General features: G+C 38.8%; 1 protein-coding gene, 2 long non-coding RNA genes and 1 pseudogene across 13 annotated transcripts; 2 read left to right on the top strand and 2 right to left on the bottom strand.

Annotated features, from left to right (window-relative positions):
• Positions 1–52258: 52258 nt before the first annotated feature.
• Positions 52259–62229, bottom strand: LOC111095369. Its single transcript, XR_005356361.1, has 3 exons — positions 62085–62229; positions 54496–54730; positions 52259–52546 (listed from the first exon to the last, which is right to left on the bottom strand). It is a non-coding gene; the product is annotated as an uncharacterized LOC111095369 (long non-coding RNA).
• Positions 62230–236951: 174722 nt separating this feature from the next.
• On the bottom strand, positions 236952–240587 carry LOC119870792. The gene is made up of 3 exons (XR_005356360.1): positions 240388–240587; positions 237478–237619; positions 236952–237386 (listed from the first exon to the last, which is right to left on the bottom strand). It is a non-coding gene; the product is annotated as an uncharacterized LOC119870792 (long non-coding RNA).
• A 6538-nt stretch (positions 240588–247125) lies between these two features.
• LOC119871317 lies at positions 247126–247196 on the top strand (annotated as a pseudogene).
• An 84082-nt stretch (positions 247197–331278) lies between these two features.
• Positions 331279–576360, top strand: MCTP2 (multiple C2 and transmembrane domain containing 2). Of its 11 annotated transcripts, none has more exons than XM_038532729.1 (25): positions 331294–331350; positions 378637–378818; positions 379361–379449; positions 382723–383260; positions 398166–398228; positions 399419–399527; positions 424305–424447; positions 425235–425311; positions 425819–425930; positions 429820–429855; positions 440842–441006; positions 443271–443401; positions 454471–454657; positions 456940–457033; positions 470142–470244; positions 472930–473032; positions 487774–487875; positions 490531–490605; positions 492462–492581; positions 538997–539119; positions 541838–541879; positions 555050–555159; positions 564923–565032; positions 570789–570886; positions 573054–576360. In XM_038532729.1, the coding sequence occupies exons 4-25, from the start codon at positions 382793–382795 to the stop codon at positions 573120–573122; spliced, it is 2640 nt and encodes an 879-aa protein (XP_038388657.1). In that variant the 5' UTR covers positions 331294–331350; positions 378637–378818; positions 379361–379449; positions 382723–382792; the 3' UTR covers positions 573123–576360. The 11 variants fall into 11 exon arrangements, with proteins under 11 accessions (XP_038388662.1, XP_038388659.1, XP_038388667.1 ...); XM_038532730.1 differs by lacking the exon at positions 331294–331350 and adding an exon at positions 334110–334126; XM_038532731.1 differs by lacking the exon at positions 378637–378818 and having other exon boundaries at positions 331280–331350.
• Positions 576361–576716: the final 356 nt, after the last annotated feature.

Genomic DNA, 576716 nt, shown 5'->3' with positions numbered 1-576716 from the left:
ACAAGTTGTTTTCTTCTCTTGACAAAAAGCAGATCAGCAAATTTTCATATTGCACTATTTTCAATGGCTGGAACATCAACATTTTATAACAAGAAAAAAATTAAAGTTCTTCAATATTTGGAAAAGAAGTGCTTGTAAAAATGTGCACATCCATTCACCATCTGGAAAAGCAAGGTTTTACAGTTCAGCCTAATGATGTTTAGAGTCATTAGGCATCTTGGAAAATGACCTCTTATTGAAAACATTTTCTCCACAGGACACCACAGTGTTCATCTTTCTACAACTTTACACTTGTTGAGGACTTATCTTGGAAAAGTATAAGAAATGTATACACGAATAGCCAAGACCATAGTCTTTTTACTGGGAAATGTTTTAAGGCAAAATGACTTACAAGTTCAGGAGTAAAACCCAACAAACCTTGGCTCTTTATTTCTCTCCTAAGTCCCACATTCAAAAGTACTTATGGATTGCTTCTCATGTGCCAAACCAGTACTGGACTGGAAATAGATAGTTCAGGTATGGATCTGTGTATTCTCATTCTTCTCAACTGAAGACCTTGTTCATGTGAAGTCCTTCTGGTTCCTTTCCTGCTTCCTCAGAGCTTGGCCAACTGTGATATCCCTGTTCCCCATAGTGCTTTGAGTCTGTGTGCATCCAGCAAAGAGGTCCTTAGACATATGACGAAATAGTGATTGATTTTACCCATCTGTGAGCAGAAGGAGGTTTGCTAGGTGTGGGCAGACTTGTGTTGAGGGAGAACAACCATGCTCACTTAAAATAAGCCTAACTTGATGTTTTTCTAAGCCAACTAATTATGTAGGAAATTCTAGTTCATTTCTTTTTAATTTACACATTGGAGTTTTGATCTCAATATGCAGATGCACTGAAACTAATCTCTTTTATATGCTCTCCAATTATGTGAGCTACTTCCTGGCTATGGGAGGCTGCTCTGTTGGCCCTGGCCAACTAACTGGCCACCTGATTAAGGGGACATAGAAATTTATGTAGGTCTCTAGTGATTATCATAAAGTTGAAGGCAGGTCTTTCTTTTTGGTAAGCATGTAAGTGAACTGGAGATATAAATTTCATTTTTATCCATAACGAGTATATTTTCTATTGTCTTAAGTTTTTTGCATTCTAAACACTGAAAGTTTCCTATGAGCTTTTGGGGCATAAGTCTTGGATAAAGACGGTTTCCTTCCCCAGGATACATATGTCTAGGTCATAAGAATGCAGAGCTGTCATCTGGCAAATGCTCAATAATGGCTTTCTTTTTTTAAAATTTTTTTTTATTTATTTATGATAGTTACAGAGAGAGAGAGAGGCAGAGACACAGGCAGAGGGAGAAGCAGGCTCCATGCACCGGGAGCCCGATGTGGGATTCGATCCCGGGTCTCCAGGATCGCGCCCTGGGCCAAAGGCAGGCGCCAAACCGCTGCGCCACCCAGGGATCCCAATAATGGCTTTCTATTGAACATTCACCCCTCAGCGAGAAAGAAAGTCAAAGGACTCTAATTCAGTCCTATGAAGAGTAAAGCTCACATATTAAGCAGAGAACTAGTCCATATAAAACTCAATCTTTGGTATTATTGGTGTTGGCAAGGAAGGATGGCTTCTTTAAAATATAGTAGGATAGAAGAAATAGGAAATTAGTCTAGCGCCAGAGGTTCTCCAAGTATGGTCTCTGGACCACCAGCATCAACATCCCCTGGAAAACTTTGCGTTAGAATTGAAGTTCTCAGGTTCTGCCCAGACTTACTGAATCAGAAACTCTGGGGTACAATGCAGCAATCCTCTTAAACTGCCAGGTGATTCTGATATTTGCTCAACTTTGAGACCCATTGTCTAGCTAGGTCATGCTCTCCTAGCTTCATCATGTTACCTCTCAACACAGTGCAATAGTGGAAGAGATTAGATACTATCAGGTTTTGGTCAATTTCAGCTAAAATTTTAGGTAGGCAAAAAAGTCATTCAACTATAGGTATCTATTGTACAGGGCTTTAATATTATCCACTTGTGTACTGTTCGTTCTTAGCTCAGTTTCTGAACACAGTGAATGACTATAAATCATTGAATGAGCATGCTCAGTGAAGTAGATATATAGTCATACACATGTGAAAACACACACACAAAAAAATACTGAAGTAGCTGATGTATATATTATATATTACATATATATACACATAATATATAATATATGTATTATATATTATAATATATAATAATGCATAATAATATAATTATACATTAATATAATATACATTATGATACATTATGATAATATGATGATTATATATTAAAGTAATATTAATTAACATTATATGTTAACACATATATTATAATATAATAAACATATATAATGTATTATATACATTAGCTACTTCAGTAAAAGGCTAAAAATAGGGCTATGGCTGTATAGCTCTGGGGGTTTCAGGGTCTAGGTGATTGCAGACCACTGGTGAGGGTGAGTCCTGAAAGCGAATGGATAGGAAAGCAAATTTCTCCTTGAATACTCACTAAGTCAGTTTTTAATGCCAAATATTATTTCTTCAAATATTACCCCACTGGAACCTGAATTGCCACAATAACATTCTGGATATATTCTTCCCTTCAGCATTGGCCTATTTCAATGTATTACATAAGTAACATTCAGAATAATATTCCTCCAGGGTCACTTTGCTTGCATAATTCCTTTTAGAAATTCTCCAGGTGGTGGATTTGTAGCACTCTCTGTGTTGTGCATCCATGGCATCGTGCAAATACCTTCATGCTAATGTAAATGTCTCTCTATATGACCATATCTTTCTCTGTCTCTAAAGAGATTGTCATGGAAAAAAGTAATGCTTTTGTTCCCTTGTGTAATTCTTTTTTATATTCCTGGGATTTAGTTCCTAAAACTGGCTTATAAAAACGTGCCATGTGTGTTTGCTTAATAGAGGGAATAAAATTAGTCTCTGACCATAGTTTATGCTCCTCCCATAAATTTATCCCAACCTTCCAGCCTTGCCCATTTCCTCTTCTATCCTTCTCATCTTTGATCCAACCAATCCCCTTGGAGCCCACTCCTTGCTCAACTGGTTGCTCAAGCTACCACTGGGCCTTACCTTTGACATCTTGGAGTAATTCTGTATTTGGAGGTTCAGAATTGAATGCATCAAAGCTGGCAGTGTGACACTTCAGGGACTTTGTACTTCTTTTGGTTCAATCTCTGATCTAGAAATATGAAAAGTTGTTTTCTTCAGCAGCTATACTCTTCCCTACAAAGTTGCTCATCATAAAGCTTTAAAAGAAGTTTATTGATTCTTTCTAATGATAACTACAACATAGTGTAATATCAGACAATGACGATTCAGTGACTTCTGTCACTTTTGATTCTCAGAGGAGCTATCACTCAGTTGAAACTATGAGCCTCTCCCACAAAGTCTATGTAGCCTTTGATGCAGTCTGGGTGCCCATCCTCCCCACATTCTGCTTGTAAGCATTCTATACAGGCAGTCGCAATGTCTGCCATTATCGCATTGTTCCACAGGCTTTCAGCTGTACTCAACTTCTTCGTATTTATAAAAGTTAACCAGATGTCCTATGCTGATGAAATCACCCATGATACATCTGTCAAAGGATGTCATCTTTCAGAGTGGTTCCACATGGGTTAATTTTATTACCTCTGGTTGAAATTGTCAAAGCCCAAATCAAACAGAGAGTAGAGATGGATTATGGTGGTATTCTGTCCCCATCAGACTGACACACCCCTCTCCCTTTGTGGTTTGTTTCAGTCTTGACTTGATTGGTGAGGTTTCCTCCTGTAGATTTCATCCTCTGGAGTCAGAGAGGAAAACACAGCTGTGCCTCACTTCATTCCTAGTCCCCCAATTTCCATTTAGGCAGATGTGAAGTGTCTTCAGAAACTGCTGTTTCTTAAGCTGATGCTCATAATGTTCCAAAGCAGAAAATGCAAGCGAGGCACACTGAAACTGCTGCCACCTACCAGCCAGAAGTTGCATATGTAAATTTTGCTTCTTTTTTTTTTGCATTTCTTTGTACTATTTTCACATTTATGTACTGAATTAATGTAGTGTAAGTTCCTTTTAAACCATGAGATAATGTTGCACAGGACTTGCAGACATGGAATTTGGAGTAAGGTCAACATGCATTTGAGAGCCAGCTCTTATTACATTAAGGATCTTATAGAAGTTTCTTCTCTAAGCCTCTGTTTTCTCAGGTGAATATTGAGGATAACAATTCCTATCTTAAAGAGCTGATGTGAGAATTCACTAGATATATCCATTCTACAATTATCTTTTAACATCTATAAGAATTAAACCAAGAGCAGAGGATGTAGCTGTGAGCAAGTCAAGAGCGTCCCTCTACTCCTTCTGGATCTCTAAGTTTATTGCTTTCATAAGCAATTACAATTGTGTAAATGTCGTGGAAGAAAAATCGAGCATGTTTTAAGAATACATAACATGACATCTACATAGTCTAGGTCATGGAAGGAAATTGTCACAGTATACTAGGTCAGGAAAAATGTTCAATTGCTAAGATAGGACATCCTTGATTCATCTATTCCTGGATATTTTGGCTGAGTGCTGAAAAATGCAGAGCAAATAGCTAGACATAAAAGGTTCTGGGGAGGATGGAGAAGGGAGAGCATGAAGCAGTAATAAAGATTTAAGAAACCCAAACAAGCCCTGCTGGAAGACTCTAAGGAAATGCATGCAGGTCAGCCTTGGCCTGTGTGGAAGGAGCTCGATAAGGACTGCATTACTAAGTGCTGGATATGTGGTATGTTCTCAATAAACAGTAACTATATCATTCAAAAAACATGTATTAATTGGCTTCTAAGTAGTAGGCAGTGTTCTTATTAGTAACAACTTTGGAACTGTCGTTTTCTTGCTTTTTTTTTTTTTTCTGTAGGACATCTAGCAGAGCCTCCCTTCTGTGAGTATAATCCACAAATGTAGATTTGTGGCCTAAAATCAGATTGTCCTCAGGCAAACAGCAACTCTTTTATTTTTATTATTTCACATTTTATAAAGGCCAACATCTCCACTGCCCGCATGGGACACTTAAGTCTAATTGTCAATATAAGCAGTTAAAACGACTCACTCCTCAGAAGTCCAGGAGAATGCCCGTCACCCCAGGCAAGAGCTTTGGGAAGCTTGGCAGCTTTTAAATGCCTCATTTTGAATAAGCAGGGTACTTTTCTGGAAAGATTTAAGGCCATGTTATGTAACTTGCAATTAGTGGCTTCCCACAAATTATATATCAGTGCAGAAAGTAGAATCTCCTTCAAGTGCTTTGTTGACTGGCTCACGAGATTGCACTTCATTGTTGTTCAGTGGTGATGTATTTCTCACCTGCCCCTCGCTTTTTCCCCCACTTAGGTGCACATCCCAGTTGTGTGTCCCAGAACACCCTACCTGGGCCTTTATAAGGACCTTAACCAGGGAAACACAAAAGCAATGTCACATGTTGCCTGGAAGAGAGATATTGTATTTTCTTGGTAGGAATTTTTTTTCCAGTTCGTTTTCAGTCTGGGGGTGACACCTAACCTATGCTGGTTTATCACCTTTATGGCAGAAAATAAAAGATGCACAGGAACAATAAAAATATACTCACAGAAGTTAAATATGACACAGTTGCCACGAGTGGGCCAAATCAATTTTTTTCACCGACGGTAGAGGCAAAGTTAGCAAGGAGATGGGAGAGTCTGATTCTTCAGACAGAAAACTCTTTTAGGGATCCCTGGGTGGCACAGTGGTTTGGAGCCTGCCTTTGGCCCAGGGTGCGATCCTGGAGACCTGGGATCAAATCCCACATCGGGCTCCCGGTGCATGGAGCCTGCTTCTCCCTCTGCCTGTGTCTCTGCCTCTCTCTCTCTCTCTCTCTCTCTCTGTGACTATCATAAATAAATAAAAATTAAAAAAAATTTTAAATAAAAAAAAAAGAAAACTCTTAACGGCACCAACGCCTAATCAGACAGTGAATAATTCTGAACCACAGAACAATTTTGTCAAAGGCTCTTTGCCTCTGCTAAACAGGTTTTGGGGAGAGGTTGCCTTCTGGCAGAGGCAGAGTATATTTGATCATTTCGGGGACATGGCTGATTGACATTAGCATTTGGGTAGAAGCTGACAAGGTTGCGATGTGATGGTAACACCCAAAGGGAGGCCCTCCAACTCGTGACTGTCAGCTGGGAGCCGATTCAGGCACAATGCAGGGCCTGCTATATGTATAACAGCACTGCACTGTTAAAAAAAAAAAAAAAAAGATAGATAATATGATATTTAGGAGTCTTAGACTCTGCCTGGCTGGGCCTGGCCTGGCCCCTTTCCAGCTCTCAGACACTGACCAGATTCCCTGAGGGCTCTAGGCTTCTATTTCCTGATCTATCAAGTGAAGGAATTAGGCAGATAATCCGTAAAAATTAGTTCTGATGGAAAAACTGCACCTTTCTGGATTCCCATCTCAGGTCATTCTGTAATTCTATATCTCGGGACAGCACTATTGAACACCTGGACCTTGATTCTGGAGAAACAACAATAATGCATGTTTTCTAATGTACTCTGACGCTTAATGTAGACACCATATGTGAAAAATCTCCAGGAAAGGGCCAGCCACATAGGAAATCTGAGTACCCATGCAGGAGCCATGCTAACAATGACTTGGAAAAGAAAATGATTTTTCTTGAAAATAATTCCTGGGTACCAGGTAGACCCTCACCCAAGCAAATGATTTCTCAGAGCTAGCATTTGAACAGATTAGCAGAGGTGAGCGGGATCTGGATAAAGAAGAGAAGAAGCTAAGGTTTAAAACAGCCTTTGCAGCCCCCTGGTTGCCCTTAAAAGCAGCAGATGATGACCACAGCTTTGGAGTACAATCTGAAATCTGGCATTGTGATGCCCCCAGCTATGGTTTTCTTTTTTAAAATTCCCCTGGCTATTCGGGATCTTTTCTGATTCCACACAAATCTTAAAATAATTTATTCCAACTCTCTGAAGAAAGTCCATGGTATTTTGATAGGGATTGCATTAAACGTGTAAATTGCCCTGGGCAACATTGACATTTTCACAATATTAATTCTGCCAATCCATGAGCATGGAATATTTTTCCATCTCTTTGTGTCTTCCTCAATTTCTTTCAGAAATGTTCTATAGTTTTTAGGGTATAGATCCTTTACCTCTTTGGTTAGGTTTATTCCTAGGTATCTTATGCTTTTGGGTGCAATTGTAAATGGTTTGACTTCTTAATTTCTCTTTCTTCAGTCTCATTGTTAGTGTATAGAAATGCCACTGACTTCTGGGCATTGATTTTGTATCCTGTCACACTGCCAAATTGTTGTATGAGTTCTAGCAATCTTGGGGTGGAGGCTTTTGGGTTTCCTATGTAGAGTATCATGTCATCGGCGAAGAGGGAGAGTTTGACTTCTTCTTTGCCAATTTGAATGCCTTTTTTTTTTTTTTAGTTTATGATAGTCACACAGAGAGAGAGAGAGAGAGAGAGAGAGGCAGAGACATAGGCAGAGGGAAAAGCAGTCTCCATGCACCGGGAGCCTGACGTGGGATTCGATCCTGGGTCTCCAGGATCGCGCCCTGGGCCAAAGGCAGGCGCTAAACCGCTGTGCCACCCAGGGATCCCTTGAATGCCTTTAATGTCTTTTTGTTGTCTGATTGCTGAGGCTAGGACTTCCAGTACTATGTTGAATAGCAGTGGTGAGAGTGGACATCCCTGTCTTGTTCCTGATCTTAGGGGAAAGGCTCCCAGTGCTTCCCCATTGAGAATTATATTTGCTGTGGGCTTTTTGTAGATGGCTTTTAAGATGTTGAGGAATGTTCCCTCTATCCCTCCACTCTGAAGAGTTTTGATCAGGAATGGATGCTGTTTTTTGTCAAATGCTTTCTCTGCATCTATTGAGAGGATCATATGGTTCTTGGTTTTTCTCTTGCTGATATGATGAATCACACTGATTGTTTTACAAGTGTTGAACCAGCCTTGTGTCCCGGGAATAAATCCTACTTGGTCATGGTGAATAATTTTCTTAATGTACTGCTGTATCCTATTGGCTAGTATCTTGTTGAGAATTTTTGCATCCATGTTCATCAGGGATATTGGTCTATAATTCTCCTTTTTGGTGGGGTCTTTGTCTGGTTTTGGAATTAATGTGATGCTGGCCTCATAGAATGAATTTGGAAGTACTCCATCTCTAAAGCTGTGGTCATCAAGACAGTGTGGTACTGGCACAAAACAGACACATAGGTCAATGGAACAGAATAGAGAATCCAGAAGTGGACCTTCAACTTTATGGTCAACTAATATTCGATAAAGGAGGAAAGACTATCCACTGGAAGAAAGACAGTCTCTTCAATAAATGGTGCTGGGAAAATTGGACATCCACATGCAGAAGAATGAAACTAGGCCACTCTCTTGCACCATACAGAAAGATAAACTCAAAATGGATGAAAGATCTAAATGTGAGACAAGATTCCATCAAAATCCTAGAGGAGAACACAGGCAACACCCTTTTTGAACTCGCCACAGTATCTTCTTGCAAGATACATCCACGAATGCAAAAGAAACAAAAGCAAAAATGAACTATTGGGACTTCATCAAGATAAGAAGCTTTTGCACAGCAAAGGATACAGTCAACAAAACTAAAAGACAACCTACAGAATGGGAGAAGATATTTGCAAGCGATGTATCAGATAAAGGGCTAGTTTCCAAGATCTATAAAGAACTTATTAAACTCAACAGCAAAGAAACAAACAATCCAATCATGAAATGGGCAAAAGACATGAACAGAAATCTCACAGAGGAAGACATAGACATGGCCGACATGCACATAAGAAAATGCTCTGCATCACTTGCCATCAGGGAAATACAAATCAAAACCACAATGAGATACCACCTCACACCAGTGAGAATGGGGAAAATTAACAAGACAGGAAACCACAAATGTTGGAGAGGATGTGGAGAAAAGGGAACCCTCTTGCACTGTTGGTGGGAATGTGAACTGGTGCAGCCACTCTGGAAAACTGTGTGGAGGCTCCTCAAATAGTTAAAAATAGATCTTCCCTACGACCCAGCAATTGCACTGCTGGGGATTTACCCCAAAGATACAGATGCAATGAAACACCGGGACACCTGCACCCCGATGTTTATAGCAACAATGTCCACAATAGCCAAACTGTGGAAGGAGCCTCAGTGTCCATCGAAGGATGAATGGATAAAGAAGATGTGGTTTATGTCTACAATGGAATATTACTCAGCCATTAGAAATGACAAATACTCACCATTTGCTTTGACGTGGATGGAACTGGAGGGTATTATGCTGAATGAAATAGTCAGCTGGAGAAGGACAAACATTATATGTTCTCATTCATTTGGGGAATATAAATAATAGTGAAAGGGAATAGAAGGGAAGGGAGAAGAAATGGGTAGGAAATATCAGAAAGGGAGACAGAACATGAAGACTCCTAACTCTGGGAAATGAACTAAGGGTGGTGGAAGGGGAGGAGGGCGGGGAGGTGGGGGTGAATGGGTGATGGGCACTGAGGGGGGCACTTGACGGGATGAGCACTGGCTGTTATTCTGTATGTTGGCAAATTGAACACCAATAAAAAATAAATTTATTATTAAAAAAAAAAAAGAAGCAGCGGATGACCATGATGAGGAAGGTTGTTAGACAACTACGATAGGATGAGAGAAGTTGAGCTCCAGACCCATGGGTGCAGGATCAGTGGACACCATCTCACTACTGTGTTGGGTTTGTACTTCTGATCTCCTCCCAGAAGCATCCAGTAAGGAGTCTAGAAGACCAGGGGACTGAAGTCAGACGTTGTGGCTGAGGTAACTAGTTTTCCCTCAAAAAATGCACACTCTTTCCATGGTGGAGCAAGTGCAAGAACAAAGCTGCCCACCGAGGGCCTCCACTCACACCTCCCACTTCTGTATACACATCCAGCCATGTGACCTGCCCTCCTCAAATGTGCATATATAGAAATGGGATGTGGCACTTCCGGGCTGGGTTCTTAGGCAACAAAGATCACACTCTGCCTTCTTCTCTTTCTGTACATCAGCTGCCAGATGCAGATGTACCAGGGCCTTAGGAAAAAGATGAAAACCTGCCTAAGGGGGGCCCGAGGCCACCGAGTTCCCCACATCCAGGAAAGTTGTCTTTGAGACAGGAATACCCATGTTGCATTCTGACATGAGTGAAAAATAGATTTCTATTATAGTAAGTGACAGGATGTTATGGTTTATTAGTTGTGCTAACAGGAAGAATGTCCTGATATGGCAACAGGGGGAGACCTTGAAAACACTCTTAGAAAAAAAAAAACCTTATATATAAAGGACTTACACATGGCATTATGAGATTCACATGATGTTCTAGACTAGGAGACTAACAAAAATCTCAGAAAGCTTGTGGAGGAGTGGGGTGAGGTTTCACTGGAAGAAGCATGAAAAAACTTTACGGGGTGATCTTTAGGTTTTTGATTTTTTAAAAGATTTTATTTATTGATCCATGAAACACAGGGAGAGCGGCAGAGAAATAGGCAGAGGGAGAAGCAGGCTCTCTGCAGGGAGACTCATGTGGGACTTGATGCCAGGGCCCCAGGATCACACCCTGAATGGAAGGTAGACACTCAATCACTGAGCCATGTAAATGTCCCAGGTTTTTGATATTGACATGGGTTTAGGTTCCACAAGAGTCTGATTTTTCAAAAGTCAGCAAATATGCAGTTAAGATTTGTGCACTTCTGGTATATAAATTTCACACCCCCAAACACTTATAAACAAATATTGAACTCTAGTTAATGATAGGTATGCTGTAAAACTTAGAGGAAAGATTTAGTCATGTCTACTCGGGAATGCGTCAAAGGTGAGATGAATCACATACAGTTCACAGACAAACCACTGAAACTGAGAGAGGTTCACAGCAAGTAGTCTAACCTTTACTCTAAGAATGACATCGGGTGGGATTTGAATCCAGTTCTCTCTCATTCCAAGTCTTTGCTCCTTCCACCCTACACTGGAATTAATAGGAAGAAAATCTAAATGACTCCATATGACTCACTGTGAGAAGAAAGATTCCAGGGAAGGGAAGAAGACTGTGAAAAGTTAGAATTCCACAGGAAGACCAGGTAAAAATATAGAGTTTCAACAATAGACTGCTAATTGGCACTAACGCTCATATCTAATGTGGGGTTTTCTGAGGGCTGTGACATTCATGGATGACTAATTAACCTGTGTGGCAAATCCATCCCATTTGCTGCCATGACACAGCCAATCAAGACTGGCTTACTGTTTGCTCATTTGGAAAATGATTAGGATTCCCATTTAGACTTAATTACAGTGCAAAGGTTGACAATTATCTTCTCTATAGAAGCATCAGATGCTTCAATATCTCAGTGAACATGTGCCTATAATTATGTACATAATTTGTCTGGCAGAAAATGTAACCCAGTCATTACCTGGATCTTATGCCTATAATTAGAGATCATAAAAATACCAAATGGGAGAAGTAGGTTGGTGGGATATTAGGCCCGTTATAATATAAGAATCTATAGGGAGCTGTTAGCGGGGACTCAGTAGCAACCAACATCTTTTGGATTGCTGCCCTCTGTTAAAGATAATTAAGAAGTGTGAGAGAAAGGTGAAAATCATGACAGAGTGAGAAAGCACAGCACAATTGCTTTTCCAGGTCTTGACTGCAATCATTAAAAGTCTCATAGGTACCCAGATTCAACACAACTAAAACCAAACTCATTAACCAACCCTTGCCCTACCATACTTACTACTCCTCTTGTGTTTGCTGTCTTAACTATGGCTAGGCACTCTAGAGACATATGTAACCATTGCAACCTATTTCAATCCTTCCAGTCAAAGAGATGAAATTCTAATCATTGAATGTTTCTTGGTGGCATCACGTCTCCATGGTGTGATCCTTCCATACTTCTGCTTTCATCACTGTTGTAGAGTTAGTTGCAAGAGAAGGGAGAAATGGTTTTGCCTCTCTCTAGATCCTCTTCTCTGATGCTCCCCTTCTACGTTTTCTTCACCATGACCATTTCTCTAGTCACAAAGAAAATTATGTCACTCTACCTTCAAAAGAGTTAAGAATGTCCATCTTTTTCCTAAACAGCATTTATCAGGGCACATCAAGAATTTTATACTTTGGATTCTGTGCCAGCTTATCCTTTCCTGACCTACTCTTCAATTTAGGTAGCTTCAGTAGATGACTTATACTGAATATAGAATGCAGTATGCTCATTATTTCAGTTATGTTTGCAGGCTAGCTGACTACTCCAAAACTGTGTATGCTATTTCCTCCTCCTGAAATGCCAATCGCTCCTTCTATTTAACTCCTACATGTCTTTTAAGGTTAACTTTCATGCCAATTGCTCAACTTGCTCCACATTCTCTAAAAAAAAAAAAAAAAAAAAACAGTCTCTCCACAATACCTCTATAGTATTAGATTCAACCCTCTTTTATCCTAAATTGAAATATCATTGTCTATGTCTTGCGTATTTATCCCTGTGGTTAATAGGTAAGTGTGAAGTCATGTCTTATTTACTTTAAAATCCCTTTATATAGCACACAGCCTGGTACATGGTAGGTGCTGAATACATGTTCTACCGATTATGAAATTGATTCACTGAAGGAATAGATAAATGGTTCTGTGATACATGTATTCCTAGGCTTGGTGCACTCCCAAGAACAAGTTTAATACCTGTGGTTGCCAGCTTCCAAGAGATACACCAATGATCTCTATCCCCTACTATTCACATTGTGTAGTTCCTTTCTACATTCTACTGGAACTGGTCTATGTGTCCATTAGTCATGGTATTATCCTTCTGAGAATGGGCTAAAAGACTGTATAGCTTCCATCACTCTGTCTCTTGATATCTCTGCCTTTCTGTCTTTCTGTCTCTCTCTCCACTCACCCTAGTATAAACCAGCTGTCATGGTGTGAGCAGTCCTATGGAGGGGTTCACAGGGGAAGAAAGTGAGGCCTCCCCCCCACAGTCACCTGAGTGAGCTTGTAACTCACCTCAAACTCAGCCAAGCCTGCAGGTGACTGAGGCCCCAGGAGTCAGCTTGACAAAATCCTCATGAGACTTAGAGATGGAGAACCAGAACCACCCAGCTCAGCTCCTCCCAGATTCCCAGACCTTATATGACACAATAAGTGTGTATTACTATAAGCTGTTATGTTTTGGAGTAAATTTATATGTAGCAATAAGTAATTAACTTACTTCCTAATAAATTTCTGTGGATGTTATTAAAAGTAGTAAGAAGGAAGTGGTTTTTTTCCTCTTCTTCAATTTTTAGTCAAAGGATTTTGTTGTTACTAGGATAGACACCTGGGTGGTAGTGTCTATGTGAAGCCAAACACCTGGGCTTTGTCTCCATCACAAAGAACCTCTCAGATACAATGAAGAGGTAGTAATGATCTCACTTCTTGGAGTGAATATTTGTGCTAATTAGCAGCATGTTAAAGTATAGCATGTCAAGCAATAAGCTATTTGTACTTAATCTTCCAACACGTTTTTTAATAGAAAGAATGTGATGCCAAGGAAATGAATGTTAAACTACTATATCTAGTTAGACCTTGCAAAGTAGCACTATTTTCCTAGCTTTGTAGTTCGATGTCTAATTGCTAAACTAATAAAATTTCTGATTGCTATGGTTAAAAATAAGAACATTCATTTTGTTTCAACAATATTGGAACATGAAAAAATATATAATACTACCTAGAAGGGACCTTATTTATGCACTTTTAAGAAATTCAGGAAGGGATTTTAAAAATGCAGTATTGCTCAGGATTCCACAGTCTTTATACTCAAATATACTTCCATGAAAGTGTTTATATTTATAATAATTAAGAAAATGTCATAAATTACAGACATAATAAACATTGTCTATACTAATTTAATAATTTTATGGTTTATACTAACTTGTTCATCCATATTCAGCTACTCACCAAACATTTATGGAATGTCAACTATTAACTGATCAACAGTTTTAATATTGTTAATATTATGGGGTACAAGAACCAAAAATTATGGACTTTCAGCATGAACAAACCTCTCAAGTTAGAACTTTTCCTTCTCCCTCTGGAAATCATCTGAAAGACACACACACACACACACACACACACACACACCAAAGAAACCAAACAAGATCCTTGCATGCTGTGTTCAGTAAAACTAAGAGACAAATATAATTCCTAGACCTCAAAATATTTCTAAGGATTGTGAAAAGCAGCTGGCACTGAACAGAAGCCATACCAGAAGAACAGAATAATAAAGTAATGGGAGAAATCTCAGTGGCAATAGGTCTCAGCATTGATTGATCTCAGAAAGTAGCAACAATACATACTTCCTAAAGGAAGCACAGAACCCTGAAGTGAAAAACTTGGATCTCTTATTCACAATATTCTGAGTAAGAGCTGGGCAGACTGGGCTGATGAAAAATCTTTGGTGGACCCCATCTGGTTGAAAGAAGCTCAAGGTAGCAAGGTGACTCAGAAAAGTAGATTGGTCATATCTGCTGGCAGTTCATGACACAAAGAAGAGAGATTTTGAGTTATGAAAACCAGCTACACCAGAACAGTGTCTCGATTCCTTCTTATAAGAAGCTTTTATAATTATCTTGCCCACAAAATACAATTTATTCAATGATAAATAATCAAAGGAGCTAACACAACATTGACACAAAGATTTAAAAGGAAATAAAAATCAGGAAATGACAAACATAATAATAGACTAAAAATGCATACATGTATGTATGTGCACACACAAATTTGTCATGGAATAGATAAAAATTGTAGCCAAATAAATTTGACACAAATTTTTAAATCCTAAAGAATACAACCTTTCCATGGAGAACCATGAAGCCAAAATCAAAGAATTCAGAGAAAATACGGTAAGTGTAGCAGGAAGATATTAAATGTAGGCTAGAACATTTCAGAGATGAAATAAATGAAAAATAAAACCATTACAAAAATCAAAACAAAGTCGAAAGACATGCAAAATAGACTATATGCAGAGGAAGTCACAGTAAAGATATAGAAGGTAGAAATGAGATATCCAATATTAAAAAGGAAATAAATATTTAGAAAGAGAACAATAGATTATACACTACAGACATAGGATATCTAGCATGTATATCATTTAAGTCCTGGAAGATGAATGTCAAACTATGAATGAAACAAATATTAAATGTATAATTCAAAAATACTTCCTGACACATAAAGGCTATCAACCTACATATTGAAGGGGCTCACAATATACTAGAGAAGATTTAAGAGTTAATACTAATAGAATAGTTGATACTGTGATATACTCCAAGGACACCATTCCATATTTATTTCTTCCTCAATAAAAGGAATGATTTCTTAGAAATCATGTTTCTTGGAAAACAAGACAAAAAGATTGAGCAACTCATTTATGAGAGGAAACAAAAATCAAGCTGAGTTCAGATTTATCCCAAACGATATTCATTGATAGAAAACAGCAGGGCAACACCTACAAGATTCTTAAGGAAAGAAAGTATAAGGCAAGTATTTTATACCCAACAAAGCTTTCTTTATGTGTCCAGTTCACAAGCAATTTTCAACATGGGGAATCTCAGAAAATATTTACCCATGAATCCTTCTTGTCACGAGTAATAGAAAGAAACTTTATGAACCAAGAAAAGACTGAGGAGGCGAAAGGAAAAAAATCGGAGGTGGCCAATATGTTCAGTGCATTTGAGTGGAAAGGAAGATTAAAACAGGTGCATATGAGAGTACAAGAACAGAATGTACATGTCTATGTCCTGCCAACATAGACATGATCCAACGGGCACAAACTGGGAAGGAAAGGAAAGTGAGAGGTACAATAGGTTCACTGAATACTTCATCAATAATTGCTGGATAGAAATTATTTTATCTAAAGCTGCCAAAAAATGTAAGAGAAAATAAGCATATTATTGCTCATAGCAACTACTAATAGTTACTTCCAAGGAAACAGGAGAATACTAGTAAGATAATTGAATTTATCTGTTTTTTCATAATAGTTAAGGTAGACAAAATTAAGCAAAAGTATAGACTATTTAAATAACCTAACTTTTTTTAGAGAAAGAGAGACAGAGAGTACATGTCCATGTGCAGGGATTGAGGCAGAGGGAGAGTGTTAAGCAGGCTAGAAAAGACAACAAAATGAACTTAAGGAAAGCAGAAGGGATCAATAAAGATAAATTAAATTAAATTGTTAGAAATCAGTCTTAAAAATAAAATAATCCACAAGCAAAAAAAAAAAAAAAAAAAAAAAAAAAAAAAATAAAATAATCCACAAGCTAATTTAAATCAATTATCTACTAATCAATAAAGATGAAAAGAAATTTTTAAAAAGGGCACAAAAATAAATTAAAAAAATAAAAAGGGCACAAAAATGTTGGGGCAAGTAACATAAGGAGCAGGAGAAATTAAGGGAATCATAAAAATAATGTTACTCAACTTCATGCAAATGGATTTGAAAATCATCATGATATGGACATTTTTTTGTGAAATTAGTAAAGCATAAGAAGTTCAGTCTCCAAAAGAGACATGGAAAAAAGTTGTTGAAGAACTACTCAAGGGGGAAAAAATCACCAGGGAAATTAAACTAACCTTTAAAAAGTAGATAATTACAATGTTATTTAAACTATTCCATAGTCATAGGCAAAGAAGAAAACTTTCCAAATACTTCCTATGAGATGAACATTTAACTTTTACCATAGCCTGAAAAAGTTGAATCATACACTAAGCAAACTATAGACCTAATCCTTCTTATGCATATCCTAAATCATATCCTAACATATCACTTCAAAAAATAAAATATGTAAAACTAGAATACTTAGTTATTAACAAAGAGTACATTTTAAAATAATAATGATCAAGTAGTGCTTATTGCAGCCATATGGAAAGAATGTAACATGAAATCAAGAGTCCATTTCTGGTCTACAGTTCATTGTTAAAACTTTGACTTGTGGTTATTAGTTAAGTTGTATTCAGTAATAACACTGAGTCAAGCATTTTTTAAAGATTTTATTTATTTATTCATGAAAGACACACACACACAGAGGCAGAGACATAGGCAGAGGGAGAAGCAGGCTTCTTGCAGGGAGCCCGATATGGGGCTCGATCCCAGGACCCCTGGATCACACCCTGAGCCAAAGTCAGACGCTCAACCACTGAACCACCTAGATGTTCCTCAAGCATTGTTTTAAGCACTTTACATCTATTAATTCATTTTATCCTTGCAGATGTTCATTTCTGCATTATGTAAATGTGGAAAGGAAGGCATACTTTTTTTAAAAAAGATTTTATGTATTTATTCATGAGATATACAGAGAGAGAGACACAGAGACATAGGCAGAGGGAGAAGCAGACTCCATGCAGGGAGCCCAATGTGAGACTTGATCCTGGGACTCCAGGATCATGCCCTAGGCCAAAGGCAGACACTCAACGGCTGAGCCACCCAGATGTCCCAGAAGGCATACTTTTAAGTAACTTCCCCAACTTCACACAGTAATTTCTGGAGATAAAATTGGATCCCAAGTAATCTGGCTCCAGAGACCATAATTTTACTCACTTTATTTATTCTCACTTTTTATTCCAGGACCCAAATTAAGATATTTTTCCAATTTCCTAATGCTCATATTACATTCAACATATTCAGCCAGAAATGAGTTTGGTTATTATATTACTGCAAAAGAGAGGCTAGTTTTGTTTCTGAGGCATCTCAGAAGCCATGTATGTTCTCAAGGGTGATAATTCATGCAAGGCCCTTAGCGCATGCATGGCCATAGCAAGTCTTCACCAGTTTCGGTTGCCATTAGGACTGTCAGGGAAGGATGTAGGTGTAGATGTTTACCTTTCTGTGCATTTCATATGGTATCATGAGTGACCATACAACTTCTGACAAGCAGAAAGAAAGATGCCTTTTATATTTGTTCCAAGGTCTTTATTTTCCTGTATTGAGTCTGATCCTCGTCTTCACACCTCAAAAACACCTCCAGGTGTTGAGAAAAACTAATAGTAAGGAAAATATGTTATATATTTAGAATGAAATATTATTTAGCCTTAGAAAAGAAGGAAACCCTGCCTTTTGTGACAACATGGATAAACAGGGAGGACATGATAAGTGAAACAGGTCAGACACAGAAAGACAAATACTGCATGATTCTATTTTATATAAAGTTTCAAAAATTGTTAAATGCACAGAGGCAGAATGTAGACTGGTGGTTGCCATGGGCAGGAGAAATAGAATATTGGTCAGGTGGTACAAAGTTTCAGTTATGCAAGGTGAATGAGTTCTGGAGAGCTAGTGAACACCAATATGACTACAGTTAATACTGTAACTGTATGAAATTCCTAACAGGGTAGATCTTAAGAGCTCTTATCACAAAAACTGGAATTAAGGTTATGGATATGTTAATTAGCCTGGTAGTGCTAATCGCAACACTCACCTATATCAAAACCTCAAGTTGTACACCTTAAATATACACAATTCTTATTTGTCAATTATATATCCCTAAGGATGGAAAAAAATAGAATTATTCTGCTCAGTTGGTGACAACTCCATAATAAATGTACTTTATAAGTTCAAAGATGTATGCGTTTTCCTTGCAGGATAAGCCTGTGCAATTTGAAAGGGCCAGAGGCTTGGAATCATCGTGAATAGTGTCAACAAAAACAAATCCCACCAACGAACAGAGTGGGAGTGAGCAGTAGGGCAGAGTGAACCCTGCACATCCAATGCTTCCTTGAGGCAGGGCATTTTTTCTGTACCGTTCACCCTCCAGGGACTCATCCAGCCTCATTCCAAACCTCATTTTTCTACCGGTGAATGTTAGCATGAGGAGCGATGGAACAAGATTTCCAAATGAGAAGTGGTTAATCCTTTGTTTTCATGTGGCTACACAGGCTCTTGACGTTAATACCAGGAGGTGTCAACTGCACCCTATCATTTGTATGCATGTCAGCTTTGTAATATTACTTAGCGCTAATAGATTAGGATTTCAGGGCATTCTGCATTGGCAGATTTCCTGGGAGGAGGGGGAAGGACAGGTGAGCATCTTCACAGGCAAGAAAAGAAGCTAATTCATGTTTCTGCCTCCTGCCTCTAGTGAAGAGTAAGCTCCTTCAAGTGTCTCTGATTACAGGCCACCGTGTGATTTCTTAGTAAATAGCAATTAGTGGTGACAATGAATGCTAATGCCATATGAAAATAAACTGAGAAGGCCAGCCCAGGATTTAGGAGGATCGAAACTCCCTCTTGGTAGGAGAATACTCAGCAGTTTAAACAATCACATGGTTCCAAAGTATTATTTATCCAGGAAAATAGAAAGCAGAGTACCAAATGTGCATTCTTAATGTAATAAAATATGAATTCAGGAGGATGTATATCTATCTATCATCTATCTATCATCTATCTATCTCACTCTGTGAACAAGGACCAATTCCATTGCTTTTTTTTCCTCCAATACTTTTGTAAACCACAATAAAATAAATTCCTAAAAATAAATTGAAATCACAAGCAGGCATTCAGGGGCACCTGAGTGGCTCAGTCAGTTGCATGTCTGCCTTTAGCTCAGGTCATGATCTCAGAGTCCTGGGATTGAGCCCCAGGTCAGGCTCCATACTCAGTGGGGAGTTTGCTTGAGGATTCTCTCTCTCCCTCTGCCCCTCCCCCTTCTGTGTGCTCTCTTTCTCTGTAAATCAATCATCAATCAATCAATACAATCTTTAAAAAAAAAGCAGACATTCAAAGTATATGCTCATTTAAATAAATTAGATTCAACAAATACACACACACTATATGTATATACACACAGTTATGTACACACACACTAGTTCAAACTTTGGTTAACTAATAATAAAAGTTAAAGATCAAAGGAGTCCCTTTACTTTTCCACCATTAATTGCCTTTTTATACAGCTCTCAGTTGACGAGGAACAACAGTATCAGAGATGTCCTTTGTGCCTATTCAGCATTTTTGGCTGGCCTACTCATTCCTTATTTCAGCTTTCCATGGCCCCAACATACTTTACACAGACACAAGCTGACTTCCCCTTGACTGGTTCTTACTTTGTTCTTCTAGTCACATCAGCTGGAGCTGTCCCCATGACAGCAAGGCTTGGGTGTCCTGGGACCCCCCTCAGTTTGGTGCACCTAGAACACAGAAGTGCAAGGCTGTAGCACTCCAATGGGTGATGTTCTGCTCAGCGGGAGGAGTAGCTAGTATATGAATTTCCCCTCTTTCTTCCCCCAGACACACTGTTTGAGGTTCTCTCAGAGGACAATCTCATAGAATAGGGCACTGAGGGACACCTGGGTGTCTCAGAGGTTAAGCATCTGTCTTCAACTCAGGGTGTGATCCCAGGGTCCTGGGATCGAGTCCCACATTGGGTTCCCTGCAGGGAGCATGCTTCTCCCTCTGCCTGTGTCTCTGCCTCTCTGTGTGTCTCTCATGAATAAATAAATATAATCTTAAAAAAAAAAAAAGCACTGAGTGGCTACCCATCGTGTCTCTCTTCCTCAACGTGACTTCCCCCATGATGTCTCAATTCTGTCTGTCCCTTTATTTTACAGATGCAGAAGTAAGAACCATTAATTTGGGGCCATGGCAAGGGTTCTAGTCCTCTTTCCATGATATCAGTGAACCTCCCATGAGCTGAAGAGTCACAGGGGGTCTTTAAAGCTATTATTCCAGTGTTTCTAGATTCAACTATATTGAAATGCCCACCATGAGGAAACATTTGCATGCTAAGGTGGATCTGACATTACACTCCGTGGTTGTATTGTGTCCTCGGGCAGTCATTAAAAAAATACAAGTGAGGGAACTAAATAACAGAAGTTCTCTCACTTTGGAGGTCAGAAATTTAAAATTAAAGTGTCAGTAGGACCATGCTTCCTGTATGACTTGAGGAAGAGTCCTTCCTTTTCTATTTCTAAATTCTGGTGATGAGCACACTTGTGGATGTCCCTTGGCTTACAGGTACATCACACAATCTCTGCCTCTGTCAACATGTGGCAATATATTATTTTCTGTGTCCTTACGTGTTGATGTCTGGGGTTTTGCTGACCCTGGAGCAGTCCCCTGGGGTCCGGCTGACCCTGGAGGGACTGCCTCTCCCAAAACCAGCCACTTCCTAGAAAGAATAACTCTAGTTGAAGATCTCCTTTTTCAAAGCAAACCAGCCAATCTAGAGCCTATGTCCCTACCACTTCCTTTATGGCCTGTAATTCTGAGAGCCACTAATCCACCTGCCCTAATCACCCCAGCTCCAGATACCTGACAACTCAGGACAGCCCGTGTGCTCCAGAGCCCACTGAAAAATTTTCAAACTAGGTAATCCTAAACTGGCTTACTATGCTTCACTTGTTCCTTCCCAAAGAAACCATAATAAAGACTCTTACCCTCATTTTTCTCCCTCTTTCTCCTAACCAATCTATGTGCTTCCTTGTGTGGCTATATGTGGTATGACATGCCTCCTACCTCTATGGAACTATGAGTGCAATCTTCTTCATTTATAATGGGCTGTGTGCCCTCCCACAGCCTGGGTACCCTTAAAACACATGATGTTTTTCCTGTGTGTGTCTCTTCTCCGCTCCTGATAAAGACAGAAGTCATAATGGATTAAGGCCCACCCTAATTGACCATGACCTCATCTCAAACTGGTAACATCTGTAAAATTTCTATAAAAATTGAGGACGTTAACATATCTCAACATAAGTTTAGATATTTAACATATCTTCTTTGGAGAAGTGGTTTAACCCATAATAATGTTGTGTAGCGGGTATTGAGAATATTCAGTTTTATGATGTCTCATCCCAGTGTTGTCTAGAGCAGGGGTTAGCAAACGTTTTCTGTAAAGGGCCAGATCATGAATATTTTAGGCTTTTGGGGCTGCATGCGCTCTGTCACATTTTTTCCTCCTCTTCTTCTACTTTTTCTCCTCCCCTTCCTCCTTCCTTTTCTTCTTCTTCTTCTTCTTCTTCTTCTTCTTCTTCTTCTTCTTCTTCTTCTCCTTAAAAAATGTTAAAAAGGGGGAGGTACCTAGGTGGTTCAGTTGGTTAAACATCTGCCTTCAGCTCAGGTAATCATCCCAGGGTCCTGGGATCCAGCCCTGCATTGGGCTCTCTGCTCAGCGGGGAGTCTGCTTCTCCCTCTACCTCTCCCCCTAACCCCCCTGCTCATGTTCTTTTTCTTGCTCTCTCTCTCTCTCAGATAAATAAATAAAAATCTTTTTAAAATGTCAAAAAAAAGTTAACTCATGAGTGGTACTGAAACCAGCCACAGACCAGATTTGGCAGGTGAACTACAGTTTTCTGTCCCCGAATCTGTAGCAAGGATCAAATGAAACGAAATGGGAGGAGGAGAGGGGATAAACAATACCTGGCAGATATTCAGTACTCATGGTGTTATTTTTCTCAGCTATATCGTTACAATTAACATCTAGCCCAAAGGTTGCCAGATATTTCTCATCTTAATGGCTAATTGGCAAGCTATATCCTGTTTAAATAGTTTTCAGTGTCAGCTTCCATAACCCAAGTAAGATAAGTTTAAGGAAAGAAGATCAGGAATAGCATCCAATGCCACCCTGGTATACTCCCCGTGAGCCATGCTTAGGGTGACTGTTGGGCACAGTGGTGACAGAGGTGGTGAGGTGTGTAGATGATGCACAGTTTGGGCTTGCTTTAGCCATACGACCACTTAAGCCATACGACCACTAACACTGCTGGAAGAACCAGCAGATGGAAGAACCAGCAGATATTTGATCCTTTTTTCTTCTTGATCAGATAGTTTGGGTTCTTGGCTCCACAAGAAAGGTGCCTACCACCCCCAAGAGGGAGAAAACGGGCTTGAACCAGAGCCAGTTCTACCACCTTTGGAAAAGGCAGTAAATTCTTCTTTTTAAATAGGCCCATTAATGAGGTGAGGGGAATCAAACCAAACACAACACAGCAAACCTATCCTCTATTTTGGGAGGAATGCCAGGGAAGACCCAATAAAACGGATGTCATTGTATCTAAGTACGGTATACTGACTGGCCTCAACAAGCAGGTCAAGTAAGACCAATCTTCCTGATTGGTCCCTTAGTGGCATCATGCCTCCTTTTGTCCTGAGATGTCATCTCTTTGCTGGGAAAAGAAAGAATACCTGGTCATGAATTCCTAATCTTGGCAGAGCAGCCTCCCTGGAGAGCCTGGTAATTAAGGCAGTTGCTTAGTTGGTATGATGATGCTTATGTCCGCCTCTAATACCAAGCACTCTACTTTAAGAACTTCACCTGAGGTCAGATTTCTAGGTATTGCTTGTTCCATGGGGCTGAGAGGAGCACTGAGTGATCCTGACACATTTTAATCACCCGGATGAGTTGGAATGGCGGTGGTGAACCATCTTTAATTCACAGTTCTTGTTACTCACTGCCAGTGACATTTGGGGCAAGATTCTTAAGCTTTTTGAGTTTCCATTTTTTTTCCTCTCTAAATAGGAATGATTATACTTATATATCATAGCACTGTTATAAGGATTAAATGAAATTGTATTAACACAGTCTTTGGAAGATGTTAGGTCGCATTCTTCATTTGGAGTTTCCATCTGCATGGTTAATCCTACGTATTTGGGTCGGTTTGCCAGATTTAGCAAATAGAAATACAGGATGCTCAGCTAAATTTGAATTTCAGGGAAAAAAACAAGCAGTTTTCTAACATCAGGATGTTACATGGGCCATACTTATGCTAAAAATTACTCGCTGTTTTTCTGAAATTCGCATTTAATGGAGCATCTTGTATTTTACCTGGCAACTCTATGTTTGGGAGATCTTAGAATCCTCTTTTCAGAGTATTTTTCATAGAGTGGGTGAAAACTAACAGAGTTATGTTAGAACCCTGAAGCCAAGCTTTTAAGTCCTACTCAGTGTCATGGCAGGGTGTAATCCTTAAACACTCTAGCTTCCGATATTTGAAACAGGAAAAAATATTCTTTGCAGAGTCCTGAAAAGGAGGGGTTGTAAAGACTCTGTAATATAGTTTAAAAAGCAGAAGGAAAAAAAAAACCTCACTTAGGAATTCCCCAAATCTGAGAATAGCTCCTCAAACCTGTTTAAACTTGTCAAAACAATTTACGATTATTTATCCTGAGCCTAGGGAAGAAAAGGCAGGTTATTCTGACCTCAGCCAAGGCCCCTGTGACTCTGAGGAGCCAAGAATTGAATGGAAGCTGGAGAAATACAGAGCATCCGTATCTCATTTTTTTTTTTTTTGAGATTTTATTAATTCATTCATTCATGAGAGACACACAGAGAGAGAGAGGCAGAAACACAGGCAGAGAGAGAAACAGGCTCCATGAAGGGAGCCTGATGTGGGACTCGATCCCGGGACTCCGGAATCACGCCCGGGGCCAAAGGCAGGCGCTCAACCGCTGAGCCACCCAGGCATCCCCTGTATCTCTTTAGAGAGAATTTCTCTTGTCAGCATACCCAGGGAAATGACTGCAAAAGCAGATAGCATTATGGCTTGCACTCAAATTCATAGCCTCCTGACCAAACCAATAGTCAAATGCTTTCCTTAAGGTTAGAGGTACAAAGACAGGAGAGCATATGAGTGTACTAAGTAAGAATTGTCTCATGGAGCTGTCAGGTTTGAAATGATAATGTAATCTTTTTTAAAAAAAGTATTTTACTTATTCATTTGAGAGAGAAAGTGCATGTAGGGGAGGTGAAGAGGGAGAGGGACAAGCATACTCCCTGTGTGGAGTGGAGCCCAACACCGGGCCCAATCTCCCAACCCTGAGATCATGGCCTGAGCTGAAATTGGACATGTAAAGGACTGAGCCACCTGGGTGTCCCCAAACGATTATGTATTCTATAGAAAACCTTTAGCACAGCTCCTAGCGCATAAATATCACTCCTGAAAGAGGTCAGGAAAAGGCATTTGAGAACCAAAATGACCTGGAGGCAGGGTTCAGGGAACACTGGAGACTTCCCAGCTACCTTGATGAAACAAGTCCCATGAAAGACACAGGACAGATTTTTCTTCACTTTACACAGTTTTATAATCTATCAGTGAGACACAGAGAAGCACTAAGTATTGCATGCCAGTGTAGACTCTGGAAATAATGAAGAACTAGAGAAGGCAAAGAAATTTGCTCACCCTACCACTCACCTCACTCCTTAACGCTATCCTCAGCAATGACCAAAAATAGAGGCTCAAGTAAACTATAATATATGCGGTTATTTAAAAGTATAATGGACCCTTGAACAACTGTGGGTTAGGAGCACCTCCCCCTCCCCCACACAGTAAAAAATTCTTGGGTGACTCTCAACTCTCCCCAAAACTTAACAGACTACTATTGACTAGAAGCCTTACTGATAGTATAAAGGGTTAGCACATTGTATAAGTTTTATATATATATGTGTGTATATATATATATACATATATACATATATACATATATACATATAGTATTCTTACAATAAAGTAACCTAGAAAAAAGAAAATGTTATTAAGAAGATAATATGAGAAGGTATTTGAGTAGTTCAGTTGGTTAAGCATCTGACTCTTGATTTCAGCTCAGGTCATGATCTCAGAGTTGGGAGACTGGGCTCTTCATCGGGCTCTGCACTTAGCACAGGGTCTGCTTGAGATTCTCTCTCTCCTTCTCCCTCTGCAACTCCCCCCTCTCTCCCTCTAAAAAAAATAATAAAATAAAATATGAGAAAATGCATTTGCAGTATTGTATTTATTTAAAAAATCCACATAAAAATGGACCTGTGAAGTTCAAAACTGTGTTGTTTAAGAGTCAACCATACATTGCTGAAGAATAAATGTTGTTTTGAGAAAAAGTTTACCATGTCACCAAATTAAGGTAAGTAGCCTACAAGAATTATTTTGATATGTATGAAATTAGAGAGACAAACATCAAAATTGATGTACAATGATTTCCTCTAAGTAGATGGATGATAGGAGATTATACAAAAGGATTGTCTCTTAGAATTTGGGGTTATAGATTTTCTGCACTGAGGATACATCATTTAATTTTCTAATTAGAATACATGAAAAATATGGAAAATTCAGTAAAAATTCAGAGATAACATCCTTCATATATCCTCTCCCCAAAGTAATTTAAGATTTGGTTCAGAGTTGGGGATATACTCATGTAAAAAATGATGGACAAAATCTACATTATCTGTCTGTAAGTTATTTAAAGTTACACAAGTGGAGTGTCAGGAAAGGTTGTATGGATGCAGAAGTTACCAGTGTAGTGGAGCCTCTGGTTTACACGTATGGCATGTTTTGTAGGGGGAATGCCTAAAAGAGCAAGAGAAAGTATAAAGATGAGGAGACGTTTATTTTGAAAAAGAAAATGGTAGAAAGACAATGTGAAATGTGTTTAGATGTTGATCAATAGAACCTTATTTTTTAACTTTTAAAAAAAGATGTTATTTATTTATTTGAGAGAGAGCATGAGTGAGTGAGCAAGAGAGAGAGAGAAAGAGAGAGAGGGAAAACATGAGCAGGGGGAGGGGCAAAGGGAGAGGGAGAAGCAAATTCCTGCTAAGCAGGGAGCCTCACCCAGGGCTCCATCCCAGGACCCAGGGAACATGACCTGAGCCCAAGACAGACAGTTAACTGACTAAGCCACCCAGGCACCCCCTAGAACCTTATTTTTAAGGAAGTGTTTAGATGCATATTGTAGAGATACATCGGGAGAAAATTATTTACTGGTCTTGAATGCCAGGGAGTTGAGATTTTATTTTAATAATATTAAAATAAAACTCAAATGGCTAATCCATCTTCACTCCCACCTGGTTTGTTAATAGTGATGCTCTCTAGAAGCTGTACATCAGATCTGATAAATTGCTTGTATGGTCTAGGGGAAGGGCTATGATAAAACAGTAGACAATTAGCCTATAAAACTTTCCCCATGTTTCCCCCTACTGACACTCCCCACTTGGTTTAGCTTGTCTTTTTTTTTCTTTTTAAGATTTTATTTGTTTATTTATTTATTTATTTATTTATTTATTTATTTATTTATTTATGAGAGAGAGAGAGACAGACAGACAGGCAGAGACAGAGGGAGAAGTAGGCTACTGGCAAAGCTGGGAGCCCCATATGGGACTTGATCCCAGGACCCCCAGATCATGACCTGAGTCAAAGGCAGACACTTAACTGACTAGGCCACGCAGGCGCCCTTAGGCTAAGTCTTATGCCAGTAACTTTCAGCCTTCAAAGAGCCATAGTTTACAAATACGGTGATCCACTCAAGTCAAGTTTAGGAGACATTTATCAAAGAAAGAAATATTTTATTCACTCCAAACAGTTTTTAACTGAAGATCTTTAGCTTCCAGACTGTGAGACCAGCTTTGGGAAACCAGTGACAATTTAAGGTAGAGCATGACTTCCCACTTCCCTGCACTGCTTTCTGCCAGAAGTATTTCCACACATTTTGTCTCTCTTATGAAATACAATGATATCAACATGCCCAGAGGATTATCTAGCAGACTGGTTTGGAGGCAATGAATGTTCCTATATCCTGGGATTTAAGTTTCTGTGGCCATTACTGCTGCTTTTAAGACCCAGATTGACACCTTAGGAAAAGGGAAGGTACATTGTCACACTTGGGCTCTGGATGAAGATTTGTAAAAGAAAGGCTGGTTGCCCAATAGGAACTCTGAGCAGAGATATTCCTTGATAGATTAAATATCAATATTACAGTTAAGATATTAACAGTACTTACTACGTACCAGATAGTTCACATATATCACCTCTAATTTTTAAGAAAATATTTTCTTTTATTGAGATATATTTGATAATATACAACATTATGTTAGTTTCATGTATACAACATGATTTGATATTTGGGTATGTTGCAAAATGATCACCATGATAATTCTAGTTAACATCCCTCACCATACATAGTCATAGCATTTTTTTTCCTTGTGTCCTTGTGTTGAGAACCTTTAAGGTCCACTATCTTAGCAGCTTTCACATATGTAATACAGAATTATTAACGACATCACCATGGTGTACAGTAGATCTCTCCGACTTCTTTATTTTATAATGGTGGTTTGTACCTTTTGACCTCCATTATGCTTACCTCCCATCCCAGGTTCTGACAACCACCCATCTATCTATTCTTTATATCTATAGTTTGGGGTTTTGTTTCTGTTGTTTTTTTTTTTTTTTTTTTTTTTTTTTTTTTGGATTTCACATATAAGTGAGATCATAGGGTATTTGCCTCTTTTTCCACTTAGCATAATTCCTTCAAGGGCCATCTGTGTTGTTGCAAATGGTAAGATTTCCTTTTTTAATGGCTGGATTTTCTTTGGAAAAATGTCTGTTTATATTCTCTGCTCATTTTTAATTGGATTACCTGAGATGGGGGTTGGTATTTAATTGTATGAATTCTTTATATATTTTGGATGTTAACTCTTTATCAGGTAGTGATTTTTTAAAAAATATCTTCTCCCATTCAGTAGGTTACCCTTACATTCTGTTGATGATTTCCTTTGCTGTGCTGAAGCATTTCAGTTTGATATAACCCCAGTTGCTTATTTTTTGCTTTTGTTTCCTTTACTTTTCATGTCAAGTTTAAAAAATCACTACTAAGACTAATGCCAAGGATCTTACCCACACTGTTTTCTTCTAGGAGTTTTATGGTTTCAGGACATTACCTCTAACCTTTATATAAACCTTTCAATCAGCACTGATATTATCAACATTAATTAAATGAAGAAATTCAGAATCACTGAGGTTAAATAACTTTCTGCCAAGTAGAAAACAAAGCTCCAACCATGATCGCCTTGGTCTAAAGTCCATTGCCTTTGCAACAAGGGAACCTGCTACTTCTAGCTGAGAGCCCATGGTCCAGTTTTGGCTCAATGACTTATAGGTTAAGAAACTCAATTTTGTCAGTTCATCCTGTGTTTATTAGGCTTATAACTTATCGATAGGAATTCAATCACAATGGTCATGAATAAATCAAAAGAGTCTATATTAACTTACACTGGAGGATGTATCTATTAAGATAACTGTCCTGAATCATTTGCTGAAAAAACTCCCTGATCAACCCAGGAGATGAAATAATCAGAAATATGTTTGTTGCACCAAGAACAAGGTAAAAGGGAGATGGAGTTCTGAAGAAATATCTCCATAGCTAAGATCTCTAAATAAATATCTCATGATATTTCATTCCAGTAATTGAGAGTTGTTTCCCAAAATCTGAGCATCTTCTCCCTTGGCCTGGACCCCTAGACCAGTGTCAATGACAGCACTCCATTTTAAAGATTCTTTTCCCTTGGCAGTACTTTATTGTGAAATTATCATGGCTTTGTTTATTTTTTTTTTCTTACTTGAGATTCTCTCCCTTAGGATTCCTGAAAACATAATGACTTCATACTGAGAGCCTCTAGGATAGAAACATTGGTTTTTCTCACTCTGAAAAATTGGTTTCCATTTGGAACAGAAGAGAAATATGCTTTAAAATTCAATGTAACCTAACCCCTTCGAGGTCCCTGAGGCAGATTGATTGATTGATTGGACTAAGAAAGAGATCATTCCTCCCCCTCTACCTAATCCTACATTCTTTTAGTAGGTGGAGAGAGGCACACACTTGTACAAGCAAAACAAATGTTTGGGAATGAGTTGCTAGTTGATAGATGAAAACAGGATAATTACTTGCTTTAAGGATATCTGACTTCCCAACATGTTAAAACACTCATTAGCGCAACACAGAATTCAAACAACTCTAGAGAGGCTTTCTGATTTAAGAGGGCAAAGGGGCGGGGCCCTCAATTTGTAATGCATTTTAAATTCCAAACAAAATTTCCATCGACAACCTGAATATCTGAAAGGAATTTCAGGTCATGCATGTGGGGAAATCGGATTATTAATACAATTCTTGCTGTGTTAGTGCTGATGGGAGACAGACCCAGGGCTTTGTAAATCTGGCAGGAAAGGAGTCCATTCCTTGGTGAGGTGGTAAGGAAAGGGGTACTACTGGCTTTGAGGAAGTCAGAAAGAACCATTGTTCTCTACTCTTGTTCCATTTTCTTCAGATGGTTTCAATTTGTAGTTACCTTCAGACCCATGGTTTTGCATCATAGTCTAAAAAACAAATTCTCTCTTCTTTACCCTCATGTTCTCTTCTGATCCCAATGTCATAAATAAACCCTCTATTTTAATAACTTCTCATTCAATATGAAAAACACTACTTTTAGTCCCAGTTCTGCTCTATCATTATGAATTGCATCCTTGTAGCCTGGACAAAAGCACCCTTCTTAGCCTCAGTTATTATGATTAAAATAAGAATAACATCTTCCATGCCTAATCTACTATATTTGTTGTAAAGTTTGGTAAGTTATTGTCATAGGCATTCAATTTTATTTCCATGGCACTTTATTTAGAACACATGAAATGATCATTATTAGTTTATACATCTATCCATTCATTAAAAAGATCTCTCTCTCTCTCTCTCTCTCTCTCTTTCTCTCTATGTCTATTCATCCTCTTATTGGATAATTATTTCATGCACTTGTTAATTAACAACTACGTTTGTGCCAGGCACTTTTATAGGCATTGGAGTGTTTTCTGAGTTATGCTCACTATCGCTACACAAACTCCCCTAGGGGAATCCATTCACTTCCATTATATGTTAATTACTCACAAATTTAGCACGATTTCTCATCTGAATTGTAATCCAAATGCCATCTAGGCATCTCCTCTTGACTGTCCTTAGATGAACAAGGAATGGCACAGTTTTCAACCCATTTACAGGCCCTAAAAAAACAAGTCGAAAATAACCTGAGATTTATCCTGGACTTATTTCCCTCTCTCACCCAAACTCTCAAAATAAATCCAGATAATCACCAAGTGCTGTTACTTCTACCTCTTAACCATTTCTTGAATCTATTCCCTTCAATTTATGTTTCCTATTACCATATTGATACTGACCATCACAATTTGTCCCCAGTTCTTCTTTTAATTTAAATTCGATTTGCCAATATATAGTATAACACCCAGTGCTCATCTCATCATGTGCCCTCCTTAATGCCCCTCATTTTACTACAAGAAGTACTTCACTGGTTTCTCTGCTCCAGCCTTTCTCCCCATTCTAAACTAGCCTCTTTCCAGTAACAGGAGTTTCCTAGTGTGGGTCCTGTAAGAAGAGAATGAGAATGGGATGAGATACTGGAATTGTATCATGAGGGACTGTGAGCAGAGCCAGCACATTGCAGAGTGCCTGGCACTTGGCAGGTTCACCATGCTTGTTGGTTGGTTTGCTCAAAATATAGGAAGACAGGTTTTGAAAACCACAGGATTTCTGAAAAATTAAGCTCAGGTCAACACATTCTGGCTTAAAGGTAATGACATTTACTTCAGCAAAGTATTTCTCCTTCCTTCCTGGATTAAGACTTAAGCCATTGCTTTGCTTCTATATTCTTACCAAAGGAACATCTAAATGTCAGGGGTAAGTGAAATCCCAAGATAGGAGTGGAAATGTCAACTCACAGATTCATTGAAATATTTGTTCCCATGGAAAATGGGATGAGTCTTATAAAATACAGAGTAGTGCTAAAGTGTTTGGGGAGTGGTAATCTGACCAAGAGAAATGAGATTTAAAGTTTATCCTCGTAAGTTGCTTTTGATGTGGAAAAAATCCATCCAGGTGGTGGCTGTGACTTTATGAGTTTATACATGGACTCTTGATCCTTGCAAAGGTATGGGATGCTAAAATATCTCATATAGCTCTCTGGATATACTTTCTCCTGTATTCCAAATTTACCCCCTACTCTGAATAATACATTTACTCTGCTTATTTCAGGTTGATGGAAAATATTGAGTCATTAGATGAGACAAATAAAAAAAATGATCCAAATCTCAACTGGAAAGCACAACTTTGTGACATTTGTTGTTCTACATCAAAAATAAAAACATTATCATATTTAAATAATTAGGGTGACCAAGAATAATTTTTTTCTAGGGAAGCAGCATGTTTGCCTTCAAGAACACAGGACTTAGAGGTCTTGGCACATAGTTAATGCTCACTAACTATTTGAAGTGTAAACCCACAAAAAATAGGACCTGTTACTATATCTCTTAAAAAATATTCAAATGTGTACACGAGGGATCATGGATTAAACAGGATGCACAGACATTTTTTATCTTCCCTCAAAAATCCTAATGATCTGATAGAAAAGTACATTTGAATTTCATTTCATTAATTTGTTCAGGGCACCTGGGTTGAGTTACTTAACATTTGCTGGTCCTCAATTACTTCATCTATAAAACAGGGATAATTAGAATACCTATATCATCTGAAACATTTAGCAAAATATTGAATACCCAATGATTACTTGGTAAAATTAGCTGGTATTTTTTTTGTCAATTATTCTTTTCCATTATACTTCTCAGGTTTTGTACTAAAGCTTGGAAATAGGAATATCAAAATTCAGGGAAAAAACAGAAAGGGAAATAAATAATATAAGGACAACTGATAGATTGTGAGATCTTTAGTCATCCAGTGCTACTTCTTAATCTCCCTTCATTGTTAAAGTATTTACATTTATTGTGCTTTCCTTTTTTTTCCAGTTAACAAATTAATACATATTTTTATTAAAATTTTATGAAATTCAAAAATACATAAAAAATATAAAAGCAGTAGTAATCCTAACACCTCATGATAATTATGGCTAATATAATATACATATTATTATTGCACTATATTATATATACTTACCAATATATGAAGAAAATTATGCCACTTTGTTAATGTTTGTATTTTTTTTAAATTAGCTTTCTAGCATCTATTCCTAAGAGTACCAATAATTCATCCTTCCAATAATTACCTTTTCCCTTCATATAGAATCTGATGAAACCATCCATCAAGGTCTTTTACCTTTTTTTTGTTGGTGGACAAGCACAAGATCTTAACAACTGGATTCTTTTTTCCACTGAATTTTAGCAGATTGACAGTGTGGCATGTGGTTGAACTTACCAGTGAAAACGTTCAGACGAAGTGTTTCTACTAAGATACCATGCCCATTGTTCTAATGGCTAGCACTCTATGGCTGACTTGATTCTCCAGATTTCCCATTTAAGATATAAACATCTTTCCAATAAACTCTATTTTGCATAAATTAGCCAGTTTCTGTTACTTGCTACTATAAAATCTGACTAACTGAGAAATTAATACCAGAAAATGGATTCTAGCAATAGACACAAAATGAAACTTCTCTTCATCCTGGGAAATATATTTAGCAACCTGAGAAACTTTATGGTAAAGCAGCTATTCCTGTAATCACTGTGAAGCTTTGGCCAGCCACGGGAAACTGGTTGATGGCTACTATGTAAAAAGATAAAATTTGGGTGGAATTTTGTAGTGGCATGGTAGGATGGGTATTTCTAATAGCATTGGGTAACTGAAAGGCAAAAAGCTCACAACCTAAATTGTTATTTTAAGGTACAGACTAAATCTTATTAGTTTTTTGGACCATGCCACAAGACTCACTTAATTCATGTAGCCCCAGCTTTAAGATCGTTCTGAGATTGTGCCTATAGGTTGCTGAGTTACAATATTTATTCAATTAAAAAACAAATGTATCTTTCATGTGAAATTTCTGGTTGATAAAGAGTACTGTGGGATCTCAACAACTGGAAAAATCTGGGATTTTTTAGCTTTAGTGGTACCCTAAATCTTCTAACACTTCTGAAACACCCCACACATACACATAGAGTTTTCCTTTGTCAATGAAGAAATTCCTCTAAACTTGCTATTGAGACTCTTCCTTCCTCATTCTTATCTTCTTTTCCTCATTTATAGAAGTTATGTTTTGGGCAACCCAGGCTGATAAAAGGTCTTTATCAGACTACCACAAAGATAGTGAAAAGAGAACATGGCAAACTACAGTCTGACTCTTAAAGCTTGTTTTTTTAAAATTCATACTTCATTAATCAAAGCAATTCATGGGTCTGTGCCTGAATTCAACAACATGTGAATAAGGAATGTTTTCCATAAGAAGTCTCAAACATCAAATATTTATCAAAGGAGAAAAAATTCACAATCCCCTTACACTTGGCATATGTCTTAAATGTCTTTTGATCTGGTATATGTTTCCCCAACCAACCTTATAATAATAATAATAATAATAATAATAATAATAATAACAACAACAACAACAACACAGGAAATTTACTTATATCTGACAGGCACAGCAGTATACTTTACCTACTCAAGTTATGCACAAGTTGACTAGGGATTTATGCTAAGACATATTCATTATCTCACAGCATATCATACTTTTACACTAAGTGGGCAAAATCATGCTAATAGTATATAAGAAATTGTAGCATGGATGCAAGATACCCTATTGAAATACACGTTTCTCTTTACAAGCAAGACAGGAAAAAAATGAGAAGACACTAACATCTTCAACCTCTGAAAAGTATAAGGGTCCTGAAGTCTACAGCCTATTGCAATTCATATCCCTTCTAAAGTGAAAGACCATAGGTTCACTTTGCCCTTCCTACCTCTAAGAAGACAGACCCTTTAGTTGCTGCTCTCTTTGTATTTGAGTTGCAACATATGAGCATTTGGTGTGCTGCCTGACATAATTTGCCAAGGGACTTGAAATCCTGCTAGTCTTGAGTAGAAACTAAGAAAGACAAGTCTCTCTCACTAGCCCAGGGCTTCAGTGTGTATGATTACAGTAATTGGCCCTTGAGAGCTGAATAAAAACAATGATAAATGGAATTTTGGTGGTTAAGTGGCTCTAGAGAGCTTATAGTAAGCCCTACTGGCTGAATCATGGAAGAAGCATCTAGCACTTGGGAGAAAATGTGTGACCCACTTCTTATCTTATTTCTGGGCTCTGCTGGATTCTAAATTTTGGAACATGATTCAAGCTGATAATAATAATTAACTTAATTTTATTGAATCCAACCATTTGGGAAGTGTCTTTTAATTTCCATGGACAGTGGTAAAGCTACTGAAACCTCAACTCTGTGTGGGAAGAATCAACAAGAACTAAGTTTCCTCATGAAGTAAGCTTTGTAAAACTCTACCTGGCAAAGAGCTCTGGCCAACTGAGAAGCTAGCTGAATATCAGGTGAACATAGAATGAATAGCTGGCAGGACCAGCTGTAGAAATAAAGAATGTAATCTCTACACAATTTTTTTCCTGATTTTTAAAAATTATGATATATGTTAATTAATGTATTTCTCTCTCCCTTATATCTGTTCTCCCATTTTATATTGATAGTGTTTATGGTGATTAAAGTTAGCATTATTCCAATGTTTCACAATAGTTAAATGAACTGCCAACAGAAAAAAGGAAGAGGGGATATCAATCCGGAGGGTTTAGATTGTTCCCAGATTTAAAAATTGATGAAATATTACATTATCTCTACTCTTAGAAGTAGATTTTATTTTTAAGGATATTCCATGCAGAAAAAAAACTGTATGCATATAGAAGTTGAAGAAGTTTTACAGACTGGACAAAATTATATAACAAGCACCCAAATCAAGAAACTTTAGCAAAGTTCCTGGGTGGCTCAGTTGGTTAAGCATCAGACTCTTGATTTTAGCTCAGGTCATGATTTCAGCATTATGGGATCAAGCCCCATGTCAGGCATGGGCATGGAACCTGCTTAAGATTCTCTCTCTTAAGGAGGAGGAGGAGGAGGAGGAGGAGGAGGAGGAGGAGGAGATATTATTTCTAGCAACCCAGAAGCCCTCTGTGACTCCTAGAAGGGTTGAATTTATTAAGGGTTGAGTTTATTCATGGTTGTAAAAGACTAGTAAGAGTATTTAGATTATGGACATTTCTGGAACACTATCTAAGCCAAAAGACTGGGATTATTTCTCCTTTAAATTTGAATCTTGATTCAAATGACAATGGCAATGGAAATGTTAAGGCACATTCATTTCCACCAATCATCCCTCCAGACTATTTCAGCTATGTGGCCACCTCTGTAGTTCCTTCATCACAGCCCTCTTACCTCACCTTGCTTGTCTACAATTTTTGAGCCACCTACACCCTTCCAGCAAACTCCATTTTTTTATGATTGGAATCAGAATTTAGTGATATGTGTCATTAGCTATTCTTCTACAGTACGATTGGCATACTTTTCTTCACCTTCCTTCTTTTCTTCTTTCCTTCTTTCCTTCTCTTTTATATATAATTCTGTGGATAACTTTGTAATACATATATATTTTTGCATATTTCTAATTTTTCATTTAGTAGGATCATTTTGAATGAGAAGGCTGAGTAAATGAGTATATATATTTTAAACTTTTAAAATGAACATTCCTAGACTTTCCTCTAGGAAGAATTATCAACTTATGCTCCATCCATGTTCTATGACTCTGGCTATTTTCTTTAATTTTAGCCCAAACTTGATGTTCACATTTTAAGTGGTTTTTGTTGCTGCTGTCATCATTGTTATTATTATTATTATTATTATTATTATTATTTGAAGCTCTCTTTATGTTTGAGTCACTCTTTCCCGTTAATAAGAATTTATAGTTTGATGAAAAGTGAGCACTGCTGGTAGATAAATCTATATTTTATACTATAAAACAATATAGTTGATACTTAATAAGTTACCTGCTATCCATTCAAGATTACTTTAGATAAATTATCTCCTAAATTAGCATGCTAAGTCACCTTGTCATACTTCTTGTAACGGTGTTTGATCTTATCCACTTAGCTTTATTAGCAGTTCATTAATAAGAGATAGTCTCGTTTTCAAGATAATGATGAAGTCTTGGCAGGGAAGAATTTTCACTTTTGGGTTAGAGGGATAACATAGTGCCATTTACAAAGCTTGCTCCACTGACTACATTTAAAAACTTCTTGCTCTTCATATACTGTGTTAGAAATGATAGAAGATCTCTTAAGTGACCTTACTTACACAATTCCCTGAAAGACACTGATCCCTCATGGATGCCCATAGAACACTAAATGTCCACACACTTTTTTGTTTCACATCAAAAGGTAGCTATTGGTTTTTCCTTTTTTCCTTCCAAGGTTGTTTGTGTAGGATATATTTATAATTTTAATTACTTGATTTAAATAAGAAGTATTCTAAGTGATAAAATATTACTGTGAAAAAAATTTATTTTCATGAGTCTAAGTTAAATGCTTTGGAAAAAAACTTGACAATGACAATTTAAACTTGATTAAATGAGAATGAGAAAATTAAAAATCTAGAACAATTCTGCACTTGGTTTTGCTATCTTTAAATTCCAGATGTCCTTTTAACGAAATCAGAGTTGGAGATTTTATATAATGAAGCATCAATATAATTCATAGAAAAAGGATGACAGAAATATCCACTTAGCAGATGTCATGGATAATAAACACACACATATGCAAATAGGCTCTAGTCCTACAACAAATTGGATGCAAACTAGTGTACAGTAATACATGTTAATTTAAAATACATGCTATAGGACATGTACATGCCATTTTTAAACAATTTTTCACTTTAATACAATTTTTAAATTAACCAATTAAACCAAATATTGCTGTATTTTTAATAACAGAGGTTTTCCCCAGAATGGAGGATAGCAAGGAATGTAGAATTCAGTAATAACATATGACTTCTCAGGATTTTTACTTATATCCCTTATTGCATAAATGTATTGTGGGACCCAGGAAATTTAACAAAAATCCCCTACCCCTGGCCAAGCAGAGCAGGACTGACTCCATTTTGTGCTGTACCCGCCTTGTGCCGACCTGCTTAGGGCACTGCCCCACCCTAGTCAAGCCCAGGGCACACCCTATTCGGAAATGGCTCAGTGATAGGCCAGTTCAAATGGATACTTTAGGGTAAAATGTAAGTCAATCGGCCACCTGCGAGTGTCCGGACCAGCATGACTGTGCAACTTTCTGCGTTTCCCATTGGCCACTGGCCCCTATAAAGCTGCTACGCCTCTTATTCTCGGGGTCCAAGTCCCTGCTCCGTTGTGTCGGGTATACTTGGACCCAGGCTCGAGCTTGTAAATAAACCCTCGTGTGTTTGCATCGGTGTCGGCTCCTTGGTGGTTTCTCAGATTGGCAATCTTGGGCACAACAGTATGAGACTGTCACAAGTATTACCACAGAAAATTGGTCACTAATTTTATTCTATTTTTTTCTAACACAGATACAAGATAACTCAGAAATCACATTTGGAGCATTATTCTTTTTTTTACTTTGTAAAAATTCACAAATTTCCTCTTTTTTTCCTTCACTCCCCCCATTCCCTTGTACCATTTTTCACAAAGATGAAAAATAGTTACTGAAGTCAAAGTACACATTAATCTGCATGATGAACAACAGATGAGAATTCACATTGTTGAAAGGTCATAAAATCCATTTAAAAATTAATTCTGGAGAGACAAATATGTAAGAGCAGAAAAGGCCATCTGTTTGAGGTGGATACACTTTTCTGACTGCCTTAGAAGGACACTCTCTAGGAAGACTAAACACTTCTAACACACGAATGTAGATAAAACTGTGCTTAACATCTTGGCATTTCTCAAGATGGCCCACGTGACAGCATATGTGATGAAAAAAAATTATTAAAAGCATTCTAAGCGAATGGCCACATGTAATTAACAAGGTGATGAAAATGTTTTGGGATCTCTTCATTGAAACATATTATCTCAATGTCTATTTCCTGATTCCATGATACCACCTTTAATTTTTCCTCAATAATATTCATTATTGAAAACAAATTTATGACCCCTGAGTCCTAAACATAGCTTCATGCATAATCTCATTAGTACTTAAAATATAGACTAAAGAAGTATTTGTTCCTTGTGATATTTTGTATTTTTTTACACTTTATGTGTCTATCAATCTTATATTGACTTTAAACATTCATGACAGATATTTACTCACTTCGAGATCTGAGGAACCTTCACGAAATAGTTCAGGAATATCTCAGCTGAGGCCTTAGGTCCTCGTCTTAGTATCTGTCCAGTTCCCTCCTCACTATGGGATTGGGATCTCTCTCTCTTACTAAATATGCCAGGGGTGGGAGAGGCTTAATAAGCTTATAAATTCCAACTAGCTGCCATTTTAACAAAAGGAAAAGTATTCCTTTTAATCAAAGGAATACTACATCTGTCAGCACAGATGGATCCCAGATTGTTGTGACATCAGAAAATGCAGCTTAAGTGCCCCCGTCATGCCCTTTACAGTCATCACTAGGTTCATATCTAACCTGAAGGGTGCACCCAACAAAAGGAGTTCAAGGGCCATTCTTTCATGGGACGTTGCACATAGATTTATAATTGGTGGTCCAGACAACTCCTTCAGTTTTTCTTTGGCTCAGATTTACTATTGTTGTAGAACTGGTATGTGGTCCCTCAGAGGGACCCCTAACCACTAACTTATCAGACAGTCTGAACATGTAATAAAACTACAGCTTCAGAAGGTAGCAAGGAAGTGTGAATAGGCAAGGAAGGTCAAGTCACCCCAAACTGCCCAGCAGCAGAAGCAGCACATGGAAGGTAAGGTGTTCAGATTTCCAGACCAGAGAGTTTTTAGGGAAACAAGACACCTTTAATTTTATATTTTGACTAAGGCATTTTCACCGCATCTTTTTGGGCTAAGAACAAATGGTGTTTTATTTCCACAATGACAAAGGCATTGGAAACATTGAGCCTAGCACATGCCAAGCTCTTCCCCGTGAAAGCATGTGCATTTGAAACAAACGGTCTCTTACCAGTAATTGGCACATAGCAGGTGTTCAGAAACTCTTTGTGTATCAGATTAAATGAGGAAAACTGGAGACATGACAGGATCAAGTATTTTCTCAAATGTTTCAAGAATATTGGAATGGTAGAATCATTAACATAAAATTGTTTTATAGTTTTGTTTGAAGATTTTGGTATATTTAGAAAGTTAAGAAGTCTGAAAAGAATAAAGTTTTGTCAAAACAGGGAAGATGTCTACAAATGTGGTTATACAATGTGGACAAACAGAGAGAGGAATGTGGAGAGGGAGAAAAGAGGTTGAAAGGAAACCAGTAATACATATTTTGTCTTACTGTTGCAACACAAAGGAAAGGAAGCAGAAGTGATATCAGAATAAGCCATTTTCTTATCATTGAAAGGCAAAAAAATAAAGACTTCTTTAATACGAAATACACATGTCCATGTTGAGCCTGTGGACATGGGATTTTTATATCACAATTCCTGTCGTCTCCTTGGGATGCTATAACAGAATGGCATAGACTGGATGGCTTATAAAAGCAGGAATTTATTTCATACAGCTCTGGAGGCTTGGACATCCAAGATCAAGACCCCAGGAGATGGGTGAGAACCAGATTCCTGATTCATACATGGCTTACATGGCATACATGTCTTCTCACTGTGTCCTCACATGGCGGGAGGGGTGAAGGTACTCCCAGGGTTTGTTTTTTTTAATAGGGACATTAATCCCATTTATGAGGGCTCCACCCTCATAACCTCATTACCTCTCACATGCCATCATATTGAGGATTAGGTTTCAACATATGAATTTGGGAATCACAAACACTTAGTGTATAATACTTCCCTAAAGAGCTAAAATTCTGGAGTTCAAGTCCTGGCTTTTCTATGAGAGATTTAGAACTCCAAACCAACTGACTAAGGTTGTTTAGAAACCATAAGCCCAATAAAATTCAGGAAAGAAACTTGAATTTGGTTACACAATGATTTTAAAGGAATATACATGATGCCTTTTCTACACTTGATCTTAGCCAAAATGCTGGGAAATGATTAAATGATGTATTTACTATTAAAATGGCTTGCTTTTTAAAAATTTTGATCTAAGTGATTGGCCAAGCACTTAGATAGAGTAATTGCTAATATAATTAATTATATATTTACTTATTTTATAATGTTATTTTATAAGCAATATAGAATTAGTAGAAAAATAAATTGAAATTGTGACATAATTGAGGAAAATGGTATCAAGCCTCCTTTTCCATTTGATTAGTGAGAAGCCAAAGGTCTGATTTGACCTTTAATGATGTTTAAACTCTTAAATGAAATTAGTGTAAACTTAAAAACTGTTTACATGGATTTTGTTCCTTTTGTTATTTTTTTTCTTTTGTTATTTTTAATTACATTTTATAATCACACAGACTATAGTATAAAACACCAAAAATCATTTGTGGAAAAATTTACTAGTTATTAATTTATTAATAAGTGTAGTAATAAGTACTAATTTACTAATAAACTACTCCAAATCTATAGAACTTGTTTAAACTTATCCATTATAGGGATCCCTGGGTGGCGCAGCGGTTTGGCGCCTGCCTTTGGCCCAGGGCGCGATCCTGGAGACCCGGGATCGAATCCCACATCAGGCTCCCGGTGCATGGAGCCTGCTTCTCCCTCTGCCTGTGTCTCTGCCTCTCTCTCTCTCTCTCTCTATCATTAAAAAAAAAAAAAACAAAAAACTTATCCATTATAATGCGTCAAGTGCTGTTTCTTTTAAAGATTTTATTTATTCATTTGAGAGATAGAGATCTCAGGAGCATGGTGGGATGGACAGAGGGAGAGAGGCAAAACCTGTGCTGAGTGAGAGTGGAAACTGTTGTGGGGCTTGATCTCACGACCTGAGATCATGACCTGAGATCACAACTTGAGTTAAAACCAAGGGTCAGTCACTCAACCAATTGCGCCCGCCACTCAGGGCCCCTCCCTGTTAGTAGTGCTTTTAGAACTTTTTTGAGCACCTGGATGGCTCTCATATGATGCCACATGTTTGCTGTATTGTTTAAGGATGTTCAATTAAACTCTAGAAAATAAGAGGAACTGGGCACCTGGTTGGTTCAAGTCATATTCTTAGGGTCCTGGAATCGAGTACCATGTCGGGCTCCTTGCTCCTGCTTCTTCCTTTAACTGCCACTGCCCCTGCTTGTGCTCTCTCCTCTGTCAAATAAATAAATAAATAAACAAACAAACAAATAAACAAACAAACAAATAAATAAATAAAAATATTTTTTTAAAAAACCACTTATTTTCTTGAACAATTTAGTTTTGGTAACTACTCCATGTCTAGAGCTATATTAATTGCTGTGTGGGTGATGAAATGCATCTGATGGGTCCCTTTTATAAAGGAGATTACACTGTATTTGGGGTCAAAGAATATAAAATAAATATAATATGACTTGTTTAAAATATAATATGACTTGTTCACACTTCAAAGCTGGAAGTGGGCCTGAAAGTTTGGAGAAGTTCTCATAGAGTAAGGGATATTAAATCAGGCCTTGTAGGAGGTAGAAAGGAATTAGACCAGGTTTAGGGTGAGGAAGAAGGGAAAGGTACACTTAGAGAAGATATAGCAGGATATTTTGGAAAGCAGTTGAAATCTCTGCTATGTTTACTCTCACGGTGATGTTTCTTCTCTCTGGGCAGAGTTCATTGTTACAACTATCCTGTGGGTTCTCAGAATACAACCTACAGCACAGAAGACCACATGTCATGACCAGTGGGAATCAATCAATGTACACTCAGAGTTAGAGGAGTGATTATGGATTGTATAGATTCATCCTAAATAAATTTTTAAAAAATCAGAAGCATTTTCTTTGTATTTGATGGTTCTTTAGCAATTGTAGTAATTATGCTGCAAAATGGGGACCTCAATCACTTTTCAACATTTTACATTCGAGTCCCCCCGCCCCCAAAAGGATGGGGAAAAAATTGTGTTTATACAAAGGTGGACAGAGTGGACAGAGTTTGAATTTTTCCTCTGTTACTAACCAAGTGAATTTGGTCCAGTCACTTACCTCTTTGCAGCGAATGAGAACAACTTCTTCACAGAGTCTCCTTTCATCAATGATTACTACTAATAATGTAATTGGCTAACGTTTATTCAATATTGAATATATAGCAGATACTGGTGCCTGCAATTCCCATGTATTGTCACCTTTTCTTATGAAATAATCAGAGTAAGATAATGAGCCTTAGGCCATACATAGCGTTTCTGATAAATTACTTTTCAGCCCTTAAATAAACCAACCAAACCGAGAAAGAAACTGTGATTTATAATATCTTTTGTCCATTTATATAAGGCTTTTCAGATGCCCTATTCTTCTGGAGGCCACTAACTTCTTGGATTTGCAATCCAATTCTAATTAAGATTATCTTAAATTAGCAGGATAGTTTAATTTATATAAAAATCTTGAGATAACAAATATAGGACTTGATTTTTTTTTTTTTTTTTTTGGTGCCTCATGGGTACCTAAAGTTTTGTTGTTTTTACTGGACACGTATCTCTGATGATATTGTTGAAAACAAGAGAACTGAAAAACTGCAAGTCTATCAGCAAAATAGATTAAAACAATGGCAAGAGAAAAGCATGAACAAAATAAAGATTGGAAATAAAAGGTTGGCAAAGATGTACCTGGCCATACAATTGAGAAAAGCAAGAATGGCCATAGTATTTTAGATGTACGTTAGATGTAGAATTTTCAAAGGTAGGAAGCACAAAAATGGAAAATATCTTATGAGAGAAAAGGTCTCGGGAGCTTGAGTGGCTCAGTCCCTTAAGTGTCTGCCTGCAGCTCTGGTCATGGTCCCAGGGTCTTGGGATCCAGTCCCACGTTGGGATCCTGGCTCAGTGGGGAGTCTGCTTCTCTCTCTCTCTCTCTCTCTCTGCCTCTCTCCCTAGTTTGTTCTCCCTTTCTCTAAAAGAAATAAATAAAATCTTTTTTTAAATTTAAATAGCAATCTCCTAAAAGATAAATAAAATTTTATAATATGAAATAAATGAGAAGTTTATAGGTTATATAGTTAATAACATATAGTCTTTGACTAGTACAATGGCATTGTATTTATAAACCAAAATATACAATTGTTCCAGAGACATCTACAAAAGTTATTCCTGGAAATCTCTGCAAAGGAAACCTTAACAAACACACAAAAGTAAAAGCTGACAAGGTCACAGATTTTCCTTAATACAAAAAAACTCAAATAAAGAGACCAAGAGAGTATATACATAGAAATTCTAAAACATTTCCCAAAATCTCACTCTGGTTCAAATAATGAAATGGAAATAAGCAAATTCTTTAGAGTAACAAACAGAAAAGCATGCTACACTAAAATATTTGGAGCACAACTAAATTGTATTTAAACAAGTCTTTTTTTTTTTTTATAAATATTGAGTTTCTACTACTAGAATGGCAGAGTAAGTATCCTGAAAATCATCTCCTCCATAAAAGTATGGAAGATACTTTCAAAAAAGGTCAAAGTCACCTTTTTCAGAATTCTGGAAATTAAAGGCTTGCTATGATCTGAAAAACAGTTTTTCAAGAATAATGGCTATATTTCCTAAGAATAACGAACTTTGTGGCATTACTGCTTGACCTAAATCCCATCTCTGTCTCCCCAGCCTCATGGTAGATTTGAAAACCAACACCTAGAAGCCACTGAAAGGGCTGGATTTGTTGGGAATACCCCAAATACCCCATACCCAGATGATCACCACTATTTTTTTCTTAAGATTTTGTTTATTTATTCATGAGAGATGCAGAGAGAGAGAGGCAGAGACATAGGTAGAGGGAGAAGCAGGCTCTCTATGGGGAGCCCAGTGTGGAACTCCATCCCAGGACCCCGAAATCACAACCTGATCCAAAGGCAGATGCTTAACCGCTGAGCCACACAGGCATCCTAGATGATCACCACTATTTGACTGGTTGAGCAGCCTGTTAAAAAGTTTCATTTGTAGAACTTATCTTTAATTGACTCAACTCAGCTGCTCCAGGTGACGAACCCTATTTGCGGTTCTTTGGTTGAAAACAAGCAGTGACACTTGTCCACTGGGTCTGCCTGAGTAGAGCTGCTGGTTAAAACTAACAAGAGTCTGATCAAAAACTTAAAAGGAAATAATGGGGAATGGAATACATGTCCATAGGGGACTCTGAAAAGCCCTGATATATTCCTGGAAACTTGGAAATTTACTGTCTTAGGGTTCTCAGAGAAACAGAAACCAACAGGAAATTTCGTCTCAAGACCTGCTGTCTGTGGGTTAGAGGCCCAGGAGAGCTAGCTGGTGGGCATGGTTCAAAGTCCTGACATTTGAAGAGCAAATGGTGTAGATTCCAGTCCGAGAGTGAAGGTCTGAGAACCAGGCTATCCTAGGAAAGAGCGAAATTCTAGGAGAGGCGAGTTTAAGTAATATGGATAAAGATTGGGTAAGAAAGACTTTGTTAAGGAAGACAGGAAACCAGGACCCACAAAGGAAGTTGTAAATATACATGATTACATAAACATTAAAACATATGTAGCAAATTTAGGAGAATAGCAATGAGCAAATCAGAGGAATCTTCCTTCTCCCTTCAGCAAGCTCCCAGCCAGTGAAGAACAACACCCAAACACATTACACACCTGCTTTCAGAAATATCACAAATTAATGAAGTTTAGATTATAACTGTGGCAAACCTTTTTTCTTAGTTGGGACCTTGATTTTGGACACTGTACGTTGTATCTTTTGACATGTATATATTTTTAATTTCATAGAGATTACATATCAAAAAAGGATGGTGGTGGGGCACCTGGGTGGCTCAGTGGGTGGAGTGTCTGCCTTCAGCTCTGGTTATGATCCCAGGGTCCTAGGATCAAGCCCTGCAGTGCGCTCCCTGCTCAGTGGGGAGCTTCTCTCTCTCCCTTTGCCTGCTGCTCCCTCTGCTTGTGCTCTCCTCTCTCTCTCTGTCAAATAATTAAATAAAATCTAAAACAAACAAACAAAAAGAATAGTGGCAAATTATATTTTTATCCCCAGTACCTGACAATCTATACTTCCAATAGCATCAGATGTCCTTGGTTAGGGCAGCCTGGGTGGCTCAGCAGGTTAGCACCCCCTTCAGCCCAGGGCCTGATCCTGAAGACCTAGCTAGGATGAGTCCCACGTCGGGCTCCCTGCATGGGGCCTGCTTCTCCCTCTGCCTGTGTCTCTGCCTCTCTCTCTCCTCTCTGTGTATAAATAAATAAAATCTTAAAAAAAAAATGTCCTTAGTTAGTAAGATCTTGTTAATTAAAATATTATCTATCCCTGGTTTGGATTTGCGTTTCTCCAAGTGTGAGAGAAGCACCTTTTCATACCGTACTTGGCCATTCAAGTCCCATTTGTTTATTTATGCATTCACAAGTATTTACTGAGTGGCCTGGGAATAGATAAAAGCAGTGGCTCAGAAATTGGAGAGTCTCCCCCTGGATCCTGCTCCTCTATCAGGAGTGACTCTGGATGAGTTACCTCATGACTCTTTGACTAAATTTCCCCACCTGTACAACGAAGTAACAGTACTGCTTTTATAGACTTGTTGCAGGGATTCAGTGTGGTAACACCTGCATGCGGCTTTGAACCGTGCTTTGCCAGTAATAGATGCTAGTTGTTACCATGTACCAGGTATAGATTTAAGGACAGAACGTACCAGGGACTGGGTGCTGCTGAACCCCTCCCCTGCCAACTCCAGGCCCAGAAGCCCCAGCAGCTTCCCAGCAGACATTGGGAGCATCACCTTACCTTCCTCTGGGGCAGTTGTGAGTGGGGGTGGGAATAGAGGTGGGGTGGGAGGGGGTGGAGGGGCTGGAGTGGTAACTAGCTGTGCTGGAAGCATCTGGCATCCCTATAACTCCATGTTTTCTGAGGCCTGCATGAGATCTTCGGAAGTCAGAGCAACAAGGTACTCTTGCTTGACTCAGACAAGAGAGTAGAGGAGATGGGCAGCCCAGGGGGCTCAGCGGTTTAGCGCCGCCTTCAGCCCAGGGTGTGATCCTGGAGACTTGGGATTGAGTCCCACATCGGGATCCCTGCCTGGAGCCTGCTTCTCCCTCTGCCTGTGTCTCTGCCTCTCTCTCTCTCTCTCTCTCTCTTTCTCTCTCTCTCTCTCTCTGTGTGTCTGTGTCTCTCATTAATAAATAAATAAAATCTTAAAAAAAAGAGAGGAGATTACTGTTTTTTTTTTTAATTTTCATGTCTTTGGATTATCTCATGTATGACAATATGTAAAAATTTTTAGCTTTTAATGAAATTCTAATATATAAAATTTTAAAAATAAATATGATCATGTAGAGATGTATTATTAACATGGAAAGATGCTTAACTGAACAAAAAAAGTATGTCTACATTTACACACACACACACACACACACACACACACACACACACAGCTGGTCTTGAAAGGAGTATACCAAAATATTAACAGTTGTCTTCTTGGTGGTGACAGAACTTTTATTACTTCTTTAGAGTTTTATGTATCTTCAGCTTTTTCACAATGAGCCTTTATTTCTTTTATAATCGTAAAAAACCCAATTAAATTCTTGGAGGTTTGGAAGCAAGAGAAGTTTCATTGAGGAGATAGAAGAATAATGAGGTAGAAGCCCCAGGAACTGTGGCTGGAACCCAAGGCAATTGAGGGGATTTGGGATACAAGCCAGTTGTTAGACCTCCAGGGGAGGGTTGATTTTTCTTTTTTCCTGAATGGGAGAATGACCATTGCACATTTTATCATTTCCCCTACATGTTGGAATTCTGCATGTTGTATTCTGCTTTAAAAAAATTTGAGTTTAAAACATGATTTTTCACTTCACATTTATTCAATTTCATTAATCATGATTACATAGAACTGCAAGTTTTGCATTTTTGTTTGCTTGTTTTTCAAAATGTCGACCCTAATGTTACCCTGCTGGTTGTGCAGAAGACATTTATTTCTTCGATGGAATTCAGTGGGATGTTGCCTCTTGCAAGATGCCTCCCCAGTGACCTTTGAACTTCAAGGAAGCCTTTTAGGGACACTGGATTTTGGAAAGAGTAGAACATAATCAGAGCTGTGCTTAGCAGGAGGAAAAGAAGGAACAAGGTAATAATGGTCAGAGAGAAAAAGAGAGACTGTGGGAGCTGCTGTATGTTGTGAAAGGCACAGTTTAATGAGAATTTTGCTCCATGTGTTGGGTAATACAATTGTCCATTCTCTGCTATGCACAGAACTCTAGTGCATTCTATTTACATATTTATGTATATATGTTTTATTTTAATTCATTAATTCATTAATTAATTTGAGAGAGTATGCATGCAAGCTGGTGGTAGGGACAGAGGGAAAGGGAGAGAATCTTAAGCAGACTCCTTGCTAAGCACATGGCCCAACTCAGGACTTAACCCTGGGACCATGACCTGAGCCAAAATCAAGAGTCAGAGGCTTAATTGACTGAGGCACCCACATGCCCCAATAGGATTTTTTAAAAGTCATCTCTACACCCAATGTGGCACCAAACCCACAACTCCTTGAGATAAAAGTCATAGCCTCACTCCACTGCCTGAACCAGCCAGGCATCCCATAGGCATTTTTTTAAAATAATAATTATCTTCATTTCTTTTGAGTGCAACAGTGTGATGAATCTGGCCATAAATTGAGATGGAATTATTGGGGATAATATTTCAGAGTCTTCCATCAGGAGCTGGAGACATAAGGTACAGTTTCAGCAGCCCTTCTAGAATAAAGCAAAGAGAGAATGCACATTTACCTTGATGGCCAGGTACCCAGGAGCATGGTACAACAAACATGGAGTCCTCTGATCCTCTCCATTTCAGCTTGAAGTGATAGGGAGGGCAGCCTGGGTGGCTCAGCGGTTTAGTCCCGCCTTTGGCCCAGGGCCTGATCCTTGGGACCCCAGGATCGAGTTCCATGTCGGGCTCCCTGCATGGATCCTGCTTCTCCCTCTGCCTGTGTCTCTGCCTCTCTCTCTCTCTCTCATGAATAAATAAATAAAAATCTTTAAAAAAAAATAAAGTGAGAAGGAAAGTGGTTATTGAGAAATTATATTTACCATCTTAGTGCAAAACAGGCAGATAATCATTTTCCTCTCTCAGGAGAAGAAAACAAAAATCTTTTTGACAAGAATAGCTCCTTTTGAGAAGTACATAGCCAAAAAAGGGTGATGCTTTCCAAGGTGGGGAATGCCCAGGGTAAGAACGCAGTCACTTTAAATAGAGATCAGACATGAAAAGAGGTGTGGGCAAGAGGCAAGTGTGAAGGAGGAGCTGCGTGACCCCTAGGGATTTGTGAAGCAAGAGGCATGAGGGACACTGAGCCACTACTGTGGCTCCTTTAACATCTAGGAGAAGACTTTGATTACTTTGTGTTTCTTTGAGATGTTGACCAGCAAAGTCTTCTTTCAGTTTATGGATTCCTGATAATCAAGATGATTAGGATTTCATTTGTGAATTTTCTAACTGGGATCAGTAAAATACTTTGAGAACAAGTTGATTACAGAATTCTAGAGATGGGGCACCTGGGTGGCTCAGTGGTTGAGCATCTGACTTTGGCTGAGGTCATGATCCCAGAGTCCTGAGATCAAGTCCAGCATCAGGCTCCTTGCAGGGAGCCTGCTTCTCCCTCTGCCTATGTCTCTGCCTCTCTCTCTGTGTCTATCATGAATGAATGAATGAATGAATGAAGGAATTAATGAATAAAATATAAAAAAAAAAGAATTGTAGAGATGGAAGAGACTGTAGACCAGCTTCCTATTGGATGAAGGCTAGTCTCTGGTATTTGAGTTCATCATAATGTGAATCCCACTGACTTTCCAGCCATGTTTCCTCCACCACACCTGCACTCTCAGCCTTCTCTCCTGCCCCACTTGATGGCTTGCTCTTCCTAGGCCCTTTCACAGACATTTTCTTGCCTCCATGTTTTTGCTCTTACCCTTTCTCCCATATGCACGATTTACATATGTTTGCATCTGTATCCCTCTCTAGATTGCAACAAACTACATGATACTCTTCTCCAGATATTTGCATGCTTTGCTCTCTCACTTCTTCCAGGTGTCTGTTCAAATGCCACTCATGATGGGGCACCTGGGTGACTCAGTCAGTTAAGTGTCTCCCCTCGGCTCTGGTCATGATCTCCGGGTCCTTCATGGGGCTTCCTGCTCAGCAGAGAATCTGCTTCTCTTTTTCCCTCTCTCTCAAATAAATAAAATCTTAAAAAAAAAAAAAACCAAAAAAACAAATGCCACTCATGTTCAAGCACTTCCTTACCCCCCACTGTTTCTCCATAGCGCCTGCCAAATACCTGACATCACAGTGCACAGTAATCCCTCTTTATCTGTGGTTTTGCTTTCCACAGTTTCAGTTACCCATGGTCAGCTGTGGTCCTGGAAACAGGCGATCCTCCTTCTAACATACTGTCATGTCAGCAGGTCACTAGTAGCCTAACTACCCTAACACAGCATCGCACCTGTGTCACTCTCCTCCCTTCATCTCCCCACAGAGCCATTTAATTATCTCATGTCATCATAAGAGGAGTGAATACAGTATAATAAAATATTTTGAGAGAGACCACACTATCATAACTTTATTATAGTATATAGGTATTGTTACTCTATTTTATTCTTAGTTATTGCTGTTAATCTCTTACTGTGCCTAATTTGTATATTAAATTTTATCCTAGGTATGTTTGTATAGGAACCCACATAGTATATACAGGGTTTGCTACTACCTGTGATTTCAGTCGTCAATGGGGGTCTTGGGATGTATTCCCTGTGGATAATGGAGGACTACTATATTTTCACTTGTTTAGCTTTTATTTTCTGTGTTCCCAATGAGCACATAAACCCCATGAGACAGGGATCTCTTCCATTTTGTTCTGTTATATCTATAGCATCTTGAACAGTTCCAACATTTGGCACTCAGCACATAGTCCATTAATAAAGAAATGAGTCAGAGCTGTGTCTCCCTTGAACTTTGTATTTCCCTAATAATTAGCACAAGATCTAGCAGAATGGAGCACACTCTGCTTTCCTAGCCATGTGACATTAGGCAAGTCATCTCACCTCTTTGTGTCTCAATTCCTCCATGTGTAAATTAATACTTGCCATATTCAATTAATCACAAACACAGATTGTAAAAACTCGGTAAAAATTATTATTATGGGGCAGCCCAGGTGGCTCAGCGGTTTAGCACCACCCTCAGCCCAGGGTGTGATCCTGGAGATCCGGGATCGAGTCCCACGTCAGGCTCCCTGCATGGAGGCTGCTTCTCCCTCTGCCTGTGTCTCTGCCTCAATCTCTCTCTGTGTCTCTCACGAATAAATAAATAAAATCTTTAAAAAAATTATTATTATATAGGGAAATAACTTGACAGAAAATCAAGGAAATCGGAACTTTAAGAGGTAATTTTTGATACAAAATTAATAACCTAATATAAAGTGGAAAATAAGGAATTGAATAATTGGTATTATTGAATGAATTGAATGAATTGAATGAATGAATTGAATAATGGTATAAGGTCACTTATGTTGTACACAAATAATACATGTCTACCTGTATATACATAGACATACAAAATAGGGAACAATAGTATGTTTCCTCATCTGGATTAAAGTACATTAATTTTTTTATCATAGTTATTTCTGGATGTAAGACTCTGGATGGTGTTTTCCATTAAGGCTTTATTAAATTTTCCACTTTTCTATTATAGTCATGCAGTGCCTCTATCATCAGCACAAATAATAAACACTGTCAACATTGGCTCTTTACTGGTTTAAAATTATGAAAGGAAACAAAATGCCTTTTAGATTCCTCCCCCCCTCCCCCAACCTTATCCTGGATGCTTTGGTGTTGTCAGCCAAGTGAACCCCTAGAAAAATCTGCACAGGTCCGGATGTAATTAAGGCAGAGCCCATTCTGCAGACCCACCCCAGCCAGAGCAGTGGTTTTCGCCTCCAGGGGCTCTGGCACTGGGAACCAAACTTGCTGGAGGTATTGAGCAATCAAGTTGCTTTTACTACACAGGAACTTCAATCTTTGTCCAAACTCAACTACTTGATTAACTCTCATTTAAATAGTAGAAGTTTACTTTTGAAAAGTTGGGTTTTTCTTTATTTTTTTTCACAGCTGTCTTGGCAACGTCTGATTCCAGCCTGGGCAGGAAGTATCTGAGTCAGAGACGGGTGAAGCAGCTTTTCTGGTGCCGGTCCCAGCCCTCCGACAAGGACTGTCTCTCCCAGAGCATTAAGCCTGCTTTTACAAAGAGGTTGCAGAGAGTAGGAGGTTGTAGGAAATGGGATACAACCGAAGAAGCCTTCTCATCCACCCTTGACTGTGTTTGAAAAAGTGTTAGTCATTGGCATAGATCCTGTCCTCTTGAGCATCCTCAATAAATTAGCAATTCTCAGAAAACCACCCCCGCGAGAATGGAAAGGAAAAATGACCAGGAGGCAAGGAGACTGAGGTTGTGCCTACACTAGATATTTTATAAGATATGCTTAGCTAAACAGAGCACATTCCTACCCACTGGTTGTTAAAAAATTTTTAAAGACATTTTAAAAAGTGCTAGACATTTAGGTGCTAGATCCTGAAGGCACAGTTTGATTCACTAATCTGAACACCTTACAGTTCTCTTCCTCCTTTTCCTTCTGCTTCCCCTCTTTCTTCTTTTTCTTTCTCTTTTCCTGCATCGTGGTGGTGGTGGCAGTCGGGGATGTAGTTTGAGATGGTCGGAGATGGTCACACAATTGCTCAGCTACTTTCTTCTACACAAAGGAAATGGAGAATTTCCTGTTTCTAAACGAAGAGGAGCTGAATGTGTGTTTGCTTGGATGGGCACTTAATATAAGATGATCCCAATATTTTTACCTTCAGATTCTATCTTTAAGGACATTGGACTTGAGTTATCTCTTAGAAGTCATGGAACAACTCAAAAAAAAAAAAAAAGTCATGGAGCAACTCAACAAGTCTGAGCACTGTGCCAGGGACAAGGCGTGACTCAGTGGAAATAATATTGGCTTTAGATTAGCTAAATTAATATCTAAATCTCAGGTTGGGTATATATGAGCTATAGCTCATATATGTGGGACCTGAACCTGTTGGAACCTCAGTTCCCTAATTTATAGTAACCATAGGGTTGATGCAAGGATTAGATCTAGTACATGAAAATGACTTGCACATAACAGATGCTTTACTATTTACCTGTATCATTATGTTGAGTGTATGTAATCATCTGTTACTTATAGATATTGAAGTTGTTGTGAATACAAATAATGTGGATTAAATCTAAAATTGTCATAGAGACAAGGCGATAATCATGGTTATGTAACAAATGTTCAATTTTGTTTTTAATAGGATGACAGCAAGGATTGCACCTAAGTGACTGTGTATTGTAAATATTATACCTAGAAGCTGGACCAGGGCTCTCTCAAAGTGTGGATTGAGATCCATCCCCATAGGATAGAATAAGCCAAGAACCACTTGAGAATCTTACAGAAATGCATATTTCTAGGTCTTTTTGAAACCTCCTTGACTCTAGGACCCTGTAACTTGCATTTTCATGGGGTTCCCAGGCACATTAAGGTTTAAACACCACTAGTTTGATGATGCAGATTTTTAAAAAAAATGTTTTAAATCAGTTAATTAGTGCAGCATTATCTCAAGCATAATCGACTTTTGTCTGATAAAGTATTATAATGTACCATACTGACACTCTACTATTACTGATATATATCATTATAATGACATAATGATATAATATAAGTGATATACTCGACATAATAAGTAACTGTAATTTATTTCTGATGTAACTCATGGAACAGAGTAGTTAAAGCCATGGTTTCTGCTTGGCAGCAATTGCCAGCTCACCAGCTGTGAGGCTTTGGAAAAGATCCTTAACCTCTCATTAAATCTTAGTTGTATTTTGTTTCTTTTCTGTATTTTTTCTTTTGGAAGAAAGAAGGAACGATTTTATTGGCCATTTTTTGTTTGCTTAAGATTTGTTTTACCAATGGCCATATAAGTATTTTTTTACTGAAGTATAGTTGACATACAATATTCTGTTAGTTTCAGATGTACAATATAGCATTTCAAAATTTATATGTGTTATGAAATCTTCACCATGGTAAGTTCTAGCTACCTTCTGTCACCATACAAAGTCATTAAAATATCATTATTGACTATATTCCCTGTGCTATACTTTCTATGCCCGTGACTTATTTACTTTATAACAGGAAGTTTGTACCTCTTAATCTGCTTTACCCATTTTGCCCATCTCCCTTCTTTCCTTCCTTATGGCAACCACCAGTTTGGTCTCTGTATTTATGAATCTATTTCTATTTTGTTTTGTTTGTTCATTTGTTTTGTTTTTGAGATTCCACCTATGAGTAAAATCATACAGTCTGCTTTTCTCTGCCGGACTTATTTTGCTCAGCATAATACCCTCTAGGTTTCATCATTTTGTTGCAAATGCTAAGATTTCATTTATTTTTTTATGGCTGAATAACAGTCCATTGTATCTATCAATGTATATGTCTATATACACCTTATACATATATTATATACATATATTTATCTACTCATTCTTCAGTGGATACTTGGGCAGCTTCTATATCTTGGCTATTGTAAATACTGCTGCAATGGCTATAGGGGTATAGGTATCTTTTTGAATTAGTGCTTTTGTGTTCTTGTTTCCCATTTCCCTGACAGCTCCTACCTTGTAGGATGCTTGGAAGGATTGAAAGCGGTAACACATCTATAAATCTGAGATGGTCGATGCTTGGTGTCATCAAAAGAAACCTTCATGAAGATCAGATAATTTAGAAAGACTGGTGATTTGATTAGTGTTTTGAGAATTTTTTTGACTTGTGAGGAGAGGCAAGGACAGACGGTCTTCATTTCTGTCCCTTTTTGGTATCTTGCAGAAAGTCAGTTCAGTAGGCCTGAGTTAGCTGAAAGAAAAGGAAGGTTGTTAATAGCTGCTGGGCCTCAGATGGTCTCTCTTTCTAACAAGATTATTTTTCTGTTGTTACATATTCATCTAGGTAAATGTTTTCCACATACCTGACCCTACAGATATACAGAGCACTGAGGGGTTGGAGGTGGCCCTTTCTACTAGAACACTGGCTGAAACACTGTTTTATTCTAACTATGCCTAGCCTAGGAGGAGATTTCTAAGGGTTAAGGGGAGCTTGGGGAATTGTATGTGCTTTATTGACTCTCTATCTCTACATTTTTCCATGGTAAACCTTATGTCTATATCTATATCCCATGGCACTAGTAGTGTGTGTCCATGACCTCTTTTCAAGACAAATTGCTTTGTTCTTTTTTTTTTTTTTAACCAAAAGAATTTTTGGTATAATTATTGGAAATAACTTCCAAGATATTGCCTTTAAAAAAAAAAGATTGTATTTAATTATTCATGAGAGACACAGAGAGAGGCAGAGACATAGGCAGAGGGAGAAGCAGGCTTCTCACAGGGAGCCAGATGTGGGACTCAGTGCCTGAACTGGGATCACGCCCTGAGCCAAAGGCAGACACTCAACCACGAAGCCACCCAGGCATCCCAAGATGTTACTTTTTTTACTGAATTTTAAGTCATGGATGAAACCGAATTTTGCCAAAAGATGCCTCTCTGGGTAGACTAATTGCCAGAGAAGCCCCTTCCTCTGCACAGAAACATCTTTAGCCAGGTTCCCTAGGGTGGACTCAGCCCCACTCACCTCTAGATTAGGCACCTTCATTGAGGAATTACTTTCAAGTCAAAGCAGTGGCCTTCTTTAAAGAAGCTAAATTCACTTCTTCAAAGCTAGATCCACCAACACATTAGAGCTGACAATAACTTGAGAAGAAAATATCCCTTATTTTATAACAAGGCATGGAGTGAGGATGGGGCCTGTTCAAGGTTACTATGCCTAGGATTGGAAAGCAAGAACTTGAACCTCAGATTCTTGATTCCTCACCTGTGTTTCCTTTAATACTCTGTGTCATGCTGGATTTTATTGTTGTTTGTTTCTTGATCACTGTCATCAATAAAAGTATTAGGGGATCAATGTAAGTGCTTGAAAAGGAATGTTTGGTTATTAATAATTTATATAATGATTAGATGAGATAAATGTGAATAGCACTTTGGAATCCTTGTATTTTTATTTATTTATTTTAAATTCTTTATTTAAATTCAACGTAATTAGCATATAGTATATTATTAGTTTCAGGGGTAGAATCTAGTGATTCATCAGTTGCCCATAACACCCAGTGCTCATTACTTCAAGTGCCTTCCTTAATGCCCGTCACCTAGGTACCCCATCCCCCATCCACCTCCCCTTCATCGACCCTCAATTTGTTTCTTAGAGTTCAGTGTCTCTTATGGTTTGTTTCCCTCTCTATTTTCTCCTTATTTTATTTTTCCTTCCCTTCCCCTATTTTCATCTGTTTTGTTTCTTAAATGCCACATATGAATATCCCTATATTTTTATAAGGCTACTTGTCTCAGGTCAGTGTGCCTGGGCAGCAGAGACAAAAATAGTAGATTAAATGTAGGAGGTATATTTGGGACTGTACCTGAGATTACCACTCCCAGGAGGGGCTGAAAATCAGCAGAATTCAGAGAGGGAGAAGTGGAGATGGTCTTAATGAAGAACTCAGACCAATGGGAAATTCTAGAGATGGTATGCTCCTCAGAGTGTCCCAAGTCTGTTCATGGGACCAGGTGTTTGTGCCCTCACAATGATCAGTCATTGGATTAGAGCCTTTCTGGAAAAAGAGAGTGGCCTTGAAAGTGCTCCTTGTAGGAGCAGATGGCTAAGGGCTTTCTCTTGTCACTTGGAAAAATCGTTTCTTTACTCCAAAAGGAGGATTTGACTGGGGTATGGCCAGATTCACCATGCAATTACATCTAATCATCATGCACACTATGGATACATACAATGAAAATGGTAATCCATTTTACAGATAAATAGTCAACAAAGTCCATTGATTTGCCCAAATTCTCAGAGCCTCTAGGTTGCAGAGCTGATACTAAAACCTGTATTTTCCGATTTTATGGTGCTACTTGTAGATCATTATTTTAAAACTGCAGAGGTTGGTAGAAGCATAGTTATGACTGTATGTATTTCCAAATCTGAGTATATATCAATATCTAAGATGCATTCATTTAATTAAGAGTTACAAAGTCCTTCCTATATACAAAGCCCTGGAATATGCTGAGGTTATAGACAAAGGCACAGTTCCTCCTGTTCAGGAGCTCCTTGACATTTGAAAGAGAGCAATAAGTCACCCACAATTCTGATCAGAGCTGTGATGTGCTGAACAAAACAACATCAAACACAACAACTGCTCAGCTTGGGTTTGTGAAGGAAGTGACACTCAATCTGGCTTGATGAATTAAGTGGGGAAGGGGGAAATAGCATATGCAAAGACATGAATTGGCAAAGCTGCAAATAATTCAATGCAAGTAGAGCATCGCAGGTGAAATTAAAGTGGCAGAAGGCAAGGCTGGAGATTTGATTGGGTACTAAAGCTTCAAAAACAATGTGGTTAGGTGTTTCCCTTGAAGGTAGCAACTGCCAATGCAAGAATAGTAGCTGTGAGGGGGCAGGATGATATTTGAGCTTTAGAAAAACCCCGTGAAGAATGAATCTGGGTGGGTGAGGCTGAAGGTTGATAAACCAGATAAGAAAATGAAGCAATAACCCAGGTGATCTAAATTTCAGCCCATTAATTCACATTCATATTGATTTCTCCTTCCCACTAGAAAGGATTAATTTTAATTTTGAAGCAATGAAGTAGACAAAAATCTTTACCATGGGAAAGAAGAAATTACTGTGAAAAATGTTTAGTTTTAATAAGCTTCTGAAACCGCAGTCATGGGAGGCTCCATGGAGCATCAGATCATAGATGTCTCAGAGGGAAACATGAGGATAAATATATAGTTTTCCCTCTGAATGATCACACATACATGCCATCCAGTGCCGCCCCCATGCTTTCAAGGTTTGAAATATGGAACACAGTAGAGATCTGTCCTCTCCCTTTCTGTGGCGTTCTCCATCAACCATCAGAGATGTATCCCAGTCGGAGTCCAGCTTGCACCTAGAATCTTTCTGCTAAACATTTGCAGTGTGAGCATCCTGTGACACAAGACCAAATTTGCAAGGATGCAGTAGGATTTATGGAGCATCTCAAGCATTCCAGTGTTGGACAGTTTAACTCACTTTACCTCAGTGAAACCCCTCGAAAGTGCACTCATTATCATGAAGAGGCTAGGGCTCAGAGCAGATACCACTGGCCCAGGGAAATGTAGCCAGTCCATCGTAGATCTGAGGGTCCTTTCTTAGGCTGACATGGTCCAGCCCCAAGCTCCACACTCATGTCTCAGGGCTCACACTGGATCTGACACTGTCCCTGGGGTTATATCATTTCCTGTCAATGGTCCAACAGGTCCATGGTCCAACAGACCTTCTTATCAGAAGAAGCTCTAAAATGCCTCAAGATGGATCAGCAATGAGTAATTCACTGTCTTCCTAGAGTAGCCTAGGGAGTTCAAGAGTTCAGGTTCCAGAGCTAGACAAACCTGAGTTTAAATGTAAGTTTCAAGATTTGCTACCTAAGTGACTTTAAAAAAATTTTTCTTTTTAACATCCAAACTGTATTTTTTATTTATTTTTTATTTTTATTTTTATTTTTTTTAAATTTTTATTGGAGTTCAATTTGTCAACATATAGCATAACACCCAGTGCTCATCCCACCAAGTGCTCCCCACAGTGCCCATCACCCAGTCACCCCAACCCCCTACCCACTTCCCCTTCCACTACCCCTTGTTCATTTCCCAGAGTTAGGTGTCTCTCATGTTTTGTCACCCTCACTGATATTTTCACTCATTTTCTCCAAGTGACTTTTTAAAAAGATTTTATTTATTTATTCACAAATAACACACAGAGAGAGTCAGAGACACATGCAGAAAGAGAAGCAGGCTCCCCGAGGGGGATCACGCCCTGAGCCAAAGGCAGATGCTCAACCACTGAGCCACCCAGGTGCCCCTACTCAAGTGACTTTATTTTTTTTTAATTTTATTTATTTATGATAGTCACAGAGAGAGAGAGAGAGAGAGGCAGAAACATAGGCAGAGGGAGAGGCAGGCTCCATGCACCGGGAGCCCGATGTGGGATTCGATCCCGGGTCTCCAGGATCGCGTCCTGGGCCAAAGGCAGGCGCCAAACCGCTGCACCACCCAGGGATCCCTCAAGTGACTTTAGATAATTATTTAATATCTCTAAGCTTCATCTTTCCCATCTGTAAACTGGAATGATCACAGTGACTACCTCAAAGGGCTGTTTTGAGAATTAATGAGTGACAGACTTAAAACATCTGGGAACATGTCTGGCCCAAGCTACTTGCTGCGTGCTACCTCTTCAATGATTTTTCATTCTGCTGATTTTACCAGGGAAGAATCAGCTCATTTGTGATGTGAATTTATGGCAAAAATTGATAGGATTTTCCATAGTAAGCTGAAATCTTGATTTCTTTGAGAAAAAAAATCATTTGGATGGCTCAAATTTTAGCTCCAGTGCTTTTTTTTTTTTTCCTCCTTTTCTAGTGCTTCTGTTTCTGTAGTGAGGAACTGATGGGCTTTTTGCTGCTCGATTTATTTGGACCCCATAATCTTTCTTTATTGCCTCGCTTTGCTCAATAAACCTGAGGGATTTTGTTCACATTTCCTGCACAGGCTGCGTGGTGCTGTGACAATGGAAAATAAGACCTGAGACATAATGTAGTCAGGCCATAACTATAGAGATATCAGTCAATCTGTCCAAGCCTCAATTTCCTCTTAGGTTAAATGAGATTGATCCTATATATTTCACCAGTATTAGGAGGACCAAAAAAATAAAAAACAACAAACCAAAAAAAACCCACAGTTGCAGTAAAGTACTTTCTAAAGCTTAAAGTTCTGTAAAAATATAAGCTTTTTCAATATTTTTATTGCTGTTATACAATAAGAAGATACTATAAATAACAATGATTGTCCACCTGTTCTAATTACTAACTCCTACAGTAGGTAATTGCTGAAAGAACGTGTTTAGTTTGGAAGAGACGTTCTTTTAAAAAAAGCAAGAGGATGATTTATTTAAAATCTGTGTCTATGTTTTTGTTAAACTTCATAGGAAAGAAAAAGTAGCTGAGGATTGGTAATGATGGGTCATAGGGAAATAAATGACAAAAGACCATATACACTTGATTTGGCTAGTTTTGTCCATATTTCATTACAGAATCTAATGAAGGAGTTTCAGTACTAGTTAGGAATGTGTTTTATGAGACCAATCCTTCCCAATAACTACCAGGAAAAAAGTCGGGAGATTGCATAGAAAATAAAAGTGAGATCTCAAAAGAAAGGCATCAAAGAGCCAGTGAGAATGAGATCAGAAGCTCCTCTGACAGTGCTGGTCTTTATCTCCACCTTTTGTCTTGTAACACTGGCTCACGGTGTGATGTTGGGTTAGATTTAGTCTAGTCTCTGGGTTAGTCTCGCTAACTCACTGTGTGCTGGTAAGTGTTTAAAAATATATGTACGGGGGGTGGGGGTGAATGGGTGACGGGCACTGAGGGGGGCACTTGACGGGATGAGCCATGGGTGTTATTCTTTATGTTGGTAATATGAACACCAATAAAAAATAAATTTATTAAAAATAAAAAATAAAAATAAAATAAAATAATAAAAAAATAAAAAAATAAAAAATAAAAAAATGTACGCAGAAACGTACACAAGTTTATTAAAAAATTTTACTGATATAAAAGAGGTGTAACACACATTCTGTAAAAATAGTAAACACACAGTACTCCTTTTACAAATTCCCTATAGACAATCACTTACTGCAGAGTACTTTCATTGATTTTTTGCCCAATTCCTACACCCTTAGCCAATCTATGGTTGCAGTTGACTAAGGAGCATAGCTCCAAAATGAATGTTAGCCCTTAACAAGTTTATACTTTCAAGTAAGAAACAAGGAAAATAAAACAAAAACATATGCCAAAACTTCAGTGACCTGACACTGCAAGTGACTTTGCAGAAGCAGATAGTGATAGCTTTTGAATACTGAAACAATAGTTTCCTAATTTGTGTACTATTTATAATCTGATGGCTGTGGCTACAATATTCTTTTAAATCATTAATACGGTCTCCATAAATTTCTTAGGTCTACACAAGCAACAAAACAGTAAGTTACACTGTCTTGGGAGCATTTGTGATCTTTTGCAGTGTAAATATTTCCATGGTGGTCTATCTTAAGCAACAAGATGACTGCACTGAATGCAGAGGTGGAAAGAGCTGCACCTTATCACGCCAATCTATAGTCTTTATAGCACACAGTTACAATAGCTATAGATAATCTGAAGAGAAGAAATATTAGTAAAATGTTATAAAATAGAAATTTATGAATTTTGACTATTGCTTTTTTATTATCACATTTAATGGTAATCTTATATTCTCTCTTTAAAAAATAATCTCTAAAAAAAAAAAATAAAAAAAAATAAAATAAAAAATAAAAAATAATCTCTGTGTTTAACAACTGGTTTGCAACATACCTGAAAATTCAAAATCAAGGGTGAGCTAGTAAAAGTTGACCCCAACATGACACTGATCCTTAGTAGTAAAGGATCTAGTAAAGAGGATGACCATATGTTACAGGGCTTTGAAAATGTATGCAAAGTACGTGGTACACCTTATCTACTTTTGAAATGTCTTTTTTGTTGTTGTTGTTAAATCGGGGCTCTTGGCTCTGCTTCATGTTGCATCTTGCCTAGGAAGAATTAACAGGCCCCTTGTGATTTCCCTCTCTACAGCATAACCCCTTGTTGCATCCAAACGCCACATACTGAAACCTTTCCTGGGACAGAATATGAATGCTCAGCCATCATGTTCCTGTTTGATGTCGATAGAAAATGACCGATTATTACACAATTAATAAATAAATCCATTCTCTGGTCTCTGGAATACACGCGTCTGCAGCCATTAGAAGTCTCTCTCTTTACAAATAAATCTCAAAAACAAGCTCTTGATTCCCCCTACCATCAGCAGCAGTTTAAGAATTCTTCTAGAGTATACCTCTTGTTTGCTCTTTCTCTAGGCTAGGTCTTTATTCTCCTTACATTAAAGCTTTAATATTTGAAATTAGTCTCATAAATGTAATAAGGACACCCACATAGATGATTATTTTAAAACTCAATTGAATAGGTTTATTTTATATTTTACCCCCCCCCTTTTTTTCTTTCTTTAGGACAGTGGAGGATTAATGGATAAATGTATAATCAACTCACATAAAATTTGACAAGCAGATATTTTATGAAATTGCCTTGTGGGAATCCAAATAGCAGATGTTCTTTATCATGACAATCCAGTCCAATACCCGGACCAAGGGAGAGGAGCGCTACACATTTGAGCACCAGCTGCAGGGACATGACTCTGTCTGGCTGCCAATAGCACAACTGAAATGCAGAATACGGTCCTGAAACAGAGACAAGGGGCTTTGTGATTTCACAAAGCCAGATTTTAATGACAGAGGCTATTAGGGCATCTTCTGTCTGTCTCCCATATGCTTGGTTGAAGAAATGGAGAATCAGGCTGTATAAATTTAATGTGCCAAGAGGCTAAAATCACTGGGCCACCTGTGTGCTTTGGCGGTCACTGCTCTAAGGCCGTTTCTGGCTAGAAGGGTTTGGAAAAAATCAGAGCTGTTTGCTGTTTGTTCAATGGGACATTCGCCAATAGAGGTCAAAGGAAGAGGACAGAGGGAACTTTAGTTAGATTTAGTACATTTCCAAATTGAAACAAACCAGGTTTAGCACAGCTGAGCCCAACCTCAGGAATGAGAACTCAGCCTTTTATGCACCAGCATTGGCCTGATGCTGGCGTTAAGTAGAGGAAAGACTGCAAATCTTTGCAGCAAAAGGCATGAATTTGGAAGCAATGTATTAAATCCAAAGGAAGCATGAGCAGAGCCACGATGAGAATGCCACTAATAATGTGGATGGCAAGAAACCAAGACAGTGAGGAGACAGATAAGAAGAGAACCCTATAGATTTCAGTAGAGTCCATCCCACTTCAAACTGGTGCAATTTTTTCCATTTGAACATTGAAACCTAGACCCACACTTGAAACAATAGTTGAATGTGGCACACCAGGGCATTCCCATTTCCAGTTCCCAATTACAGTTTGCAGTTCAGAGTTCACAGAGTTACTTCCTGCATCCAGCTGGCTCCTTGGATGGGATCACAGCCCTGGGAAGAGGAAGGGAGGGTGAACCCATGTCATTTTCACAGGACAGGCTCAGAGTGCACAATGCAGCACCTGTCTGTGGAGCCTCAAACTTTTCCAATAGTGGCTGTAGCAGCCAAAGGGTGCCAGACAAAATCTTCCACAATCTCTGTTCAGTTTCCCGGAGGGGGGGGGGGTGCTTATTCTGCTCATTTCCCTATTATCTCTCATCTTGGGCTATACTTCCTCTCTGATTTCCTATGCAGGCTTCTGAGTCTCCGAGCATCTTTGGTCCTGCATATCGCACCTGCCCTAGGATTTGGTGCAGCACCCAAGCCCTGCAGGCACCTAAATCCCGGTCACATTCCTTTTCTGTCCATTTTGCTTCCGTGCTAGCCTCCTGCAACCTGATAGCATTTTCCTGCCCTCTGCCCCATGGCTGCAAGTCTTAGAGCAGTCATTTTCAGATAAGGAAATTGATGCTTGGACTAGTGTTAACCAGGTTGATGGCTAGCCTGAAGTCACACAGAAATGGGGAAAGAGCAGACCAAGGGTCAGCTCTTGATGTGCAAATTACCCAATCTTGCAGGGCTTCAGGTTCCCTGCCCAAGAAACGCCAATGGTGCAAGAGATTTTATTTTTTTTTCTCCTTTCAGACATCTTTATTAAGGTGGAATCTTATCCAGGATTCAAGTGCTTTTTCATAGATCACAGTGAAGCAGATTGGTTCAAAGCCTGTTGGCCCACTGTGGCAGCCCACTGTGTTCTCCTCACCTATGCAAGACCTCCAAAGTACCTCTGCAGAGCTCTCGAGCTCCTCAAAATGCCACATGAAAGTCGCAGAACTAGATGGTCTCTAACTTTGCTTACATAGTGAATATTCACAATTCCTTGGAGATAACATCACCAGGAGCTGAGACTCTGGCTAAGTTTTAGTCTTGGCATACTGAATGTTTAGGACTCTGGCTCTCCCAACATCTCTCCTTTCTCACAGACTGCCTCTAGCCCTCTGCCCACCCTCACTGTGCTCCCAACCATTGGGTCAGTGAAGCCAAGGTTACATTCTTAGGAGACATACCACAGAAGCACAAAGCTTTACCTTGGTTTGGGGACAAGGACCACAGGTTTGGGCTCCCATTCCGGAGCTACAGGTGGAAGCTCAGAGTTGGCTATTTGGGGGGAACTTGCAAAGCTCCCTGGTTTGGATCATTCGACAGCCAGTCACATGAACAGCCTTGCCTACAGATCTGTGTTTCATGGATATGAAACACATTCAACTTGTTCTAGTCACTGCAGCTTCCCTTCACTTCCAAAAGCTAAAATACCTTTGCACTACAAGGACCTTGGCACATGCTTTTCCCTCTGTTTGGAATGCTCTTCCCTCAGCTGCCTCTTTTGTTGGACAAACTTCCATTCCATCCTTCCTTTTTTTTTTTTTTTTTAGATTCTATTTATTTATTCATAAGAAACACAGAGAGAGGCAGAGACATAGGCAAAGGGAGAAGCAGGCTCCCTGCAAGGAGTTCAATGCGGGACTCAATCCCAGAACCATAGGATTATGCCCTGAGCCAAAGGCAGGCAATCAACCGCTGAGCCGCCCAGGCATCCCCCACTCCATCCTTCTAACATCAATTCAGTTGTCCTTCTCCCAGAAAAGGCTTTTCACCCCGTTTTTCCATATGGAACTGGTTTGTTGTTCATGCATATAGTCAAATGGAGTTCTTATCCATGGCCCTTAACCAAAGAGCTATTTTACAACTTACGAACTTAGTATTACAAATAATCTGTCTGATTATTTGATAAATATTTACCTTCCCCTCTAGATCAGGGCTCGGAAAACCACAGCTCAAGGGCCAAATCCAGCCCACTGCCTGTTTTCATAAACAAAGTTGTACTGGAACACAGAGGTGCTTATTCATTTGACTGTCATGCATGGCTGCTTTCACACAATAGCAGCAGAGTAAGTAACTGGACCAATGAGGGGACAGCCCGTAAAACTGAAAAATACTTGCCCTTTACTGAAAAAGTTTGCCAACTCCACTCGAGGACAGCAGCTCTATTTAAAAAGGGAATGCATCCTTTTGCTCATCATTTTGTCCCCTGTAGCTAACATAATTCCCGGCATATGTTTCTGGCTTATTAAATACATGTTTAACGCATGAAGCAATGAGTGAAGTAACAACCATCATTAGTTACATGTGTGTAATGCCGTCAAAATTACACAGTAAAAAAAAAATATTGATGGCATCAGAAGTCCTGTTTTTAAAAAGCATTTTTATTTATTCAACTCTGTCATTATCACAATAATCACAGGCCGAATTCGTAGGTTTTCAGGATGATTTGAAAGTTATCTAGGTAATTTGGTGGGGACAGGTGACTTGGGGATCCTACTCTTCTGCCATCTTGCCCTGCCTCTATCATTATCACAATAAACAAAACATGGAAGATACATTAGTAGACTAATTATAATATTCAGTGTTAATGGAATTGGATTGATCAAAATGAAAAACTAATTTGGCATAAGGCAAAATGTAAAATCCTGATCAACCACTGAAAACAAATTATTTCTGTACAAGAGAGGCTGTGCTTACATTGCCAGCCAATAAGGTAGCCTTTCAATTTTTGTTTTTTGTTCAAATGTTAGCTCTGCCATATATTTGGTTAAAAGTTATGCCCATAGGATTAAGGTTTTCATATATGTAATGGCTGAAGCCCAGCATCAGGCACATGGTAAATATTTAATAAGTGTTAGTATTTGTTATCAGAACAAGGAGGAACATATTCCCTATAGTCTTGGCATACTGAATGTTTAAATGAATTTCAATTTACATTTTTCTTTCAGTCTGTATTTAGGTGATATTGTTGTAATTAGAGTATATTAAAAGAAGTTTTATGCTATCCTCGATTACTGTATTGTAAGCAAGTCTATGTTGCTCAGAAATCTTATTTTATTTTATCTTTTAAAGATTTATTTATTTATTTGACAGAAAGAAAGAGAGAGAGAGAGAAGGAGAGAGAAAGAGAGAGAGGGAGAGAGAATGAGGGGGGAGGGGCAGAGGGAGAGAGAATTTTAAGCAGACTCCATACTGAGCACAGAGCCCAACACGGGACTCGATCTCACAACCTTGAGATCACCGCCTAAGTGGAAACCAAGAGTCCAACACTTAACCAACGACATCAGCCAGGTGCCCTGAGGTCTTATTTTATACCTTCTGTTTGACAGGCCAGTGGTTGTAATTTTCATGGATCTAGTCTTTTGAAATGAGGCACATAAGTCACAGATGCTAGTTTTTAACACTATCATGAAACATGAATTGCTCCTGGTTAGTTTTAAAATATTTTATTTATTTGTTACACAAGTGGCTTAAATTACATATGAAACCGTTGCATTGCAGATGCTGTTCTTCCATGGGCAGGGATGAGTATGTATCAGTTTTTCCTCTAGGGACAAATTATTGTATAATTGAAGACACAGTCTCTGGCTTCCGACTATAAATTAATACATTAAACACACAGGCACATACATCTAGGTAGCATCGTACTTTATTTAATAATTTTGTTTAAACTGTTACTTTTTACTGGTTTTATAGAAATAAGGTACAAATGGAATGAGGAGCCTTTTGACTGTATTGACAGGTTCCTGCTTGGCAGCATCCTCCACCGTTCACTGCACGCCACAAGTAATTTATGATGGCGATAAATAGCTGAGTATTTTCAGTATTCAAGGTAGCTGCCTGGATCCAGAAGAAACATAGCCCTACTTTCAGATTTGATCCACGTAATAGATGTGGAAGCCAGCCCATAGAAAGAGGGGCCATGAGATCAGGAAGCAGCTGTCTGGCTGTCCCTATTTCTATTCAGCAGCCGTTCCCAAGACGTGACTGTCACTGCTTAACAATTTCCCAAGGCCTTGTTCATTTGGCACTTTAAGAAGAGGCAGTCCCTGCATGGTATGTCTCAAAGGCAGCTCTGTACCATAGCAGATTAGAGTACAGGCTTATCTCGATGCAAAACCTGCTTCTGCCACAGAGTAACTGCCTGGGGCCAACGACTGGGCTGCTCTGTGCTTTGGACTCTTTTATCTGTGAAGGTAGAGGAAATAATAACACCTGCAAATAAAGTGGTTAGAGTAATAGCAAGCATAAAGTAAGTGCTCAAGAAACCTGACCTACCATTATCTACATTGAAATAGAAGTTCTGAGACAATCTTCTTTCCTAATGTGGGAAACTTATGAGGACATATATCTCTTCCCAAAAAGCTGAGCTTTCAACTTGTATCTCATTTATATTCTCAGTCACATGTTCAATCTAATTGTCCAAAAACAATTAAATAGTTCCCAAGCTTTGGCTACTAGAAGGAACTAGATACTGGACTACTCTCTGACAGTGTCTTAGGTTCTAAAATTTTTTATGGTTCAGCTTTTATGCTAAAATGTTTTCCCCCTCACCTTTTACAGTAAAAGAAAAGAAAAGAAAGAAAAGAAAAGAAAGAAAAGAAAAGAAAAGAAAAGAAAAGAAAAGAAAAGAAAAGAAAAGAAAAAAAAGAAAAGAAAAAAAGAAAGCACTAGTGTTTATTGGCTACCTAGCAATATCCGAGACATCAGACAATTTGATTGCACCTTGCTGGTTTGATTCAATTAGTCTTTATTATAACCCTACAAAGCAACTATTATAATTTCTGGCTCACAGGTGGGTAAACTGAGGCTTTAGAAAGGTAAAATCTTTTAAAGATTTATTTATTTGGGGGGGGCACAAGTGTGAGGGGCAGAGGGAGAAGGAGAGAGAATCTTAAGCACATTCCGCACCAATTGCAGAGCTCAATGTGGGGCTTGATCCCACAACCCTGAGATCATGACCTGAGCCAAAACCAAGAGTCAGATTCTGAACCAACTGCACCACCCAGATGCCCCAAGACATTTTTTTCTAAGGACAGTCACAAGCACAGAATACAAACCCCAGTCTATCCTCCCTGGACTTGTTTATTCGTGTGTCATGGAGAACATGTGGTTTCTTGGGGATGCTACCTGCTTTACAACATAAATGTCTTACAAGCAGGGGTAGGACTAGCTTAGTTCATCTAGAAACTTAGTTACTGTCTCTCGCTACTTTGGCACATCCCTTGGCTTGTTCTATTCTTAGATAAGAGGCAGATATATTGGTCAATTCAAGCAGCATATATGGTTTCTATTCAGAAAATGCACTATCAAAACTTGATTTAACAAAATAGTACGGCCACTTGAGAAGACAGTCTGGTCGTTTCTTATAAAAACGAAACATATTCTTATCATGCAATCCAGCAATTATGCTCTTTGGTACTTATCCAAAGGAGTTGAAAACTTATGTTCACACAAAAACCCGCACACAGATGTTTAGCAGTTTTAGTCATAATTGCCAAAACTTGGAAGCAACCAAAATGTCCTTCAGTAGGTGAATGAATTAATGAGCTCTGGTACAATGAGACAATAGAATATTGTTCAGCACTAAAAAGAAATGAGCTGTCAAGCCATAAAAAGACATAGAGAAAACTGAAATGTATATTACTAAGTGAAGGAAGCCAATCTGAAAGGCTACACACTCTATATGATTCCAACTATATGGCATTCTGGAAAAGGCAAAACCATGGAAACAGTAAAAATCAGTGGTTGCCAAGGGGGTGGTCGTATAGGGGAGGAAATGAATAGGTAGGACACAAAGGAATTTTAGGGCAGTGAAAACACTGTTTGATACTATAATGATGGAGGCATGTCATTATACATTTGTCCAAACTCATAGAACGGACAATATCAAGAGTGAATCCTAATATAAACTATGGGTTTCTAGTGGTTAAAATAGGTTTTTAAAAAAGATTTATTTATTTATTTATTTATTTATTTATTTATTTATTTGAGACACACAGAGAGAGGCTGAGACATAGGCAGAAGGAGAAGCAGACTCCCTGCGGGGAGCGTGATGCAGGACTCGATGCCAGGACCCTGGGATCACGACCTGAGCCAAAGGCAGATGCTCAACCACTGAGCCACCTACGTGTCCCAGGTGGTAAAGTTGTGTTAATGTGAGTTCATCAATTGTAATAAATGTAGCACTTTGTGAGTGATACTGATAATTGGGGAGCCTGTGCATGCCTGTGGGGCAGGGATATATGGAAAATCTCTATGCCTTCCCCTCAATTTTGCTATGAGCATAAAAACTGCTTTCATAGATAGTCTTAAAGTGATTTAATATGAAATCTCTCTTTCTGCCCCTACTTCTCTTTCTTCCTCAACTTCTCATCCACCTATAGCCAGCGCATACATCCCTCTCCAAGTGGCGTATTGACTTTTCTGCTACTAGGATTTTGGTAAAGAATTGGTACCCCTCAACCAATCGTTGATTTGGCTCAGAAGTGGGGCAAGAAGAGATACTGACAGGCTTCCATAGCTTTCTCCAAAAATCTATTCTCAAAATTCTCCCTTTTTAGTTTCCTCAATGCTTATATAGCCTCAGACTGGGCAATGAACTCTAAGAGGCCTAAGTGTTATGGAAATAGTTCCGGTTCCCTTATTTTGCACATTTGCCTTTTACCCTGCAACCTGAAATGGGGTGCCCATTTGGCGTCAATTCTATCCTGGTGTCTGGTTAAAACATGAATTTTAACATCACATATATAAGTACAACACGCGGGGAGAATTTTGAGAATTTTGTGTGATGCTTATACTCGGAGACCCAGAGTGTACCCTAAGGCCTGTTCCTGCCGCAACTTTCAGGTTCTCCTGATGGTACATGGAGTGGCGACAGAGCAGCCCAGCAGGTGTCTTCATGCTCAAGGGGCCAAGCATGGAGTTGTTCTAAGGATCATGCATTCAAATACCAACACAGAGGTACTTGGGGCCTGGAGGAAGTCATGTGAGTCTTAGATCGTTTTCCAGCCTGGGCCCCTACATTTAAGCACATGGCTGGGTGGACAGGAAGGTTTGTGATAACAGGCAATGTGACAAATACATGAAATAGGAGTGTTGCTACCAACTGTGTAAAGGACTGGATGAGCACCCTCTTTTGTTTGTGCATCTGTTAGATGATGTGCTACTTTTGCTGTACTTTGGGAAGCCTTCACCCACAAAGAGTAAGATATCAGAAGTGCGGAGGAGGAGCAGTGGGAATAGACCATGGCCCCTTAACCCATGAACAGATAAGTCACCTTTGGACTACAAGCTAGCAGCCCCCTCCTACCCCGTCCAAAAAGCTGGTGATAAAATCAGGCAAGTGTAATGATTGCCAGGAAGGGGGTTTCCATAGAACCTATGAAAGACCTAGGAATTCCCTGAATAAACTGGGAGGAACAGGAGGGAATTCAGGGCTCACCCAATTGAAGATACTGACCAGGAAATAGCTTCAGTAGGACTGGCAGGTCCCAGATGTCCTGGTAGACAAAAGACACATCTACCCCATTCCCCACATTTCTCTTACCTTCTGAAGCCTAGTTCACCTCTGCTCCTGGGACTGATCAGCTTCATGGCAGATAGAGCAGGGGAACAGCAGCCCACCGGGAATACCCAAAGCACCTGTTTCTTCTGCTCTGGTGCCCTGAGGAACCCGGCAGACAGCACCTTCCCTTCTCTGGCCACTCACAGAAGAGCCTTCCTGAGGCTCAGGATGGCCCTTCCAACCTACAAAGACTCCAGGAGGACCTCAGGAACCACACTCTGAGCCATCCATTTGAAGGAGAAGATGACACATAATTGCACTCCCTCAGACTGGTTTGGTCCTGGACAGATTTGGGCTACAGGCGCCCCTGCCCTGAGACTCACTCGCCTGGATCTGAGATGATGACAGCTCCTATCTCAGTGGGACTCTGGGTCACATTCTACTTTATCCTTAGATTTGGTGCCAGAGCTGGTTTGGCCTACATCTGCCAATTGAATGGATGTCCTCTGAGGAGCAGAAGGTGGACAGATACTGGAGTCCCTGGCCTGATGTGGAGGCTGACACTGCCATCAGTTCCTCCCCAGAACACGGATACTTCTGATGGCTTAGCGTTTGAATTGCTTCTAACAGGAAGGGTCTGTTGCCCTTGGGTGGCTTTGGGCTTGCCTGGTTCACACCTTCACCTGACCTATAAGGAAAAAACCCAGAGGGATAAAGTGATTGGCCCACCCCCACAGAGAAGGTTGGGGATGGAGCCAAAGCTCCAAACAGGAAACCCAGGATCCTCCTCCCTACGGGGACTCTGGGGATGGACCCCTAAAGGGGGCCCTACAGCCACAGGTTTGCTGAAGGGGCTTCCCATAGCTCATTTAAGGTAAGGAAGAAAAATCCAGCAGAACCAACTTAAAAACAAAGGGCACCCATTCCAGGCCACCTCCCAGCCCCAAAGGCTGAGGCAGTGCTCCCCGTTTTAAGGAACCAAAGCGAGACAAAAGTGTTCCGTAGCCTCCGAAGTCCAGGGTGGCTGTTGCAGGCGGGCCGGGCTGCCTCTCAGCCGCGGGACCCAACGTGGGGCTCTCAGCCGGGTACGGGTCGGCTCGGGGACGCCTCCACGCTTAGCGCACACTTGCCGTTCTCCGATGTGCTTTATTACTCCCAGGCTCCTCTCTGGACACCCGCCACTCCGGCCTGCGCTTCCTGTCATTAGCCAGCGCCCCGGGAGCTTTCATCACTTTCCTGGGGCTCCGGGAAGTTCAGGTCCCGCCTTTCAGTTACCGCTGGGAGTGGGGGTGGGGTGTCAGCTGCGCCCTTTCCAGAAGCAGATCTCTCTGCTGAGGACCAGACCTGTGTAACAGGATGCCTGGCCCAGAAAGAGTCCCGAGGGACCAGAGTGAAGGGGCCCCACGAGGCTGGGGGTGAGGATCCCAGGGTGGCAGGACCTTCATCCCCTGCCCGGGCCCAGTCTGGCTCACTGGCTGGCTGTGCTCTCTGCGGTCGGGGGCGACCCTTCAGGGACAGCCCGCACTACTCTATGGGTTTTTTTTGTTTTTTTTTTTTAATTTATTTATTCATGAGAGACACAGAGAGAGGCAGAGACATAGGCAGAGGGAGAAGCAGGCTCCCCGTGGGGAGCCGGATACAGGACCCTGGGACCAGGACCTGAGCCAAAGACAGATGTTCATCCCCTGGGCCACCCAGGTGCGCCACTACTCTGTATTTTGATGCAGCCTCAAAATCATTTTGCTATAACAAATCATATCAAAGTAACCTCTGGCTAATCTGTTTCTTCTCTGTCTAATTAAATCGAGAAACATCCCTTTCCATGTCACCTTATTTTTTCATGTATTCAAACTGTTTTCTTTTTTGCCTTGGAACAATAGGTAGAGCTCAGCCTGTCCCTGTCCCCAAGGGGCCCTTGAAGCAACTGGGAAATTGTAATGTAACAATCATCCAATTCCAACTGGCTTCATTTCACTAGGCTTAAATAGGATCCTTCCATCATTACATGTTATAATTATGTCACCACATGCTATATAATTCAAATTAGATGATGATTACATGCCATATATTAACATTAATTGTGTAACTAGACATAACCATATGTTTATATGTGGATTTAATTACATCTTTAAGAATCCTGCTGAAGAAGATGGAAGTGACAAGTTTTTAAAAGACTTAAAGTAGCAAGGAAAAACATGTTCAAATAAATATATAAAATAAAGCATATGGAGGAAATGCAAATAACTGGAATAGGTTTTTACATTAGCATCCGTTAATTACCTGAGTTTTGTGCTTTTGTTTGTAAAAATCACATAAGATTATGAGAGTTCAAAATAATCTAGTAAGTCAGCCATACTCCTACTACCAGGACGTGATTCCTTCCCAGACCCTACTCATATCTACCTGTATCTGTATCTGTGAGTATAACTTCTCACAAAATTTGATTCTGTATTTTCTTTTCTTTTTTTTTTTTTGTATATTTTTGTTATTGGAGTTCAATTTGCCAACATATAGTATAACACCCAGTGCTCATCCCGTCAAGTGCCCCCCTCAGTGCTCGTCACCCAGTCACCCCATCCCACACCCATCTCCCTTTCCACTACCCCTTGTTTGTTCCCTAGAGTGTGGGGGAACCCTCACATGTTCTGTTACCCTCTCTGATATTTCCCACTCATTTTCTCTCCTTTCCACTTTATTCCCTTTCACTATTTTTTATATTCCCCAAATGAATGAGACCATATAATGTTTGTCCTTCTCCGATTGACTTACTTCACTCAGCATAATACCCTCCAGTTCCATCCATGTTGAAGCAAATGGTGGGTATTTGTCATTTCTAATGGCTGAGGAATATTCCATTGTATACATAGACCACAGCTTCTTTATCCATTCATCCTTCAATGGAGACCATGGCTCCTTCCACAGTTTGGCTATTGTGGACATTGCTGCTATAAACATCGGGGTGCAGGTGTTCCCGCATTTCACCGCATCTGTATCTTTGGGGTAAATCCCCAGCAGTGCAATTGCTGGGTCGTAGGGCAGTTTTATTTTTAACTCTTTGAGGAACCTCCACACAGTTTTCTAGAGTGGCTGTACTGTTCACATTCCCACCAACAGTGCAAGAGGGTTCCCCTTTCTCCACATCCTCTCCAACATTTGTTGTTTCCTGGTTCTGCATTTTCATATGACCTTTCAGAAGTGACTTTCTCTCATTTGTGGCTTGGTGTTCATTAGGTACACTAACATATTAACAGCATGCTACCACATAACAGCAGTATGGCCTATTGATTAAAATTATGCCCTCTGAAATAAGACGGCCTGGATTTGAAGTGGCAGCTCTGCAACATGTTAGTTATGTGACCTTGATCAAGTTGCTGAACTCGTTTCTGTCTCAGTGTTTGCATCTGAAAAATGGCAATAATGAATGAAAACTGTTATGACATGCAAAGTGCCTGGAAAAATAGCATGACTAGGACTTCAGAAAAGATGAAGTAGTGTTGTTGATGATGTGTCTAGTTAGTTAGGAACCATTAATTTACCTGATCTTTTTTCCTATTTGGTGACTGCGTGAGTGTCTCCAAATTCTGATATTATAGTAACACTTGAATAAAATTTTTGTGCAAACAACTTTTCTTTGCCTCTGAAATTTTCATGCCACTTATCAGCTGAACAGCTGACATACACCCATGTAAAGTGTTTTTTTATGATCTCATCTTAGTACAGTGCCTGGTGTAAAAAAAAAAACAGCATAGAAAAATAGCGGAAAGAGGTATAAATGTGTACTACAGTATTTAAAAAATATTCCTGATAAGGAACAAAACTTAACATCCTCTTTTCACCAATCTATGTCCCCCTCCTTGTACACACACCTACATGCCCCCACAGAGTCCCTCTCTTCAACCTACTCCTATCTTCCTCCTATTTCCCATCTAATTCCTTCCACAGAAGCTTTTATCATCATCTAACTTTCTGCAATGACTCTTTGATCTTTCTAAATCCAGCTCTTATCTTGTCTGTATCTAATGGGAGCCCAGGAGCTGACGGGTGGAAAGCTCTCTGGAAAGAAGCAGAGCAGGGGAGGTGAGTGGGCCAAAGGATATTCTTTTTTTTTTTTTTTTAATTTATTTTTTTATTGGTGTTCAATTTACTAACATACAGAATAACACCCAGTGCCCGTCACCCATTCACTCCCACCCCCCGCCCTCCTCCCCTTCTACCACCCCTAGTTCGTTTCCCAGAGTTAGCAGTCTTTATGTTCTGTCTCCCTTTCTGATATTTCCCACACATTTCTTCGATATTCTTAGTGTAGGAAAAAGAGGATAGGAACATTCATGATCTATTAATCAATCCTTTTATTTCTCTATCTACACACATACATGCATACATACATTCATACATACATATGTGGTTACTGTTGTATCTTTACTGCTGGTTTTTGGTATTTCTAAATTGTTTTCTTAAGGTCTTAAGTCAAGTGTCTAAATTATTAAGAATACGAGTAAGTTAGTATAGCACTAAATATTTCAACTAAAACCAACATTATTTAGTAGACTTTAGGCAAGAGGGGCTCCCTATTGATTTCAATTCTCTGCCTTCTCCTTTGTGCTCTTCAGAGCAGAGACACCTTGCATGTTTATAAACAGATGAACAGTTTAGAATGAAAGGTTCAGCTTACAATGATTCTCTCTGATGAGAACTATCAGTGGATCTTCACTGTGTCACTGGAAATCACAGAGGTGGACATGCAGGACTCTCATAACTCAGATAAGCTCAGGGGTGAGGCATGCTGGTACTTGGGCAAAACTGACTGTCAGGAAACAGGAAGGAGATGGGGGAGTGAGAGGTGATCATGAACTAGAGAAAGTATCCACGACGTTCATGCGGAGTTAAGCTAATCCAATGAACAAACCAAAAGTAGCTTGCTCAAATGTCATTTTGGCAGCTGTTGGTAATAGCAAAAAAGGGAGGGTCACAGTGGTGAGGATTTTGGCAACAAAGGAGCATTGTTCCATCAGACTACATGCACGACCTATAATCTGTGTACAGAATTGATATACAGAATAACTTTCCATTTTATTTAATTTTTTTAGAGTTGAGGGGTTTAGGGGCAGAAAGTGAGAGGGGATCTTAAACAGGTTCCCAGTTGGGAGCTTGAAAGTGGACGTGTGGCTTGATCTCACAACCCTGAGATTATGACCTGAGCCAAAATCAAGAATTGGATGCTTACCTGACTCAACCACCCAGGTAGCCTCAATTTTATTTCATTTTAATTAATATAAATAGCCACCATTAGCTAGTGGTTACTATATTAGACAATACAGCTCTATAGCATGCATTATAGGAAACATCTGGCAGGAGAGGGATAGGGTATCAGGCTCTAGCCAAGCCATCTTGGGTTTAGGATAAACCTCTGGAAACACAAAAGAATTAAAATTCCAGGCATGGGAACTATATGGTCCAGTCCCATATGGCATAGACTGGACTACAGAGCAGAAACAAAGAAAGACAGCAACTATTTCTCTCAAGAGGAAGACCACTTCCCACAAGACCCTACATGATAGGTCCAACCACTTCTCTGGGTCATCCCACACCATGGGTTTCCTCATCTCCTCACTCATGAAGCTCTAAACACATGAGATAACATTTTCTTCCTCGAGGTGATATTTGCCTTCACTTAGCCTCTTCTCTCTTCCTAGAATGTGCTTCCTCCCTCAGATCCACTTTAGGTCATTCAGAACTGAGCTCACAGAAACTTTCTAAAATAGTCATTAGTTCATTTATTCAACAAATTCATTGAATGTCTACTATGTGATAGGCACTGAGGGAAAACCAACAAAAAAAGCAAACCCCTGCCTTCCTTGGGTTCACATTTCAGTGGAATAGACAGATATGCAACAGATATGTAAATATAAGTAAACTGAAGAGGTGTTATATGTTTTATGATGAAAAGACCAAGGTAAGGTAAGGGATTATAGCTGATAGAACCCAATAGAACTTTCTTCAATAATGGGAATGTTCCAATATGGTAACCAATAGCTACTAGCTATGGAGCTAGTTATGGGCACTTACAAAATGTAGTTAGTGTGACAATAATTTTTCATTTCATTTCACTTTAATTATTTAAATTTAAATAGTCTTAGTTGGCTAGTGGCTACAATATCAGGCAATGTAGCTCAATAGCATCATAGACTTCTCTTTGTAGGTTGTAATACAAATTTATAGCTCCAAATTTGTTTCTGTGATCCAGTAAGGCAGGCACCATTTACATCCTGTCTGTTTTTGATTCTTGAATGCGTAACATCTCATCTTGGATAAGTGCTTGATAAAAATGTTAAATGAATGATGGAAAGTAGAAAATAGATACAAGTAATATGTCAATTCTTCAGTAAATGGAAATAAGAAGCATTCCACATCTCTTAAGACAGTGAATGAAGCTTACCCTTACTTCCGACCCTTTTAAAAAGTGGCTCAAAGACAAAATATAATGATAGTTATTGAGATATTTGGAGCTAAGTTTGGAGTGCTGATTTGGGATGGGGCCAAATAAACCAGTTTCCTACACATATCCTAAGAATTCAGGAGGTTTGGTGTCAAAGTGGTGCCCAATTTGAATTTCTAGACCTTTCTTCTTGGTGAGTTTTTTTTCTAAAATACAAAATGTACCTGTTTGATCAAGATGTTCCAAGAGCTGTAAGGTATTATTCATATTGCTTACCATAGCACTTTTATAATAAGCACTTCTGGCTACTGTTAGTTTTATTCACTTTTCCTGGTATTTGCCTTGATACCTATATTTTCAAAGACACTTAAGAAATAAGTGAAGTTCCTGCCATATAGAATCCTTTCTGAGCTGGAGGTATCTTTCCACAGTCATATTCACATAGAGAATCTGGAATGTTCCCTTATGAGTACCCTGCAGAATTACAATGTATGTAGCAGGATGGAAATGTTCTTGCTGATACATCTATTTTTCACTCAGTTCTTTGATTTTGAGCTTTGGAGAGTTTTCCATCTTTAAAGCAAAACCTTCAATGATGAGAGTTTAAAAATCCCCAACCAAGAAAACTTGAGAAGTTCAGATTGCATTCAATGAATGTTTCTCTATTCTTTTAAAATAAGAGACATTGGGGTCCCTGGGTGGCTCAGTGGTTTGGCGCCTGCCTTTGGCCCAGGGCGCGATCCTTGAGTCCCGGGATGGAGTCCCACGTCGGGCTCCCGGCATGGAGCCTGCTTCTCCCTCCTCCTGTGTCTCTGCCTCTCTCTCATTCTCTCTCTCTCTCTCTCTCTCTCTCTCTCTGTCTATCATGAATAAATAAATAAATAAATTTAAAATAAATAAATAAAATAAGAGACATTGTAGAGAATACAAAAACACCGCAGGATTAGGAACTCTCATCAATAAATGATGGACCTGTTTCCAAATAGGCCAATCTTTAACTTTAGCTTCTTTGAATTTCCAATCCAGATTAATTCGATAATTACATTTTCCACTCTGTATAAGATAATGTTCATGGATATTTTAATGAAGTGGGAGATACTGCTCATTAAGATGATCCCCAATACAATGTGTTTTTTCATCTTCATCAAGAGCTTTGTTACTGCCTTAAAAAAGAAACTGGTCATCCAGCTTTGATGCGTTAGGACCATATTTCTTTCAGTATCCTCTCTTCTTGATTGCCTGGATCTGATACTGAGGGTGGATGATTGTTTATCTGCCTGCATATACAGGGAATTGCTTTTGGCACTTCATTTGTACTGTTGTCGGATATGATCACATTACAGCCGTGACTCCCTCTTTGCTCTGTACGTTGCAAAACTGCCTGGCTGTTTCCAGCTTTAGCAGCTCATTGCTTTAAGGTGGCATGTTTTGGACTTTCAAACCCATTTGTGGACCCTCTAGTTTCACAACTTTTCCTTACTGAGGCATGCATGGAGAATGGCTACTCAGGCTGGCTGATGAGTTTTCAACATTCTAAAAACACACCCACAGTCCCAAACCGCCTTCTGAAAGGAGGCTTAATAGGTTGTTTGTTTCTTTTTTTTTTAACGTGAGACTGGACAGCCTTTAGAAAGGTTATTGCTACACATGCTTAATTCCACCTGTAAAAATTCAGAAACCAGAGGGATCCTACAGACCACTGGGAAAATGCCTACAATATAGAGCATTGTATAGGGATTAAGACATGGACTTCAGAGCCAAAACTATATGGGATTGATTTCTGGCTGCACCACTTAGTATATGCACAAGTACTGGCAACTTGTTAAGCCTTGTATGACTCAGTTTCCCATGTGTTAAATAGAAGTAAGAACGGTACTTAACTCATAGGATAAAAAGGTTAAACAGGTTAAAAGGATTCCATGAGTTTCTACACTGAAAAGTCTTGCATGCCCCATAATGAGTGCTTAATAAATATTCCTGTTAGAGACCCTTGGTCTCAGTTTTCTACTTCCACTGCTCCAGCACTTAACAACGAATAGTCATTTCTCATGGCTTTGTGGGTTGGCCTGGTGCTTCCTCTGCTGGCCCTGCCAGGGCCCATTCATAAAGCAGGGGCTCAGCCCCAGGGACACTGCAGGGCTGGCCTGGATGGCTGAGCCTTTTGCATGCAGTCTCTCCTCCTGGACTTTTCCACATCGCAGTTGTCTCGGAGATCAACACGTAAGAGCAACTGCTGCAAGACCTCTTAAATCAGAGGCTTGGGCATCACACAGTATCTCCTGAAATGGTAATTTGTGTCCTTTGGTCACAGCAAGTTCCAGAGTGAGCACAGATTCCTGGGAAGAGGAAATATTCCACCCCTCCCACCCCTGCCTTTTTTTTGTAATGGCAAGGGTGACAAAATCACATTGCAAAAAGGGACATGTGCACAAAGATGGGCAGAATTCCTGCAGCGGCCTTTGTAAAGTGTCTACAAAACATCAGTGGCCCCAGCTCTCCATAGTTTACAGATTCGTGGCTATGGAGGTAGTTGAAAACTAGAGTGGACCATAGAGGGCTGCATGCATTACCCCTTAAAAGGCACACGTTCGCATCCCCTTTTCCCTCACGTGCTCATTATATCCTGGCAATTGCTATGCTCTCCAAAAGTCTTCATGTATCACCAGTACAGAGACATGGCATTGCCACTTGTCATTGTGACTGGTGATCAGAGTCCTAGAGAGATAACTTGCCTCACCCAGGGTCAGGCCTCATTATTAGCAGAGCTTGGGCCCAGGTCTCCTCAATGACCACCACAGCTTCTCTTCAATAGGACAAAATTATATCTTTTTGCACACTTCCATGTATCCTGGAAGATAGATTATTTTCTAATTTCAAAATTTGTAATAGAAAAGTAGAGTCAAAACAGAGCCAAACCCAATACTTTCCACAAAGTAGATAGTTATGGTGGAGAGTTGGTGAATATTGGTTTCAACCAAATGCACACCGGGATTTTGAGAAATCAGGGAACCTCTCCTGCCTCTTGCATGTTCCTGTTCAGTGTCATCCTTCAGATTTGTACTGCTTGGGCATTAAAATGATTGTGAATCATATGTGGTTTTGTAGTGATATTGCAACTTAGCCATCTCAGGTTTAGTCAGGAGGAAAAGAACCATTTCAGATAATAATATTAGCATATGCATAGAACTTTTGATCTTCAAACCTCTTTAAAGGCATTAGCAAATTAATTTTCCCAGAACTCTCAGGAAGGAGGTAATTATTTTTATAGCTGGAGAGAGCGAATCTGACTATGTAGTTGACCTACAAATGCCACCCCATGAAGCAACACCTGCTCAAGCTGGAGTCCTCGCACCCTTAGCGCTTTTGGTTCACCAGCATATTTATCACAGGATGCACAACTGTCCCCAGATAATTATAATGAGATGTCATCTCACCGATGCTTATTGGAAGTATCTATAATAGACCCAGCATCCTTTAGAGTTATAATTGAATATAGTGGGGGTCAATAAAGAAGAATACTCTTAGCCACCAAAACCAACCAGAGTTACATGGAGAAATGACCAAGTTCAGGACTGGCTTAGTAAAAGTATAGTTTGAGTCTGGAACATCTTCCCATGCTGAAAAGTTACAAATTGCTCACTCACTGATGTAGGCATATCTAAAGGAAAAGGAACTGACATTTCATAGGAATTTCGGGATGACCTTCTATGTTTCTATAAAGATAGCTTCAGAGATTTTGATAGAGATGGCATTAAATACATAGATCAATTTGGAGAGAATTGTCATCTTACAAGACTGAGTCTTCCAGTCTATGAACATGGATGGTCTCACTCTTTATTCAGATCTTTAATTCCTCTAAGTAATGTTTTGGGTTTCCAGTGTATTTGGGTTTCCAGTGTGTCTGGTTTCTCACACTTCTGTTGTTAAGCCTATACCTAAATAATAGTTTTGTTTAAATTATAAATGGTACTTTTTTTCTTAGTTAATTTCTGGATTATGCATTGCTAGCATGTAGAAATACACCTGATTATTTTGTGTATTGATCTTGTATTCTGTAACTTTACTGCACTCATGTGTACATTCTAATAGTTTTCCAGTAGATTCCTTGGGATTTTTCTATTTATAGAATCATCTTTGAACAAAGACAATTTTCCTCCTTCTTTTATGAACTGGATGCCTTTTATTTCTTTTTTTTTTTTGTGTTGTTTTATGGCACAGTTGTGTGCCATAAGTTGTGTGTGTGAACATCTTTCCTTTACTCCTGTAATTAAAGGCAAAGTAAACTCGCACCATTATGCATGGCATTAGCTGTAAGTTTTTCATGTGTCCTTTATTTGATTGAGAGTGTTTTCTTATATTCCTAGTTGGATGAGGAATTTTATAATGAAGGGGTGCACATTTTTTTTCAAATAATTTTCTGCATCTCTTGATATGATGTATCTGTAATGGGATTTTTTGTCCTTTATTCTGTTATTAAGGTATATTATGTTAACAGATTTGCAGTTGTTAAACCAATATTGCATTTTTAGGATAAAACACACTAGGCTTTTAATCATTTTTACATGTTTCTGCATTTGATTTGCTAATATTTTATTTATATTTGTCTTGCATCTATGTTTATGAGGGATATTGATCTGTAGTTTTTTGTAATATCTTTATTTGGCTTGGTGTCAGGTTAATACTGGTATCATAAGTTGGGAAGTACTCTTCCCTCTTCTAGTATCTATTAAGCATTTATGAAAGGTTAGCATTATTTCTTCTTTCAATATTTGATAGAATTCACCGGTGAAGCCATGTGACTCTGGGCTTTTATTTTTGTGGGAAATTTTTTTGAAGATTTATTTATTCTAAAAAGAGAGAGAGAGAGAGCACACACTCTGGGTGTGAGGGACAGAGGGAGAGGGAGAGAGAAAATCACAAGCAGACTCCATGCTGAGCATGGAGCCTGACACAGGGCTCAATCTCATAGCTCTCAGATCATGACCTGAGCTGAAATCAAAAGTCAGATGCTGAACTTACTGAACCACATAGGTGCCCTGAGAGACAAATTTTAATTGCCAATTCAGTTTCTTTACTTGTATAAATCTATTTAGAATTTTAAAATTTACTTTTGAGTCAATTTTGGTAATTTGTATCATTATAAGAACTTTTTCATTTCATTTAAGTTATCTAATTTTGTGTCACAAATGTGTCATAAAATTCCTGTATTAGACTTCTCATTTTTGTAAAGCAGTAGTGATGTCTTAAACTGAAAGAGAAATTGATTTATGATTTTAGTAATTTGTGTCTTTTCTCTTACTTTTTTTCTTAATATTTAATTTATTTATTCTTGAGAGACACACAGAGAGAGAGAGAGAGAGAGACAGGCAGAGGGAGAAGCAGGCTCCATGCAGGGACCCTGACGTGGGACTTGATCCCGGGCCTCCAGGATCAGGCCCTGGGCTGAAGGTAGCGCTAAACCACTGAGCCACCCGGGCTGCCCCTTCTTCTTACTTTCTTGATCAACCTGGATAAAAGTGTGTCAATTATGTTGATCTAGCTTTTGATTTTTTTAAATTTCTCTATTCTGTTTTCTATCTCACTAAGTTTTACTCTGGTCTTTAGTAGTTCTTTCCTTCTACTTTTTGTTTATTTATTTGTTTGTTTGTCTTTGCTTTTAACTTGTCTTTTTTCAGATTCTTAAGGTAAAAGTTTGGTTTATTGATTTGAAAACTATCTCCTTCTCAGATATAGATGTTTAAAGATACATATTTCTCTCAAAGCATTGCTTACGTGAGTTCCATAAATTCTAATAAAATGGGATTTCAATTCATTCCATTAAAAAAAAAATCTTTACATTTCCTTTGTGATTTCTTCCTTGACCTGTGCATTATTTAGAGGGTTTTTGTTCGTTTTGCAAACATTTGGTGGTTTTCCAGATTTTGTTCTGTTACGGATCTTTCATTGTGTATCAGAGAAGATACTTTGTCTATCAGTTGTTTTAAATGTATTGAGAGCTGTTTTGTTCTTGTTCTAGTCTGAAAAAAATTCTGTGTGCACATAGGAACACTATGTATTCTGCAGGCATCTGGTGGAGCATTCTGCACATGTCAGTTAATCGAGTTAGTTGATAATACTGAGTCTTCTAGCTAGCCGATTTTCTCTCCAGCTCTCCTATAAATTACTCAGATTGGAATATATAAATCTCCAACTATCATTGCTAATTTGCCTAATTCCCCTTTCAATTTTCTCAGGCTTTTTTCCCCATGTATTTTGGAGATCTGTGGCTAAGTTTGTATGCATTTATAATTTTTTAATCATTCTGATGTATTCGGCCTTTTCTTATTATAAAATACCCCTCCTTGGCTCTAATGACATTTCTTATTTTAAAGATTTTTTAAAAAAACTCTGATATTAAGGCAGCCAGTGCAGTGTTCTTATGGTTACTCTTTGTATGGTTTATTTTCTTCCCATCATTTTACTTTCTATCTACATTTTTTTAAATTTAAGATTTGTCTGTTTTTAAGTGCAGGTGTTTAGTACTTTTAAATTTAATGGAATGGTTGGCATGAGTGGATTCACACTGGCCATTTTGCTGCTCATTTTCTGTTTATCTCATGTCTTTATTCACACTGGCCATTTTGCTGCTCATTTTCTTTTTATCTCATGTCTTTATTTTGTTCCCCTGTTTCTTGTTTACTGCACTTCTTTGGGTTAAGTATTTTTAGTGTATTCTTTGAATTTCTGTCTCAATTTTTTTCAACTTTATTTTCTATTATTTCTTTGTTGGTATGCTAAGAATTACAGTATGCATCTTCTCATAATCTCCTTCAAAATAAAAACTTGTTTCTGGTAAAATATAGCAATCTCTTGCTCTCCCATATCTTCTGTCCTTCTACTTTTCTTTGTGTTATTGTTGTCATATATATTATGTCTATATATGTTTAAAAAAACCAACAATATAGGGTTATAATTGTGCTTTATAAAATTTTAAAGAATTAAGAATTAAGGAAAATATACTTGTCAGGTCTTGCGTATTTGTCTACATATTTATGATATATATAAATATAATAATATAAAAATATATTAAAAATATCAAAATAATATCAAATATATATCATAAATATATATTTATATCATACAACTAAAATATGTATATATATATCATACAACTAAAAAGACAACTAGCAATCCAATTAAAAATGGGCAGAGTACCTGAATAAACATTTTTCCAAAGGCGACATCCAGGTGGCCAACAGGTACCTGAAAAGATGCTCAGCATCACTTATCATCAGGGAAATGCAAATCAAACCACAATGAGATATTACCTCACACCTGTTAGAATGGCTCTTTTCAAAAAGATAAGAAATAACTAGTGTTGGAGTGGATATGAGGAAGAGAATCATTGTGCACTGTTGGTAGAAATGTAAATTGGTACAGCCACTCTGGAAAACTGTATGGCGTTTTCTCAAAAATTAAAAAAAATAAAAATAGAAATACCATATGATCCAATAATTTCACTTCTGGATATTTATCTGAAAAGATATATGAATCCTCCTGTTGATTATTTACTATAGCCAAGATACAAAAACAAACTGAGTGCCCATATATGTATGAATGGATAAAGAAATTATTATACATATATATAAAATGTCATATATAATATATGAAATATTTTATCTGCCTATAATGATATATTATTCAGCCATAAAAATAATGAAATCTTGCCATCTGCAATTCCATGGATGGACTTCAAAAGCATTATGCTAAGTGAAATAAGTTAAACAGAGAAAGACAAATATCATATTATCTCCCTCATATGTGAAATCTAAAAAACGACAACAAAATAAGTTCATAGATATAGAGAACAGATTGGAGGTTGCCAGAAGTGGGGGGTAGAGGATGAAAGAAATGGGTCAACTATTTCTTTTTATTTTCAGTTTAGATAAATAAAATAATTTAAAAAAGAACAAATGTTATAAAATACTGCATGTTGCATAATCCCAAATATGTAAAATCATTTTCTATGTATCTACATATCTACATAAGCATAAAGAATTCTAGAGAAATGTTCACGAATTAATTATAATCATTGCCTTTGGTTGCTGATTTAAATAACTATAAAGAGGGGATCTCTGGGTGGCTCAGCGGTTTGGCGCCTGCCTTTGGCCCAGGGCGCGATCCTGGAGTCCCTGGATAGAGTCCCGCCTCGGGCTCCTGGCATGGAGCCTACTTCTCCCTCTGCCTGTGTCTGCCTCTCTCTCTCTGTCTCTCTCTCTCTCTGTGTCTATCATAAATAAATAAATAAATCTTAAAAAAAAACTATAAGGACAAAAAGAAATAAAAGATAAGTGGTATTATTTTGTTTATCAAACTGGTAAAGATGTAACTCTTTCAGAACTTGTGGGGAGGTTAATATTCATGAGTGTGAATGCAAGTTGAAGCCAAAGTACACTATATATAATAGTGTTAGTTTTCAACTGTTTTGAGATAATATCTTCATAGAAAATCGAAAGACATGGGCTTTATTTGTAATCTTCTCACCATGATTACGCATATAAATTTGATTTATTTGTTTTGATCTTTTCAACATATGGATGTCTTACCTACTTTGTAACAAGTAGTACTTATAACTTATTTGAGAACTCTGAGTTCCTCTGAAGTTAAGGAATCCTTAAATGGGCATTATTATTTAGGTCCATTATTGTGATAACCTTATGAAATTTAGATAATTGAAAAAAATAAACTTTTCCAAAAATTTCTTGTAGCTTTACACTTAAGCCTAAAGATGTCAGTTATGTAAATAAAGTTAAACTCTGGAGATGGTCTGTACTAAACAGTGCTATGTGCTCGAGCCATGTGCTAGGGCTCTTTTCCCAGGAGGAGTGGATATGTGTTATATACATCACTATGGAATTACTCATCAAAGCAAATATAAGTTTTTGAGAGACTGGAAAGAGGATGAATAGGAAGACAATGATCAATGAATGAGAATTGCTTATGAGTGAGTCATCATTAATAACATGATAAAAAGATAGAGTATTTTAAAAGGCAGGAAGTATTCAGGAGAAGATGAACAGATGGACTTGCCCAGTCAGAGATGAAAACATTAAAGAAAGGCTAAACTCAACTTTAAGTTTACAGCTCTAAATACTCAGAAAAAAAAGAAAGAAAGAAAGAAAGCTATCGTATCCAAGAAGCAAGGCTTGACAGCTTAGTCTTCATTTTTTTTTTATTTTTTTAAATTTTTTTTACTTATTTATGATAGTCACAGAGAGAGAGAGAGGCAGAGACACAGGCAGAGGGAGAAGCAGGCTCCATGCACCGGGAGCCCGATGTGGGATTCGATCCCGGGTCTCCAGGATCGCGCCCTGGGCCAAAGGCAGGCGCCAAACCGCTGTGCCACCCAGAGATCCCAACAGCTAAGTCTTTAGATGAGAAACTTACTGCTTTCTCATGGACAGAGACTATACAAATGATCTGGCAACTCATTTTGGGGAAGGGATTTATTTTGGATTATTATTTTCCAAAATTACATGAAGATTCTTAATACAGGTTTAGAGGGATGTGCAAGAATTTTTTTTTTTTAATTTTAAGAAGTAAGCTTGTATGTTTTCAGGATGGTGAGGAGACCTACACATCCAGAGAATAGGGTAAATGTTGAAAATGGATGGGAAATAAAACTCATGGGGCAGGGTGAAGGAATAATGAGGTCAAAGAATCCCATGGGTTTTCAAATGTGGGTGTTGAATCTGGAGGCCTGATGAAAGGGGAGAAGGCAGTATGAAGAATCAGCTGCCTAAATTTGTTTGGTAAAAGTAGTTCCCAGTAGAAGATGAGTTCAGCATTAAGATAAATATGGGGCCTTAAGTACAGACAAGGAGAAGGAGCAGAAACTTCAGTGGTCTGGAAATGGGGCTGAGAAGTGAGGAGAAAGTCCACACTTCTTCTCCCTCCTTGCTTCATATTATCTGAAGACTGGTGATGTCATGGGTTCATGAAGAATCAGGTTTCTGTTAAGAAATGAGAAAAAAATAGTTTTAGACTAAAAAGATATCTGTAGGGGATCCCTGGGTGGCGCAGCGGTTTGGCGCCTGCCTTTGGCCCAGGGCGTGATCCTGAAGATTCAGGATCGAATCCCACGTCGGGCTCCCGGTGCATGGAGCCTGCTTCTCCCTCTGCCTGTGCCTCTGCCTCTCTCTCTCTCTCTCTCTGTGACTATCATAAATAAATAAAATTAAAAAAAAATAAAATAAAATAAAAATACATAAAAAGATATCTGTACATAATAAAGAGGAATATTAAAAATCACAATGGAACGTTTATGATTAAGTGTTGAGTTTATCCACTATCACTAAAATTTGAATTTTTCCCAATAAATTTAGTTCTTACCCTGAACCATATGAATATAATCAATTAATTCAGCTTCCTATATTACCAGTCACTTTCTTATTATGTCTCTTTCCTATACATGGGACTTCAGTCATGGGCTCATATTACTGTTGTCATTTTCATGAACATTTTCTCATGTCAAGTTAGAAAAACCTTCTCCAAGCTAAGCCAACAAAGACCACAAAAGTTTTTGTTCTGCCAGAAGTTCCTCTGAGTCCCCCACGCATAGGTTTATGGATTAACTATAATGGGAAGCAGAAATATTTTACATTAGACAATCATAATAATATTTGGAAATATTCCTTTAAAATTTTGATTTGTATATGTTTTATATGTATTGATTTCGCATACACTTTTTTACGCAAAGCTCCTAGTATATGCTTCCTACCCACAATAAAATATTAAAACTTACACAATAAAAATAATGCTTGCCCATTAGCACTTATAACTCATTCCTAGCATCTATAACTCATCTTCATCCATGTGATACATACTATTCAGATACTGTTTAGAACTGTGTCACCCACTTAGGTGAATAAATCACAGTGTCAAAGTTTGGGTAGTTTGTGAAAGGTATGATTTCTGAAGTACAGATGGCAGAGTGTTTATCACTAATACGTGTAATTTTCTATATTTTCTCTTTTTTTTTTTGCCTGTGTCTATAGCAGGTTCTTATTATTTGCAATAGAACTGAACATAATTAAGAGATGTGGTATTATGATTCCTGGTTAGAACATGGATGCACTGTGTCCATCATTCAGAAGGTTCTATTTTCAAGCTGCTCTCAGTTCCATTTCTGATGCATTAAACATGTAAAAGTCATGCACAACACCAAAAGCCAGCCACAGGCAATAGCACATATCATATTTCATCTATCCCAGCCTTCTTCCCTGAAAAGTAGCTCCCTGCTTTTTCAGCTCTCTAAATATATCACCTCTGGCTCTGTATTTTAGGATTAAATATTGACACGTTTTCTGGCCCATCTCTTTGATTGAATGACCCATTCAAATTCCCCTTTTAACTTATGGACCTTCGTTTTCTACTTGGCTCTACTTTGTAAGGACCCTTGAAGAATTGCCCATGGTTTTTGGTGGAACTTGGCTCTAGCCTTGACTTTGGTGGAAGATATGACAGACTAGCCACCACCTTTCCCTAATTCTGCCGGTCAAGGCAAGGGATTCAGAAAATGGAAACAATCAAGATGATTCAAATATTCTAGTTTGTCTGTCAGAGATATGTCTGGAATAAATGTTTTAAATGCACCAGTCCATGGCTCTTGATAGTCCTTTAAGACAATTTACATTCTAAATTCCTTTCATCCATGGTTGATGAAAATATCATTTATGATTCAAGTTAATAAGGTTTTCCATTATACCTAGCCAGTTTCACTTAGACTTGTAAATTTAATAAAATCCATCTGTCATATCTAGTCAATCTTGCCATATTTGCCTTCCAGTAGAAACAATAACCAATTTGCCTGCCTTAGCTTCATGAATTTAAAACCAATCAGTCACAGTATCCAAAAATTAGTAATACAAAGCCAGCTAAATTGCAAAGATTAAATAAAGTTGATTCTTGCTCTTGAGGCACTCTAAAACTCTTTTCATGAAAATGCTTTTACTTTTTGAAATCTATATATGTGCGTGTGTATGTATATATATGTGTGTATATATATATATATATCCTAATAGAGAAGTAGATGACTGCCCTTAATAATTCCTAAAATTATCTTTCCTATTCCATTGTGTCCTCAAGTCATGAAAATTCATTTTAATTTTAGTACAATCTCTTGTCTAAGAGAAGCAGTACTCAATTTAAGTGTTTGGGGGTAGAAGTTGGGGCTGATCAGGGGGGACATTCTCTCAAATTATGACCAGTGCAAGAAGTGTCCATTCCTATCATCAGTTGGTAACAGTTAGGTTTGTTATTTACTTCCTTGGAGAGATTTGGGAACAGAAACCAGGGTTGTTCTTTAACTATGTAAAACATTTTTCTTTTGTACTTATTTGAGAGAAATAGGAAATGTTTTAAAAAATGAATTGGTTGGCTAAGCATAAAGTGAATTAGGAAAAGAATAATATCTAGTTCTTATAGAATTATATACTATAAATAGAAAATCTTTTAGATACTTGTATGTGTTTGCATGCACTCATGTAATCATAGAGCTACCTGTGATGTAAGTATAAATTCCATTCCCATTTTACAGCTCTGAATTGAATTCATGGAGATGTGAAAATAATAACATTTACTGAGCATTTACTACATGGCAGGCACCATGATAACTGATGTGTATGAATTACATCTAGGTCTTGATAGTTAAATACTGTTATGATCTGTTTTTTTTTAAAGATTTTATTTATTCATAGAGACACACAGAGAATGAGAGGCAGAGACACAGGCAGAGGGAGAAGCAGGCTCCATGCAGGGAGCCTGACGTGGGACTCGATCCAGGGTCTCCAGGATCACGCCCTGGGCTGCAGGCGGTGCTAAACCGCTGCGCCACCAGGGCTGCCCTATGATCTGTTTTATAGACTTAGTGATGGTAAGTAAATTGTCCAATAATCAGAAAGCAGTAGAGACTGTGACCTCCTGTAACAGTGTAGATGTCTTACACTTAACCATTTTGATATACTGCTGGAATATAGAGAATTGGACTTAAAATTTAATGATAACCCAAAGGTAGGTCAAGTTTATAAGCAAGGAAAATAAGATATGCATAATGTATGATATTTGGAGCTCAAAACAGCAGTCTCTGGTTAAAACAAATGCATATTCATATATATTTACTTATACTCATATATTTGTTCTATTTACCTACATTAAAAATTCATTTCAATGAGTTTTATCTTCCCCTTTTGTAAAGAACATACTTATATTAAACCCTGAGTGGCAGACACTTGGGATGAATATTTGTCAACCAAGAATGAGACCCCAAGATAATTAGTCCCAGGACTGGTGGCTCTGGTAAGTAAGCATGGCAAGGCCTTGGAGATAGGCACAGAAAAAAGAAGAGTGGGTAACCTGTGGGTCTCCAGTGTACTTGACAAACCAACAAGCTTCTAGGACAAACCTCAAGCCTCCTTTCCTATAGTTAGCCTGGCTGCTAGGCGATCAGTTCCCATCTAATTACTGAGCCTATCTCCTGCTCTCCAGGCCATGTGGATTCAATTTTCCTCATATGAGTTTGCTGAGAGCAAAAGCAGAAATCCCAAAAGACTATTTCTTAAACAAAAGAAGATTTATTACTTTTAACTGAAAGGATATTTGTTATGGTTGGAATTGTGTGTATGTCAGCTAGAAGGATGATGGTCCTGGCTGTAGACTGGAAGGTTATTGAGCAGCTCCAAGCCACTCTTCCCCCATCACAGCATTTCAGTTGTCATAGATCTAGCATCTCACCTCCAGGGTCCTGGCCAGAATGGAAAACCAGAGGTCAGAGCTCTATGATGAGGTGGCACATATACCTATAGCTCCTGACTCTGGCAACCTCAACCATTTTCTTCATAGTCCTACAGCTCTGAAAAGCTCACTCTGTTTCCATTGCTAAGTCCCAGCATGCAAATATTTGTTTCTCTAGTCCTCTAGTTCCTCTGGGAAAGGAGTAGACAGTGGGAAAGCCAACTCTTGGCTGGATTTCAGGTAGCAGGGAAAGTCTGGGATTGGATGCTTCTACTATGGACCGAAATGTGTCCTCCTCAAATTCCCATACTGAAGCCCTGACTTCCAATGTGACAGTTGTGGAGATAGGGCTTTTTACGAACAAGGTAATAAAGGTTAAATGAAGTCATTAAGGATGGAGTACTATCCAATAGGATAGGAATGGTGGCCTTATAAGGGAAGGAAAGGAGAGAGAGAATTCTCTCCATAGGCACACACCAAAAAAAGGCCATGTGAGGACATAGTGAGAAGGTGACCATCTGGAAGCCAGAAAGAGAACTTTACCAGAAACTGAGACACAGTGGCACCTTGATTAAATCTGAAGTCATGAAATGAATGAGTTCACTCAAGGGAGCAGGCAGTGAGACAGAAGGGGAAGTAGTAGGGGAAAAAAAATTGAAGGAACAGAGAATGATGGGTGTTTTCAAGTATGCCACAGGCCAGGCAAGTTAAGGACTGAGAATTAACCAACCCAAGTTGGTTAATGACCTTGACAAGAGCATTTTCAGTGGAGTTTGGGGGGGGGGGGGAAACCCTGAATATAATGGATTCAAGAGACAATGTAATAAAGGAATTAGAAAGGAGAAGTACAGATAAAATTTTGAGTATTATTATAGAGAGGGACAGAGGAACGTCACAATCATGGAAGGGAGAAGTGGAGTCAAGAGGTTTTGGTTTCCTTTTTCGGGGTGGGAGAAGTAAAAGTAAGTTTCTGTGCTAATGGTAGAAAAATGTGAGCATAATATCTATATTTGTGATAATTTTGCTTTTGCTAGGAGCACAGAAACTTTCATCCATAGTAACAGAAAAGTAGGGTCTGAAGGTTTAGGGCACAGATGGGCAAGGGTGGTGGAGACACATATATGGAGGTTGGTATGTATATATGTTATATATGTGGTATGTACACATATTTGTATAAATACTACTCAGCTAGAGTAAGTAGTATCTTGTCACTTGCCGCAATGTAGATGGAACTAGAGTGTATTATACTAAGCAAAATAAGTCATTCAGAGAAGGACAAATACCATATGATTCACTCATGTGTGGAATTTAAGAAACAAAACTGATGAACATAAGGGAAGGGAAGGAAAAATGAAATAAGATAAAAACAGAGAAGGAGACAAACCATAAGAGACTCTTAACTATAGAGAACAAACTGAGGGTTGCTGGAGAGGAGTTGGGTGGGGGGATGTGGTAGTGATAGGCATTAATGAGGGCACTTGATGTAATGAGCACTGGGTGCTATATGCTACCGGCAAATCATTAAAGTCTACCCCCAAATTAATAATACACTATATGTTAACTAACTTGAATTTAAACAAAACCAAATAAATTAAAAAAAATAAAATTAAAGCATCATATGCCATGGCCAAGTGGGATTTATCTCTGGGATGCAATGACAGTTCAACATATGTGAATCAATGAGATACACCACATTAACAGAATAAAGGATAAAAAGCACATGGTCATGTAAATAGATACAGAAAAAGCATTTGACAAATTTTAACAATCTTTAATGATAAAAATTCTCAGCAAATTAGGTATGGGAGGAACTTAACACAATAAAGGCAATATGTGAAATACAGCTAATTTTATACTCAATGATGAAAAGCCTTTTCCTCTAAGATCTGGAACAAGGCAAGGATGCCCACTCTTGCTTCTTCCCTTCAACATTGTTCTGGAAGTCCTAGCCAGAGCACTTAGGCAAGAAAAAAAATAAAAGGCAGCTGAATTGGAAAGGAAGAAATAAAATTATCTCTGTTTGCAGATGACATGACCTTTTATTTAGAAAACCCTAAAGAGTCCATACACAAAAATCTGTTAGAAGTAATAAGCAAACTGAGTAATGTCACAGGTTACAAACAATATATAAAAGTTAGTGACATTTCTATACACTAACAACAAACTATCCAAAAGGAAATCAAGAAAACAATTCCAGTTGCATTAGCATAAAAAGAATGAATGGAACAAGACTAGAGAGCCCAGAAATAAACCCATGTGCATAGAGCCAACCGATCTTCAACAAAGGTGCTAAGAACACACCACAGGGAAAAAACTGTCTCCTCTGTTAGTGGTAGATAGAACACTAGACAACCACATGGGAATATATAAAAACTGGACCCATATCTTACACTGCACATAAAAATCAACTAAAAAATGGATTAAAGGGGCGCCTAGCTGGCTCTGTTGGTTAAGCATCACCTCTTGATTTTGGCTCAGGTCATGATCTCAGGGTTGTGAGATTGAGCCCTGCCTCAGGCTCTATGCTGGGCAAGGAGCCTGCTTAAGATTCTTTCTCTTTCTCTCCCTCTGCCTCTCCCCTTCCAACTTGCACATTCTCTCTCTCTCTCTCTCTCTCTCTCAAAAGAGGGTATTCAATATTTAAACATAAGACTTTTAACCATAAGGTTCCTAGAAAAAAACAGGGAAAAATCTTCTTGACATTGGCCTTGTGGTGATTTATTTAATAGGATACCAAAGCACAGACAATAAAAGCAAAAATAAACAAGCAGGGTTACACCAAACTAAAAAGCTTTTGCACTGTAATAATCGACAAAATAAAAAGGCAACCTGCAACATGGGAGGGAGTATTTACAAACCATAAATTTGATGAAGGTTAATATCCGACATTTATAAGGAACTCCTACAACTCAAAAGCAAAAATGAACAAACAAAATAATCCAAGTAAAATGGGCTAAGGATTTTAATAGACATTTCTCCCCCCAAAAGCATACAAATGGTTGATAGACATACGAGAAAAAGCTCAACATCACTAGTTATCACTGAAATGCAAATAAAAACTACAATGAGATATCACCTCCAACCTGTTAATAGCTATTATCTAAAATAAGAAGTGTTAGCAAGCATGTGGAAGAAGGACTTTTGGTGGGAATGTAAATTGGTGCAGCCACTATGAAAAATAGTATGGAGTTTCTCAATCTTCCATTAAAAATGGAACTTCCATGTGATCCATCAACCCACTTCTGAATATATATCCAAAGCTACTAAGAGGAGGATTTTCAAGAGATACTTGCATTCCCATGTTCATTGCTGCATTATTCACATTATCAAAGACACAGAAGGATGAATGGATAAACAAAATATTATATATACATATGTAATATTTTATTGAGCTTTATAAAAGAAGGAAATCCTGAAATTTGCAATAACATGGATGAACCTTGAGGGCATTATGCTATGTGGAAACCATAGGAAAAATACTACTTGATGCCATTTATATAAGGAATCTAAAATAGTTAAAACTCATGGAAGCAGAGAGTAGAATTGTGGTTGGCAGTGGCTGGGAGGAAAAGCAAGGAGGAGAAGCCAAAGGTACAAAGTTTCAGTTATATAGTATGCACAAATCCCAGAGATGTATTGTACAGCTATAATAATACTATATCATAAACTTTAAAATTTGCTGAAAGATCTTATTTTAAGAGTTCTTATACATATATAATAATAATAATTTTAAAAGGTAAGAAGAAAGTTTTGGAGGGGATTTAATGTGTTTATGGCATAGATGGTAGTGATAATTTCACAAGTGCATATTTATCTCCAAAGTCAAAGTTGTATATACTTAATATACACTTATATACTTAATATATACAACTTTGTATATATGTACCCCTAGGAATGCTTTATGTACTTTCACTGACCACTAGTGATCAATTATTTTAAAGATAATTTAACATCCTGGATTATTGGAAGAAATACAAAATAAAAAAGAATAATGAAATATACGATTCCAGTTACTAATATCCCATTTAGAATACAACTGTCCTTTCTCCAGTCTAACAAAAAAATTATTTTTAAGTAGTGAAATTTTTTCATTACTCACAATTTCTTTCTCAAAAAGAGTTTTTATCCCATTTCTTTGTTCCTTTTCCATATACCATTATTATTTTCCATTTACAAATATGTGATTGTTTAAAACTTTCTATCTCCTTTAAGACTTAACAAATAAATTTAATTTTATGAAGTTCTATATTAGTGTGTCAGTTACTATACTAGAGAATTAGTTCATCTATCAATTTGTTGGAAGAAAATGATATTTCTGGGAATATACTGGATTTTCCAGACAGATTTTTGTGTTCCCATTATGACCCTGTTTATTCTTATACTGATTGGTTGGAAAGACCACGAATGTCTCTGAATTTACAATGTTGGCTTTCCTTTTGCACTCCCCAGAGTCTCATTTCTCCCCAACAATTCCTTCAGCTGCATATCATTGAGCAATAGAAACACTATGGATAATGGAAAGATCCACAGCAAGGCTGGCTGCTTGCCTCATTTGAGGAAATCATATTGGACCATCCAACGCTGCTGAACCAGATGTCCTCCACTAATACATTTATAAAACTATGGTCCAGTGAGATCCTATAGGAAAATAATCTAGAGCCTGAACCAAAAGAAGGAACAAATACTTGACTTACAAAGTAAACCCTCTATGGTTATGTTTTAAAGATACATAAAATGAAAACATTTTAAAATTCATGATTTTCCCCCAAGACTTTATATAATAGTCTCTTCCTTTTCTTGATATCAGGCATCTTCATTATAAACCAAATGATCCAACTTGAGCTTTTCCCCAAGGCTTCTATTTTCCATTCTTGGTAGAGGTGAAGAAATGGAAATGGCAGTCTGTGATATCTCTTTAGAGTTAAGAACCTTATTTTTAAAAAATGTTTTCTCTCGTTTTCTCCTTTTTCCCCAGTCAAATCCAGGAGAGTAAACTGCCATTAAACTATTAAAGGGTAATTTTTTTAAGAGAGGGAATAATCGAGCCTCTTATACAGATATAAAATGAACTAGCGTCAAAGACAAGTAAAATGTTACAATTGGTCTTAAGGGGATTTCAGAGAGCAGAGGCATATATAGGGAATTGGGAGTTCTGAAATGAATTTACAAATTGATGTGAAACAGGTCTATCCATAGGGTAATCATTGGTTGCATTCCATTTGACACAATTGATTTTCAAGAATTATTTGTAATATCATCAACTTTCTACAGCTTACAGTGTTGTACAGTTGTTCAAAGCCATGAAAGACTGAGGCAATTTGGAGGCGTGAACTAGACACTCAGTTTTTTGTTTTAGCTCATGCAAAGTCTTACATTTTTTTCCTTTACTAAACTAATATCCCTAACATCCCACAAAAACACAGGTATATGAGATTCCTATAGAAATTCCTCCTGACAGTTTTTCTACAACTACACTACTCTTTCCTCAAAGCAGTAGATATTGTGGCTCTGTCTTAAGGGCAATGAGATTTCCTGGGATGTTGAAATTTGGGGAGTATATATACTCATCTTAATTCATATGCTAAAGAGCAAGAAGTTCCTAAATAATTCAAGGTCCTCTGTTTTATTTTATTTTATTTTATTTTATTTTATTAAGATTTTATTTATTTATTCATGATAGACATAGAGAGAAAGAGGCAGAAACACAGGCAGAGGGAGAAGCAGGCTCCATGCCGGGAGCCCGACGTGGGTCTCGATCCCAGGACTCCAGGATCACGCCCTGGGCCAAAGGCAGGCGATAAACCACTGAGCCACCCAGGGATCCCAGGTCCTCTGTTTTAAAAAGTACATTTATAATCATCTCAGTTCTGAAAAAGTAATACTTTAAATTTTGCTTCTTTGGAAGAGGTAAATGCAGATCTAAGACCCTCTGAACCCAGTCATATTGAAAAAGATTGGATTAAGAGAAAAGATACAAAAGTAAAGTAGTATTTACTGAGCACGAAGCTGTAGCTTAGTGCTTCACATATTACATAAATTTAATCTCAAAAAACACTATACAGAGAATATTTTCTTCGTTTCATAGGTGAAGAAACACTAAGTGATTTAACCAGAGTAAGATCTGGATTTAAACCCAGATAGGTCTAATTCCCAAAACCCATGTTTCCTTCTGCCCAGAGAAGGGGGAGAGGTGGTGACTCAGGGTCAGATAGAAGATTCTCACAGGTGATGGTAAGATAATTAAACCATAAAATACTAGATAAAAAATAAATTTCTCTTAATGGATTTCTTCCTGAGAAGCACACAAATAAACACAATAAAGGCAGAGGAGCTCTGGGGAGATGAGAATGAAGATGAGCACTCATCTGTTCAGCTTCCCTTCTTTCTCTCTTAACTATTTCCTTGGGGTTTCTAAGGATCTTCAAAAAGTGTTTTTGAATCTTTAGCTCATGCAACTTCACCAAAGAAACAGCTCTGCAACAGAAACATATTTTCTGATTCCAAACCCAGTGCTCTTCCAAATAACCCATGTTGCCTATGCTGAACATAAAGAGTTGCACTTGAACCACTATTTGAATGTCAAGTCCAATGCTATAACCAGACAGCCATCAAGATCTGATTTATGGGAAAAAAAGATCTGATTTATGGGAGACCTGCTCTTTTTCTGGTGAATCTCTGAGCTCATCCATTTGGAATTAAGAAGGCACCTCCCAGGGTTTTTTTGTTTGTTTGTTTTGTCTTTATTTTTCTGGAGAATCTCCATGTAGGAGAGATTCACAGTAGAAGAAAGCCAGCCTGAAGCCACAGTCCACAAAGATGCAGAGGGCAGGATGAGTGAAGAGGGAATATAATCCAAGAATAAAGATGTGCTTGACGGGCTAGAACATTTCTCTTTGCCTTACATCAGATCTGCTGCTGAGGCTGTGGCATTTGCTGCTAGTCAGGGAGTGTACTTCAGGAATCCAAACACTTCCAGACATATTAGCAGTTGCAAGAGCATCAGTCAGGATAGGCTAGGTTATGCTGCAGATACAGGACAATCCCTAAAACACATTCAATTCAACAAAATTGAATTTTGAATTATGCTAGAGTTCTGACACAAATCATCAGAGAGATTCTGCTCACCATGGTCCCTCAGGATGTGAGCTCCACGGCAATGTGTACATCTACCATCCCCAGCTGTGGAAGGGGAATGGGGTTCATAAAGGTGTGTTCATATGTGATGCAAATCACCAAATCCTTTCATTAGCCAAGGCAAAGCACATGGCTATACCTAGCTTCAAGGGGAACAGAGAAGTGCTATCCTACCATGTACGCAGAAGGAGAACCAGAACATCCAAGTGACCATATCAAGATCCAAATGCAGTAGAATTTTGAATTTTCAAGGTATACAAGTGCATACATTTTTAAGTGTATTTTTCCTTGTACCTCATAATTCCAGTTACTAAATATATTATCTTTTATCCCTAAGTTCCCTATCTTTCTCAATATCTCTCATTGTCCTGCCAACTTCTTCCTTTATGGCTCCAGTCTCAGGACTTCAGTTAGTCCCAAAGAAGACTGGCCACCTCTCATTGTTCTTCCTGTGCCAGCACAGCATGACTGAGGGACCACTGCCCATGCTGGAAGCTTCCTACTGCTCTGCCCCACCCACAATTTGGACCCATTTGACTATTGGCATTTAGTGCAACAGCCTGACTTTTCACAATCCTTGGTACATTTGGATAGGTCCTTTAATCCAAAAGGGAGGTGACCTCAGATCCTCAAATGTCCTAACTTCCTGCATTTCACTACTGTCTAGTGTTTAAGAACTCCTACTGCCCCATGGCCCTGTATTTAGTTATGATTCCACACAGCTTCTGACTCTAGGTCTGAGAAATCATAACATAGCCTTTTGCATAAATAGCAAAATACAACTTGCTTTCCTGCTGTGTTGGTGCTGAATGGTAAGTATAGGGTGTGTGTCTACCTAATTGATATCCTCAGCATGTCCCCCTTTCTTTCCTTTATCCACTGCTCATCCTGCTCTTCTCCACGGCATGTGGGTCCCAATAGCATTATTCACTGAATGAATGGGAGAACCATAGAGAGGGGACAGGTGTGTGCTCTATTGGCACTACTCTATTTAATTTTTTTAAAGATTTTATTTATTTATTCATGGGAGACACAGAGAGAGAGGCAGAGACATAGGCAGAGGGAGAAGCAGGCTCCCTGTGGGGAGCCTGATGGGGAACTTGATCCCAGGACCCTGGGATCATGACCTGAGCCTAAGGCAGCAGCTCAACCCAGGTGCCCCTCCATTTAAATTGTCTGATTGTGGAGCCTGAGTGGCTCAGTCAGTTAAGCATCTGCCTTCAGCTTAGGTCATGATCTCTGGATATGAGGATCAAACCCTGTATTGGCCTCCCTGCTCAGCAGGGAGCCTGCTTCTCCCTCCCCCCTGCTCTTGCACTCTCGCTTGTGCTCGCTCTCTCTCTCCCTCTCAAATAAATAAAATCTTTTTAAAAATCTGATTATTTCCATTACAGATTTCAAAATCTTTTGAAAAACTTTGAAGAATTAAAAATGTTCATTGTCCTATTTCCTTATGTTTGTTCAATGCTATTGAGCCCACGTCATCAGTTTAAATCAGGACAAATTTATTTTAAAAAGATAAAGAACACAATTATTTGATCCCTACATGGAAAAAAATGGATTCTTTATAATTCTTTTTTTGATTGAAGTATGGCTGATCCAGTCTTTGTAATTGTTTTGATTTGTACCTTAAGAGCAGAGATTTTTGTCCCAATAGCCTATAGTATAGCCTAGGGCTCATATTGACATCCAAAATGGGAGAAAGAAGAGAAGACATACAGAAGTCTGGAGCATCCAGGTGGCTCAGACAGTTAAGCATCTCATTCTTGATTTCAGCTCAGGTGATGATCTCAGGGTTGTGAGATCGAGCCCTGCATTTGGATCTATACTCTGCACAAGATGTAGAGCCTACTTAAGATTCTCTCTCTCCCCCTCTCTGTCCTCCCTCCATGCATTCTCTCTCTTTCTCTCTCTGCCCCCTACCCCCCCGCAAAAAAAAAAAAAAGGTCTTCACTTCTGATAGAATGTTGTAGTGTGAGTTGATTTGGCTTTGAGGCCCACTCCATCCTACCCCCAGCCCCCACTCACTACTCACTACCCCACTCACTGCCTCTACCTCTATAGAGAGTTTCCTGCATGGAGGGGCACAGTATAGGAGACACACTCTGAGATCTAGTCCTTGCTTCAGTGTCTACATTTTTATGCTTTACATTTTAAGCTTCTACACCTAAAATGGGCATGATATCCTCTGCCTTGTTTATGTTAGCAATGAGTTTACTTTCCTAACACTTAAGGGAATAATAGCCAGCACTTGGTGGCATTCTGCGAAGGTTAGATTTATTGAATCTTCACAATACTTTGAGGTTATTATGATGATCAGTTCCCTTTTCTACAGGAAGAATCTGAGAGTCAGCATGGTTAAGTGACTTGTAGAATTGCAGAGCTGTATGTGGCTGAGTGGTAAGAGCCATCCATTATATTCAACCTGACTCTGAATCCCAAACTCTTCACTATTAGGGATTTTTGTTCAAATGAACAAGCTGATTAGTTCAAAATCGTAGGAAAGGCTCCACAAGTGTGAGAGATGCCTTCTCTCTGTTATGTGTCCTCTGTGTCAGGAGAAGGGAACTTGACCACCAGGTCCAGGGATTGGATGAAGTTGGGAAGGTTCCCAACCTAACTCAAGCTGAGAAAATCAAATTCTCTGCTGGGAGATTCTAACTACAAGGCTGTGATTGTTGTCATTCTGGACATGTTTCAACCGAGAAGGGGGATGCTGCAGGTATTGGGCAGCTGTGTGAGGGGAAGCTGGTCTGGAAAGGGAATGAGAAGGGAGTGGACACATAGAGGCAGAGGTAAGACCAGGTGACAAAGGAAAGAAAGGGTGAACAAAGATGCTGATGACTTTCTACAACCTCTTTTTTTTTTTTAAGATTGATTTATTTATTTGAGAGAGAGAATGAGACTGCATGCAAGTGAGGGAGAGAGGGCCAGAGGGAAAGGAAGAGAGAATCCTCAAGCCTACTCCCACACTGAGCACAGAGCTTAATGCAAGGCTTAATCAATCCCAGGACCCCAAGATCATGACTTGAGCCAAAATCAAGAGTCAGACACTCAACTGAGTCACCCTGGTTCCCCTAGGTACAGCTTCTTTTGATGGCTATAGTCACTTTTTGACTTTCAATACCCTAAAGTAACCCAAATTTCTCCCAGTTTCATGCTTGCTCTATTTGGAGTGATTTAGTGTTACTTTATCCAAAATCTAACATCAGCTTCTCAAAACATCTCTATTTTCAACCCTAAAATCATATTCTTAAGCCTCTGCTATACATTTGTTCTATTTGGTCATTTTGGTCAAGCCCTGAATAATATATAATGTACAATAAATAAGTGAAGGACCCTAATTTTATTACAAGTGGCTAAGATTACTAGCTTGGAATTCAGACAGACCTGATTATAACTCTTGACTCCTTTTCTGACTAGCTGTGTATTGTTATGGCTATACCACCCTGAATGTGTCCAATCTCATCTGATTAGCTGTGTAACCTTGAACAAATTGTCTGTTCTCAGTGTTCTGAGCCCAAATTTCTCAATACATTCAGAGGAAGAATAATGGTAACTACTTTATAGGGCTGTCAGAAAAAAGGGAAAATACATAACATGGATAGCACAGCATAGAATGTCTTCCATAGCTAGTAGCCACTAATATTAAAGCTCAATTTTTAGTTTGAAGTGATCTTTCTAGACTTTGTTTCTGCAAAGGTCATGCCCTATATCCATTCAGAAGCACCAGGGTAGATGGAGACTAACGAAATTGTATTTCTTGGCCAAATTTCCTGTATTCAAAAACTCTGATCAGAATTCAGTCATTCTAGGATAAAAAGCCCTGATTGTCCTTTGTCCTTGAAAGCACTATCACCCTTGTTGGCTTATGGCCAACCTGATTTCTACACTGGAAGGGGGCTGCCTTTTGCTTGTAAAAGGAAATGGCTGCTGGTAACTCCTTCTACGCTGTCTTCAAGGCAGATAGCAATAAACATCTGCAAGGAGTGTGTTAATTGCTCTTGATCCTTGTCATTTTCTGCCTCATTATTGAGCCAATGCCAGGTAATGTCAGCAAACAGACAACAGTGATGTCCCAATATAGGATAATAAAGTGCTTTGGCCTTGGCGCGCTGTATCCCTACTCAATCTTATTGACAGATTAAAGATCCCCACACACATTTCAACCACTAGGTTAATATACTATGGGCAGTACTTCATGGACTTTGTTTATCATCCATCTGCTTAAAAGATAGAAGATGATTTACTGCTTTGAAGGGGTTTATTTAAAAATCACTTCCCAGAGCCAGAGAAAGCTGCTCTAGGGTACAATGCCCTGGACAGATCTCTTAACCCCTGGCTGTGTGGCTGCCCACCCTCCGGGGGCCCCCCGTTTACCGATCTCCTCCTTGGTTAATGCAAATGCTATAAGTATGAATGCATGCACGGGCAGATTATCCACTACTGAAGTTATCACTAACGGGCTATGTAAAGTGGGACAATTTACCTAACATTTCTGAGCTCAGTGACTCATCTCTAAAATATGGGGATAGATAATGATATCTGCTCTTGTGAGGACTGGTGACAATTAACGATTATGCATAGCTTCAGATAGTTACTAGTGCATGGTAAGTGCTGATAAAGCATGGTTGTCGTGATGATCACGAGATGGCCATCATACAGAAAATACATAGGGTCTTGGAGAGACATTTAGAGAGCATCTGGTCCTTTTGGCCCACAGGTTGCAATGACTATCTTATCCATCTTTTGGCTTTTTCTAACTTGCTTTCTGCTGCCTCATCATCTGTATCTTCATTAACTCTTGTAAGAGGCACCCTCCCAACTGAAGCTGCACCCAATGACTCATGTTGCTTGAGTCTGATGCTTGAATCAGAGGCTTATTCTGTTCTGAATTTTCAAACACGGTTGGTCCCATAAAGAGCTAAAAGATCCTGTCTGAGCCATGATCTTCCAAACCCTCTCATACAGGCCTCTGCTGGAGCTAGGGAGAGAGAAACTGGCTCAGAAGAACCTATATACAGTTCCTGGCACTCTGTAGAGAACATCCTCTGTTTGCTCAGCCCTATAGTTAGCTTAGAGAGGCACTTTGATCATGCTCTTCTTGTTCTAGAAATCTATCACTGGATGCATCTGCCTCACCTGTGTGTATGAGTGCTCCTCAGAGGGGAATTCCAGCTGAAATGGTGGCTCTGCCCTTTCTGGAATTTTTGAATTATGTCTCTAAGGTAATAATCTTTGTGTTTTAAATTTTCAAATCTTATACTACAAATATATTACTTTTAATCGTTTTGGGAATCCAGCCAAAACAATATTCACCAAATCATTTTCAGATAACCAACAAGGAAGTCTGAACTATAGCAGCTATGCCTCTAATCTTTATTTTTCTGAGTTGAAAACCGATCTCCCTGTTCGATTTCAGATGATTATGAATAATTTTGTATATCTAGCGACATATTGCCAACATTGGCCTTTCTTTCTTAAGCTCATTATTTGTTAATGATTTTCTTGGCCACAAAACTCATGAAATTCCCTGGAGCTACTTTTTTTTTTTTTTTTTTTTTTTAACTCTCAGGACATTTGTTCCATTTGTTCAGCATCTGTGCCGGACAACATCTGGAGCTTGAGGAAATTCCACTGCTCGGGGTATGACGCGCAAATGAAATTACTTTTTCATGCACTTCAGAAGAGATTCAAGAGCATCTTTCTGACCAAACGAGCCCTTTTGTTCTCTTCCAGCAAGTGTTTCTCATTAAAAATGTCATCTCCCTAATAAATTGCCTTATTGCCCCTGCAGCTGGGCCCATTGTTTTCATGGTTTTGTGCACACTCTGATTCTCACAGGGAACAGAAAGCAAGAGAAAAATGGGTCTTTTCCCTCATTCGGTCTCCATGAAATGCCTTTCTTCCACCCTTTGTATTCAAGTGAGAACTTGTCTTTTATGGCATCCCTGGATGCTCTCGATATTCATTGCTTTGGCAAATTGTCCTCAAACACGTCTTTTCGGATTTACTTTTCCTAATTAGATAGTGAATAATGGCAGCTTGCTTCTAGGGATTCCAACTCAGGCTGAAAAATGGCATTTTTCAGATTATATCCTAGCGATTTATTTTTTGCAAGAAAATGTCTAACATAGCCGGTCTTTAGTGTCTGCACTAAGAATACATACGCACCAATTTTAGGGAAAGCAAGGATCAAAGAAATTGAGGACAAAGATAGAGGATGGGAGGTGTGTGTTTGTGTGTGTGTGTGTGTGTGTGTGTGTATAATCATAAATTCCTTTAGAAACCACTCAAAAGTGTCAGAACAATCCTATAAACAATAATCCAAACTATGTCCTAAGGGTTGAGGTGGGAATAAATATCTGTTTTTTCTATCTCTGATTGGAGCCAGCCTTGAATGTGAAGGGTTCAACTTTTATCCATTTATTTTCCCCACATCCCTAACACCCTTCCTCTTTACTCAACTTCTCAACTAACATTTATCCCCTGGGTCAGCTGGGGCTTTGTACATCCCAACTCATTTTCCCTAGTTATTCACCCCACTTTCTATGTGTGACATAAAAAGAAAAATAGGAGGAATGATCTAATTCGAAGAGAGAAAAGACATTTCTGGCACACAAATTGCTTTACACTGGGAATTTTGGGGGAATCTCCAGGCTTCCTCTGACTTTTTCAAAACCTAGAAGGGATGGATACAGGAGGCTCGTGGACAGAACTGGCAAGCTGTCATAAGCTGGATGCCCAGCCTGATTTTACATGCAATTTCCCAGAATTTTATTTACCAAACAAAAACATAATTGATGGTTAGCACCTGCTCTGTGTGATCCTGGTGCAGCAGAGCATCATAACCCGGAGGCCAAGGTCTGCAAGAGATGTGGACAGCAGATTCTGCCTTATGTGTGAGGGGCTCTGAGTTTCTGGCTGAGGCATGCCCCCCCCCAATGTCAGTCATCAATGCACTCTGAGGACCTCTGGGGGCACTCATTTCAATCCAAAAATCATCTTCCGAGGGTCTTACAAATGCTTATGCAAACCTCTGCTGGCCCCATCAAAGTACCGTCTCTGTCCTGGGGGTCTTAGAGTCTACATATGGGACAACTTTCTAAATATTTGCACATGTTGTGATAATTGTAAGTCCAAGTCATAAAGACAGCAAAGGCAAAGAGCTTCACCTTAACTTGAAAATCACAGGAAGCATTGCAATGGAGTTAGTGATTGCAAAAGATTTTGATGTATGAATCACAATTCTTATGGAAGACAAGGTAGGGAAAGGCTTACCTATCAGAGATGCTAGACTATGAAGCAAAGAGGTATGGGAAGTCCCTTTATTTGTTTCTTCACATATTCCTTGATCTTTTCTTCTAAAAATATTTAATTAGCAGATACCCTTAGGGAGGCACCATTCTCGGTGCTAACAATATAGTGATGAGCATGGCAAATGGTCTGCCTGATGTTCTTTCTAGTAGAAGATATAGATTAATAATACATATGTAAATAAATTAATAATATACAAGAGATATAGGAAACAGAGCAAGGAAAGTGAGAGTAATGGTTAGGAAAAGGAGAGCATAGTATTCTGGTCTAGGATGATCTCTCTAAGGAAGAGGTATTTCTAAAGCCACGTAAGTTTGGATAGATACAATGTGATATCTTCCATAAGTAATTGGCCTGTGTTGGAGCATAAAGTGGCAGTAATATAAAAGGCATGAACCTCCTGGAGGTACATAGAGCTATATAATGAGGGGTATTTGTGGGATGCCCTTAGTAACATTCTTGCAAGTAGTATAGAAAGACCAGTAGGGAGTTTATATGCTGGTGTAAAGTGATGGTGGAGGGGACACAAGTCTAGACACGAAACCCAGCTATCAGTGTGAACATTGCTGTAGAGTGAGGAGGAGGCCCTGGAGCCACAGGCATTGGCAAATGAGATGATGCTGTCATTGTCATCAGCAGCAGCAACAGCATTCACTGAGTTTATCCTATATAAGGGACTGTTTGAAGCATGTCACTACAATGAACTCTTTTAATTCTTCAACAGTCTCTGAGCCGGAAAGTATATGTACCTCGTCCAGGCCATTCTAGCTGGTTCCTGGCAGAGAAAGTCTACTGTAGCTTTAGGCAGTCTGGGGTGTCCAGAGCCACAGCTGTAACCACTATGCTGTATGCCTGGCACAATGAGAGACCTGAGGGCTGGGAAGGACAGGAGTGGCAGACGGCTAGAGAAGAGGAGAAGACTTTAAGGCTCATTAATTGACAGGACTTGCTTAATTGATAGGAGTATGGTGGTCTTAGAGAGGAAGGAGCAGAAAATGCTAGATCCAAAGGATTTGGCTTGGAGAGCCTTGTGGACCCGGATACCACCAACAGAGACATGCACTGGTTAGCCAAGTTTCTCTCAGATGGCCCTATTTATTACACAGCAAATAGCTGGAACTTTCTCATAGATGATTTAATAGTTACTTAAAATGACCAACTTTTGCTTGATTAGGGAGCAGATTCCTACAAGGTATGAAAGAATAAACCATGTCTCTTTACTGTTCAGAATCTTCTGACAAATCCTTAGTGCTTCCCAAATGGAATACAAGCTTCTTTTCCTGGGATTAAAAAAAATCAATCAATCAATCAATCATTCTCTATAGTGTAGTTTAAATAACCCTCTTCATCCCATTTCCCTCTGTTTTTCTATTAAAAATCCCACTGTCTAATCAACTGGGCCCAACACGGTGCTTGGCCTCTGATGGGTGTCTAGACACTTAGACCCTGAATGGTCTATTGGAAATGGCATGGGCTCCGATGTTGGAAAGACTGGGCTACTGTACCTGGTAAATTTTGATCTGTCATTTCATTTCTCTTTCAATTTCTTGGCCAATGCTAGGATGATCGTTGATACCTCATCTTGTGGAGACAATCAAATAATAGTCATAATCATAACATTTGCTGTACTATTTCCAGTGCCTCAAATTCTTCTAGAAGTCTCTGAATTCGGTTTCTTTCCTTTTCTTTTCTTTTTTTTAAGATTTTATTTATTTATTTATTTTTAGCAAGAGAATGTGCCTGTGTGAGCAAGGGGAGGGGCAGAGTGAGAGCAGGGAGCCCCAGGCAGGGCTCAATCCCAGGACACCCAGGTCAAGAACTGAGCAGAAACCAAGAGTCATACACTTAACCAACTGCGCCCCTCTAAATGCAGTTTCTTATCTGATCATCCAAAGACCCTTTGCACAAGTTACTTATGGAGAAAACTGAGTCACAGAGCAGTTAAGTAACTTGCCCAAGTTCACATTTGCCAAGTTACTATTAAGCCTGGATCATACCCCAGGTACCCTGACTCCTTTTAATCATGGAATTCGGTTGATGCCATAAGACTGGTGTACCATATGTAAAGCATCTGGCACATAAGAGACCCTCCACAAATACCCTTCCTCTGCTCCCTTCTGCTGCTTAAAAAAAACATACGAGAAATGTTCAGCTGGCTGTTTATAACGTTGATAATTTCTATTGGTAAATAATGCAAACCATGTGTTTCTCCCATTTGCACTGGTTTAAACTCGCTCAATTAGGGGTCCCTGGGAGGCTCAGTTGGTTAAGCACTTGCCTTCACCTCAGTTCATGATCCCAGAGGCCTGGGATCTGCCCCATGTTGGGCTCCCCACTCAGCAGGGAGCTTGCTTCTCCCTCTCCCCACTGCTAGTGCTCTTTCTTGCTATATCTCCCTCTCTCAAATAAATAAACTTGGTCAATTGGAATAATCTTCCAAACCAACCAAACAAGTATTATTAACTTTTGCATGAATATAGATCAGCATTAGAGGTATATCCATTCAGCTCCAACCTGAAAGCATGTGTGCCGCGCACTCTCTCTCTCTCTAATAAACAGGTAAGTAAATCTTAAAAAAAAAAAAATTCTGATTTGTGGTATTTTGCCAATTTTCATGATAGAAATACCCCCACTTTCAAGCTACTAATGTGATATCACTGGATGCAGAATTGTGAAGTTTTGTGCAGTAGCAACCATTATACAATGTTTCCAACCTACAGATAAAATGGACATAAACAACTTCAAGAGCTTAGCCATTGGTCAGGGCCAGATTATAAATACCTTAGGCTTTGCAGCCATATGATCTATGTTGCAACTAGTCAACTCTGTCATGTTAGCTAGAAAACAGCTATAAATAAAACAAATGGGTACGGTTGTGTTCCAATAAGATTTTATTTACAAAAATAGGCGATGGGATAGACTTAGCCAGTGGGCTGTGTTTTGCTGACTCCTGGCAGAGCTAGGTGATAGCAAAATATAGAAAAATAATTAGGAAGTAATGAGTTTTCAGTATTTTTATCTTCATTTTTAATATGCGTTATTTAATTCTAAGCTTATTATAACGTCATTTTAATAAGGACTGTTCAACAACACCTACCTCAGAATTTCTGAACACTTAGCAATCAGTTCTGAGGTCCCTGCAAACCCACTTCCTAGGTTCTATCTTAGGTCAGGCCCTCCTAGCTGTGTGGCCTGGGGCAAACGATCTTGGTCCTCTCACCTGGGAACCAGGGGCAGAGCCTCTCCAGCTGTGCTCTAAAAGGATGAGATATAATGTACAGAAAGAACTTGCAGCTGAGATCAAGTGATGAAGCAGAAGCTACATTAATAATTCGTATCTCTCTCCAGTCATGGTTTTCAGGCCAGTCCATAAGTGACAGAGGCTAGAAGGAGGGGAGGAGAAAGTATATATGATACAACTAGCTTATATGCCAAACACGACGAAGTGCTTCCAATCTTTCATTTACTTCATCCTCACATCAAAACTTTGAGTGAACTGTCATCTCTAGAGGTAAAATAAGTACAAGGTCATTTAATTGGCAGGGCCAGAGACGAGTTTAATTCAGGTCTGCCTGATTAAAAAAATCATCTCCCCATTTTGTGGGCGAGTTCCCTAAGGGAAGCCAGCAGTCAGAAGGGTTGGTAACAGCAGCTCAGTGGTGATCAACATTTTATTCTAGCGATAAGTTGGTTGGACACCAAGTTTGTAGACTCACTCTACTGAATAGCTACATTGGCCTGTGCTGCTTATATAGGATGTTTTCACTGATAGTAAATGCAGGTGGACTTTTATAGGTAGACATATATTAAATATTCAAGGCACTGAGCTAGGTACTAGGAGTGCTCAGATAAATGACACAGCCATCTCTTCAAGGGGCTCATAGATCAGCCAGGGAGACAGACTAATCAAATAATGAGTACAGGGCAGCCCTTCGTGGTGAGACAGGGCCTATGAGTGGTGAAACCATGATTGCTTCCAATCATATGCTCCCGTCTCATTTTATCCCACCAATCCAACCATTCAAGGTGATCTTATGAACTGCTCATATAATAAACATATTACAGTTCAAGGCCAAACACTTTCAATTTTCAACACCCCCCCTCCCATTTATTTAAAGATGTAGGTTCTATTTGCTCCCCGGGACTTTTGGCTTCTGTCTCAAGTTCCTAATTAGTTATTCATACCAACTAGTTTGGGTTCCTCTATGAATGATTGTCATGAGGTCTATTCTTGCCGTTTGCATGATAGACTATGCTTCTCTGATGACTCTCCAGGCAGCACACCATCAACTTTGAGATGACTGTTACATGTCAGTTGTCTTCCTCACAGCAATAAAAATTCTGGGATCAGTGACTTCCTTCCCATTAGTTCCATTTTCCATTTGTTTCTGACTTCTTGCCATAGCCCTCGAGGAACAGAAGGATTAAGAACAATTTGCAAGTGAGTCAGGAATTTAAAGAAAGCACAGCTGACCTGATCCTATTTTCCAGTAGCTGGGGCCTTAGTTATAAGATATGAGAAGGGCTGGGATCATGCAAAGGGCTAAGGGTTAGAATCATCTAGAGACTTCCCTAACTCACAGGTTGGGAACCTGGGCTGGGATGACTTAAAAGGTCACACTCAGCTGAAATTTTCAATTGGAACACCTTCATATTGCCTCTCTATGTACTTTGGACTTCTTGGTGGTAAGGTTCTGAAAGAGTCCATGAGACCCTCCCAGAAGCCAATCTAGCCTTGGAGGCATCACTGTCTTATTCTGTTCTTACAAAGAAGTCAGCTGCGAGTCAAGTGGTGGGGAGTTAGACCAGTTTCTGGATGTCAGAGTTAGTAGAGGAGTGGGAGTGGGTTCGAATTGCATTAGAGCTAGTGGGATAGAAGATAGCATTGTGGTTATTTTTGGAACATGTTCCACATATGCTCCCCAGCATTCTTTCAGCCTCCCTCTGCCTCCAACTACTCATCCTGGACTAGTTCGCCCTGGCGTCCAACTCTTGATTTTGGCTCAGGTCATGATGTCAGAGTTGAGAGATTAAGCTCCACATTGGGCTCCATGCTTAGCAGGGAGTCTGCTTGAGATTCTCTCCTTCTGCCCCTTCCCTTACATTCTCTCTCATTCTCTAAAAATAAATAAATAAATCCTAAAAAAATTGTATAAGGGAATAAATGAGGTTGCAATTTGGTTATTTGGTTTAAAGAAGTATCTGAGATGTAATATTGCAGATGAATTTTTATTTGCACTCTGTACTAGGTGCAAAAATCAGAGAAGATGGAGATCCTTGCGTGGCTCAGTGGTTTAGCACCTGCCTTTGACCCAGGGCATGATCCTGGAGTCCCAGGATCAAATCCCACATCGGGCTCCCTGCATGGAGTCTGCTTCTCCCTCTGCCTGTGTCTCTGCCTCTCTCTTCTCTCTGTGTCTCTCATAAATAAATAAATAAATAAAATCTTTAAAAAAATCAGAGAAGATGAGTTAAATTTTATCTTTATTTTCACTTAACATGAGATTCATACACAAAAAGTTTGAACACCTTTTTCCTTAGACAGCTAGCAGTAGATAAAGTAGCATTTTGCATTTTGCATCACCAGGTGTGGTTTGGCAGTATCAAACATGTGAGGAGCTTTGAACTTGGTGAATACAGACACCTGCCATATACACATTGACATTATAATTGTCTATTCATTTGACAACTTCATTAACAAATATTCAACAAGCACCTATAATTAAGTGGGATCAATTCTGGACAGTGGATCAGGATGGCAAATAAAAACCTCCATGTCCTTGTCTGCCTTTCATGTAAGCAGAAATTCAAGCTAGGTCTACCTTCTTAGGAGACTGTTATGCACTTTCTCCCATAAAGGTTCAATTCACTATATAGTCTCAAATACATCATGAAAATTTCATGAAGAAAAAAACCCTGTAAGTTTTCAATATGCCAGATTATATTTTTTTCCACTTACTCTAGAAGTTTTTAGCTTGAGGGCCCAAGGACTTGTCCTTCACAGGATATTCAGACATGTTTTAGGTCAGACCATAAGAAATTGCTGATTTCTGCTTATTTTTCACCTACAAAAGCAATTTCATGTGATGCAACCTATCTGTTGTCCAGAATTTTCTGAGCAAAACCAATTAATACTGGTAATAATGAGAATATTGTTCAAGTTTAGCGACCATTCCTAGAATTCAGCATTAGGCCTGATGGTAAGACTTGGTTTTAGGTAAATACTATGTCTCGAATTAAGGAAATATCTTGCTGTCCTTCTGATCCAACAGTAAGAGGCTATAGAGGTTGGGGCTGGCTTCACTTCCTGTCCTAAGTAGTCACACTGGTGTGATCCTGAGACCTCAGAGCACTCCTGTTTCTTCTTTGCAATTTATTTTACACTATCAAGAAAAAAGATGCATGAAGAAATAATGAGATTATTTAAAGGAATAGCAAGGTTAAAAGAGTGGCTTAGCTCTTCCTGGTTTACAGAGCTTTCCATATAAATCATTATATTTTTATCTAATTCTTACAAACATCCTGTTAAGTGGGCCTTATTACTCTCATCAAATTGAGAACACAGGGCTCAGAGAGGTGGCATATTGTCCAATGTTGCCTACTAAAAAGAGGCAGTGGTGGGATTTGAACCTTGTTTATCAGAGCTTACAGTAAAACGTGTTCTATATCTGTGTGCCCTCGGTATCCTGACATTTTCCATGAATGGAGCATATCTCCTATTTGATCTGAGCTTTTCAAACAGGAGTTGGTTCATCCACTGTAGTGGAAACAGTCTGATAGAATAGAAGAAAGATAAAGAGTGTCCTGTTAAACAAACTGGGAGTCGCTGGAGGGGTGGTGGGTGGGAGGGTGCAGTAACTGAGTGATGGGCATTAAGGAGAGCACTTGATGTAGTGAGCACTGGATGTTATATGCAACTGATGAATCACTAAATTCTACCCCTGAAACCTATAATTTACTATATGTTAACTACATTGAATTTAAATAAAAAATGTTTTAAAATAAATTAACTTAAAGTCCAGCTGTGAAAAAAAAAAAGTGTCCTGTTACTCTTTGGAACAAGCATTTCTTTAAAAATATTGGGTAGAACACTGATTTCATTCGAAACTCACTCTTTGATCAAAAGAAAATTTTGAAGCTCTGTTAAATGGAGTTAAACAGTTTTGTTTCTTTTAGTATACGAATTGCCAGAGATGTCAGTGAGCTGATATACGTTTGAATCTCCAGGAAGGCACCATGGACTATAAATCACACACATGTATTTATCAACAACAACCAACAGATAACTTTTTGAGTAAGTCAGTCCTACGAGTAGTGTTCCATAGAGTACATTTTGGAAACACTAGATTAGAAAAGTCATCTCTGATTCCAGATACGTAAGTTATGTCTTTCCTTCACGGCACAGCTTGCTCTGCTGGGAGGGAAGGAGCATGCCTCTCAGCCAGATCTGGGGTAAAACCTCACCTACATCACTTACCAGTGATGTACTCACTGTGCTCACTTGGGCACAGTGTTTAATAGCATCAGGGTTCAGCTACTCCATCTATAAGGAGGGGATGACAACTTCAAAAGTATCAAACTGTTGTTGAGAATTGAGCAAAAAAGGAAAGACAGCACTATTTAGCATAGCTTGGCAGACACTTGGCACTCGGTCAAGCATAATTATTTCTCTCTCCTACAACTCAATTTGAGTCTTTGCTTCCCCTTCCCAGACTACTGAAGGCAATTTCTACAGACAACACTTGTCAATGGCCCTCATCCAAGGGAATGTCTCACGAACACGATCTGCAGAGCACAGGATGTAACAATTCTGGTATAACATGGAATGTCAAGGTTTATTATGCCCCTGTTCCATTCCGCCATGGCATAATTTTCATTCCCATGTGCCTGCATGGGAAGTTTCTCACTCTGCAACATCTGACGTCTCCTTGATGCCTCTTTCACTCTTTCAACTGCTTTCCTAGCCCATCTGGCTACATATTCTAACCCTTCACTGCCAAACCTGAAATCTAATGGAGCAAGAGTGAGAAGTAAGCCTTATTTCATCACTCTGCATTTTGCGAGCCACTGGTTTCAACAGGGTATAGTTATGGGATCATAATAATACTTTTCCTGTGGGAATGGCTAATGGGCCTTCTGTGAAGCAGCTTTCCCTCTTCTCGACCTCTAGCTTAGTCTCAGGGTTCACAGGACATTCAGTGCTTTCTTTCAAACCTTAGCCATGGCAGACCACTTCAAGACTTCCACTTCATTAGCAAGGTTGCCATAGGAGAGAATGATTTTCTCCAAACTTTTTTTTTCTTTCCCCTCTCCACTTAGGTCTTGCACTGCTTTTCTGAATATGTGAAACACAGTTGACATTTGCTACAGTCAAATTCTTATGGTTCTCTTCTTTTGGGGAGGAGAAGGACAGATAGGAAAGGAAAAGAGACAGGAAGGCAAAGGGAGAAAGTGCACACACACACACACACACACACACACACACAAATACTTTGTGATCCAGGGTCAGAAGAAAACAAGAGCCATCACTAGACTTAGATCTTCATTCTTCAGTGACAAAGAGAACTGTGCATCTTCACAGGGAATGTCAAGGTTGATGTATTTGACTCTCATCCAGCTCAGGGGCCACGCTGTAGGTAAACAAGCCATTATTTTATTTTTTTATCAGTTCAGGGCAGAACTCAGGCTTCCAGTCTATTTCTCTTACTTCATTCAAAGTAACGAGGACCTGCAGTGACGTGAAATATCATGGCTGTATGCAGGTATGCTAAGCAGGGAAGGGACTAGGGGTCTTCCTAAGGTAAGCAGAAAGAAACCAACAAGGGACACAAATACGTGTTGAGAGTGGACAGCCATACCGTGGGCAGGTCTGGGCACTCTCCATGTCTTTGCCAAGTGAAGATCAGCTTGAGTTTCATCCTTGCTGTGACCCCGTGAGATAAATATGAATCTACCCGTGTGGAAAATGAGGTTCAGAAAGCCTACGCAATTTTTCCAGAGTCACCCAGCTACCATAGACTGAGACAGGCTGCAAAGCTGGTTCTGTCTGCCAAGGCTTCAGGGCTCTGGACACAAACAGCTGTTTCCCTCCCACTTTGTATCTTTTAGCTGTCATAGGCCAATTATCTGTGTCCTCCTCCCCTTAGGACCCTCTGTTTCAGTGTTTCAAATTTCATTTATTTTAAATGAGAAATCATTTATGTTTTTGACTGTATTTCCATGCACCTGGGTAATTTGTAAAGGTACTTTTTATAAGGCTGGAAAAGTTGAAAGGGGCTAATCATTTGTGTGTGTGTACATGGAATGCCTGCTATGATATGGCAGTGGACTTCCAGGGCCTACTTCTTCTCTGTCTCTGTCTCTCTATCACACACACACACACACACACACACACACACACACGCACACATAGTGTGCTCTGAACATAGATGCTCTGAACATCACATGTATATACAGCTTGTTTACCCTACAGTTCAGTGAAAAACTTTTCCATTATTTAATTTGTTTTGCAAAAGTGAAAGGGAGAGACAGAGACAGAGAGACACAGAGATTCCCTGCTGTTAATTAGCATGACTACAAATGCCCATGAAGCAGAGGAATGGCTAATTCTCCTGGCCTACAATTCAACTTAAATCATAATTCCTAAGATAGATCTCTCCTCTCAATGTTAATGGGAACCAGATGCCTCTTGTTAATAATAATGTGTGCTCACAGGGTGGGGGTGTGTGTGCAAGAGACACTTTTAAGTTTTGTTTTGTTTTTCCGAAATTATTAGTGCTGTCTAGCTAAGGATGATGTACAATTCCAAAATATATTAATATTGAAAAATCTACTGTTATTCATATAAGGCCATCTTCATCATTTACCTCCCTACAAGAATGCAATGTAGAGCGTGAAAGATACTTTTATTTTTTATTTATGTATTTTATTCACTGTGTACCTGTATGGTCCCTCCATTTAGGATATGAGATCAATACTGATATTGACATTATTTCTCTTTTTCTACTTTAAATGATGATGTGTCAATCTTAATTCAAGTTGTGATACTAACAAATAAGAAAGTACACGAGTTATTAATATGCAAATTGTTGAATGGCAAATGAAAATCATGCATTTTAATCTTGTTAGTATTTTGGTATTAAAACATTATCCATTATAATCAAGTTCATGTAATGAATCGGTCATTAATCGAAAACTTGAACAATTAAAAGGGGGAGACTATTTCTAAATAACAATTATTCATTTTTAAATTAACTTTATATGCAAAGCAATGCCAAATAAGGCTTATTCTTTTTTTTTTTTAATTTATTTATGATAGTCACAGAGAGAGAGGCAGAGACACAGGCAGAGGGAGAAGCAGGCTCCACGCACCGGGAGCCCAATGTGGGACTCGATCCCGGGTCTCCAGGATCGCGACCTGGGCCAAAGGCAGGTGCCAAACCGCTGCACCACCCAGGGATCCCCAAATAAGGCTTATTCTAAAATAGTTTTCTCTTTTGGGAATTTGACAATACATTGCCATTTGAACAATACTTTTCCCTGCCTTTTTCTATTGCTATATGCAGTTGTTCAGTTCTTCTCAGTGTAAACTAAGAACTACCTGCTATGCACATGTATTTATTTGTCAAAAGCACACATTCTTGATTAAAACTTATAATAAGTTTTAGGAATAAAACACATTAGCCAAATAATTATACCAGAGCTTCAACATTTTTATTCACATCTTCCAAACCACCTAAGCTAAAACGAGGGTACAATAGCCAAGACATGGAAAAAATAGATAAAGAAAATGCACTACACACAATGGAATATTATTTGACCATAAAAAATGAGGAAATCCTGCCATTTGCAATAACAAAGATGAACCATGATGGCATTATGCTAAATGAAATGTCAGACAGAGAAATACAAATACTTTATAGTCTCATTTATATGTGGAATCTGAAAAAAAAAAAAAACTCTTAGAAAGAGAGAGTAGATCGATGGTTACCAAGGGTGGAATGGGATGAGGTAAAAGAGTAAAAGTGATCAAAGGATACAAATTTGCAGATGTAAGATGGATAAGTTTTGAGGATGCAATGTACAACATGGTGACTATAGTTCGCAATAGTTGCTAAGGGAGTAGGTCTTAAAAATTCTCAACACCCCCACACACATAAGTTGTAACTATGTGAGGTGATGAATGTGTTAATCTTATTGTGATAAACTTTCCACAATATATGCATATATCAAATTATCACATCATACAACTGAAACTTACACAATGGTTTTTGGGATTTTTTGGGTTTTAGATTTTATTTATTTACTTATTTATTTATTTAGAGTGAGTAGAGGGAGGGTTAGAGGGAGAGAGAATCTCAAGCAGACTCCACACTGTGCATGGAGCCCATTGCAGGACTTGAAATCACTACCCGGAGATCATGATCTGAGCCAAAGTCAAGAGTTGGACACTTAACCAACTGAGCCAGCCAGTCACCCCTGAAACTTACACAATGTTATATGTCAATTTTATCTCAGTAAGGCTGGAAAAAATAAAACAAAATGAGGGAAAATCTTACTGTGTGACCTTAGGCAAGTTACTTGACATCACTGTGCCTTGGCATCCTCATCTCTAAGACGGGGAACATTAATAACTATCTCACACAGTTTTTGTGCAAGTTAGATGAGATAATTTGTATAATGTTTAACAGCTCTTGGCATACAATAAGAGATTGATATACTTAAGCTATAATAATAATGATGCTTATTTCTAGCTGGTAGCTGAATTTGTTCTCTGAGTTCCATCTGATAGCTGTAAAATTACAACAGATGGGATGTAACAAGAATTTGCAGCTATCAGTTATATTTTGGACATCACTAGAGGGAGCCAGAGGCAACGAGCAATCATCTTTTCCAAACCTAACTTCATTTTGCATTATCCATATTTGCCAAATACTGCTAACATGTCTCTGGTAAACACATGCAAAATTGTTAGTTGGCTCCAAAGATGTGTACAACATAATTTTAGATCTCAAGAAACTTATAACCTAATTGAAGAAATGAATAACGTGCATTAAAAACCCATTAAATGATAAAGTATGACAATGATATATCGCAGAGCAATAGCAAATTGAATGCCTCATGGATGGAGCAGACAATCTGCACTAAAGAATGCCTGAACATTTGAATTATTACATTGAACACCTGAAACTAATATAACACTCCATGATAATTATAATTTAATAATAGTAAGAAAAGAATTATGTTACAATTTTTAAAAATCTGAAAAAGAAATAATGTGTCCCTTTGAATTGAAACAACCTGGAAATGTTTCATGCATTTAGTATGGACCCTGAAGGATGAGTAGGATTTAGAGTTCTCATATCAGCATTCCAGAAACTTGGAACAAAGGAATCCAAGGAAGGAGGATAGTAATGTGCCGGTCTCCTTCTCAAGAAGGGCTCCTGTTTACTACTTCATGCCTAATTAATCTTCACAAGTCATGACTCCACTCCTCCCCATATCAAATGTTGTAAATGATTCCCACTGCTTATTGAATTGAATCCAATGTCCTACCCTGACATTGCATGCCTGGATTCTTTTATCTATCAATTCAACTTTGGTGATTGGTAGAGATTGAAATTACCAGCAAAATACTAGTTTTTAAGGTTCTTTAAAATTAGAGCAAAAATATGTAAATTTAAAAAATAGTCACAGTTATTTCAGCTGTCTTATCTCTCTTTTCCTTTTGTGGGTTGGGAACCTGGGGAGAAACTTGATCAGTAGTGAGAGTTACTTTTCCTCCTGGGCTTATCCAGTTTGAGGCATGTCAGTTATAAAAGGCAAGATGTTGCAGGTTTATTAGTAATAAGACCTGGAGAAAAAAATTAAATTAAAAGGAAAGTCTTCTCTCTCTCTCTCTCTCTCTTTTGGAAAAATTAAAGCTCAACTATGGTGAGTCATGCTAGCTACTTGGGGAGGAGAGCAATTTTTGAACAGCTTTGTCAATCACGATAGAGGATAATTGAGTAAAGCTTTATTATGATACTGGCCTTTGAAAAAAAAAACAGTCACTTAGAATAAAAAGTTTCCATCACAGAGTTAATCTTGCTTGGGGGAAATCCATCATCATTTTCCGGATTGTGGGATTTCTATGTGTACGATGTATCACATAGCTTCGAATATCTAATGTGACTTTAGTTTCATCAGTTTTGAAGAAACATCATTTTTTAAACCTTTGTATAATATCCAAGTATGTTTTAATATGTACTAGCCCATTGAATTCCCCACTCAGCCTTTCCTATCTCTTCGTGGTACCCAGTAGCTGCTTTAGAGCACATACTCTACTTAAGGTGTTAGGTAACTGCAGGAGATTGGAGAACAGTTGTAGTCCCTTCTCACAAACAATTCAACAGACCAACCACAGAGATAAGATAAGAAAAATATTAATGCCCAGAGGACTAAACTAACACATAGTGGAAATTCACCAGCAGAGACTCTTGTCATCTTTGAATGGAAACATTACAGAAATATGGAAGTTAGAGTAGATACCGAAGACATAAGACTAGGAGATGAGCAGGTAAAGTATCCAGGACAAGGAATAATATGAAAAAATCTTTAAGATAGGAAAAATGTAGACTACATTTAGAGCATAATAATACTCCAATTCAGCTGGCCTGGAGAATGTTTTAAAAGAGGGAATAAAGGAAGGGGGCCTGGATGGTGCATTCAGTTAAGTGCCTAACTTTTGGTTTTGCTCAGGTTGTGATCTCAGGGTTATGAGATTGAGCCCTGAGACAGGCTTAGGACTCTCTCTCCCTCTGCTCCTTTCCTTATATCTCCATAATAAAAATAAATAAATTTTTAAAAGAAGAGGTAGAAGGAACAACAATAATGTCACACGTGGTTGGGCTGGATAAAAGTGTACATTCATGCAACACCAGGTTATGGTATTTGGGTTCAATCCAGTAAGCAGACAGGGGCCATTTATAACATTTGATATGGAGAGTGGCTAAGTCAGTCACAACCTACAAATATTCACTGGTCATAAAATAGCCAGTGAGTGATAAATAGGAAAACCACAGGTAGCAAGGAGACCAGCAGTGGTCCAGTGATCAGAGAAGCACGGGAAGCCCAGATTTCATTTTGTAGAAATAGAAAAGCTGGCATATTAAAGACAATTGACAATGATTTTGATGCATTAAACAGAATTCAGATTAGTCAATCTTGGAAAACGGGAAATTCAATGGTGCTTATGCAGAAATAGTAAACCTGGGAAGAATCAGAAATTGGACTTTGGAAGTATTAGTATAACCAGGTAGATTAAGTTAGATATATCCTGCATTAGGAGAGAAATGCAGGGACGCCTGGGTGGCTCAGCAGTTGAGCATCTGCCTTCATCTCAGATTGTGATCCTGGTGTCCAGGGATAGAGTTCCACATTGGACTCCCTGCGAGGAGCCTGCTTCTCGCTCTGCCTATGTCTCTGCCTTTCTCATGAATAAATAAATAAAATCTTTTTTTAAAAAAGGAGAGAAATGCAAACCTAGAACCAAAGAGGAAATTTAGGGCAATGTTTCTGTGTCTGGAACTTATCTGAATACATTGGATATAAGTGCTTTATCTTTGACATAAAAATTATATGAAGTAAATATTATTTTCAATTTTTGCTAAAATGATTTTGACTCTACAAATATATTGTGAATCTTTTGTCTGATTTAAGACCACAGTCATTTGATACTGATATATGTCATTTCATTTATTTATGTTATTTCATAAGAATTCCCAGTTGCTGATAATGTCAATCATTCTATTTTCTGTCCAAGGCAATGATCAGAATAATGATATTGACCACTTATCGATCAGTTTGAATAGTAATTGACAGGTAACAAAACAGTGATCTTTATCATGTGTCCAAACGTTTCTAGTGACAACTCTCAACTTTAGTCGAAGCTTTAGCTGACTCAGCTACTAATTGCTAATAGCATACGTTTTTACATTTTTTGAATGAAATATGGATATGTATCAGAAGGCTTAAAAGGAATACATATCCTTTTATATTGAAAATACACGTCTAAGAATGTATCCCAGACAATGAAGCACTAACATATTCATCTCAGCAGTGTTTATAATAAGAAAAAGCTAGAGGTCATATAAAATATCCATTTGTTGCAGATAAGTAAACTATAATATATTAATATAGCTGACTACTCTATAATCATAAACAATGATGAAATGCATGCATATTTATTAAAGAGAAAATCCAACTCATTTGTAACAAATGAAATAGTTTATAAAACTATATGCATAGGGATACCTGGGTGGCTCAGTTAGTTGAACATCTGACTCTTGGTTTTGGCTCAAGTCATGATTTCAGGGTTGTGAGATCGAGCCCTGAGTTGGGCTCTGCATTCAGTGGGAAGTTGGCTTGAAGATTTTCTCCCTTTGCCCTTCCTCCCTCTCTCTCTCTCTCTCTCTCTCCTTCTCAAATAAATAAATATTTTTTAAAAAAATAAGCTTCAAAAACTATATGCATAATATAATCACATATATTATGCTAGAATATATATCTCTATAGTGTTTTTTAACATGCCTATCTATATATTTACTTTTGAACATACTTATCTATTATATTTATATATATCATATGATATGCATACATATGAAAGAAGATTATTTGCAAAGAAATCTGAAATACATACATGAAGCATTAGTGGTTCTTAGCTCTGGGATGATTTAGGGTATATTTTTTCCCTCATTGACATTCTGTGTATTGAATATGCATTAGGTACATAAAAAGAATCTACAATTTATAAATAGTTAAGTGGATCTAAGTTATTGTTTATTATAACAGCTTGGCTTATGATAAATATATGTGAGAGGTTGAGGTCAGGATGCAAACTCAAGTGTAGTTTCTAGTGAGGGCCAGGCTGTCCCCCAATACTGGAAGATTATACAAGACAGGCCAAGTCACAGATTCCCTGGTTGAGAGAGGAAGCCAGAGCCAGAGTGACAAGTTACAATGTGGGGTTAGGAGTATGCCTAGAGGTAGAGAGACTTGGTAGAAAGGGTTTGGAAAAAAGTTGTCAAAGATCACTACTTCTAATGCAATATCAAGAACAAGGCTTTGCTGTAGTCTGCTAGTCCGGAAGCCCTCATATTCAGCTTCCTCAGTAAGCAAGCCATCTGTCTTGACATGGCCACATTTTCAAGTTGTCTGGCAGCTGACAAAATGCTTCATGTGTGAAAAGATGAATAAAATATGGAAGTGGATACTGAAACAATTTAATAAGGTATAGCAAATAGTGATAAAAAAGTGTCCCAAATAAAAGCAAAAACATTTCTTCACTAATGTGGTTGCGATTCCAAGTAAGGGCTTAGGAAGGTTTTCTAAGCAAATAATTTTGTATTCACTAAAGGAAATGTCCTCAGAAGAGAAGGGCTCAGAACAGCAAAATTTTGATGATGGGGATTGACCCAGGGTCACCCCAAGAATGCACTCTCTGGCTTTAGGGAAAAAATTCTGGTCAGTATTAGCATTTTTCTGTTCACTATCAACTTTGGGGGGCTTTCATATCATCATAATTATTATTAAAAACACATGTCAGAAAAATAAAACTAATATACATCATCAGCTAGTGTCTTTAACAGGAAAGGGCTGGATTTGAACTGCTCAGATGTTTCTGTTAATTGTCAAAAAATACATCTGGCTAATCCTCCTTACATATAGCCTCTTATTTTTTTCCCCTCCTACTCCTAAGGGATATTGAGTGATTATTTGGACAATGTACATAGAGACCGTGCAGTGTTGGGGCAAGAAGTAACAATAGGAGAAGAATGTTGGAAACAGAGAACATTATTCACGTCTTCTCTTGTGAAGTGACTGAGAGGTGGACAAAGCTGGTTGGGTCCTGGCAGCAGGAATAAGCACAGAGAATCAGGCCAGGCAAATGTTTACTCTTTCTTCCAGTGTTGGGTTACTGGTGCGATTCTCAACCCTCATTGTCCCATTTTGCTGAGTGGCATTAAGATAGTTCAGGTAGTAGGAGGAAAAAATATTTAACCTAGCTCAAATATTATGGGGAATTTATTGGCTTATGCAACTGATGAATCTGGAGATTGGATAAACATCAGGCACATTTTTATCAAGGTTCTAGCTCCCATTCTAATGACTCTTAAAACTTCCTTCCTATAAATTTCAGCTTCATCCATGTATCACATTGACTGACAACAGAGAGACTACAGGTATCCCACAGTCCCCAGTTATACTCCTGAGCATTTCACAGACTGGACCACCTTGTAACTAGTCAAAAACTGCCCTAGGCTTTATTTCCTGAACCAGTCACTTTGTCAGGGCCTTACCTTAATTGTCTGAGACAATTCACAAAGTCAGCTCAACCCATTCAGACCACCTGTCTGCTACAGAAAAGGAAAAAGAAGGAGGCAATATTGGGGATTCAAGCAATGTCCACTCCAGTGAACTGATGAACTCACTTTTTTTTCTGTCTAGTGACATGTCTCATTGGCTTAAAATTGTAAAACTAGACTGAGGAATTTAAGTTTCTTTTCCCTAAGCACATACCCATTCCTTAAAAAAAAAAAAAAAAAACACACACACACACACACATTTGGCTAAATCCTCAGTATATTCATGGTCTTATAGATTGGCTAGTTGAGTGCAAGGAAACTCATATCAAGACACAATGGATCAAAGTTAATTTAGCCTTAGCAAGGTCTATTTTTGCAGTAGCTTCAGGTAAAGAGGAAACACAGGGTGCCAAATGAAGTCAAAACTGGAGACTTAGACAAGGATACTCTTCTGGTGGTCTAATATATGTCCTGTCCATTGATCCATCCATTTCAGTCTTCTTTCTCCCTAAGAGTGAAGTGGGAGAGGAAACAGAAAAACCCAGGATCCTCCATGATAAGGCCACAGAAATACAGGTCACCATAAAAAAAAAATCATAATTTAGGGCACCTAGGTGGCTCAGTCATTTGATTTCTTGATTTCGGCTCAGGTCACAATCTCAAAGTCATGAGTTCAAGCCCCACATTGGGCTCCATACGGAGCATGAAGCCTGCTTAAGATTCTCTATCTCCCTCTCCCTCTGTCCCTCCCACCAATTCTCTCTCCCTCTCTAAAAAAAAAAAAAAAAAGAAAAGAAAAAAAAAATATTCCATTAGATTATAGTGGATTACAATACCAAAAATGAGAAGAGACTCAGATTATGGTGGAAATCCTATTTTTCCTAATTGTCCTATAATTCCTTTCTCACCACTCCTATCTTCCTCTTCTCGTGACATATATTTAATGTCTTGTTATTGGAGTGTAAGCTCCTCAAGAATAGTTCTTTCATACCTCCAAAGTGCCTAGGAGGGTGCCTGGCCTATTTGCATACACTCAATAATATTTCCTGTTGAATGGTGGATGCAGGTCCCAGGGATCACATAGTCAAACAAAAGAAACGATGAAAACATAAACATACAGTCTCTTTCATTCTTCCGTGTTACCTCCTACCCTCCACTCTGCTCTGCATGCAGCTCCAGTGGTCCATGTACAACCTTCTTATGTGCAACTTTAACTCCCAGGCAAATTAGCTCATGCAAAGACATGCCTGCCTGACCCCCTAGTATATATGATTTAACCACTTTAGCTCTATGGACAAAACCAGACAGAAGTAGATAAATAGGTGAGTGGGCAGGTAGATAGGTAGATAAAGATTTGTATTTAAAAGCCATTCCTGAATAGCCTTTTTGTTCTCTTTGTACGTTTCACCAGATCTTTTCACACATAGTTGCAGATATTTATCAAGAAAATGGTCCAGATTGGATATACAAGATGCACAGTGCCATCACAGACCTGGAACCCGATAAGGCTTGCTCATGTCTTGACATGCTGTGTATGATACCTGTACCATGAGCTATGGTACCAGATCTGGATCTCCTCATTTAAAGGTAGTTTGAGCAAGGAAATTTTGCTCCCCTGTTTCTGTGGACTAGTGCTTGTGAGAGAGACTAACTGTGGAAACCGTTTGACCAATATCCTTGACTGAGCCTTCAAGGAAGATAAGAATTTCTCTCTCTTTAACTCTTTCCAAATTCCTTTTTTCACTGTAAGACACAGATTACTGAGAATGGATGATAGCTGGGCTGCTTGCTCCTTCTGAGCTCAAAACTAGCCAGAGTTTGGCATGAGGGTAGGGCTGGAGCTTTGGGTGAATGAGCCTGGGGAGGAAGGGAGGCGTGTGTTCTAGAGTTTTGGTTTTCTGGAGTGAGGTCACCTGGGAGAGGCTCATGGTAGCTCCAGCTTATGTGAGACTTGCTAGAATCCATGCTGGATTCTGGGGCATAATTCCTTCATCTTCAGAGCCCGGACTCCAATTCTAAAGAGTATGGGTTGATCGAGACTTCAGATATTCCTTACATCGTCTACATATGAGCAACAGTGTTTTGTGTCTTCAGTTTTCTCCCAAAAGATAAGTGTGAGCGAGTACACGTGCTGGAGGGAGAGAAAGCCATCCCTCTTGTTATCTCTATCACTTACAACATTTTCAAGTTTATAAACCATAACTAACAGCTTACATATATATTTCTCAGTCTATTGGTCAAGTCATGATTCAGTCTTACTGTATTTAAACACAGTGATAAAAAATCAAAATAAAACAAAAATAGGCATTTTTTCTAACTTCTCCTTGGCTATAGAATCCAATAGCTTTTATTATACCATTGCCATGAAAATGACTCCTGCATTTGGCTCATTGAGGAGACTCTCTACTTCCCAGCATGGAGGCAAAGTCACAGTTTTAGGTTTTATTCTTACAATCTTACCACTAAATTCCCCCCACTGCACTCAGTTTTTCATTGTTAATATATTGTGTAGATTCTATCCAATGGTGTGCTGGTAAATGTTTAATAACCAACTCTCTGGGGGGAAAATGTAGACATATATGTACATATATAAGTTAATTATAATTGATTGTCATAGAATGCTTTTGTTGATTTGGTTCTGACCTCTTGTCTCCATAGCCAACCTATAATCACTGTAAATGAATGAATGCAGTTTCAATGTGGATGTTGGTTGAGGATTTCTTTCACTTTAGTGAGAATGGCAAAAGTAAAATAACCAAGATGTATGTCAAAATGTCGTTTTTTCATTCTTTTGAGTAATCACATATATTATGTTCAATGCTGGAAAAAAATAATTCCTTAATTATCTGTGTAACACACAGGGCAATATATGAAGATTTGACATGTTTTAAATTTAAAGTATATTGTTAATGTTTTCTCCACCAGTTTCTTAAGTTTAGACAAAATAATAAACCAAGCACATGCAAAGACAAGCTTACCTGACCCTCAGTGCATATAATTGGATGTACTTTATGTATTTTTAGCTTTTGCTGATTTCCATTGTAAGTATTCTAATTCTGGCTGATTTTATATTACTAATTTGCTGTTATTGAAAGTGGACTTTGGAAGAGGAGAAGAGGAGCTCAACATGACATAGTATTTTCATCCTACATGTAAGACAGACACAAAACCTCAATAGCACAGATAAAAATAAAATGTAGTAAAGTAATTGGGAAGTGGTAAGTTTTGAATATCTATTGCTTTTGTTTTAAGATTATTTCATTGTAGGTTCATATATTTTCTTGATTGATAGTGGTTGTGTCTAATAATCAGCTCAGAAAGTTTCTAAACATTTGGCTATTGGTGCTTATGGTTCCAGCACACCTCTGAAATCCACATTTCTGTCTCTCCCACATCCCTCTATTTTATTTATTTATTTATTTATTTATTTATTTATTTATTTATGTATTTATGTATTTATTTATTTATTTATTTTCTATTTATTTTTGAGAGGGAGAGAGAGCATGCACATTAGCTATGGGGGGTGGAAGGGCAGACGGAGAGGGAGATAGAATCTCAAGCAGATGCCCCGCTGAGCTCAGAGCCGGATGTAGGACTCAATCCCCCAACCCCGAGATCAGGACCTGAGCAGAAATCAAGGGTTGATGCTTAATCCACTGAGCCATCCAGGCACCCCACTACCACATCCCTTTAAAGTATTAACCTTGATGACATTTTTAAAAAATTCTTCTGTCTCTTCTTTCTCCTTCAAGGGTCATTTTGATCTACTCTTTTGTTGTTACTGTCACTCTGGGCATATTTCCCAATTCTTTCACTAATTTAATTGAAACAGTTCATAGTTTAAGGGTAAACTCTCATATGTCTGTCTGCCTCTCTCTCTCTCTTTTTTTTTCTCTCTTTTGTTTTGAGCATGTCCTTAGCCTTCTCCAATGATTATTAAATATGATAAGGGTCTGAGGTCTACAAATTATTATTGGATATGGTATGGCCAAAAATTAAGCCTATAAAGCTTATAATATTGGTGAGTAAATAAAGTGTCAGAAGAATTAGAGTAGCAGAGGCTTCCTCCACAATGTGTGTGGCCCCTGGCTTCCCCTTATTTCACAAATCTGTTTGATTTCAGCTTTCTAAAGAGACGATCTAAACTTCCTATCCACTGCTGCCCTCCTACATGCTACCTGGCATGGCATGAGGCCCATCTTGAGCATTTAACACATGTTGTTGGTTAACTTTTGTGCCAGGAGGACAATTTGCAGCTTTTCCTATCTAAGCCCCGGGGCTGATTTTGACTGGCTCTGCTAGATCCTTCCTCACTTCCACAGATGTATTTGGGGACCGATTTGAGTTGCTTGTCAGATTCTCCCAGCCAGATTTCAGTTGCCTAAGCCTGAAGGGACTGTTCCAGGCCTCCTGTTTATGATTCCCAACTCTGTTGACTTTGGCCTGTGAGGGTGGAATCTGTGCTCCACTGGAAATTCTATTGGACAGAGCATGGCTCTCTGGTCCTGTCAACTTTGACCTCGAAGAGTGTGTCCTGGCACCACAAATTAATTTCCATTTTAAAATTCAAATTCAAGACACACTGCAGTCTCTGCTGGAGAATTTAGGGAGTTTATATGCTAAGCTCAGGTATTCCAGTACTGTACTTTGCAAATTCAAGTGATACAAAGGAACTAGGAAGGCAGCATATTGAATCACAGTGAGAGCTGCCACAATTTCTATGATCTATGGAGAGGAGTGATAAGCCCTGCAGAGGTGCCATTGAAATGTCCCTGACAGGCTTCATAAGGTGCCTTCACTGATGGCACCGGGACATAGGTCATAGGCTTGAAGAGGAATAGTGTTGCTGTTTAAATGTCATGAGGCTATCCTGAGATACATCCAAACTACAATAGTACAGAATAACATTGTACACACTGGGCTCTCAGTCCTGTGACTAGTCTATTGGAAGACAGCAAATGAAATGAGAAAAGAGTACCAGTGACCAGAGTCATAGGGCAGGTAGGGTCCTTTAAAAGGGTCTAGTCCAGTCATCATGTTGGATATCTGAGTTTAAGCCCTGCTTGAGGAAAAAAACATATACATGTATAAATTATACTATATAATATTATGTACTATTATTATATATAAATTATTACTATTATTACATATTTTATAATTATATACAATATAATATAATATGTAATTTATACACAGACAGCACACACACATTACATACATACATGCACTCACATGCACACAAATGTAAATTGTATACACAGATCAAACTATTTAGCATTTTCACCCAAATTATAGAACCTAGCACTGTTCAAATTTACAGACCACACATCCAATGAAGTTTGTTTTGCTAGCAATCTCTATGATTGTAAAAATCTTTGTAAATACTAAAATACAAATAGTACTAGTATAATGCATAAACATTCCAAATAGGCTATGGATATTATCATGTATGGATATTAGGGGTGTGAGAGAGCAATCTGTACAAAATTATGGACTTCATTATCAAAGCATCATGCAAAAACATTGGTTGGAGCATCAGTTTCCTAGACCTGGACCACTATAACTAATTTATAAAAATTTGTAGCTTTCTTTTTTTATGTGGAGGGGATTATCCAATGAAGAAAGATAGAAATTAAATGATAAAACACCATCTCTGTGCCTTTGAAGTTTCAGAGGAACCAAGATTTTCTGGATTTTGCCAATCCCATCTGGTAACTTCTAACCAACTATTAAGCAGCATAGTTCTGAGGCTCTCTCTGGGCCTGGCAATGCAGGCTGTTCCATGGACAACAGAGTGCCCCATTCCTTTGTTGCCTTGCACATAGGGAGGCTCAAGTGCCCCACAGAGAATGAGAATCAGTACAGATAACCAAAGGGTCACCAGCTTTCTGAGCCATGAGACTTGGCAATGTTCTAGGCTTTTATTTGTTGGAGACAAAATGCTTCTTGTTCTCCAAGAGCAAAGAGACAGAAATCTTTGTGCTTCAGCATAAATGTCTGCCAGGGGGGGCTCTGGCAGCTCTACTAACAAACCTGACAAATAAGGTGAGGCATTCTGACCTATTCCCTAAAATTCAGAAGTACTTCAAGAATTTGATGTTTCTTTATTTAGTAGCTTTCAGATCAGATTTTTTTTTGCTTATTTATTTTTGTTTAGTCTTATAAAATATTCAGGGTAGAGTGTTATATGCTCTATGAACACATTATGACTTACTCAGATTAGGATAGCTATAGAGATAATTATACAAATACAACTATAGACATAAACCAGAAAAGAGAACCTAATCTGCAGTTTATTCATATGGGAGTTCCTAGAAAAATAGATTTGAAAATAAGATAGGTGGGAATCAAGAGGGAAGCTTGGACCAAAAGAATATGTTAAAGATCTAACAGATTTTAGATATCTTCTGTATTATGATTACTATAAAAAGCCATGATTGGGCTCATTAGAAAAATTGAAAATATCTGTTTTCCCAAGAAAATTTCTGCATCTCAACTCTTTTTTTTTCCTTATTTGTGGCTAATTGTTCCCATTTGTGAGGTTAAATTGTTTTTTATTTCAGGGAGGAGACTTTTCCACCATTAGCACCATTGTTTGATTCTCCCCAAAACTTTAACATTTTTATAAGCAACAGTAACACTTTTTCTTTGACATTGGATTCAAATAATGTCTGTTTTTAAGGAATATATCACAACCAACCAGAAATCACCAGCAATCAATAAAATATTGAATTATGGAAGAAAAGTAAGAGAATTATGTCATAAGTGATACAAATTGTGTTTCTGAGAAGACAAATGAGACCTTATAAACTAATAGATAGAACATTATAAAATCATGATTGAAGCATCATTGTAAGTTGATCTATACCCAAAAGTTCATCTAGGTTCATGAAAATGTATGTTTTCTGTTTTGATCACTGTTTAGGAAAAGTAACATAATTAATATAATGTAGGCTTTATAATTTGTATTAGTGACGTCACTTCCTTTATTAGTTCTATAAGATTTTCTAGACTCACCCTGTTTTCTCTCCTGAAAACTGAGTGGGAATGGGCTTTTTCTTATCTGAGTTCTTAATGTCTACGGCTAATGACAAGGCTATGTCAGAAATACAGCTCATTCAAGTACGCATAGAACAATTTCCAGAATAGATCACATATTAGGCCACAAAACAAATCCCAATAAATTCGGAAAGATTGAAGTTATACTGTGCATCTTTTCTGACTATAACACTATAAAACTAGAAATCAGCCATAAGAAAAAAATCTGGAAAGAACACAAATACATGGAGGTTAAATAACATGCTATCAAAGATGATGGGTCAACCAGGAAATCAAAGGAGATATAAAAAATACATGGAGACAAATGAAAATGAAAACACAATGGCCCATAATCTTTGGGATTCAGTAAAAGCTGTTCTATGAGAGAAGTTTGAAGCAATACAGGCCTACTTCAAAAAGCAAGAAAAATCTCAAATAAACAATCTAACCTTACACCTAAAGAAGCCAGAAAAAAGAGGAACAAACAAAACATAAAGCCAGTAGAAAGAAAGAAAGAAAACAGATTAGAGCAGAAATAAATGAAATAGAAACTAAGAGGGGAAAAAAAAAAAAAACAATAGAACAGATCAATGAAACCAGAAACTAGTTTTTTTTAAAAGAACCACAAAATTAATAAATCTTTAGCCAATTTTATCAAAATAAAAAAAAGAGATAAAGGGCTCAAATTAACAAAATCAAAAATGAAAGAGGAAAAACAGCAACTAGCACCTTAGAAATACAAAGGATTTTAAAAGAAGATTATGAAAAATGATATGCCAACAAGTTGGACAACCTAGAAGAAATGGATAAATTCCTAGAAACATATAACCTCCCAAAAATGAATCAGAAAGAAGTAGAAAATTTAAACTGACTGGTTACTAGCAATGAAATTGAATCAGTAATCAAAAAACTCCCAACAAACAAAAGTCAAAGACTATAATGCTTCACAGGTGGATTCTATCAAACATTTAAAGACTAGTAATACCTATTCTTCTCAAAGTACTCCAAAAAATAGTAGAGGAAAGAAAACTTCCAAACTCATTCTATGAGGACAGCATTACCTTGATACTAATGCCAGATAAAGACACTACCAAAAAAAAAAAAAAAAAAAAAAGTAAGAGGGATAGAGAACTATAGGCTAATAATATCTCTGATTAACACAAATTCAGAAATCCTCAACAAAGTATTAGCAAACAAAATCCAACAATATATTAGAAAAATCATTCACCATAACCAAGTGGAATTTATTCCCGGAATGCAAGTGTGGTTCAATATTCACAAATTGATCAACATGATACAGGGTACACATGACACATGATACACATCAACAAGAGAAAGAATAAAAAGCAAATGATTCTTTCAACAAATTTGGGGAAAAGCACTTCACAAAGCACAACATCCATTCATGATAAAAACTCTCAACAAAGTAGTTTTTTAAAAGATTTTATTTATTTATTCATGAGAAACATACAGAGAGAGGCAGAGACATAGGAAGAGGGAGAAGAAGCAGGCTCCATGCAGAGATCCCGATGCGGAACTCGATCCCAGCACCTCGGAATCACCCCCTGAACCAAAGGCAGATGCTCAACTGCTGAGCCACCCAGGCATCCCAACAAAGTGGTTTTAAAGGGGGGAATATCTCGACATAACACAGACCGTATATGAAAATCCCACAACATCATACTCAATGGTGAAAAACTAAAAACTAAAAGCTTTTCCCCTAAGATCAGGACCAAGACAAGGAGGTTCTCTCTCATCACTTTTATTCAACATAGTACTAGAAGTCCTAGTCACAGCAAGGAGACAAGAAAAAGAAATAAAAGGCATCAGATCAGTAAGGAAGAAGTACAACTTTCCCTATTTGCAGATTAATGATACTATATACAGAAAATTCTAAAGATACCACCAAAAAAACTACCAGAATTGATAAACGAATTCAGTAAAGTTGAAGAATACAAAATACACAGAAATCTGTTGCATTCCTGTGCACTAATAATGAAGCAACAGAAAGGGAAACTAAGAAAATAATCCCATTTAAAATTGTACTAAAAATAATAAAATATGTAGGAATAAATTTAACCAAGGAGGTGAGGGCGGCTCCGGTGGCTCAGCGGTTTAGCGCCACCTTCAGTCCAGGGCGTGATCCTGGAGACCTGGGATAGAGTCCCTAGTCAGGCTCCCTGCATGGAGCTTGCTTCTCCCTCTTCCTGTCTCTCTGCCTCTCTCTCTCTCTCTCTGTGTCTCTCATGAATAAATAAATAAAATCTTTAAAAAAAAAAAAACAAGGAGGTGAGAGACTTGTACTCTGAAAACTGTAAAACTCTGATAAAAGAAACTGAAGACAATAAAAATGAATGGAAAGATAGTCCATACTCACAGACTGGAAGAACAAATCATTGTTAAAGTGTCCATATTACCCAAAGCAATCTACAGATTTTATAACTATCACAATACCAACAGCATTTTTCACAGAACTGGAGCGAATAATATTAAAGTTTATATGGAGCCACAAAAGAATAGCCAAAGAATGTTGGGGTGAAAAATAACAAAATTGGAGGTATCACAATCCCAGATTTCAAGATACTTCTACAACTATAGTAATCCAAACAATTTTGTACCAGCACAAAATAGACACATAGATCAACAGAGCAGAATAGAAAGCCCTGAAATAAATCCGTTATTATATGGTCAATTTAATCTATGACAAAAGAGACAAGATTATACAATGGGAGAAAGTCTCTTTGACAAATGGTGTTGGGAACTGGACAGCTACATTCAAAAGAATGAAACTAGACCACTTTTTTACACCATACACAAAAATAAACTCAAAATGGATTAGCGACCTAAATGTGAGACATGAAACCATAAAAATCCTAGAAGAGAGCACAGGCTATATATATATATATATATATATATATATATATATATATATATATTTTTTTTTTTTTTTACATTGCCCTTAGCAACATTTTTCTAGATATGCCTTCTGAGGCAAGGGAAAGAAAAGCAAAACTAATTTATTGGGACTACATCAAAATAAAAAAACTTCTGCATAGCAAAGGAAACAATCAACAAAACTAAAAGGCAACCTACTGAACAAGAGAAGATATTTTCAAATTATATATATGACAAGTGGTTAGTATCCAAAATACATAAAAAATGTGTACACCTCAACACCAAAAACCCCAAATAATCCAATTAAAAATGGGCAGAAGACATAAACAGATACTTTTCTAGAGAAGACATACAAATAGCCAACAGACACAAAAAAAGATGCTCAACATCACTCATCATTAGAGAAAGGCAAATCAAAACCACAATATCACCTCAAGCCTGTCAGAATGGCTAAAATCAAAACACAAGAAACAACAGGTGTTAACAAGAATGTGGAGAAAAAAACGGGCACTTGCGTGCTGTTGGTGGAAATGCAAACTGGTGCAGCCACTGTACAAAATGGAATAGAGTTACCTCAAAAAATTAGGAATAAGATTATCATATGAACCAGTAATTACACTATTGGATATTTACTCAAAGAATATGAAAACACTAATTTAAAAAGATATATGGACCCCTATGTTTATTGCAGCATTTTTTTTACAGCCAAAATATGGAAGCAACCCAACTGCCCTTAGATAGATGAATGGATAAAGAAATGTGTTATATAGGAATATTACTGAGCCATAGAAAAGAATGAGATCTTGCCATTTGCAACAAAATGGATGCATTTAGAGGGTATAAGGCTAAGTCAAATAAGTCAGTCAGAGAAAGACAAATACCTCATGATTTCACTCATATATGAACTTAAGAAACAAAACAAATGGTGAAATAAAAAAGAGACAGACTAAACAACAGACTCTTAACTGTCTGGAGGACAAAGGGATGGTTACCAGAGGGGAAGTGGGTGAGGGGATGGGTGAAATACATGAAGAGAATAAAGAGTACACTTAGGATGATGAGCACTGAGTGATGCATAGAATTATTGGGTCACTATATTGTACACTTGAAACTAATATAACTCTGTACAGTAATTATACTGAAATTAAATGAAACAAAGAAAATTGAAATGAAAAAGTAAATAGAATACATCTCAATGTAGACTCCTCAGGTTCTTTCCAGAAATAGACTAAAAATGCCAGTTGGAATGAAGTCATTCATTCAACTATTTCCAGTATCTACAATGGAATGTGCTCTATTTACCTAATAATTAATGTATAAAAGTTAATTTTAGGGAATTTTTAAAGTGTCAACAATTATTTTTAGTATGAAAAATTATTCATAATCACACTTTGATAATCATATGAACATTATATTTTCTTCTCTCTATCCCATCTTCTTTGAAGGATCATTAGATACATATACTTCTGTGTCTTGTCTCTTTTTATATTTCAGCACTACTATTTCCAATATTACTAAATAATATCCTTTTAAAATATGAATTTTAAAGTCAGTATTACATTTCATTATTTCGATCCATCACGATATTTGTGGTCATTCTTCATTTTTGGAGCAGTTACCTTCCCTCCATATTTACTAATAAATAAAAATTGTAATAAACATTTTCAAACACAGTTCTTTGGGTTTTTTACTTATTCCAATGGCTACATTATGGAAAAAAAGAAAGACTGGATGAAAAATTATAAACTTTTGGGGGCACTTGGGTGGCTCAGTCAGTTAAGCATCCAATGACTCTTGATTTTGACTCAGGTCATGATTTCAGGGTCATGAGATTGAGCCCCATGTCAGGCTCCATGCTAGGAGCCTGTTTAAGATTTTCTTTCTCCTCCTTCTGCTCCTCCATGCTCACACTCTTCCTCTTTCTTTCACTCTAAAAAAAAAAAAATACAAACTTTTGAGGTGTCTGGGTGGCTCAGTCAGTTGAACATCTGACTCTTGATTTTAGCCCAGGTCATGAGATTGAACTCAGCATCTAGCTCCATGCTCACCTCAAAGTCTGATAAAGATTCTCTCTCTCCTTCTTCCTCTGCCATCCCCTCCCCACTCCCTCATTCTCTAAATAAAGGAATAAATAAAATCTTTTTTAAAAATTACAAATTTTGGGGATCTTGGGTGGCTCAGCAGTTTAGCGCCTGCCCTCAGCCCAGGGTGTGATCCTGGAGTCCTGGGATGGAGTCCCACATCGGGCTCCCTGCATGAAGCCTGCTTCTCCCACTACCTGTGTCTCTGCCTCTCTCTCTGTGTCTCTCATGAATAAATAAATAAAATCTTTAAAAAAAATTAAATTTTTTTGAGACTCTTGATACACATTTCTAAGTTACCTTCTAGAAAACCTGTACCAGTTTGTACTCTCACTGGCAATATTTGGTGCATATTTGTCATTATACCAATACAAAAATTAAGCATTATTAATTTATTATAAACATTACATATCACTGTTACTTTTAATTTTACATTTCTTTGATAATCACTGAGTTGAGCTTTTGGTTTACAAATACTATTTGTATTTCCACATTTGGGAATTTGTATGAGTTCACTATTATTTATATTAATTTTTTGTATCATTAATTTTGACAAGTGCTTTTCATATTTTTCATGTTTTCTAATGTGTATTTGCCTTTTAATCTTAAGAAGTTAATCAATGTGTGTTTTCCCTCATAGATTCTCAAGTGCATCAATCATTTTGTTTGTATTATTATTTGGTGTTATGATCAGAAAGACTCACCTCAAAAATCAGATCCCCATTTCCTCTATTTTCTTCTATTCCTTATATGGTTTCACTGTTTTGGATTTTGCTATTCAGTATATCAGATGCACCTTTAAGTTGGGGCTGTGAGAAAGGATGGTACGTTGATTTGTTTCCCAGAGTACATCAATTGCCTCAAAAGATTTTATGAAATAATCTTCCTTCTTTTCTCAATTACTTGTGATAGCAGGTTTACTCTATATTCTAATAATATTCACAAATCTGTGCATCGAAGAAGCCATTCATATACTCTAAATTCAATGTCATTTTCATTTTATGCCTGTTTGTTCCTATGTTAGTTACTTTACTAGGGTAGCTTTGCAAGATATTTTTATATTTTATATAAAGGCAAATCTATTTTCCTTGCCCTTTTCAGGATATTTTTGGTCACAATTCTCCAGTTATTTATTCTTCCAGATGTGCTTTAAACACACATTATCAAACTTTTTTCCTTTCACCCTTAACCTTACATAAATAACATCATGACTTTTATGATATTGAGCCTAAAATCAACTTTGGAAAACAAACATCTGTGTACCAGTCCTTTCCAGTAATACTCTGTATTATTTCTCCAGATCTCCTCTGTCTCTTGGTAAAGTTATATTGTGTCTTTATTGTTGCATTGTCCATGCTGAAATTGTACCCTAAGTATAATTTTTTTTATCTTTGCTATTAGGAAAGAAATTGTTTTTCCAGTATACATAATTTTTAGTTGGTTTTCTTAGTTTTACTAAGAAGGCAAATAAGTAATTTTTAAGAATTGATAAATTATCAGCATCTTTTACCATACTTGTAACTTCTTATCTGTTCATGGCATATTGCATTGGCTGGATCTTCCAGAAACAAGGTAATTCATAATTTGGCATTGAGACTAGACCTTCTTGTCCAGAAATAAATGAGTCCCAAAGCATGTTAAAGGATAAGGAAAGAGGATTAATGGTTAGATAGATTCTGCATGAAATAGCTCCCTGGAAATTCACATGCATATTATCATATAAAAACCTCTGAGAAGCTCTGCAAATAATAACTCTGGTGGTGATGGTGGGGTTTGATATGTCAGTTATGTGAGAAATAAGATTTCCAAGCCCAATTTTCCATAGTCCTTCTTTTTTTTAGTGCATATTTACATCCCAAATACTTTATTCTTTATCATGTTAAAATAATTAACCATTTCCATCTTTAAATTATGCTTAAAAAACAAGAATGGATAGAAATTTGTTCAAATGTTTATTACCATTTGACACATTAATTTATTATTAGTGATAAATACCTTAAAAATATTTGGGTTCATGGAATAAATCATGCTTATCAGTAAGTTATTATTTTTTAGTAAGTTATTTTTTAATATTTTGTTGAACTTGATAAACTGGTTTTTATTTAATATATTTACATTTATATTCAGGAGTAAAATTAGTCTTTATATTTCATTAGTGGGGCTTCGTTAGTGTACTGGTAACAGTTTTGCAACTTTTATAAATGAACCAGGAAATTTTCTTTCTTTCTTTTTCTTTCTTTCTTTCTTTCTTTCTTTCTTTCTTTCTTTCTTTCTTTCTTTCTTTCTTTCTTTCTTTCTTTCTTTCTCTTTCTCTTTCTTTCTTTCTTTCTTTCTTTCTTTCTTTCTTTCTTTCTTTTATTAGAGAGAGGTGGGGGGAGGGACAGTGGGAGGGGTAGAAGCAGAAAGAGAGAGAGAATATTAAGCAGGTTCCATGCCCAGTGCAGAGCCCAACGAGGGGCTCCATCCCACTACTGAGATCATGACCTGAGCAGAAATCAAAAGTTGGATGCTTAACCAACTGAGCCACCCAGGAGTCTCTCTATCTCTTTCACACAGTTAAATAGTTTATGTGAATCAGAATTAGCATGTATGTCTATGAGCAGCATGAGAAGCTCACAAGAAAGAATCTTCTTAGCAGAGATCCTCATGTGTTCCATCAATAAAATGGGTCTCTAATGTTTCCCCTTGTCTAAGTGTGGTGCTCTCCCTGCTTAATCTGGAAGGCAATCTGAGAAACATTCTCTTTTAAATTTCAACTGATTAGCAAATATTTACTTGGTATTTTTCTGCCGCTCTATAGGGTAGGACTCACCAAATACAATCGTTTAGCCCTTATATTGGATCAAGGACATTTATTCCCGAGTACATTTTGAATGCAATCAGTTGTCATCTTGCTGCAAAAGATATGTACAAAAATATGGCAACACCTAAAAGGGACTGTACAAGACCTGTTCTTTCAGCTTCACCATTCTTACTTTACATCCATAGATGTTATTCCTAATCTTTTCCTGCTCTAACTGTCCACATATCTGGGAACTTGGGTCTCTAAATGGTTGTCAAAACAAAAATACAAGGAAAGGTGGAGAAGGAAAGAAAGCCTGAATTGGTTGTTTCAGGAAACAACTTCTCACCTGGGGTTTATTTTCATTCCTTTCTGAAAACCCAGTAGATGTAAACAAGATAGGCTCTAGACAACTAGGAACTAACCAAGCAGGGGAGAGAAAGTCTACTTCAGTGCACATGGGAGGAATGTCAAAACAATGAGCCAGTTTACACCATAGAAGCTTGGAGAAGTTCTGGATTTGAGGTAAAGGATGCCTCCGAAAGAAGGTTTGGGGTTGATTCAACACAGGAGAATTGAGGAAAGCATGTATAATGAATAGTGACTTTCCCATTGCAGCCCCTAGAGTTAGATGGTTACTGTTCCTCTGGCCTGTAAGATGCGATGGTAACTCTCTGGAGAGTTGTGATGATGGGGGCTCCAGACCCAGGAGCATCAGGTATCTCTCATGGGAGTGGGGTGTAGAGCTGAGGAAGGGGTTGTAAGGGCTCTGGAATGGGAAAAAAGGGATAAATAATCAAAGTTTGCCTGCTAAATCCAGCTCCTTCTCCCCTCTGCTCTGCTCCCAGAATGCCAATGGACCAGTATATATGCCAAGCAAGATGATATAAGCATTATCCTTTCTGGAGAAACTTATTGAGTGAAGAAAAAGACATACTTATACTCACATGTAAGATTTCCTAATAAAAATAGTGTGAAGGAAATATACAATGAAATTATATAGAACATATATTAGAAGTGAAGCACATGATCATCTAGATTGAAAGGGCCTGCTGGGCATCCAGTGCATTCAGTTCAAGACCTTCAAAGTAGGTCTTCATAAAATTCCAAAGTAATGATGATTTCCCCTTAATCTTGAATGTTTCAGGATATGGAAAGGGTGAAGTCACATATAAAGGACAAGAATCAGAATGTTTACCAACTTCTCAAAGACAATAAAGCAATGCTTTCAAAGCCCTGGGAAAAATGAGCTCCCTCCCCATTTTATCTTGCAGAAATATTAATAAATTAAGGGTATAGGTAGAATAGGGAACTATTCAGACATATAAGATCTCAAAAACTTACCATCCATATGCCACTTCTTAGGAACATGATGGTGGATGTGTTCCATGAAAGTAAAGGAGTAAATAAAGAAAGAGATAAAGATGTGGGGCAGAGGAAATAGTAGCTCTATCACAGAGAAGATATTTAAAGAAATTTTCTAGGGAAACCTAAGTGGCTCAGTTGGTTAGGTGTCTGCCTTTGGCTCAGGTCATGATCCCAGGGTCTTGGGATGGAGTCCTGTATCAGGCTCTCTGCTCAGCAGGGAGCCTGCTTCTCCCTCTCCCTCTCATGCTCTCTCTTTTTCTCTCTCTCAAATAAATAAGTAATATCTTTAGAAAGAAAGAAAGAAACTCTCTAGATCAATCCTGTGCAGTAAGCAGAACTTTGTAAGATAGTGCAAATGTTCTATATCTGCACGATTCAGTAGCCTCTGCCCAAAGAACTTGAAATGTAACTAGGGTCACTGAGCTTTTAATTTCATTTTAAGCAATTCAAATTTAAACAGCCACATGTGGCCAATGACCATCATTTTGGACAGAATGCTCTACATGATGGTGAAGAAAACTGTCAAACTGGTTAGAGAGGGAAATTTCATGAATGAGAGATTATGCCCTAGAGTAAATCATGTTTCCAAAGATGACCACAAAATATCTCCCATCCCACTTGCATATTTGCAATATGACTTTGTTGTGACTCTGCCAAGGGGTGGGATCTATTTGTTTCCCTCTCGGATCTTGGTAGGCCTTATGACTTCTTTGACCAATGACCTTGGGACTTCTAGGCTAGACATTAAGAAGTTCCGGTACCCTTGGCTTTTGAACAATGAAGAAAGCTAAATATCACATAAAGAATCCAACTACTCTATTAGAAAGCCCCAGCTAACCATGTGGAGATCCCTGACAAAGTCCCAATTATCTCCATGTCCTTTTCATGAGAGATGATAAAATAGTAGTCTTAAGTATTATTTAGTTTAGTATTATTTGTTACACAGTGATATATAACCAAACAGCAGCAAGTCTAAGCACCTGTATTGGAGCACAAGAGAGAGTTCTGGGAGTAGCATATATGTGATGGGACCCATAGATTATCTGATGTGTCTGGCTTCCTGTGGTTCTGAATCACATATATGTTGGAGTATTTGGAAGAATAATCACTAAATAAACATCCTAAATTAAGCAAATAAAAGCATTTTTTAAAAAAATTCCAGGAAAGCCAAAATCTTGCAGAAGAAAAGAAAATATAATCATAGCATACCACAAGATTTAGTTTGTGGACATTAGCTGGTATTTATAATCATAGTAATGTCCATACAGAATTCATATTTTGGGAGAATAGGAATGATGGAGTAGAGAAAGACATGTATTTGTGGGGAGGGAGGAAATAAGGGTATTTAAATACTCATCTTCTTTAGTGGAAGACAATAAATGATCTCTGAAAATGAAAACATTAAAATTTGTTGGCTATATACCAGTAGAAAAGTCTACTATTATATGAGGTTGTTTCTGAGGAACCTAAATTTGGCCTTTCTATTTGGGTGAGATGAACACTACAATTTTTTCATGTGGACTTATTTGATATTTTGAAAGCTCAATGTGTATTTTTAAGTATTGTTTTTAAAGAATATCCAATGAATCAAGACAATTTCCAGTTGGAAAAATAGATAATGGCCATCCTGGTTAGACCACCTTGTCACATCAGAGAAAAATGTGACTTTATGGTCAGTATTCTCAGCTTCAATTCTGCACCTCCACTTGTGCATTCATGCAGATTTTAATTGGAAAAGGTGAGGGCAAGCCCATGGTCATTAGCTGGTAATTATCACCACCCAGAATTCCCATACTGTTCCTTTCATACAATCTGCTCTGATCTAGATCACCCTCAAATGCCATGTGTTGAATTAAGCCATGTTAACTTACATCATTTCAACTACAAGTCTGGCTAGGACCTCAATGCCTTGAGACTCTTAGAAAGAGGTTAAAATAGAGAATGGATGGAGTGGGATATGAGGTCACAGGGATGCTTGGCAGGTCTAAATTAAAATTTCCAGAGATAGGATCATTTTGGTATATACTAAGGACCCCTGGCCCTAGAGATCCAGGAAGATCTTTGAGAGGGGTGAAAAAGTAGACAGGCTCCTCCAGGCCATATGGGTTTAAAAACAGTTGATGCCATGGTAGCAGAGGAATTTCTTCTTCAGAGCAGAATTTTAAACAAGGCTGATAATTCAAGGCATTGACAAAGAATAGGGAGAAGGGAGCCAGTGTCATTTGTACCAGAGACACGATGAAGCTGGGATACATAATAATACCTCATCAAGAAAACCTCAGTTCAGAACTGTCCACCAGTATGAGAAAGAAAACTAAAATTCTTATCTTCTATTGAAGAGGAATCCATGGACTGTGGAGAGAATGGGGTGGAAAGACCCACTGGGCAGTGTTCAAAGAACGAACAGAAGGAAACATGGCCAGCAAGAACTGGTAATCAGAAGAGACTGTGAGAGATGGACGTGTGCCATAACCACACTGCCTTCCTCATTGTTTCTGGAACACAAGTGCATGCCATTCCCAGGTCTTTCTCCTGAAATCCACCCACTGGAGGATTCCCCCCAACCTCCACCTCCTTCAGGCTCCTGATCAAATGTCTTCTCTTCCAATAGCCCTTACATGATATCATTTTGTGAGTGCCACTTCTTGGACTTAGAAAACTTTCCTTTCACTGACTTGACTTCCACAGTCCTCCAGATCCTTCCAGAAATTCTTCTTATTTCTTTGACATCCTCTAAAATGAGTAAGATGCCCCTCCTGTATACCCTCACAGTGGTCTGTGCTTGTGCCTCTGGTAACTCGTATCCTACCCCTCCTAGCTGTCTCTTTGTGTGTCTGACTCTCCCAAGAAATGTTAGGTGCTTGGAGAGAAACTACTTTGTTTTATTCTCAGCACCCAGCACACAGAAATCTCTCAGAAATATTTGTTAAACAAAGGCAGTGAACTATGCACACATATTTATTCTTGGACAATGTATGCCCTTTTATTTATGGATTCCCACATTCCCAAGTCATTGGGTATACATCCATGTGGTTCCCAAATGTCCCCACACTATTCCTATCCTGGGAAGCTGAATCCACAAATCTGATGCCATATGAGATATTCTTAGATCTCCCATAATTTTAAAATAGACAATAAAACAAAACAACAGTCCTCATTTCCTTCAACTAAACCTTATTCCAAGCTTCTACTCTGCCCTTACTTAACTTCAAATATCTTAAAAGAGTGACCTAACAGAGACTCCCTGTATTTCTTCACAACCCTTGCCCACTTGGTTCCCCCTGGGGGTCTCTGGAAACTTCCTTTTGTGAAGCTCTTCAGGGAGAATAATATTCTCCACATTACATGGCCCCTTTTCTTAGTCACTTCCCCACACTAGCCTTGATTATTTCAGAGGAGGTGAAGAAAAATCTGAGGCCCTTCCCCACATCTAGGGAGCTGGTGGCTTGGAGAGCTGACATCCTTACTGCGTGGTGCCCCTCCCCAAGCCCCAGCACCTCTGCAAAAGCACACCCACCACACGCTGTGTATTGTGAAGTTGGCATAGATGTTTTGAAACTAGGCAGACCTTCTGCAGTGTTTAGTTTTGGGCAGAATTTATGTTTTTGGCTGGCTGCCACTGTGAAATGTGTTTAGTTTTAACTGACAGGCTTGTTCAACACCACAGGTCATAGGTAAGCCTGGCTAATCCTGACTAGGTGAAGCCAAATCAAAAGGTGGGCTCCCATTCCCAATTCCCTTTTGTGCTTTTTACTGCCTTAGTGTCGGTTAATCCCGGCAAAACATTTCTGTCCTTCTACTTGATTCTCTTTGACAAATGCTCCCTGCTTTGGGATGGCACTGTTCAGAAATCCAGGGGTTGGGAGAAGCTATATAGGAAGCTGTAAAAGAAGAGATTCGTTGGCACTCTGGGAAATGAGATTTGTGGGCAAGGTCAGAAGAGAGGCTCATGGGGCACCTGGGTGGCTCAATGGTTGAGCGTCTGCCTTTGGTTCAGGTCATGATCCAGGGGTTCTGGGATTGAGTCCCACATGAGGCTCCCTGCAGGGATCCTGCTTCTCCCTCTGCCTCTGACTCTGCCCTTCTCTCTCTATGTCTCTGGTGAATAAATAAATAAAACCTAAAAAAAAAAGAAGAAGAAGAGGGGTTCACATAAGAGACATCATATGGCATCTCCCTCCCTCTCAGACCTGGGTGGCAATCAGGAACAATTAGACAGGTTGACAGGAGAACTGCCAATTAGATGAAGACACTCTGATATTTGCACACGCATGTCACTGGAACACAAGAGGTTTTGTGCAGTGAGCGAGCCATCTTGTGACTGCTTGTTTTATCCGGTTCAGTGAGTATGACTATGTTTTTCCCTACTGTCTCAATCAGAATCTGTACCTATGCCAGGCTGGGAATCTCAATCAGAATTTGTACCTATGCCAGGTTGGGAAAGTGTAGACTCCCAGCATGAGAAGTATGATCCAACCATTATGAACCTCAGAAAGGCTTGTGGGATGATGGGTCAGTGAGTTGCAGGATGCCATAGGTATGAGGGTCAATGCTGTTTGACCTGTGATGGGAAAAGACTTCAAAGAAACTGTCAAAGTCAAAGGTAACCCACAGAGTTTACGAATATATCTTAAAGCTAAGAGAAGTTATGACAATATTATAATGAGCTGGCAATGATCATCGGAGGATATTAAGTATTTGGGGTGCCTTCATTTTCACATTTTTGAAAGACAATAATTAGAAGGCAAATAACATTATGGAAACATAAGTTCCGTGAAGTAGGAGTTTTGTCTATGTATTTGTAGTGCTCACTGCTAAATAGTAGAGTTAGCTTGACACATGGTAGGCACTCAATAAATCCATATCAAGCTAATGAGTAAGTAAATTAATTAAAAGTATGATTTTAGAGGGCACTGAAAATGGGACAACTTAGTAACTATGACATGTCTAAAACACCTGAATTGAACTCTACCAAACATACTCCCTGCTGATACGAGAAATTTTCCCAGATGAATAATATTTTATTTCTGGAATTATGATTTAAACATTTGTATTATACTAAAGTGACATATGAATGAACATGCTGAACTTAAATGCATTAATTCAAACTCAAATTTCATATATAAATACAGATGTATACACACAAAACACACATATGTACTTGTACATGTATGTTTATGTAGATGCATTTTTTTCCTCCTTCTGTTTAACAAGTGGAAAAGAATACTATTAAGAGACAACATGGGACAAACAAAGCTATCAAACACAGAAGAGGAAGGGGACCCTTAGCCATAGATGCATAGGACTTGGCTCTGGATTTCAGGGGCAAATGAGGCTACATCTTGGGGGAAAAAAAAAAAACGGTACCTGCATTAATTTTGTTTTCCCTCCTCACTGGATTTGAGCCGTGATCTCTTGCTAACACATGCACCAGCAAGGAAGTTATTGATTGTAGACACATCCCCCAGATTATGGGGAGTGTGCATCCCACGCGTTAGTCGTCTTCTGGTTTCTGGAGAGGCAGGGACAGAATATAGAATCCATTAGCCCTTTCATAAGAGGCCCATGGTTCAGGCATGGTTTGGAAAGGGCCCGGGCTTTGGCAGGCGCTCCAGGCGAATATTCCAGCAACAGTGTAGCTCCATTTGCCTCCTTCAACAGGTCTTCAGTTGGTTACATTAGTTCATCAGCTTCAGACTTTGAATTGGCACAAATGCATTGTGCAGATGGGGCAGTCACATCAACGGGCCTGGAACTAATTAAAAACTGGAATATTTTAGATCAGGAGGAGGAAGTGTGGCCAGATTTGCAGGGATAGTGCAAGTGAGCTGAAAGAGCAAATTGACCCAGCCCTATGAGAAAAGTCACTGCTGCCTGACCTTAGGTAGCCCCAACTGGGCTTGGCATTTCCCTGTGTGAGATAGATCCTGCTAGCCTGACAGGTACTGAGCCATCCCAGTGGCTTAGGGAATATTATTATTAAAAAAAAAAAAAAATCCTCCTAGTGGCACAGTGTTTTGTTAGGAAGAACAAGTTTGCCAAGCTTGTTAGCTTTGGGGAAAAGACAGATCCAAGAGAGTGAAGGCCTGTGAAAGGCATTTATAATGAGGGAAAATTAATGCTGGTTGAGTGTCAGGGGCTGGGTTCAGAGGACTGCACTTTAGGACGGCTGGAGGCACACCCAGCAACCTCCAGCCATGGTGGGACACCATCCACACAGCTCCCCTCTGGCCTTCCTTCCCTGGTCTGTCTGGATACATCATGTCTCCTCTCTTTGTCGCCCCCTCCTGGCTCTACTTGGGATTCTTTTTGACTAAGTGATAACCTTTCTCTTTGCTCAGATGAAGACTTACTTGTCTTGCTAAGGACCTCACCTAGGCCTGCCTCTAACTGTGTCCCTCCAGGTTTTGGGGAACTACTTAGGCCTGCTTTGAGCTTTATAGATAGCTCAGAGCTAACAGTTGAGAATTAAAAAAAATTCCATAGCTGGTTGATGTCAGTGTTTTGTTTTTGTAACTTTCTTTTAACACAATTTATTTGATTTGTACCACCAGTAGGCCACATCACAAAAGACATTATTCCATTTAGTCCACTCAACAAAAATGTAAAGAAATTGATATTGTTATTCTGATTCTTTTAGTTTTTTAACTATGGTAAAATATGCATAATGAAACTTACCATCTTAGCCATTTTTAAGTGTAAGTTTCAGTGGCAGTAAATGCATTCACATTATTAGGCAATTATCAACAGCATCCACTTCCAAAACTCTTTTCGTCTTGCAAAACTGAAGCTCTGTCCACATTATACAACTTTCCATTCTTCCCTCCCCCCATGGGACCTGCCAACTGCTGTTTTAGTTTCTATCTTTACGAATTTGAACACTCTTGGTGCCTTTTGTATGTAGAATCACACAATATTTGTCTTTTCGTGACTGGCTTATTTCACCGAGCATAGTGTCTTCAAGGTTCATTCATGTAGCAGCCTGTGCCAGAATTTTCTTCTTTTATGGCTCAATAATACCCCATTGTATACATAAACCACATTTTATTTATCTATTCATCTGCTGATGGACAATCAGGTTGCTTCTACCCTTTGGCTACTGTTAACAATGCTGTTATGAACATGAGTTTTCAAATATCTTCTTGAAACTGATTCTGTTCTATAGGTGAGGGATCCATGCCTCTACATGGAGAGGTTAGTAACTTGCCTCAAGTCACATGATTGTTAAGATCATGGATCATAGGTCTGGATTTACATGCAAGGACTCTCATTCCAGAACATGTCCTTTTCATCTCTGTCCTCTCTACCTTGTCCAAAAGGCAGAACTCTGTCCTCCAGCAATGTTGCTGAGGTATACACCAAAGAATTTTGCATTAATTACATCTTCATTGTTCTGCTAATGAATTTTCCAAATGAATCTTTGATGCTAAATGACACAACATTCCAAAAATGTCAGGGTTAGATTAAAGCAATAATAATGGTAATAATAAACGGAATCAGTGATTTGGTGCCTCATATGTATAAATTATGATACTGGCTACATAAGTATATTGATTCTGACTCAAAGTCATTTAGCCATTTTATTCCACTGTGTGCTAGCTCCAATCACTATGATAATATCCACAAGGTGCTAGCATTGTTAATAGATCCTTTATCTATTTTACCCTACAAATTACTTAGTGGTGTACCCATTTTATAGATGAAGAATCCAAAACATGAAATATTAGAGTTAAATCTGCCATGTGTCAGACCCCAATGTCAACAAACTTCAGTGAATCAGATGCAAACAAATATTTGTATATATAAGCTGTTAGGAATTTTAAATGCATAGCTTTGGGGAAGAAATCTGGAATGGTCAGGAACTATTTGCAAAGGTCTTTGAAGGACAGAGGCTTGTGTAAATAAATTAATGAATGACTTATTGAAAAGGACAATGCATATTTAAGATCTAATAAAATCCCATAAATGCCACCATACCCTGCAAGTCACTGCAGCTGCCTCTGACAAATCAGCTTTTATGTGAAGGATCTGCTCTGGGAAGCTTGTTCAGCAAACCCCTGCTCAGGCCGCCTGGCTCCTTTTCAAAATGTTTCCAGTGTTTCAGCCTCCAACTCAACTCTTCATCCTGGAAAAGTCTGTGTCTCATTCCAGCTGGGTGCTGTGATTTATTTTTGGCGGGTAAAGGGAAGAATTAATCATACCTACTCTCCTATTGGAGTTTAATGGGAGCATTGTGACTGGTGGTAAAGATGGTAGTTTATCAGGCCGGTGACTCGTACAGTTTATGGCATCGGCCTCCTTGCTCCTCTGTCCCTCTCCCCTGTGAGTCACTTTGCAATAATAATGAAGAGGTGAGGTCCAATGTCTGACAGTGGATCTCCTTGTGCTGGGCTTTCAGCGTTGCAATAATGTCCATATTGTGAAAAGAGAAATGATGTCACCTCCTTGGCAGTTGAGAACAAAAGGAGGGCAAGTAAAAATGACTAGGGCCACCCAAAGAACTGCCAATCAATACTATTGACAATGAAAAGGAAAGCATTCTTTCTCTTGATCATAAAGTATGGCTGAGCTAAGCAGTATTGACCTTGGGGTAAGGCATTTCCTAGCATTTAATGAATGGCTGGAAAGCTGATGGACTTTAGTCAAACTGGTTATTAACTGCCTGAAAGTGCCTGACCCTGGGAGCCATAATTAGGGCTACAAACACAGAGTACATAAGAAAGCCCAAGTGTGGTTCAGACAATGAGCTATTGTAAGAAAGTCCCAAATCTGGACCATCACATTGACCTTACAGAGCAGCTGGAGTCACCCCCAACCACAGAACCATTCCTAATGGACATTCTCTCATAAAGATCCAATGCTAGGTATATGTTCCAGAAATAAAAATGGATGGCAGTCGGCAGTTTACAGAAATGAATACTGTACATTTTAAATAGAACAGTGTACCTTAAAGGTAATGGGTTGAATTGATATCACTAAGAATACAGAGGCCAGTGCTGTTCATCAGAAGCATAATGTGAGCCACATATATAATTTACAAGTATCTACTAAGCACACATAAAAAAGTAGGTGAAATGAATTTTAACAGCATATTTTTTCTTAATCTAATAAATCCAAAATATTAACATTTATATACATATTCAAAACATTCTTGAGATATTTTACATTTACATTCATTTTGTATACAAAGTCTTCATGATCCAGTGATACACTCGGAGTACATCTTGATTTGGACTAGCCGCATTTCAAGTGTTCAAAAACCCCATATGGTTAGTGGGTACCATTTTGGACAGCTCAGTCATAAGAAATTGGTTTGGTTATTGGTTATTGGTTTGCATTATTTAATAATGCATTCAAACATATAGTCGGCAAAATGGTCAAAAGGATGTATTTTCCTATAATGATCAATGAAGAGCTAACTTAGGAAGAGAATACTAATACTTTTAATTGTATATTTAAGAAGACTTATAGACGAATTGTATATTTAAGACAAACAATGGTATTTAAGTATGAAAAAAGCTTTCATGGTGACTAACTTTTGCCATGTTCTCTATGCTTTGTTGACTTAACTTTACTTACAGAAATGTTTCTAGGTTGTAGGGGCAAGAAGATTCTGGAATTATGTTTCAAGGGAAGCAATATAGCATAGTAGAGATATTCTTTGGAAACAGTCTGGGCTTTGAGAACAGAAAGACCTTAGCCTGACACTTTCCCACTTAGTGATATAGGGCAAACTATTGTACTTTTTTGGAGTTGAGTCTTCTGAGCTCTGATATGTGGATGGTAATGCTCACCTCTTTTTGGTTGTGTGGATTGGATGAAACAATGCATGACAAGTCTGGATGTTGGTACCATCATCATCATCTGCATTGGCATTAGAAAGTACTAGAAATGTCCTCCACCAATGTGGCTCCTCAGTGAGGTTCAGGGACCACTGTGCTTGCCCAGGCACCTCTTAGAAAGAAGGTGTTGACTTAAGTGTGAAAGATGATGATTCGCTAAAATTAATTTTCTAGTATTTGGTATGACAGCAGAAAAATGTAACCACAAATCTAGTATACTTTATTTGTTCATTTCTAATGCATTCATTCAGTGGATATTTATGATTGGTCACTATGCACCAGTCACTCTTAAATACCGGACACGTAGTTTTAAATAAGATAGGAAGAACCTCCTCTTTCACAGAATGTACATTTTTGTACCAAGAAACATACAGCCCACAAGCAAAAATAAGTGCAAAATAAGGTTATGTCAGATGGTGAAATTGCTACAATGAAATTCACACAGAGCAACGAAAGAGATCGGGTCATGGGGTGGAGTGTGGCTGGCTATGGCAGAGAGGTAACATGACTTTAGAGGCTGGTAAGAAATGCTCCCTGGGTTGATGGAAAGGTTTAATTATAAGCCTATAAAAGAGATATTATTAGCCCTATTTCACAGAAGGTGGCACAAGTCCCAAATAAGTTAAGAACACTTCAAATGTATACAGCTTATAGGTGTTGGAGTAGGATTCAAGCCCGGAATTGGCCAAGTCCAGGGTCTATGTTTTACCAATATACAAGACCTGGATTATAAACCAGCATCAACAGCCTAAATAGTTTCTGAAAGAATGCAAGGTTAGATATAGGTACATAATGATAGATCTACACTACAGAAGTAACAGGAAAGGTAGAGAATGATCTTCCCTTCATTCCCTGTTTAAACAAAAAAAAAAAAAATAGGGCAGTTGGGGGAGGAGTTTGATGAGGAGCAGTGAGAAACACAGAGGGGAGCCAGGGTAGAAACTGATATGGAGGACTTTGAAACCATCCAGAGAAGAAAAAATGTGAGCCATTGTGCTTATTCTAAGAAAGTGTGAGGGGACACGTCTTGCACTTTTTCAAATGATTCCACTATGCCATAGCTTACATTGCCATCAGAATGATTTAAAAGCACCCTATGCTTAGAAGTCCTTTTGGTGGCAACTTTATAATCTGCTCAGTGTCCAACAAGACTCTCTCCAGTTAGCAAATAAACGATTTCAGGGCATAGCTTATAGGGAATTTATTTTAACCTGCTTTTATTTCATGGGTTCTTTCCAAGTTTTGCATGTTAACTACAAAGGGATAAATGTTTCCCATCAGGCCAGGAGGAGAAAAGATGAGGCATAAACATAATCCAGACTAAAAATACAAAAGCCATCTCTGGAGATAAAATATTTATAATTCATATATTTGAAAAAACCCACACGCCTTTGCCTGGGCAGAGGGGAATCATTTCTGATAATTATTAAATATCTAAAAAGGGAAGTATCATACTCCTCTGGGGCCATATGTCATATTTTGCCCACTTTTTTACAGAAGCTATTATTAAGCAACAACCATGTGCTGGTGTAAATTCTTAGCAGCTTGCCCCAGGGTTACTTGGCCACTACTGTATGGAGTGGGTACAGAGACCTATTTAGCCATTCCAACAAATGCTTATGCCTGGAAGCATAAATGATACCATTAGACATCTCTGACCAGAAGGAAAAGGATTGGTAGATAAATGTTCCCTTCCTCCATCCAAATGGACGTATTTCTACATTTATTCTATGTGTCTCATCAAAGTTTTCCTACTAGGATCTAGCCCCTGTTCTTGTGAATCATAGTCAACTTGATAGCAGACTCTTGGATTGGCTTTTCCCATTACTCCTCTTTGAATTCACTTCTCAGAACAAATTACCTGCACCTAAGTGCTTGCTTCAAGCTTTGCCTTTTAGAGGAATCTAAGCTAAGAAAATATTATTACCCTATTTTATAACTGAAGAAAACTAACTGTTTAATGTCTCTTGAAAGTGTTGGACAATGCATATTTTAAGCAATGTCTAAAAACTTACTTCTATTGAAAATGTATTCAAAATACTTGATACCCCTTACATAAGTTAATTTTCCTCAGGGTATTAAAAAAATTGGCAATCACTAATCTAGCAAGAAAGGCATGAAATTTTAGTCTGCACATAATTTTATATTTCATATTTCCACTATTTTGTGGATTGTGAAGTTTCTTAGAAATGTGTGAAAAATATTCACCTCTGCTTAAGATTACTCCTGGAAGATTCATAAAATGTGACATTTTAAAAATTAACCAAAAAAAGTAAACCAAATTCATCTAAATTTCTTGATTTGACAGATGCCATTTATTGAAAGAGAGTAAATGAAAAACTTTTCAGAATACCTTAGACACATATTGTGTCACTTCTTTGCAAAACATTCCCAAGAAGATCAAAGATGGTGGACTACTGATCTCAAACTTTATTTTTTTATAAGATTCTCATAGAGAATTGGTCAGAATTTCAGTTTCCCTAACCACATCCCCCAGAGTTAGCAGGCCAAAGATGAGTCCAGGAATATACATTTTTGCCTAACTTATCAGAAATTCCTCTTTTTTAATTTTTCTTATTGAAGTTTGATTTGCCAACATATTTATCAGAAATTTCTGATACACATTTCAATGATGGAAGTTTATCTTGCAACTAAACCATTCATTTTGGAGATTAGAAAGATGATCCCAGTAGCATTCTTCCCTTTCTTTGTTGTTGTTGACTAGATCTTTAAAGCATGACTAAGAAAACTAACTCTAAGTACAGAAAGCTGAGGGAATTTATTTTTTTAAGAATTATTTATTTTATTTTTTAGAGGCAGGGAGGGGTGGAGGGATAGGGAGAAAGAGAATCTCAATCAGGCTTCCTGCTGAGCACAGTGCCCAATGTGAGGCTTCATCTTGGGACCCTGAAACCATGACCTGACCTAAATCAAGAGTTGGATGCTTAACTGACTGAGTTACCCAGGCAACCCAAGCTGAGGGAATTGAGTGCAGGGTATTGGTTTCAGAGGCAATGAAAAAGCTCAGAAGCCAAACAGGGAGAAATGAGGCACTCTGAGAATCAGCATTTGGAAGGTATCACCACTCTGAGGCAGGATTGGTGAAGGGGGATATGATGTTGTGATATCTGATGTCACTGAGGTCATCCCAAACAAACCGGTACTACAGTGGTCTCATACAACAAGACATGAAGCAATGGAAGGACATCATTGCTACTGGAGATACCACCTAAGACAGCAAAGAAGGGAGAAAAATACCGGGGTCCCCCACCCTCTTCTTGCCAGTGCTTTCCATTGGCTGAACCCACCTGGAAGCTAGATCACAGGAGGATCTGGGCGACACTGTCACCAGATTTGCCTTCCTCCAAAGGTAAATAATTTGAGGCAGAGGCAGGGAAAGACAAGGGATTGTGAAACTAGAAGTCCCAGGAGCATCACAGGTGTCATTACATTGATCCATATCATCATGCAGACTTATGGTAGAATTGTGGGTGTCCATCTCTACTTTTTCCACATCAGTACCCTTGGAAACTGAATCTGCTACAGACCTCACATAGCCCTATTGGACAGTGCTGCTCACTTGATTTAGCCTAACTGGCAACACTTTCATTTCTTTCCTGGGGATGTTATGTCATTATTTAAGACCATTTCTCTGCCTTATTAACAGTGGGTACCATACAGATATTTTGCAAGATATAAAACAACTTGACACTGTAACAATAGATTGAATAGAAACTTCCTGAAGGAAGGTTTCTCTACAGTCTTTCTAATTTCAATGTAGCAACTTTAAGAAAAACTCTAATTCTAAGAGTAAAACGATATGAGGATAAATCAAATTTGGGAACATGAGGTTAAAAAAATTGAACAGTTTCTTTATTACCATTAATATGTTATTTTTTTCACAGTGAAACCATTCGTTTTCTACATTTGTTTTTATTTAAGTTTGATCTGCCAACATATAGTATAACACCCAGTGCTCATCTCATCAAGTGCCCACCTCAGTGCCCGTCACCCAGTTACCCCAACCCCCTGCCCACCTCCCCTTCCACAAACCTTTATTTCCCAGAATAAAGAGTCTGCCATGGTTTGTCTCCCTCTCTAATTTTTCCCACTCAGTTTCCCTCCTTTCCCTTATAATCCCTTTCACTAATTCTTATATTCCCTGTATGAGTGAAACCTTATGATTGTCCTTCTCCAATTAACTTAAAACTTCACTCAGCATTATACCCTCCAGTTCCATCCACATCGAAGCAAATGGTGGGTATTCATCCTTTCTGATGGCTGAGGAATATTCCATTTTATATACATACCACACCTTCTTTATCCATTCATCTGTCGATGGATATCATGGCTCCTTCCACAGTTTGGCTATTGTGGACATTGCTGCTATGAACATTAGGGTACAGGTGTCCCATAGTTTCACCACATCTGTATCTTTGGGGTAAATCCCCAGCAGTGCAATTGCTGGGTCATAGGGCAGTTCTATTTTTAACTCTTTGAGGAATCTCCACACAGTTTTCCAGAGTGGCTGTAGCAGCTCATATTCCCACCAACAGTGCAAGAGGGTTCCCCTTTCTCCACATCCCCTCCAACATTTGTTGTTTACTGTCTTGTTAATTTTCCCCATTCTCACTGGTGTGAGGTGGTATCTCATTGTGGTTTGATTTGTATTTCCCTGATGGCAAGTGATGCGGAGCATTTTCTCAGTGTTTGTTGGCCATGTCTATGTCTTCTTTGGTGAAATTTCTGTTCATGTCTTCTGCTCATTTCATGATTGGATTTCTTGTTTCTTGGGTGTTGAGTTTAGTAAGTTCTTTGTAGATCTTGGATACTGGCTCTTTATCTGACATGTCATTTGTAAATATCTTCTCCCATTCTGTAGGTTGTCTTTTAGTTTTGTTGACTTTCTTTTGCTGTGCAGAAGCTTTTTATCCTGATTAAGTCCCAATAATTCACTTTTGCTTTTGTTTCCCTTGCCTTCATAGATGTGTCTTGCAAGAAGTTGCTGTGGCCAAGTTCAGAAAGGGTGTTGCCCGTGTTCTCCTCCAGGATTTTAATGGATTCTTGTCTCACATTTAGATCTTTCAATCATTTTGAGTTTATCTTTGTGTATGGTGTAAGAGAATGGTCTAGTTTCATTCCTCCGCACGTGGCTGTCCAATTTTCCCAACATCATTAATTGGATAGACTGTCCTTTTTCCAATGGATATTCTTTCCTGCTTTGTCGAATATTAGTTGACCATAGACTTGAGTGCCCATTTCTGGGTTCTCTATTCTGTTCCATTGATCCTGTTCCATTAGTATGTTAACATGGGTCACGAGATCACCAAAAGGAAGATCCGATATGAGGTATTTGCAAATTTATGTAACCATTTGCTTATTCATTTATTCAACAAATATTTATTGGTCAACTATTCTATGCCTGAAACTCTATAAGGTGCTAGGGGTACAACACTAATCAAATAGATAAAATATTCAACCTCACAGAGAATAGATTCTAGTGGAAGAGAGTAATAATCAAAACAACAACAAGCAAGTAAATATACAGTATTTTCATGGTGTTTTCCCTAAAATTAACATTCAATGATTACACATTTAGTACCACTGTAACACTTTCAGTTCTGTTGTGAAGCTGCTTCCAGATCTGTTGGATTCCAGGCTATTCTTCTACCCCAAATTATGTTGTTTTCTTTCTAATGTAGACAGTATTAGTGGTTAAATGTGATGGCTCTGGGGTCAGGCCACCCCTTTCCAAATCCTGGTATGGCCTTTCACTGGGAGTATAATCTCTGTGTCTCATTCATTCATTCATTCATTCAACACATGCTCATCATGCCAGACCCAGCACTAGAATTTCAAGATCCATCAGTACACAGATGAAGAATTTATGTTGAGGAATTTATGTTTCTTTCACTGAGTCAATTTCTTCACCGAAAAATGAGTATATTAATAGCATCTGCCTCATCAGATTGTCATGAGGATTAAATAACTTAATCCATGTGAAACACTTAGAACATTGCCTGGCACATCCTTCCCAAATGTTAGCCTTTATTAATCATGTAGTCTCTAAGTTTAAAATCCTTCACTGAGTCACTGCTGCCTTTAGGGTAAATTCCAAACTGCTTAGCACAATAGACAAAGCCTTTCAGGATCTGGCTTCTGATTTTGCATTTTGCTTCATTCCCTACACACTCCTTCCCCTCCAGTCATATGGAATTATTCATGGATTCCATTATGTGTACTACTTTCTCACTTTATGCCTTCATTCACCCTGTCCTCTCTGTCTTGGGTCTTCTCCTTTGGGAGTCAGTGCTTTTTTTCTCTGTGAGAATTAGCTCAGTTGTTCCCTTTGTAAAGACCATTGTGCTGGCTCCTCTGTGCACATCCCTGGGCCCAGCTGGTCACATTGACCCTTTTTCCCAGAGAGCATCCATATCCGACTCTGTCTGCATTTCTCATGTGCGTTCCAATTAACTCACTTATATCTTATATTGTGCCCGCAACACATCATGGTGATGAATAAGGGTGCATTAGGCATGGCAAAACAGCTTTGTGAAAACAGTGTCTTGAATCCTGTAGGCAAAGAGAGAGGCTGAAGGAGACAGGAAAGCAGTAAGAAAGGAGCTTCCAATAAATAATGGTAAAAGTGAACTCGTGTGAATATTTCCTATCTGTCCCAAATTCCCACATAAATATAATTCCCACACAATGTTAATAACAGTAAAGATACTTTAAAATATATAATGAATATGTGTGCTCACAATTTAAATGGATATGAAACTAGTGGATATGAAATTTGGAGCTATTTCTTAATGATAGAAAATAAAAGTAAAAGAGGTTGAGTGGGAAGATAACCGAAGTAAAGAAATTCACAGAAATCTACCAATACCCACAGGCAAAGGCTGCTGCAGAGAGAAGAGCCCCTCTTCCCAACAGACGTTCTGAGGATCATCAAGTTGGGGTTGACGAACATGCAGAGCAGATGCAGGCTGGAGGCAGTCATCCAGGTTTGAGGTTAAGCTTCTGTTTCAAGATTAGCTGGATAAGGCAACTTCCATCCACCGTTGACATTTATAGAGCTGCTGGCTGCAGCATTTTCTCACTAGGTTGAATCTATGAACTCTTTCCTAAACTACTAGAAATCACCTCTTAGAGAGCACTTACAGTTTAAGTGCTAAGGTCTGATAGAGAAACAGAGAAGAGAGTGAGATAACTAAAGTCCTAAAGCAAGATCCAGATTAAATTAAAATAAGATCTTGGCACCCAAGAGAGTAAATTATACATTAAAAAATCCCCACCTGAGAGTCAGTCTTTACTACTTGCTGTCCCTTAGCTCCCTGCCTGCTCTTTGCCTGTGTACAAATAGAAAAGATTGCCTCTGGAGAGATCCAATTGATTTCCACAAAGCTCAGTTATTTCTCCTGTTCAGGGGGGAGTCCCATTTAGGAGACACAACACAATGGGGGAAAAGAAAACCCACTCCATCTAGCATACTAATCAAACTAGTTTTTGATATACCCCTATAGCCAAAAGTCACGAAGCATTTGAGGAAAGCCCAGAGTTTGCAAGAAAGCATTTTAGGAAAAATAAAAAAGAATGATAGACCTAGGAGGAAAAATGGAAAAGAGTAAACAATAAAAACAAAAAACCGAATCAGTATCCAAGGAAAGGCTTAAGAGACTATTTAGCCTATAAAACAAGAAGAGAGTGTTAGGGAAAAAGGAGAAAAAAGAATAGCTATGAAGAAAACATTAAAAATATGAATACCAAAAAACTTAAAAATATCAAAATAATCCAACAGAAATAGACAGAAACCAAATTGTTGATCTAAGACATGAAGTCCTGGAATTCCTTTGAAACAGATTAATGGAAAAATGAAAGTCAAGTGAAATCTTATTAGGTGGATATTATGCTTCCTGTGTTCATCTTCAATATCACTTAACTTTCCATAGACTGCAGTACATGAGCACAAGGAGGGGTTAGGAAGTGGAGACATGGTGCAAAGTCAACTCTTTCCAGAAGGCTAGTCCTGAAGAGAAGCAGAAAGATGGTGAAGTAGCTGGACAGTGTTAACTGAGCAAGGGGGTATATTTAGTTTTCCAAGAGGCACAGTGCAGTAATATAAAGGATGATACTGCAGCAAAGGAGTAGTCCAAGGTGCAGGTTCTATCTATCTTTTAATTGATCTAATAATGGTTTTCTAGGATTTTATCTTGATCACAATTCTCAATGTCAGTCGATGATCATAGATCAAGAGCCAACAGTAAAGGGTAGGAGCCAGTAAATAATCACAATAATGGAGTCCACACTCCTGGTTCTGCTGATCAGGCTTGCATCAACAATATGTCTTAGAAAATTGTTAGAAATCATAGGCTATGTGCTTTTTAAACCATACTCTTAAATATGCCTTTGAACAATATTGAACAAGGACCAGCCATCTCTGGCTTATATTGCTGACAGATGTGCGTACCGCTACTGCAAATAGCCTTAGAACCCGGCGAGAGATGTTTGGCTAACATTCTCTGGGGAGGCTGAGCCACTTAATAAGAACATCCCCTCGAGGATGAGTTGTAAGGGCCGCTGAGGTCAGGATTCTGCATAGAAACATTGTGTTTAACAGGCATTAAGAAGCTTATTCAATATTGGACTCACATTGAAATTGTTAGTTGAATTGTCAGCTTTGTGGTGGAACCATAAACTTTTTAAAGGCAAGGACTATGGAATAGTCTTTTCTGTGGCTCCAGCAGCTAATTCAGAGGCTGGCAATTGATTGCCCTTTAAATATTGATTGAATGGTGGAATTAAATAAATGCATTTAATAACAAAATCATTAAAATTAGAGATGTCATAAATACACACTCATGGTTTACAGAGGTTACTACTGTCCCTATTACCAAGACAATCACACACTCTAGAAATTCCGAGGCATATTCAATTTTGGATCTTGCCCATTATTCACATATGTGCCCCATTATATAGTGAAACATGGACTTTTCCTATGAAAGACAGATCTTCCCATCCAGCATCTCCCTTAATGATTTATGAGGAGCTACCATTGAGAAATCTTTTATCGAAAAAAAAAAAAAAAGAAATCTTTTGTCAGTATTAATACTCTTTTTCAACAACAGCATCAAAAATAACAATAATACTATTTATTGAATATGGACCAAGTATTCCATGAGCAACATTTCATACATCACACATCAGTAATTATTATAATTATAATTATTATAATCTCCACTGTACAGGTAGGAAAATGAGGCTCACAGAAACGTCATAACTGCCCCAGGATCACAAAGCTAGTAAGTTACTGATTGGGAGTAGGGCAGAAAGCCAGATAGAAAATGACATCTAAGCCACAAAAATATATATATTACCATAGCTCTAGAAATTTACATTGCAATGTTACTCAACATGGTAGTGAACACGGGACTGGTCTAAGGCAGCCTGGGTTTGGTGAGTTGGGGTGGGGATGGAGAGGTGCACCAGGCCAGCAGTTAATTCTGGAAAATACAGATGCTGGAATCCAGAGAGGAAAGTCAGAGTCTGGGCAGAAAGTAGAGACCATGCTCTAGTAACAAACTTAACCTATTTCAAAATGGGGTCTGTGGCCCGCCCTTTGTCCTCGACTTGTAATCCATAACTACTGCCCTTACTGGAAAGATAATTTATAAGACTAGAGGGACAAGAGCCCTTGTGCAGAGCTCACAAGATGGGAACAGTGACTTGTACTTTCCTCAGCGGCTCTGAACGTGTTTCCAAAGCGCCAGCTAGTTTCAAACAGCTTTGGGGATTCTTTGCTCTGAATACTGACTTCATTTCAGAGAACTTCTGTTTTATTAATTTACTATAGGAAATAAGGACATTAGAGAAACTGTAGAATAGTCAGCAGAGGAAAAAGAGAAGGAGGGGGGTCAGTACAGATAAGCTAGTCTGGAAGTTTTCAAAAGGGGTGTTTCACTGGTTAGGAAATTTACTTATTTATTAATATGGCTCCTTGACCTCCCTGCCAAGCATTTCTTCTCCCACCTCCTTCCACCTTAGAGAAGCAGCAGATGATTTATTTTCCCTCTTAGAGTTTCTCCCCAGTGAATTGCTGATTGGCAGCAGACTTTGCTCAGGGAAACCTGGTAGAAATATTCAAAAAGACATCAGGGACTGAATCTATTTAACACTGTGCATGCCACTTCATCTGTTTTGACCAGCCTCCTCTAGATTGGCGGGGAGGAATTATTCTCAAGTCACAACTGTGTGGCTCCTCACAAAATCTGCTTCAGCCTGACCCAATGGGCAGTTTGCCTGCTTTATTGTCCCCTCCTTTCCAACAAGAAGGTCTACTGTGAGTGGAGGAAGGGCTTATGTCATCAAATACAGACCAGATTGAGAGACTTTTTGCAAAGCTGCACAGCTAGTTTAGATACCAGTGACTTCTCTTCCAAGCTGTGGAAGCAATTGGTTTGCACATAATTGCTCCTTGCATCATCTGTCTGAGAAGCCTGGTTCTTATTGTGAGAGACAAAGAGTCATATGTCTTTCCATGAAGCCTAATGGAGATGGGATAAAATTGGAGGCTCCCTTGAGGTCTGGTGGGAAGTTGATCTGAAAATTGTGTTCACATTTTCCCCCCATCATTTTTAAATAGGTTAATAGGGGAAGGCCATCTGCGGACTATCCCTGGTTTCTTTTCTTTACTTCATGCTCAATAACACACAGTTTAGATCTTCCCACATATATTAACATCCATTACCTCTACTGAATGAGGACATGTAAGCACTGTAGCTATAGTAATACAGAGGATAAATTCTCTAGATAGGGCTTTTGAAAATGAATTTTCTTTTGTTCTTTGGCTGTTTTCAGCACAGCAATACGTTGCATGGAGAGATGGGTTCATCTATGGAATCCCATTCACTGTTCCCTCTCTTGACCAATCCCTCCAACATTGCCTTTTTCTGTCAAACATTCATTCAACACGTACATTCCACCCACTTGGAAGTGCCAAATACTGAGTTAGGTCAAGATGAAGTAGCAGGAGGCATATTTACCTGGAATTATTTGTATATTAGCAAAAGATAGATACAATGGATAATTTCATCTGAAAAAAGAATCCCATGTCCACACAGTTGTGCATAAGATTTTGAGACTTATGTGGACACCCCCTAATGCCAATTTTTTCAGAGACTGGGTTAAGATAACTTAACTTAAAACAACAACAACAACAACAACAACAAAACTCAGTGTGAGTGGGATTTTGTATCTTGAATAGCCTGTGAGGAAAATATTTTGTTAGGGGCATTTCTATGGGCCTTTATACATATGAGTAATAGACATTTCCAATTTTCCAGTAAGCAAAGCACAGAAGCAAAAATATCATGAGAACAAGTCAATGAGTCTAAACACAGGGCAATTCACTTCATATGACAGCATGAAAGTCACTTAGAAATAAGTATATTACAGATACTCAGTGGTACAGAAATGGATAGCATACACCACACCTGAGAATACATGAAAAAGAACAGGAAAGCAAAATAAAATAAAGATTTGAAAAATGTATCAAATAGCCTTCTACTTGATTAAATATGCTAAATATAGCCATATCTCTGTCTCCAATCTACACAGAAAGCCAACTAAAGTGACTTTATTTTTTTTAAGTCACTTTAAAAAAATACATTAGCCTGCAAAGACAAAGAGAATGACAAGATGACCAGATAGAGAACTTTAAGTGCTAAAACAGGATGTCCTGGATGGCTCAGTTGGTTAAGCATCTGTTTGCTGCTCATGTCATGATCCTGGAGTCCCAAGATAGAGCCCCACATCAGATTCCCTGCTCAGTGGTGAGCCAGCTCCTCTCTCTCCTTCTGCTCTTCCCTCTACTCCTCCCCACTCATGCCTTCTCTCTTGCTACTTCTCCCAAATAAATAAATATATCTTAAAATAAAAACATTAAGGACATCCAAAGGGAAGCAACTGATTCATATTTCAAAATGCTGAAAGGTCAAGAACCAGAACACCATGGATAGGAAAGCAGAGTAAGAAATAGATCTTAATTGGAAGGAATGATTGAGATAAGAGGAGCTATACATTCCAGATCCTCCCCTTCCTCCTCCCATTCCCACAACTATAGCAAAATATAAAGATTATTCTGGAAAGGATGGCTGTTTCTAGGCTCGAGGACACCTAGATGTAAGGTATAAGTGAGCGCAGGCATGAAAACACCAGAAGGCAGTAACAACTATAGATTGAACAATAACACTTCTTTCACTTTGTTCCCAGAGTGCCAGGGTATAGGTTTAAAACCCCAAAGGCAGATATGTAAGGATTCCGATTTGACTGAACAGAATCATCTGAGAGAAAAGACCTACAGATATTAGCATTCAGTCATCTCCAAAAGAAACTTCTAGATCCCTGTTCAATTTTTCTCCAATAAAGTTTATCAGTTAACAAGTATTACCATACATACAGCTTAGCACTTAACATTTCAGTGTCTCCTTATTTAGGAATGAAGAGTGGATCCATTGTTATTTGTGGAAATCCCCACAATAAATTAAAAGGAAAAAAAAACAGAAAAAAGAAAGAACTCAGAGGAAACAGAGCAATGCATATTATGGGGGAAAATTAACCACACAGAGATAAGAAAAGTTATTGCTTCGATGAATCTAGAAAATAATTTTTAAAGGTATTTTCAACAGACAAGAAAGAACATATGAAAGTTAAAATAAGATTTAATAGAATATGTGAAGATGTAGTAGTGGAGAAAACTCCTAAGAAGTCTAAGAAAAAGGCAAAGATGTGAATATAATAGTGTCAGAAAAAATTAGAGAATTATTTTAGATGCAACATTTGACCTTAGTATTTCCAGAACCAGAGAAAGAAATGGAAAGGAAGAAATTATCAAACAAATAATATAAGAAAAAGAATCCCAGAACTAAAATACTGATGTTCTACTTTAAAAGCACTCACTACATATCCAAAACAATAAGAAAGTATACACATGCACACACACACACACACACACACACACACACACACGGTACGGCACTTTATAATTTTAGAATGTTAGAGAAAAACAAAGTAACCATAAAAGTCTCTAGAAAGAAAAATCAGATCTCATACAATAGATGGAGAATCATAATGATGTGCAATTTCTCCAGAGCAATTCTTAAAGCTAGAAGACAGTGAAGATCTGTAACCCATGACTAAATACAGCAATTCTGAGTATGACACGACAATACAAAAAAATGATCTATGTGACAAAATTGACACACACAATCATAGTGAGAAATTTAATACTCTTGTCTCAAAAAAAGATAAATAAGGTAGGAAAAAACAGGGGAATAATGTAAAATATTAAGATCAACATAATTAAAAGTTTCATCTAAAACAGATATAAATGGGCACCTGGGTAGCTCAGCAGTTGAACATATCTGCCTTTGGCTCAAGTCATGATCCTGGGGTCCTGGGATCGAGTCCTGCATCAAGCTCCCTGCATAGAGCCTGCTTCTCTCTCTGCCTATCTCTCTCTCTCTCTCTCTCTCTGTGTGTGTGTGTCTCTCATGAATAAAAAAATAAAATCTTTAAAATACAATAAAATAAAATTCCAATTAATATCCCAAAGGTGGTTTTGGTGAATCTAAACAAATTAATTCCAAAATTTACATAGAAATATGTAATACCAAGAATAATGAAGATAATTCTAAAAATGGGACAAGGTAGAGGTACGAGATATCTTCTCATTATAAATTTATAATAATTAAAACAATGTAATGTTAGCACAAGAAAAAAAAAGGAAATAAACAGATCAGGTTAGAAAGCTCACAATAAACTCCAAAACATACATGTGATCTTGATACATGAAGAAATATTATTATGAGTTGGTAATAATCTCTATAAACACCAGAAGAATGATGAATCACTTTATAAATATTATTACTTTTACACGTTAAAAAAACTGTGGCTTATACAAAAGAAAAAAAGATGTGCTACATGTATTAAGACCTAAATATGAAAAACATAAACTTTAAAACAAATTAAAATGAAATATAGACTAGAAAAATTCTTAAATAAAACCCAAAAAACATAAATTAAGAAGAAAACTATTTAAAATTTAATTGATTTCAATGTATAATCTCCAATGAATAAAGACATATTAGCTGAAGTTTTTTTTTAAAGTGAAAATAGAAAAAGACTGGGAAAAGATAGTTACAGTAAAGTCTAGCAGAAAAGGATCAGTATCTAAAATGCATTAAAATCAAAAAGAAAAAAAGAAAAAAAACACTATTGAAAAATGGTCAAAGATTTTGAATAGGAAATTTATATGAGCTACTTTGTTTAGTTAACTCATAAAAAGACTCTTGTAATTAAAACATCACAATAAGAAACCACTTTTCATCTCTTAGTTTGTCAAAAAATAAAAATAATAGCAATTGCTAGCAAGTAGGTGAGGATAGTGAGGAAACAGGAAATTTCACTCATAGGTAAAGAGAGTGCAATTTTTTTTTCAAGCATTCTGGAAAATAACTTGTCAAAACACACTAATATTTTTAAAAAATTACATCTACTTTCAGTTTCAGCTCTGACCTGTACAACGTATGGAAGTCATCTTCTCACCCTTACAACAGAAAAAGCTGGGCAAAGTGAAACTCAATTGCTTTTCTTGGACCAATCAGATAACCGAGGCTGTAAGATCAACCACCATGCTGAAATGTGGTGAGAAGTTGCCTCCAAAGAGATGGAGGCTGTGATATTTGCTTACTAGGGCAAAAGCTGCTCAGTGCCGTAAGTCAGTAGGGACACCTAACTAGTAATTTTGACAGATTGATGAAGGCCAAGTGTGGACTAAGGATCAGAGTCATATAGATATCCTCACGCTTTTGGGAGCTTTTCCTCTCGGGAGTCTCACCAAACTCTCACTGGAAGATCTGAAAACATACCCTTCCTATCACCCCATATTCACTCACTTTGACAGAGGAAAAGAGAAATCAGAAAGATTAACCAAGATTTATTCTCCAGAGAGAAAAACTTGGAAAAAGGGAAAATACTCACCTGTCATCCTAGCTAGAGGAAGGGAACCATGTCCTATTCTAGCCCTCCAGCCCTCCTGTCTTATCTAAGGAAAAGGGGGAGGGGAAGCCATTGATAACAGAGAAAAGGGTACAAACAGGTAGACTGTGAATGCTGCAGTCAGGGAAAGGAAAGGGTGAGAAAAGGCATAAAGCTCCTCTTGGAGGGGGCTGAGAAACACTTCTGAAAGCCAAACCCCCAAACATAAGTTCTCTGTGCACTTCAAAGACCGAGACATCATCATCATTGGAGTATTAGCAAAAAAGTCCTCTTTCCCACATCCTAGTATCATGCCAATAGCCTCTCTGATAACAGAGAATTCCAGCTGAAAGATGCAGATCCTGTCCCAGGGGAGCAGTACAAAGGGAAGCATCAAAACACAGAGGGGAGACAAAAGTAAGATTACTGGAGGAATTAGAACCTTCTTGTGCCTATAGCAATAACAAATATTAAACACAGCCCAGTTCCTAGCCTGATCAATATAAATCCTCACACTAAAGATTCTTAGTATCTATTACCATTATACAACATACCTAGCTTTCAACAAAAAAATTATAATACACCTCAAAAGCTGTTAAAGAACCAGTCTGAAGAGTCAAAACAAAAAAAAAACAAAAAAAAAACAAAAAAAAAAACAAAAAAAAAACAAAAAAAGAGTCAAAACAATCATCAGAACCAGATGTAGGTATGGCACAGCTATTGAATCATCAGAGAGGGAATTCAAAGTAACTACAATGAATCTCTTTAAGAATCGAATGGAAAAAGTAGGCAACCTGCAAGAGCAGATGTGTGATACCAGGAGAGAAGTGGCAATTGTAAAGAATCAAAACAGATGTTACAAGTAAAATTTTAAGAAACAGTAACAGAAATGAAGAATATTTGGGTGGGCTCATTAATAGATTGGACATGCCGAGGAAAGAATATGTAAACTTAAAAGTAGGTTTATACATTCTGTTTATGTCAGTAGTCCAATCCCATGCTTGGAAGATGCCTTGAAATTGGCATCCAGTGATATATAAGATGTTGATAACTTGCGGTGATGTTGTTTTACTCATAGTTTTAACTTGCCTGTCAGGGGACACCTCACCTTAAATAAGTGACTGGCTCAATTTCAGCTCAGGTCATGATCTCAGAGTCATGAGATCGAGCCCTGAATCAAGCTCCACACTCAGCATGGAATCTGCTTGAGATTCTCTCCTTCTCCCTCTGTCACTCCCCCCACTCACGTGTACGCATGCTGTCTCTCTCTCTCAAATAAATAAATAAATAAATAAATAAATAAATAAATAAATACAATCTTAAAAGAAAAATTAAGTTAGATTGTTGGTTGGTGAGAGTCTCTGGTCACATCCAGACCTTGGGCCCATAGCAACAGTAGTCTGGGGAATAGTGCTTTTCTCAGAGCTGTCTCTTCAGGTGAGGCTGGTACTTAGATCTGATGTCCCCTTCCCTGTGGGTCCCCCTCTTGCCTCCTGATGGGCTTCACCCAAGATTTTTCCAAAAGAGATTCTGCTCTCTACTTCCCAAAATGAAAAAGACTCTTCTTTTATCCCAAAATGTCCCTAGAAGTTTCCTCAGGAAGAAAACAATCACCCTTTGACTATAGCCTAAATCAATGTCAGGTGAAAACTCTGTATGCCCCTAATATGAAGACTGGAAAGACCAGCCATAGGAGCACAAAGTCTGTTTTCCAATCCTTTGGGGGACCGGGGGTGGGGGTGGGAAGGGGAACAGAGCTGTTCTGTTTTTCTCTCAAAGGCTTGCCTTATCTTAAGACTAAACAACTTCTCAAAAAGAAAGAAAAAAGAAAAGTTGTTTTCTATCAGAAACAGGTTGAGCATTTTTTATCGAGCTATAAGAAATTCACAGGAGCTTGGGAGTAATGTATGCTTTGGAATTGCTAACATGAGGAATGAATGGTTTTCTCCTCTCATGAAATCTGTACTAAGTCTCACTATCTTTTAAGCAATCAGAGGGCAGTGCCAGCTACATCAAGGAGACAGCCCTAAGATGTGTTTTTCCAATGACTCATTGAAATCCTTATTAATTAAAGGAGCAAAGAAGGAAGAGGTTGGGATCTATAGCCCCCAAAGGATTGTCCTCAGCCCTGAATAGCACAGTGGTCCTCCTGTTTCATTGCAATGTTTTATTGTGGTTAACTTTTTGTCTCTTTCCTCCACAATGCTCCAAATTCCTGGAGAACAGAGGTCCTGATTCCATTCTCAGAGCTTAGCATTCGTGTCTGGTTCATAAGACATCCTCAGGATACCCCTTGCAAAAGATAAAATTAATGAATTAGTCAATGGAAGAAGTTAAAGAAGCAAAAGTTAAACAGGAATGAACAAGGGCCATTCAGTATTTATCATATTACCCAGAGATGATTATTCATTACAGAACTCTTTCTTTTACTATTTATTGATACATCAAGTGGAATGGAAATGTCAATTGGGATAGAAAGAGGTCTCCTATATTGTCAACAAGAAGCAGGCCAATTAATTTATTTTAATCAATACTTTTCTCTCTTGCTAAAGATTATTGCTTTTAAATCTAGTGAAATGAAAAAAAAAAGAGCTTCAATTCATATTTAAAGTAACTCATACACAGTGACATATTTATGAATGAAATAATGCATCTTAGATTTGCTTTGAAATAATATGTGTGTGAAGGGGAAAGTGAGTAAGGATAAAGGTAAAATTAGACTGAACATAAGTTAACAGCTCTTGAAGATAGGTGATGGTTACATGCAGATTTATTTATTACTATGTATACTCTCTATTAAAAAAATAATTTTCTACATGTAGCTATTCCTTCATGTAGATCCAAGAAGTCATTTGTTACAGAGGATGAGAATCCAATTGTCTTATGAGACAAATATTGTCTTATGAGCAAATATCATTATTCATACATTTATTAAAGGAATTGCCTGTTCCTTTTCTTTAGAAAAGCCCAACAATGCCCCCTCTCTTCCTCGGCACTGCTTTTAGAGGTGGCAACCATCTCTTACTCAACATCAAGGCTGCCCTTGGTCCTCTCGTGAAGTCCAAGATCATTAAAAAGAGGACCAAGAGGGGCATTGGGGTGGCTCAATCGGTTAAGCATTTGCCTTCAGCTCAGGTCATAATCTCAGGGTCCTGGCATCAAGCTCAAGCTCCATGTTGGTCTCTCTGCTCGGCGGAAAGTCAGCCTCTCCTTTTCCCTCTGACTCCCCCCGCCCCCTGCTCATGCTCACATTCTGTCTCTGTCTCTCTCTCCTAAATAAATAAATAAATAAATAAATAAATAAATAAATAAATAAAACCTTAACAAAAAAAATAAAACCAAAAAGTACAATCAGCACCCATCAGACTGATATTTCAAAATTAAGTGCAACTGGTGGAAGCTCAGAGGCACGGACAATAGGGTACACAGAAGATTCAAGGGCCAGATATTGGTGCCCAGCATGGGTTACAAGAGCAACAAGAAAACAAAGCACATACTGGTCAATGGCTTCTAGAAGTTCCTAGTTCACAATATCAAAGAGCTTGACATGCTGCTGATGTGTCAAAAATCTCACTGTGCAGAGATTGCTCACAGTGTCTTCTTCAAGAACTGCAAAGCCATTGTGGCAGAAGCAGCTCAGATGGCTATTGAAGTCACCAGTCCCCATGCCAGGCAGTGAAGAAAATGAATAGACAGCTTATGTGCACATCATGCTTGTATTAATAAAATAAAATGAAACAGCTCAGCAATAAGTAAGCATCTGCTTTCGCCTTTTTTCCTATAAAAGGCTCATGATATAAACAATCTTCTTAGGAACTTGAGCAAAATTGCATCACCCAGGATTTGAGAAATACAACGGACATGCATGATTTGAAAGCAGAGGATTGTAAGGAAATACATGAAAAATCACAGCTGAACTTTAGAGCCCTGAGTACTAGTGCACTGGTGTCTTAGGTTTAGAAGTTTGGCTTTCTACACCAATGAGACTGCAGATAGCACCATCCCATCTAGACTGGGTCTTTAAGAAATGGGTCTTTCAGAACTTCAGACCAACGGCCTCAGAAGGGGGGATCACAGAGCCAACAGATTCTGACTTCACTATAAGCCACAGCTTCTAAGGATCATAGGGCCTGTGAAAATGCTCCAAAAACCAGTTATTGATTGGTCCTGTTTTGTTCTGTTTTGTTTTGACTTATCATTTGAGTGGTTGGTTTGTTCACCCATTGTGGTCATTTCTCAAGAGGCTGCAATGAAGTTTCTTATTTTTGCTTCAACATCCCGTGCCTGCTTCTATTCTGAGTTTACTTCTATAAAGTGCCTCACAATAATATTATAATTTGTTAAGAGAGTTTTTGCACAGCCTTCAAGGAGCCTCAGCAAGCAAAGGGACCAGAAACACAAGTAACCACAGCCACCTCTTCCCTTTGCCTTCCTTGCTACTCTTGAGGATATTAAGATAAAGCCCCACATTCTGGGGCTACAACCAACTCTGTCTGAGTTGAAATCAGAAGTTCAAACATGCACTCTGTATTCATGTTCATTCATCTAGCTCCTAGAGGAGAGAGGGACAATCTCTTCCAATGGGTATCATTGATAATTCCAGGCAATATTTATAAGCATTGTTTCGTTTGATATAAGCATGAACATTTGTCTTGACTTCCATTCAAGAATTATCGGGCGTTTACTCATGCCAAATTGGATGCCAGGCATAGGGAATGAAATGATAAGATACAGTTTGCCGTTAAGGAGCTCAGAATTTAAAGCAGGAGATAAACAAATGAAAATGCACACAGCTTTGGGGATATACAAAGGTGTCCATGAGGCATTATGGACGCCAGGGTAAGAGCGTCTCAGATGGAGAAAGAGAGAGGCATTTCTGCTGATTCCTAAAGGATAAGCAAGTCCCTACCAGGTACAGAAAGGGAGAGAAGACAGGTGAACTCTTGATTTCATTTGAAGTACAGTGTGGGCAAATGCACAGAGTTAAAACAGTGCATGACACACCCAGGCAACTCAATACAAGTTGAAGAGAAGGTAGGATGAATATGAACAAACATTGAGAAATGAGATTAGACAAATGAGAGCAGGTCATATGGAAGTAGATGTTAGAAAGATTCTGCAGGATTCAAAGCATACATTTCTCCAATCTCTGTGCATTAGCAACCCTAGACTTGCCTGGGCAGCTTACACATGTCTAAGCCTGGTGGGTAGATCTGCCGGGAGCACATTCATGCAAAGACTGGGATAGAGAAACATCAAGGGGAATATATTCAAAGGAAAGAAGAATAACCAGACGGGAAGGGATTTGCTTTGGAGCTGAGTCTTGGTTATTGGAGGGAATTTATGATTCTGAATACAATGTGGTTTCTGGTTGTCCGATATGTCTTCGACCGGGTCTCAAGGATCCATGTTGGGACTGGGTGGTAAAGTGATGGGGCAAAGCAAAAAATAAAACTTGCTGTTGCTCCTTCATCAATCTCTTTAAAACCTTAAGATATCAACTCTCCTGCTTAGAATGCGCTCTCTAAACACAAAAGGAGGCATTCTCTGTGACTCTTCTACTTGGTCCTGATGCGTGGGCCTCACTGTCATTCCGAGGCTTGCAGTTTATTGATGGTAGTGCCCTTGAGGGCAGTGGTGACGATGTCAGGAAGGGTGTCAGAGTCCATCAGATCAGGGAGGTGTAGGCAGAAGATGGTCATGCCCTTGAAGTCTGGCTACACATAATTTCCTAAGCCCAAATGAACCACCTCCTGGGGTTACCACTCACACCTCTTTCCTCTGGTTGCATTATATTCACTGTTGCATTCTTTGAGCTGATCGTAGTGCCAGGCATTAGGAGATGCTCAATAAACATGTATTAAACCACGTCCAATTTACTTTTAAATTCGTTGCAAAGAAATACCAATCAAATGTATTAAATACAGATAGGAAAGCCTCAGAAGGTGTACTTCAAATGAAATCACCACTTGTACACTATTCTCTTTCCAAGTTGAAAAACAAATTGCCACATACCCTTCCCTTCAAGAGTATTTTGTTGTTGTTGTTCTGCTAGATTCATCATCGTGGAACCTATACCAATTCAGAGCCTTGTGGTATTCTTTCCATTTTTCATCCGGATGTGTCACTGACACTCTGCCCTACTCTGCCATGAGGCTCAGAAGTATCCACCCGGCTTCATCAAGACAGTCACCATGCTTTCTTAGATCTCTGATACACTCTGTGAACCTCAGCACTGACTTTCCAATAAGATGCCCGGCCACTCCAAAACCTTGTACAGAACAATGAACACTTAAAAAATTTTTATTTGTTTGAGGGAGTGAGAGAGACAGATAGACAGCAGGAGGAAAGAAGAGTGAGAGGAGCAGAAATCCTCAAGCAGACTCCCTGCTGGACGCAAAGCCTGACTCAGGTCTGGGTCTCAGGACACCGAGATCTTGACCTGAGCCAAAAGCCAGAGTCAAACGCTTCCATCTGAGCCATCCAGGTGCTCCTACAATGAACACTTTTGCAAACTAACAAGACTGCCTAGGTTTGACCTAATGGAGGTTGAGTTCCTTTGATTCAAACCTGTTAACCTGTTACATAATGGTGAGGGAGACAGGAGAAAGAAGCATACAGGTCCAGTAATGGTCTCAGAATAAGCTCTCCAGATGTGCCATATATTTTTTTTTTCTCATCTCAGGCTGTCATCAACATTTCAACATTTAATGTTTGATTTCCTGCTCTCTTCTTGCCTGCTATGGAAATTGAACTGCAGTCCCCCTTTCACAGAAGGAATCACACACACATACACATAGATGTATTTTTTTCACTGTGCTCTGATCTGGGAGCATCTCAAGCAGGGTTTTCTTCACAAGTTGCAAGTTAATGTCACAGAGGGGAAGCTGCCATGTGAGAGCTGTCATACATCAATCATTTCCTCCTATTTGTGCTGTGAGGCATGCATTGATTATTTTTACTTCTTGGCTGTATCTCCTTCCTAAACTTCCCTGGGGAAGAGTGAGAGCAGTGCTTGACCTACAGTGAGTTTAAAGAGAGGGGCATTTTGCAAAGGGAGTTGCACAATCTTACTTCCCTATCAATTTCTTGCTCCATCATAGACACTTGGACGTCCCCCTTGTATGAATGCTGCACTGCTCTCCAGCATCTGTGTCTGCTTCAACTGATCTCAAACCTTTTCAAACATATCATTCCCAAAGTTTCCATCCAACAGCACTTCAGAGAGAATAGTGAGGAAATAATTGGCATATCTTGAGAGCTGAATCATGTCAGGATGGAATTGACAGGGCAGGAGTAATTGGGGAGAAAATGTTTCTTTAAGAGAAGTCTCCAATTTGGCTTTCATATTTCTAGGCTCTGAGGTTCCAGGGGGTCATTGCATGGAGTGATGAGGGCAAAGATAGTCTCACTAGCCAGGCTGGGCTTCTACTCCCTGTTTCTGGTAACTATAGGATTATGTGCCAGGGGATTGGATTTATAAGCTTTTGCCACAATGTCTAAGGTCACATAGAGATAGAGCTTTGCTTTACATCAGGAAACCTGTCCCCTGGGCATAAAGTGTAGACCTCAGGTAGCTGCTCAATCCTTGGAGAGCATACCTTTGCAGACAATAAACTGTATGAGATATTAGTTATAACCTAAAATGACCATAGCAGCTACCGTATATTAAGGACCTTCTGTAGGACAGATACGATGCTAGTGCCATACACACACACACCACAGCTGATTCTTCCTACAACCTAAGAGTGATCATCTTTTGCAGTTTGGAAATTTGAAAACAGAGATTCAGTCACTTGGCCAAAGCCACGGTTTTGAGGGCATATTCAACTTCCCACATTGGAGCTCTCGGTATCTTTTCCTACCATCTGTATGGAGAGACAGATAGGAAAATATCTTATTGTCAATGAGTGAGATACATTATTTTTCTATACAACAATATATAAAGAGACATGTGGGTGACACTGTTGGTTAAGAGTCTGACTCTTTGTTTTGGCTCAGGTCATGATCCTGAGATCCAGCCCCACCTGGGACTCTGTGCTTGGTGCAGAGTCTGCTTAAGGCGCTCTCTGGCCCTCCTCCCTCAAATAAATAAATAAATCTTTAAAAAAATGACATAAAATAAAATAGCACATAGAGGGCAAGGTGTTAATTAGGTCTATTGCTTTCCTAGACCTATAAAGGTAAGGCATTGGTGACATCTTGGTTTGGAAAACATTAGCTTTCTGCTCATGACCCAGGGAATTGCAATATAGCAGAAAGAGTAATCATAAATGTTTGGTTATCTATTGCTGGGAAACAAACCAACCTAATCTTAGAGTTTGAAACAGAAAACAAAATCATATATATTTACTGACCACTCAGGGATTTGGTCGAGGTTCCAGTCTCTGCTCCCCATGGCATGAGCTAGGACAGTCTGACTCTGCCCAGATCTGTTTCTTTTCTTTTCTTTTTTTTTTAGATTTTGTTTATTTATTCATGTGAGAGAGAGAGACAGAGACAGAGAGAGAGAGGCAAAGACATAGGCAGAGAGAAAAGTAGGCTCCATGCAGGAAGCCTGATGTGGGACTCGATCTCGGGACTCCAGGATCACACCCTGGGCTGAAGGCAGATGCACAACCACTGAACCACTGAGGCATCCCTGCCCAGATCTGTTTCCAAGATGGCTCACATGCTTGGCTAACAAGTTGGTACCGGCTACCCCTGGAATCTCAGTGGCAGCTGACAGCCTGGAATTTACTCCATGTGGCCCATCCACCTGGCTAGGTGGGCTTCTCTCAGCATAATACCTGGGTTCTAAGGTATCTTGGGATACAAGAGCCAGCAAAAAAAGACAGAACCTGGTGGGCAAACTTATCAACCTTCAGTTTACTTTACACTGGGATTTTACCAAAGCTGCTTTCAAGCCAAGCTCAGTCGACATAGGAGGAAACTACACAAGAGACCGAAAACCAGAAGATGTGGCTAACTGGAGGCTACCCAAGTAGCAACTCTTCCCCAGAAGCATACTCACTTTGATCTGAGCAGGGGCTAACTGACTAGTTAGTGCTTCTTATGTAAACCTGAGAGAGTTGCTAAGCCTCTCTGTTCCTTTCCTTCCCTGTGTGATTGGCTTAACAGAATCAGCACCATATACTTTTGCTTAATTACTATAATTTCCACACTCATATGGGATGAGAGTGTTCTTCTGCTTCAGAATCTGGCAATTCTGAATTAACACTGATAAAAGGAATCAGGGCTCGATGTTTGTGCAACATAGAGGCTCAGGAATTGGGTAAGGACAGCAAACCTCAAGCTTTCTTCTTGCAGAAGCCGGAGATAATGGATGCTATGCTTTCATACAGAGAAAAAAAAATGGAGAGATTCTAAAACACTTTATAGGGTGTTGACACGAAAGAGGGCTGACTACGTGGATACAGCATGATTGATCACAAAGATTATGGTCTTGGGAGTAAACAAAAACTGGATATAAATCTCACTCATGTTGCTGAGTGGGTGTCTCTCCCAGAAACTCAAATGCTGTTAGCCTTAGTTTCTATATTTTAAAAGTGACATGCTGGATAAGCTAAATAAGATATTAGTTATAGGGTAGCCTGGGTGGCTCAGCAGTTTAGCACTGCCTTCAGCCCAGGGCCTGATCCTGGAGACCCGGGATCAAGTCCTACGTCGGGCTTCCTGCATGTAGCCTGATTCTCTCTCTGTCTCTCTGTCTCTCCCCCTTTTTCTCTCATAATAAATAAAATCTTAAAAAATAATAAGATTAGTTATAAAGTATCTCTCACAGAGTCGTGTTTTATAGCATATACTCAGTAAATGGTATTGTTTTAATATTTGTTGTCAATATTAATGAGAAAACAGTTGCCATTTTTAGTGACCTAAAGAATCAAAGCCATGAAAGACACCAAATGACTTATATCTTTATTTCTTGCTTTCTTTGCATCAGGACTTCAATATACTTGTTCCAGGCTCTGCTTCGGAATCAGTCCCAAGTTCCATAAGGATTATGTGGTGGTGTAGGCACTTAACTCTAAATCTGTATTTCCTCCCTTAAAAGGGGTTAAGAAGATGTTTAAATGAGGTATGGAGCCATTTTACACACTATTTGGGGTTTTATAATTGAATGAGAATTTTTAACATTGTAATTATTACCCATAATAGCATATAGATTCAACCGTTTTATCAAAAATTCAACCGTTTTATCAAAAAATCAAAACAGCACCTTAAATGTTTACTTATTTTTCTATCTCCATACAAGTTTAAGGATCAACAGTCCTAAACTTAACATGATGGCTTTACATCACCACCCTTTCTTTCTGTTTGCTCTGCCAACCTCAATACGAACCTTTCATCTCATGGTCTAAGGTGGCAGCCCCAAACTCTACCCTTACATCTGCATTCTGGTCAGTGGGAATTACAGAGAAAAAGGGGAAAGCAGGGCCCAGAAATTCTCCACATCCCTTCTGCACGCATATCACTGTCCACGACATAAGTGTGTAGCTACTTAAGCTTCAAAAGAGGCTGAAAAATGCAATTCCAGCAGAGTGGTTCCCTATCCAGCTAAAATTCAATTGTTCAGCTGCTGAAGTAAAAGCAAAAACAAAAACAAAATGAAGTGTAAATATTGAAGACAACCAAGACTCTTCCACATCACCTGTAATTAAGTCTCTAGTAGACAGACATCTGGGTGGCTCTGCGGTTGAGCATCTGCCTTTGGCTCAGGTTGCAATCCCGGGGTCTTGGGATAGAGTTCTGCATCAGGCTCCCTCCCGGGAGTCTACTTCTCCCTATGTCTCTACCTCTCTCTCTTTTTGTGTGTCTTTCATGAATATATGAATAAATAAATATTTTTAAAAATATATCTCTAATCAGGTCAATGTTTTCATTTGTTTTGTTTTGTTTGAAAATATTTTTATGTGTCAGAATCCTTTTAAGAAAGGAGATTTTTGGGGCTCTTGGGTGGTTCAGTTGGTTAAGCATCTGATCCTTGATATTGGCTCAGGTCTTGATCTCAGTGTTGTGGGATTGAGTTTTGAGTCGGGCTCCCCACTCAGTGGGGAATCTGCTTGGGATTCTCTCTCTCTACCTTTCCCCCACTCTCTGAAATAAACAAATCTAAAAAAAAATAAAAGAGAGACTTTGCATTAGATACAATGTTTAAAAAGGAAGCAAAACTGTTCTGCACTTGGGTAATAGGTAACATGTATTTTTAAATTTCTCACTGAGAAAGTGTCCTATTTTAATAAATTGAAATAGATTTGTGGAACTGAGGGCTCCAGGGGGAATAGTTTATTACAGAGCTAACAAAATTTTCAAAAAGGCCAGATAGGAAGTATTTTATGCTTTAAGGGACATTCTGTCTTGGAAGGAAATACTCAACTCTGTCTTGGTGGTGCAAAAATAGCCATAGGCAACACATAAATGAATAGGTACAATTATGTTCCAATAAAGCTTTATTTACAAAAATGGGTGGTGGGCCAGTTCTGGTTCATGTGCTACAGTTTGCCGACTTCTGATTTACTAGCTGCTTAATGTTTAATGGTAAAAATTCTATCCTCCCTTAGAATCAGATTATTGAAATCCTCTGAAAGATACCATGTCAATATATACATTTATCTTTGATCCCATTAACCAACTAATTTGAGCAGAGAGAAAAATTAGTACACTGGGATTATTGTCACTTGATCACTCATGCCAAAAGAATTATAATATGGTAATTCTTGGTCTCCAGGAATAGCTAGTTGGATATTTGAAATAATCAATTTTATAATCATAGAACATATACGTAGAACAGACAATGTTCCAAATAGTCCCAGTCTTGCAATTTTTGTCATTCCATTATGTATTAAATTGGGGGATTAGACATATTCAATTATTAATAAAGTCACTTTCAGTTCTAGACCTCATGCTCGTTTCGGCAGCACATATACTAAAATCAGTTCTATACTTCTAGGACTCAGTGTAAAATTTAGTACTGGCATTTCCTCAAGAAGAGTGAGTGAGCTCATTTGCTCAACAAATATTTATTAGGCAATTATGATGGCCCAGGCACTGTTTTCATCTATGAATAGGAAATCATAGAATAAAACTAAATGTATTTTTGATTTTATGGAGCTTACATACTAGTAGAGATAAAAAAAAAAGGGAGGGGGGAAGAAGAGAGGAATGAAGGAAGGAACAAAGGAAGGATGAAATGAAGGAGAAAGAGATAGCAGAAGAAAATCAGATAGTACTAAGTGGAAAAAATAAATTAGGGTAAGAGAAGCCAGATGAAGTCTATTTGGAGAAGTTACATTTCAACTTCCATGTGTACATAACAAAGAGGACTTTTTTGAAGTTCACATGATGATAAGGAGGAAGATCATTACAAGCAAGGGTATCAGCTAACATAAAGACAGGAACTGACATGTTCTAAAAATGGAAAATGTTCCTAAGTAAATGTGGCAAGGGTTAAGACAGAGGGGTGCCAGAGGAGGCTGGAAATGTAGGTAATAACTGGATGACCCAAAGCCTTATGGTCCATGGTACAGGATTTAGACTCCAAGGGAGAAGAAATGTGTGGGAAATATCAGAAAGGGAGACAGAACGTAAAGACTGCTAACTCTGGGAAACGAACTAGGGGTGGTAGAAGGGGAGGAGGGCGGGGGGTGGGAGTGAATGGGTGACGGGCACTGGGTGTTATTCTGTATGTTAGTAAATTGAACACCAATAAAAAAAAAAAAAAAAAAAATAAATCCAATAGGAATCTATTGAGGAGTTTTAAGCAGGGAAAGTATTGAGTGGATAAACGATTATGGAGAGTAGAAAAAGAAACACTATCTTCAAAATACTTTACTTTTTTTTTTTTTAATCATGATAGACACACAGAGACAGAGACAGAGACACAGGCAGAGGGAGAAGCAGGCTCCATGCAGGGAGCCCGACGCGGGACTCAATCCCGGGACCCCAGGATCATGCCCTGGGCCAAAGGCAGGCGCTAAACCGCCGAGCTACCCAGGGATCCCCTGCTTTACATTTTTTAGTGTGTTTGCTACTGTACAGTAATCATTCCAGAAGGTAGCGTTGCCATAAAAAAATTGGTACTAGATAATGGGCAGGCATTAAGGTGTATCTCTGAGGTCATTGACTGGAAGAATTTAGAGTGTTATGTGTTAGTTGGCCATTGGCTGTCCTCAGTAAGTACTGTAAGGAAGAGGTGAGCTCAGGCAAGAATCAGCTGTTTACGAGTGGAGACCAATATGTGTGTAGAGAATTAAGAGATGATGGACCTTCCAGGGTCAGATAAGCCATCTGACTAGAAGTGTGGTTGACAAGTCCCCTCTAGACTTGATTAAGAGTTTTGCACAACAGCTGGAGATCCTGGACTTTGGTCTGTGCTTTGTTTGTGTGAGAAGACAAGGAAGAAATGGGTATTTTCTGCCCCAAAAAGGTGAGATATGGTAGAGGCAAAGTTGTTTTTTCTTCATTTCTAGGCTCTCCTGCAGTTTGGTGTGATATTTAACCATAAAATGTAATGAAACATGGTATGTGTCACATTTGGGACTGTCCATAGAAATCCCCCATGCATAACATAATTCTTCATGCTCTTTTCTCTTCTGCCTCCTTGATGTGTGTAGGCAAAGACTTCACTGACTGAGCCACCCAAGCACCCCCTAGTTGCATATTAGGTGAGTGGCTTGCCTTGTAGCTTATGCACTTGGAATGTAGATGTCTGGAATTCCAGGAGGGATCCAGGGTGGACATTTGGGAGTCATTGGAACCTAGATGTTATTTAGAGCAATGGGACCCAGTTTATAGTTAAGAGAAGGAGGCTCAAAGCTTATTCAAGAGCAGCCAGAGTTCAGGAGTCAGAAGAAAAAAAAAAAAAAAGGAACCAGAGGTAAAGGCCAAAATGCACCCATCCAGTGAAGGAGGAGAAAAACCAGGAATGAGTGATATCACCAAAGGTGACCGCACCTCGATACAAGTTCATGTCTGAGGTTTCTAAAATACACATCACCCCAGGGGTCTCTCTGGGAGGTAGAACTTTGCAACCCTTGGGGTAGAATGTCAAAGTTTATTTCTTTAGAAGTAAACTGTAAAAGAAACCACCAGCTCAGTAGACCGCACACCTGTGTTTTCTGAAGTCCTTTGCTCAAGGGAATAGTGAGTCAGAACATTTGAATTTAATGCTTCATTCTGTAATCCCCTGAGTACCAATGGGGCTACGTAAACAACCATTTCCTGTAACCTCAGACCATACATCCACTTCTCACCTCACTCTTGTCACCCACACATGCTGACAGGTTTCCTCCTCCCTCTACAAGGTTTGAAATGAGACATACAGGGGAAAAAAAAAAAAAAAGAGCAGGTGAGCAAGAAAAAAAAATAACAAAAGTCCCCACCAGGAGAATTTCACAGACAAAACATTTATCTTTGCAAAGAGGAAACAATAGGGATGACATAATCATGTGTATAGATTCTTCACATTCAGAGGATGCCTCTCATTAAAAGACTAATTCTGGAAATAAGGACCACTAATCGCAGGTCGGAGCATGGAAATACAGAGAAAGTGGCTGGATTATTCCAACTCAGGTTTCAGGTCATTTTCCATCAAACATTCGGGCAATGACTTATTCATTGTTGGGAAAAAAGATGTTTGTCTGCAGGGAGATGAGTCTTTAACTTGCTATTTTACTATTGTGAAGGTCAATGCAAAGAGCTGGAACTAAGAGACCTCAAACTTTCATGGACTAGATAAAACAGAAGCTCATTTTTATCTCTTACTCTCTCAAAAGTGTCCAGAGGTGAGTGATCTAGAACAATGAGTTTTGGCAGCTCTTTTATCCTCACAATGTGGTTTCCATGTTAGAATATAAGGTGGCTCCTTCCATTTCTTTACCACAGGTAAGGGAGAAAGAGAGGTAGTGAGTCATTAGTCATATCCTTAGAGAAAATCACACCAAAAAAAAAAAAAGAAAGAAAAAGAAAAGAAAAGAAAAGAAAAGAAAAGAAAAGAAAAGAAAAGAAAAGAAAAAGAAAATCACACCAAACTATATGTATCACTTCTGCTTATATTCCATTGGCAAGAATTTAGTCATATACCTAGCTGCAAGAGAGTCTGAGAAATGCAGTATCAGTAGCCAGAAAGCCAAATCCCCTGATAAAAATGGCATGTACTTCATAGGGGAAGCTGCTTGTCTAAAAGGGAAATTAGGAGAATAGATTCTCAGAAGGGATTAAGGGCATGCATCACGATGTTCAAAATAAGAGCTGAAGTTCACAGTCAGAACATAGACCACAAGATGGGAGTGCCCTTTTAGACTTCTGCTAATCCAACCTCAGGCACTTCAGGTCACCATCCTTTGCCTTCTCTTCCCCTTTTAGGTTACTGCTGGTATTCTTTAAACATTGACTTCAATGATGTAGACAAATGTAGAGAACCCCATGGTTAGTGTTAACTCTGAACTTCCCTACATCTCAGGCTTATGGTAAAAATCAAAGTAGGGTTTGCCATATATGAGAAACTCTGCTTGAGGGATGAGAATATTTGTGGGAGTTGATATAAATAGCAAAACAAAGTCCAACTTTTAGAGAAGAAACAAATGTTTTGCTTAAGGTTTCTATTTCGCATTTTCAAGGCTCTGGGAGAAAGCATACTAATGTAGTCCCATGGTCACAAAATTGTTTGACTATGCCAATAGGAGAAGATTTAATTTTGTTTGTTTAAGACTCACATCTCTTGTGGTGCAAGCTTCCAAGGTGGTTTCCAACTGTGTTGGTCAGCTCGGGTTGCTATAACAAAATACCATGGATGGGGTGGCTTACACACAAACATTTGTTTCTCACAGTTCTGGAAGCTGGGAAGTCCAGGATCAAGTTATCAGTTAGATTTGGTTTCTGGAGAGAGCCCTCTTCCTGGCTTGCAGGCAGCCACCCTCTCACCCAGGAGAAATAAAGAGCTCTGATCTCTCTTCCTCTTTATAAGGATACGAATGTCATCATGCAGCATACTCTTGTGACTGCTTCTAAACTTATCATCCTCCAAAGGCCCTACCTCAACATACTATCACATTGGTGGTTAGAGCTTCAACACTGAAATTTAGAGAAACACAAATAGTCCACGGTGTGAATGATTCTCATTTCTTTATATTTATGCCACTATGTTCTCCTTCTTGTATAAGACTCTACCTTTGCAACCGTAAGTGAATATGTGTGACTTCTGAGCACAAGTCATAACAGATATCACCTCTTCTGTGGTGCTCTTTTGGACTGTTCACCCAGGAGGAAACAAGCCACCATATTATAAAGACACTTAGGCAGCCCCATGTAGAAGCTCATGTGTGGAGAAACCAACTCGCCAGCACCAAATTGTCAGCATGGGAACTGATCCTCCAGCCCCAGTCAAGATTTCAGATCATTTAGTTCCTCAGCATTTAAATCATTTAGCAGAGGCCCTGACATCATGGTGCAGAGACAAGTCATCCCTGCTGTGCCCTATCTGAATTCCTGACCCATAGGTACCATGATCACTTTTGTTTCAAGCCACTAAATTTTGGGGGTGATTTGTTGTGCAGTAACAGAGACTACCTTTCCATTCTGGTTTCTTGTCTGTTATATTTGAGTGGCATTGGAGTAGTCATGGGCAGTTGGGGGATTTTGCTAAGGAATATTTAAGTTGGGAATACTTGTAGTTTTGAATTAATAAATATTTTTGTACTTTGTAGCCAATATTGTGCATAGATAAGTTCTTTATAGCTGTCTTAGCATAGGGACAGTTCTCAAGTTTTCCCTGTCACTGTAACAGCAGCTGTGTCATGATAATAGCCCATATTCTGGGGCCTGACAGCGTATGGCCCATGCAGACACAAGGTGTGAAATACATGGAGCCAGAAGTTAGTCTTTGGAAAACTCTCTCACTCAAAAATGTATAAAACTGAATGGAGAAAATTTGTTTCTTATGAATCAATCAAATCAAAATTGGGAGGTTCTCTACTATCAGAAATACATGTAATAATGGAGTGTACACAATCATAAACACATGCCATACTTCTTTTCTCTTTTTTATGGGAGTTAAACAATAGAATTTAACAAAATTCCTCTATTGAAAGTATTAAATCCTGTAGTAGTACTACAAACAAACAAACAAAAATGCACCTGTGTGGGAAGTAACATGTTTTTACATCCTAATTCTCAGTAATAATAATAATAATAATAATAATAATAATAATAATAATAATAAATCACCCATGTAGAGGAAAATACAAATTTTCTCTCAAGTATATTTATTAAAGTAATAAAGCAAAATTATTGGCACATGAATAAGTGATTAAATCATGTGTAGCCACAAATCAAGAGACAAGGTAGTAGAGAGGTGGATTAGACAGCAAATAAATACCATATTATTTTATAATTCCAGATTTTGTGACACTTATGGTATTTGCCATTTGGGGATAACATTTTCTTTTCCTCAATTAATATTTACTTTTCGACCTAATTTTGCATTCATGACTTTTTCATCTTAAGAGCTCCTACAGTTGCATAAATTTCAGACTCCACAAAACTTGAATCTCTTCATGCCTAATCTTTGTTCTGAGAACCTCTTCAACATGAATGCTTTCCATTCATTTGCTTATTAATTCATTCATTGATAAGCATTCAGCCCAACCCGTGCCATCCCTATAAGGAGGCTTTCCCAATACCATCCTCATGAAGAAGCAGTCTTTGGTGTGGATCCCAGCAGTCAGTGTCTCCTGCCCTTTGTATGTGGTTGACATATACTCCTTCCTCCATCCTGCAGGGTACCTAAAGACAGACAAGGACTTTCCTTTTTTTTTTTTTTTTAAGAGTTTATTTATTTATTCATGAGAGACACAGAGAGGCAAAGATATAGGCAGAGGGAGAAGCAGGCTCCCCATAGGGAGCCTGATGCAGGACTTGATCCCAGGACCCCGAGACCATGCCCTGAGACAAAGGTAGGCACTCAACTGCTGAGCTACCCAGGTGCCCCCAGACAAGAGCTTATTTATTTTTTAGTACACACAGATTTAACAGTGTATGGTAATGAGTGGATGCTTGTTCATAAATGTTCAACAGCACAACTCCCACACCGGAGCTGAGGCTTCACAGAACACTCAAAACATGTATTTCTTATTTATTATTTCAATCTACTTCAAGTCCCGAACCTCAGTCTTTGCTGAGATTCACTCTATTAACTTTTTTTCCCCAGCTAGTTGACTTAAACTACAAATGTTTTATCAGTATGTATAGTAGGCAGACTACTGGTCCCTCAACCTTGTCCACATCCCAATGCCTAGAGCCTGAGTATGTTCTCTTACATGACAAGCAGGATTTAAGTTTGCAAATGGAGTTAAGATTACTCATTAGATGAGCCTAACATAAAGCTATTATTCTGGATTATCCAGAGAGGCAAAATGTCATCATGAGTATTCTTAAAAGGGAATCAGATGAAGGACCCAGAGAGATAGTAGTTGAAAAATGACTGGACCCAACATTCCTGGCTTTAAAGATGAAGGAGTGAGGCCAGGAGTCAAGGAATGTGGGCAGCTTCTAAAGCTGGATAAAACAAGGAAAAGAATTCTCCCCTAGAGCTTCCAGAAGGAACAAAGCCCTGCTGACACCTTAATTTTAGCCCAGTGGGAAACATTGTGCACTTCTGACCTCCAGAACTGTAAGATAAATTCATTCTTTTTAAGCCACTAAAATTGTGGTAATTTTTTCCATCACCAACAGGGAATATATACAGTATGGTAAGCCTACACAGTATAAGCCTTTGTTTAAATATAAATCATACCTAGACACTACCTCAGAGTATGGCATTTATTGAAATCAATGTTGAAAATATGTTTAGAAATTCATTTGAAGTAAATAACTTTTAGCTTACAAAAGTGAGTGTTTCCTCTGGGAGAACCCAGCCCTGCTAATATTAACCCAGCAGGCTTGGAATCCAGCTAGATCTCCCCAGCAGTTTCGCTGAGGTCAATTAAAGGAAGAAGCTCCAATGGGTTATAATATTAACCTAGGAAACTTAAATAACCCAATGCTCATGTGACATCTTGCATTTTGTAAGCTTTCCCTTGTTAATACTGCCTTTGGTTTGCTTGTTGAATGTTTACATTCCAAGGAAGGCAAAACACTAGGAAAATAAATAAATCCTTCTAAGTTTGTCATATTGGCTATTAATAAATGGGAATAGATGGTGGGAGGTATGCACACTGATCAGATTTCTTCCAAAAGTCAAAAATCTTATTTAAGAATGAGTCACTCTATCAATATGTCCTTGAAAGATTTCTATTCTTGGAACAAACATTTTTATAATCTGTCCAGGCCATTCAAAGAAATGATAGATAAGTTAACATACCTTTTAAAAACAAAGAATTTTTAGCCTTTGAAAGGATCAATTCAGAAAGAAGTGTCTGATGCTTGAATGGGTTGCCTCTGCTCTTTTTCTTGCTCTCCTCTAAAGATTTTAACAAAAATAAACAGAAAAAGACCTGGTATGACTTGTATATAGGTATTTAAGGAGAGATCACTTGCAAATCAGATGCTGCACCTGAAGACTAAAAGCACGGAGACAGTAAATAAGTTACTATAAAAACAGCTCCAATATCTATAAAGACGGGCTGTGATTTGCCACCTCAGAGAAAACAGAACTATTCCTGGTCACACTGACACCACGCATATGGTGGATATTGTTTTTAATTATATTAGTCTGAAAGCCTTTTAGGGATAATAGCCACATTTGCTTACATTTCTATCTCATATGCCAAAATTATTGCTAATGTGAGCAATAATATAATAACCTTGGTTTTCTTTTAAAACGGTTAGTGTTTCCAGATTTGTGTCAACTCTGATATTTATGGGGATGGTCACTTCAGTGCTTTGATTGCTAGTCTGGAAATCCAAATTAAAGTGGCAGCTGGAGAAGGAAAGAAGGAGGTGGAAGACAAAAAAAAAAAATAAAGATTTTATTCAATTATTCAGTTTCTTCAAGCTCTTTGGTTTTCCCATCTCTCACTTAGACAGTTCATAATATTTGACATTTATAGAGCTGCTTTCAAAACAAAGACCCAGAAAGCTTAATGCACCATGGTAAGAGGCAGAAGGGAAATCAGCTCACACGCCAGGTGCATGACGCCACCTCTGATGTGGAATGTAGCAGCTGGGCCACAGCTGGTGGGTAATGAGCACCGGACAATGGCCCAGAATAGGAAGTGAAAAGGAATCCTGGATCCAGTTGAAATTTCAAGAGCAGCAGGAGGCAGCAGCAGGAGATGACACATCGGAATGTTGCTGGGAAATTAGTCTTACAAAACATTCAGGCTCCCTGGTCAAGGGTAGGGGGACACATTTTCTGGCATGGTGGAGGAGATCCTCAGCCATCAGGATCTGGGTCCTTCTAATCAGACTCGACAGTCAGAAGAATGGTTTGAAGACACGGGAGCACTGTACCCAGAAACGGCACAAGCAGGAAGCAGACATGCCTCTGCCATGAGGGCCTTCTGCCCTAAGTGGTAGAAACAATAAAGGAGACTTCCTTCCCACCTCACCTCAGTTGGCAGTTTCATATCCAGGGGACAAGGATAAGAGCCACCACTTTTCACTTGAGGGTTTAAAACAATGTGGTCAAGTCTACATAGTTTCAAGATTACTTTCCTGGAGAGTCTGTCTCATGCCTGGAGGATTGAAACACTCATTCCAATCTGTTCACTTGTGACATTTTTAGTGCATCTCCTCAAATTACACCCCAGCAGCAAAATTAATGGGGATGAAGGCTCCAGGGATTTTTGTGTGTGTGTTGCTGTTCTTAGAAGAAGGTTTGAAGAAAATGAAGGGGAAAAATATACCCTTAGTTCACTTGAATCTGCTGAGCCATTTGGGCTGACTTGAAGTGACTAGGAAGTGATAACATTACCACAGGTATGACAAACATGAGGCCAACAGGAAGGCCGGCAGTCATGGTTCTGAGATGCAAGGTTCAGGATAAAAGGGGCAATTGATCGAAATATTAGTTTGATTCAGGGATCTCTTCCTGCATAGGGAGCAACTGGGCTGCACAGTGGGCATGTACACACTGATTAATTCAATAGTGTGTCAAGAAGTGCCATGTTAAGAAGGATTATGAGACCATAGTCAACAGACTTAGCCAGAAGGAATGACCAGAGGTGGCAATGACACGTGCCATGTATTTGCAACCTTGGTAGGCGTATTAATAGGAGAAAGACACAGGTCATTTTCCTGAAAGAGGAAAATATATTCTTGATTTTAAAACAAAAGCCTGCTTAGAATGTGACTGGCATATGCCATGTTTTTCTGGGACAAAGATGCTACAGGTGCTCCTTCTGCTGAGCCATGATCTCTGGAATAGCCACTCTATAGATATATCAAGCAACAAGTGTTCTAGGAGGCAAAGTACCCCAGATTGGTCAGCGATGCAGGCTCCTTGGACAGGCCTTTGGCAGAGCAGCTCAGCACAATGTCAAACTCTTATGAAACATTTCCTCTGTGCCAGTCATGTTCTGGAAGTTTTCTAAACATCAGCATATGTGCACTTTCTCCACATCATACCCCAGGAGGTAAACGATTTTACATTTACTTTATAGATGAGGAATCTAAGACTTCCTGAGGTTAATTTCCAGCATGGGGCAAAGGAAGAATTTCAATCCAAGTCTCTCTGGTTTCAAATATAATTATCACAGCTAACGTTTACATATGTTGCCATCTAATGTTTGTAACTGTCCCACCATTATTGCCACTTTATGTGTGATGAAATTGAGGCCCCAATAGGCTAAGTAGCTTATCTAAGTTGCCATGGTTACTACATGGCAAAAGCGGAATTCCCACCTAGGTGGACCTACCCCAGGGCTCTGTTCTTAACAGCCATTATATGCTTGAAAAGCCCAAGAGCTTTAACTACCCAGTAACATCTCTAAAAAGAGGGATCTATGATATGTCCATGGCAATGGCCTAATTGGCTAGATAAGCTGAGAAATAGGTCAAGTACTTCAGAGAAAGGGTATTGCTTTCTTTCTTTAGAGAAAGTGGTAGTGTTCTCAAAATGCAGTCCTCAGATCACCCCCATCAGAATCACCTGGGTGGGGGAGGGCTTTTTAAAATGTTGATTTCTGGCTCCTTTCTTCATCCCACTGAATCAAAATAACACAGGCAGGGCCCCTCTATTTGCCATAAGATTCCTCTGCACTCTCCTACCTGTTTTTGTTGAAGGTAGTGGTTACATTTTCAAGCTGTGAGGTCAGGATGGATTGAACTCCAGTTTGTGCTTTTACCACTTACTAAGTGACCTTGGAAACTGATTTTTATTAGTCTAGTCATCACTGGTAGTTACCACCTTCTGGGTTTCTCAAAGTTTTCTATGCTTCTGTGCATTAGAATCACCAATGGAATGCTTTTTTTTTAGAAAGATACCTGGATTTTTAGACTTGGTTCAAAGGTGTAGCCTGTGGCCTGAGAATATCTTTATTTTATGAAAGGCTTCTTCAGTGCTTCTGGCTTGTGGCCCTGGTTGAGAATCATTAACAGTAACAAAATGACAAATGCATAATGCCCATGATGCTCAAATATTTTAACCACCACTGATATTGATACTATTCGGGTGTCATTGTTCTGTGGCCATTTCCTATAAGCAGAGTTGGGCTTGCAGCCAAACAAGAATCTCCAATGAGGACAATTTTTTTTAATTTTTTAAAGATTTTATTTATTTATTCATGAGAGACACACAGAGAGAGGCAGAGACACAGGCAGATGAAAAAGCAGGCTCCCTGTAGGGAGCCTGATGTGGGACTCCATCCCAGGACCCCAGGATTACCACCTGAGCCAAAGGCAGATGCCCAATCACCATGAGCCGCCCAGGTGCCCCTCCAGTGAGGATAATTTCAAACCAAGACGCACATGGTAAACCTAAGATATAGATCGAAAAAAAAACACGTTTTTTTTTTTCAGATAAGTTTTTTTTTTCTTTTAGGCTGAAATTAGGTTCTAACTTGGTTTTTATCAGATGTAGAGGGAACCCACATGAAAGATACAACCTCTGAGGATACAGCCTTGAAACTGAACTTGTTATTTAAAATAACAGAATAAGGCTTTTTCGCAAATATCATAGACAAGGTGACTTCAGTCACATGGTGAGAACTGCATGCTTATGATTTATCTCAATTGTATATTAGAGTAGAGTTGAAACTAATGGCACTCTTAAGTTCTCTGCCATTTGCACAGTGTGAGAAATTACCAAGACAGAAGCAGGGAAAGTATACTGAGAGACTTTCTAGGATAATAGGACAAATTTTTCCTTTGTAGGTCCCTGGGTTATGGTTCAGAAATCCTCACCACTCGAGGTTTGGGAATATCATATTTGAAAATGTGTATCAGCGTTAACACAAAGGTTTATAACATAGACATGAGCAGTAGACCCAATGCTAATTGATATTTACCTTGTTTATTTCCCTGGAAAAAAACTGTCCAGTGCCTTCACCCCAAAGAAGATTCTTGCAGTGGGAATGGCAACTTGTCCCTCCATCCAATACAATGATGAGAAGACAATGGCTCATGTTCAGTAAAGTACCAAAATGTATGGCAGGAACTATAGTACAGGCTCTGCATTCTATCACATTTTAATCAATCTGCAAGGTGCTATACTTAGAAACTTTTCATGAACGAAAAATGTATGCTTGGAGTTATTCAATTGAGTGAATATTATATAGGGTAGGAAACAGAGCTAGAGTCTGAACCAAAATTAGTCAGACTCCAAACGCAAACTCGTTCCATGTCAACACATTGGTTCCAATCTAGAATTTAGATGGGCTAATGCAGCTACAGAGGAATAGAAGGCCTGCCTTGACAAAGGAGGGGTAGCTAATTCTCTGCAGCAACTCCAGCAGTTGCAAACACACACAAAAAATTAAAAGCAGAAAAATACATGATCATGCATCTTCCTGGAGATCCTGCAGAAAAGGGTAAAGCTAGGCCACCCTGAGACCCAGGAGATTTAAATTAAATGCAATTTTCCCCTTTCTGTGGCCTTGAGAGAAGGAAGATGATGTTGCTCAAGTAAAAATAGAAAAAAATAAGCATTTGTGTATTGAAAGTTGGCTATTAAAATTATAGTTTATCATTTCAAATACTTACGATATTGCAGGTATATACATTACCTACTTAAATCATTACGACAACCTCATGAGATTATTAAAATCTATTTTACAGGTAGGAAAATGTGACTCAGAGTGGTTAAGTAATTTTCTCCAGAGCAGAGCTTGTAAATGACTGAGTCAGGATTTAATTCCAAGCCCACTGACTCCAAAATCAAAAGTTTCTCCTCTTCATTATACCAGACTCTTTCCTACTCTGCCATTGTAAGTATTTGATCAAATATTCATTGAACAGAAATAAATTCAGCAATGCAAATTTATCAATAAGATTTCCAGTTAGGCTAATAAATGACCAAATTAATTTTAAAAGTGTTTGTTTAGACTTACTGCATGCCCCTATGAATATTTTCAGTGTATAAAGAACTTAAAGATGAGCAAATATAGCTCCTGCATTAAAAAATGTATTATGTTGTGTAGGGCATAAAACCATTATACAGATTACTATATGAAAGAAGAAACGTTCAACCAAGTGCTATGGAGACTCAAATTAAGGAGGGAACAAAGCCAGTGAAGAATCAGGGAGGTCCTCATGAAGGTGATGGGCTGGGCTGGAAGAGTAACAACCTGTAGTAGCTTCATGATTGCACAAAAATACCATTTGCTGGGATGCCTGGGTAGTTCAGTCAGTTGAGCGTTTGACTATTGATTTCAGCTCAGGTCATGGTCTCAGGGTCCTGGGATCAAGCCTGGCATTAGGCTCCAGACTCAAGGATTCTCTCTTTCCCTCTCCCTCTGCCCACCCCCCTCACTCCCACTCTCTCTCTCTCTCAAATAAATGAATAAATATTTTTTAAAAAAATACCATTTGCCTCTCTGAAGGTAGATTATACTTCAAGGCTTGGAAATGTGACTTGCCTAGACAATGAGCTATAAGTAGAAGCAATGAGCCTCCCTTTGAAGTAGAAGTTTGTTTTTTTTTTTAAGATTTTATTTATTTACTCATGAGAGAGACAGAGAGACACAAGTAGAGACACAGGCAGAGGGAGAAGTAGGCTCCATGCAGGAAACTCAACATGGGACTTGATCCGGGGACTCCAGGATCACACCCTGGGCTGAAGGCAGTGCTAAACCGCTGAGCCACCCAGGCTGCCCAGAAGTAGAAGCTTTTAAGGACAGCACTTGGCTCATCATCTTTTCTTCTACCTGTTGGCATTCTCCCAGATAAATGTTCCTGTAGTAGGCTGGGCCTAGGAGTGAAAGCAGTGCCAACTGGAGCATCATCTGAGTTACAATGAGTGAGAAATACAACCTAGGATAGATTTCAAGGTCATTTGTCACTGCAGCACAACCTAGCCTATCCTGCCTAAATTAGTGCCCAAGGACAATGCCTTTCAAGTGCAAGGCCACATGTTGAACAGAAAATAAAGATATTGAAGTAAGAGAAGCAGCAGAACAAATCTCCCAAGGTGGTGATTATGGAGCATTCAGAAGTCTCACCCCTGGCCCTCTAGAAAAACATTAATGCCTGAGCCCATCCACACATCAGTTAAATAAATGTTGAGATGAAAATCACAGATAAGTGTATTTTTAAAAACTCCTCAGTTTCCACTAAAGTGCACCCAAGATTGAGAAGTGCTGATAGGATCGAGTTCCTTTATACTGCCCATGAGGAAACAAAGTCTCAGAGGGAAGGCCCATTTGAGCTGAACAGCTGCAAGGTCTCAATCTCTGTCCACAGGGATCCAAATTTAGCCTTCATGCCAGAACGAACACTAATTAAATTTAGAAAAAAATTCTCTTGGCTTTAGAAAAACTGACGTAACCTGGATTCAAATCCTGATGAGAAATTTACTATTTATCTGGCAAATCATTTAACTTTTCCGAACAAATCATTTAACTTTTCTGAATTTATTTATTTTTTTTGCTCATAAAATGGTGATACTAGTAACCATCTCATTGCATTGTGGTGACTATTTAATGAGATAATGAACGTGTGAAAGGATAGTATAATAAAGGTCAGGCATATGGATTCTGAGTCCAAGCCATTAGGTTTCAATGCCAGCACTGAAACTTACCCTGTAATGGACTTATCTGTTAATATTACCATGCTTCAACCACCCTGCAACAGCAATACTGTTACTGCAACAATAAAATGGGTTAGATATAATCATGTTGCTTTTAAAATTTATTTTTTATTTTTTTAAATTTATTTTTTTATTTTTTTATTTTTTAAATTTTTTCATTTGTTTATTTGAGAGAAAGAACATGAATGGTGGTGGTGGAGAGGGAGAGAGATAATCCTCAAGCAAGCTCCCTCAAGTGGGGAGCCTAATGTGGGGCCTGGTCCTAGGACCCTGAGTTCATGACTTGAGATGAAGGCAGACACTTGCCCAATGGAGCCACCCAGGTGCCCCTAATCACATCGCTTTTAAAGTTGTTGTGAAAAATATATGTAGAGCTGATGTGTTGCAAAATCCAAAAGGCATTATTATATTGGCATCCATGCATGTAGCACCCCCTGAACTTGTACCTGTGGAAGCCCTGTATATCAGTTATTTCATGTTGAGAATGTAGAAGTGTAGCTGGCGCACAATAGGTGCTCATGAAGTCTATGCTATGATGTTATTATAAAGTTCTTATGTTATTATGGTGTCTGGCATGCTGACTGGGACATGGAAAATAGTCAATATGTATTTGTTGAAAGAAAGACTGAGTAAAGTACATTATTAATGCAATTAGTAAACTAATTTTGATAAAAGTACATAGGAAGTAAGATAGAAAGTAGACTGTAAAGACAGGTGTAAAAATAGAAAGTAGATCGTTAGAACATGGACCTATCTTGGATGCCAACTAAGTGTCTTGGGTTTTATTTTGTAGATAGCGGGGAGCCACTGAGTATCTCTGAACAGTAGAGTAACACACTCAGGGCAATTGTAAGGTTGGTCAAGGGGGTAGTGATGTATAGAATAAGGGGGAAAAGTTTCATACCGCCATATAAATCATCCAGCCATGAGCTAGATGGCACAGGAAAGGACAGGAAGGAAGAGATGATCATGAAGAAAGGACAAGGCAGGCATCTCTGAGGAAACAATCTAAATCACATTCTAGTGCACACCAAGAACCCTGGCTCCAGCTCCGTTCTTGGTTCACACGTGTTCTCAGAACATGAGGGAACCAAGGCTCCTCCTTACTTTTTAACAGCAAAATGACCAGACTTGCAACTCCTAAGATTACTTCAGCTCTAGAGCCCACCTGTGAAGTGGAGAGCAAGCTGGGGGTGGTTCAGAACTCACTAGGACCCTGGCTGGGGGCCATTCCACATGCCTGTCAAGCTGTGGAACCCCATGTGGGAAGCTAATGGGAAGAGCACACTATTGTCTTAATTCTAGAGACCTGTAGACAGGTCTGCAGGCAGACAGCTGCCTTTCCTTATTTAAGGGCTGTTAGGTGCATGAGGGAGATGGGGTGGCGTTATCTTTGAAGCCAATTGCTTTAGTCTACTCTTTCATTTCTGTCGGTTCAGGGCAAGGTCAAGTGAGCTATGATCCCAGATTCATTTTCCTCTCCTCACGTCTCCCATTCATGCAATGAGACTCCAGCAAACCCACATGTACACACTTACGCAGACACATACACACTCACATACACAGCTACTCAAATATGCACTTACTCATACACACTCATACACATTCACATTCCTGTGCTCACCCGTGCAACTCTTACTCACACACACTTAGGCACACATACACAAACAGGCACACATACATACTCATACACACTATGGCATGCTTACTCATGCACACACATGCTGACTCACCCCAACATCCACTCACACACATATTTCCTCGTGCATGCACATGTATATGCACATTCACCCACCTTCATAGTCTTCCACAATCACAGACACAAGATCACTCACATGATTCTTGTTCACATCTGCAAACACATTCCTGAACATACATGCTGATCCACAGGCTTCTTTCCCAGGAGGCAGGCCTGAGATGTATGGGATTTTCCAGCCCAAGATTGTTTGAGCATGCCTGTTGTTCTGGCTCAGGGTAGCCAGAGAACAAATAACCAAGCTCCATGGATGCCCCCCTGGCTCCTGCAGACTTGAAGCAATAGCACATTTTTGGAAGTAAGAGTCAGAGATCTGCAAATAGGTATGTAAGCCTTGAATTTTTAATTTCCCATGGTAGCCAATACAACTGGGAGAAATATCCAAACCCAAAGCTCCTTTTCTAATTCTCTGCTCCAATCTTCATCCTCACCAGTGCCCACCTCCCAGGAGGACATGCTGCCAGAGAGGTGATTAAAACCAGCTTCTATTTAATTGAAAAATAACCACCCCACCTTTCTTTCCAAATATGTTTGTAAATTCCTTATAATTAGATTTTCCCCTCAAGGAATGACCACTGGGTTGCTCCTGAGGCGGGGGGGGAATCAGTGGCATGTGGCCAGCACCTTCCAGACCATTCTGCTGTGATAAGGACTAACTCCCCATTGTCCAGGTAGGTGAGGACACAGGGATGGGGCCATCATGGCCTAAGTGATCAAGGTCACTCTCGTTCCCCTTTCAGCCTTCAGAAATACATTGCTGCTAATTCCAGTAAAACTAGGAGATGCACATGTTGACTAGCTTGTAAAATAACCCAAAAGCTTCTCATTTGGAGTAGAGGCACACAAGTTACATTTACATAGGGACTTAGCCCTTGTGGGATCATGACTCTTTTCTAAGCACCTGTTCTTCCTGTCCAGGAGACACGCCACTGCCCACCACTCCACACCCCCAGGAACCAGAACACGTCTATTCCTTGGGGGAATCCTCTGGCAGAAGCACACCAGAGCTGCCAGGATGGGCTGTGTGATGATGTGGAAAATATGCTGCTTTTGTAATCAGGAGATTTGCCTCTGAGGCCAGTCTCTGCCACTTACCCTTTTGTTTGTTTTTATTATATTTATATACTTATTCATGCTGACCCCGGTTTCCCAAAGAATTTATGGTCTTTATATATATACATGGGTTAAATAGAAGTGGAGAAAGGCAACTAAAAGAAAGGAGAAAGCAAGTATGCCAGGCATGTGGGCTAATAAGTTGCAGTAACTACCCACTGATTTTGTTCTGATCTTTCTAGCATCCTAGTGGGGAAGGGAAACATGATGAGCTGGATGACCACCGATGGACTCTGACTCCCAAGGAAAAATGCTTTTTGTCTTTTTTTTTTTTTCTGGGCATCAATTCTCAAAAGATCTGACGCAAGAAGACATCCAGATGGCCAATAGGCATATGAAAAGATGCTCAACATCACTCATCATCAGGGAAATGTATATCAAAGCTACAATGAGATATCACCTAACACCTGTCAGAATGGCTAAAATCCAAAATACAAGAGACAACAGGTGTCGGCGAGGATGTGGAGAAAAAGGAACCCTCATGTACTGTTGGTGGGAATGCAAACAGGTACAGCCTTTGTGGGAAACAGGGTAGAAGTTCCTCAAAACGTTAAAAATAGAACTACCCTATGACCCAGGAATCGCACTCCTAGTTACTTATCCAAAGAATATAAAAATAGTGATTCGAAGGGATAGAAGCAGCCGTTTATAGCAGCATTATCTATGATAGCCAAGATACAGAAGCAGCTCAAGTATCCACTGACTGATGAATGGATGGAGAAGATGTGGTGTATACATACAATGGAATATTACTCAGCCATAGAAAGAAATGAAATCCTGCCATTTGCAACAGCACGGATGGGGCTAGAGGGTGTGATGCTAAGTGAAGTAAGTCAGAGAAAGACAAATACCACGATTTCACTCTTACATGGGATTAAAGAAACATAACAAAAGAACAAAGGAAAAAGAAACAAACCATGAAACAGACTCTTAGCTACAGAGAACAAACTAATGGGTACCAGAGGGAAGGTGGGAAGGGAATGGGTGAAGTAGATGAGGGGGATTAAGAATACACTTACCTTGATGAGCACTGAGTGATGTACGGAACTGCTGATTTGCTACACTGTACACTTGAAACTAGTAGAATACCAGTTATGTATGTTAATTGTACTAGAATTAAAATTAGAAACTTAGTAAACGGGGTGCCTGAGTGGCTCAGTTGGTTGAGCATCTGCCCTTGATTCAGGTCATCATCTCAGGGTGAGGTGGCCACCATCTCAGCCCAAGTTGGACTCCCTGCTCAGTGGGAACCTGCTTCTCCCTCTCCCTCTGCCCCTCCCTTCCACTTGTGGCCTCTCTCTCTCTTTCTCTCTCTCTCTCAAATAAATAAATAAAATCTTAAAAATATATATACCTGACCTGAAAAATTTCATAGGGGTATTGATAAACATATTGGATATAAAGCCCTCAATGATGATTTTTGTGTCATCCATAACTGTGCTGGTCCAAATGCTTAAATATTTCTTTGGCTTTTTTGTCAAATGATGCTTAAAAAAGCACACTTAGCTTATGATAAATTTTAAATGAAATAATACCACTTTTAATACCAAATAAAATAATAAAACCAAATAAAATAATACCAAATTTTACATGAAATAAAGATAGCACTTTATCTACAGTAAACACACAATTACAAGGATGAAGTACAAGCACTCATTCACGTTTTGTTAGTAACTTAAAAATAGGGGAGGATCCAGAGCTCTAGTGGGCCTCCAGATGCCTTTTGTCCCTCCTCCAGGTAAGGGCAACATACCTTTCCTGTCAGGACACTGTCCCAGGAGGTGACATAGCTTCCTGGACAGGGAGAGCAGGGGCTTGGAAGGGCCATCTGACTTGTCAAAGGCTAAGTCCCTGTGTCAACATGACTTGTTTGCCTCTACCCCAAACAAGAAGCTTTCCCAGCTATTCTGCAAGGCAGTCAGCCTGTGCATCTCCTAGTCTTAATGGAATTAATTCCATTAGCAATGTGTTTCTAGAAGCTGTAGAAGGAGCAAGAGTGGCCCTGCACATGGTGTTGAAGCTGTAAGCCTTTCTGGTACATTCTCCATCCCCTTTAGTTTTCCTGGACCTGAGCCTCCGCCCAGTAATCCCCTGCAAGGCTCTCAACCACGGCAAACTGTTGGGCTCTCCCACCACACCCCTCAGGGAGGGCTCTGGCCAGGATCTAGACCAAATTCAGCTGGTAATTACACTACAAATTGCTGTGAGTATTGAAACTCCCGGAGACTGACTGGATGGCTTACCACCCTTGCCCCTGCTGGGCTGGTCAGAATCCGTGGTCAGAATCCGCCTGGCAGGCGGCTGGAAGGGAGGCTGGAGGTGCTGGGCTAGGCGGTGGGTGTTTAAAAAAAAAAAAAAAACCAACAGTCCTACGTGTTATTTGGAAATCTGTGATTCATGCTCATAAACAGGTGTGAGTACAAGGGAGTGCCAGAGGCGGTAAGTGGCTGTGACTTTACCTGCAGGGATGGAGGAGGGGCGGTAAGCCCAGCTCCCGAGGCAGAGATCCACTGTCACAGCCACTGTGAGTGGAACCCAGGGACTCCTGGCCTTTTGCAATACACAAAGGTCTTCCTCTAGAAGAGGAGGCTTCTTCTAGAGCTTTGCAAGAGGAGTTAACAACGACACTGTCTTTGCCTTGACTGTTAGGTAACAACAGGGTCGCGCAAATGCCAGCTGAGCAAAGCAGCCTCCTGGTTCTTGAAACAGCAGGTCTGAGACTCTGGCCAGCCAGGATGCCCGCCTGGGGATCCACGTGGACTCAAAAAAGCACAGAGAGATAGTCTCTCTGTCCCAGAACTACAATCTGGAACGCCCAGGGATTCCATCCCAGAAGGAAATGAGTAATATCTCCGATTTAGGGATTAGCGTATTATTGAAATAGCTGCCACGAAGAAGCAGTGGCTCTAGGGTCAGACTAGAGAGCATGGGCCCAGCACCCAGCGTGGCTGCTAACTTGCCAGTGAGGCTTTTGAGCCTCAGTTTCCCTCTCTGTACCAGAGGAATTATAATAACCTCCTCACAAGGTTATCATAAAAATTCATGACATCTCTTTTTTTTAGTTGCTTAGCTAAGAGTCTGGCTCTTCTAGGCACTCAATAAGTGGCAGCTACTTATGAAGCATCCATGATGTTTACGGATTTTCCAAACAGCAATTCAAACACTCTCATTTATTTTTTCCAGCGATTGCCTTCAACAGTGCTCTTCTATCTCTTTGTAAAGCCGCAGCGCCATATTATTCAGACCATGGAACTTGCTTTCACCTGCAGTTATCACTATGGTGCCAACCCAGGACACAAGGCCTCATCTTGTCCTGGGTGACGTTGCTGGTTCCTACCCTCCCCGCCTATGTGGTTTGCTTCTCCCTCACTGAAGAGATGGGATCTATTTCCTATTTCCCTCAGCGTCCCCTGCCTCTTCAGGGCCTAACAGCTCTGGAAGGAGATGTTTTCCCCGAAATTTCCTGGAACAGTGTTAGCATCAGGTGAGCCTACAATCTTCTCCAACCACACAAGCACCTGGCCAGGAGGTACCTAGTTCCCTAGTCTTTCAAATACCTCTACTTTTTTTTTTTAAAGACTTTATTTATTTATTTATTTATTCATTCATTCATTCATTCATTCATTCATGAGGCATGCAGAGACATAGGCAGAGGGAGAAGCAAGCTCCCTGTGAGGAGCCCAATGCAGGACTCGATCCCAGAACCCCAGGATCATAACCTGAGCTACCTAGGCATCCCAATACCTCTACTTTTTTTTATCCCCATTTGATTTGGGGTGGAGAAAGCCCACTTCTCATCAGGAAAACTATGACTCCTTAGGACCTGAAGAACTCTGGCCTCCAGAGGTGTCCTGTCCAGTGTGTTGCAAAGACTGCCATGGAGAGGGTGGTAGCTGGGGCAGGACAGGGGAAGGGGTCAGGCCCAAAGTGCCCTCAGCCAGGACTCTGTAGTCCACCACTGAAAGCCCTTGGAGGATCCCTTGAGTGCTCCAGAGCAGAAGTTCTCAAACTGTAGCAGGCCCCTGGTGGTGGGCTCATGCAAATAGGGATCACTGGGCTCCACCCCCAGAATGCAGTCAAGGAAAGAGTGAGAATCTGCACTTCTAACAAATTCTAGGTGTGGCTGATGCTGATAGTACCAAGACTCACTCTGAGAACCACTATTCAAGAAAACATGAATTTCTTGTGATAATGAAAAATGTGAATTTTGGAGAGGTTAATTTACTGGTTAATTAAACAACTAATAAGTGGAAAGTGAAGTCTACATGCAGATTTGCCTGGCTCAAAACCCCTGACCTTTCTACTCTAGTGCGTGCTGTCATGGTTGAAGAGGGATTCCAGTAAGAGGCAAAATATAGCTCACTTTTTCAGGCTGTAGCGACCTCAGCTGGATGAATCAGAATCCTTCCCCAAACTCTGTGACCTTCCCACAATCAAGGGTGGCACCTGACCACACTGAGGGATGTCTGTTTCTCCCTTGGGAAGTTTGTAGATGAGGATGGAAAGACCTCCTTTGTGCCTGGACTGGACCATGGACAATTCAGGGACTCTTGGCCATCGTTTATTGTCCCATGAATCTATGTGCAGAGGCCTCTACTGAAGTTAGAGAACCATGGCCTGGCACTGTGGAATGCCAAAACCTGCCCACCCACTTCCTGAGATCCAACCCTGACTCTAGTCATAGGCCTGACAGCCTTTCTGCTCCTGGTTACTATGAAATGGCCTAACGACCTTCCAGTAACCTCTTTGCCCCACACAGCCCCCTAATGTGCCTTTACTCTTTCTCTTAAGCTCCTTGAATTAGATCTTTTATTACTTGCAACCAATAGCTTCTTTATAATATATAGTGCACATATTCTACACATTTTTATTGACTGACGTTCTGTTCAAAGGATCTAGCATCTCATAGCAAAATTATTATGACCACTTCATTGGTCATTTTTGGCAGGGAGGATCATGGTGGCCATGATGTGTGCTAACACCTCTATTTTTATTTGTTTTTGGCCTCTCATCCTTAGAAGGAATGATAAGCATGTGTAAGTGTATATGTGGGAGAGAGGGGGAGGGTTCTCAGTGTTGTGCACACAGACATGAACCAATCTTAGATCCGTGACCTCCTCAGAGCCTGGCCTTACTTGTTGCCAGAACCCCTGAATCACGGTCTCCCAGATGGTACATCCTTTCCATGTGCCCCTGACGACTGCGCACACACCATTCTGCCCTTGGGAATCCTCCCTGGATTTGCAAGCACAGAACACCATGAGGAGAGTCTGTTTCCCTATACTCCCAAAGTGAGTTTCTCCCCATGAAAGGCCAAAATAACACCATCAATCAACCAGGCTTGTTGTTCTTTTTCAAAAGCTCATGTCCATGGAGCTGGGATTAGCACTGGGTTACTGCCCCATACAGAGCCACCCACATAGTGTTCATCAGGCCCCCTGGCTGCTCAGGAAGCCATGACTCAGCTGGAGAAGCCAACTGAGTTGTGAGGTCTTTTAAGGGTAATTTAGCTGCACGTAGAAGTGCTGATTTATTCTTTTTTCCTCCTCCAGATAATGGACACTGTGCCTCAATGTTCCTGGATTAGTGACAGGGCTGTAGGCACTCTGAGATTCCTCACCCCTCCCTCCCGAGCTGTGTCCTGAAACATCTTTGCACACAGCTTCTGAACTCAGTTTTCAGAGTGCTCCTTTCCTTTTCTCTTAATTCCCTTCCAGTGTTGCTCATGCCACCTATGAGGAGAACCAGGAAGACCCAAGCCCAAGCAGAAGCGGGTCAAGTTTAGATTGGAGCAGGGGAATGGACCAGGAGAGCCACTTCTCCCAGAGCAGGAGATATGATGTAAAGCTTCATGAGTTTCTGAGTGTGGGAGGAAGTGAAGTTGAGCAGATGGAGCTGGAACACCAAATATGGCTGTGCAAAAACTGTCTTGCACAACTCTAGGGGGCATTCTGGACTATGACGTGAAAGACACTCCACACGTTATACAACACGCCACTTCTGATCTAACTAGTTCAATCGAATTTATTCCTATGTCCCTCTTACGAAAGAAAATGGAAGTTTTAAAAGGAATGATTAATCACAAATGTTTCCATTTTATGGTAAACCAACAAGGATTAAGGCAAAGATGGGCCAGTATTACTGAAAGGGCCAGTGGTGTGTTGGGACATGCTTATACCAGTTTCAAGGGCCAATTCTTAGTATTTCTAGCCACCTATGTGTTCATGACTTCATATCGCTAGCTTGAAACCAACCATAGTGGATTATTTACAGAAACTGGCAAGCACTGAAAATCAGGATCCTCTTACTACCCCCTCCGAGAACCAGCTGTTTAGCATTTAACAGCACACCACTGGGCATTAGCCACCTCTTGCCCTAGGTTCTCAATTTCTATCAGGACTAGGATCACTTAAAAATGTCTTTATTAATGGAATATTACTCAGCCATTAGAAACGACAAATACCCACCATTTGCTTCAACGTGGATGGAACTGGAGGGTATTATGCTGAGTGAAGTAAGTCAATCGGAAAAGGACAGTGTATGTTCTCATTCATTTGGGGAATATAAATAATAGTGAAAGGGAATAGAAGGGAAGGGAGAAGAAATGTGTGGGAAATATCAGAAAGGGAGACAGAACATAAAGACTCCTAACTCTGGGAAACGAACTAGGGGTGGTGGAAGGGGAGGAGGGCGGGGGGTGGGGGTGAATGGGTGATGGGCACTGGGGGGGGGGCACTTGACGGGATGAGCACTGGGTGTTATTCTGTATGTTGGTAAATTGAACACCAATAAAAAATTAATTTATTAAAAATAAAAAATGTCTTTATTTTCATATTTGCTCTCTTAAATGGAATTGTTGCTTGGTCCACCCCATAAAAGCTGTCCTCCTCCTACCTCACCTGAGACCCAGCCCTCTACATCTTTAATTCTTAGTTGATGAGTGGCTAAGGCAGCAACCTAAATTCTCTGTCTACATTAAACACATTATTACCAAGTGAATTTGACAGGCTATATTCCTGAACTGTTTTCAGGGGAGGGGTTCTTGCACAATCCTTTAAGTTTTTATAATTGACTGAAACTTTGTAAATCTGAAAAAGTTGATTCATAAAGATTTCAACTCAGTGTTTCTAAAATTAGCTAATTCTCTGAAGAAGAGAGTGTGATACCTATGTTTTGGAATAGCTACAGAGCCACTGATTCTGGTAATATTTGGTCCACATCAGCTCTAAGAAAGTACATTGATTTTTTTTTTTTTTGTCTTTAAACTGTGATCTCTATTTAGTAAGAGTTCCCCCAGAGGCATCCAGAAAAGACTCTGATCCCTGCTACTGGATTTAGAAGTTATGTTTGTCTAACTTCATTGTCTGTTTGGTAAGCCATAATTCCATCGGTAATAAGCATTTACAAAGCACTTTAAAATTATTAATGAGTAAATTTACACAACTCGCCTTTCAGATGCTTTACAAAAAAGGAAATAGTTTAAAATTTTTTCTTAACACCAAGGACAGGAAAAATAAGGAGGAATTTCCAATGATCTGTGCCAATATCATTCAGCAGTTGGTTAAAAATGTGTGTAGTTCACAAGATGAAGAGAGAAATTTCCAGACCAGTGTATTTGGTCCAACTTTTCTCCTCCACTTACAAATGTTTTTAAGTTAGATTATAAGATACTGTTCAAAAATGGTTAATATGATTCAGACAATACAGTCAACTAGATATTTCTCCAGGTCAAAAAAATCATTTCGTTTGTTGTGTGTATTATTTGCCAGGCACTGTTATACAGATTCACACACATTCCTTCACCTCATTTCTGCAGGAATATTGGGAAGACAGCAGTGGCTGAGTTCACAGTAAGTGGCCCTCTTTGCTACTTGCGCTATTTCCATAATGTATGTATAATTTATATAAGTCATATCATGACCCCGTGCAACTGGAAAATTATAAATGGTACTAGATCAATATAATCCCTAAGTGGAAGAGGAATAGAAACATGTTCTTGATATCAAAAGCAAAACAAAGTTTGATCTTCAGTGATGAATGTTTCACTTGAGGGACCAGTAACATCCAGTTCCGTTTCAGTTTTGCAAGAGCTAAGCCATCTATTGGCTGCCTTTTCTAGCAACTGTCTTCAAGAATGAAAAGAAAAATTGAGCACACGATGTTGATTTTATTCTATAGGAACTTCCTGGGGAAGAGCAGGATTGGCCTATGTGGACCTGTGGAAGAAAAAAAAAGAAACTCATTCTTCCAGGAGGCAGTAATCGTTGGGGGCTCTTAAGGTACTGGAAATACAACAAACACCACAATCAATGAAAATGTGTTTGGATTTAACTGTCAAACTTGCCAAAGATAGAAAAAAATTGTATGTCTTCAAGAATAACAATATCTGAATCATAGAGTGCACATCTGTCAGATGTTCTTTCCCAAATGACCCAACTAATCCAAGTGCATCTCTGCTTACAAGTACAAAGCAAAGCCAAGTAAAGGGCCTATTAGGAAAAGAGAATAATTTTGCTGTCAAAAATTCATACTCTGCAAATCTCTTGGATTCAAGGCAAAGGGTAATAAAAGTGAGATTCTGCTTCTACTACCTTTGAAGGGATTATGAAACAAGCAAGACCTTTCAGGATTTGATGTCGTGAAAGTTACTTTCAAAGGTGAGCAAGTATCAGGCACTCCTTGGGTCTCCCCAGGAATGCAGTTGGCCCACAGTGGCAAGGAGTTAGCATCATACAGTCTCAGATACCTTTTCTGCTTTCCTTCTGACAACTCCAGCTTCTGTTTCATGGACAATTTTTATCTCAGTTTGCAAATGTACAAAATTAAGAAATAGCAAACATAGGAAAAAGCATAGAATTAGAAAGTGTTAGAGCAAGAGACACTGTTTCAGCAGATTCAGTTTTAGCCCTTCCATCCAAACATAAGGAGAATATGCATGAGGCTCATGATGAGCCCAGGTCACAGAACTCAGTGGTAGTAGTAACACTAGTTTCTAGGCTCTGCCTCTTGTGGAAACTCTCCCCTGTGCCTTGTCTCTCACAAATAAAACACTGCACATTTGAAATTGATAAAAATTCTAAAAGTGCATTAGAAAAGAAACTTTGGCAGCAATAGCCAAAGAAGCAAGCTGATTGACAAAAGTCGAGTTTATTTTTTTCTTCTTTTCAAACTTTCTTCTGCTATTCATAAGGTGCGCTGTACCCATTTATTTAACACTGAAGAGAGAAGGTCAAAATTCAGAGTAATTTACTGAGTGAAGTTTAGAGGCCTGGGGTACATTCTGCAATTCAGTTTGATCCTCAGAATAGGACTAAAGGTTTACCTATAACAAACATGAAATCTAATGAAAAGTAAATTCAACTGGAAAACCTACCCTATCATAAACATCTCTAAATATAATCATGCTTCCAAATGTAATATACCAAATATGATAAGAGAGGCAAAGTTCACAGCTCTTACATTCCTAACTAGCAAACAACATTTTTTAGGACCTTTTTGTAAGTTCTCACACCTCCCATGATTGAAAAGACAGATTTGCTGTGCCCTGATGACTGGAACATTTCTGCATGTTTTAGGCCCTTAGTGGAAAGTACTGAGGTGTACCTTTATAATGGAAAACACAGCATCACGATGCAGCAAACCTTTATAGCTAATTTGTCCTGCTACAGGTTTAAACCAAGAAGTTCTATAAAAACTGGTCACAAAAGAGGCTCCTGGCTAAAAAGAAAAGAAGTACAGATAAATCTTGCAGATGAGATGTCTTGGAACCCAGATTGCTATATAGCTTAAAGGGAATGCTTCCATCCTAAGAGCTCAAAAGCAATGAATATAAATAGCAGTGCATTTTTCTCTTCTACACCTTTTACCAAATGTCCAGTGAAGTTGCAGCTGGATAAGATGGCCATAAATCTGCTCCATTCCTGCTCTAAAATTAATAATGTATTTGTTTATTTTTCAACATGCTTCCTCATAAAAGTCCAGTATGGGAGGACAGAATTACTGAGGGCAAATTCTAACAATTCTACTTTCCTATCTTCCATTGCATAAATTCAGGTCACCAGAACACTTGAAGTAAGCTTGTTTTTCCTTAAGGTGAGAATCTGGAGCTGGCAGGCCAGAGAAAAACCCTGAACTCCACATGCCTCAAAGACCCTGTGTTCCTTCCATATATTCTGGATTTTATTGCTATTGCATTAACTCTTACGTGTAAAGTTTGCAGTGACCAACTAGACATGGATCATGTGGCTTATACAGACTAATGTCCATGTCCAAAGGAGGGGATAAGTGTGGGGTGATGAGCCTCCAGAACCCCAGGCCTGTGTTCCAGTTTTGACTCCAGATGATCACCAGGCCCTGAGTGATCACATCAGATGGTAGAGTGCCCCCCTAAAGGCTTCAAGGATTGGGAGGGAACAGGCCCAACCTGATCTGGCCCCTTTGGCAGCTGTTGCCCATGACATTTGGGAAAACAGAGAGTAAACATTCCAGGATCGCTTGTGAAGAATACATCAGCTTTGCCAATAGAGGGAAAACTGCAAACAATGCCAACCTTCCCCAAACTTAGGAAGGAACCCTGATGCTCTAGGGTGCAAAGCAACGCACTGCCACTTAGACCAAAAGTTGGCTACCTTTGGATGGGGCTTTGGAGTTTGCAAAGCGCCTTTACATTAGTTACGTGATGTTCCCTATGAGGATGCACACTGGAGCATCCCTCTAAGTCTCCCTCCTCCTCCCACCCGCTCCCCATACTCCTCATACACAGCCTTAGCTGATGCTGGGTGCAGAGCCACTCCCCTTCAGGCTAGCTCCAGTCTCTGTCTTCTAATCTGATTTTCAGCAACCCACTCAATCCTGATGATTGTTTTGGGGCCTCTTGAGTTTTTGCTCTTGGTCCCTGTCTCAGGTGGGGTTCTCCAGGCAGACACAAAGACAGGCATGAGATAGGTTCATTAGGGAAGGACGGCAGTGACAGGGAAAGGGGTAGACACAGGATGGAGTGGTGGGCGAGGTCACGGCATGATATCATAGCACGACAGCATGGGCATGTCCAAGTAAAGAATGCCCATGCGGAGTGTCATGTGTGGGGAAGAAATGCCCAGCCCCTCACACTGTGGCTTGCTTACTCACTGACTGAGAGCCACCCTCGTGGGGTCTGGCCCTCTGTCACATCCCTGACCAGCTCCACCAGGGGCCAGGTCACTGGCTGGAGCCACCCTGAGAATAGCAAGTCTTCAGTGGTCAGGCAATCACACTCCTCACAGCCAGGGGGCTTCCATAGGGCGGGCAGCATACCTGCACATCCGCCTCAGCTCTCAGACTCTGGATAAGGGCTCTTCTTTCTAGAAAGTCACTTTCACTGAGATTTGACAGAATCTTACAGCTAAGTAAACACAGATACAGAGCAGGGAAGCTCAGGCTTGAGGTAGCTGCACTTACCCAATAAAAAATTGAAGATCGGAAATGTGAAGTGATCGGTCCCCAGCCATACGACTGGTAGGGGACAGAGGCAGGATAAAGCAAGATGAAGCAGCAGAACGACTGCACACTTCCCTTCATAAAACAATATTTGCTGACCCTGCTTAAGGCTGTGGAGAACCAGCCCGGCTCCAGGCCACAGGCAATCTATGTGGCATGTCACTCCTCACAGTCTCAGTGAGACAGTATTGTACTCCTCATTTGAGTGACTGGAAAACTGGATCTTGGAGAAGTTCAGAGATTTGATCCAGGGCACACAGCCAGTACTGGCGGAAGCTGGACTGAACTGGGTCGACGCCAGCGCCTGCGCTCGGTACCGCCATGTTGCCCTTCCTCACCATGGCCGTCGCAGTGGCACCCGATTCCTCTGACAGTGTTTCCCAAGCGTATACTTTTGGCTTCTGTCAAATGTGACATTTGGAGGACTATCAACTCAAGAAACTGTGCATAGCCTACAAGCACTACATGAGAAAGGAAAAGGCCATTTTCTGTGGTTAGGAAGATAACTCTGGCAAACACCCCTCGCGGGTCCAGAAGAGGCACACTTTGCCATTTTTCTACAGGCAAACCAAAAATGATGAAAATAAGCAAAAGATGTTAGAGATTTTTAAGCACCAAACGCTGCTTGATGGACTTTGCCAGTTTCCTAGAATATTTTATCCTGGAACAATTACAAAACACTCTTAGCTCTAAATACATGGGATTTTCCCTCAACTTTTGCAACCAAGATTGACTTCTTAAGTTGAAAGCTTGATGTGTCTGAGACCTTAATCAACACGTATTGATTGGACATTAACAGTTTTCAACAGTGTTATTTTTCATATCAACTGGGAAACACATCCAATAATCATCAAATTTATTAAAGACTTTTAATAAGATCGACATGAGGCTGGAAATGATTGAGTAATTGTACAGGTGCTGAGCCTGTATCAGCCATTTTTATAGCAAGATCTGCCTTTTTTTTCAAGCTTGGTTTCACAGGAAAACAAACAACAATAATGGAGCATTTGCTAAACATTTCTAAGAAATCAACTCAAACCATGAAAAATAGAGTGGACATTTCCGGGATTCATTTTATTAGCCTGATCAGAAGATTAAAGACTGGAAAGACATAACAACTGTGGGAAAATATAAATTTGTGGCATTATCAAAAAGCAACATCACGGCTTACTTTTAATTAAACTTAAAACACAGACTCCACTATATCTCATAAGATTTTAAAGGATTAAATATGTGTTGTAGGCTTCAAGAAATAATCGTGGGTGTTTAAAATGAAAAGATTTCCCTTCTTTGTTGTTTTTACAAACTTTATAATACAAAGTATTTATTTCTAAAAGTAAGAATTCACAAATCCCCTTCAGGGATCATTTCTATCCACACACTTAATTCTCTTTAATTTGAGACTAGATGTGATGAAGACAGCCCCTCCTCCCCCCAAAAAGACAAAAATCAGACAGACCACACACCAAAACTACAGTAATGCCCGGCGACATTAAGATGCTATTCAGGCAAAGAATTCAACCATGCTAAAGCGATAAAAGCATTCCTGTGAGGTGCATGCATAGATCTTCACTGTCCCTATCCTGGCCTCAGATGACCTGAGCACATGTTCCTTTCTGTTTTAGACACAGTTCTAATAAACTAAGTCATCTGATCCCTACTTCATGACACTCGGCCAACCCTTCCCTTGTCAAAGCCTCGGGTCCATCCCTGAGCACTTGGCAATGGAGAGCTGGATAACTACTAATCTGTGCTGTGCAGTGAGGTGTGAGCCCATTGAGGCTTGGACTTATGTCAGATTTATCTCTACACAACTCGCACATAATTCTATCTCTTGCATGCGTAGATTATCAAGTGTTCAATGTGCATTTGCTGAGTGAGGGAGCTGATGAGAGAGTACATACAAATTTGCTTCAAAAGCTGGAGGGAAGGAGATCATGAAGTCGCTGGTGAATGAAAAAGGAAGAGAAAAACCGTTGAAAACACACACAGAAACTGCCAACAGGGAGGCGTGGGCGAGACAGCAAGAGGCTGGCAGTGCTAGGACTCACCATCTACTTGTCTGAGACAATCACAAAGTTTCTGGGGGACTCTTTTTTCTCACCTATAGAGTTAGAATGCTAATGTCTACATTGCTGAGTCATCATAGGAATTGGAAATATCTTGAATAAAACAATCAGTGTATTTCCTCATGCATATGTACTTGGCTGGCTCTAATTTTTTTAAGTGTAACTTTTGTCTTTTCTTTAAAAAGAAACATGTCTATTTAGAGAGTTCAAAAGTAAATAATTTTAAGCTGAAAAGCAAACCCATCCATAACTCAATCATAATCCCAATACAGAGAGGTCAGTGAGCATTTCAGCATTTCTTCTTCTAGTCCCACATTCCTTCCTTGTCTCTTATCTGTTTATAATCATCCAAATAGGGATATGATGTACCCTAACACTTTCTGACCCAGCAGCATACAAACACCTTTTCACATTATTACATGATCTATATCATTATTGTTTAAGGATGCACTCCATTACATTGTTGTGATATGGCTTAGCTAAATAACTTCCTGTTTGGGGACACCAGTGTAGGTCATTTTTACTTTTCAATTATTATAAATAAAGCTGAGGTAACTACTCTTATACATGTAAGTGTTATTTTTAATCATCATTGGCTGAGTTCATTTTGTTTTACATAGATAGCAATGTCACTGAAGGCAACCCAATTATATATTTAGTATAAAGCTCATGTACCTAATAATAACCTGGATTATTACATTTATTTGGTCTTTTGTCCTTTGCTAGGCGCTAGAGATCCAAAGATGAATAATTTAGCCCATCCACACATTGCACTCCTTTGTCATTTGAGGGAAAGCATACACTTCAAAGAGCTTTCTACCTAAAATATGTAAATGAGGAAAATCACGTATTCTTTGATCCTGACAGGACAAAAGGAGACAAAGTACCCATGAACATTCAACATGGTAGGAGATGGTACAGGAGTTAAAAGAAATCATCATGACCTAATGCAATGGAGAGTAAAAATACTGAGTATTCTATTTTGAACAAATTGTTATCACTCACTGCAATTTGATTTGCACTTTCATTGTATCTAGTTGATAGCTTTGTTCTGTCTTCCCGTACCAAACTTCCCACAATCAGGTCATCTTAACTTTCTGTAATGTCAATACCTGAGTTTCATGCCTCCATGATTAACATTTTTCACTTTCATCTTTTAAGAATAATTTTAGCTATTTATTTGCATATAAAAAAACAGTTGAAAGGAGTATTTCAGACACTCCACATGTTTTCTGTAAAAAGAACCTTTTTTCTTCAAGACTCAACAAAACAAAGTGCCAATCTGTGCTCACCAGACATGCATAACTTTATTCAGGAGAGAATTTGCACATGGCATAATTTGTGCCTACGTGAAACCAAGATCTGTGGTACGTAGTATAGACTGTAAGGGTACAAACAATAGCAGACATCACTTGACTCATTCACTCTGAAATATCTTTCCCTGTGCTTTTTAATGCTGTAAGAGACTAAGATTGTATTCCTTTTGAGACCCTAACTAAGAGTTATAGGAGAGGCCATATTCTTGAAAGGAGAATGTGAGTATATGGAAATCATGTTCGAGTAGATTTTTAGAATATTAAAGTTTGATACAGCCAATGGATGTTTCCTTAAATTCGGGTGAAATGGTATGCATGTAGAGCTTTGATACAAGTTTGAGAACATTTCTCCACCATAACCCCCATCAGATTATCATTCCAGAGAGTCTTAAATAGACAGCAGCTGAACGAAGAAATAATCAGCAAAATTGAAAGTAGGTTAATAGAGATTATCCAATAATCTCTATAGAAAGAATAGAAGAGAAAGTCAAAAGGAGAGAAAGAAAAAGAGTGATACAGTAATCTAGTGTGAAGCTCAAGAGTCACCATTTCTAACAAGCTCCCAGAGGAGATTGATGCTACTGGCCACCAGCCACTCTGAGCAGTCAGGTTCTAAGTTCAATTTACTTTTGGACTGTTTGTTTTACAAAAAAAAAAAAAAAAGAAAAGAAATGTGCAAGCAAACAAATAATGCAAAACATGGTTTATTTTTTTTTCTAAATCTTAGCTGTTTGATAGCATTTCTTGGGAGATGTTGTGACGTAGGGTATTATAACAAGTTTAAAGAAAAACAAGGATATATAGTTTTAAACATCTGTCTCTTGTTTAAGTTGTTATGGACAAGCAATCAAGCAGAAAGTTGTGTAAGGGGAGTGTATAAAAACTGATTACTATGATAACTGTGATTATCGTCTTACAGATGAGAAAACTAAAATTTAGTGACATTAATAATAATTATTTAGGGGCCCCTGGGCAGCCCAGTCAACTGAGCATCCAACTCTTTATTTTGGCTTAGTGTTGAGGCAATTTCTAAACAATTTTTAAAAATATGTGTAGTGGAATCACTTTTTGGCCAAAGGGACAAATAGACTCCATTCTCCAGTAACAGTAATTTTTTCTTTCAATATGTTTGTAATTGACATCTTTACTAATTCAGCCTAACTTTCCCATCTTAATCTGAACAGCGGATGTCTTATAGTGCTTCTAATTGGATTCATCTTAGCTTCCTTTTCTTACAAGGTGAATTAATCAGCCCCATTGAGATAACAGTGATCAAAATTCCATGACACCTGCAAATGAGCATTCAGCACCAGCCAAAGGATGTCATAAATATAATGGATCATTACCCATAAACAAGAGCCCATTTAGTCACTTTGACCAATGCCATGTGCTCACTTAGACTTGTCTAATGCAGAGAGGCATAAGGCAAGCATGAAGGAGGTCACCCACAAAGATTACTATCAGCAGTATGCCTGCCAAGAAATAAACTCTCTGAAAATTAACTAACTCTCTCCTTCATATTTATTGCCTATTCTACTAATGCACAATGCATTAGCCCCAAGGCTCTAGGATCAATAGTTCAATTGTATAGATTATAAAACATTTTATGTATTCTTTTTCTGGTCAACATTAAATTTCTAGGATTGCAGTTAGAGTAACTTCAACTTAGAAATGATTTGGCCTTTGAATCAAAAACATTTGTCCAAAATGTAGCACATAGAACTTGACATCAAATATTATCTTAGATTGATTTGCCTTGGGCAATAGCAGATTGTGCAGAATGTGTTAATATGGTTTCTACCTCCCTTGAAAAGGCTTTAGAGATGAATCTATGCACAACCAAAGAAGGCCTTGGTTTTTCCTCCTTTAATAATTCATATATCAAAATACTCAAGCCAAATTGTGTGGGAGAATAAAAATAGAACAACATGAAAACAGAGAGTGCTTTCTACTCCTTGTCATTAAGTCCAGTTGAAAGTTTGTAGAACGAAAAAGAATGAAATTTCATGTCTATACCATGGAAATAAGAAAATTAACATTTCCTAGTATCTTTGTAATCATTTTGATATGACATTTCTTTTGTATTATTAAGATAATGAACTACCCTGCCTATTTTGGAATGTCATGGAGGTCAAATGCAATAATAGATGGAAAGGTGCTTTGTAAATTCTAAGTGTACACATTAAGAATATTATTATTAGAGTATAGTAGAATATTAACAGGGAAATCTAAAGTAAAACACTTTAATCATTCTTGGTAATTCAAGATTAGTATATGAAAACCAACGTCAAAGAGAATAGAAAGCCCTCATCTTTCAAAGTGTTTATTTTAATGTTTTAATTGATTTAATTGAATTAATTAAATTTAATTAGATTTAAGGCATATTTCAAATATACACACAATATACCTTCTAAAGATGAAAGTGGGTTATATTTCAATGGAATGAATGTTGGGATGATATTCAGAAAATAGTAGATTGGTATAGCCAAAGTGGGCCTCATTTGAATTCTAAGAATTTTCAATCAATTAAAAAAGATAACAAAATACCATGTGTAATCAGTACTGTGATTCACAGGATCTGTGTAACAAAAATGAATTAGAAGCCCAAGAGAAATCTAATTATTCCTGGAATTGAGATAGAAAGGCATTTCTATGTTCTATTTAAAACATGGGTTTTAAAGAATCTTTTATGAGCAATTTCTTCCACAATATCTTTATAGTAAATCCAACAAAGTTTTTCATAGAGCTATTTCCTACAATGTCCCTCAAATATCAAAACACAATGTAATAAAAGCAATTATTTTTTTTCTCTTTGTGGTGGGGAGAAGTGATGAGCAGGAAATGGAAGGAAGAAGAGATATCCAAAATACTGCATCCATAAACAGATCTCTGTTATGGACAGATTTAATCCAAGTATAATATGTTAGAAGGTTCAAATCAGTAATTCTTAATTGAGGTATGTATCAGAAGTGTCCTAAGACACTCAAACTCCATATGTCTAGGATCTACACCAGAGGTTCTGATTGAATAGATCTGGAGTGGAGATTTGATAAAGCTCACCATGGGATTTCAACGTGCATACGTAAATAAGGACTGCTGATTTAAAGGAATGAATGAACTGTCTTCTTTTCAACAAATCTCTATGTTTAGACAGGTATTTAGCAGCAAAAAGTTCAAAGTCCCAGAAAAAAATATTATGTCCCTGATCTTCTCGATACCCCCCCCTTTTTTTTTAAATGTTCCTAAAATACTCTTCACCCCACACCAACCTGTGATATGACCTGGGAGGCTGACCACTATGGATTGTGTCAGATTTGGCTCACCATTGAATTTGCCAATGAGAAGCACTAGCTGGTGACTAGAAAGGACAAGGAGAATGAAGACTAGCATCTATTCGTTTGGTTTTTTGAGTTACATGGACTTGCTGAGGCTCTTGACAATACAGCTCACCCCTTGCACACTTTCTCTCTTCCATGACTACATGCCCCACTTGTCACTTCATATCCAGAGCAGTAATGGCTCCCAAAAAGTATCTGCTCTAGGATACTGCTCTTTTGAAATTTCCCGACACTTTGACTGTATCTTCACCAGATACAGTGAGACACCAGTCTCTTTATTAAGCTCCATGAAAAGTCCTCAAGTTGAATGTGCCATCTGTTTTCTATGGGATCTGACAAACTTTAGATAAATCTTAGACTCTAACCTTTTGTATATTAATGATATTTTTAGAGTTTAGGTATACAAACCACAAAGAATAGGGTAAAATAATGGGGAAATGGGGAGAGCATGTAAAGTATAGTATAGAATATGATATGTAAAATATAGTAAAAGCTATGACATTTAAAGTATGTATATTTTTAAAATGTTCATTGAAAATAAATAAATCATGTACATTAACCAAAAATGTATTAAAGGCTTTTTATGATTGTAATTAATTGATATTTCTGAAAATTTAAAGATATCATATTGCATAAATCTTAAGTATTTAGCAGTGTAAACACACTAATATAAAGCTAACAACTGGGACACCTGGGTGGCTTAGTCAGTTAAGTATCTGCCTTCAGCTTAGGTCATGATCCCAGGGTCTTGGAATCAAGCCCCCAGTCAGGGTCCCTGCTCAGTGGTGAGTCTACTACTCCCTCTCTGACACCTCCAACTGTGCTCTCTCTCTCTCTAAAATTGATAAATAAATGAATAAAACAAAGCTAGCAATTTTCAGTTGGAATATTTGAATTTAGAAAATAAATACATTTTCTTAGGTATGACCAATGGATCACTTTTCAGTTAAAAAAGAAAGGATCTTTCTTGATGCATAAGAAAGGTGGCAGTTTCACCAGCAGAAACCAAGGTGGTAAGTGATCTCTTTTGAAAAGTTTTCTCAGACATCTGTCTGCTTTTGCTATATCTTTGTTTGTAACACAAAACTTATGAAATATTTACAACATGAAGTAGCCCTAAATCTCCCAGTTGATATGATGATGATGAAGAGATTTGGACATCAGACGGCTGTTGGATTCTACTATCTTCGAGCTTCTTCTGTATAAATGGTTCTAATATTTAGATCCCCAGCAAAGTCATCTTCTATTTGTACAGCGTAGGTCTCTTGTTGTGAGTTGAATTTACATACTTGAAGAATCAACTGAGTAATATTTATATTTCAGCCATTTCTATGAAAAATCCAACAAAGACACTGGCTAAAATGAACCAGAACCAATACTACTAACTAGTGGCAAATGCCAAGTCCATCCACACAAGTAGAACTAAGAATTTCACTGGTCTGAATCCAGTAAGGACAGCACCCAAACCCACACTCCACCCTAGGAATCTGTGGGCGACATTTTCAACACAGTTGAATGAGACCTATTTAGAAGGTCCCAGTCTGGGTCACTGGTCTCTCCCTCTAACATCTTGGATATTGTTCATTTGTGGTACTCTAAAAAAATAAAGCAAAAACAAAGTTTCAAAATTTTCATTCCAGCACTGTTTTTGTTGCAATAGAATTAACTGAATAAAATTCTTCTTTCCCATTATTTTTATTCTGGGAACACATTTTATTTTTATCTAGACTCCTTTTGACTAGCCAGGATTTCTTCCTTGAATTCCTTTCTACTACTTTTCTATGCTGGGTCTTTTGGGTTTCATGATTGTCTCCCATTGAGTGTATTTCACTGCAAGGTTTTTACCTAACCTGTTAGTGTGGGGTATGAGGACTCTCAGCCTGATTGCTGACACTCAGAGTGAGCACATTTCCCATTTGGTGCATAATAGCTAGAGCCATAGGATCAGGAACAGCAATGAATACTCCAGTAACCACTTCCAGAAAATCAATAAGTTTTTTTTTTCTCAACTACCCATAACATCTTAAGGAGCCCCTTTCCCAACATATTACTTAAAATAAAGATTCGAGCAATCTTTCATGGTGCCTTGACAATGTGACACTGACCAAACAGAAATAGCCAATTACAACTTTCCAAGAATGCACACTACACATTGATCATACATACATTTCAAACAAGAAAAAATATATATTGTGGATATGCACGCATTCAACACTGTCCCTACTTACAGTATCAACTTGGAAATGTGTGAGGGGATCCTTGGAAATGATAAAGACAAGTCAATTCAGCTAAAGAAATTTTGAGGACAAACAGGGATCAAAGGAAATGAGGAATGAAAGATTGGTGAGCAGAGAACTTCCAACTTTGATAGTGCAGACATGGAGTGTCATTTTTTTACCCTTTGCAAAGGCCGTGAAGGTTAACTTTAGGAGGTATTTCCACTGGAGATGGAGGAGGGAAAAAGAATGGATAGAGTATATAAAGGTATGAAAACGAAACAATTGTAGAGGAGTGGGCTTCTCCCAGACACATGGTGCCTTGGTCCCAGAGCAACACCTTAATGGAGGATTCACCTTCCATGGTTGGGGAAGTGAAAGCCAAGAACATGTGCCATAAATGGAGGCAGTTGCCCCCTAACAGGAAAACAGGGTTCTAATAGTTCCTCAAGCCCTGTCATGATTCACCACCCCTATGGGGGGAGGTGAGCCATGCTGACTTGAGGTAAAATAGTTTTTAGCTAGGAAGAGTCAGCAAGGTCAGGCTGGACTGGGGAAAGATTGCAGTTTGGTTTTCCAAATGGGCACCTGGGTGACTCAGTTGGTTAATCATCTGCCTTCACCACAGGTCATGATCTCAGGGTTCTAAGATCAAGTCCTGTATCAGGCTCCCTGCTCAGCAGGGGGGGAAAAAAAAGACTGCAGTTTGGTATTCCAGATGCTGTGTGTGTCTATGTGTGTGTTTGTGTGTCTAGATTGTGTTTGTCTGTGATTGTGTGTGTGTCTCCTGCTGTGTGCATGTGTGTGTTTATGCACACCGCAGAATATGAACTGAAAAGACTATCACATAACAGCTGTTAATATTAGCTTGTTCTTGATGCTGTTAGTTAAGGATAACACCTCTCCCTTTTATTTTGATTTCCTCTGTTCAGGAAATGTTTGACTACCTACTGGTTGCAGTAGGAATGTGATGGTATGGCTTTTTGCGTCAGCCCAGAATCCTCTCCCTGGTGAGCCTGTGCCACAGCCCACAGCTTAGAGGCAGGTGGGGGTGAGCAGGAGGCCAGTGGGGGGCCTGGGGAGCACAGTTTAGGGAGGCACTCACTCTCAGGTGTACAAGTGTTGATGTCTTATTTGCCTCACCTTCATCATCCTAATTAGTTAGCATTTCCCAAGTGAACAATAATCCTTTGAGGCACTTCAAGGAAAAAAAAAAAAAGTGGATCTTCTCAGAGAATAAATGTAAGAAATTTTGCATAGTTAACACAGCTAAGAAACTTACTCGGCAAATGTGTGAATTAAAAACTTTAAAGTCTAGCAATAGAAAAATAAATCAACCTCACTTGGCCTTAAGTCAAGTTTTCCAAACTTTTTTGCTACCTTTTTTTGTTCTTTTTCAAGGAATTTGTGTCGGCATCTTGTAAATACTCACTGGGAAGTAATAGGTTTGGGTTAAGTTAATGTGGTTCCAGGACTCTTCAGACAGATGCTTCCTAGAGTCTAGTTGCTATTGATCTTGAATAATTCCTCAATTCAATCTTCTTTGAAATAATAGAATTTCCTCCAAAAGTCTGAGGTCAGAAATCCCAACATCCTACAGGCTTCCACCCCACTATGATTAGCATGTTTCTGTAACTCTCATAGTAGACATCTGTGTGTAATTACCATTTATCCCCACCAGTCCCAGCAATCCTGAAGAACTCCAGATCTACCCTAAACTCAGTTCTTAGACTTGCTCTCATCAGCATTTTTATCTACAACAAAACAAAGAAGTTGACTTCAAGTCAAACAAACTTGCAAATGACTTGGGGTAAGGAGAAATAAAAATGCTCACTTATTTGATGGTTGGTTATACTCTTATTAGATGCAAGAACAGCTGGATCTTATGGACAGAATTCAACTATAATAAACACAGGTCGTGCAATTGGTTCCAAACCAACCAACCAACCAGCCTACAAAACAAATAGGACAGGTTAAGAAGCAGTATGTAAAAGGTCTAGGGAGGCCTCAGTTTAGCTCAACATAAGAGAGTGTTTCTAAAATTACAATGAAAAGACACTATAAGGAGCTAATGAATTTTCTACCACCAGAGTCATTTAAGCAAAATATTGTACCTGGGACAAATAGCATAGTGCAAGTGGAGATACTGAAGTAGAGCCTAAAGAGTAAACTATAATAAGAAAAGTAACTCGGTATCACACGTGGCATAGGAATTGGGGAGGTGGATGCTCATGGTAGGAGATCAGCCTTGACAGAGCTCCTTTAATCACACATGAACAGCTTTGAGAAAGGGAGAATCAAGAAAACCAACCGAACCAAAAAAGAGCTATGATTACTGACGGTGTTTGAGGGGGGTTGCCCTTACTCAACTTAATTGCATCATTGATTTCTGCTAGCAGGCATGCATGCAAGGGGTTGGAAGCAGAAGGAGTGCAGTTCTCTGGGAAGCCTCTTCTGTAAACTGGAGAGGACTCACTGAATCACTCACCAGAAGAGCCTTTTTCTGGAAATGGTCCAGTAGTTCCTATTGAAATCCTGTGTCCCTTGACTAGGAATCAAACCTAATGGTCTCAGTGGAGAACGTTGTTTAGTGACAAACGCCCCTCACTGATTCCAGAAGCACTTGCAATCCTTGATGCGTGCACCCAGATGCTGAATATCAGGTGTGGAGCTCACCCAGCCTGCAAAGAAGAAAGGGAATTGCACAAGGAGATAGAAAAGATTCCACTTCCCAAGTTCAATGACTTCGCAGAAGAAAGAACAGGCCAATTTTCCTCTATGGTCAGTCTCAGCAATGATGGGCGTAGAATGAAGAAAATGGGGCTAAGTGACAGCAGAGGACATTGGATTAAGCTGGGTGCCTTAGACATAACCCTCGGGTTATATGCATAGAATGGCAGCCTCTGCCTTAGGGATAAAATTTTTTGGAGATTGAACATTCTTCCCACATTGTTTTAGATGCTAGTCCTCCGGCTCTCTGATAAAGTAGATACCTCTAACATAATCCACTTTCTTTCGAGGGACTTCTAGAGATGATGCTGTGTTCCCTTAAATCATAGGAGATGTAGCTTAAACGATTCCTCATATGAAAGGAGAGGAATAAATTTACCCATAGCTGTTTGTATTCCTTTCCAAACAGATGATTCCATAAAACCATGCATGGGAGGTTTTAACCAGGAGGTGTGAGGGAGAGAAGCCGTAAATCACAAGCCAAATCTATCCACAAGGGTCCTGAATAACTTCAGCTACATCCTCAGAAATGCCTGGAATTCAATAATGTGTGTGTGTGTGTGTGTGTAGGGGAAAAGTGGGAGAGTGAGAGCTTTTACAACTACATGCATCAAAATTCTAATCCATCTCCTTGTGAAGGGGGGCAGGTGGCAGAAAGAAAGGAGTTGGGGTAAGCTTCCACACACACCAAGAGATAACCCTGATGGGATAGTGTTACAACTGGAAACAGAAAAGATGCATTTTTTAGAACTGTGGCCCTATGGAGTATTGCCAGCTCCTTGAGAATTAAGAATGGCTAAGGCCAATTGAGACCTGGTGATAATTTCAGAGGATCCAGTCTCAATAGGAGAGTCTGCAGTTCCAGGAGAACTGCATGGCTGCTCTGTGTAACCTCTCAAGGATCACACTGCCCTGCTTTTCCCAAGAACCTATCAGATGCAAAAGAACGTGGGTACCATTGAGAAGCAAGCAAAATGTTCCTCAACGAACTTAGTTACGGCTACCCTGGGAGACCCTAAATTGTTCATTGGACTGTTTTCCAGGCTAACAACATCTATTGAGCTTCCCTTTTGTAAAAAGGGAGGCAGCAGGAAGGTTTTACAGACTATATAACTGTGACATTCTTCTTGAGAAAAGAATAAACAATACTATAGGGAAGAAAAGTCACATGTAGGCAGAATAGAATTAGTACCACATACAAAGCATAACTACTTTTTCTTTCCATGGAACATCCTAGCTTAGCAAAAGATGTATTTTGAGGCATCTGTGGCCATACCCAAACATCATCTACAATCCTCAACTTTATGGATATTAAACATTCTTATCCCTTAGAGAGCCAGAGGAGACAGAGCATATAAATGTGTGCTCTTGTTCAAAAATATGTTTGAAAGGGGAGAAGAAATTCCAAAACTAATGATCATCTGCATGATTTTACTTTTGGGTTCAAAAGCCTGAATTACGGCCTGTTCTCAAGACCATGGCTGAAGTGTTTATTAGTCTGGGCCGGCACACGGGGGCCCTGACTAAGATATTTCTTGAATGCCAAGGAGTACAGCCGCCTGTGCACAATCCAATCCTCACTCATTATTCCTAGAAAATTCTTGCAATCACCTTAAGAGCCCTTGGTTTTCTCAGCCTCGCAGCTCTGATTCTCTCGTCAGATCTTCTGAGTGCAACCTGCTGCCCATGGCTGAGAGACAGGGTGGGCGCAGGCCATGAGTCATGCTGATAAAAGTGCACGTCCCTACTTGAGCAGACCAGACGAAGGCAGTGAAATAGAAAGGCAGCCAGTCTCCTGGTCTGAATACCAAACAGTTCCTCAGAAAGGATAAAAGACAAATGCAGCCCATAGGATTTATGGCAGAGGTGCTCAGGAGAATAGGAAAACAGGAGCCTTCTCATTCGGGGCAGCGATGGTGGCAGTGGTGACAGCATTGGGGTCAGCCATGAAACACTGCTAAGATGGGAAAATGGGGGCGAGACATGCCTTCACAAGCAAAAAAAAAATGACTTTAAAAGAATTCCATTTGAAGGCATGTGAGAATGAATTCTTGGTGGAATGAGAGAAAGGAGAAATAAACATAGATGCACTCTACAGAAATATAGTTAAGGATAACAGTGCTGTGGGTATGAAAGGAGAGTAGTGGTACCAGCTCCTAATTTTCCATTTGAAACAGAAAATCTTGGAAATAGTACCAAGCACTTGGCATGGATCGATTTCGAGCTTGGTTCATGACCTAAGTGTTGGAATGAACTAGAAAATGTGCTAATTTCTCATGTAATCTGTGGGCTTTTTGAGGATTGAAATTTGCTCTTTTTCTCTCTCTCTCTTTCTGCCTCTGTGTGTGTGTGTGTGTGTAGGTAGGTGTTTCACTCCTTTAGAAAACATTTTTTCAGGAAAAGCATTATTTTGTGAACCACTTTTCAAATAGTTAACACCACAGCATCTGCTTATGAATCTGAATCCCTGCTTTTTAGGCCCTCACTTTCATTAATTGTGAAGGAAGGGTCCAGGATTTTATCTTACAAGAGAGCAAGTTAGCTTGATGCTGGCAGAAAACACAATGCTTATGGGTCAGAGACAAAAGACTTTATTGCTTACAGCACAGCGGTCATAAGATCATCAGCACATTTGTGAGTTTCTCTTGCTCCCCAAAATCCCAGGGGGCAATGCAAATGGGTCCAAGTGGCTGCGTGCACACAAGGAGAGAATTATGTTACAGGAGAGGAGCCCTGAGCTGAGGGAATCTGAATCTCTCATCATCGGGAGTAAGGATGTCTGCCCTTTGCCCCAGAGAGAGATACTGTCTCATTCCTCCAAGGCCGTTGGCTGTACAAACATCATTGAAACCGTAGTACAAAATGAAAATAGTCAAAGTTTCTCCTCACAGATGTGTAGAAATGTGACAGATCCATGGAGAAAAGTCTCCTGACAGCTGTCATCTCAAGTTTTACAGAAATCCCTTCCCCTTTCTGGATCACATATTTTCATATTTTTAAACAAAGGGGTTACACTGGATCAAATCTAAGGTCATCTCAAGGCAATATAATTAAGACGATTATTTCTTACTTTTTTCTTGGAAGAGTTTCAAAAAGATTCTGCTATTTCAAGGTCTTATAATCTCAGGAAGTCATGCTTGCTTCCAAATGATTGCTGCTGGCATTTAAACACATTCACACACATACACATACATACAGAGAGTGTTCATACCTGAGAGAGAATGATGTTGCTTTTCTCATTTTATTTTTTTGTAAAAGCCAAGTGAAGTGGAAGCTAATAGTAAAAGGAAAATTGAGCCATAATTATATATATATATATATATATATATATATATATATATATATATATATCATGTCTTTTCCTACCACTTCAGATTCATTGGCAACACATTTTCCTTAATCTGAAGTCATATAAAATAGTCTGTGAGTTGATCTTTGTTGATTTTATTACTTTTTATCTTTCTTCCCCCCTCACCCTCAATAGGAACTTGTTCTGGGAGTGGAATAATTTGTTGAAATATGAGCTTTGCAAGAAGAGCCCTGCTGATCCCTACAAAAGAAGCCAGGTTACCAAGCAAAGACCTAATGCATCTGCTACAAGTCGCCTGGTATCTTGCCAGTGTCAACCACAAAGTGCTCATGATGGTAGCAGATCTGATACCTCTGAGCTAGGTGGCTATTCTAACCTGCTGACATTGGGCTCTCAAGGGTCACCTTCAAAGTCTGTATTTTCCTCTGCAGACCAATGTACCTCTGTCCCAGCTTCCATTTCTATAGAACTCTTATCTATTAGAGTTTGAGAACTCCATAGGAATCATCAGTCTCTGCCAGAGTTTTCCTCAAGTGAATATTAGCAGAAGGTTCCCTAGGGGTAGGCACTGGAGACTTTCAATATTCAGGACCACTGGGAACACTCTGTCCTACTCTATTCTTGAGCTGGTCTTCATTGCATCAGCCAGTGAGGACTGGATTGTATCACACTGCTTCATCTCAATATTGGTGTGGCTGGATTTTGTCCTGGATACCTTTATGCTCCCTATCCCCATCCCAAACTGCTGCAAACTTCTGTCTCTTCCACAGTGCTTATTCTACTTTCGTAACAAGGTTTTTTGCCTCAACACAATGGTTATCATTATTACCCTCTTGCTACATGTCTGCCAGAGCTGATATGTATAGTCATACAAATTTTGAACTTTATCACTCCGCAGGGCACCATCAGATAGGCCCCTGCCCAGATTTGTGCAGCACCCAATCTACACAACCATACATGGTGAGCTTTCTGGCATTTGCTCATCACTGTACATGCTGTTGCTCATATAATCCTCCTAATAGCCCTATAAAGTAGATGCTATACTTTAGATTCTCACAGAACACTGACTCCAGAGAGGCTAACTTCCCCAGGGATTAATAGTTACTAGATGACCAGATCAAGATGCCTACCTTGACAATTAGATGGCAGGTTATCAAACTTTTTAAAGGCTAAATAAGCCTTAGTTCAAGTGAATCATGAGCAGAAACAAAGAAAACCTAGAAGAGAACAATGTTAAGCAGTGTCTCTTTGGCCAGTCCTTTCTCTCTCCATCCCAGGCCTTCCCTTGGAAGCCCTTCAGATATTATCTAGGTTTCATAAACAATCTTTGTCGGCTGGCTTTTTCCTGGTCTAGACTGAGGAATCCACTGGAATCCCAGGAGGGTTACCTATTAGAGTGGCCATTTGCATGGCTCTTGATAGTCTCCTCTCTATGCATCTAGAAATTGCTGCCTCCTCCTTGCAGTAAGCCCTTCCCATCTCCCAGATGCTGAGTATATCACACTAACAGGCCTTACCACTTGTTGAATTTCACTGAAACCAAGACAAATCCACCTCCCTGTCCACAGCATTAGATCACCAATCAGCCTGAATGAGACTAAATTCCCCAAATCCTTTGGACACAGACACCTGAATGACAACCTATTTTCCAGCCCCGTGTAGAGCCTCAGAGGATACAGACAACTACAGGCATTTTGGTACCTGGCTACCTCGCGTCGTGCCATCTCCTCTCGCTGGAGCCTGAACTTCCCCTTGACCTAAAGCAGGGCCATGGTATATCAGGGCCAACCTTCTAAGAGGAAGTCTCTTCATTAATTCATATAAATTAATGATGAAATTGATGTCAGCCTCTCCGGAGAAGGAAATAAAGTACAGAAACACTTTCCCCTTCATTTGACTACCACCTGACAACCCATAGTCTGGGTTCCCCACTAGTATCCCAGCTCTCTGATTCCACAGGATGGACTGTGTGCCCTGTGGAGAACCCTTCCCTCTCTCATCATAGTGTTTACTCTCTGTGTTATGGTCCTCTGCTTATTGATTACTTCTCAACTCCATGGGAAAAAGGACTTTGCCTATCCAGTATTACCAATCCCTGCTCTTTACTGGACGTATAGTAGGTGCCCATTAAAACTCTGTTGAGTGAATGAACTATTGTGAATTATCGAGTTACAAATACTACTTTATGGCTTATATCTCTAGTCACAATATGAATAACTACATATTCAAGAGAGTTTTACTTTGCATTTTTAAACGTGTATTAAATTTGGAAGAATCGCTTTTGATTCTGTTTTTAAAGATGTGACTGGCATTTGGTTCTTCACAGACAGGAAAATGATAAAAATGGGTTTGAGTTTACTTAACCCTTCAAAGGAAGGAATTGGTCACCTGTCTGTATCCGGGTATATTCTTGAAACTATCAACCCCTCAAGGACTTTAATAAGATGTTTTTCAAAGATTTTATTTTTTAAGTCATGCTACACCCAATGTCATGCTCAAACTCACATCCCTGAGATCAAGAGTTGCATACTCTACCAACTGAGCCAGCCAGATGCCCCAAAGACTTCAATAATATTTTTATTTTTATTTTTTTTAATTTTTTTATTTATTTATGATAGGCACACAGTGAGAGAGAGAGAGAGGCAGAGACACAGGCAGAGGGAGAAGCAGGCTCCATGCACCGGAAGCCCGACGTGGGATTCGATCCCGGGTCTCCAGGATCGCGCCCTGGGCCAAAGGCAGGCGCCAAACCGCTGCGCCACCCAGGGATCCCAGTATTTTTAAACAAATCTTTTAAATTTGCTTCAAAGAATGTGTTTTGTTGACTTAGCTTATCATCCATTTTTAAAAGTTTTTAGAAATTTGATGTAAATGTAAAGTTTATGTTTCATTTAACCCTAACCTCCAGCAATCAACATTTCATTTACCAAAAATAAAAACCCCAAACCACACATACACAAAACCCAAATTTGATAGCAAGGATTTGTTTTTAACGCCACCTAAGATTTTTTTTTAACTTTAAAAATATTGAGTTTGAAACCCTCAAGTTGAAAATAGCTTTAAATTTGGCAATGTGTGTCCTTGTCTTGGTGCTACATAATTGTTTTTTTATCCCAAATAATTTTTAAAATTCCCTGAAATGAGGCCCTACATTGTCTTCCTCCCAAGTGTGACCTAGGCATAGAGTTTGAAACTCAAATTACAGACTTTCTTATTACAAAACAAGCACAGGTGATGTAGATACTCGCTTTGATCTGTCCAAGGCTCAGACACAGAGAGTGGGAAACATTTGAGTATTGAGTTTTGTCCACTTTGACTTCCCCTTGACAAACTCGTTCTCACATTATTTCCAGAGACAAATATTTTGAAAGTGAAGAACACAAGAGGTTGCTAAATATTAGCTTTCAAAGGCTTGGAGTCACATGATATTTGCTTGGGTGACCTCTTCTTCAAGCCTGTATAAAGAATCATGTTTACTCTTGAACACTCTTCAGAGCTGAGGCGCTGCTGGGTAAAGAAATATGCAGAAAAGAATGTAAACATCGTTGGGACTTGCTTGGTTCTGTGGATGTAGAAATCTCTGCTTGGTTTGGGAAAATCAGAAAAATGGAGAAGTAGAGAATGTGAAACATAAGATTTCAGGGCAAAGATGAAGTCTTACATGAAATTCAAAAGTAATATCTAACAAATACCTTCCTTAGCCTTGATTTTCTGCGAGATCTGAGATGACCATTCACTACAATTTAAGAGCACATTTTCTAGTGGTCTAAAATAACTGTGAATTATCAAGTTTACCTTAATCTACAAGCATGAAATTATAGGTGTAGAGAATCATAGTCTTAGTTTCATTTAGGTTAACTCAAGTATAATTTGTCAATTGCCAGCATTTTAAAGTTGACCATTCAGGCCCTCTCCCTAAAAATTTACTGAGTAAAATTCAAGAGTTTTGGGGAACTGAATCATCTCAGATTATTTCAGTCAGCACTACCAGTGCTAAGTGCTTATGAATTTTTACCTAAAGTCTTTCTAAGATGCCATGCGCATTTTGCTTCCTTCCTTATACACAGCATTTGGAACATAAATTTAACTTTTCATGACAATTTAAATCTAAACAGGCCTTATTCTATTGAAGGCAATGGGTTAAAATTATGAAATAAAGAGGATTAGGAGTGCACTTACCATGATGAGTACCGAGTAATGTAGGGAATTGCTGAATCACTATATTGTACACTTGAAACTAATATAACACTGTGTGTTGATTGTATTTCAATTAAAAAATATTAAATGGAATCCAGGCTCAGCGATTTACCAACTATGTGACAGTTGACAAATTATTTCATTTCTCTGATCATTTACTTCCTCCTTAGTAAAATGAGAATGACCTTTACTTACCTGACTCTGTGAATGCTCATGAGGACAGTGAAGTTAAGGTGAAAGGAATTTACAAGCCAGAAGGTACCATGCAGTTATGACAACTGGGTGTTACAGGGACAAACTGGCAGGCTAAAAACTTTATTCCAGATAAAATTTTGACAAATTTTTCACCTATTTTTCACATTTCATTGCTCTATTTAGGTTTTATTATCTTGATAATGTCATGCTGATTTTGCCTACATTTTCAGAAACAAATGTGCATTTAAAAATTTTTGAAAATATTACAGTTGGCCATCATGTGATCTTGATGCTTAAAAACTATTCTTTGTGCCATTTTACTTTCCCTCCTTTGTCAATAAAGCATTTGAGTTTTCTTGCTTTTATTAGCTAATGGGAAAGATAATTTATTATTCCTCAAAAGATTTCTATGAGATAGGTATGATTTTTATCCCTGTATTATCATGTTGAAGGGTTTAGGATGATTACATAGTTCATCTAATTCATTTCTGTCATGATAATAATGAAAACATCTTTAGAAAGGGACTTCTTAGAAAGATATCTCATTGCTGTTATTTTCTAAGTAATGTTGATAAAGACTCATTTCAGGAAAAAAAAACACCTTGTTTTGAGTAAACATATTATTTTATTTTTTTTAAGATTGATTTATGTATTGAGGGTAGGGGAGACAGAGAGGGGTAGAGAGAGATGGAGAGTCTTACTCTGTGCTGAACACAGAGCCCAGCACAGGGCTCCATCTCATGACCCTGAGATCATGACCTGGGCTGAAACCAAGACTCAGATGCTTAACCGACTGTGCCACCCGGATGCCACTCAATTAAACATTATACTGAAGCACAGCATACCTACAGGGAAGTGCAGAGGTGAACACTTTTTGTATTGGTGAGTAGCCTCAATGCTTTATGCCTCCTGCTGTTCACACCCTTGAGTACTCCTTTCTATTGAATAGTATCTGGTATGTGACCAATAGGATACTTCGCAAGGGATATTGTGTGACTTCCAAGACTAAGTCATAAAAGATATGGCAGCTTCCTCCTTGGCCTCTGGATCTTTCTCTCTGGGAGAAGTCAGCAGAAGTCTTCAAGGGCACTCAAGCAGCCCTATGTAGAGAGAATTCACCAGCAACAACCTGCCACCTCTCTGAGGGTACCACCCTGGGAGGGAATCTGCTTGCTGCTTATCAAGCCTTCAGGTGATTCAGACCTCAGCTTTTAGGCCTCCCATCTAAGGCCCCAGACATCATAAGGTGGAACCACATCACTCATCTGTTTCAGCTCTGAATTCCTGATCAACAGAAACTATGAATTAACAAATTATAATTATTTTAAGCCACTAAGTTTTGGGGAGACATTATACACCATAATCAATAAAATATCCATGTATTTATAACCCAAATTAAGAAACAGAATGTGAATCCCCCACCAAGCCCCTCTCATGCTTCCTCTTAGACCTCTTATGCCCACTACCTTGATTTCTAGCACTAATTAGTCTTGCCAGCTTTTGAACTTTATTTTAAAGAATGCTACAGTAAATATTTTTGGTTCTTTTTTTTTTTTTTTTTTTTTTTGTGGAACACTCTGCTTGTGAGATGTGGGATTCATTCCAGTTTTTGCATTTGGATGTAGTTCATCTGTTTTCACTAATGTGCAGTATGCATAGTCTATACCAATATTTCATTATTCTACTGTTGATGGATATTTGAATTATTTCCAGTTTGAGGCTATTATGAATATTGATGCTATGAACTTCTCAGATATGTCTTTGGTGACAAATAATGCATTTCTATAGGGATTGTACATAGTAGTAAATGCTGGGTCATGGGATATGTCTATGTTCAATTTTAGAAGGTGCCAATTTCCATTCCAAACAGAGGGAAATGAAAGTTCTCATTGCTCCCTGTTTCTGCAAATATGTGGCACTGATGGTCTTTGAATTTTAACTCTTCTGATGTATTGGTACTGGCATTTCCTCTGTGTTTTTTTTTTTTAATTGGAGCTCAATTTGCTAACATATAGTATAACACCCAGTGCTCATCCCGTCAAGTGCCCCCCTCAGTGCCCGTCGCCCAGTCACCCCAACCCCCCACCCACTTCCCTTCCCAGAGTTAGGTGTCTCTCATGTTCTGTCACCCTCACTGATATTCCCCACTCATTTTCTCTCCTTTCCCCTTTATTCCCTTTCACTATTTTTTATGTTCCCCAAATGAATGAGACCATATAATGTTTGTCCTTCTCTGATTGACTTATTTCACTCAGCATAATACCCTCCACTTCCATCCATGTTGAAGCAAAAGGTGGGTATTTGTCGTTTCTAATGGCTGAGTAATATTCCATTGTATATATACACCACATCTTCTTTATCCATTCATCTTTTGATGGACTTAATCAAGATAATCCTCTGTGGTTTTATTCCATTATGGGACTGAGCTTTCTTACACATGCCTATCAACCATATGGATGTTGTCTTTTGAGAAGTGCCCATTCAAGTTTCTTGTACATTTTTCTGTCAGTTCCTCTTTTTTTATCAATTAGTAATAATCCTTTAAAAAAGTAATAATCCTTTAAAAAATCTGGCTATGAATTCCAATTATTCTGTGGCCTTTGTTCCTTCCTCTCTTGCTTTTTTTTTTTTTTTTGGATTATTTTTGATTATGTTATTTTCCTCTCAGCTGGCTTATTTTCCTATTATTTGGTGTTAAAACTAGTGGCTATAATATGTCCTTGACTTACAGTATAATACAAAATGAGTACTTTTTCCATTCATTGGATAACAAGTGAATTAAAATTGTGAAATATAATGACAATATTTTAAGTGGTGACAATGTTAAATAATATACTTCATAAATATTGGGAGGTAGAAGAAATAAAAAGAAACAGGAAGAAAGGGCCATATGGTGATTTCTTCATCTTTCATAATAGACCATCTGTAAGTACAGTTTAAAGACAATAAAACAAGAAATAGAGGCTTAGATATATTCTTTTTTAGTTATAAAAGTAAACATTAAAAGAATAGCAATGCACATATGTCTCATTTTCTGCTTTCTAGAATCTGAGCTGCTTTGTATATGTAAAAATTTCTCTACTCTCTGAGTCCGAATAGGTAGGAAAGCCCTCCCAAGTATAAAGAATGGAAATAAATATTCCCTTTCCCCCTTGCAACTTGGGTACCGGCCTATGATTTAGGCTATGCCAGCAGATACTCCCTTGCTGTGCTTTAATTCAAGAACTACTGACCCAAGAAAAAGAGGCAAGGAAGCTCTTCTCTATTTCTCTCTATCTGGGGAGTGGGCAGGAATAGGGTAAATGCCAATGTTAGTAATGATTTCCTTAGTAGAATTAATGCTCAGGTGTATAGGGGGCATTTTTATTAGCCATTTAATCCTGAACCTCATTTCCTTGTTTCATTAATGAATATATACTTACCCAATATTGTTTTATTTAGATCAAAAGTATTTATTACATTACTAAATAAAAGACTGGTGAACACTTTTTTTAAAAAAAATCTTCAGATTGTATCTACAATGAAAACTGAAATATTTAAGTTATACAGGAGACACAGGCCAATTGAAATGAATAAGAAATGTTGAAAACGTAACAACAAGCAGACACTCCAAGTAAAGATTTTAAAAATTAAAACTAAAAGGAAGAAACAATCTCAATTTATTATCAGATGAGTAATAGTAAGCATTCAAATTATATTTTACTATGGTAAAATATACAATATATCATGCAGGTATATTGAGCATAGATCTTTATGTATCAAGTCATGAAATACCACAATACTGAAGCAAAGTCTGGAGGATATAATTTAAAAAAAGAAATAAGCAAAAAAATCAATGGCTGCATATAAACAACATAATAAAGTAGTACAGAAAATATATCTTCTTTTCAACACATCCATAAAAAGTTTATAAAAATTAACCATCTTAGGCAATAAAAATTCCAAAATGTAGCAATAAAAATTCCAAAATGTAGAATCACAGACCAAATGATTTAAGTAATAAAAAGTCACAATAAAAATCTTTAAAAATCTAACACACTATTTTGAACCAACAATTTTAAAAATTGATCTTTATCTCAGATTTTTAAAAAGCAAGGATAGTGGGCATCAAATTCCAAAATATTAAGAAAATAAAAATGGCAACACAAGAATTTGCCTAAAACTATGTATAAAGACAAATTTATACTACATATGTACACTACTAAATATGAAAGTGAAAAAAGTAAATGAACTCCAAAAGCAAATTTCCAACTAAATAGGAAAAAGGCAAAAATTAACTAAGGAAATAAGAAAGAGAGATTTAATATGACCAATGAGAAAGTGATAAATTAGAAAATTTTAAAAATGGGGATGACCTGGGTGGCTCAGTGGTTGAGTGTCTGCCTTTGGCTCAGGGCATGATCTTGGGGTCCTGGGATTGAGTTCTGCATGGGGCTCCTCACAGGGAGCCTGCTTCTCCCTCTGCCTATGTCTCTGCCTCTCTCTGTGTGTCTCTCATGAATAAATAAATAAAATCTTTTTTAAAAAAGAAAATTTAAAAAATGATAAATCAAGCCCAGAGCTGGTTCTATACTTAGAACCAGAGTACTCTGGACAAATCTGATATGGAAAACAAACAAACAAACAAACAAAAGTATACGCATATAGAGTCAGTAATATGCAAAAAAGTAGCTAAATTAAACATAGATACATATATAGACATAACATACACATATCAACAGATAATATGTTTTAAATACAAATATACATTATTAAAACTGACCCAAGAAGAGATAGAGAACTCAACCCCTGCCACATAGTAGAATTATGGGAGTGAAAAGGGGGTTGGCTTCAAAATGAACCTAACCTAAGAAAGTTGTCAGAGAGCTTCATCCTAGAAAACACTAATCTCAACAATATAAACTCCTATCATGTTATCAAATAAAAGAATATGTTGGCACTATTTTAAATATTCCAGAGAAAAATGAAAAACACATTCAAAATCATTTTTGTAAGACCAGCATAACAATAAAACCAAATCTTAGGAAGCCTGATTTAAAACTGAAGGAGAAAAAAAAAGCACAGGTCAGTTCTACAAAAGAGAACTATTTAGAACATTATAAGAAAAATATGCTACAGTAAGTAGTTTGCACCAAGGTACAGGGACAGGTCATTAAAAGAAAATCTTTTAAAATCATTAACCATATCATAAAGTCAAAAAAGTAAGCATCTCAGTAGATATCAAAATAGCATTTTAATAAGAGCTGATATCCAGCCATAATTTAAAATAAAATCAATTCCTTTTGAAAAAAATAAAAATAGGTGAATACTTTCCCAATGTATTAAAAATATTACATATACTAAACCAAATTCAGCCTTACATTCAGTTCTAAAAAAAACAGAAATGTTTCCATTAAAGACAGAAACAAGATTAGGATGTCATCTGTCACTACCATAAACAGTGGGGCTGTAATTTGAACACGGGTTTGTTATGTCTGTTACGGATGGCGATTTCTTTTTTTTTTATTTTTATTTTTTTATTTTTTTTATTTTTTATTTATTTATGATAGTCACACAGAGAGAGAGAGAGAGAGGCAGAGACACAGGCAGAGGGAGAAGCAGGCTCCATGCACCGGGAGCCTGACGTGGGATTCGATCCTGGGTCTCCAGGATCGTGCCCTGGGCCAAAGGCAGGCGCTAAACCGCTGCGCCACCCAGGGATCCCCGGATGGCGATTTCTAAGAACAATCCAGTCAATATATTAATCCACTCTTCAAATGGTATTATTGTGTGAAAAAGTGGACTTCAAACCAGTATCATATATTTGTTGTAACACAAACTATAAATACTTAGATTCACATATTTATCCCCTATTGACATTTTGATGCATTGAAAAAGTCTGTAAAAGCTCACAAAATGCTGTTACCATATTAGGGGGAGGGGAGCCTTGGGAGGAGACATTGATTTTTCTATTTTTCATGGCTTATAAAGCGTTTATATAGTGTTTGAGGTCCCCCCACTTCCTGCTCCCAAAGGGCATGTATGACTTTCATAATCAGTAAAAATAACAAATAAATGTCCAACATAGACAAAAAATTAAATGTCACATAGAAATATTATGGCAATTATTATTTATGAAAATATTTCTATGGCACAAGTAGAAGCATGATTTCCCTGCCAATAAAGCCAGCAAAAATAACCTAAGGGAGCAGTTTTAACACTATTTAAAAATTCAAATAGTAACAACTTCTTCTGGGGACTCTCTTTAAAGAGAATGTTACTTTCAGAGAAATCTGCATTCTCTGTTTGTGACAAACGTTCTGAAGATTATTTAAACATGCTTCTCCTGGGCAAAAACTCAAAGTGAGATGTTGTGGTGGGCCTGGCCCCCAGCATCCCTTTCTGACACCTTGGAGTCTCACTCCTAATTTTTTAACCCTTCCAGGAACATAGGAGCTGTCGGCTGGCAGGCAAAGGTTAACTTGGTTTATGGTTGTGTTTTGTTTGTTCTGCTGTAGATTATTCGAATTAGTTGCCACTATTGGAGAATTGAGAGACTGCACATTAAAAAATCATCAAAGAGATCTTGGAAACTGGAGGTTCGGGTAGGGCTGGGCCGGCAGTGGTGCCTGAGAGTCTTGGGACCCGGCTGAGAGCTACCAGCCTGCTTTACTGGAGGTCTGCAACTCTTGAGGTCTTAGACCTCTGCATGTGGCAACCCCTTGCGGAATGGATTTTGCCACACCCGTTTTGCCATACAAAGACCTCACAAAACCTTTCAAAACCTGCCTCTGGCCTTCACCTTAAGTCAGTAATGATTGATGAAGATGTACTGTGCCATTCTATCCATGGAAATCGGTCATTCTGTGAGAAAGCAAAACGATCAAGAGTTTCTGTCCACATTCCAGGTATTAGCCGATCAAAGATAAACCATTTTATCTGAAACAATGCAAATCACACAGTGGTGCAGCCTTTGAGACCATCACTTTTAGCATCCTAGGAAGGTATGGCTGTGAAAAGTCCAAGTAGGATTTCCTGCTTTAGGTTAAATCAGAACACCGTGCAATGCTGCCACCTTGTGGTCACTCAAAGTGACCACGAATCATCCGCCCCACTCAGTCGTTTCCTGAGGTCATATTGCCATCTGCAGGGCTGTCCCAAGAAGGCATGACACGTCCGAAAGCTCACAAGGCCAGAAAGTGAATGCACTCCTGGAATACCCATCCAAATTGTGGATATGTGAGCGCTACCAGGGGCTAATTGTGGATAGTTCCAGTATTGCCAGTTCAATGTCTGTGATGTCAACAACCCATCTTGGTGCTAGAAACGAAAGATGTTTACCTGAGGAAGCTGAGAACCCAGTTATCTTCCAGAGGCAGAGAAGAACATTTATGTATCTAAGATGGTTGGGATTAGTGACTCCCAAATGTCTACTGTGGTTGCATTAGAATTCACTGGGGAGCCTCTTAGAAATCTGTGTCTTGGGTTCTAACTCAGAAATACCTGGAATCTATTTTTGAGTTCCCCCAGTGACCTGGGGAGCCCATGATTTTTTAACTGGGTGATAGTCTAGTCAGCAGCACCAGATTGCATTCATTTGCCCACTCAAATTTTATTGAGATGTGGTGTACTGAGATAGGTTTGATTTCAAACTAAAGAGCCCTACCTACGTCAGCATATATGTACACTGTTAAATGAGGTAATTTATGCATGCATTTAACATAAGTAAGGCAATTTAGGGGTGCCTGGGTGGCTCAGTTGGTTAAGCATCTGACTCTTGATTTTGATCAAGTCATGATCTCAGGGTCATGACCTCAAGCCCCACGTGGGGCTCTGCACTCATCATGGAGTCTTCTTGGGATTCTCTCTCTCTCTCCCTCTGCCCCTGCCACTCATGCTCTCTCTCTCTCTCTCTCAAATAAATAAATAAATCTTAAAAAATAAGTAAGGTAATTTATTTCTTTCAAGAATGTCTACAATATAGCAGAAAGAAGAGGGATAATCATGTTTTCTTCATGAGAACACAGGAGCTTTGCAGAAAAGTATATAACGACCCAGGTACTTGCCAGGGGACCTGTGGGAATGGAAGGTAAATACCATCCTGGGGAATGTAAATCAATGCATGAAAGTCCAGAGATTTTCAGGAGCACACTATCTCTAAGAATTTATAAAACTACCTTAGTCTTGAACTATAGCATTTTCCTCCAGGGGACAAAAATTAAAACTGCCTGAGAGGGCAAGAATCACATTAAAAGGCTTGCACACCCTGCCAAGGAACAGACATTTCATCCATGTAGGTGAGCCATAGGGAGCTACAGGGGGATTTGCACAGGGAGGGATAGGACCCAACTTAGGTTTGCAAAGAGTATGTGGGAAGAGAGTAAAGGTGAGTTATTGAAGCCACAGAAGAGGAAAGAGATGGGCAAAACACCTGTTAGAGGGATCTCTGAGTGGTGCAGTGGTTTGGCGCCTGCCTTTGGCCCAGGGCGCGATCCTGGAGACCCGGGATCGAATCCCACATCGGGCTCCCAGTGTATGGAGCCTGCTTCTCCCTCTGCCTGTGTCTCTGCCTCTCTCTCTCTCAATCCCTCTGACTATCATAAATAAATAAAAATTAAAAAAAAAACACCTGTTAGAGGAGAGCAGCTTGTGGATGAGGACCTCATGGTGAGGTTGGAAGGAGGGGTGGAAGAGAAGACACTCCCAAGTTGGACAAGCAGGAGCATGAGTGGATGTGGAATGTAAAGCAGAAGAAAGAAGCTAAAATAATCCCAAGGCTTATGATTTCCTCTGACTGAGCACCTGGGTAGACAGAGGTATCATTCCCCAGAGAAGAACATAAAGGGAGGTGACATGATGTAAAGTTCTGAAAGAAATATGGCTTTGAGCCACTCACATGGCAACATTTCAGCACCAATGTTATAAGGCCCAGGGAATTCCAAGAGTTTAGCAAAAGCCACCATTGGTGGCAGAATGAATAAGATGCAGGGAATTGGGTACTGATCGAAGATTTTCGTGTTACCAAATCCAACAGTTGCTATTTAGATTTCAAGCCCTCACCCCTGCATTGACCCTGTGTTTACTTCTGCCCTTGATGGAAAAAAGCAGAGAAGCTGGGAAGGAGGGCAGGGAGGCCAAGTGAGAAGTGGTGAAGAGTATAGCCAACACAGAGTGGTTTACAGAAAGGGCATAAAGTGAAAATATCCATGGCTTGAGTGACTGTTTTCTGTGAAATAGATGCTGGAAGCACAATTGTCTGCACAGGGTGGTGGTGGGGGTAAGATGTGAAAGTCTGAAGATAGACACTGATGAGAAGCTGAAAAGGAAAAAAGCCAGGAGTTATGAGTTTTTAGGGTTTCAATCTGCTCTGTCATGATTTGTACTGTAGCGCTCAGAAACCCTCTAAAGATGAATGAAGAAACCAAAGGAAATATTTAGAAGATCTTTTAAGAATCTGAGAGTTTCAGGGGTGCCTGGGTGGTTCAGTTGATTAAGCAGCCTATTCTTGGTTTTGGCTCAGGTGGTGATCTCACAATTGTGGGACTGAGTCCCACGCTGGGCTCTATGCTCAGTGTGGAGTCTGCTTAAGGTTATTTCTCTCTGTTTCTCTCTCTCTCTCTCAAATGGATGTATAAATATTTTTTTAAAAAAAGAATTTGAGAATTTCAACCAGTCTGAGAGTTGTTCTTCTGCTAAATCTTATACTTCATATCTTGGTCTCAACGTAGATCCAAGCTGAAATTCCCAAATCTCTTAGGAATTGAACCAGAGGAATTCAGTGAACAACTTGGTGCTTTCCCTAAATTGACACAAACCTCCCCAGATCTATCATCACAACCGTCATCCTATAGTTGGAAATACAATAAGCAGTTCACATCTGACTCTGCCACTGGTTAAAGTCATCCTTGGTCTAGCTCCTTCCTGGGCTGTGGCTGCAAGTTCCTTAATGAATCCGTTCGAGTTACATATTTCTTAGTTTCTAGTAGACACTGCTTTTCTGTTCTCCCCAGACTACAGACTACAGACTGCTTTGAGGAGTGGCCAAGGAAAGATACAGATATTCAGAAAGGCCCCTGGACAACATTCATGATTAAACCAGTAGCCCTCAAGCAGAAGACTTCCCCACTCCTCCAGAACATCATACATCATTGACCAAACAACCATGGTACCTAACCAAGCACTAGTTCTCTCTGCAAATGGAATATCAGAGCCCAACTGTTCCTTCTGCCTGGACATGGACCCACTCCCTCTTTGCCTGTAGAAAAATGCTGTATCATTTTAGGTACATCTCAAATGGCAGCTTCTACATTCAGCTTTGCAGACACTGAGAACCAATTGAAACTTCTCCTCTGTTGAGCCCCTGTATCACTTACTTGTAAACATCCATTATGATGCTTATCACTATTTGTGTCTGTGTCTTCCTTCTTTTTATGAACAGGGTTTCATTTTCACAGAAGCACGAGACAGGGCTGGGACATTACCAGTCTGCCGGCGGGCTGCCAAGTTGCCTTCCACCCCCGCACACTCAGCCAGAGCAGCGCAGCCTAGAATCTGGTCCACAGCCTAGGAACTAGGAAATAATTTTCTTTCCTTTTTTTTTTTTTTTTAAGATTTTATATTTATTTGAGAGAGAGAGAAAAAAATGTGATGGGTGGGGGAGGGGCAGAGGGAGAGAGAGAAGCAGACTCCTCGCTGAGCAGGGAGCCAGATGTGGGGCTCAATCCCAGGACACTGAGATCATGACCTTAGCTGAAGGCAGACCCTTAACCAACTGAGCCACCCAGGCACCTCGGAACTCAATTTTTTAAGTACTATGAAAAATACATTTCCTTAGGGAGACTTTCTCATATTAACTAATATCATTTAGTTTTTAAATATGCACAGAATGATGAGTTATTAACTTACAATAAATAGTATACTGGTATGCTCAGGTATGGGTATGGTGAGCATTCATCACGAATTGAGAGGAGGGATAGGAAATATTCATTTATTGAACAAAAATAATTACTGGCATCAGCCTATGCTTCTCAAATGCATCCAATGCCACTATAGAGCTTTATCTGTCAGAGGCAGAGAAGAGCCTTCTGTGGGCAGAGTTAGGGAATCCATGTCACTGCACATTTATATGTGTGCCAACCTTTTATTTTCTGCCCAAACATTCTTTCTCTAAGCGGGATAATACAATTCATTAGGCTTCATTTTCTGTATTATAATCTGTCCCCTTTACTACCATATCATAATGAGACAGTGCCAACTATTCTCAGTCTCTTCGGCCTCATGATAATTAGTTATCTCTTGATTTCTTCCATAGCTGGTTTGAATCCCATGCATTGTGTGAAGATTTTACCAGCGGGAATCTCAGAAGAAGCCCTAAGGTAGAGTCTATACAAGTTTTCCTAAGAGCACCCCGTCCCTTGCTTCTTCTTAGGTTGATAACACAGTGCCTGGCTTGAAGTAAATTCTCAATGCAGACTTGCATCCACTTGAACTTGACTATTCAGCGGTTTACTTCACTCATGAGGCAACATTGGCAGAAAGTACATGAACTTGGAGAATGCCCATGCCCCTACTAAATTGGCAGTATGTGAAATAATAAGTTCAATTTGTCAGTTAGTTTGCTCTCTGTAAAAATAATGATGACTGCCAACATTTTCAAAATGAGGAAAGAAGTTGCAGTGATGGTACTGGGTAAGTTACATCAGCATCAAGTCAGTAATTGTACGACAGTGGTTCTCAAAGTGTGGTCTCTGGAATAGTGCATCAGGGTCCCATGGAAACTTGCAAGAAATGTACAGCCTTCTGCCCCTCTTTAGACTTAAACTGAATCAGAAACTCTGAGGACAAGGCTCAGCCATTTGTGTTTTAACAAGATCTCCAGGAGATATGGGTGCTCACTCCCATTGGAGAGCCACTCTCCTGGTTCGTTCACAACCTCCCATATGATTTCAATGGTTCTCACCCATAGATAAGCAGGCACCTTAAATCTCCAGCAGCCTGAGACTAACAGTGTATTAGGTGTATAGACAGGGCAGCCCCTGGGGTATGCCAGGCAGCTGGCACACAGTTCCTACAATGCAGTATGCAAGGGACACATTCATTCACAACTACATCTCAGGTTGAGATCAAGCCCCGCATTGAGCTCATGCTCAGTATGGAGACTCCTTGAGTTTCTCCCTGTTCCCCTGTCCCTCCACTCATACTTGCTCTCTCTCGCTCTCTCTCTGTCTCTCTCTCCCTCAAATAAATAAATAAGTCTTTAAAAAAAATACCACTTTGGTAATCACATATGGGAGGGGTGTCTGGGTGGCTCAGTCAGTTAAGCATCTGCCTATGGCTTAGGTCATGAATCTGGGGTGCTAGGATCAAGCCCCACATCAGGCTCCCTGCTCAGTGGGGAGCCTGCTTCTCCTTCTGCCTGCTGTTCTCCCTGCTTATGCTCTCTCACTCTCACTCTCTCTCTCTCTTATAAATAAATATCTTTTTAAAGATCACATACGGGAAAGTATGGCCAGCCCAAAGAACATTTAAATGATTAAGTCATTAAGAGCAAACCTGTTTACCACTTATAAAGCCTAGTTACTAATGTTAGGAAAGAGGAGAAAAGGCAAAATAACACCAACACTTCCTAATAAGATTGTTTATTCCAGGGAATCCATTTGCAGTTGAGTCTCAGCAGGCGAATTAAGAAAGCATTCTGGGCGCTGGGCTTTGAGTAGACCTGCTGCATTGCCAGTGAGCCGAAAGTCTGGAGCTGGATTCCTAAGTCCCTGTAATGCTTTGCAGACACCCTTTGCTGCCTCTGTGAGCACCAATCCATAGACCTCTGTGGCTTCAAGCAGCAAAAAGAATATCTTTTGGGCTAAATTAAGCCCAGAGAAGTATTCCCTGTTCCTGGTGTGAACCTATGATTACTATTTGTCCAGCTTTAATGTTGCTTTTTTGTAGTTATAACAGTTTCCCTTATCCTTTCAAAAGTATCCCAGTTTGGGGGCACATGCTGGCTCAGGTAGTAGAGCATGAGACTCTTGATCTCAGGGTCATGGGCTCAAGCCCCACATTGGGCATGGAGCCCATGTAAAATATATATAGATATAGAAAAAAAAGCATCCCAGTTTTGACACTAAACTATGTGGTCACTGTACCTATTACTCAAGTGTTCTCCCTTCTTCTCCTTCTCCTCCTTCTTCTTTCTTTCTCTCTCTCTGACTCTCTTCCTTCTTCCCTCTCTCAGTCTTCCATTCCTTCTGCCTCTCTTCATATTTCCTGCCATCACTAAAGAAATTTCACAAACCTTCTCAGGTTCTTGAAATCCAGTTATAGAAACAGTGGAATAGGGGATCCCTGGGTGGCGCAGCGGTTTGGCGCCTGCCTTTGGCCCAGGGCACGATCCTGGAGACCCGGGATCGAATCCCACATCAGGCTCCCGGTGCATGGAGCCTGCTTCTCCCTCTGCCTATGTCTCTGCCTCTCTCTCTCTCTCTCTCTCTCTGTGACTATCATAAATAAAAAAAAATTAAAAAAAATAAAATATATATTAAAAAAAAGAAAAAAAAAAAAGAAACAGTGGAATATTGTACAACTGATCGCAGCACTCCAGGGCTGTCACTCATATAGACATGGTGTGAACGGATCCATTGGAATTGTGCAGCTTCCAATCTGCACAGATATCTGGTACTGTCCTAAAAAGGGACTTTAGTGTGAGATCTTAAACTCCAGCCTAGGTCCATGTGTCTAGTCCCTGATCTTTAAGTGATTGGCTTCCTCCAAGCTGCTAAAATTTGGGACTATGTAATGACTTGGAGTTCTAAGAATTGGAACTCTATCTGCAAAACTAATCAAGACCATGGCACATACTAATTTCTCACTGCTCCTCACACTTGACTTGTTTTATTATTCTACCTAATTTTTGATCGCGAGCCCTTTGACTAAAGATATAGTTAAGCTTTGACATCTCCATTCTCTGTAAAATACAATTTGTTTCTCACCTCCTTTTTCCATGTTTCAATCTGGGAAGCATCTGCCCTATGCATTTTTAGGTGGTCTCCTAGAAAATAAATGGAGAACAGAACATGATGAAGGAAATCAACTAATCCAGAGAACATTCTCTGCCCCCAGGAGATCAGATATGCCCATACTTGATGGTCTTGGAAAGGTCATCTCAACTCCATTTCTCTGGTATAATCTGCTGTAGCTTAGGATCCTTCAGAAAGTTCCTGGGACAGGCATGGCTACTGTCCAGATAACAGAAGGCAGGAGCTTCAAGAACAATTTTAGCCACTGCAAAATTGAGAGCAAAGGGCATCAAAATACTCCAAATGGCTCAGTGAAGAGAACCCCGAAATAAGAGTCGTGGGCCTTGGGGAGACTATATAAGGGTGCATCCCTGCAGAGTACAGCTACCCCCCAGCACAGTAGCCCGTCTTATGGTCCCCCCAAGTCACTGCAGATCAGACTCCTAGGAGAGGTTAGGAGAGACAGTGTACTATAGGCACAGGATGAATTCTTCTGGATGTCTCTGCCATGGGCAGCATCCCCAGTTTACCCAGGTCTCACACTGGACCTGCTCCTCTTTAGCAGGAGGAATTTACCTGCTGCATTCTGCATTCAGCCTTATCAGGAATGTTGGCTTATGTCTCTGCTTATCCTCTATGGCATCCCTAACGGAGCAAGAGTCTAGGACAATACCAGGCACTGTCCTTAATTTGAACTCACCAGGCATCCTACAGAACTGATTCATCCTTGCCTCTCTTATAACTCTCACTGAAAACCCTTCTGCCAAGATCACCCCGACTGGTAAGTCAAAATATTCTTTTCCATGTATACCATACTTGCTTTTGTTTTGTTTGATTTCATCTCTTCAATTTTTAAAATTATGTACTCTACTGACTATATTTAGCAATAATATATTTATTATGTATTTATTATTTACACATGCACAGATCAGCATTTTTCAGTAAATACAGGACAATTCCAACACCCCTAAAGAATACCCTTGTTCTGTGTCTTTGTGTTAGGACTCTCCCCATATTTTTCACTTTTCCAGAATGTTATATAAATGCAATCATACAATATGTAATCCTTTAAGACTACATTCTTTCATTCAGTGAAAAGAGTGAATATTGTTCTCAAGCAGGACATTTGGCCATGTCTGCAGACATTTTTAGTTGTTATGATTTGGGAAGGGAAAGTACTACTGTCTCCTACGCATAGGGGTGGCATCTCCAGGGATGAGGGTAAATACAATGCACAGAGTAGACCCACAACAAATTATCCAGCCTGAAAAAGGGCAGGAGCCATACTTTTGAGAATGGCTTACTTAGCACATTTCTCCCTAAGATTTATTTATATTGTTGCACATATTAAAAGTCCATTCTTTTTTTAAGTGCTGAATCATAGTCCATTGTGTGGATGTCACACAGATTGCTTATATTTTCATCCTCTGAAAGACATTTGGGTTGTTTCCAGGGATGGGCAACTATGACTAGTGCCCCTACAATTATTCATGGAGGGTTTTTTTTGTTGTTGTGTTGTTGTTTTTTGGATTTTTTATTTAAATTACACTTAGTTAACATACATGGATAGTTTTTTGTTTAAACTAAGTTTCATTTTTCTAGAATGCATACCCAGAAGTGAGATGTCTGGGTCACCTAGTAAGGGCATAAGTGTATGGTAACTTTTTAGAAACTGACAAAAGTTTTCCAGAATGACTAAACCAGTTTGCATTTCCCTCAGCGATGCTTGTGCATTACTGTTGCTCTGCTTTTTCAATAGTATATTAACTGTATTTTGCTTTATGCCAGCATTTGACACCGAAGATTAAGAAATAGAGAGTTATTGACACGCCAGATCTCTCTTTGGGCTTCCTTCCCTACCACTCACCACTCAAAGATAAACACCATTCTAACATATAACAGCAGAGATTTGATTTCAATGTTTTGGACTTTAGATAACTGAATTTATAAAATGCACACTCTTCAGTGTCTGGCTTTTCTCTCTCAATATTTTGTTTATGAGACTTATCCCCATTATTGTATGTAGTTGTGATTGATGATACTCTTGGTCACATGATACACCCTTGTGTGATTTACATTTTATTCCAGATGAATGTTTGCTTTCTTTTTTACTGAGGTTTAATTTATATTCAACAAAATGTACCAATTTTCAGTGTGCAGTATTTTCGAAAAATATATATACTCATGTGAACACCAACATTACCTAAATACAGGACATTTCAGCACACCAAAAATATTTTCTCATTCCCCTTTGCCTGCATTCTCCTGCAGTACCCCCATGCCCAGTTGCACATTGATCCATTTCTGTCACAATTGCTGATCTTTTCCAGACTTTCATGTAAATAGAAATATAGAGTATGTAATCTTATGTGTCTGTTTCCTCTGGCTCAGCATAACATTTTTGAAATCCATCTACGTTGTTGTATGTATCAGTACCCTGCCCTATTTTATGGTCAAAGCACACTCCAATGCATATGCCATATTTTTAAAAAATTTATTCATTTGCTGTTGGACATCTTTGGTATTCCAGCTTTGGGTTATTTTGAATAAATCTGCTGTGAAAAACCATATACAAGTCTTTATGTGGAAACCCATTTTTTCCCCTTGGGTAAAGAAAGAAGTGTGAGATGGCTGTGTCATATGTTACATCTACATTTAACTTTATAAGAATAACGTGCCAAAATGATTTCCAAATTGATTGTGCCACTTTGCATTCTCAGTGGGAAATAGGAGTTTTAACTGCTTCAACATCCTCACCAACAACTTTTGGCAAGACTGCTTCGTTTTCATTCTTAATTTAGCCATTCTAGTTGGTGCATAGTTGTATCTCATTGCGGTTTTAGTGTCCTATGTATGTCAAGTTTTTCAAGTCTTCCTTATCTTTATTGATTTTTTAATGCTTATTCTATATATTACTGGGAAAGGAGCTAAAATCTCTAATGATAGTTGTAGACAATACTTGTTTCTCCTTTCAGTTGTATAAGGCTATAGGCTTTAATTCATGTATTTTGAAGCCCTCTATTAGGTACTTACACAGTTACGATTATTAAGTTCTCTTGATATCTTGGCTTCTTTATATTATATAATGTTTGTCTTTATTCCTGGCCATAAACTTTTCCTGAAGTCTTTGTCTGATTTTATATAGTCACTTCAACTTTCTTTTTATCCCCTTTGCATTCATTTTACTTTAATTCAGCATGTGTTCAACAAATATTGGTTGAGTTTCTGTGCACCAGACCCTATTGTAAGCATGGGAATAACATTAATGAACCAAGCAAAGACTTTTGCCATTATGCAGCTTCCATCCTGTGGGGAGAGACAAACAATAAACAATCATCATAATAAATGAGCAGATAGTATATTAGATGGTAATTAGCTCTATGGAAAATAATAGAATAGGATAAGTGAATTGAGAATATAACTGTGGAGAAATGAGACGGTAATTAGGTCTTCACTTTTTAACAAAGGGATGTCCAGAGTCACCCTCCCTGATATGATATCTGGGAAAAGATTTCAGAGAGATGATATGGTTGGTCATAGGGATGGATTTTCATGATGAGACTTCTAGGCAGGGGACACAACCAGTGCAAAGGCCCTATGGCAGAAAACTGCAATGTTCTCTTGATTAGTGTTTGCATGGTAAATGGTATATTACTGCATTCCTTGACTTCTAAGACATGTCTGTCTTTACATGTAAGGTGTATTTATGTTAGAGAGGACATAGTTAAATCATGCTTTTTAATTCAGTCTGACAATATCTACCTTTTATTTGAAGTATTTAAGACATTTCCATTGAAGGCAATTATAAAGTGCTTGAGTTCAATCTACCATCTTGCTACCTGGTTTATATTTCTTACAGCTGTTCTTTGATCTCTTTCTATTTTTTTTTCACGTATTCCTTTGAGTAATTTACTATTTGTCATGTCTCTATTTTACTTTCATTATTGGTTCATTAGTAATTCCTCTTTGTTTTATATTTTAATGGTTATCTAAAGTTTAAAATTTGCATATTTATCATATAAACTATCTTCTAATAATAATATATAACATCTCTTATAATGTAAAAACTCACATTAAGATATTTCCATTTACTGGGGGGGAGGAGCAAGATGGCGGAAGAGTAGGGTCTCCAAATCACCTGTCTCCACCAAATTACCTAGAAAACCTTCCAATCATCCTGAAAATCTATGAATTCGGCCTGAGAATTAAAGAGAGACCAGCTGGAATGCAACAGTGAGAAGAGTTCGCGTTTCTATCAAGGTAGGAAGACGGGGGGAAAAAGAAGTAAAGAAACAAAGGCCTCCAAGGGGAGGGGCCCCGCGAGGAGCCGGGCTGAGGCCGGGGCGAGTGTCCCCAGGACAGGAGAGCCCCGTCCCGGAGACGCAGGAGCTGCACCGACCTTCCCGGGCGGAAAGGGGCTCGCGGGGAGGTGGAGCAGGACCCAGGAGGGCGAGGATGCCCTCCGGTTCCCTGGGAGAGTAACAGAGCAACTGCGCGCCAGGAGAGTGCGCCGAGCTTCCTAAGGGCTGCAGCGCGCACGGCGGGACCCGGCGGGACCCGGAGCAGCTGGAGGGGCTCGGGGGCGGCTCCGCGGAGGGGGCTGCGCGGCCCCGGGAGCAGCTCGGAGGGGCTCGGGCACAGGAAGAGGCTCCGTGCGGAGGGGGCTGCGCGGTTCCAGGAGCAGCTCAGAGGGGCTCGGGCGGCAGCTCCGCGGAGGGGGCTGCGCGGCCCCGGGAGCAGCTCGGAGGGGCTCGGGCAGAGGAAGAGGCTCCGTGCGGAGGGGGCTGCGCGGTCCAGGAGCAGCTCGGGGGGCTCGGGGGCGGCTCCGCGGAGGGGGCTGCACGGCCCAGGAGCGCGAATCCACCAGCGCAGGCCCCGGAGCACAGGGCGCCGGGACACAGCCCAGGATCCCGCCTCCCCCGGGACAGGCAGAGGCCGGGAGGGCCCAGGACAGCGAGGACGCTCCTGCCCCAGCTGAGCGGATCAGCGGCCCCGCCCCGGAGCCTCCAGGCCCTGCAGACGGAGTTCCTGCCGGAGCTGAATCCAGGTTTCCAGACCTGGCCCCGCCACTGGGGCTGTTCCTCCTGCGGCCTCACGGGGTAAACAACCCCCACTGAGCCCTGCACCAGGCAGGGGCACAGCAGCTCCCCCAACTGCTAACACCTGAAAATCAGCACAACAGGCCCCTCCCCGAGAACACCAGCTAGACTGACAACTTCCAGGAGAAGCCAAGGGACTTAAAGTACACAGAATCAGAAGATACTCCCCGGTGGTTCTTTTTTTTGTTTTGTTTTGTTTTGCTTTTTGATTTGTTTCCTTCCCCCACCCCCTTTTTTTTCTCCTTTCTTTTTCTTTCTCTTTTTCTTCTTTTTTTTTTTTTTCGTTTTTTTTTCTTCCCTTGTTTTTCTCTTTCTCTTTTCTTTCCTTCTTTCTCTCCTCTCTTTTTCTCTTTTTTCCAATACAACTTGCTTTTGGCCACTCTGCACTGAGCAAAATGACTAGAAGGAAAACCTCACCTCAAAAGAAAGAATCAGAAACAGTCCTCTCTCCCACAGAGTTACAAAATCTGGATTACAATTCAATGTCAGAAAGCCAATTCAGAAGCACTATTATACAGCTACTGGTGGCTCTAGAAAAAAGTATAAAGGACTCAAGAGACTTCATGACTGCAGAATTTAGAGCTAATCAGGCAGAAATTAAAAATCAATTGAATGAGATGCAATCCAAACTAGAAGTCCTAACGACGAGGGTTAACGAGGTGGAAGAACGAGTGAGTGACATAGAAGACAAGTTGATAGCAAAGAGGGAAACTGAGGAAAAAAGAGACAAACAATTAAAAGACCATGAGGATAGATTAAGGGAAATAAACGACAGCCTGAGAAAGAAAAACCTACGTTTAATTGGGGTTCCCGAGGGCGCCGAAAGGGACAGAGGGCCAGAATATGTATTTGAACAAATTCTAGCTGAAAACTTTCCTAATCTGGGAAGGGAAACAGGCATTCAGATCCAGGAAATAGAGAGATCCCCCCCTAAAATCAATAAAAACCGTTCAACACCTCGACATTTAATAGTGAGGCTTGCAAATTCCAAAGATAAAGAGAAGATCCTTAAAGCAGCAAGAGACAAGAAATCCCTGACTTTCATGGGGAGGAGTATTAGGGTAACAGCAGACCTCTCCACAGAGACCTGGCAGGCCAGAAAGGGCTGGCAGGATATATTCAGGGTCCTAAATAAAAAGAACGTGCAACCAAGAATACTTTATCCAGCAAGGCTCTCATTCAAAATGGAAGGAGAGATAAAGAGCTTCCAAGACAGGCAGCAACTAAAAGAGTATGTGACCTCCAAACCAGCTCTGCAAGAAATTTTAAGGGGGACTCTTAAAATTCCCCTTTAAGAAGAAGTTCAGTGGAACAGTCCACAAAAACAAGGACTGAATAGATAACATGATGACACTAAACTCATATCTCTCAATAGTAACTCTGAATGTGAACGGGCTTAATGACCCCATCAAAAGGCGCAGGGTTTCAGACTGGATAAAAAAGCAGGACCCATCTATTTGCTGTCTACAAGAGACTCATTTTAGACAGAAGGACACCTACAGCCTGAAAATAAAAGGTTGGAGAACCATTTACCATTCGAATGGTCCTCAAAAGAAAGCAGGGGTAGCCATCCTTATATCAGATAAACTAAAATTTACCCCAAAGACTGTAGTGAGAGATGAAGAGGGACACTATCTCATACTTAAAGGATCTATTCAACAAGAGGACTTAACAATCCTCAATATATATGCCCCGAATGTGGGAGCTGCCAAATATATAAATCAATTATTAACCAAAGTGAAGAAATACTTAGATAATAATACACTTATACTTGGTGACTTCAATCTAGCTCTTTCTATACTCGATAGGTCTTCTAAGCACAACATCTCCAAAGAAACGAGAGCTTTAAATGATACACTGGACCAGATGGATTTCACAGATATCTACAGAACTTTACATCCAAACTCAACTGAATACACATTCTTCTCAAGCGCACATGGAACTTTCTCCAGAATAGACCACATATTGGGTCACAAATCGGGTCTGAACCGATACCAAAAGATTGCGATTGTCCCCTGCATATTCTCAGACCATAATGCCTTGAAATTAGAACTAAATCACAACAAGAAGTTTGGAAGGACCTCAAACACGTGGACGTTAAGGACCATCCTGCTAAAAGATAAAAGGGTCAACCAGGAAATTAAGGAAGAATTAAAAAGATTCATGGAAACTAATGAGAATGAAGATACAACCGTTCAAAATCTTTGGGATGCAGCAAAAGCAGTCCTAAGGGGGAAATACATCGCAATACAAGCATCCATTCAAAAACTGGAAAGAACTCAAATACTAACCTTACACATAAAGGAGCTAGAGAAAAAACAGCAAATAGATCCTACACCCAAGAGAAGAAGGGAGTTAATAAAGATTCGAGCAGAACTCAACGAAATCGAGACCAGAAGAACTGTGGAACAGATCAACAGAACCAGGAGTTGGTTCTTTGAAAGAATTAACAAGATAGATAAACCATTAGCCAGCCTTATTAAAAAGAAGAGAGAGAAGAGTCAAATTAATAAAATCATGAATGAGAAAGGAGAGATCACTACCAACACCAAGGAAATACAAACGATTTTAAAAACATATTATGAACAGCTATACGCCAATAAATTAGGCAATCTAGAAGAAATGGACGCATTCCTGGAAAGCCACAAACTACCAAAACTGGAACAGGAAGAAATAGAAAACCTGAACAGGCCAATAACCAGGGAGGAAATTGAAGCAGTCATCAAAAACCTCCCAAGACACAAGAGTCCAGGGCCAGATGGCTTCCCAGGGGAATTTTATCAAACGTTTAAAGAAGAAACCATACCTATTCTCCTAAAGCTGTTTGGAAAGATAGAAAGAGATGGAGTCCTTCCAAATTCGTTCTATGAAGCCAGCATCACCTTAATTCCAAAGCCAGACAAAGACCCCGCCAAAAAGGAGAATTACAGACCAATATCCCTGATGAACATGGATGCAAAAATTCTCAACAAGATACTGGCCAATAGGATCCAACAGTACATTAATAAAATTATTCACCATGACCAAGTAGGATTTATCCCTGGGACACAAGGCTGGTTCAACACCCGTAAAACAATCAATGTGATTCATCATATCAGCAAGAGCAAAACCAAGAACCATATGATCCTCTCATTGGATGCAGAGAAAGCATTTGACAAAATACAGCATCCATTCCTGATCAAAACTCTTCAGAGTGTAGGGATAGAGGGAGCATTCCTCGACATCTTAAAAGCCATCTATGAAAAGCCCACAGCAAATATCATTCTCAATGGGGAAGCACTGGGAGCCTTTCCCCTAAGATCAGGAACAAGACAGGGATGTCCACTCTCACCACTGCTGTTCAACATAGTACTGGAAGTCCTAGCCTCAGCAATCAGACAACAAAAAGACATTAAAGGCATTCAAATTGGCAAAGAAGAAGTCAAACTCTCCCTCTTCGCCGATGACATGATACTCTACATAGAAAACCCAAAAGTCTCCACCCCAAGATTGCTAGAGCTCATACAGCAATTCGGTAGCGTGGCAGGATACAAAATCAATGCCCAGAAGTCAGTGGCATTTCTATACACTAACAATGAGACTGAAGAAAGAGAAATTAAGGAGTCAATCCCATTTACAATTGCACCCAAAAGCATAAGATACCTAGGAATAAACCTCACCAAAGATGTAAAGGATCTATACCCTCAAAACTATAGAACACTTCTGAAAGAAATTGAGGAAGACACAAAGAGATGGAAAAATATTCCATGCTCATGGATTGGCAGAATTAATATTGTGAAAATGTCAATGTTACCCAGGGCAATATACACGTTTAATGCAATCCCTATCAAAATACCATGGACTTTCTTCAGAGAGTTAGAACAAATAATTATTTTAAGATTTGTGTGGAATCAGAAAAGACCCCGAATAGCCAGGGGAATTTTAAAAAAGAAAACCATATCTGGGGGCATCACAATGCCAGATTTCAGGTTGTACTACAAAGCTGTGGTCATCAAGACAGTGTGGTACTGGCACAAAAACAGACACATAGATCAGTGGAACAGAATAGAGAATCCAGAAGTGGACCCTGAACTTTATGGGCAACTAATATTCGATAAAGGAGGAAAGACTATCCATTGGAAGAAAGACAGTCTCTTCAATAAATGGTGCTGGGAAAATTGGACATCCACATGCAGAATAATGAAACTAGACCACTCTCTTTCACCATACACAAAAATAAACTCAAAATGGATGAAAGATCTAAATGTGAGACAAGATTCCATCAAAATCCTAGAGAAGAACACAGGCAACACCCTTTTTGAACTCGGCCATAGTAACTTCTTGCAAGATACATCCACGAAGGCAAAAGAAACAAAAGCAAAAATGAACTATTGGGACTTCATCAAGATAAGAAGCTTTTGCACAGCAAAGGATACAGTCAACAAAACTCAAAGACAACCTACAGAATGGGAGAAGATATTTGCAAATGACATATCAGATAAAGGGCTAGTTTCCAAGATCTATAAAGAACTTATTAAACTCAACACCAAAGAAACAAACAATCCAATCATGAAATGGGCAAAAGACATGAACAGAAATCTCACAGAGGAAGACATAGACATGGCCAACATGCACATGAGAAAATGCTCTGCCTCACTTGCCATCAGGGAAATACAAATCAAAACCACAATGAGTGCTCGCTTCGGCAGCACATATACTAAAAATTGGAACGATACAGAGAAGATTAGCATGGCCCCTGCGCAAAACCACAATGAGATACCACCTCACACCAGTGAGAATGGGGAAAATTAACAAGGCAGGAAACAACAAATGTTGGAGAGGATGTGGAGAAAAGGGAACCCTCATACACTGTTGGTGGGAATGTGAACTGGTGCAGCCACTCTGGAAAACTGTGTGGAGGTTCCTCAAAGAGTTAAAAATAGACCTGCCCTACGACCCAGCAATTGCACTGTTGGGGATTTACCCCAAAGATACAGATGCAGTGAAACGCCGGGACACCTGCACCCCGATGTTTATAGCAGCAATGGCCACGATAGCCAAACTGTGGAAGGAGCCTCGGTATCCAACGAAAGATGAATGGATAAAGAAGATGTGGTTTATGTATACAATGGAATATTACTCAGCTATTAGAAATGACAAATACCCACCATTTGCTTCAACGTGGATGGAACTGGAAGGTATTATGCTGAGTGAAGTAAGCCAGTCGGAGAAGGACAAACATTATATGTTCTCATTCATTTGGGGAATATAAATAATAGTGAAAGGGAATATAAGGGAAGGGGGAAGAAATGTGTGGGAAATATCAGAAAGGGAGACAGAACGTAAAGACTGCTAACTCTGGGAAACGAACTAGGGGTATTGGAAGGGGAGGAGGGCGGGGGGTGTGAGTTAATGGGTGACGGGCACTGGGGGTTATTCTGTATGTTAGTAAATTGAACACCAATAAAAAATAAAAAAAAATAATAAAAATAAAAAAATAAAAACAAACAAGCAAACAAAAAAAAGATATTTCCATTTACTCTCATCCTTTGTGGGTATTGTTGTCATGCATCTTACTTTTGCATATGTTAAAAATGAAACATACATTAATATTATTTTAGTTTTAGACAATCAATTACTTACTAGAGATATGCTGTTGGCCCAGCACCACTTATTGACGAGATCATCCTTTCTAGCCTGGGAAAGATGCATAAGTATGGTGCTGCAAGAATAGGCATAAAGTGTGAGAATCTATGTATCACAGATTCAGGTCCACCAGAGACCATCCATCTACAGAAGAGATTTTAAATAGCTAGGTTCACAGGATGATTTATTCAATACCTATAAACCAACCTCTATCCTCAGATGCTTAATGTGCGCAAATTGGGGCCTTGAATTGAGTCATCATAAAGACAGAGAGAGACTATGCATGAATCCAGAGGTGTGGGTTTCATCTTACCAAGACTGATCTAGCTATTGTTGAATGTCCAGCCTGGTGGCAGCAGCAACAAACATTAGCCCTCAATGTAGCACTATCCCTGAAAGAGACCATGTATCTTCTTAGTAGGAAGATGATTACATCAGTCTCTTTACATCCTGAAAAAAAGAATTTTCCTGATTAGAACTGCCTTGTACATTGGATATGGGTTTGCTTTGCTTGTTCATATGTCTCACTGTCCAGAGGCTCACAGAATATTTATTGAACCACCACCATGGGATCCTGCAATGACATTATCTCAGACCAAGTGGCCCACTTTATAGCACAGAGACCCACAAGGAACATATAACCATAGGGTCCACTGGTCATATTATATAACACATCACTCAGAAGCTATTAGCCTGAATATTGACAGATAATGTACAGCAAGGTCATGTGCTATCAGTCATCAACAGCTTAAACCAGTGACTGAAGCATAGTAGTTATTTTTCCTCCCCAACAATTTTAGGTTCTACAGATCTAGGGGTCTGTCTCCCAGAGAAGGAATGATTTAATAGTGAGAATTCCACTAATATAGAACTACAATTGCTCTGTGGTCATATTGGGCTTCTCACACCAGTAGAGTAGGCAAAGAAATAAGTTACTATACTGATGGGGTAATATCCTAATTGTCATGAAGAAGGGGCTTACTTCTACATAATATAGGAAGTGAGGAATGCAGTTGGAGCCCAAGAGATCTTGAGGCCTCCATGATCAGGTTTGACTACAAAAACCAGTTACCATACCTGCAATCTGATAAAATCACAAAGCCAGAGCCTAGACCCCCTCAAGTATAATCCTGGGTCATCTCACCCGATAAGCCACCTAAAAGCAGAAGTGGTAATAGTGAGTAGAATCTAGAAGAATTAGTAAAGGACTGTAAGTTATGATTTTCTGATCAACTTCAGCAGTGGGAAGCTACAGCTCATTTTGCAAACCCTCCTATTTTAATGCTTTCCTTTTTCTCTTCCCAACATTTTTAGGAAGCTAGAATAGGATGGAGTGAAATTAATATGATGTAAGTGGATCAGACTGGTTAAGGAGTAGACTCCATGGATATGTCCATACTCCACCAAGATCTCCGTAATTCTCTTTTATGATTTATGTATCCCCCTCCTTGGCTTTGTTACTGTTTTGTTTCTAAGAGCCCATTCTTGCAATTCTCTTGAGAAGACTACCTTCAAACTGCTACATCTGGGCAGACTGGGTGGCTCAGCGGTTTAGCACCACCTTCAGCCCAGGTCATGATCCTGGAGACCCGGGATCGAGTCCCATGTGGGGCTCTTTGCATGGAGCCTGCTTCCCCCTTTGCCTGTGTCTCTGCCTCTCTCTCTCTCTATGTCTCATGAATAAATAAATAAAATCTTAAAAAAGAAAACTGCTACATCTCCTCTGTCCAGTAAGTGGAGAGCCAAAAGTGCCTGGGAGTTTATATCCTCAAAGTAGCCCTTAGCTAAAAACTGATTAAAAACTGGGACTTTGGAAGCCCAGTTCCCTTTCCACAACCAGTAATAAATGCCATGGCATAATTTCCACTCCTTGCAAGATTTGAACTGAGACTGGAACTTTGTCTGAAAGTTACCCTGCTTGATTTCTTTCCCGTCTGCTTTCTTTACATTTTTACTGCTGGGAGCACTAAATCAGGAGTGTTCCTTAAACCAGTTCATCCCAGGAAGCAGCAAGTCACATAAGACAATTGTTAAATTGTCAGTAAGTTTGTAGGCCGGCTTGGAAATCCAAACAATAAAAAATCTAGAAGGCTACATACATAATGATCAGAGATGGACACATGCTCAGAAAAGAAATGAGAAGACTCCAAACTTTCAACTCTGGCTGACTGGCTCTATGTAAGCAGGAAGTAAAGGCTAAGGTAGAATTGTAAATAGCCAGATTTAGCATTGTGAAAAAGTGCCCTAATACAAAGATAATCTACAAAGACCAAAATAGTATTCTTGTTGCTTATTTATTTGGACTAGGCGATGGCTCCATGTTTTTAAGAAAATCCTTATAAATCACTAGCTCACCATTAAGAGACTTGAGTGGCCACACATAACAAATAATCCAGTTACAAAACATAGTTTAGAAAAGCCACTAAGCAGTTACAACTCACAAGAAGCAGGAACAAAAATACCTGGGGAAGGAGGAGGATCTGGTTTCCAGAATTACCATATTATGAGACTCAAAATGTCCAATCTTCAACAAAAAAGCAAGAGGCATGTAAAGAAATAAACTATGGCCGTTTAAAAGAAAAATATTCATAGAACTATCCCTGACAAAAGCTGGCTATTGGACTTACTAGACCAGACCTAAGGAAATAAGAGATACCATAAAATGTTACATACTTTATATAACTTTACTTTAAGGGAGTCTTAGAAGAAAAGAGAGAGAAATAGAAAATATATTTGAAGAAATAGTAGCCCCAAATTTCCCCAGGATAATGAATGACATGAATCTACACATCCAGGAATCTCAATAAACTCTAAGTAAGATAAATTAAAAGCGAATCACACTGAGACACATTATAATCAAACTGTCAGAAATCAAAGACAGATAGAATCTTGAAAAAAACAAAATAGATAAAATTACCCATATACAAGAGATCTTCAATACAATTAACAGCGAATTTCTCATTGAAAACCATGAGAGTCAGATGGCATGCAATGACATATTTAAAGTGATGAAAGAAAAAAAAGAAAAAAAAACACCTCTCAGTGAAGAATTGTATACACAGCAAAGCCATTCTTCAAAAAAGAAGATGTTGATAAATTTTCAGATAAACGAAAGTTGAAAGGAGTTCATTACTTTTATAGATATACTATACAAGAAATGCTAAAGGCAATTCTTTAGGCTAAAATGAAAGGACACTAGACAGTAACACGAAGCCATATGAAAAAAATTTTAAAACTAGGTAAAGGTAACTACATAGCTAAACATAAAACCTAGCACTATATTTGACTTGTCACTCATTTCTATGCCTATATTATTCAAACTAAACATGTGTGAAACAATAATAAATCTATGTTAATGGGCACACAATACATAGCAACATAATTTGTTAAAGAAATAAAATAACAATATAAGGGGGCAGAGTTGTATAGGTGTAGAGTTTTTGTACATCATTTAAATTGGTATTCATCCAAACTAGATTGTTATAAATTTAAGATGTTAATTGTAATGCCCAGGATAAGCACTAAAATAACTGAAATATATACAGAAAAGGAATGAGAAAGGAATAAAAAGATACAATAGGAAAAAAAATCAATCAAACATACCAGGAGGCAGTAATAGTGAAAATGAGGAACAAAAAAGATATGGCATAATTAGTATAATGACAGAAGTAAGTCCTTTCTTATCAGTAACTACTTTAAATGTACACATATGGAACTCACCAATTAAAAGACAGATTGGCAGAAAGAACTTTGAAAAAACACATAATCAAACTGTATGTCGTCTATAAGAGATGCAAATAAGCTTAAAGTAAAATTGTTAAAAATATATTCCATATAGGGGTGCCTGGGTGGCTCAGTTAGTTAAGTGGCTGCCTTTGACTCAGGTCATGGTCTCCAGGTCCTGGGATGGGGCCCCACACTGGAGTCCCTGCTCAGTGGGGAGTCTGCTTCTCCCTCTCCCTCCACTCTTCGCTCCTGCTCATGCACTCTCTCTCTCTCAATAAATAAATAAAATATTATATATATATATAAATATTTCATGCAAAGAGTAAATGAGACCTGAGATAGATATATTAATATCAAAAAAAAAGATATATTAATATCAGACAAAGAGACTTTGTAAAAATGTTATTACAGGTAACAAAGGACATGAGTCTCCTGGGTGGTTCAGTTGTTTAAGCATCCGACTCATTTTTTGTTGTTGTTGTTAACATTTTGTTTGTTTGTTTATTTATTTATTTATTTATTTATTTATTTATATTTTTATTGAAGTTCGATTTGCCAACATATAGTATAACACCCAGTGCTCATCCTGTCAAGTGCCCCCTTCAGTGCCCTTCACCCAGTCACCCCATCCCCCTACCTGCCTCCCCTTCCACTACCCCTTTTTTGTTTCCCAGATTTAGGAGTCTCTCATGGTTTGTCATCCTCTGTAATTTTTCCCACACTTTTTCTCTCTTTTCCTTTATAATCCCTTTCACTATTTTTTTTTTATATTCCCTGTATGAGTGAAACCATATAATGATTGTCCTCCGACTGACTTACTTCACTCAGCATAATACCCTCAAGTTCTATCCACGTTGAAGCAAATGGTGGGTATTCTCTTTTCTAATGGCTGAGGAATATTCCATTGTATATATAATCCCTATCAAAACACCATGGGCTTTCTTCAGAGAGTTGGAACAAGTAATCTTAAGATTTGAGTGGAATCAGAAAAGACCTTGATTAGCCAGGGGAATATTGAAAAAGAAAACCAGAGCCGGGGGCATCACAATGCCGGATTTCAAGTTGTACTACAAAGCTGTGATCATCAAGACAGTGTGGAACTGGCACAAAAATAGACACATAGATCAGTGGAACAGAATAAGGAACCCGGAAATGGGCCCTCAACTCTATGGTCAACTAATATTCAACAAAGCAGGAAAAACCCACTGGAAAAACGACAGTCTCTTCATTAAATAGTGCTGGGAAAATTGGACAGCCACGTGCAGAAGAAGGAAACTAGACCATTCTCTTACACCATACACAAAGATAAACTCAAAATGGATGAAAGATCTAAATGTGAGACAAGAATCCATCAAAATCCTAGAGGAGAACGCAGGCAACACCCTTTTTGAACTTGGCCACAGCAACTTCTTTCAAGATAGATCTATGACTTGGGATCCCTGGGTGGTGCAGCGGTTTGGCGCCTGCCTTTGGCCCAGGGCGCGATCCTGGAGACCCAGGATCGAATCCCACGTCGGGCTCCCGGTGCATGGAGCCTGCTTCTCCCTCTGCCTGTGTCTCTGCCCCTCTCTCTCTTTCTCTCTCTGTGTGACTATCATAAATAAATAAAAATTAAAAAAAAAAAGATACATCTCTGACTTAATGAAGATTAAAAGCTTCTGCATAGCAAAAGAAACAGTCAACAAAACTATAAGCATCCGACTCTTGATTTTGGCTCAGATTATGATCTCAAGGTTGTGAAGCTGAGCCCCACATCAGGCTCCATGCTGGGCATGGAACCTTCTTAGAATTATCTCTCTCTCCCTCTCTTTCTTCCCCTCCCCCTCTGCTCTCATTCTCTAAAATCAATCAATCAATCTTAAAAAAAAGACAGAAACAAGAGACAGTATTTATTGACAAATGGATCATTCCATCAGGAATATATAATGATTATAAACATATGAGGGGCAGCCCGGTGGCTCAGTGGTTTAGCGCCGCCTTCAGCCCAGGGCCCCATCCTGGAGACCCCGGATCGAGTCCCACATCGGGCTCCCTGTGTGGAGCCTGCTTCTCCCTCTGCCTGTGTCTCTGCCCCTCTCTCTCCCTGTGTGTCTCATGAATAAATAAATAAAATATTAAAAAAATATATATACATCTTTCTACAGAGCATCCAAGTTATGTATAGGAATATTGTGTTTTCCAATCCATGACCAGAAAATATCTCTCCATTTGATTAGATACTGATTTCTTCCATCAGAGCTTTGTAGTTTTCCACATGTAGATCCTGTATATATTTGTTTAGATTTATACCTAAGTATTTCATTTTTTGATGCTACTTTAAATTATATTTTTAAATTTTTAAATTCCAAATGTTCATTATCAGCATGCAGGAAAGCAACTGAGTTTTGTATATTAACCTTATTATGTGCTATGGTTGCTTATTATCACCAAGACTTATTTTATATATTCCTTGGGATTTTTTACATAAACTATTAGGTCATCTATGAATAAATATTGTATTTCTTCCTTTTAAATCTACATATCTTTTTTTGTTCTTATCTTATTGCACCAGTTGAGATCACTAATATACAATGTTTTTATATATATATATAAAGACCGTCACTGCATTGATTCCAATCTCAAGGGGAAAGCATCCATTTTTTTTAACCATTTAATATAATATTAGCTTGCAGGTGTTTTGTAGACAGTCTTCATCAGGTTAATAAAGTTTCCCTCTACTTCTAATTTCGTAGAGTTATTGTCAAAAATAGGTGTTGGGTTTTGTCAAATACTCTTTCTACATAAGTTGACAGGATCACATGGTTTCTCTTCTTTAGGCTGTTGATATGATGGATTACATTTATTGTTTTTTTTATTGTGAAATTAGCCTTTCATACCTGAAATAAACCCTACTTGTTTGTAGAGTGCAATTATTTTTATGCATTGCTGGATTTGATTTGCTAATGATGAGTTTAGAATTTTGCATTTATGCTCATGAGAGGTATCAGTCTGAATTCTTCCTTTCTTTTAATATCTATCTGGTTTTATTAGATAAAATAATCTATCCCTTTTTTCCCTTCTCCCTCTCTCCCTTCTTTGCTTCCTTCCCTAAGGACTCCTTCTCAGAGAAGTATACATCTGGCTGCTATTTCAGCTGTACTGTATTGTTATACTTCAGTTCCATCAGGGTAGTACATACAGGGTATGGGTGAGGGGAAGCATTTTATAACCTTATGAGTTCTTTTCAGTCTTTTAGTGGACCTGTTTCTCTGGGCTATGATGTTCACAAGTGTTTCTTCAGAGGGATCATTTCCCCTTCCCCTTCCACATTGCTTTGGTGAGGCAGAAAAGCAAGAGATACATATTTATATTTTTTTGTCATTTGCTCCCATGTTTTAATTCTCCTAGTAATTTTTAATGGATATCTGACACTGTAGATAACACAATACAGAGGCTCTGGATTATGTCATTTTCCTTTAGCAATAATTAGGTTTTCTTCTGGGGAGCTTATAGGAACTCTGGGTTACCATAATCTAGTTTAATTTTAGAGCTGGGTTTGGTGTTTTTCAGTTTTGAGATTATTCCTAGGCCATGGTTCATCTTCTAAATTGTGGTCTTTATTCCAAGTTTGTGGCCCTTATTCCTACTTCATGGCTCTTTGGGAATCTCAGCTGAAAGTTTGGGCTATATTCTAAAGCTCCCCCAACTTGTTAGGAATTGAATTCCAACCGTAGTCTCCCCAGCAACATGCAGCTGCTGAAATTTCTGCTGTTCTATTTGCCTTCCTAGATGCTATAGTCTGCTGGACTTTTGGACTCTTGCCCTGATATATTTAGCATAGGAATTAACCAAAGACTCAGTGGGAATTAGAGATTTGGGGGACTTCTCTGTATTTCCCTATTCTCCAGGATTTTGTCCCTCAGATCCCCACCATTGTGGCACTGTGGCAGTCTCACTACTCTATCTTTACTCCAATTAGAAAAAAAAACAGGATAAATGTGGAGCCTTCAATGTGCTTCTCTTTTCTAAAGGATCACAATCATCCAAGTCTCATCTCTGTTAGTTGTTCTTCAATGAGTTCCAAGAGTCGTCTCATATGTAGTTGACAGTGGGAGGTTTAGTTCTATTTAATCTAATCTTCCCATCCCAAAACCAGAAATTTGCAATGCTAATTTTGTTATACCTAGTGATTTGAAGTGTCCTATATTGGAAACTGTTTCTCTGAAATTCTGTGTTGCCATATTTCCTCTCAAAGTCCTAAATCTGTAATAAACCATGGTACCTTAAGAGATCCATTTATAAAAATTAATGTGCAATCATCTCTTCTTAAATTTCAAAACTATATTTAATCTCCACTGCCAGGTACTTGATCTATTAGATGACTTAGAGTCATGCATGTTTTCATTTAATAGCCTATAGTTTTTAGGAAATCAGAACAAGGACAAAAGAGTGTCATGTGGCTCAGGGGAACCTGTGAGATCAGAATCAAACTATATCAACGGTGTGGCCATTTGCACTTTTTTTGCTAAAATTTCCTCATTTGTAGTGGTGCCTGGCTGGCCCAGTGAATATAGCATGTGACTCTTGATCTCAGGGTCCTGAGTTCAAGTTCCACATTGAGGCTAGAGCTTACTTCAAAAAATACAATAAAATAAGGGGCACCTAGGTGGCTCAGTCTGTTAAGCATCCAACTCTTGGTTTCAGCTCAGGTCATGATCTCAGGATCCTGGGACAGAGCTCCACATTGAGCTCTGTTCTCAGTTCAGAGTCTGCTTATCCCTCTCCCTTGGCTCCTTCCCCCACCCATGCTTTTTATATTTCCCTATCTCTTCCTCAAATAAATAGTATTTTTAAACAACAATAATAAAATAAAATAAAACGTGTAAGAGTTTTAACTTTCCTTAGCTATTGTTTTCTCATTTGTAAAATGAAAATAATACTCCCTTTATATGTTGTTGTCATGGTACATACACTAAAATGTTTACAGTAGCATTGTCCATGGGGGCACAAATATTTAAAACAGAGTAAAGGCAAAATTTTATTTTAAAACTTTAAAACCCTTTCAATACAGTTATGGCTGAATAAATTATGGTGTATCTACACCATGAATTCACGTGAAGCCATTAAAGAGAGTAGCTATGCCACTTGACTTCAGAGACTTAGTCTGAGATAGTAAATGAGAAAAGAAAGACATAGACATGTGAATGTAATTTTTAACTATGTAACTATGCATACACATACTTATATATTCCATTGAAGAAAACCACTGAAAGGCATGTATTATGTGAACATGGATTTTGGGATAGGGGAAGATGGGAAGAGGAAGTAGGGTTGGCACAGAAGAAAGAAAAAGAGAAAAAAAGTGAACATGGACAAATAAAAGTCTATTTCAAGAAATGCATGTATGCAATGATCACTTTTATACATTTTTATAAAATTTTATTTCTATTTGCTTATATGGGTAAGTTAATTTTTAAATGTTGACTTTTCCATTTTAAAGTATAAATTCAGTATAAATGGATATAAGTTCTTTAATAAAACACCTGATTTATGAAAGGCAGTTAGGGATGAAGGGGTAGATCCTTAACTTAATGATCTTCCAAGTGCAAATTATCATTTATTCACAAGACAATCTTGATGCCTGTGCTAAGATGTACTCCCAGGCCTAGTAGACATACTAGGCTTACAGAATCTGTCTTTTATTTCTGTATATGTAATATTCATTTTAGTTCTAAGGTCCTCCATATGCATTTTCATAATACGAAGGCTGATAATTCATGCTCCCTTTCTCTATATGATATATTCCTCCCCCGTAATTTATTTTTGCCAAATAAAAGGTTGGCAAAAAACTTCCCCAGAGTGGATGCTCAGTGTGTGGACATGAGTATAAATTTAGTTGAGGGATACCTGGGTGACTCAGAGGTTGAGCATCTGCCTTCAGCTTAGGGTGTGATCCCAGGGTCCCCGGATCGAGTCCCACATAGGGCTCCCTGCGAGGAGCCTGCTGCTCCCTCTGTCTGTGTCTCTGCCTCTCTCTGTGTGTCTCTCATGAAGAAATAAATAAATTTTTAAAATAAATAAATAAATTCAGTTGAATCACTCAATTGCCCTTCCATGAAATTGTACTAACATGACTTTACTTGCGTAGATCTTTAGAAAGATCTTTTCACACTCCTGCAATGTTTTACAAGTTTCAAGTCGTTCAGATGAATGATATTTACAAAAGAAGATATCTGCCACTGAACTTTTGGAAATTCTAGGTTGCCTAGTCAGCCAATGGTTTTCTGTAAAAGACCAGGTGTGAGCAGGGAATGATGTTCACGTCCTAGAGGCCAGGCTATCAGCCAGTCCTGCCAGCCTTGCGGGAGGATGCCACACAACTTACACACCTAACCCATACTACATGTTTTTGTGTGTGCTATTTATAAGTGTTGGTAGGGACCTAAGTCCATGACAAGAGAGATTTGCTAAGTGGTGTTTGATCTTTTGACTTGAAGTGAATGGTTAAAGATTAGGTATTATGCACCAATAGGCTAAAGATGTGTGACAGAATGATATGCGAGTTATTAAGGAAACTGATGAATCACAATTGTTAACACTTACCAAACACTTACTATGCATTAGTTGCTCTTGGTTAAAAGCCTTGTTCATAAGAATGTACTTAATCCTCAAAGTCCTCCTAGGAAGTAGGAAGCATTAGTCTTCTTATTTTAGATGGGGAAACTGAGGCATTACCACTGATACAATGCAGAGCTAAGATTGAACAGAGTTATCTGAGATCCACACGTCATCCTCTCAACCACTATCCTGGGTCTGTTTAAACCCGGAGAGCCCATGATGTGTGTTCACTCTTCTGCCCAGAAATTAGGTCCCTGTTTTCTTGAGCAGTGACCAGCACATGGAGAGTCTCAGCTTCTGTGGTAACAAGTCAAGAATTCAAGGATGAGATACGGATTTGAAGGTCCACCTGTTGTGATAGAACTGCTTTTGTCATTGCCTGGTTTCCATTACTTCTTTGTGTGTAAAGAGAGCTTTGGGCTGGGGCTGGGCACACAGTGAAGGGTGACAAAGGAACTGGTGGAAGAGGAATGTAGGGGGAGAGTAAGTGGCACTGCAGCTCGCTCTCACCCCCTGGCACGTCAGGGACAAGAGGGAAATAAAGAAGAACCTCTCAGGACTTAAATGTGTTAACAGTGAGGGAGACAGACACACTGCATCCTGGACAGGGTATGAGAACATCTCTGAGACAGTAGGAGTACCCCTGGGAATGTGGGGGACAACTGAAATGGTAGGTGGGGCATAACAGATAGGCAGTTGCATGGTCCTAGAAGCTCATCCCAACACCCGATAGATCTTGTTCAGATGTCTTGGCTCAGAATGTCTTCCAAGAATATCTTTCCATGAAACTTACAGAGTGGCAGCAAGGAGCTATCCTGCCGGGGAGAAATGCTGGCAACAAGAACACAGTGATTCTCTTTTCCCTGCCTTGCTGCTGTGTCTCCAATTAAGAGTCAGGAGAACAGAGGAAAAGCTTCAGATGGCAATGTTGAGCCAGACTGTGATTGATTTGATAATCCTGAATTTACCCCAGATCACTAAGTGTAATAGAGAATATTTGGAAGGTGATAGAAGAAAGTATCCAAATCACCACAGTAACCGTAAGTAACCCTATTCACAGTATCCTTCTTACAGTATTAATATCTCTTGTTTCTTCCCCACCTATCCTACCGTAAGGCTCCTTAAATATAGCTCCTATGTATTTTTAACTCCTTAAAACAATTGCTGAACTCAGATAACTTTAGCTATATTTACTACCAAATTAGGAAAGAATTCAGTAAGGTGCTTTTTTGGGACTACAATTTTGGAGTCTGAGAGGTTTTTAAAAAGCACATGCATGTATGTGTATGTGGGAGTTGGAGGGGGGTATCATAAAATGTATTGCTTTGACAACTTTCCTCTGACTATATGAACATATGAAATACTTTCAACCTCAAAGCTAGGAAAAAATATCTTAGAAACCAATAAACTTTCTCTCAATAGTCAATAGTTTATGTGAAATATTTGACATTAAATAATAAGAGGTCCTCAATTAACAAAAAATGAGGGGGATGTTCTAGAAACTGCTGGACACTCTCTCTTAGGGAATGTCTGTAATATATCTTACATTCTACAATGTGCTGATAGTGTTTAGATTTGAATAGTTGATGGCTTAGGAAGGAGTCCACCAAACAATGCCACAGGCTATAAACCACAGTTCCTGAAACCATCAATTGTACTAAGGAGAATTAATGAACTGTTTTGCTCAATGATACATCCTGTTTCATGCCAACTCATTGATCTTTGTAATCAGATACCGTTCAGGTTAGTCTGGCCTTCGTGGGAAACTTAGGAGTAAATTAACATGTCATGGACTGGGTTCTTAATAGTGATGAACTTACTAATATAGACTTCAGCTAATATCTATTTTCTAAACAGGACTTCTGACTTCCCAAGAACTTGGTTTAGAGAATGATATGAAATATATAGCATCTTCCCCCAAAGGGAGGTGTTCTGATAATTCTGGAAATAATGTTAAGAATGACATGGTAGGGGATGAAGATGAAACTGTTGGGTCTTGGTGGGAAAAACATATACCCCCTGTCAATTTAAAGGCTGATACTTATAGGATGCAGAAGGGCCTGTTATAGATATTGTGCATGGATATTTATAAAAATAAAGATAGACCAGAAACATGCATGCAAATGAAAAGCACTAATACCTAGGAAACAGTCACACACACACACACACACACACACACACGCGCGCCCTGATGGATATAGCTTCAAACCTTTTCCCCTATGGGCATTGGGTTCAAGAAGGCCAGGCATGTAATAGTTCGTCTCTTTCTATTTCCCCCAAAACAAAAAGTCAAGCAGGCTCTCAAATCATCTACAATGTCATCTATGTGGTTTATTGGTGTTACTGGAGCAAGATCAATTGGAACATTGAAAGTATTACGGATATATTGCCAACTACATATCCATAACACTGAGGACTGCATAAAACCATGAATGCATATTTTCAATTGTGCTACCTTCCCCTTGTCTTGAAACTTCCTCCTTAGAAATTCACTGGGGCTGAATGCATGACTTTTCTGAGGCAGGTGGTATTTAAAATATGCAAAGTAAAAAAAAAAAAAAAAAGCGCTAGGAACCCCTGGGTGGCTCAGTGGTTTAGTGTCTGCCTTTGTCTCAGGGCGTGATCCTGGAGTCCTGGGATCCAGTCCCACATTGGGCTCCCTGCAGGGAGCCTGCTTCTCCCTCTGCCTATGTCTCTGCCTTTCTGTGTCTCTCATGAATAAATAAATAAAATCTTTTAAAAAAATAAGCACTAATCACTCCAATTAAGAACAAGATGAGAAGCATTCTGAGAACAATTAGAGATGAGTTTGAAAAAGGAAAACATATCCTGGTGGATGCTTCTCCCAAATCATACCTCTTGTTTCAACTCAGCACTGGGTGGAATGGCAGACAGTTTTTGAGCAGCTGCACTGGAGCCTCTGTTTTTTAAAGAATGTGTGTAGTGTAGCTCATCTTTAATGTGGGAACAGGATGAAATTGCCTACTAATCTAATTTCCAATTACAGCTTAGGATAAGCCCCCCCAAATTTGACAAAGATTACCTTTTGGCATTATCAGATGTTTCGTTAACAGATGAAAAAAAATGCCTTCCTCTGTAAATCTTAGGCAGGGAGGAGTGGTATATTCTCATTTTGTAACATTTATTTCCTCATAAAATTGGTTAAGGATTATACTTAGTTTATGTATTAAATTCAGTCAGTAAAAATTCATTGATGGTCCATTACTATTGACAAACTGCAGTGTAGGGACTTCAGCAAATCCTCCCAAACCCCTGCTTGCTGGATACTTTTCTTTGCTCCATCTTTTCAACTTCATCAGAAGTGATACGTTATAAGCAGACATATTTATCTTCCAGCTAATCCCAAATGGTTGGAATAAAGAGCTTGACACCAATTTTAAGCTTTTCTTTTTTTCCTCCTCTAATCATTCGTTGTGGAAGAAAAATAGCCCTACAAAAATGGATTTTTTTACTGCATCCTCAATAAATCCTACATGCATTTCTCTTATTCTCTGTCCACTGCAAATATACCTCCATCAAGATTAATACTAAATTCAGCCCAAGGCTGAGCACCAGATTTGAGGAATGACAAATTCCTCACATTTCCCCACAGATCTTTTACTTTTTCTGCTAAGTTGTGAATTTCAAGCTTGCCCTCGAAATAGACAGAGTGGAAAAGCATTCTTATCACTGGGTATAAGTCATTGTTTTTGAACCCTGACATACCGATACATCTCAGCTTTTGATGTGTTATTTGATCTTTCATCCAGCTAATTTTTGGGACTTCCTAAAAATTTAGATCATTCATAGTTGAAGTCCAATCTAGTGTCTTGAAAGGAGAATGGGGAAGGCTATAAATGTTTTAGATCAGTTGTCCCCAGATTTTGGATTTTTATCAGCAAAATATATTTTTAAAAATGAGAGGATGAAAATAAGACTCAAATTCAAATTGTGTCAAATACCGACATGCACTCACATAAAAACAACCTTCCACCAGCTACTAGTTCTCTAATTTCACGATAAAAATATCAGAATAAGAGTTTTAAAAAATGAATAGCTTGCTTTATGTTAGTTTTCTTCTCATTTTGTTGGAGATTTATCATGTATATACTACTGTCCGCAGCTTTGCTTTTTCAGGGAAAAAAAATAGAGCCTTCCGTCTACATGGTTCTAAAACAGGGACCAGCGGACCTGGCCTGTGATCCCAGCACTTTTTCTTGATAAATAAATCGCAATTGTACCAAGTCATCATGCCTCAGGATGAAGCCATGTGTGGTCAGCTGAGTGGTCAGACTATAGCCTTGGGACACTTTTCCTAATTGTGTTGGTCTAGAAACGCTACAACTCCACAGGTGCATAACTGAGGATCTAGGAAGTCAAAATTTAATCTGAGATTTTAGAACTAGCTGTAATTAATTAGTTAGAACACATGGGCCTCATTGGACCTTCTAAACAATGATCAGATATTGCACCTATTAATTTATGTTGGGGATGGAGAGGGAGACCTTCAGTGACTTCAGATACTGAGAGATCATGCAAGTACATTAAGTGGTGGAAATATGATGTAAGACCATGAAGGATGGGGGATGAGGGTGTATGCCCATTCCATTTCTAAATGGAGTGTTTTGAATATTCTGACTACTAATCTTTGATCCTAGTTAATTGCAATCTACTTCCCACTCATACACAGAGTCCCTAAATCTCCCCTTTCCTATTGCACTTAACATTTTATAATATACTATATAGTGCCTTACTTTTTGCTGTTTCTTCCTTGAATCTTCCCTCACCCGTTAGACACAGAATTAAACTACATGAAGGAAGGGGTTTTTGCTTGTTTTATTCGATTATGAATCCCCTTTTCCTATGTAAGTGTCAAACATGTAGCATGCATTCAAATATTTATGAATGGGTAGCTCTTAATTATTTCATGTATTACTATGTGGATAATCAGCTTTTAATATGAGATTTTATGTTTGTGTTTTCAGCTAGCTGGGCACTTAGCATCTCATAGGAAAATGGTCAGGTAAGGATCAAGACAGATATGGCACGTATCTGGAGGAGGATTTCCATCTAGTACTGGTGTGATACAAACAGTAATTGTGTGCTTTCCAAGTGAGATCTTTTCTCTTCACTACATGTCAGGCAGACAATACCAACACCAATGGGAGTTTGCAACAGGAGGGAACACTTTTGTCATTCCTGAGATAAGGTAACATCAGGATGGTATATAAGTAGACTATGTTGGTGCATGATGTATTTTAAATTATTTGGCATCCTAGATATAACCCACTACTACCATAGTGGCCAATTCCCCAAAATACTTGAGACTCACAAGTGTGTCCTGATGACAAAAGACTGAAAACAATTGGGGAAACAGACTTGCAGAAATGGTAAAGTATTTCTCACAGATAGACTTGGTAAGTAGCCTTTGCTGAATTGCTGTTCACCTTGTCTGTTTGCTTAAGCACCAGCCTCTAGAATATACTGATAAATCAGCTCTGTATATAGCAGGCATCACAAACTCTGGGGCTTTGGATTCACCTGTACCACATATACATTAATTTGGCCAAAAAATGTTGGCCTCATAACACCCATGTCAACATGTCAAAATCTACAGAATTCATGTCAAAATCTGGGTCACTGGCAGCTCTTTAAAAATTAGGAGCCTGGAGATATTGGGCAAGCATTCCCATAATGCCTTTGGTGATAAATCTTGTGCAATTCATCCTGGCTGGGCCACTACTGAATCTTTTTTTTTTTTTTTTTTTTCATTTTGTTCACTCATTGCTATCACCTACTGCCTGGTTTATGTTTTTAGGGTATGATGATGGATCTATTAGTAATTTCTGCTGAAGCTCTAATTACATGCTTATTAAATTACTTCTAAAGATTGAGTCAGGGTATGTATGGTGAGGACAGAACAGTTGAACAAATTATTAATTTGTAGCATCATCACCCAATCACCAACTGTACGGACCAGACGGCAGGGGTAAAGGGCTATCTACCTCCTTCACTGAGAAACTGCCAAGATGTGGGGAGGAGGGTATCTCAGCTTGGAATCGTAGCTCTCCTTCTTTTACTCTGCTGTTTGGCTCTGATGATTCTCAGCTTGGGCCCCACACATTCCACACCCAATGCTGTCTGCTTCAGAGTGCTCATTTACTTCATCAGAGCCATTGATCCTAACTGTAGCAGAAAGATAGGGGACTCTACAAACGCAACCTAAGTTGTATATATTGGTACAGAGATTATGGCAGCTCCATTTCCACAGCTCTCCCTATCTGCATTGACCTTGCCCTTCATGCAGGACCTTCTGTCTTCTGGAATAAAGTTTGCAGGATGTGTGATGCAGGTACCTGTCACTCTGATAATCTTTTTGCTTTATGTTCTCCTGGCCTTGGATCTCTTTCTGTGCCATTCTGTGCAGCATCAAGGCATGGAAAAGTAGTTTCCAGGCTGATGGCACCCCAAAAATACAAAAATCAAGGACTTTATGATAACTTTTATCTCACAAGTAAATTTTTGTCTACCTCGTCCAGAGCCCATAACATTTGGCTGTTTACCCGTGTTAGTCTGCTATGTGTAGACTGAGCTTAGGAATCTGAAAGAATATACCTGCCAAGAGCCCATTTTTTCTATGACCCAGCTAAATGCAAGGGTCCCCAATGTGGTGGTATGACCCAAACACGCCTCATCTTTCAGAGCCCTTCTGAACTCACAAGGGAAATAAATGCTTGCTGGGTGTGAGTGAACCAGCATGAGCAAAAGAAGCAGCAACCAGTTTAAAGTTGATACTTAAATCTAGGAGACCCAGACTAAAGGTAAGCCAAGTTTTGTCATCACAAGAAGGAGAGGAACTACACAGGGCAGAAAACAGATTTCAAAGGAGAGAAAGTCACCGCTTAATCCGGGCAGATTTTTGACCCAGGGCCTAGCAACATAAGTGAAATTATATTTCCCAGAGACCTTTGAAGCTACGACTGCTGAGAACAAGTCACTTGCTTTTGCAATTGGAACATTAGAAGTTTATATCAAGATGGCAGCGGGCCTTGTAACTTCCTGCAAATTTCTAAGACCCGTGAGATTCATTGGACAACTAGAGCATATGAAAACCCACTGAGCCTTTTCCTTCCCCTTCAACTGAATACTTGTGACCCCAAACAACCCAGATTTCAAAAAATATTCAAAATTGCATTTCTTTTAGACTATATTCAAGGCATAGGCTGAAGTCTTGGGAAATACAGATATGATTAAGCTCTAACTCCACATATAAAAACTATCTTTTGTGAGCACCTGGGTGGCTCTGTGAGTTGAGCGCCTGCCTTTGGCTCAGGTCATGATCCCAGGGTCCTGGGATCGAGCCTGGCATTGATCTCTCTGTTCAGTGGGAGGTTTGCATCTCCTTCTCCTTTTGTCAGCCACTCTTCCCTGCTTGTGGACTCACTCTCTCTGTCAAATAAATAAATAAAATATTTCTCAAAATATATCTTTTATGTAAAGCTTTTATTGTTGGTTTGGGAAGAGTGGGAAGATAGGAAGAAATAAAATGGAATTGGACTGTGAGTAGTCAGTCACTAAGAATCTGGGGGACAAAAAAAAGAATCTGGGGGACAAGAGAATTGGGGATGAGCACAGTGCAGTCCTTACAAATAATTTAATGTTTGCCCTGGCCATCAGGGCATAATCAACCCATTGATTTTGAAAAAAACCACAGGATTCCTTACCTCTCTGTCTTGGTACTCCCCATAAACAAGCACGTATTTATCTTGCAAGCCTCAGCACAAGCTCAACTTCCAACACCTTCTTCTTTTTTTTTTTTTTTAAAGATTTTATTTATTTATTCATGAGAGACACAGAGAGAAGCAGAAACATAGGTAGAGAGAGAAGCATGCTCCCTGCAGGGAACCTGATGCAGGACTTGATCCCAGGATCCCAGGATCAAAACCTGAGCCAAAGGCAGATTTTCCAATCACTGAGCCACCGAGGTGCCCCCAACCCCTTCTTGACTTCTGACTATGCACTACTGGGTTGACCACACTTCTTCCCCTGTGCTTATACTCCTTCTGTGTGGATCTCATACCACATATGCAAGGACAATGGCTAAGTCTACTCTCCAATGGCTGATTGGATTTAGTCCCCGAAACACATGTTGAATAGCGGTCAGTCCCATGAACACGTGACACTGTGGACTTCAATCAGACAGGGCTGACTTTGGTCTGGGCCTCAGCACTTACAAGTGTGTGACATCCAATTTTCTTCAACTTAGTAAACCTTTGTTTCCTTTCATGCAGGAAGAGAATACAAGATCCCTTGTGAGGACAAAATGGATGGAATAAGTTGTGCAAAGCACCCAGCCCAATCCCTTGACATTTGTCAGGCATTTGTAAAAGTGGAAAGAAAATACAACAAACATTCATGAATCTACCAACTAGCTTGGTTGAATTTAGATTATTTTCAAGATTTGCATTGAAAATCTGTGGTCCCCAAACCGTGTGCCACAGGGAACTCACAGAAGTGCCATTGTATGTTTTCAATTTTCAAGGGACACACGGGGATATCAGACAATTGACAGCCATTATTATCAAGCTTTTTGAATACTAAATACTTAATAAAAGGAACCTTTAGGCATTTCTTTCAGCATGGGTGCCATCACAAAATAATGGAGATAATAAAGGTGCTATGAACTAGGAAAACTAGGAACCTCTGCTTTAGAATTTTTTTTTAAAATAAAATATTACAATTGGAGCTGTATCCTCTGTGGTTCTGTATCTCTCTCTTCCCATTTAGAGGAATAATAATTCTGAAATTTGATCATTGACACTTTTTTTTTTAAGATTTTATTCATCTTTTGAGAGAGAGAAAATGAGCTGGGGGAGGGAGGAGACTCCCTACTGAGCAGCAAGCCAGACTTGCAGCTCCACTCCAACACCCTGAGATTATGGCTTGAGCTGAAGGCAGATACTTAACCAACTAAGCCACCAGGCACCTCTGATAATTGACATTTGCATTAATATTTGTATATTTTCTTTTTTTTAAGATTTAATTTATTTACTCATGAAAGACACAGAGACAGGAGGCAGAGACACAGGCAGAAGGAGAAGCAGACTCCATGCAGGGATCCCAATGTAGGACTCGATCCCGGGACTCCAGGACCATGCCCTGGGCTGAAGGCAGGCGCTAAACCACTGAGCCACCTGGGCGTTCCAATATTTGTATATTTTCATTGCACATTTTCTTCCATGTAAATATATAATATTATTTTTGTTTGAGGGATAATATAAATATCAGTATCAGGTACATTATCTTTCCCGAACTTGCCTTTTGCCTACCATGCACGGATATACACTCTCTTAATTGATATCACTTTATAATAAATATGCATATCTGGTAGGGTGAGTCCCTCTACCCTATTCTAATTCAGAATTATGTGGTTTTAATATTTTTTAATTTTTAGTTTTTGTGGGTCGTTTGGCCTTATGCTTTCCACATACATTTTAGAATGAGCATTTTGAGTTCTACCAAAAACTGATAGGATTTTTATTAGAATTGCATGGAATTTATATATTAATTTGAAAATAATTAACATCTTTGTGAAAGCATGTCTTCCAATCCAAGAACTTGCTTTATTTCTTTACTCTGCAATATTCAATAAAATCTATTTTCCCTCCAAAGGAGCTAGCTCACCGTTTGTTAGAGCTATTTCTACTTCTTGATATTGCACTGGACTCATATTTGCCTTGTTCCTGACTTGCAAAATAATGGCTCTACATTTCACTATTAAGCATAAAGTTGTTTGTAGTATTAAATAGATAATCCTTATAGGCTAAGGTTTAGCTTTCTATGCTTGGTGTGTATGTGTATATGCAAATCTTAGATAGATAAGGGATTTTAACAAATGCTTGTTTTGTGTATATTTGGGTATTTTAGAAAGTTCTTATCCTTTAAATTAGTTTGTGTGATAAATTGCTTTTATAGTTTTTTTTCTCATCTTAAACCATCCATGAATTCTCCTGAGAAGTCTACCTCAATCATAATGGTTTTAAAAATAATAAAGTGATAACTTTTGTTTGCTAATATTTATTCAGGATTTTTGAGTTTATATTAATCAGTGAGATTGCATAATAAATTTTGTGCTATTCTTTTCCGGTCTGGTATTAAATTCATTATTAACTTCAGAAAGTAAGTTAAGGAGACTCACTTCATTTCTTCTGCTTTCTGAAATATTATGTATAAAATGGGAATAATGTATTTCTTCATTTTTGTAAAAATTAACTCCTAAAACATCTTATCCAGGAGTCAATTTAGGGAATAGACTTTTATTTATTGATTTTAAAAAGTTGTAATGGTTAAACATCAATTCTTGTTTCTGGTTTTTCTTAAAATACATTTTTGGTTAAGTTTTTTGTGCAATTGGAAAATAAGATAAATATAATCAGAAATAAATAATTTCTAGAAAATGATCTATATATCTCAGTTTTTAATTAGTTGGTATAAATTCATTCATGATTTTCTCTTACCATTATCTACACTCTATCTCTCATTGTGACTCTCTTTAGTTCCTAATATTTATTAATGCCTTTTTCTTTCTTGCTCAACCACATCTGAATTTTCAATTTTATTAGGTAATGCAAAGAAAGCAAGTAGCTTTGATTTTTGAGTGATTACTTTTCTGTTCTACTTTATTAATTTGTGCTTATCTATTTTTTTCTTTCTTCTGACTTCTTCGGGTACAGTATCCTTAAAGAATTTCTTGGAGGGATGCCTGGTAGCTCAGCAGTTGAGCGTCTGCCTTTGGCTCAGAGCGTGATCCCAGAGTCCTGGGATTGACTCCTGCATCGGGCTCCCTGCAGAGGGCCTGATTCTCTCTGCCCGTATCTCTGCCTCTCTCACTGTGTCTCTCATGAATAAATAAATAAAATCTTAAAAAAAAGAGAGAGAATTTTGTTGGAGGTGGTTACTTAGCTCATTTAACCTACTTTTCCAACATAAAGATTTTAAGGCTTTAGCTTTTGCAGCTTTCCCACTTTTTCCAGGATCCTTGAGACCATGACTGAAGCCAAAATCAAGAGTTGCAGGGTTAACCAACTGAGTCACCCAGTCACTCAGCCCATAGCTTTTGATACGCAGTTCTTATTAATGTCCAATTCTTAAAAATTTCTTAATTTTTGATGATGGATTCTTTGGCCCGTGAGTTATTTTGATGTGTGTTTCAGGCTCCCATGTGAATGGGTTCTTCTGGTTATTGCACAACCATTCTTTAATTTATCTGTTATCAGGTTTGTATAACATTAAAGCTAAATTAACTGCTATAATTTCTCGCCTAATACATGTACTTAAAAGAAATGTTGCCTCTTCATATCTTATGTTATTTATTTTCAAATGGTTTGTGCATTCTCTTACCGATTTTAAGATCTCCTTGTGCAGTTTAGATGATAACATTCTCTGTGCTGAGTTGCAAACATGTTTCAAAATCTATGATTTTCTATTGCCTTTATTGAAGTCATCTTTTCCCATGCAAAAGTTTTTATTTAATACTTATAGAGTGAAATTTGCTTATCTCTCTCTCTTCTTTTTTTAAAGATTTTATTTATTTATTCATGACAGACACAGAGAGAAAGAGAGAGAGGCAGAGACACAGGCAGAGGGAGAAGCTGGCCCCATGCAGGGAGCCCAATGCAGGACTTGATCCTGGGTCTCCAGGATCATGCCCTGGGCCAAAGGCAGGCGCCAAACCACTGAGCCACCCAGGCTGCCCGCTTATCTCTCTTTTTTTAATGCTTTGTAGGACTCTATATTGCCTAAGGACCCCACCACTTTAAATGTGTGTGAGTGTGTGTGTGTGTGTGTGTGTGTGTATACATATATATATATATATATATTCCTATCTGTTCTTGTAGGATTTTTATACATTTCTTTCAAAGGAAGATCTAGGGCTAAGGAATACAATTCATATAATTTTTTTTATCCAAAGATCTTTTATGAAAAATGCAAACATAGGCACAAAATTTGGTATAAGAGTGAATATTTGTCCAAAGTGTGAAAAATCATAAAAAATTAATGTTAACAAATATCTCAAATATGTCCCTAATCAGAAAGATGGCATAATATTTTTAATAAAATGACTGGTTAATACATGTCTGTAGTGTTTTTATTTTCCTACATTTTTTGGCTTCATATTCTTTTGATCACCTCACTATCCTAGTTGCAATTATATGATATCTTCCATAGAGGAAATAAAAAGAAAGGTTAACCTTTCCTTTAGTAGAGTTGATCAAACATTGTTTTATTCTTGCTAGTTAGGATGTACAACCCACATGAATTCAGACACAAACACATTCACTATAAAACCACTACACAATTGTACCTTTCACACAGGAAATCTGAAAAACCACATTTCACTGAATTCTCAGAAACAAAGAAAAAACAGATGATGCCTTTGTATTGGTAAAATGACCTTTCCACACATTGAATTCTGGCCCCATATGTTGCAAACCTTGTTTCTCCCCCAAGACCCCTGTTCTGGTGCCAGGAGCAGTAGGACATGGTTATAACGTGGCATGAGCCAAGGTCCTGTGTCTTGGTGAGAGAATGTTGAGTGGGTCAGTGCTAGCACCCTGGAGGCTGATGTTCTGCAACACTTACTAATAACTTAATGCAAAATTACAAATTACAAATCCCAGGCATCTATCCCACCAGGCCAAAATGAAATACATCCCTTATTCAGCCTCCCCTCTGCCAGACCCCATAGGCCCTATATTTTTTCCAGGGCCATCTGATGAGAGAGACGTGGGAAGAATGGAAAGTAGGATGAGCGACTTACCTCAGCTTGCCAAGGACTTTGCTGATTTTAAGTACTGAACATCCCATGGCCCAGGAGCTCTCTCAGTCCCAGGGCCTACAAGGAAGGCCGATTGCTCTAGGCAAGAAGAGACAGCGGTCTCAGCTGTTGGTTCTTAAAATAACTTGGTTTTGCCAATTTTTGAGAACTGATGACCTCATGGACACATAGCTGGGGCAATTCCTGGGGCATTAGAAGCAGCCCATGCCAGGGCTAATGATGAAGTTCTGGTAGCTTCCCAGTAAATTTGCTGAGTAGATCATTTAAGTCTCTAATCTATCTTTCATTTAAGGCTTTAAGTCTTTATCTGAAATTCGTTGTCCACTTGCATTCTTTATGTATTTCCTAGTCTTCCTCCTTTTGGGTATTGGGTGCCTGGAATGGTTTGTCTCTCTGCCAGAATCCTGTGACTCAGGTACCACTTCTGGAATCCCCCTTTGTCAAAAAGGAGATGACAGTCTCCCCCTGTGCTAGGAGAGGAGAAGCAGAGTAGTCTCCATGTCTGCTGAGGCTCCTGGAGTGAGCTAAGCCTCTCTGCTCCTGGAAGTCCCAGCCTTGGAACTGCAAGGCCACTGTTCCACTCAGCCAGGGCTAGGCATCTCCATATCAGGGAGCACAGCTTCTCCAGTCTCACATCTACGCTGCTCAGGGGGATCCCAGATCTCAGCACATATTCTTCAAAGAATCTGCTGCTTTGCTCATCATTGTGGCAGAAATTGCTGAAGCTCCTTTCCAGGATCTCACAGTCTGTGAAAAAAGAAGGCTCAGAGCAATTTGGTTTGGATTTGTTTTTCTGCTATAAGTCCTATAACAAGCATCTGTGCCTAATTGTTGTCTTTTGCCTTTAAAGCATATGTGTGTATATGTGTGTACGTAGTAGACATGTACAGGTATATGTATGTATACATATACAGTTGGCCCTTGAATACCATAGGAGTTAGTCTGCATAGTTGGTTGAGCAATTGACTCTTGGTTTGGTTCAGGTCGTGATCTCAGGGTCCTGGGATCCAGCTCCATGATGGGCTCCTCACTCAGCAGGGAGTCTGCTTGAGATTTTCTCTCTCCCTCTGCCCCTCCCTCCCTGCCCTATCTCTCTCTCAAATAAATAAATAAACCTTTCTTTAAAAAAAGTCTGCATATAACTTTTGACTCCCTGGAAATTTAACTACAAATAGACTACTATTAACCAGAAGACTTACTGATAATATAAATAGTTGACTCACACATATTTTTGTATATAAAGTATATACATTATATACTGTATTCTTACAATAAAATAAGCTATAGAGAATGTCACTTAAACCTTATAAGGAAGGGAAAATATATTTACAGTATATTTATAGTACTATATTTATTGAAAAAGATCCACATGTAAGTGTACCCTCACAATTCAAATCTGTATTGTTCAAGGGTTCACTGCATATAAAATATTATGATACTAGACAAACATACATAAAATATATGTGTACCCATCACTTGATCAATGACATGATGCTGGACAACAGAAATTATTACCTAAATATATTTATATTATTTATATATGGTTACATTGCCTTCTTCAACAAAAGATTTGTATAGCTTGCCTTAATTTTAGTTCAGATTTAAGAATATTCATCTAATCTAATGCTAACAAAAGACTATTTCTCAAACAAAAAGAAATAGTAATCTCCTGCCATGGTCTCTAACTCATTTCTGTTTGTTAAACGCTGGTGATGACTGTGGATATACAAAATGCTGTTGTCATTTCTGACATCTAAAACATACAGGGGAGAGCTCAGTGTGGGTCCCCTCAGAATAACCTTCCATTTTTTGGTTCAAGCATAGGATATTATAAGACTTATTGGAAATATGGAGGCTAGGGATGTCTTTCACACTTGCCATTCTCAAGAAAGGCTGAAACATAAACTCAAAAGCCAATGTACTCACTTGCAATGGGCAGTGTACCTGGTGATATGACCAGCATTGGCCATCAGCCACATCCCCAGGGACAGTCTGCTCAGAAAACCTCATTATATGGGCACCCGGATGGCTCAGTGGTTGAGTGTGTGCCTTTGGCTCAGGTCATGATCCTGGGGTCCTGGGATTGAGTCCTGTATCAGGCTCCTCACAGGGAGTCTGCTTCTCCCTCTGCCTATGTCTCTGCCTCTCTCTGTGTCTCTCATGAATAAGTAAATAAAATCTTTAAGAAAAAAAAAATAAAACCTTTTTTTAAGAATGTTCCAGGATAGGGAGGCCTGTCGGTTAGGCATCCAGCACTTGATTTTGACTCAGATCAGGATCTTAGGGTCATGAGATCGAGCCCCACTTTGGGCTCCGTACTCAATGTGGTTTGCTTGGGATTCTCTCTCTCCTTCTCTCTCCCTCTGCCCCTCCCCCACCTGCTCACAGGCATGCGTGCTCTCTAAATCAACCAATAAATAAAGTCTTAAAACAAAAAAGAAAAGAATGTTCCAGGAGAGCGAAGACAATCAAATGATCAATGGGGTATTTCAAATAGGAACAGAGCAGGGGAAAGGGTATGAACATTAGGCCACCCACATGAGGATCTAATTTTGGCTCCAATGCTCAGGGGTTGTGTGGCCTCCTGCAGAGACCTCTCACTCTCTATGGGCCTCTGTTTCTCCTTCTCCATAGTAGGGATGATAAATAGGATTTTTCTGAAGAAGATCTGCTCTGGCTTGCTCAGGTATTAACTCACTTTACTCTCATAACTGACCTATAAGGTTGGAACTATTAGCTTGGTTTCATCCATGAGCAGAAAGAGATACAGAAGACATTGTGCCCAATGCCTTGATTTCCAATGAGAGGCAGCGCTGGCTGCCCAGCCTCCTTTCAGACCTTCCCACAGCACTGGGCCTCTCCCCTGAAGCATCAGGTAGTAGGAGATCATCTGGTGCCATTTCATTCTGCACATGTCCGCATCTCAAACAGGGTGAGTCCGTGATTTGCCCTTGTCATAAACACCTCAGAAAAACTGCCATGACATACCTCTCTTCCCCCTTGTGATGACATAGCAGCCTTGGCCAAGGCCAGCTCATTGCATACATTTCCTGCTGTTTCTATGATTTCATTGTCATAGCAGGTGGAACAAGAGAATTACACAAGACCATGGAGACCCATCAGATGTCCCCTTAAAAGCTCACCAAGTGCTTAATTAAACTTTCTATAACTTTTTATACAGGTGAAGAAAACTTTTAGAGAGATGTAATTAAATCGCTAACAAACATGCATACAAGTAGGTGGAAAGGGACCCCAGAGTTCAATAAATAATTGTCACCATCTGTCCCCAACTCACCAATCCACCCTTGTTTTATTACGGAATCTAGGGAAGCCTCAAAACATGAGCCATTTTGGCTACCAAAATACGATATTCCTAGAAAGTATATGTCTTCATCTCCTTTTTTAAAGTATGAAAATTAGGATATGGTCCTTTATTGGCAACACATGAGGCTTGTCACTGTAAAATCTGGGCTAGGATGTGAGCTTCCCTTTGCACAAGCTGTCTCTAACCTTGGACCAGTCATTTCACTTCTTTGGGGTCTAGTTTCTCATTTATAAATGGGCCCAATGATTTCCTCTCAATAGGCTGTTGTGAGGCATAAATAAATGAGCAGATGCTAACAGAATTAATATATGAGTAATATAAACACTCTATCAGCAAAAATGCCTACTGAGAGGGATGCCTGGGTGGCTTAGCAGTTGAGCGTTTCCCTTTGGCTCAGGGTATGATCTCAGGGTCCTGGGATCCAGTCCCACATTGGGCTCCCTGCAGGGAACCTGCTTCTCCTTCTGTCTATGTCTCTGCCTCTCTGTGTATTTCATGAATAAATAAATAAAATCTTAAGAAAAAAATGCTTACTGGATGGGTGGGTATAGATGCATGTGTGGTTTCTACCTGGGGTGGGGAATGTAGTGAGGCAGGGCGATCTCAAACAAAAACAAAACCCACAGGTAGGTGTCACACTAAACTGGATTCAAACCATGACTTTATCACATACCTGCAGGATTCTTAATCCATCTGGGACCCCAAGGTATCAGTTGAATTGACTACCTGTGGAGGACGGATGTGAATATAAAATTCAGCAATAGCCAGGAATAGAGAAAGAGGGAGGAGGGCCCAGGGAAGGAGGAGTATCTTTGGATTCCCATCTAGGGGCACCTGGGTGGCTCAGTCGGTTAAGTGTCCCTCTCTTGGTTTCAGCTCAGGTTATGATGTCAGGGTCCTGGGATGGAGCCCCACATCAGGCTCAGTGCTCAGTGGAGGATTCTCTCTCCCTCTGTCCCTTCCCCTGCGCTCTCTCTCTCTCTCTCTGTCTTTCTAAAATAAATAAATAGATCCGGTGGTGGGGGCAGATCTCAATCTTTCCCCCTTCAGGTCCTCCTCCTAATGCAACCCCCAGAAACCCAATGGTGTTACCAGGACGAGGAAGCACAGGACAGCCACCATGAAAAGCTTTGATTTCTTCCCCTTTTATTGCTGCTTCTCTGTCCTTGGGATTTGTGCTAAGAACTGGGACTGTACAATTTCATATCATTTAAGAATGAAGGGATATCAGGGAGCTTAAGAAGCAGCCACTTGGCAAACATGAAAGCCTGTTCCAAGACATCTTTCTAAGCTCTATCCCCATCGGGGTGCTCCTCAGAGCTGCCTCCCCGCAGTGCTAACTGAAGCTTCAAGACCCAGCTGCTTATGCCCTGCCCTCCAACACGGGGCTTTATTTCATCCTGTGATTGCTAGGGAGAGCTACAAACGGCATCCAGCGGGCAGTGACAGATAGCATTACCTGTTTTCATTGTCATTTTCGGCTTCATTTAGGTTCAGCTGCCTTAAGCACTGGGAACACTTTACTTAAAAGGCTGGGCTCTGCACTTCCAGGTTTATCAAAATAAAGCAGAAGTCGAGCTGGCTAGTTTTAAGGGCGCAAAGGAAAACACGGTTTGGTGACAGGAGGTTGTGAATTCCAGTGGGCAGGGATAGCTGGGTTCTGCTTAAGACTTAAACATCCAAATAGATGCATTTAAAATAACTGCCCCCACGGCCTCCATCTAAATTCTCGAATTCTCGTGCCTTTGTTATCAACACAAAGCAAGCGGCTCAGCAGCAGGTCCTCATAAATTCCAAGGATTAAACTCGCACAGATTGCATTTGGGATTCAATGGCACATTCTAGAATGAGGAGTGGTTTTTGTCCTAATGCTTTTCACTCGGGTATTAGCAGAGTTGTTATCAGTTTCCTGAGACTTTAGTTTGGAAATGATAATAGTTATTTACTGAGTGCTTTAATGCCCTAGGCAGGAACCATTCAAGGACTTTATATGTAATATCATTTAACTCTCACAAAACCGTGTAAGATACACAGGATGAAGAAATCGAGACCCAGAAAATTAACTTGCCAAAAACCAAATAACTAGTAAATAGTGAAGATCCAGAATATAAGAAAGAAAGAGTATTAGAGGTTCAAGGTGACAGTAGATCCCTCACATTCCTAAAGTCACGCCTTTCCCATCTGGCCACATCTCGGATGTATGCAAAATAAATATTGCCATATTTCTCCAAGAATAAGATGACGCGAACTGTAAGATGCTCCTTTGTGTATCACAAAGGGGAAAACAATCTGCCTATTAAACTGAGGATGAATTCCAAGACGTGTTCAGACTTCAGAGATGTAAAATCATAGGAGGAAAAAAAAAGTACTTTTTACTATTCATGAAGAATGATCCTTTAAAAACCAGCCAGTCTGAAATGTAAAGAACAGAACAGTAAACTGCCCGCCTGGCTTGAGGGCAGCATGATGGTAGCCAAGGCATTTTCTGGTGAAATCTTGCTCTCTCCAAAGCTCCGGAGAAAATTCAGGGAATGATTCGGCTGTGGCTGTTTCAGAATTTCCACCTGCAGGTGGCAGTGTAGGCCATGGGATGTGGCCTTTGGCCTTCCAGGCCTTGCTTTCAGAGGCCGCAGGTGAGAAGAAACATATTTTCACAGCTTTAATTTTTATTCACGCTTCTGCACTGTTCCAAACCACAGGGTCCTGTCCATTACCTTTTCCTCTTGTCTGGTCTCTTCTTTCTCCACATTAACTCCTTTTAGGCCCAGATTTCCAAAGACCAAAACAGGTAGACTTGCAATGAAAACAAATGACACCCCCCACCCTCCCCCGCCTCCACCAAAAATCAAATCAGAAGTTTGGGAGTTAGCTAAAGAGAAGGAAGCTGGTATCTTGATTTTCCTATTATTCTATGAGGTTTGAGTGTCTTGAATATATATATCTGGAGAATATCTCAGATATAACCTCAAGGTAGAGATTATTCTAGGGGCACCTGCATGGCTCAGTGGGTTAAGCATCAGGCTCTTGGTTTCCACTCAGGTTATGATATTAGGATCTGGGATTGAGCCCTATGTCTGAGCTTGTTTTTTCTCTCCCCCATCCTCTGTACCTCCCCTATTCTCTCTCTCTCTCTCTCTCATTCTCTCTCTCTCTATATATATATTATATATATATATATAATATATATGTATATATGTAAAATAAATAAATAAGATACTTTTAGAAAGGGATTATTCTGTCTAGAGAACATTTCTCAGGTAGATCTTCCCACCTCTGGACGTAGCTGGTGATCAAACCTCACTCTCCTCCGGGTATCTTCAAACACTTCCCTGGTGCTAGACAACTTCTCCTGCCTCCTTGTGTACCACTTACCCAGGCTCCAGCTGCCTGTGAACACATCCCCTGGCCACTCCCAACTCCAGGCCTCTCCCTGAAATGTTCTTCCCTCTACTCTTTGCCCATAAAAAAAATAAAAATAATTTTAAAAAATCGTTCTTCAAAACTAAGTTCAATTTCTTTAAGGAAGGCTTTGCTCACTTAAACCTCATTGCCCTTCACCTACAGCTCTTTTTTTTTTAATTTTTTAATTTTTTAATTTTAATTTTTATTTTTAAAGATTTTATTTATTTATTCATGAGAGACACAGAGTGAAAGAGAGGCAGAGAGACAGGCAGAGGGAGAAGCAGGCTCCATGCAGGGAGCCCGATGTGGGACTTGATCCCGGGTCTCCAGGATCATGCCCCAGGCCAAAGGCAGGCACTAAACCGCTGAGCCACCAAGGGATCCCTCTTTTTTTTTTTAAAAAAAAAAAAAAGATTTTATTTATTTGACAGAGAGCAAGAGAGAGAGAGAGAGAGAGAGAGAGCACAAGCAGGGAGGTGGCAGAGGGAGGAGCAGGCTCTCCACTGAGCAGGAAACCTGATGTGAGGCTGGATCCCAGGACCCCTGAGTGGAAGGCAGATGTTTAACAGACTGAGCCACCCATGCACCCCCACCTACAGCTCTTAACAGCTCTCTGTAAATATGTTCATTGGCATGCCAGTCACCTCATTAGTTATCAACATGCCAATCTTCCTCTCTCTGTCTGATTTATACCTATATACCTAGCACCTAACACAGGGCTTGGGTTACAGTAGATACTCACTTGATATTTACTGAATGAATGAATGTATAACTGAATGCCTCTTTTCCAAACTATGCCAGAACTGATAGGGAAAAAAACATTAACGTTTGCACATTAAAAGTACCTGAAAAACTTTTAAAACTCCTGATATCCAGACCCCACCCAGAAATCAGAACTTCAGGGGTTGAACCCAGGCAGCAGTATTTTGTAAAGCTTCCCAGGTGATCTCAAGGTACAACCAAGGTCGAAAATTACCACCACAGCCCTGGTTCTCAAAGTGTGGTCCTAGGGGCCAGTATTAGAGCATCACTATCATCTTATTTGAAATGAAAATTCCTAGGACCCATTTTAAACTGTAGAATCAGAAATGGCAGGGGTGGGTATATGAGGGGAGTTGACAACAATCTTGTTTTAACAAGGCCTTTGATGATACAAGTCAAGTTTGAGAAACACTGTCTTAGAAGTTTACTTTAGATAAGTCTATACATGCCGTATATGAATGAATTCCTCCCCCTTTTTTTTTTCCTGACTTGATTCTGGCCCCTATTTCTTCCATATGGCTGTGCTTACAGATGAAAAAACAAACAAACAAACCCATCTTAGTTGAAGATTTTTTTTTCCAATACACTTTGGTCTTATGATCATCATCAATCATAGTAAAATAGCTTAAGAAGATAATTTATATTTTTTTCCCCAATCCTTAAAACAACCAGGGAAGTATTCTTGTGGCAATTTTTCAAATCACAGAAGAGAAACAGACAAAACCCAATGTATATGGAACTTGTGCCACAAACCAGGCATGATGCTAAGTGCCCCCTCATCTTATAATAAATCTAAGACAGTTGTTCTACAGATGAAGAAAGAAGGGCTGTAGAAAAATATGGTGAGTCCATGGGGGAACAGCTGAGATTTGAACCCAGATCTGTCCTAACATCTGATTGTTCTTAGGATTTTCAGATCCCCATTTTGTTATTTATTTTTTTTTAATTTATTTATTATTCTTAATTTATTTTTTTTTATTGGTGTTCAATTTACTAACATACAGAATAACACCCAGTGCCTGTCACCCATTCACTCCCACCCCCCGCCCTCCTCCCCTTCTACCACCCCTAGTTCGTTTCCCAGAGTTAGCAGTCTTTACGTTCTGTCTCCCTTTCTGATATTTCCCACACATTTCTTCTCCCTTCCCTTATTTACCCTTTCACTATTATTTATATTCCCCAAATGAATGAGAACATATAATGTTTGTCCTTCTCCGACTGACTTACTTCACTCAGCATAATACCCTCCAGTTCCATCCACGTTGAAGCAAATGGTGGGTATTTGTCATTTCTAATAGCTGAGTAATATTCCATTGTATACATAAACCACATCTTCTTTATCCATTCATCTTTCGTTGGACACTGAGGTTCCTTCCACAGTTTGGCTATCATAGCCATTGCAACTAGAAACATCGGGGTGCAGGTGTCCCGGCGTTTCATTGCATCTGTATCTTTGGGGTAAATCCCCAACAGTGCAATTGCTGGGTCGTAGGGCAGGTATATTTTTAACTGTTTGAGGAACCTCCACACAGTTTTCCAGAGTGGCTGCACCAGTTCACATTCCCACCAACAGTGTAAGAGGCTTCCCTTTTCTCCGCATCCTCTCCAACATTTGTTGTTTCCTGCCTTGTTAATTTTCCCCATTCTCACTGGTGTGAGGTGGTATCTCATTGTAGTTTTGATTTGTATTTCCCTGATGGCAAGTGATGCAGAGCATTTTCTCATATGCATGTTGGCCATGTCTATGTCTTCCTCTGTGAGATTTCTGTTCATGTCTTTTGCCCATTTCATGATTGGATTGTTTGTTTCTTTGGTGTTGAGTTTAATAAGTTCTTTATAGATCTTGGAAACTAGCCCTTTATCTGATATGTCATTTGCAAATATCTTCTCCCATTCTGTAGGTTGTCTTTGAGTTTTGTTGACTGTATCCTTTGCTGTGCAAAAGCTTCTTATCTTGATGAAGTCCCAATAGTTCATTTTTGCTTTTGTTTCTTTTGCCTTCGTGGATGTATCTTGCAAGAAGTTACTATGGCCGAGTTCAAAAAGGGTGTTGCCTGTGTTCTTCTCTAGGATTTTGATGGAATCTTGTCTCACATTTAGATCTTTCATCCATTTTGAGTTTATTTTTGTGTATGGTGAAAGAGAGTGGTCTAGTTTCATTCTTCTGCATGTGGATGTCCAATTTTCCCAGCACCATTTATTGAAGAGACTGTCTTTCTTCCAATGGATAGTCTTTCCTCCTTTATCGAATATTAGTTGCCCATAAAGTTCAGGGTCCACTTCTGGATTCTCTATTCTGTTCCACTGATCTATGTGTCTGTTTTTGTGCCAGTACCACACTGTCTTGATGACCACAGCTTTGTAGTACAACCTGAAATCTGGCATTGTGATGCCCCCAGATATGGTTTTCTTTTTTAAAATTCCTCTGGCTATTCGGGGTCTTTTCTGATTCCACACAAATCTTAAAATAATTTGTTCTAACTCTCTGAAGAAAGTCCATGGTATTTTGATAGGGATTGCATTAAACGTGTATATTGCCCTGGGTAACATTGACATTTTCACAATATTAATTCTGCCAATCCATGAGCATGGAATATTTTTCCATCTCTTTGTGTCTTCCTCAATTTCTTTCAGAAGTGTTCTATAGTTTTGAGGGTATAGATCCTTTACATCTTTGGTGAGGTTTATTCCTAGGTATCTTATGCTTTTGGGTGCAATTGTAAATGGGATTGACTCCTTAATTTCTCTTTCTTCAGTCTCATTGTTAGTGTATAGAAATGCCACTGACTTCTGGGCATTGATTTTGTATCCTGCCACGCTACCGAATTGCTGTATGAGTTCTAGCAATCTTGGGGTGGAGACTTTTGGGTTTTCTATGTAGAGTATCATGTCATCGGCGAAGAGGGAGAGTTTGACTTCTTCTTTGCCAATTTGAATGCCTTTAATGTCTTTTTGTTGTCTGATTGCTGAGGCTAGGACTTCCAGTACTATGTTGAACAGCAGTGGTGAGAGTGGACATCCCTGTCTTGTTCCTGATCTTAGGGGAAAGGCTCCCAGTGCTTCCCCATTGAGAATGATATTTGCTGTGGGCTTTTCATAGATGGCTTTTAAGATGTCGAGGAATGTTCCCTCTATCCCTACACTCTGAAGAGTTTTGATCAGGAATGGATGCTGTATTTTGTCAAATGCTTTCTCTGCATCCAGTGAGAGGATCATATGGTTCTTGGTTTTGCTCTTGCTGATATGATGAATCACATTGATTGTTTTACGGGTGTTGAACCAGCCTTGTGTCCCAGGGATAAATCCTACTTGGTCATGGTGAATAATTTTATTAATGTACTGTTGGATCCTATTGGCCAGTATCTTGTTGAGAATTTTTGCATCCATGTTCATCAGGGATATTGGTCTGTAATTCTCCTTTTTGGCGGGGTCTTTGTCTGGCTTTGGAATTAAGGTGATGCTGGCTTCATAGAACGAATTTGGAAGGACTCCATCTCTTTCTATCTTTCCAAACAGCTTTAGGAGAATAGGTATGATTTCTTCTTTAAAAGTTTGATAAAATTCTCCTGGGAAGCCATCTGGCCCTGGACTCTTGTGTCTTGGGAGGTTTTTGATGACTGCTTCAATTTCCTCCCTGGTTATTGGCCTGTTCAGGTTTTCTATTTCTTCCTGTTCCAGTTTTGGTAGTTTGTGGCTTTCCAGGAATGCGTCCATTTCTTCTAGATTGCCTAATTTATTGGCGTATAGCTGTTCATAATAGGTTTTTAAAATCGTTTGTATTTCCTTGGTGTTGGTAGTGATCTCTCCTTTCTCATTCATGATTTTATTAATTTGACTCTTCTCTCTCTTCTTTTTAATAAGGCTGGCTAATGGTTTATCTATCTTATTAATTCTTTCAAAGAACCAACTCCTGGTTCTGTTGATCTGTTCCACAGTTCTTCTGGTCTCGATTTCGTTGAGTTCTGCTTGCATCTTTATTAACTCCCTTCTTCTCTTGGGTGTAGGATCTATTTGCTGTTTTTTCTCTAGCTCCTTTATGTGTAAGGTTAGCTTTTGTATTTGAGTTCTTTCCAGTTTTTGAATGGATGCTTGTATTGCGATGTATTTCCCCCTTAGGACTGCTTTTGCTGCATCCCAAAGATTTTGAACGGTTGTATCTTCATTCTCATTAGTTTCCATGAATCTTTTTAATTCTTCCTTAATTTCCTGGTTGACCCTTTTATCTTTTAGCAGGATGGTCCTTAACGTCCACGTGTTTGAGGTCCTTCCAAACTTCTTGTTGTGATTTAGTTCTAATTTCAAGGCATTATGGTCTGAGAATATGCAGGGGACAATCCCAATCTTTTGGTATCGGTTCAGACCCGATTTGTGACCCAATATGTGGTCTATTCTGGAGAAAGTTCCATGTGCGCTTGAGAAGAATGTGTATTCAGTTGAGTTTGGATGTAAAGTTCTGTAGGTATCTGTGAAATCCATCTGGTCCAGTGTATCATTTAAAGCTCTCGTTTCTTTGGAGATGTTGTGCTTAGAAGACCTATCGAGTATAGAAAGAGCTAGATTGAAGTCACCAAGTATAAGTGTATTATTATCTAAGTATTTCTTCACTTTGGTTAATAATTGATTTATATATTTGGCAGCTCCCACATTCGGGGCATATATATTGAGGATTGTTAAGTCCTCTTGTTGAATAGATCCTTTAAGTATGAGATAGTGTCCCTCTTCATCTCTCACTACAGTCTTTGGGGTAAATTTTAGTTTATCTGATATAAGGATGGCTACCCCTGCTTTCTTTTGAGGACCATTCGAATGGTAAATGGTTCTCCAACCTTTTATTTTCAGGCTGTAGGTGTCCTTCTGTCTAAAATGAGTCTCTTGTAGACAGCAAATAGATGGGTCCTGCTTTTTTATCCAGTCTGAAACCCTGCGCCTTTTGATGGGGTCATTAAGCCCGTTCACATTCAGAGTTACTATTGAGAGATATGAGTTTAGTGTCATCATGATATCTATTCAGTCTTTGTTTTTGTGGACTGTTCCACTGAACTTCTTCTTAAAGGGGAATTTTAAGAGTCCCCCTTAAAATTTCCTGCAGAGCTGGTTTGGAGGTCACATATTCTTTTAGTTGCTGCCTGTCTTGGAAGCTCTTTATCTCTCCTTCCATTTTGAATGAGAGCCTTGCTGGATATATTATTCTTGGTTGCATGTTCTTCTCATTTAGGACCCTGAATATATCCTGCCAGCCCTTTCTGGCCTGCCAGGTCTCTGTGGAGAGGTCTGCTGTTACCCTAATACTCCTCCCCATAAAAGTCAGGGACTTCTTGTCTCTTGCTGCTTTAAGGATCTTCTCTTTATCTTTGGAATTTGCAAGCTTCACAATTAAATGTCGAGGTTTGAACAGTTTTTATTGATTTTAGGGGGGGATCTCTCTATTTCCTGGATCTGAATGCCTGTTTCCCTTCCCAGATTAGGAAAGTTTTCAGCTAGAATTTGTTCAAATACATATTCTGGCCCTCTGTCCCTTTCGGCGCCCTCGGGAACCCCAATTAAACGTAGGTTTTTCTTCCTCAGGCTGTCGTTTATTTCCCTTAATCTATCTTCATGGTCTTTTAATTGTTTGTCTCTTTTTTCCTCAGTTTCCCTCTTTGTTATCAACTTGTCTTCTATGTCACTCACTCGTTCTTCCACCTTGTTAACCCTCGTCGTTAGGACTTCTAGTTTGGATTGCATCTCATTCAATTGATTTTTAATTTCTGCCTGTTTAGCTCTAAATTCTGCAGTCATGAAGTCTCTTGAGTCCTTTATACTTTTTTCTAGAGCCACCAGTAGCTGTATAATAGTGCTTCTGAATTGGCTTTCTGACATTGAATTGTAATCCAGATTTTGTAACTCTGTGGGAGAGAGGACTGTTTCTGATTCTTTCTTTTGAGGTGAGGTTTTCCTTCTAGTCATTTTGCTCAGTGCAGAGTGGCCAAAAGCAAGTTGTATTGGAAAAAAGAGAAAAAGAGAGGAGAGAAAGAAGGAAAGAAAAGAGAAAGAGAAAAAAACAGGAAGAAAAAAACGAAAAAAAAAAGAAGAAAAAGAGAAAGAAAAAGAAAGGAGAAAAAAAAGGGGGTGGGGGAAGGAAACAAATCAAAAAGCAAAACAAAACAAAACAAAACAAAAAAAAAAAAAAAAAAAAGAACCACGGGGGAGTATCTTCTGATTCTGTGTACTTTAAGTCCCTTGGCTTCTCCTGGAAGTTGTCAGTCTAGCTGGTGTTCTCGGGGAGGGGCCTGTTGTGCTGATTTTCAGGTGTTAGCAGTTGGGGGAGCTGCTGTGCCCCTGCCTGGTGCAGGGCTCAGTGGGGGTTGTTTACCCCGTGAGGCCCCAGGAGCAACAGCCCCAGTGGCGGGGCCAGCTCTGGAGCCCTGGATTCAGCTCCGGCAGGAACTCCGTCTGCAGGGCCTGGAGGCTCCGGGGCGGGGCCGCTGATCTGCTCAGCTGGGGCAGGAGCGTCCTCGCTGTCCTGGGCCCTCCCGGCCTCTGCCTGTCCCGGGGGAGGCGGGATCCTGGGCTGTGTCCCGGCGCCCTGTGCTCCGGGGCCTGCGCTGTTGGATTCGCGCTCCCGGGCCGCGCAGCCCCCTCCGCGGAGCCGCCCCCGAGCCCCTCCAGCTGCTCCGGGTCCCGCCGGGTCCCGCCGTGCGCGCTGCAGCCCTTAGGGAGCTCGGCGCACTCTCCTGGGCGCGCAGTTGCTGTTACTGTCCCGGGGAGCCCGAGGGCATCTGCTCCCTCCTGGGTCCTGCTCCAACTCCCTGGAGCCCCTTTCCCCCGGGAAGGTCGGTGCAGCTCCTGCGTCTCCGGGACGGGGCTCTCCTGTCCTGGGGACACTCGCCCCGGCCTCAGCCCGGCTCCTCGCGGGGCCCCTCCCCCTTGGAGGCCTTTGTTTCTTTATTTCTTTTTCCCCGTCTTCCTACCTTGATAGATGCGCGAACTCTTCTCACTGTAGCATTCCAGCTGGTCTCTCTATAAATCTCAGGCCGAATTGATAGATTTTCAGGATAATTTGAAGGTTTTCTAGGTAATTTGGTGGAGACAGGTGATTTGGAGACCCTGCTCTTCCGCCATCTTGCTCCTCCCCCCAAGCCCAGAAGATTTTAGATTTCCTTCTGACAGCCTGATGGAGCAAGGGGGATAAAAATGATAGGCTTGGCAAGGGTTTGTTTTGTTGTTGTTGTTGTTGTTTTTACAGTAATGAAACAGTTCTAAAATGAGCTCATTGAGATGCCTGTATAATTCTCTTTACATGCTAAAATTTGTGGAATTGTACACTTAAGGTGGATGGGTTGTATGATATGTAAATTGTATCTCAATAAAGGTGTCGGGGCAGAGGTGGACTCAATTGCTGGGTTTGACACCAATAGGACACAGGTAAGTTTCAGAGAAATTTTAGTACAACATGTGTACTTTCTATACTTTTTGCTCAATTTCTCTGTAACCCTAAAACTGCCTAAGAAAGCATCTAGTTAAAAGAAGAAAAGAAACTACTCTCTCTATGAGCATTTGGCTGCCTCCTCCCCACACCACCAGCCTGGTCAGAGCCTCTGTCCTTTCCACCCATGGAGTCTCCGTAGTCTGAACGTTGGCAGCCCTCAGGACCCCCAGACTGGGCTCAGGCTATGGTTTCTTGTTTTTCTCTCTCAGGTAAAGGGACTGAGGACAAGTCGCTCATGATGGAGACCCAGGGAATGAACAAGGAGGCTCTGAGCTAGGTCCAGAGAGATGCCAGGAGACTAAAATGTGGTTTCATGAAATAAAAGGTGATAAACTGAGCCCAAAGAAGGACCCAGCCTCTCCATAGAAGCCTACTTCTGACAATGATTTTGTGGACCAGAGACCCTCCTGAGGGCCATCTTGGGGATACAGACTGAAGATGGAGGGCCACATGAGGAAGGAGCCTGAGTCCACTGTGTCACTCTTGGAGCAGTGTCACTTACTTTCTGGAACACTCAGATTGAACCAGGTCATATTGGTTCCACAGAAAATCCGTGGAAATACATGACTCTGTCAGTTCCAGCTAATTTCTCCTGACTTCTTAGGATTGGAATCCAGTTCTCTTAGTTAATACTTCACTCCCAGGCCCCTGTCTGTTCAAGGTGACCTCACACAAAGGAGAGGAAGCCTCAGTGGAGACAAATGCCCTGGGACCTTTGTGGGCAGTGCCAGGCTTCCGGCAGCAGAAGGAAACTAAATCAGGAGAATGAGTGTCAGTGGAAGATGGGGGCCTACCACTCTGCCCTGACAGAAAGGATCAAGACCTGGGCATTCTTTGACCTTCTAGGTTTCCTGTAGGGCCATGTGGGCCTGGGGTGGCTGGGCACCTGGCTGCAATCAATCCTCTCCACCCTCCCTGAGTGCTTTTATAAGTGAGATCATTTTCTATTGCAGAGCAAAGTCAGGGAGAAACTGTCTTCTGGAAGCTGGTTGGCTTCCCCCTCCCCCAGCCCAACTGATCTGCTCTGGTTGCCAGGCACCTGTTTACCTCAGAAATAGAGCATTCCCCAAGGTTCTGAGGTGTCAGTTGGGACTCCCAGGACACTGGTACTTGGAGGCAGAGCTGTGGAGCCCTACAGAGCCATGGAGGGCCTACTGCCTGTCATCAGTTCCACTTTCCAGTTCGTCCAAGAGCACCTGTGGGGTGCTCTGCTGGTGATTTCCGAAAGCTGGAGATATGTTTCAGGTCTCTGTGAGTTTCCCTGGGAGATCCTGCTATATAGTACTGTATTGGTTTTGATAGTGAAGAAACTACACATTTTAAGAAGTGTGAAGGCACTGGGCAAAAGATGTTCTGTCCCTGCTGAAGTCTGTGGAAAACGTAGTGAGAATATGGGACCGATGACACAAGCTGGTAACACTCTGGGGGTGCCTGAGGTAAAGGCCAGTCTACTCACAATACAGACTACGTGCTTATCACCCATAAATACAAACCACTGCAGGTTGTCACTTCAGAACTCTGTTGACTTTCTGAAAAAGTCACAGGAGAGACAGTCTCCTAAACTTCCTCAAGTGACTAATGACAGACCCATATTAAAAACATCAAAGAAAAAAGAACAACTACTTTGGAAGAAATTAATGGATGATTTGAATGAAAACATTCATTTTCTAGAGAGTCCGGAACTGCTCACTCAAGAAATTATGATATGGAAGCAGAGACTCCAGGCAAAGGAGCAGGAGAAAGAAAGGCTGGAGCAGTCGAATGCACAAATGCAGCAGGCCCTGAAAGATAAAGTCAACCATTTAATACCAGTCGGTGAAAGCCTGCTGAAGACCATCCCCTGGCCTGGTCTCCTTGGCGATCACTTGGGTCATGGCAACTCAGAAGCAGAAAACGACAATCACCCTAACCACCAGTCAGAAGGTGTCAATGATGATGCTGATTCCAACGTGTCCCTTCAAAGTGCTGAAGAGAAAAAGCAGGAACTAGCCAGACAACTGTGGGAAGAAAAGCAAAGGAATGAAGAGCTGACAGGACTAATCACAGGTCTTCAAGCCAAGGAAGCCTCTTTGCAGTGTGAAAATTCACAGCTTGAAAGTGAGATTCAGCAGCTGAAGCTGAACCTTCAAATTCTGCCGGAATTATATCAAGAATACATCATGCAACTTGAGACACAATCATCTGAGAAGGAAGCACAGTGTTCAGAAATTGAGAAGAAGATTTCCAATGCATGTATCAACATCCAGTCCACGTATGAGATTCGCAACTTATACAAGGAGATGGCCAGAAACATGGAAAGGGAATTGAAGAAAAATACCTCATTCTATCTGAAGGAGATCTTTTTCCATGCAAACAAAGTTCAAGAAAGCTGGATGGCAGCTGTACTGAACGAGAAAAACTTCAAGGAACTAAAGAAAGAAAATGATCACAACAGACAGATGCTGGCCAAAGCTGAAGCTAACTTCCAGCCTTTCCCAACTGGCTCTTTGGCTTCTGCTATTCCACTGGCTGCCCACACAGGCCCAGAAGTGTCAGGGGGCTCCCTGCATCATCAGCACCCCCAGGAAACAGAAAAGCCAGGCTGCAGGGGCCCAGGCATCCAGGGACACCTGCAGGTTTGACTGAGCTCGCCATATCCAGGATCTGAACTCCCCACAACTACGCACAACATCTACATATGTTTTCTGTCGTTAAATTTGACTTCTCTTTTTTTTGGTTTAGATACTGTCATTTAATTGCTATTACAATTGCTTTTATTCGAGTAGGTTTAGTATTATAGTTTTCAGATAGTATTTTTCCAATAAAGTTTCATTTCCTATAATGAAACTTGTAAGCAAATATGTCATTTGTAAGCAAATATGTCATTTTCACATCATCAGACCCTTCAGAATTAGATAATGTTAAGTATTGTATTTTGATTTAAATTAAAGATCTGCAATTACTATAACAATTATTGGAGTTTGGTGTGGATACAAACATTATTTACTTACTTTTTAAAATATTTTATTTATTTATTCATGAGAGACACAAAGAGGCAGAGACACAGGCAGAGGGAGAAGCAGGCTCCTGGTGGGGACCCCAATGAGGGACTAAATCCCAGGACCCCAGGATCACAACTTGAGCCAAAGGCAAATGAAGGCAGATGTTCTGGTGCCCCAGATACAAACATTTAAAACATGAATATTTTTATGTAGCAAGAGCATTTTTGTATGCCATGAGCATATATTAGAAGTCTGTATGAGTAATTGAATATTACCTGAATAAATTTTGATTTTTTTTAAGTTGGAAAAAAAAAAAAACCCTAAACGACAATCCTCTATTTCAACTTCATAATATTATTCTTAGACGAGCCCTAAATTCATGAATTAATTTAGAGGAGTTTAAATTTTAGAATTTTTTTTCTCCTTTTGTTAACTTTCTTAAGCTTTTTCTCTTATTTAAGATGATGTTTATTGTTTAGACATTTCTAAATTTTATGCAGTGAAAATAAAAATTATCCGTTGATGGCAACCTACCACACACACACACACACACTATACACACTCCATAATGCATATTACACAGTACTTTAAGTCGGTATGTCAGTAACAGAGGATAATATAACAGTAAAGAAAGCTGCAAATTTTTTTTAAATTTTTAAAAAATTTTAAAAAAATTTTTAAAGAAACAAATCATCATCACACAATTTATATAATACGCAAACTAAACCTAATGTATCCACAAAAAAGAGATTTGCCGAATGTATCAGATGCTCTAGGAAGGCAAAGCAGGGAAGGAGCAGGAAAAACTGCCCCTCTTCTTCACTCCTGTCCTCCCATCTGCTGCAGGTACAGGTGGCTGTCACCAGAAGGTCTGGGAACACAGGCCAGGGCAGGGCACAGAAATAACTTGCAAAATGACCAGTGCACTTGGGGTCTATTCAGTCAAAAAGTGTGTGTGTATGTGTGTTACTGCATTCATTCATATCCACTTACCTACACAGGCAGACCTCAGAATCTTGCAAGTTTAGTTCCAGGCCACCACAATAAGGCAGATGCCACAATAAAGCAAGTGAAATATTTTTTTTCTAGTTTCCGGGGCATATAAAAGTTACATTTATACTATACTATAGTCTATTAAGTGTGCAAAAGCATTCTCTCTCTAAAAAAAAAAAGTAAAAAGTAAACATGTTTGATTAAAAAATATTTTCTTGCTACAAAAAGCTGTCATCTGAGTTTTAGCAAATCTTTTTGCTGGTGAAAGGCTCTTGCTTCAGTATTGATGGCTATTGATTGATCATGTGGTAGTTGATAGAAGGCTGTGGCAATTTCTTAAAATAAGACGACTATGAAGGTTGCCGCACCAACTGACCCTCCTTTCCACAAAAGATTTCACTATAGCAGGCGGTGCTGGTGTAGGGATGTGAAGAAATTGGAGCCCTGTTGGTGGGAATGTAAAATAGTCTGTCCGCTGTGGCAAACAGTATGGAGGTTCCTCCCAAACTTGAAAATACAATTACTCTATGACACAGTAATCCCACTTCGGAGTATATATCCCCCCAAACTGAAATCAGGATCTGAAAGAGGTATCTGCACTTCTAGGTTCATAGCAACACTATTCACAGTAGCCCACAGGAGAAAGCAATCCAAATGTCCACCAATGGATGAGTGGATGGGTTCCAAAAATGTGGTATGAATGAGGAAAGAAAATGGAATATTATTCTTAAGAAGGAAATTCTGTTATATGCTATAATATGGATGAACCTTATATATGCTTATATTATATATTATGCTATGTAAAATAAGCCAGTCTCTCTCTCTCTCTCACACACACACACACACACACAAACACACACCAGATATTGTCTGATTCCTCTTATATGAAATATCTAAAGTAGTTGGAAAATTGAAAAAAAAAAAAAAGGAAACAAAAGATAAACCAGTCAAACTCCTACAAATAGAAAGTAGAACTCTGGCTACCAGGGGTTGAGAGGTGAGAATAATGAATTGTTATTCCCTGGGTATAGAGTTTCAGATTTGCAAGATTAAAATTCCTGTGATCTCTTGCTCAACTATGTGAATCGTTAATAATATGAAACTGTAACCTTAAAAATAACTAAAATGGTAAATCTCATGTCATGTGATTTTTACTACAATTAAAAAAAAAAAAAGAATATGAGTTTTGGGATTTGAGTGGTGGGAAATTAAACTTGAACTGTCTCCAACCCATGACTTTACCTTTCTACATTCCAGTTGAAGGAGTTGAGAATTTTTAAAGGTTCTATCTAAATAATTTTTAAAGGTTCTATCCAGCTCTAAAATCTAATTTCATTGTAATTATAAAGAGAATATCTTAGCCATTGGCTCAAAAACAAAGTCCTTCATAGTACAAAATGTTGACCTCCTTATCTTCCAAAAAATCCTTCCACTACCCCTACTCAATCATATCAGAGACCATCAATTCACATTTGATGTTCAGTGATCAGCATCTTACTAAACTAATTCATGCTGAAAAAACAACATGATGATGACTTGAAAAGGAAAATGTTTACCTCAAGCCAAAGGAGTACCTAATGATTAAATATTCATATTATGCTCATTATATTTTTTTATCTTGAATCTTGATTGTATTTGTATAAGAAAGAGTAGAGCAAAGGTCACTAGAAGAAAGATCATGATCTCAGGAATGACCCTGATGTCAGGTGAAGAAGGTCTGAATGCAGGAAGTGATAGAGGAATAGAAAGAAAAAAATAGAAATAAGACAGGATGAGGATAGAACTTGGTGGGTGTTAGACATAGAAAAGTATCAAAGGTGTTGCTAAGGCTTCAGGATGGAGGGATCATTGTAACAATGATACAAGCAGTTTTTGTAGAACAGATGGCTGCCTATGTTGAAACATACAGGAGAGATATTGGGTCCAGGGAGGAAAAGGCATCTTGGTGAGGCTGAATGGGTCCTTTCACACAGTGTTTTAAGAGAGAGAAGCACGGCAAGCCTTGGGATGATCTTTGGGGCACAGTCCAAGTTAGCCAAAATCCTCACACTTGGATCAGGTACATTAGGTGTTACACAGTGTAATGATACATAAGTTTATGAATGAGGATGAAGAGGCCCAGACAGGGCAGAGGAAGTAGCCACCATGGAGAAATGAAGCCAAAGAGGCAGAAAGTGAGACAAAAGAGTGCCCTGGACCAAAAGGCAGATAGAGTGGCTAGTAGGGAGGTATGGGTTAGTGGTATCTTTGCTTATAGAAAGGTATGGGAAGGAGGACATCCAAAGTGAGAAAATTCTAGAAAAGCCAGGAAGGGATATATTTTTAGGCTCTGATGAGAGAATTAAGTTTGAAATATAGGAGGGAAAAGTGAAAGGGTGAGTGCAGAAAGAAAGGTTATTCACTGGAATTTATTGTTACAAGCCACAGTAAAATAACCTGGCTGATGAAAAAAAAAGGGGGGATTTAGTTGGAAGGCTTTGGAGCAACTCTGAAGATTCTAAGAAGATCAGATAAACAGACTTAGCCAAAGGGCTGAACCAAAGGAGACTGGGTCTAAAGATAGCAGCTCAGTTTAAACCCCAGGATGGACTCAGGTTAGGTCACTACCACTACTACTGCTGCTGCTGGACACAAACTGAGAACACAGGTGTCATCTGGCCATAGCTATTGTCACCCCAAAGCTGTGAAACCCCCAACTGTTCTCCCAAGATTCAAAGGACTGGTGTGACTTCTAAGAGTACCTGACTATTTTGCTTTGTGAAGCATATTTGATGTCCCAGGGCAGACATTGTCTCCAAAAATATGGCTCTTACTGAAAAAAAAAAAAAAAAAAAGGCTCTTACAGTCAAGAGAAGTCAAAACAAGAGACACATGTCTACCACATTCCACTTCACCATTTCCCAGACCTATATTTCAAAAGCAAAACCAAACAACACATATGATGCAAAAGGCATCTGCCTCTGTACAACTGAAAACACGCTACTTCCCAAACCAAGCCATTAAAATCTCTCTCCTCTATCCAAACTCCAGCCCTAAGATCCATGAACAACATCTATTCCTTTGTTTTTCATTCTATAGCAAGCTTGTTCTGATATTTTGCAAACCACAAAATGATTACAAAGTCAGATAACACTAATACATATAAAAACTTGGTGGAAAGAGATTTTAAAAAAAGGAAGCTAAAACCTTTACATGACACAATAAGGAAGGAAACTGAGTAATTGGCTCTAGTCATCTTCTCTGTGGCAGGTCTCTGCTATGGGTAATTATTGATGGCTTACCTATACCACAGCCGGCTCCCTGTCTACTTTGCCTTCTAGGGCACTTTGGCACCTGGGGGCACTTAATCATTGGGGTGACCCTCAATGTCACATATAAATAGCTCAGGTCATCCTACATGTGTAGGGTTACAACAGTCTTTCAAAACTGCCTTTCACTAACTTTTTCTCTCTTTTTCAAAAATGCTTTAGTTATATCTTGGACAAGAGCAGAAATAAGATTACTTGATACTCAATAAATTCTACTATGCAATTACAAAATGGTGCTCTTTACCACATTGTAAGATTTTAATTATCAGCCAGCCTGTTTCTGATTTCTTCATGGGGACTAAAGTAATATAATAATAAAGATGACTGTATCCCCACCGAGTAATTCAAATCCCCACTTGAATCCTACACAAGTGGTCCCAACTTTCCAATCATCAAAATAAAGACTTTAAGACACAAGATGGTTTAAGAACAAATGAAGACTCCATAGCCTTAAACCAAACTCTAGCTGTATATCTGTAAATACTAAGCAGCATTTTTCTCTTATTAAACCATCTTTCATTCAAAGAGATGTTCCACACTTGAAATTCTTATTCCGTATCCAACTGTTATAGGATAAACTATGTCCCTCCAAAATTTATACATTGAGACCCTAACCCCAGGTAATTCCAAACGTGAATGTATTTGAAGATAAGGCCTTTAAGGAGTGATTAAGCTTAAATGAGACAATTAGGGTTGGCCTAACCCAGTTAGGGTCCCAATAAGAAAAGAAGTATGGACACAAAAAGAGACACCAGGGACGAACACACAGAGAGAAGGTGGCCATTTGCTAGCCAAGAAGCAAAGCCTCAGAAGAAACCAAACCTACCTCCACCTTGATCCTGGATTTCCAGGCTCCAGAACTATGGCAAATTAAATTTCTGTTAACCCCCCTACTCTGGTGCTTTGTTATGGCAGTCCTAGCAAACTCATATAGCAACCCATTCAAAGGACCAACTGAATCATTAGTTAAAAAAAAAAAAAAAAGTGTCAATTACCTTCTGTTTTCACTGGTGTTTTAAATATTTTTCATGTGTCACAAGTGTAAGAATTTTGTGATTCCCAGTAGGAAAACATAACTGAAAAGCCTAATGGCAAATCAGTTGTAAAATGTTTCTGCTGCATTGGGGCAGGCAGTCAGGATCATCTTCAAAGTCCCCCAACTTACTTTACTAGAAGGCCAGATGTTAGCTGCTTGCATTACTGTGTCCCTCATTAAGTGATCTGTTTCGTTTTTCTTTCAGCAAAGGCTCTATTTGTTTAAAAGACATGAGGCTTGACTTCCAAATTCAAGTGACCATTTACTGATGAGATTCATAAGTGTTTTAGGTCAACTGCCCCTATCTCAGAGTCTAAGACAGGGAGTGTTGTACAGGGGATTTATGAGTGAAGTAATCCCAAGTGCAAACTTCTGAGAAAGTCAGAAAATCAGGAAAAAAGAAAAAGGAGGAAGTCAAATAAGGGCATGTCTTTAGGCAAAGTTTTATAGATAATCGCTTCAGGTTTATCCTACGATGGGGATCACTGGATCACTGGAGTATAATTTGCACCTCAGCCCTTGTCCTGACTCGGTAAGAGGCATAGGGCTTTCAAACTCCCAAATCTATCAGTTAGAGGAGAGGAAATTATCAGACTCTGCCAGGCCAATCATTTTTTTTTTTTTTAAGAGCTTCGGATGCTGGCTGTTGGGAGCAAAAGCTCCTCAAAGTCCTATGGCCCCAAAAGTAGAATAATAGGGAGCCAAGGAGATCTGGTGGGAGCACCAACATCATACACCACATTAAACAGTGAATTATTCTATTTTTTCAACTCATCTGTAAGATTCAGGGCCATATTCTGGAAGGTCACCATAACATTCTGGAGTCTGCATAGCTTCAAGAACTTCAGCATCACTCAGAATTTTATTAGGCCCAGATATTCCTGTCATTTCTACCATGTTCCCCCCCCTCTCCTTCTAGCATTCCTTCAGAAATTCATTCCTCAGGGAAACCAGCTGGAATGAGCTAACTGAGCTATAGAGTCTCTAGTCTCTGTATTCTCTTTTCCTCTGGGCCCTCCCATCTTTTTCTCAAACCTTCATGTGGCCCATCCTCCTTCTGATCTCTTTCTCTTTCTCTCATCAAATCTTCACTTCTACTGTTTGATATTCTACATTTTTCTGGACTTTTGGTTGGATTTCTTTCAGCACTGTGCTGGCACCCTCACTGTAATCTAATTGACAAACAAGAACAGCATCATGGGCTGCTTTTCCTCAGTGTCTCAGAAGCATGTGAGCTTTCTCCTGCTACCTTGGTGGAATTAGGAATTATATTCATATCTCTGTCATGGCCTCCAGTGGGAGCATTTAGCTTTTGCAGTCTGGAAAGTCCCTTGCTTTCCTGCCAATACATTGATGAATTGAGAATTTGGCCTAATACAATATGGCAGAAGCAGGCTTAAGAGAAATGTGATGCTGATACATCTTCTCTATGTCTGTAGGGTCTACTCGGACCTCATCTTTACCTACTAGCACACAGTGATGCTTTGCTGAATGGAATAAATACCAAATCATAAGGAATAACTCAGAGCCTAGAGTTACTGGGTTTTCCATAACCAAGAGTCCGTTTTTATCAAGGCCCAATATAAACCCCAAAGCTCTTTCTGTGAAAGTGAATGAATTCCTGCTAAAGATTAACTTGTCTAAAACCTGAGTGGTCTGAGATTCTCTTCTTGGGGTGTGTCATAATGTCATACAATATCTCGATCTACCTCTAAAACTTTAAGTGCCATTTATTGGATCTGCTTAGACTGTAATCAGGACCATCTACGGAAGGTTGTTCTGGATCCCATTCCAGTTGGGACGTTGTATAAATTTCCTAGGGCTGTTGTAACAAATGACCACAAATTAAGATGGCTTGAAACAACAGGAATTTATTTATTCTTTCATTGTTTTGGAGGCCAAAAGTTAAACATCAAAGAGTTGGCAGGGTTGTTTCCTGCAGAGGCTCTGAGGGAGAATCGCTCCATGCCCCTCCTAGATGCTGGTGCCCGAGGCAATCTTTGGTGTTCCTTGTCTTGTAGATGAATCACTCCAATCTCTGCCTCTGTCTTCGCATTGGCTTCTCCTCTGTATCTGCTTGTATCTTTCCCTTCTTTTATAAGCATATTTATTATTGGATTTAGGCTACATGTTTTTATAAGGATGATCTAAATCTAGGATGGTTTCATCTCAAGATCTTTGACTTAATTATATCTGCAAAGATTCTTTTTCCAAATAAGATGACAATTTACAGGTCCCAGGGTTTGGGACATGGACATATATTTCAACCCACCACAGAAATATTTCTGATTACTCAGTGATTAGCTTTAAATATCCATCCCAATATAACATATATTCTTAATAGTACATAGTACAAGGTGGAGTAGACAAAGAAAATTTGTCCAAAGTAATTGGAAAAAAAAATCCCAAAATTTCTTAGACTGTGAAGTGGTAGGGTTTTCACAGAATCTATGCCCCATTCTATGACATACACCGTTTTATTAAGGTCAAAGAAATGTCTTGTCTTCTTATTCCAACTTTCATGTCACCAGTATATTTGGCCTATGTAGCATATGTTATGAGTAGGTAAAGAGAATCATGCCTCTGTAGACTAAATTGTGGCATAGAGCCAAACAATTGAATTAATTCTGAGGTAGAATGGTTACGACATATCGCTAGATATATACCTAGGTAATTTAAAGTATTCCAGTGAATCAATAGGAAGAATTTTATTACTTTGCTCCTCAAAAAAGATCACATCCAAATAATAAATGCAATTGGAGTCACCACTTGCTAATCTTAGAATAATTCACTTTCATTCTCCAAGACCAATCCAAGATCTGTTGACCTGACCAAATCTGAGAGTTAAGTGAAAAGAAAATAGAAATCACCATCCTTATATTTTCCCAGATTTTTTTTTTTTTGGTAGCATTAACTTTAGAAATTTTTCCACAGAAATTGTAGTATCTTCACATTATTAGTTTGATAGCTAAAGGGAGTTCCATGAGCCTCATTTTGGTTTTTCTTACCTTAACAGTTCTTGTATCAAAATCCAGAAGGCATGTTCTTCCAGGATGGAGGGTATACATAATAGCTCCATGCACACTAACCAGATAATTACTAACAAAAAGTGCTTGTGAGCTACTAGAACTATGAACAGTATTTGTGAATCAAAACTGCATTTATTTCTTGAAACTTGTAAGGCTCTATTGTGACCAGTGCAAAGCAATGATACACTGAGATCCCAAGAATTGATGTTACATATAGCCAGTGTCTAATGACCCTTGGAAGACTTGAGTAGCTCATTTTCCTTAGGGAAAAATAACCCTGATAAATAGCTGAAAAGAAGTTAAATAAAAGATTCAATATGTGTATTTCTGACTTTTCTTCTCCCCAAACCTCAAAGGTACTCAGCCTGAGAATCAGGCAGTGAGTTAATGACATTTTAATCTGAATTAGGCTTCTATACTCTCCAGACCAGGAGTTATTTTTCAATTATAAGAATCATGGGAACAGGATTTCCACTTTTGGGAAGATGGACTCTTCCCAATAATTTTCAATATGGACTCTTCTCAATATTTTTCTCTGTTCCTCTAAGTACAAGTAAAGATCCCAACATCCTCTACTTAAAGGAGAAACAGACAAATCCACAAATACAGTTGGAGACTTCAACACCCCTGTCAACAGTTGATGATGAAACAACTAAACAGAAAATCAGCCAGTTTATAGAATACAAAATACCCTCAACCAATAGCGTCTAACTGACATTTATAAAACAATCCCCCAATAATAGCAGAATACACAAATTTTTTTAATTACCCATGAGACACATATCAAGATGGACCATATCCTGGGCCATAAAACAAACCTCCACAAGTTTAGAAGAACTGCAATGATACAGAGTGTGTTGTCTAACCACAACAGAATTAAACTAGAAATCACTAATGGAAAGATAACAGGAACATCTTCAAACACTTAGAAACTAAAAAAAAAAAAAAAAAAAAAAGCACACTTCTAAATAATACAGGGATCAAAGAGAATATCTCAAGGGAAAAAATACACTATTCTGTATGAAATTATGTAAACCTATCATTCCTTCTTTTAAACTTCCAGAGTATGAGAGGCAGCTGTCTCATTCTATGTTTCTGGAAGGTTCCATGCTCAATAAACCTTCTAATGTTAGAGACACCATGGTCCGAGTACTGACCTCAGTGGGGCCTTTTTGTCATATGACCACATGCAATAATTACATCAATTATTTAAACGATTATTTAAATGTGGCTTCCAGAAATTTTATTATCGTCAACCCCACCTCAGCAAGATAGGCAATCCCAGGTTGTCACTGCTATTCTATCCCCCTCGGTTATATTGCCTTTAAGACACTCCTGGATTCCACATTGTAGGTCTTTGGGTGTTGAGATGCTTGGTTGGATCCAGTGGAGTCCAATTCTGCCTAAGGAGACTTGGTAACTCCCAGAACGGATGGGAAATTGGGTAACCAGGGTTTGTAACTCAGTTAGGACTAGGAGAAACCAGGCAACAGGAAGTATAGTCCAGGCAGATTCTTCCACAGAACTGTTCATTTAGGATATCTCCACCAGCAACACTATCACTAGACCTCAACATCATCATTGTAGGACTCCTGATGCTGCCCAGAGCCTGCCTCCTCTTCCTGGCCTGAATAATGTTCCAACTGTCCCTCCAGGACAGGACCACTCTTGCAGTAATAAATATCCCACGGAAGAACGTCCATCTGGATGTTCCATGCCACCAAGTCAGGATTCACAACTGGATTTAATTGACTTCACTCTAATAATTATACTATCTTGCCTCCCAAGGATGGCCTTTAAGATCTTGGTAAATTAGAAAATTGGTGTGGAGGTAGAGAAGATGGGTAGATAGAGGAGATGAAATTAATGAGTTAAAAAAGGTAGATTAAAAATAATCTATTATTAAATTCTTCATTTGCCTCTACCCATTGATTGACAGAAGGGAGGGAATGCCCAGGTCAAACTGATGTATCTTATGGTGGAATTTAGTATATTACCTTACTGAAAAGACCAAGAGTAGATCTGACTGTAATTGCTAATTAATCAAGAGGTCAATGGCCCAACACAGGTTTTTATCTACTTCTCAAATTCTATCCCTGCACCTACTCCTCAGATTCAGTCTTCTAGTGCACATGATGACAAGAAGGCTACTGCTGTTCTGGGGTCCTTGTCTTCTCAGCTTCAAGTCCAATAATAAGAGGAGGGGTCTCTTTCATATGAATTCAGCAAACCCTCAGTGTTTCTTACTATGTTATCCTGTGACAACTTCCCTAAACCCTAACCTGTCACCACAGTCAATACGATGTTCTGCATTGATTGGCCAAGCTGGTCCAACTCCTAACTTTTGGATGGAGCGGAGCAAGATTATAAATATAGGTTTATATAGTGTATGCTAAATTATTTTAAAAGTATAAATCAAGTTATATGTTAAATAAAATATATTCTATCCTCTTAACATTTAGATTCCTAAATGTTAACATCTCAGATTCCTAAAAGGCCTGCTCTTGAATAAAGGGAAGGGTAGCTCAAGGCCTGATGAATTATTTTTCCTTTCTTGGCTCTGGCCTGCAGCCTAAGAAGTCACATATGCACACATGTGGGCACTCTGGCATGTACATCCATACTTGATCTGCAACCTTACAAACAGCCAGCTATAACCCACTCCTTGAGGCCAGGTGAAAGCATAAAAGCTGCATAGTCTGCCCTCAGGAGAGGGAAGAGACCACCATGTGACTTGGAAGCAAGTAGATGTTAGGCAGCTAAATTTGGGATCTTGGATACTTAAATCTAGAACATGAAAAATGGGAAGTGTGGTGTCCTGTTGGGCATATCCACTTGGCTCAGTGTATTCCCCACACTATGCAGATGAATATGATCCTGCCTTGGATGCAGGATCCAAGATGGGGTCCTACTTGCTCAGATCTTGGGGCAGTGCTAAGCAAAGTAGAAGCTACTTGTCCTCCCCTATAGCCAGGGGTGGAATCAATACCATTGGAAACACAGTGCCATTGAATGCAGATGTAACAGTGATCCTCCAGAAATAACTAGAGACAGTTCTCAGACTTTGGATACCTGGATATCAGGCGGCTAGGAAATAGCAAACGCCAACTGTATGCATGACATTAAATATGCTTTAAAATTAGATTTTGTTTTTGTTTTTGTTTTTGGTCTCATACTTTGTTGTTCTTCTGTGTCCACAGGAGTCAGTGTGATTCCCTTCCAATTTAAATCTCACTGCTTCCTTTCATCAGCCTAGTGCTTTTTTCCTGGTGCTTTAGTGACTGGGCTCTGACCCAGGCAGAGATTCCATTTGATTCTTTTATGGAACATTATCCCAGCCACATCCCACCCATTGCCTCTCATCTGCACAACTCTGACTGCCTCCTTATGGGTCCAGTTCCCAGAATCCAGTTTTGTTCCCTCACCCTTAGCACTCGACACTCAACTCCTCACTGCTGCTGTCTCCTATGAGCAGACATTTTCCATTCTGTAGTCAGAGCAAGAATCTTTTAAAAATAACTTTAAAACCCAAATGTTGCTATGAAGACCCCTAGCCTTCAGGAAAACACTGCCCCTCAGCGAGTGTGGTTTGCAAACCTGCATGGTTTGGGCCACATTAGCCTCTCCTCACACACCTCCTCTCTCTCTCTCACTCCTTGTCTTGACTCTCTTATCTCCATAGTTTCACAAAGAATTTTCCCTTTCCCAAATCCATTTACATCTCTCTCTTTCCTTTCACTTTAATTAAATAACTATTCAGCATCCTTGAGCTTTTAACATAAAAGTAATAACCTCTGGGATACCATCCGTGACTCATTGATACAGGGTGAGTTCCCCAAATGCAGTTCCCCACAAAGGCTGCAGCCTTATGACAAGTCAGATCATGTGTATAATGACACATTCCTTAAATTAAGCAAATTCACAAAGAATGTCATCTTCAGTTCTCACCAGGACTCTCTGAGGTGCTTGGTTATATTACTGCTTGGAAGATAGGGACATTGAAGCCTGAGGACTTAGGGACTTCCCCAAAGCCAAGGCTACATGGGTAGCAACAGGAGGTGTCAATTTCCTCCTCCAAATACCGTGAACATCAGCCTATTATTTGCATCCCTGATGTGTCCGAGCCTTCCAGACAGTAGAGAGATCATGGTTTTGGTAATTCCTAACACATCATCTTAAGAGCCCAGGCTGGAGCTGACTGAAGCTGCCAAGAAAACAGTCAATTAGTGCTCTGTATGGGGTTGCTTTTCCTCTGTATTACTTCACTCCCTGAAGACCCTCTTCTTTGTTTATCCACTGAAGTTCAGCAGACCCCCTGGGGCTCGCTCTAACATGGAATGATAATAATTAGTCCAACAATGACAATTCTATTATAACTTCACTTTCATCTCCGGAGATGCCCAGACACTTTGCCAACACTCTGTTTGTAGCATTGTCTGAAGATGGGACCAACTGTGGGAGGAAGTAGGAAGTCCCGTATGGAAGCAAATGTAGGAAAAGAAAACTGGTATCTGGTTTCTGTCCCTTGTGCATGCAAAATATGCAGAAGTTAACAGAATGTACTTGTAATTTATAATTTTATGCTGACAGATAGAAGCTTGGCAAAGGCAGTTTTAAGGGGAGAGCGATGATTGTTATCACATTCAGAGTGTTCTATGTCTCAGAATTTGATTGTAAATCAACTTGTTCATGGCAATCAACTTGGAATAAAGGATTTTGTGGGATGTAGGACTTCCAGTGTTAAACCTGGGACAGTCCAGAGCAAAATGGGGTTCACTGGTCACTTTACCTAATGCAGACACCAGCTACATACCAAGGTTTGGCAAATGACCCATCACCTATTTTTGTAAATGAAGTTCTATTGGAATATAGCCATGCCCATTTATTTATGAATGGTCTATGGTTGATGTCACAATACAGTAGCTGAGCCCACTAGTTGTGAAGGAGATCCTATGGCCCATAAAGCTGAACCTACTTGCTACCTGGCCCTTCACAGAAAATGTTTGTCAAACCCTGATCTATAATTCATTTGGAAAACATCTTGAAGACGATGTATGCAAAAATTTCTAAGGATTCTGGGGTAGTTGGCTTAGTGGGTTGGCTCAGTGGGTTGAATATCCAACTCTCCTGATTTCAGCTCAGGTCATGATCTCAGGATAGTGAGATTGAGGCTTGTGTCAGGCTCTGCGCTCAGAGGGGAGTTGGCTTCTCTCAGTATCCCTCTTCTTTTCCCTCTGCCTCTCACCCCATTTGCACTCTCTTGGTCTCTCTCTCTCAAATAAATAAATAAATCTTGAAAAAAAAAGATGCCTAAGTATTCATCAGAGATGACCAAACCCAGTCTGAATTAAGAGCCATATATATTTCACTACACAATCAACTACCATTAAATGGTTTTATAAGTGAAGCTCTGATAGACATGCATTTACTCCTTAATAAGAAGGGAGTATTAACCTTCCACCAGAAAGACCAAGGGAATAGTTGCTATTTTACTTAAAATTTTCTTTCTTTCTTTCTTTCTTTCTTTCTTTCTTTCTTTCTTTCTTTCTTTCTTTCTTTCTTTCTTTCTTTCTTTCTTTCTTTCTTTTTTTTTTGTCTAGGTTCTCTTTGTCCTGGGATTTATCTTCTCACTGCCCAGGATAGTTTGTAGAACCATAGAGTCTCTCAATGCACAATGTTATTTTAACAATTTTATTAAGTTTTCAAATTTTAATTCCAGTATAATCAGCAGTGTTTTATTAGTTTCAGATGTACAACATCATGATTCAACAATTATGTACATTACTCAGTACTCATCATGATAAGTGCCCTCCTTAATCCCCATCACCTATTTCCCCCACTCCCTTTCCCACCTCCCCTCTGGTAACCAACAGTGTGTTCTCTATAGTTAAGAGTCTGTTTCTTGGTTTATCTCTCTCTCTCTCTTTCCTTTGTTCACTTGTTTTGTTTCTTAAATTCCACATGAGTGAAATCACATGATATATGTCTTTTTCTGACTCTTTTGCTTAGCATAATACTCTCTAGCTTCATCTATGTCATTAAAAATGGCAAGATTTTATTCTTTGATGGTGCATATTATTCCATTATATATGTATAATCCATTCACCTCTTGATAGACAACTGGGCTGCTTCCATAACTGGGCTACTGTAGTTAATGCTGAATTAACACATAGGGGTACATATATCCTTTCAAATTAGTGTTTTTGTATTCTTTGGGTAAATACCCAGTAGTGGGATGACTGGATCGTAGGATAGTTCTGTTTTTAAATTTTTGAGGAAAGTCCATACTGTTTTTCACAGTGGTTGCACCAGTTTGGATTCCCACCAACAGTGCACAGTTTCCTTTTTCTCCACATCCTTGTCAACACTTGTTGTTTCTTGTGGTTTTGATCTCTTAATGCTCAAAACTGTAAGACTTTTTTTTTAAGTAGGTTCCATGCCCAGCCTAGAGCCCAATGTGGGGCTCAAACTCATGACTCTGAGATCAAGACCTGAGCTGAGATGAAGAATAAGATGCTTAACCAACTGTGCCACCCAGGTCCCCCCAAATTTTAAATATCAAATTTTTAACCTATAACTTTCTATAGATTGTCTCCCATAGTTATTCCTGCTATGATGTTGGCTGCTTGCTTTATAAGAATCGGACTGTGGTTCAAAACATAGCTTTGGCACTGACTGGGGAGTGGTCTTGAGTAGGTTCAATTCCTTTGCACCTCAATTTTCTCATCTGCTCAGTGCAAATACTATTATGATATGTTACAAGAATTAATGTAGTCAGTGTATTAAGCACCAAAGTATACATTATAAGCATCCAAACATTTAACCTATTGTAATTAACACCATTATTAATAACTCCTTAAATCATTATTTGGTCTATTATTCTGAATTTATGAACTTTTACTTCCTTCTTGGTGCCTGTATTATTCAACTCTCCAGAGAAACAGAAACAAAAGGAGAGAGAGAGAGAGAGAGAGAGAGAGAGAGAGAGAGAAAGAAAGAGAATGATTTATTATAAGGAAGTGGCTCATGGAATTAAGGAGGTGGAGAAGGGCCATAAATGTCATCTGCAAGCTGAAGACTCAGAAAAGCCAGTAGTGCAGTTCAAAGGCCTGAGTCCTGTTGGTATAGATTCTGGGTCAGGTGTGAAGGTCTGAGAACCAGGAGCATTGAGGGCAGGAGGAAGTCTCAGCCTCAGCTGTCAGCCAGGGAGAGAGTCAGGCCTCTGAGAGATTGGATCGGATGATGTCTTACCCACACTGCACAGGGCCATTTACTTTAGTCAGTTCACCTTCCCTGATGCTAATCTCTTCTGGAAACATCATCACAGGCACACCCATATATAATGTTTTGTTTTGTTTTTTAATTTTTTTTAATTTTTTTAATTTTTTTATTTTTTATGATAGTCACAAAGAGAGAGAGAGAGGCAGAGATACAGGCAGAGGGAGAAGCAGGCTCCATGCACCGGGAGCCCGACATGGGACTCGATCCCGGGTCTCCAGGATCGCGCCCTGGGCCAAAGGCAGGCCCCCGTATATAATGTTTAATATATTAACATTATTAATATATTAATATCCCATATATAATGGGATCCCATATATAATGTTTAATCGGACATCAGGCACACCCAGAAATAATGTTTTATCCTGTGTGCCATCAAGGTCATATATAAACTGCAACATTATAGTATCCAAACTAAAACACTCCACCTACTATGCAAACAACTAAACATACTGGTAAATACCTTGCCTCACAGGTCTTCCAAGTAGCACTTGATCAGAGACGTTTGTCTTGAATCTCTCGGGAACCATTCAGTGGGCTGAACATACACAGGAGTCCCGCATGTTCTTCATCTCCACAGCTCAGAGAGAAGCAAAACCATCCCTTCTCCTGACTTCACCAGAGCATGTCCATGTCACATGTCACACAGTTAGGGAGCACCCAAGGTCTCTTCTTTTTTGCCACTCCAATGCTTTCTAAGCTGTATTTACTGTCTCTTGGGTCTTTTGAGATAATCCCTAGTGCAACCGTTTAACATTTTAAAAGCATTAGGCAGTCTTAAATATTGAAACATTGCTCAAAACCTCCTTAGCAGGGCCAAAATAATTTATTCCCGAAGGAAGAAAGATGAAACTCAATGTATTGAAGTTGAACTTGCGGCATCCTAGAATATTAAGCTTCTGGGTGCTCCTGGGTGGCTCATTCAGTTAATCATTGACCCTTAATTTTCAGGTCATGATTTCAGGATGTGAGATGGAGCCCCTGTCAGGCTCTGTGTTCAGCAGAGTCTGCTTGTCCTTCTACTTCTGCTCCTCCCCTCTGCTCATGTGATTCCTCTCCTTTTCTCAAATAAAAAATAATAAATATTTTTTTTAAAAAAGAACATTAAAAAAATAAAAATAAAAAATAAAAAAGAACATTAAGCTTCTGGCATTGTTATCTCAGACTCTCTGAAACATCACGGAGATTAGAGGACATTTTAAGATTAAGCATAAGTGTCAGAGAATGAGGATAAGAAGGCCTCTTAAAACTCCACTACAAATATTGACTTTAAGCCCAATAGTCCCTTAAGGAGAATGTTCAACTGACAACGTGGTCTTTTTTTTTTTTTTCTTTCTTCAGATACCTCTGGTGAAATCTATTTTGATTCAGAATGTTTATTTTGGATGATCAGTGAATTTTTGCATTGAAGGGAATTTCGGGGGTAACTTTGAACAACCCTATTTTTGTTGTCAGTGACAATTGAGAGGGAAGCTACGTGACACGCCCAATGTTATACCCCAGTGTCACATCCCAAGGAAGTAGAATCACCATGGATGGGATCTAGATCTCTGGACTCTTAGCTGAGGGTCTCTTCGGTTCTGAGTCTTTTCCCATATATCCCTTGTTATATTTTTTGATGAGCTACAAATAGCCTCCTGAATGTAGCTTTTTTGGTGAGCTATGAGCCTGGGGCATTAAGGACATGCCAGAGGGTCAGTCAAATCTTAAACCCCTTTCTCTGGCCTGCCTGGTCCTAACCTTGTTTGACACCTGAGCTCTAGCTTCCATTTTGACTCTCTGTTTTCCCTTCTCTCCTCTGCTCTTTTTTGTTTTTTTTTTTCAACTATAAGTAGGATTGATAAAGTTTGCTTTTGTCTGCATTCAGGATATTACTTAATACAATACAAGGTCACTTGTGTGAATGAGAGTCAACATATGGTAGTGATTACATGGTAAAGGAACAAAAGCCCAGCGAGGGAACACAAGAGCACATTTTCTGCTGCCAACTAGCAGCACTAACTGAGGGAAGCAAATAGTCTGTGTGTAATTCTGTCAATAAGCCCGAGGCACAGACTCCTGAAAATCCCAGAAGTGAATCTGTGAGTGAGGAGGGAAAAGCACTAATGAAAGAAAATAGACAAATGAGCTTTAAGCAGAGCAGAGTCACTTCCTGTGGCATTGTGTTTGGGGCATGGGCATCCATCCACATACACTTGGGTTGAAGTCCTGTCTTTAAATCTTGTAAACTTTATGTTGTTGGTCACATGGTGCAACCTCTGAGACTTAGTTTATTTTTGACAAAAACATAAAAGGGAATACTAATAATAAGTACTTTTGCTGAGTAAATAGTGTCTGATGCTGGGCATGAGAACTCAAGAATTATTATTATTATTATTATTATTATTATTATTATTATTATTACTAGCACCTTCATCATCATTATCCTACCTGGAAGAGATCAGTAGTTCATAAAAACTTCCAGACAAGTTATACATACAAACTACTTATATTTTACCCTATGTGCTTTGGTAGATACAGTTGCACGATCTTTTATCCAAAATCACAGGTCATATGTGCTTTAGGATTCAGAACTTTGGAAATATTAGGTAAATTATACAGGGCATATAGCACATGCTAAGTAACAATCCCAGTAAGTTCTGGGGCAGTGCCCTATAATCAATCACATTCACTTCTGTGTCAGGAGTTCCCAAGACCACCTCCAGAGCTGGTAATTTGCTAGAAGGACTTGCAGAACTCAGTATACAGTCATGCTCATGACTATGATTTATTATAACAAAAGGACACAAAGTAAAATCAGCAAAGATAAAAAACTCAAGGGGCAAAGTCCAGAGCCAGGCATAAGCTTCCAGAGTCTTCTCTGAGTGGAGTCACACAGGATACACTTGATTCCTCCAGCTACAGATTGTGACAACACATGTGAAATGTTGCCTGCCATGGAAGCTCATTAGAGATTCAGCTCCCAGGGTTTTTATTGGGGACTCAGCACATAAACACCCTCTGCCTCTCACACACCAAAATTCAAGACTCCCAGAAGGAAAAACAGGTTTTCAGCATAAGCCACATTGTTTCTATGAACAGCTTAGCATAGTAAGCCACTCTTATGAGTCAGGGATGGTGGAAACCTTCCCAAAATGCAAGTTCCCAGATGCCAGTCAAGAGCCAATCATGCAAACAGGCCTTTTTAAAAAGGGGGAGCCAGGCTCAGGCCTGCTGTGCTAATTCCTTCCACACAGCTTTCTGTAGCAAAAACTGTGAATAGAGTCATAAAGAGCTAGCCTCATGCTACTTTGGGTCTGGCTTTGCCACTGAATCAACTCAGATTAGGTCAGGTATTTTTTTTTTTTTTTTTTTTTAGGTCAGGTATTGATGTAAAACATGTCTTGAAAATCTCTGGTTTTCAGAACTTCTTGGGTTTTGGAATTGCCATTAAGGGATCAGAGCTCTGTTTTGTTCTCTCTTTCTCTCTTTCTGCTTTTTTTTTCTTTCTTCCATTTTTTTTTATTCCCTCCTCCCTTTCTTTCTCTCTTTTCTTCTTCTTTTAAGATTTTATTTATTTATTCATGAAAGACACAGAAAGAAAGGCAGAGACATAGGCAGAGGGAGAAGCAGTTTCCCCATGGTAAGCTTGATGTGGGGCTCAATTATCAGGACCCTGAGATTATGACCTGAGCCAAGGGTAGAGGTTCAATGACTGAGCCACCAAGGTATCTCACTCTTTCCTTCTTCTTAACTTTACCTTTGCTCAGCCTTACCATTAAGTAAAATGGATAACAGTTTCACAAAAGTCAGGAGGTGAGAGATGCAAGTGTTTTCTACCATTACAGGTTTTATAACCATACATGGTGGTATGACATCACTTGAAGGGAGATGGTTATAAATTTAAGGCAAACCCTAAAGCAATGACTAAAATAACCAAATATAGTACACCTAATGAGCCAAAATAGATTCATAAAATTATACTCAATTAATTCCAAACAAGATAAAAAAAAAATAAAGGGAACAAAAACCAAATGGGACAAATAGGGAAGAAACCACAAGATAAAAGACTTAAACCTAATGATAACAATAATTATGTTAATGGTAAATAGCCCAAACATTCCAACGAAAAAGCAAAATGTCAGATGGGATTAAAAAAGCAAGACCCACCTTTATGTTGCCTAGGAAAAATGAACTATAATGATACAAATAGATTAAAAATAAGGATGAAAAAATATACTGTTAGCACTAAAAATACCCACCACCAACAACAAGGAAAATGGGTATATCAGTATCCCACAAAGTAAATTTCAAAGAATTTTAGTAGAAATAAATAAGGCAAAAAAATTTTTTAATTTTTATTTATCTATGATAGTCACAGAGAGAGAGAGAGAGAGAGAGGCAGAGACATAGGGAGAGGGAGAAGCAGGCTCCATGCACCGGGAGCCCGACGTGGGATTCGATCCCAGGTCTCCAGGATTGCGCCCTGGGCCAAAGGCAGGCGCTAAACCGCTGCGCCACCCAGGGATCCCAAAAAGGCAAATTTTTGATGATAAAAATGTCCATCAAGAAGCCAAAGCAACCAAAAATGTTCATGAACTTAAGAGATCTTTGAAATTCACAAAGCAGAATCCACTGAAACTGCAAAAACAAATTCACAATGAAAATTAGATATTTTCACCCCTTCCCTCAATAATTGATGGAATGAGCAGACTTAAAATCAGCCAGGATATAGAAAAATTGAACAAAATTATTAACAAACCTGACTTATTTTACATATATAGAACAATCCACTCCAAAACATCAAAATACACATTATTCTCAACCACATATGGGACATTTTATAAAGATGTAATTTGGGCCAGAAACTAAATCTCAATCAATTTTAAGCCAGAAAACAAATCTCAGTAAATTTTGAAAGATATAATTCATGGAAAATATGTTCTATGACAAATTTAGAATTAAATTACAATTCAAAACCAGGAAGATTTCTTGAAAACTTGTAAAATACAGAAACTAAGTAACATACATTTAAGTAATCATTTATCAAAGAATCAGTCAAAAAGGAGAATTAGAAAATATGTTGAATGGAAAAAGAAAATAAAAACACAGCATGTTAAAATGTGATCAATACTATAAAATAACACTAGGGTGATATTTATACCACCGAATAATTATATTAAACAGAACAAATGTCCTAAGTTAATGGCCATGTTTCTACCTTAAGAATCTAGACCAAAAAAAAAAAAAAAAAGAGAGAGAGACATATTTGATCCAAAGGAAGTAAAAGAAAACAAACATAAATGGAAATCAGTGAAACTAAAACAGAAAAAAAATTAATAGAGATAATAAGTGAAACTAAAATTATTTGAAAAAGATCAAAGACCGATAATATATAATATTGAAAAACTAACCAGGCTGAATGTGGAGAAAAGAAAAGAAGACTCAAATTACTATACACAGCTGATTCTACAGATACTATTGAATATTAAGGGAAATTGGTGGGTCTTTCTTTCTTTCTTTCTTTCTTTCTTTCTTTCTTTCTTTCTTTCTTTTCTTTTTTAGATTTTACTTATTTATTTTAGAGAGGGTAGAGAGAGGCTGTGGGAGAGAGATAATCCCAAGCAGACTGTGTCGAGCATGGAACCTGATGCAGGGCTTGATCTCATGACCCTGAGATCATGACCTGAGATGAAATGAAGAGTCAGAGGCTTGACAGACTGAGCCACCCAGGTGCAACCAAGGGAATTTTATAAAGACTCTGTCAATAAATTTAACAATGTAGACTTTGGATTAAGCAAAGATATTTTTAGATGCAACTTCAAAGCATGGTTATAATCAAATAATTTTTTAAATGTACTTCATCAATATTTTTTAAATGCCTGCTCTTCAGCAACACTGTTAGATAGATGAAATATAAGCCATAGACTAGGAAAATATTTGCAAAGCTTAACTCTGATAAAGGATTTGAATCGAAGATGAATAAAGAATATTCAAAACTCAACAAGAAACAGCACAATTTTAAAAATAGACAAAAAATCTGATCAAACATTTTATCATACTGATATATTGACTGCAAATTACATGTAAAGATGCTAGACTTCAACAAGTCTAGCATTAAAAAATGCAAATTAAAACCACAAGGAGTTATCACTACATACCTATTAGAATGGCTAAAATTAAAAACAATACAAAATACTGGCAAGTGGGTGCATTTACCGCAATTAGAAATGTAAAATGGTATATCACTTTGGAAAGTCATTGGCGGTTACTTTAAAAATTAAACATCCATGTACCATATGATTCATTCTACTCCTAGCTATTTACTCAAGAGAAAAGAAAGCATATGTTCTTTCAAACACTTGTATACAAATAGTCACAGCAGCCTTATTTATAATTGCTATAAATTGGAAAGAATCCAAATGTTGGCCACCAAGTGAATGTATAAACAAATTATGGTATATCCATACAATGGAAACAATTCAGCAATACAACTGAATGAGCTGTTGGTATACATGACAACATGGATGAATTGGGAAATAATTATCCTGAATGAAAGGAGCCAGATAAACATAAATGCCTTCTGTAAGCTTCATTTATATAAACTTTAGAAAATAGGAGTTAATCTACCGTCGCAGGAAGACATTGCCAAGGGGGACATGGGAACTATAGAGGATATGTTCACTGTCTTGATGGTGGTGTTGGTTTCATGGATGTATAAATAATTCAAAATTTTATTAACTGTATACCTTAACATGTACATTTTATTATAGGTCAACAATTAAACAATAATGTTGTGTAAGTATGTCAAAACTTGTTAAATTGCAAACTTTAATATGTACAAGTTATTAAAGGTCACCTATACCTCAATATTTTCTAAGTAAGAGTTACAATGAGCACTAGTGTAAGATCTGTTTCTAATAATAACATATTCAATAATGCATTGATCCCAATGAAATTGATTTTAAAGTTTATAACCTTCTGTGAAAAAGTGCTTTAACAATTTTTTGTAAGTTAGCCCTAGCTTAAAACACAGTTCAATTGGTTAATAAATTTGCTAAACATTTTTGATTTTTAAGATTTAAATGATTCTATTTGCATAAGTCTTCCTACACACCAGTTACAACCACAAACACAGCAAATGCCCATCTATGGATAGTGCTGGGAAATGTGTCCTGTAGTGAAGCTGTAATTCCTGGCAGTAAATCCTATCCATTTTTATATCCCGGGGCCACCCTTCTCTGGAGCTCCGGCCTGTGAGAGGCAGGTACAAGAGCCAGCAGCCCAGTGCCAAGCTTAATTATTTATTCAAGTATATTCCTTTAATATGGGACATTTAGTTCCCTTTACTATTTCTCCTGAAAGCAAGTAAGAATGGCCCATTTTAAACCACTCATAAAATAAGCAAAAAAACAACAAAAAAAACCAAAAAACAAAACAAAAAAAGCAACTATGTTCGCTTTTCCTTTGTTCTTTATTCCCTCCAAAACTCACCTAAAAATGAAAGAGCTCTGTTTGATATTAAAAGGTCGATGCACACAGATTTATTTTCTTAAAATCTGGCATCTTGATGAAAAACTGCCAATGTACAGACTGTATAAGTGAAGGACAAAAAAATACACCTTAAAAAGATTAATTTTCATTCGTGGTATGTACAAGTATTTTAAAAAGGATCTTTGCCACATGAATTCATGGGAGAAAGTTTTATCTGAGATGTGATCCTTTTAATCTTAAAAAGAGGATGACAGAGACTTTTGTAAAAATCTATCAATAACTACTGAATGAATTTGAAAGGACTGGGAGAGTCTAGGTCTCCTTAATTTTGAAACTTACCTAGGCCTTTATGTCATCGCAGTAGGGCCATGCATCTGCCGGAGAAATGCTCTCACACACTACTGGGCTTGCTGTAGGAGGAGCCAAGCATGATTTAGCAGAACTTCTTTGCAGATTACTGGAAGCCTGTGTGTTTCTCCTGCTCTGGCTTGTGCCAGGATAAACCAAGCACCATTTAATAGAGCTGGTGGTTTTCTTGTCCTTTCCTGTTTGGAGAAGGATATTGACAGTAGCGCACACCAGGTCACTGACTCATGGTGGGTGGAAACTGCCGGAGTGCAGAGCAAAGGACCTAACCCACTCTGTACACTTCATGTTCCCCATAGTTGTGATGAAATACCCCCACAACATCCAAAATTATTCTTAAAATTTCTGAGAAATCACAGTAGGGTGAAGGTAAACATCACCAGTGATTGTGAATATCATGGACCCCATCCATACCCTATCCCCCAACAGGATGTGAAAATAAAAGTACTTTATTTAGGTGTTATCTTTCCAAAAATTAGACACCAGTCTAGTCAAAAGAAAAACCAGACCAACCTAGATGGCAGGATATTCTACAGTGCACCTCAGGCCGGTATTCCTCAAGACTGTTAAGGTTGTGAATAATAAGGAAATTGTCATAGACCAAAGGAAATGGGAGACATGACAGTGAGGTGTAATGTGGCCCCTGGAACAAATCCGGGAAGAGAAAGAGCCTGTTAATTAAAACAAAACAAACAAACCAACAACAACAACAACAACAAAAAAAAACTCTGATGAAATCTAAATAAAGTCTGGAGTTTAAATGATAGTAAATACCAATGGCAGGTTCTTAACTGTGAAAAATGTACCAAGGTATTTTAAGACATTATCAATGGGGGAACCTGGATGGAGGTTGTAAAAGAACTCTGTAGTATCTTTGCCATTTTTCTGTCAATCTAGCATTACACTACAACAAAAAGGTTATCTAAAAAGCTCAAAAATAATTCTGAGGAAGGATGTTTGTAGCTTGCTGAAATTGAATTGTTTACAAAGAGAATTTATAGCTGACAAAGATGATGGTTGAATAAATGAAATAAAGTTATCTAAGCAATGATGTTCTTAAATCTTTGCTTTTTTGCTCTGAATTTCATTGTTCCCTTCCAAAAAAAGTCAGAAAAGCATGTAAAATTAACAAGTAATTCAAGTTAAAAATATCTTTAGAAAAATAAAAGTCTCTTGCATCTATGTAGGGCTGGACAATGGAAAAGATACCATTTGAGAGTTTTTTTTCTGTGCTCTTGTGCAAACATACATCCAGTGTAACACACAGCATATAATTACTGTTTATACATATGTCCCTACCATTACACCTTAATTTCCTTGTGCAGAAGTATTCTATAGGTTGAAAAATAGTTTGGGGAATCATTAGATTTAAATATAAATAAATCCAGGGGCACCTGGGTGTCTCAGTGGTTAAGCTTCTGCCTTTGGCTCAGGGTGTGATCCCAGAGTCCAGGGATCAAGTACCGCATTGGGTTCCCTTCTGGGACCCTGCTTCTCCCTCTATGTCTCTCATAAATAAATAAATAAAATATTAAAAATTAATAATAAATAAATATTCATAAAAAAGAATTGACACTGGGTTTCAAATATGTGGGCAGTTAGAAAGAAGAAGTCTTGCAATCTGAGATGAAATTAGAGACATTGGTCTACCTATTGTATATCTTAAGAGAGCTGTAGAGAAGAGTTCCAGTGTAAAGTCAGCAGTATTTTGCCTGCGGGAGGCAGCTGTGTGGCCTTATCCATTAAGACCCAGAACTCAGCTGGGTTTTTGCTTAGGAGGAAATGCAGCTACTTTGTGGCTACACAGACAACAACATTCTTTACCATTTAAAGGATGCTCAGGAGGCTTTCAGCGGAGGTGGTTTATCATTAGCATTAGTAATCCTTAATGCATGCCTGCTAACTCCCCGAAATAGTTGAAGAGCTCATACTATCTCCAAAGGCCTATGTGAAATGTTTAAGACCACATTTTAGATTCAGACTAATCTAGGTTCAAATTTCAGTATGTACTGGCTACATGACCTTGGGGCTGGGAGGGTTATTTGCACGGGAAGCTGGGTCTAGCATACAGTGGTACTCAATAAAAATAACACTTCCATGGCAATCACTGGAGAATTAGGGCAAAGTTCTCAATTTTTGATGACTCAGAAATCCCAAGGAAATTTGAAAAAGAAGACAAGATAGGTGTAATTATTTTATTTGAATGATTATTCTAAAATTACTTTCATTGGTCACCGTAATAGTGTAATGATCATTCAGCCCCCTGCCTTCATTTCCCCACTGGAAAGCTGATACCATGAGGGGTCACTGAGAGGCTTTCCCAGCATGGCATGGTGACTGCATGTAAGAGGAGGCATTAGGACTTAGTCTCCCAGCCTCTGTTGTAGAACTCCTGATACATGGCACCAACTCCCAAAGCCCGGATAGATGGTAGCAGAGCAGCTTTCTACTTTAAACAGTCCATTAGAACACAGAACCCTTAAAAAAAGATTAAAAATACAATCTTTTTAATCTATGGGCCACTATCAGTGTACCTGAGAGCAGCATTCTGGACCTGAAGTGCCTAAAATTTTGTACAGGGCCACTGACTGTAATGGCCTCAAGAGGCTGATCTCTTGACTTTGTCTATCTAGGCCAACTATTTTTATAAAATTTATTAGTGAGCAATGATTCTGCATCATCATATTCAGTAAAGTGGGGGAAAAATGTTCACCCAGTTCATTCCAAGATTAAGACTGCATTCCCTCCTCCCCAGACGGAAAAAAAAATCTGATATCTGTATACTTGTTAGTTTATGAAAGGTCTTCTCTGGGGGAGGGAGCAAAATAACTGGCCAACTTTTATTCTCTTCTTTTAATGCCTTTCCTACTAAGTGTGTGTATGTGTGTATATGTGTGCATGTGTGTTCATTCACATGCATGTCAAGATTCTCTTTTCAACATTGCAGTAGGTATTTGGGGACTAAAATAGAAGGGAAAAATCTCCAACCCCTATGAACTAAAAACCTCATAAAGAAACACATATGTCCACAAAAAGTTTTGTTCAAACATGTTTATAGCACTTTATTGATAATAGCCTTGAATTGGAAATTTTCAGGTGTCTGTCAATAGACTATATAAACTGTGACATATCATATTCTTATAACAGAATATTACTCAGCAACAAAAGGACAAATCACTGGTATACAGAGAAGAATAGATGAATCTTAAAAACTGTGAGGAGAGGGCAGCCCAGGTGGCTCAGTGGTTTAGCGCCGCCTTCAGTCCAGGGCATGATCCTGGAGACCCAGCATCAAGTCCCACGTCGGGCTCCCTGCATGGAGCCTGCTTCTCCTTCTGCCTGTGTCTCTGCCTCTCTCTCTCTCTCTCTCTCTCTCTCTGTGTCTCTCATGAATTAAAACAAAACAAAACAAAAAACTGTGAGGAGAAAAAAAAAAACCTTTACACAACAGAGTACAAATATGATGCCTCTTTATTTGAAGTTCTAGAATAAGTAGAATGAATCTGTGATGAACAAACTGTCAGAACTGAGTAGCCTGTGTGTGTGTGTGTGTGTGCAAAACAGGGAAGCATTGACTGGGGAGAGACAGGAAGTAAGTATGGAAGGTAAAGAAAGTGTCCTATATCTTGGTTGCCCAGATGTACTTATTAATCAAACCTCAGTGAATTTACACTTGAGATTTGTATACTTGAATGTACATAAAATTTATATTGAAAGAAAAGAATCTAGTTAAAGTGAAAAGAACTCTAATTAAAAGTTGCATGGTGGGGTGGGGGAGTGTAGGGGAAGAGTAAAAATACCTGCAGTTTATTTTGAAATGTGTCCAAACTTTAACATATTGGTAGATATATAGAGACACAAAGTTGTATAGATAACTAAGAGAATGTCTAGTGGTAGGTATGCAGATTTTCATGGTAAGTTTTACAGGTTTGTTGTATGTTTGAAATTTTTCATAATAAAATGTTGCAAAAACCCAATGAATTTAAGGAATTTACATGGAATGAGCCTTATCATCATCATCACTATCATCACTATTATATCCAAATATTCAATTCATAGGGATTCTACTTTGGCTCAGGCACATTCAAAATATTTATGACCCAAAAATGAATCTCGGGGTGTAGAGAGTATTTCTTCTTTTAAAAAAATTATTTATTTATTCATGAGAGACACAGAGAGACGGAGAGCCAGAGACAGAGGCAGAGGGAGAAGCAGGTTCCATGCAGGGAGCCCAATGTGGGATTCAATCCCAGGACCCCGGGATTACACCCTGAGCCAAAGGCAGACACTTTAACCGCTGAGCCACTCAGGTGTCCCAATATCTCTAATTCACATAGAAGGGAAATTGATCTGCTTCAAGTCACCAGCTAATAAATGGCTGACCTAGAGCTTATATCTTATGCCAGATTTGTTGTATTTGTTTCTTTGCTTATTGCTTTTGCTCTCAATAGGACTGTCCTACTTCCCCAGCATGGGTCAAAAAACAACTGAAATATAGTGCATGCTTCTACAGACTCAAGTTTGGAGTCTTGTTGTTCTGATTATAGGTTACATTGGGTAAATAGAAAAAGAAATAATCAACTTGAATAATAATTCCATGGAGACATATGGATAATTTAGGACACAGAGCTAATTTGAAGTGGAAATTCACATGACTGATGTTGTTTATTCTGCAAATTGCTCTCAAAGTATGAAGTCAACCATAGGACAGGAGCTACTGGGCTAAGTTTGAGATGGACAGGAAGACTGTTCGTCAAAGATAATTAGGATATCTTGGAATTACCCACCTGACTACAGGAATAGAGACCCTGCCACTTTTATAGAAACCTTTGATGATACATTTGCCCCTTTGTTAGGCTGGCAGATAAAAGATGTGTAAGGGTGCTTTGGATCATGAGTCATATCTTTGATTGCTTGCCAGTTATCTTGGAAGGCAAATTTGCTCAGTGACTTCATGCTTGGTGGCTTCATTTCCCAATTGCTTTAGGTTCTATGAACCTAGAATGCAATGAGTTATTGTCCAAGTGTCTTGAGGAAAAATCAGCATATACCTGGGATAGCTCAAAGAGAATGAGGAGCAGTGTCCTGACCTAGAAATTTTGCTAAGTGTCACTGGGACCTGGAAATTTGCTCAGTTAATATTAAAAAGGCCAATACTCAGAGTGGTGAGTACTGTGAAGTCTTAAATATCATTCCTACTTGTGCAAAGACACTATTTGGTACTGAGGCAGAGACTGATTAAGACTCAAGCACTGGGACACCTGGGTGGCTCAGCAGTTGAGCATCTGCCTTTGGTTCAACGTGTGATCCCAGGGTCCGGGATCAAGTCCCACATCGGGCTCCTTGTGAGGAGCCTGCTTCTCCCTCTGCCTGTGTCTCTGCCTCTCTCTGTGTGTCTCTCCTGAATAAATAAATAAAATCTTAAAAAAAAAAAAAGACTCAGGCACTGGACTCATAACGGTTATACTTAATGCAAGTAGACTATTCCCCAGAATAAGATGGCATAGGTGGTCTCAGATGCTGCTTCTTTGCATTCAGCTAGAATTGGATCAACTCAGTGAATCAACACTGTTGATGTCATGGTCTTGAGCCCTCTGCCTGCATGCTGATGACATTGTAAGAGGGCCAGACCTCCTTATCAGAGCTGCCAGCAAGATATTTATTGTAACCAAATTGAAAATAATAGCAGTAATACAGTGAATTTTTTGGGTAGAAATACTCAGAACCTTTGATCTGGTCCAATCTCTTTTCAGGAAATTGACAGCCTGAAAAATGACACTATAATTTGGTGAAGAATGAAGTTATGAACTCAGATATCCTGAGTCCTAGTATATTTCTCTATAATTAAGATATTTTTTAGGGGTGACTGGGTGGCTCAGTCAGTTAAGCACCTGCCTTCAGCTCAGGTCATGATATCAGGGTCCTGGGATAGAGCCCCATGTGGGGGGGGGGTTCCTCACTCAGCGGGGAGTCTGCTACTCCCTCATCCTCTACTCCTCCCGCTGCTTGTGCTTTCTTTCTCTCTCTCTCAAATAAATAAGATCTTTAAAATAATATTTTTTATTTATGTTTCTTTTTTCATATGGAATACATGCTATGCAAGTCACCAAGGGGTTTTGTTTGAGATTGAATCATTTTATCTATAGGATGTGACATCAGCTTCTGGTCATGATGAAACAAAAGAAACTATATTTACCCTCCCCCAGCTAAAAAAACAAAACAAAAAATAACCTATATATATAAAACAGTGTTTTTTGGGTATTAGACAACAGTGCCACACTACAATCCCAGAGAAAAGGGGTATAAATGTGTAGGATTTGTGATGGTTCCAGCTTACTCTCTGGAGAATTTCCAGTCCATGGCCTGGGGATGGGGAGACCCAGCAAAGCCTGATGACTTCTCTTATTCAAGGAAAGATTAAGGAAGCCAAGGTAGCCATAATTTGTGTGTGCTGAAGGGGCAGTATACAGAGGAAAGACCTATAGAGAGAGATAGAAGGAGAGGAGAGTGTACCAGGAAACTGACAAGATCAGGAAAGAACCACCAGAAGAAGCAGGTGGAATGAAGTTCATACAGAGCCAGAAATAGTTCAAGTTTCCACAAGACAATAAGGAAAGATTTCCTAATACAAGGGTTAGAATCCTTGGAGGGTTTAATCCCAGATGAGCGATCATTCTGTATCAACCCAACAAAGCTTAAGAACAACCCTCAAGAGAATCAAACTATTTCCAAGCAAACTTAAATGCATTGCAGAAAAAAGCCCCTAGATATTTAAAGGAATAATCATTTTAAAAAATTCAACATAGAATTTACTTTATATGGCATTTAATCAAGATTTACAAGGCAGGCAGGGAAGTAGGAAAAAAGATCCATGATAGATAGAAAAATTAATAAATAGAAAAAAAACAGAAGCAAAACAAATGATAAGACTTAGTAGACAAGGAAGATAAATAATATTATCAATATACTCTCTACATTTAACAAAGAAGAGAGAATGAGTAGATAAGAAAAATAAAAGATATTCAAAGAACCAATATGAAGATTTTCAAAACGAAAAATGTCTGTTAAAAAACATATTGGATAGAATTAACAGCAGATAAATATTGCAGGGAAAAATTAATTAACCTGACCATATAGAAATAGAAACTCTTCAAAATGAAAAACAAACACAATAGAAGCCTAGAGAGAGAAAAAATGAGCAGAGCATTTGTGAGCTCTGGGACATTACGTGGTGCCACACACACACACACACACGCACACACACATTGTGTGTCTATTATTATATATGTATCCTATATACGAGTATATTAGGTATAAACATCCATAGTGTTCAAAAATGAGGGGTGCCTGGGTGACTCAGTGATTGAGCATCTGCCTTCAGCCCAGGGCGTGATCCTGGGATCCTGGAATCAAATCCCACATCGGGCTCCCTGCATGGAGCCTGCTTCTCCCTCTGCCTATGTCTCTGCCTCTCTCTCATGAATAAATAAATAAAATCTTTTTTTTTAATGAAAAAGTGGGGTCATAATATTAGAAGAAATGATGATTGAAATTTTTTTTTATCATAGCCAAATTCAATGAGAACCATAAACTTGCAGGTTCAAGAATCCTAAACATATTTTCGTCACACATTTATTGTGTGTGGCAACTAGGCACAGTAGGCAGTCTCTAAATTTATACTCCTGGTCTCACGGTGTTCATGTTCTTGTGTGATCCCCTCGCCCTGCGTATGTGATGAATTTGTTGGTTATCTAATAAATAGAATATGGAAGAAATGAGAAGATGTCATTTCCAAGATTGAGTTACAAAAAGATCGTGGCTCCATCTTGGTCTCTTTCTTTCTCTCTTTGGTCACCAGTAGCCATAATAACATGGGGACACATAGGCCACCTGTGGAGTAGCCTATATGGTGAGGAAATATGGTCTTCCAATAACTGTTTGAGTGAGTTCTGAAGCACATTCACCAGCCCATTTAAGCCTTGAGATGACTACAACCTCATGAGGGATGCTGAGCCAGAAACATCCATCCTAGCCACAACTGGGTTCCTGCCCCATAGAAACTCTGAGATCATAAATTCTTGTTGCTTTGAACCATTTGGTTTTTAAATAATTTGTTACATATCAATAGGTAATTAACACATTGAGTATATGTATGAATCTAAAATCAAATTTTAGTATTCCATAGTTTATCCTTGAATTGAGGTTTTCCAGAAATATTCACAAAACAAATGAATGTATGAAAGATAAGGCAGGTACCCAAATCACTGTGCCCTAAAGACAAAAGCAAAGTTCTTGATTAAAGAACATAAGATTGGTAAGGATATTACTGTGAGAGTTCTTAGGAGGAGGGATTGTTTCTGGTTGAGAAAAGAGAGCATTCTTTCAGTAAGACTTGGACCCTAAGGGGACAGAATTTGATTACATTTTGCTGACAACAAATCTAGGCACTTGGAGTAAGAGATTCAGTTGGAAGGGAAACCAAGACACATGTATGGGAAACCATGAACAGAATGGAGCATGAGGAAACAAGAGAAAAATATTGATGGAATAAAAGCTACTCTTTGTAAGTAGATCATCATAACTTCTCTTTTGGGCTCATGTTATAGAGATACTGCATATTAACACAAAATATTAATTCTTGCAATTAACCTCTACCTTAATACCTTCCTAAATCACATTGAGTGTATGGTATCTACCTGAGTTGAATTTCCAAGCATGAGCTAATGAGCTTTTTTATTCTCAGAGAATAATAGTCAGATAAGGCACAATGGTAAACTACTAATCTCATCATGAAGCAGAGCATTTCTGTGTTTCAAAAAGCTGCAGTAACAGCTACACCTTGAGAGAGGTGTGATCACAAGGAAGAAAAATCCATTTTCTTTTCTAACTTACACCTACACGTAGAATGAACTTTGATTATATTGGGCCCGTTTGACTTATTGTCTATGTTATTTATCGTCACACTTTTTCTTGTCCTGATGGTTTATAGCAGTTTTTCCTCACCAATTTAAATTCTAGCTTGCTTCTTCATACTGTTCATTGATCACCTGCTTTCTCATTATTAATTTCTGCCCTTTAGAGTCCAGGCACATTTTTCATGGTGTTAATTCCATCCTTTATTCTTCTACCATGTTTCATCGTTAAGTGACCATGGAAGCTTTTAGTTTGTTGGGGACGCAAGCTTCCTTGAGCATACCTTGCTAAAATGTGTGCTTCAGAGCTCTACATTGAGCAGGAAACAGCACAATGACCCCACAGGCATTTTAAAGATTTTATGTATGTATGTATGTATGTATGTATGTATGTATGTATGTATGTATTTGACAGAGAGAGAGTGCATGTACAGGTAGTGGGGAGTAAGAGAGGGAAAAAGTCTCAAGCAGACTGCCACTGAACTGGAAGCCTGACTTGGGGCAAGATCTCCCAACACTGAGACCAGGAAATAGCAGAAACCAAGAATTGTATGCTTAACTGACTGGGCCACCCAGGTGCCCTCCACCCCCAACCTCACACAGGCATTTTAAATGCTGGTCCTCTGAGCCTACTCCTTCTGACTTTAACTTAACAAAATTGACATTTATGCTATATACCAAATTATAGTTTGTTCAGGTGAAATCACATGATGTTAGGACTGGCTTGGTTCTTAAGAGAAGTGATTAGTTTTTGAGGAAGAAAGATAGAGCCTATAAGCAATGAGGCATTATAGACACAAAACTTAACAAAGGCCCAGAATGTTGTAATCTCTTCATACTGTTCATTGTATAGGCATATAGCTTGGATTCCTGCCTTAGTTTTACAGAATTCCTGAGCATGTCTTACAATGAATGTGTGTGGTAAATATCATACTCAGTTTGATATATAAGGCTGGGATTTTCACATGAGAGTTACTGAAGTGGATCCCTTTTGCAAATTCATCCAGCAGGGTCCAGTTTCACCAAAACCCACCAGGAATAAGGAGATAGGTCACAAACTCATTTGGAGGGTAGGTGCAAAGATCATTGTAAAAAGTTCAAAAGTATAGCCAATTTCTCTGACATTGAGAGAATTAGCTTGGAGACTCTCTTTCCTTTATGTTCTAAAATATAGTTTGGGGGCAGCCCCGGTGGCGCAGCGGTTTAGTGCTGTCTGCAGCCCAGGGCGTGATCCTGGAGATCCTGGATAGAGTCCCACGTCAGGCTCTCTGCATGGAGCCTGCTTCTCCCTCTGCCTGTGTCTCTGCCTCTCTCTCTTTCTCTCTGTGTCTCTATGAGTAAATAAATAAAATATTTTTTAAAAAATATAGTTTGGGGGTACCTAGGTGGCTCAGTTGGTTAAGCATCTGTCTTCAGCTCAGGTTATGACCCCAGAGTCTTGGGAACAGCAAAGGTTTGGGCTCCCTGCTCAGTGGGGAGTCTGCTTCTCCTTCTCCCTCTACCCCTTCTCCTGTTTGTGTTCTCTTTCTCTCTCTCAATTAAATAAATAAAATCTTTATATATATATATATATATATATATATATATATATATATATATATTTTCATTGAAAAGATTTTTATCTTTTACATTCTTTATTTTAAAATCAGCCTAATAGGAAGTTCAAACTTAGAAGCAAAGTTATTTTTTTAAGAGTAAGCCCTTAACAGAATGTATAATTTTTGAATATAGTTAGGTGTTCCCTAATAAGAAAAAAAAGTTGAGCACATATATAATGGAACTTAAGAAATTCATTTAGTGTTAAAGTCAAATTTCTTACTATTTTATTCTTTATTTTGAGCCCAGATTTTCTCGGAACGATACAATAGTCACTATAAATATGACCTAAAAAAATCAGTAAAGCAGGTAATTGTTTACCTAGTCAGCTTGAAAATATTATTCTTATGCACTTAATAAAGTCCCATGTATTTCCTGACTACTTTTCCATCCACTAATTAGTGATTCTGTATTTTCTTTGTAGGTCATCATTACAGCCATTAATTAGAGGCTGGATAAATAAAAACCTATCCAAATTATATATCCCAGCACTCACAAACATAGCCTGGAGACTTCGAGTCCAAAATTTGTTAATGCCCTCAACGAAAAGTATTAATATTTCTTTCTATGTATCTGTATTTTATTTTTTCTGATTACTTGAGTAAACAATCGTGGAAATATTGATAGACAGGTCTTGCTTCATTTCCTGAATGGTCTCCTGCCGGTTGAGAGTGTGTTCCATGCAGTGGTGTGTGCTAAGATTCACTCATGAGGATCTCCTCTCTCAGCTCTTGGGCCTGTCATTGTGTCTACTAATTCCCTGTGTATTTTCTCCCTGGGCTCTTGCACCTGACTCTCTACTTGGAGGACCCTATAGGTGCTGCTACTAGACTCTCATTCTTCTCACATGCTATTGTGCTTATTTGTTTCAATGGTTTTCCTCTTCAACAAACTGTGAGCCCAGGAGCATGAGCAGGAGCAATCATATCTTATTTATATAGATCCATAGTGTTTACCTTGGAGCTTGACACATCCTTAGTCAGGGGTTATGAACAGTCACGTGACCTCTAGCCACCTGCATTACCTGGCCAACACAGAGTTAATAAATGAACTTGAATCCTTTAGGTGGGCCTGACCTCTGCAGTTTGTGAAAGTCTCTATTTTTTTTTTTGGATGTGCCCAGTCACACATTTATTTCACCAGCCTGGCTCCTGTGAGCATCCTTGTTTGTGGCCCTCATGGTAGCTACTCAAACTATGTAAGTTATGTAGGCGAATGTGTCAATGAATGTACATCTAAAATTATTATTCGAATAATCTGGCCCTGAAAATTCCTTTGGTTCCATCTCAGACTTACAACAGGAAAGGTGAAAAAAATATGACTTTGTTACACAATGTACAAAAAAGCACTGCAGAGGTAGGACACTCTGAGCATTTTAGTAGTCAAATTAGAGAGGAAAACCAACTGGGTGGTGCTATTTGTAGAATTCAGGGGATGCAAATAAACCAAGTGTGTGGAAAAGCCTAGGTTTGCATTCCGGAGATGACTGACAACTTCTACCTTGGATCATCTTAAAATAAGAACCAGGATTTTTTTCTTTTTAAGATTTTATTTATCCATTCATGAGAGACACAGAGAGAGAGAGGCAGACACAAGCAGAGGGAAAAGCAGGCTCTCTGCAAGGTGCCTGATGCGAGGCTCCATCCTGGACCCAGGGATCATGCCCTGAGCTGAAGACAGATGCTCAACTGCTGAGCAACCCAGGAGTCCCAAGCACCAGGATTTTAAGAACAATTACCTTGGCCAACATTCCAAGTGCAAATTCAACAACACATTTCTCAAGACTGATTCTAAGGTCCTCCAAACTAGGGCCAATGACAGTATACTAGAGAACAATCCAACAAAGTGATTCTGTGTGGGGCCGGAGCAGTGCTGTACTGTATGAAATGATCTCTTGGTCTGATTTAAACCGGGGGAAAGCTTAAGCAATGAGCTCACTGGATGGAATTTGCATCACCAGACATAAAAATGTCGGTGTCGAGGGAGTAATCTTGAAGCAAAGATAAGCTTCACCTGAAAAAGAAAATTTGGGTCTGTTTTAATTATCTGATAAATGGGGGACTATGGCTCTAAGATTTACCCTACTATGTCTCCAATAATTTTAACTTTCTAAAAGCAACTATTACCAGATATTCATCTTGGCCATAAAAATTCTCCCCCTTGAAAACTATAATTTCTATGAAAATGTAACTTTGAGCAACTTATTACTTGTGAACATTTCCAGCTAATTAGCTTTGTTAAAAATATGTCTGGGTATTTGAAATAATTTTTTACATAGGCTTATCATTGATAAGACAATTAAATGTTGATGTCGGTTGGTTTCAAAGAAAGATTTTATAATATGTCTTCCTCTGAGTAATTAAAAAGTAAGACTCCTTTTCTGTTAGGACCACTCCTTTGTTTAAGAAACTGAAACCTGGGGATCCCTGGATGGGTCAGCAGTTCAGTGCCTGCCTTCGGCCCAGGGCGTGGTCCTGGAGTCCCGGGATCGAGTCCCACGTCGGGCTCCCTACATGGAGCCTGCCTCTCTCTGTTTCTCATGAATATATAAAAAAGTCTTTAAAAAAATAAGAAACTGAAACCCTACCAACCACTGTTTCCCCCCCCCTTTTTTTTTCTTACCAACTGCAGGAAAATATGTAGTTAGTTAAGTGGCAGAACTAAGTCTGGAGTGAGTCACCAAGTGTGGTCTCTCTACACCTGTCACTATTAAAAGGGGATATGTTTTCTATAAACTGTCATGACAATTATATGATAGGAAGAAACCAAACAGAAATACAAAAACAAAGATGATCTGAACTAACAATAAAAGGGATGCCATTTTCTCAAGGCCATGTGGCAAAGTGCATATGCTTCCTTCTGGCACAGTCTAAACACCTGCCACTTGGATAGTAGATTACATTTTGCCTTAACCATGATGTAGATTTCACCTCCTGGAAGGTCTAGGTCTAGATATTTATATTTCTATTGTTTTTCTACTTCAGCTTTTCTTTTGGCTCAGAAATGACAAGAAGCACCAATGCAGGAAAATGTGAGTGATGCTAGGTATGAAGCTTTTATGTCATTGTTAGCAGATAGTGCAAACCTTTTTCTTAGTCATTCAAGGAATTCGTACTCCTAAGATGAGCTCTGAGTCCTCCAAATAGAGCTGGACTGGACTGACCACATGGCCAGCTCTGGTGGAATGGTATAAGGAGTCCTGTTGTGATTCCCCAGGAGCAGAGAAGAGTTGGGGCTTTAGATCCTGTGCTTTTACAGACAGGATCCTCTCTTTTAGAAAAAGCTCTTTTAACTCCATGGGCAGAGATTCTCGGCAACTCTGAACTTGTCCTATTTAAATTACTGTTGCTCAGTCAAACAGGCACAGTGACATTGCTAACATACCTCCACTGCAGCACTTCTGAAATATGACAGGCAGCATCAGCTGTGGTGGCAAAGGAGCACATGGGATCTGTAGAAGACACATCTTCCATTCAAAATGGAAAAGAAAGGTGAAATTATTACATCACCATGCAGCCAAGCATATGCTGTCTAGCATCTAAAAGCAATTAGATGCTTTTCCCTTCCTTGCTTTGACCTTCCTGAATGGTCTCCTGCCAGTTGAGAGTGTGTTAGGCACTCTCAGGTAGGCACTCTAATCTAAATGTGGACTGTGAGAAATCCCCACCTCAAAGATCATATCCACAATAGAGTTGTTTTTTTTTTCAGAGGCTACGTATCTTGATGTTCATGTGAATTAAGAAGGCAAAAACAGAGTAATGGGGAGATTTTGATTTTTTTTTTTTTTAAAAAGTAACAATTCCGGGATCCCTGGGTGGCGCAGCGGTTTAGCACTTGCCTTTGGCCCAGGGCGCGATCCTGGAGACCCGGGATCGAATCCCACGTCGGGCTCCCGGTGCATGGAGCCTGCTTCTCCCTCTGCCTATGTCTCTGCCTCTCTCTCTCTCTCACTGTGACTATCATAAATAAATAAAATAAAATAAAAAATTTAAAAAGTAACAATTCTAACAGCATGGACTGTGCCTATAAACTCGGTCCAAAACTTATTTATATCAAGAAATTCAATGTTAGGGCAGCCCTGGTGGCTCAGTGGTTTGGCGCCGCCTTCAGTCCAGGGAGTGATCCTGGGCACCGGGAATCAAGTCCCACATCGGGCTCCCTGCATGGACCCGCTTCTCCCTCTGCCTGTGTCTCTGCCTCTCTCTGTGTCTCTTGTGAATAAATAAGTAAAAACTAAATAAATAAATAAATAAATAAATAAATAAATAAATAAATAAATAAATTCAATGTTAAAACAGCGTATTGAAAATTTACCAGCTAAATACATGAGTCCAGCTGCTGTCCTAAGTGCTTCTAGTGGTTACATAGTGAAGTTAAGTTGGTCAAAGCAATGATGTTATTTCCTGGATGGAACATGCTAGAAAGACGCAGGTGATATATTTGGACAAGTAAAACACACACACACATACACACAAACCTTCAAGGAAGCTTTACAGAGGAAGGGATTGTGGTGAGAGATGAGGAGGTGTGACCTTAGATTTCTGTCTCTTTAGATGTTTCACTTTCTGCAGCATTTAATGATTGAAAATGCTGTTAGTCATTTTTTTTCAACTTGTGGTTGGGCTTTAGGAACCACAGAACAGGAACCCCATTGTGGCGGGAGTTGGATGTAAAAACCTTTTTTGTGTGTGGGTTCAGTTACTATTTTAATTCTGTTGTATTAAGTGGCAGTTGGCTTCCAAGATACGGTTGTTATTTCTCCTATTTACTGATCTTTCCCTCCTTCGTGTATCTTTTATTTTCCCTCTGGTTTCCTTCCTTCTCTAAGGCTAGAAATGCAGCCTGCAGGGAGACCCCGGTGGAAAAAGTCTAAATTTGCCATAGGCCTCAGGTAACTCTGCTTTGACGCTGCTTGTTTCATAATCGTCAGCCGTGTTATTTCATGGTTCTTTATTATTTTTTAAAGGTCTTATTTATTTTTTTATTCATGAGGGACCCAGAGAGAGACAGAGGCAGAGACATAGGCAGAGGGAGAAGCAGGCTCCCTGCAGGGAGCCTGTTGCGGGACTTGATCCCAGGATCTTGGGATCACAGCCTGAGCCAAAGGCAGATGCTCAACCGCTGAGCCACCCTGGTGCCCCAGTTTCTTGGTTCTGAGGCTCATTTTCCTCATCTTAAACCATGGATATTATAAACTGTTTCACGGGTTTGTGAAAATTAAATGTGATCCCGTGTTATATGCTGAACCCAGAAATCAGTGAGCGGTTTTGTTCATTTACTGGAAGCTGCTACTCTAAGTATTCTTCTCATGAAAGTGGCAGCTTTGCCTCTGCCCGAGTTCTCATGTGTTCGAAATGTTTTTTTTTTTTTTTCCTGGTCCTCTCCATTTCTTACCATATCATTATTATCATTAGCCAACGTTTAATAGGTGCGGAGCATTGGCCTAGATACCGTGGTAAGTACTTTAGGAAAAGCATTTAATTACTTCTCAGAATCTATAGGATAGATAGCTATTATTTGAATCTCAATTTCTTTTTTTTTTTTTTTTATGTATGCTATTTATTGGGCCACTTGAATCTCAACACTGGAACCAAGTAAGAAATATAATTTGGGAACAAAGGATATATGAATAAAGAGGCTCTCAGATGACTAGGGCAGACAGATCTATGTTTTGGGGATATTACAGTAGGCTGTGGCTGTGGGGGATTTTTACCTTAGTGGTTTTCTTCAGCTTACAGTGGCTTTGTACATGCCATGCATATGACTGTTTTTATTTTTATTTTTTATTTTTTTTAATTTATTTTTTATTGGTGTTCAATTTACTAACATACAGAATAACCCCCAGTGCCCGTCACCCATTCATTCCCACCCCCCACCCTCCTCCCCTTCTACCACCCCTAGTTCGTTTCCCAGAGTTAGCAGTCTTTACGTTCTGTCTCCCTTTCTGATATTTCCCACACATTTCTTCTCCCTTCCCTTATATTCCCTTTCACTATTATTTATATTCCCCAAATGAATGAGAACATATAATGTTTGTCCTTCTCCGACTGACTTACTTCACTCAGCATAATACCCTCCAGTTCCATCCACGTTGAAGCAAATGGTGGGTATTTGTCATTTCTAATGGCTGAGTAATATTCCATTGTATACATAAACCACATCTTCTTTATCCATTCATCTTTCGTTGGACACCGAGGCTCCTTCCACAGTTTGGCTATCGTGGCCATTGCTGCTAGAAACATCGGGGTGCAGGTGTCCCGGCGTTTCATTGCATTTGTATCTTTGGGGTAAATCCCCAACAGTGCAATTGCTGGGTCGTAGGGCAGGTATATTTTTAACTGTTTGAGGAACCTCCACACAGTTTTCCAGAGTGGCTGCACCAGTTCACATTCCCACCAACAGTGTAAGAGGGTTCCCTTTTCTCCGCATCCTCTCCAACATTTGTTGTTTCCTGCCTTGTTAATTTTCCCCATTCTCACTGGTGTGAGGTGGTATCTCATTGTGGTTTTGATTTGTATTTCCCTGATGGCAAGTGATGCAGAGCATTTTCTCATATGCATGTTGGCCATGTCTATGTCTTCCTCTGTGAGATTTCTGTTCATGTCTTTTGCCCATTTCATGATTGGATTGTTTGTTTCTGTGCTGTTGAGTTTAATAAGTTCTTTATAGATCTTGGAAACTAGCCCTTTATCTGCTATGTCATTTGCAAATATCTTCTCCCATTCTGTAGGTTGTCTTTGAGTTTTGTTGACTGTATCCTTTGCTGTGCAAAAGCTTCTTATCTTGATGAAGTCCCAATAGTTCATTTTTGCTTTTGTTTCTTTTGCCTTCGTGGATGTATCTTGCAAGAAGTTACTATGGCCGAGTTCAAAGAGGGTGTTGCCTGTGTTCTTCTCTAGGATTTTGATGGAATCTTGTCTCACATTTAGATCTTTCATCCATTTTGAGTTTATCTTTGTGTATGGTGAAAGAGAGTGGTCTAGTTTCATTCTTCTGCATGTGGATGTCCAATTTTCCCAGCACCATTTATTGAATCTCAATTTCTTAAAGGCAAAGTGGAAATGCAGAGGCATTAAGTGAACTCCCGGGTTTATGCAATCAGTTGCCAAGCCAGGATTTGGTGAGGTCTTCCTGACTCGGGAGCCTATGCTCTAAGCCACCGATGACTTCCATTAAACTCTCCAGCTCCGAGGCCACCCACTCCCGCAACCGTAGGCCGCCAGGTGTGTCCCACACCCAGGTTAGCCGCTCTTACTCTTGTATCGAATTTCCACTGTTTCGTGGGGGTGGAGGAGTGTGTAGTCCTGACCTCCCGGGAGGCAGGGATCAGACCCTGCACAAGCTCCTCCTAAACCACCCAGCGCCTCGCGGGGCGGACTCCGCACGCAGCAGATACCCACCCCTCCATCGAGGGTAAAAGCAACTGAGCAGGCAGAGATCCAGGGTAAATAAAGTGCGGGAAGAGAAGAGCAGGAAGAGGAGAGGGAGGGGGAAGACAGGGAAGGCAAAAGGGCAAGTATCTGCGAACGCCTCAGTACCGGCCATCGGCCATCGGCCATCGGCCATCGGCGCCAGGCATCTCTGAGGGTCCCCGAGGGCGAGTGGAAATCCGGCCTCATCTTCCCAGACCAGGACCAAGGCTCCCAAACGAGGAGCTCATCGCGGGGGGAGGGTGGGGGCGCCTGCACCCACAGTCGCGCGCACGGGGCACGGGCTTAGAGCGGGGCCTGATGCGGTGGCTGAGACGCGGGCTGCGCTCTCCCCGCCGAGCCGCCCCCCGAGCGTCGGGTCCGGCGAAGGCACAGCCCTCGGCGGCGGTCAGTGGGCAAGCCGCACGCGCCCTCCTCGCCCACTCTGAACTCCGCTCCCAGGGCGCCCGCCCGCCGGGGCACGTCCTCCACCGCCCTCTCCTCGGGAGCCGGGCACGGCCGCCGCGGAAGGCGCTCAGGGCGAGGCGGCTCTTAGGTGACGCGCGGCCGCCCCCGCCCCCGCCCCCGGGAGGCGGGGCTGGGAGCGGGGCCCCAGGGAGCCGGCGGCCGCGGCCCCGCCCCCGCCCCCGTCCCCGCCCCCGCCCCGCCGCGTCCCGGCGGCTCCTGCGCGTGCGAGCGGCGGCCGCGGCGGGCCGGCAGGGGAGGGCGGCGCGCCGGACCCTCGGCAGCCCCGCGGGGCGCACGCCGGACAGGTGAGGGCGGCGCCGGGCTCACCTGGCAGGTGCGCGCGGGAGGGGCGCGGGGGTCGCCGCCGGCCCCCCCCAGGACGGGCGTCTGCTCACCATCGAGGTGAGGACTTTGGGGGACCCTGAGGGTTCAGGATGGGAATTCGGTGAAGCCCCTTCCCGGGAGCCGCGGGTTCAGGGATGCACAAAGGTGTGCGGGAGCCGGGTGTCCTGGAGAGCGCACGGAGGGCTGGCAGCCCGCCCCAGGAATTCTTGGCTCCTTTAGAGACACACCGTTGGTGTCCTCGGGGCGCAGTGCGGTCACCGCCACCGCCACCGCCACCGCCGGGACGTCCTCCGTAGAAGTTAGACCCTCATTTGGAATGTGATGCGCTCCCCTCGTGGAGACCTGGAGGTTCAGCTTGGGTTCCTCGCGCAGACCTGGGCGCAGCGGCACAGGAGCAGAAAGCCTTGGGATGATTGTGTAGGTGACAGAGTGTCTTGCACATTAAAGAAGAAAAACAAAAAACAAAAAAATAAACCCAAAACACCAAAACCCAATACGGGGTGATAGTGGTGGTGAACTTGAAAGGCGATTGCTTCCGCATTTGTCCATTTGTCAAGCAGATGGGGCGCTGATGGCTTTTAGAGATGGTTGGGTTTCCGGAAAGGGGTGAGAATACCTGAAGGAACTTCTGTGCGACGTCTGAGGGTGTCAGCGGTGCAGGCACTTACGTAAGTGTGGACTGGAGGTTACCTTGGCAGGGGCCACTCAGAGTTACCCAACGGCTTCCAGGTGAACCTTGGAACTTTACAAAACCTGCTTCCCAACCCACTGAATGGGCAAACAGGTCTGTGGATTATGATTTACATTAGCGTTCATTTTTCTCTTGGGTCAGCAGCATTTCAATTCAATAAATATTTGTTGTATGCCTTTTGAGGAGGAACCTCTGCGAGAGCCGGATTGGTGTGCTTGTTTGGTAGCACAGGTGTTGATACAAAGGGGGCATTCAGGGCACTCGTTCTCCACACAGGTGGGTGCTCCAAGAGAACAGTGGCACGGCGGCATCTCTTTAATCTAGGGTAAAATGCATTTAAATGCAGGGAGAATGTGTGTCTTTGAAGAGTAGCCTTCATTAGCCTAGTCTGCCATCCAAACTGACTAGGACTACAAAATCATCTTTAAAATAAAGTTATTAGGAATCCATCCTGTACCACCCACTTTATGCTGGGCACTTTATCTTGTTACATAAAATATACAAGATAGATGGCATTCCCCGTGCACAGGTGAAAATCCAGACAGGGAGGAACCCAGCAGTTTGCTCAAGGTAATTAGTAAACCTGAGAGCTAAAGCTGGATATTTCTGAGTGCAAAACCCACGTTTTTTTCACTATTCCATGGTGCCGTGAGACATACAGTGTAAATCTGGCATATTTAATGAAAAATAATTCAAATTTATATTCATAAAGCAATCCATGTCAGTACAAGTGACCGTTATGAATAAAATGAGTATTGCTTTCATTCTGTATGTGTGGCTAAACGATGAACTTGTCTGGGACAAGAAGATGAACAGCTGGTTCCAAATATAAAATTTATTGTCTTTCTTCACTTTTTTTTAAGGACCCAGTTTATCCAAGTGGGATAAATCAGTAAAACTCTCTAAGTACACATTCCTTGTGTGTAACACATTGAAGTAACAGTTAATTTTCATATTGTTCATATCCTTTAACATATTTCAGCTTGATTCCATTTCTTCCAGATGAATAGAAGCCCCTGTTGTTGCCTAGAAAGGACTTTGTGTATGTGTGTGTGAATCTATAATCATGCATGAATGTATATAACACTTATTTTAAAAGATATATCTATTTTTCCTTATATCTATCTCTAGAAGTGTAGGGTACTGCAGTACACTTATTTGGGAAGGAATCCTAATATTCTTAATTTAGCCTTTGAGTGAATGATTCATGACAACTGATTACTTCTTTAGAGTCCTGTAAACTGCAAAAGTGATTTTCAAACTATAATTATCATACTGTGAAGAGTGAGAATGAAAATAGTCCTTAGAATTTTAAATAATATTTCCTGACATGGAGAGCACTTGTTTTCTTAAACCCTTCCTTATAATTGTTAGTAATTATGAATTGAAGGGTTTCATAATTAAATTATTTTAAGATATTGAAAAAAAAAGTGTCTTCTTTGGAGGAAGAGAGGCTTTTTGCCTGTGTTGGGAAGATCAGGTAAGATACATTCTGCGTGGGTTGTGTCTGGCACAATTTTTATCTTCTCTGTCTTCATTTGACAGTGCAATCAACAATACACCTTGAACTCCTCTAAGAGTATTTGAAATCCTGCCTAGAATGTGTTTATAGAAGCCTGCTTGGCTTGGTTAAGATTTTCTGATGAAGGGGCTGAGAGTGGTGACTTAGAGAAATTTTCAGAAAAGCCAAAGGGCCAGCGAATGTGGTATGTGTGAGATGTGAAATGGACAGATCTAGATTTTGTGACACCTGGAAGGCAAATTATTTGGGGATCCTTTTTAAGAAAAAAATAATGCAAAATTAGTGATGAAAGTGAATGCTTATTTAGAATGGAAAAAATAAATGATAATCATTTGCTAGAGGTTTCTTTCACTTTCTGCTGAGATCTTTTTTGGGCAGTTTACCAGAAATGCTTACATAAAAATGCTTCCTGATTGCAACCCTCTCTCCCTGAGAACACTCAGCATCTCCTAGCAGCTTGCGGCACTTGTACGGGCCTCTGCGAGCGAGAGACTGGAAGCTGAAGCTTCATAGCCTTCAAAGAGTAAGAGGACTGGTTGTGATTGGAGGCAAAAAACTCATGGTTCGCTGAGCAGAGTAGAGGCTGGTGGTTGGAGTGGGAGGGATACTCGGCTTATCGGGGACTCAGGACATTTCATATCTAGTGAGCAGTCCTGAGGGGAAGGCCCAGAACTGGCTTCTGGAACCTTTTACTTTGCTTGGCTCTCCAGGGATGCCTTTGGCTATTGGCTCTCCCAGTCGTCATTTGTGGAGGGTTTTCTTTTTCTTTTTCTAAGATTTTATTTATTTATTCATGAGAGGCACAGAAAGAGAGAGAGAGAGAGACACAGGCAGAGGGAAAAGCAGGCTTCTTGCAGGGAGTCTGATGAGGGACTCAATCCCAGGACTACAGGATCACGCCCTGAGCCAAAGGCAGACACCTAATCACCGAGCCACCCAGGCGTCCCCATGGAGGGTTTTCTATGTCCCAGGCACTGACTATGGTGAGGTCCTATTTGCCAGGGAGCTCCTAGCCTCATGGAGCTGATTTTGTGATGGCACAATGGTGTCCTAGGTGCTGGCCTGGAGCCTGGAGAGCTCCTGATTGCTTGGGCTGAGTTTGGAATTATTGATGGAGTAACCAAGATGTAAGAATTCAGGGAGGGCCTTCTAGGCATGTGGAAGGCTCTAGAAAGCAGAGGTTTGGACCCACACACAATCTCCTCCAGGGATGCAGTGAGGCCCCTTAGTCTGTGCTTCTTCCAGACCAGCTGAATCCACACAGCTGGTTTTAACTTGTTAGAAATGCAGGTTCTCAGCCCTCATCCCAGACACTCTGAATCAGAAGCTCTGTGTCTGAAGCAGAGCAGACGGGCATTTTAAGAAGCCCTCCTGCCGATTGCCATGTGTGCTAAAGTTTGAGAACCGCTGCTCTTCATTTTTCAGAGAACCGGTAGGGCCTAGAATCCCCTGTGGCAATGCTAAGAGGGGAGCAGGATTCGTACTAATGCTAATATATTATGACTGTGATATGAGTATCGTGATCACTGATATTTTTTGAGCACTCAGATTATACTCAGATGTTGTGCTAAGCAATAGGCACTCTTGGGGACGCTTGGGTGGCTCACTGGTTGAGTGTCTGCCTTTGGCTCAGGTCCTGATCTTAGGGTCCTGGGATTGAGTCCTGCATCGGGCTCCCTGCAGGGAGCCTGCTTCTCCCTCGGCCTGTATCTCTGCCTCTCTGCCTCTCTGTGTCTCTCGTGAATAAATAAATAAATAAATAAAATCTTAAAAAAAAAAAAAAGGCACTCTTTTAATCACAAATGCAACCCCACAATGCTGGGCTGTTGTCACTTCCATTTAATGTGAGAAAACTGAGGTCCAGAGAGACCAGGGTATTGTTCTAGGGCACGCAACTGGGAAGCCTTTGAGTAAGGATTCTGGCAACTTCCCGCTCTTTCTGCCTGGGCAAATTTTCATCTGCATCCTTGTCATGTGTGGGTTTTGTAGGAGAGGCTGGAAGACGACTTAGAGACCCCAAGAATGGCCCTTTTTGACAGCCACAGTCATTTGCTGACCACTTGGGGTTAACAGGCTTTTCTCTAGGGGCAAATTGCCAGATGAGGAAGGTAGCATGTTGTTATTCTGTTTGAGTGTGGATTTCTAAAGTTTCATAAGCAATGGACATGATTGCATATATGTAATTGAGTAACATAGAAGTTGCCTCCTTCCCTGGCATGATTATAGGGTCACATGGATTTCTCCATGATTGTGGAAGGCAGCTGTGTTTTGTAAAGTGGGTTTCATTTGGGTGTTAGCAGGGGGCCTCCTAAAGGCCAGCTCCCTCTCTGTCCAGGACACAGAGGGCTTGAAGATGATGGTGTGTGTGTCCATGATGTCCTGGAAGGTATCTAGAAGAGCTGAGCTTTGCAGTTTCACAGTTGTGTGTTTTTTTTTTTTTTTAATAATTGTTCTCCACAATTCTACACATTTCACCATGGAATACCTCCATCATTTCAGGAAGCGTGGGAAAGAAAACATGCCTATAGATGTGAGTACACGTGTGAGTGTGTCGAATGATGTTTTGCCTTTGGGTTCTTGAATCTTCACTTCTCCTCTGGAGTTAGATGTTTAGACAAACATTAGTTTGAGTTTAGGGCAGGCAGCAGAATTTAATTCTGAGAGTGCCAGCTATCTTAGCCATGCATTCATTCACGTGGTCATCGGTTGCCTGCCTCGTTGCCCCAAGGGTTAATGTCAGGCACCAGAAGGTATAGTGGTGGCCAGATAGATACGATCCGTACAGACTAGTAAGGAAAAATCTTGTTCTGCAGTGCTATGACTGAATGGAGTCAGACACCCTAATTCCTGTAGTGAGTCAGCAGGGAAAGAGTTATGAAGTTTTCTTAGCTCAGGAGAATGGTTATAGGACTTGGCTTAGGTAATAGGGAAGCAGAGGTGTGTAAGGGTGTGAGAGATTATCTGGGAGATTGCGGAAGTGACAAGGTGGACAGGGATGATAGGAGAGCCAGGCGCATTGGGGCTGAGGTTTGTGCCTTGGGCCCCTAGGTTGGTGCCAGCTCTGCAAGTCAGGACTCGATTGTTTTCAAAGAATATTAATGAGTTTTATGAACATCGTGAGTTTGAAATGTCTGGATGACTCCAAGGTAGAGATCTGGGTGCATTGAATAATGCAGCAGATAGTACAACTGAATAATTCAACGGATTGAGTAATATCAACAACTGAATAATGCTGTCTTCTGAGAGGGTAGAAGCCAGAAGCAGGTCACCAAGGAAATGTGGTGTGGACATTTCTCCTGGCGTCGGTAGGGTAGGTGCAAATTCCAGTTCCTTTGCTGTGAAAGGTGAAGAAGGCTTACTTCCACTCATTCTTGAGAGGGTGGAGATAAGTTCTCTGCTCACTCTGGCCTTGTGTGTGCTTGATTGCTTGAGATCTGGGCCTTGGGAGGAGGGCGGCATTGTGGCATAGCAAACAAGGCTGGCCAGAGCAAGACAGTGATAGGGAGCTTGTTGGAAGTTTGTTTGTGGATTTTGAACCCATATAATTATCATAGGGTGAAATGCTTGTCATCTATCCCTTTAATCAGTTATACACACACACACACACACACACACACACACACATAAATTAACCGGGCCATTCTATAGGTCATACAGATCAGCCAGCACTATTTTGTAGATGCAGCTGATACTAATATTACAAGATTAATTTTCATACAGGATATTAGGTTTCCTTAGGTGCTAAGAGTTGAGCTGAAGGCTTGTTTAAAACACGTGTTATGAAGTGGTTGAAATAAATATGTGTTCTTTTATCCAAAAGCCATTAATGGGGCATGTATTAGGCAGAGTATATGCTAGAGGTTTTGCTGTGAATCAGGCAGATAGTTCCCTGGCCCCGAAGAGCTTACAGCTAAGTTGGAAAGTTGGACAACTTAACTAGTGTCAACAGAAGGTGTGCTGTTTGCTAAGGGTAAGGCACCGGGTGCCTTGGGGAAGCCTCCAGAACTAGGGCTGCCTGCACTGGGCAGGAATGGTCAGCTGGAGTTAGCCAGGGGTGGGCAGAGATCTCTCTGGGAAGGGCCTCAGGCTTGGAACAACGTTTGGAAAGAACACAGAGGTGGTTTTCAGAAGTCGATGGATGGGTGCTTTTGAGGAACTGGAAGTTCATGATCAACTTTGTCTGTTCAGAGGCAGACATCTTTACGAGAGGCCGTGACCTCATCAGGAAACATAGAAAAGAAAGTATTAAACTTGTCTGTGTGCCTGTCACCACGTTCAGAGCTAAGAGGCAACTGAGGTGATGATACAAAAATAATACAAAACCCAAATCAGACCAGAAACAAACAAAAACAAAAGTAATGATTGTGGTGGTATGTAATAATTTGTATTTTGGGGGGTGGTGGGAGGGGGCTACTTTTAGCATTATGAAAGATGTGGGTGTTCAGTTTGCAAACTTCATATATCAGAAAAGGACACTATTTCTAAGCCACAGTAACCAACATCATTACTCCAACCGTCTTGCATAATGTAAAATAATCACTGCATATATAGGCTGCTAGTCTGAAAATGGCCTTAGGGATCAGTTCTACCACCTGTTGCTTCCTCATGAATAAGCTGGGAGCTGAGGTGCTGAGGGCTTGCTTCCCTTCACCTGGTCAGTCTGTCTGGTCAATGTGTCTGTCGCTGTTTGTCTCATAGTGACATGCTTCACTTGAGCAAGAATTCTTGTCGGTAGCTGGAAGAGACCCTATACTGAACTGTCTCCCATCTTTTCAAGTCTTCGTGTCACTCTCCCTTTTTTTTAAGATTTTTTTTTTTTTTTTTAATTTGAGATTGGAAGAGAGAGCGAGTGAGCATGAGCAGAGGGGAGGGACAGAGGGAGAGGGAAAAGCAGACTCGCCGCTGAACAGGGAGCCCCATGTGGGACTTTGATCCCAGGACCCAGAGATGATGACTTGAGACACTCAGGCACCCCTGTGTCACCTAACTTCCTTCTTCGCTGTATGGTTGTCATGCACTTTGTTCCCATATAGTTCAGTGTTTTTGGATATTGTAAGGAATCTTTGGCGGAAATTGCTTTCAGCACTTTAGGCCTGTCTAAACAGGCAGGACTTCTCTGACATTTCTTTCTCTTAAATCTGTTTGAGCTGGTATAGAGACATTTTGCTTTAGCAAGGAATGAGAAAGAGGGTTCTCAGGAAGGTTCCTTTGTTAATATTTGAACCACAAAACAGGACAGGACTGAGAAAGTACATGATAAATTGTTTCTAAACATCATGAACTATTTATGTGATTAAAAAGCAAAGTTTGAACAAGTAGGTGCTGCCCTGGTCATTAGTAACAGATTGGTATTTAGTTTGCTTTGTTAACTACTTTCTTTCCAACTTTCAGCTTTTGTGCCAATTTTATGCCTTTATCACTGTGAGCTCAAGACTGTAAATCAATAATTGATTACTTAGTTTCTGTCTTCATTGCCAATGTGTGCCTTTTCATTGACGATGTTTTTAATTTTGGTAAAAGAAATTTTTTGTTTCCCCTGGTTCATAGGACTTGTGGACTCAGAAGGTGTGTTTTTCATGTGCCAGCTACCTGGCATTGCTGACCTTCTACCAGGTGGGAGCATCTCTTGTTCTTAGGAACTATGCTAGTTAGGAGTCATCCCCGTTTTATAGATGAGAACACTGACACCCAGAGAAGCCATGTAAGTTGTACAGGGTTGCCAAGTTGATTGGAATTTTATTTTTTTTCTTTCCCCTACTATTTCATCCCAAGCCAGGACTATTTTAACCATTCCATTCTGACTTATTTTCTGGTGAAGTTTTTTAACCCCAAAACTAAGGAGTCTCCAAAACTCATGGCAACTAAGATGCCTGATATTTCTCTGCATCATGGATTTGGAAGCTGCTACTCTGTGCATTCTCAGGCTGAATGCGGAGTTGAAACACTTCACCACAGAGGCTGCTTTAAAAGCCACATCGATAAAACCTTGGAATCCTGCTAAACCTTGTTCTGCAGATGGATTTGGCAGGATCTTGATAAATATACCACATTAGACAATTTCCTGATTGTGAATACATGAAGCTAGATGCTCTGAAAAGGTCTCTTTCTCATCTGACCCAAGTGATGCCTTAAATATAATTGATAAATAAATTTGTGTAGCAAAGCAAAGCAGTCACTTAAATGTAGACTCCATGGTTAATTCCTGGTGAGAACAACTCCATGAGAACAACTTCATTGTGTTTTTTTATGTTTTTTTAAATTAATGTCAGCTTTTAAAGATATACAGAGGTTACTCTTTTAAAACCCACGTAAAATTCTTGTGGTGCTGTTGATTGGATCTAGGGACTTTTTAAAAAATTAATCATTTACTTATTTTTTGCTATTCATTCATTTATAACTACTAAGCCCAAATGAGATCTTTTAAGGGTCCATGGTATATAGATAGGGTTGATATTCTGGTTGTTGTGGTCTTGGAGAAGCTAGAGTTACTTCTGATTTCTGAGTTACCTCTTAGAAACCTTTAATCTAGATTGACAGCCTATGTTCTTTTAGAACATGGAAGGAAATTGAGAATACATATTTCAAGCTCTATCATTCCGCTTCCTCTAGGACTGTATTTTACCTTTCTGTTGAAGCTGATGTGGTGGCCATGGGAAGCAGCAGGATATAACCAAAGTGTCCTCATGGATATCCAGCAGGATACACCCAGCACCTGTCCTTATGCCCCACCCAACACAGTCTCATGTGCCTTTTTGTAGAGCACCCATCAGTGTTGTCTGTATTCATTTCGATTAGAAGTTAGGCTATTTAAGGGGCGCCTAGGTGGCTCAATCAGTTAAGTGTCTGACTCGTGGTTTCAGCTCAGGTCATGATCTCAGGGTGGTAAGACTGAGCTCCCTGTGGAGCTCCCTGGTTAGCAGGAAGTCTGTTTCAGATTCTCTTCAGATTCTCCATTACTCCAACTGTCTTGCATAATGTAAAATAATCTGCGCCACAACCTCTTCATACTCTCTCTTTCTCAAATAGATACATCTTTTTTTTTTTTCAAAAAAAGGAAGTCAGTCTGTTTCATGATATGCAATAAAGGATGAGTGTTATTGTTTGTTGTTAAACTATTTTTTAAATGTAAACTTGGCTGAGCAATTCTGGATGTCTTGTTGATATAATTTTGGTAGTGTCCCTGGTTTGAAGTAACATCCTGAATCTAGCCAGATTGGAAACCAGCCCCTGGCTATGACATTTTTTGTTGTTCTATTGTTGTTTTTTTGCTAGTGGCTGTGGGTTAGAGCTGTTTTAGTGCTTATAAGTGATTGGTTTTATGGCTGCTTTTAAAATTGAGAAAGCATTAATGGAGTAGTATAGAGCAAAACTGCTTTTACATACACACATATATTCATACTATGTGCTCATATATGAATATGTATTTTTTTCTGTTAATAAGCACCAGGAACTTACTAGTAGTTCCCTTATGGAGTTATCTAGTCTGGGCTGAGTCATTTTCATCGCGTGCCTCTCTGCACAATTACGACTTCCTAAAGGCTTACCTTGAAAAAATATTCCCAGGGTTAATTGGATGCAGGGATAACAGACCTTTTTCTGTTGTCTTTAAAATGTCATTTAAACAGACTCATCCTTGGACATGAGAATATTAAAAATGCTTTGAATTTAACTTGCCAAAACTTTAAAAAAGTCTTGGTATTTATTTTTAGATTTAGATTTTATCAGCCAAACGTCTTCTCTATTTGCAATCAGGGGAACTAGTACTCTGGTGCATGCTACTTGAAATGATTAGAGAGGAAGGTGTCCAGGTGTTTCTTTCCATTCAGTAAGCCCTCCTGGAGGCCACTGCAGATGAGGTAGGCATGGAATGGGATCACTTAAGAAACTTCTACTCCAGTAAGACAATGATAGAGACTCACATGTGGCTCCCTTGACTCACCATGACTCAGTTACTGAGAAGAGCCCCAATTTTGGACTCAGACAAACCCTGGGTTCAAATATCAGCTCTGCTATTTTCAGGACTTCAATGTCTCCAAAGCTCTGGTTTCTCATTTGTAAAATGGAGTTTGCAAATACTTACCTAGGGGTGCTGTGGATCTTAGCAATAATCCCTGCAGAGTGCCTCGTGTATGTATACTGGATACTTTATAATTTGAGATACATTTTAGGGAGCAGTAAAAAAAAGATCTAAATCCAGTCCTCTTTTCCCAACTTGAGGATCTTATTTTTAGAGTTGAGACGCTATGTCCTTTTTTCCCTTAACTTTAGGTTTTTACTTTTGCTTTTAAGGTGTTTTTCCCTTTTGCATTTTTAAGTAAGTCTTGACGTTAGAAAGCTGATATTGGACATGCGCACATTGATTGTGTGCTGGATTTAGCATTTTCTTGGTGATTATAGTATAATTTGATGAAAGCCCAGTTACTCCTCGGGGAAACCAGACAATGTTTCCAAAATGTGTATGGACAGATTAATACCTTAGAAGGTTGACTTTGGAAGGTGACACCTAATGGCTTCATTGGGTTCACAGCCTACATTTCTGATTGCTCAAAAAGAGAAGTGAAAAAAAAAAGTATCGATTAGCTAAGGATTTAGTGTTTAAATGGAACAATAGAGAAAAAACAAAAGTGGTTTCTGCTTTCAAAAAGCATGTCTCCATGGAGAGTCAAGGTAGATCTTCTGAAAAGATGATTCAGGGCACCCTTTTGGGAGCAGAGAGTTTTAAAGACAGGCAAGTTCCGTTTGGTCTGAGAAGTAGAGGGAAAATGTGACTTGAGTTTGGAAGGATGGGGAGTAAGTGACTCTCAGGTCTTAGAGAGGTCAGTGGGGAGAGACTAGGACTATATTTTGTTTTTATTGTTAAAGATTTTGTTTATGCTTAGAGAATGTGCACAAGCAAGAACAGGGGGCAGATCTCAAGCAGACTCCGTGCTCAAGTAGGAGCCCCGCGAGGTACTTGATCCCATGAGCCTGAGACCATGACCTGAGCCGAAACCAAGAATTGGATGCTTCCCCAACTGAGCCACCCAGGTGCCCCAAGATGGGCACTATTGATGTCTGTTCCTCTCACACTGCATGGCCTCCTCTAATTTTGCTGATAGACTCTTTATAATGCTGCCCCTTTTAGGAACGGAGACCATGAGTGGGAAGTTAGGTGATGGAGACTGAGGGACAAAATGACACAAAAGAACAGGAACATACAGTTGAGCTACTAGGCCTGCATGTAGCTGTGTAGCATATTAACTGTGTGACATTGGGCAGGTAGCTTAAGCTATGCATCAGTTTGCCCATCAGTGAAATGAGGCTTCTAATAGTATCTGCATTATCAGGTTATAAGGATTAAAGGACAGCATACCTAAAGTTTCGTGCTTGACACCCCATGTAGCTGCTGCTGCTGTTTTTTTTTTTTTTTTTTTTGGTCAACATTGATGGCAGGAGGTTCATTTTAGCTTTAAAGAACTATGCTATGTCATGTTCACAGGTCCTAATAGAATCTAACAATTGTATCATATTTAAAAACTCATTCGCAGCATTTTAAATCAGTGGGGAGATTTGTTCTGTATGTTTCATTATTTCTTCAAGCCTTTTTCTAGCTGATATTCTATGAAATGAGTTGCAAAGTGCATGTCATGAGAGACTATAGAACATTGGGAAAGTTCATTGGGGAATTATCAATTGAAGCTGTCATAGGATGGTGTCCACTTCATCGAGCTGACACTGGCATTGATGGAATCCGAGAAGCAGGGGGGCAAATCAATATAACCTTTTTAAAAGACAGATGGTTTTAATATTGATAATAGTGTTCTTTACCTTTTCATTTGAGAGATGCGGCTGTAATAGAATGCCACATAAATACTAATGTGCACTGACTACATTCTGATAGAGAGTAACTCCTTTGCATATTGAGACAAAAAGTTCAATGATCTGGGCAAATGTCACTTTAATGCATCACTAACAGGTAGAGAAATATAGTCTTCAAATAAACCATACTGCACACGAGTGTAGGAGATACTCTTTATGTTTTAAAAACCTTCTTAAGTGACAGGCAAGGAAAGCCTTGGTTGGGTGTGTATATGACTCGTTTTCATTCATCTGTGGCAGTTTCCCATATTTGCTTCAGACATTTGGATTAGTTCAGAGGTGAGTGAGTGTATGTCAATCAGTTCATCAGGCATGTGTCTTGGAGATCTCACCTGTTGCCTTTTCTCCTGTTGGGGACACCAGCTGTCTCAAGACCAAAAAAAAATATCTCAGCTTACTGAAATCCAAATGTTGATGTGAGGAGAGAACCATGGCTGGCCTTGTAGACTTGCAGGCATGCTCAGTTCGAGGGCCTGTCAGCTCTTGGTAGATAGTTTAGAGATTGGTTCTGTGAGCTTCTTTCTTTGCTGGAGTTCAGAGGCTTTGTTGGCAACTTGTTGACTGATTTTGTAAAGGTGATGAGAAAAGTAGATTATTTCCATTTACGAAATGATTGGGGAAATCCAGATGGGATGCACAGACAGATAAAATGTACTCCATCCTCAGAAGCATGTTACACCCAAAGATAAACTCAAAATGGATGAAAGATCTAAATGTGAGACAAGAATCAATTAAAATCCCAGAGGAGAACACAGGCAACACCCTTTTTGAACTTGGCTGTTATTTCTGATGTACTGCTCTGTAGCTGGCACATGAAGCTGCTCACACACCTTATGACAGAGCAAGAAATATATTACCCAACATTATTTATTTAATAATGAAACATTTATTGAAAAGCTTAACGATTGTGAAACTTTTTAGGTTGGTGGGATATACTGGCCTCTGTTCAGGTATGGGAGTTCTGATAAATATTCAGTCGTGATAGTGGTAGGGAGAATTTGCCCTCTGAATGAGTTCATTCATTCATTTCATTAAAACTTAGCTGCTGTGTGCCAGGTACTGTTCTAGGTGCTAACAATGCAGGGGTGAACTAGGCAAACACAGTCTCATCTCTTCAGAGGAGTTAATTATTGTGGGGGAGAGGGTGGATAGGGGAGACCAAATAAACCAACTGGTGAGACAATTTTGATCATGAAGGCCATGATGAATGTCAGGTGTGGAGAGAGATAATGGTGCAGAAGTGCAGTTTCATACCAAAGGGTCAAGGTCAGGGTGAAAGTGAGGGTTAGGATTAGAGTTAAGGTTAAGGTAAGACATTCAAGGCACATTGGTAGCTTAGTCAGTTAAGTGTCCGACTTTTGATTTTGGCTCAGGTCATGAGCTCAAGGTTGTGAAATCAAGGTCCCAGCTGGCCTTGGAGCCTGCTTAAGAGTCACTCTTTCCCCCTCCTTCTATCCCTCCCTAGCCCTGCACTCACACACACTCTTTCTTTCTCTAAAAAAATTAAAAGTAAAAATAAGGTAAGGCTTCCAAAGGAGGTGATGCTTGATCTAGACCTAAGAGAGCTACGTGTTTGATCTGTAGGGAGAACAGATTATATCACTAAGAGGACTGAACCAACAAAACAAAATCCCTAGACTTTCACCCAAATGTTTGCTGCACCCATTTTTCCCCTTGGAAAAGGGGGCTGCTCCTTTCTCCTTACTGCAGTTGTTACTGTCAGACCTGGTAGGACTGAACATCACGGAAAGGATGGCCTCACCGGGTGAGGTCCTTCCTCACTGTGGGTTCAGTGAGCCTTCTTTCCCTTTTTTTTTTTCTGAGCCTTCTTTCTTGTACGCAAACCCAAGTCAACAAAACTGCATCCGGCAAGCGCTCCTTCTGTTTTCAATTGCTGATTACACTGGCAGGTTCCAGTGAGCCCAGAGCTGTGGCCAGGCTTGCTTTAACTTTCCTTTCTTGGCTAAAGCATATGTGATTTTGCAGGACACTTGTAGCTTTCTGTACATGACACACTGTCTTATTCTCAGTTATGTCAAGACACCTGCTAGAAATAAGAGCTTCCTCTTCATTCAGCTTTTCTCTTTTCAACTATGGATTATTTTTAGCCTTTTTCTGTCAATTAGGAAGCTTGAATTGTATTGAGTATTTATAGAAAATGAATCAGAGCAGCCAGTGAGGCTTTGCGAAGTGGAAACTCATTTAGCATTGTAGACCCTGCTGCCATAGTGACTTGAGTTGCTTCTCTGTATTTGTTGACTAAGTACAGGACAATATTATTTGGTCCTTCAGAGTAGAAAATAATCATAATACACAATTACAACTTTATAGGAAAACAGAAATTTACCAAACAACGTATTAAACCTGTATGCTATTCAAACACTTGTGTAGATAGATATTTATATAGGTTGTTTTCCCTCTGGAAGTTTCTGTTCTGTATGGAGACCGTAAACATGAAAACCTTTAATTGCCAATAAATAAGAATTATAACAACCGACTAATAGATCAGATTAAATAAGTGTTGTAATTCTCGGACACATTTGTATCAGGTGAATGAAGTGACTACATTCAATTTTAAGAATTTATTTCTAGGGACACCTGGGTGGCTCAGTGGTTGAGCGTCTACCTTTGGCTTAAGGCGTGATCCTGGAGTCCTGGGATCGAGTCTGATATCGGGTTCCCTGCATGGAGCCTGCTTCTACCTCTGCTCATGTCTCTGCCTCTCTCTCTCTCTCTGTGTGTGTCTCTCATGAATAAATAAATAAAATATTTGAATAAAAGAGAATTTATTTCTAGAATATTAATTCTAAAACTGTATACTTGGACTCTTGTATCTTGGCTGTTGGACCAGAACTAATTAGCTATATCATGTTTGAGTTGTCAAGGCCTCTCAGGTTGATTGTTTTAAGGAAAATTGTAGAATACTCTTAGTCCTTAGGCAGGATCTATGTTTCTGATATTAGTGGCTACACAGAGATGGTAATTCACTGGCCTAGAGCCACTGCTCCCTTTCCTGAAGCTCGGGGCAGATTCTCATGCTGATGACATCATGTTTCCCATTGAGCCTCAGAATCATTTGCCATAATCACTCTTTAGGCAGCTACCATCCATTGATCTGAGCTGGCCATCAGAAATGTGGTTGTCATCCAAGATGAGTTTGGATTGAACTTTTCCTTTCTGTTCGAGGAATGCACACACACATATATACAAAATACCAATGCATACATCACTTTTATTTTCCTGTGTATTCATTATACAAAATGACATGTCAATACTAAAGGGGATACAATTTTTAAAATTAAGAAAAAAAAACAAATATCTTCTGCTTTGTAAAAACTAGGCATTAAAATGTTTTCCATGTTTCTACCAGACTAGCTCATGCTTTTACATCATTATACAGTGCTGTAAATATAGCCTAGGTATAATTTTGTAGTTTGTATGTCTTCCATTTAAAATTCTGAATCATTTTCCAGGTACATAGCATCAGAGAAATAAATTTTAATGGCTGCATTAATGAAGATTAGTGGTCATTCTGTCTACATGTGTGTATATTTCTACAAAATTGTCTAAGCTTGTAGTATGTTGACATTTTATGTTACCTCTAGTTGTCATCCTCTGCAACTGTGCAAAAACTGTCTATTCTTCACCTGTGATCATGGACTAATTTAAAATTTCACATGGTGAGTGTGTATTGGGAGTTAGCATAGAAGCCTGTGAACCGGGGATCCCTGGGTGGCTCAGCGATTTAGCACATGCCTTTGGCCCAGGGTGTGATCCTGGAGTCCCGGGATTGAGTCCCACATCGGGCTCCCGGCATGGAGCCTGCTTCTCCCTCCTCCTGTGTCTCTGCCTCTCTTTCTATCTCTCTATGTCTATCATAAATAAATAGATAGATAAATCTTTTTTTTTTAAAAGAAGCCTGTGAACCATGTATTTTAGTATGGATTTTCTTTAATATACCCCATATCTAAAAACACATTAAGGTGACAACCTTAAATCACTGGGCTCTCCAAAGAACTAACACCATGGAATAAGCCTGAAAACAAATTTATCTAGTGAATTTTTCTTTACAACGAGGGACTGACAGTTGTATATTTTTCCTTGTATTAGCTCAGTGAGGATCTTTGTAACCCAGATGTCTTAGTTGGCATGAACTCTATAAGGTGAACTCACTCAGCAAACAGTCATAAAGTTAAGAGAAAAGCGGCTCAAAATAATACATTTTGATTTTTAAGCCTATTTATAGAATCCAACGTGAAGGGACCAAGGTAGCACAATTGACAGCTCAACAACTTTGGTACAAAAATTATTCATTCTGGGAAAAAGCTGTCTCTGTTGGGTTAATAAATGTGAATTGATGTCGAGTATTTATAGAGTGAGAGGCAGGGTTGCTTGCATCCTTGGCTATTGTAAATCATGCTGCTATGAATATGGGTGTACAAATAGCTCTTCAAGTCCCAGCTTTCACTTTTGAGTATATATACAGAAGTAGAATTGATGAAACATATGGTTATCCTATGTTTAATTTTTTTGAGGAGCCATTATCCTATTTACTCTCTAGAGGCTGTGCCATTTTATATTCCCACTAACAGTGCATAAGGATTCCAGTTTCTCTAGATCCCACCAACACTTTCTATATTCTGATTTTCTTAAGATTTTATTTATTTATTTATTTATTTGAGAAAATGAGTTGGGGGGAGGGGCAAAGAGAATCTCAAGGAGACTCCTCACTGAGTGTGGAGCCTGACACTGGGCTTGGTCTTACAACCCCAAGAACATGACCTGAGTCAAAATCAAGAGTTGGACACTTAACCAACTGAGCCACCCAGGCACCCCCTGTTTTTCTTAATAGTAGCCACCTCAGTGGATATGAGGTGGTATTTTATTGTGGTTTTGATTTGCATTTTCCTAATGATTAATGGTATTGCATATAACTTCTTTTTAAAAAGTTTACTGCTGGTGCCAGACACAACCTTTTGCATTGCCATTGAAAGAAAATTACCTGGTGAGTCAAAAGACCGGGATTTAGCCATATCTCTATCTTAATTAGCCATCTGACCTTCAGTTCTATTTAACAAATGTTAATTAGACCTCTGCCATCCAAATAAGACATGAAAGCTGTAACTTAGAGGGAAAAGTCAATTGTGAGATTTTTGAGGGGACATGTATGATGAAAATCTGAATTTTATATATTTACAATGTCTACTTAGTTTGCTTTTACATGTCTTTATTTATTTTTAAAATTTAGCCTATATTAATGAAATGACACTATTCATTCATTGTATCTTCACTGGCGTATGCTTATGGAGTATCTGTTTCCTCTTCACAGCAGAGCCTCCTGATAGGCTGTTGCTTGTCATATCTTTGTTTCCTGCCTTCCCAACTTGCTGCCTTCCAGATCCTGTCTCCAAGGTTTCTTCAGCTCTCCCAGTCACCAAAAACAATGTATACACCTCTGCCTTCCTCAGCCCACTTCTTTGAGGTATTTGTGTTGGTTGCTTACTCCTTCATTGAAACTTCGTCTGCTCTAAGCTTCCTTGGTCCTGATTCCTTTTCCTCCCTGATCCTCTTGTGTCCCTCTGGCTAGTCCTTAGTTTTCATGAAGAGTTCCTTTTTTCTGTGCTTCCACCAAGTGTGTGATCCCTATAGTTCTGTCCTTAATCCTGTTGTCTTTTCACTTTACACACTTGCTTGGGAAGGGGAGGGTTGGTCCTGTCTTCCTCATTCCTATCCCAGATCTTATTCCTAAACTCTAAACCTGAATATCTGGTTTGGCTGTAGTCTGTCTCAATTTTGGTAATTTATCAGTGTTTGAGCTGAACACATGTTCAACATGGAACTCATCTTGCCTTCTATAAATAAGTTTTGCTCTTATGTTCCTGTGTTAATTGGTAGTTCTATTGGATTCCTTGCTGCCCAAGAAACCCTAGATATTTGCTTTTGCCTCACTGCTACTCTCCCAACACATACAATAATAGATTACATAATTCAGTTTCTCCATCAGCCCCTTAATCTTCATCCTAATTGCTATTTCCTTGGTCCAAATTCTTACCATGATAGGTTGATGAGTCTCCTGTTTGTTCCATTAACATCTCATTCTTAACACCTCATAGATCATACCACTTTGTGTTGGAATTTCTTTATCTTCCTCTCTTACTGAATTCTGAGTGCCTTAGGAGAATGAATAGTGTGTATTTTATGCCTAGGAGGGAAAAACCCATACCTTCATTTCCATTGCACTCCATTTTTTTTTTAACTCATAAAAGAATATGAGAAGTCTGATAGTCCCTTGTCTTTTCATGTTATAGATTTAATTCTATTGTAATATTCATGCAGTTATAACCACTAAAGTCCAAAGATGGAAAAAGAAGGTTTTCTTACCAGCTTAAAAAAAATCTGGTGATATTCTAATTCAGTGGTGGACTGAAACGAACATCTGCTTTTAACGTGGCTTTTTATGCTCTGGAGCACACTGTTTACTTTCACCTTCAGTGGCTCAGATTTTAAACTATATAAATCAAGATTGCACGTGCATGGACAAGGAGGTTGGAGCCATAGTAGGTGACATGATAGAAAACTTTGAATACCTTGATGATGGAGTAGTTTTCTTCATAGGGTTTGGATTTCTTGTAATTCTTTTCTAAATTGCTTCTATTTATTATTGCTACTTATTTCATGGATATTTAAATCTCATCCCTTTTTAATTAGCTTTTGTGATTTTCTGTACTGTTTCCCACTGTAATGCACCAATAATTACAGTGTTCATGCTGTCTCTTTGGATTTTTAAAATTATTAATATAGAATTATGACTGATTTACCCAGAAGAGAGATTTTATGATCCCAGGTAGGGGTGGCAGTATAGTCTGTAGGTATAAGTGTAGGTTTTGTGGTTAGAGAAAAACTGGTTCAAATATTCACACTGCCACATATTAGCAGACAAGCTGCTTAATATTTATAATCCTTGATTTCTTCTCATGCTTATTTTATTTTATTTACTTTATTTTATTTTAAGAGGGGGACAGAGGGATGGATGGGCAGAGGGTGAAGGAGAGAGAGAAACTCTTAAGCAGGCTCCACACACTTGATCTCCAAACCCTGAGATCATGACCTGAGCCGAAATCAGGAGTCCAGTGCTTACCAACTGAACCACCCAGATGCCCCTCTTCTCATATTTAATAAATTTTACCCACCTATGTTATGGTTTGAGGATTCAGAAAATTCATAGACAAAAAGAGTTCAATGCAGTGCTTACCCATAGCCTCTACACAACAAAGGGACACAAGTTCTCATCCATAAGCAAATTACACATGTGATTTGGAAATTTAACAAATACGTCCAATGTATCATTTCTTGAAGTAATTATTTTATATGTGGGTGAAATTGAGGTTAACACCACTCAGCTACACAAATGTTAAGAAAACACAGATTTTATATTCTGATAAATACTAAGTTACAGACATATTTGTTGAATGAATGAATTTTAGCTATCATACTTGCCTCTATGAGAGTAAGCATTAATTTGCCCTTGATTACAACCTTAAATGATTGATTATTCTTTATTTAGAAGTGAATGACTTTGCCAGAGAGAATTTCCAACTCTGTTGCATTGCTTGTAACTTCAATAATGTCACTGTAGTATTTCTCTAAAGCTTGCAGTTTTCAGATGGGTTTAATCTGACATTTTTATAAAAAGTGTGTTATGCTTGGAAATGGTCAACAAATGTTATAACCACTAAAGTCGACTAACGAATGTGGTACCAGGCTTGGCAAAGTGGGATTTATTGGACATACAGCTTTTTAGGTTCCAGTTGGGACATCAGACACATTGCTCCTGTTTTTCCCCTAAAGGCAACATTCGGTAGATTATATTGATCAATACTTTCAAAAAATAGTTCCTAGCATTATGGTCTTACAGCTACACTCTCATTTCTTGGTGAGATGATCAATCTAGTCAGGACTGTTAACAGAAATAAATCAAATATATCTTTAGGGGAGATAGCTAAATTTCAGGTTTGGTCAGGCAGGTACTTTGAAGGCCAGAGAGTGAAAAAGCGGGATCTCTTTAGAATTGTTACTATTTTTAGTAGAGTTGTCTCTACAACTGAGATCTTTGGTATTAGCATCCATTTAGATACAGAGGGCTAGAGAGTTAATTTTTTTTTAGCAGTTTTGTGTTTGCCAAAGCACACCATCTGAGGCAATAAATATTTTAATGATATTTATTTTATTTGTACCTGTTTTTGCCAAATAGTGGTAAATCACATTCAGATAAAGGCCTCCAAGAATGGGGAGTGCTCCCCATGTGGAATCCTGGGGTATCTTGGTAGGAAGGAGTAGGGAAGGGCTCTGGACTTATGCAGGATAGGTTTTTTTTTTTTTTTTAAGGTTTTATTCATTTGAAAGAGGAGAGAGAGCGCAAGCAGAGAGGAGGGTCAGAGGGAGAGGGAGAAGCAGATTCCCACTGAGCAGGAAACCCTAGGTGGGGCTCGATCCCAGGCCCCTGAGATCATGACCTGAACTGAAGGCAGATGCTTAACCAACTGAGCCACCCAGGCACCCCTTGCAGGATAGTTTTAAGTAAGGACCAGGCAAAGTCAGGACCAGCTCTGTACTGGGTGCTGTCTTGGAGCACCTGTTGGGTATCCCAGTAATCTTTGTTCAGGAGGCAGAGAGAATGCAGTGCAATTGGGGGAAACATCTGGAAGAAATCATTGCTCCAAAGTAGTTGTTTGGAAGCCATAGCATGTTCTTGAGGGAAATGTTTTCTGTTGGCCTGCAGCTGGACTTCACTCTGTGTGTTAATGGTCACAGTATTTTTGGCTAGGATGACTTTTATTTTCTCAGATGTCTCGAAAAGTCCTTTTTTTCTTCCTCTGAGCTGCACTGCCCTGTTGGGAACAGTTCCTGACATATGGCAGGAATAAAATACACACTTCCCTCCCCTATCATCCCATGTCTGAGGAATGAATAGCAAATTTTATTGATGACATACTTGATTGTCCTTAAGCTGCTCTTCTACACAATGTGGGACTCCTTTCAGACAGAAGTGGAAATCCCAGTAAATACTTGCAAAAATTTGCATGGCGTTGTTTAGGTTGCAAGGTGAGTATTAAAATGTTGCTGGTGAGTATCAGGAAGGCTGCCTGGCTCAGGGATGAGTGTCTTTTCTGTGAGTGTGATTCTCTGTGAAGCAGAGGACCATTTGGAAGGAAGTGTAACCTTCCTGTTTTCTTATTTCCCAAATGGAGTGTAATGTAAGATGTAGTGTGTATAGGGTTTGGCATTTCCAGCAGTGCTGTGGATCCACTGTTATTGAAATCTGAATAGCCAGAAAGCTAAAAGGGAAAAAGCAAATAGCAAATGAAATACCCTTTCTTTGATCCTTTGCTTCCAGCTGGTCTCCTTCGACTCTTGCTCTGTATAGGACAGGTTCTCTATAGCAGCCATTGTGATCCTTTAGAAACATACAACAGATCAGATCTATCCTGAGATTAACCTTCACCTCTCCATCCTCTCTGCTGTCATGGCTTCCCGCTCACTTAAAATCTAAAGTCTTGGGCACCTGGGTGGCTCCGTCGGTTAAGCGCTCACCTCTTGATTTTGACTCAGGTCAGGATTTCAGGGTTGTGGGATCGAGCCCCACATCTGCAGGCTCTGTGCTCAGGGAGGAGTCTACTTCTCTCCTCTCTCTCAAAAAATTCTAAAGTCTTTGCTGGCCCCAGGTCCCTCTCTGATGTCATCTCTTCCTACTTCCTGCTAGATCATGTAGGTCTGGCTATATTAACCGTTTTGCTATTCCTAGGATACAGGGAGTATGCTTCTGGATGTGGGGCTTTGCATGGACTTTTTCCTCTGTCTGGAATCCTCTTCCCCAAATACCCTGCTTTTTCCTTTTTGTCATTTAGGTGTCTGCTCATGTGTTACCACTTCCTCTGTGAAATGACTCCATCTGCCCCTCCACACATATATGTCCCAACAGGAACACAAGCTTCAAGGGAACAGGTTCCCTGTCTGATCTGACCACTGAATTGATGAGTAAATAAGAGGTCAAGTCTGACTTGGAAGGCTGATCCTGGGAGTTAATTCAAAAGAGGAACAAGCTTTCAGACTTTGGGATAGATCCAACCAAATTCAACCTTATCTCCCATACATTTTGCATTGGCAGTCGTGGTGTATGTTTACTACAGTGATCTGGGAGCATTATAAAGAAAAGTCGTTTTGTTTTTGGGAACATCGCCACTGAAAGGATATTGATGGTCTTTTCTGCATATGGACCTTTGTGCTCCAGTGTCATGAGTGTTTCTAGTTTCTGTGTGTGTTATTCACGAAATCACAGCTAAAGCAAGGCTTCAGTTCACCAGATTTCTCTAACCCTACTTTATGATAAATGGATTTATTTTAATGTTGTGAGTTTTACATTTTGCTCTAACTGTGAGTGACTTCTCTCTCAGAGGAGATGCAAATCTTTTTTCCTACCTCTGCCCCATCACTTGGGTCCACAGAAAGGCACCTGTGTCTACTTTTGAGCATGCAAATGATATGAATGGTTTGGAGGAAGCAAAAGGAAACAGTACATAATATAGTTTGTAAATGTTAGAGTAAACTTGAGACGAATGAGATCATTTGTTGAAATTAATGCTTAATGAATTTCCCTAGAGAAACTCCCTTTAACACAGATGACAGCCATATATACGAAAACCCTATTTGTATCACACTTACTTTTTTTTTAAACAAGCATCTTGTGTATTTAACCTTGTCTGGTTTGTTTTATGTTCGTTACCTGATCTTTTTTTCTGAAAGAAGAGACACAGTTCCAAAAATAGTCATCGCCTGAAGGGGAAAAGCAAATTCTTTTCTTAGTATTGTAGGTTTTTCTTTTTTTCTTTTCTTTTTTTTTTTTCATCAGATTAAAGGATTTAATTGTTCAGTTGCTCTAGAAATGTTCTCTCTGTGTTCTTTTGATCAGAGCCTATGAGCAGATACTTTTTGAGCAAGACACCCAATAGGACTTTGCATATTACTTATAAATTATGTATATGTACTGTGTACTGATATTACATGTATTATTAAACACTCACCAAAATAGAAATTAAACAGACACGTTAGATCAATCTGAATGGATGTCCCCCTATCTCCTTTGCATGCCCCAGGGCTGTCCTGGACACTCACTGGGGCATGCTTAGTCCACCCTGGCAGACACCCCTTCTCCTCCCATCCCCCCATAGCCTAGAGAACTTCTTGTGGGCTTTCTGTATCTCCCTAAAAATGCAGCATCAAAAGATGTCCAAAATCTTCAATAGAGAGGCTGGAAGGAGAATAATTTGCTGAAAGTTCTGAAATAAGCTCGTTGAACTCAATTCTCCATCATTGGAGACAAGGCAGTGTGGTGGGGAGGGGTGTCAGGAAGCTGAAGCTGATGTTGTATGAACACTTAGAAGCTGTTTTGTCTATCCCATTGAGTGCCAGTCATGAGATGTTCTGTATGGGGTATGACTCAAACACTATTTAGGTGGTTATATAACATACAATGCCCCCTTTCTAAAATCTTCCATTCTGAATTCCAACAAAGAAACCTGGCCTAAGATTTTCACAAAAGAGATAGTATAATTGTGCTGCTGTTATTTCTGCTTTTAAGCCTGGATGGCTCTGTCATTTAAGTTCTTGCTGGAAGATAATTTTGTAAAAGGTGCTGCTTTTGAGGTTCATGATTGCTCAGTAAAGGCTCTCTCAAGTATCTCCTATAGAAGAGTGTGTCTGCCCTGATTTCATCACTTGTACCAGTATTGCCATTTATACTTTGTGATAAGGCTGAACAATAGATGATTCCAGTCTAACCCTAATGCAGCATAGTGCCCTCTTCACTGCTACATAATTGCTCTTTCCAGGTTCCCCGCATTTGGTGAGGAGTCTTGTAACCTCTCTGTTCTTTATCTTTCTAAACCCCACTCTTCCTCTTTGGCTAGTCACCAGCTAGGTCATTTGTTTTAACACAAGAATATATGAAAAGATTCTACCTCCACCTCTAACCCTGTTCTTCTGTGAGTGCAACTTCCATACTGATCATCCCTGTTTATTCTATTCATGGAACCTTGATGTATCCCTCCTGGGGATCCTGGCCCCTGTGCATCTCAGTGGAGAGAATACATCTGTGCAAAAATCCTCTCCAACTCTGAATCCAATGGGACTTCCTCCAGGATGGTGTATTCAATTCCAGATTGTTCCACTGCCTCTTTGCCATTTCTTCCTCAGGCCGTGGTCCACCCCCTGAGACTAGGCCCGCTCAGCATCCCTGCTGTTCAGCTGTGGTCCTATCTCTTGATCATAGGGCATATCAGTCACAGACAAGCTGGCATGCATTCCAGAGCGATGGGTCCAAGCCTCTTTTTCCTCCCGGCCTCCCACCTCTCATCACAGATGAAATGGCAAGACCTGTGGGTTATGGCCAGATAGTCAGTGGGGTTTCAAATGCTGCATTAAGGACTCTCAACTTTTGTCCTGCAAACAGTACAGGAACCATTAAAGGGGAGTGCATCTCTGCTTTGGCAGTGCCATCGCTCTGGTGGAGTGGAAGAGAGATTGCACAGGAGAAAAGGTTGAAAGAAGGGTCAGAGGCACCAACGAGTAAGCTCTCAGCATCCCCTCAGTACCCTGTATCTCATTCCAATTTCAAAATGATTTAATTGGCTACTTTACCACTTGAGTAGTGAAGCAGCCTGGCAGACTGGAAAGCACACAGCCCCTGAGCTAGGCAGCTGTGCATTTTATTGACAGTTCTACCAAAAACAAGCTGGTGATCTGGGCAAATTAATTTTAGTTCCTTAATCTATAAAGTGGAGATTTTTTAAAAAATTATTTCATCATCCCTGAAGGATTTGATGAGTATCGTATAAATTAAATTTGTGACCTGTAACTCAGTATGAGGAACATAGTACATGTGCAGTGAATGTGGCTATTTATTTACCCCCATCCCACCACTGTGAGATATCTGTGCTGAGGTCTGACTCTTTGACATCCTGGCATATGAAGAGGATTCTTCTGGTACTTGAAACAGTGTCTCTGTTAATGGATGTAGATAATGTTGGTTAGGTCATGTTAATAAAAGAAATAGTTTTTCTAACTGCGTATAAGGCAATCAAATAAAATCTCTGCTTGACTGGTATTTCTGTCCCTTCTGGAATGAATTCCTGCCATAGTTTAAAACTAGTGATAAGATTGTTTCCTATTATATGCAACTTTGGATGGGACATCCTATTTAAACCAGTGTGGTCAGTGTGAGGTCGCATTTATTAGAAATGATATTTATTTCATGTCTTCTGAAATTCAAAACATTATAATGATGTTATGTTATGCACATTTCATGTATATACCAATTAATCTAACTAGGCAACTATTTAATCATTTTTTGGAAACTTTTAAGTCAGTGTTTTATTTCCTTCTCCTCTAATTATTGTCATTATACATTTTATTCCAGCAATATGATCTACTATATTTTTTTTTAAGATTTTATTTATTTATTCATGATAGTCACACAGAGAGAGACAGAGAGGCAGAGACACAGGCAGAGGGAGAAGCAGGCTCCATGCAGGGAGCCCGACGTGGGATTCGATCCCGGGTCTCCAGGATCACACCCCGGGCCAAAGGCAGGCACCAAACCGCTGTGCCACCCAGGGATCCCCCTACTATATTCTTTTATTCAGAGTAATATTGCTTATTTTAAAAGTTAAAAAATGGAATGCCAGATGGCTCAGTGGTTGGGCCTCTTCCTTTGGCTCAGGGCATGATCCTGGAGTCCCAGGATCAAGTCTCACATTGGACTCCCTGCATGGAGCCTGCTTCTCCCTGTGCCTGTGTCTCTGTGTCTCTCATGAATACATAAATAAATAAAATTTTTTAAAAAATAAATAAAAGTTAAAAAATAAATTATACTTAAAAGACTTTTAATTTCAGTCACATAATTATAGTGTTATTAAGAACCAAAAGTGAAACTTTGTAATATTTTTATTGTACAGTCATCATTAAATACATTATTCCATGGTACCCTTTAATATGTATATTTGCTAGCTGAGCTTCATTGTTGGAATTGTTGGAAAATTGCAGTTTTAATGAGCGTGTCTCGTGTGTGTGTGTGTGTGTGTGTGTGTGTGTTTGTACATGGGTGCGCATGCATATGAGTGTGTGTTTCCTGATCTGTCTTTCAGCAACTTGTAACATGGACTATTCTTTTGGGGGATCACTGAGAAATTGCTGGAAGCATATTGGCCTGGCATCACTTATTAAGGCCAGTGGTCTCTAAAATCACTCTTAATAATGAATGCAAAGCAACAATGACTGCAAGATTTATGGAAGTCATAGCTACAGTGTTTATGTGTTCAATTTAGTATTTACTTAAAATATTTACTGCAGGGCACCTGGATGGCTCAGTCAGTTAAGTGTTTGCCTTCTGCTTGGGTAATAATCTCAGGGTCCTGGGATCCAGCCTGGAGTCAGGCTCCCTGCTCAGCAGGGAGTCTGCTTCTCTATCTGCTCCTCCCCCTGCTCATGTGCTCTCTCTCCCTCTCTCTTAAATAAATAAATGAAATATTTAAAAAATTAAATAAAATATTTATTGCTCCTCAAAGCATATTATTATTATTCTTAAAGATTTTATTTATTTATTTTTATTAGAGAATGGATGGGCAAGTGGAGAGGGGAGGGGCGGAAGGAGAGGGAATCTCAAGCAGACTCCTCACTGAGCATGGAGCCCAGGGCAGGGGCTAGGGACATGAGTGGGATCTAGCTCAGCATCCTGAGATCATGACCTGAGCTGAAATCATAAGTTGGAAGCCTAACTGACTAAGCCATCCAGGTGCCCCACATATTATTATTTTAGTTGCAAAATAAATTGGGCATAAAATTATTTTACGGAAAAAAATGCTTGTATCTATTTCATCTTTATAGTGCAAAATAGACTCTTGATGTAAATCTTTGTGACCATAAACCTGTTTCTTAAAGAGGGCAGGACCCATGATACACTTGGATTTCTGTCTGAAATCTGACTGGACAAAATGTCTATCAAAAGAGATACAGGGGGTGCCCAGGTGGCTCAATCAGTTAAGGTCTGCTTTTGGCTCAGGTCATGATATCTGGGTCGTAGGATTGAGTCCTGCATCAGGCTCCCTGCTCAGCGAGGACTTTGCTTCTCCCTCTGTCTGCTTCTCCATTGCTCTTGCTCTCTCTCATTTGTTGTCCCTCTCTTTCAAGTAAATAAGCACATTTTTTTAAAAAGAGGAGAGAGATACAGAATTGAGAGTTGTTATTCACAGTAGTGATGCTTTCACAAAGTCATCAGGAACATTGAATGAATGAGTGCTCCTAAAGTACAGAGTTAGGTTCCCGCAAACCTCTGGTCACCTTTATGTCACCCTATTGATAAATAACCTTGTTTTATATTGATTTCCATTTAAATGTACCTTATTTAACATATATTGCTGCTTTATTAACATAGAATTCACAACCAACAGCCCTGCAGCTCACCCCTGAACAAAGCTTATCTAATATACATATTTTCTTCGTGACACACATCACAGACTTGCCTAACTATGTCACCTTTGCCACCTCTTTATGATTCTGCAGTTATCTTACCCATCCTGTCACATGCTCTGAGTTGGGAGACATTACAAGAAAGCAGTGATTAAGAAAGCAACCTGTGGATTCAGTTGGCATGGGTTCAAAGCCTGGCTCTACTACTTAGTAGCTGTCTGCCCCGGGCACGTTATTCAAACTCTTGTGCATTCTTTTCTCATCTTTTCAGTGGCTATAAAAACATTGCCTATCTTGTCATGTTAGTAATTGATGAGAAAATATGTATTTCAGACATGTCAGGTGTTTAGGGACAGGTAGCACATTAGCCCTCAATTATGACTATTAATCTACTCAGCCATATTCCACTTTCCTTTCTGTTTTTCTTAAACATTTTTTAAAAATTTATTTATATACGATAGTCACACACACAGAGAGAGAGAGAGAGAGAGGCAGAGACACAGGCAGAGAGAGAAGCAGGCTCCATGCACCGGGAGCCCGACGTGGGATTCGATCCCGGGTCTCCAGGATCGCGCCCTGGGCCAAAGGCAGGCGCCAAACCGCTGCGCCACCCAGGGATCCCCCTTTCTGTTTTTCTTAAAGCTTGATTATGCATCACCAACAAAATCAAAACCAAAAATAAAATTAAGGAAAAATGTAGCCTCTGGGTATCTGGGTGGCTCAGTCAGGTAAGTGTTGGACTCTTGATTTCTGCTCGAGTCATGATCTCACAGTTGTGGGATTGAGCCCCAGATAGGGCTCCATGCTCAGCCTGGTGCCTGCTTAGGATTCTCTTCTTGTCCCTCTGCCCCTTCCCCTGTTCACACATACTATAGTTCTCTCTCTTTCAGAATAAGTAAATAATTTTTTTAAAAAATTAAGGAAAATAAGGTGGAAGATACTCAAGTATGAAAAGATGAAGCAGAGATGATGTTAGAAAAAACTATTAGGTTAGGGAGAGAGAAACTCTCAAATTTGCCCTGAGTTCTGATCAGTTTCAAAAAAGAAAGACCTGAGTCTCACTATTCTTTGGATAAAAGCAATTGTTCAGGAGGTGCATGGTTAATTTTAGAATGGAGCAATATTTTTTCTCAGTTCCTCATGGGACACCTGCTATTCAGATGCCTGTTATACTAGTTTGTAACTTGTGTGTGTGTGTGTGTATGTGTGTCTCCTTCACCCTGGAATTTTGGAGATTGAATGTTAACTCCCTGAACTTTGTTAGGTCTTCAGGCCTAACTCCAGACACTGATTCTCCTGAGGATCTCTTCCTTCTAATAAAGTGATCACCAGAATACTTTCTTGCTCTTCTTCCAATTTTATGGATCACAGAGACATAAATCTAAGTGCAAAAAAAAATAAAAATAAAAAAAAAGCATTGGATGCTGTATAAAGATAGTGAAGGCATAGAGAGGCAGGTAAAGGAACCAAGTCCCACATGGCATCTACCAGGGACTACATCTACAATTGGAGGACGTTGTGACAGAGGCTCTAAAGCCATAGTCTCCATGCTTTTTGGTCATGGTCCTCTTTTATTAAATAATTTGAGACACATACCCTAGGTGTATGCATTTATTTACCTGTATATTCCATATAACTTAGTTCAGAACTACTGTGATCGCACCTTGTAATTTGCGTTTAAAGAGATGTTGAAAAGGATGGATGATTGTCCTAAAAGCAGATTGTGGTGACAGCTGCCTAACTCAGAAAGTTGACTAGGTATTATTCAATTACACACATAAAGCAGATAAATTTTATTTTATATAAATTATGCCTTTAAAGTAGTTTAAAAAGGGAAGGATGACACGAAGATGAAATTAGCAGCATAGAAACATTTAGAAACTGTTATCAGTATAAAAAAGCTGTTGCTCTCACCCAATTTATTAACAACAAAATACTCATTTTTGCTAAGAGTAATATGATCAAACATGCCATTATTAACATTTTTATTGACTTTGTTGTTTGATTTTTACAAAAAGCTCATTCTCAGAGTATAAGTACTGCTCTTTAATACTTTTGCCTCTGCTTCATTATTAGGATTATCTTCAGTTCAGAGTTTCTTTGCAAGAATCTTTTTCAGTAACCAGGTAACATCTGTAACTCTCTCTAGCCAGGTGTGCACACTGAACACACATACACACACAGTTTAGAGTCTGTCAGTATGCCACACATTGGATAATCCTGAGAGCGTGTGGCCCATGAACCACCTGTTGTACAGGGAAACTTGCATTTTTTTCCCCCCTCAGAGCAGCTCACAGTGGCTTGTGATTGGCTGATCTATGGGTTAGGTTTCTTCCTGGTTTTCTATTTCTTCATTACTACTTTTCACTATGGGAATTGCCTGAATATTTTTAAATGGATGTGTCTGTTATTATAATTTCTTCCCTGTCTCTCCTAGGATTTATGCTCTCGGATATCAGGGACATTATTTTGTTCATTGTGGCATGACCAGCACATTGACTGATTCTTGGCACAAATTCTTGGCTCAATAAATATTGCTAAACAGGCACATTAATCTATGTCCTAAATTTTAGTGACAATTCTTCTCAATTTTAAGATAAGGATAAATACATGTAGAAGTTCTCTTGTTCAGTTCCTGCCTACACTGAGGTACTGAGTTTGGATACCATGGCCTGGGGGTGGGCAGAATGTGAATGTCATGAATGGAGGCAAGGTGACAGAGCCTGTGTGTCCCCAGGAGACCAGACTCTCTTTTTTGGCCTCTGATGTTTGGAACAAACCCACCTTACCACTCATCCCTTATAAAAGGAGAGGAATGAAAAAATCAGAAAACAGAACAGGTAAAAGTCATACCTTTTCAGAATAATTTAAGGTGTTTTGGAAATACTGTGCAAAGGCAGCTGCTAGTGATGTTTGAGGGATTTGTAAGATTTGAAGGGTGTCATTGTGACATATGACTTTTCCACACTGGCAGGACGGACAAGGACTAGGAAGTACTCGGGAGAATTGTATCCATTCAATTTGTCTGAAAGAACTGCTCTGTAACTTGATTGAAGTCCAGTTTTGTCTTTTTTTTCTAAGATCAGAATTCTTGAGGTATAATTTACATACTAGGGTTTACTGGTTTAGGTATATAGTTGTCTGAATTTGAGACACAGAGACACGGAACCACCATCATAATCATGATATAAAAGGTTTCTTTCACCACCACCCCCAAGTTTCCTTGTCTTTTCTATATCCCATCTTGCTGTCCCTACCAACTACTGATCTTATTTCTGTTCATATACTTTTCCCTTCTCCAGGATCTAATAAAAGATGATAATTATAACCCTTTGTGTTTGGCTTCTTGCACTTGGCTATTACTTTTATACTCTTCCATCATATTTTGTGTATTAGTTCATTCTTTAAATGCTGAGCAGTATGCCACTGTATGCACACATGCCATGTCTTTAAAATCCATTCACTAGTTAGTGGGAAGTTGGGATGTTATAAGTTGTTGATGAGTTTTTGTAAAGATTTTATTTGTTTATTCATGAGAGACACAGAGAGAGGCAGAGAGAAAAGCAGGATCCCCGTGGGAAGCCTGATGCAGGACTTGATCTTAGGACCCCGGGATCATGCCCTGAGCCACCCAGGTGCCCCAAGTTTTTGATGATTTTGAATAAAGTTTCCATAAACATTTATGTACAGGTCATCATATGGAAATATGTTTGAATTTCTATTGAGTAGATACTGGTAATTTGGATTTCTGGGCTGCATGGTTAATTGTAATTTTAATTGTACGAGAAACCATCAAATGGTTTTCCTAAGTGTCTGTGCCACTTTGCTTTCCTGCCAGCAATTAGAGTTCTAGCTGCCCTGCATCCTGGCCAGCACTTTGTGTTGTCAGAGTTTTGCATTTGCTTGTTTGTTTTTGGTCATTCTAGAAGACAGTTGGTTTAGGTGGAGTGTAATGGGATGGCTTAATTTTCTTTTGCTGTCATTACTCTTCCTTGCAGGGAACCTCCCCACCTTATGTTTCCCTCCATGGGCTCCATTTGTATAGACAGTTGGGTTGACACCTTATTAAATACTCTTACCAGTTCTGTTGCTGCCTCTTCATAGTATATGTTACACTTGCTTTGCTCTTCACTGAATTCTTACCATTAGATCATAAGCTTTTTATAGGTAGATTTATGCTACTCTGGCAAGAACCAATAGGCACTCAGGTCACCCTTATTTTTTAAATTATATATTTTATTTTATTTTATTATGGGTTTATTTGAAAGAGGGAATGAGCATGAGCAGAGGAAGAGGGAGAGGCAGACTCCCTGCTGAGCAGGGAGCCTGACTTGCGGCTATATCCCAAAACCCTGAGATTATGACCTGAGTCTGAAGGCCGATGCTTAACTGACTGAGCCACCCAGGTACCCCTAAGGTAGCCCTTTTGTCTTGATTTTTTAGAGGATAAGAAAGCATAGAGTCAGCCCTGAAAAATTCATTATTTAAAAAAAAAAAAAACCCTTCTTTTTATGCCTTTTTGTATATAAGATGTTATTGGCAGATTTTTTTAGGACTCAAGAAAGTACGTTTGCCAGATTTCCAGTCCTGAATCAAGGATCAAATGGTGGAACACTGTTACTCATATCATTGTTTAAGCTAATAGTATAAGGACTTTTAAATTGTTCCAGCTACATTACTGAGTCACTTTAGCATCAAGTGCTGTTTCTAAAGCTCCCGTTGAAGTGTCTCAAAGCAATTGAAGCAATTAGGCTTGGTTGGGCTTGGTTTCAAATTCTGCCAATTTTCAAGCCCTCTTCAAGTTCAGCCTTTAAGCATAATTAATGTTTTAGACACATAATAATATAGATTTATCCCTTCAACTTTGGTTATCTTGAGACATCTTTTCACAGATTGCCTTATGAAGACTTAGGCTTGCTTTCAAATTCTGCTAATTTTTAGGCTCTGATCAAACTAATTTGTAAACATAATTGATCTCTTAGATAATAATACAGATTTATCCCTAGAACTTTGAGAATATTGAGTCCTATCTTTCAATGATGCCTTTATAAAGACGTATTAGGCACTGATGTCTCAGTATTAATTTACAGTTTTATGTAGGCAGTCTCATAGGGATATAATAACTTTAAAAGGACAGAATTGATCAGACTCACATGTATATGATTATGCATCACTATAGATGGTTTCCTAGTAGTTCTTGTTAGTTTTTTCTCAAGCACATTTTAAATACCTAGCATTCAGGGGTGCCTGGATGGCTCAGTCAGTTAAGCATCTGCCTTGGGCTCAGGTCCGGATTCCGGGGTCCTCGGATCGAGCCCCATGTTGGGCTTCCTCCTCAGTGGGGGGTTTGCTTCTCCCTCTCCCTTCGCCCCTCCCCCTGCTTATGCTCTCTCTCTTTCTGTCAAATAAATAAAATCTTTAAAAAAATAAACATAGCATTTATTTTTTTTCTTTTTATATAAATTTATTTTTTATTGGTGTTATACATAGCATTTAGAAGAAAATCTTCTCACCTGAGTATTTTATAACACAGAGCCCATTATATCCTTAGGTCTACAGGCAATTGTTTAATTACTCCAAGGTGTCTCAAGGCCCAACTCTGAACCTGAAGAATATTGTCCTCTGGCCAGAACGATTGTGTTCTAGCTGTGATATGTGAGTTACATAGTTTCAGAATTTGAAACAGGGAGGATGTCTACAATACATGGTTTCAGTGGAGAAAATAGTCAACTTGAAAGTGTTTCACTCATCCATCCTTTAAAAAAAATTAATGCATCCATCCCTCTTAGGAATTTTGTTCCAATTGCCTATTTTTCGCAAGCAGGATAAAACGAAGGAGAGCAAGGTGGTGGAGTGGGCAGGGACTGCACTGTGTTTCCAGCTAGTGGAGGTAGGTCCTTCCTGGGGACTGTTGAAAATGTGTATGTTTTTGAGGGTCACAGTGACAAGGGGCATTGTTGGCATGTGGGAGGTAGTGGCTGGGGTTGATAACTGTCATTGTGCAATGCATGGGACAGTCCCATGCAAAAAAGTATTGACCGAATGCCAGTAGTGGCTTCTGTTGAGAAAATCTGAGATAAGCCTGGGTTTCAGTTTGCAGCTCTGTGAAATGGAAAACATTGCATTTTCCTCATCTGTAAAATTGGAGTGAAAATATGTATTTACAAGATCACTCTGAGCATTGCTGAGGTTGTATGCAAAACAGTAGACACAGGACCAGTACATAGAAGGAACTAGCAAAGAATCATTGGCATCCTTTTTAACCCTCTAGTGGCTTCTCAACCCACTCAGAGTAAAACACAGTGTCCTCACAGTGGCACACAAGGACCTCCTGCTCTCCTGTGAACTCATTTCCTGCCAGTCCCTTCTCTGGCTGTGCTCCAGTTACCCTGGCCTCCTTCCTGTTTCTCAGTCTTTCTGGGAGATCTGCCCTGCTCTGGACCTTCTGCACTTGGTCTGTCTTCTGTGTGGAAGGTCCTTCCCCTGAGTGCATCTACTAGGCTCTCTCCCTTCTTCTTCTGTTCTCTTATCACCTTATCCAAGGGGGGTTTTCCTGATCCATAATATAAAGATAGCAGCCTGGCTGTCTGCAGCCACCCCTTCCCTTCAGATCTTGCTCTTTCCCCTTGCCATCACCCAACATATTCAATATATTTTTGCTTATTGCCTGTCTCTTCCAAGTAGAACATAAGTTTCATGAGAGCAAGGACTCAATTTTGTTCACTGATGTATCCCTAGGTGCTGTGATACCACCAGTGCATAGATGCCCACGAATATTTTCTGAATAAATAAAAGTGAAAATAGCACAGGAAAAGGGCACATTGTGGTTGATCATAATTGGTGGGTACATATGCTGTTTGTGTTTATAATAAAGTTATACTTTTCTGCTAGTTTAATAGTTTTTCATCCAGATGATGGAATTAATTATTCACTAGAATCTCCCTGTCTAAACATTTTGACAGACATTACAAGAGATAGTGGATATCAGGTTGTCTAAGAATCAGATTTCTCTGTTCCCCTCCTTCACTTTTAATTGAGGAAAGCATGAGACTTTTTATTTTTCTATAAGATGGCTTTAAGAGTATGATGATGTGATTTTCTCTGAGTATATGTTTTTATATTGGTTGCAAATCTGTAGAAGTCATCAATAAAATTGTCCATAGCATATTAGAATTATTGAGTTGTCCTGTATTTTTGTAGGAGGTATAATTGTTCTTTGAAAAGGCAATAGGTTTCTGTTGACATAGGGTTGGCTTGAGCTTATGAATGCTTTGAAAGATTATGTTATGAAAGAAACTACTGGCTTAGTGTTTTGAAAATAGGGCAATGAGAAACTGTATTGATGTTTATTTAAAAGATAGATATTATTTTTTAAAAGATAGATATTTGTGTATAAGTTTCTTCTTACTTTTGAGAGGTACAGCCATATTTCTCAAAGATTTTGCTTTGTGGGGGCACCTGGATGGCTCAGTCACTTCAGTGTCTGCCTTCAGCTCAGGTCGTATTCTCAGGGTCCTGGGATTGAGCCCCATGTCAGGCTCTCTGCTTAGCGGGGAGTTTGCTTCTCCCTCTCCCTCTTCTTCTGTGTTCTCTCTCTCCACCTCTCAAAAATAAAACCTTTAAATAAAATAAATATTTTGCTTTGTATTCTGAAATATTTATATCAATTTGGTGGCTGACCGGTATATACAGTTTGTTAAACATGCTCTGTTTCACACCAGAAATGGTGTAGGAAGATATGTATAAGGCCTTCTTTGCTCTGAATTAATGTCCGTCTTTGGGCTTACCTTTCTGTTACATTTTTATATCCTAATATGGCTGCTGCAATATGCTGTTTACTCAAGAGAGATATGATTTTTACTGGAAATTAACATCTTCTTCTAATTCTATCCCCCATCAGTAATGTTCTAAAGATAGTTTAGATGTTCTGCTTCTGCTGGTAATTCCTAGATGAGGAAACCTTTAAATGTGAAAATAATGTTAGGCAGGACATTTGAGGTTTGGCAGTTGTTTGCAATGTAGATACCAGGTAAGAGATCGGTGTGTGTGGTTTAATATGAGGTCATTAAACTCAAGTATGTGAAGAAGTAAATTACTTTCTCTTAACACTTGGTGTGTATTGTTTATTGGACAATGCTTGATTTAAAATTTTTTTATTCACTTGTTTATTAGTGCTTGACTTTTAAAATTTGGGTCTCTAACTCCATGGCAGATTAAGAAATATTCTGATAAGGGAATCAAGACAATTGTGTGTGAGTGTGTGTAAGCACACACATATGCATGTATGCACTGGCAAATGGTGGGGAGCAATTTCGTCAAGAGATAATTATTGATTGAACACTGTAGCCAGAGAAGCATGTGCCTTTAGCAAGAAGATCACATCCATCTACCTCAAGTGTCCTCAGCTTGGCCTACATCTGTCTTCCCCTTCAGCCTAATTTTATCTGTTGCCTTTAAGTTTTCCTTTCCTACAACCTTCACGACTTACCCAGTCAGGCTTTCTTTCCCCTCCTGCCCCCACAGCAAGTCATACCAAGATTACCAATAAGCTCCATTGCGCCACAAGGATGCTTTCGGGACTAGTGTTATCTGCAAGCAGCTCTTCATGCTCTTGACCACTTCCTCTATAAAATACCCTTCCTTTATCTTCTCTGTTTTGGTGTCTAGTTGTCATAAGGTGGCACCACCCCCCCCTTTTGTTTTTCATTCTCTTTGGCTATATCTTTTTAATGTCCTTTTGCAAGTTTATCTTGCTCTAAAAGACTCTTCACTGCTGGAGTTCCTTCAGGCTCATGCCATCTTTCCATTTCATATTCTTTTTTTTTTTTTTTTTTTTACAGTATTTAGTTTGGATTGGCCACATAACTAGTGCTTTGTGGCTTATAGTTTTATTTTATTTTTATTTTTTAAAGATTTTATTTATTTATTCATGACGGAGAGAGAGAGAGGCAGAGACACAGGCAGAGGGACAAGCAGGCTCCATGCAGGGAGCCTGATGCGGGACTCGATCTTGGGTCTCCAGGATCACAGCCCAGGCTGAAGGCAGCGCTAAACCACTGAGCCACTGGTGCTGCCCCATTTCACATTCTTCTTGACAAACTTAACCATCACTGTGCCAACAGTTGAATGCCAGTCTCTCCAAAATCTTGTCTTTAGACCTGATCTCTCAGCTTCACAGTCATCTACTCTGCTACCAATATGGCTTTTCCAGTGAACTTCTGAAACACAGAAACCAAGACTGATCGCACAATATGCAGTTGTGAGTGAATAGCCCTAGTAGTTTTTAATTGGGCTGGACTCAATCCTGATATACTCCTTCCTCTCATTCCTTTTATTGAGTTCTGTTAACTCAGCGTCATTACTGTTACTCAGTACAAGAAAGGTACTGAAAAGAAAAGAAGAAAGCTTTTCTTTACTGATAAAACAAGAAGACAGAAGAACATAGATCTAAGCAACACAGTCAATCAGCTTCAATTAATTGACATATATAGAATCCAAGAACTGCAGAATTGACTATAAATTGGGCCATAAAAAAGCCCCCATTAGCAGAAGAATGAAAACATATGGATTTTCCTTTCTGACTTAATTCTTAGGAATTAAGATAGAAATAAATAGCATGAAGATAACCTGACAATCCCATTTCTTTTTTAGAATTAAGTACTATGCCTCTAAAACAAAACAAAACAAAACAAAACAAAACCCTATGTATCATATGGAAGAACTTAAGATGGAAATTAGAAAGTATTTTTAATTAAATGGCAATGAAAATATGATATACCAAAGCTTGTTTGATGTAACTCACTCAGTCCTTAGAAGGAAATTTGTAGCATTAAATGGATAAATAATGGTATAATCCAAAAATCAGTATCAAATTTTGTCAAGAATTAAAAAAATCAAACACAGAGAGTATAGGAAGAATGAAGGAGTAAATATAAGAACAAGAATCAATAAATGAAATCAACAAAGAAGAGTTAGTAAACTAATAACCCCTTGTGAGACCAATAGGATGAATAATATATAATATATTACCAATATCCTGTTACCTATTGAATTAGAAGCCCTGGTCAGCACATAAAGGAAAAAAAAAATAGATGCTTTAGAAAAGATTAAATAAAATTGTCTTCATTTGAAAATAATTTAGTGGTCTACATTGAAAACCAAAATTAATTATAATTTATAAACAAATTATTAGAATTAATAAGTGACTTCAACAAAATGGTAAAAATTAGAATTCATGTATAAAAGTCAATTGTTTTCCTCTATACCAGCTACTCAAAAATGAAAATATAATACAAATATCAATAGTTATAAAATGATTTGGTACCTATAAATTAATTTGACAAAATATGTCATAAGTTGCCTATTATGAAAATTTATATATACATACACACACGCACACACAAATATATATGTGTATATATGTATAACATGATCAATTAAAGGCTATTAAAAGTTATACTATATGATTCAATGATCTTGCTACTTGGTATTTACCCAAATCAGCTAAAAATTTATGTTTGCTCAAAAATCTGTGCACAAACATTTATAACAACTTTATTCATAATTGCCTCAAATTTTAAGCAACCGAAATGTCCTTCAAGAGGCGAATGGATAAACAAACTGGCACATCCATAAAATGAAATATTATTCAGCAATAAAAATAAATGAGCTATCTCAAGCCACAAAAAGGTATAGAGGAGATATAAATAAATATCGCTACGTGCAAGAAGCCAGTTTGAAAAATCTGTATAGTGTATATTTCCAACTATGTGACATTCTGGAAGAAACAAAACTATAGAGATAATAAAGAGATCAGTGGTTGCCAGGGGCTCAGGGGGAGGGAAGGGAGAAATGAATAGGTGGAGCAGAGGGAATTTTTAAAGGAGTGAAATTATTCTGTGTGATACTGTAATGATGGATTCATTTGTCCAAACTCAGAAATGTACAAAACAAAGTGTGAACCCTAGGGTAAATTATGGACTTTAGTTAATAATAATATATCAGTAACACTTCATCAGTTGTAACAAATATACCATATCAATGATAGATGGCAATAATTGGAGAAATTTTGTGTATTGGGGAGCAGAAGGGATATATGGGAACTCTTGTACTTTTGTATAGTTATTGTATATACCAAATACTCCTCTAAAAAATAAAGTCTGTTACAAAAAAAGACAAAGTAGTCATATTCATGGTTAGGAAGATAATGACATCTTTTTTTTTAAAAAGATTTTATTTATTTATTCACAAGAGACAGAGAGAGAGAGAGGCAGAGACACAGGCAGAAGGAGAAGCAGGCTCCATGCGGGAGCCCGACGTGGGACTCGATCCTGGGTCTCCAGGATCACACCCTGGGCTGCAGGTGGTGCTTAACCGCTACGCCACCGGGGCTGCCCAATAATGACATCTTAAAGCCGTCCTCAGATTAATTTGTAAAGCAACTACCAACTAAAATTTTTAACAATTTTATTTGGAAGTTAAGAGTATTAGTCAAACAAATGAATTCTAAAATTTACACGGGAGAGCAGAGAAAAAAGAAATCAATCTGAAGAACCACAACAAGGTTGGAACCTTACCCAGCTAGATACCAAACCTATAGTAATTGATTTTGTGATTTTAGCACAAGTATCAATAATCAGATATACACCTTATATATGGAAATTATATATCTAATAGAGATGGCCTTATACATCACTAGGAGGTAGGGTAGGTTTTATCAATAAAAAGATTCCTTGAAATTTGATTATGTACGTAGATAAAAAATAAAATCTTACCCTCTTCTCAAACCATAAGTAAACAATTTAGGATAGAACAAATGACTGTGAAAAGTCAATTTTCAGAATTTTTCCAAGAAAATATATAAAAAATATATTAGTGATCCTGAGGGTTTTAAACCATACCCACTGCACACATGCCGCACAAACACAACATGTAAAAAAAATCGATGAATCGATGAATTCAACTCACCAAAATTTTTCAAATGTGAATCTTGATACCACATAAAAAAAGTTTTTAAAAGTTACATATTGGGTAGAGTTTCACAGCTGAAAGTACTAAGGAAGAATTATTATCAAAAATTTTAAAGTACTGTTTCAAATAAGAGAAAACTAAGCTGTCAACCCGATAGAATAATGGGTCCCCTATCACAATTTAAGATTGGCAAATATTAAAAAAGTCTTGCAGTGGTAGGTACAGGCAAAGACATTGCCCAGTGGAAACTCATTGGCTGATGTTGGGTATATTAATTAATATATCTACTTTGGAAAACAGTTTGGCAATACTAGCTAGTCAAGTTTAGGATACATAAAACCTGAGTCAACTATTCCACTCTGAGAAAGGGTATTTCTCAATGAGATTTATTGGTAATTTGGGCAGGACGAGTCTCTTGTAGGATAGGATACCTTTCATAACTCTGATTTGCTCCCACTCTGTATGATTTATGCCCCCGACCATGGTCATTGAAACAACCATTCTTCACATGTTTCTAACCACTTTTAGAGGGGGAGTCCAGAGCTCATGAGAAGAACTCTGAGAAAAACTAACATTAGCACCAGAAGACCAGTCTATGTATAGTTTTTAAAGTATGGTTAACTCTATTTTTAGTAGTAAAATAGAGTAAGCATCTTAAATATACATCTGCAGGAAAATAAATAAATTATAGCATCTTCTAACAATACAATAGTATTCCACCTTTAAAATAACTTTAATAAAGCTACATTTATCATTGTGGATACAGTTCCTGAAGGAAATGTTGATTGAAAAGCATGAAATAATATGCCACTTATATAAAATATGTAAGAAATCAAGTTTATAATCATGAAAAGTAGTATTCTGTTTATCCTTAAATCATATATAACAAAATACATGGATAGAATAAATACAGTTTTAGAATACTGATTACTTCCAGCAGGGCATGATGAGAGAGAGTCATCAGAGAGGAGCACACAGAAAATATAATTGTATTTAAATTTTTGTTCCATAAGGTGTGTCACTAGTATGTTCTATGACTTTCTATACACATTGAAGAAATCTGAGTATAAAAGGACAGCAGTGGGAGTGGATGTGGGAACATATAACCGAGGCTGAGAATGTTTGAATAGAGTTAACCCAGAGGTCCGAAAATTATTGTGGACTGAGTTGAATGAAAAAATCAGGTAGGGCAATAAGTAAGGTCTAAGGCCTTTACAACTATTTAGAGCAGGAAAAACCAGGAAATATTAGATTTAGGGTAAATATAGTGATATAATGTTGTAACCCCCCCCCACACACACACACACACACTATTTATTTCATGTTTGCAGAACACTTTGACGGATATGACCTCCCTGGATCCTACCAAGGGATATGATAATACAATTAGCCATAAGTAGGAAAAGAAGTTCATGGTACTTGATATAGGAGTAAGTTACTAATTAGCTTTTTTACTTGACTTAATTTCTTTAGGGTCAGTTAAAGTGAACTATAGTGTGCTAAAGAAATTTGCATTTATGGTCTCCAAAAGCCAGTGTTTATACTCGTGTCATGACTATAGAGAATTAGAAAGTTGCTAGAATTCTAAGCTGATTTCATTTAATTAAAAGACATACGGTAGAAAGCACTGGGAAAGATAATGGCCCACGTGATCTCTGTGTTCCCTGATAATATTGAGATGTCCTGCAAGGTGTTCCAACATGAACCCGGTTCCATTTTGCTGCCAGAGCACCACTTTACCCAGAAAGTTGGGTTTCTGGTTCCTCTTGAATGTTGCTGTATGCTGTTCACAGTTAAACATGGCCCATAGAATACCACAGATTTGATCAACTGTTGTTCATCTCTCAACCTCCCTTGAAGACCCATCAACGTATTTATGTTGAGCTTCCAGTCTGTTCTTGCTTGTATTTTTAAAATTTCAATGCTGTAATAAGATTTTCCTCTTCTCCATCTCCTCCTCCTCCTCCTCCTCCTCCTCCTCCTGCTGCTGCTGCTGCTGTACCTTTTCCTCCTTCTGCTTCTTCCCTGCTTTGTTCTCTTTCACTCTTGGTAAGGAATAAATCAGAATAATTTAGAATATTTCTACTTCTTCCAAATCTGTCCATTATGGCAACTTATGCTAAAACATTTGAAGTTCCAACTGAGGGGGTCCCTAAGATCATTCCCAGGTTTGGTGGGTCTTTAGGAGGACTCACTGGACTCAGTATTTGGTCTTATAGCTATGATTTACTCTGAGAGGATACAAAACAAAACCAGCAAAGGGAAAAGTATACACAGGAAATTTGGAGGAAACCAGGGACAAGCTTCCCATTGGGGTCAGATAGGAATTGTGATAACACATGATATGTTGTCTAGCAGTGATGCTCAATAGAGACATTTTTTTCTATTGGGTTTATATTGGGAACTGGTCACATAGACACTTTCTGCCTAGCATGTACCAAAACTCCAGTGTCTTAGAAGGAAATACATGTTTGTTTGCAAGTACAATTTAGACAGAATGAGTCACTCTTATACTCACAATGGGTCCTTGTCAGTTAGGGTGATTGGAAACCTTCCAATTCTTAGGTTCCCAGATGCCAGCCAAGGGCTAACCTTGCAAGCAGAATTAAGAAGTCAGCCATCTCAGACCTGCTTATTGTGCTTTTCTGCACAATGATTATTCTTTTGTTGAATGGAATGTTAACTTCCCAGGGCTCATTTAAAAATTATGTATACCTTTGGTTAAACTCATTCTGGTCATTTCAGAGAGAGAGAGAGAGAGTGTACAATTGTGATTATTCTTCAGAGCTTGGAATAAGAGTGTAAGTCCAAGGATCTGAACACTTGAGAGACCTCAGACCCTTCTCCTTCCTTTTATTCCTCTCCAAGTGGAGTATGAATTATAAATGACTGATAAAGAGAGGAGAAATTCTGGGACCTTTTTCTATAGATGAGATTTTAAAGAGACAAGTAGTTGGGCAGAGTTTGGCCTTAACCAGAGGAGACAGGAACTTCTTCTCTGTTAATGCATTTTATTTCTTTCCAAGAACATATGTAGTGGAATCAAAAAATATATCCAGTCCTTTTGGTTGATCTTAATTTCGGAGGGGTTTCTGTCTCTATGATGATATACTTAGTAATACATCTGATTTGTAGAATGATTCCTTCTCCCTCAGTTGGATTACAGATTTAGTAGCAAGTTGAATGATTGATTGGAAGCTGCATTTTAGGGGGAAGAAAAAGGCAGATTTATTTTAAAAGCAGATGCATTTTCTTTTTCTTACATGAAACTGATATGGAGAGATTTTCCTAATAAGGATAGTCTCACTTAGTTAACATTTTTGTGGTGAGGAAGTTGTTTCTACTACAAGCACAATTAAGTATAGTCAGATGTAAAGAGTCTTTTTTTTTAATTTTTTAATTTTTTTTTACGTTTTTATTTATTTATGATAGTCACAGAGAGAGAGAGAGAGAGAGAGAGAGAGGCAGAGACACAGGCAGAGGGAGAAGCAGGCTCCATGTACCGGGAGCCTGACGTGGGATTCGATCCCGGATCTCCAGGATCGCGCCCTGGGCCAAAGGCAGGCGCCAAACCGCTGCGCCACCCAGGGATCCCAGATGTAAAGAGTCTTATCCCCATACCATCAGAATGCTAAATAATCCTTCCACAGAATGTCACTTGCCTTTATGTGTTCCCATAGGATGAGTCTATGCTGTCAGACTTTCATTTTTATTGAATTTCGTCTAAATTTTTCTTTTTCTCCCCAATTTAACAGGATGTGATATGAAATTTTCTTTCTTCTGGTAATAAAAACATTTTAATGGTTAACTACAAAGATAGTAATGACACATTCTGACTAATAGTAACTACTTGCTATGTCATTTGATATTTAGATTGTAAAAACATACCCTTTTTTTAGTATTGACACCTAAAGGAGATATTTGAGAAGCAGTGTCCATCATTGCTATTGAATAATATGCATAATAATCACTTATGCTGTTGTCATTCTCAGACCTTTTTCTGAGTGCTTCTTATTCACACAGTGGTTTTGGTGCAGGTTCCATCAGATACTTTTGGGCGGGCGTGTAAAAGGTTTGCTGTGCTCTTTCCATTTGGCCAATTGCTAGCAGCCAGCGGGGGGATGTCTAGGTTAAAACCATAATAAATGAAACTTCCATTAGGCTTCTGGGCTCTGGGCCGTTTCCTGTAAAGACTTTATCCTGCCGTTAGTGGTTTGAAGAAACAGAATGCTTCTGTTCGTTCAGTAAATGAAAGCTCAATTTTATCAGGTTGGGTAGCACAGGTATCTCGTTTTGTGAAGAGATTCTGCTCCTGATGCTGATAGTTTGCAGAACACGGGTTGACTGTAACTTGTAACTCTTTGGACATTATGATAATAACCTATGAATGTAGGTAGAAAAATGGAACAAATATGTTTATTTTTTTAATATTCTTTGAGGTGGGGAAAACTGAATATCCAGATAGTTAGATTTATCTCATCAGCTTTTTCTTCAAACCTAACTGTTCCTTGAGTTTATTCTTACTTTTAGACTTTCTTTATTCAGAGAAATGCATTGTTAATTGGAGGGATAATATTTTCAAGCATCAAAGAGACCACGGGCCAACAGTGTATTAGCTTTATGCACCCCTCTAAGAACACTTTTTTTCTTCTGGGCACATATTTTAGTATTTATATGTTTGTAGTTCTGTACATCTCATTCTGTACTTACTTGCACAGTGGGGAAATTAGGGTTGGGATGATTTTGCAAAACTCACTAGGAGAGTTTGGGTTTCAGGTAAAATGGAATAAAACCACTCAAACCTTTCCTTGCCCACTGAACACAGATATTAAGCCAGGGTAAACAAAACAAAACAAAACAAAACAAAACAAAACAAAAAACCTTGGTGAAGCTAGTTTAGGTCTCTGAAAAGTAAATATAATCATGCAGATGAGGGAAAACACCAGAATTGAAATACCATTGAATTAGAGGTGAGTTTACTATTTCCACCTCCTCTGCCAATACCTCTGAATTCAATGCAGTCCACAGTCTAGGAGTCAATATCAAAGGGTTATCTGTAGAACATGTGACTTTTGATATTAGGGTTGTGAGTTCAAACCTCATGTTGGGCATGGAGCCTACTTAAAATTTAAACAGCAGGGCAACAACAAAATCTAGGAGTCAGTATTGGAAGCAGATGGAGAAACCCAAGAGACACCCTCTAGTTCTTGTTTAAGGAATAGAAAAGAAAAGTCCTAAAATTCAGAGAGAAGGGAGAAATACCCCATTTTTTCATCTCTCTTTTCTCTCATTTTGTCATGCCCTGGCAATCTTGTGGCCAAGGCAACAGCCACAGAAGCAGCTGACAGTAGAAAAGAGCAGGAGCCAAGACAATGAGTGAGGGGGATGTCCTTCCTATTTTGTGAAGCTGTAATTTTGAGGGCGGGGCTAAATCATTGTTTCTTTTTTTCTTTTCTTTTTATTTATTTATTTTGTTTGTTTTAATCTGCATCAACCCTTCCACTACGTGTGACATCACAGAAGTGGGTTGTTTCTGATTAGAGGAGTGATGAAAAGGTACTCTGGAACCAGAGAGTATCAGGGAAGACAGCTGAGAAGAGGGGCTCAGGAAACGATTCCATAATGTTTGTGAATTTTTGAACTCACTATAACCTGTACATTCATGTATCTGACCATGATTAGCATACCATCTAGTTTGGGAATGTAGTTAATGAGTAGAATTTCATGCAAGTTTCAGAGTGACCTCGAATGGGGCGTACCCAGAGCAGATTTGAATGGCCCTTCATAACTTTTGAAAACAACATTGACATCAGCTCACAGAATGTGGGTTGGAATTTATGGTGAGAAGGTAATCAAATCAAATGCCTGGCAAGACAATAATCTCAACATTCTCCATAGATTTAATAAGGCAAAGGATTTTATAAGAATGTTCAGAATGGGGCAGCCCGGGTGGCTCAGCGGTTTAGCGCCGCCTTCAGCCCAGAGCCTGATCCTGGAGACCCCAGATCGAGTCCCACGTCAGGCTCCCTGCATGGAGCCTGCTTCTCCCTCTGCTTGTGTCTCTGCCTCTCTCTCTCTCCTCTCTGTGTATTCTCATGAATAAATAAATCTTAAAAAAATGAAAATATGATTTTAAAGCAGCTATTAATAAAATGCTCCAGTGAATAATCATGAATTTTGAAATAAAAGGTAAATTGAAATATATCCATAAAGAAATAGGAAATATGTAGTAGAACCAAATGGAAATTTTAACATTGAAAAATAAGAGTCTCCTTATCTTACCCTCTCTTACCCACACCCAAATTCCTTACTACATAAATTTGATTAAAAAAATGGAGATGACAGCGGAAAAAATCAGTAAACCTGAAAGTAAATCAATAGAAGTTTTATAGTGTGAACAAAAGAGAGGAGAAATATTGAAAAATAATGAACAGAGACCCTGGGACTGTTGGGCAATAACAAAAGGCATAATGTTTATATTATTGGAGTCCCAGAAGGAAGGGAGAGTATGGCTAAGAAGTATTCCAAGAAATAATGGCTGCAAACTTTCCAAATTTGACAAAATATATAACCTTATAGATTCAAGAATCTGTTACGTCAAACAAGATAAACTGAAAGACACACACACCCAAGCATATCATAACTCCCTAAAACTCAGGACAAAATCTTGAGAGCAGTCAGAGAGAAAGTGACACCTTATCTGTAGAAAAACTGTGATTCAAATGATAGATTTTTCAGCAGAAATCATGGAGGCCAGAGGAAATGTCATACCATTTTTAAAGTGCTGAAATAAAAGTGCAGAGTCTAGGATTTAGTGAAAATATCTTTGAATGTGAAATTAAGATCTTCTCATATCATGTAAAACCAAGAGAATTTGAAGTCAACAGACTTGCTATAAAATAACTAGTTAAGGAAATTTCTTAGACAGATGGGAACTGACATAAGACATTTGTAATATCAAGAACAGACGAAGTGGTAAATATAATAGGCAGTTCTTCTTGAATTATTTAAAATATGGTTCATGATTGAAATCAAAGTAAAACCTTGTCTGATAGGAATTTTATAAAAAAGAAATATAGCCAAAATCACAATTGAATTAAAATGGAATACTAAAAAGGCAAAGGAAGGAAGGAAAAGCAAGGAATGAAAACAGAAGAATAAAAAACAGTGGAAACAAACCAAATATATTGGGAAACCTTAATATAATACAAACATCAATTATTATATTAAATGTAAATGGTCTGAAGAAACTAAAAGAGATTGTCAGATTGGATTTAAACAGCAAGAAGATAGAACACTTATAACAACAAACTTTCAAAATACAGAAGCAAAACCTAAAATAACTGAAGGATAAAAAGACAAATTCACAATTATAATTGAGAAACCTCAATATAATTGAGCATTCCTTTCTAGGTAATACTAGTAGACAGAAAATCATCAAAGATATAGAAGAATTGAACCATCAACCAGCTAGGTTTAAAAAACATTTATATAACATCAACTAAATGCTAATTGGCTAAAATATTTCTAATGAATATACAAGCAATGCTTTTTAGCATATTTTCAAGTTAAGCTGTGAAATGTGAATTAAATAATGTATTTGTGTCTTGCTAATGTGAAATACAAGTTTATGTTTAGAACAACATTTTAATTATTTTTTATTAAAGATTTTTATTTATTTGACAGAGAGACACACAGAGAGCACAACGGGGGAGCACCAAAGGGAGAGGATCTTCACTGAGCAGGGAGCCCAATGTGGGGTTTGATCTCAGGACCCCAGCATCATGATCTGAGCTAAAGGCAGATGCTTAACCAACTGAGCCACCCAGGTGCCCCCAGAACAACATATTAAAAGGCAGGAAAAAGTGGTAAAATATTTTCAAAGCTATAATGACTCAATGTGAAATAATTGAAATAATAATAACTTAAAAACCAGACAGCATTATCTTAAATATTTACTCTGTGCCAAGCACTATTCTAAGCACTTTATATAGACGAATTTATTAAATCCTCATTAGACATTGTTGAGGTAGTTATGGTTAAGCTCTGTAAAACACAGTAATGAGATACAACTTGAATAAATTGGGTTAGATATCAAAATTTGAATTATGACAACAGTATCAAAAAATAAATAATAAAAAATAGCTTTTTTTGACTGAATATTTTCTGTGCATTCAACACTGTGCCTGGCACTTTGTCTCATTTTATTTGTACACTAGATTATATAATCCCCATTAGATAAGTGAGAAAATTGAGGCTTAGTACAACGACTTGCCCATAATACTACCATCTAAGTAAAATATAGCAAAGCAAAATTCCAACCCCTGGTGTCTGTCTCTAGAATCCAAGCTCTTCATCTCTCCATTACTTTCTTTCTTTTCTTTTTTTTTTTCTCCATTACTTTCTGAAGATACTCCATTTCATCCCGGAAGCAGCCCTTGCCTGTACTGGTGGCCATTCAGCAAAGCTGTAGACACTCATAGTCCTGCTCTTCAAAAGGTAGGGACTTCCCAATGACTAAATATCCTGTCCTAGAATAAGTTAGGGCTAGGTACAAATGCTTGGAGACCTTAATTTTAGAAAATATGTTTCCTTGTGGCTCTTGGCCTCTTTTATGCTCAGCCAAACATGTCGATGTTAAGTATAGGCCAGATCAAAATTACTTGACCCCACTGTTCTTTTTCAAGGATTTTGATCCTTTGGGATCAAAGGAATAGATCTTTTTGAAGGATCTATTCCAAAAGGATCTATTATGAGCTACTTGATACATAGAATAAGGTTTATTTCTCCAAATTTGTTCTTTTTTAAATTAAACACTAAGACCTTAGATAATTATTTTTTTAAATTTATTTATTAGTTTTCATTATGATAGGTATACTCTCTAATCATTGTCCCCTATTTACCCCATCTACTCACCCACCTCCCCTCTGGTAACCATCACTTTGTTCTTTAGTTAAGAGTCTACTTTTTGGTCTCTCTCTCTCTCTCTCTCTCTCCCCTTTGATCATTTGTTTCTTAAATTGTATATATGAATGAAATTATGTAGTATTGTCTTTTTTCTGACTTATTTCACTTAGCATTGTACTCTCTGGCTCTATCCATGTTGTTGCAAATGGAAAGATTTCATTCTTTTTTATGGCTGAGTAATAATACATTGTGTATGTATATCTTCTTTATCCATTCATCTCTTGATAGGTATTTGGGCTGCTTCCATAGCTTGGCTATTTTAAATAATGCTGCAATAAACATGGGATGCATGTAGCCCTTTGAATTAGTGTTTTTGTATTCTTTGGGTAAATACCCTGTAGTGCAATTCCTGGATCATAGGATAGTCTATTTTTAATTTTTTGAGGAATCTCCATGCTGTTTTACGCAGTGGCTGCATTAATTTGCACTCCCACCAGCAATGCATGAGGGTTCCTTTTTGTTGACATCTTTGCCAATACTTTTTTCTTGTGTTTTTGTTTTTAGCCATTCTGACAGGTGTGAAGTTATATCTCATTGTAGTTTTGATTTGCATTTCCCTGATGATGAGGGATGTTGAGCATCTTTTCATGTATCTGTTGGCCATCTAGGTATCTTTGTAGAAATGTCTGTTCATATCTTCTGCCCATTTTTAATTGGATTATTTGTTTTCTGGGTGATGAATCATGTAGGATCTTCTTATTTTTTAAAAGGATTTTATTTATTTATGAGAGACACAGAGACATAGGCAGAGGGAGAAGCAGGCTTCTACCAGGGAGCTTGATGCAGGACTCCATCCCAGGACCCTGGGATCACGACCTGAGCAGAAGGCAGATGCTCAACCACTGAGCCACCCAGGTGTCCCTCATACAAGTTCTTTATATATTTTGGATACTAACCCTTTATCAAATATATCATTTTCAAATATCTGCTCCCATTCAGCATATTGCCTTTTAGTTTTATTGTTTCCTTCACTGTACAAAAAACTTTTATTTTGATATAGTCCCAATAGTTAATTTTTGCTTTTATTTCCCTTGCCTCAGGTGACATATCTAAAAAATGTAGCTTGGGCCCATGTCAGAGATTACTGCCTGTGCTGTCTTCTAGGATTTTTATGGTTTCAGGTCTCACATTCAGGTCTTTAATCCATTTTGAGTTTATTTTTGTGTTGGTGAAAGAAAGTGGTCAATTTAATTCTTTTGCATCCAGATTTGACTTTGATTTGATCCCTAATGCGTCCGATCTGTAATATGTCAAATTACCTTCTTTCCTACATAGCATTTACCACTCTGTGTAATTACATATGTATTTGTGAAACATTCCTGTCATTCACGCTTAGCTGTTTGTGGGAAACACTTCAATCTTGCATTCTCAAGCTAAAGCTCTAAAACTTGCATTTCTTGAGATTTCCATTATAGTTTTCTCAGTTTTTCTGACTTCGTACATTGGAACAAGAACAGACCTCTCACTTCTATAAATGCTTTTTTCTTTAGTCAATCTTATTTTAATATAAAGTTTTAAAATATCAGGTAGAATTTTTGTTGATATGAGTATGTATTTGTCCTTCCAGATGCATCTGTAATGCTGGAAAGAAAGATAATAAGTTCAAAGCAGAGATTGGCCAGCTACCATCTGCTGCATTTTTGTAAATAAAGTTTTTTCAGAACACAGCCACACTCTTTCATTTAGGTGTTGTCTGTGTCTTTGATGCCAAAATAGCAGAACTGCATAATTGTGATACACCATGTGGCATGTAAAGTCTAGAATATTTGCTAACTGGTCTCATACAGAAACTGTTTGCCTACCCTGGTTCAGACATTAAAAGGCCCTGGTTAATTGATCATACTGGTTAAAGATCCTGGTAGTAACTTTTGGCTCTTCTTTCCCTGAAAAGGACATAGGAAAGTAGTCTACATGGCTATTATTAACAAAAAACAAGAGATAACAAGTTTTGATGAGGACATGGAGGAAAGAGAACCCTTGTGCACTGTTGGTGGGAATGCAAACTGGTGTAGCCGCTATGGAAAACAAAATAGAGTTTCCTCAAAAAACTAAAACTAGAAATATCATATGATTCTAGGTATATACATCCCCCCAGAATGAAATCAGTATTTCTTCACTCCCTTCTTCACTATAGCATTCTTCACATTAACCACGATATTAAAACAATCTATGTGGTTATTGAGGGATGAATGGATAAAGAAAATGTTGTGTGTGTGTGTGTGTGTGTACATATACATATACATATATACATACACAGTGGAATATGAGTTAGCCATAAAAAGGAGGAAATCCTGCCATTTGCAACAACATGGCTGAACTGGGAAGATGTTACACTGAGTAAACTAAGTAAAAGAAAGCAATCTTATGAAATGTATTTTTTTCACATCAACCTCATAGTTACATTCATTACTAGAATTTTTCTATAACTACTCTGATAAAAATCTTAAAAAATAGTTTCTTGGGATGCTTGGGGGTGGCTCAGTGGTTGAATGTCTGCCTTCAGCTCAGGTCAAGATCCCAGGGTCCTGGGATCAAGTCCCACATGGAGCTCCCTGCAGGGATCCTGTTCCTCCCTATACCTATGTCTCTGCCTCTCTGTGTCTCTCAAGAATAAATAATTTTTTAAAAAATACAGTTTCTTAAAAATGCTTTAAAAAATATTTGCAGACATTACCAATCAAATGTTTCAATCTTGATCAGTGAGAGAAAGTGTGAGACTTTCTAGTCACGTTTTACGCATTGATGTGCTTGGCCACCACCAAGAAGACTCAGTTATGTTCTCTCTCCTTATATTGTGTTTTCTAGGAGCCACTGAAGTTGTTTCCCATAGAGAAGCACTCTCTCATGGAGTGATTGGTTCGGTCTTCATGCAGTCATGGATATGGATAAACCATCGGTCTGGGGCTCTTTGAAACAGCGGACCAGGCCTTTGTTAATCAACCTAAGCAAGAAGAAGGTAAAGAAGAACCCAAACAAGCCACTAGACCTAAGGGCAAGGCGTTCTCTGGACCGCCGTCTCAGCCTCTCTGTCCCTGACCTCCTGGAGGCTGAGGCCTTAGTCCCAGAGGGGCGGCCTTACTCTGGGCCCCAATCATCCTACACCTCAGTGCCCAGCAGCCTGTCGACGGCAGGGATCTTACCCAAGAGCAGCAGTAGCTCCTTGAAACAGTCTGAAGAAGAATTGGATTGGAGCCAGGAAGAAGTGGGCCATCTCCATGTGGTGGAAACAGACTCGGAGGAGGCCTATGCTTCACCTGCTGAGGACAGGAGGCCTTCCAGCAATGGCATCTTGGATCTGCTCCAGAAAACTCCTATTGGAGAGGATGCACTGGAAGAGCCAGAGGTGAGACCAGGGCTGGGCACTTTTCTGTTCCTTGTTCTTCTTTCCTCCTTTCGAAGGGTCCTTAGTGCCCTTGGAAAATTTGGTTAGGAGTTATTTTTGTGGTTATCTTGGCTGGAGAGAATGTCATTTATACGAAATTTAAATCCAGGTGATATCGATTGCACCCACTGTTCCCATTTGTTTTAGGGTTGACCTCTGTGTATTTTAAAACTATTACAAATAACCTTTCTAGAGTACTTTAAGGCATTAAAAGCCCTATTGGATGAGTTTTCCTTTTTTCCATCTCTCTGGCAAAGAAATTAAAAGCATAACTTTTCCTCAAACGTTTTGCTTTAACTCTGTGAGTGTGTGTGTCTCTCTCTCCCAGCAGTGCTCAATGCTACTGTAGACAAAAATGCATGCTAATATTGCCAAGAAATGTATGTATATGTGTCTCCCTTTAACTGTTGGAGAGTTTCAACTTCCTCTTATTTCACATGTATGTGTGTGCATTTATATGTGCTTATGCACATGTGTGCACACTTGCCTATGGATAGCTTCACTTGCATTCTCTAAAAAACAAAAGGATAAAGACTGAAGGAATCAATGGATTCATTGATTTCACAAAGCTTTAATTTTTCAATAAGATAAAAGAGCCAAATACAATTAATTATGAGACAAATCCTGTATTTCTAGAATGAGTTTAATTCTACCAGATTACTAAATTGTGGTGATCGGTTTAATCAGTTGTTCTTTTTTTTTTTTTTTTTTTTTTTTTTTTTAGTTTCCCATTAAGGGCACTAAAATAGGTTGTGGTGTTGAGGGAGGAAGTTAATTTTTTTTTAATTCTGAGTTACTATTATAATCGCATACAAAGCTGGGTATTCAATTGGGATTTTTGGTTTACCTTAAGAGCCAAAACCTGTTAATTATGTCATATATTTGGGTGTTATTACGGAATGGATCATGGATATTTGGACGATGTTGTGACCAGATTCTTTTGGAAACATTACAATAAGGCACCATTAACCATTAAATGACTTAACTATCTTTTCCCATACCATTTACCTTTATGAAGTTCTTTTTGTAACAATGTTATGATTGTTACTATTTTTGATTTTTACTATTTATAAATTTGAAATGTCTTTCTACTAATCAAAGCATAAATAAGGTGAATTATTAAAAATAACTCCTAATTCACAGTTCAGTGGAAAGGGGGTAACGTGAAATTGGATAACTGAAATTTATCTTCTTGTTACATTATTAACTGATTAGAAAAAAAAAATGGCTGGGTTTTGTGGCTTTGATAGACTAACACTCACAGATTAGAATATTTTTTTAGGGTTAATTTTTTTTTAATTTTATTTTTATTTAGGAGAGAGAGAGCGCAGAGGGAGGAGCAGAGGGAAAGGGGCAGTCTCCCCACTGAGCAGGGAGCCCTATGTGAGGCTTATCCCAGGACTCTGAAATCATGACCTGAGCCAAAACCCAAGAGTCAGATGCTTAACTGAGCCATCCAGGTGCCGTGAAGTTATTTTGCTGACTATAAATATTTGAATACCTACTCTAACTCAGGCACCATGAAGGTTACGACTATGAATAGAGATGAATAGAAAAGTGACTCTGCCTTCAAGTTATGATGTATTCAGAGTCAGTTTTATATAGCTTTAAAGGTAGTATAAGAGGTCAGCAGAACTATCTATGCAAAACATCCAAGCCTTACCTCTTGGCAGCTTAGTGGATGGATGATATCACTGCGTGGGGCCTGACAGACATTCATGTGAGGCATTGTGCAAGCTGGTGTAGATTTGATAGATGTGGAAATATGGCAGACACAAGCCTGAAGTGTGGGTGGGGTATTTGGGGGTGGTGAGTATTTTGCTGCACTTGACATGGAAGTTTGGGGAACATTCTGGTGTGATGTATGCTGGGAAGGATGGGCTGTTCTGTTGGGCTGGTTAGTGATGGTGAACGGTTGGTTGGCAGATGGATGGTTGATAATAGTTACTTTCTCTTCTCTGGGCTGAATGCAAAAAATCTTGGAATACATTTATTTTAAATAATTTTCCTTTTTAACTCACCCATTTAAAAGAACACAAACTCCTTTAAAAAAATAGATTTTATTTTTAAGTAATCTCTGCCCCAAACATGGGGCTCAAACTTACAAACCTGAGATCAAGAGTCACATGCTTGATTGACCAAACCAGCCAAGTGCCCCCAAATGCCTTTTTTTGAATAAGAATATTTTGCTTCTTTTATCCTGTCCTAGGATGTACAAGGTAGAAACTGAGACTGATCCTTCCGTGGCCATTTGAATGCCATGTATTTGCTTGGTTGTTTGTTTGCAGAAGATGGAGGGAATGGGCTGCAGCTAATCAGACCTATAGGATCACACATGATCAAGTCCATTGCTCCGCCTCCCCTCTTTTGTGCTCTGCTCCACCATATTGAGTGGGCTTCTCCCACTACCTAAGGATCCAGTTTATTACATACTGTAGAAGTTAACTACTCTCTTGCTTATCTTTCCCACTAGGCTCCACAATTTGGTCTGTGGGTAGGTCTAGGGGAGTCATATCTAATTTATCTTTGTTTCCTTAGGGCCTTACTGTGTGCCTGACACATAGCATGTGCTCAATCACTATTTCTGTATGAGGAAATCAGTGATAACCATGTGTGCATTCAGATTAGTACAGTTTTTGTTAGTATCTTTATTGTGAGTTCTTCAGTTTATTTCATTAGAGTCAATTTTTTTGTTGTTGTTTATTGGATTTTTTGGGGGGTAAGGGCTAGGGGTGAGGGTTAGGGGTTAGGGTTAGAAATATACTGTAAATGAAATTTCTTTTTGTATGATTTTACCTGAAAACAGACAAATGGAGACTTCTCAGCCTAAGTCCAATACTAGCTTTAAATCTGAATGTGTTCTCTGTTTTTTCAATGAAGATGGAAGTCCTGGTGAATCCATGTCATGTGAGTTTCGGGGTTGCTTAATTTGTATCTGGGATATGGGTCATCTCTCTTCTCTCTAATGAATAGTGGACAGGTTACTATCACTTTCATGGAATGAGGAAAGCAATGAGGAGGGAAGAAAGAGTTGGCATGTGACAAGCCTGGTGTATACAAGGACAAGCAGATGTTTTCTGAGTATCCTTGGTATAGTTTGTTTTGTGTGTAGCTTTACAGAGTGAAGGTAAAGAAAGGAACATCTGTAGTCAGAGTACCCACTGGCATTTGTCTTACATGTTTTATGTCCAAGGGTAATTTCAAGGCTGAGCCTGCAGTAGTGGGATGGGATAAGACCCCAAATAATGGTGTTGTCTGAATGTTTTCCAGTTTTTTCCTAGTTCTGCCAGGGTAGCAATGAAGTAAGGAATGGGCTTATAGTTATGGGGAAATGGAATGAAGAAACAAAGAAGAAAATGAAGAGGGAAGAGGAACAAGGAATGTGAGAACATAGAAGCCATATGAAACCTTGAAATAGTCTCAATGCAGGTGCTCCAAGCAACCATAAAACCAGAGTAGAAGAAAGTAGGTTTAGAATAAAGGATACATTTGCTTGAAGAGGATTCTCCAGACTTTCTCTTGGTCCCCAGATTCACACTGCATGTTCCACAGAAACTTGATCTCAACTCATTTTGACAGAATTTTATCTTTCCGAAGGACCCTCACAGATGCAGACTGTTGTTTCTTGGTAGCATCACCGTTATTCATCTGGCCCCAGTAAAACACCTGTGAATGATGTGAATGATGACTGTTACACTTTCCTTGCTTTTCATGGTCTCTGATCTTCATTGATCCGTCTCACATCTGTCTTCTCCTCCCTTCTTCTCTTAAGGAAATCCTTTCACCCTTTTGAAATTTCACCCAGCTGAAATTCTCCTTTCCTGTGTGAATTTTCCTGACTGTACAATCAATATCTTCACCCTATCTTTGTTTACACAGCATTCCACTCTTGCTGTCATTGAATGCTAACCTCATTCTGCTTTCTTTCTTTTTTTTTTTTTTTTTAAAGATTTTGTTTATTTATTCATAGAGACAGAGAGAGAGAGAGAGAGAGGCAGAGACACAGGCAGAGGGAAAAATGGGCCCCATACAGGAAGCCGGATGTGGGACTTGATCCCGGGTCTCCAGGATCACACCCCAGGCTGCAGGCGGCGCTAAACCACTGCGCCACCGGGGCTGCCCTCATTCTGCTTTCCGTAGAAATCTGTAGAGGGAGCAAGGGTTTGGAACAGGTAGACGGGGTAGAGAAAGGAAGGCAAATTGATAATCGGCATAGCTGTCACTGTATGTACGACCCTGAGAAGATCACCAGCCTCCAAGACCTGTATTAACTGTCCAGTGACTCTCTGGCTTGGAGGACTGACTTATGATAACCCAATACTCATGACACTAAGTTGTAAATGACAAATTGTGACTAATTTGCAATAGGAATTAAATACTCTATAGATTCTAATATTTATTTTGATGTAAACAGCTCACTGTTTCATTGTTGTCAAATTATTTGGGAAGTCAAATTGTAATCAACATCAACTTCATTGAAGTGGAATGAGCAATAATTATATCAGGGCCTGGAAATACTTTGGAGAATTTGTTGAGTATGTATTAACTCCCTGAAGTCAGACTACATGAGATGAGAAGTCACATAGAATCAGGAGATGGTTTTGTGAACACAAATCTGTACATGGAGAACAGATAGGTTCTACACTGAATGGTGTCTGGTATGCCATCCATCTCACAATAGGGACTGAACTCCAAATGAGAGCTTGACATACTCACACTTTGTTTGCTTGGGCCAAGGACATCTGTATTCACATGCCAACCTGTCTAGGCCATGAAGCCACGATTCTTAAAGTCCTGTGGGATAGGCTCTCTCCTCCCTCCATAGGGTTCAGGGGCAAGTCCAAACTTCTACCCACGCTTCCTTGCATGACCTCTCCCTTTTTCTCATTAAAACATTATTTTTTAGATGTATATTATCACTTTTAGTCAGGCTGATGGCCTTTCATGTAGCCTGGCAACCAGATTGCCTCCTTTGGATGACTTTGTATGTCTGGCCTCAGATGGATAAAAGGTGCTCTTACAGTTTTATTATCCTTGCTGTCATCACCAGAACTTGGGCATGGGAGGTGGTAAAGGGCACCTTTTACTGCCTAAACCCTCTACCACCTTGTATTTAGTTGATTGTTTAGAAGTAGGCCTCTCTTGTTTAGATTGGAAGCTCCTGAAGAATAGACATGATGCCTTTTTCTTCCTGTCTCAGCTTTTTGCAAAACCTTGTTTATTTGATATATTGGGGGGGGGGCAGGGCAGAAAGAGAATGAGAGAGAGAATCTCAAGCAGACTGCATGCTGAGTGAGAAGCCCTATGCATTGCTGTCTCATGACCCTGAGCCCATGACCTGAGCTAAAACCAAGAGTTGGACAGTCAACTGACTGAGCCACTCAGGTGCCCCTGTGTGAAATATATTGACTTATGTTTCTCCATAGCTAATTTTCAAGCCATAGGCCATGCTAAGTAGTTGGGCTACAAGAAGTTCAGCTGGGTTGGGGAAGGTGATGATATATGGAGATCTGGGCAAAGGGATGGGGAAATTGGATGAGCTCTAAAGGAGTTCCTAAGTGTCAGATTAAATGTGGGGAAGCTATAGTTAAGGAGACTCAGAGTAGCTTTATTCTTTTCCCTTGCATTTCCTTCTCACTTCCTTCCCCAACACTTATTTTACAAGATATTCTCTCTCACCTTATAAAATCAAGTATTTAGAAAATACAGAAAGTTACCTCTGTTTCCCATCCTCAGTGTTAATGGTGGAGTTGAGAATAGTTCCAGATACTGGAAAAAATGACCAAGGATAGGATCTGAGGTGGTCATAGCCCCTGAGCAGTGCTAGATGACCAGTTGCGGTGAGTGGTGAGGGGTCACTCAGCAGGTAGTCAGGAAAGGCTGGAAGAGAGAGGGCACATTGGCTAAGTCTCAGGTGAGTGGGGAGTAAAACTGAGTAGCTAAGTTGCACGTGAAGTAAAATTTTATGGCTAAAAAATAAAAGGCTCTCAGCCCAGAGATATGTGGCAGGCACAAGTACCTAACATGGACTCACTGCTGAGGTTATAGTTGTGTTTATTAGAGTTATCATAGTTATTTTATCATTACATTTCCCAGAATGGAATGAGGGCTGAGAAGGTTTAATGACTTATCTAATGTCATCAAGCTAGTAAGTGTTAGAGCTAAGATATAAATCCAGGACTGTCTGAATCCAAAGCCTGTGCATAAAACTCTGCACATCACGAATTTGGAAATGTGACAACTTGGAGCTGGTGATCTAAAAAAGTTGGTAACAAAGGGAGATTTTTTTCTAAGATTTATTTATTTTAGAGAGAGAAAGACCATGCATACACAGAAGTAGGGATGGGGGGTGCACAGAGAAAGAGGGAGAGAGAGAATCCCAGCAGACTCCCTGCTGAACTCAGGGCCAAGATGCGGGGCTCAATCCCACCACTCTGACACCAGGACCTGAGCCAAAATCAAGAGGTGGACACTCAACCGACTGAGCCACCCAGGTGCCCCCTCAAAGGAAGACAGTTATTTTTGTGTGTCCACTGTGCCCTTTTAAAGGCAAGGATAATTATAGTGGTTGAATGGCCTTATTATCACACTCAACAACTGATAATCCTGAATGGAAGGATTATTGCCCCACACCACCTCGTCATCTTTGTAATCCCCCACTGGGGATTTCCTGACATTTCATTTGGCAGTTGGGGTTTTAAAGAACTAGCTTTGGTGCTAACTTATGCAGATGAGTTGAGTGGTTTAGAGAAGTACCTTATCGGGATGTTTCCAGAAACACTACTAGGCAACCACAGAGCTTCAGTTTAGTGACCACAGAGAAGCACAATGACAGACCAGTACAGAGGAAATAGCCTCCAGCTGGCACAACTAAATAGGTACATTCGTTTTTCTCTATATTTCAATTACTTGTTCTTTACTGTTTGTGATTTATCTCAAAAACCATTACTCAACATCATGCTGTCAGTGAGCCAGGCATGTCAGCCACATTCTGGGGTCTTTCATGGGTTTGGCCTCTTTTTCTCTTCTTCCCTCCCTCTTTCCTCATCTGATGAGTGCCTACTATGTGCCGGCGCTACTCTAGGCACCCAGAACAGGGCATTCAGCAACACAGGCTTCCTCATGGAGATCCTATCCTGATCTCAACAGTGGCAGGCTGCATATATATTCAGAGAGGGCTAGGTGTAATGGAGAAACACAAAGCAGAGAAGGCTACTGGGAGTGCTTGGGCAGTGGTGGTACAGTTTTGAACAGAGTGGTCTGGAAAGACATCTTCTGGGATGGTCACATTTACCCAGAGACCCCAAGGAGGTGAGGAAGTAAGATGTGTATGTATTTGGAGAAAGAGCATCTCTAGAGGAGAGAGCAGTAAGTATATAGGCTCCAGGGAGGCAGGAGAATGCCTGGGGAGTTTCAGGAATAGTAGGGAAGTGGGGTGAAGGGGCAGGGGTAGGAGATGGGAGACTTACTTCTGAGCCTGTGTCACGCAGGCTTTTCCGTCTTCCAGGCAACTCTGCTAGGCTGTAAGGACTATCTGGGGTACCAAAGAGTGGGATATAAAGGAGCCCTGTGAGATCAATACTGTGTTGCTCACAGGCAGGGATCAGCAGTACACAGATGGTGCTTGTAATACCTACTGTAGACATTGGGAATAGCAGTAAGTCGAAACTTTGCCTTGGAGGAGAGCCATAAAGGAAGCATTGCATAGGTTGATTAGCAGTGTGTGGCAGGGGAGGTGACACTGTCCTCAGGTTTCATTAGCCAGCTCTCTATCTCTGTCATGATATAAGTGTCAGAAGGGAAGGGATGGTTGGGATAAAGGAAGGAACCTGGGTTGCTGCCTACCTTCACTGAGGTTTTTCATCCAGTCTTCTCAAACACATCCCCTATCTTAATCATAATCACAATATAATAATACTAATAGAAAAGCAATACTGAGAAGTTACTATGGCCGAGTTCAAAAAGGGTGTTGCCTGTGTTCTTCTCATCCACGAAGGCAAAAGAAACAAAAGCAAAAATGAACTATTGGGACTTCATCAAGATAAGAAGCTTTTGCACAGCAAAGGATACAGTCAACAAAACTAAAAGACAACCTACAGAATGGGAGAAGATATTTGCAAATGACATAGCAGATAAAGGGCTAGTTTCCAAGATCTATAAAGAACTTATTAAACTCAACACCAAAGAAACAAACAATCCAATCATGAAATGGGCAAAAGACATGAACAGAAATCTCACAGAGGAAGACATAGACATGGCCAACATGCATATGAGAAAATGCTCTGCATCACTTGCCATCAGGGAAATACAAATCAAAACCACAATGAGATACCACCTCACGCCAGTGAGAATGGGGAAAATTAACAAGGCAGGAAACAACAAATGTTGGAGAGGATGCGGAGAAAAGGGAACCCTCTTACACTGTTGGTGGGAATGTGAACTGGTGCAGCCACTCTGGAAACCTGTGTGGAGGTTCCTCAAACAGTTAAAAATATACCTGCCCTACGACCCAGCAATTGCACTGTTGGGGATTTACCCCAAAGATACAAATGCAATGAAACGCCGGGACACCTGCACCCCAATGTTTATAGCAGCAATGGCCACAATAGCCAAACTGTGGAAGGAGCCTCGGTGTCCATCAAAAAGATGAGTGGATAAAGAAGATGTGGTTTATGTATACAATGGAATATTACTCAGCTATTAGAAATGACAAATACAAAAAAAAAAAAAAAAAAAAAAGAAATGACAAATACCCACCATTTGCTTCAACGTGGATGGAACTGGAGGGTATTATGCTGAGTGAAGTAAGTCAGTCGGAGAAGGACAAACATTATATGTTCTCATTCATTTGGGGAATATAAATAATAGTGAAAGGGAATATAAGGGAAAGGAGAAGAAATGTGTGGGAAATATCAGAAAGGGAGACAGAACATAAAGACTGCTAACTCTGGGAAACGAACTAGGGGTGGTAGAAGGGGAGAAGGGCGGGGGGTGGGAGTGAATGGGTGACGGGCACTGGGGGTTATTCTGTATGTTAGTAAATTGAACACCAATAAAAAATAAATTAAAAAAAAAAGCAATACTGAGCTCTGCTAGGTACAATATATAACTATTATCTCATATGACCACATCTGTTTGGCTCACCATCCACACAAGTAGCCTAGCATAGTGTCTGGCCCAGAGATGCTGTAGTGCTCAATAGATATCCTTCGAATGAATTGATTTTTCTCCTAACAATCTGTAAGGCAAGTATCTTTTCTAGCCCTTTTGAAGATGTTCCCATGTCTTGAATTTTAAATAAAAATTTTCAATGAAAAAAAAAAAAAAAATTTCAATGACATAAAGATAGGAAGTAGAACAAGTGGGATTCAAAATCAGGTCTTTCTGACTCCCAAGCTTCGTCTAACCCTGCACAGAACTAGATCTTCTAATTTTGGATTCTTGTGGTTCTGGGCACAGTCGGGGCACGCTGTGAAAGGAACAGAGGACCCAGAACACTCAAGAGAAGGCCTAACACTTTGGTTTCCCTTCAGCAATCCATTTTCCTCTTTGCTTTGGCTTCCTTATTTGTAAATTGGTGATACTGATGATAGCCTGTGGGCTCTTATAAGAAGTTAATAGGAGCATGTGGGTATTTGTAAAATATAAAGGTCTAAGCAAATGTAAAGGGGACCATTATTCTTTTAAACTACCTACTGATAACAAGCATGAAAACAATGTGTAGAAGGTCAGTGGACAAATATTACTGAACATGAAAAGTAAGGTTGATTATACCAGGGGTTGGCAAGCTTTTTCCATGAAAGGCCAGATAATAAATATGTCTAGCTGTATGGCCCACAGTGCCTGTTTTGCATCTTCTCGGCCTTGATATTGTATCATGCGATCAGCCATAGACAATATGTAAATGAGTAGGTGGGGATGTGCTCCAAAGTTTAAAACTAATCTATAAAAACGGGTGGTGGGTTATAATTTACTGACCACTGCTTTATACTGACATGCAACTGAGTAAGATATATATGTACACACATGCGCACACACATGACTTATATTTTGCACATCATTATTCCAGGGTAATCACTTCCAGAGAACAATCTTGGGAGTGGGGGGAAACTAAATACCTCAATTGAATGATCAATAGCCTCCTGAAAAGTTGTGGAAAAATTTAGTATGCATAAACTCAGCTATTTGCTAGACGTGAATTTTTCTGAACAGACATCTTAATTTTGTTCTCTCATTGCCATGTGGGTTGTTTTGATTCTGTCACTGTATACAGGCTCTGCTTCAGGGTCTGTCTAGCTATTCCATCCCCTTTGCTCATTTTGCTACTTCCTTTGTCCTATAGGTATCTGTGTTTATGACTATTGACATCCAGAGTGTTCTGAGTCTCAGGAACCTAGGTGTGGCTACAATCATTAAGTCAATATGTATCACATGTATGGTTTGTTATACTGACATACTCTTAGGATTTTTCAGAGACTGTAGAGTGCTCTTCTCAGCTAGGTTTTGGCTCATTTAGCTTTCTTGGATGTGGGTTTATGTCTCCTTGTACTGAAGTTTAAACACCCAGTGATTGTTTACATGGTTTATAATTTGGCTTCCTGTGTATACTTCATGGTGAGAGCCTTCCGATGAGCCACATGGGAGGTGGTATTTGTACAAGATCACATTTAGTGTACACAGAAGAGAAATGTTTATTCACATCAGTGTCTTGCTCTTAAGGTCCTTGGTGACTAGGGGAGATCTTCTTTTATTATATAATTGGCCCATCCATGCTAATATTGGCCCATATCCTGCTGAATTCTAATAAATTTGCATTCTTGTAGATAGAGAGCTCTCATCTAAAGAGAATGCAAAACATATTATCGTCTCACCAATTTCTATTTAGGTAGAATAGAAATACCAATGCAAACTCTGTCATTAAAAAACAAACCAAACCAAAAGCTACTCATCCAAGAAGCAGCAGTGAGAGTTGCATGTGTGATGGCTAACCTTATACTAATTTTCATGCCAAGATGCTGGTGCTGCATTTTTTTGTTCCTGAGTATAATAAGACCATTTTTTCATATTATTTCTTTTTTTTGAGAGAGAAAGAGAGAGAGAGAGAGCGCGTGAGCACATGCACAAGTGGTGGGGGGAAGGAACAAAGGAAGAAGGAGAGAGAGAATCTTAAGCAGGCTCTACACCCAGTGTGGAGCCTGATTCGAGGCTTGATCTTACAACCCTGAGATCATGACCTGAGCTGAAATCGAGAGTTGGACACTTAACTGACTGAGCCACTCAGGCACCCCTGTCATATTAAACCTTTTAGCATTCAGTAATCAATTTGTTTTTAATCTTTCCTTGAGTCCTTAGAAAGAATTTGATTGAAATTTATGAAACCAGCACTTTTGGATAAACTATGGCATGTGGAATACTATTCAGCCATGAAAAAGGTTGGGGTAATTTATACAAGGGCCACTTGGCTGGATTTCAAAGGCATTGTGCTGAGTGAAAGTGATCAGTGTCAGAAATTTGCATACAGTGTTAGTGCATGTGTAGGTTATTCTGGAAAAGGTGAAACTACATAAGGAAGACAGATAACTGGTTCCTGTGTTTGGGGCTGGTTTAACCCCAGTGGGATGGCATGAATGAGTGTTATTGGGTGACAGAACTGTTATGTCTTGATTCTTGTGGTGGTCCCATAAATATATACCTGGGTTAAAAATTTGTAGTACTTTTGTATACAAAAAGTCAATATTTGTGTGTTTATTTTTCATAAGTAAAATTAAAACTCAGAGTGTTTGAATATGCTTGTTGAGAACATCAAAAATATATTCAAGTGATTGTGGGGTACCAGGGATTCCTATGAGGAAAATCGTAATTGTGCTCATTTTAAAGAAAAACCCGGGGGTGCCTGGGTGGCTCAGTGGTTGAGCATCTGTCTTTTGGTCAGATCATAATCCTGGGGTCCTGGGATCAAGTCCCCCCATCAGGTTCCCTGCATTGAGCCTGCTTCTCCCTCTGCCTATGTCTCTGCCTCTCTTTCTATGTCCCTCATGAATAAATAAATAAAATCTTTTTTTTTTTTAAAGAAAAACTCATTGTTGTAGTTACTAGATTTATAAAGAAATGAAATAATGTAACTCCTATGCAGTGGATAATACCTTAGGCTCTATGCAGAATGTAGGGGAATATTCGAGGTTATGTGTCCCCCAGCAGCCATAACTTGGTCCTTGGTGCCTATGTAGCATTTCCACTCTTCTTTATGGCGATCACTTTCCTTGGTTGGTGTGTATATATGGTGTGTGACAGTTACGGTGGCTGTGGGAATCATAACTTTAAGTTCTGTGACTTTCCTGTGAGTAAAACCAGCCATAATATTGAATTAATGTCATTCTTCACATTTAATTTCCATGTTGTTGTAAGTGGAAGACTTATCGCATATATGAATAGCAGCTCTGTGTACATTTTTGATAGCGTGTAAGTGATGGTGGTTATGTGGACTAATTTTGTCTCTTAATTAACATTATCATTAAGTAGAGTGAGGCCAATTTGGGAGAGAGTGTGTTTGGTGTGCCCTCTGGAGGAGTGATGCTTTAAAGCTCCTATCCATCCACCGTTGTACTTGGCAGTAGAAGATTCTGGACCACCACAATCTGGCTCATAACCATGCACCCTGAATGGAAATTCTGAGCCCGGCACTGGTAGCTTTGTGGAATTGCCTTTGCACAGGAATGATTAAGTGGAGCCTTGGTGTATTTCCTAAAATGGGAGACATTACTGATGGGTCTTCAGGCTGCACAGGATCAGTCAGCAGATGGGACTTTGCTGACTGTGTACGTTGAAGACATGTCTGGTCTCTCTTAGTTTTGTAAATCAGGTAGGAGAGCTGCTACGCTTCCAAGAAATAATAGTGTGTGGTGTAAAATGCTGGAGGACAGATCTTTTGAAACTGGGGGAGTCAGGGCACCTGGGTGGCTCAGTAGTTGAGCATCTGCCTTCGGCTCAGGTCATGATCCTGGGGTCCTGGGATCAAGTCCCACATCAGGATCCCCACAGGGAGCCTACTTCTCCCTCTGCCTGTGTCTCTGCCTCTGTGTGTGTCTCTCATAAATGGATAAATAAAATCTTGGGAAAAAAAAAGAGGAACTGGGGGAATTGACTAAGGTTCTTATTGTCCTCATGAAGTGGTCTTCAGATAGTTCTGTCCAACTTACCTGGATGTGTTTTTCATAGACCAACAGAGGAGGTATGAAGAGCCAGAGGAGGAGGTGACTCGTGAAGGCTCTGCTGGTGTATCTTTTCTGGTCTAACAGGTCTCCCACATTGAGGGTTAGGGCTTGTTTCCTGGTTGGGCAGTGTTGGTATTTCCAGGGCCAGAGGCCTCTAGTGACCTCAGTGCTGGGAGCCTTAGGGAAAGATCAAAGTGTTTGAAATCACCCTTGATCCTGGTGAACGAACCTTAAGTCAATGAATTATATTCACACTCAAGGGACATAAGGGCTGGGACCGGCATAAAAAGAGGCCTGTGTGAGAACCACAGACATAGGAGCTGTGGGGCCTCTGTCCTTCCTGGGGAAGATGTGTGAGGCCTCAGGTCATCTTGTGATCAAAGCTCATTGTTTTCTGGTTGCAGCATTTCGTGATCTCACTGCATGCAGAGGGGGTGTACCAGAGGACCCTAGCTTGTCTGCAGTCCCTCACCATCCCTCCATTCCTCCTGGGGGCTGAAGAACTGCCCTCCTGCTTGGGAACCCAAATATCTCTTGCTGCCTGAAGCTCTACTTGAGACTGATAGTGTGCATGTGTGCATGCATGTGTGTCAGTGTCTTAGAGGGCAGGATCTTTGACTTGTGTCAGGACTTCCTGGATGGATACCATGGATGGGAAAGACCAGTGACCACAGTGTCCTTGGCCCCCATGTCTACCCTCAGTAGTTCATGGTCATCCAAGCAAGTCTCTGCAGGTCTGCTGCATGCCTCAGTTTGCCCAAAACTTCAGAGTTACTAGCCTTGTTTGGAGGGAGAAATCCTGTGTTTCTCACCCAAGAAATCAGCCCTGGCTGATACCTCAGCCAGACAGGAACATATCCAAAATCCCGGTAGACCATTAGCTCATGTCCCTTCCACTCTGCCTTTCCACACAGACAGCCATCTTTATATCCAGCCCAGAAACCCTCAAAAAGTCTGAAAGCTCTCCTGGGCCCCAATTTGTGCATACAAAACTCACACGTTGTACATGTCTACTATATCCCCCACTAACTACAAACATTGCCCATTTTGTTGCCCTGTGGGATCAATTCCTATCTTAAATTAGGAAACATAGGTGCCTCCCATTCTGAGATCATTTGTTCAGAATTTGCATTTCTTACTTTTTGGTTGGTGGTTGATTGCGCAGACTCATGAAGGGTATGTTTGGAGGATCTTCCAAATCACATTTTGAAATGTTTCCTTCTGAGTGACAACCTCAGGTCTCTGGCATGTGTTCCACCCATTTTTCTCTATGGTGGCAGAGGGCCAGGCCGGCCCACCCTGGGAGGAGCCTGATGGGACGGCTCTGCTCCTCCCATTGCATTCACCAGAATGAAGCTGTTTGCACACTAAGCCCTGGATGAACAAGGGATGATGGAGTAGCCCGGTGGTAGAACAGAATCAGCCTTATCCACGCTCTGATCAATAACTAAGATGGTAGAGGCTGTAGCCAGAGGGACTCCACAGAATCAAACTTTTACTGCCAAGACTTGCCACACATGTGGGAAGGCAGCCTTTGTACTTGAAACTGAGCATGCAGATGGCAGATTCAAAGAGAAAGAGCTGATACAGGGTATCCTTATAGGTTGATACCATTTTGCTTTTTTGAAAGTGGGATTTTTTTTTCTTTTTCACAGAAGCTGTGTGAAAGTGGTGATCTGAATGCTTCTCTAACATCCCAACATTTTGAAGAGCAATCTGTGAGTGAAATTCCTTAAAAACAAACACAAGATTAAATATTATAAGTATTTCTTATCAGGTGTTTGGATCTGTGAGGGTTTTTTGCCTGTTTTTAAAGAATGCTAAACCGTATCCATCTACAAAGACAGGCCTTGCACCTTATAGCTGGAAAAGATTAATTCAGGGTCTATCGATTTGTCAGACTGGCACAGATTTTTCTAAAAATACAGAGCAGCTATGCATTTGAGTGGGATCATAAAGGAGACAGAGCCATTCTGAAGTGCTTTGAAACCTGGGTGGGGAAACTTTCAAAAGAAGGTTGTCAAGGGAAGACCTAGCCACAAGATCGATTAATTGAATGTCAGATAAGTGAATAGTAAATTACTTTATCTGTCCCTTATCTTTGGAAGACAAAAATTTGAACTATTGCAAAACTCTAGTTCAATACTTTCATTGGATTCATTTAATAAATATTCAAAAATAGACTTGAAGTTGACATTGTGGCTGGTAGGAGTTGATGCATTCCTGGATGAGGAAGTGAGCTGTGTTGAGGGAAGGCAAGGCTGAGGGTGAGTGGAGGAGACACCACAGTGGGGTCCAGGGAATGGAGGAAAAATATGCAAAGGGGAAAGCACTCCGAGTGTGTCACATATGGACATGGGATGGGCATGTGTCTGGCGGTCTGACGGACATGTGGGTACAGGAGGCTCACCCCTAAGTGGTCATGAACTGAAATGTTTTTTATTACACATAGAGGGGAGGTATGCCAGGGTGAAGGGCTTGGTGGGATGGTGGAGAAAATGAAGAAGCCACTTTGTATCTGAGTGCAAACACACGTCTGGGGGCGCCAGCATCACAGACACACTTCTGCATGCTACCTCCTCCCTTGGTGCTCCACCATGAGAGTTCTAGAAGAATCCTACAGGAAATCACTAGGTTTAAGGGTGTTTTAGATACTGGCCTACCACTTGTGTGATTTTTTTTGCGGGGGGATAGAGTTTATTGCAAAGATAATTCAGGAATTCTGATAAAATCCTGCTGGTGGGAAACATAAAGGATGTGTTAATAAAGCACTGTAACCAAGCCATCTGTGTGGGTGGTGGGAGGTGAAGCTTAAAGATTTGCCTTTGTAGTTACTTTTGTTGTTGCTCTGAAATTTTCTTTCTGAGTCCCCAGACAGCATGCTTAACTTACTTCTCCATCTGTGTAGATGTTTGGGGAAGCCGGCGATGAGCTGAGTAACCTGCCCAGTCCTTTTGCGTACCTCCTCACCATACACCTGAAAGAAGGCCGGAACCTGGTCATCCGAGATCGCTGTGGTAAGCCTGGCTCTGTGGTGCCATCTGTAGCCTGCACACCCATTTCTCTATTCCTGTTTCTATGTTGTTTGTTTGCCTTTCTCATCTCTTGTAACAGAGCAGAACTCAAATCTGCACCTCTAAGGTATCAAGGCCTTTGCAGCAAATTATCTAGATCCACTGAGTCTTACTGTTGTTTACTGTTATTAAATGAATAACAAAAATGATAAGAGTAACAATCACATAAAGTTGTTTTAAATGAGGTAAAGGCCACTATAATAGCTTTGTGCCTGGAATATAGTAACTGCTCAATGTTCCCTTGATTCTACTTTGATTATACATAACAAAAGACATGAATTTATCTTTAGGTGTGAGGTCATCAAACACACACTAGATGGAAATGCCCTTTGAACTGCATCCCTCTCCTGCCCTGAAATCCCATGGGGCTCCTCTCCCTCAGGATAATATCTGTTATCTGCATATGATTTGACTTGTTCACTTTTTCCACTAATTCTGTGCATTTACTGTACACAAACACACATGTGTATATTTTTAATTAAAATACTATAATGTCCATATTCCTCTGTAATAAGCTTTTTTGTGCTTCACTAAATATGTATTCAAGATTGACCATGTTTGGCCATGTAAATGTGTCTCCTTTCATTTAAATACTACATAATATTCCATATTCTGATGTGTTATTCCTCTGTGTCTCTACTGACAATTGCTGCTTTTTCCTACACTTCAGGAATATAAATGATACTGTAATAAACACCCTGTGTTTTTTATGCATATAAATAGATGATATCTTACCAAAAAAAATAGCACATGTTGAAGAGCTGACAGTCCAGCCAGAGTGCTGGGGCTCAAATTCTGCCCTTCTCCATTTATTGTTGTTTGATTTAAGAAATGTTCTTTGACCCCTCTCTGACTTAGTTTCCTCATCTGTAAAATGAGGATAGTAATATTAACCCTCATTATAGGCCATTAGGAGTATTGAAGGTACTAACTTCTATAAAGCACTTTAAGCTACATCTGGCTTCTAGCACTTCATGAACGCTAACTATTGTTAGCAGCCAGGAGAGAACCTGGAAATAGAAGTCAGGATCCAGGGGATGCACACTGTTTAACTTAAGAGATCCTGGCAAATTGCCCTCCAGGAGGTACAAAATATATGCTCTCCTGCAATATGTTAACAATTACCCCACCTCCTCACTATCGAGTATCCACTCTTTTGCTCTTAGTTTTTGGCACTCTCATAGGTTGGGTGTCAATTCTCCTTGTTTTAATTTATACTTTGCAGATTATTATGATAATGTATGTGGCATTTGTATTTCCTTTTTTTTAAATTTCTGTATTGTTTGTTCAGTTTTCAGTTGGGCTTTTTCTTCTCTCTTCTTAATTCTTTATAACTTTCAGCATTAATGGTTGTTTGTTACAGGTTGCAAGTATTTTTTTCCTCTCAGTCTGTTGCTTATCTTTTATTTTTATGACTGATTTTGTCCTTCAGAGACTTTACATTTCTTTACAGGCAAATATATTTGAGTTTTATTTATGGTACCTTTTAAAATTTTATTTCGTTTAGTAAGAAGGAACTTCTAATCTAGGGAATTGAATGTCTTCCTGCAGGTCTTGGGTAGTTTGTCCTGTTGCTTCCTTTCTACTCTGTTCTGGAACATGAAATGGAGAAAGTGCCTCATAGACCCTTCCGTCTGTTCTCTGTGTCTGTTAGCTTTTCTTTCTCATTCTTCCCATGACTTTTTTCTTGCAGGGAAAAAAGTCTTGGTCTTCTAGCTTTCTCATTTTATTGTCCATTGTGACCATTGTGCTATTGTATTCATGTATTGAATTGCCATTTAAAAAATTTTATATCATCTATGATTGTTTCATAAATGAGATGATGCCATCTTGTTTTTGAGAATATTAAGTGTACATTTAAAATCTCTTGTTCTGTGCTTCATCCCTTAGATATTCCAGTTTGGCATGTTTGCTGCTTATCTTTTTGTTTATTTCTGTGTCCCTGTCCTGCCATTCATGGATCCCATTTTTTCTTACTGTGTCCTATCTTTCCTGATAGTGAGGATGACTGGGACATGCGACCGGACAGGCTGAGCCAGTAGTTCAAACTGGCTTCTTCCCATTCCTCCCAATTATCACCTGTTCCTGGTTACTGCTTATCACTTAAAGCTTTCCACTCTGGCTTACTACCCATACTTACTCATGCTTGCATTCAAGGGCTCTTGCTAGTTATCACTTAGCATCAAGGGGAGAGGATGGTGCTGGCCCACCTGGCTGCTGTATGTTTGTTGTGCCAACTGGTTACCCTGATAATTTCTCAGGCTGTCTTCTAATTCCTGTATCTCCTGCCTGCAAACTCAGAGCATCCATGGCTTACCTGCCACTCTCACATTTTCCTGCCCAACTCTGCTTCTGAAAACTTTGCTATGACTTTCTTCTGCTCATATTTTAGACTGTAGATTCATCTGTCAATCTGATCTCACCTAACTTCCATATTTCAGGCTATATAAAATATCCCCACTTAAAAAAAAGTATTTAATTATTTATTTAGAGAGAGCACAAGCAGAAGGGCAGAGGGAGAGGGAGAGAGAAAATCTGAAGTAGACTCTATGCACTGAGCACGAGCCCTACATGAGGCCTGATCTCATGACCTGATGACTGAAACCAAGAGTCCGTTGCTTAACTGGCTGTGCCACCCGGGTGCCCCTCCATTTTTTTTTAAACAAAATTTCTCTCTTTTTTTATTTTCTCAGATGCAGGATTTCAAAGTAGTGAAAAAAAAATACCATATTTTACTTGTTGGCAAATTATGTTTTCTATCAAAATCATAAAATTTCTTGCCTATCAATTGTGTGACTTTCAGTGTTTTATCACTTGTGTGCTATCATGATAAACATATTACATTTTAGTAACTCCATCTCTTATGTTGTTTTTAATTATTTGGTCACATAGCATTTCACACCTGAAATAACATCCAGGAAACAATCATAAATCAGTGTAAAGTTAACTCCCATAAACATCCCGACTCTTGCTCTGAATTTGCATGGTGTTCCCTGGGTGCCTCTGACAAGCTAAGATCATTATCGAGCTTGTTTTATGACAGCTTATCTGGAGGGTGTACCATGGAGAATGTATTTAACTTTACTAGTAAGAAGCTATTCTAAACTTCTAAAAAACATGTTTTGTTTTAAATTTTTGGAATTCCTCTAATATTTTGTAGCTTTGGAGATCAGTACAGGCCCTGGACTACTTCTACAAACCAGCTGCCCCCTTTGTAGTTTACCCAACCTCTCTGGATCTTTCTTCCAGAGTGAGTTATCTGTCTCCACCACCCTTGACATATATATCATAAGGATACACTTACAGCAGATTTTTAGTTGATGGTCAGTAAACTTAGTATATGATAAAGAAGCCATTGCACACGTCAGAAAATCACTGGAGTATGTATGCTCATGCTCCATACCTTCCTTTTAGAGACAGAAGAGAAACTGTAGTCTGTGCTATAATCCCAGCCATTGTCACCTCTGAATAATTTCATCAAAGTTAAACATCATATGACTTTGGCTTTATCTTGTGTAAACTTAATATGATCCAAATATAATACCTAGTAAGGCATCGAGGTCATAAACTGTGCTGTTCCAACACCTATATCTTTGGTAACCAGTAGTGACTGTTCTTGTCTGGTTTTTGTTTGTTTGTTTGTTTGTTTATTGGGAGAGTTAATAATTATTGAGAAAATATCTCTCTCCCAGCCAATTCTTTTTCTACACTTTGAGGTATGGTATGCCTTCCTACATAGTGACTCTGTTAATTTCTGCTTAATTTTCCTAAGCCTTACGTTATGTTAGTGATCAGGGAAATGTTCCAGAGACCACTCAAGGAAAGGTGGTGTTCAAGTGGGCACTGTTGATTTAGGCAGAGCTCCTAACTATTATATAGGCTCCCACTCCTGACATCTTGCCTGGTTTCTGACATTATTTATCAGTACAATTAAATTTTCTATGGGACCCAACCCAGCATCAGAATTTTATCCAACATAGTCCTTTGGATCAGTAGTTTTAAAACTTGAATGAAGATCAGGGTAGCCTGGAGGGCTGAGGAAAGCACACATTGTCCACCCCCAGAGTTTCTGATTTAGCAAGTCTGAGGTGGGGCCTGAGGATTGGATTTCCTTTCCTTTTTCCTTTTTTCTTTTCTTTCTTTTCTTTCTTTCTTTTTTCTTTTCTTTTCTTCTTTTCTTTTCTTTTTCTTTTCTTTCTTTTCTTTTCTTTTCTTTTTCTTTTTCTTTTCTTTTTCTTTTTTCTTTTTTTCTTTCTTTTCTTTTCTTTTCTTTTCTTCTTTTCTTTTCTTTTCTTTTTCTTTTCTTTCTTTTCTTTTCTCTTTTCTTTTCTCTTTCTTTCTTCTTCCTTCCTTCCTTTCCTCCTTCCTTCTTTCCTTCCTTTCCTTCCTTCCTTCCTTCCTTCCTCCTTCCTCTCCCTTCCTTCCTTTTATCTGAGTCCTTGCTCCTCGGTTCCTCACCCTATTCCTTTTCTATCCTGTTACCCTCTTCTCTCACTCTCTCTTTCTCTTCCTTACGTCACCTCCCTCCTCCTGCCTCACCTTACCCTCCCCGCCCCGCATTCCTTCCTTCCTTAGATCCTTGTCCTTTCCTGTCCGTGTCCGTTAGGATAGCCTTACCTTCCCTCGCTTCCTTCCTTTCCTAGATTCCCTGCTTTCTTTCTTTTCTTTCTCTTAGTCCTTTTTCTTCTTTAATTCCTCCCTCCCTCCTCCTCCCTCCCTCCCTCCCCACTTCCTTCCTTCCTTCTTCCTTCCTCCTTCCTTCCTTCCTTCCTTCCTTCCTTCCTTCCTTCCTTCCTTCCTTCCTTCCTTTTTTTTTAAAGATTTCACTTATTTGTTTAAGAGAGAGAGCATGAGAGAGAGAGAGACAGCACAAGCAGGGGGAAAAGGTAGAGGAAGAAGCAGATTCCCTAGCAAGCAGGAAGTCCAATGTAAGACTCAATCCCAGGACTCTGAGATAATGACCTGAGTTGAAAGCAGACACCTAACCAACTGAGCCACCCAGGTGCCCATGGTTTCATATTTCTAACAAGTTCCCAGGTGATCCTGGTGTAGTTGGTCCAGGAAGGACACTTGAGCACTGTTGCTGTAGGGAGCCACTGTCCATCAGTATGTGTTAGCACATGAGAAGAAACATTTGCTTCTCCTGGTAGGTAGAGTTTCAATTCTGTATTAGGCACAACATATGGGGCTTTTCCTCCTTGCATATTTTTTCTCTAGCATTCTTAATTTATATTCTTTGAACATGATGTAATTTGGTATTAGCTAGTTAACATAATTAAGTACAGAGGCTGTATAATATGACAAAATACTAAATGCAAAAGGATTTCTGAATTATCCACAAACTTACAGTATTCAAAGAAACATGACCTCTAGTTATGTGGCTATAAGCTTGATAGCTATTTGATACAATACTAAATATCCTTCGAGATTCATTCAGATGCCACTTTGTCATCTTTTATGTTTATCACAGGCACAAATACTCTCCATCTCAAGCCTATAAAAATTTTACCTCTATGAAACATACACTTTTACCCTTAATTGAATAAATGACCAATTTGCCCTATTACGATATCAGCATTATATTAGCTGAGTGACCATTTTATTCATCTTTGTATATCCTACTGAACCATACTGATGGTTTACACATAGAATGCTTTTAATATATTTTAGTTCATCATTAAGGAAATCCACCTTAAGTGCCGTACTTAAAAGGAATGTTAAAGACTGTAGTAAGAGGGAAAATATCTTCCCCGAAGGGAAGAGAATTTGGTCACTCTCACTCCTTTACTCCTTCACTTAGTGAGCATGGTTGGCTCCCTTCTATGAGACGAGCACTGTGCTGCTTCTCTCCTGAGACTGGTGGTGAAAGTCAGGGAAAAGGTTTACATGATTTTAGAAATGCAGGACCTCGTACAGATCACCTGCTAGAATGGCTGATCCAACAGAAGCTTTAATTTAGAAGACTGAAGTCCAGAGGCTAAATGACTTACCAAGGTTATGTAGGGAAACAGCAGGGAAGGCAGCATTCAGAGCAAACTGGGTGGCTCAGTGGGATCACAAAGAGGATTGGGACCTTACAGCCAACTTCCCAGCTTGGGACCTCCTACAACAACTCACTCAACCTCTCTGAAATTTACCAATTGGTAAAATAGGCATGATGTGACCTCCCTTATAATATAGTCGTTAGAATTGATGAAAAGGAAATAGTCAATAAAGACTAATGCATGTTATTATAGTTATTAATGAATAATAGTAATGAGAATAGCATATATTCCTGACTCCCAGTGTTCCACATCAACATCCCCATCAGTGACCTTGGATCTTGGTCCTTAGCCTGTGTCAATTTGTTAGTACCCCTGTACCCTCTATGCTAGACCTAAAGCACAGGAGTTTGGTTACATTTTATTTTCCTTATACTGAATCATGTATTTAATGTTTAAGCCTAAAATAGAATAGATCCAATTGATCAAATCATTGATTTTCAATTAGGACAGGTAGGTCTTTGGAGTGTTGTTGAAATGTTTTGCACCTTTGGCTCTAGAGGGACTGTTCTGGGATATTTAAGGTAATTGCACAGTCTCATTTTTGAATGTTTAAGGAGAAAAACTGTTTTTGATGAATCATCCTCTGCGGAAAGAGTTTGGTATTTTCTTTAGATTGTTACATAATCAGTACCACTTATGTAACTTTCTGTCTAGAACATGGACTGGCAACTTTTTCGGTACAGGGCCAGAAAGTAAATATTTTGGGATTTATGGGTCATCAGGGCTCAGTGACAACTACTTACCTCTGCTGGGAAAGTGCCAAAACAGCCATTATCTTTAGATCCATTTTAATGATTCATTTCCTTATATGGTCTATAATTGCATAGCTGAAGAGGAAAGGAAGAACTCCTTGAAAATGTGACTCTTAGGTGCCAATAATGCATTGTACTCAACTGACATAAGTGATCCAATGTACTATATCACATCTTGTTTATTATTTACTGTTTTCTAACATGAAAAATGTTAGTGGTTTTCCAAACAGCCAGATAGAAAGAATTCTTGGTTACAATCTGCATCTAAAGATACTATGTACACTAATGGTCACGACTGTGCTTTAATACACCTTTATTTACCAAAACAAGCAGTGGGCTGGATTTGACCTATGGGCTCAAGTTTGCCAACTTCTGTCTTAGAATATTATGATCTGATTTTGGAGTTTTGCTCTAAGAAACAGCTTTTTAGTGTAGCAAAGTAAAACTTTATTGAAAATAAACTAAATTGGGAAGTAATGAAGTTTTGAAGCTCATGCTTTTTGAGGTACCTAGGAAACATTTGACCTCAAATAATGAAAAAATATCTGGAGATACTCATTGGTAAAAAACCATTTTCCCCTTATATTTTTATCAGGCAATAAAGTGGAAAGCCATGGTATCTGTCTTAGGAAAAGTCATTTCTGACATATCAAGAAACGGCATTACAGTGAGCTTGCAAGGTTTGTGGCTGAGGATTGGAAACTTTGAGTAGTTTGGTCTATCCGGAAACAAGTGGGGAGAAGCCTTAGAAATGAGGGCACTCCTCTAAGTTATGATGCTGTCAGCCAGGCTTGGATGGTGGACGTCCTTCATGTAAAGAGTGCTGTGGATGTTTTATCTAAATGTCTCATTTCTCTGGCTCACACGCAGTGCTGGTTTGTTAAATAGACTATCAAGGTAGAATTTGGAAACTTTTCTGGGGGTTTTGGCAAAATTTGTTCAACTATAAGCTTGTTAATTGTTCTTTGGGCAGAATTAGGAGGGAGCTCTGGCTTCAGAACAATGGACAGGTTTAGCAGTGGTATCCACAACATAGTGCTACATAGTTGCTACTCAGGGCATCACAGGGTCTTGTCAACCTGTCTATCCCCTGTATAGAATATATAGGCATGTTGTGGGTGCAGGTGTACATACATAGACTGAATAAACCCAGCAAAACTACAGGCCATTCAAAAAAACTGAAGTTAGTGGATGACTACTCACTCTCTGTCCTGGACATGACTCCTAATCCACAAGTCATCGTGGATGTAAGAATGGCACCGGGGAGGCAGAAAGGTTTTAGTTAGGTTGTTCTAGAAGTATGGCCACATTTAGAAGATTGCCCCTTACAGGTCTTTTTTCTGGTTTTTCAAGAATTGCTTTCGATTCTCTAGCATGTGGCGTTTTAGTCTTGACTGAACTCAGTCCAGTCTTGGGGAGCTCAATACTTATTAGGCAGCCTCATTCTTTCTGCTGAACACCGTGGGGGTGATCTAGTGGTCTTTCTAGGAATGAGCCCTACTTAAATGCTGTAAGCATCCAGGCATCGTATTACGTTCATCTTGAGCAATCTTTAGGAGGGGGAGAGCACAGCACTCCCACAGTTCTGCTATATCCCAGTTACTGCCTATAGCTTTTGGCCTGTCTTTGTTTAAACCCCGCTCCTGCCCTGTCATCTTTTTTTTTTTTTTTTTTCCACTTTACTTCCCTTTTCCTCATCCTCACTTCCTTTTATACAACTTTATATGCTTCATTTCCTTCCCATTTTCCCCCCTCTGGGAGGATCTACAGGCTGTAATGTTTTTCACCAAATAAGACACACAGTCATTTTGGGTTCCCCATCTGAATCTAGTAACACTTTGGGAGGGCCTGATCTTTCCAGATTGGTAAAGCACAAGCAATATGATATGATCAATTTAAAGTCCTTCTACTCTATAATTAGGCTGATGCATAGAGAGAATTAAACTGGGACTCAGTTTCCCTTGCAAGGAAATGTAGTCAAGAAGATATTTTGGGGTCTTAAAGCTGGTAGCAGTCATGCCAACAGCCCTGCTTGCTAGGCCTAGAGTGAGCACCACTCTGTGACATGCATGGGAAGGGCTCTAATCCTGGGAAGAATGCTCAGCTCAAATCCCGTTAAAACTTTGAGCATTAGGGGCACCTGGGTGGCTCAATGGCTGAGAATCTGCCTTTGGCTCAGGGCGTGATCCTGGGATCCTGGGATGGAGTCCTACATTGGGAGCCTGCTTCCCCCTCTGGCTATGTCTCTGCCTCTCACTCTGTGTCTTTCATGAATAGATATATAAATAATCTAAAACAAAACAAAACAAAAAAAAACCCACACACAAAAAACCTTGAGCATTAATTCCTGGAAAACAAGAGCCCTTGCGTTAAACCCTGCTTTCTGTTGATGTGAGTGAAGGCAGTTACCGCCCTGTCCAGCGGTGCCCTGGAAGAACACTGTGTTGCTGGTGCCCTCTGGTGGCCATTTTGCAGTGTTGCAAAAGGGAAAGAAAAGTCCTTGGAGGGAATTCATTGGAAGGTGATCAGTGGGGCTGTACAAATCACTTCTACGAGAGGCCTGTGGATTGAGGGTTGATGGTTCTTTTTGACGTGAGTTTTAGGTGATGAAAATTCAGGGCACATTCATCTAGCAAACTTCTCTTTATCCTTTTCCAGCACACACAGATGGTCGACCTTCGCTTTCAGAGCAGTAACAGCTTCATTTGCACACTGCAGGAAGAATAATGTTGGATAAGTCATTTTCCAATTTGGAAAAATGACTTAGAAGATTAAAGAGGTCCCACTAGTGTGAGAAGCCTGCCATGTGGTAGGTGTTTAGTAAGTTACTGATCTGCAACCAAAATGTTCAAATATCTGGTACCTCTGATTTTAGACCTCTTTTCCTTTTGCTATTTAATAGGCTAATTTTTATCATTTTAATTTTTTTATGATTATATAGGTCTTATGTAAGAAGAAAAGACACCCTAAATTAGAGCTAGAGAGAAGCCTGTAAGGGACAGGCAGGGTGTTTCTAGAACTCTGTGCTCCATCATGTTGTGTACTGAGGAGCAGCCATACAACTTCCTGGCAGGTGTGTTCTGAGTGGTACACCATCCCCTTAGCCTTTGGACAGATCTGTTGAGCCTGGGACAGACCCCAACATCTTCCATTTATCCTGCTGTGTCCAAAAAAATCCATCATTTGCTTTTGGGCCATAATGCAAAGTTTTGGTACAAGCACGAGTCCCGGACCCTGAGAGCAGACCTCCTGGGTTTGAGTGCTAACTCAGATACCATCTAGGGAAGGTTGTGGGGGTTCATCTGCTGTGCATGTTTGTGGGGATGTGGGTGGGGCTGGAGGAAATGCAATAGCACACAATAAACAGTAAGAATTATTATTAGTGTGTCTAGGTGTCTTTATCCTTATTTGTAGTTTATTTTCACATTTACCTTCTGGGAAAGGAAGGACTCGTGGCATTTCCACCATAAGAAAGGCCTTATAATTACCTTTCTTTCCAGTTTCTTGATAATTTGTTTTACCTTTTACGTGTTTTTCACTTTTGTCTCTTTTTGCAATAGATTATTTCCTCCTCTCACCCCAGCTCCCCTGTCCCCATTGGGGGCAAAGGGTGGTGGAGGTGAAGGGTGTTTTCTGAGACCAATTCCAACTTTGAGTTTGTGCAACAGCAGAAATGAAGGAGAGGCTAGATTTTAGTGATTGGAGTAAGGACTCCATTATGAATTGATGGTTTTATTTTCCCTCTTTTATATTTGATCAGAAAATGCCCCTGAGATTTCATAGTGATCAACCTGGGCAGACATGGCCTTTTTTTGTTGTTGTTTGTTTTACAGAGTGTACCATACTGATCTGGTGTTTAAAGAACCATTTTTACCTACTAATGTAAAATGGGATCTTACTTCAGCCTGCTTGCTCACTTGCTTTTTTTCACCCCCTGTATTTTTCCCCTATTCTTAAAATTCCATTTTGAGAAGAAATAAAAAGATGAATATAATATATCATTTTTTGTTTAATCCATGTTCCAATGTCTTTCAACATTTTTATTGTGAGCAATAGTGCCCCATGCAAACATTCTTGTGCCTCAATCTGGGTGTATGACTTTCTTTCTTATTTCTTTGCAGATGTTTTGTGCCCCATGATCTGAACATTTCAAGATTCTCGTTATAGAATTGCCAGCCCATCCTTGGGAAATATGTTGCTCACTCATCAGTCGCATACATGTGGTCTACTTTTTCATTTCTCACCTACACTGTGTGTAGATTATCTTTGTTAATTTGATAGAGAAAAAGTATTATATTTGTTTCAATTTGTATTAATAAATTTGGTCCCTCAGATGCAATTGGTTATGAGCTATTTGCTTTTCTTTTGTGCATGTTCCATCTGTTATTGTTGCTCATTCTTCTGTTCCCTAGATAGGTTCACATATATTTTCTAACTTGCCATTTATCTCCTAATTTTGTTTTTAAAGGTTTGTTGCAAAAAATCGTTTCAAGTCTTAAAATCCTATTCTAAAGAGTTTCTTCCTTTGTTTTTATAACAAGAAAGGCCTTTCTCTCTTAAAAGGATACACATCAACTTATATTTATTCTCTTTGCTGTTTTGTTTTATGTTTTTCCTTTATCTCTTTGATCTGTCTCAAGTTTATTTTTATTTCTGGCTCAGAGTAGGAACTTAGATTTACTTTTTGCCAAATGGCTATTTAATTAGCAAGGACTAAAGATTCCTTTCCCCAGTGACTTGATTGCCACTTATTAAGTGTATTAAAATGCAGTACCTACTAGGGTTGTTTCCTGGTTTTCTCTTTGAATCCTATGGATGTGTTTTTCTGTTCAGATGCCAGCACCACACCAGTGTTACTGTATCAAAAGATCACAATCAGTACTCTTTTTTTTTTTTCAAAAATTGGGGTTTGCTTCACATTGGAGTACCTTCTCTGAACACCAGATGGCATGAAATCCCCGGCCTGCTGTGTGGGAGCCACAGGAACACAGCTGGTGGGTGTATGAAAATGTTATTCAAGAGCAAACTTGAGACTTTCAGAGATGCAGACACCTATCCCAAATCACAGGTAGTGGTTGGCTTTTCTCCACTTGTTGAGTTTTTATAGCCTGCCAAGCTCCCATTGCAAGTAAGTGGAGCTGATTTTTGAAAGCTGTTTCTGTTCATTCCTTTCCCACTTGGATACAGAGCATCCTTGGTTGGCCGTGTTTATCCGTATAGCTTTTATTGTTTTCCCATTATGGAGCCCTTTCCTCTAGAGATTTTTGTTGTATTTTGTTTTGGAATGCCGTGCACCCTTACCAGCTTATTAGAAAGCTTTGATACTGTCCCATTTTTATAAAGTCAGTTAAGCTGTTCTTTCAGTAGGATCCTGTCCCAATTCCTATGAAGTGCCTTGAAAGCAAGACCAGCATGTTTCCTATATCTGATGCATGGGACAAATTGCTTTACATCCAGCTGAAGATCACTGACTTGTACTTAATGTAGCATGCATTCCATTTGGTTGAATGGGGCTTCCCTATAGTGAGTGGTTATTATCAGTTCACTTCTGTATCCATAGGCTATGTGCCCCATTGCAAGGTGTGCTTTAAGTAGGTGTTTTTTTTTTTTTTTTTTTTTACTTAGTTTCATTGTGATGTTGATCTTATGTGTTCTGCTGCAGGCAGGCGGTGTGGGTGTTTTACACAGAGAGTGAAATTCAGAGGGTATGTTGGTATATTTCTGTATGTCCTGTGATTCACTTGTGGTGTAATTGGGATTTCAGCTCCCGCATTGTGTGGGTAGTCCTATCATGCCATCAAACCCCTAAGAGTCACAATGCACTGAATTTGAGACAGAAAGCACAGCATGCAAAGGTGAAGGGTGTAATTCCAGAGACCATCATCATGTAACAAGTTATCACAAACCTTAGCAACCCTTAACCACCACAGGCTCATGAATTCAGAGGGATGGGAATTTCTACAAGGCACACTGTGAATGGTTTCTCTTTGCCATGCACTGTTTGCAGTCTCTGCTGGGAAGACTTGGTAGGTTGAGAATGACTTGCCTATTGAGAGTGACCATCCCAAGGCTCAAAAGCCTGTTTATAGCAATGTTGGGAACCTGGGATGGCATGCTAGAAGACAAGATTATTCCACAAGAGCCCGCTCTGTGAAGCATGGGGCCTCAGACTTGTCACGCTGTTTATGTTGCTGCTGAGGCTCCAGGGCACAAGGCAGGTGCTATATCACCCGGTGTAGCCGGCCTTGGAAGGAAAACTGTGTGACTTTCTCCACACTACATTGACTGGAGTAGTCACCCACATTCAGAGGGATGAGATGGGTTACGCTTTAAAATTGCTCTTGTTTTGAAGGCCTGACAATGAAATGGATCTATATTTGAGGCTTGGCTCTGAGAACTAACTTACTTTCCTCCTCTTTAAAACAATAATATAAATAGTGCTATCCCTTACAGTTTTTGGAGGATTAAATGAGAACATGCCTGTTGTTAATGTTATTACAAAGCTTCAGTCCTTTGTCTCCTCTCCGTGGAGGCTGCTGTCTCATTAGATTTATTTATTATTATTTTTTAAAGATTTTATTTGTTTATTCTTAAGAGACACAGAGAGAGAGAGGCAGAGACATAGGCAGAGGGAGAAGCAGGCTCCCTGTAGGAAGCCTATTGCGGGACTCGATCCCAGGACCCCAGAAACACGCCCTGAGCCAAAGGTGGACACTCAACCACTGAGCCACCCGGGCGTCCCAGTTTCATTAGATTTAAATTTATGCTCCAACAATAGCCTGCACTGAGGACAGTTTTAGTATTTGTATTAATAGAAGGGAGAACTTTAGGGTATTCATAATTGTGTATGCTTTGGTAGTGTGGGTTTCTAGAACACCCAGAGCTGACAGTCCTACAGATCTGGTAGGTTGTACCCTTGGCAGAGACTGAACATTTCCATTCTATGGTTATGTAGCTAACTCTTGTCTTCTTTCTTTCCCTGATCCCCTTTATAGTCTCTTTATGTGGCTGCATCCTAGTCACTGGCTCCCCTCTCCTTTTCTTTATTCCATTAGGCCTTTTTCTAACTTTACCTGGACTCTTCCCTATTTGATGTTGCAGGGACAATCCTGCATGATACATGAAGCAGAAGTTCACACCTTTGTGTGCTTTGGAGCACCTGATCAAGAAAGGGGTGCAAACATCTCTTAATGACCACCTCATCAAAAGCCAATTTGTCCAGTAATCTGTTCACCAAATGGTCTATTTATTGACTTACTGAATTCATCAGTATATTGACAATGTTTTCTTTTTCTTTCTTTTTTAAAAAATATTTATTTATTCATGAGAGACACAGAGAAAGAGGCAGAGACACAGGCAAAGGGAGAAGCAGAGCTCCTTGTGGGGACTGCAATGTGGGACTTGATCCCCAGACCCCCAAAATCATGACCCAAGCCAAAGGCAGATGCTCAACCACTGAGCCACCCAGGTGCCCCAACAATTTTTTCTTCTAATCTATATTTATAAATTTGCATGTATAAAGTTATCAGATGAGAACTTTTCAAAACAGCTGAAGGTCTCTGGGTCATATCAGTTAATCGGTTTATGAAAACAGCATTTTAAATAATTTGTCTCAGGCAAAAAAAAAAAAGAAAAAAAAAGAAGGAGTGATGGGATATGCCTTGGCCTAGGCTGCAGATCCCAGAAAGGGGATGACTAATGACAGAGAAGGAGAGGATATTAAGGGGAAGACAGATGGAGAGGGATGTGTGTGGGGTAGGTGGGGCTGAAGGAAGTTTAGGGAGGCCATGTACGAGGATGCATCTGAAGGTCCCAGGAGGACTTTACTTTCAACATCTCTGTTATGCTCCATTATTTATACAAACTATAAATAGTCAAAATAAAGAAGTTCTGGTAAAACTTTATAAGTAGTTAAAATAAACAAGTTTGGTATAACTGGTAAGTTCAGATCATTCATCCCACTGTAAGTTGGTCATTGGAAATTGTTTCAGACACTGGATTTTGGTAAATTGCTTGAAGCTGTTACACTGAAGCGTCCATCCACGGGCAGGTCTTGACCAAAGTGCCATTGAGATGTTATAGATGGCAAGTTCCCTTAGAAGAGAGGAATCAATCATATTCAGGAGAAAACTTCAGGAATAGTTCGCCCAAGATGTGCTAAGTGGTAGAACACATACAGACAAATTTGAAGATGGTTGGGTAGGAAACTGTTCTTTTGTGGTTGTTAACAAGAGAACAGCTCCAGGAAGTGTGCAGCCACCACGTACAGAATGATGTGCCAGGGTAATTCTGGGAATAAGCATGTTCCCTTAACTTAATTGTAGTGGATGAAATGTGGCTTGGAATTGTGCGAGACTTGAACATACTGCTATCTTAAGTAATATGAAGTTTGCTCTACCTAGGAAAAGTTGTTTCTTCTTTCCCATGTGACTGAGGAAAAATACTCTGCATTTTCATAATGCCCATTATAGTTTCTGAAGGTCAGTTTAGAGAGTAACATTGGGACAGGAATTGATGTAGAAACCCCAGCTTAACTGCTAGGGGGCAGCAGCAGCTGTTGAAAAATCATCACTAGCTGTTTTTCTGGAAAACATTTCTATCTCTTATTTAGCTGGCCTCAAAGAAAGTCAGAACTTATGCATCCCCTATAAAAATGGCTCAGTGTTGGTTGTTTTTCTGGTAGGGAGAAAAATTCTAAGTATGTATAATATTGAGAATATTCTAAATGTATGTTTATAAATAGTTTAAATATCGCTTCTCTTAAGCCAGAGGATAAGGAAAACATCAAATTTATACTTTTCATGTTCCCAAATACTGTTTATACAGGATGAGTTCATCGATGTGTATCTCAGTTTCTCTAAAGACTTGGGAAATAACTGTTGGCTTGAATTAACTCTTAAAAACTGACAAAAGTTATCAGATATAACAAAATGTGAACTTAATGTAAAAATGTGGAGATAATTTCTTTTCACAAACAAACAGCTACTCTGAGAAATGCATTTAATTAGAAAACTTTCTAGCCTGACAACCTTTCTTTTGAAGAAACTGTATGGCTGAAGTGTTTTAGCTTGGCAAATGAGCTTTGCTGTTAGCAAAGAAAAGGAGGTTTTTTCCTACGAATATTACTTCTGCATGGATTTGTTTTTTTTTTTAATAAGTTTATTTTTTATTGGTGTTCAATTTTTTTTAATAAGTTTATTTTTTATTGGTGTTCAATTTTTTTTAATAAGTTTATTTTTTTATTGGTGTTCAATTTGCCAACATATAGAATAACACTCAGTGCTCATCCCATCAAGTGCCCCCCTCAGTGCCTATCACCCAGTCACCCCAACCCCCCGCCTACCTCCCTTTCCACCACCCCTAGTTTGTTTCCGAGAGTTAGGAGTCTCTCATGTTCTGTCTCCCTTTCTGATATTTCCCACTCATTTTTTCTCCTTTCACCTTTATTCCCTTTCACTATTTTTTATATGCCCCAAATGAATGAGACCATATAATGTTTGTCCTTCTCCAACTGACTTATTTCACTCAGCGTAATACCCTCCAGTTCCATCCACGTCGAAGCAAATGGTGGGTATTTGTCGTTTCTAATGGCTGAGGAATATTCCATTGTATACATAGACCACATCTTCTTTATCCATTCATCTTTCGATGGACACCGAGGCTCCTTCCACAGTTTGGCTATTGTGGACGTTGCTGCTATAAACATCGGGGTGCAGGTGTCCCGGCGTTTCATTGCATCTGTATCTTTGGGGTAAATCCCCAGCAGTGCAATTGCTGGGTCATAGGGCAGATCTATTTTTAACTCTTTGAGGAACCTCCACACAGTTCTCCACAGTGGCTGCACCAGTTCACATTCCCACCAGCAGTGCAAGAGGGTTCCCCTTTCTCCACATCCTCTCCAACATTTGTTGTTTCCTGTGTTTTTCATTTTCACCATTGTCACTGGTGTGAGGTGGTATCTCATTGTGGTTTTGATTTGTATTTCCCTGATGGCAAGTGATGCAGAGCATTTTCTCATGTGCATGTTGGCCATGTCTATGTCTTCGTCTGTGAGATTTCTGTTCATGTCTTTTGCCCATTTTATGATTGCATTGTTTGTTTCTTTGCTGTCGAGTTTAATAAGTTCTTTATAGATCTTGGATACTAGCCCTTTATCTGATATGTCATTTGCAAATATCTTCTCCCATTCTGTAGGTTGTCTTTTAGTTTTGTTGACTGTATCTTTTGTTGTGCAAAAGCTTCTTATCTTGATGAAATCCCAATAGTTCATTTTTGCTTTTGCTTCTCTTGCCTTCGTGGATGTATCTTGCAAGAAGTTACTGTGGCCAAGTTCAAAAAAGGTGTTGCCTGTGTTCTCCTTTAGGATTTTGATGGAATCTTGTCTCACATTTAGATCTTTTATCCATTTTGAGCTTAGCTTTGTGTGTGGTGCAAGAGAGTGGTCTAGTTTCATTCTTCTGCATGTGGATGTCCAATTTTCCCAGCACCATTTATTGAAGAGACTGTCTTTTTTCCAGGGATAGTCTTTCCTCCTTTGTCGAATATTAGTTGACCATAAAGTTGAGGGTCCACTTTTGGATTCTCTATTCTGTTCCATTGATCTATGTGTCTGTTTTTGTGCCAGTACCACACTGTCTTGATGACCACAGCTTGGTAGTACAACCTGAAATCTGGCATTGTGATGCCCCCGGCTTTGGTTTCTTTTTTAATATTCCCCTGGCTATTCGGGGTCTTTTCTGATTCCACACAAATCTTAAAATCATTTCTTCCAACTCTCTGAAGAAAGTCCATGGTATTTTGATAGGGATTTCTGCATGGATTTGTATTGCAAGTTAGGAATGCTAGTTTTTAAGAACTATATTATGTATCTATGTACCAATATACACATAAATGACCATTAAGTTGATTTGTAGAAATATATTTTTGGGCACAAGGGAGACTGATATGTTATTGATTGAAGAAAGGTAAAAATATAATATGAAGGATGGTTCCTTTTTTTTTTTTTTTTTGGATGGTTCCTTTTTAAAAGGTTTTACTTAATTATCAGAGAGAGAGAAAGAAAGTGAGTAGGGGGAGGGGCAGAGGGAGAGGGAGAAAGAGAATCTCAAGCTGACTCCTCAATGAGCGAGGAGCCCAACATGGAGCTTGAACTTATGACCCCAAGATCATGATCTGAGCCAAAACCAACCAGTCAGAAGATCAACTGATGGAGCCACACAGGATCCCCAAGCCTGGTTCCTTTTTGTAAAAAGTGTGTGAGTGTGCATGTAAAGTCTAGGAACGTATCACAATATTACTAGATGGTAATAATTTTCTTTCCTTTAATGTATTTGAATATCTGCTTTTTCTCTTGTGCCCATGAGTTATATTATAAAAAGCAAAGAGAAGTTGTTTGTAATTAGAGCTTCAGTGCAGATTTATTTTATTTGCATGTTAGATTGATTCTTGAGCCAGTCAACGTGATATGGTCTATTCTACTTATCACTTCTCCTGTTACTTCTGACCATTTTTTATAACTCTCAAAATGTGGTAGTAGATAAATAGAATGCCAAGAGAACCAATATGGTTCTTTTTTAAGAAATATGGTTCTTGATCACTCTTTCCTTATGATGGACTAGAGTTGTTTTTTGTCCATCTCACTGAGCTGTCATTTCCATTGATTATATTTGCAAAACGATCTGAAATCCTCAGTGAATAACATTAGGACTGTAGGTAGAGTGGTAGCCAATACTTATGAATACTTAGGGCTTTTTAGTTTTTTAATGCAATTCTTTCTTTCCAGGAAAGCTCAGATTGTTTTAGGGAAATGTTCTCAAACCACATTGGATCTTGTAAGAAGTATGTAAGGAATTTTCTGTTCAAGTTCTGCAGAGAAAAGGTGATATGGATTTCACAGCTTTAAAGATGGCAATAGAAGGGACATTACAGAGACAAATTGGTATTTGTTATTTTAGATAGGTAAAATAAATGTATATTTAATACATATATTGTTCTATACTCACCCTTTTTAAATTAATTGGGCAATAATACTAAAAATAATAGCAATTGCAATGAGACTTTCTTGTAAATGGCTGGAGTATATGGATTCATTCAGTTCTTGAGATAATCCTGAGGTTGGTATGTATTTTTTAAAGATTTTTCTTATTTATTTGAGAGAGAGAAAGAGAGAGAGCATGAGTGGAGGAGAGGGGCAGAGGGAGAAGCAGACTCCCCACTGAGCAGGGAGCCCCATGAGGGGCTCCATCCCAGGACCCTGAGTTCATGACCAGAGCTAAAGACAGATGCTTAACTGACTGAGCCACCCAGGCCCCTGAGGTTGATATATTTTTTATAAACAGGTGAAACTAGCCATAAGGATACTGAGTAAAATTGCCCAAGAAAAGAAGTGGGGTTTTACAAAGAGGAAGTTATGATAAAGGAAAGTATGAAATTTTCATCCCTATGCCATCTTATTTCAAATATCATCCAGTCATTGATCACATATTTATAATACTTCTACTGTGCACATTTGACAAATATTGGGCATACATCTTACCTTCTAGAGCCTTGAATTTGAGGAATCTAATATTATGTTCACAGAGGCTCCAAGGAAAAGTTTTTTTTTTTTTTTTTATGTTTAAATCATTTCCTGAAATACAGAGTAGAAAAGTTTTGAGCTGTTTGTGTTGTTGTTGTCTTAACGTGGTTCATGGTTTTAGTGAAGTTCAGCATTCTGTCCACTGAAATTCCAGGGAAGGAAGTGGTAAACAGCTTCTCCCAGTGGTTTTGATGACCTAACACTTTCAGTCCACGGAGCATCCCTGCAGGTGACGTTCTGCGGAGCATGCTCAGTGAAGCCCTGTATTGCCTCCTCTGATGGTCCGGGTGCAGCATTTTGCTCGGCCCCCAACTCCCTGGGGCTGCCTTATCTCGAGCACCAGGTTTTCTTGCTTTCCCTAGTTTCTTCTGCCTCCTTCATTATAAGCGGCTGCCAGATTTATATTTCTTAAGCTTGGCTCTGATCATTTTTACTTTCCTGTTCCATACCTAAACCTGACTTTCCTTCCCTCCTCACACTGAAATAATTCCAGATGGACAAAAGACTTATATACATAAATGAAAAAATACAAGATCAGAGGAAGGAAACATAGCTGAACTTATTTAAAATCTTACAGTGAGAACATTTCTTCCAAGCAAGATGTTAAACTACAAAGCCATAAATAAAACTTTGGTAAATTTGACTAAATAAAAGTGAAAAAAAATTATTGCAAGAAATAGCTTAAGCATAAACAAATTATGACAAGATTTATAACCAATAGCTGATTTCCTTGATTAAAGACTCATTCAAATCCTGAAGCAAATAACAAACTATGAGACCTTAGAAAAATGGACAAATGATATGAATGCGAATTTCCCTGACAAAGAAATACAAAGGCAGGTCACTAAAATACAAAAGATCCTAAACTTTATTCAAAATGTCAAAGTTAGAGAAAAATTGAGATACTATTTTTCCACCTGCTGTTCTTTTAAAATAAAGGCACATAATAACATCCAGTTTGAGGAGCATGCAGAGAAACAAAAACAAGTACAAAACATATACTTTTGGCGGGAATGTAAATTTGATGAACTTTGGAAGAGCCATTTGACAATGTCTATGCAAACCAGAAAGGGCACATATTTATGTGCCTGGCAGTTTTTCCAAAGTTAAAAATTTCCTCTGAATATACTCACTTATGCACTCCAAGAGAGTCATACAAGAATGCTTATTATAGTATTGATGGTACTAGTTAAAAAAAGTGGAAGTGATGTAAATATCCATTATTTGGTGGCTAGTGATGTAAGTAATGAAAATTTAAGCAGTGGATTAAAAAAAATACCTGGTGAACCTGTATTGCTTTAATTGTGAAAGCATGAAGTCCAATGCATGTAATATGATTACACCTGCGTTAAAATCAATTTTTGTATCTTTTTTCCTATACTAAACCTATGAAACCAGCCCATTAGAGGAATGAGAATGAGGAAAGTCAGAGTCAGAATAGAGATTCTCTTTTTCATTTCATACCTTTCCAAGACCTGTGCATGTTTTATGTGTGTTAAGAAGTTTTTTAAAAAGGGCACGTGGGTGGCTCAGTGGTTGAGCATCTGCCTTTGGCTCAGGTGGTAGTCCTGGGGTCCTGAGATCGAGTTCCATATTAGGCTCCTTGCTGGGAGCCTGCTTCTCCCTCTGCTATGTCTCTGCCTCTCTGTGTGTCTCATGAATAAATACATAAAATCTTTAAAAAAAATTAAAAAAAAAGAAATTAAAGAAAAAAAACCAAGAAAGACAAAAACACCCTGTATTTCTTACCGAACAAAACTAAATTCCTTATTTTGTTATTTTAAAGCACTTTGACCCTGGAGGTGCCTGAGTGGCTCAGATGTTGAGCATCTGCTTTCCACTCAGGCCATGATCTCAGGGTCCTGGGATCAAACCCCACTTTGGGCTCCTGCTCAGTTGGGCATCTTCTCCCTCTGCCTGTCTTCCTGCTTGTGTTCTCTTTGTCTCTGTCTCTCAAATAAATAAATAAATAAATAAATAAAAATCTAAAAAAAAAAAAAAAAGTAAGTAAAGCACTTTGGCTTGGTTCAAATCTGCCTTTTCAATTTTATTTCTCATTGTATTTTTTCTCACTTAATGTCCAGATCAGTTGAAATGCTTACTTGGCGCCACACAGATCTTGCCATTTGGGTCTCCTTCCTGCTCCCCAGCTTCACTGCCATTTTCTCCTGCTAAAATGACCTCAGATCTTCTCCGTGTGTTCGGGTCCACCCATATTTCTACCAGCACCTTTTTTTCCAGACTCCACGGCCACCCCAGCTTGGGCTCATCTCTTCTACCTGTGAGCTGTTACCACCTCTGAGTTCAGTTCTATTTTGATACTTACCCCCTAGTTATATTTATGGTGTCCCTGCTGCCCGCCAGGTACAGGAGACTGGACTGAAGCAGGATCTGGGACTCATTTACCTTGGTGACCCCTGCCCCCCATCGTGCCGAGCCCTGGGGCAGCCTCTGAAATCAGCCTTCAGGGTTTGTAGCACGTGAGCAGTGTCAGCAGGCCTGGCAGGTAGAGTCCAGGGAGGGTTGGCCGAGTGTCATGTCACTGAGTAGGAGCAGAAGTAAGGACATCCGCACATTGTGGGCACGAGGGTCGGAGGACCCGTGAAGGGCTGTGAGCCTGTCTCGGCAAGCATCGAACCCCCATGTGTTTGGAGTGCGGCAGGAAACTCAGACCCTTGATGCTTACCATCTTGATCTTCCGAGTCCGAGGTTGTGTGACCCCCACTGGGTCCACAAGGGCAGAATCAGTGGCCCCATCAGGACGGGGGCGCCCGTCTGGCCTCCTGGCCTCATTCTCCTCCCAGAGCACCACACCACCTCTTTCTTCCAAGGAGCCTCATTGTTGGTGAAGGTCCCAGTGAAAAAAAGGTTAAAGTCCACCCATTCAGGTGTCATCTCATCATTTGTATAATCGGGGAGTTGCATTCCTGAGCAGCCGACCCCTTTTCAGAACCTGCCTAGTTGAGATGTCACTTCCCTGACAGTGAGGCACTTAGGCTCACGGAGAAAAATCACAATGTGCTCCCTCCCTTTCTCAAATTTTCCCTAACAATTAATGCCACACTAACTTGACACTCTCTTTCCTTGTTTGGCTTTGTAAACCCTGGTCCCTTTTTCTATTAATTCCAGACATTAATATTTTCTTTCACGCAACTGACGCCATTCACCCGTGAAACCGTTTGAACATTATGTAGCTGTCAAGATGCCTGGGGATTACCCAGTATGCTTTGCCTGTGAGAAAGTGACACCACCGAGGTCTGGTTTTGAGATGTTTATTTTGAGAGTACGCTGACAAGCATGAAGTCCCGATCCCAGAGTGGCAATTTCATTTAATTAAAGGCCTCTTTTTATTATAGTTTTCCCCCCACATTTTTTTTTATATATATATCAGAATGATTGTTAAAGTCTGACTTGCCAGAGGTGTTCTCTTGTACTATAAAAGGGAGTGAAGGGGGCGGGGGTGCATTGCTCACTCACTAGTGACTATTCCACTGAATGGCTGTGAATGCATTCCTTTTTACTGTCCTGTTCAGAGCTGCCAGTTGACATGGTGTGCATGTGTGTGTATGTGTCTGCGTGTGTCCAAGTTTAAAATAAAGACTGCTGGGCTTCTGTCCCTGTGTTGCCAAACTTAAAACGTGAGAGTTGAGTACATTGCGTATTTGTATATGCTTGCGATTTAATTTCTTGGTCTTGAAGTTAGAAGTCTTACCATACTGGAAGGCTACCAGCCGAATTATACCTTGGTTAATCTATTGAGGCTTGTAAAAAATGCACAGTATCTTACTTTATTGCGAAATTTCTTTCTGTTCAAATAGTTGGGGAGGGTATTGCACTTGTGTTCAGTAATTTTTAATACAGCAGCTAAATAAAAACCTGAAAAAGGAGCTAACGAAAAGAAAAGCTTAAGGTAATTAAGGAGGGCATTACTGATTTGGTAAATGTTTGCAACAGAGTGGCCTAATTAATTTTTGAGATGATACCTTAGACTATTTTGGCTTGACTTTATAGTAGGAATTCACGTCCATAAATATATGGGGGCCTGTGTTGGGCACTGTCCACGGCATGCAGATATATATATTATATTATATTATATTATATTATATTATATTATATTATATTATATTATATTATATTTTATATTATATATATTATATATGCAGATTATATATAATATATATATCTTACACATATATCCATCCCAGATATATTTACCCAACAGGTAAAACAGACTGTTGGTCTTTGGACACTGAATCATGTTGTCTGTTTCACAGTTAATTACAATATCATAACTCCTGAAATTAGATTTTTTTCTTTCTTTGTGACATTATTGGCTGGCCTTCGGCTATCTCCTCACTGATTGTTCATTCCTTTGTGCCTTCTTTATTCATCATTTACTGGGTAACACTGCACTAGTATGTCCCAAGTATTCAAGTATGACGGCATGCTTGCAGGTGTGCAACAGACCTGCAAAACACAGAATTCATGGTTTCTGTTTACAGTGCTCTTCCCCACCCCCATCCCGCTGCCCCTCAGCTGATCTGAAATTGTGGAGGAGGGTTTGACATCAGCCTTTCTTTCTGCTTTGGATATAGTGGCTGGAGAGATATTATTCATTCTCTTTGGTGTCTGTTTCAAAGCTCCCCAGGAAGAGCTGGGCGGGTCAGGGGTGTTGGCCCTGAGGCCAGCGGAGGGCCTGGCTGGTGTGGCTGTTCCCCCAGCCAGGGCCAAACAATGCTCGCTGGCTTTACTGCAGGTGCAGGAGGCAGCAGAGAATGACAACTTTGTCAATTTAATCTCTATGCTCCCCGTTCTAGTCTTTCGTCCTCTTGCCCCATCTTTTGAGCCAGTGGTTCCAGAGATGGATTTATTTATTATGATTACATTCTAAAGTACAGATTTCTGTTGAGTCAGACCTCTGGCCAAGTGTTTGAAAATAGTTTCTTTCCCTTTTCACTGACTTGCTGCCATTCTTGGGAGGGGTTGGTTTCTCCTCAGGATTCCTGACACCGTTGGCTGGTGCCGGTGGATTTTGTGTCTTGAATTTTTGTGGCTAATGTAGTGATGACATAACCCAGAATGAAATGAAACAGAAAAAGCTGAAGGAGCCCATTTGTATTATGCCACTGAGGGCAAAGAAGGATCAGTCATTTACCCCAAATTGTTTCATTTTTCTCTCCTTGCCCCCTCTGGGGCCTTCAGTCCATGCACGGGGAGACATTTGTTCTGGGCGTGCTCCGTGAAATGCTTTGAGCCAGGGGAGTGTGGAAAGAATCCTTAGTTAACGGAGATCCTGGGCTTTAACGTATATTTTTAAAACCTGTCTTGCTCTCTTTTTTCTTTAAAGGCACGAGCGATCCCTATGTGAAATTTAAGCTGAATGGGAAGACGCTGTACAAAAGTAAAGTCATATATAAGAACTTGAACCCAGTTTGGGATGAGATAGTTGTACTTCCAATTCAAAGCCTTGATCAAAAGCTACGTGTGAAGGTAATCACAGATGGCTTTCAAATCTGCTCTTTTATTAAAAGCATTGATTTCTCAGCAATCTTTGCCCCCTTAAAAAGGCAACGTTCCCAAATTCCTTTATTATTATTAAGCTCTGGGTAAAACATCTTAGAGAAGAAGGGATTATTTATACCTTCCATTGAAACTATATGTTTTTCTCAGATCAGTGGTGTATACTCCACAGAAAATCAGAGTGAAAATAATATCTCCATTGATTGTATTTAAACTTACTGCACGTGGAAGAATTATTACTGCTGGTGTAGTGGCGACAAGAAGGAAAGCCTTTCTCATTAGGAATAACTTTATACTTAATAGAGCTTTAAGCTACTGGTTGTAAGCATCAATTGCTCTAACATCTGGGTTAAAGCTGCATGAGTTGAATGCAGGATGGGATTGCTATAGAATATTTAGCAAATTTCTATTTAATTGGCAGATCTGCTCACCGTGGAAAATACTAAATCTTAATGAGAGACCATTTAAACTACAGGGACTGATCCATTGTGCATAACATTTTAGTGCATATGAATACTGCCTTAAGAGTATTTTCTGCTGTTGTTTTGGTGGTAGTAGGCAAAATGGGCAAGTTTGCATAATCTTTGTTCTTGCCATCGGCATGCCCTAATTCTCCATTAACTGTACTGTGCAAATTATTTTTTGGGTCTAGAAGACTGAATTCAAAATTCCGAGCCAATTGCATTTATTAATAGTTCGATAAATTTACTTGGTTTACCGTATTAATTTGTGTTCCTGGTCTCTTCCCTCTTTGTAGGTATATGATCGAGATTTAACTACATCTGATTTCATGGGTTCTGCATTTGTCATTCTCAGAGATCTTGAGCTTAACAGGTATTGTATTTTTACCTTCTAATTGTTATTTTGAATTTTAGAGGGAACTCAAGATAATGTTAAGTGACATTTGTTTAGATCAAATGACAAAAAAAAGAAATCTGAATACATGAAAGAGTGCTTTAAAATGTGAATTTTCAATGATTTTATCATTTATCTCCCAAACATTAAATCTTCCACAATGCATTCTGAAATGTGTATTGGATTTTGAACTGTTAATATTCAGGTTCATTAACCTACCTAACCTAAAAATAAAACAAATATTTAAATTTTATTTGGGCAGTAAGGGAAAAGAATCCATTAACCAACTGTTGAATTAGGCAATGCCAAGCAGTTCCCCTACTCTGAAGATGGTTGGGTTATTTTTACCAGATCTGGTGCTTTTTAAAACTCCCGTCACAGGCTTATACAGAGGTAGGAGACTTTTTCTGTAATCTCTCGATGCATTATGAGACTACCTAGTACTGCCCATAAGTGCTTATGTTATTTGTTGCTTTTTGCTTATAGAACAACTGAACATATTTTAAAATTGGAAGACCCAAACAGTTTAGAAGAGGACATGGGAGTGATTGTGTTAAATTTGAGCCTAGTAGTAAAACAGGGTGATTTCAAGAGACATGTAAGTATGACTCTTTTGTTCTTTTCAAAGTTCTTCATTGCAATTGTCCTTTGATAACTGGGTTACCAGATGGCTGGCATTTTTTGGTAATTATTTTTGGAGGGAAACAAATAATTGTGCCAAGATGTAAAGTATCTATCTGTGGTTCTATGCATCCTTTCTTTTGGAACTCTGGAAAGAAAATCCTTTAAGGAATGATCTCAGCTTTGGCTAGGGATGCGGATGGTATTCCTATTATTAAAATGTATATTTTCTTAAGTGGTACGGTTTTCTTAAGTGGTACGGTTTCCATTAACTATTTTCTTAAGTACTGGGTGACCTAGACATTATTCAGTTATGCAAAGCAGTTCCCAGGATTTAATTATTATAGTGTACATTATTAAGGTGAACAAATACATATTTGTAGCATTCCAGTTTATTTTGTTTTCTTTTAGCTTCATATTTCCTGTTGAGAGTACTTTTGGGAAGATATAAATTTTAATATCCTCTGATCTATTATTACATGGATGTTTCTAGTTAATGCATGGCCTATTGAAGATCTCTCTAACACCAACAAAGCAATGGATTTTATGATGATTTGACTGAGACTCTGTTTTTATGAGAAAATATGTGAATACAAATCATAATCTTATTTTATATTCAGGGGTCAGACCTTATAATTCCAAGAATTAAAATAAGAACAAAAAGCATCTTTGATTGTAACTTACTTGAAAGGCGTTTTTAAAGCCAACTAAAATACCTACTTGGAAAAGGACTAGAATGTGTTCAAATTTAAGCATGTTTAGAATGTGGTAGGAAAATCTGAAGCCTATTTATAAATTAGGCTCCAGTAGTACTTCTTGAATTGAGTCAGTGGGGTCGATGAGGAGAATATTCTTCATTTTGACATCACCTTTGCTTTTAGTTGTAATTTATTTTCATGGTGAAAATCAGGACTGATTTACTAGTAAACTCACAGAAAATAGCAGAAAGGAATAGCAAAGCTGCACAGTGATTTTTCAGTTGCCAGAGAGTCAACTAAATCATCGCTATTTTTAATTTGAATTCTTTACTTGAAGCATTTACTTGACAGTAACTGGGGCAAAAAACCCTCCCATTTATTAATTTTTAAATAAATAGTACTTTTGAAACTTGAAACCTCAGTAAAGCTGATATTTTGATGTTAAAAGTACCTTTAATTGGTATTGAAAATAAACTTTTTTTTTTTCCTATCCAACATAGTGAAGGAGAGGTTTCTTTAGCTTCTCTTAGCCTTGACAGTATTGCTACTAGATTCGGTGTCAGTGTGTGTAGTAGGTGGCTGGTTCCTTGAGCTGGATGCCATGCTAAAATAACATGCATTGCACATAAGTATCATTTGCCACCATGGAGCGATTGCTATCTGAGATGTTCTGAAAATCTTCTTATATATTTAAGTGGGGTTTGGAAAGTTGGATACTTTCTCATGAAAAGAGCTGCATATTTATTCCTGTTGTGAGTGTTTCTGTAGTATGTTGGATTATGTTTAACAGGCACATCGGCCCTTAAAATATTTTTAAATATTGCCAAAATTCAGAGTTTTAAAGTAATGCCAGTTTAGTTAAAAATTTATTTCAAATTGCAGAGGTGTTAATAATGGATGCTGCCCGAATTTGCTTTTATAAAACATCTCAAAGAATATCTTTTCAGAGTCCTAGGAGGAGCCACACTTGTCATCTTACTGAGTTCGACCACCCCTGACTTCTTTTTAAGAGTTTGCCAGACTGTGTATCTGCTTGCTCCTGTGCTTTCTCATTTTCTTTCTTCTTTGCTTGTCTGGAAGAGGTCTATTATACAACATATTTCTTGCATATATATTTTATGGGGCATTATAATATAGGAATCCTTGCCTATTCTCATTTATTCTGATCGGTAGTTTTATTTTTCTGTTTATATACTTGATCAAAGTATACCCAAGCAAGGAATAATCTAACCTATGCAGCGTGTATGGGGCCCTTTTGGATAGAGTGGGTATCAGAAAACATTTGCTCTTTTCATCAAGTGAATATTTAAAGACATTCTTAATGTGGGATTTTTAAATGGCAATAACTAACACTCAAGACTGGAAAGATAATAGATTATTCAACTGGGAATCATTTGTAAATTTCCATCATCTAATTTTTGTTGCCTTAGAACCAGGCTAACAAAAATCTGAACACAAGCAAAATGTGTATGAACTCACCCTCACATCCAGGGGTGTAAGTGTATATGGGTGTGGTGCTGAAGGCAGGTGTATTGGAAGGCAGGTGCTGGGTAGAAGGCTGACAAACCCACCAACTGGTTCTTTTTATTGGGTTATATTTAAAATTGTGGGCTTGGTCATCAGACTGCCTGGATTTGAATCCCAGCTCCACTACTTTCATGCTTTGGGAAGTTAAGTGATCAGGTCACATTCACAGAATTATTTAACCTCTTTCAACCACAATTTCCTCACATGTGAAATGGGGATTTAAAAAAAAAAACTATTTTACAGGAATGTGAAGATGGAGATTATGATATCTAGTGTTTGGCATGTGGTAGGCTGTCAATATATGGTAGCTCTTAGTACCGTGGTAAGCAGACAGGATATTTATTTTCCATTAATTTCCTTACCTATTTTGTTTAATTTTTATGATTGTTAAAAAAAATCAGATGAGTTATATGTTAGAGAGCCCTAAATAGACATTTGTACCTATAAGATGCTAATTCATTTTGGTGGTTGTTTTGGGTGAAAATACTTGTTGTCATGATGTTGGGAAAATAGACAAAGAACTGACTTTAATACCCAGATTGTAGCATCTATAACTGTGTGTCACATGTAAATGTCGGAACTCACAGTTTAACCAGGGGAAGTGCTTTATTTTAATAAAGAATATGTCCAAGTCATTTCTGCACCAGTGTTCCTAGTTGCTGGTCACTGGAAGGTAAGTGGATTTCCTCCCAAGAGTATTTATATTCTGGTTTCTAATTGATTGGGAAGACATATTGGCAAAGTGGATAGGTCATTTGCCTAAAGGTATTTTTTCCTTAAGCATAATAGTAAATGTGGTCTGCTCGATTAGATTCATAATTGTACTGTAATCTCCCAAATTTATCCAAGTTTTAACATCCAGTTAGCTGGCTAACCAGCCAGAGTAGAGCTTCGCAGTCCTGGACAGTGACAGGGGTAATGAGAGGATTTTGCTAGGGAAGAATTTTAATTGTAGATGAAATTCAGCAGCCTTAGCATGACAAATGAGAGATCAAAAGAGAACAGTGGTGAAGTTACTTGCTGTTCAGAAAATTTGTTCCTCCCTCCCTCCGTGCTATATAGCCTATTTTTCTTAATTGTGCAGAAACAGCTTGGATTTTTTCCATTATTATGAATATTGAGAGTTGCTCATTGAGGGCAAAAGGAATGATTTTTTTAATTATTGTTTTTTTTAGTATCTAAAAGTATGGAAGCCTAAACATGCATTCATATATTGTCCATAAACTTCTTAAACATTTTTAGAATACTATTGAATATTTCAAGTAGGAGAAATCTCCCTTTCCAATTTGCTTTTAGACCTGAAATTATAGAGCTTTAAGACAGTGAAAATCATTTAAAGGATCGAGAGCCTTCTCATACTAAGAACTGGTACTCGTAAAGATTGAGCAGTATTCATATGTTGCCGTCTCCTCATTATTGAATACTAGGAGAAAATGATGTCTCACAATCACAGAAATGTGATTTTCCTGTTTCTGTTTTCTTGATCAAATGTGTTGTCTCTGGAAACTGGGAATTCAGGTGTTAGTTGTTTGAATATAATATGCATATTTGGCTGATATAATAATAGAATGCTGTTATTAATGATTCTATTTCTCTCTTTCCTTTTACCATTTTTCATCATTCAATGGGTTCAATATCCAGCGTTGGTCAAATCGGAAGCGACTGAGTGCCAGCAAGGTAAATGTACCTGTTTTTTTCTTTACATCATTTGGGGAAAAGTTCATCTTTGTACAAACACAGACATACACATGATTGGTATTATCCAACTGTCATACATAGTAACAGTATTCTCTTCCTCTCACTGTTGCTACGAATAGAAAGGAAACAACCTCCCTTTTAAATTTCATTTTAAATGAAACTTCATTTAAAATGAAATTTAAAAGCGGCATAGCCAGATGTTTGAATGTATACATGTTTTAGTGGTGACATTTTATATGTACCAGCCATGTTAGAATGTTCCACTTCATTAAGCCTGGATTATTTGGAGTGTAGTGCTGTTAGAATTAGCCCTGTAGGAAGTTATATGCCACTACATGGAAACTAGCTTTGGTGTTGTAGGGGCAATGAAAAGATTAATTGAGAGGAATATGTGGTATATTTTATAAATCTCTTTTATATTACTCTTATATTTACCATTTATTACGTTGGTTGCTGAGAGTTTCTTGAAAGATTTCTTCATGAAGTACCAGGGATTTTTTTTTTTTTACATTGCTAGTATCTTTTTAAGCAATTATAAACTGTTGTCCAATTTGTAAAAGCTCTGCGTGTATCAAGGTAGAAAAGCATGATTTATCTGGTTATTAAATTAGTACTTTGTGAGTGACTACATGTCAAAATTGGTGTGAACATACACAAAACCAGAAAAGTATTTATAACTTAATTTTGCTGCTCTGCTACTTTTAAAAGAGAAAAAAAAACAACATGGCCGTGATGTGCGTGGGTATTTGGCAAATAACCTGACGATCTCTGTAGATGCATTTGCACACACTTAGGTGCACAAGTGCACGCCAGCTCTCATTTCCAACCTCACCATACAACAGCTATTTACTTCTCTGTAAAATAAGGTGATTGAAACAAAGGCTTTGTGAGTTTGTAAAAGTGCATGTGTGAAATGGGGGGGGGGGGGGGGGGGCGGAGAGAGAATTGTCCTCTGACTAACACTAGGCGTTTGAGAAGAAAGATGAACTTTCTAAACCTTCCTTTTTAAAATCTGAAGGAATCAAAGCCCGCCTTCCACTAAAACGTATATCATTTGCATTTTGAACACTCTAAAAATAACTCCAATAAGTTGTTTTGTTCACCAGGTCACTTGGTTTGCAAGACTCTGGTTTCTTGATTTCTTTTTGTTTTTGTTTTTGTTTTGTTTTGTTTTGTTTTAGAAATAAAATTAAGAGACAATAAATAATAATGTGCAGCTGTCTCAAACATTCCCCTAACTTTTGTCTTATTCCTTTATAGTCACTAGAGGGTAGGAGAACATCATTTCTTGCCACAGAAGGGAGCCCTTCTCTTGCTCTCCCATATTAAGAGCTTCTGTAACCATCCGAAGCAGTAAAGTTTCCCGGCATGCTTTGGAGAAGCCTGACAAAGCAGTATTTTCTCGTTTATTGATTCTGCTGTGCACTAAAACACTGGTACTGTACATCAATAACCATCTTTAGTTAGGGAGCTCCAGCCTGTGGAAGAACATAAAGGCTAGAAAGAAAAATTGTGAGCTTGGGGAATATTGGAGCCTAGGGAGGACAAGAGAGGTTATGGGAGGATGAGCGAAGGAATGAGGAGGGAGACAAGAAATGTTGACGGCCTGGATAGAGACATCACAAATGCGAAAGGCACAGAGGATCCTGGAGAGCAGTATTTATATCTGTCCTGTGGTCTGGTGTCTTACCACAGAGCTGCCGTGTTCTTTTTTTCCTTCTCTCGTTGTGGTTTCTAGAATTTTGACTTCAGTGCACTGGGCTCTGAGACTTAATAAACGCCCAGACCTGGGGCATGTGTTTAATAAAACCTCAGTGGAATAGAGCCGTGGAAGGCCACTCCTGATCTTACACGGGAGGTGTGCTTTGTAGGTTGATGAAGGATTTCAACTGATGGGTCGACTTTTTTGCTACTTAAGAGTTTGCGGTTTTTGGAGGAAGATTCTAATTTGACTTATGAAAATGAGTCCCATGGAAAATCTGTAGGCGCAGTGATTAACCCTCTGTAGATGTAGTTAAAATGCCCTGATCAACCTATCTTGGTATTTTTTTAAACTGTAAGCTGCTTTTTTTTCTCTTTTTTTTTTTTTAGGATTTCCATATTATATTTAAAAACGAGGTAACAGAAGTTTGACATAGAGAAGATTACTATGCTATGAGTATCTAAAATTTTACTAGTCCTAAGTAATATATTCTCTATAAAATGTCATTGACTTTTTCACCTCAATCTTACTCTTTTAATGGCTTAACTTTATTTGGGTAATTGCCTCTTAAACCTCATGAGTTTATAATTTTGCACCATCCAAAGGGACCCAGAATGTCAGACTCTCTTCTAAAGTGTTTTCTTACTAAGTTGACCTTGACCGTAATGTGGTAAATATGTAGAAATTGCCTCTAAAAGTGGGTTTTGGTTTCACCCAGGGCCTCTGTTTACCTTCCAACGAGCATTTTAGCTTGAGAATTGAGAATTTGACTTAACAGGGCCTGAATCAGATAACTAGTTCTTTTTAGACAGTTATTCTACATAATCTTTTCTGCTAATAGGTCTGTTTCCAAACCTTACTCTTTTTCTAATGCATGTAACACTTAGAAAATTAACAGCAGTGACTTCTCTAATATCAGATAGTTTAATGCGAGGGGAAAAAAAAACACCCATAGTGATAAAAAATGGAATTGAGAAATCACTGATCATACCCAGGAATATGTGGGCATACACTCACCCACATCCTTCCCCTGTGCTTGAATTTGAGTGTGTGTAGGTCCTGTGGCTGACCACGAGTCCCCTTCCCTAGGATTTCCTTTATTTTACATGCATTTGCCCTGCTGTAAATCTCTATATTTTACATGCCCCCCACCGACCACTGTTTTATGAGGACTATGCCAGCAATCTGAAGTAAGAGATATGACCTATACCACTTTTTATATATATATATGAAATTAGTTGACTCATGGTAATGTCGATTTTTTGGGTTTCTATCAGCTTTATATATTTTTTAAAGATTTTATTTATTCATTCATGAGAGACACACAGAGAGAGGCAGAGACTTAGGCAGAAGGAGAAGCAGGCTCCCTGCAGGGAGCCTGATGCAGGACTTGATCCCAGGATCATCCCCTGAGCCAAAGGCAGATAGATGCTCATCCACTGAGCCACCCAGGTACCCCAGCTTCATATTCTTATATCTTTGTACCTCTCTGTTATTACAGAGACTGGTAACCACAGAATATGTCTTCTAGGTTCCCCGGTCAGGTAGTCTCCCATTGGCTTTATGCAATGAGAGGAATTGTAGGATACTACAGTGTAGGAGAATTTCTAGGGTATCTCTTCCTTTTCCCACTGTTTTACATGCTGTCTAGACATGGACTGTGTTTTGCATTTCTCCTTATACTTGCCTTGGTTTCAGCTTCTACTAGGTGAGTCTGACTCTCTAGTCTTTACTCTTTTTGCCTCGCTTGCCTGGGGCTTGCAGATCCTCAATTCCAGGGCAAAAATCCAGCCCTACATCTGTGCAAGTACTGTTGTAACACAGCCGTTACATGTACGCATTGTCTCTAACTGGCAGGGGCAGAGTTGCCACTATATTGTAGTTGGCACAGAGACCTAATGGCCTGAAGCCCGAAGAGTTATTCTGTGGACCTTGGCAGGGAAAGTTTGTCCTCCCCCGCTCCAGCCTGAGAGTGCTAGCGAGGGCTTCCTCCTGTGGCCTACCTTAGCTTTTCTCGGCCCTGTCTGTTTGATCGCTCAGTCATCCTATACCTGGGACACTAGTTCTCTGCATTATATTCCCTCTAGTTTCAGTACCAGGAGTGGTTCGCTTTTCCTGTTGGATTCTGATGCAACCTATAGGAGCTAAGCCTTTGCTTTTGGCTTTTATGTATGCTATTAAAATTGTCATTTTCTTTTCTATTCTTGTTTTTTAAGATTTTATTTATTCATGAGAGATACACAGAGAGAGACAGAGACACAGGCAGAGGGATAAGCAGGCTCCCTGTAGGGACCCCAATGCAGGACTCGACCCTAGGGCCCCGGGACCATGACCTGAGCCAAAGGTAGATGCTCAACCACTGAGACACCCAGATGCCCCTAAAATTGTCATTTTCTTTGTAAGAATCATGCATCACATGATGAGGGTTCTGCATGAATTTAGGTTCCACCATCTCTGGTTTTTCTTCTCTTTAATTCCTTTTGCTCGGTCTGTCCCTCTGTTTCTATCTGACATCTAGGACTTATGGAAGGCAGTCTATTAATCTATGTAACTATCTCTATCTATCTATGAAGGCAGCCTATAAATCTATATATCTTTATCTAATCTCATCTGCCTAATTTCTTTGTCTATAGATCTGTCTGTATCTCTTTAACCTAATTTATTTGTCTGTATGTCTGCATCTGTCTACCTAGACATCATACTGCATGGGCCCAGTGCCAAATATCTGAACCCTGATGCCTCTGCTGCCTTGTTATGAAGTCTAGGTCAGCATTATCCTGGGCAGAATTACTTCTAAGGGCTTTCCTCATTTCCAGGGGCCTCAGTCCTGCTAGGTTAAGACCACAAATTTGTTGGCATTCTCCAACCTTGTGTGTGATCCGGACCAGAAAACCAGAGCCACAGCCTTCCTAAACTTTTCACCGAATGTCTCCTCGCAGTGACATAAAAGTCTACTTTGGCCCAAAGCCTATCACTGAGCACATATTATGTTGGCTGGAATACTGTCCTGAGGATTCAGAGATGAAATGGGCATGGCCATCATATGATTGCTGAGTCAGCGGGAGACAAGAGAGTAGGGAGGTAGGTAGGGGTATTCGGAGGGCCTGGTTAGACTTTGTACTAGCTTTGCAGGTGGGCTGAGTGCTGGGGACAGAGAAAGACTGCAGTGAATCTTATCAAATGAGAGGGAGGAAGAAGTGAATTGAGATATGATTATATAAAATAATGTAGTCCATGGCAAGTGCTCCAAAGCATTTATTATCAGGCTTCAGCCAATTGAGTTTTCAAAGTGGAGTCCCTGAACCAGCAGCATCAGCATCACCTGGAAATTGTTAGAAATGTGAATTCATGACCCTCCCCCCACCAACATTTCAGACCTCTTGAATGAGAACTCTGGGGATGGAGCCCAGCAATCTTTTAGCATGCTCTCCACGAGATTCTAAAGCATGTTCATGTTTGAGAACCATTGACATAGACTTGAGTCTGATATGGGGTGTTGGATGGGAAGAGGAGCAGACGAAGCTAGCAGTGTGAGAAGCATAGACCTCATAAGCCAGTAGCTAGTGCTGCTAAATCTTAGGAAGGACTAGGAATAGGGTGAGGCAAGAGCTGTGCCAGGAACACAAAACAATGGAAGGGATTTAGGGGCCAGACCTGCCTGTTGCAGAAGCCTCAGAGTGAGTGCCTTGCTTGCTTCACTAATAGGGAGGTAGGACAGTCCTAGAAAGGCATGTCCCTGAAGTATTTTCCCTGAAGGAAAGGCATAGACAACATTTAACTTCAAAAACTTCTTAGGGGTTAGGGTGAAAAAGAAAATCCTATTGAATCATGTGGCCTTCATTTTTTTTTTTTTTTCACTTTAGTTTTTAACGACAGAAAGTGCACTAGCAGCATTTTCCTGGTCCTAATCCCTGAGAAGTAGGTATTCATAGATTGTATCAAAATTTTAAAAATCTTAACCTAATTTTTATTTGTGAGTGCAAAAATTGAGCAATGGAATTTTTTTTTCACAATGAAAAAGTGTTAAGTTTCCCGTAAAACTTTTTTTTTTTTTTCCGTAAAACTTTTATAGCTAATGTGTCTATACAACCTACAGATTATTCATTATCCTTGGGACTATAATCTAGTTCTCATGTACAAATTTAAATCTCATGGTCCATGTCCATGTCCTTGTGGGAAATTTAAAAGGCTTTCTTTATATGCTTATGCAAAGATTTTTGTGTGGTTCTAGGAGAATTTATGCCTACAGGATCCTCTTCGGGTGATATAAGAAGCTGCCAAGAAGGAGCTTCTCTGGGAGCCTGTTGCATGAATATATGGATCTTCTCATGTCATGCTATAAAAGCTGTTGACAATGAACAGTTGTTTTACATGTTAAAAAAGCTTGGAAGGAATATTTCAGGGAAACCTTTTGTAGACTGAATATTCTCCCATAGCTTTTCTAAGCAATGCCGGCAGAGCTGAATCTCATATTATTGTTCATTTAGCTTACAAAGTTATTTTTTTCCATGCATTTGTTTCCATTGACACCTCCTTTCTTACAATGACTTAGGAAAACTGAATAATTAGAGTCAAAATAGGATGCACTGGTGGTGTCAGAATATACATTTTTATACTCCCATAACTGAGATCATAGAAAAAGGACCCACACAGTAATTTGGCACCTAGTAGGTAGGTCTTCCTAGAAAAGTCTTACAAAAATATTTTCTCACTGCCCCTCCTTTTCATTTCTGTTTTTAAAATTTGTTTGATATTTTGTCCCACCCAGGGGAGTGCTGTGGATAATCGTCCTGTGGTATTTGTCAGCATGGTCTGTTCTGGAGTGTGGCATGGCCAGCTGTAACATTGCTTTTGATGCCTACAGGCTGTGGCCTCAGCTCCTGGACTGCATGCTACTCCTTTCAAGATCTTTCTTCTCTCCTAACCTCTCCGCCATTCTTCCTGGCCCATGACAGAGAGGAGACACCTCACTGACATGTCTGTCATTTCTGGGTTTTCTTTTGCAGTCATGCCAAGAGACTGGAGTCCACATCACCATCTTCCCAGCATGCCACTTGGCTAGAATCCTCAAATAAAGCATCTGGCCAAGCTATAATCCATTTTATATGTCCTAGGAATGATAGCCCGTTCACTGTTTTGAAAGTCTGTTCCTAGATCACAAACTTGAAGATTCTCTACTGTTGGGAGTGAAAGTTCCACAGTACTTATCTTCACCTTTGTTCCCTTTTTACCCTGCCTGCATTCTCCTTGGGATTGTCATGACCCAGAAGTAAATTGTTAGCTGAAGCTTTTCATTTTCCTGAAAGTCAGTATGGTTTTTTTAAAGGATTTATTTATCTGAGAGAGAGAGAACGTATGAGGGGAAGAGGGAGAGAGGGAGAAGGAAACAGACTCCTCACTGAGCATGGAGCCTAACTCAGGACTAGATCCCATAACCCTGAAAGACCAGACCATGACCTGAGCCAAGAGTTGGATGCTTAATCAACTGAATCACCCAAGTGCCCCATGAAAGTCAGTACTTTTTTTGTTTTGTTTTGTTTTTGTTTTTGTTTTTAAAGATTTTATTTATTTATTCATGATATATATATATAGAGAGAGACAGAGATACAAGTAGAGGGAGAAGCAGGCTCCACGCTGGGAGCCCAATGCGGGACTCAATCCTGGGACTCCAGGACCATGCCCTGGGCCAAAGGCAGACGCCAAACTGCTGAGCCACCCAGGGATCCTCGACTTTTTTTTTTTTTTAAGAGTTTATTTATTTATTTATTCATGAGAGACACAGAGAGAGAGGCAGAGACATAAGCAGAGGAAGAAGCAAACTCCCTGTGGGGAGCCTGATGTAGGACTTGATCCAGGATCATGCCCTGAGCCCAAGGCAGATGCTCAGGTGAGGAGCCACCCAGGTGCCTCAAAAGTCACTTATGTTTCTAAGTTAAATATCACACCTTGTATTCACTGGTAATAACTAATGTGTGTGCCTTGGATGGGAGTAACGATTTCTGTTCAGAAAAAGGGTGTGGATTTGGTGGATTGGGGGCTGAGGAAGAAAGCGCCTATGAATGAAACAACATAGGAATAGTGAAAGGTTCTGATCCTTTGGGAGGAAGGAGAAAAATAACAAAACCCTGGTGTACTATATTTTATCCTTTATGTCGGCTGAGAAATTAGGGTCAGGACCTAGAAACTTTGCTCTATCTCCTGGTGTTTGTTTCAGCTCAGGTGGGGTGGGTTTTTCCTTTGATGGGTCATTTCCTTCTCTCCTTTCACATTCCAAGCTGCATTAAGATGACAAATTTCACTTATAGGCTCAGGCACAGACATGAAAACCTGAGCTATGGAGTTAACAGAGTGAGTGCAGAGGAGTAGATTTATTGTGAGGAGACAGGGATTGTTTGAAGAGTGCAAAGGATTTGGGGAGCCCAACTCTGTATCAGAGCACACACAGGATGGCCCCAACTGTACCTGTCCCTCCCCACCAACTCTGCTCTCAAGCCCCATCTCTTGTCCAAGGCTGAAGACAAACGTTAAAGTAATTAAGACACTTCTTTAAATCACTCCCCTACCCCAGAATATGTTGCTCATGGGCGAAACTTTATTTGGACATAACCTTGTAGCGGCTTTTGCAGAAAGATGGAGGCAAAAAGAAGTAGAATAAAGGCCCTCTGTGCTTGTCTATATCTGAACTCTGCAATAAATAGTTCACTTTTCCTACTCTGCCTTTAGTAAGGGGGGAAAAAATCTTGGACAGCAAAGAGCAAGTCAGTCACATCAAACACGACTGCGTTAAATACTAAAATGTTCAAAGTCCGACTGAGATAGATAAAGGCTTTGATGGAAAGTGGATATTTCCCAGGGACATTACAAGCAATAATCCAGATGTTATGGTGTAATGCAACGAGTGTCCGTGGATAGATCAGGAGCTCCAGCCAAGCCGAGCCTGATGGAGGCTTTAGCCTTGCCCTCCCATGCTGTTCCGCCATATGGAACCTATCTCTCGGCCCCCTTAATAACCAGCTTTGGATTCCATTTTCACAGAGCTCCTAGAGCTAAGTGGGGCTGTTTTATGGACAAGTTAGATAGAAGCCTTTCCAAGATAAACATCCAATTTGAAATTAGGACATACCAAGCCACAAAATTATTTTAGGGCATATTTCATGGAAGTGCTGCCATTTTTCTTAGGCAATTGCCAGACTGTACAATGCCCTTTGATCCCATGTGGACATTACTCCCTTCTTTATAAAAAGGATTTTGAAATAGTTGCAGTGTTTAGGGAGGAATATATCTGTCGGAACTTTGAAGCATGGCCATGGGACAGGTCATGCTTTAGCTGGTTGGTTGGCAAGTCAAACTTTAAGAAGAAAGAAATTAAAAGAAAAGAAAGAATTGTAACAGGATATATGAATCAAAATCTCATTTTCCTTTTAAAAATAGAAGTTTTCAGCCAGTGTACTTAATAAGATGTATTCAGTGTATCCAGATCTATATGCTCACACAGATTTATAAACACATGTGAGTACATTTTTATATATGTGTCTATATATAGACTGTGTTATTAACATGAAATTGCTTAACTTTACTGATTTCCTTAAGTTTCATTATTGAATATATTCTATCCTCAACCAAACTGGAAACAGAAGTTAAGGAATAATTGTCCACATTGTCCCGAGGAAAGGGATTTTTTTTTTTTAAATCCCATGCACCCTCCCTGCTCTGTCTCGGCACCTCCAAAACTCCTGTGCACATGTGCCTGCATTTTAAGAGAAAGGCAGCACAGGTGTGAAGTTTGAAAATGTAGATTTCCTTAAATGTGTGTTAAGGAAGTCATAAAATGACCAACTAAATACTTGGTGTGGCATTGCTGCATCATTTATTAAAAGTGGTGGAGTGACACGTGTTGGATGAGGTAAGCTGGTATATAATTAATATGATACTGACATACCATTTGTTGTGATAGATTGTAACTAACTGGTGTCCAAGCGAATTGGTGTCGAAATGATCTCAAAGATATATTGAGTAGATGACAGGAATGAATATATAGTGTTAGAAATTCATTGCTTTACTATGGTGCTTGATGCCATTTACATTCTCCAGTCCATTTATTTCTCCTTCAAATAAAGCAGCCTAGGATCATACCATTTCACGTATTGAACAGCGAACATAAATGAACTCTGCCAACAAAATGCAGCATGTGGATCATGTGGGGATCTTCATTCAAACAAACTAACCATAAAAAAGACATGGTTGAGACCTTAAGGGAAATGTGAATATGGGCTGGATATTTAACGATATTAAGGGAATTATGGTTACTTTTGTGGAGTGTGATCATGGCATGGTGCTTATGTAAAAACAAATATGCTTTCAAATATTTCAGGTGGAGAAAAATAGTGAAGGGATACATGAAATCAGAGTGGCAAAATGTTGAATCAGATGAATAAGTATGTGGAGATGTATATACCATTCTCTCTGCCTTTGTGTGTGTTTGAAAATTTACATAATAGAAATTAAAAATAAATAAAATGTGCTTGTCCTCTTTATAATTTAATAATAGGGGATGTTTGCTTTTTTCTATATTCTATTTAAGATGTGTGTGAGTGTGCATGAGTATAATAATTTAGAAAAGGAAGAAAATAAGTTAACAGTTACTGAATCTCTACTGGATCCCAGGCACAGTGTTAAATGCTTTATACATCTTCCTCTTCCCTGCAGATCTGCAAAGCTTATTTGGCTGGCTAGCTGATTGCAGGCTGTATGTGGAGTTGTGACTCTCACAGTGGTGTTGGGCTTTTTAGTAGTAGCCCAAGGAATACAGGGAAGTGTGGACAGATTTGAGTGTGAAGGATAAATTCAAAACTATTACTTCTAAATACCCAGAGGTATTTTGCTTCCCTGCAAAGCAATGCCTTATGCTTCTCTCTCGGTTTCCCAGAATGCCTTTCTTCCCTTCCTACTATTAAAATAACTGAAGGCCCAGATGAGGAATTCCTACCAAGGAGCACATCTGGGTGGGAGTATAGTAGGCCAGTGCCAAATCCAAGTGTTTCTCCCAATCATCCTTCACTATATTGTTACAAGTCCAGTGCTTGTGGAGGAAATCATATAACTGTGCTTGCAGGTTTGCAAAATCAATGAAGACTAATAACACTTTCACCAGTCAGGGAGTGCTATTCATAATCCCATATTGAAAGCTGGAATTCCTGTGATCACCAAAGTCACACTCAAGAATTATCAGCAAGTTTATATGTCATCTTCATTCTTTGTTTTAGTCCTCTTTGATACGTAACCTGCGGCTCTCAGAGTCCTTGAAAAAGAACCAACTCTGGAACGGGATTATAAGTATAACGTTGTTGGAAGGGAAGAATGTCTCAGGAGGAAGCATGACAGAGATGTTTGTCCAGTTAAAACTGGGAGATCAGAGGTATAAAAGTAAGGTAAGTTCTGTCAATTCCTTAAGAAGAACAAGATCTTTCACAATAAAGGAACTGAAAAAAAAATGTTTTCCACTCTAAATTTCATAAAAAGAGGAGAAATTTATTTTTTGCCCTCATAACTTTATTAGGAGCATTCCAGACAACAAAATAGCTGTATAGCTGCAGTCAATTAATATACCTTTTGGGTTGCTTAGCATAATTTATTTTAATATAGTAACTGGAGCTAGAGAAGGCTTATTAAATAATAGATTTTGGATGCATGATTTATTTTCGTTTTGAAAATAAGCAAACATTGTTTCATAGATTACAGGAAAGGGATAACTAAATATTTTCAAAGTCCTACAAAAATAAAATCATGTAATATATTATATTTGGGTGAAAACATTCGAGATAACGAAAAATATTTTCAAAATCATATACTCTTTGCTTTCCTCTTACTCGTTAGTATTAACACAAAAAATAGACATTTAATGCTGTTTTTGCTGTGATTTTTTTTTTAAACTGAAGTGTTAGAGATTTGTTTTGAATAAAAGTAATGGCATTTTTTAGCTGCCTTTAAAACTCAATCATCTTACTCTCCTGAAACAAATTCCACTTAATTTTTAATCTTAGTAATTCGGTGTGGTTTTTATTTCAAAAACCATAGTCTCCAAACCATGGTAATGAATTTGTTTTACATAACAGTCAGACAGGAATATTTTCTCGGTTTTATGGATTGGGGGAACTAGGGTACTTGAAAGTTAAGTCACTTGCCAAAAGCCACATAGAAAAAAAAAAAACAAAAAAAACAAATATTGGTGGAAGATTTTGAAAATAGACCCAAGGATATTTGTAATTTGGGCTTGTAGTGTAGAGGACATAACACATGCAGACAGATGCAGTTGGAAAATAATTTAGAGAGCAAGAGGTGGTCTCTGCTGCATGCTCTTCAGTGCAGAATCAAACATTAAACATCACTTACTCCACCACACGAGTAAAGACTTGAAGCTCACACCGGAGAATCATTCTGGAGAAATGTGAAAAATTCTGGGCGAGTTACAGCAGAATTAGGCAGGCGATTCTTCTAATCAGGTAGTTTCAGGCTTTACCTCACAGCGAATGTACCCAGAGTGAACACATCTGCCAGGGTCAGGCTAAGGATTTATAGAAAAATTATTCATCGCTAAGTACACTTAGCCCTTTGGACTAAGGTGAAGTGCAGAATTAGTCTAGTATTTGCTACAGTCCCCCTTGGGGAATATCGCATTTAATTTGTGGTCGAATATTTTTCACCCCATGGTTTCTAAATTCTGTGATCTGATATATTAAGCTCAGTGTGAGAAAGAGCTTAAATGATACTACATGATGGTGGCTACAGCCGATGTCTGAGTTGTCCCCATTTTCCCTTGCAGGAATAGTTTGACGCTCAGATTTAATAGTTGATGCAGTCTTTTTAGAGCCTGATTGTCAGTGTCTGGCATTCTTGCTCATTTTTATTTACAAATTCAATCTCTAGGTAAATGAAACAAAAGCTAAAACATTTTTAATGGATCAAACACATAAGCGGTTCGCAGTCACTGGGAGAATATAGAAACACTTGGCAGAAAAAAAAATTAAAAAAAAAAAAAGAAACACTTGGCAGAGTTTTCAAACGGGGCTGGTTACGTTATCAGTGTGGCAGCAGTGGGGCTTCTTAGCTTTCTTTCGCTCAAGTGACTGGATTCAGTAAACTCAGGTTTTAAAACAGGCAGCAATGCACAAGTTATGGGTTTCTCATGCAAGGCATCGGACAGATGTTAATGAACACCTCTGACTGCTAATTTATATACTTCTTAAGCCAGCACTGAATGGATGGGATGTGCTAATAAAAATGTTACTTACTTGCATTCGATTAGCCAATTAGTAGTATCTTTTGTAAGAGAGCCACTGTAAATGTCTACTGAGATATGTTTTATCTGTCTATAATATATATATATATATATATATATATATATATATATATATATATAATTTATGGTTCCTTGTGGGGTAATTCTTGTGGGGTTACTCTCTAACTTGCTGAATAAATTACTGAATCTGTGGGTGAGCTAAATGGGTTAGGGCGGTTTTGCCAATTCCTTGAAACCTCCAAACCCTTTTCGTTCCAAAACGGAAAGTTTAACTTTCTAAGGGAGAGGCATCCCATCACCATCTCCCGCAGTTTAGAAATGAAATGAATGTATGTAGCTGCTGTAGCAATGAATGGCATTTTAAGAAAATAAATATTATAACTGCATGTTTTCTAGACACTGTGTAAGAGTGCAAATCCGCAGTGGCGGGAACAGTTTGACTTTCACTACTTCTCTGACAGGATGGGCATTTTGGACATTGAAGTGTGGGGAAAGGACAGCAGAAAGCACGAGGAGCGTCTGGGCACGTGAGTCTGCTCTGCTTTCTAACTAGTGGGAAATGTGTGTGGAGCTTATTTCTGCATGTGGCAGGGCAGAGAGGATGTCTTGATCTGTTTGAGCATAGAGTGAAACCTCACACCCGCACCCCGGGAGCCATAAGTTAGCTGAACCTTAATCTAGGGAAGAATTTTTCTTTTAACCTGTTAATGTCATTTCCCATTGATTAAAACAGAAGAAAATAGTATGTGTTGGGTATCCTCCTTAAAAAGATGCTGCGTATATATGTTGGCAAAGTGAATTTAAATTAAAAAAAAATAGGGAAAAAAAAAAGATACTGAGCCCTCTCAAGCTATTTAGGAAATAGCACTGGTTCACCTATACGCTATTTTTTTTTTTTTTATGAGAAGTACAGTACTTTAAATGAATTTTCTCTTCGTTATCATTTTTTTAAGTAACTCTTTCTTTTCCCTAGCTAATTTTATTGTGAGAATACAGATGACCTATAAAATATGTGTTAACTGTTGATATTATTAGCAAGGCCTCTGGTCAACGGGGGCTATCCAGTAGTAGAGTTTTGGGGGAGTGATAAGTGAGATGCAGATTTTGGACTGTGCCAGGACTTCAGAACAACTGACCCCTGCATTGTTCAGTAATCAACTGTATAGATTTCCAGTGTTCCGTATAATCTTGGTTTTGCTACTTAGCAAAATACCATATAATTTAGTAAGAATATGAAGCTAGGTGTCTCAAGATGATGGGAAAATTTTCAATGTCCTTAATTGAGGGACTCACCCATAAATAACGAGCAATACCATGAATATTATAGCTTCCTTATTGTACAGTACTATTAAATGAAATTGTGCCTGCACTGTGGCTGGCCCATGGGAAGTACCATGGAGACAGTAGTGGAAAGCTCATCTCTGATCTTTCAAATAGCCCTGCAAGTTAGCAGCATTATTTCTATTTTGTGGAGTAGGGAATAGAGTGCAAGAGGCTTACAAATGACTTGGCCATGAACATCAGAGCAGCAAGTGCCAGGCGAGGATTCTGTGCTTTCCAAGACCCAGTATCTTTCCATCAAATCACTACTTTTGTTCATACCATATACATATAATTTGTACACAAATCTTAAATCTAGGATATATGCATTTAAAGGGCTCTCAACAGCTGTCTTCATCTTTTTCATACCAAGGTCTCTGGAACCCTGAGTTCAGGGAGATGCTTGAGGCTCAACCCTTGGAGAATTGGAGGTCTGCTAAAACTTCTGTCCTGAGGCCAGAGCATCTCAAATTTTACCTCTATTCTCTATTGGGATTCTAACTGAATCTAACTGATTCTCTTATTGACAAAAGCTAAAAATTGAAAATGACTCATTTAATAGAACCCCTTCGTTTCACTGACAAGGAAATGCAGAGGTCCAGAGAAGTTAATATTTTTCCATTTGTGGGGTACTTACAGGCAGACATGGGGTGAGACCCAGCTAACCCAGTATTTGTGCACTGTTTTTTTCTGGGTAAAATACTGAGCACAGTGTCTGGCACACAGAGTGCTAGCTCTTCTTGCTCTCATCACTCCATCTCTCATCAGCAGCTCTCCTGAGATGGATGAGTGGGGAGTGTACCCATGGAACATTGAACATTCCTGCTGTGTTTCTCAATGGAGACACCGTGTTCCGTCAGACTGTCTAGCATGTTGCAAGATGTTTAGTAAATCTCATCCACCTTATACCCGTTGCTTTTCCCAGTTAGTGTGTGAAAAATATACACACAACACATCCACATTCCATCATACATATCCAGACACCCTCCAGGGGAACAGCATGTCACCAGTTGAGACCTCAGCTCATCAGTATATGACATAACCCTGGATGCATTGCTTTGTGCAGCCCACTTGTCCCCAGCACTGTATTCATCCCACAGGTGGCAGTCATTGCTTCATTGGCAACCTCATGGGCCAGGTTGGTGCTGTGGGGTAGCCAACTGGACCATGTCACACCCTCTGGCTCCTGCAGGAGGTCTTCCCTTGGTCATCCTGCAGATACTGCCTATCTGATTACTGTAGCCTGGTCTCATCTCTCCTTCTTGTGCCTACACAGGGTAAATGAGATAATTCAGACATTTCCCCATACCTCTGACACTTGTCACCACTGTGACATACCAGTGCCCTACCACACCCATGGCAGCAGGATTAGAAACTTTGTGCTAGCCCACAGAGCCAAGAATAAGTTGCGGAAATGCACAAATGTGCAGAGAACTCTGTGTCCCAAAGCATTATCTGAGTGATGGGGATTTGGGCTTCCAGTGATGAATGGCCAATGTATTATTTTAGTAGGTGCAAAGAATAATGCCCTTCTCATTTCACACATCACTGTGCTGTCATGTTTCCTTGACATAATAGGAAATGCTTTTCCAGATGAGTGTTAAGTTTCTACACAGCCACAAAAAATAAGATGTCCCTTTTCTTCCATGTTTTGTCATTGGAGTATTCATTTATTTTAGCTATTTCCTGTTTGTAACTTACATATGTACCTGTCCTGGAGGTCATGATGTCCTTCCTCTTCATGGATATTAAAGGATCTTGTTGGTATCCTTTTCCTTTTTCCTCTCCTGATGTATAAAAATAACAAAAGCATCTCTTGGGAGCTGGCTATACAGTATTACCCTGCAGTCAACCTCCAGGTGGGGTGAAACCTACCCTAAAAATATATACTGCTTCTCAGAGTGAAAGAGGAGATGCTGCTGGCATATTCATATCACAGGCTTATTATGTACTCTTCCTTCTCACTTTAAATTTCTCACTTATTTTCTTCTCATTTCATCTTCTTTGTTGTAATTTTAAGGCTCAGTTATTTTATCTCCCCATGGTTGGGAAATACCTTTTTGCATGAGGCAACTCTTTGACAGTGTGAATGAGTCATAACTGTCTCTTAAGACCTGTTTCATATTTTGTTTTTGGTTAACACCTTGATGCCAGTAATTTAAAGCCCTACATGGCCTCTCTGAGGAAATTCTCATCAGTGAAGCTTCCGTTTGCAGGCAGTTTGACATGAGAAAAGGAACACCAGCTTCGAGTTGCAAATTCAGGGCTTGCTGAACCAGAGAGTTTGCTAGCTATGGGACCTTGGGCAATGAATATGCTTGTGAAATTGGGTTTTCTATCCATGCAAGTGGGGTCCTGACCAACTTATAGGGTCATCATGACGGTCAGCAACAGTGTTTATCTGATACCTAGGTCTTTTCTGAACACTCAAATGTTAGATATTATTATTACTATTAATTTTGAGATTTTTCTGTGTGGCAACAATAGATCCCCATACATTTGCAACTAAAATTATACAATTCAAGAGAAAGAAATATGGCTAGTAAGATTCAGTATACATATATTTTTTCAAAACAAACTTTTTGTAAAGATTATATTTTTATTTTATTATAGAGAGAAAGTGAGTGCAAGTAGGGGAAGGGGCATAAAGAGAGAAAGAATCTCAAGCAGACTCTGTGCTGAGTGTGGAGTCCAGTGCAGGGCTCAATCCCATGACCCTGAGATAATGACCTGAGCTGAAATCAAGAGTCAGACACTGAACTGATTGAGCTGCCTAGGAGCCCTAGACTTTTTGAAATTTTTTTGCAGAAGTTTTCAATCTTCTAGGATGTGGTGCAAAAGATTTTTTGAAGGAAGATTTGTTGAAGGAAGATTTTTTGAAGGAAGATTTGTTGAAGGAAGGATTGAGCAGTGGCATTGGCACTGGTGGGTTGCTAGCTTGGTGACGGTTCAGACATGTGCCTGCCTCATGGTCCTCCAGGTTCTCCTGAGTCACCTGGAGCTTTCTGAAATCCACTTGTGTCCTGGTTCCCCTGCAATCTTCCACTGAGTCACTCCCAAGGGGGTCAAGGCAGGTGACATAAAGGTGCTTAAACAGATCCAACATTTGGTGGGCCACAGTGCCTACCAACTCCAGTGTTTATTTGTGAGCAAAAACAAATCAAAATGAAACAGAAAAATTACTAAAAAACAACAACAACAAAAAACAAACAAACACACACACACACACACACACACACACACACACAAAAACAAGAAAACCAGTCTCTGGTTTTAAAGTCCATCAATGGTCCAGAGATAGTGAACATTTTGAGGGATTAAGAAATAAAGTTAAGTGGAACCTGCTGCAACTTTTAAACAAAATGACAAGAGTGTAAATATAGATTGTCTCATTGTAAACCTGGGCCATTTCAAAACAATTGTATTGCTTTCTTTACAGCATATTTTCCATTTCAAATTGATTATAGAGATTAATCTCTATAGAATTTATTTTAAAAAAAAGATTTTATTTATTTATTCATGAGAGACACAGAGAGGCAGAGACATAGGCAAAGGGAGCCTGATGTGGGACTTGATCCCAGGAACACGGTGTGAGCCAAAGGCAGATGGTCAACCCCTGAGCCACCCAGGTGCCCCTAGTATAGAATTTCTAGGCTTTAGTTTCAAAGTTAAAAATGAGAATGTTCGAGTCCATTTTAACCTGACTGCCTCAGAGTCAACCCTCAGCCCCACACAGTGCCTTGGAAAGTGACTCTGACATTTTCCCAGTTTAATAGTGACTCCGAAGTGGTGGAGAAGTGGGGCTGGAGTATTTCTCTGGACAAATTGCACCACATGTCGTCGATCTGCTTTTACAGCCAGGCTTGACACATTCACCATTTTCTTCGTGTTCACCCTATTCCTTAGCCTCTGAGATTTACAGCTTTTAAAACTACAGCACTCTTTTCTGCCCCTTGCATTTAAGCTAAAAGCTGACCAGTCTGTAATATAAAACAGGGAATTATGGTAATGAATAAGAGGTTAAAAGCTATCATGGCAAGTGAAATTTGAGCAGGTTTGGGTGACTGATTTGGCAAAATTATGTGTTGAATTAAAACATGAAAATGCTGCCCAATTAATGGAGAAAGACAAGAAGGGAAGTCAGAAACAATGCTCAATCAGCATATTAATTGTCTGGAGGCTGGAGAGGATAGTCTTACTATTTGCCTGTGGCAGAGGAAGAAAACTAGTAATTAAGTCCTTGTCTTTTTCAGGTGAAGAGAACCATAGACTTTTCAATTTGGGAGGCACTTAGTAAATATATTTATTCTCATCCTTTCTTCTGTAGGGGAGGAATTAGTGCACAGTATGTAGTTGGTTAACAGAAAAAACACTGCCTCTGTCATTTGGATTTTTTGACTTTGAACTTCCTTATGCCACTGGCCTTCCTTTGTTTGTTCCTTCACTCTATTTAGCAAATACAGATCACGTCATGTGCTAGATAGCCTGCAAAGATAACTGGGGATTCAGTGGGAAGTGACAGTGATGGATGCTGTCCTCAGACACTAAAAAGTTTGGGGCTGCTACAAGTAGGCAGGCAGGAGATTGGGGGTGGCAGAAGGCAGCCTCCTGGAAGAGAAGAGGTCTAATCTGGAGTCTGTAATGATGGGTGGGTTAGCCTGACAAGGAGATTGGAGGAAGAACTTTCAGGAAGATGGAACATGGACAAAGGTCAAGAGAGGAGAGAGAAGTCTTGAAAGGAATGAGAAGCTTGAAAGGAATGAGAAGGATGGATGGTGTCACGAGATGAGTCCAGAGAGGGGAGCAGAAATGAGGCCACAAAGCCACCCAATTCCATCCTTCTACAAGGGAACAATGGTGGCTCCTCTCTAGACACAAATGCATGGGGGACTCTGCTATTTTGTTTCCATAATATGAAGGTGGTTACAGTGGTGGGGCTCTTATTCCAAGATTTTGAGTGAGAATTTCCTGGTGACCTAAGGGCCAGCATGGAATACCTTCTGAATGTCCAGACACCATCACTTGCCTTGTGTGATAATGCCCCAGGAACAAACCTAATTTGCTAAGGCTCATTAATTACATAGATGTTCTGAGTGTGTGCCTTCCACATAGTTCCCAACAGAAGGAAGAACAGTTTTATAGTATCATGGGTTGTCAGTTTTTATTCAGTGCATCGTTGGCTATTTTGCCAGATTTCCTTGGGCTACAGTGAGTTAAAAGTGAGGCTTTAGGGATGCCTGGCTGGCTTAGTCGGAAGAGCATGTGACTCTTGATCGTGGGGTCATGAGTTCAAGCCCCAACGTGGGATGTAGGGCTTTCTGAAATAAATAAAAAATAATTTTTAAATGTTATGCTTTCAAAATTATTTTTAGGTCAATTTCCCTGATGCTTTTGTCAGTGTGTTTGTATTATCAGCATCCAACCTTGTAAATTTTTAAGATCCTGACATTGATGTAATTCACCAGGGCCAAATTATTAACATTCCTCTAGATCAGGGGTCAGCAAACTGGAGTCCATGGGCCGAATCCAGATGGCTGCCTGTTTTTGAATAAAGTTTTATTGGATAGCAGCCTTGTTCATTTGTTTACATTGTCTAGTGTTGCTTTCATATTACAAGGGGGCTTGAGTAGTTTCAACAAAGACCATATGCCCCATCAACTATAAATATTTATGTTATGGCCTTTCATAGAAAAAGTAGTTTAAGTGCTTATTATTTATTTATTAATTGATGTGATAATTGAAAAATTCATTATGAGAGCCATTTAGATCATATACCTGGAAACTGAGCTTATTTTTCAATGAAAATTTGCATATACACCAGTAAGCTAAGCTTTCATAAATGCTTCTAAAAGTTGCCATTTGTGTAGAGTTTAGGAAGAAATTTAGAAGATTCAAAATGGAAGAGAAATAAATATGTAACATCACTTGTAAAATTTTAGAATTGGACAGTGAGTCCACAGTTTTTATTGGAATGAGAAAGAAGGGAGGAGTAGGTGGTGGTTTAATTTGCCCATGAAGCTGGGCTGAATCTCTTCTAGTTCTCAGGGGCTCATCCTACACTGTGTCCATAATAGGTAACTAAACAGATAAAGCCTTGAGAAAGAACAACAGATTCTGTGGTGCTTCAGTAGCACCAAAAGAGAATTAAGAGACCAACTAAAACTAAATCGTTTAGTATTTTCTCAGGGAAGAATCTGATACACTTTAGAAAACAAACGAAGACACAACCTAAATTATCCTTTCAAAACTTTTGTCTTAAAAATGTCTTTGATGAATGTCTTTCATAGTATCTATTATATCTTAATGGACTGTAGAGTACTTATCTTTATTTGAATCTAAAAAAAACGATGGTTTGTTCACACAATACTTACCTTTTTGCAGGAGGTTCGGTGAGTATTATGGTGATGATACCAGAAATTTTGAAAGACAAATCCTTTATATTTTTAATTTATTTTTTTGCAGTTTTTATTTTAATTCCAGTTCGTTAATATACAGTGTTAGTGATAGGTGTACAATATAGTAATTCAAAATTTCCATACATCACCCAGTGCTCATCACAAGTGCCCTTCCTAATCCCCATCACCTATTTCCCGCATCTCCCCACTCACCTCCCTTCTGGTAACCATCAGCTTGTTCTCTACAGTTAAGAGTATGTTTCTTGAATTGTCTCTTTTTCTTCCCTTTGCTTGTTTGCTTCGTTTCTTAAATTCCACATATGAGTGAAATCATATGGTATTTTTCTTTCTCTGACTGACTTCTTTCACTTAGCATTGTAATGTGTAGCTCCATCAACGTCGTGGCAAATGGCAAGATTTCATCCTTTATGGCTGAGTAATATTCCATTGCATATAGATAACCACATCATCTTTTTCCATTCATCAGTCAATGGACACTTGGGCTGCTTCCATATCTTGGCTATCGAAAATAATGCTGCTATAAACATAGGGGTGCATGTATCCCTTTGAATTGGTGTTCTTGTATTCTCTAGATAAATACCTAGAAGTGCAGTTGCTGGATCATAAGGCAGTTCTATTTTTAATGTTTTGAGGAACCTCCACACTGTTTTTCACAGTAGCTGCACCAGTTTGCATGAGACAAATCCTCTTTAAAACTTGTTTCTTCTGCTTTTGCTGATAATGCAGTACCTCTTCCTAGCTTGGAGTTAATATAATTCGTCCAGCCTCTGAATCACCTCCAGAGCTTCTGGTTCTCCTTCAGACATGAGGATGAGCTGGAACTCTGCCGACTGAGATTGGAATAGAGTAAATTGGGAGCCTAGAGGAGAGGTTTTTGTGTGGAATTCATTCCTTTTCTTCCAGAATGTGGAAGTAAATGCGGAAGCCAGGTGGGTAGAAGAGAGGCAGAAGGTAACTCAGTTGTAGAAAGTTTATAGAAAGTCATCTTTAGAGGGGGCGCCAAGCTGGCTTTGTTGGTAAAGCATGTGACCATTGATCTCAGGGTTGTAAGTTCAAGCCCCACGTTTGGTGTGGAGCCTACTAAAAAAACAAAAACAAACAAAAAGAAACATCATTAGAAGGGAGCTAATTGTTCACCGTGTAGGAAGGGTAGCTGTAAAATAATCCCTAATTCTTAAGGTATCAATTCTCCTAGTGGGGCAGGAACCCTCAGAGGCTGGGTCATAACCCATGTGCCAAAGGATCAACATTTATGATTGACATGATGACGATATATCAGTTTAATTTGTTGTTTCAAGTCACCGTGGAAGTGAAAGTATTTGGCTGAATCCACTCATTAGTTAGCTGAGCATGTAGAATCCATTAAATTTGTGCAGAGATCCCCAATCTGTTGTCTTTGGGGCTCTTTTATCTAAAATAGGCAAGGCTGTTTTCATGCAGGTGTTCTTTCTTCAACATCCAAACAATCTTTAGAAATGGAATAGGTGCAAAAGTTTCACAGGGGAGAGAAATGGCTAAAAAGTTTGTGGAAATGTGTAATTTCTGAGAAGAAACCCAGCTTTTACTTTGCATTTTGCCTGGTACATGATTCTGATGAGTTGTGCCTTGAAACAGGCACTGAGAAAGTTTACACAGTTATTATAAAAATGCTAATATTGCTCACAGTCTTTTTAGATGACTTTTTAGAGTTAATGTAAGGTTCATTTTGAATTACCCGATAAAAACTTATTGTATGAATCATTTTTAACTCCCAAATATTATTTGTTTCTTGTCTTCAAGTAACTTCTGGTTGTTCAAAAAACAAAACCACTGCTACAACAGCAAGGTAAAACTCAAAGGATGAAAATAAATTGTCATTACTAATGACAGAAGATGATTGTGCCATAAATAGGTTATTGCTAATTTGGACTAATGAAAGTGACCACCAGAAAAAAAAATTCTTACAAATTTGGATCATTTATCTTTCCATAAGAAAGAGCTTTGTTCAATGAAAGTACACATAACAATGTAAAATAATGCTTAGCAATGTATTCCTAAACTATATTTGTTAAAAATTTGTGGGTACTAATTTTTGTAGAAATGGCTTAAAGTACTTGACATTTCTTTCTTTCCAACCAAAATTCCTCACTTCCATACTTGCTTATGAAATAAAAATATTCAGGAACTCCCATTTTCATGTAGAAAACTTTAAAAGCTTCTTTATTGTTACACAATTTTTTTTTTTGATTCAAAGCAGAGAGGATTATTTAAAAAGATATAGCTTTTTTTGTGACATGTCTCTGGTAGAAATACTTGATGAATTTATTACATACAAAAGCTCTAATTGCCACCTCTTCTTATAACTGAAATCACTTTTGGTAATTAGGAAATAAATACCCACAAGTATTTAATTTTATAGGCACATATAAAGTATTAAAATATGTATTTTTTAATTTGGTAGTAAAAACTGGTATAGACTTTTAATATTATGGGTATTTTTCTCTTTAATTGGGAAGGGATTGCAAGGTTTCAATTTTATTAAACTGGAACTCATATCTAATTGTCATTGCTTTATAAATGTTGGATAAGGTTACCTACTTTTAATTATCTGCAAGCATACAAAGTCCATTGAAGATTTAGGGTAATATCAGAAAGGGAGACAGAACATGAAGACTCCTAACTCTGGGAAACGAACTAGGTAGGGGTGGTGGAAGGGGAGGAGGGTGGGGGGTGGGGGTGAATGGGTGATGGGCACTGAGGGGGGCACTTGACGGGATGAGCACTGGGTGTTATTCTGTATGTTGGCAAATTGAACACCAATAAAAAATAAATTTATTATTAAAAAAAAAGATTTAGGGTAAGAATCCATCCTTGTCCCACATTGTGAGAGGCAGCGCTTCTTTATAAAGTCTTGAATATTCATCTCATTCAATAGTATGGGGGGAAAATGGGAATTACACACACAGGCACATCCACACACAAATTGCAGCTAGGAACCACCACTTCCTGCCCTCCCTCCCTTGACTTGACCCTACCTTTTCCATCCACCTATGTGTAAACAAAGCAGGTGTGGTCCAGGCAAACCCAGAGTTTTCAGTGTTAAAGCAAATAAATGGCTTAGCACCTCAGCCCTCCTTTTTGGTGTTTGTTTCCATATATAAATGTGTTTGAGGTTTTCAACAACGCCAGAACATTGGCTGTTAAGAGACGGAAAACATGCAATTTATAGCAGATGGGTGAAGCCTTTTCCTGGCAGTGTTGCTGAAATGGGATCAATCAACAGCACTTCATGCTTCATTTGTCCAAAAGCAATCCACCTGGGGAAACCCTGTGGAACTGCGCCTATTAGGAAAACACCTTAACACGTTGCTTTAAATAAAAACCTACCAGTTGGCATTAATCTGGAAGAAAATAGTTTCTCCAATGAACCCTTTGCCACCTGAATTTCTCTTCTCTTTTTTCCTCTTTTTGAATCATGACCCTTTATTCTCTTTGCTGGCAAAAGATGCAATACAGAGAATCCATAGAGATCCCTCATCCATAGAGCTTGGATTTTGAACTTTTTTCTCCCTAATTCTTGAGCTCATGGTCTTTTTACAGACCTCATGGGGCAAATATCCGACTCTTCTCTTTGCACTCAGGGTCCCCTCTGTGCTGCCTTCTCTTTGGTTTCTTTACCACCTCCTCTCCTTAATCTTGGAGTGTGTTAGGCTGGCAGTGAAAATTAAGAGCCAGAGGGAGCCCCGCAACTTTCACTGTGCAAGTAACCATGATGAGCCGGAGTGAGGTTTGGGGGGTGAGGAAAAACAAATCAGGTGCTTTGGAGGTTCAGAAGTGGCCATGAGTTAATCCTTTTTCTTTGATTCCTCCAACTTTTCCAGGTGTAAAGTGGATATCGGGGCCCTGCCGCTCAGGCAAGCCAACTGCTTGGAGCTGCCTCTAGAGAGCTGCCTGGGGGCTCTCCTGATGTTGATCACACTTACTCCCTGTACTGGAGTCTCTGTCTCTGATCTCTGCGTGTGCCCCTTGGCAGACCCCAGCGAAAGAAAGCAGATTGCCCAGCGATATGTGAGTGCTTTTGCCTTGTTACATCACCCCCCACCACCTCCACTTTTGATTTGAAACAAGGTCTCTGAATTTAAAAGCTGCATGAAAAGAGATCTTTGTCCAGAGTTTAATGGCATGTCTCATAAAACAAGACATCAGATCTAGAGGTTAATGCACTAGCGAGAAGGTGAAAGTAGATTAGAGTTTGCGATTTTCAAAGCCCAGAACGGTATTTTGAATTTTTAGTTTTTAGAAAGTCATTGCAGAACATTGAAATCCATGAGGCAAAATTGTTTAGTATGTCTGTGTGTGTGTATATGAATTTTAACATAAGTTCACAAAAGCTTTTTTTTTTTTTAATTAGCCATAATGTTTGCAGTGTTAAAGCTACCTTTCCAGAACCTCTCAAGATCAAGTGAGAGAGTGCTTATGTCTTAGAAAACAGCTCAAAGCCCTGGACAGACACAGAAAGCCATTCTGTACCACTCTGGATAATAATAGCAGTTTCTGATTCTTGCCTAAGTAGCTGCAAGGAGCTTAAAAGTCCACTCAACATTTTTAAATCAAATGTCTTCGTGCTCTTGATTTATTTTTTGTACTCTGGCTTTCTAGGTGCCTTTATTTGCATTCTGCTTTCATCCTACCTCCTTTTAAATCAATATGTTTATTTTACGGCCACACATGAAAGGCATGTTTTAGAAAAGCGGTATGAAAACGAAGCAAAAATGAATCCCTATTTAATGGGAATATTATTCTCAGCATAAACTTTAGTGCCTCCATAATCCTTCACTTTGAGGTGTATTGATTAATTGAATAATTCTTTATCTTCAGGAGTTAAAAACTTAGCTACACATTGTCAACACAGACTATGCATGCCCAGTTGGTATGCTTTAAAAGAGTTTCTACAAAATCCACTTATTAATATTCTCTCTGATGACTGCAGTTAAGCAAATAAAAATTTGATGGTAAATATTAAGATTTCTCCCCAAACTTTCCCGTAGGTAAATTGCAAAATTTGCCAAATTTATGAGGGGTATCATATATTTATAAGGTGACTTTAGATAAGATCATAATGACTGCTTTGAATAATGCCTCAGGATGTGAGGAGTACTCCGGGAAAATAGATTTGAAAAGGCTAATCAGAATAGAAATATCAAGTGTTTTGTTTTGTTTTTTCAGCGAAAGAGCTGGCTAACATGTTAGAAGGAAAGAATGCCCTGTCATAAAACACAAGTTCCAGACCTCTTGTTTTTTAGCTTGTAAGAATAGATCATCTTGAAGGCATTTCCACATTTAAACTATAAAAGTATTTTGTTTCAAATATTTCCTGATTAGCTTAAACTAGTTTTTTTTTCTTTTTTGTTAAGTTGAAAATAAACAGCAAAAACAACTTTCAGAAGTGCCTAGAAATGGTACATATGAAGTTAAACATGAACTATTATTCAGTTATTGTTATTTTATCCTGAAATGCCTAAAGAACAAGGATTTTACTGTCTTCCCATAAATCCCCAAAGCCTGCCTATCACAGGTTTTTAGTTAACCAATGATAGCGGAAATACTATATCCTAAAGTTTGAAAGCAGAATCTTTTCAGCAGATGTGTTCTGGAGGCATGCAGAGATAGTTTATCTGCTTGTCTCATGCACCATTTCTGAAGGATTCAATGTATATGCACAGGGAATTATTCTGCATTTTTAAGAATTATCAGTAGATACATTCAAGTGTTGGCTCATGCAAACTAAAAAATAAAATAAATGTGAATACAGGGTGATACTAGATGCTCAGACTCTAATTTAATGAGCTGACTAAAACGTGGACCAGAAAATGCATCGTATTTCCATCCTCACTCTTTTTCCAGTGGTAGTAAGTATCTGTGAAAGGTCCAGATTGAGTCCTCTGGTATCCATAAAGTTTGTACTAATGAGGTCAAAAAAATGTTGCCTTTTTGAGTGACTTAAAAGTTTCATTGAAGAGAAAGAAGGGGAAAAAGAGAATGAATATAGCTCCACACACATTTTCCCCATGGGATATCTATGCTATCACCAGGAGGCAGTGTTAAATGTAGATTGTGTGTGCTTTGTGATTGGTTTATTTTAAAACTAGTTCATTCTCAGTCACTTTAATCTGATTTCTGCAAAAGCCTAACTGTCCCATTGACTGATAGAATGCATTTTGGAACTTTCCTGAGCTTTGCACCAAAAAAAGTGATGGTAAATCCGGACTGTACTTCTTGTAGGACTTTATGGCAGTAAATAGTATATTAGAAAGCTATTTTCATGTATGATCTACTTTTCTCCCCTTCAGTGCTTACAGAATTCCCTGAGAGATATGAAGGACGTCGGCATTTTACAAGTGAAGGTTTTAAAGGCAGTAGATCTCTTAGCAGCAGATTTCTCAGGTATAAACATCTTTCATTCAGTTTCGTTTTTATTTATTTCCTGTTTTGAAATGATCTGATGGCAAAGCGAAATCTTTTAATAAGTGGAAGCATATACAAGCAATCATGCTCTTCCAAAGAGAGTAATAGAAGGGAAAAAATGATGTAGTCAAGCAGTTTTTTTCACTTACGAACGTTTTTCACCAGATTATTTTTTCAAATAATTTTACTCTGATTAGATAATGTACTAGTCCCATTGGCTTTCAAATATATTTGTGGATGATTAGTGCCACGACTTCTTTACTTGTTAAATTAATTTTCTGAGAAAATTTTACTGTACTACCTCAAAAGGCAGGTTCAACCTCCTGCCGTCACTCCTTGGTGGTGTTCTTTGCCTAGAGCTTTCCATTCTTCACAGTGTAGGAGGAAGTGGTGGTTTGTAAATTTAAGCATGAAAGCCCATCTGGCTGGCACTTCTCTGAAACAATAACCAAAGTCTTGGCCATGGAACCACTTTGCAGTTGACATGGTCTTATACAAAATTTCTATTGTTAACTCACTAACTTGACCTTGTAGACAGAGGCAAAAGCAGACATGCTTTGTGCTGAGTTATGCTTGATTGTGAGGAGAGTAATCCAGACATCCCACTGTCTGATCAGAGGGTAACTCTTTTCTTATTGCCAAATTAACTCATTCTACTAAAAATGGAGAGACAGATGCTATTTGCCAAGCAAATTGATATAAATACAAAGAATACAGTGTAGACAAAGAAGAGTGTAGAGGTTTTATGCATGGCCAAGGTACTGCAAGACTTACTTCATCTCCTATTTTTAGAATGTGGTCTGCCCTCTTCTAGGCAGCAAGTTACACTATGTGACGATAGCCTTCGAACTTTGGAGCCTGAGAGGAAGATCAGAGTTTGGAAAAGAGAATTTTAATTTTAAGCACTTTCTAAGAAAAAAAAAAGATGAAAAAAGGGATGGAAAATATAAACTTATTTTTTTAAAAAAAAAGTTCTAATCACCTTCCATCAAAAAATGAACCAATAGAAATCACTACTGTATAAACCGTAAGAAATAAGATGATGTTGATCTTAAGGAAATGCCCAGGGAGAAGATCCAAAAATTGTATTTTGGCTGATATGAATAAAAGAATTTGGGGGATTGTTGGTGAAATACTCAGATGATTACTTCTATTCATTAATTGGTTAAAAACGTTTTCAGTCTCAGATTGATTTAGAAATTTTCCTTTCTTTTAAAACTTCTGTATAGTTTATGAAAACACTTAATTCACCCATTTCCCATCTGCCTTTGGCATGGGGAGTTTTTTTTTTTTTATCAGTACTGTACATTTAGAGTTATCTACCAGTCTTCCAGAGCCAATTATTTTTATTTCCATCTGAATGTTTACATACAGTTCTTTTTGAATCTATGATTGTTGATGTCTCAGGAAATGTCCCAAACACAAGAACTCATTCATGCCTTCGAGCTATATATATATATATTTTTTTTTTTCGAGCTATATATTTAAAAATTCTCTCTCTAGTTGTATGTTTGGGGATCTCTAGGAACTAATTGCAATGCATTAAAGCTTTTTTTTTTTTTTTTTTTTTTTTAAATCTTGCTTACAACTGCATCCATATGTGGAAATACTTTTAAGAAAACCTTTATTTTACCCGTCCGGACAGGTGCCCTCTCTACAGTCCCTAAAACTAGTAATTATTGAGGTATTTCAGGCCAGTGTCAACTTTTCCAAACAGTATTCTGGCTATTAAAATAAAGTGAATAGGAGAGGAATCTGGGGGAAAAACAAAAACAAAAACAAAAAAAACCTGGAAATATTTGGAAAGACCAGAAAACAAAGCAAGAAAAAAACCTCTCTTTTCAGAAGAATAACTTTTGGGGGAAATATTGTCATTTTCTTTATATTCAAGATTCCAGTAGATAGTTTTGGGGTGGATGAAGGTAAGTACCAGAGGATTCCAGTAGCAAAGAGGAATGATTGCAAACCCAGTCATGCTGTAGGGTTTGATTGAATGCCCTAGTGTTTTACTGTCTCTGTATTGTTTATGAGAAAATTACTACTCTTCTGAATTGAAGCAAAGATCCTTATAATTAGCTAAACGTGTCTTTAGACCATATTGATCTTTATTTTTAGAACCAAATTTCACAGTCTGTGTTCTTTGTAGGTTGACAGGCTCCTGCGTGAATCTTCCAGTCTATTCTCAACCAGGATAATGCTTTAGGGCAACAAAGTGGACCTAATGCAGAGAGTTGTAAAGTAAATTTTCTATATGAAAAAAAAAAAAAAAAGATTCAGGTGGCAGGGAAGTAGCAATAAGGGTGTAATTAATACCTCCAAGAGCTTAGTTATTGTATCATATCGTGGGGACTCGGCCTATTGCTGCTGTTACTGATCACTGTTACAATTCACTTGATATGCAGTAAAAAAAAAAAAAAAAATGCTGGCTGATGGGGAATCAGAAGGTATGTATATGCATGCTGTCAGTAGCAAAAACATTTAAGAAAGAAATAACTATTTATACCCCATACCCAGCCTTTTTCCAGTCTTCTGTACTTTATAAATGAGTTGTTTAGGGAGCAAAGTATTCACCCTTGCAAATAAAAAAGAAATCTATTTACTTTGAGTAACCAGAGTACAAAAGGTTTGGAACTTTCTAACCTTAATATTTCTGTTTTACATTTCTTGGTAATTCTTTGTTTCTTAAAAAAAAAAAAAAAACAATAACCATAACAATTGATACTTTAAGTTTGTTTCACTGAAGATTCCAAGGAACCTGATAAAGCAAAGGTCCAGTGAGAGATCTTTTATGGAGGTTACTGTTACAGTTTGCAGAGTACAGGGACCTCTTGTCCTGCGGCGGAAATGAATGTACTTGGTACTTAGTATGGCAGAAATTAATGTACTTGGTAAGCCTTCTTGTCAGTGATTTGTCCATTTTCAAGTGTTTTAGCAAGGAACAATTAGAAAAAGAAAATATTTGCCACTGTGCTCATAGTAGGATATTCCTCATTAGCAGTTACTGATGTTGTGATTATGTAGTCATGAAAAGAAATGAAATTTTGGAGAGAGTGAATCCCCATTACTTTGCTAATATTTTAGAACATTAGAATAATATGTACATATTACATATATAATATATATACTATATATGTTATATATATATATACACACACACAAACATATACTAAGGTGAACTTCCCATTAAAAATGAAAATATGTTTCTTAAATAAAGAAAAAAGTGTATCTTTCAAAATGTATTAAGATATTAATTACCTAAATCTATATTACCAATATTAAGTTATTTACAAAAGATAGAGGCTTCAAAGCTCTAATGTATAAAAAGGATATATTATTTTTTAATTAATTCATTTGTTTATAAATACACTATTGTGGGATCCCTGGGTGGCGCAGTGGTTTGGCGCCTGCCTTTGGCCCAGGGCGCGATCCTGGAGACCTGGGATCGAATCCCACGTCGGGCTCCCAGTGCATGGAGCCTGCTTCTCCCTCTGCCTGTGTCTCTGCCTCTCTCTCTCTCTCTGTGTGACTATCATAAATAAATAAAAATTAAAAAAATTAAAAAAAATAAATAAATACACTATTGTGTGATTGAACCAGTTTAATACTAATACATTTGAATTTATATATAGCTTGGCATTTTTTTATGCCTGACATTTGTTTGTATATAAATGAGAAGACTTTTTTAAAAGAATCTGAATTAATCTATCTTCTCTTGCAGCCCATCCCTCTAAAATTGGTGAAAGACATTTTAATGTTCTCTACAGCCAATATTAGATGTTGATAGCCATAAGCAGTCATTCTAATAGAAGAGCCTGTCAGATATTTTTATTAAAGAGTTTGTCTCACAAACACCTTGTGTCCAGCATAACCTAAAATTTTTAAGTAATAGGTTATCCATTCTGATGCTATTACTTCTATAGTAAAACAGACTATAGCCTTGATTCACGAAACAGATGATAAATTGTACCTTGAGACTCAAGGTGAGCGTAGCTGTTTGTAATACTTAATGAGACCCCCATGCTCCGCTCAGCTGCTGCCAGTCTTAAAAGTCAGCTATTTTGAGAAGAAAGTAATCCACCTTCTAATGATTAAACGAGAGAGAGGAAGGTTTTGTTCACGACCAAGCTGAAAAATGATGTGAGCAACAGGTTCCCTCTCCACAGGAAAACCCTCAGAGAGAATGAGGGTGTATCTTCTACTTTGCCCAGAGGTATATGTCAGTTTCATGAATTAATACTGCTGGGGAAAAAAAAAAAACGACAGGGTTTAATTCATAAAAGATAATAATATAGGTGATAGATAAATAGAAAAATTGTTAGAGAACTGAAATATTTTTCTGGTCAGAATTGTATTTCAGTACAAATAGCAATTCTTATTTTACCTATTGAGAGACCAGTGATGAGTAGCCAACTATTTACTAAATATTCAGCACATATAGGGAGAATTGTTCTAGAGAGCCTTGTTAGAGTTGATAGACTATTGTGGGAAACCTGTTGGATTTTAACACGTAGGGATGGCTTCAGTGTATGAGTACTGAAGGCATCATGGCGACCATTTGCATAAGGTACGTGCCAAGTTCAACACATAGTCATGACTCTTCTCTTATATTCTCAGAATCAAGATGTAGGTTTCACACTTCCTTCCTGCTAATTAAGCCATTAAGCCTTATCTTTATTCTTTAAAATAATTCTTAAATGTTGACATCCTTTCCCCTGGGGAATCTTACAGTGTTAAGACTGGTTATTCTTTGGTCTCTCTCTGCTTTATTCTCTCACCCTATTTACCACTACTGGGGTGCCCCTAGCTGTTAAAAATTCTGGCATAAAATGAGGATACAGAAACAGAGTTTTCATTACCTCATCAAGCCAACAGCAGCAAAAGAGCAAGTAGGGCAGCATTGAAAGCCCACCTCAGTGTAGAATGATAGTACATACTATAACAATGTAACACAGGTCTCAATATTTCTGCTTTTTGTTATGCAATTCTATCTTAATTCTTTATGTTCCTAGCATTATAATGATATGCCACGATAAGAAGTTGCAGAAGTATCAGGAAACAATGAAGGAACAAAACAGGAAATACCATCGTTGCTTACAATCCGGAATTACTTGTTCTCCTTGCAACTTTTTGGCACATTTTGCCATATGAAACCTACCCATAAAACACAAAATATTCCCAAATATATCTGGATCTTTGTGACTTCTTGCCCATAAGTTTGTCGCTTAGATCTTCTCTGTTTCCAGTGTTATTATAAGACAACCCCAAATTAGTGTCAAAATATCTATCAGAGGAGTGGAAAAGACCATGTTTGCAGACAACAACAAAATGCAGGTTATTGTGAAGTAGCTTTATTTGGTAAATAAACATGATAGGAGCCTTTATAGTGCCTGATCCAGGAAAACAAAGATACATTTAATTCCAGAATTTCCAACTTCTTTCCAGGGAGACCAGTATAGATTCCCAATTGCTTTTAAAGCTTGTCTCAACTTAAGAAAAGCCAATTTAGTGGTAGATCTAGTGATCTTCAAGAAATATTCATTGAGTACCTACTGTACTTGAGGAAATTGGTCACTTCAGCCTTCCTCCTCTGCTGCAGAGCTGCCATAGAGGGCAGCGAGTATCATTGAAGAGGACAAGGACCTTGCTCAAAATCTGGGTGGCATTTCCAGTTCTCAGTGCCATTAGGAGGAGCTCTTGGGCTATTCCACACACTGTTGATCTCTGCTGACTGTGGTAGAGTTCTCCAGTCATTCAGTACAGGAGGCCCTTCCTAAGTGATTGTGACTCATGCGTTAAATAAATCAATGTTTAGTTCAGTGATTTATTCATCAAAGATGAAACTCAGTCCCCATTTTTTGCCCCTCCCTTTCTTTTTTACAGTTGCTGCCTTTCACTTTAATCCTTACATATTATGATGAAAAACATATATAGAAATAGAAAACTGTTTTAAATCTTGGTTCTACCACATACTGGCAGCCTTGGGTCCACCATAAGTCTCTACTTCCTAATGGATGTTTTGAGGCTTAACTAAAATCTATGTGAACTTGTCTGACACTTCTTACATGTTCAATAAATACTGTTTCCATTGTTTATTAAATTTATTTGCTTAGAGTCTAGTTGATATGGGGAATTCCACAGGTTATTATCTTAATATTTTATTTATAATTTTTCTACTTGTAAATAATGTCAGAAATACCAGCATTTCTAATCATAATTGGCTTTTCAAGCACTTTTAGAAATCTAGTTACCAATCTAAAATGTTTTTCTTTTTGTTCTGTTTTTTACTGCCTGATAAAAGTTAAGGGTAAAAAATGCGTTTCATGGTAGGAAAATTCTCATACTCCAACCAGTTTAGTACTTGTGTTTACATTTTGATAATCTGAATAATAGTTTTATCCATATAAGATTTTTTGTGGGCTCATCAGTTTTTTTGTTACACACAAAAAATTCTGAGAAACTGTTGACCAAAGCACTTCATTCAGATCCCACATTATAGAGTAGAAATATTCCAGCCATATGCTATAATAATGGCTTTTAAGTAATTTCTATAAATTATCACACTGAAAAAAAATTATAACACTGGCTGTAAGTTTTTTTTTTTCCAAAACATGACTACTGTATCAGAGGAAAAATAGTCCTATAGTTATTGTTCACTGGGGATTTTAAGTCACCTGTCCATTTTCTGGTTTGTTTTCCTTGTCTGTTTAAAGTTGTATCCATAGCAATATCTCTCCTCTTAAAGATGTGCTCTATTTTCAGAGGGATGGCTATAATTGCAATTTCTAGAAAGCTTAACAATAGTGATTGAATGCTTTTAATTTCCTTGAGAACCTCTTGGATAGCTGAGCTCAAGTCAAGACCAACTTTTTAAAAACACATCAAAAACTATATAAATCTGTCTTTGGCTCACCATCTGCTTTAATAGCCTGCCAAAGAACATGGACTCTTGTCAATGCAGAGTTTAGGAGTATATGTAAGATTTAGCAGTTTTAACTTACTGGTACCTAAAGAATAATGAACTCAGTTCATTTTTGTTCTATGAATTAACAAAGGAATCACTTCGATTGTATTATTTGGGAGCTTAGTAATTAATTATCTTAATTTATTCAGCAAGTATACTCTCTCTACCTGAGAGGCCATGGTAGGCTCTGGTGATGTCACAGGGAATAGAAATTGCTCTTTGCCCTCGTGTGAAGTGACTAATTAAACCAGTAGCATCTATAGTTGACACTTTAACAATGAGGGGCTTACTCCGTGCAGTCAAAAATTGGCATATAACTTTTAACTACTGATAGCCTACTGTTGATGTGAAATCTTGCTAATAACATAAATAGTCCAGTAACACATAGGGGAATATGTGTTATATACTATATTTTTCCAATAAAATAAACTAGAGAAAATGTTATTAAGAAAGTCATGGAAGAGAAAATTCTTTTGCAATATTGTACTGTATTATTTATTTAAAAAAAATTCACATGTAAGTGGACCAGCACCGTTCAAACGCAAGTTGTTCAAGGGTCAATTGTAATGACAGTTATACTCCTAAGGTCAAGAACTGGGTGTCAAGGTTCATTGAAGGACTACCTGACTGGTGTTCCTGCAGGAAGTGATGTTTTAGCTGAGATGTCAGAGATGAATTAACACAGAAGAGGTAAAAGAAAAGCACTTTATTCTTTTAGAATATTTTATTTATTTATTTGGCAGAGAGAGAGAGAGAGAGAGCACAAACGGGAACAGAGGGAGAAGAAGAAACAGGCTCCCTGCTGAGCTTGATCCCAGAACCCTGGGATAATAATCTAAGCTGATGGTGGCCGCTTAACCGACTAAGCCACCCAGGCACCACAAGAAAAGCATTTTAAAATGAGGGAACAGCATGTTCCAGAGCCTGCAGGGCTTTTCCAAAATCTGGAAGAAAGCATGTGCCTGGAGAAGCAAGGATTTTGAGGGAGCCTCAGTGGAATTGGGGAGATGTTGGGTAAATGCAGAGGGTGATGGTGTGTTTTTGTTGTTTGTTTCTTGTTTTTGTTTGTTTGTTTTCTGGAACTTGAGTGGTTGATGGAGGAATGCAGTTAGGAGAAAGAAAAATTATTGTGTCACTGGTTCTTGTATAGGTTCTGTGTTTGTGCTGGAATAGTAGAATATCAGAAATTTAGTTAAGTAGCATTTCAGCAAAATTAAGTCCTTCTCTTCCTTTGTGGATCTCTCAGTCCTAATATACAGATTTGTCTGCCTTTTGCTCCAGACATTGCAATAGCAACGTAAGGAAGTCCTCACTTGTGTGACTTCACTGAGGCCATGCTTTGGATTATCTGTGAAGTTTGCAACCTACATCGGAAGGCAGGACATGCTTGAAAAGCTATACCCAGAACCCATAGAGATCAGTATTTCTTTTTCTTTGAAAATCCCTCTTAGCCCCCAGCACAGTGCTTTCCCAGGGCAGGGATCATAGAGTATTTGTTGACTAAAGGAGCAGGCACATCACATGTGAGGTATTATAGTTTTCAAATTAATCATCATCAGAGATAGAGGGAGAGAGAAGGCTCTCTGGAACCTAAGGTTGCAGGAAAAGTTCTATGAAGATGATGCATCTTGAACTAGGTCTTTGAGGCTAATCGGCCTCTGTGTTTTTTGGTTAGGACCAGGGGTTAAGAGAGCATTGCAGGGAGAGGTCATTCGACACGCAGTGTAGGAAGCATGTCTGAGACCCACATCTCTGCACACTAGTCAGGAGGGGGGGAAAGACACACCAACCTTCATCAAAGGGTTTGGGAATAGGAGGTAGATCAGGATGGATCGTGTGGGGTAAACTATCAGAGAATAGATTTTCAGGATGAGCACGTAGAATTTGCTCCAATATGCCCTAGTAAGGTTGGACATCAACCATCAGCGTATGGTTGGATACAAGGTATGAAGGGAGAGTTTGTAGAAATTTAGTCTAGGACAGCTCTGTTGGCCTCCCCTCCTTCCCAGCTTGCCTGAGCTGTGATGCTCCATGCTTAGTTTCAGGAATTAGCTTCTTCTAGAAACACTTTCTTCAAATCCTGCCCCTTGTGCTGACAGTCTGCAGTGGCTCCTGGCTGCTGGCTGAGAAAAAAAGAAATGCATTTAAATGAAAAGGACTGGTCTTGGCCTTCAAAGCTTGAGGCTAATTTCAGCATTTATTCATCCATATCTTACATATTCTGATTGGTACTATTTATCAATATATATCTGCATGTCTACCTTGTTAGTAAATTTAAGGCTCTCCTCCATCCCTATCTCCTCAAGATAAACCCAGCTATTTCTACTAGCCAAATGAAGCCTCCTCCTCCTCCTCCTCAACGTTGCTCTAAGATTCATTTCCATTATGAAATCTTTCTGGACTTTGATCAACCACACTAAATCCCTCTGAACTTTAGGCTCTTCTTTTGCAAAAGGATGCAAGCATTCCTCGCCTCTTGGAGTTGATGTGAGAACTGAATGAGAAGCTGGGTAAAGCATGGGTACTTGCATAGAGCAGAAGGAGTGAGGTGGCCTCCTCCAGCTGGCACCTGCCACCAGAAGCCAGAAATCTCCCTACAGGACTCTTTCACTGGATCACGGCACTCTTCACAGGGACTGGTGGGGTATGCACCCCTTGGGTATGCCTGCATTGGACCCTTAAATGAAATACAGGACTGAATATGGAATAGGAATGCTCAGATGTGGAATATGAGAAGTGAAAGGAAAACACACAGCCAGAGATCAGAAATGAGAGCAACTCAGTCTCTTGGCAGGGAGAACGAAGAAAGTTTTCACTGAAAAGGTGACATTTGCTGAAAAGCAGAGATTATTATGAGAGTCCTTTAAAAGTAATAACTTGGTGGTCTGCGTACATCAGGGCCTGGTTCAGTGCCAGGAGCAGAGTGGGTGCTTAATAAATATTTGTCAGATGAATGATATGACCTCTAAAATACATTTATTACTTCCATCCAACTTCTGTAACTGATATAAAGGTAAAATTATTTAAATGAGAAGCCTCTACTTGCCATTCAAGGAATATAAATGAATTGTAAAGTGGTGTTGAAAAGCAGCAAAGGCTATGCGGCGCAAGGTGCTAAAGCAGCTCTGTGAAACGGAATCACCAGCGGTGTAACCGTGTCAAGGTGACATGGCATCTGGGCATACAAGAGGTCATCTAGATGTTTTACCTGTAAAACTAGATGGAGCAGAGACAAAAAGTACAGACCCAGGTGTGGATAGGTCAGTCTGTCTGGTGCTGTTTGCTCAGGACCATTGGGGGAACATTTGGACATTCCATTTATTATGGGACATCATTTTTATTTCCAATAAATGTGTTCATTTTTTAAACTTTAGAAAATCCCCACATATCTAAAAACCTTTTAAGGGAAGAAAAGCAATTTGTAAAGTGTAGATAAATGACTCTATCGGTGTTTTAATGTCTTTGTTTCCTCTTCCTCCTCTCTGCCTGCTTATACCATAATATTAATAAATGCAGCATTTTAATGAGCTTTGACGGAATCACCTTCAGAGAGTTGGTGCAGTATGTTCCTTGGAGACTCATAACTGAAGTTCCCAGTTTCTGGAAGGAAGTCTGTTCCTCATTAGCTGGGACAGCTAAGAGTGTGCTGGCTTGAGAGAGAGAGAGGGGGCCACAGCTCAAGCCCACCTGTGCTTGCACAGGACCGGCCGTGTCTCTGCCCTGCTGTGGAGTAACCCCAGGGCTTTCATTAAAAGTGTCAGATGCTTTCCCCGGAGTGAGCGCTGATGGGATGTCATGTTGGTGTCTCTAGAGGACCAGTCCTGACACCTACTAACAGTCTGACAAATGGTTAAGTAGCTGCTGCTTCAGCTCGGGTTGAGGGATCCAGCGTCCTCTACCTAAGTGTGCAGCAGAGAGCACATGTTGTCTTCATGTGCCTGGTTGTTAAAGGGGTAATCTGCCATCCTCCATCGGCAGCGCCCCTACCCAGAACCTATCCCTTACCCTGCAAAGTGTACTCCCAGAGTACAACTGTCTTTATTATTTTTTTAAGATTTTATTTAATTTTTTTTGAGAGAGAGAGAGAGCACAAATAGGAGCTGCAGAGGGAGAGGAAGAAGCAAACTCCCCAATAAGCAAGACCCCCCCCCCCCCCGGGATCATGACCTGAGCCAAAGGCAGATGCTTCACCAACTGAGCTACCCAGGGACCCCTAAAGCTGTCTTTAAATAAGCAAGATTTCTTGTTAAGATACAGACGGATTTTTGTGTTGGTTTGATTTCGGCTGCCCAACATCCAAAAACCCTTGTAAATTTAGGGAGTTTCCCATTGTGTGTTTTCCATTGTGTGCAAGAGGTCAGAGCCTACTTGCATTGACAGAAGGTGAAAAGCCAGTACCTTTGAGCACTGGTGTTTAGGGCATGGGTACTTGTTGAGACAGGAGTAATCAGAGGTTTCCTTGGAGGCCATTACATCTATATCGAGTGCAGCAAAGAAGCAGGAGAGGACAATTCATATTAGAGGTGGCCACCACACCCAGGGGCCAGGAACTGTGAAGCTAATTTTCCTGGGAAGCAGAGGCCAGACTTTTCCTGGGGAGAGAAAGTAACTGACATTCTTGTGCCTGCATATTTCTATACCATTCTTTGGTTTTCTAGTGATTTTAAGCCTGGCTTTCAAATCTTCGCAATGATTTTGAAAGCCCTCTGATACTATTTTTAATAAGTTCCTTCTCTGCTAAATTTAGACAGGGGCCATTTCCATGTTTGTAATTGACAACCCCAACTCATTTTTGTCCATGGCTTGGTCCTTGTCTACTGACCACTGAGATCTTGGCATTCATTGATGTAAAAGCTTTGGCCTGGCATCTAAGTGTCCAGAGCACTAGTTAGTTGAATGAAATCTCCTGTTTCATACTGACCCTTGCCCATGCATCTGTTCTTCTTCTTCTTCTTTTAATTTTTTTTTTTTTTAAATAGAGTCTTCATGCAGGGTCCTGCATGTGTCAGTCTGTCTATTGATGTGTTGTACCTTAGAGCTCCTGGTTATTTAGTTAATTAGGTGTAGGTTCAGTGACCTAAATAGTAGGGCAGTAGGTCAAGAGGCCTAAGTGCTTTCGGTATTAGACCCTGGCCTGGGATTCCTTGGCCATGTGCTGGCAGGGCATCTGTCCTTATGCCCCCAATTAATTTAGTACGCACCGCTTTGTAAAGTGTCGCTGTGCCGCAGAGGCAGGCAATGTGTTCATGTTGTACGGACATTATAGAGCTATCCATTCTGTCCCTGACAGTTAGGATTCTAGATCCCACTGTCAAACCCAACAAAAGAAAGGTTTTTGTGTTTGTTTGTTTTTTTGGGCAGTAACTTTCTGGGTCCAGCTTTGGATTTTGGAATTTCTAACTTTTTTTTTTCTTTTGGATGGTATGTGAGGTGGGGTGGAAAAAGAAGAAGTGAGATGAGAGAAGTAAGGGTTAAGCTTCACTTTTTTTTTAAGATGAAAACTTTGAACTTGCTTTATGGAACTCTACTTTTGCATGTTTATGAGCAGCAAAAATATAGCATATGTATTCCCATACTGAATGTATAAGATCATATGAGTTCAGGGCCACACCCTGCAGAGTAGTTTTAACTCCTGAGTAGCCGTGTTTACAGTTTTCCTCCCTTCTCTCATGACCATGCAGAAGCCTATAGGTTCTCATAGGCTTGCAGTTATGGCTGAGTAATTAGCTATATTGATGCAGGGAGCACTTAGACAAGAAATAGAGAGGAGCTTCTATATTAAAACAAAACACAAAACTGGACTCCCTCACATGCCAGATTGACATCAGCTCCTCTGCAGCCTATGTGGTCACTGGCTCTCTGGGCTGCATCTGGGTTATTTTTTCCATCTCTATGCACTAAGTATGCTACAGTCCCAGCACTTATATAGGTTCTGTCCATTTCCTGAATTCCCACATAAGACTTGCTGGAAAGACATGCTCACTTTTGCTCTTTTAGCAAACATAGTTTTATTGGTATAAAAGTGCATGGCTTTTATTCACTTGGCCTCTGTTACTTTTGAGATTCATTTGTCTCTGACCAGGGAGATTCCTTTGCCTTGACCAATGTCCTGTGTTCTTTTTCCAGGGAAGAGTGATCCTTTTTGCTTGTTGGAGTTAGGCAATGACCGACTTCAGACTCACACCATTTACAAAAACCTCAATCCCGAGTGGAACAAAGTTTTTACATTGTAAGTGATTTAGCCTCCAGAATACCAGGGAGTGGTTTTAACTTAGAGATCAATTATCCTTGATATGTTTGGGGCAGGCTGGGGCTCTTGAGTGGAACTTTCTGTCCATTTTTATGTGCAAAGAATGAATTTTATTGTTTTTTCCTTCTGAAAACCTTTTATCCTTTCATTTTATAGAGCATAGAGTTAATAATAGAAGAGGCCATTTAGAACTGCAAGGGAGTGTTAGAGGAGGCATTTGTAAAGCAGATCTTTTAGTAAGTCAATTAATCTGTGAGTGGGTGGAAGCTTCCATATACCCAGACTAATTCATTCCTGGGTTAAAGAAAATTACAAATGTAGACCTGCCATAAATTCAAGTTTATATTTTACAACATTTTTGTAATGCCTAAAGGCTTGTATTATGCCAGAGTCTTTTGGAAAATACAGATTATTTGTGATTCCCTAAAGAGTCCCAGTGTCTCTTTGTATTCCAGCTTATTGGACTGACCTGTCTTATGGCAGTGCCCTATCCACTCTTTCAAACTCAGGCATTTAGGAGGCTGGATATATTTCATAGTATGTTTCAGATTCTCAGGTACCTGGCCATCAAGTGGAGGTACCTTTTGATCTGGGTCAAATGGTGGTTTCCTGCCCTCACAACACTGAAGAAATGCTGTACTTGTAACTGAAAGAATATACTTTGAATAGAGTTGATTATTCCCAAGGATTGAAATTGAATCAGCAATCAAAAATTACCAACAAACAAAAGTCCAATACCATGTGTTTTCACAGATGAATTCTACCAAATACTTAAGAAGAGTTAATATGTATTCTTATCAGAGAAGGACAAACATTATATGGTCTCATTCATATGGGAAATATAAAAAATAATGAAAGGGAATAAAGGGGAAAGGAGAAAAAATGAGTGGGAAATATCAGAAAGGGAGACAGAACATGAAAGACTCCTAACTCTGGGAAATGAACTAGGGGTGGTAGAAGGGGAGGTGGGCAGGGGGTGGGGGTGACTGGGTGACAGGCACTGAGGTGGGCACTTGATGGGATGAGCACTGGGTGTTATTCTATATGTTGGCAAATTGAACACCAATAAAAAATAAATTTATAAAAAATAAAAATTAAAAAAATTAAAAAAATAAAAGCTTAATCAAATTTTAAAAAATGCATATTCTTCTAAAACTTTTCCAAAAAATAGAAGAGGAAAGAAAACTCCCAAATTCATTCTATGAGGCTGGCTTTACCCTGATACCAAAATCAGATCCACACCAAAAAAGAGAACTACAAGTCAATGCCTCTGATGAACATAGGTGCAAAACTCTTCAACAACATATTAGCAAATGGAATACAACAATACATTTAAAAAAAAAAATCATTCACCACAGTCAAGTGGGGTGTACTCCCAAGATGCAAGGATGGTTCAATATTTGCAAATCAATCAATGTGATAAAAGGCATATGATCATTTCAAAAGTTGCAGAAAAAAAACATTTGACTAAATACTATATCCAGTCATGATAAAACCTTCAACAAAGCAGGTTTAGAGGAAACATACTTCAGCATAAATAAGGCCACATTTGAAAAACCCACAGCTAGCATCCTATTCAGTGGGAAAAAAAAAATGAGAGCTTTTCACCTAAGGACAGGAAAAAGACAAGGATGTCCACGCTCACCACTTTTATTCAACATAGTACCGGAAGTCCTAGCCACAGCAATCAGACAAGAAAAAGAAATAAAAGGCATCCAAATTAGTAAGGAAGAAGTAAAGCTTTCACTCTTTGCAGATGATATAATATAGAAATCCCTAAAAATTCCTCCACCAAAAAGCTACTAGAAGCAATAATGAGTTCAGTTCAGCAAGATATAAAATTATTATTCAGAAATCTGGTACATTTCTATTCATTAATAATGAAGCAGTAAAATGATATAATTAATAAAATAATCCCATTTATAATTATACCAAAATAATAAAATACCTAGGAACAAACTTAACCAAAGAGGTAAAAGACCTGCACTCTGAAACCTATAAAACACTGATGAAAGAAAGTTCCCAAAGATCTATGAGAAGTGGACTAACTCACCTAAACAAGTGTGCAAATTGCCACATGAAAGAGTTTCTTGTTTGCTCAATACATTGCTGATGACCGTGGCTCCACTTTTCATTATAGGTGATATATGGTTTCTGGTCAACATAAAAAAAAAAAAAAAGTTTCTAAATATGCATGTGATTTTTCATATTTTGTGTTTCAATGATAAGCTTTCTATGGATCTCAGCAAGTAGTGATTTTGACCACCTTTTTTTAAAAAGGGAATTCTCCATTAATTTTTTTCATTAATGTAAAGACAATTTTATTGTCTATTTGAAATCACTGTCCTTTTACCCTCCTCATTCTGTCTCTTATATTTTTATCCTCCTGTTTCTTTAATAGTCCTACCCTTGAGTGCATGTATACATGGAAAATGTCATAGTAAAAAAAGTTGACTTTTTTTCATATGGATGTCTGAATCTTCTATGATGGAAGGTTTGGGAATACAGTTCAGTTTGATTTAATTTTTGGAATTTAATTAAATGATAGTTTTATACTCTAAGGACTCTCAGGCTTAATTAGTGAAACCGTGTTTTCAGATCTTCACGGAACAGACTCCACTTGTGTGTTTTTGTATATAATACATGGTACATTTCTCATTTCAGTCCTATTAAAGATATCCATGATGTTTTGGAAGTGACAGTGTTTGATGAAGATGGAGATAAACCTCCTGATTTTCTTGGAAAAGTTGCCATTCCCTTGCTGTCCGTAAGTTACCGTAGTTAATACCCACTTCATAAGTCATTTTACAGTTGACAAGTTTCTGTGGGCCAGAGGTGTTCTTTGTCAGTCTGGGGAAAAGATCCTCCCAGCTCTAGGAGGAAATAGTTATTTTATTCTTTATACCTTTCCAGTATTTTCAGCAGTTTCAGATAAAAAGTAACAGTTTGCTCTATTTAGTAGAATATTGGTTTAACCAAGGAAAACATTTTGACTAGTCTTTCAATTCATTCTCAATCTTTCCATCTTAAGATGGGAGTTTCTCTTTGGTTTCAAGGAACAGATCTATGACTGATTTTCCATTTGTTAATGAAAAACATACACATATTTCTTTACTACCTCCTTACTGCCCATTTCTTCAAAGATTAATTGCTGGTAACTACAGAGTTGTCCTCAGCTCTACTGAAGACCATTTTCTCAAAAGTTCTGTTTGTCTTTGTAGTAGGAAGGTTTGCTTTTGGTATCAAAGAATGCTTTGTGGAAGAGAGCAGAAGCTTCTCTTGGAAAGAGTGTGATTTCTGAGGTCTAGTTAAAAAAATAACATACCCGAGTGAGCTAAGAGCTAAATGAAAAAATACTCTATAATGTCAACGGAGAAAGTACCACACCATGCCTTTACATGGATAAAGGGGGAAAACTGGGATCTGAATTCACCTATTAATTGTACATTAGTGTCTGTACCAAATGGACTCTTCTAGAGAGAGAATTTCAGTTTTTCATCTAGCCATTAATATGTTTTGTTGTAGAGATGTCATGGTTTTATCAGTCAATAAGGCTTTATTTATTTCTTCCCAAATACTTAATTCTCCAGAGCTGTTAGTGCATTTTTATAGCAGGAGAGTTCTGTGATCTAACCATGATTAGACTAGCTCATGTGATGCTTACTGTGGGAGAAACACTGCATCCTTCAGAATCTCTATGGGTTTTGATTGCCTGGTTAATGTTTGCCCAGGTTCTCCTATCCCTGATTTTCCTCTAAGAGAAGGATTAGAAGAGCTTCTCCCTTGTAGATTTGGCTCCTGCCAAATACTCATAGCCATTCACAACAGACCATGCCAACTCTTAGGGAAGAGATGGCAATTTGGGATTTTTCTCCATTTTTTCTTGTTACAACTTTATCAGTTATTCCTGAAAGAATACATGTAAAAAAAAAGCATGGAGCACAATTTTAAGAGAGGTTTAAAGGACAAGAAGCAAAGACCCTCCTTTATAATTCAGTTTCCTTTTATCTTCAATTTTTTTTTGAGTTGGACAGAGCCATTTCTTGTCTTGTTTTTTTGTGCCTTTAAAAAAAAAAAAAGATTATTTTTAAGAGAGAAAGAGAGAGTGGGGGGGTTGCATACAGAGGGAGAGGGACAGGGAGAGAGAGAGAGAGAGAATCTCAAGTAGACTCCTCGCTGAGTGCAGGGCCCAATATAGGGATACATCTGATGATCCTGAGATCATGATATAAACCAAAATCACAAGTCCAATGCTTAACCAACTGAGCCACCCAGGTGCCCCTCTTCTCCTGTTTACATAGATAAATCCGTAGTAACAAATTTTATTCCTTGCTGGGTGAACATTATTGGTGTCATTTTTAACCTCCTTCTGTTTTACAAATGAAAGTTTTTGTGTAATTGGTATTCTGTAATACCAATAAATTGACCCACTTACTTCCCTCCCTTCTTCCCTTATAATATATAAAGACTCCATGCTGTTGAGTTAGATCTAAGAAATTACCTCTGACTAAATCAGGTGTGGGTTTCTCAACCTTACCATGATTGACATTTTTGGATGGATCACGCGTTGTTGTAGGGGGCTGTCCAGTGCATGGTAGGATATTTAGCAGCCTCCCTGACCTCTACCCACTAGATATCAGGAGGACATATCCACCCATCACTGTTGTGACAGTCAGAGATGTCTGCAGACATTGCCAAATGTTCTGAGGAGGGGCAGAATCACTTCCAGTGGAGAACCACTGACCTAAGTTAATGCAGCTTTCAAACTGTATCTTTCAAGATGCAAGGTGGAATGATTTATGAAAACCTTCGTTTAAATGCAAGGAGCTCCTTGACCTCCTTAACTTTATTCTGGTTGCTGATTAGCTACACACAATCTCTACAGTCATTTGTTTGAGGACTATTTATCAAGTGTCCAGTTTGTGCCAGGTGTTGTTTGTTGTTTAGGCAGTAATGCTCTAACAGTGACTGTGCTGAAGGTATCTTCTCTCTTGGAAATTACATTTAGGTTGTAGGAGTCAGTATACAGAACACACAGAGAAAAAAACAAAAAGCAAGACAGCCTGTTAGATGCTGAAAGATGCCATGGAGAAAGCAAAGCAGGGGAAGGGGATTCCAGGAATATGCCTGGGGAAGGTAGGCAGTTTCCCATGGGCTGGCCAAAGAGGACCTCACTTCAGGGGGCATTTGAATGAGAACTTCAGGAGGTGAGAAAGAAAACCATGTGGATATCCAGGGAAATTCTTCTAAACAGGAAGTCTTCTAAGTTCAAAGGCTCGAAGGTGGTACCCTGACTGTCCAGTTCCAGAAATATCAGGGTGGACAGTATAGATGGAAAGGAGTAGCCTGCCTGAGGGAGAATCAGGAATGCGGAACAAGAAAGGACACAGGGACAGAGTGGCACAAGAGAGGTCTAAGATTCTGACAGTCTAAAAGTTTGAAGGACTTTGGGTCTTTTTTAGTGTTGATGAGAAACCACAAAGAAGTTTCAAGACAGAGTGCTTGATTTGGTTTATACTCTGTTTCTAACATAAAACAGCTGTGGCACACTGAGAAATAAACCCAGATCAGACAATTCTCTACCACATAGAGTGTAGAGGCAGCGTGGCCTGAGCCACATTCTCATTAGGAGCTTAGGGGGCTGGGAATGTTGAGCTGAATATATTAGAGCATCTGTTCTTCAGTGTGGCCATTTCAGTTCAGACTCATTTCCAATTGTTTGACCCACAAATTGGGCAAGTGATCCAATCTTGCAGAAGATCTATTTTGGCTCTTCCTGATATTCAGTGGTCCACCTGCTACATATACTTTCCAAATAACTTCTTTCTCTACCTAAAGTACAGATATAAATATGATAGAAAAAAATGCTATAACCCTTAGTATCTATAACAAGCAAAATTTTCAATTGTTCATTAGTTCACTAATCATTCAGCTTTTGAGTAATTCTAATTTGTGGTTTACAGAGTATGTATTCACATTTATTTAGATCTATTTTTTCTTTATTACTATCTATTGCATCATGCTTAACTAACCAGCCTGTGCTGTGCATATATCATATGTGAAATCATTAATTCTCTGAAGACTTCATGCAGCATACTTTATTATTATGGCTATTTACAAAAGAGGAAACCAAGGCACAAAAGGATCTTACTGCTGGTAAGTAGTTGAGGCTGGATTTCAAGTAGGTAGTCTCATGTCTGAGCCTGGGCTCCTAAGAGGATATTCTTTTGCCATGGTTAGCACCTGTTTGGTAGGTATCAGGGCAAAAGCAAGAACCAAGATGTGCCTCCTGCAACCACTGGTCTCAGTGCAATAGAATGTGGACAGGTAGGACATGGGGTTGAAGGCTTGCATATCTTGAGTGATGCCTGTGGAGTGAACATATACCACTGGAATGCTTTTTTTTCCCTTCTTTCTTGAAGTATAGTTGACAAAGAATGTTATATGAGTGTACAGCGTGGTGATGCAACAATTCTGTACGTTATGCTGTGCTCACAGATGTAGCTACCACCTGTCACCAGACAACAGTGTTACAATACCATTGACTATAATCTCTATGCCCTATATTTCATCACCATGATTTATTCCTTCTGTAACTGGAAGCCATGACCTCCCACGCCTCTTTACCCACTTTGACTTCCCCCTCCCCCCGGCAATCACCAGTTTGTTCTCTGTGCTTATGCACAATCTGAAATATTAAATGCTAAATTAAAGGAACAAGAAAACATAGAGCCAAGAGGAAGGGATTTAATTTTAGGAAGACTTTAGGAAGTGGCAAGTTTGAGCTGGCCTAGAAGGAACCTGGTGTTGATGATGACTAGTGGATGAGGTAAAGAGAGAAGGCCATTCCAACTAGAGAGTAGAGCAGGAGCAGAGAAGCAGAGAATAAGAAAAAGGCCACCTTCTGGAAACAAACAGGGGCCTTGGTGTCTGGTGCTCAGGGAGAGAGGTAAGGCTGGAGAGGAGGATGGAGGACCAGTCGAAGAAAGGTTGAAGGAGGTTGGATCTTACTCTGTTAGCAGGGAGAAGCTGAAGGCCTTCACCCTGGGGATGGAGATATCAGAGCAGTTGACTAAAAAGAAAGTTATGGCTCCAGTATGGAGCAAGTTAGAGAGGGAGGGAGGTTTTTCCTGGAGGAAATGGTTGAAATTCCAGAATAAGCATCCAAGGGAGAACCCTTAGATTTTTTGTTTTGTACCTCTTGCGAGAAGGCCTTATTTCTCTACTTTTTTAATATGAGAGAGAATTATAAAGATGGAATAGCGGATGCTTCATTGTTACCTTTATAGGATATGAAATAGTATTCAATAATGCCTTCTTTTCTGTCTAAAAACAAAAATTGTGTTTCTGGGAGAATATTATGAATAATTTTTGTGAGAATACATTTTCTTTAATCAAGTCATAAATGAAAACTTGATTTACACTTTCAGAGAAAATGCAAACTACATTTCAAAATGTCTCAGCATAAAGTATTGAATGCACTTCAACTTTTAATCTCTCTCAAAATGATAATGTGCTAAGTGCATTTCAGCCTGTTAAATAAAAAGCCTGTTCTGAATCCACTGTATCTTTTAATCAGGGTGAATGTGCTGGCTGACTATTGGCTCACTTAAAATCTGTGTTCTAAAATCAGTGTATCTGTTAATGCAGTGATTTGTTCAAAGCATGTACATATGCTTACATAATACAGGTCATCCTTCCATGTATTTCATTTCTGTTCAAGTTTTTTCATAAAACAATTGGCTTTTAAATGGTTATATAGATATGTAAAACTTGTTACTCATGATTAAAAACAGTAGAAATGTAACTGGCATGGATTATCATCTGAAGACTTCTAATATTTGCCCATTTTCATGTTACTCCAAATATTTTCTAATCAATAACATAGCAAATGTGCATTGGAAAACAGTAAACACATTTTAGAGTTTTAAAATATTTCCAGCATAGACACTATCTCTTAATTATTATCCAATCCCATTAGATTTATTTAAATATTTCTGTTCTCAGGTAAGGATTCTAATTTTGTCCTGAAACTCAGTCTGAGTTCTTCTCCTCCAGGATGTTTCTTTCTATTCAGACATATGTGTATCATCTCAGAAATTCTGGAATGGACCCATCTAGGAAGACTTTAAAAATCAGCTTTCTGTAAAACAGGGAAAAAATCTTTCTGTTTATTGTTGTCTCCTAATATCTAAGAAAAAAAATCATCTGTAATCTGAGGAGGTCCTACATTTTGATGCAAACTTGAGACCTCTTAAACCATGCCAACACGTGCAAGTGAATTCATGATCAGAAGCACAGGCTTTCTGTAGCCCTTAGCATTCTCTACATTTCCACATGCAGGGGAACTAGCTGTTCCAGTAACAGCTTCACTTAATTAGTTTTATGGGACAAATTTTCTATAATTGCTTGTACCAAATAAATGTCCATACACATCTTCATTTGCATTTCCAATTAAGTATTTGTTCATTTCACCTATGATAGGTTTTGTATATTGTAATGGACACAGTTACACAGTCATTTTTTTTAAGTTGATGCTGAAGGTTTTGGCCATTAAAATAAAGAATATTTATATTTTACCTTACATTAAGATTTATGGATGTATGGCCACCTAAAAATTTAAAAATGGCTAAAACATATTCAACTCTCCTTCCTGCCTAATCCTCTTCCAATATGTCCTTTGAAATACATTTTAAAAATGTAAATGAGGCAGATTTGTCAATTGGCCCTGGAAACTAGGAAAAGGTGCCTTTAACATGCTGGAATTATCACAAACCCTATGTAATATACAAGGTGGATGGGATTTGGTTAAGATGGGCAGGCAAAGGGAGAAAGAATGCCTCATGGAATTCCTCTAATGTCTTGGAACAAGAAGATAGCAAGTATTAAATCCAAGCATACCCCACATGAGGGTAAATGCTGAGTGGGTGAAACTTTTCTAGTAAACAGAAAAACCTCTTACATTGAGTAAAAGAGTAAAATCTAGCTGCTGCTTCTTCAGAATGCCTCAATTGTGGCAAAGCAGAAATGGATGGGCAAAAGTGTAATGCATAGATGTAAGTAAGTGGTAAGTCAGAAACATACAGAGGACACGTTATTTTATGGCCCCAAAATGATTTCATTACCAATAAAACTTAGAGCAGACATTAATCTTTATGTGAATACTTTCCCAGAGAAGTGTGTGTGTGTGTGTGTGTGTGTGTACACACACACACATATATATGTTAAAAATATTTGAAATACAAGAAAAATTATCAACTTAGAAACATGATTATATTATCTATGCAGCTTTGGAAATATCAGAAAAAAATAAGGCTGTAAAGTGATGTTTCTTGAAGGCCCAAATGTTTGAAAGTCCAAGTTCCATGAAGTGAATGTTCATTAAGTTTGTGCGTACTGTCCTACAGCTACTCAATTTCTGGGGATGAGACCCTGGAATGTTCCTTTTTCAACAAGTTCTTATGTGAAGTTTAGGCATATTAAAGCAGTGATTCCCAAATTTTAGAGACTAAGCAATAAGCTTGATCTAACATAGTGTGTGTGTACACACATAAATATATAAGATATTCTGTTCAAATACCTGTCTAATGTGCTTGAATACTGATCATGTGGGCTCAAAAAATGTCTCAATAGATTCCAAAAAGGCAGAAACTAAATTATGATCACAGTGTTGGGCAAACATAAATTAGTAACGAAAATGAAACAAATATCAAAACACCAGGTGGAAAAAAAAAAAAAAGTCCCAAGGAGCTAATGTAGATACCAAAACTACAGTTACAGACTTTTTAGAAATTAGCAATGAAACACTATACATAAAGCTATGGATAAGGGCCAGAAGTATTATTCAGAGGAAATCCTTACCTTGAATGCTTTTATAATTAAACAATGAAGGTTGAATATCAATTAGGCATCACAACAAAAGATAAAGTAAATAAAATTAGTAAAAGGAGTTTATGAAGATTAAAAAAAGAACAAAAATGTAGAAAATATGTAAACAGTTGATATGATAAATCCAAGTATTTGTTTCTCCAAAACCCAATAAAATGGAGAGGCCAGTTACAAGGCTAATGAAAAATAAAGTGTATATTATTAAAAATAAGGAAACAAGAAATACGGGGATCGCTATGAAGAACATAACTAAATTATACTGAAGAGTATGGAAGACAACTTGAATCACTATAGGGATATATCTTGAAAAAATTTGAGTGTTATAAAGGTATAAAATCTTCCAGATTACTATGAATATAATAAAGTTCCCCATCTGGAAAAATTAATGTGTAAAAATAGCAAGAAAAATTATGTTTAAAATATAGAGAAATGTGAATATCAGACACTGAATGCATTCTTTAATGAAATAATTATTTATGAAAATATCAGAAAAAAATCATCAAATAATTTCACCCTTTTCTCCCTACATCTTCTCTTCCAAATAAGAAAATAACAGATTCAAATTGTTTAATGAGCAAGTTTTTCAAAACCTTAATGGCACAGGCAATTTTTACATTACTGAAATGGACATAAAAGAAAATTTGTGAGTTTATTCATTCATTCATTCATTGAGCTTAGAAGAATTCTGATATCAAAAACTCAGATTTAACAAAAAAGGAAATCATATACCTTTCATGGAAGACCATTAGGAAGACCATGAAAGCACATTAAGAAATCTAATTGTGTAATTTATATTATTAATATATTAAGAGAACAAAACTTGGCAATCTCAATAGATTTGAAAGGGGCATTTGATAAAATTTAACATCTGTTCCTGATTATGGAAAAAATTAGTCTAATAAATTAGTAATTGATGAGTACTGCCTTACCATGATGGAGATCTATCAGAAGCATCACAGACATCAGACTTACTGTTGAACAATTAGAGAGATTTTGAATTTAATGAACTTCTCTGCTTACAAATTAAAATAAAGCTTTTTATGTCAGACCCAACCAATGTAAAACTATAAGAATTTATATTTTAATGAAGAAAACAATATTATCTATCTGATGTCAACTATAATTTACATATGAACAAAATTAATGAACTGCATCTTGAAATTAAAAAAGGTCAGTGAAATGTAAGCAAAGTCAAAATTAAGAAAAAAATAATCAATGGCCTTACCCAATAGGAAAACATTTTAAAAACAGAAAGCATCAAGAATTTAACAGCAGGAAACCAAAACAATTATAATGCTTACGTCCTATGTGAGGAAGTTCTAGAACCGTACTAAAAGACATGAAAAAAACCTGAAATGATTGGAAATCACTTTATATATATAATAAATTTGAAACATGAAGTCACTGAGGAAAAGGATAAATGAAGTGATGACTGTATGAGCGATTCTGGGAAAGCCAGTTGCTTACTCATCAGGGAAAAATGCATCAATGTGTTACATTGAACACAGTAACTGTTTTGCCATGAATTAAAGGTCAAACACTTGGAACAAACTTCATAAATAAAACTGTTAAAATAATGAGGAAGTCCTATGTTAACCTGAAAACAGGAATGATAAAGGAAAAAAAAATCTGAAGATGTCAATATGGTGAAAACAAAAATTGATATTGTAAGTTAAAACTTGCAATGTAGAAACAAATGGATGATATCTCTAACATAGAACGTTTTTGTTTTTTTAAGCCAAAAGGAAGAGACAAGTCAATTTAGCAAAAAAGTTAATTCCAACAGGTGGAAATTCAAATAGCTAATAAACATCTAAATGGCTCAGGCTTTATTCAGTAAGGATCATGGTCCTTAAAAGTGCAGAAGACGGAGCCAGACCACCTGGATTGGCCCCCAGTCTTGTCTCATCATTGGCTGTGTGATTTTTGACAAGTTCCTTAACCTGTCTCCATTTCTTCCTTGATGAAATGAAGATAAATATAATGTCTAACTTGGAGGCTGCGGCGAGAATTTAAATGCTTTGAGCAATGTGAAGTGAGTACAGTAGCACATGGTACCCACTTACAATGTCATCCACCATCGTCATCACCCTTGCTGTAGTAACTTAATGATCAAATTAATTGAAGCAATTGGATTAACAGATATGGTAGATTTCTTCATTACTAGTGATGATTAAAAGTAGACAAAGGACTCTCTGTGCTGTTGGAGGGAACATGACTTGATATAAGCCTCGTAGAAGGCACTTTGATAAAATGGATTAAAATTTAATCTACACATATCTCTGAGCATTTATATTCTAGGTATCTGTTTCAGAGAGGCAACTGAGCCTTGGAGAGATACAGTAATTACCCACGGCCACACAGATGCTAAATGCCAGAAATGGGAATTGAATCTAAGTCTGGCTTCCCAGTCCTACCATGGCCCACCACTAATAAACATGGGAAAGACAATGTGCAGTCTCATTAGTTGGAAAAAAGAAAAAGCACATATTAAAAAAACCTGAGGCCATTTTCTTCCCTTGAAATTGCTGTATATTAAATAAAAATGCCTGCAGTTGGCAAGGTTGCAAGGAAATGGATAGGCTTATTCACCAAGGCTAGGACTAGAAATTAATATCGCATTTTAGGAGGGCTAACTAGCAGTACTTGGCCAAAACCACAAGAACAGGCATATCCTATGACTCGGCAATTCCATCTCTAGGAATATATTTTTGGGAATGCATCATGGATGCATAGAGGTAGCTATATATAAAATCATCAGTGTTTACAGTTAAAAATTGGAGACAGTGATTTACAATGGATTGGTTAATTATAGAATCTTCATGAGGTGAAGGATTACTCTGAATTATGTACAAGAATTGATTATTACATTGGGGATGTTTCCTATGGCTTTTTTTTTTAATTTAAAAGACAAGTGATTAATAAGTATATAAATGAATATAAGACTAAGAATAGATATTATTTAATGAGCAGTTTCTACTTGTCACTCTTTACTGCTTTCTGCTGATTTTTTCATAGCAACCTCTGAGATACGTATAATTTTTTATTCACACTTCACAGATTAGGAAACTGTCAAACAGAGGGAGTTATGTAACTTGTCCAAAGTTATTCAGTCAATCTGAGGCAGAGTCAGAATTTAAACTCAGTTCATCTGCCTCTGGAGTCCCAAATTTTATCAAATACACTACAATCCTATTTTCATAAGTAAATACAAATGTACATTAAAAACTAGAGATGTGTGTTTACTTGTTTTAAAAAATATAATATTGTAAAAACTTTTTAAACCATTTTTGTAAATTTTACATAATTCTTATATATAAGAATATATATAATATATAGAATACATAGTATATATATAAAAGTAATATATATATATATATTATTTTTGTAAGATAGCTTATATTTTAGAGAGAGGAATTGATAAATGCTGGGTCCACCAAAGTTTCCTGCCATTTCCAAGGTTCTGAGCTGGGTTTTGGGTGGGATGGATGGCCTCAAAAGGGAGAAGAAGTGGATATAAATGGTAAGGGTCAGGGTAATGAGTTCAGTGTCATCTCCCCTGGCAGGTGGTTGACTTTATAGTCAGGGCAAATAATAACCTTGTGGGCATTTTCATTTCCGTTGCCATTTGGGTTTGTTTGTATGTAATTCATGCCGTTGGAAGCAGGCCTGCTTCCAAGTAGGGATATGAATGTGAATTACTACCAAGTAAAGAGTATTTATTTTCCTCTTACCCAGCCACATGTCTGTCCTCTTCTCATTTTATTAGAGAGTCATTTTGTATATATGCATCAGCTAGGACCAACTGTTGTATTGTGATGTTGTCACATTGAAGTATTTCCCCCTTTGCATGGAAAGAAAAGTGTTTGATTAGCAGCATGCTTGTTTATACCCAGATACTTTCCACTTTTTCACAGGTGGGTCAAGCTGAGGGATAAATATGACTCTTTATTTTGGATTTTGCTCTTAAATATGTATCTTCCCTCCCTAAACCAGTTGATGGATTTTATGCATATTGATTCTGATTAACTTTTCTATTGCATCAGTTGGTAACTGGTCCAGTCAAGGAAATTTATAGAAAAGCATAATAATGATAATTCTTTAAAGAGAGTTTGAGATGAGAAAACAATTTTGTTCCCTATTCCACATAATCAACTTCTGTTATATGCTGATTAAAAAAATATTTCCTAAAAAATGAATGTAGTATCTTTTTGACTAAAAACTTATTCATCCAACTTTTAAAAAGTTACTCATATTTACTATCAAAAAGCTTTTTTAAGAAGATTTAAAATTCTTTTAAGTAGAAAAAATAATTGAATAGTTAAAAGATGATTTCAGGTCAGATTCAAATCTAAACCAGACTGTCTTCTTTATAATTTGTCCTTTGGCTCCAAAATCCTGAATCATTACTCAACAAAACAAAACAAAACAAAAAAACAAAAACAAAAAAACTTCCTGTACTCTTGTATTCACTGGCTAATTTAACCAGGAATTAACTGTTATGCACTTGATAAAAGCTTTCTGATATATTGTTTATGAAAATAAAGGGATATGCAAATGCCCATTTCCTTGATTGTTGAAGTCAGTTTCTAATTAGATTAAATCTATGTTACTGTTCTGCAGAAGTGCTTTCCTCAAATGATTGCCCAGTATCTGTGCTCTTCACCTCTGAATAGATGAACATGCAAAATGTGTGTGATAAGTCAATCTGAAGAATTTTCTCATAACGGGTGAAAGACATTGTCTGTTTTTTTATTCAATGACCTTTATCTTGGAATGAAATTAAATCATCCCAGATGTCAACCCAGGAAGACTCTCCAAATGAACTTAGAGACCGCCTTTTGTCACAAATCGAAAACTGTATAGTTGTTTTTTGCCTTGGTCAACAGAGACTTAAAAATTAATTTTAGGTCTTCATTTAAGTGACTATCTCCTACCTAAAAGATGAAGGTATATATAGATTCTTTGCTCTAAATTTTCTTTTGGCTGTGTTTTAATTGTCCTATTTATTAGAGGTTTTATAAACAGTTTCATAAACTGCCAGAAATGATTTTCTGAGTTCTATGTATAAATTACAAACATAATTCTCTTGACAGGAAGAATATGGTTAGCTTTCCTTTCCTGTTGTTTAGATGCTCTCATATAGCAGTTTTGCAAGTTGAGATGCTACAGAACTTTTTATCCTATATTCTTGTGTTGGAAGTTCCTATATTATATAAAGACTGTGAAAAATGAAAATCTTTTAAAAATACTCCCTTTGATCACTTTTTCAGTGTTGAATATGCTAAATATTCAAATACATTGACCTGCTCTTAAATTAAACATATCCCAATACAAAGTAGGATATTTCCTCTTTCCCTTACTCTCCCTTTTCCCAAAAGATATTCCTATAGCAGACAGACTGAGAAATTGGTATCAACCAAATGTTCATCAATAGGAAAATTAATAAATGAGTAAGTTCATATTCTGAATATTATATAGCAGTTTAAAGAAAACCAGATCTGTGTACTATATACACATTATCAAATCATATTGATTGATAAATACAAAGTGAGGTTCAAAATACAGTTTCACACAGAAAGAATTTAAATTACTTTTTTCAAGGGGATATTTATGAATATAAATTCTCAGTACAAATTTAGGAAGGATACACGCCAAATTCTGATCTAATTTCTGTCTGGGGATGGGATTGTGAGATTTGTAGAAGTTCAAAGGGATTTTTGTGTTGTTTCTTTTCTGTAATCTTTCAAACATTTTACAAATGTGTAAACTTATAATTGATATGCTTTAAGATAATATTATATGAAAGTACCCAACATGAATAGCCTATATGATATCTCTAGCTTTAATAACTGATTTAACATCCCTGGGTGGATTCTGTGTTTTGCTGACACAATAGTAGCACATTTGAAAAAGAGGAAAAGATCATTTACAAAGAAATCACCCCCCCCCAAATTACTATAAAATATATTTTTTTCTACCGATACCTCATGTTCTTCTGTTGCCCTTTCCTAACCCTGAAGAAATCATGGAAATTTTAAGATAACAGTACAATGACTGTGGGTTGAGGCACAGCTAAATTGGACTGAATTCAGGTTGGCAAATTGTCATGCTGTTTTTGTATTTATTTCTTTCAACTTTAACACCCACAATTTATTAAGTGAGACTGTGGATAAAAGAGGAAGCTCAGAATCCTGTTTGGACACCGTTTAGGAAGGAAACCAGGTCTTTATGGGGCACCCCCTTCCTCTTAGCCACTGGCCAGGAAAACCATCTTTCTGTTTAAAACCTATTCAATCTGAGAGGTGGGGTGACTTTGGGAAGGAAGGTGACCTCTCCCTTGTAAAGTGTAATGGCTCTGTTTCCCCCATGACTTATTCAACTCATTTCCACCACTGTTTATAAGAACACTTGTGCTGAATACTTGTAGTGACAGCAATAGTCAGTTAAAATATGGCTCAAATTTCATGCCATCAAATTTCCTACATTATTTCAAATCTTTGATTATTATAATCCTAAATGGAGCTTTTGTTAGTTCAAGTTTTGCTGATGTCCTTTTGGAGTTACCAGGTATTCTTCTTACAAGCCAGAAGTTTAATCAATGCAGTATACTGCTGTGTAATCATAAAAAGCAAGGCTGGTTTTGAATCTGGAAAGTGAATGCCTTGATGGGACCCACATCATTTCTAAAATGGTACAAGAAGTATTTTTCTTGGATGCCTTACATGTTGGGGTCCACTAGCAGATTAGGGTCTGGAAGTGATGTGACCTGTTGGCTGAGAGATGATATCAGAGGCACTTGTTTATTTTGAAAACTACTCAGCATTTTGTGCATTGTAAATATTTTTGATTTTGACTTCAGCTTCAGCTCCTCGTGAATTGAATTTGCATTGCTTCATGGCTGTGAAACACTGATCATCTTATTAAAATCAGTTCCTTTATTTCTTAAAAATATTTTAAGAACCACTTTATTTGGGGATAATTTTAGATTTACAGGAAAGTTTCAAGGATAATTGGAGTTCCTATGTACCCCTTGGCTTGTTTCCCCTAATAATGTTAACTCTTCACATTGCCATGGTACATTTATCAAAACTAAAAAAAGAAAACAGACGTTGTGCATTACTGTTAACTAAACTTTGGTCTTTATTTGTATATTACCAGTTCTTCCACTAATGTCCTTTTTCTGTTCTGGGATCCAACCCAGAGTACCACATTGCATTTAATCATCTTATCTCCTTCAGTCTTCTGAATTGTGACAACTTCTGAGGCTTTCCTTTTTCCCATGACCTTGGCAATCTTGAGACATACTGGCCAGGAATTTTGTAAGATATTAATCATTTCTAATCAATGAAAATGGGTAACATCTGAGATTCTTGAAGGAAAGCCCATGTAGACCTACTAATAACTTGTATGACTAATTTTTCATTATTAACCCAGTTTCAGCCTGCTGATTGTTACTTTATCTTCTCAATTATAACAGCACCCTAGATTTTAAGGTCGATGTATGATGGATTTACTATTTGCTGAATATCTGCTTCATCTGTGTGTGCATTGTGCAGTTTCAACTTTGCCAGTTCAAACTCCACAGAAAGTTGGTATTTTACCTATTGTTTATGACAGATTCGAGATGGACAACCGAATTGCTACGTATTGAAGAATAAAGATTTAGAACAAGCTTTTAAAGGAGCTATTTACTTGGAGATGGACCTCATATATAATCCGGTAAGTCTAGCTGGGCCATCCATACCCTCCAGCTTCTCTGTACCTAAAGTAAAAGATGACCAGCTTGGCAAGACTCAAATTCATGTAAAAGTGTTTCAGAAATGTTGCAGTGAGAGAGAGAAACAGGGTTTTAAACCTCAGCTGTAAAATCAATGCCAGACAATCCAGTTTTTAACTGGTATTAACCCCTTGAGCCAGTAGAAATGATGGTGTTTAATTTCCAGTACATCTCAATGTCAAGGAAAAAAATTTTTAAAAAAGGAGAAATTAGTTTGTTAGCAGCTTTATTGCCTGTAATCTTCTCTAAGGCCACAGCTGGTGGTCAGACAGAGGTCTTTGCAAGCCCCTGACATGTTATTTAATTGTTACAGTAGCTGTCCAGCTATCCAATACTACCAAAACAAGTAATTACTCATTTAGAAACTGCAATTTAGGAGGAACTTTTCAAACATATCTTAAACCTTTAGTTTAATATAAAATATGTGAATACTCATTTGCCAATCCTTCGCTCTGGTCATTTGTTGTTTATACCATGGATTTATTGTGTTCTATAACATATTCCTTGCATAAATATGCTCATAATATATATAGTCGTATCTAGTTTCAGGTTTCTTTTAAAGTGGAGATCTACTTTATCTACTAAGATACAAAACAATCTGAATATAGAAATTTCCAGACTGTTTTTCCCCCCATAAAATTATTAACTCAAAAACTATCTTTTTAGGGATGGACCTTTATCAAGGCTTTCTAGAACAACCCACATTTAAAGTCTTCTGGCCTATGCTGGGGTTTCAATAATTTATATGATAATTGATTAAAATATGGAATTATAATACTGGGCAAAACTGGCATAAACAAGTTTGGGAGTTCGCACAGTCGATTTGATTATTGTGAGCAGAGATTCCTCGACATGCAAAGAACTAGCCTACTTACTGTGACCATGCATATGCCGTGTATCTGCAGTAGGTTCCAGAAAGGAAAAGGAGAAAGCAGGTTAATCCAGTTAGTGGTAGAAATGAATGTAGGGTAATGGAGCTTTTACAGTAATTATAAGAATGGCTGCCATTTAGTGGCCACCTGCAATGGGCCAGGCTCTGACATTATTGCATTTAATCCTCACAATAAACCTGGTAAATAGGTATCATTAATGCCATTCGACAACGAGCAAATGGAATTAAATAACGGAGCTGATTGACAAATAAATAAATGAGTCAGCAACTTTCTGATTTTGCAGTGATTCCTGTGCCACCCTGCTTCTTGTTTATTGTATTTAAGAATTACTCATAAAATCATCCTGGGATACCTGGGTGGCTCAGTGTTTGAGCATCTACCTTCGCCCAGGGTGTGATCCCAGGGTTCTGGGATCGAGTCCCACATCGAGTCCCTGCATGGAGTCTGCTTCTCCCTCTGCCTGTATCTCTGCCTCTCACTCTGTGTGTCTCTCATGAATAAATAAATAAATCTTTAAAAATATTTTAAAAAATAAAATAATCCTCTTTTTTTTTTCCCATTTAGTTCCCTTTTTCCCCCAAGGAAATCCTCTGTGCCTCTTATTCCACAGGCAACTCCTCATTTCCTGCTTCTTCCTGGCAAGCCCTTGTATATAGACTCTACACAATTCAAACCTGAGACTGAAGGAAGAACATTTACAAGGAAAAGATGTCAGTTGTGTTATTTTCCATCTGTCCATCTGATGGAAAGCAGAAGGACTTGAATTTTATTCTTTGGGCTTTTCTGAAGTATGGTGAGCGGGACAAACTACTAATGCTTTCTAAGCCTCAGCATATTCCCCATAAAATGGGTCTCAAAGGACTCACTTATGTACTTTTCCATATACTTGAGAGAAAATGCGATGCTATGTGGAAAGGTGTTTTTACAAGCCAGGAACTGATTTTCTTTCGCAGGAAAGCTATTCTTGGTGAAAATTTCCTTCAAAACCTTGATGGGAAGGTAGGTGTAGTTTTTAGACCTGATGATACATTCAGAGTGTACCCTTCTGTAGATATCACAAGCTTGTCCCATTTGTGTTTTCTTACTTTGCCACAAAGAGGTGTTTTGATTTTTAATAGACAATTCAAAATATTAGGTCTGCCTGGGAGAGACCATCATCTTTGTCATGGAAGAAATCTTTAAAAAAGATTAGTTGGGGAGCCTCATGAACCCAGGCTCTTTTTTTTTTTTTTTTTTAAGATCTTATTTATTTATTCATGAGAGACCTAGAGAAGCAGAGACACAGGCAGAGGGAGAAGCAGGCTTCCCGCAGGGAGCCGGATGCAGGACTCGATCCCAGGACCCCAGGATCGGATCATGACCTGATGACCTGAGCCAAAGGCAGACACTCAACCACTGAGCCACCCAGGTGCCCCTCAACAGTGGTTTAAAATACCTCCACTGGTATGCAAAATGGATACAACACTCTGGAGTTCCCCAGTCAGATCTGGTCTGACCTGCCCAATTGTGCTGGTGAAATGAGATTCCCAGGAACACAGCGGAGTGCCCCCCTCCCCAATCCCTCTGCTCCCTGCCAAGGGCCTTAGGGTCAGAAGATAGTGGTTTCCATATTTTTCCCAGTCATTAACAAGAAAGAGAGAAGAATGAAGTCTATTTAAATGCTGCTTAAAAAAAAAACAAAACAAAACAATGATGTCTTTCTAGGTCAAAGCAAGCATTAGGACCTTTACTCCCAGAGAAAAGCGCTTTGTTGAAGATAGCCGCAAGCTGTCCAAAAAGGTAGGTGGGTACAGTCAGCTGGCTTCTGGTACACTCAGTACCGGAAGTGCTTATTCCTCCCTACTTAGCATCCCTCCCTCCCTCCCTCCCTTCCTTCCTTCCTTCCTTCCTCCCTTCCCTCCCTCCCTCCCACCCTCCCACCCTCCTTCCACCTCCACTCCTTCCTCCTCCTTATCCCCTCTGTCCCAGAATGAGGACCTCAGGCAGCAGGCTAAGAAGGAAAAGACTGGAAGCCTAGATGTTGGATGAAGTAGGTGTCAGCCCTTCATTTTGTCTCCCAGGTCATTCTATCAAGGAAGATTCCTCGACTTGGCTTGCCCAGCTGGCCTCAATCACTTCAGGCCCTTTCAGCCTCCTCCTCGCAGGAGGCCTTTACCACCTTGGCCCCACCGAGATCTTCGGGGCCTCTAGCCTCAAGCTCCCCCAAGCTGCTCCTACCAAGTTTGTATTTTCTAAATAGTTGGAATATGTTGGTGTTTTACCTCATTTTTAGTTAAGTGTCTCCTGCCTGTTTCTCTTCATTTCTCCACACACACAGTTTAAGAAAAAAGGGAGGATCAGGGCCCAGTAGGAGGAAGTTTTGCATTTTTTTTTTAAGCATGACCTTTATGTTTCTTTTCAGAGTCCCTCCCTGTCTTATTCAGACGCAGTTCAGGATTTCACTCTGTACCTATTGTCCCTCTTCAGTTGTGTAACAAAGAACAAAGTGTCCCCTTTTTCAAGTGTTTATTACTTCCACCACTTCCTGTGGGGTGAGCAGCTGTGGATGACATAAAGCAGTTAAATATAAATGCATCTCCTCATCCCTTTGTTTCCCGTGAACTTCTGGGCACACTTGGGAAAGGCCTGGAATGTCTTCTGAAGGGAGCATCCCAATGTTTTGTTTTGGTCTGCCATAACATGGAGTGTAATATTTATTTGGTGTAATCTGAGTAAACGGCTTTTACTATTATTATTATTACTGCCTTGTGCCCTCTTTACTTGAAAGTTAAAACCTAAGTAGGGGTAGGTGGGGGTAGAGCAGCTTTGCAAACAAGTTGAAATGAATCTGCCTGCAAAGGGGAGAAAAGACGTTTCTTTTGCCAAACAGGACCTCCCTCCACATGGGGTGGCTTTGGGCTCTGAGAGCTCCAGGGGATTTGGGGCTGCAATCCTGGGACCTGTAGGGATCCTCCCTGTGTGCCTCTCACCACTGTGGGTGTCCAGATTTTTACCCGGTTGAAGCTTGTGCTTTTGATGCAGGTACTTGAGACCACTTACCATGTGGCAAGCACTTTTCAAAGGCCCTTAACTTTCTTCACTGTCTACAAGGTGAATACTAAGATCCACCCCATCCTAGAAGACAAGAGAGGTTAGGAAACTGGTCTTAGGTTGCACAGCTAGGAGGTAGAAGAGCTGGATTCTCCTCCCAGAATTATGCTTTCCTGTAGACCTTTTCTTCTGGATGACATGAGCTAGAATACTTACACATCTAATTTCTACAATAAATCCATCCATTTCCTTCTAAACTAAACAGTATAGATTCTCTCTCTCTCTCTCTCTCTCTCTCTCTCTCTCTCTCACACACACACACACACCAAATGCCCTGCTGCTATAGCTTTTACCAGCTCAGTTTTGTCCTGAATATTATTGAAACAGGCTATTCTCCATCAAAGAGTCATAAAGTACATTGTATTTTTCCCCGCTATGGATGATGGTGTCTTAAAAAGAATTTTAGAGGAAGCTTTAGGACTTTTCCGTCGTATTCTATTTTTTAATTGGCAACTATACAAAATATAATTTAAATGAGCTGCCTGTTCTAAAGAGAATATTTGGAGTATTTAAATCTAGGTCCTTGTTTTCCATTTTTTTATTAGATCTTATCAAGAGATGTAGACCGTGTGAAAAGAATCACCATGGCAATGTGGAATACAATACAGTTCCTTAAAAGCTGCTTCCAGTGGGAATCCACATTGAGAAGTACAGTGGCATTCGTGGTAAGCTTCTTTTTTTATGTTCAAATTATTTGCTTCTGAGTAAGTCCCAAATCCAAATGCAGATGGGCTTTATTTTACTGACATGAAGCAGAATAATACACATTCAACATAGCTGAAGTTCACTATAAAGAAACTTTAAAACATAAATGGTATCCATTCATCTTTCTGAAATACATTGCAGCATAGATGAATATATTGATGTCTAAGACTATACTTACATCAGATTTACCCTTGGAAATCCCTTAAATTACCCAAATCTTACCCAAGTACTATCTCTCAGTAAGTTTAAGAGACTTAATGTTTTATATATGTTTAAATGTTTTTTTTTCCACTCAGAAATGTGTCTTTATGTATGATGATGATGATTATTATTATTATTTTAAGATTTTATTTGTTTATTCATGCGATACACAGAGAGAGGCAGAGACAGAGGGAGAAGCAGGCTCCCCACAAGGAGCCTGATGTGGGACTCGATTCCGGGATCAGGTCATGAGCTGAAGGCAGACGCTCAACCACTGAGCTATCCAGGCGTCCCTGGTGATTATTATTATATTAACCTTGTCCCTTTAGTCCCTCCATTGTGCCTGTTTCTCTTCCTGTGTCCCAGTGAATGCTGCTGCTTTTTGGAAAATGACTATTGAAAAATCACCTGACTAAACTTGTCTAATTTATGTTTTAAGTAAATATTCCCAAACTTTGATGTAAAAACATTTATTCATATCAAACCACTTGAGTTACTTGACAAGGTAACCCAGTACCACCTAAGAGAGTGACCAATGCACATGGCATGCACTCTTTCTTCTCCCTGATAATGCTGGCCATCCTTATGAGCTTAATAAAAATCACAAAATCTTAGAAGAGCGACAAGAGATCTCAGGCCCACTGAAGTTAACCGCTGAGAGTCCAAGAATCTTGTAAGGACTCGAAGTGCCTTCACCTGACATCTTGGGGCACTCTCCGCCATCTGTAAAAGGACTTGTTCTTGATGGGATTGGTAGTGTCAGACATGGGAGGAGAAATCCAATCTCTCAATTGCAAATCTTGTACCTTTTTATCACGCTTAATCTCTGCACTGTGCAGAGATCACAATAAAGCCTAATAGGATGTGTGAGTGGTTCTGAGTCATGCATGATCTTCGGTAAATGATGATTCTTCTGTCTGTTTTGTTTTGTTTTTTATTGGCAGTGCTCTCTCCTACTTCACAGGCATATCCTCATTAAAAACAGAATTAAAAAAAAATCAGCCTAAGATGGCAGTGGATTCAAGGTCACTCCCATCCTTATCACACAAACAAGTATATCAACTCTGCAAGAGTCTTTTTCTTTGCCATCGAGAATGTTCTGTTTGGTTTAATTAATTTTGGATTTTCATTACTCCAAGATGTAGTGGGTCTATGATGGCTGTAACCTGGGCCTTTAATATTCTCTGGTCTGAAGTTGCTAAAAACAATTAGCCTTAGTAAAAACATTAATAAGATTGTTATTAATCCATATCTGTCTTGTCTTGGCATGTATTCATCTCCTTTCCTTTCTTACATTCTCCTCAGCTGGGGGCTTCATGTGTTGGCTTCCTCTTCAGCCTCCCCACCTCCACTTCCCACCTGAATTCTCTTTAAAAAACTTTCCATGGAATGTTCTCTTGTGATTCTGGGCAAAAGAGGAAAGTCAACACAATTGGTGGCTTCTTCCAGTCAGCACCCCAGCCAGCCCCTGTGAAGAGGAGAGGATTTCCTCTTTCTTGAGCTTAATTTCTGGCACTGTGATTTTTAGAAAAACAGAGCTCCGTTGCACTGGCTTATGTAGGGGACTGACAGAAATGATTAATGGGCTGCCGGCCTGATCTGAAGAAAGATTAGAACAAATGAATAGAAATAAGTTGTCTACTAAAGGGACTTCTAAAAGGGAAGGGAGCTTTCGCAGTGGGGCCACTTGTGCACCGTCCGGTCCACTATACCGGGAAGCACTCTACCAGGCTGGCAGACACAGGCTGCCACTTCATCCTTTCAAGTCACTGTAGCCCACAAAATGGAAGATAAACGCGGGGCTCTTGTTGCTGGTCCTCCATGGTGGGATTTTGCAAGGAGACATGGGTTTGTGAGACTAGGGGAGTGGCCAGTGTGTGTGTGTGTGTGTGTGTGTGTGTGTGTGTGTGTGTGTGTGTTTTGGGAGACATTTCCCAACCAACATCATTGAGAAAATGCAGTCAGTTAGGAATGACATGACACCTGCACAAACCTTTTCTCTGCAGGTACTAGAATGAGGAGTGCTCCCTTAAAAGCATTTAGTTTTCCATTTTAATTTGCAATTCTGTGTTTGAATGTTCATATTATGTCTACTTTGACTAGCTGTGGCAGATCTCTGAGATACTAGAGATACAGAGAGGTGGTATCTTCCCTCCCTAAGCCGATAAAGTGTCATCTTCTTAGAGAATGTTTTTGTTGCCATTATCATCATCATCATTCCAAAACTATTTCTGCTCCTAAAGCAAGAGCACATAAAGAAAATGTACTTTTAGGATAAAATAAGAATACATATATATTGGTCTCCCATATTATTTTTTAAGATTATGGGTATCTAAGCCTTCAGTTTTGGGGATAACATTTTGATTTTATGCATCTTGTCTGATACTTATGTTAGCCTCCTGTAGAGTGTCTGGATGATGGTTTTACACGTTGGGTCCACAACTAGCTATGGTCCTGTATCCCTGACTCTGTGGGACCCTGTTAAGGGTTGTCTTTCTGCAAAGTGTTGGATGCTCAGGTGACCTGCGCCAGGGAGAGGAAGGGCTCCAGTGGTGCCAAAGCCCTGCTTCTTCTCTTCCTTGCTCCACTGTGTAGTGGCCAGGTTTGTCGTGGTACACGCCAATTGTCTCCTGCAATCTACTGACAACAGGATGCTGTTACTGGTCCTTATTCATTGGTATCACAGTGTGTTCATGGTTCGTCCACTTGCCTTGGCATTACAGGGACAGAACAGTTTCATATTGCTCTGAAGTGAGGTCTCAGGCCAAGGTTTCACTAAACAATAGGACTGCATTTGAAGGCCATTCTGTATTACAGAGTAGATAAGGTGCATCTGAGGGTTCGCTTCTTAGGTGTAAAGAATCATTTCTGGGGAGCCAGTTCCCAGTGGGGCTTTGCCTTCTAGAGGGGGAAGCTTGCACCGCCAGCTAAGGGCAAAACTATAGGAATATTTTTTTCTTTTCTTATGTTTTGTCAGATAACATAAAATCGCCTATTAACATGATGTCAGTGTCTCTATTTTCAGATGATACAAAGCATGAACACTGCAGGATCATGTTTAGTATATTCTGGCTGTTAATTTTAAGACTTTAGGAAAGCAAAGCATATATTTTCTAAGGATTCCGATGGGTGTGTATACGAGTATGTCATATCTTGTTGAAAGCAGGGTTCAAGACAAGCGGCCTATAAAGATATAAGTCCACATGGTGTCTGGTCAGAAGTGGGTGGACAGACCTGTGAGGATTTATCTTACTAGACTGTCCAGGAGTAAACCTCTCCACCCTGGGATTGATTAATCCCCTCTCCACTTACACGGGTGGCTGTATTCCCAATACTCAGAGAAGAAAGTTGTCTTTACTTCACAGACATGTGCTACTTGAATGTTCCCTATACAGCTTAATTTGTCATAAGAACATAAATTTGGACTTCTGCAGAGTGGTCAAGCCATTCCAAATCATGCTTCTACAGGCTCAATTACCTTTTTGTTAGGATGACTTTTGAAAGTTTTGCTCATTTTGTCTTTTGAATCTTTCATCCAGGTTTTCTAGATATTCTACTGTGTTGCATTTTCGAGCTTTCCTTCTTATAAATTAAATGTGTATATATTTTCTCTTTTCTGCCCCCCAAAATCATCTTGTTAACTTTTCCAATGGAAAAACAAATTAATATGAGATGTCAGTTTACTGACCGAGGCCAAGGGTAACTAGAAATCATGCCTAGAAGAAGCACATCTGGGTATTTGTCTGTGAATGGATTTGTAATTGCACATGGTGTTTCATAGACCTGCACATGGCCATTCTCAGACCCAGACTTTCACCTCTAGGGGTCTTTAACAGCTCATATTTCAGTGCTTACTGTGTGTCAGGCGCTGTCCGAAGCATCTTGCAAATGTTAACTCATCTAATTCTCACCAATACCTGCTGATGTAGGTACTGGTTATTACCTTCTTTGTGCAGATGAGAAAAATGAACCCGTAGAGGTTAAATAGAGTGTCAGAGCTCATATGCTTTTAAGAGCCACAGCTGGGATATTAACCCAGACCATCAGGCTTCAGAGTCCATGTGTTTAACCATTGAACTGTACTACCTCTCACTGATATTCAGAATGCAGTGACTGTGGTCCTAGTATTTAAATAGATGATAATGACTCTGGGGATGACATTGGTCATTTCAGATATGTATTTGGATGTAATTAATGGGACTTAAGCCTTTTCTAAGATGTTTTGAGCGGGGGGAACCCTCATCATTGGAGTAGGAATAATTCTCAGTCATGGTCATTATATTCACAAGAGATGGAGCCAGATTTAAAGAGGCGAAACGTGGAAATGTCTGTACCATCTCTGGGGAACAGCCCAGACCCTGGGAATCACATGCACATGACATCCTTGGATTCTGGCTTGATGGTCTGGAAAATCTCAGTGGCTGGTTCCAGGCTGAGCCCCCAAATTCGAGACTGAGTTATTTTTACCCACTTTGCAAGGAAAGCTCTTATATGATGGAAAAGGGCTTTCAAGGAGAGTATGAAGGCTGAAAACAACTACATGAAAGGGCCATGGATGGAATCTATACTTTTGCCAGATTTTTTTTTTTTTTGAGAATTCCAGGTTGTTCAAAATAAGGGATATGAGTAGAGACAAGCACATTTATCTACATTAATGCATTCCTTCAAAATGTCTTAAGACAACAGTTATCCAGAGAGATAGACTTGTATTTCTAGTGTGTATGGAGGAGTAGGGGTTCTCTACTGTCTATCTCCCTGTTTTGGTACAAATACATTATTTAATATTAGGATGAATTGAATTTGTTCTCAAAAGGTAATTCTGCTTTGTGATGTTTCTGCTGTGGAACCAATCATTTATATGGGGTTTTTATTTGTTTGTTTTGTTTTCCTGTTGGGTACATGTATTTTACAAACCCCAATATTGTCTATGAAAAGACCTAAGGTTACATTATGGCATAAGTGCATTATTTTTTTTTCTTATGACAAAAAAGCATTTACTTGACAGATGGCATCATCAGAAGATTATTTTAAATAGCAAAGGTCTCCTAATGCTGTAAAAAAGGGTTGCATTTTTTTTTTTCAATTTCCCACCAGTCTTTCAGGCACACACCTATTGCTTCAAGGGAGGCAAGTCTGTGGGGCATTGATGGATTCCTTATTTTATTAAATTTTTACTTGGACATTTGATGTTAAAAAGTAATCTAAATCTACCGTATATCAATGGGTATCTTCATAAAGCTATGATTTTAACATCTGTGACTTTTTTCCTCAATTTTTTGAGTGTCAGAAAATGAAGAATTTCTTCTTCAGAGTCGACTGGGCCTGCAATATGATACATAATTTAAAACATCAATCAACCTCCCCTTCTCCAATAAGGTTAAGAATACAGTTCCCTACTTTCTTAGTGATATCCCATATTTAACATACATGAAATTCTTAGCTTGTAGAGATCCTGGAATGTTGAGCAATGTGAAACAATTTCACATCAAATGTAAAAACAACAGTAACAGTAATAGGATGGACCCTTCCAACCCACATGCCACATATGTGCTTAAACACAGACACACACAGACAGACAGACGCACACACACACACACACACACACACACATAGATCAAGAAGCAAAGATATTTGGGAAATAGGAAGCTTCTCCCTGGAACATTTTGTGAGAACAGCCTAGTTAGCATTTCATACGAGATCTTGAGGATTGCTCTGCCCATGATCCATTCTGTGGTCTAAAGAATGTTCAGATTGAATTTACTTTGCTACAAATAACAGCTATAATGGGAATTTTGTTTTAAAATAAGACTATTAAAATAGTGCTGGTCCATGTCTTTTTGATGCTTTTGATATTTATGTATTAACTGTGTCAAAAAGATTTACTACTTTAAGTTCTATCATCAATTTATTCACAACTAGATGCACCTGCATTTGATTAAACATTTGGTGGCTGTTTCCATATCCAGCAGAAGTTCGTTGTATGTGCGAAACAGACATCACTGCCTATTCAGTAGGTGTTTGCACAGTTGGAGTTCAAGATTAACGGTATTTCTCTAAAGCTGAAAAAAAATCCAGTTCCAATAACCATTTTATCTGTAGGAGGTGATATTTTTTGACATTTTAAGTGCATCCATATATACCTGTGTGCACAACGTGTAAATATATTATATAAAATGCTTAAAATATTTGCCAATTCATTGTTTTATTTATCATTTAGAAGATGAATCCCCAAATCTTCCTTTTCCCAGAGGACTACATAATACTCTTTCAAAAATATTTTTAAGGGTTTTCTCGGCATTTTTTTTCATCAGAACAATCCATCATTGCACATTGTGATTATAATTTTTACAACATAATTGCACCTTCTATTGACAACTTCTCAGGCATTAACTAATTATGCCATTTAATAAAATTACAGTAATTGCATTAAAAGATTATCTGTTGAAAATTTGAAAGGACACTCTTAACGATTCTAGCATATTTTCATATTTATATTTTCAACTTTATAATTGAATCGCACTTTCAGAATTGTAGCTAAGCTGACTGAAAGTGGTTGGTATTTTGTAGCATCTGAATTTTGACTAGTAAGCATTAGATCTTCATTTTTTTCTTAATTCCTGAAACAGCATACATTACCAACCTTCACATGGCCCCCTTAGATAACAAGTGAATGGTTAGCTCTAGATTTTGTATGATAGGTGCCAGCTCTATATGGGAACACTTTTGTCACTATCTACTGTCTCCCCTACACTTTCTGTTGGGAAGTACTCACACACACACACACATCTTCTGCCTTCTGTGAGTTTGCTGGTGGTGAGCCATTGTCTTTTGCAAATTCCAGTGAATTCAGTCTAGTTCTCTCTACTGTCCAGAGATACCCTACTGTTAATTTGAACTTGGTCCCTGAGTTTAGGATCTTAAATCTTAGAGAAGAGATCTGGAGATTGGAAACCCCTGTCACCCCTTGACCCAGCCAATACTCTCTTCAAGCTTGCCCCATTCTTTTTACACTCACTTTCTACAACCATTGTCTGTCCAGTGTCTTATGCACTATTAGATAATGAAGTGCAGAGATGAATCTGTCATGCTAAACTCTCACCAGTCTCCTATCTACCCCCCACTCTTTTCCCATCTCCCTTCTCTCATCCCTCTTTCCCTCTTTCTCCTCCTCCTCCTCCTTATTTATATACCACTTCTCCTAGCCTCTCCCCAGCATTCCTCCCCATTTCTCTTGTTGCCCACCCCCTGCTTCTCTCCTCTGCTCTCCTCTTATATTTGAAATCAAAGCAGTGCCATTAAATGATTAGCATCCACCCTAAGGAAAATTAAATTTGTCCTTTGGAGATCAAATTAGATAATATGCATGGGAATATTTTAAAAATGTGAAATAGGCTACAAATGTGGGTAGGGATTATTATGTGATATGACTATTGGTAGGTATGCTGTTCTTCTAACTCAGAGAGAGGCCTCACTAGAGCAGGTGCAGACACATACATGCACATAGTTGCTGCTTCATCACAGAGAATGTTGTATGAGGACTTGTGGAAGACTTGTTCCAGGACAGGGTAGAAATGCAAATCATTGTATCATATGCCACATCATTTGTGTTCACTAGTCAACTATTTCTAGGGCTGATTCATGTGCCTAGCACCACCAAATGCCAAAGCGTGTGGTTCTGCCTTTAAAGCTATGAAAGTACTCTTCATGTTTGACCTAATAAATTAATTCTTCACATCAAAAATGGAGGAATTTTATTTCTGTGGCCTATTAATTTATGTTAATGTGAAAAACTAAAGAATTATTCAGTGTAGCATAGCCATATGTTGGAAGGATTGTTTTAGGACATTGTGGGCTACAGAATGGCAAAGACCTCATCTTTGACCTTTGCCTATATCCTTATGGCTTATGTGTTGGGTACACAACAGGCTTCTAATTGATGCTTCTTGGAAGAATGCTAAAACTAGTACAAATCATCTGTTATCAGATACTGCTTTCCTTTTATTCTAACTCCTCCTCTGACTGTGACAGCCTATGGCCCCATCAGAGGATAAAATCCATAGACAGCCTAATAGTTTCATCATAATCTTGTCTAACATACATTTTTCTAGCTTTCTCTTGATGCTGTCCATCCAGCGAGTGGTGCTAATCTCCAGCAAGAGGGCAAATGCAGCCAGCAGTTGGAGAAGAGGGGGGAAGAGGAAGGAAGCTGGCAAATCTTTAACCCAGATCAACAGCCCCTGAATTAGGGGGATTTTATTTTTGATTCTTACAGAGATGAGTGCTTACCCCCCCTCCCATCTGTTTCTATATGTGACACCTGGTTGTGCAAACATTTTGTCTGATGCAAAAATGAAACAGACTATCTAGAAATAAAAGAGAAGAAGGAGAAAAATCACCTGTGTGTGTGAAAACAGTTATAACTGGTTCCCTGCTTTGATCCAGACCTGTTGAAGAAGCCATGCTCAGCACTTGTATTTCTGGCTAATTTCATACTGCCATTTGTGTGTGCGTGTGTGCGTGTGTGTGTGTGTGTGTGTGTGTGTGTATGTGTGGTTCAAGCTTTGTCATTTGTTTTTAAGCTGTCATTTTTATTAGTCTCTCTGGCTGATCTTTGGGGCTCCTCATCAGGTGGCGTGTGCTCTCTGTTGTCTGGCTGGGCTTGGCGAACTGATGGCCCTTTTATTGCAACATGTAGTATGGGCATGGTTGCCTTAGCCTGTAGCCTGTAATTAGACCCACCACAGGTGACAGTTACAGGAAAGCCTGGTAATCATTCTAGCTGCCTGATCTGATGTTTATGGAGAGAAACCTTCTTTGTGGTCTGGTTAGAGTTTACTGTGCTGTATTGTACTTTTCACCATCTGATTTATGATTTAGGAGGGTGTGTTTTGCTTTCTCTTGGTGTTGTGTCATTGGCTTTTTAAATAACAGCTAATTTGGTGGGAGTAGATTGGATTTTCAGTGGCCTGATATTCTAGCTCTCACTTTTATTACGAAAGATGTGAAGACAATTAAAATACAATTCAATAGGTCGTCATTGAAGTGGTGGTTTCTGTATAATGTTTACTGACTTTTAATATCACTGGGATTTTCTTATAGCCCAAATCCACAATTTTTTTTTGGGGGGGGTGGTCCTTTAAAGTGACTTTTTCTGAGCAAGCTTTTTTAAGTTCTTGTTTCAAGTCACTGTTAAAGATGTTTCATTTTGTCAAGAGAAAAAAAAATGAAGAAAGAAATACACTTCTTAGCTTACTTGGTGTTGAAAACAAGACCCTCATGGCTACTGTTCTAAGTCTGGAAAACTATGGAGCTATAGAATGTTAAATCAGAAGGTCTTTCAGTAAAGTGATTTTCACAGGCCTCCTGGCTTTTTAGAACAGAGGATGCTGCTCAACCCCTATACCACTTGTCTAATATGTGATGTTTGTGGTCATAAGCTTTGCAATTATGGTTTTGGTTTGTGAGTATGAACTATATCTACACAGTAGCCATGAATTATGTTATTAAAAATTAAAAAAACATTTTCCCCAAAAGTCTTATATCTGAAAAATACTGTGTATGTCTGCAGACCAGCTACTCAGAAGAGTAATATGCCCTGAAGGAGCAAAAGTCTGTATAGTTACTTCATATGCATCTGGCTGATCCTTCTCTTACAGGTGATGAATCCTTCTCTTCTTTTTCTTTTCTCTTCTCTTCTCTTCTCTTCTCTTCTCTTCTCTTCTCTTCTCTTCTCTTCTCTTCTCTTCTCTTCTCTTCTCTTCTCTTCTCTTCTCTGATTTATCCGAGAGAGAGAGAGAGAGAGAGAGAGAGAGAGAGAGAACATACTTATGGTGGAGGGGGAGGAGTAGAGACAGAGGGAGAGAGAGAATACCAAACAGACTCACTCCAGCAGCACAGGGGCAGAGGAAGGGCCTTGCGGTGGATTCCAAGACCCTGAGATCTTGACTTAAACTGATATCAAGAGTTGGTCACTTAACCAACTGAGCCAGCCAGGCGCCCCAAGTAATGTCTCTTTCTAATGCAGATTATATGGTGATAGTGACAAAGACATTAACATGATGATGATGGTGGTGATGATGACCTGTGCTTTTGTTTTAAGCTTTAACTTCTTCTCTTAAAACCTGTTCTTTATTGGGTTATAGTAACACTTAGTAAAATACTATCTAAAGCTTGTCTTTTGTTTAAAGAGCAACAGAATCCTAAGTAGGAATTTGCTGATATTTTCTTCTCTGGTATATTTCTTCTCTGCTATAAGCCAGGTACATGCAATTATAAACTTTTTTGTAAACTGTTCCTTAGTGAAGACTGCTTTCCTTGGATATCATTGAAGTCCTCACCATTCTGGTAAGGAAATTACTAGGGGCTAGCTTCCCATCAGAGCTTTACTTTGGAAAATTGGAGAATGTGATGTGTGCTTTGCTTTTTTTTTTTTTTTGAATAACGGATGAATTTTATTTTACATGTTTATTAATTTTTTTCAAAATTTTCTACAGCGGATATACATTGATTTTTAATCATAAAACAATGTTACTTTCTATGTTTATATAGATTTTATTTCTTACCCCAATTTTTAAAATTATAGTGAAATATACATAACATAAAATATGCCATATTTTGCCATTTTTAAGTATATGAGTCAGTGGCAGTAAGTACGCTTATTATGCTGTACAACTATTGTGTGCTTTGCACACATTGTTAAAAAAAATTGGCTGCCTGGGGACACCTGTGTGGCTCAGCAATTGAGCATCTGCTTTCAGCACAGGGCATGATCCCACAGTCACAGGATTGAGTCCCACATGGGCCTCCCTGCATGGAGCTTGCTTCTCCCTCTGCCTCTGCCTCTGTCTCTGCCTCTCTTAGTGTCTTTCATGAATAAATAAATAAAATCTTAAAAAAAAATGGTTACCTATAGCCACTGTCCCCTACACCTCTTTCAGAACATTTAATTTTGTATTTCATTGGTGATTTTTACATGTTTAGTGATGTATATGTTTTCAAAAGATAAATAATTGATATCTTGGAAACTTAGTGCACACACATGGGTGTACACAGATAACCACACAATAAGAGAGGAAGAGGAGAAGGAAGAAGAGAAGAAAGGAAAAGAGGAAAAGAAAGAAAGAATGCCCAAAAGCCTGACCATAGTTTGGGTTTACTTAAAGATAGACCTGCAGGTGGCGATAGAAACTCATAAATGAAAAAAGTCCAAGGTAAATTTCTGTGGATTGCTTCTTGGGATTTTAATTTCAGCAATTTATTTTTAATTTAATACAATCATCTACAAGCAGAAATTATTATATTAGTTTAAAAAAACTCAAGTTTTGGCATTGTGTAATCTCTTTTTATGATAATTTACTCAGATATCCTATGGCATGTTCATCTTTACACACAAAGAATGAGATCTGGATTGTTGTGAAGCTGGTACAGATTTCAAAGGACAACCATTTTAAGCCTGTCCCCCCCCCCTTTTATTTTTGCTTTTATTAACTTAGATTTTATGCCTATACCATTGGTCAGGTTCATAAAGTCCTTTGCTATTGAGTAGTAAATTGTTTAGACTGATGCTGTGTGTATATCTGTACATAGATACACCTTTTCATCAGAGTGTTAAATCCAGTTTGTTCAGGAGGGCATTTCATTCCTTAGCTAATTGTTCATGGTTAGGTGTAATCCTAGTGGAATCACAAAATCCTTGGAAGTTATTTTACTTGTGGATTAAAAACATAACCTAAACAATTCCTTTTAAAATAGTAGAAGATACGTAGGTAGATATGGTAACATTTTTTCCAGCTACTTTCATTATTCCATTTTGGATTTTAGGCTTTGTTGGAGCAAAGTTAAAGCATTCAGTAGATCTGTCTGTATTGCTAGTTAAGGTTCAAAAGTTCTGAAATTGCTTCTGTGGGTGGGTATATATTTTCATCTGCTATTTTTTTTTCTTAAGTTTGAGTTTAAAAATGCTAACTCCAAAGTGATTTGCTGAAACATAAAACTAATATGCAGCTCTCCTCTTTCCGTGCAGTCTCATTTGAAAAACCTTTGCAGTACACATTTTCAAGGGAGAACTGCCTTGATTCTAAGAAAATGTAATTATTTTTGCTTTAAATGCTATAGGCTTTAGATGGTGAGTGTCATCAATAGACAGCTGTGGTAGTCTTGAGCAAATTATGAGAATTTTGGCCTTTGTCTCTCCTCTGACCGTTTCACTAAGTCTTGTGATAAAGTTCAAAACCAATAAGGTCTTGTATACCATAAGCTTGGATACAGAATTTCTTATAATGGAAGAGGGAGCTAAAGAAAAAAAGAACAGAAAAGAAACCTAGCCTTCTTATATTCTGTTTCAATTGCTATTCCAATTACTCATGAGGGAGAAAAGTGGAAAGTAAGTCAGACTCTCAGAAAACCTATTTTGCTGTCTTCGTATAAAGAATATTCAGTTCTCTGCTCTGTTAGCAGCAGACCAAAATCTAATCCATTAAAAAATATATCGTGGTAAGCAGTTCTTGAAAATGTTTATAATAAATGGTAAAAGCCAAGCTTCCACTGTGAGATTAGCAGTTGGAACAGGATGTGTTCATCAGGAAATAGGTTATTGCCTGACCAGTGTGCCCTGACATGTAACCTGTAGGACAGATGAAGATTTAAAAGCTTGAAGCACAAGGAGTTTATTTGATCCCACCCCAAGCTTTCTTTTGCATATTACAGTACTGTTTATCACACAGAGTGTCTTTCTCAGTGAGTCTATTATGACGTTCATTTTATAGACAAAAAGAATCAAATGTTTTAGAGATTGTCTCCCTTCCCTGCAGCCCATCCTCATCTAATGACCTATCCATATTAATGCAACTACTGTAGTCTCCCCTTATCCGCAACTTTGCTTTCCTTGGTTTTAGTTAACCCAATGTCAACCGCAGTCCAGGAGCAGATGATCCTCTGTGTGATATATCGTAGCCTAGCACTACGTCACAGTGCCACATCATTCACCTCCCTTCATCTCACCACGTAGGTGTTTTATCATCTTCCATCAGCACAAGAGCAAGGGTGAGGACCTATAAAAAGACATTTTGAGAGAGAGGCCACATTCACATAACTTCTCTTATAGCGTGTTGTTATAATTGTTCTGTTTCGCTACTAGTTATTAGTCTCTGTCGTAATCTCTTGCTGTGCCTCACTTATCAATTAAATTTTATCATGGGTATGTATGCATGGGGAAAACATTATGTGTGTGTATGTACGGGGAAAACATTGAGTGTGTGTGTGTGTGTGTATACATTGTGTATGTGTGTGTGTGTATATATATATACACACACATATATGGCTCTGTACAATGTGTGGGTTCAGTATCCACAGGGGGTCTTAGAAGGTATCCCCCACAGATAAGGGGGGACGACTGTCACTCACTTTTACAGAACAGACTCTGTAGCTTTAAAAAATAATAGAATTGTGAAAGACTATTTCTAGAAGTCCAGACTCCCTCCCTCCCCTCTTCTCCATCTTAAAGATACAGGAAATACACAGAGGATTAAGGTGATTTTCCTGCTTTTGCTTGATCACAGTCCGATGTCAGACCTAGTGGACAGTAGTACTCATGAATAATGCCTTCTATGTGGATGATACCTATAGTAACACATAGAGTAACTAAGAGATCAAATATGCTGGCTAAAAAGCCTTAGGGAAGCATTATGTGTCTGAGGTCTGATCTATTGTCTGGGAGGTCGGAGAGTGTTAATGCACTCTGCAAAGATTACACTCCCTCTCTAATTGCTCCGACACTTCCTTAAAGGATTTAAACAGTCAGAAAAGGTGACGCTCCTTGTCAATTTTTGTCTTCTGCCTGCAGTTGAAGTTTATCTGGCTTTCCACTGAGACCACTAGATCAAGTAACCTAGCCATTGTCAAAGGCATAAACTCTGAATTAAGAGTGAAAGCAATGAGAGATGTTATTTACAGCTCCATTATTACTTGCTCTCTAAATGCTTTGCATTCCATTTCTGGTGTTTACATTATGAAAATGACAGCATATCTCTGTTCAAAATGGGGGCTGAAAAGAGTCTAAGGCTTCACGTTGATTTTTTGATCAGAGTTGTTTTTGTAATCTTTTCTCAGCGCCATAAGGCCTGGTGTTGACGTCTTGCATTTGGGTTATTTCAGTTAAAAACGTGGAAGATAGTGAACTTTAGCATTTCCTCTGTGCTGCACCCAACCCCCAACACACACACACACACACACACACACACACACACACACACTATTCTGAAATGTTTATCCTGAACTAGGCATTTACAAGATTGACCCATCTGAAGGACCTGATGACTTTGTCCAGACCATCACTGTAAATTTCAAATGTAGTGCAAACACATTTTTAAAAAGCTCTCTTCTGCATTAGAGAATGCTGCTTCCATCCTGTGTGTCCAGGAGCTGATATAGGAATTTTCTCAGACTCTATATCTGTTCTGTTGCTTTGATTATAACTCCATGTTTTCAAAATGACACTGAAAAGCTTAAAGGAAGCTTTTGCCAGTTCTTTCATGACTAGTTTAGGAAATACTGGGGATATTTGAGTAAGCATATTGAATCCTTAAATTTGTAGAGTTTATTGTTGTGAGGTGAAGAGGACATGCTTGCATTTCATCCTGAGCATTTTCTACCCCCATGCACGGTTGCATCGAGAGTTAAGAATTCCTCTTAGATCAGTTCAAATCACTAATATATGTGGCTTAGAGCCTACAATATAATATTTATGTAGCTTCTGAAAGAGACTTGGGAGGATTCCCTGTAATTCAAGATGGTAGTCTGAATGATGGGTGTAGAAAGATTTTTTTTTTTTAAGAAATCCTTGTTTGTCCCATGGGATTTTCACACTTTTCGGCTGACGGCACTGTATTTTACTCATACTGTATAAAGCTGTCAGTGTCTTCGTTATATGTGTCTCCTGAAGACTCTGAGCAGATGACAAGAACAATTGCTAGAGGGGAAAAAACACATTTGAATCACCATCTTCAGAGCAGAATTTCTCTAGTGTCTCCTGTTCTGTTCCTACGTGGACTGTCCCTCGCACTTTTTTCTTATTGCATGTTCTCTCACACTGTTGGTAGATTACACTGAATGTTTCATCTGTATATAAAAATTAAAAATTCAAACAAAAATCTGGCCCACATGAAGAACAGGCCCTTTGGGCATATGGTTCATTATGCATATTCGTTTAATTACTAAAACACTTGGGATGGCTTTCCTGCCCTTGCTTTCAACTTGCAAAGTTGGATCTCTTCTGTTGCACAGAAAATGTAGCACAGAATTCTGTAGGAGAAAAAAAAGAAAAGAGGGGAAAAAAAGCCTTTGAAGAAATTACTGGAATTCACCAAAAGAAGAAGTATGATTCTCAGGATGAAGCCAGTAGAAATAAGGATTTCTCTCATTCTCTCTTTCTCTCTCTCTCTCTCTTTGGTCTCTTTCTTCCTCTCATTTCTACCATTACCCCTGAAGGCTAGATTTACTGTGGTTAGTTTCTACGAATGCAAGCAGGGCAGGAATGTGAGACTGAGGATTCAGGTTTCAAGTACATTCCCTCTGAGAGACTCAATTCTCTCGATGAAGCTGGCTAAGTTTTATTGGTTAGAAGGGGAGTACTCTGAAAGTGTGACTTTAATTGATTTTTCAGGGCAAACAGGTGGTGATGGTTTAGACATACCCTAGCCTCTATGCCACTCCTGATTTGGGGCTGCACATATAATAGCTTTATTAAAATATACAATCTCCTGGCTTTGCTTTTACCTGAACATCTGCCTCTTGGTTTTTAAAGCGCCTTTCAACTATTTTCATTCTGTGCTTTAACGGGTCATATCCTAGAAGGGCTTGAGGAAGGCTTTATTTTCTATTCATGTCATCAAACTTACTATTTTTGGTTTGAAATGAAAGACATTAAAATTCAAGCAGCATCTTTAAATAGGATCATTGTTGTTTCAGGAATTTGTGTTGTGGTGGTGGTTGTTTTGGGCACATTTATTTACATGATGCAACAGATTTTGAACATAACAGGCCAAAAGCTGAATTTGTCAGTGCTGGGTTTTGATTTGAACTTTTATTTTGGTGAGCAGAAGATTGTTTGAGTGAGTGACTGGGTGTGAGTGGATAGCAGTGTGTGTGTGTGTGTGTGTGTGTGTGTGTGTGTACATACTTCAAGACCCTAATTTTGGGTTTCTTCCTGGTTTATAGTAATATCTCAGTGTTGTAGGAAAGCTTCTTAGACTCTTGCTGATCAAAATAATTTCAGGACTCCTAACAGCATATTTAAGTGAGAGGAGGATCCAAACCTGGCTTCATGTTTGTGTCTCATGGCTGGTACGTATGGCTCTGATGTAAACAGTCTTCTTTTTGATAAAGAAAATAGGTGGTCTCTCAGAGTAATGGGAGACCTTCTTAGGCATTCTTTTTTTTTTTTTTCTGTTTTTAAGATTTTCTCCATTTACTCATGAGAGACACACAGAGAGAGGCAGAGACATAGGCAGAGGAAGAAGCAGGCTCCCTGCAGGGAGCCCAATGTGAGACTTGATCCCAAGACCCTTGAGATCATGACCTGAGCCAAAGGCAGATGCTCAACTACTGAGCCTCCCATCTAAGGCATTCTCAATAGGATTCCTAAAGGGGTTGTACTTTTCTGTAAAGAGCATTACTCCCTAATCGCTAATGAAGGGTTCCTGAATTAAAGCACCTTAGTCTGTTTTAAGCACAGAGAATACGTACAGAGCTATCGCAGGCTTAATGTGAAGGGATTTCAAGCCTACTTCTTTTAGCACCAGAAATGAAGCTACAAGCAGAGTAACTTAATACAGTGAACTGCTTTACTTGATCACCACACTAATGCTAATTAGATACACTTGCTTTATTACCCCGAGCCATTTTTTTTTTTCTGTATTCATTCTGATCTAATCTTTCCATGAACATGAAGGAGTCTGTCGTAAGTGTGAAGTTTAGGCTTTTAGTCACAATTAGAGCCTGATGTTCATGTGACTAAAGTCAGAGAATGCCTTTTGAGAAGGAGAAGGCTTTGTCCCTGAGAGTACAATTAGAGCCCCATCGGACTTCTGCTGTGGTTGGGCCCAAGATACTAACAGTTACTCCTGTGAAATCACATTCATCCATGTAGGTAAGGGGATTTTACCCTGATCCCTTCAAGATACCTAGCTTATGGAGAGTAAATAAATGTGTGAGGGTTTGTCTTCCCTTCCTTCAATCAGACCAGAGAATTTGCTGATGATTTTGAAAGATATATTTACCAAAATCAGACTTTCAACTGCTCAATTACCAGGTTCTGCAAAAATGCATAATGAAAAATTTATTGCTTGATTGTAGACATGAGATTATGATGATTCCAGGAAAAAGCTGATAGTCACCGCCCATTAGTTGCTTTCTCTCATTTAGTTCAGTGCTCTTCTACTTTATAAACTAGTTGTTCTGGCTTTATGAGTGGTGTGGGGACTTTTAGTGGACCATAGGTGATCCTTTGACAATTTTCCATTTATATAATATCATTGAAAAATGTATAGAGTGGCCAGTACTATGATACAAATGTGAAAGTGATGGGTTTTAATAAATACTTCATATTTAAAGGGGGGAAAGGATTATGTATTTAGTATTTATGTATATGTTACTATGTATAAATACAGAAGTATTATTTTCTGTTGTTAAAAAATCCTATAGGCTCAGTCAGTTAAGCATCTGGTTCTTGATTTCAGCTCAGGTTGTGATCTCAGAGTCCTGGGACTGAGCCCCATGTTGGCCTCTGTACTCAGCATGGAGTCTGCAGGAGATTCTTTTTCTCTCCCTCTGCCCCTCCCTCAGCACTTGGTCGCCTGTGTGTGCATTCTCTCTCTCTCTTTCTCTCTTTCTCTCTCTCTCTCTCTCTCTCTCGTAAGTAAATCTTTAAAAAAAAAAAAAAAAAAGTTCCATAGAGGAACTTGTGTGGCTCAGTGGTTGAGCATCTGCCTTCGGCTCAGGTCATGATCCCGGGGTCCTGGGATCAAGTCCCACATCGGGCTCCCTGCAAGGCATCTGTTTCTCCCTCTGCCTATGTCTCTGACTCTCTCTCTGTGTCTCTCATGAATGAATGGATAAGAATCTGTAAATTTAAAAAAGGTCTCGTAATACATTCAAAAGGGAAAATAAAAATCAACAAAAATTCCATGTCTAGAAGAATACAGCCTAAAAGTCTCCAGTTTATAGTTAATTTTAGGATTATATGGATTTATGTATAGACTTCTGAAATAAGAATGGAATTAGCTACATACATCCATGGAAGTATCCATATGTTCTTTTATATAGAAAAATATTACTATAAAATTGAAAGTTTGAAAATTATATACATTGTTTATTCCAACAGTCATGGAGGGTAATAAAAGTAGGAAACATGTAATTCAGGTGTCCTTCTGCAAAAGTACTGGGAGCAAATTATCAGGTAGTGTCATTCCCACACAAAACTGGGACTATCTGATAGAGTTTTGTCTTTAAGAGATATGGCAAGATGCCCAGTTTGGTGTTTCCCCCCACAATGAACTGACCAGACCATTTTATATCATGTAGAAATAGCCAAAGGCAATGCTGATGAACACCAGAAATGGCATATTTCAATGCTCAAGAAATGAGATGGCTAACAAGGCTTGATTCTGTAACTATAAATATGTGTGTGTGTGTGTGTGTGTGTGTGTGTGTGTGTGTGTGTATATATATAGGACTTTTTAACAACAGAAAATAATACTTCTGTATTTATACATAGAAACATATACATAAATACTATATATATCTCAACCAACCAGAGCATGATGTAGAGGAACAGGTTGAGATAAGAAGTTTTTATTGGAGGACTGAGAAAAAGGAGGGTCAGGGCGGGGAAGGGCATTTCAGTTCTGGGCCCAATCTGAGTTGATGTTTGCCAGACTCTCTCTTCCATGATGGGTTTCTCTAGTCCCCTTACCTCTTTCAAGGTGGAGATTAGATCAGTAGGAACAAATCCCTTCCTAGACCCTGGTTCCTTCCAAAGGTGTAGAATTTGCTTTCCAATTTCCCTAGGTATGTTCCCTATTTCACATTATGCAATTTTATTCGTTTTCTGTTGCTGATATAACAAACTACCAAAACAAACAAACAAACAAACAAACTACCATACATGTTAAGTGGCTTGAGACAGCACAGATTTATTATCTTACATTTCTGGAGGACATGAGTCTACTACAGGTCTCATTGGCCTAAAATTAAGATGCTGAAAGGGCTATGTTCTATTCTGGGGTCTCCAGGGGAGCATCTGTTTCCTTTCCATTTCCAACTTATAGAGGCTGCCCATGTTCCCTGGCTCATGGTCCTTTCTTCCATCTTCATATCCAGGAAGGGCACATTGTTGTGTTCCTCACATGCCATCACTGTAGCCTTGATCTGCCCTCACATCTTTTCCTGGCTTTTTTCTTCTGCCTCCACCTTCCACTTGTAAGGACTGGCCCTTGTAATTACACAGGACTGAATCAGGTGGCCCATGATGATCGCCTTATGTTAAGGTTAGGTGGTTAGCAACCTTAACTCCCATCTGTAACCTTAGTTTCCTTTTGCACTGAAACATACTCATAGGTTCTGGGGAGTAGGACATGGTCATCTTTTGAGGTACCATACTTCTGCCTACCACAACGAGGCCCATCATTTCAGTCCTTCATTCATGTTGCTTATCTGATGGATGAGGATTAATGAAGTAAGCATCCGCTCCTTGCATAGGAAGTAATTTAGTGAGGCATACATTTGGGAGGAGGAAAGAGGTTATGGACTGTGGACATTTCAGAGAGTGGCTGAGAGAACTGCAGTTACAAATGTACAAAAGTCACATGTTATCAGCAACTTGAAACATTTATTTTATTTGATTAGCTCAGTCAGCTTCCCTCATAGCTGCTGGTATATGACAGAGGGCTTTACATCTAGGAGGAAGCTGTGTGCCTATCCACAGAGCAGATCTTGGGCATAAGAACCCCAACAGGGAGAGGAATGGGTGGAATAGTTTCAGAGGCCAACCCAAAGGGATGAGGAGACCAAGAATGACTCCAAGCGTTGTTCAGAACTCAGAAGTAATTCCCGGTGAGTGGATGAGTGGAACTGGGCCTCAAATCCATACTGTTTCCCCACATGGCTTCCTACAATTCATCAAAATCCAAACCACAACTAGCGAACCAATACAAATCTAGATTCTTATTTGCAAAATTATTTATTTGAGAGAGAGAGAGAGAGAGAGAAAATGTGAGTGGAGGGAGTGGGAGAGAGAGATTCTTAAGCAGATTCCTGCTAAGCATGGAGCCCAACATGGGGTGATCCCAGGGCACCAGTATCATGACCTGAGCCAGAATCAAGAGTCAGACATTTTACTGAGCCACCCAGGCACCACAAAAGCCTGGTATCTTTGTAAAACATCCCTTAGCATCCTAGACAAAACTGATCTTATCTTGCCCTTTCTCCTGGGCTATTGCAGTTCCTTCCTAGAAGTTTCTACTATTTTTCATTTCATAACTCCGTTCCCATAATTAAGGGTACTCTGCTACCAAAATTAGCTGGTTAAATATACAATCCTCTTATTTTTGTGTTTAGCTTACAATCACACCTTCAGCCTATTAGTATGGCATATGGGTCTTTCTGGACACCCCCCCCCCCCTCAGTATCCACCCTTATCTCCAGCCTCAATTCTCTGTGATCCAGCTCAATTGGTGTCTTTCCATCTCTAGGCATGAGAAGCCTTTAAAATTTTACCACTATCCTGTCTTTTGCTTGTGCTTTCTTTTACTAAAGAGAAAGTCTAAACTAAGCACTATCACTCTCTAGCATCGGGCAAACACAAAGGAGTAATTGAGTAAATGTCTTCTCACTGAACCAATGAATGGCCTGAGTGCTTTTCCACAGAAATAATTAGTGACATAAAGACCAACAAACCTTTTCTTCCAACTGGCTTTCTTCATGCTTTTATTACTGTTCTTTAACTTGGATTCAGTCATTCATCTGCTTTAAGAAGCATGGCAGTGATGATGACTCCTCCCTTCCATCATTGACCTTGAGTCCTCTCAACAGTACTTGAGGCAGATACTACCATTTTCATTTTAGAGATGAAAAAAGGTTATGCAATATTTCCAAGAGCACACTGCTAGGATAGAGAGAGCCATGATTTAGAGCTAATCAAAATGAGTATGTCCCAAGCACCATTAAATAAATGCTTAATGTCAGATAATGTAATTGCCTCAGGACACTTGGGTGACTCAGCAGTTGGGCACCTGCCTTTGGCTCAGGTTGTGATCCTGGGATCTGGGATCGAGTCCCACATCAGGGTCCCTGTGAGGAGCCTGCTTCTCCCTCTGCCTATGTCTCCATGTGCCTCTCTCTTTCTCTCTCTCTTTCTCTCTCTCTCTCTCTGTCTCTAATGAATAAATAAATCTTAAAAAAAAAAAAGAAAATGTAATTGCCTCAGAACTGTTAGAAATAACACAACAGGAAAGAGTATGGCATGGTAATTAAGAGCACTCAGCTTCATGGTCAAACTCAACCACAAATTTAATTATTAACAATTTTATTTTCTCATTTAAAATATTATTTTGATTACTGTGTGATCATGTATAATGATATACTCTGATATTTTTATTTACAATCATATGTAAATAAGACATGATGAGCATCTCTAGGTGTGTGTGTGTGTGTGTGTGCATGTGTATGTGTTTGAGATAGTTTATGCTAGTAGCTGCTTGATGACAGAAAGCATCTTATTCCTTTTTTAAAAATAGCAACAAGTACCCCATACACAATAAACACTCCATGAATGTTGATTGAATGGATGTTTGAATTGATTAATCAGTTCAGCAGTTTTAATTGATTTGGAGCCTAGAGTATATTTGACCACCTTGGCTTTCTTGGAATTGGTATAGAATGGATATAAACCATTAGCCAGAACTTTCTCCTGCTCACCCTTTTCAAGCCACATGCAAATGTTCACATGAGGGATACTGCACCGGGGGATATTTGTGATTCATGCATCTGGAGTATATCAGGTTCTATCATTCTGCCTTTGTATAAAGCCATAGTTTGGATTCTGATTTAGGGCTTCCTGGTCTGCCCTCTTAGACCACTACAAGCTGACTTATGTTGTGACATCACACAACTGCAGTGCTGGGTGACAGGTTGTTCAAATGCAAAGGATTCAGTTAGACTTTGAAGACTCATTTTAATTCTTGTTTCAATTCAATACATCTTTGAGTATCTATTACATACAAGACATTATCCTATGTTTTATAAGAAATACAGATAATAAATTATATATGCTTTAGGATTTTAAAGAGTAAAACTTGAACAAAATGACCATGGTGCCAGGCAGAATACATTTACTTGGGATTTATAGAACCAATTATCAGGCATTATGAAACACTGGGTAACATAATGGCTTGTTCCAAACAGGGCAACCAGTGAGAAAGAAAAAAAAAGAACATTTGTAGGGGCACTTGGATTAAAGCACTGAGAAGGAAAACAGGCAGTTTTTAAAAATAGTAAAATTTTGTGTCTGGAGTATAGAAAACATGGTAGGAGAAAGAAAGAATAGTAAATATAAGTTTGGGCCATATTTTGATTTGATGCCTTTGAATAGCATATTAAGAGTTTGAGACTCTGTCTCTACAGAGTGGGCAGACATAAAGCTTTGAGCAGGAATGTACCACAATGAGAACTAAGCTTTGGGTTATTACTTTGACCTTGATATGAAGAACTAGGAAGTAGAGAAAAATACTATGATAATATATGAGTTAGTGTATTAATCGGGGGCAGAGGTTGTAAACTGGCAAACAATAATGGCCACATTAGGTCCTGTGTGTGTGTATGTATGTGTTTGTGTGTGTGTGTGTTATTTGGTTGCTGTCTTTTCTTTTTTCCTTCTTTATTCCCCACCCTGGCCTTTCTCATTTCCAAAATCAGTTCTTTGTTGGCAGGAATTGTAACCAAAAAGAGTGGTTTTTTGGGAGCCTTCAACTGCATGGCTTCAAATGCATAGCATTTCTAAAATCATACCTGTTGTTTCTAGTGGTAAGTTACCTGCCATTTAAAAAAATTATAAAGTATATTTTATATACAAGGGAGTTTATAAAACTATGTGTCTATGTGTACAATTTAAAGAATAATAGGAAGAAACACCTGGGTGCCTATCACCCAACTTAAAAATTTAATATTCCCATTATTATAAAAGTCCTTTCTTTGCCCCTTTATTATCAAATCCTTCTTCATCCCTCATCACCAGAAGTAATGGTGACACTGAATGTTGTGTCATTCACTCACTATCCATTGTAGTTTTGTATATCTGTCTTAGCAGTGTAATTCAGTTTTGTCTGTTTTTTGGAGATTTTACCAAAGCAATCACATGATACTTTAGTGTCTTTACTCTGCGGCCTGAAAATTCATTTAATATCATTTTTGGTGTTCATCCTTGTGGTTCATCTCCATTATGTATGACATTTAACTTTATGAGTAAATTATTATTATTATTATCATTATTATTATTTAGAGAGAGAGAACACACAGGAGAGAGAAGAGCAGAGAGTGAGGGAGAGCATCTTTTAAGATTTTATTTATTTTTAAAAGATTTTATTTATCTAACAGAGACTGAGAGAGCCAGAGAGCACAAGCAGGGGTAACAGCAGAGGGAGAAGGAGAAGCAGGCTCTCCACAGAGCAAGGAGCCTGATGTGGGACTTGATCCCAGAACCCTGGAATCATGACTGGGGCCGAAGGCAGATGCTTAACCTACTGAGCCACCCAGACTCCCGTTACGATTTTATTTTTATTTTTTAAGAGAGAGAGAGAGAGAGCAAGACTGGGGGGGGGGGGGTAGATGGGCAGAGAGAGAGAGAGAGAGAGAGAGAGAATCCCAAGCAGGATCCACAGCCAGCACAGAGCCCACCACAGGACTTGATCTCATGAGCCTGAGATCATGACCTGAGCTGAAATCATGAGTCAGATGCTTAAACAAATGAGCAACCCAGGTGACCCTATGAGTAAATTATTTTATTCATACTTTTGGTAGACATTTGGATTAATTCCTGGTTTGGGTTGTTTTTGTTTTTATTTTTTGGCCATTATGAAGAGTGTTCTTGAAGATACATTTCATCTGGTAGACACATGCTAGAGTTTAGAGTCATGGCTCTGAATGTGTGGTGCCTAGATAGCAGTAGCAACATCACCCGGGAACTTTGTAGAAATGTAATGTCCTGAGCCCCACCTAAACCTGGAACCAGAAATTCTGGGGGATAAATCCAGCAACCTGATTTAAACCAGCTCTCTAGTACTTCTCATGCATGCTGATGTTGAAACCCACTGCTCCTAGGAGTGGAGTTACTAGGTTATCTGATCTACACCTTGTGTTTAGTTAATGCCAACCATTTCCCAAGTAATTGAACCATCAGACGTCAAATAAAAGTTTATCATTGTTCTGCATCTTGGAAAACTCTTGGGATTCTCTGACTTTTTAAATTTTATCCATCTGATGTATAAAGTCGTACCTTGGTGGTGTTTTAATCTGCATTCTCTTCATTACAAATGAAGAGTCATATGTTTGGGGTCTTTGTGCTCTTTTTTGTTCTTCATTACTCACTACTTTCATATTGATTTGTAGAAATGTTTTATATAACCTAGATAGAAATTCTTTGTGATAGAAATATCTTCTCTAAGTTTATGGCTTTTTTTTTTTTTTTGCTCTATATGAACTTGTGATGCAAAAAATTCTTATACTTCATGTCAGATTTATCAATTATTTCTTTTGTGGTTTGTGCATTTTGTGTCATTATTGAGGATTGTTCCCTATCCCAAAGTCATAAAGATATTTAATTTTTTATGGTTTTACTTTTTATATTAAAGTTTTAAAGTGACTTTTGATTTTATTTCATTGTTGTGTTCTGGCTACCCGGTTAATCTAGTACCAGTTCTTGAATCATCTTCAATCCCAGTGATCTGCAATTTTCACAGAGTCATAGATCAAATTTCCATATGTGGGTGGGCTTGCCCTTTGGTCTCTTGTCTGTATTCATACCAGTGTTACACAAACATCATTTGGCTTTAACATGATTCTAATTTGTTTTTAATTTTCATGAATGGCTTGGCTATTCTTGGTTTTTTGCTCTTGCACATAAGAGTTGGAATTGATATGTTGTATTCCACAAAAACAAAACAAGATGAAACCAATATTGAAAAATAAGATGCAAAATTAATGAGTTAACTGTCAAAATCGAGACATTGAAAAATTACAGCAAAATGAAGCCAAATGAATTAGAAATAAAAATAAGAGCAAAATCAATGAAGTAGACTCCATGTGTAAAATAAAAGGGGAAATAAAATTAAAAATTGTCTATTAAAAAAACTAATAAAATTGATTATTTTCTGAGAATTTTCAGTGTACAGAGTAAAGGCAAAAGTAAACAATATCAGGCATTAAAGGGAGATATAATCTGGATTAAGCAGAGATTAAACATAAGAGGATACTATGAAATCTTATGCTTAAAGTGTTAAAGTATGAAATAGATAAAACTTGTAGAACAACATATCAAAGTGACTGAAAAAGAATGAGAATTGAATCACCCTGAAACCATTAAATAATTGAGTAGTTTAATATCTTTCTAGAAAACAAAGCACAAAGCCAAGGCAACTTTATAGGTAAATTTCACCAAACTTTTAAGGAGCATGTAAATCCTATCTTATATAAATTCTTTCCAATTGTCTTCTGGTTCTTATCTTTTTTTTTTTTTTTTTTTTAAGAGTATTTGTCAAGTTTGATTGTTGTTCACTGGGAGGAAATGCTTTTGTTTTTACTCCCCACCCCCACCCAGTGTCTACTTTTAAAATTTATTTTGGTTATTAGTTATGTGCAGTTTTGCTCTGAAAAAAACCTACATGTGTTTATTTTTTCTATTCATTATAGTTGAGTGTCTTTAAATCTGTGACTTTACATCTTTTATAACTTTTGAGAAATTCTCATCTAGTATCATTTATAGCTTTTTTTCTATTCTCTCTTTGCTCTCTCTCCCTGGATTCCAAATTTAGTTTTAAACTTTTCTCAGTGTGCCATACGGCTTTTTTACTGTATTTTCTTAGTATATTTACCTCTGCTTAAAGTATGTATAGATGTTTTCTACCAATACACCAACTCATGAATCTTCTTTTTTTCTGTTTTGCTATTAAATTCAGTTAGTGAGTTCTGCATTTCACTTATACTTTTTTTTTTTAAAAGATTTTATTTATTTATTCATGAGAAACAGAGAGAGAGAGACAGAGACACAGGCAGAGAGAGGAGAAACCGGCTCCATGCAGGGAGCCGGATGCAGGACTCGGTCCTGGGACTCTGGGATCACGCCCTGAGCCAAAGGCAGACGCTCAACCACTGAGCCACCCAGGCGACCCTCACTTACCCTGTTTTAAAAATATTTCTAGCTTTTGATTACATTTTGTTATAGAGATTCCAGTTCTTTGCTGATATTCTGCATGCTTTTATCCATTTTCATGTATATATTAATCATAACTATTTAAAAATGTATATCCAATAACTCTAACATCTAAATCACCTCATGTTCTCATTATCTGTTTTTCTCTTGATTTTTGGTCATTCTTTTTTTATCCTAACCATGACTAGTTATTTTTATTAAATACTAGATAAGATTTATTAAAATATTATAGGGGCTGTGGAACTGTGTTGTAGTCCACCAGAGAGGATATAGAGGAAGCAATAAGAGTCTAACAAGTCCATATGATACAATTAATGTTGAAATGATCAGAGGTAGGATTTCAAAAATTTTGAGGATACATCTATTTCTAGTTACTCCTATGCTTAGTGCATAGCCCTTCAGGTTTCTTAATACAAGCCTGTAATGTTTACAAGAGCCCTTCTTTCCTAGTATTTCCTTCACAATCAGTGAGATTACCAAAAGCTTTTAGTTCTCACTTTCTGCCTGGTCTCAACCTTTCACCTGAAGCATGCATGTCTTAGAAAGTAGTAAATTTCTCAGGAGAAATACATGGAGAATGTTGGGCTTGAATCTCTACTATTCCTTTTGTCTCTTACATCTTGGCTGTCATAGTTTCTATAAAGTATTCTAAATTTTGGCTCCCTAGATTATTAAAATAGAAGAAAACTCTAATATGCTATTCAATTCACTATGCCATCCCACATAATGAATTGGCAAAAACAAAACAAAAGAAAAGAAAACAAAAAGATCCTTGAAGGAGATAAAGTGGTAGCAAACCAAGTTTCATCTCTTTGCATTTGTCTTCCATTCTTGATCTTGTCTCCATGGACCCTGGGTGTATTTATTACTCAGATGTCTTCAAGAAGAGTTTGTTTATTTGGGTATATTTTCCAGTCTTCATAGTTGTTTTGGGGCTTTTATTTGTTTTTGTGTGTTTCATTCTTTTGTAGAAAGATTGAGGTAAAGCTTCAGCTTCATAATGAAAAACTGAAATTTATGTTCCTACTTAACATATGAGCTTAACACGAGGATATCCTAGAATTCTTTAAATCAAACTATACCACTCCCAATTAATGGGTTTTACTGACCCCTATTTTAGGTCTAGATTGTCTCATTACACACATATTAGCCTTTTTTTTTTTTTTTGGTAAGTCGATGTTTATTTAAATTGATGTACACATTTATCATTGCTTTTGAGCACATACATTCTTGCATTCACAGCCTTTGCACCGAGACAGCTTTCCTTCTCTTTGTTTTTTTTTTTTTTTAGATTTATTTATTTATTCAGAGAGAGAGAGAGAGAGGCAGAGACATAGGCAGAGGGAGAAGCAGACTCCATGCAGGAAGCCCGACGTGGGACTCGATCCCGGGTCTCCAGGATCACACCCCAGGCTGCAGGCAGTGCTAAACCGCTGCGCCACCGGGGCTGCCCACTTTCCTTCTCTTTGGAATAAATCTCTTTATCTGTACTTTCATGAGGGTCTTTTGGTGATAAGCAGTATTGCTCATGTATTTCTGAAAATATCTTCATTTGACTCTTAAGATAATTTGCTAGATACACTATTCTAAATTGAAAGACTGAAATTTTATGTTATACTGTCTTCTTGCTTTCCTTGTTGCACTAAGATACAAAGTCACTCAAATTGCTTTTTCTTTGCAATTTAGCTATTTTTTTTTCTGTTTAGCTGCTTTTAAGTGTTTCTTTTATGTTCCCAGGTGTTTTTCAGTTCTAATATGGCATTTTTAGGCCTAAATTCTTCATCTGTCCTGGTAAGGATTTTCTTTTCTCTCCCTCTCTCTCTCTCTCTCTCTCTCTCTCTGATTTCCTATTATGAGTATCTTTCAATAATTTTGGAAAATTCTCAGGCATTTTATCTTAATATATTGCTTCTTTCCCATTCTATCAGTAACTCTTTCTCCCCTACCCTGAACATCTCCTTTCTATCATCCATATCTCTTAACTTCTATATCTGTATCTTTGTCTTTCTTGTCTACATTCTGGATAATTTCTTTGGAAACATTTCTCAGTTCACTAAGTTTCTCTTCAACTGCTTCTTCGTTTGTTTGTTTTTAAGATTTTATTTACTTATTTAGACAGAGAGAGAGAGAGAGAGAGTCAGAGACACAGGCAGAGGGAGTTAGCAGGCTCCATGCAGGGAACCGGACGTGGGACTCGATCCCGGATCTCCAGGATCACACCCCGGGCTGCAGGCGGTGCTAAACCGCTGCTCCACAGGGGCTGCCCTCTTCAGCTGCTTCTAATCTGTTAGTCAGTCCACCCATTGTATTTAAATGGCATCCTTACTGCCTTATATTGTTCCTTACCAATAATCCAGCTCAAATTCCATGATCATTCTTTAAAAAATTTTCCTTTCTTCCTTACTTTCATTATATTCAACTAGCAAAACCTTAGGTAAGCACAGCTATTGAAAAACACATTTAGTGCCTCTTCACCAATGTAGTACATTTCTATAATCTGTTCTCCTTTCCTCTCTTCTAAATTATGTTACAATGTCTGTCCTCAAGCTCTAATGCCTTCTCCCTGTCCTTAGATCATGATTTTGGTTGACATAAGTGCCCTATGCCCACTGCCCTCCAACAAACAGCTCAGCCACTCCACTCCCTTAGAATAAACATCAGAGACTTTCCAGCCATACTCTAGGCCCCTTAAGACTGACTCCTGTTCCTTTCTCACTTCTATTCTCTTTTTTTTTTTTATTTTTTTAATTTATTTTTTATTGGTGTTCAATTTACTAGCATACAGAATAACCCCCAGTGCCCGTAACCCATTCATTCCCACCCCACGCCCTCCTCCCCTTCTACCACCCCTAGTTTGTTTCCCAGAGTTAGCAGTCTTTACGTTCTGTCTCCCTTTCTGATATTTCCCACACATTTCTTCTCCCTTCCCTTATATTCCCTTTCACTATTATTTATATTCCCCAAATGAATGAGAACATATAATGTTTGTCCTTCTCCGACTGACTTACTTCACTCAGCATAATACCCTCCAGTTCCATCCACATTGATGCAAATGGTGGGTATTTGTCATTTCTAATAGCTGAGTAATATTCCATTGTATACATAAACCACATCTTCTTTATCCATTCATCTTTCGTTGGACACCGAGGCTCCTTCCACAGTTTGGCTATCGTGGCCATTGCTGCTAGAAACATCGGGGTGCAGGTGTCCCGGCGTTTCACTGCATCTGTATCTTTGGGGTAAATCCCCAACAGTGCAATTGCTGGGTCGTAGGGCAGGTCTATTTTTAACTCTTTGAGGAACCTCCACACAGTTTTCCAGAGTGGCTGCACCAGTTCACATTCCCACCAACAGTGTAAGAGGGTTCCCTTTTCTCCGCATCCCCTCCAACATTTGTTTTTTTTATTTTTTTTATTTTTTTTTATTTTTTATTGGTGTTCAATTTACTAACATACAGAATAACACCCAGTGCCCATCACCCATTCACTCCCACCCCCCGCCCTCCTCCCCTTCTACCACCCCTAGTTCGTTTCCCAGAGTTAGCAGTCTTTACGTTCTGTCTCCCTTTCTGATATTTCCCACACATTTCTTCTCCCTTCCCTTATTTTCCCTTTCACTATTATTTATATTCCCCAAATGAATGAGAACATATAATGTTTGTCCTTCTCCGACTGACTTACTTCACTCAGCATAATACCCTCCAGTTCCATCCACGTTGAAGCAAATGGTGGGTATTTGTCATTTCTAATAGCTGAGTAATATTCCATTGTATACATAAACCACATCTTCTTTATCCATTCATCTTTCGTTGGACACCGAGGCTCCTTCCACAGTTTGGCTATCGTGGCCATTGCTGCTAGAAACATCGGGGTGCAGGTGTCCCGGCGTTTCATTGCATTTGTATCTTTGGGGTAAATCCCCAACAGTGCAATTGCTGGGTCGTAGGGCAGGTATATTTTTAACTGTTTGAGGAACCTCCACACAGTTTTCCAGAGTGGCTGCAACAGTTCACATTCCCACCAACAGTGTAAGAGGGTTCCCTTTTCTCCGCATCCTCTCCAACATTTGTTGTTTCCTGCCTTGTTAATTTTCCCCATTCTCACTGGTGTGAGGTGGTATCTCATTGTAGTTTTGATTTGTATTTCCCTGATGGCAAGTGATGCAGAGCATTTTCTCATATGCATGTTGGCCATGTCTATGTCTTCCTCTGTGAGATTTCTGTTCATGTCTTTTGCCCATTTCATGATTGGATTGTTTGTTTCTGTGGTGTTGAGTTTAATAAGTTCTTTATAGATCTTGGAAACTAGCCCTTTATCTGATATGTCATTTGCAACTATCTTCTCCCATTCTGTAGGTTGTCTTTGAGTTTTGTTGACTGTATCCTTTGCTGTGCAAAAGCTTCTTATCTTGATGAAGTCCCAATAGTTCATTTTTGCTTTTGTTTCTTTTGCCTTCGTGGATGTATCTTGCAAGAAGTTACTATGGCCGAGTTCAAAAAGGGTGTTGCCTGTGTTCTTCTCTAGGATTTTGATGGAATCTTGTCTCACATATAGATCTTTCATCCATTTTGAGTTTATCTTTGTGTATGGTGAAAGAGAGTGGTCTAGTTTCATTCTTCTGCATGTGGATGTCCAATTTTCCCAGCACCATTTATTGAAGAGACTGTCTTTCTTCCAATGGATAGTCTTTCCTCCTTTATCGAATATTAGTTGACCATAAAGTTCTGGGTCCACTTTTGGGTTCTCTATTCTGTTCCACTGATCTATGTGTCTTTTTTTGTGCCAGTACCACACTGTCTTGATGACCACAGCTTTGTAGTACAACCTAAAATCTGGCATTGTGATGCCCCCAGATATGGTTTTCTTTTTTAAAATTCCCCTGGCTATTCGGGGTCTTTTCTGATTCCACACAAATCTTAAAATAATTTGTTCTAACTCTCTGAAGAAAGTCCATGGTATTTTGATAGGGATTGCATTAAACGTGTATATTGCCCTGGGTAACATTGACATTTTCACAATATTAATTCTGCCAATCCATGAGCATGGAATATTTTTCCATCTCTTTGTGTCTTCCTCAATTTCTTTCAGAAGTGTTCTATAGTTTTGAGGGTATAGATCCTTTACATCTTTGGTTAGGCTTATTCCTAGGTATCTTATGCTTTTGGGTGCAATTGTAAATGGGATTGACTCCTTAATTTCTCTTTCTTCAGTCTCATTGTTAGTGTATAGAAATGCCACTGATTCTCTTTCTAAATGTCTTACTCACTCTGCTTCAGCCAGAGTGAAGGGTGAAGGAATAGCAAGGGTGAAGGGTCCTTGCTATTCCTGGCACATACCAGGTGTACTCCCACTTTTGGACTTTTTATTCTACTATTCCTTTTGACCAGAAGCATGACAGACTTGGATTTCCATACTTCCTCCAAGGACTTTGCTCATATGTTGCCCTTTCCACAAGGTCTTTCCTGGCAATCCCCACTTATAATTGCCACCCTCTGCCCCCCGTTGCCTCATATTCCTTCTTTTCATCCCCATTTGTTGTGGTTTTGTTTGTTTTCACATGCCAGTTTTTAATCATCTGATATATAATGTATAGTTTGTGTATTTGCTTTATTTACCTCATTCCTAATCCCCAGATACCATGTAGGTTCTATTAAGGCTATTTTGTTATTGTTGATGTTGTTAGGGGTGGTGGTTGGTTTGCTAATTTTGTTCACTCTTGTGTTTAAATTGACATGGTTCAGCTCTTGGAACCACAGAGGGTAAAGAAGAGAAGTAAAGGAAGGTTCCTGCTATTCCAGAAACTCTTAAGGGGAAATACAAGAATTTCACAGAGTTGAAGATCAAGTATCTGAGTAAGAAATTTGCCCAAAAGATGTTTTGAAGGGTAAGGAGGAAGCCTATGTATGAGAAAGCTAAGCATTACCACAAGGGATATAGGCAGATGTACAGAATTGAGATCATATTGCTAGGATGGCAAGAAAAGCTGGCAACTTGTATGTACCTGCAGAACCCAAATTGGTATTTTTCATCAGGATCAGAGGTATTGGTGGTGTGAGCCCAAAGGTGCAAGGATTGTGGAACCATATATGGCATGGGGGTATCCAAATCTGAAGTTGGTGAATGAATTAATCTACAGGCCTGGTTATAGCAAAATCAACAAGTGAGTTGCTCTGGTAGGTAACATATAGATTCCTCAATCTCTTGGTAAATATGGCATGATTTGCATGGAGGATCTGACTCATGAGATCTATACTGTTGGAAAATGTTTCAAAGAAGCAAATAACTTCTTATGGCCCTTCAAATTTTCTTCTCCATGAGAGGGAATGAAAAAAAGATCACCCACTTTATAGAAGGTGGAGATGTTGGCAACAGGGAAGACCAGATCAATAAGCTTATTAAAAGGACGAACAAAGGTATCTACCATGATTATTTTTGTAATCTAGTCATTTAATAAATTGACTACTTTGAATCAGAAAAAAACTTAGAAATCAACATAATTCATAGCAAGTGTTCAACAAATGTTTAATGAAGGGAAAATGAACAATGAGTTTACACATAAGTAAAGCAATGATAGTAAGTTAAGGTTAGTATGTAGTGCTCTGGGATGAGTTAAAGAGTAAACACTTCCAAGGTGAGGAAGTGGTCAAGGAGTAGCTTTATAAATGAGAGGAAGGGTATGTTTTTTCAGAAGCAAAATCCTGAACACCATGTCTTATTTGGGGTCTGTAAATAGTGTATCTTGATTGGGAATCTAGAATGTGTAGTGAAACATTTAGAAAGAATTTGTAGCTTATGAATTCTAGTGAAGTATGAGTCAGTTCAAGGAAGGTCTTAAATATTAAAACTATCATGTCTAACTGTCATAATGTAGGCTAGGAAGAAATAGAGAATTTTAATCAGATGAATGAACATGAGAAGACCTGGAGGTGTTTCTTGCTGTATACTCTGATTTTGCTTTATTATAATGCTACATACTTTTTTTCTCTTTTCACAGCAATAAAAGCAGTTACACTTTCTTGACAAGAAGTTGCTTACTGATTTGTTAGAACAATGAATGTGTACTTGGTCAAATTAAAAACAGATTCTTCTATTACTTTCTCTTTGTTTAACCTTGGAGTTCTTTCGAATAGAAGTAGCATAGCTTTGTTTCGTCTTTACCCAGTGCCTTAATTCTAAAATAATCATGTGTATGAGAATCTCTTCTCAAATTATGCCTTGTGCTGACAGGATGGTTATTCATAAAAACTGGATGATAATTTCAGGAGACACTTTTAAAATATTTTAATTGTAATTTTAACGAATGAACTGATTTTTGCCATATTGAGAAAGAAGTGTGTGTGTGCGCACGCGCACGTGTGCACGTGTGTGTTTTTTTGTTGGTCATAGGCAAAGACCATTCCAGTGGTTTTCACTGAAAATTAGTCTCCTCTTCATCATTTTGCAGATGAAACACCTTCAAACTCCTTTAAATATTCAATCAAAGTTACTGAGACTTGAAGCAATAGTGCCTTAACCAAAATAAATCAACTAGCTCTTCCTTCGTGCTTCTTTAGATGTTGCTTGTCAGTATGATTTTAGCTCAGTGGTCTGATAATGTTGGAGTTTGTACTGGTAGCAAGGAAGGTGAATGTTGGGTTGGTTTTCATCTGTTTTCCTTCTAAGATACCTGTTCATTTTTACTCTGAATTTAATCCTTAACTGTATTTATGACATAAATCTTGACCTCTTTATTCTCCTTTAAAAACTCAGTGTTGGGCAGCCCAGGTGGCTCAGTGGTTTAGCACCGCCTTCGGCCCAGTGAGTGATCTGGGGGACCCAGGATCGAGTCCCACATCAGGCTCCCTGCATGGAGCCTGCTTCTCCCTCTGCCTGTGTCTCTGCCTCTCTCTCTTGCCTCTCTGTGTATTCTCATGAATAAATAAATAAAATCTTTAAAAAATAAAAATAAAAATAAAAACTCAGTGTTTAGTTTGGGATGTAGGAATGAGTAACTTAGAAAGTAGAGTGTTCATTGCTGAAACCTGATATAAAAGTTTTCCGGTAATTTTCTATCAGAAATGAACATTTTTAAATTACATGTTTAATGTATTTATGCCATCTTAAGTCATCCTGTGTTGTTCTACTACACAGAATAGCAATTTAAGATTATCTAGTTAATCTGACCAACACTGGGTCAAGGTGAAACTCTCTAAACATTAATCATATTAACCTGACCCTAATCTCAGTGGTGGATCTAGGGATTTATGAGAACAAACATTAAAAAAAAAGAATCCACCATTTTGTATGAGCAACCCTACCAAAATAAATATATTGAAATGAGGATCTTGATTCCATTTTTTAATTTCTGTTTTTCTTAATATTTTATGTATTTATTCATGAGAGACACAGAGAGGCAGAGACACAGGCAGAGGGAGAAGCAGGCTCCATGCAGGGAGCCCGAAGTGGGACTCAATCCCAGGAACCCGGGATCACAGCCTGAGCCAAATGCAGATGCTCAACCACTGAGCCAGGTGTCCTTTTATTTATTTATTTTTTTTTCAATTTCTTTTAACATTACATTCATGGGCAATGTGTAGTTCACAAAAGTCAAACACTAATCTTGGTAATCATACTTTGCGTGTGTTTTTTTTTTTTTTGTCTTAACAAATATAGCATTTTTAGGAGTTATTCAGAGACTTGGCTTCATGAAATCTGGCTATTTCCTAGTCTTAAATCTACTCTCCAGGGACAGGATAGCATCCTAATATTATTTTAAATGATAATATCCCAGAGTATTTGGAAAAAGAGCAGTGTCATCGTATTTGGTATCCCAAGGTAAATAGTTGGAAGTGAGGGGGCACCTGGGTGGCTCAGTGGTTGAGCCTTTGGCTCAGGTCATGGTCCCAGAGTCCTGGGGTCGAGTCCTACATTAGGTTCCCCACAGGAAGCCTGCTTCTTCCTCTGTCTTTGTCTCTGCCTTTCTCTGTGTGTGTCTCATAATAAATAAATAACATCTATAAAAAAAAAAAGAAACTTTAATTTAAAAAAAAAAAAAGGACACTTGAGTGGCTCAGTGGTTGAGCATCTATCTGCCTTTGGCTCAGGTTGTGATCCCAGGGAATTCTGGGATCAAGTCCCACATTGGATTCCCCCCAGGGAGCCTGCCTCTCCCTCTGCCTGTGTATCTCATGAATAAATAAATAAAATCTTAAAAAGAATATTTGAAAGTGAGGCATCTTCTTCGATGTATAGAGGATAATTTAATGGCCATTGTATTGGTCGATTACTTAATTATTTACAGATCACTTCATAATGGAACCTGCAGAAAACACAATTTGTTCTTTAAAACTTTGTGTGATGTACGATAACATTCTTCTCCTGTCATAGCTAACTAAACAATATCTAGAGGATTTGTACAAGTGTCTATGAAGTACTGGCTAAGTTCTTCAATCACAGGCTCCCTTGGAATCATGAACTCTTTCTAACAAATTTCTATCTTTAGCATTTTCCCTAGAAAAACAAAGAGTCTTTTTATGAATCACTTTTTCCTCATCTGATATTTGACATGAATATATTTTTGCATCTGTTTTTATAAAAATTTTGACAAATTTTGAGGGAAAAAATTAAGAAATATTTGCAGCTGAAGATTTAAGGCAATTTCTTAAAGTTACGTTTTGGGAGAAGATATAGCCTGGGTCACCTTTGCATCTGCATTATGGAGTGTAAGAAGGAAGCTGACATGATGGAGTAAGAAGCTTTTTTTTTTTGGTATCAAAGAAATAGAGCTTCATGTACTCATTCTGACATTTTGTAGATGTTTTAATTCTAAGCAGTGTTCCATTGAATGAGTATATTACATTCATTTATTGCTGGGTATTTGGGCTGATGCCAGTGTTGCTGTTATTTGGGATTAAGCTGCTATGCTCTGAACATTTGTGAACAAGTCTTTGTGGGACATGCATTAAAAGTTATATGTTAAATTTCCACATTTCAGAGTAGAAAGGCTGTGGATTATAGTAGGAGTATGCTCAAGGTTTTGAGAAACTTCCAAATGGTTTTCTGAATCAGTTATATCATTTTGTATTTCTGTCTGAAGTCTTTGGAAGATCTAGTTGATCCACATTCTGCCAATATTTTCTCTCTTGTCAGTGTTTTCAATTGTAGCCTTTCTAATAATTGTGCATTGCTACTCCCAGGGGTCCTTATTTGCATTTACTTGATGGATAATCATGTTGCCTATCTTTCTATATGCTTTGAGGTATTCATATACATTTCTGTATGTGTGAGGGGCCTGGCCAAATCTTTTCTCGTTTTTATTGGATTATCTTCTTGTTAAGTTGTAAGAATTTTTTTGTATATTAGGATACAAGTTATATTTCAGTATTTGTACACGTAATATTGTTCCCCTTTTTTGTGGCTTGTTTTTCCATTTTGTAGCTGTGTCTTTCAAAGAGCAAATGAAGATTACTGCCAATAAACTCCATTTTTTCTTTTATTTACATTATTCTTTGTACTTTTTGTATCTTAAGAAATGTCACATAAGATAGCAAAGGTTTTTCCTCATATGTTTTCTTAGAAGTTTTAAAGTTTGAGCATTTATATTTAAGTATTATAATCTACTTAGAGTTATTCCTTATATATGATAAGTTGTAAGGATTAGTTATATTCTTTTTTCTCACACATGTATCCAATTGTTCCAGTGCCATTTGTTGAAAAGACTCATTTCTCTGATAGAGTTACCTTGGCAACTTTCTTAATTAACTGAATATATGTAGATCTATTTCTGGACCTGTTTTCTGTTCCATTGATCTCTATGCCTATCTTTTTGCCAGCACCACACTGTCTTCATTACTATATATTTATAGTAAGTTGTGAAATTAGGCAGTGCAAGCTTTATTTGTTAAAATTGCTTTAATGATTCTGTCACTTGTACTTCCAGATAATATTTAAAATCAGCTTGTCAATTTCCAAAAAAAATGGGATTGCTTGCATCTGTAGATCAGTTTGTAGACAACTGCCATCTTAACAATGTTAAGTCTTCCAACCATGAACTAGTGGCATATCTATCCACTTATTTTGATATTTTATAATGCAATCTTTTATAATTTCTGGTGAAGAGATCTTGCTCATGTTTTGTAAATTATATGCCTATATATTTTATAGGTTCTGATGCTACTATAAATGAAAATTTTAAAAAGTCATAATCCAGGAGGGTTTTTTTTTTTTTTTTGCTACTAGTATAGAAAAATTGAATTTACTTTAAAAAATAACTTTATATTCTGTGACTTTGCTAATTTCTAGGATTTGCTTTGTAGATTCTTTAGAATTTTGTATGTAAAAAGATCATGTCATCTATACAAAGAGATAGTTTTGCTTTTCTCCTTTTTGATACTTGTGCTTATTTCATTTCTCTTACCTTATTGAAGTGGTTAGAATATTTAGTCTAATGCTGAAAACAGTTGGCAAGACTAGACATCCTTACCTTTTCCCTGATTTTAGAAGGAAATCATGCATTTATTATTCTCATCTCTACTTTTTATGCTTATGATATTTATTCCATTAAGATTTAATATAACTATTGATATCATTGGCTTTAGATAACCATTTTATTATTTTCCATTTGTCTACTACGTTCCTTATTCCTGTTTCTCTTCTTGCACCTTTTAGCATTCCATTTTAACTCATGCATCTTTCTTTATTCCTCACTGCAATATTCCTTCAGTGGATGGCTCTAGGGATGAAGGTGCATGTGTGAATGTATTATCTCCCTTAACTTTTGATAGTAAATATTATTATTGAATCAACCCCTCTAAAGTATAGAAACATTGCAGTCCATCTAAGTCCATTTATCTACTCGTTACCTCTTTTATATTTTAGTTTTCATATATATTACATGTAAGTACATTATATAGCCCACCAGAACGATGCTATAAGCATAGCTTTAAACAATCATATGGATTATAAAGAAAATAAAATTTGAAAATAATCTTTAATATTGTCCTGTGTATCCACCATTTCTTGTTTACTGTTTCTTTCTAAAGTTTGAGTTTCCATCTAGTATCTTTTCCCTTCATTCTGAATAAGTCATTTAGCATTTATTGATATGAAGTTATACTGATGACAAATTCTTTAAATTTTCTCTTATCTAAATCTTTACTTCACCTTCATTCATGAGGGATATTTTCATTGGGTATAGAATTCTAGGTTGACAGTTTTTGTTTCTGTTTTTGTTTTTCACTTTAGCACCTTAAAATTGTTGCAATGTCTCCTTGCCTCCATGGTTTCTAACGTGAAATCCATGTCCATTCAAATAGTTATGCTCAGAAACATAAGGTATCATTTTATTAATTTATTTCCAAATTCTTTGGTTATCTTTGTTATTCACAAGTGTGGTTACAACGTAGATGCCTAAGCCAGGTTGCTTAAATGTATTCAGTTTGGGTTTCTCCAAAAAAGTGTTTAGCTATTAGTTCTTCACATAATTTTTAACTTCATTCTTTCTCTATGATTCTAAAGACCTATGTTAGAACTTCTGAAATTATCTCACGGACCACAGATACTCCATTCACTTTTTCCGAACATTTTTCTCTTTCAGATAAGATTTCATTGGTTTTCTTTTAAGATTTTATTTATTTATCTATGTGAGAGAGGCAGGAGTCTGGGAGAGGAGCAGAAGAAGACAGACAAGCAGACCCCACATTGAGTTCAGAGCCTGACTTGGGGCTCGAACCCAGGACTCTGAGATCATGACCCAAGGTCAAAATAAAAGTTGGATGCTTAACTGACTGAACCACTCAGGTGCCCCAGATAAGATTTCTTTTGATATATCTTTGTGTTCACTGACTTTTTCTTCTTAATTCTGCTACTGAGCATATCCACTAAATTTTTGGAAAATTTTAGATATTGTATTTTTTAGATAGGCAGTTTTTCACTTACATTATTTTTTTATATTTTCATCTTATATTTACTAATTATCATTCGTTGTATGTGTTTATTTTCCTTCACCTCATTGAGCATACTTTTAATAGGTGGTTTAAAGTTCTTGTAATTTCATCATATAATTCATCCTTCAACAATAGCCAAATTTTGGAAGAAGCCCAAATGTCTATAAAACAAGGAATGAATAAGGAAAATGTGAGTTGTATACAAACATACTCACACACACAATGGAATATTACTCAGCCATCAAAAAGAATGAAATTGGGCAGCCCAGGTGGCTCAGCAGTTTAGCACCACCTTCAGCCCAGGGCATGATCCTGGAGTCCTGGGATTGAGTCCCACGTCGGGCTCCCTGCATGGAGCCTGCTTATCCCTCTGCCTGTGTCGCTGCCTCTCTTTCTCTCTGTGTCTCTCATGAATAAATAAATAAAAACTTAAAAAAAAATGAAATCTTGTCATTTGCAATAATGTGGATGGAGCTAAAGAGTATTATACTAAGAGAGTATTATACTAAGTCAGAGAAAGACAAATACCATGTGATTTCATTCATATTCAGAATTTAAGAAATAATATAGGGAAGGAGGAAAGAGGAAAACCAGGAAGAAGACCTTTAACTTGAGAGAATGAACTGATGGTCACCAGAAGGGAAGTGAGCAGGGGTGGTGGATGAAAGGAGGGCACTTCTTGTGATGAGCACCAGATATTGTATGGAAGTGTTGAATCACTAAGTCCAACACCTGAAACTAATGTTATACTGTATGTCAACTAACTGGAATTCAAATAAAAACTTGGAAGAAAAAAAAATACATAATTCACCTTGAAGTTGGCATCTGTGATTGCCTCTTCCTTGAAAATGGACTACGTTTTCCAGACTTCTTGTATTTAAAGTGATTTTTAATTTAATCTCATATATTAGTAATGTTATGCAGTGGAGACCCTAGATTCTCCTATGTTCTTTCAAATAAGGTTGATTTTCTTTTTTAAGAAGACATTTAACTTCAGGGCGCCTGGATGGCTCAGTCAGTTAAGTGTCTGCCTTTGGCTCAGGTCATGATTTCAGGGTCTTGGGATCAGGTCCTCTATTGGGCTCCCTGCTCAGGGGGGAGCCTGCTTCTCCCTCTCCCTCTGCCACTCCCCCTGATTGTGCTTTCTCTGTCTCTGTTTCTCTCTCTCTGTCAAATAAATAAATAAAATCTTTAATAAAAGTAAAAAGGGAACATTTAACTTCATTGAACTCAACCTGCAAATTCTGTCTTACCTCCTGTGGGTGTCAGCTCTGATCCCAGATAAGACTACTTGGAGTCAGCTCCACATCTATGGCAGAGACTGCAGCAGAATTCACATACAGAATTTGGGCTTTTCCTTTGCTTGCTCTCTCCTTCCAGTGTACCTCTATACCGTCTCCTGGCCCTGATTATCCCCAACTTCTCTGTTTCATCCATTCAGAAAGATGGCGAATTTTTCTTCTGGGCTTAACCAACTGGTAATACCATTGTGACTGTAGCTGCTCTTGAGAAAAATATGCAAGAACATTACAGTGACACCATGCAGACCTGATTTCTTCTTCTAAGATTTGAACTCTCTTGCAAAGTTTAATGACCTTGGATCAGAATCTCAGGCCTACCTACCAACTATCAGGGTCTACCAATTATCATTGGTCTTTAAAAAAAAAAAAAAAAAAAACTGTTTTCAGGGTACTGATATTACTAATATCATTATTATTTTATACAAAGGTATTTATTATAAAATTAATTCTTCAAACAATCATGCATTGTTTTTTAATTTTTGTTTTAAAGTGAGCTCCACAACTAACATGGGGCTTGAACTCCAACTCTGAGATAAAAAGTCCCATGCTTTACCCCCTGAGCCAGCCAAGTACCCCTTAAAAATATTTCTAAAGGCACTAGTGTCTCACTCTGGAAGTTTTGAGTCCTTTGAATGTGATATTTAAATGTGGCTCAATTTTTGTTATAAAGCACTTTCTGGTGCTAATTACTTGGTAGAGATGAGTGTTATGGTAAATGAGGTGTTTATCTAGCACAACAGCCTTCTAATATTAATTGATGAACAACTAATCTTGTTAGATATATTTTATAAATAGCTTTATGATGAAGAAAATAAAAAATATGGTTTCCTAATTTTTTCCCAATAGTTTCCTATCAGACTTTTTTTTCACTTGAAGTTATATTTAGCAAAATTAAAAAAAAACAATAAAATTTTACTTATCTACTAGATAGACATTCAGAAATAGTAACCATTTAGAATATAGTTAAAACTCCTAATCCTAAAAGAACTTTAAGAATAAGGTAAGAGCGTGGGCACCTGGGTGTCTCAGTTGATTAAGCATCTGTCTTCAGCTCAGGTCATGATTCCAGGGTCCTGAGAGTGAGCCTCACATCAGGCTCCATGCAGGGAGCCTGTTTCTCTGTCACCTGCTCTCTCTGCTTGTGCTCTTTCCCTATCTCTCTCTGTCAAATAAATAAAATCTTAAAAAGAAAAAAAGGAGAGAGAAATAGGTAACAATTAGGAAAATCTCTAGCTTTATCTAGTGGAGAAATCACTACTATTTTCTCTGCTTTTCTCTATTCAGATTAAAGCAAAGCATGACATCAAAGAAACTTTTAAAAAGAAAAGTATAGGAAAATATAAATTTATATAAAACAATAAAGCTGGTAAAGCACATCAGCTTAACATCCTGGAGGAAATCAACAACATAATATTATGCATTGATTCAAAAAGCATTTTTAAAATTTTATGCTTATAAAAAAGAGTATAGAGATTTAGCACTAAAAGAACATAAGTAACACCAAGATTTGAAGGCAAAAAAAATTGTCATGACTTGCAGTTTATATGATTTTCCACATCAGATCTCCAAAAGGATAAGATTTGAAATCCCCTACAGCTTATAAAAGAGGTCAGAAATAATGTGAACAACATATAAAAATCAGTGCTCCTGTGCCCAGAAGTCACCAATGAAGTATATAACTTTAAAATATCCTCATTAATAATAGTATCAAAACTCAAATTTTAGAGAAAGATAATAATAAGCATATGCAAGATCAGTGTGATCAAAGGAAGAAAATATTTTGAGATACATAAAGGTCCTGAATATATGAGGAAATAAATAATCCTTAAGATTCTGAAAGTCAGTGTCAAGATATCAGTTCTCTCCAAATTAATACATACATTCAAGACTATCCCACTGAAAATTTTACCAAGAATTTTATGGAATGTTATAAATCGGTTCTATAATACATGTGAAAGAGTAAAAAGCAAAGAACTACCCAGGATAATTTTGAAGGTGAAATAATACAGACTTGCTCACTCAGATGTCATCTGTTTATTTAACTACAGTTAAAGATGTGGGCTTGGTAAAAATATTTTTCAATGCACAGGATTAGAGTGTTCATAAACAACAAACATACCCATGTGGGAATTTGATATGTAGCAGAAGTAGTGATGGAAACCGTGAACAAAATAGGTATTGGTACCACAATCTATTTGTAAAAGTTGGCTGTCTGTAAGGGAAAAGTTCAAATTGGGTGCTTGTTTCCAACTGTAAACCAAAAGAACACTTGAGACCAAAAAAAAAAAAAAAAAAGGGAACATACACATACATTTATTTTTGGGGAGAAAACTTGATGAAATAACTTTATCATCTCAGAGTAGAATATGATTCCTTAAATAGAACATTGAACATTGAAAGCACAAATTCTAAGGTTGAAGATGAGTATGTTTGACTACATTAAAAAGTAAAACCACTGTTTCATCCTATGTTTTCAATAAGAAGGTATAATGGAGGGCAGCCCAGGTGGATCAGCGTTTTAGTGCCACCTTCAGCCCAGGGCATGATCCTCGAGACCCAGGATCGAGTCCCACGTCTGGGTCCCTGAATGGAGTCTGCTCCTCCCTCTGCCTGTGTCTCTGCCTCTCTCTCTGTCCTCTCTGTGTTTCTCATGAATAAATAAAATCTTTTAAAAAAAGTATAATGGGTAAATTACTGAACATTCATTTGAATGGAGTGTTCAAAATGAATAAACTTTTTTGAAAAAGATTTAATTATTTATTTGAGAGAGAAAGAGCATGGGTAGGGAGGAGAGGCAGAGGAAGAAGGAGAAGCAGACTCCCTGCTGAGCAGGGAGCCTGCTGCCAGGATAGATCCCAGAACCCTGAAATCATGACCTGAGCCTAAGGCAGATGCTTAACCAACTGAGCCACCCAGGAGTCCCTAAAGTGAATATACTTGATTTAAATTTACACCATCAACAAATCTGTGGAACATATTATTGAATAAAAAAAAATAGAATGATGGGAAGATTTTGATGCTATTTATGTTTTTTTTCTAAAATAAACCTTAGATATCCTCAGATGGCAAGGATTCACATCCATTTTCAGACATGGTGGCCTCTGGGAATGGGAGGAATAGGTTGCAGGTAGTTGGTGAAAGTTGACAATGGGAAAAAAAAAAAAAAAAAAGTTGACAATGGGAACAAATGATCTGAAAGATTCTATTTTTAAAAAAGACTAATACATACATTGGAAAGAAAACTGACAACACATCGACAATTCTTAATGCATGCAGGTGCATGGGCATTTGTTAAATTAGTCTATAATTTTTTTCATTCTTGGAATATTTAGTGATATGACATGAAAATATTACCCTGGCAATAGAGAAGGAAAGAATGGAATGGTACCAAAATAATGGCACCAAAATACTCCTGATATCAGAACCTGAAATTAATATAAAAAGGAAACAACACCGATAAAAAATAAATTTATAAAAAAATAAAAAATAAAATAAAAAAATAAAAAGGAAACAATAGGACATGGATATCTATACAAAACATCATCAGTTAGCAAATAAAGTACAAAAGTACATTAAAAGACCATTAGAGTCCAGTGAAGGGGAGGGGAGGTTTCTTCCAGAAATACAAATTCACTTCAGTATTAGGAAATTATAAATACAATATACCATGTTGAGGTTCTAAAATGAGAAGTAAAAAACCCTCATTTCAGAAAATAGTGAAAGAACACTTAATCATTCACCCTCCTCCATTCCTGATTTTAAAAATAATAAGAATGAAATTTTGTTAAAATTGATGTTAGTGTTCTTATTTAAAAAGATTTTCCTTTTTCAAATATTTTCATAAAGGTTCATAAATATTTTTTAAATATTAAGAATTATGAATGCTGTATATAAACTTCCTAGTGTTGTAAGGTTTATTTGCACATTCTTAACATGAAATAATTTATATAGCTCAAACTAACACTTAATGTCATGCTTAATTGTAAAAAAGTGTTTTTGTACAATTCAGGAGTTAGACAATATCCTTCTCAACAGTTTTATTTAAAATTGTTCAATTAGTAGTAATGAAACTAAGTATGCATGTTAGAAAGTAAATCATAGATATTAGACAAGGAAAAACAGTTGTAGTTCTTTATTTATAGATTGTGTGACTATATTCTTAGAAACCCCCCAAGAGTGAAATGAAAGGCTATTTGAAACAGTAAAAAAAATCAGTAAAGTTACTAATTAAAAATAATATGTACAAATTATTAGCTTTTATTAATTATCTCCTTAAAATATATAATGGGAGAAATGATTAAATTTAAAATAGCAAAAATAAGCAGGAATAATATATAATATCTACAAAAATAGAACTTTAACAAGGCATAAAATGTTTTTAGTAATAGGTAAACAAGGAAAAGGAAGTTTCAGTATTTAAGATGCAATAATTTGCCTCTTCTGAGTTGAGGTAAGAGTGACTTTTTCAAGCACTTACGTGCCAACAGCTGATAATCACAAATTATCTTATTTCATCTTCTGGATCACTTGTGATTTAGAAAAGAAAGTGAGGCTCAAGTTTTGAAATAATTTTCCCATGATTTCACTCGTGCTTCATGTTGTAATTATTGTGGGTTGTTTTCTTATTTGTCCTAATTTGCTTGTTGCTTGGAGGCAGAGCCGTGTCTTCTTTGCATTCATGTCTCCCATGACCACTGTCACATAGATACTGGGCTTCAAACCCAAGCTCTGGCTTGTCATTCTCTAGGACAGGGTCACAAATCCAAAGGCCGATGGCAATTCAGCAGCAGGCAAAGCACAGACCTGCTTGAATGTAGGAAGTTCTAGCCCATCATTTCCTGGTGATGAAAAATTTGAAAATTTTAAGATTTAGATTTTTTTTTTAAGATTTAGATTTTTAAACATTTTCAGCCTATTTATTTATTTATGCTTTTATTTATTTATTCATGAGAGACACAAAGAGAAAGAGGCAGAGACATAGGCAGAGGGAGAAGCAGGCTCCATGCAGCAGGGAGCCCGATCCAGGACTCGATCCCAGGACCCCAGGATCACGCCCTGAGCTGAAGGCAGATGTTCATCCACTGAGCCACCCAGGTTTCCTCACTGGCAGCCAATTTAAAAAGTAATTACTCTCCACAGTTCCAGTAAACCTTACTGTTGGCAAAATTTGGTCTGTGGCTTGACTCTAAGACTTTGGATTAATAATACTACCTGACTAAATTCTGGTTAATCTTGGAGCAAAAAACTGAATACAGTTGATGGGATAATGGGATTTCCAGGTATGAAGCTACTGTGTTGTCTATTTCAGAGTGTGACTGGCCTATTCATTTCTAGATCTCCTTCATTCTATAATTGTTCCTAAAAGCTACTGTAAATAGAAGGTCCTGGGCTTAATTTCCTTAAGTCAAGGCAAAGGCTTTTAAGATTACTCCCATTCTGATTTTTCAAATAATCATTTTTGTCTTGTCTTTCCATCAGGTATTTGTAGTCACTGTCTGGAATTTTGAACTGTACATGATCCCCCTGGCATTGTTGCTACTCTTCATCTACAACTTCATCACACCCACAAAAGGGAAGGTTGGCAGCATCCAGGACAGCCAGGTGAGCAAAGATTCCAGTAATTGTGACTATTGATTAGAGAAACAGGTGGATAACAACAACAAACTACTACCACATCATGACCCAGCTCAACTAGGTGTGAGACTGGAGGAGCAACATTGCACATACATTTATGTTACAATGGGGGTCTTTTATTGGGTATAACCTGGAGTCCTTCTATGTTATGTTCCTGAGTTCTGGCCTACATTCTTAGCATGAGTAGAGCCCTCTGGTGTTTGGTCATCTTTACCATTCCAGCAGTATATTTTAATATGTGCCCATCTGGTTATCTGTAAGGTTCCTATGAATGGCATTCTCAACCACAAAAAAGCCTTTGGCATCTCCTTGAGCCCTTTCAGGGCACAGAAAGCATCGGAGAGGCTACCATAGCCTCCAGACAGCCTTTGCAGTGTTCACCTCTGGCCTGAAGCCTTCAGAGGCTTGCCAACTCCCAGGGAGATCAGAGAGTGGGCAGGCATGGGCACCTCAACTTTTGGGCTCCCAGGTCCTGAAAACCTAAAGCTTCCCATGGTACTGAAGGAAGTACCAAGAAGACATCTTCTAACATCTATTTATCATACTTCTTCTCTGACCCAGCATCCTATCTTTCATTTATCCCACCCAGAGGATCTTTTCCTGCTCTAGGTGAGCAGGAACTTGTATTCCTAGACTTGCTTTATGGCATTATCTTGGCATTCCAGATTTAAGAAACAAATTTTTAAAACAGAAATCTAAAATTTTGAGACTTGATAATAGACCTCCACATTGTTTTTTCAAGACTCAAGAGCTGACCATCTTCACCCATTTTTCTATACAGTGCGATTATTTTTAAGTGAAAAATATATATGAAATAATGGATATTAAAGGGATGATCTGATTTCTTTTGGGGTAAAAGGGAAGTAGAGAAAATGAGTTTTTGGCAGGGAGTGAAAACCTCAAACAAATTCAAACTTCTATTCTGTTTGATATTTGATTGTTTAATGCGGTAGGCATGGGCATATATCACTAATGCCTTAAAGACCTAAAGATGCTAGAATCAACTTTAAATAATTTTAAAGTACAGGATTGTATAGGGACTAAGTTTCACATAGATATGAATAGTGGGAAATTTTCACAACAAAACATCTTTAGGAAGAAATACTGTTAACTAATGTTTTACCTTTTTATGGTCAGATTTTGTTTTTCAGCTATATACATGATCTGTATGTTTATAGCATATATATGTGCATATGTGCAGATATATATACATACATACATATATATGTATGCTTAGTGTGCTTAGGTAAGCTCACGAATGGGATGTTAATATGCATATACATATTTATGCATACATAAGAACACTTAAGTGCATGTGCTTATAAATGTGTGTATAAAATCTTTTAAATTTACAGAACATTTTCAAATTTATTACTTATTTTAATATTGATAGCACCACCATGAAGGAGACAAGAATTACTATTTTTATTTTATGCTTGATGAAAGTAAGGTCCAGAAGGGCAAAGTGATTTGCCCAAGGTCATATAGTATAAAGTCCTTGAACAGTGTCCCAAGCTGAAGACTTTGCCCCAAGCTGGACTTCTAACTCCAATGTTTTTCCTCCCATCACATGTTTCTATTACATGTGTTTTTACCCAATTGCTTTCATGAAACATGTGTGCTGCCAACAGTGAATAGGTGAGTTCTCCAACATCAGTGGAGTGTCACAGAAAGTACTAACTGAAACTCATGGAATTCTGGGAGGTAATGGAGTACCAGTCCTGGAGAAATTGCTTGGTAACTGCTCAGTGATTTTATGGAGTATAGTAGAGTACTCTCTGGATACTTCAGAATTACTCTTTTTTTTTTTTTTTTTTTAAGAACATGCTATTGACAATTATGCTTACTACTGGCACAATGGCATCTTAACAGATGCCTGACCTTTGCAAGGTGGTTGAGCAGAAAGGTAAGCATTCAGGCTGTAAACAGACTCTGGTGTTCTAGTACCTAGCATGCTGTCTGAGCTAGTGAACCCCCTGTGTACCAACATGTGTTGGCTTTAAAATATTGCAGCAATATGATTAAAAGTTACCTGGTAAACATTCAAGATTTCTAAACCCATCCAAAAAATCCTATTCACAGCACCTGGTGTTTTGGCACCCCCAAACTAAAGCCAGGTGCCTGTTAGTGGCCATCAGAGCCTGAGGGTGCTTCACCTGCCCCCACCCAAATCCCCAAATCCCAGGGAAAACAATAATAACTCACAGAAACCTGTAACTTATTCTTGAGATTGATTATATTCAGACTAATGCATTTCCTACTGTCTAATGTTGCAGTAATGGCCCCAGAGGAAAAGAGCAGTCATTATAACAATGAGCCTAGCACAAACCGAGTATGGTGTTCTCAGCCTTAACATAGCAGTTGGCTCATTTGTCAGAATAAGAACAAACTGTTTACAGAAAGTACAGCCCAGCAATGCATTTTTAAAGCTGGATGCCTTCAAAGGGCACTCGCCTAATAGCTTTATTTATAGTTAAGTTTTATGTAGATTATACATATTGTTCATGGTCTTACCACAGTGTCCCTGAACTTTAAAAGCATTATTTTTTAAGAGGCTATCATGTACTTTAAAAACACTAGTATTGCCGTTATGTAGGAAAACGCAAAAAGTGTGTATGGATTTGATATGCATTTTGTCATTGCAGTGGATGTTATATTAACCAGTTGTGGTTTTTTTCCTTGCAGGAGAGCACAGACATAGAGGAAGAGGAGGTTGAAGATGACAAGGTAAGTGTGCTTAGGCAAGCTCATGAATGGGGATGTTGTTAATATTGTCAGAAGAGAGCATTTTTCTCGTTGAGTCAAACCATATATATATATTTTAGTACTATGGAGTGTCTGGTATAGTCACATTTTTGTATTTTATAAAAGATATCACTTTGTAGAAATCTTATTAAGGGAGGATTAAAAAGGGTAAAAGATAAGGAATTACTGGAATATGATAAAAAGTGTACCTACAGGAGGCCTGTCATTTGATGCGAGTGAAGATCGCAAAAGCCTGCCCCTTTGGTGTAGAAAAGGTAGATAAGAGGTAGTCTAGGAAGTCAAAAGTAAATCAGGTAAAATTGCTGTTCCTTTAGGTTCCCGTCTGCACTCTGTGGGGTGGTCACCCACTTCAGAGCCTGTCAGTTTCCCAGCTGTTGCTGGCAATGGTTTCAGCTATATGTCTGCGTACATCTGTCCTTTCTCTTCTCCTGGGATAATCTCTTCAAATCTGCTGCTTTTGTTGTCATTACGCTTTCAGACAAACCTTCTGGAATAAAATGAAACAAGTGAAAATGCCAAATGAGATGCTACCGGCTTAATGGACTTCCAGCCCCATAGAATCTGCCGGTGTATGGGGTTTGTGATGGCCATGCCTGGGAGGCTTGCAGGACTGGGGGGAAGGGCAAAACAGGGAATCATAAGAGTTAAGTATCCAATATAAAATACCCAGAAAATAGCCATGAATTAAAAAACACTGGCTCCATGACACAAACAGCCTTAAAATTAATTGGGTGAGCCAGATGGTTTTGGCCATTTGAAGCAAATTGGGTGAATTACAAAGTGAATCTTATTTGTTGTGCTAAAATGATCATTAATAGCAAAACAATAAAATAAAATATATTTTTTAAACAAAATTGACTCGTTTCAGAATAAGGTCGCACAGATGCAACTTTCTTCTGGATGAATCAATGTGAGTTGCTTCTGACTAACATTTAACTCCTTGAGCAGGAAAGATAAGCATAGCTAAGCTAACATGCATGATGATGGGATGTTTTACCAAAAGAAGCACAAGTATTAATGGAATTATTTTAAACCTTTTATGAGGCAAAATTCTAAATTTTATTTACCAAGGCTTGGAAGTGAGGGAGGTTTTCTTCTGTTTGGCTATGTCTGGTAAAACAAGCCCTCTGTAGAAGAGGGTGTCATCTGCCCTTCAGAGATCATTGTGACTGTGTGTCTTTGGCCCATCTGATAAAGGAGAGCATCCAACAAAAAGGAAATGAATGAACAAGTGGTATGTACTGGCAAGCAACAAATTCAGGCCATGGATCAGTGGTTGTCACAAGCCAACTTTCTAGTGGGGTGCCTCAAGGATTGTCTGGGGGGGTTGGGAGTCTGGAAGTAGAGCCAATTGGGCTATGTTTCAAGCCTTACTGGGCAAGGTTGACTGAGTTGGAACCATACCATTACATGGAGGAGCCTTGGAGCTCTTGTGTTTATGCAAGCATGGCCCTCCCTAAGGGTAGGTGTACCAAACCTGCTACACACAGGGCATTGGCATTAGGACATTCCCCATTTCCCTCAGGGCAATTCCGTTCTTGAAATACTTTGATTGTAGTATTTTCATAGAGCCTTTAACGGCCACAGCATGGCCGTATTTGTTTGCTTCCTCAATTTTATATGTCTATGAAATCATCCAAAGGAATAAATCTAAAATGAAATTTTGACTTTTATTTATATGTCTTTCTGCCTAACACAACCCATCTGCTGTTAGAGACTGGTGAACTTTGCAGTCCTTATCCATATCTTTTCAATCTCACATCTCCAGGAGATTTGTAAAGTATAGAGGGATTTTCAAGTTTAAGACTTCTGGAGCCCACATCATCCACATATATATTACAAGCCCATCATTTCTTCTCCACATAGAGCAGATGCCATGACTGAGATGCACTTGCCATAGACCAGCACATCCGGGCACTGGACCCTCCATAGTGTGCTCTATTGAAGAGCTTACCCACAGAACCTTTCTGGCTTCTGTTGCATGTTAGACATGACAGACCATGCCTCTGGGAACTGTAACACACCCAGTGAGTAATGAGCTGTTTACAAATGATAAACACACAGCCACTTCCTTCCAAACCAGAAGAAGAGAGGAAACTCCTTTCTATCCAAACTATCCATCTTGAAAGTGACACTCCTTAATTGCCAGCACCCCTTCCCACCAAATACAATCCCAGGCGACTGCAGAAGATGAAAGCATTTCGGGGCCCCACGGCACAGCTTCCTCGGGAGATGGACGTGTTCTGTATTCTGCCTGTCTCTGATGCACAGACCAGGACTCGGTCTGTGGTCTGTCATACTTTTATTGTCCTGAAGGGCGGTTGTTGTAAAATGACATCATTGTGGCCTCTTGTTCCTTCTCATTGTCCAAAGTCCATGGTGGTGACCTGTATGAAAAGGCAAATTGGAGTGCACAATTTTGTGTGTGTGTGTACTTTCAGATATAACATAGAATCTTCAGGTAACTACTATTTTGGCTTTTATGAAACTAACTGTACAAACCAAACTTTGAAGAGAGAGGAAATCTCTTTTTCTTATTCTTGATGGCCCACGCAAGAAATTGCTTGTTACAAGCGTAGTTTGCTGGGGAGCCCTGAATAAACAGATAATGGCCAAGTTCAGTCAACAGCAATCAGCTGACATTTCCTATTTGTATTAGATTCCAAATGTGGAATTCTTCTATATGGACCTTATTTGTACGGATGGATTACAATGAAAATTGCATTAATTTTCTGCACAGTAAAGGTCAGTAATTGAAGCATGAACCAAGAAACTATTGTGTAAAATGCTGTATCCCGTGCTTAGGAAAGGTCACGCAAAGCAATAATATCTTGTTTTCATTGCAGAAGGTATAAATACTTGCATTAGAGTTTCTTTTTCCAGCCCAACAAGTGCTTACATAGAATATTTCAGTATTTACTATTAACATCAGCAAGCAGAAATCATAAGGGCACATATTAAAAAAAAAGATCCTGTCTATTGCTATAATATAAAGAAACTGCTCTGTAAGGCCTGCATTGTGAATTGGTGTGTCTTTAACTCAGCTGTCAGAAATAGGACTTGAATGATCTGTTCTAGGATGATCAATGAGTGCACAGTTGTCTTACAGTGTTTGGGGGGAAAATTGCCCTTCTCTATCAGTTGTGGGTGAAAAACAGATATGGATGTTTTTCTTTGAGAAAATAAACATCTAATGCATTTTTGTGAATTAATTGTGGAGCATTTTATAATGAAAGGGTACAAATGAATATTATATCTCTGTGTTCTTTTCACAAATTAGGATGTCATCATTAAAAGTTAGTACATTTTAAACCAACAATTTCAGTTTAACATAGTTTCCATTCTCCAAATGGATTGTCCCCTGATCCCAGGCAGAACCTTCTTAGGGAGAGAGGCATGTGGCATATGTATTTAGAAGGAGTTTTTGCTGTAATATAATCTGCAGAGTCCTTTGAATGTACTAGACCCATGATGCGGCCCATGATGCCTCATTCCCTGTGTCTTCTTATTCCAGAGAGAGAAGATGATCTATAGTGTCCCAACCAGGGGAGACCTTCATGTTTGGAGGAAGTTTTCTTACAGTCTCATAGTGACAGTAGTTTGGTTTATGATTCCTTTGCACCATCTTAAGAATGCTCTCAAACACAGCAAATTGGTTTGATTAGTGATTTTTTAACCTATTAATGGAGCAGTGGTACTTTAAAATGATAAAGTGTGGTATTTTTAAGAAAATACAAAGTTGGACAATATCTTTGAAAGGTTAGCAATAGTTGAATATACACACACAGGGCATAGGCAATCTATATACAGGGCATATTTTAGAGGACATGTTTAAGGATAATTTTCAGAGAGAGAAAGTAAATGGTTGCTCTGATTTAACTCCTTTTAATTTGATTTAATGTTATTTTTAGTGATGAAGTGATTTAATTGCTATAATTTCTACCATGCCATCTTACTTTCAAGACTTTAATATTAAAATGGATTCTAGCCAACTCTTAATCATCAGTTTATGCATGTTTTGAATGAGAAGGGATTGGCTTCTCTATTTCATGCAGTCTTTTCTCTGACACATTGACTTGCTTAAATTTTTCTTTTAAATACAAGCCCCCATTCTTAAAAAAAAAATGTATTGGCTTCATTATCTTTTAAAGTCATCCAGAAATGTCATTAACCTGACCCTTTGAACCATTATTCATCCCACTAGTATCAGGCTCACTAATATTCCTAATACTTGTGTATTTTCTTTTTGATTTCTATGGTAAGGATTATACTTAGTGTGTTATTCCCAAATATTGTGAAATATTATATACCAGGCTATAAATTAGATGGATTATCTATCCTTCTATTAGTTTATGTACAGTCTAACAGGCAGAGGCTCTGGTTTTATGGACTATACTGTGTCTAGATATTTCTCATTGCCTAAAATGTTTATATCATGCTAATGTAGAATACTTTGGATATTGTATTTCTATTATCCACAGGTCATTGTTTTTCTGAGGATAGTAGCTGTTCTTCTTACCTTCTGTAATGAAATCCTCTCTGTTCCCTTGTGGTTTGCCCTAAATCCGGATTACCCAGTGAGTTTGCAATGTAATTGATAGGTAAAGACCCTTCTCTTTTCTCAAGGGAAAAGTAATAATTTAAAGTAAGTAATAAAGGAAGCAAAGATAATAATATAAAACAAGATTGCTTTGAGTATTAGCTAAATAATTCCATTTATAAAATAATTAATATTGGTGGAGGGTTTATTATTTGAAGACTATTTCTGTATACTTTAGCTCATCCAGTATTCAAGATAACCATTAAATTTGATATTATTTTCCCCATCTACAAATTAAGGGAAACTAACTAGATAGGATAGTAGCAAAACTCAAATCCAGTTCTAACCTAAATCAGATTTATTTTTCACCATGCCACCCTGTCCTGACGGAAACGTGCCATTAATTTATCTGTTCATTTTTCTGCATTGTATATTTGTGGAACATTTTATAATGAAAGGGACTGTTTTCTCCATCTCCAAGCCTCTGTAGGTAAAAAGATTAAAACTGTAAACATGATCCTCTAAGTAAATAATCAGAGTATAGCATAGTTGCTACTTTCATTAAAGTCTGTACACTAGGTTGGGCAGAGAAGAGGAAGTGTGTGTGTGTGAATCAGGAATGCTGACAGAGGTGATGTTGCTGCTGAATCTTAAGGTAATAAGAATTACTTGTTGCACTGCTTGACTGCACTAATGTTCTATCTCCTGCCCTTCTCACTCCCTACCTCAAAGAAAACTAAAAGACACACATAGAAACGTCAGCAACTGCAGCTCATTGTGTGTTTAGCCACAGTAGTTACAGAGAACTACCTCCATATTTATAGAAAACCACTAACCCTGTTTGCTCTGGGGTGGCATGCATGCATCTGTCAATTGGCCTAGAGAAACCAATCTTCCTAGGGCTAAATTCCAAATAATTATTTTAGACAGTTTCCAATTTTTCATTTGTGTTTTATCAACATCATCTTCTTGATGTTGTTCGTTCTTTTACTTTTTTCAGCCCTTCTACATAATACCAGATGAGATTCTTGTTGCAAGCCAAAAAGAAAGACAAACATGTTGGTAAATACCAGTAACTGTGGAAATGCTTTCTGTAATGAATAGAGTTTAAAAACCACTTAGAAATGATATTGATTTAAAATCTGATCTGTTTTATATTCATTTCCATAAGCAAAAGTATACTTGAGAAAGAAGTAGTCTCCCGAGAAAATACAGAATTTTACCCCTATTGAAAGAGCATACACCATAGAGTAGACGCTGTGTGTGTGTATACACACGAGTGTGCACATGCACATGTGCCAGCGTGCTTGCACACAGACCCACCCCATATCTCATGGGAAGAAGTCCTAAAGGAGGTTCCCAGTACAGGCATCCAGGCTTCACAAGGAACACTTTTTAATCTCATCTATCAGAAATATTGCTTCTTATGCTTTGCTATGACAGATACTACTGAGGTTTGGGGTTTTCTGTTGTGTGTGTGTTTTTTTTCCCATGCTAAATTCCACTGAATCTATTTCTGGTGTTTATAACTTTAAGTTTTCAAATTATTGGCTTTTTTTTTAATACTCTGTAGGATAAAACAGACCAAACATTCCCATTGAAAGCCCAAAAGTTATATTTTTGTGTCTTTCTTCTAGATGGCTGAAATTATTGGAAAGGTCTTGAGACAGAATTTTGCGTTGATCCCTTTTGGGGACACTTCCCATTCTGTGACAAATATTACTCAATTTTTAAACATGTCAAAAAGGATTTTTTCTGACATGGTCAATTTTGGGGACTGTCTCCTGGCTTTGCTTAGGTAATTAATAGAGGAATGAGGATTTTTTCCTAAATCAGAACATGTAGGAAAGATTTAAAGTAACATACTGATTATATAATTAATTCCAAGTTGTAAATTCATTTTGATGGTGTGAATTCTCTCCCAGAGGCTCCAAGCTGGTTTATTGCACCTACAGTGCTATAGTCATTGGAGCCTTGGGGGGAGTGGGGGTGGGAACAAGGCCTGGAGAAGGATGGATTTGCCTCCTGATTTATTTTTGGTTTTGCTTATAAAGAAAGCACATGATATGTGCTTAATTTGACTGCATACAGACTTAGCCAAAAACTCAAGTTTATTTTTCTCACATTTTATAAACAAATGGGCAATGAAGTAAAAGGTGATATTACACCCATCTCTGGTATGATAATATGCATCTTTAGGTTTCAGAGATGGAGTTTGTTATCATTTTTCTTACAGTGAGTGCCAGTCTTTCTTTCTGTATGTCAGAAAACAAAGGATTCTTATGAAATTGGAATTCTATCTCTGATAAGTTCATGCTCTCATCTCTCTTCCATTATGTTGTGATGCATGCTTTATCACAAAGTAGACCCTAAATCATGTGAATTGACTTACACCTCGTTGGTTTTTCAAGTTTGTAATACGAAGTAAAATCCATTCTTTCTCAAATGCAGGGCTCTAAAAGTGCAGTGCATATAGTTGTTCACATTTTTTTTGTGCATTTGTTTAATCACACCAGTGGCCCCCACTCTTTTTTATTACACATTTCCCTCTATAAATCAGAAGCCTCCTATGTTAAGGAAACACATGAGCACATGTGATAACAGTTCTGTCTTTCTGAATGGATCTCTGTTACTCTTCCCAGGCAATTTGGTAGCAGCAGCAGATGTAATGTTGTGTTTGCTAAACTGTTATCACCACATTCCATGGTTCAATCTGAGACGTGTAAATAAAGCCAGCATGATGCAGATAAAACTGCCAGATGATCTTTCATACAACGCAGGGCAACATGAGTAGACTTGTCTTGGAAGATCATTGCTTTCAAAACTTAAATTAACCCCAGTATTCTTTAAACTAGACCAAAGGTTATTCATTCTTTTATCTTTTTGCATTCTCAAAAGGAAGGGACTTATATTTATGAAGTGCCCAAAGTGTACCAAGTCCTTTACATATCTTATGATACGAATGATATTTAATTCTTCAAACACTCAATTGGGAAAAGATTAGGCTCTCCCTTTTTCCAGATAGTAAAATGGGGATTCAGAATGGGTAAGGAATTTGCCATGATCACAGAACTGATTAATGGCAAGTTAGAGTTGAACCCAGTTCTCTCCGACCCCTAGCTGGTTATTTACAAAATGGGTAGGCCTGGTGAGAGCTGATAAGTCCTATGGATGGTTGGTCTGTTTGTGTTTCTTGTAACTTTTCACCTTTTGGTGCAAATAATCCCTGATTACCCCAGCTCTTAAATATAAAAATGGAAAGAAATATTTTTGAAATATTTTCAAATGACATCATTTAACATCTCCTCTCATGAGTATTGGGCAAAATAATGCTGGAAAGAAAAAGTAAGTATCAATATGTAACTGAATGTGGTATCTCAAAATTATATATTCTGTGGTACAGAAAGAAAACAGAAACACACGGACATCAAAGAAGCAAATGCCAAAAAAGAACAAGTGTGAACTGAATCCCTACCTTGTGAAATGGTCACTAGACACTAGAGCTTGCCTTTTTTTTTTTTTTTTTAATTTTTTTAAGGGACTTCTTGTAATGGAGACACACTTGCTCTGGAATCCTATGCCACATGTCCCTATTTGCCCAGAAAATTTCCATTCACTGTTTTCTCCCCATTTTGTTTAAGTACTAAATATTGTACTTAATATTTACATTCAAATACACTGGAATAAATTACTTAGACTTGTATTCTGCTTCTGCCATGGTTTTTACTAAAAGCCCAGGGGTTACATGTGCAGTGACCAGAGATCTCATTGTCACCAGGTTAAATCCAGCAAGCAATCAGGGATAACCCATTAATTTTCCTGATACTTTTCAGGGGCAAAGTCACTAAAACCTAGCTTTAAAGGAAAGCTTGTGGATGGTTGTTGAAAAAGTACTTTCAGATGAGTTCACCCCTTCTTGCAAGTGGTGGAGAAGCATCTGATACTCCCACCCCAATCAGCCATGTGGCATGCCAGCCTATTGGGGCATAGCAATTACCAAATCTATAGGATGCATAATGTTTCCAAACTGTCAATTCTGGTGGAGTTAGTGGGAAAGATGAAAAATTACAGGGTAAATGTATGTTAAATATATGCAGAATTTAAAAAGTCTATGGATAATAGAATAAGTAGTAGTCTGAACACTTTTAATATGTTTTGCTTCACTCATTCCATTGAGTAAATCTTCACTTTTTTCCTTACTGTTTGATAAAACTTTTTCAGTGAGTAAATCATAAAGTAGAGTTCATGTTTAAGAATAATCAAGTAAAAAAAAAAAAGAATAATCAAGTAAAAAAAAAGAATAATCAAGTAATAATATTCTATTTCTCAAGATAATTATTGATGAGCTAACTGATAGATATGTGTTTACATTTCTTGTCCATCCCCTGGGGCTATGATCATATCACCTGTGTGTGTAAACTTAAGTTACAAATTTGCTTAAAGAGTCTTCAATAGCTAGCAGTTACTTTAAGAAAACTATTTCTGGAAACATGCTTTTATTTGTGTAGCCGAAACATTTTGTTTACATATCTCTCTGTAGAGTATGGCTTTTCTTTGAAATAAAATGACTGTTCTACATTTATCTGATTTTTCATTCCAAGGTTTCATTGTACACGTATGAAAAATAGCAAGATGGCTCTTATTATGTTGACTCCAATAGTGCCAACATGTAAAAAAAAAAAAATCATAGGTGGAGTCAAATGGTGGCAGTCTTACCTGGGTGCCATCAAATGATTCAAACAGAATATCAAATAAATTAATTGTAAAATTGTTCTGAGTTTTTTCAACCAATATATGGAACTAAAATAAAGCTTCTGCTAGTTTTACAAATGGTAACATTCTGACATAGGAATGCCATTGTAAATTTAGTTGAAACATTTAGCATTAATTAAGAATTATTTAATTTCGTAGGAATAGTATCAATGCAAACTTGGATGGGGGACAGCATCATGACTAATAAGACATTCTTACAAAACAAAGGAGTCTATGAGGCAGAAGTGTACTTGGGATTGGCCACAGTGCCCTGATTATCCATGATTGTGTACAAATGATAATGCTTCACTGATTGACTAGAAGCTGAAGTGTCTACACTTACAAACATTTTATGTATACAGTGTTGGGTAGCAACAACAAATTTTTTGTGGCAAAGATGTGTCAAATATAAAAAATACACTTCAGTGTGACAATGTATACTGTTTTTGCTGCTGGTCACCAATTTGAGTTTAGGAATGTTTGAACCTTTGAAGAGCTCTTAGTCAACTTAAACATTTCCCAAAGCTATTGAACTCCTGTGAAAAAAGAAATCTATTTTTGTTGTATTTGGGTCATAATCAGTTGGAAATGTTTATTTGTTTGTTTATTTATTTATTTATTTACTTAGATTTGAGAGAGACAGAACATGAGCATGAGCAGGGGGGAGGGGGAGAGGGAGAAGCAGACCCCCACACTGAGAAGGGAGCCTGATGCCAGCTCCATCCCAGGACCCTGAGATCATGACCTGAGCCAAAGGTAGATGCTTAACTGACTCAGCTACCCAGGTGTGCCTCAGTTGGAAATTTGTAATCAAAATCTTTGACGACTGAAATACTAAGTAACTTCATTTCTAAAAGCTTTTGTGAGTGGAAGTGAATTTTAAAAGAACTGGCAAAAAAAGACACTGCGTTTTTTTCTCTCAGAAAAGCAAGGAATATTCATCACAAAGTAAGCTATGATATTAAATGCTGTGCCCGGTCCAGTGTTTAATTCTGAAGCTATCCTTTGGGATAACTCAATTTGGGGGGAGGGGGAGACTTTTGATTTTTAACAGAATAAATACCTGTTTTATGCAAGAATGAAAGGTAATTGAAAAACCATTTATTTACAAGCATTAATTTTGTGTAACACCAAATGAATTAAGGATACAACTTACTTGAAGCTTTGTCCTGAAAAAATGTTTAACAGAATAAGTTCATATGAATGATTACAAAGATATACAGTGCCCTTGAAAATATTTGGGCTGAGATATATATATATGGATATCAATATTTAAAAATTAAAATTGATAATTTTCTCCATGTAACACATTTTTTGGTGTGAGGTTTCAAGGTACCTCAGTGCCCGTAGAGATAGTATTTTCATAATTAAAATTATGATCCACAGTAGAGTCAATTAAAGGTGTCAATTTAATGACTACTAAGTGCAATTCTGAAGATGATTAAGAACAATTTTATGAAATATGTAAAAAGATGGTTTTAAAAAGTACATTCTTTTGAAAAGTACCCTCACCTGGGATTATAAACATATATAACTAGGAAACCAGTTAAATATGTGAATCTGTAGTACAAATAATAATCCTTTATGTACCATTTAAAAATGTTCACAGAACATGAATGTTTCATTTTAATATACATAAAACATGCCTTTTAAAATTTTTGAAGTAACGTACTTGTAAAAATAAAATGAAATAATTATGTGGATCTGCCAATATGATTAAATCAAGTTGAGAGTTCATAAATATTTTTAAAATTATGTGATTCTGATTACGTTCACTCTTCAAATTACTATCCTGTTAGCCTAGATATGGTGGGACCCTTAGCCTTGTTTTTGAATATTAAATATGCAAATTAAAACATCAAGTACATCAAAAAGTAAAAGGACATTGTGACAATAATTTATTATTTTGATATACTAAACTTATACTTTCTTCATGACCAGAACCTCAGCATTTGGGTGTTTCATTAGGGGGGTGGGGGTAATACACACACACACACACACACACACACACGGTCAATGGATATTTTTATGAAGTGGAGCCACGTGGAAATTTGAGTCATCTTCCAAGAAATTGTTTTGACCTAAAGTCTATGCTGCTGAAAAGAAGAAGCTACTTTTGCCCTTTGGGTCAAACTCCCTGGTGCTTTCAAATCCTCCGTTATAAACATGAATACTTATGTAGCAGACAGAGATGGGTTTTCACCATTGTGCCCATTAATAGATGTTGCTGAGTATGAATTAGGTTGCTCTTGCAGCATATCTAATTTTTAATGCAAGCTGCTTGAGGAATTACAGAGTAAGGGAAATAAGGAATTTTAAATTGCAGTGAAAATCTAAAAATGCCTTGCTAGTTTGAGGTAGCAAGAAGACACAAAAAGCCTGCCTTCTCCTTCTATACGGAATGCTTAGATTAAGGAGTTCAGCGCTTAATGGTAAGGGGTCTTCAAACCATCCCTGCACCCTTTACTAAGGAGGGGGTGGCGGTGGTACATTCTAACCTTTGCGCTCTCTGTGGTCTGTTTCTGCCAAGTAGCTTCATAAACAAGGACAGGTGTGAGAAGGGAAGTTTGTGGTTTCCTGACATCTCTGCCATATTGATTATTCTTAAAATGATCTCTCTCTCTCTCTTTTTTTTAAAAGATTTTATTTATTTGAGAGAGAGAGAGAGACAGAGATAGCAGCAGAGAGCACAAGCAGAGAGGAGAGGGAAAACCTCCCTCAGCAGGGAGCATGACTCAGAGCTTGATCCCAAGACCCTGAGATCATGACCCAAGGTAAAGGCAGTTGCATAACCAACTGAGCCACCCAGGTGCCCCAAATGTTCTCTTCAGTTTAGAAGGTTTTGCTCCATAATTTAGTGCAATTCTAACTCAAGTAAAATTCTAGATAGAGAAAAATTTGAGGTTTTAGGTATTATATATTAGATGTTGTGGCTACAATGACCCAGACAGGCAAGAGCTGAGAAGATACTAGCTAAATCCCAGTTACAGTAGAGTTCCCAGGGAGGTAAAATATGGTATCAGAATATAAGAAATTGTGTAAAAATACCAGTCATTAGAGAATCATCTTTTCTCCAACATTTGAGTAATTTCTAAATTATTTTTATAAGCATTAGCTGCCTAGCATGCTAAAACACACTTGACATATTTTTATAAGCAAAGTAAGGACAATATTCTTAGAAGGCTGAATTCTGTTACACATGACAAATTGTAGACTGAGGAAGATGAACTTGTATTTGCTTCTACCTCATGAAGGAAAAGCCAGTCAATCATTGGACATCCTCCCAGGGAATAACCTGTGTAGGATGCAATCTCCAGAAGTGACTATGGAGTCTGCCTACAGGTACCTACTCTGTTTCTGAGGTGGTTGCCAAAGGATAACTGAAATGTTCCTCAGACTTGCAGTGGGTTTAAAACATGACTAGAAATGCAGCAGAGTTTGACAAAGAAGCCACAGTACTAGGAAACATATCACCTGGATTTCCAACATACCATGTTGTCACCTGCTTGAAACATTTCTGAAGGACTGTGAGGGACCGGGGTAAGGTGAGCTGGCAGGTAACTGTGTGAAGCCAGACAGAAAATCAGGGTCAGCCAGATGGATGGGGTTGCCAAGTCCTCTGAGAGAAGCCGTAGCTTTCGTAGAGAAGAATGGTTGTGTCTGAATGAGTGGGCAACACAGTTCTTTGGAGTCAATAAATACTTTAAATTGTGAAAAAAATGTGATTTGTCTCTTGGAGTCATTCTGTTGATAATAACTGTTATAACGATATATGAATTTCTATAGCAAGATGATACAAATGAAGTGATTGAGCTAAATCTTGCTTTTATGTTTCCTAGGAATCTGAAAAAAAAGGGTTAATTGAAAGAATCTATATGGTACAGGATATTGTTTCAACTGTTCAAAACATCTTGGAGGAAATGGCTTCTTTTGGAGAAAGAATTAAAAAGTAAGTTCTACATTTGTGTTGTATTTGAAGCAGAGCTGGTATCATCGAGGACAGTGGAGGTTAGAGGGTGGGGAGGGCAGGGATCAGTAAATGCAAAAACAAAACAAAACAAAAAAACAAAAGCTACAGTGTTGGAGAAACCGTATTTATATTTGTTGGTTTGTTCTTTGGGCTTGTCAGCTTCACAGTTGGGTAGTGCTTTGGAACCGGGGTGACCATATGGCCAATTCACACCAATTGCCCCAGCATAATTATTTCAATCTCAAAAGTATCCTGGTTTGGGTGATAAATTATAGATTAAGAAAAAAGGAGTATCCTATTCAGAAATAAATAGGGTAGCAAATATGCTCTCAAGTTGCCGTTTTCAACTGAAACATAGAACACAGTAAATGCTTTCTTTCTCAACTTACCAATGAGTAATATATAGCTAGTAGCATCGTGGATGCAAAGATGTGAAGTCAATTCATCACATTCTTGGGTGTCTGAGGGGTCAACAGACTTCTTTTATGAGAGGCAGTGAATAAATATTTTCATTTGTGGATCACAACTACTCAACTCTGTTAAGTATAAAAGCAGGCATCATTCATTTAGGTATCAAATGAATGACTGTGATATGTGTTCTAACAAAGGTTTATTTACAAAAACAGGTGGAAGGCTAGAGTTGACTAAAATCCAACCCATAGCTTCTCACTTCCCACCTTAGGTCACAAGGACTAAATCTCTGATGTAGTCTCAGTTGAAAAAGACCCTATGATTCATATTTACTTTGTTTTAGACATCATGAACTCTGTGTAACTTGTTCTTCACTTGGTACCAATGAACAGAGCAATTTTTAATATTTTTTCTTTTAATTTTAAACTTATTTCCTCTTTTGAATCTAAAATATGTCAAGTTGTTCTTTCTAAAGATTAATACTTTTTTTCTTATTTTATTGTCCATGATAGTTTCTTTTTTTTTTTTAAGATTTTATTTATTTATTCATGAGAGACAGAGAGAGAGAGAGAGAGAGAGAGGCAGGCTCCATGAAGGGAGCCCATTGTGGGACTCGATCCCGGGTCTCCAGATCACACCCTGGGCTGAAGGCAGCACTAAACCAATGAGCCACCCGGGCTGCCCTCCATGATAGTGTCTTTAAGTAAAGAAGATAATATTTAGAAATTGCATGGGTAGGGGTGCCTAGGTGGTACCGTCAGTTAAGCATCTGACTCTTGATTTCAGCTCAGATCATGATCTAAGGGTCCTGAGATCAAGCCCCAATTTGGGCTTTGGGCTCAATGCTGAGCCTACTTGCTATTCTCTCTCACCCTTTCACCCTTTCTCTCTGCTCTTCTCACTTGTGTGCACATGCTTGTGCTCTCTCTCTCTCTCTCAAATGAATAAATCTTAAAAAAAAAAAAAAGGAAAGAAAGAAATTGCATGGGTAAAGAGGAAATTAAAATTAGTACTAACAGCCAAGGGAAAGTTTTCTATATTAAGATGCAGGGGAATCAGTAAATTATAACATCAGGAAATACAAATAGCTAATATGGAACTTTGTATGGATACTGATCTTTCTCAGATTATCAAATCCAGTTGCTCTGGAGTGACCATTTATTATTGGCATGCTAAATGTATTTTGTTTATAAAATAAGCTATTAATAATCTTTAAAAGATTGTAAATTTTACTGAATTTACATGCTACTATTCCTGTTATTAATGTCTTAGAAGAAAAACTAAAGAGCAGGAGGATTTTTGCTTACGTATATTAATGCCTACTTGCTTTTTCTAGATTTCACAGAAACCGACAAATGATTTCTGAAGTTACCTTCAAAATTGTTTAATAAAGACCTAAATGACAATAGGAAACAGTCAAATAATGAAGAGGGCGTTACACTTCTTCCTTCATTAACTCTTTATCTCTCTGAGTGTCAGGCACTGATCTGGTCTAAGAATGAGAAATATTCCATAGAGCCATGATAATAGTAACATCAGCTCGTGTTATATGCCAGCCAGACACTGTTGTAAACCCTTCACACATAGTAATTTCTTTAAGAAGTTGCTGGCTGGAATCAGAGTAAATGATTCCCACAGGCGTATGGATTAAGGATTTTAATGTACCCATTTTACAGATTAGGAAATGGAATCACAGGTCAAGGTCACACAACTAGTGAGCAAAGAAGCCTAGCATGTCGTTTTCCTCTAGGGATCTATTTTCCAGTGAGGGAGAACAGCAATAAGAATTAGAATTCAGTTGCATTGATGCAAGATAGAGAGAAGACAGGGTGTCAGGAGTGGTCTGACCAGCCCAGAAAAGGGATATGGGGGAGAGAAAGCCAGGGGACAGTTCTGAAGGAGGGACATCTTATCAGCGTGTCTGATCATGGGAAGAGATAGTTGAGCAAAGAGTTAATGAATGGGGACTGCAGTAAGTGGGACTTTGTGCAAAGGTTCAAAGCCCAAGTCTGTGCTAGATACTGGGAGATGTAAGGGTTTCAGTATGTCTACGAGGCAGTGGAGGGTAGTGGCAGTGCTTAGAGATGAGGCCAGTCATACAGGACCTTGAGTGGATGGAAAAAGGCCATGAAAAAAAAAATTGGATGAGGGACATTCTGGCAGCAAGAAGGATAAGAGGATGTGGAGTGGGGGCAAGAACTGAGGAAGGAAGGTCGTGTTGTTTGGTAAAACTGTCTCCACACTTGAAGGTCTCTAACAGACAAATGGGGCTGTTGTGCCATTGATAATGGTCAAGGAAACATGTCTGATGACAGCAGAAGGCAGGGAGATTGAAACAGGCCCCCATCTCTCCAGTGCGTCTGAGGGACAGCTGTGTTGGGCACAGCTGTGGTGGCCATGTCTGAGACGTATTTTCAGCCATGAACAGAGTACTGTTCTGCCCAGCTGCAGCACAGGAAGGAAGGCCCATAAGGCTCCACTCCTATTAATTCTTTGGCCATTCATTACTGCAGTGATCTGAAAGTTCCTGCTGGGTATTCAAGTGGGGTGGCATGTGTAACTCTGTTGGAATTCCATTGTAATTCAGTGGTGAAGGACCAGGAAAACTTTTCCCCAACTTCTGGCAACTAGTAAATGAGTAAGCTTTCATGAAACACTCAGAGCAAGGCTTTCCAGTTACTGACCCAGAAGACCCCAATTGTATTGCATTTACATGGCACAAGCTAAATCTTCTTTTTCTCCTCTTTACTTTCTTTAGTTACCTTCTCTCATATTATACAAATTTCAAATGTGTGTATATAACAGACCCAAGCATTAATTGAATGTGTAGCATCTATATTATCTCAGACAGCAGGCTGGATGGTCAGAGGGTGCTATATTTCATATGTCCTCTCATTATGGAGTGTTGGCCTCAACACTTGTATCTTTGAGTGGTTAGGGAAGTCTCACAGAGGAGGAGATAATCAGAAACCTAAGACAGGGAAATCATTCCTGCAAATGTTCCAGAGTAAGGTCTGGAAGGCACATTCATCAGAAGTAGAACTTCTCGGGATCCCTGGGTGGCGCAGCGGTTTGGCGCCTGCCTTTGGCCCAGGGCGTGATCCTGGAGACCCGGGATCGAATCCCACGTCGGGCTCCCGGCATGGAGCCTGCTTCTCCCTCTGCCTGTGTCTCTGCCTCTCTCTCTCTCTCTGTGTGTGACTATCATAAATAAATAAAAATTAAAAAAAAAAAGAATAGTTCAAGAAGTAGAACTTCTCTGGATGGGAAAGACGTTGAGAAATACTAGGCAGTAAAGATGAGGAGGGAGGTGAGTGCATCTTGAATCACAGTGAGGACATGAGGAGTGACAGACTGACACACCTGGTGTTTACTCTGAGAGTAATATGTCAAAAGGAACAAAGAATGAAGGCAGAAAGACCAAGGAAAAGGCCAGACACAAGGTGTGAGGAACAGGTTCACCAGCTGGTGTAGAAACCATGCTTCATGAACAAAAGCATCACGTGGGGTTCATTACAAAAGAATAATCTGTAAGATTATATGATCAGTCATTTCTGTTTCCATGAGTAGAAGAGTCAGAAGATTTTATTTGTCCTACCTTGGGAAGTGAGGAAAATCAAAGCTCCATGGGCATAAAGGTCAACTAGCAGGACACCCATTTGGGGGAAGATCTATAGGATGGAGCCCTTTACCTTTACTGGTTGTGGTCACAATAATTTTTGTTTAGTGCTTTGGAACTTTGAAAATGATATTCTTAGGACATGTCAGTAAGCCTGAATGGTTGAATGAAGGAAGGGGATTCGTTGAATTTTTTTCCACTAATTAAAGGTTTGGCTCATTTGTCTCATTACTGTTCATGTCAGGTATTCCTTTCTTAGGAACTCAGGGAACTCTTAAATCAAGAAAACTAGGGAAGCCTGTGCAAATGTATAACAAAGTGTTTGATTTTGAGATGGAAAGCTTAGATTTACCAGGGTTTTTAAACTTTGGATGTTCTGTGGAAACCAGCCCAAGATATTCCATGTTAATGGAGAGAAGGTCTAGTAAGTTCTTGAGTATTAGGGGAATTACAGTGTAATGTCTTTGAACTAAGCCCTCAGTATAAAAAGGAGTATTGAATAAATTAAATGAACAAAAATGCACCTTTTTACATTTTCTAAAGTGCCTACTATAGAGGTAGTGAGAGTGGGCTCTTGAACTGACTTTCTGAATTCATGTCCCAATTCTGTCACATACTGAGAGTATTGGTGCCAGTTATTTAACTTTTATGAGTCAGAGTCCTCATTTGTAGAATGGGAGTAATAATTATTCCTACTTCATCATATTTTGGAAAGAATTAAATGAATTAGTGTATATGAAGAGCTCAGACTAGTGGATGGCATGTATTACTCACTTAAGAATATTGACTATTATGAATATTATTTTTGGCAAACTGCCTTGGCTTTCTGTGTCTTAAATTAAAAAAAAATTAAAAAGCAAGTGTCTTCCTTTTTGTAAAAAAAAAAAAAGAGCCGTTTAAACACTTTCCACTAAAATTGTGGGTTGCTGAGAGGAAAACACAAGAGGTAGCTGACTTGGCTGTTGGAGAGCAAAACTGACAGGGTGTTTGTGACAGTATCTATACACATCTTCATTTCTAGCACTCAGCACTAATACACATGACACATCCCACACTTGTACACACAAACAACTGTTGAGATCTTTATAAAGATTGCATTAATTGGAAAGTAATTGGTATCTTGATAATATTTTAAGTTTACTAATCTAGTCTGTCTAGGTCATTTTGAATTTATTTCAATATTGTATTAGAGTTTTATGTATGAAAGTTTGACACATTTTTGTGAGGTATATTCCTAAATATTTGATTTGTTTCATGATATTTCAAATAGCCTCTTTTTTAAATATTTAATTTTCTACGTGTTCGTTACTAGAGTATAAAAGTGAATACATTTTTCCTGCATTCACTTTGTATCTATAAATTTTGGGAAATTTAGTTATCTTAATTTTTATCTGAAGATTATTGTTCTAGATTTTCTATTGCATAACCATTTTATCTAGGAATAATTTTTTCTTCCTTATTTTCTAATCCTTATACATTTTTCTATGTTTTCTTGCTTCATTATACTGGCTAGCAGCTCCATACCATGTCGAACAGAATTGGTATTGGTGAACATTTAGATATCAGAGAAAAAAACTTTTAACTTTTTACCCTAGGAATGATATTTGCAATAGTCATTTGTAAAGACGCTTTGTCAGATTAAAGAAGTTCCCCTTTATTCTTAGTTTACTAAGAATTTTTATCGTGCATGTGAGTTTTGTCAAACGTTTTTCCTGATTTCATTGGGATGATATTTTTTTTTCTCCTTTATTTTTGCTAATGTGGTCTATTATTCTTTTTCATTTTTAAATTTTAAGGCAATCTTGTACCTATTGAATAAACCCAACTTTGCCATGCTACACACTCTCTTCACATATTGCTATATTTTATTTACTATTACTTTGCATAGGATTTTTGGAGCTTTGGGTGTGATCATCAGTGAGAGTTGAGCTATAATTTTCTGTTCTTAAATTCTTAATGGAAAGAAGATTATTCTAGCCTCATACAACAGATGGGAGTGTTCTCTCTTTATCACTATCTGGAAGAGTTTACATAAGCCTGGTGTCATTACTTCCTTTAAGATTAGATAAAATCTTAGTAGTCCATTTAAATTTAGTGTGGTTATTAATATATTTAGATTTAAATTTGTGGCTTTTATTGTTTTCTTTGTCCTTGTTCTGTTTTGTTTTCTTGTCTGTATTTTTTATCAGAGTGTAAGCACTCTTTTTTTTTTTTTTTTTAAGATTTTATGTATTTATTCATGAGAGACACAGAGAGAGAGAGGCAGAGGGAGAAGCAGGCTCCATGCAGGGAGCCGGACGTGGGACTCTATCCCAGGTCTCCAGGATCAGGCCCTGGGCCGAAGGTGGCACTAAACCGCTGAGCCATCCGGGCTGCTCAACTCTTTTGCTATTCTTTTAGTTGTTACCCTAGAGTTTACAGCCTAATATAAAGTGTTAACTTATTTTGTCTTCCCAGTCAGGAACCTTCTTAATTTTGGTACCTAGCCATTGATTTGTACCCAGGATCTGCTACTATGTCTCTGTTTTCCAAAAACAAAAAAACCAAAAAATTAGAGCATAAAAGTTGATATTTGGTTTTACTTATTTATTTTAATTTTAATTGGTTGATTTCATGATATCTTAATTTTGTTTTTATTTTTATTGTAAATATGGTGCACATCCATGATAAAAGTAACCAAACAGAAAGCTCTCCTTTATTCTCTCTACTTCCTTTTCTTCCCCTTCTGTCCATCCTATTGAATTACCATTAACATTTTAGAGTATATCCATCAGAGGGTTTTTTCAGTTTAAAAACCTCTATGTGTGGTTTTTGTACATGTGTAAATTTATTAATAAAGACATATATATGCATATATGTGACACATACCCACATTTATTTATGCAATTTATTTTTTCACTGTCTTTCACTTACCTAGCTTTGAGCCTGTGTGTTGAGGGGTAAGGGAGTTTGTGTGGGTGCCCTTTTTATTATTTCATTGTTTTTTTTAAAGATATATACACTTGCAACTGTATGCTCAGAAAAAGAGAGAATAAAGGTTACCTAGCTCTGTGTATATAGTAGATGCTTAATAAATGCTGAATTGAACAAAACAAAAATCTGCATGATACTACGAAGTAGACATCTATTTAGATTTTTCCCTTTATTTAGATATTGTGCTATTAAGGAAATTGATGCTATTTCCTTTTGTAAGTACTAGCAACCATTACTGTGACATTCATGCATTGCCCCTGCATCCCTGTGCAAAGAGATCTGTAGATTAAACTTCCTGCCATGGCATAATTTGGAGCATTCAGGGAGTCTGAATAACATTTCTACAAGCATGAAATTGCCCTCCAAAACATTCAACTAAAAGTTTTACTACAGAAGAAAGTAGTAAGAAATGGACCCATATATATATATATATATATATATATATATATATATATATATATATATATGTAAATTTAGAATAGCCTAGAAAAAGGCATGAGGAAGGAGTAGGGAGAATATCAATTATTCAGTTTGTTGGTATCAAGTTACTAGACTAGGGAAGTCTTTGGTAAGTGCTACCAAATCTAGAAATCAGCAAGGGAAAACATTGATAAAGTTGGTCATGTAAAATATATAATTTTATATTTAAAAATTTATAAACCAGATTAAAAAAAGACAAAGCAACACATTAGAAAAACACTGTGACAAATATGACAAAGGACTGATTTCTTTGGTATCCAAAGAGGTATTTTAAATCACTGAGGAAAAAGTCGAGCAAAACAGCTTAAGGCACAATAGACAAATCATAACTGCTTTCTGTTTTTTCAGTTTTTATAATGTGCTAAAACCAGAATGTGCTAGCTACCTTAAATGCAAGTTCTTATTTAACTTTGGCAGAACTCTATGACAGGGGTATTCTTCTTCTCCACATTTTGCAGAGCAGAAGTTGGTGCAGGTTGATTAAATCGCTTTCTTGTAGCTTATTAGAGATGGAGCTTGAACTCAAACCGATGTCAGTATGCTTAAACATCCGTTTTCTTAAGCACTTTCCCAAATTCTGGCACCTAACGAAGAAATCAGCTGGAAATCGCTTACGAAACAATTAAAATGATGAGCATACATGTTAAAAGGTGTTTAAATTTGCTTATAGTTTTAAAAAGCAAGAAATTCACATGTACCTTTCTATGGGCAAAGATTAAAAATGTTTATAGTCTATAATAAGAGGGTGAGGTGACTGGGTTTTTCTAAGACTCTTTGTGGAATTGTGGTTATTTACAAAACAAAATAAATTTCTCTCAGCCTCAATTTGCTCATGTGTAAAATGAGGATAATCTTTACTCAGGAGAATTGTGGTGACCATCATGACATGAAAAATATTAGCGCAAAGGGACACCTGGGTGGCTCAATGGTTGAGCATCTGCCTTCAACTCAGGGTGTGATCCCAAGATCTGGGATCAAGTCCTGCATCAGGCTCCCTGCGAGGAGCCTGCTTCTCCCTCAGCCGATGTCTCTGCCTTTCTCTCTCTCTCTCTCTCTCTCTCTCTGTGTGTCTGTCTCTTATGAATAAATAAATAAATCTTAAAAAAAGATATTAGCACAATGGCACAATAAAGTGTCCAGTAGCTATTATATGTTAGCCTCCCCACCCCTACCACACATTCACACAAACAACACACAAAAAACAAAGAGACAAATCTTTTACCCCTTTATATCCTTAGCACAAGGCCCAGGGTCAATAGATAATCATGTAAGTGAAGCTAAAGACCAGGAAGAAGAAGGGCCAGAGTCTCTCATGGGCTCTCCAAAGGACATGGGATTTACAGATCATTTTCTAGGACCATGAAAGTGTTTCCACTGTTTGTTCAAATCTACATCCCATGTTCTGGATCTCCATTTGCACATAAGTCAAGGAGGCAATGCATATACTGAAAGGATCCAGGGGCCTCATGAAAATAACATGTGGTCGTATAACCTGCATTATCTATGGGTTGGTGGCATAATGGTTTGTAGTCAAATGTCCTCAGCCCATTTCAGGGTAACCTTCTGGAGTCAGTGAGTCTGAAAGTTCTAAAGATAAGTTATTAGAAAACACAAAAGTTGAGATACCTGGATGGCTTAGTCAGTTAAGCGTCAGATTCTCGATTTCAGGTCAGGTTGTCATCACAGGGCCCTGAGATGGAACCCCTCATGGAGCTCTGCATTGAGCATGGAGCCTATTTGAGATTCTTTTTCTCTCTCCCTCTGCTGCTCTACACGCCCCCCCCCCCCAACTTGCATACTCTCTGTCTCAAAAAGGAAAAAAAAAGCATCAGAGCACCTTAATAATATCCTCCATTTTCTAAATATTTACTGGCAACCATGTCTTCATTGAGAGAATAATGTTGACTTTGAAGTGACCTCACTAACCTTTCATTTTGAAGATCTCCATGCATGGAGCCATCATGACAACACTATGGTCTTTCATTGCTTGTGAGAGCCAGAGTCTTCCCTTAAACACTATCAGTTCCAGGAAGGCAAAGTCACCACGACCTTGAGAAGTTGGCTGGCAGTTGGTCTTGGGACCTAACCCTCAGGACCTCAGTGAAGGTTTTGCAGTCCCCAGTTTGGCAGATATCTCTCTCCAGGTTTTTAGAGAGACTTTTCCAGTAGACCTTTTTCATTTGTGTAACTAAGAAATAAACACAGCAAGAGAATGTGTAGAGCATCAGAGAAAATGACATTTATGTGCTTTGTCTGCAGCACATTTAACTGGACGGTCCCATTCCTTTCGTTCCTGGCCTGTCTGATCCTGGCAGTGGCCACCATCACTTTGTATTTTATTCCACTCCGGTACATCATTTTAATCTGGGGTAAGTCTGGCATGATCCTTTTGCTGGCAGTCAGTTTCAGGTAAGAACCAATTACTCATTTGTAAAGTGCGACTATAAACTTTAAATGTGCTCTTGTAGGCAATTAAACATGAGATTAAGGGAGGCATTTTGGGAAAAAAACTTCCAAGACCTCCCTGAAAAGGCCAGTTGCGTGAACGATCAGTGTAGATATTTATAGGCCTCTTGCATAATTGCAATCAAATAAAAATGTGATCGTGCATGAGATTTCCCTTTGGGCTTCCATAGTCATAAATACCCTTGGATAATATATTGCCGTGGCCCGGTAATTTTCAGGAAACACTGTTATTCAAACAGTGAGCCAACACCTGCATCTCACCCTTTATATTATGTAAAAGTAGATCTGGCCACAGCCAGGTTGCTTCTGACACTTCATCTCTCCTGGAGGAAAAATAACCTAACCCAATTCTTAAATCCAGAAGCAGTAGAAAGGAAGGGAGGTGGTTACTCCCTAACCAGTGCCTGAAAGAAGAGGAAGCTATAATTTAGCAGGGTAAATGGTGTGCTATATAAAGTTTAGCTGCTTTAAAAAAGTAGAAACAAAAATCTCAAACTTGAAATAAGTGCCATGACTTGATTTACTACTCAAGCTAGCAGTTGGATAGAAGACAAGCAGCTTTGTGAATATTTGTGTCTGTTGCTGGGTGGGCTCTGGGTTGATAGAAGGAGCATACATTGCAGTAAATTAATTGCGGGAGAAACAAACAACCCTTTTCCATAAGAGTCTGCCAGTCACAGTTTTCCATTCCTTGGCTCCTATGACTACTGCTGAGTTCTCAACCATAGCTATTCCTTTCTAGGGATCCTCAGGTGTTGAGGTGTTCAGAGAAGTTATCCATACAAGTGACTGCAATAAGGTGCATTTACCTTTAAGCAAAAGCCTGAGAGCTTTATGTCAGATAAAAGCTACAACCTTTCTAAAACCATTAAGTGTAGACCTTTTCAAAGAGAATCCACAGGAGTAGAATCCTGCTGACAAGGAAAGCCAAATGTAGACATCTAAAAAATAGAATAACTCATTAAACTTCAGAAGTGGAGTGATTTTGAGAGAACATAAGCCACTGGTTGTCTGTTTTGTCCAAGAAGTGAAAATCCCATATAAAGAAGTATCTCTCTTTCATAGCAAGCCCAAGAAGAAAAAGGTATTCTGATTTCCCTCTGTAGGGGTCTATTTTAAGCCTCAACGACACTCAGTCTTGGGCAAAGTCTTCTATCCATATTTAACCTTTGTTTGTTTCTCTATTTTTCAACAATGCTAGCACATTGGTCCATAGACCCTTAGAAAGAGAACATAAAGCTCTTCAGGATCCATTGATCAGGAAGGAACATTTTGTAAAAGTATCTCCCTGAATACCTTACGTACTAAACATTATCCATATAGACTGAATAATCTCACTCTTTCTTAATGGTCTTTCATTAAGAATTAGTTTCCAAATCCATTTACTGATCATATTTAAAAAACAGATCTTTAAAGCTGTTGTCTGATCCTAATCAGAACATGATTCAAAATTACTGTAATCATTTGGCCAACATTGTGTTCATTTTTAAGCTGGTATAAGTTGAATGCATGGTCAGCTTGTCAAACACTGTTTCTCATGATTTCCTCCTCATTTCTGGTGCATACTTGACTTGCTTTTCTGCATCTTTCCCTCCACAAAGAAGACTGTACTGTTTCCTTATTTGATCATCAGTGTTGGAATTCCAATTCCTCTTTCTGTTTATCCAAAATTGCTTTGACTTCTGATCTTATCCTCCAAGATCTTGGCAGCTTTCCAACACCAACTTTTAGCATCTAATTAATGAGAGATAGCTCTATTTATTTCAGTTTATAGGTGAAATTATTAAATAGCATGGAGTCTCTTATGTTCTCCCGAGCTGACAGTAATCCTTCAAGCTTTGTTTTCTGTGTCTAGTTCTTTGGTTTTCTGCTCTGGACAGGGGCTTATAGATTATTGTTGAGTTCACTATATATAATGTAGTCAAAATCCTTGACAATAAACACATGATCTATTGCCTCATCGAGTAAAACCTGCCATGCCATCATGGAATATACTCGGCAGTTCTATCAGGACTTCTTCTTTTCTGATACAAATTAGTTATTAGCTAGCATGAACCCAGGACATTCCTTTGCATATCTCCTATATGATTGTATCCTTGGCAGAGACTTTCTCATGTAAAGTCTTCTGACTTCATATGTCTTCAATTTCTAGTGTTCCTTTCAACTTTATTAAGGATCAGAAGATCATTTCTTATTCTGAGTTACTCATTTTCATTGAGTTAAGATCCTAAGATTTTTTTTTTTGGTCCACTATTTTTAACCCTTTGGAACAAAATTACTTAACTGTATGTTCTATATTTCCATATTCTATATACCCAAATAATATTTTTATAGGAATACTTATTAAGTACCAGAATTATTTACCATAAGCCTCTGAAAAGCAGCCTAATTTCAAAATGGCCATAAGGAATATTCCTTAACTCACCGACTTCATTGTAAGCTTTTGAAGGGTGAGACATTTTTCTTTCTTCTTTAATGTATAATTCCTAGAGAAGCTACATATAGGTAGTAGTTCTTTAATAAGTACTTGTCAAATATTTAATGAGTCTGCATGTTTCATACCTGTGGTCTATAGGGATGGCATTTCTTTTGAGCCTACCACCCACCTCTCTTGTGTGGGAGTGTAGATTTTGAAAAAGATGTGAGAAGTAGTTTAAGAGGGATATTTAACATTTTCTGAAGGAAACCATATCTACTGAATTTTGATCACCTATTTGATGTATTTCTAGAAAGCAAGGTACATTTTAGGATTAAATCCCATGTGGGTTTTCTGCCCCTTTTGAAAGGTTTCCCATATTCCTTTCATTCTGTTCTTCACTATAGATGCTTCTGTTATGATATGAGGTACTTCTGTTGTTCCAAGGTAGATGTGAGCTCCCTAAGCTAGATTTTGGGCTACTTGAAAAGAAGACCCATGACTTATTTAACTTTGTATTTCCATTTGATGACACTGTGTCTTTTATGTGGTGAGCTGTAGTGTTTGATACATGGGCAATCAAGGACCCTCTGCCCCACCTCACCCATCCCCACCAGTGTACTGAGGTCAGGGCTGCATTCCAGGCACTCATATAAGTATCTGAAAAATACTGTTTTAATTCTGTTTCAAGTGTGTATTCACCTGTGACCATACATGCAAAAAAGTCATGCAATTTTTCCAACTTTCTCCAAGAGATAGATAGATAGATAGATAGATAGATAGATTGATTGATTCTACTAGATTGCTCATTCCACTCCACTGATCCATTCAGTCTGGATCTGGGACTATTAAATGGTAGTATCTTTCTCAAATATTATCCTTTGGTGTTTGGATCCCATTTCTTTGTGTGTGCTAAAAAATTAAAATTCACAGCAAATAGGCCCTCTGCCTTTCTGTATTTGGGTTAAAAATACCTAAAGGTATATCCATCGTGCTACTAATAAAGTACAACTTCCAGATTTGGGTGTGTGCTCACATGCCTCACACTATAAGGATTCTTCTCTCACCACACCCCTTTGTTTTTTGGCTTGTTAACATCTAGAGTAATGATGGTAGCCCTTCATCATTTTGGAACTTCAGATTACGGAATCCTTGCGCTTACATTGTCCAATGTGATTCTCTCATCAACCTGGGAAACTACATAGGATAGGTCTTTATTATTCAGATTTTGATGTAAGAAATCTGAGGCACGGGAAGGTCAAGTGGTTTGCCTGAAACTACACAGATAATACATGGGTGATGCTGCAGCTGGGGCCCAGCTATTTGTGATCCATAACCCTCGTTCCTTGCCCCATGGCCCCATAGTGATGACCCAGGAGTTCATGAACCCCTGTTGACACTTGGTTTCACACAAAAGATCATAATGCAGAATTACTGACATTTAACAACGTTAAAAAAAAAAAAAAAGATAAGGTGTGCTTTTGAAGCATGCAATCTGAGTGCCTTATAATTTTTATTCTAAGTTTTTCAAACAGACAATCTCAGTGCATTGTGGGCTACTTCTGCCCTTATTCGTGCATTTGAGCTACTGTGCAGGTTTATAATCTTCTCAGTGACTAAGAATGCCGTGTTTTGATCGGCTGTGAGATTATCCCTGCCTTGCTGTTCATTGTAAAGACTCCAGATGCGCACACTATATATAATTAACAATAGAAGATATATCTTTCCTCAATAAGTCTTTGTCTCCCTTCATCATTTTGCCTTGTCTGTTTTCTTTTGCCAAAAAGCCCATGCTACAATTAAGTGTCTTTAGAATAACACAGTGAGAGTATTTTAGTTTAAAGGAATGCCGGGGGAAATTTTAGCTAGAAACATGAAGCTTGCTGTGGGGGGTAGAGGGAAGAAAGGCACAGTGCAGCTTTGACTTGAGAGATAAAGAATCATTTGGGAGGAGGCTTCCCCAGCCCAAACACCAGGCCACCATTTTACTCATAAACAATGGCCGGCTCCCATTTGCAAAGCTGATGTAAATCTGACCCTCTGCAGAAATGACTAGAGGCTGGCCTTGTGTTGGGTATAATGTCACACAGGAACTTCTGTCCTTAGACCAAAGCAAAAGACTATTTAATGAAGAAAAACATCAAAGCTTTTATGGGCTGGGGGCTGTCAAACCGTTAACTGTTACCCTGGCCTTGAGGTAAGAGTCAGGGTTCATCTGAGGTGAGGATTCATTCAGCATCATTGGGATGGACCCAGCCTTCAGACATAATCCTCACTAAGCATGCGCTCTGTGGCAAGACTTCAGAAGCCCACCACTTTTAGTCTTTCTGCTTGGAAAACTCAGCAGGAAGAAGAGTTGACCCTTGGGGAAAGACAACAGCTCACGAGCTCTTGCCAGCAGCTCTGAGGAACAGAGGAGGAGGCAAGAGTGGCTGAGAGGTACATCCCTCTGGTGAGAAAACCACAGGCAGAGCTCGCCCAGGGCATGCCCGCACCCCCAAGGTGCAGCCGTCACAGATGCCCTAAACACTGAACCCCCTCTAATTACCACTGTCCCTGGCCTAAATTAGCAGGGACTCCAATGACGACGAGACAAACCCACGCACCAGCGTCACAGTCCATAAATTAAGTTAGCAGCCATAGTAAGATAATTTCCAATAATAACTTTTCACAGTTTCCTGCAGCATCAAAGTACAATCAACATGTCAAGTACTGTTCTGCAGCAAGAGAAGAGAAACCTGTGAAAATAAGCTGGAGTCAGGCAGAGAGATTTCTGCAGTTTCTTTTTAACAACAAAAAAGCAACTCCCGCCCTCCACCTCCCACGGCTCCATTTGGTCCAGGGCCCCCAAGCAGAGACTTGTTGGGACTAATGAAGGCCTTTTCCCATCTGGGACGTTTGTTTTCCTAGCAGAGGAGGCTGTTAATCAGTGTAGTCCAGAGAAGCCAGTGCGCACCACGGTTTTAGTGTGTGTTTCTGCTGCCCTGCTGCTGGGATTGTAATGGGATTTTCACAGTTGAAGAAGGCAGAGCTCCTGTCCAACAGAACCACCCCCCCTTTCCTTCCAGAAAAGGCATTTGTGAATGGTTCCGCATGACAGAGACATGTGTGTGACTTGAGGTCTAGTAATTGTTTTACGCTAATTTTTACTTCTGAACCTCCCCCATTCCCCAGTCAGGAGAGTTTTTAAAGATACAGACAGACAGACAGACAAAGAGATTTCTCAGTGCTTCTATTTTTCAGGCATAAATAAATTTACGAAGAAACTTCGAAATCCCTATGCCATCGACAATAATGAGCTGCTAGACTTCCTCTCCAGGGTACCATCTGATGTTCAAAAGGTACGTAATGAATGGTCACCACCAGCGGGGACCCCGGCGCTGAAGTTTGGCCAGCCCCAGAGCCAGAGGAGCACAGGGCAGTGTGTGGGTAATTGAGATAACGAATCAGAAAATCTTTAAAGCGGCCTGGCTTGCAGGGAGGTGACAGGAAAACCTTTGTCCAGAGCATGAGATGATTATGGAAAATTACCCCAAGAAAGGGCTACTTAAGAATGATCTGGAACCCATACTGTGTGGGTATAGTGCAATGGCGTTTGTCTGTTTTCTGATCACTTGCCTCCCCGAAGAGGATAAGATGGGCCCAGTGAGTGGGAGAGTGGGAGAGCCCAAGCTAGGGGAGGGTTGCTTCTTTTCCTCCTCTTCCGGCTGGCAGGCATTTTAGGGGAAGTAGGGGACAAGAGGATTATTCTTTTTATTCTTGCTTGCCCCAATTATGTCGCAGGCTTCCCTTCTGTCCTTTCCCTCTGATGATTTAGGGATGCTGGGGGCAAGGCTCCTACCTACTCTCATACACATAGAGGCAGAGATGGCAGGAAATAAATGGAGATCGATCAGAAGTATTATCACAGGTAATGGTCATTCGGTCCAGCGGCATCTGGTTTCTGTGGACGCATAGAGATTAAACCAGGCAACAATACCAGAAAGTCCTGTAGAGTAGCCTGAGCCAGGCCCCTGCAGATCAGGCTGCTATAAATCCAAAGGAAGGAGGGCAGGCAATGATTTCTCGAAAGGAGAATAGAGATCATAGAAAAGGGAGATGGGGAGACCATGGTGTGAGATATCAACATGATGATCAAAGGCACAGCCCTTTATTATCTGAGAGAATCCAAATCAAGTATCGATTTTCATCTTTGGGCCACTGACACAGAAGTGGTTCCCAGTGGCTCTGTGCAGATTGCAGTGACTCGGGCCTGAAAAGACCTAGGGTTTTTTTCCCCTTCACTCTGAGTTCTAGAGGTTAAGATAGAGTCCATGATGTTGTTTTTCTTTAACCTCCATTTTATGATATAATTAGCTATGAAATGCATTCTGTGCATTAGAAGTTACTCGTTAACATTTGCATTCCATGATTATAAAATAGTAACCTGGCCCCTGTTTGTTTTGCATTGAAGATTGACAGGTATGTCATCCCCTGCTCCCCTAGGGGACCTTTACCAAACACTCTAAGGAAAGGGTGCCTTTTGCATGTATCTGCTTTTGACAAAAGTATAGCTCAACATATGTGATGGGGCATGGTGTCCTTGGGGAGTTTGGCACAAATGCTAAAAGACAGTCAGCATGTGGTCTGTAATACAATACTTTAAATGAAGCCATTCCACGGTCAGCCAATGAAAACCCACACACCAGAGCAATGAGCGTGCGATGTACCATCATTCGAGTTGCAATCTGAGTTCGTCCTCAAAGAAAGGAAATCACCACTGAGCACACCCCACCACAAGGTTTGTCTCTACAGAGTCCAGGCACCAGCCCTCAGAGTGGCCAGTTGACATGAATAGAGAGGGATGCGACCAAAGAGCATTCAAGGAAGATACACAGTCCGCCAGCAAAATTCTCGGTGTACCAGCAAGAGCACTTCCAAATAACACAATAGACAGTTTGCCACTGGGGACTTCCCGAGTGCTCATATTTATCACAGATGTTTTAGCCATTACATTGTAAATGAAATTCATTTTTAAGCGAAATCTATTTAACTCTGTGGTCAGTATCAGTTTCAACATTTTTTTTTTCTCTCCCTGGCAAAATAAATGTATATGATTTGCAGGGATTTTTTCCCCCAAATTTTAGAGACTTTTAAATGAATATTTCTTAGTGAGTTGCTGTATCATATACTAAGATAAACATTCCCAAGAGGCCACTATTAAGCATACTTGTGGTGGGAAATGGGCACGCACACAACTAAAATTATCTGGCGGTGCTGAGAGCAGGTACAAAACCCATGCATCTCATTAGAAAAATCTGCTTTTAATATTTTGGTTTCAAGAAATGATGCATGACTTCTCAAATCCTTCCTGCAATTAATCCCTCCATGTTCCTGTGTTTAGAAAATGATTCATTACCTTTGAACCTTCCTTCCTTTGCCTCCGTCTGTCCTTGGGGAGCCATTAACACACACGATGGTGAGCTAGGGTTACCTCACCGCCAGCGGCCCGTCTGTTTGTTTTCACAGGTGCAGTACGCAGAACTGAAACTGTGCAGCAGCCAGAGCCCCCTTCGGAAGAAGCGCAGCGCTCTCTAGGACATGCACCAACCGTGGACACCAGCACCCGATTCCCTATTTGGTTGATAAGACCAACACTATCTCTGTTCAAGTGGTGGTACCCATGGTGTCATTCTGAAATGGGTGCTGTACGGAGCCCTCCATGTACCCTCCCCGCTTCTCCACATGCGCCGATGCACACACGCATGTGTGCACATCCACACGCATGGGTGTGCTAGTTGCTTAGCTAGCGGGCCAGCCAGTCAAAAGGAAACAATCTAGTGACTGCGGAAGACTGAGGTCCCTTCTCAAATAAGAGGTAAAGCCAGGCTGCTGGGGTTCTGAACGGCCTCCTCGAGAGTGGCCAGGAGACCACCTGGATTCAAGAGTGACTTTGAACTTGTCTTCGTACCCCCAACAGATTCTCCTTAAGATGCAGTTATTTCCATTACTGTTTGCACACTCCTTTCAGATTATTGTTCATGTGAGTCAGTTCGTTTCTCTGAGTTAATGAGTCTCTGGTAGCCATCACCTCCCCAACTAGTGTCTTTTATAAATAGATTTTTAAAAATATTTACCAGGATTAGCCCAGGTCTTTGGGAGCCCTTCCGCCATGATTATTGAAAATGTGTATGGACAATTGCAGTCAGCTCCCCCGGTGCTGGATACCAGCCCATATCATGGTCTATTGCTGGCAGTGGAAGCCCCAAGAAGGTCCTGAAGGGACCACTCATCCAAAAAGTGAAGGTTTCATGAGAATATTTGGTTGCCTTAAAAAATGCCATTTCTTCTGACTTGACTTTGCTTATTTCCAAAATAAAATGTCAATATTACAGTTTCAGAAAGAGGGGGATGAGTGAATGAATTCTGAGAGTACTTAGATAAATGAAGGGGCACCTTAGTGGCTCAGTGGTTGAGTGTCTGCCTTTGGTTCAGGGCGTGATCCTGGGATCGAGTCCCGCGTCGGGCTCCCCACAGGGAGCCTGCTTCTCCCTCTGCCTATGTCTCTGCCTTTCTCTCTGTGTCTTTCATGAATAATAAAATCTTGAAAAAAAAAAAAAGACAAATGAAGGCTGAGGAGCAAGGGACTAACTAATGAATATGGCTACTTTACCTGATTGTCATAATCACTTTATTCGCCTGCATTTTTGAGCAGAAAGTAAAAATAACTCAGCAATCCAAATTAATCTTTTGTTCTTGAGCAAGATAAGCTACACAGAATGCATATATATCTCAGAACCCCATTCCTAGAAAAGCACCACCCCAAGTCATCTTGAAGAATATCTGATTCCTGCCAACCTCACCATTTCATAGTACCCCCCCCAAGTAAAAACCTGGTTTTATGCATATATAAAATGCATGCAAATATCTTTCTGTTCGGATGATATTTAAGTTGTAAAGACTGTATTTTATTGACACATACTTTGTGCAGTTTTATATATTTAATATATATGTATATGTATTGTAAAGAAAAGTTGAGGTAAAGACCTGATTTAATAGCAAGTTTTACTATTTTTTTCTCTCCGAGTTGTAATTTAATAATCTTCAAACAAAATGTTTATGAAAAATGCCAAAGATTCTAAACCTTATCATCCCGTGTCTGTTTTTCTTCATATTATATCTTCCTGGGTTTCTTTCTGGCTGAGCCAGATTTCTGCATGATTTGATTTGCTTCAAGTTAATGAAGCTGGCTGGAAAAGAGCCTTGCAGAAATTATAAAAGCTCCAGTAAATCTCTTAGTTGTACATACAATAGATATCCAAGAATCTCTTTTGTTAAACCAGTTACTCAATCTTCTGTGTAAACAATGCCTCATTGTCTCACTCCCAACTATCATGTAGTTTATCACAGTCTGTCATTTTGTAACGACCTAAGTCAGACATTTTTAAACAGACATGTGAGATCTGATCAGTCATTTGAATGAAAACTTTCAGCAGCAAAATAACCCCTTATTTATTTAAGAGTGGAACCGATACGCTATTGTTGTTCTTTTGCTATACAATTTCAAAATGAAATAATTTGTCCAACAAGAAGGCATCAGTAGTTAGACTTATTCCCTCTGTAGCCCAATGAGAATTCTCAGCATTAAGTTTTGGACAGCAGCCGGGCTGCAAGGGCAAGACTGAATAAACCTTTAAGAAACTGTTAATGGAAAACAATTGTTAATTGATTCAGTAGACTTTGAACATTAGAAAGGTTAGTTGTAAGAGAAATGTGAAGATTTATACGAGTAATCCAACTTATACCAAGATCCCAGAATGCTCTTTAGATAAAATTTATGGATGGTGAACTCAAAGTTTGATAACGCAAGATAATTTGGTAGGAATGTTGAAGTTTAGCCAAGCTCTCCTGATTGTCTTCTCAAACCTCACCCTCCCGTTTCCAGCTCTGCCTGGATGTCTTATAGACACCTGTACTTCACTGGGTTAGAAACTCTGCTCTCTCTTCCTCCTTGTGTTCAGGACCCCTAAACCCATAGTCTCCTGCTTGCTTCCTTGTTTCCCTTACTAGTGCTGGCATCTTCTGGGCTGGGAGACACTGAGCATCCCGTTTTTTTGTTCCTCGTGGTTTTTTTCCCCACCTCCCAGCCCATAAACTTGTAGCTCCAGTGTTTCCATGTTATCTTGGCCATTTCTATCTTGGCCATTTCTGATCACCATCCCCTAAACCAAGGCCTCCAACACCTCTAAGGAGTCATGGCAACAGTGCCGATTACATTATGCCAGATTAATCCTCATTCCGACTATTCTTTTCACTAGAAATACTTTCTCACAAGTTTCTGTCCAAATAAATTCTGCCCTCCTTTAAAATTTTCAGAAGCTTCCCACCCCAAATAGGATTTCTTTCATTTCCTTGGCTAAATTAGACTCTACTCTTCTCTCTTACACCCCTGCCCCCTACGTCTTACATACCTTTCTGCATTTGCCATATTCTGCTATAGCTCATAGTTACCAGAGGCTTTGACTTTCATTGTCCTCCACTGGATAGACCATCCTGTCTGGCACCTAGTAGACACTCAGGAAATACATGATTAATGGACTGGGTCATAGTCAACTTTTCTTCTCTGCCCTTTTATGTATACAGAGAGTTGAGCCAGGTAGATTAGTATGGTCTATCAGAGGAAATAATTTCTTGTATTTAGCACACAACTTATACTGTGTGATATTATTTATAAGCTCTGGCCATGTCAACTATAAACTTCTCAATGATGTCTTATATTGGCGAAGTCATTACCTACATGTCACAGAAAAATAAATTTGTGCACGGTAAAAAATAATCAACTTTGATTTTTCGTCTTGTCATTTATCATTTAATGAACACATACAGAACACTGATGATATGCCTGAACAAAACAGACTACATTCCATTGGTAGAGCAAGACATAAAACAGATACTTTCAAAAAGTGGCATGACATTTGCAGATTCAAGTTTTAAAAACAGTATTCTGGCTGCAGTGGTGGACCAGCACTTATGAGTGTTCAAAGGAGAGCTAATTTGAAGAATCTTTATAAATTGATGGTAGCCTGGACCTTCCAATAGCATCCATGGAAAAAATACAGGTGAAATCGTTAGATGGGGAGGAGGAAAAATGAGTGGGACTTCTCAGTTGCTTGACTATGGGGTGAGGGAGAG

This window comes from Canis lupus, chromosome 3, assembly GCF_011100685.1.
Source record: "Canis lupus familiaris isolate Mischka breed German Shepherd chromosome 3, alternate assembly UU_Cfam_GSD_1.0, whole genome shotgun sequence".
Lineage (NCBI taxonomy): Eukaryota > Metazoa > Chordata > Mammalia > Carnivora > Canidae > Canis > Canis lupus.
Note: the sequence above shows the minus strand (reverse complement) of the source record. Positions and strands in the feature narration are given on the sequence as shown.

Coding starts and splice junctions, on each gene's coding strand:
- MCTP2 (XM_038532734.1), top strand. CDS start 382,793: ATGGATATGGATAAACCATCGGTCTGGGGCTCTTTGAAACAGCGGACC. Junction 425,931..429,819: donor AGGGTGATTTCAAGAGACAT/GTAAGTATGACT, acceptor TTCAATATCCAG/CGTTGGTCAAATCGGAAGCG. Junction 457,034..470,141: donor CTTAGCAGCAGATTTCTCAG/GTATAAACATCT, acceptor TTCTTTTTCCAG/GGAAGAGTGATCCTTTTTGC.